The 425,678-nt window shown below is 43.5% G+C and overlaps 1 protein-coding gene across 3 annotated transcripts; it reads right to left on the bottom strand.

Annotated features, from left to right (window-relative positions):
• Nucleotides 1-26,596: 26,596 nt before the first annotated feature.
• TSPAN4 (tetraspanin 4) lies at nucleotides 26,597-391,852 on the bottom strand. 3 transcript variants are annotated; one of them, XM_075425480.1, is made up of 8 exons: nucleotides 391,770-391,852; nucleotides 301,629-301,708; nucleotides 142,051-142,242; nucleotides 103,173-103,247; nucleotides 48,813-48,914; nucleotides 40,049-40,180; nucleotides 37,773-37,856; nucleotides 26,597-34,960 (listed from the first exon to the last, which is right to left on the bottom strand). In XM_075425480.1, exons 2-8 carry the CDS (start codon nucleotides 301,689-301,691, stop codon nucleotides 34,892-34,894), a joined length of 717 nt encoding a protein of 238 aa, XP_075281595.1. In that variant the 5' UTR covers nucleotides 301,692-301,708; nucleotides 391,770-391,852; the 3' UTR covers nucleotides 26,597-34,891. The 3 variants fall into 3 exon arrangements, with proteins under 3 accessions (XP_075281595.1, XP_075281594.1, XP_009929829.1); XM_075425479.1 differs by lacking the exon at nucleotides 391,770-391,852 and adding an exon at nucleotides 302,298-302,462; XM_009931527.2 differs by lacking the exon at nucleotides 391,770-391,852 and having other exon boundaries at nucleotides 301,629-302,226.
• Between the last annotated feature and the right edge of the window lie 33,826 nt (nucleotides 391,853-425,678).

The raw sequence follows: 425,678 nt of genomic DNA, 5'->3' as shown, positions 1-425,678 counted from the left end.
AATGGTAATGATGGATTACATAGATAGACCCAACAGAAAAGAGCCCCGGAGCAGCTCTTACAAACCCTTGACGTAAGTAGATGCTGTGAATGTGGTCAGCATCTTTGTGCATGAAGCTGTCCTTCTTTATCTGTACACATTGGTGCTTTCATCTCCATGATACAGAATTTTTATGAGCCCAAAAGCCATAACAAGCCATTAGTTTGAAAACAAACCCAAAAACTTGTGTCCCTGCTTTTTGGTTTACAATATTTGTGTTTGTAGAAATACACAGGCTTCAAGGCAGTTTCTTCTACAGAACTAAGCGGTGCTGGGAATTTGATGAGGGTGTCATTGGTCACCAGCAGAGACTCAGGCAATAGCTCTGTACTGTCTTGGGTGGTGTTCTTGCCACTTACAGCTGTCACAAAGATAACTGCACTCCTCTGTTTGCATCCACCTTTCCCAGTAATTAATCTCAGTGGGGAATTTATCTGCCCTGCTGTTCTCAGCAGAATAAATCCCACTGTAATCCACCATTGATTAAAGAACTATTGATCTTCACCTCTCTGATTTAGTTCTGGCATCTCTCGACTTCTCACATTGCAAGTATCCAGCAGGGTTTACTAATCAGACTTCTTTCTTCCATACCATTAGTAGTAAGATAATTTGCTACATGAATCCTTGTGTTCAATTAGCTTGAACTTTCTAGTTCATTCAAGAGCAATTTAAAGTCACTCTGCAAATGGTATCTAGAATAGCACAAGAATTAAATTCTACTACACTGCTTTTTTCTACTTTCAGAGGCACTGCTGAACCTGAATGTCTCAGAAAAAAATAGTCTGTAAGAAATGGAAGGGGTTGAGATCTGAAATGGCATTCATTTTTATATTAGCTAGTAGGTAGCTTTCAAAACTGGGTGTGGGGAAGAAAAGACTATTTCTTTTTAGCTTGTTGTTTCCTCTTTAGAAAAGATACATGTAATTTATCATATTTTTCATATTTTTTTTGTATTCCATGATGATTCTCTGTGAAGTTCAGGATTCCTGTTTGTCTGCTAGTATAGCTATGTTAGAAAGAAGTGTCTTTTCCATCCTTAGAGATAGAATGAATACCTCTGTGTATCAAAAAGATCAAAGTAACCCTTGTTGTATCATGAAAAATAAATACCAGATGAAGTACGTTGTGATTTTGAGCCATCCATATAGGTGCTTGAGGACAAGGATGTTGCCTTTTGTCTCTAAAGGCAAAACACACTTGTTGCTTTAGAAATAATATTCCAAAAGAAACAAAGTTGACATAATTCTTTACTGTGAAGTTCTCTGTTAAAAAAAAAAAAAAGGAGAGAGCACCAGAAGGCATGTGAGCTTCAGAATGAGTGAAGATAGGCTTCTGATGTATTTGGTCTTGTGTTCGCTTAATTTTTCAGTGTGTGGGAATGTCAGGTTATCTTTTATTCAATATTAGAGAATCCACAAAGGAGTGTGCTATCAGTGAGCCATGATGAAAACAGGTTTCTTTTGAAATTTGCACCTGAACGCATGTATGAAAAGATGACTGTTGTGGTTTAACCTGGCAGCTGGCAAATGGGACCTGACAGCCGCTTGCTCACCCCTCCCCTTCCCCCCCAGTGGGATGGGGTGGAGAAAGGGACAAAAGGTAAATCTCATGGGTTGAGATAAAGACAATTAACAGGACAGCACAGGAAAGACTACTACTGCTAATGATAGCAATAGTGATAATAATGAATATACAAAACAAAATATATACAGTACAATTTTTCTCAACACCTGATGATCTATTTGCAGCCAGTCCCTGAGCAGTGAGCATATGTTCTGGTTTCGGCTGCAGCCGGCAGCAAAAGCGCCATGCAGCTGCCCCTCCCCCTGCCGTGGTGCGGAGGAGAATGGAAATAAACAGGCAGAAAACCGGTGGGTCGGGATAAGGGCAGTTTAACAGAACAGCAAACTAAGGGAACAGGAACAACAACGATACAGAAAAGGGGATTACACAGAACAAACCCGCAGAACAGAGCCCACAGAACAGAACCGCTCTCTCGGACCGAACTGCCGCTGTGCCCTCCCGAGCCGCGAGAGAGTTCCCACTGCACCGCCCCCCCCCCACCAGAACCCAGGATGACGGCACATGGTATGGAATACCGGGCTCTGTTTGGCCAGGTTGGGGTTGGGTCAGCCCACCCAGCTGTGCCCCTTCCTGGATTCTGATGAAAATTAACCATGTCCTGGCCAAACCCAGGACATTATCCACCCCTTATTCCATACCGTCTACATCATGCCCAGATCCCTCATTGTCCAGTTGATCACCACCACTTCTCCTGTCTCCAGATATCATTCCCTTAGTCAATGGATCATCACTCTAAAGTGTTCGTTGAGTTCATTTAATCCATGACTTCGGGCTCCATCTGTCGTAATGGTCTTCCATGGCAGGAGAGGTGATGTGTGGTGATGGGCGGTCACTTGCTGCATCCAGAGCTCACAGTCTGCAGGAGATGTTGATCTTGATGAAGTTGTTGGGTGCCAGTTGTTGAAAAGCAGGTCCAGTTCCATCATCGCTGCACTCTGCTAGGTTTTCATCAAACAAAAAGTCCATCCTTCTTTAATCTGGACTATTCTTACTACGATACTACTGGTACAACACATAACAATTATAGTGTCCTGACGTGCCAGGCCACCGAATCCACACTGTCCAATAAACCCGGTTGTCCCTTTCCTCCACCTGGGTGGAGGCAGGGCCCCTCTAATCCTGGTCAGAGAATTTGCTGCTCACCTGCTGTAAGAATGACTTGGAGGTCCCCTCCAGAGGATCGGAATCAAGATCAAACTGTCTACCTGGTCTGGAGAGCTGGCTGCTGGAAACTGGAGGGGCATTTTTCCTAACAGAATCCCCTTTTGTGATTGTTTTACCTCGCAACTCACGCACTCGTGCCTCTAGACTTGAGGTGGGTTTTCCATCCCACTTCCTCATGTCCTCTCCGTGGTCACGCAGGTAAAACCACAGGGTGCCCCGTGGTGTATAGCCTCTGTATCCCCTCCCCTGAGTAGAGAAACGCTTGCCCCAATAGCTGAGATGCGGGCCCGTACAGGTGGGGAGTAGGAAATACTCTGTTTGAGTCGCTGGACCTTCTGGGACAATTTCTCCACAGCCGAAACAAGGGAGGAAGAGAGGCTTTCTTCATATTGCCGGAGTCGGACAGCCACCTCATCCACTGTTGGTGCCTCTTTACCTTTCCAGTTTACTACTGCCAGTGAGTTGGCATATGAGGAGGGTGTGCTCCGCACAAACTTCCTCCACATAGATGCTGTGCACTGGACTTCATCTGGGTCTGTGGGTACCTGCTCATCGTCTGGTTCATTATAAACCAGCTCCCGCACAGCTAATTCCCTCAAGTACTGAATACTCCTCTCCATATTGGTCCTCTTGCCAGGATAACATACAAATTCCTCACTGAAGGGGTACCTCTCCCTCACGCCTGACAGAAGTCTCCTCCAGAGGCTGAGGACTTGTTCCTTCTTCCCAATGGCCTTGTCAGTGCCCCCATCCCTGGCCAGGGTTCCCAGCTGCTTGGCTTCCTTGCCCTCTAACTCCAAGCTGCTGGCCCCGTTATCCCAGCACCACAGCAGCCAGGTGACAATGTGCTCGCCTGGGTGGCGGCTGAAATCTTTCCGCATGTCTCGCAGCTCGCTCAGGGACAGGGAGGGGGTGATGATCTCTGTCTCTGACTCCTGCGATGACCCTGGCCCATCGTCATCCCTCCCGGAGCGATCTGCTCTCTTTGCATCTTTCTTTAGTTTTATGGGGGCGACTGCTACTGGCACAGGTTGGTCATTGGGCTCAGCCGTGATGCCTGCAGCTGGAGCTGGGGCTGGAGCAGCTGCTGTGCACACAGGGGAAACTGAGGCAGACGCTGCAGCTGTGGCAGCGGAAGTGGTGGTGCCGGTCGGGGGGGCTGTGACTGCCTGCTGGGCTGGAGGGGCTGCAGGGCTGGCTGGGGGGGCAGCGCCAGCCGCAGTGCCTGCTGCTTCATCTCCCCCCCTTTCCCCTTTAAGGCACTGAACAGTGTTGAACAGGGCAGCTCGGTAGGCGTGGGCCAGACCCCAGCACGTTGCTGTGATTTGTGTCTCTCTGGAGTTCCCAAGGTGGCAGCACACTTTTTGCAGGTACTTTACTAGTTTGTCAGGATCCTGCACTTGCTCAGGGGTGAGTTCAGAAAACATCGGGGTTGTCCACTGACCTAGGTACTTGCCCATGCTGTCCCACACACCCAGCCACTCACAGCTATCCAGCCCTGGGGCAGGTCTCTCAATGATGTTCTTAACTACTTGTTTAACCATAAACAAAACCTGCAACCCATTCAGGAGGCATAACAATAGGAGCATGCTGGCCTGAGCATCCCAGGGGTACTCGAAATTCTCAAAAGCCTTTAGGACCAGCCTGAAGGAGAGAGGGGGGGTGAAAGAGTGAGGGGAGGTATCCCCTCCGGTTTTCCCCACAGATTGGGTTTGATTATTAACAAATTCTAAGACATAGGATCCGAGGTATGGAAATGACCGCAGTGCTGCATGCAAATACAAGCCTAATTTAATGCACAGTGATGTTATCATGTCATAAGTCGACATCATACAGTATAGCAAAATCATCATCCTGATCCTTTTCCCTGAGGTAATGAACAGCACCACAGGGAAAGCATAGTGCAAGTAAGGATTCAAAAACCACAACCATCTGATCAAAGACAGAAACATTTTCTACTGGCGACTGTTTAACTAACACAGTAAATACGTATAACAAAAAAAAAAGTAACAAAAATCTAAGAAAGCTGTTCTAACACACGCTGCTCAGCCCTGCCGTAATTGAGCCCCACATTGGGCGCCAAATTAATGTTCTGGTTTCGGCTGCAGCCAGCAAGAAAAGCGCCATGCGGCCGACCCTCCCCCTGCCACAGTGCGGAGGAGAATGGAAATAAACAGGCAGAAAACTGGTGGGTCGGGATAAGGGCAGTTTAACAGAACAGCAAACTAAGGGAACAGGAACAACAACGATACAGAAAAGGGGATTACACAGAACAAACCCGCAGAACAGAGCCCGCAGAACAGAACCGCTCTCTCGGACCGAACTGCCACTGTGCCCTCCCGAGCCGTGAGTGAGTTCCTGCCGTGCCACCCCGCCCCCCCCACCGGAACCCAGCATGACGGCACATGGTATGGAATACCCGGCTCTGTTTGGCCAGGTTGGGGATGGGTCAGCCCACCCGGCTGTGCCCCTTCCTGGATTCTGATGAAAATTAACCATGTCCTGGCCAAACCCAGGACAGCATAGAACCCAGAAATAGCAAATTTCATTAAATTCCCAAAAGAGACTGAACTCCCAGAAAAGTTAGAACTCCTGGACAAGAGAGGATTCAAACTCACGGAAAAGAGGAAGAAAAATTCCTGCCCCCCTGGCCAACCCCCATTGATAAACTGAGCATGACATCTATGACATGGAATATTTCCATTGCAGCTTTTGCTAGCTGTCTGGCTGTGCTCCCTCCCAGCTCCCGCTCATCAGCTGAGTATGAGAAACTGAAGAAAGTCCTTGATTTCATAGAAACAACTAAAAACATCAATGTTATCAACATTCTTCTGGTACTAAATCCAAAACACAGCAGCTACTGGGAAGAAAATTAACTCTATCCCGCTGAAACCAGGACAATGACATAGGAGAGGGATGATGATGTGAAAATGGGTTCTGCAGAGCATTTGTTATCACTTTCACTCAGACATGTGCGGAAAACCAAGCAAAGGGCAGAAGGTAGGTGGGAGTGCTGGAGTGGCACTGCTGTAAGGACCATGGCAGGTGACTTTCATTCCTTCATTTCAAGAAGAACAGAAAGCACTGTTTTACAATGCAAAGAAACATTTTTCTGTAAAGCAAAAAGAAAAATAGTATATGTCCTTGTTCTTCCACAGGAGCAAGTACTCCTTAAGTGAGGTACTTGCAGGGCAAGGCCAAAGAAACTGGACTTAAGGAATCAAGGGTGTGACTGGGGAAAAATATCTAGTGTTCCTATTAAAACAGCTTACATCTAGTATAGCAAGCAGTGAAATGGAAGTGTGTTTATTTCAACCAAATATATCATCATTCAGTTTTCTAAGATATATTTAAGAAAAAAATGCTGTGCTCTATAATCTGGTTCAGTTGCAAGAAAAATTTCTGTATATTAGGGTAAGATCACAGGTGCTATACACGTAAAGGTATCTTTTAGCTTCCTGATGCCAAGCGGAGCTTTCTTCCAACTGACCTTTACTCTTATGTTTCTCCATGTTTTACTTTTCTGGGTTAGACTCGTGCAGGGTTAAGATAAATACATTTTTCTGCACAATTTTTACTGCATTCACTGAGAAAAAGAAATAGCAGCTGATTCTGTTGCAGCTGGCCTTCAATATGAAGCCAATATTTTTACTGTCAATTATCATCACACACAATTTTAATAGTTAGAAAAGTGGTTTTTTACATCTGTATACAACTAAGTATCTTACTGAGACAGAAAAGAGGACTTATCTGACTACTTGTAGGATCGAATGGACCGTACTTCTTGGATAAGAGCATCGCACCTTATTTCAGGAAACGTGTCTTTTGTTGTAAGTGTCTCTATCTTGAAAACTGGAGCTGCCGTAGGTCAGTGTTTTGTAGTCACCTCTTTGTAATCAGAAACAATTTTAACAGAGAATTGTGGAAAATAAATTGTTTAGCGTGACTCATTGTGAGATGCGACTTCTTCGAGGAAAATTGCTTTGGCACCTTGTTTTATAGCTCCTTTTTGTTACCATATTTAGGTGTCAAACTCCAGAATTAACTGTAGCTTCCAGGTAAGAAAGTTGGGAGTGAAAGAGAAGAGTTAGGGTAGACCAAAGGATGACAATAGGAAAACAGCTTCTTTAACCACTTCTTAGTTATAAAGAATTGTTGAGTGAGTTGTAATAATTTAGTGTTTTTTATGGGCTTGGGTCAAAATAGAAAATAACTTCTCCGTTTCTACTATGGGCTACTAGTGGTAATTATTTTTAAGAGTAGGGGTAGTGTTTAGTGCATACTTCACTGTGAAGACTGCAAAGTTAATGGGTGTTCATACAAACTGTAATTACGGTCTCTCCTGAATTTGGGATGTGTCTTTTGAAGTTTACTGTTTTGATTAATACACAGTGCAGCTGTTTGTCTTCAGTTAAACAAATGGCAACACACAGCAGATGGATTCTACCTCTGCAGCTTGAAAAGGTTGTATGTAGCTATTTCCTGAAAATCCCATTCCCTCAGTGATCTCTTTTTTATGTAGTAAGTGCAAATTAACTGAGCCTGAATTGGTGTTTGATAGTCTACCAAGTAATCACTTTGATACTCTGTGTTGGGGAAAAATATATCTTCTGTTTAGGGAAAAAAAAAAAAAATCTTTAATATGACAACTGGAATACAATTTGATAAACACTGCTTATTCAAAAAGTTGCAAAAATAAATAACACCACTTATCTTGTTAGCATTTGAGACTAAAAGCTGAAATATGCCTTTAAATGTATTCTATTGGAACAAGAACATTACAGTAAATTGTTATTTTGACAAAAAAGTGGATGAATGGAATTTGAGGCTCAAAATTGTAAACAATTAGTCATTTTACATTCTTATTTATATCAGTGATCTTTTCTGGACATATTTTAGTTTTTATTTTGTTACAGTGTAACTTAAAAATTATTTTTAAAAAATACTGTAGGAAAACCTGTACAGTATTTTCATAGACTCACAAAAAATGTTTCTTATAACCTCTTAATGAAATAAGCTGTTAGTCTGATTTCCAACACTTAGAACTAATTCTCCAGTCAACTGTTGAGAGCAAAGCAGAGGGACGCTTTTGAGTTGCCTTCACGTGTCACATAGATTATCATATTTTGATCCATCCATTGTGTGGTGTTTAAATAAGGTAAAGTTTAGCAATTGTGTAGTGTGGGAAGGCAAAACATCAAATAAACTAAAAAGCTGCCTTTCTGTGTATGAATTCTCAGCTGGCTGCCCAGGTGGGAGGAGAACTTAAACACAGGGCATTACCTTGCCCACCTGTTTTTTTGAAGAAGGGTAATGAAGCTTATATGAAAATGTTCAGTGTAGATAAGCAGCAGATTGACTTTGTAGAGACTTCCTAACACTCCTAATTTCATTTACCAGAAGCCACTAATCACAGCAGAGGTACACATGGTGGTAGAAGGGCACAAGACCCTCCAATCTCTAGGTTACATGCCATGTGTTTTTTGCATAAGTGACTTACTGCAAGGCTTGTGGGATTGTTGCATTTTTCTGCAAATCCAGGCACAGTTTTTGGAGCAGGGCTATCTTATGTTCCAGCTTTGTCGTCTTTCACTCTGAAGTTCCTGCTATGTGTATGTCTGCGGCAGGGATTGCCTGAGTGATGTACGTCACCTTCCTCAAAGGTCATTGTGCACGGAATAGAAGTCAGAAGATTACAGCATTTCACCAGTTTCCTCCAATGTGTAAAGTCATGGTTACCTCTGCTGCTCATCCTACTCAAAAACGTAAGGTTGAATTTTGTTTTCCTTTATTTATTGCATGCATTTGCCAGTGTTAAAGCAGCTCAAAAAAATCTTACAGGTGTCTCCAATTTTCACCAAACATTACTTTTTCCTTCTACTCTTTGTTATGATCTGCATTTGGGAATGGTCTAGGTAGGCCTATTGATATATTTTAGTGAGTTTTCTTCCAGTGTACCAGTGGAGAGCAGATACTCTGCTGTATGCTCTCTTTGCTTGCAGTTGTGGAGGTTGGGACTGTAATAAAAATAGCCAGCAGACAGTTACTGCCCAGTGTAGGAAATTATTTAAGACTGTGTACATGCATTTTCACCAAATCTGTAATGTTTCTTCTCCGATTTTTCACAGAATCACAGAATCACAGAATCACAGAATAGTAGGGGTTGGAAGGGACCTCTGTGGGTCATCTAGTCCAACCCTCCTGCCGAAGCAGGGTCACCTATAGCAGGCTGCACAGGACCTTGTCCAGGTGGGTCTTGAATATCTCCAGAGAAGGAGACTCGACAGCCTCCCTGGGCAGCCTGTTCCAGTGCTCCGTCACCCTCAGAGGGAAGTTCTTCCCCATGTTCAGACAGAACTTCCTGTGCCTCAGTTTGTGCCCATTGCCCCTTGTCCTGTCACTGGGCACCACTGAAAAGAGCTTGGCCCCATCCTCCTGACACCCACCCTTCAGATAATTATAAGCATTTATTAGGTCCCCTCGCAGCCTTCTCTTCTTCAGGCTGAACAAGCCCAGTTCCCTCAGCCTCTCCTCGTAGGGGAGATGTTCCAGTCCCTTCATCATCCTTGTAGCCCTCCGCTGGACTCTCTCCAGTAGCTCTTCATCTTTTTTGAACTGGGGAGCCCAGAACTGGACACAGTACTCCAGATGAGGCCTCACTAGGGCAGTGTAGAGGGGAAGGAGAACCTCCCTTGTCCTGCTGGCCACATTCTTCTTGATGCATCCCAGGATTCCATTGGCTTTCTTGGCAGCCAGGGCACACTGCTGGCTCATGGTTAACCTGTCATCCACCAGGACACCCAGGTCCCTCTCCGCAGAGCTGCAGGTGAACTCATGTTGTTTTCCCAGAAGTGGAATCGTTTAGCCGATGTGCGGTACACCAATATACACACAGAGCAGAGGTGTTGTCTTTATTGCAGATTTGTGCAGATATGGGTGCTAGGTGATAATTCCACAAAGCTAGCACACCACTTAGCAAAGTCACAAGGACTGTATACTCTTAGAAAAACAAGGAAATTATTCATTACATTCTGATTGGTTCATCACATTATACACTCATCTTAAAGGTATATTCCTTCTTTAACTAAGCATGTTTGCAAGCTAGGGGGGGTGCAGTCTTTCTGGTTCTGAACTGAGTCGGTGGTCACGCTCTCCCCCTGCTGCCTCTGCCTTTCTCTAGTTACCCTAGATTTTTGTTGACTTCATGTTTTAGCAATCATCCAGCTTTCGGGGCCTTCTGGGCAGGATGTTTCCCTTTTATCAGTCTGTTAGCTCCTCTTCAAGGGCGTAGTCGTTTGTAGGGCAGACATTGTCCGTACAAAGTAGTCAGGCCTAAATATTAAACTATATCACTACGACCTAAGCCTTTCTGCCGTATATCAATGTCAGGCAGAAAAGTTAATTTGCTATACGTTATTTTACTATTATTGCAATTTTTGCAACCTTTTTGTTTTTTGCCTTTGCTCCTTTTGGGTGCTGAAAAGAATGGATGCTGCAAGCTTATATGTCATGAGTAGATGAAGGCCCAGCAGTAGCAGTGTCAGCATTCTTGTGCTGTGGAGGTTAGGGAAAAGATGCTTGGGAGTGTTGTGTGGCCACACTGAAAGATAGGAGGAGAGAGAGCAATGTATGCCATTTGCAAAGCTGGGTCCCTAGTCCCTACAGTTACTACAGTGATGTTGTGGAAGGATGGCAAAGCTCAGCACTGCTCCTAGCAGCTACCTCTGGGCCAATTTCCCCCTTGTATACCAGGACTGTTTCAGTTGCTGTGATGGGGGCCTTTGTGTAAAACAAGCGGTCATGTTAGTTTTGCTCTGCTAATTCATGTCCTTATGTGTGGAGTCCTGGCTGGACGAGAGGGGACATAGCTTGGTGCCGTTGAGCAACCCAGGTTCCGATCCGGAGGTCAGCCTTGAGAGCGGCGAACACGGAACCCTGTTGGGAAGGTAGAGCGACGAGCTCGGGACACTGGAGCAGGGGGACTGTCACGTCGCCGTTTCCTGCTGCACTGTCACTTCCTGCCACGCTGTCGTTTCCTGCCACAGCGCTGCTTCCACATCGAGATGCAGCTCTGCACCAATCACGAGTTGCAGTAGTTTTGCCTATATATGGTTAGGGGTCTAACCAATCAGATGCTGTAATTGCTTTGCTATATAAACCTTGTTTTGCTGACTAATAAAGGTTGAACGATCAATACTCATATTGGGGTGACATCGTTACAACGGATCCGTAACCCACGCCAACATTTGGTAGCAGAGGATGGACAATTTCCGTGCAGGAATCCCTGAGACTGCAGTGAGCAGCTAGAGGGGGGGCATGGGAACAACGGCTGGGAGTGGTGCTGCCTGGGTGCAGAGTCGCAGGGCAGACACGGACGACCGCCTCCCAGGAGTTAAACGAGCCCCACTGGTGCTGCCTGCCGCAGCTAAAATTGAAGGCGGCGGCCATGGTTGCAAGCATGGAGATAGAGGCTGCAGCAACATTGCTCGTTGGTATGCTCTCTAAGAGAGGAATAGACGCAATGGCAAAGCAACTCATGAAGTTGATTAAACTGGGGCAGCGATGGGGTCACTTTGCGGATACCCAGCTACTGTTTTCCATCTCGGAATGGCAAGAGTTAGGAGACACAATGTGGGAAAGGACAATAACGGGGGAGGAAAAGGAAGAAAAGGAGATAAAAGCCGTCCGCGAGCTCTGGCGAACAGTATTAGAGACCTTAAAAGCCGTGAAAGCTGAACGAGAGGTGGCGTGTGCAGCACCTCGGATGTTAGCTCCTGAGTCCGGGAAAGATCACACGCCTAAGCCTGGGACATTAGCATGGGTTTTCGGGCTACCTGCCGTTAGAGGGATGACTGGGATCACCTGTAAAACAATTGCCGAGATTCGGGCGAGTGCGGAGCGTGATTGTGTTGCTGGCAAAGAGGGGGGAGCCCCACCGGAAGTTGCTGCTCGAGAGACGAAGCAGAAATGTGAGCCGGATGCGGAAGTACGACTGCCCCTGGGGAGAGGGGAGGAGTCGGACGCGGAAGTATGACTGCCTTCCGGAGGAGGGGAGGAGCAGCTAGCACCACCCCCAGAGGGGGAGGGAGAAGAGGCGCGGCTTACAACATCGGCCCCTCCTGGGGCATGGCCTACAACATCGGCCCCTCCTCTCTATCCTCCGTTGCCGCCCTCCAGCGAGGCGTCTCCACCCCTGACTCCCTCTAATGATGGGCACAGCGGATTGCAGGGAAAAGCAGCGTGTAATCTTTTGCAGTCAGTTTTGCAGCGTCTTCAAGACATGAGCTCGCAGTTCCAGCATATGTCAATCGTTGCCAACCCCCCCCACCGGGAAAATGAGGCTTCCTCTCCGAAATGTTTAGTTGGGCCTCCGGCGATCTATCACACTTGCCCGCTGGAGCAGTATTATAAGGGATGCCATCCTAGATGGACAGAGGAACGTTGCCACCACTATGGGAGGTACTCAGGCTTTAGCCTGTCCTGTGGTACAGGTTAATGGTCAAGGCAAATGGGAACCACATGACTAGAAAATTTTACAAAAGGCCCATAATACCATATCTCAATATGGGGTGAAATCTGAGGCCACTCGACAAATTGTTACCTGGATTTACTCCGCTGACCTGATGTGTCCGTATGACTGTTGAAATTTAATGCGATTGTTACTTACCCCTACTCAGTTCTTGTTGTGGGGAGCAGCGTGGGCACAATGGGCTATGGATGAGGCGATGCGACATCAGGACCAGCAAGATCCTTACTATGGAGTAACGGTGGAAATACTTACTGGACAAGGAGTTTATGCTAACCTGGAGCGGCAGTTGACATTCCCCGCCCATGTGCTTCAATTGTCGGCACGTCTTGCCCTGGAAACTTTCCTTGCACTGCCTGGTTCATCCGCTCCACCTTTCGGAACTGTAGTGCAAGGAGCCACTGAAACTTACAGCAACTTCATCAACCGGCTGTGGGGTGAGTTAATGAATTATCCAGATTTAAATGAGGAAAGCAAGCAGCAAATGTTTCGTGTGTTAGCCTTTGACAATGCCAATAAGGTTACAAAGCAGCTTCTGGCAAGTCTGCCGAAAGGGGCGGGAGTTGAAGACATGCTGTCCAGGGTCGAGAGGGCTGGAACACAACAGCAACAGGCGACAGTCGCTGCTGCCATGCAAGGCGCGGTCAGGGAAGTTGTCCAACCACTTGCAGCTGCAGTGCAACAAAACAGTCCTCTGCAGGTGCAATCGTCATTCCGCCGTATTTGCTATCGCTATGGGGAAAAGGGACACGTCAGACGCTGCTGCCGTAGCACCGTCTGGTGTGAAAGATGTCAAAAGAGTAGCCATGCCACAAAAGTGTGTTCGGGAAACGAGGGGAGGAGCACGGACAGAGGCCGCGTGTGGAAACAAATGAATCCTCCAGGCAAAGCAAGAGATTTTCACAGCAGCCTCAAACCGCAACCAGAGGCAGCTTAGGAATCGACTTGGAAACCACAATAGACGTCGTCCTTAATGACACGACCGTACATGAAATCCCTAGCAATGCGATCGAGCCAAGAATTAATTTAAATGGCAGAATGAAAGGCCTTTTAGTGGGACGTTCTTCTGCCGGTGTTAAGGGACTACTAATTGTTCCTAGGGTTATCGATGCGGACTATACGGACCAGATTCATATTATGGTCCATACTCTTTGTCCTCCTTTGTTTGTTCCAAAAGGCAGTAAGATAGCGCAGATCCTAGCGATAGGCAGCTCAATCGACCATTCTTTAGCAAAGACTTCCTGTGAAAACCGAAGTCTTGGTTCCACAGACCCTACAGTTTGTTTTACTACGAAGATGGACCACCGGCCTAATATGCGCGTTGTGTTGCGTCAGAAAAATGCATCAGTGCAAATCTATGCCATGCTAGACACCGGAGCTGACATCACAATTGTAAGTATGGGTGTTTGGCCGGAGGAGTGGCCAGTAAGTGTTCCCACAACGGCTATCGCAGGTGTGGGGGGACATTCCGCTCCCATGATGAGCCAATACCCTGTGCAAATAACCTTTCCTGAAGGGCAGGAGGTCAGTTTAAAGGTCTATGTCATGCAGCTGCCCGAAACTCTTGCAGCCCTAATTGGGCGCGACGTTTTGAGTCAAATTGGAGTTGTACTAACTACTACCCCTTTTTAGTTATGGGCACTGGCGAGCAGTCGCCCAACCCACCGCTAACCTGGCTTTCCAATGAACCCGTGTGGGTTGACCAGTGGCCCATAACAGAAGAGCGACTGTAAATAACAAGGCAATTGGTAGCAGAGCAACTCGCTGCAGGCCACATCAAGCCTTCAGTCAGCCCATGGAATACCCCCATTTTCGTAATTCCGAAAAAGAGCGGCAAATGGCGCCTCTTACATGACCTACATAAGATTAATGAGCAGATGCAACCCATGGGAGCTGTACAACCTGGAATGCCATCACCTGCTATGCTTCCGTCGGGTTGGCATGTAATCATTGTTGACTTAAAAGACTGCTTTTTCACTATACCTTTACATTCGCGAGACACTCAGTGGTTCGCCTTTTCAATACCAGTAGCCAACAAAGCAGCACCTTCAGAGCGATATGAGTGGGTTGTCTTGCCACAAGGCCTGAGAAACTCACCCACACTGTGTAAACTTTATGTGGCTTGGGCCTTAGCTCCACTCAGGGAGCAATGGCCGAATACAATCATTTATCATTATATGGATGACATCCTCTGTTGTCAACAGGAAGCATTCAATGACGATTCCTTGACACAGCTGAGTACTGTTTTAGCCAGCAAGGGCCTTGTTGTGGCCCCAGAAAAGGTTTAGCGATCTGCACCATGGAAGTATTTGAGGTGACGCATCTCTGACGCTAAGATCCAACCACAAAAGGTGGAGCTAGCGACAAATTTGCGCACATTGACTGATGTACAGACTTTGCTTGGAGATATCCAGTGGGTGCGCAGCTGTGCTGGTATTTCCAATGCTGACATTGCACCACTGACATTACTACTACGTGGCTCGCATCCCAGCACAGCGGTCACCCTATCACAGACGCAGCAAGCAGCTTTGCAACACATCGTACGGAAGCTTCAAACGGCCTGGACTGCTAGGCAACTGCTAACCCTACCTGTCTCCTTGCTTATTTTTAATCCTGCCGGGTCACCATATGCCCTGGTTTGTCAGTGGCAAAACAAGAAGGGGTAGACTCTTTCCTGTACAACATCGTTGAATAGTCCTGATTTTGCCACTGACAAGCCTATTAGGGGCGATGATCCATTTTACATATTGGAATGGGTGTTTTTAAGTGTGCAGCCAAAGACTAGTACACAGACACGATCAGAAGCTGTGGGAGAGCTAATCAGAAAAGGTAGGATGAGGATAGTGGAAATAACAGGGGAAGAGCTGCAGGACATCAGTATACCGGTCAAAGCAGCAGATTTGGAATGGTGGTTGAGGCATGCTCTACCCATACAGGAAGCTCTGTTAGGCTATGGTGGGAGGATACATTCCCGACAGCCGAAAGGGAGATTGTGGCAGTTCTTGAAGCGTAATCAATGGCTTGAGAAGTCCAGAGTTCAGGAGAAGCCGCTGGCCGAAGGAATCACAGTGTATACAGATGCAGGCAGGAGGCTGCGTAAGGCAGTTTTTGTTTGGCAAGAAGGGGGCCAGTGGTGTCATCATATGATACAAGGACAGGATGGAGATTCGCTGCAAATTTTAGAGCTGACTGACGTGGTCTGGGCTTTAACTAATTGGCTAAATGAGCCTTTAAATGTTGTAACTGACTCCCTTTATGTAGCCAGGATAGTGCCTCGAATACCGGATGCCTTGCTTAGGGAGACAGTCAACCCTAGATTAGGCAAGCTGTTTATCCAGTTACAGACCGTACTGTCTCAACGGGCCGTACTTTGTTGCGTCATTCATGTGTGTAGCCACCAATGGGATCTGGGACTAGGGCATGGCATTGAAATTGCTGACAGCTTAGTCAGTCCCGCATGCTCTATGCCTCCAGTAGACAAGTTTCAGCAGGCCAGACAAAGTCATGAGAATTTTCACCAAAATGCAAGAGGCCTGCGAAGGCAATTTGGGCTGACAGAGAATGAGGCTCGTTATATTGTACAGGCCTGTCCCAAGTGTGGAAACCAAGGACCAGGTATAGGCCAAGGGGTAAATCCAAAAGGGCTGCAGGCACTTGCGCTGTGGCAGATGGACGTCATGCACTTCTCCGAATTTGGGCGACTGAAGTACGTGCATGTCACAATAGACACCTTTTCGAAAATGATATGGGCCACTGCTTTACCTGGGGAGAAAGCGCAACATGTTTGTAAGCATCTGCTTTCGTGTTTCGCAGTACAGGGGGTCCCTGAAGAAATTAAGACCGATAATGGACCTGCCTATGTCAGTCAAAAGCTGAGATCATTTTTACTGACGTGGGGAATTAAGCACACCACGGGAATTGCGCATTCTCCGACAGGGCAAGGCCTCATAGAGCGCACTCATCATGTGCTGAAAGACTACTTAGATAAACAGTGAGGGGTTGAAACAGAAGCGCAACCAAGGTTGCATCGAGTTCTTTTTACTTTAAACTATTTGTGCCTTATGGGAGATCAGGAGGCACCGCCTGTTGTGGTGCATCACCAGAACTTAAAATTCAATAGTGCAACGACTTTACCGCGGTTTAAAGTGATCTATAGAGACCCAACTACTGGAGAGTGGGCTGGACCCATACCTGTGATTTTTAGCGGTCAAGGGTATATGTGTGTTTCCACAGATCACGGTCCAGTCTGGGTGCTTAGCCGAGCCGTGAAGCATGCTTTGAACCAGCAAGACAAGTTAGCCGAGGAGCAACAAGCAGACTCTCACGAACAGAGCAATCAAGTAGAAATAACCTGAATAGAGGGAAGAGTATATGAGTGGTTACCAGGAGGTACTTGTCACCGATACCAACTGTGACGTTTTGTAAGATCTATAAGCCTCGGGTTTTACGTAGTTGTTACACTTGCCAACAATAGCAGCAGCGTCAAATATCGCTTGCGAAGCATCGGTGTGATCAGTGCCTTTAATAGGGCGCAGCGTAGCTTGCGTTTTAACTGCTACAAGGCTCAAAACAGAAGGAAGCGACACTTATCTCTGTAGCCGCTCGAAGTGGGTAAGGTTAGGAAATCAGAGAGCTAAAACCGTATGGGTAAGTAGTTTTTTTTAGTATAGCCAAAGTAAGCTAGAGCCTGCTGTTTGGGCCGTCCCCAAAGTGGAGGGGGAAAGACGAGAGTGCAATGCTTACATTAGCTTTGAAGGGAATGGCAGGAAAACGAGTGGTTACCCTGTTAGCTGCACTCTTTACATGTTGTCAGATTATAGTAGGTGAAGAAACCCTTTACCGCATTGAGCCCCAACAAAACCTATGGGTTACCTGGGCGAACAAAATGGGCCAATCAGCATTTTGTTTGTCTCTTGCTTCTGCAACAGAACCTTTTTGCACCTGTCTAATAGGGGTACCTACAATGTTACTCATTTTGCTAATTATAGTGCAGGCAGATGTACAAAGGAGATTCAAGTGAGTAGTGGCAGTGCATAGTAAGTCCATCCACAAGCAATTACAATGGCTCGAACAGCACGCCAATCAAATACAACAAAACCAGGGATTTTTTGATGGATTTCTCACCTCGCTCTTTGGTAATCTGCCCGCTTGGCTTAAAAGTTTAATTGTAGAAATTTTACGCATATGTATCGTGTTACTTGCTGTTGGAATTATAATATGTATTTGCTTTAGCTGTCTTAAAAAGGCTCTCTCCAAGATGAAGAAGCATACCTGGCTTGCTCAAAAACAAGAAGGGGGAATTGTGGAGTCCTGGCTGGATGAGAGGGGACATAGCTTGGTGCTGTTGAGCAACGCAAGTTCCGATCCGGAGGTCAGCCTTGAGAGCGGCGAACATGGAACCCTGTTGGGAAGGCAGAGCGACGAGCTCGGGACACTGGAGCAGGGGGACTGTCACGTCGCCGTTTCCTGCTGCACTGTCACTTCCTGCCACGCTGTCGTTTCCTGCCACAGCGCTGCTTCCGCATCGAGATGCAGCTCTGCACCAATCACAGCGAGTTGCAGTAGTTTTGCCTATATATGGTTAGGGGTCTAACCAGTCAGATGCTGTAATTGCTTTGCTATATAAACCTTGTTTTGCTGACTAATAAAGGTTGAACGATCAATACTCGTATTGGGGTGACATCGTTACAACGGATCCGTAACCCACGCCAACACTTACGTAAAATACCTCTATGCTAATGATCTTTTTCATTTTGCTCTCATTAAATCAACTGATAAATCTGGGTACGTGAAAGCCAGAGTATACCTTTGTTTTGCACTAGAGCTGGAGCTAGTGATGAACCAGGTGGAGGTGTTTGGAATAAAGCAGACCAGTTCTGCTAAGGCAAGCAGAAAAATAGTTTCTTCATAAATGGCAACCACCCCTCTTTGCAAATACAGTGTCTCATGTGTTGCAACTGTAGGTACAGTAAATTCTTCTTTTTAAGTCCGAATAACTTGCTGGTATCATTAGCTGGAATTAACATTAGAAAGTGTTTTATTCAATGATGCCTTTAGAATCACAGCACTAAATGGTTGTCTGCTGTATCAGGCCTTTGCATGCTACTTCTGCTTTTTTAACTCAGAATGTTTTGTTAAAATTAAATTGCTTTTTCTTTGAACTTAGAATTGTTTTAGATAGTCTTTCTGTGTCAAACAGTGGGCCATGATTTTAAATTCCATCTAATTCATTCTTTCTTCATTTACATCAACCCTGCAATTGTGGTTAACGTGAGGATGCAGTTGCACACAGGAGATTGGCTGAGCTTATGTCTTGAAAGCCCGGATTAGAAATTTATTGACTATTTTAAATCACTGAGGGTTAAATTATACCTTTAGTATTTGCTTTAGGATTTGGGATTACTGCCTTTTATACAAGAGAGAATAGACAGTAAGTTTTAAGAGTTTTGGTTTTTACTGAGCCAGATTTTCAGGTGTTTTAGGAGAGTTAAAAAAAAAAGTATGAAGTGTCAGACAAACCATTCATCATCCCCAAAAAGAAACCCAAACCTCTGTGTTCCCAAGATAGTCCTTGTGCATTTTTGAGCCTTGTCTGGCTTGGAGCCAAGGCATATGAAATATTTTGGCAGAGTCAATGCTGTATCCTTGGCATATATATTTGTAAAAATTAAGGTTACTGTTCTCGTGTCTTCTCCCAGTGCTTTTTGACAGAGAATTAAGTCACTGAGTGAATTTCGCAGATGACAACATGAATATTGTAAATACTCATTGCATTCCCAGGTATGCATATTGGTGTATTAATTTCAATTCCAAGTTTGTGCAGTATTCAACTCATTTATCAGGTGTATGAGAAGCCTTTTCCCTCTCCTTCTCAGGAGCTCTTGCTTGTTAGGGATAACAATTTCATTGAATAAATACGTAGGCTTCCCAGAGTACAGAGTTAGAAAAAGACAGTGTTCCAAAGAACACAGCCGTAAACACACCTGGCAGACAACGGATGAAGGGGAAACAAAAGAGAAAACTAATTTTTCAGTATCAGGTAGTAAGTCTTTCACAAAGTCAAAGGGGAGCCAAGGTTCCTGACTCTGTCCTATCACCTGCTGGCTAGACCCTGCTACTGAGTCATTAGAGAAGCAGAACAGGCCAGAGCAAAGCAGGGCCCCTTCTTCACTGACACTCTGAGGGTCTTCTCAAAGTCATTCGCTGCAGAACAATCTGTTGATGAGTTGGGGTTGTGTGCATGCCAAAGTGAACAGAGCGTGCTGCCGTTCTGAGTGATACGGTGACAAGTGATGAGTCCCTCCCCTGTCCATCACAGATGAAAGGAAAATGGCTTTGCTTGTAGATATGGAGACAAGTAACTCTACAAAGGATAAATGGAAATAGTAATTTGCACAGCATGCACTCAGGTGGAGGAATTAACTACTGCAATACATCAGAAAGCCACAGACAGTAGCTGGATCTTTAAAAGGCCTGAATATTTTCCTAGTCATGAAATCACTGATGATACACTTTAAAGGGAGAATACTGGTGTTTTAGTCCTCTTGCCATTAGCTGAATTGTTACTCCTGTGAGGCATTTTCTCTCCACCCCAACCCCCCCCCAAATTTGAACATTTTTTCCAGCACCTGGGTACATCTGGCATTTTCTGCATGTTACCTGGATAAGCTGAAAAAAAAAAAAAAAGAGAGAAGGATCTGTAGTGAATAGTATTTGCATGGCTAACCTTGTGCTTTTTAATCTTGCTTGCATACGCACTTCAGGGGATATACTTCTCTCCTGTGACAGTAACTGTGTGGTCTCTGTGTTTGTGTGGTGTCTGAGTAAACTGCTGCTCAACTTCCATTTCCAAGCCGTTTTCTTTGTAAGTTAAAACTTTTTTTTTTTTTTTTTTGCTGGCATTCAAGCGCGGTTGGTGTTCAGGCACCATTGCTGCTTAAAGATTACACAGGCTCCATTTTGCCACTGACTTGCATGTCTGGGAGCCCATTTGTTTTCTAGGATTTTTGTTGTTGTTTATAATTAAAACAGAACTTAGCGCTGCAGCTGGATTGCAGCTATACACTGAAGTTGTATAGCTCAGCCACTTTTATTGATAATGCTGCTTTTGCAAGTATTATTGCAAATAATTTTAATAATAATACTTTTGCTTTTTAAGGTATCTCCACTGGCAGCATCAGATACTCACTTGGGACTTTTCTGCAAGTAAGCAGTTGCATCTGAAAGAATTTACTTCTAATTTCTGAGCAAATACAAAATAATGAAAGCTTTGCTTAGGGAGAAGCATTCTACATTGCAGGTGTCAGGCACTTAAACTTCATGATGATGGGGAGATGTCACCCAGCCTGACTGCAGCCACTAACAAAGCAGGAGGATAACAGCATGACTCACTGCACAGGAAAATGTTTTTGAATTTCTGATTGTATTGGAGTGGTCTGGAAACACAGCGCCAAAAGTGAGCAGCACCTGGTAAACCCTCTGAGTTCTCTCATGGCATCTCTCTACCCAGTGCTTTTCTTTAACTGTAAAGCTTTGCTTTCTGTCAGACAGTAAAACTTATGATGCTCAGCTGAAAGGCAGGATTTTGTAAGTAGCCCCTCAAATGTGCATCACCCTGAGGAAGGATGTTTGGTTTAGTTTCAAAATTATGTGTGTCCTGATAAATGTCTCATCCTTTTGCCATTACTATTGGAATAGAACTGTTCCAGTGAGAAGGGACCTACAATGATTATCTAGTCCAACTGCCTGACCACTATTGAAAATGTGTGTTGGAAGTTATTTAGGAAAGTGAAGCTGAGGTTAATTATTTGCACAAAATTAAAGATCCCTACAGTGCTGTGTTGAATCGCCTTTAAAAGTATCCCTGGTTTTGAGTCACCGCGTCATGTGCTGTCCCCCATGTATGGTCTATCTCAAAATGTAAATTGGGTGCTAATAGATCTGTCTGCAGGATCTTGGTCTGAGGACTGGTAATGATTTGGAGAATAAATCCCTTTTATTTCCAGTATTTGGAACTGGTTGGTAAAATGTGCATTCATAGTAATGGCTTTTCTCCACTTAGTTTGAACTATTCCAGCTCATTTCTGTCACTGTTAAATTAAACTTGAAGAATTAAGAAGGATAAGGAAATAAATTATTATGAGATAGATCTGCCAAGCTTTATACTAGGGCACATAGAATTTATGGCAAGGCAAACTTGGCTTACCTATCAAGAGAAGAGATTATCAAATAATTTTTAGAAAGAAGCTGAAACATTTATTTTTATTTAATATTTCATGGATTGTTCTGCACATTATCAGAATAATTACTTCCCGTGCTTGCATAACACATTATTTTTCTTCAAACTATTTTGCACCTCAAGTGTTTTGTCCATTAAAATGATTGTGTTTTATTTTTGTTACTTCTACATAAAGAAGCATTTGCACCCATGAGTATTTCTAAAGTGAGTATTTCTAAAGCGAGTATTTCTAAAGACTCTTCTTGTAAAATAGGAGTTCAAGTAGGAATAAAGCATGAACAAACTAAGCTAGCGCACACACAAAGAACTGATAAGTGGAAGATAATTTTATTATCAGATCTGCAGTTGTTTCAAGGACTAACCTGTAGGTCTTACAACAGAATTTTAATATTGTTTATTTGTTTTAAACTAGTCACTTTGCAGACCTTACCATTTCACTGGTATGGTCATATGGGCCACTAGTGGAAGAAGGACAAAGATTCTTAGAGTACTGGGTAAATGTAGAAACCAAATTTCTCTGGGCCCCTGTGAAGGGCCATGCTCTGCAGTAATCCAGGACAGCTTTAGAAATTTGAATCTGAGGTACTGATTTTCTTATAGGTAAAAAGCTTGGGAGGTGGGGGGGTGGGGGTGGGGAAGGGGGGCAGGGGAAGAGTACACTCCAGGAGCATATCACTGAATTGAGTTTTGCATATATGGGAGTTAATACATGGGTGTTGTGTGTGTGAATGATACCAAATGCTGTTGTTGTTGTAATCCCCTGTTAATAAAGGGACTGACTTGCAGCACAAAATGACTTACATAATTCTGTGCTGTATTAACCCTTCCAAGGGTTTTGAAGCCTTATGTGTTTTCTAGTCCTCTGTACCTCCTTACATTATTGCAGTACTTACAGAACTTGTTTTTATGAAATGTTACTTATGGTCCTCAAACATGAATAATAGTTTGTCCCGTACTGATGGGCCTGTAGATGACATGGGTCGGGGAAACACGAAGCTGAGCCTCAGCTAAACCTCTAGCCAGATATATCCAAATGGTAGCTTTGCATTTTGAGATACGAGAAAATCATGGAAAATTTTTGTGAGTGTATCGATTTTGCAGCTACTCTCTTGGGTCCACATATAAATAGTGTAATGGGGAGTGGCAGTGCACACACACTACCCGTGTCAAAGTGGTGCCCCCTAGCACAGAGCAGGGCAGCGTGTCCACCAGCCTGTGCTGAGGTCCCTGGTATAGACATGCTGGAAGAAGCTCAGGCAGCTGCTTGGTGTTTTGTTTCATCGTGTTCTACCTCAGCACTACATCCAGTATTCTAGTCTTGATTCATCTTTAGGTTTGCATGTGTACACAGAGACTCTAAGCTCCTTATTTCATTCACTTCTTGGCAACATCCAAGTTTTGCCCCTGTGGGTGTGATGCCTGTCTGACCATGGTTTGGTAGTTGAGCCTGTGTAGAGTCTAGAAAGGGAAACTCGAGTTTATATTTCTGTTTGAAGAGAAGCTGCTGTGCCTCTGATTCCTGGCAGAGGGGTTTCAGCATGGCAGCCCACAGGGGAATGGTGATGGTGCACAGAGAGGAGCAGATCTGGCTGCAGTAGAAAGCTTGGGTTGGAGAAAAAGGCACAGAGAAAGAAGACAAAAGAATTATCTAATCTGGGAAGGTATTAGTTCCTCAGACAGTGTAACAAGCCATGCTCCCCATGAGCTCGCAGGGCTGCTTCATGGGGCAGCAGGACTGCTTGCACTACAGATGTTCCATCTAAGAGGCAATTGGGGTTTCAGCACTCTTGTGGGTACTCCCCAGACCCTTTCCACCAGAGAGGTCCCAAACAGGACCCTCATTTGCTGCCGACTTTTTTTCCTGGTGACCATCTGCCTTACTGTTGGGTCCAATGGAATGCTTTAACAGTATGTAAAGCTAAAAATCTCAGCTAAAAGCTTTCCTGGTTTCTCCCACCCCGAGTTGTGCTGGATCTGACGTGAATCAGCTGAAATACAAGAGGAAAGTAATCCATCTGACTAGATGCTCCCCCTTCCCTGTTAGGTAGAAAATGATTTTTCAGAAAGTCTTGTGTTGGATAGATATCCAGCTTATGCATTTTAATTAGCCTATTTTTTAAGCCAAAGCTGTCTTGGCTGACTGTTTTTTGTTGTTGTTTTTTTTTTTTAATGGTATAATGGAAAGTAGCAGAGATCAAACATCAGACGTGCTGCTGGTCCTTCTGTCTTTAATGAACTGTTTATCTGTCTGTCTCTTTACCTGTAGTGTTTCCCATCAGCATTATCAGAGCAGTGTGAATACTGCCAAGAAGCTTTCGAATTGCTAAGCTGGCATTTCCAGGCAGGAGAAAAGTGAGCTTATGTCCTTCAGAGGTAAGCCTGTGAACCCTGGGTCTAGACAAGTCGAGGAGAATGTGACTGTGGGGACACATGGGCTGCTTTAAAATGAATTAATTTATTACACAATTTTCCTGCTAGTGTGAGGACATTTGCCTTTATCTTATACCACCGTGTGTGTGTGTGTGTGTATATAGTTTTAGTGGGAAAATGTTTATCTTCTGTGCACTGTTCAGGATTTCTCAGTCATACAGAAGTACTTAAGACCTTAATATTTAATAAGCTCTCTATTGTTAGAGAGTGAGTGAGCCTGCCAATGTGAGATTGGGCTGGCGGCTCAGTGGATTAATGGAAACATAGAGCTGATTTAAAAGCCCTGAACAATAATCTTTAAATATGCTTAGGCATTGTGGCTGTGCAGTTTCCCTGGGGAATCATCATATTCTCTGCTTCAAAAATTGCACTGAAGACATAACTGAAACTACAGCACAGCCTTGCCTACTGGCAAATCTGCTTTCATACCTGGGGCTTAAATTCGTTCTGTGTATATTTGCACACCCAGAGTGTCATTCCTTGTGGGTTTTCATTTCTTATTACATTGTTGCCACAGGAACAATTTTACACAGACTGAAAAACAAGAGTTGCAGAGCTGAACAACTTTCCAACCTGAACAGATCTTGCTTAGGTTTTCAAATAAACAGATGTTGCTATTTGGAAATACTGAAATGAAAATTATGTTGAGGGTTGTGACGTGCTCTCAATAAGGTAGCCAGAGGAAATTTGAAAAAGGCTGGCTGCTTGACTTCTTTTTTAAACTCCTGTCTGTGCAATTCTGTGGTGCTTCTGGTTCACATAACCCATTTCAATAGTACTTCATTCTCTGATAGAGATCTGAGTAGTGCCACTGCAATGATAGTGTAGGCAGAATGTGATGCATTCTGGGATGTCTTCAGACAAATTGAAAGGCTTGAGAATATTTTCATTGTAGGAGATTGTGTTTTCTTATTTATATAAGAATTTACCAGTCTGAAGGGTGTCTGGACTTAGCGTTGCTTTACTTGTGTACACATTTCTGGGGATTATCTCAGTTTCAATTTAATTTACCACTTCATGCTATAAAGCTCTCAGGGAATCTTTAATTTTCAGTGAGAGCTCACTAAATTAAAATGAAAATGAAATAGGCTTGCATCATCAGGACTGAGAACCACAGTATTGTCCTGAATTTCTGTTTATACTTCACCAGAGCTGCTTGTGCCAGTAAGGCACCAGGGCAGTCAGTTGTTCGGTCCTAATTTGATTGTGCAGCTGAACACCATTACATTGTGTGTAATTGCACTGACGTTAAGAAAGCTTTTTAACTTGCAGGACACTGTGCTCCACTTGACCAGTGACACATCAGCTGTGACACACTGAGTTCTTTTAAATGTCATGGGTCTCAGCAGTTTTTGGTAATGTTTAAATGACATATAAATTCACCTCCACTGCTCCCTGGATTGATCGTCTGTGAGGCTGGAAGCACTGCAGGTTGGAGGATGTAAGAGAGATCAGTGTCTGTACCCCTTGTAACTGTTCATCACCTGAGTGTTCCAGTGTCCTCCAGTAGCTCTGTGAACATGCAGTACCTAGGAGGGGAGTAGATGGGGTTGCAGTCTGAAGGGGACAGGAAAGCAGACAGAAAAGGATGAAAGCAGAATCAAGGAAAAAAAGGTAAATAAAATTGCGCTGAACATTCATATGCATACCTTCGACCTCGTATACCGGAGGGGGTTGGTGACTTCCACCACTTTGCTGGTGACGGTGTCAGCTGCAGTGCCTCTGCTAGGAAGTTACCTGTATGAGTGGCGGGGGTGGTAACGTGAAGACTGTATCCAAGGGATGGACTGATTGCTCCTGCCTGCAGTACCAGTCGGGCATCACAGTTTTTGTCATATGGATCTGAATCACAGTGTGCTACCGAGAAAGACTGCTTTAGTCCTAGAACCAAGAGAACCACACAAGACCCAAAACCCACAAATCTGCTAAATCACTGGGACTAGGAGGAACAGTTTATAGAGAGACTTCATGTGCGCTGCTGTTGTGATTCAGTTCTGGGAGCGTTTTTTTTTAAAAGAACAATGTGTCCGCTGTGAATGAGTTGACCATGTATTTCATGGGGTACTGCTCTATTTTTTATCTTACAGCGGGGAAAACCAGTCTACTCGGGTGCCAAGTGTTGTCTGCCCAGGTCTCTTGTCCATTTCCAACCTTCTCTCAGATTTTTCATCTATGCTTTTTTCATACCTGTCACTTTTGGTTTCCATTCTCTTCCTCACCTTTCCTGGTGCAGAAGTCTGGATAAACTCGAGTCTTGTGTCATCCATTGCAAAGATTGCTTGCATTGGAATATTCTAGTTCTGAGAAGAACATATGTACATAGATTTTGAGTGTACATTAACACTTGATTCCATCAGGAACAAGAGAGTGTGATTTGCAGCAAGCTTTTAATTATGGCAGTTTTTCATGTGATAATTCTTCTTTTAAACCTGCAAGCACTTATTTCAAAGGACCTTTTGATAATGAAGATTGTATTGTGTCAGGGTAACCAGCTGTGGTGCACAGTTAGGAATAAGAAGGTGTTTAATAGGGAAGAACTCTAATGCACAAACTTCACAGGAAGGAGATTTAAAACTTCAATTTTTATTAGCACCAAATATCAAGCAAGTTCCATGACAACAAGCTGTACTTCCAAGCTGGTGAGTTATTTTATTTAGGGGAAGCGAGTTGGTAATTATATGACACATTGATTCAGTCTATGTACTCTCTTATGTTTGCATTTGCAAATCCATCATCCTTCAAATTCCTTCAGTTGTGCACAGGTCTGAGTTCACAATTTCTGTTCTTCCCCCAAAAGCAGTATTTTCAGCCATGAGGTTTCGAGGCATCTCTGTTCTTGAGAGACCAAGTAGCATAACTTAGGGGCTCACCAGGAGAATACTCAAAACACCTCTGGCTTCTACGGGGAGTTTCTAACATACTTGTGTGTCTGGTTCCTGCAGCTGAGCTCACAGAGTGAAGAATTTTCCCAAATAGCTTCACTTGTAGCCCCATGCAGCCTCCCTGTTCAACTAATGCCAACATGACTTTCAAATAAAATTAATACAGGTGCAAAGACAGTGGCTGTTGGTGGGGAGGGAGGAGGGCTGTGTGGTGCTCTGAGGATTAAAAAGAAGCTCTTAGTGAGTTTAACTAAGTGATCTGGTATAGGCTCATAGAGTGAGAGGAGAGGTTCCAAGAAAGCACTAGAAACAGCACCATGGTGAAGTGCTCTTTTCCTGTAAATGCTTCATCTTAATTGAGTCTGTAAACAGCTTCAGCTCCCTTGGGGGGAGGGTTCAATTCCTTGAGAAAAGAGAGCCTGAAGATGAGGGAAATGAGAAGTGCCTTTTTTTTTTTGGTAGAAGTTTTCTTGGACAGTTAGGCTGCCACAGTACAAAATGTGGAGATGTATACACTGCTCCAGTCACCTCAATAATGTGCATCTGCACGTGAGCATTTCAAAAGAACAGCAGTACCAACGTTTCTAGGCTAAGGCGTTTTTTTAGCTGATTATCCTGGTTGCTTGTTATCCAAGTTGAGATACAGTATCAGAATTGGTTAATTACATCTGCAGACGATACAATAACACTGAGTGAGTTTCCAAGGTAAATCGGGGTTAAAAAAAAGAAAGAAATAATCCCTGCAGCATTAGTTGCTCCAGAGAATGCTAAACAACTAGTGACAGTTGTGCTTGATAACAGTGCTCATCTAGCAATCTGCAGGCTTGCACTGGGAACTGAGGACAGTGAGAGAAAATCAGATTTAGTCACTAGTTAGGTCCAGGACCAGGCTGACCTGAATTACTTGGTTACATATTCACTTTTCTCTGCTGTGTAGGGACTATGGTCTCCTGACTCAGTGGCAAACCCGAACTTCATAAAACCATGTAACATGCCTAGCCTCAGGCACTTAAAGCTATAAAGTACAAATAACTGAATCCCATCTGCATTTGGCAGTCTGGGACCTTGATTAACCTTGAGAACAGCAGATTTAAATGGTACAGTAGAGATGGAAGTGCTGGAGCAGCTTTCCTTGGCTGTAAAGCTTTTTCCTAAGCTTTACAGCCAAGGAAAGGCATTTGTGGAGGAGCGAGATGATGAGGTGCATCTGAATAGATTTTCTCAAACCAGTTCCTGAAATCCCTTTATTTCCATAGTAATTTTTAGTGTCTTCAGGATGAATGCTTTACACCTGAAACTCTTGTCGCTTTCCATATGGAAAAATAAACACATGAGCAATACACATTAACAGTTGGTTTTTTTATGCTGTACTTTATAATTAAATCTATATAAAACACAGTTATGTATGTTATTTTGTTGGTTGTGATTTGAACCATATTCTGTAATAGCAGTGCCATGGGAGTGTAAGGGGAGGTTTATAGTGGCTAAGGCTCCCATGCTTTCAAGTTATTCTTTTAGCCATAAGTACAGAGAAGGCTCTGTTATGCAATTCTGTAGTAACAAAATGTTTTGCCTAAACAATTCCTGCATAAAAGATATAAGGGAGTTGTTTGAGAAACTAGTTTGATTGATCAGCCATCTCTTCATTTAAAAAAACATGCATTGCAAGACTTGTAGGCCCTCTGTGCAGCTGTCTAATATGCACTGGTGTAGATTTGGTAGTGAATGCTTTCTGGCTGTTGGAGAGGGGAGTGTAAACTAAGCTGTTCTTACAGGTCAACAAAACCCATGCTTTCTAGTGAACAGAATAACATACAGTATTTCTGTGGGGAAACTGTTTTATTGGGGGGGGGGAAGCAAGGCCTGGGGTAAAATGATCTACATAGGCAACTGATGGGATTGCAGAAGAAAAAGCCTTTCAAATTGCACTTGCTAGGTGAGTTTATAATGATAGATTCCTTATTTGTTTGGGTTTTTCAACATACAGGAAGGTAGGAAACATAAGGCTCTGTATTTTGCACTTTTTATGTGTCAAGACAAAACTTTGATGAAGTTTCATAAGCTATCCTTACGTCACTTTTTGAAAATTATCGCCATGCAGACAGAAAGTACTTTGTATTACACAACTAGTATAATCGGCTAAGTGTGCTATTCCCAGGTTGTGTTAAGTACATTTGAGAAAAATAGCAGGCTGTCAGCTGAAATACTAGACTGGTTGTTGATTAAAATAGAAACACCTCTGTTGATGCCAACATGTACTTCAAACAGCAAAGGAAACTGAACTAGGATAGCTACTGGGAGAATGTACACAGGGCTTAGTTTTTTAAACAATGGGATCTTGAAAATCAATAGCATAATTTATTACCCAGGTTTAAGCTGTAGTGGCGAGACAAATTAGGCTGTCAAATTAATACAGCTGCTCTGTGCCCATATGTTTCTGTAAGAATCATTGTTAGCATTCCTGAAATACAGACCCAGTGGTGAATAAATGAAATTGAAAGGCAGCATGTTAAAATCCATGTAAGAAGGGTTCTTTTAAACGTATATGACATGATGAAATTGAGACATTCACTGCTACAATGTAAGACAGAAGTGGAAAGTTTCACAAATTCAGGAAGGGATTAAAGGTAGATGTGGTTAATGAGACCATCTAGTGGTACAGTTCAAGGGATGAAGAAAATTCAGGCAATATAAACAAGCCTACTGAATTGAGGGCGTTGTAAGAAACTTCCACCAAAGGTTTGGTGCTATCCTTTACGAGGTTTCCTGCAACAATCTCTGAAACCTCTGGGTCTCCACTTTCAGGTTGTGTCTACCCTTCCACTTTCAATAGAATGCCTGTGTTGCTGTTAAGAATGTACCCAGTTTAGAGGCAATTTCACTTGCAAAGCCCTTTGACCTGGAGGGTACAATAAACTGTATTGAAAAAAGCAGTGTTAGACATGACTTCAGACAAGGTACCTGACTAAGGAGACCATTTTCTGATCTGAAGAGAAAATATTTGGGTTTGGGTCTAAGTATTTTGTTACACTGTAAACCTGATCCCCCCAGTATTTTCTGAATTGTAATTGACTATCACATAATTTCAGGTTGCCCATAAGAGGAAACAGAAAGGGGTGTAAATTTGCCTGGGAATGGGTAAGCCAGTTAATAATAATAATAATATCTATAAGGAAGGATAGGTTAAATCAAAGATAGGTAATGAGAAATGATAAAAAAAGTAGTATGCTGTGGTTTTGCGTTTGTTTTTTTATTGCATATACTCTGAGTGTGCAAGTGCACACGTCTTTGGGTATGTATATAGTCACTGTATAGCTTGTAGTGTAGTTGATGATAAAGAATACGAAAGACATTCTGTTGTAAACTTTAAATAATATTTAATAACTTTTAAAAAATAAAATGTATATTTTTAACTTTGTTCTTCTATGAATGCACAAAAACGTATCGTTGTGGTTGCAGCAACAAAATCCAAAGAACTGAAGAGACCTGCCCACTGTGGTGAGATACCAGTGACAATCTAGGAGAATTCACAATGGTATCCAAACAAAATTCTCCACGGCGAGTCCTGACTTGTTTTCTTGCTGTGAATTGTCTAACTCGGTATCTATGAAGATCATTCACGCTTAGCAAGAATCCTTGCAGACAAAGTTAATGAAGAGTCTGGTTTTAAGGTAAATGCCGCAATCAGCTGCTGGTTTCTGGTGCTTACCTTTGGTGCACATTTATAGCACAACAGTGAAGCTAAGGGGTAAGTGAATGGCTTCAACTTTCTCCACACTAACAACCTCCTGTCCTATCCATGAATGGGGGGAGACGCAGCCGGGAGCCACATGCACTGAAAGATGTAACCAGTTCTTAATTAGTTTGTGAGAAGGGAGGGGTTTGGGTGGATTCACATAGCAGCCATATTGCTGATGCAAGATAAAGTATTTTTACAGCTTCTGTGCTGTTCCTTCATATTATAAATCATACAATGCTGCGTTCAAATAATTATTAAACAGAAGAATAAACCTTTACAATTTTATATTATTTGAGGGGGAGGAATAAAGAAGTATTCATAGAACAGAAACGAGTAAATTTCAGTGATTGTGCACTATAGGATGTGGAGCTAAATAATTCTGTTGTACAAGCAATAAGATTTGGCTGCTACTGACAGTTGCTACCAAGTTGTACTGCTACTGTACAGGAAAACAAACCATACTCTGTTAAATCTATATGTGTATATATTATTATAATTGTGAAGATGAAAAGTTAGAATTATATTGAACTGAATCTAAAAGGTCAGCCTGATGCTGCTGAATTCTGTAGGTCCAACTGTGTGCCTTGTGCCTTCACATCTTGTTATTAAGCAGAAACAGCATGAGTATAAATTAGGCGTGCTCTCCTTCAATGTCTTTGTTGCCTTTGGCTCTGTCTTTAATTTAAATGTATTGAGTCAATACATTTAAATATTTCAAGATAAGAAATGGAAATAATATAAAAGATTTTACTAAAAGTGACAAAACACTAATGGAAGCAATTGGAATGACTTCTGTGTTGCTCTGCATATGTGCAATATAAGCAGCCTTTTAAATGTGTATTATGTACTACAGGGTATTTAAAATCAACCAGTTCAACATGAAGTTTTATGCATAATATTCAACTATCTTATTTTGTTTTTTACAAAAGGTTGTTGCTGTTGCATATCACGGAATATTCTGACCTCATCAGCAGAGAAAGCGTGCAACACTTTTAAAAAGAAAAGTCTGAGGCATGCAGTATGTTCAGAGGTTTGAAACTGGATTGCACTGGTAATGATTTAAGCACCATAAAATCTGTTTGGCGTATGTGAAGAGAGTTAATAACATCATATATAGAAAATAGTGCAGTTCAAATTATAAATAAGTTGTGTAGCATCTCAGTTGGCAGTGTAAGGGTAGTGTGTAATAAAAGAATTATTCGCAGCAATGGGTGGTCTCTTTTTTTTCCTTTTTTTTTTCTTTCTTTCTTTTCAATGCTTAGTGCTGTATGTTTCTGTTGCAATTACTGGGATTTACAAAGCAAATATTGCTTATACTTCCTATAGATATGTGCTTTGAAAACTGAGGCAATTTATCTTCTTGTGAAGACACCTAAACTGAGGAAGATTATTAGAGGGAACCACAAAGTGTGACTTGTTTTCAGTCTCTGTTTCTCATTTTGTTTCTTCTGTAGGTTTAGCTGAAATCTAGCAGTCTTCTTTAAGAGCTCAGGGCATTTTATTGAGAGAGTCACAGGATGAGGGTTTGTGATCTCTCTTCTCCCTCCACTACCGTCAGGCAAACTGATGAGAGTTGCCCTTTGTAGGAGCATTGTTGTGCAACGGTTTGCTCTTACCAACTGAGCCATCATCAGCCTGCTGTCTCTGTGTTAATTTTTAATGGCAGGGATCACTACAAATAGACTTGTCTACCTTTTATCTTTCTTAAAAATCAATGTTTTATTAATGTATTCATCACTTAAAAGTGACTTTTCAGTGGTGGAAACTCTGAGCTGTCAGCAGGAGCACCTGTGTGTACAAACTATAAACCATGGCAAGAACTAATAGTACACCTAACCTGGAATCACGTCTATGCAGGTAAGAAAGGAACAGAGCAGAGAGAGGGAAGGAAGGAACTTACACCATCTTTTGAAGAGCAGGACTACTGACAGGTCAGCCTGATCTCAGGAAGCAGAGAGACTGTGGTGATGGTAACACCAAAAGTAAGTCCTTGTGTGTGGGCTACTCAGTCAGCTTAACCTCTGTCTTGGCTCGAGGTCTGTTAACATTTATCAAGGCTTGTTAGTGTGGCAGTAAAATCCTTTAGCGGTGGTGAGGTTGCTATGATAGCGAGTGATTAGGAAGCCACAAAAAATGCACAAGTAATGCATTATTTCAACTTAGCCTGCACAGCTAAATGCCCCATACTAGAGTGGTTGATGCATTAAAAGTAGGGGGTGAGATTTTGGAATAAACTTGCTCTTTCACGCTGCAGACTGTTCCAAGCACTTCCCAAAAAACACCAAGTAGTTTGGGCCTGAGTGTGAGAAGACTGCAGGAAATCAGGAGGGGGGAAAAAACCCAAAACTGAAGCAGTGAGAGCAGCAGGTCCAGAAAAGGGTTACTTAGGGGTGTTAAGGAGATTGTTCAATAGGCTGTGGGTTGGTGAGTCCAGCTTTACTGCTGGAAATTGCCTTTAAATCAAAGTAAGCAAAATGTCACTCATAGCAGAGACCTGCTGTTGTAAGCACTAAAGGTACAGGGTAACTTTTTTTTTGCCTGAACGTGATGCAGACTTCTAGTCCATCACAGTATGAATAGCTGCACTGAGCTTTCTGGGAAAACGTGGTTGTGTCTCTGGTCTATCGCCAGGGGCTGAGAGCTCCTCTAAGGCTGGCTGCAGGAGCAGGCCCGCTACGTTGCTCTGTTCCCGGCCATGTCCTTTCCCTGGCGTGCTTCAGCTTCTCCCTGTCACATGCGCATTATCTTGGGCTGCTTGCTGATGGGGAATTGTTTGTTTGAACAAAGAAAACATCTGATTCTTAACCTCAGCACTAGAAGGTGTGCACAGGGGTAGTACGTAAATTACTTCACTTACCAGTGCAAGGTGGTAAAATTGGACAACTGGTGACTGTTTTCTGGCTAAGGAAAGCTATGATTTTGATTTCTGCAAATTCCAGAAAGTGTGGGGCATATTCTAGCAAAGGCGGAGGCAGATGGGTCTGAAAAACAGAACTGAGAGGTGACTCCAGTTCTAAGAAAGACTGATGTGTCTTGGCTGTTGTAAGCATGCAGCTGGGGGTAAAAAAAAAAGAAAAAAATCTAAGCATAAAAACATCTGAAGTCTTAATAACACTCAGAAAAATGAGCAATAGGCAAAAGATTTTTTTTTTCTTTTCTCCTCAGCAAGGCAAACTCTTATCATCTCTGCAGATGATGATATCCCAAAGTAAATTAATGAAATGGTGACATTCAGGGAAGGAGCAGCTGACAGCTTTGTACAGATTCTCAAGTGTGGAAATGAGTGATATTTTTTGGCAGACTAACTTGAAACAGGGATGATAAAAAATAAAACCATAGTAGAATGACAGAGCCCACTCACAAGTTGTTTACTGAAATGAAGATACAGCTGAAAGTAATTACTTGTTTCCCAGAGGTATAAGTGATAGTGGCTCCAGCAAGAAATAACACTTGGTTATTTCAGTTGGAATGTAAAATGGGATAGAAAGGTTCCCTCTTTCTGAGGTTAGATGCTGGGTATTTTCACCTCCTTTCAGAACAGTATGTGTATATGAATGTAATATATATTACTTATACAGTCAACCATCTATATGTCACCAGCAATTAATAAGTGAGTCAATGTCCAATGTTGTTTTCCTTTGACAGCCAGATCTCACTGTACAGATTCTGATTAAAAGCCTAACTTTTCAGCACATAAGATTAAAAATGCTCCTTTAAAATAACATATTTCTGAAGAAGATCCTCTCCTGGCTACAAAATCATCTTGGGGCACTTGGAGGTGGGGCTGCTTGATCTTGACATTTTAGCTGTGTGCAAACTATAGTAAAATGACAATTGTGTTCAGTGCTAGCTGCTCTGTATCTTCTTTCCGTGCTGAAGAACGCTCATTTTCTATGCCCTCTCTTCCAGACTGTGAAATGCGGGAAGGCAGCCTGGCAGGTTTCGCAGAAGTTGCCTCAGTGCAATCTTTTCCTATCGTTGATTTGCAGGTCAGCCCCTGATGAGCAGCCTCCTTTGCCTTGCCATGGGCCACGGAAAAGGAACCATTGCTCTTTGGAGGTTTTCTTCTGTTTAAAGACAAGGCCGCTTCTTACCTGTGCCAGTTCAAGTACTGACTTTTTCTTTTCTTCCTCCTTCAGTAAAGTGGGGTGATTCACAAAATCTTCAGAAAGGTAGCATTATACACAGTTTATAGTACAAAGGGGGTTGGGGGGAGGTCACATGAATGAGCATGAAGGAGATTTCTCCTGTGTCCTTTGGAGGAGGAGCAGAAAGATTGGGAATGGTATCTATGCACAGTAGGTGTCTGCCTTGACCACCTGACAGTACATGGTCATTGCAAAGGTGAGTCCGAGAATCTAAGAGAAAAAAAACCAAACAATCGTGTTTCAGTAAGCACTCCCCCATTCATTGAAACCAAAACAAAAAAAAAAAAGGCGACAAAAGCATGCTCACACTGTTTTGTTCACACACAGGAAGACACATCACATACTGCTTTTCCTGCCGGCTCATGTCCTTGTTCTGTTTCTAGTTTCTGCCTGCCTTTTGTCCTTATCTGTATTGCTGTTTTGCAGAATGAACAGTGACAGCACGGGACAGTTGATTTCTCCATGAAAAGCAGCCACCAGATACTGGGAAGAGGTATACTGAAAACAAATGTTTGGATGTGTTTTGCTCAAAAATGCTTTCTAGTAGCAACGCACAGCTGTGGGGCTGTGTGGTTATCTCAGTAGTTATTGCTTTGAAAGACGATCAGGTTTATCCCTGACCCAAAGGATGTTGTGGTTTATTTTGCTGCACTTTACTTTTCCAAGTGTATGTGTGCACAGGTCCCTGTGCGGGAATCGCTGGAGACTGTCCATGCATTAATCATAACCATCAATGCCTCATCAACAATGTATGTGTCTTTCTACTCAGCCGACTCAAGAGAAGCAGCGGGGAGGTGGTGGTTCTTCTCCCAGCCCAACTACTGACCTGCTGTGCTGCCTCTGGTAGATTACTTCATCAGAAAAGGGGATAGGGAAGAGAGTCTTATTTTCCTTCCAGCTGAAGTACTTACATGGATGTACTAAGTGGTTGTTACTATTCCTTTGCAACACCACTGTAAAAATTGTCATTGAAATAAAGGTTTGCCAGGTAGGAAGTTTTTGTATGCATACTCTTTTAAGCACCTAATTTGACTACTTCAAATTTACTCCTTACGTAAGTAGTAGCTCCTTAATGAGTATTTTGAAAGAGTACGTGACACACATACTACTTTATAAATAAAGAAAAAAATGTGGTTATAAAGCTTTTATCGTCATTTCCCATTCTTGTACAGTGAAATATGATTGTTAGGCTTCAGTGTGCTGTTTCATGGTAAGCACATGCCTTTTGGAAGTATCCCTTGAACACTGCCTTCTATTTCCTTGCAAAGGAACAGTCAGGGACAGCTGCGTAATAAAACGTCAGTGGCTGAATTTGTTATATAATTTCGAGCACGCATGACTGAACAATGATTCTACTGCCACATGCCATGTATGTCCTTCGAGTTGTGTCACTGTATGATTCTAACTATAAGATTGTTAACATGAAAAAAACTGTCACGCTTAGTGCAAGAACAACACTGTAACAGCAACAGTAGAGGGAGCCCAATTCATTTTAGGTGACAGCACATTAGCGCTTCCATCATCAGTTAGATTCAATCACATAATCCAGCTGGAAGACAGACTAAAAATCTCTTGTGTTCGCAGGTGTTTTCTCTGTACTTCACCGCATTTACTAGTAATATTAGTTAGCATTTTTAAATTGTCTGAATTGTTTTCTTCCATACAAACTACTGCTTTCTTTTTGTCAGAAAGATAGTATTCTCTTAAATACCCTAAAATACGATCAAGGTCTATGAGGAGGACTCTGACATGGGCTGCTTGGTTTTTAATGTATCTTTTAAAGACTCCCTAAAGGTTAAATAGATGCCGAAAAGCTGTTTTTTTACAATATGGTAATATATTAGCAACAGTCTTATGTTGTCTCTCTGCCATATGATCTTCTTGTGCTTATCTTTTTTCCCCTAAGCATATCTGCTTACTATACTGGAAAACAAAAACTCTACTGAAACAAAAGCTCTACTGAATTTGGGCCTACAAGGAGTCAGGCATTTGCATTAGTAAGTTGCAGCCAAGACATGACACGAGAGAAAGATACATGCCAGCTGACAATAGTGGGAGTGTGAGTGGACTTCTGATCCCAGTCTCTCTCTTGCTGCTGCTAGTGCTATACCATGCAAAATTGAAAAAAACCCATGGGTTAATCTGGAGTTACATGGTATTAATTAGCTCAGCGATTCCATCCTTTCTGCTTTTATGTGGAATGCAAGAGAGAGGTGGAGCTGGAAAGTAAAGCTCCATCTTCACTGCGTTCAGGAATGGGACTTTGGGCCATAAATGGAGGGCTGACATACAGCTGAAACGGCCTGAGCTCCAGCACAGCTTTCACCATGTATCCTCAGGCTAAGGTTTGTGCCACTGAGGCTATACTATGGCCACAAGCTGGATTAAAGCCAAGGTAAGAGTAAGAGACAAGGTACTACACTTACGACTGATTCTTCTCTGACCAAAGTTGTGCTGGAAACAGCTGCAGGTCAAAATCTGGTAGGCAAGTCTGTGCCAGTCTTACCTACCTAAATTCAGGAAAGGAGCGCGGTTTTATTGGCAAGGTTGAGCAGCGGTAACAACATCCCAACTTACCCTAGGACTGAGGGTGGGGTTGAAGACTTAAGCTACCTTTTAGGCTATCTTGAAGTTAGATATTTCACCTAAGTGGACAGTCCTTTCTGGAGAATAACAGCACAAATACAGGTACGCTAAAAGGCAATTCACCCTACCCTGACTAGACTTCTGTCTTTGGAGGGTGGGGACTACCTCTCCACTGACTCTAGTCTAAGCCTTAGATAAACCACTTGGTAAAGTGCCTGCATCATAAAACAGAAAATGTGTGCAGTATTCCTAGTTCTGTAGCTTATACATAGTATTTTAACTAAATTAAAACACAGAAGAACTGAATCTTGCAGAGTTTTACTCTAACATGATGCAAAATTTGGAATTACTAAAACAGGCTTGGACAGAGTAGATCTGGATCTGTGGTTACTTAGTTACAGTTCATTAGGATTTGAAATTTGATATTAAACTGTACCTGCACCATAGCTGTGCACAATCCAAAGATTCCCACTGCTAATAAGTTTTCCTGGAGCCATATTTTCACTGTTTCGTAGCAAGGCTGGAAAAAAAAAACACCCAGAATATTGTATTAGCCATAAATGTACAGCTCTGCTTCCCAGGGAATATACAGACAGCAAAGAGCCAGATCAGACTAAGCTGCTAGGTAGCCTGGATTATGATTTTAGCATTGGTGCAATTATAGTGTATTTCTAGGTTGAAGCTTGAACATGGAGTACTAATTGGAACGGCATGAAAAAGCACCGTCCAAAATGCTGCATGAGCACTCCTCCATATAAATTGGGCCAGTAACTAAAAATAAACAAGCAGTGGATTTAGGTCCTCTTTGCCCTCTAAAAAACAACTAGAAGCAGAACTTAAGAATGAGCCTATCATTTTCTCCATGTTTCAGGAAAGCAAGTATTTATTATAATATATATATGTATATCAAACCCAAAAGTTCCAGTGAGAGCTGCTCAGTAGCCACTTCTGCTGCTCAAGGGCCCATTTCACACCATTTTCCATCATTTCAAATTGTAGTATGGGGTCTCCTCCATTATTTTCTTCCTGCTTTAAATTCTGCAGTAGCTGTAACCTCATGTTTCTGGCCCAGTTTTGGGGAGGGTGGAATTGGCCCAAGTAAAACATTTCTTTAAATAATATGCAAAAATTGTGCCCTCTTTCTTGTAAATGACCATGGCCAAGAATCATTTTGTCTTCAGTTAGTGGCTTACACATATGTATAAAGGAAAAACTATTAATGCCCACCAGAAGACATGGTGTTAACCTGCACTGATCTTTTTGGTACGAAGAACTTTTAAGTCCTTAAATTCAAAATTTAACTTGAAGCTACTTCAGAGGTAGAAGGGAGCCAAGTTTGGTTGGAACTCAGCCTCTGCCTGCAGTGCCAATCTCACTAGGAAACGGCCAAGAGAGCTTTACTCATTGTCTTCACAAACCATTAGAACTAGCAAAACTTCCTTGTAATTCCACTTCATCAGAACTTTTAAGTCCTTAAATTCAAAATTTAACTTGAAGCTACTTCAGAGGTAGAAGGGAGCCAGGTTTGGTTGGAACTCAGCCTCTGCCAGTGCCAGTCTCACTAGGAAACGGCCAAGAGAGCTTTACTCATTGTCTTCACAAACCATTAGAACCAGCAAAACTTCCTTGTAATTCCACTTCATCAGCTGGCCTTAATCCACACCACTCTACACACTACCTGTCGTCCTGGTTTTGGCTGGGATAGAGTTAATTTTCCTCTCAGTAGCTGCTCTGTTTTGGATTTAGTACCAGAAGAATGTTGATAACACTGATGTTTTCAGTTGTTGCTATGAAATCAAGGACTTTTTACCAGTTTCTCATAATCAACTAATGAGCAGGGGTGCAGGAGCTGGGCGGGAGCATAGCCAGGCAGCAGCCCCAAGGTGGCCAGTGGAAATATTCCATAGCATAGATGTCATGCTCAGTTTATCAATGGGGATTGGCTGGGGTGCGGAGGGCAGGAATCCTCTCTCCTTTCTGGGAGCTACACCTGTAACTAATTACACCTGTAATTAGCACAAAGAATTGCTGAGCTAATTTCAGAGAAGAATTTAGGCTCTGACTATCTGCTCTAGAAAGGTCTTGCTGAGGACATTGTAGGGAAATTGTCCCATGGAGTTTTGAATTTGATCACAGGCAAGTGCAGAAACTCATTGCTAAGAAAATGCTGGCAATTCAGTGGAACAGTTCTCACTCTCCCTGGTGTGCAGTGGAAGCCCCTGAACTAGTGTTCCTGGCAGGAGCAGAGCATTCCAGGCTCACGCAGCCCTCCTGCCTCACGACCGCCTGGGCCATGATAAGCTATGGCTGCTGCTCCAGGGCTTGTGCTATGTGTGTGAATGAGCCATGTGCCTTTTATCTCTACCTGACTCCAGCAGGTGGGACATTAAAAAAGGACAATCCTGTCATTTCCTAGCTAGATCTAGCTAGAGTGTGCTCCAGATCAATGTTGGAAGGTACTCATCTGCAATGTGAAACAACAGCTCAGAGCCCACTGAAAGGAAAGCCTTCAGCTCATAAAAATAATTAAATTGGCAGTTTCATTGGAGATCAAAAGCCACAGCTCAATATGAGCCTTCTGAAACCTTCTGATTACAGATGAGTAAGGGTACAGCATACCTTTCCATCTGTATAGCCCTGCACATGACTAGCTGTCTGCCCTTTTCCAGGGTTGCAAGGCAGCTGCTGAGCTGCTGCTGGAGAGCTACTCACCGCTTTCCACCAGGTCCCTGGGGAGTGGAGTCCACAGTTCTCGCTGAATTCTAAGCAGCAGGAGTCCGGCACCCGGGTTGTATTGTACACTTCAAACCAATCAGTGTAGTTGGAGACTCCACAGCATCTGAACTGGAAAAACAAGAACCAAGATGATACCGTAATATAGATCTTCCACTCACTTCTGCTCACTGTGACTTCTCCCTCCTAGAGCTGGACATTCAGTGCATTTTGATTACACCAGCAGAGGCTTGAAATTTTAAAGAAATATAGTATTTCCTCAGCTTTACCCAAATAGATCCTTCCCCCCCCACTCTTTTATATGTTTAAATATGGTCTGGCATGATACAAGAAGCAAAGGTACCTACTGGCAGTGGCAAGACACTGCAGGAGGTGAAACAGGACAACCCCAGCCAAGTACTGATGTTAAGAGTTGATGTGACTGAGCAGGATTATAACAATCGTTTGCAGCTTGTTGTCAATAAAAAAATTATTTGAGATACAGATACAGCACCCAGGAGATGAGGATACTGGGATCTCTATGGCACACTACTTCATGATTGAAGTTAATGAGACAAATTTCTCTCTAAGCTGTTAATTACTGATCACCTTTGAAAGTCTTTGTAAGTAAAAGATGTGTTTCCTCCTCTTCTCTCTTTGGTGCAGTTCCTTAATGTCATCACAGTGGTGCTTTAAGTGTCTGCATACAACGACACAGTGTACAATGACTACGTTAAGCTAAATCAGAAGGTTTGTTTGACGTTGGTAGCGGGATGAAAGGTTTAGGAAATGTCTCTAACAGTACAAGGAATGGCTCCGTGACCATCTTCCCCTCTGGGACCTGGTATATTCTTGTGATACAAAATAAGCTAAGACTCATTACCATATAGATGTATACACCATCTGTCACTCCTATGCTAACTCAAAAGTATGGATTTGTTGGTATTTATACACTTACCACTAATGAGCAAGACGACACTAGGCTGCAGAACTGCTCTCTGCTATTGGCAGTACTTCACACTTTTTCAAGGCTATGCCAGCCACCTATTTAGCCCCAAAATGACTTGCCAGGATCTTACTTTTTAACTGGGATTTTATATAAGCCTCTACAGTATTTTTCACATCCCTGTAGAGACCATTCCTCTTGTTTCTAAATGACTTATAATCATGCAGACGTGCATCACCAGGACTCAGGCGCTAATTCAGATCCCGATGTTTACACTGGCCCGAGGGCGAGTTTTCCCTGTATATATACATATATAATAGTTGTAGAGCCTATGGGCACGGGGGGGTGAGTGTCCAGGTCTTGTTGCACACACAAGATCTGCCATTCAAGACCAATAGAGGGCAGAGGTGTCATGCGTTGCCTCGCACATCATGTTTTGCTTCAAGCACTTGCAGAAAGTAGTCCGCAATAGAGACGTTTCAGTGCTCACAGCACTGTTTTTCTTCTGCCAAGCAAAAGTCAGAAATCTTTCCCAGACTAACATCTTCCCCCAAGGTTCTGCTCAGAATTCTGATTTGGTCCGTGTCAGGAATCAATTCTTAGCTTGCAACCGTTTGATTTGTGAGTTTACAGGCTTCATTTTCTACAAACTGAGTTGAAAGTTTAAAAAGTTTGTGACTTTTTTTTGGTCTATGTTCCTGCACACAAGGCAGGAGCTCCATGCATAACAGGTCCCAAAAGTGGACAGGAGCGGCATGGAACGCATGGCGTGCATTTGAGGAAGGCTGGCTTATCTGAAAATCTGACAAGAAGGTCTTGCAGGCTGTCATCATTAGAGTCAGGAGGCAGCTCTTTGACAGACAGTGAGAAGTGACAGCTTGTAAATAGCAAGCCTTGAAAATGTAGCTCAGCTGTGATGTAGGGAGTGCAACAGTAAGGGCTGAGAGATTTGAGTGACGTTCTGGCCAAACAGAAGTGACACAAGTTTGCATAAATTGGGACTAGACCCCTTCTCCCCATAATATTGCATGGCTGAGGGTGTTGAAGTCTGACAGACTAAGGAGATGAAGATGCAGTACAGGTTTGGTAGTTGAGGGCTCACTAACAGTGTTGAGCACAGCTGTTCCTATGGAGCCTGTGGAGCAGAAGGCGGCTGGGCCGTGGTCTAGGGTTGGGACCCCAAAGAGTAAAACTTCTTGGTAAGGCAGAAGGTGGAAATAGGAGGGGATGCAGTTGCAAAGACAAGCTGTGGTTGGACACACACTGCCTGCCCATGCAGATCCTCCGTGTAGTGTACAAGAGCAGAGGATTAAATATTGATGCTTGCCTGCCATTGCTGGCAGATAAGGCGGTCCCAGCAATCATAGAGAATCCCAGCAATCAATGGGAGAAAGGGCTAAGAAAAGATCAAGGGTAAGAGAGAATGAGGAGCATGAGGAGCAATAGTCTTGAGACTGGAAGAAACAATGTCTGGAACTATAACTGGAGGAGATGTCATGTCTTTGGAAGACAAAGGAAGGAGGAGTGATGGAATTAAGGAGCGGATGATGATATGCAATCCTAAAGGAGAGGAGGTAACAAACGCAGAAGAGTACTAACACCACAGAGACCAGAAAGCGCATGAGCAAGTGAGGGAGCAGTGTTCAATGCAGACCAGTCAGCATCTCTAGGGAGCAAAGGCACTGACCCATGGCACAGGTCAGAGGCAAGAACAACAAAACAAGCAGCAGTGGGGTTGAATGGGTCACCAGCATAGATTCAGTAAAGGGATCCAGCTAGCAGCCAAAAAGACGGATAAGCCGAGAGCTCAGTAAATTCAGAGACCTCATTATGGAGGCCCAAGTAGACAAGAGAGAGTGGGGGAGTGATTTTGGATCATATGACAAGCAACTGATTCATCCTGTGTACACGAAGCTGAATGATAGGTAGCCAAATCTTTGACGAAGATGAGGGACTATTAGAAGTAAGATGAATATCGAGGACAAAGAGCAAAATAGGTCCTCTTAGATTTGAGAGCAATTTTCTCTTTTTAAAATTTACAAGGTTTCTGAGCAAGGATAGTTGGAGACAGTCCCACACACGAAGGAAGGAGCAATCTCAGGTCACATGAAAGATAATTTTTGTCACCAGCAGTTTATTGTAGCCAGTTACACCAGACTTCATGTTCTTCCACAAAGGCTGATGTTCTGCCAATGCCAGACAGTTAAACTGCCTGACTGTCGTGAAGGAATTGCAGACTTGATTCTTGCTACAACCACGTTCATTTTGTGGTCACATTTACAGTCCTGTTGTTGTAGTTAAGTGATAAAATTAGACAAGGTTGCCTACTTGATTAGTTCTGTTCCTGGTTTCAACAGGGAACAATATGTTTTTTAGAAATAATTACAAACTGATAGTAATTATTTTGGGGTACCCACACTAACACACTTTAAAAGAGGGTAATCTCTAGAAAATGTCAGTTACTGTCTTGAATAGCAGTGACTTTAATACACCTTGACTTGGACACCTCAGGTCACTTGACTCCAGGGCTTGCAGCTGTGAAGGAGCATGAATGATTAGATGCAGCTGTGCCTGTCCACATGAACAAATGCGGGAACTTACTGCATAAGGTGACAACCAGGTAGCAATTCTGGGGACACTCGTACAGTGCTTGGTAGAGTCACTCAAACAAGCAAAAGCTTGTCAAATGCCTCTGAGTATCTAAGTTCCTGCTGTTGAACAGTTCCAGGAATACTGACAATATGCTGCTGTTTGTTTCACATGTTTCACGTGGGAGGCTCTGTCTCCCCAGATGACAAAACACACTTTTCCCCTCTTTTGTTAGTGACATGTATCACTCCCCTATTGATTACCCGTGGGGTTCTGAAGTGGCTCGTCACTTCCAAAGAGCTCAGGACTTGCAGGGGCTGCTCAACATGACGATGCAGTCAAAGGTTGTGCTCCTGAGGAGTGCTTTTGCCAGCCAAACAGCACCGAACAGCACCGAGGTCTCTGCGCTGTATTTATGGAATGCAACGCTGCCTTATTTTTGTGTTAACAAGTAATTGCTGTTTGAGCATGAGGTATCTCAGGCTGGTAATGAATGTTAAACAAAGTTTCTATGTTAGCATAACAGAAATGTAAGGAGCTGGATTCTTGTGTGTACTTTACAGGCAGTCCCAGTATTGAAGGCTAAGTAGAACTTATATTCTTTGCCAAATTCCTGCAAAATCAGCCAGGCTGGAAGAGGGTTCATGAAAATAAACAGACATCCAATCCTTACTGCAGACAGGTTTTAGCAATCCCTGGATTTCCAGTTTTTTGAGTGTGACAGAGAACTAGGAACAGGGTAGGGTGCCTTTTATACACCTTTTTCCTCCATCACTGTAAAAAGTGGTGAATAAGATAGTTTTATTCTAAAATCATGTTTAATGGGTGGTTTGGATTACTTCAGCAGTAATCATAAAGTATGGTGTGATCTAACAGGATCAATGACTGGGGGGTAGATGGAGATGGGTCAAATTTTGTTCTCAGTTACAGCAGTCTAAATAGACATGAAAGGCATTACACAGCAGTAAAAGTGAGCTGAATTTGCTCACTTTAGTGAAGCTAATACGTTTTCTGCATGCCTCTTGAGTTACTGCCTGGTTAGTTAAAAGGAGAAGTGTTCAAATATTGATCACAAAGACGTTGGGGATGAAGTAACATTTTAAAAATTAATGCCCATTTCTCATTTCCTAATGATCTCCACCTGTAACTTTAACCAGTCCTGGTTGGTAGGAGTGTAAGGCAGTTCAGGGTAACTTACATCCTAAACCATTAGAATTTTAGTCATGTTTAAAATCACTTTGTATGCTTTCATAGTCTTCAGTCATGACATGCAAACGTCACCTGCTTGTGCTTCTGATCCTGTTAAGGTTTGAAACGCCATTGAGAAAGACTGTGAGTTCTGTTAGCTGAAGGTATTAAAAAGAAATCAATCAAAGGTTCTAATTTGAAACAGCTCCCTGACCTAGAAGCTTAATATGACTGCAAATCAAGTCTAGTGCTTTTCCTCTCACTGGCGTTGAATGCGTGCATCTCAACCCAACTCCTTTATCGGTAACCTGAGCAGATCACTTGCAGACAAAAACCACAACTTGCTCCTTAAAGACAGGCCTGACGGACCCCATTTTTGCCTTGTTCTCACTTACTTAGGAATTGTATGCTTCTGTTAAAAAGAGGAAAACCATTTCTCAAGGCACAAAGGCTTCAGAGAAGAAAGCCTCTCAAAAAAGGTGCTCAGGCCTTTCACACTTGAAGAAGAAATACAGTAATCAACACTCACAAGTGACTGTGCGCGCACTGGGTATCCATACTCCCAGTTAAAACTCCCCTCTGATTTGTGATCAGCCGGTCCAACAGAAATGAAATGTCATCTAAATGTGGTTCTGTTTCTGGAAAACATTTTTTTCCTCTTCTTTAAGCAAAAGTTGCCATACACAGTTGTACTTAGTGAACTCAGGGTGGGGATGGTCTCTGTCTAAGCTAATAGTAGGAGCAATGAAGAACGATGCCACAGCAGGTCCCTCATGTCTGAGCCTACTACTTTAACCACAGCGCCATCCTGCTGCTCAAGCTCTGACCAATACTTTTGCAAAGAAAGGAGTGTGAATGCAGAGAGGACAAGGGAGAAGGGCTCACTACGATGTCTGCTGCTATCATGTTTTTCACATGTCATGCTTTCTTGTGAGGCTGCTGTTTTCCATCCATGTACGGACACGGTCCACAGCTCAACCAATGACTGATGTCTGCTGGCCCCATCAGAGAAGTCAGTGCTGAGACACTGTCCTATATGGCAACGTGGTTAGTTCTGACGTGGGAGTTTTTTGAGTCCTGTCTCTTAGAAGCCAGAATACAAACAGCAAGACTGGGCTGGGACTTTCCTTTCAGAAAGTCCTCTGTATTGCCTTAATCCTCCTATCAATGATTAACACTCTACTGATTAGGGATGTAAGGGATAACGATTATTACTGAACACAAAAAATAATACTTGGCATTTACATAGTGCTATTCAACTGCAAAGTGTTTTACATAATTAACCATGCTAGGATTGCCTGCTCTGCACCGCTGCAGTACTCTATTCCTAAATAGTTTTGAAAGATACATGTGAAAACCAATTATGCAGAGTGGTAAAAACGGATCCCTGGGAGCTCTTTGCTTTCCTCCTCAGTGCCCAGCACAGGGAGCATGGAGACTTTAACACTATGGTAGTGTCAAGACACCACATGGTAATTTCATAGTTGCCATGTTAGAAAACAGAGTGATTGTAACATGGCTGTACATGGCTTGTGAGATGGCACTTCCCTATTACCTTTTGGGATCCTAAGACCTAGCTAACAGCAGTCTCATCTGAAACTCGTAAGATGCCCTTTAAATAGGTTTCAAAGCCAAAGGAATCATTAAGACAACCGAGCACTATGTGTAGCACTACACAGACCACAGACTATTGAATCCTGCCTCAAACCCAAGCTTGTCACTGAACAAGACCATTTCTTTTAGACAACAAAACCCTGTCTTGACTTTAGAGAAAAAGAATCCACCATCCAGCCGTACAATGGCATCCTACCATCAGATATCTGTATCTTGAGGTTTTAGCTCTTGGATCAATTACAGAGCCCTTTTCCTTCAAAACGCTTTTCCCTTCCAGCTCTCTTTTTAAGAACTGCAATCACATCACTACTTCATCTTTTCCTGGTTATATAAAGCTTTTAAAATTTCTCATCATAATTTAAATATCAAAAATTCTCATTATTCTTTTACATCTCTTCGGAATCCAATTCAGCTTATGAACATCATGAAAAAATGTGACTAGGTAAACTAGACATAGTATATGTTGTTACAAATATTTTACAGAAAGGGGAGCAGAAGCATGGGATTTATATCTCACAAGTCCTCCAAATAATGCTTTTTCCCCCGCCTTTGCTATATGCTTTTAACAGTTCTTGGGGTGTCACTGAAACCAGACTAATATTTACTGCAAACATCTTCATATTAGTAATTTTTACTACATTTTTACTAAGCAGACTTAAGTTAGTGTAAAAGAGTAAAACTTCTAATACTGTTTGATATAAACAATGATACTAAAATTCTATCTACATTTCACATGGCTTACTCTTGGGCTAGCACTGCAAAATGCATTTCTCTTGCACTAATTGATGCCTTCTCATGATTTCATCATAGTACTGGAAGAGAAAAATATTAACAATATTGGAAGACACTGAGGCCTTTTAAAGGTAACCAAAGGAATCTTCCACGTGCAGTTGTTAGGATGCAGGACTGGAAAGCTCAATAGCTTGTTTGCTGGACCTGAGCTGTTTGTCTTTCACACACACTACTGTTGCTGTCAACCTACTGCACTCGATACAGACAGCTCCTACAGCCCAAAGGTGCACATGGAGTTTGGCCCACCAGTTCTTTTGTTCTGTTAGTGACCCCAAATTTTTAATTTCTCAGACCTCTTCTTAGCAACCTGCTGCTCCTGTTCTCTTCTGTCGTACAGAATAGTATATGTGAATCTTGACACTACCAGACTGAAAGATGTCCAGGATTTCAGCCCAAATGGCAATAGAAGAAGTAAAGGGTAAATGAGCGGCTTTATCATATCCGAATGTTGTAGGTAGGCCATTCATCATCTCAAATAGTTCATACAACCTTGGAAGCACTTGGAGAGGTTATCATCTTTGGCTGATTTAAGACATTTTCGGCTGAGACAAGACCAAGCCCTGCCTGTCTGTATCACGCTAGCACCTCTAGAGGAGAGTTTGAGAAAGCTACACAAGATTTTTTGAGTGAAGCCAAGGCAGTACAAGTGCTTCTTCCTAAAGCAGAAGAAAAGTTGGAACACTTTTCCTCATTCAAGAAGCAGAGAAAATCGTATCAAAAGATCATCCCCAAGAGAACTGATTGAACTGAATATGAAAAGAGGACAGAGCTGAAAACCCTGAACTGTCAGTGATGGTGTTTCCTCAGCAAGCCAGATGAGGATAAAAGCAGGAAGCCAGCTACAGTGATCACCAGTCCTTACGAGACCAACACTGGCAGAATCAGAAGGATGCAACAGTGGTCGCAACATAGCAAAAAGCATTCCCAGCCGATCTGCGATGGAGGATCACAGAATCACAGAATGGTAGGGGTTGGAAGGGACGTCTGGAGATCATCTAGTCCAAACCCCCTGCTAAAGAAGGTTCACCTACAGCAGGTTGCACAGGACTAGGTCCAGGTGGGTTTTGAGTATCTCCAGAGAAGGAGACTCCACAACCTCTCTGGGCAGCCTGTTCCAGTGGTTTGGATGACTGAATTCTACTGGGAGAAGTGTACTGACTGCAGGAGCGATTAGTAAGCACACCATGGCTGGTTTCTATTTTGACTATACTAGTGGAAACCAACAATAGCAACAAAAGGAGACAGGACAGAAATGAAAATCTCTTGAAGTGGTTCTTGGTTCTTACGCTACTGCTCTTCATTCCAACCTAAGCTGCCACTTTGACTTTAAAGAGAAGGTACTGTTTGTTTCCTGTCTGACCATCTCCTTCACACTCTACACAGCACAGACCTATATGATATTTAGGCATCAACAGAACATAAATTTTTAAAAGGAATAAGCTATCCTGGTCGAAGGAGAAATAAATAAAAATTACCATTTGTTACAAAACCCAGAGAATTTAGTTCCTTATGTGCTGACTGGGTGGGAGGAAGAGATTGGCTTACGATCTGGAGGTTTAATTAGGTTCACACCCAGAACATGCAGTTACAGAACCCAGGAGGAAGAAAAAAACAAACAAAAAATCTCAGACTTACATCTGTTTGAATGATGCTCCATGCATTAGTTAGGCCAATATTTCCATCTGTCCCATACAAATGAAGCCCTTTCTTCAGATCCCGCTGAGCATACTTGTCAATCTAAAACCAACAACAAAAGATACAAAACTCAGAATTTGCCGAGTATCACATTTCAGAATCAAAGTGCATGGAACAGGTAGATGTTGAGCAACAGTCCTATACTGAAATGAATAAAAAGTTAACCGACATTTCCTAAAGTCTTTCTCCAGTACAGCTGGTATCTATTACAGGTATCTGCATTTTGTAAAGAACACGAGGACTTCTTGTTCTGAGTTAATGTTCATATTTTCCATCACAGACCTCTCTTATCCCTTCTCACTTACCCACCAAAGTTCTACAGAGAGACTGGATTCAGTTTAATCACTCATTTTTCAAATGAGGCATATATATGAAAACATTCATCTACCCACAGCATTTCCTTTCAGCTTAATATCTTTAATTGCAACCAAGTACCCATCAGCATCTTCCACATGCTTCCTGGGAGATCAACAGCAGCATTAACACTGTACTGATGCTCTGAATTGTGTTCATTGTATCAGCCAGGGTACTCCACTTCTTACAGCAGGATGGACATAGTTATATTGAAGCAGCACAGAATGAGCTATCCAAAATTCAGGACAGACAGAATTTAAGAATTTAGTTACGAAATGGAGCTGTGCTTAAATAAATGCATTTTTGTTGATTTAATGAAAATACAAAGCTCTGCTTTAGAGGCTTTTGCAATTGAAGATGCTGCTTTCTTGTTGAGGGTCTCTGCTGGTAAAGCAGGCTATTGTTGGATCCACTGGTCACCACCTGATAGCACCCAAAATGACTGCAAGTGCCTCTCTCCCAGTCTCACCATACATACACATTTCCACAGAATCTAGCAAACACAAAAAAGGAAGTAAATAATAAAGGGATATTCACTGTTTTTCTGTTGTAAATGAAAAGCACTGAATAGTGCTGCTCAAATATGCTTGTATGTGCCCCCCTCCCCTGCACGCTTGTCGATGTTAGTGGTGTGTTCATCATTTTCTTCTCTACCAATCTGCTATAAATCTGACTGCAAAATACAGTGCCGCTCTGAGATTCTTCTGCTGCAACAGTCAAAAAGAAAACCGAACTTAAATTTACAGCTTGCTTCATGGGGACAGTCTCTTCCATACTGGACAACAGACAGACACGGTGTATTCTCTAGTGATTGCCCCCCTGACACTAGTCATTCCAGCTGAGGAGGGTCTGAAATGAAGTAACCAATGCTAATTTTGAGTTAACAGAGGGAACAAAGGTATTCTGCTTCTACCATACACTTGGAATTTCCTTCTGCTTTGTTCCGTCAGAAGTGTTTTCATTTGCTCCTGGAAACAAAAGTGGATGCAAAGCATCTTCCACAGTGTAAAAGAGGAATTTCTAACACATTACATCATAATTATTATGGAGTAAATGTAAAGTTACTCCACATTATAACTCCACGAAAAACTAAGACCTCAAAAGTTCATCGTGTGCAATAAGTCTCTGCTGTATGTTGTGCCTGGTCTCTCTGATTCTTTTGTTTCCTTCCTGAAAGTTTACCACCATCAAGCTGAGACACTAATAAAATAGCCTTGGGACAGTAAAAGAAGGATGTGCAACTTCATCTCAGCACCTTAACAGTCACACAAGCACTTTCCTGTGGATGACTGTCTTGAACAGTAAGTGCTGTTCTCCCACTGTAATTATCATGTAAGCTGCTTTTGACTTTACGCAGCGATTATACATAGTCACTAGTACGTTAATTAGAAGAGAAAACCAAAGCTGAAAGCTATCATTAAATTTAGAATTAGTTGAGAAAATTACAGGCAATAAATGATAAACTTACATGTGTGTGGGATTCCCAGCATGCAATTAAGGATTAGATTGAACTGGGTTTCAGCTCTTCACTAACCCTCAGCTCCCTGTGCCTCAATTGGACCTGCTGTGGTCTCAGGCAGAGTCATCAATTAGGATGGAAAGGCACGGTTGCGTTGCTAGTCTGAGAGAGACTTTGAAATTTACTTAGTATCCTAGAGAGGTAGTGAGGTAAATTAATTGTTGAAAAACTAGTTCTTATTCAGAAAGGGACAGAGGTGAAGAGGAACAGCATAGCCGAGGCCAGGTGGAGACAGATATCTAGCTAGTACATCTGTTGCCTTGAAGACAAAAGAGAAAAGTCTATTTGGAACATTAATTTCTCATCCTTGAGAAAATCTGCCCTGGAAAAAGAGAAAGCTATAAATCAGCCTACAGTTCATATCACCAGTAATCTGGAACCAGGGAGATAAGGTCAAATGAAAGAGCGATGCTTATCTGAAGGGCAAATGCCATGCTATAAAAAAGATGCAAAAAAAAAAGTTTGCGTTTCCTCACTCAAATTTTGCTTTGCAAACCAATCTTCATGTCCTGTTTGAGATCAATAATAATAACTACCTAATAAATTAGTAACTTACAATCAAAATTATTATAAAGTACTTCAAGATCAGGAACAACGTTTTGTTAGTACACATGGTCTCAAGAGATTGCCTCACCAAGCACTCCTGCTCTTCCTTTTACCTGGAGAAGATGCACTAGCAAGCAATATGCAAGCCTTCGCTTCCTCGCAAAATTAACCACTTTCCCCTGCACAAAGAGTGCAAGATCTTTATACTGGGAACACAACTGGCAACAGATTTCCATATTTCAGAAACTGAGTAAACAACAAAGCATTACTCAAGAAAGCAGGCACTATGTGACCAGTTGTCTCACTGCTATTTCAAAATGCCTCAATGTCAAGTCCCTCAACATCAAGTCATGCACACTGTACGACCCATTATTATTTGTTGGTTTAAAAAGAAAGTGCCTGTTTGAATCTTGCTTGGAAGAGCATGTAAGCTTTTTATAATCCCACACCATGTGTGTGTCTCATTTCCTTATCTCTCTCATCTCTACGCAGGCTGCAAATTTGGAAGAGGCATAGAGAACCTGTGAAACAGTATCGCCAGATTTATTTGCTTTTTTATTTCATGTCCACTGACTAGGGAAGGTATCTGGAAATCTCACATGTGCACACACACAGAGCTTTGTATTTATTGGAGTGATTGTAAAAGTAGGATTTTATATAGTTCTCCTTTACTAAAGTTTCTAACTGATCTTCTAACCAAAAGTGTGCTGTAAATGCACCGAGGAATGCTATTCTCTGAAGAGCAACTGATTTAAAACTTCTTTTTTACAGAGTTACTCCTTAAAGCATTCACATGCTCCTGTGTGTTTATGCTAGGGTCAAAAAGGTCTTTATCATCACCTAGAAATAGCCCTGTACAGCCAACCAAGCCTGCAGCCCTTTGGCAGCAGGAGAAAGGGGAAGCAGGTGTTGGCCTCTGGTCTCCTGTTACTTGAGTCTGCAGCTGAGGTACCAGCATGCACCTCCCACCGTTTGTGTCTCCCCTGCTTCTAGCCAGTTACATAGAGCCTTTTTTATTACTGTGCTATCTCGCGTGAATTAATCAGTCTTGATGTAGAAGTAGCCATGGACTTCTAAGAGCACAGATGATATTAAATGTGACCACTACTCTCATTCACGCTGCGAGGAGTTCAGTGTCTACGTGCAGTTCCATTAAAAGCACATTGACTTCTGCTTGAATAACCTGTGTACAAGGTTATAAGATGGATATTATTCCTCTAATTGAAGCACTGCTTGAAGCTCTAGACATATGATTCCCACTAGCTTTGACCAGAGAGGGGTAAGTAAAACTCAACACCTATTTGTGGAGCATAGCTGGCAAATGCTCCTCCAGGTCACTGTGTTTCCTGCTAACCTCAACTTTGTTTTTTCTTGAAAATATTTTTAAAACAGCAGGAACTTTTCAATATGTATATTGAATATTCTAATTGTATATTTGATTTAAATGAAAACTCACAAAACACCCCCAGTTGTCTCTTCTGCCTTCAATTTGATTTTTTCAGAAAATGATCTTTCTGAAAATGAAATGCTGCACCACAGTGATTCATCACGTCTCCTGACAAATGATCCCACCCATCATTCACCAATCTGTCAGCTTCTCTTGTTTGTCTCTGTGCTACAGTCCTCAGCTAGGCAAAATGTTTATCGCAAAACAGGGACTGTAAGTACTGTATTAAATATTCTGCAATTTGAATCTGCTGCTTTCTTCCATATGCAAGCCAGGCCCGTCACAAAGCACAACTCTATCTAGTGAAGGAGCACAATGAAGCATAATCAAAACTCTCAGCAGGCAAACTGTTACTCTAAATGAGATACCTATTTTTAGTCATGTGGAATACCAGAGATTTCCTTAAGAAGAAAGTTTCTGAAAGGTTAGGCAGTAAGTACCTTTTATCAATCTGAAAGTGAAGCAGAGGAAAATTCGTTTCCTCCTTGGGATTCACTGGTCAACAGATGAGAGGTGTAAGCTTCAAGCTGGCACCCCATCCGTGTCAATTCCTATGGCTTCTGGCTTCAGACACATTGGAGGCTTGTTCACGCTTATCAGCACTGTCGGATTTCAGTGGTGTTTCTACTAACATAAATTAAATGTGTTCTATTACTTAGTGTGGTAATCCACTACAATCCACGACTGCAAGGAAACCACTTCTTAGAGTGGGGCATGCATATTACTAGCACTTTACCTAAGGCAAGAGCCTGTTCCCACTGCAATGAGCACAAATACTTTCTCACTGATTTCCATTAGGCCCTAATATGGCTCTTAAATCTCTCATTGTCCTATTAAAAAGAATTTCTAAAAAATGCATACTGCACTAAGGTAGACAAGTCATGTCCAGAGAGCTTCAAGCAATGAAGGAAACTCAGTATTTGAACTAGAGAAGAGAAAGCTACAAAAGATGCAGCAGGACTGGACAGAAACTGCCACGGAGGTCAGGAAAAGTGGCTGGAAGCAGCTGATGCAGTGACAGAGAATGGGCAGGGACCTATCTGAGCCTCATCTAAACTACAGCTGTGACAAAATATCCCTCAAAAATAATCTTACTTAAGCCTGTGTATAAATTCAGGCCAAATTAAAAAGGGGTTCCTTCTTAATTTGTATTCCCTCGAGACAGCTACTTAAGCTGTAGCAATTTACATGTAAGGCTTGTTTTACTGTCAGCTTTGTCCCCTCATTGCTTTGGAAGTCTGGAGCCTTCAAGCAGAATTGTGGCTGGCTGACAAGCCCAGCTGCAGAAGCCAGCAGCCTTCACGAGGACCAAGAGCTGTCAGACTCCACCTTGCCTCCTTGAGTAAGACAACCTAGGAATAATTGAGGCTGAGATAAAACCTGTGTAACAGCAGCAACAACAAAAACCCTGCTTAGCACAGACACAGACATGCTGAAAGCACTACATAAACACTCTGTGCTGCAAAAACCCAGCGAGGTTCATAATGATTTCCACCTCTGTATTACAGATGAGGGGTTGCAGTAGCCTTACGAGTTCCTGGGGATGGTTTGACAGATCTCTCACGCTGTCTAAATGAAAGGCTTTGGAGTTCATCTGCTTACTGTTAAGGCATGAAACAGAAGACAAGTACTGCTCCCTGAGAAACCCAGTCCTGTAATTTTGCTGCTGATAAGGAGGAAGAAGTGCTTTGGAGCAAAACTTCCTGGGCAAACAAGAAAGTTGTATTTCTGCAGAACACAGGTATTATCAATATTTACAGCAAATATGACAGAAGACTTTGATTAAACTGAAGCTATACTAGTACTGAAGATGCAAAGTCCTTGCACTGTCCCAGCACACTGAGAGGGAAGGTGGCTTTGCTGTAAATCCCTCTGGAAGAAAGGCCAAAAGAAGGCTCTTGGGGAGATCCTTATTAACTCCTTTTCAACTTGCTGACAGCATGAGATGTCACTTGGATTCCGGCACTGCCCTTAGGCAAAGGCCAGAGGATGCCAGCAGCATCCCCAGCTTTCTAACCGGCAGATAAATGGAGACTTGTAATTTCAAGCCTCAGTGCTTCCCTACCACATCGTGAACAAAATTTCAACCCAACAAGCCCCCTAAACTGGACAAAGCCTCTCAGCAGCACTTCAATATAGGTAAGTAAATATTCCTGACCTTTCTGGTGATTGCTTCCCCAACCTCTGTGCCTCTCCAACAGAACAGGAGAGGCTGTAAGGAAATGACAAAATATCCAACAGTTTCCCACCGGGCAAAACTTTTAATTTAATGCCTTGATAATTATTCTCTACGAATAGCAGGAAGTGGGAAATTGAATGTAAACAGAAAGTGCCTAATCTGTAAGGTCATTTGTGGAAGCCCTCTTGCCTGCTAAGAAGAGATGAGATTGACTGTACCAACAGGTAAGGCTTATTTTAAATGAGATGTCCCCAAGCCTGTCTATAAGAAGCTGAGAGCAGTACATGCTCTTCTCACCACTGAAATCTTCCTTATACCATCTGCCTACGAATAGAAATCTTGTAAGACTTTAGTAAGACATTGCATGAGTTTCGCTGATGCTTGGCAGTTAAGGGACAATATACTAATTTCTTGTCAGTGTCATCAGTGTTACACAGTATCTCCAGACGCTTTGCTCAGCTCTGTGGGATTCCCTCTTCCTCACTTCCTCTCCAAATGTGAAACAACTCCAGGACATAACATTTTTTTGTAATTGCTTCCTCAAACACAGTAAACCACTTGCTCAGTGAATTCTCTTTTCCGAGTTTGACTGCAAAAGCCTCTGTCAGGAGTCAAACATTTTATGAATCTTCCAAACATCAATAAGTTAGTTGAAATGCTTATGGGGTCTAGCAGTGTTTGATACCAAGAGAGATGCACTGGCACTGGCTGTGTAACTTCAGAGGAAAAGTGGAGAGTACAGGAACAGAAGATAGTAGGAAATGGTCTGGGAGTGGGAAGAAGAATGAACATTTATGAAACGTGCTGGCTTGGGTCAAGTGAGGTGAGACCTTTGAGCTGTGCCACAGGCTTCCTACCTAGTCTTGAAAAGTCACTGTTTCTCTTGTGTTTCAGTTCTCTATTTGTAAAAAACGGGAACAACCTGACTCCACTCATACCATAAAACTAATAATATAATTTGAACTAGGTATTTGAATACCAAACACAACTTGGGACATTAAGCCCTGCAGCAGAATGTGAGACAAGCAATGCAGTTGCTAACCTGGGAGGGTCAGTAACCCTCCTGGCACTGAGAGGGTAAAACTGACTTCATCAGGAAGCAAAAGGAAGGACAAATACGTCTTGCATTGGCCTCAAGCAGGCAGCTAGTGAAACTACAAGAGTCTGCCAGCCATGCACTCTGACAAGAACTAAGAAGTTGCAACAGCTTTAATAACAAAAAGCTAATATGAAAATCAAAGACCTCGGGTTTTTCAAATAATTTTTTCCTGGGTCCATGATTTGTGCATACAATTAATTGCAGTTTCAGTCACTGTCTTCCACCCACAAGCACCTGCTTGTGCTCAAATGCACACATCAAGGCACCTGACATGGCAGACAGCTGAGGCTGCAAGAAAGAAGCCATCAAAACACTCCGGTAATATTCATACTATTAAAATCATAACAAATCCCAACAGCAGCTTTAGTGCCACTTCGTTTTAAACAAGAGATTACAAGTATGACAAGTCACTAGCCTCTGCAACTCAAAATTTTTCATGCAAAAGCAAATTCAAATGTTTTCAGTGAACTGTACCTGATTTTGTCCAGATGATTCCTTCAAAGTCTAAGGGACACACAGGCACTGTTCCGTATAAAGTGAATGTTTAGCTTCCTATCATTGCTGGTATAAGGGGAAAGTACACTTTTCTATAGCCAGAGAGGTCACTGCTATCTAACCCGTTCTTATGCACAGCAACAGCTGAATGACTTGTGCACCAAGGCCCCAAGCCTGTTTAAATAAAGTACATCATAACTAGCTCAGAGATACGGGCTCAAAATGTTAAGGTGCAGCTATGCACATTCTTTGCTTGCATAGAGAACAAAGGCAACAGCACAGCTGACTGTGTATTTAAGAGGATGCATACATCCAGCTCTCTGTCTTCTATGGCACCCTGTATATGGGCACTTCCCAATGAGATAGTCCTAGGCCTCCTTAAAAAAAAGGTTTCTTTTTAGTGAACCTAGGAATAAAAACTTTAAATATGAATTCTTGGCTTGTTGCTTCTTGTTTCAAAGGTGTTTGAATGCTGCAGCAAACATGGAGAAAGTGCTGGGTAAAAGTAGGCAGGTAAATCAAATCAATTACATACACAAAAGGCTGACACTGCAAATTAATTACCAAAATATGAAGTCAATTCTTCTTGGACATCACGCACCTCAAGTGACAAAAGCCTCACCAGCATGTTGGAGGAATTTCAGGTGAGTGAAAACTGAAGTGCATGTTTTTTGTGACATCCCTAATTATTTACACAGCATTCACACTGTAGAAGGAACATTTTGTTTACATATAAATAAGCTCTTCTTCAGATTATTAAGCTGATTGGGAAAAAATGACACCAACATCCTCAACAGCCTTGACACCAGCAAAGTTGGGTGCCATTGTGACCTAACATTGCCATTTCTTTTCCAGAATGAAACTCCCTTTGTAGTAGGTTTTGTCCACATACTTGCTCCAAAGATGACTGACACAAAAGAGCTTCTATGTCCTTTCTCCAGTTAGGTAGTCCACCAACTGCTGCTGTCAGCAATGCTCCTCCGTCCTCACACATCAGCCTTGTGTCCCACAGATCTCACAACCTATCCTCCAAGCCCTTGTCCTCTTCCTGTGCCACCCCTCCTACTCACTCGAATCATCTTTCCCCAGACATGGTCCTGTAAGAGTCATTCCTTTCCTGCATCTCCCAATAAACGGTAATTTTGCTTTGATCTCTAGTGGCTACAGGACCACACCCGTGCCAGTGTGTAAAGATGCCTCTGAGCTACGCTCGTGTATTGAAATCCCACGTACACTGAATTCAGCCCAGAAGAAAAGGGAAATTCCCATTCTTTCAAAACCTATGCTTACATTGAGAATGTGAGAATATTGCCAGGATATCCGTATTCAACCTCTCTGCCTTTTTTTTTTTTTTAACAAAAAGATAACCACTTTCATTTGTCCTCAACAACCATCAGCATAACCTCAGATAAATAAATTGGGAAGGATGCTAATTAACATGATACATGCTGTTGAGCCTTTGCCTGCCAAGAGACATGAAAGATGGGTTTCATTTGCGTTTCAAGTGCTAATAACCTGTTATCTCTATCTATACAGATAAAAAAAAAAAGGGCAAAAAAACCCCCAACCACCTAGGGATGCTCTGCAATAGAGCTTGAGATCCAATTAGCTACCACAGAGGCTTCAGGACGTGCAGAGGCAAATCAAAGCAGGGAGACAAGACACTGTTCTTGTAGGAACTAATGACCGTTGTGTGATTATGTATTAGGCAGAGCAGTTACACGGGACACAGACTCCTTCGCAGATGCTGTGATCTGGGAAAGGGGAAGCCAGCAGTTTACTCACAGAGATGAAGGACTTGGCCATTTGCCCACTAAGCCATTTGCTGCAGCCATCCCATGGGATCAACCTTTGCTTGAATTATTTACAATACTCATTTACTTAGTTTAAAGGTGAATGAGAGAGCTTTCAAATAAGAGTGAGCTCTTCTAAAATATCAGGGGAGGAGGGACAGCAAAGACAAACCATACCCTATGCTCCAAACGGTGGTAAGAGAAGATGAATGAGTTCCACAAACCATGTAAGTGTGGGCTATCTGCAATCCATTTACCCAAATAACTTAAGTTCATTGCCTTGCTGTGGAAGGAAAATATAAGCCAAAATACAGAATTTGTCCATTGTCGCAAGGTAAATACATCCCTGCAAAAAGCAAAACAATTACACCCTAACTAGATCAGGCCTCCGGTGACACCTGAACCTTGCTGGGGGCCATGGGAGGGGTATGCAAGGTCCCCATGGTTAATCACAGGCATTGGCATTGCCACCTCTTGGTGGCAGAGCCACTCTGCTGAACACAGGGCTGTCAGCTCCACCCGCTACTAGGGACGATGAGGGTAAACTGTAAAGTTGGGGAGACGGCTGGTTAAATCATGGCCTCGAGGGAAGAAATTTTCTCCATTCCTTAGAATAAGGGGAACAAATGCCTGCTGCTAAGCCACCTTTCTCTGTGATGGAACTAAAAGACCCATTAAAAATCAAACTAAACCAGCCCACTGAAGGGTTAAAATCTGTTGTTCTGCCTGGAGAAACTTGCCTGGAAAGAGCAATTCTGTGGAAACACACTGAAGAAGCTGTGTCTTCCTAGATCCAGGGAATGTTAATCCTTAGGGGAAAGTGAGACGTGCACACAGCCCGCTTTATTATTCTTAAGATACGCTTTCACTGAAATTCACTCATTTTAAGTAAATAATGTTGTGAGGAGAACTACCATTATTGCCCTTGGAGGAAACAGAGCAGCAGGTGAAGTCAGGCTCACTACAGCAAGCTTGATGCCTGCTGTGGGGTGATCTCTGCTCAGCCTGAAAGTGGGAGAAGTGCAGAAGGCACCCCCAGAGAGAGAGGGCAGCACAAATCGTAGATCCAAGGAAGAGACAGAGGGCTTTGGAGGGACATCTAGCTACTTCACGGAAACTCAGCAAGACCATTGGAAGAGTAGTCTGGCTTATTTTGAAGAAAATGGGACAGGATCTCAATATCCTTCTGGTTAAACACCAGAGAAGGTAATTATCTCCTTACCTATATTTTCTTCCTTGAAAATACATTCTTTTCTTCCAATCACATAGACACGTGCACTTGCAAGAAGCACAGGTTATGCTAAATGCCAGCTCCTCAGACAGTACAAATCTGCCTGGCTCCACTAAAGTCAATGGAGTTGCTCACCTTTCTAGCAAGTTGGCATTGTCACATGGTGTCTCCAGTGGCTCAAAACCATGTTTCTATTAGGGTACATGCATGCTTGTAAACTGTTCTCTCTCCAGAACAACATCTCTGACACCATGGGAGTTCTGACCTTCAGCAACTGGAATTATGTCCTGGGTTTGGCCAGGACAGGGTTAATTTTCACCGGACTCCAGGAAGGGGCACAGCCGGGGGTTGGGGGCTGACCCCACCTGGCCAAACAGAGCCCGGTATTCCATACCATGTGACGTCACACTGGGTTCCGGGGGGGGGGGGGGGGGGGGGGGTGGCGCGGCAGGGACTCACTCGCGGCTTGTCGGGGCACAGCGCCGGTCCTGTTCGGGAGAGCGGCTGTCTGGGTCGTGCGGTTCGTTGTTGTGTTTTCTTCTTATTTGTACCGTTGTTGTTGCTGTTCCCTCTGTTTGCTGTTCTGTTAAACTGCCCTCATCCCGAACCCACCAGTTTCTGCCTGTTTCTTTTTTCATTCTGCTCCGCACACCGGCGGGGGGAGGGGCGGCCACGTGGCGCTTTTGTTGCCGGCGGCAGCCGAAACCAAGACATTAATTTGGCGCCCAAGCATGGGGCAGGGATAACGGCAGGGCTGAGCAGCGGGTGTTAAAACTGCTTTCTTAGATTTTGTTAAATTTTGTTACAGGCATTTTTCTGTGTTAGTTAAACAGTCGCCGGTAAAAATGTTGCTGACTTTGTTCAGATGGCTGTGGTTTTTGAACCCTGATTTGCAGTATGTGTTTACTGCCATGCTGTTCATCATCACTGGAAAAAGAATTAAGATGATGATTTTGCTGTACTGTACTATATCGACTTATGATATGATAACGTCACTGTGCATGAAATTAGTCTTGTATTTGCACGCGGCACTGCGGTCATTTCCATACCTCGGATCCTATGTCTTAGAATTTGTTAATAATCAAACCCAGCCTGTGGGGAAAACCGGAGGGGATACCTTCCCCCACTCTTTCGCCCCCCCTCTCTCCCTCAGGCTGGTCCTAAAGGCTTTTGAGAATTTCGAGTACCCCTGGGATGCTCAGGCCAGCGGGTTTCTATTGTTATGCCTCCTGAATGGGTTTCAGCTTTTGTTTAGGGTTAAACAAGTGGTTAAGAACATTGTGCAGAGACCTGCCCCGGGGCTGGATAGCTGTGAGTGGCTGGGTGTGTGGGACAGCACGGGCAAGTACCTATGGCAGTGGGCACCACCGGTGTTCTAAAAAAACTCACCCCTGAACAAATACAGAATCCAGACAGTCAGTAAAATATCTGCAAAAAGTGTGCTGCCACCCGGGGAACTCCAGAGAGACACAAATCACTGCAACGTGCTGGGGTCTGGCCCACGCCTACCGAGCTGCCCTGTTCAACACTGTTCAGTGCCCTAAAGGGGAAAGAGGGGGAAACGAAGCGGCAGGCGCTGCGACTGGCGTTGCCCCCCCAGCCGGCCCTGCAGCCCCTCCAGCCCAGCAGGCAGTCACAGCCCCCCAGACCAGCACCGCCGCTGCCACAGCTGCAGGGTCTGCCTCGGTTTCCCTGGCAGGCACAGCAGCTACTCCAGCCCCAGTTCCAGCTGCAGGCATCACGGCTGAGCCCAATGACCAACCTGTGCCAGTAGTGTAACCACGGTGATGGAATTAGTTAATCATAAAGCACGAACAATGCTGCTATGTCCCTTGTACAGCCCTGCCCATCTGGACATTAGGTCTGGGAACAGAGGGTTTAGTCCCTAGGTAATCATTAATGTTAAACAATAATGGTGAAGGGGGATTTTTAATAGAAATAGCGTTACCAAATGATTGCAGGTGTATTTGTGGTACCTATCTATTGTGTGAATTAATTGAAGCAAAAAGTCATACATCTCTCCCCAAAGAAGTTACTTTTAATTAAAACCAGCAGGTGCCTAGAACTGGTCAAGATGACCCATGCCACAGGGACAAGAGCCAGAAGAGGACTGAGTTTGCGCAAAAACTGTGATGAAGAGGATAAGCCTTCATCTTAGGACCCCCGACGACCACCACTAGGAGGCACTGCGCAAGTGCGGGTGGGAGGAGTGTATGAAAATGGACTGATTTGACTATGAAAGAAAGGGCTTATGTAATCAGATGAATATGTATATTTTGATCTATATAAACTGCACGGAAAGGGTATGGGGTATGCACGTTCGGCGGAATTATCCCCCGTGCATCCGACGTCGCAATAAAGAATGCCTGCCTTTTAACACTACATTGGTGTTACGAGGTTTTATTCCCGGATTTTCGGTGACAGTAGCAGTCGCCCCTGTAAAACTAAAGAAACACACAAATAGAGCACATCGCTCCGGGAGGGATGACGATGGGCCAGGGTCATCGCGGGAGATGACAGAGATCATCACCCGGTCCCTGTCCCTGGGTGAGCTGCGACACATGCAGAAAGATTTCAGCCGCCACCCAGGCGAGCACATTGTCACCTGGCTGCTGTGGTGCTGGGATAACGGGGCCAGCAGCTTGGAGTTAGAGGGCAAGGAAGCCAAGCAGCTGGGATCCCTGGCCAGGGATGGGGGCATTGACAAGGCCATTGGGAAAAAAGGAACAAGTCCTCAGCCTCTGGAGGAGACTTCTGTCAGGTGTGAGGGAGAGATACCCCTTCAGTGAGGATTTTGTATGTTATCCTAGCAAGTGGACCAATATGGAAAAGGGTATTCAGTACTTGAGGGAATTAGCTGTGTGGGAGCTGGTTTATAATGAACCAGATGATGAGCAGTTACCCACAGACCCAGATGAAGTCCAGTGCACAGCATCTATGTGGAGGAACTTTGTGCGGAGCGCACCCTCCTCATATGCCAACTCACTGGCAGTTGTAAACTGGAAGGGTAAGGAGGCACCAACAGTGGATGAGGTGGCTGTCAGACTCCGGCAATATGAGGAAAGTCTCTCTTCCTCCCTTGTCTCAGCTGTGGAGAAACTGGCCCAGGAGGTGTGGCAAATCAAAGAGAACATGTCCTACTCCCCACCTGTACGGGCCAGTGTCTCAGCTATTAGGGGCAAGCATTTCTCTGCTCACGAGAGGGAATACAGAGGCTACACACCACGGGGCACCCTGTGGTTTTACCTGCGTGACCACGGAGAGGACATGAGGAAATGGGATGGAAAACCCAACTCAAGTCTAGAGGCACGAGTACGTGAGTTGCAAGGTAAAACAATCACAAAAGGGGATTCTGTTAGGAAAAATGCCGCTCCAGTTTCCAGCAGCCAGCTCTCCAGACCAGGTAGACAGTTTGACCTTGATTCCGATCCTCTGGAGGGGACCTCCAAGTCATTCTTACAGCAGGTGAGCAGCAAATTCTCTGACCAGGATTAGAGGGGCCCTGCCTCCACCCAGGTGGAGGAAAGGGACAACCACGTTTATTGGACGGTGTAGATTCGGTGGCCTGGCATGTCAGATCCACAAGAGTATAAAGCTCTAGTGGACACTGGTGCACAGTGTACTTTAATGCCATCAGATTTCAAAGGGTCAGAGTCCATTTGCATTTCGGGAGTGACAGGGGGGTCCCAAGAGCTGAGTGTACTGGAGGCTGAAGTGAGCCTAACTGGGCAGGAGTGGCAGAAGTACCCCATTGTAACTGGCCCCAAGGCTCCGTGCATCCTTGGGATAGACTATCTTAGGAGAGGGTATTTCAAGGACCCAAAGGGTATCGGTGGGCTTTTGGCATAGCTGCTGTGGAGACAGAAGAAATTAAACAGCTGTCCATTTTGCCTGGTCTCTCGGAGGATCCTTCCGTTGTGGGGTTGCTGAGGGCTGAAGAACAACAGGTGCCAATCGCGACCACAACAGTGCACTGGCGACAGTATCGTACCAACCGAGACTCCCTTCTCCCCATTCATCAGCTGATCCGCCAGCTGGAGAGTCAAGGAGTGATCACCAAAACTCGCTCCCCCTTTAATAGTCCCATATGGCCAGTGAGAAAATCTACTGGAGAGTGGAGACTGACAATAGACTACCGTGGCCTGAATGAAGTCACACCACCGCTGAGTGCTGCCGTGCCAGACATATTAGAACTTCAATATCAGCTGGAGTCAAAGGCAGCCAAGTGGTATGCGACAACTGACATCACTAATGCATTCTTCTCCATCCCTTTGGCAGCAGACTGCAGGCCACAGTTTGCTTTCACCTGGAGGGGCGTCCAGTACACCTGGAATCGACTGCCCCAGGGGTGGAAACACAGTCCCACCATTTGCCATGGACTAATCCAGACTGCACTGGAAAAGGGTGAAGCTCCAGAACATCTGCAGTACATCGATGACATCATTGTATGGGGCGACACAGCGGAGGAAGTTTTTGAGAAAGGGGAGAAAATAGTTCAGATCCTTCTGAAAGCCGGTTTCGCCATTAAGTGAAGTCAAGTCAAGGGACCTGCGCAAGAGATCCAGTTTTTGGGGATAAAATGGCAGGATGGGCGCGGTCAAATCCCAATGGATGGCATCAACAAAATAGCAGCTATGTCTCCACCAACCAGCAAAAAGGAAGCACAGGCCTTCCTGGGTGTTGTGGGTGTCTGGAGGATGCACGTCCCAAATTACAGCCAGATTGCAAGCCCTCTGTACCACGTGACCCGGAAGAAGAATGATTTTGAATGGGGCCCTGAGCAACGACAGGCATTTGAACAAATTAAATGGGAGATAGTTCATGCCGTAGCCCTTGGTCCAGTCCGGTCAGGGCAAGATGTTAAAAACGTGCTCTCCACCGCAGCCGGGGAGAATGGCCCAACCTGGAGTCTCTGGCAGAAAGCATCATGGGAGACTCGAGGTCGACCCCTGGGGTTCTGGAGCCGGGGATACAAAGGATCGGAGGCCCGCTATACTCCCACTGAAAAAGAGATTCTGGCAGCATATGAAGGCGTTCGAGCTGCTTCAGAAGTGGTCGGCACTGAAGCACAGCTCCTCCTAGCACCACGATTGCCCGTCCTGGGCTGGATGTTCAAAGAGAGGGTCCCCTCTACGCATCATGCCACCGATGCTACGTGGAGTAAGTGGGTCGCGCTGATCACCCACCGCATCTGAATGGGAAACCCCAGTCGCCCAGGAATTCTGGAGGTAATCATGGACTGGCCAGAAGGCAAAGATTTTGGAGCATCACCAGAGGAGGAGGTGACACGTGCTGAAGAGGCCCCACTTGTATAACAAGCTACCAGAAGATGAGAAACAGTATGCTCTGTTCACGGATGGGTCCTGTCGCATTGTGGGGAAGCAGCGGAGGTGGAAGGCTGCTGTATGGAGCCCTACACGACAAGTCGCGGAAACTGCAGAGGGAGAAGGTGAGTCCAGCCAGTTTGCAGAGGTGAAAGCCATCCAGCTGGCTTTAGACATTGCCACTCGAGAGAAGTGGCCAGTGCTCTATCTTTACACCGACCCTTGGATGGTGGCCAATGCCTTGTGGGGGTGGCTGCAGCAATGGAAGAAGAACAACTGGCAGCGCAGAGGCAAACCTATCTGGGCTGCCCCATTGTGGCAAGATATTGCTGTCTGGCTGGAGCAGTTGGTTGTAAAAGTCCGTCACGTGGACGCCCATGTCCCTAAGAGTCGGGCCACTGAAGAACATCAAAACAACCACCAGGTAGATCAGGCTGCTAAGATTGAAGTGGCTCAGGTGGATCTGGACTGGCAACATAAGGGTGAACTCTTTATAGCTCGGTGGGCCCATGACACCTCGGGCCACCAAGGAAGAGACGCGACATACCGATGGGCTCCTGACCGAGGGGTGGACTTGACCATGGACACCATCGCACAGGTTATCCATGAAAGTGAGACATGCCCTGCAATCAAGCAAGCCAAGCGGGTAAAGCCTCAGTGGTATGGAGGACGATGGCTAAAATATAAATATGGGGAGGCTTGGCAGATTGACTACATCACACTGCCACAAACCCGCCAAGGCAAGCGCTATGTGCTCACAATGGTGGAGGCCCCCACCGGATGGCTGGAAACCTACCCTGTGCCCCATGCCACTGCCCGGAATACCATCCTGGGCCTGGAAAAACAAGTCCTGTGGCGACATGGCACTCCCGAAAGAATCGAGTCGGACAACAGGACTCATTTTCGTAACAGCCTCATAGACACCTGGGCCAAAGAACATGGTATTGAGTGGGTGTGTCACATCCCCTACCATGCACCAGCCTCTGGAAAGATCGAACGGTACAATGGGCTGCTAAAAACCACTTTGAGGGCAATGTGGGGTGTGACTTTCAAAAATTGGGATACTCATTTAGCAAAGGCCACCTGGTTGGTTAACACCAGAGGGTCCACCAACCGGCCTGGTCCTGCCCAGTCAAAACCTCAGCGCCCTGTAGAAGGAGACAGAGTCCCTGTAGTGCACATGCGGAACATGTTAGGGAAGACGGTTTGGGTTAATCCTGCCTCGGGCAAAGGCAAGCCCGTCCGGGGGATTGCTTTTGCTCAAGGACATGGGTGTACCTGTTGGGTAATGCGGAAGGATGTGGAAGTCCGATGTGTACCTCATGGAGATTTAATTTTGGGTGAGAATAGTCCATAAATAAATTATATAAAGTTAATTGTTAAATAACCCTGTCACTGTCTGTTATCACTGTTATAATTGTTATATTTTGTACCAGTAGAAGCATAGTAAGAATCGTCCAGATTAAAAAAGATGGACTTCATCAGAGCAGAGCGATGATGGAACTGGACCTGGTTTTCAACAACTGGCATCCAGCAACTTCATCAAGATCAACATCTCCTGCAGACTGTGGGCACGGGCCGCACCAGATACATCAGCCGTGAGCTCCGGATGCAGCAAGTGACCGCCCATCACCACACATCACCTCTCCTGCCATGGAAGACCATTACAACAGATGGAGCCCGAAGTCATGGATTAAATGAACTCAACGGACACTTTAGAGTGATGATCCATAGACTAAGGGAATGATATCTGGAGACAGGAGAAGTGGTGGTGATCAACTGGACAATGGGGGACCTGGGCATGACGTAGATGGTATGGAATAAGGGGTGGATAATGTCCTGGGTTTGGCCAGGACAGGGTTAATTTTCACCGGACTCCAGGAAGGGGCACAGCCGGGGGGGTGGGGGCTGACCCCACCTGGCCAAACAGAGCCCGGTATTCCATACCATGTGACGTCACGCTGGGTTCCGGTGGGGGGGGGCGGCGCAGCGGGGACTCACTCGCGGCTTGTGGGGGCACGGCACCAGTCCTGTTCGGGAGAGCGGCTGTCTGGGTCGTGCGGTTCGTTGTTGTGTTTTCTTATTTGTACCGTTGTTGTTGCTGTTCCCTCTGTTTGCTGTTCTGTTAAACTGCCCTTATCCCGACCCACCAGTTTCTGCCTGTTTCTTTTTTCACTCTGCTCCGCACGCCGGTGGGGGGAGGGGCGGCCGCGTGGCGCTTTTGTTGCCGGCGGCAGCCGAAATCAAGACAAATTACCATTTTTAATTCTCAGGTAAGCTTTTCAGTGGAGATATTACAAACTGGTAAATAAAATGTCTTTGAAAACTTGTAGATAACAAAAGCAATAGAAGTGAATAACTGCTATTAAATGCCTCCCTTGTTTTAATGAAACAAACAATTGCAGCTCTTCACCACTCTTCATCAAAAAGAGATTTTATCGTGAATGGAATGATTTTGTACTCAGTCATTGCAAATGAATAAACTACATGGAGATTGCTTTCCATAATAACAGAAAACAAGCAAATAAACAAACTGCCAGTCACACTTACATGGCACAAAATGCAAGTTTCCAACACCCTCTCTACTTCTAATAATGTCAGAAAAAAGCCACATTTCCTGTTGGAAGTCATACAGGTTGAGTGGAGAAGGAAACACGGTTGTTTCCCCATATGTTAAACAGAGATAAGTGACCACACCTTCACAGACCAAGGTGCTGGAGGACTGCAGTATTTCCATACAGAACAGAATCACATACGGTGTTTTTTTAACACAAAAAGTGGCATTTACCAAATGAACAGCAGATGCCCTGCTAAACGGCAGCGAAGCTGGATGAAAGGAGAAACCGGAAATCTTGAAGAAAGGTTCACCCCAAACTGCTGCTACTTGGGGAGCCCTCCTATATCCCAGAACGTGATACATGCACATCCCAGCTTCCAAAACCAGCTGCAAATTGGCAAACGTTTTGGCTCCCCTCCCCGAGGCCACTGGGGGTGAGCAGTGGAGGACAACATCAGCACCACTGCTCCATGACAGATACAGTGTTCCAGACCACCCAGGACACACACCAACTTCTTTCATACTTGCATCTTCATGTAAATGGTGACACACAGCCTGTATACCTAGATAACAGTGGCCATCCGCTCCCCATCAACGGTTAGTGGAGTCAGGAGAGACCAAGAAGTCTCAGTTCCTCAACTACCTGGTGGTCCCGAATGAAGGGAAAGGACACTCAGGGGTGCCAACTTTGACGTGGTCCCCCACAACATCCTTCACTCTAAATGGGGGAGATATTCAATGGGTAGACTGTTTGGTGGATAAGGAATTGGCTGGATGGTCGCATCCAGAGGGTAGTGGTCAATGGCTCAATTTTCAGATGGAGATCGGTGACAAGTGGTGTCCCTCAGGGGTCCACACCAGGACCAAGAGTGTTTAATATCTTCATCGATGACACAGCGAGATCAAGTGCACACTCAGCAAGTTTGCAGATGACACCAAGCTGAGTGGTGCAGTTGACACGTCAGAAGGACGAGATGTCATCCAAAGAGACGTGGACAAGCTGGAGAAGTGGACCCTTGTGAAATTCATGAAATTCATCAAGGCCAAGTGCAAGGTCCTACACCTGGGTCAAGGCAATCTTCGGTATCAATACAGGCTCGGAGATGAAGGGATTGAGAGCAGCCCTGCCAAGAAAGACTTGGGGGTACCGATGGATGAAAAACTGGACATGACCCGGCAATGTGCACTCGCAGCCCAGAAGGCCAACTGTACCCTGGGCTACATCCAAAGCAGCGTGGCAGCAGGTTGAGGGAGGAGATTCTGCCCCTCTACTCCACTCTGGTGAGAGCCTGCCTGGAGTCCTGCCTCAAGCTCTGGAGCCCGCAGGACAGGAAAGACATGGACCTGTTGAAGCAGGCCCTGATCCAAGGGCTGGAGCAGCACCTCTCCTACCAGGACAGGCTGAGAGAGTTGGGGCTGTTCAGCCTGGAGAAAAGAAGGCTCTGGGGAGACTTTACGGCGGCCTTTCAGTACTTAAAGGGGGCTTATAAGAAAGATGGGGACAACCTTTTTAACAAGGCCTGTTGTGACAGGACAAGGAGTACTGGTTTTAAACTGAAAGAGGGTAGACTTCGACTCTATATAAGAAGAAATTTCTTACAATGAGGGTGGTGAAACACTGGAAGATGTTGCCCAGAGAGGTAATGGAGGCCCCAACCCTGGAAACATTCAAGCTCAGGTTGGATGGGGTTCTGAGCAACCTGATCTAGTAGATGTCCCTGCGCACTGCAGGGGGGTTGGACTATATGATCTTTAAAGGCCCTTTCCAACCCAAAGCATTCTACGATTCTGTGATTCATATGAGCAGCAACGGACCCAATAGAGACTATGTTTGAAGCCACCCTCACCTAACCCTATAAAAACCTACATACTAGTAAGCATTTGAAGATCACATACCACCTATAGCTGGACTAGAGTTAAGCAGAAAGAGGATGAAAGAGGATGCCCATGTCATGACAGAAATGGGTCACATTCCAAATCCAAAGGAGCCACCGTGTAGGAAAAAGAAAGGAAATTTGCAGAACTGTGTGGAGTCCTGGCTGGATGAGAGGGGACATAGCTTGGTGCGTTGAGCAACCCAGGTTCCGATCCGGAAGTGAGCCTTGGGAGCCGCTGACACGGAACCCTGCTGGGAAGGCAGAGTGACGAGCTCGGGACACTGGAGCAGGGGGAACGTCACCGTTTCCTGCCAGACTGTCACTTCCTTCCTGCCACGCTGTTGTTTCCTGCCACAGCACTGTTTTCACATCGAGATGCAGCTCTGCACCAATCACAACGAGTTGCAGTAGTTTTGCCTATATATGGATTGGGGTTCTAACCATTCAGATGCTGTAATAGTTTTGCTATATAGACCTTGTTTTTGCTGACTAATAAAGGTGAACGATCATGCTCATATTTGGGTCACATCGTTACAACGTTTCTGTAACCCACGCCGACATTTGGTAGCAGCGGATAGACGGTTTCCCTGCAGGAGTCCCTCAGTCTGAGGTGAGCAGCTAGAGGGGTGTGGGAACAACGGCTGGGAGGGTCCTGCCTGGGTGCGAACGCGCAGGGCAGACACGGACAGCTGACTCCCAGGAATTTTCAAGCCACACTGGGGCTGCCTGGCGCAGCTAAATTTTAATGTGGAGGCCGTGGTCGCAGGCATGGAGGTGGATGCTGCAGCAACGTTGCTCGTCGGTATTCTCTCTAAGAGAGGAATAGACACAACGGCAAAGCAACTCATGAAGTTGATTAAACTGGGGCAACGATGGGGTCACTTTGCGGATACCCCACTACTGTTTTCCGTCTCGGAATGGCAAGAGTTAGGAGACACAATGTGGGAAAGGACAATGACCGGGGAGGAAAAGGAGGAAAAGGAGATAAAAGCCGTCCGCGACCTCTGGCGAACAGTATTAGAGACCTTAAAAGCCATGAAAGCTGAACGAGAGGTGGCGTGTACTGCAGCTCAGATGCTAGCTCCGGAGCCCGAGAAAGATCACGCGCCTAAGCCTGGGACATTAGCACGGGTTTTAGGGCTACCTGCCATTAGAGGGATGACTGGGATCACCTGTAACACAATTGCCGAGATTCGGGCGAGTGCGGAGCGCGGTTCCGGTCTGGGCGCAGAGGGGGGTGGCCCACCGGAAGTTGCCGCTAGAGAGATCAACTCGAAATGCGAGCCGGACGCGGTAGTACGACCGCCCCCGGGGAGCGGGGAGGAGTCGGGCACGGAAGTGCGACTGTCTTCCGGAAGAGGGGAGGAGCGGCTAGTACCACCCTCAGAGGGGGAGGGAGAAGGGGCGCAGCTTACAACATCGGCCCCTCCTGGGGCGCGGCCTGCAACATCGGCCCCTCCTCTCTACCCACCCTTGCCGCCTTCCAGCGAGGTGTCTCCACTCCCGATGCCCTCTGATGGCAGCCAGAACGAATTGCAAGGAAAAAAAGCATGCGATCTTTTGCAGTCAGTTTTGCAGAGTCTTCAAGACATGAGCTTGCAGTTCCAGCATATGTCAATTGTTGCCAACCCCCCCCACTGGGAAAATGAGGCTTCCTCTCCGAAATGTTTACCTGGGCCTCCGGTACGGATCACACCTGCCCACTGGAGCAGTGTTATAAAAGATGCCATCCTAGATGGACAGTGGAACGTTGCCACCATTATGAGAGATACACAAGCCTTAGCCTGTCCTGTGGTACAGGTTAATGGATCACAATCGTAAGTATGGGTGTTTGGCCGGAGGAGTGGCCAGCAAGTGTTCCCACAACGGCTATCGCAGGTGTGGGGGGACACTCCGCTCCCATGATGAGCCAATACCCTGTGCAAATAACCTTTCCTGAAGGGCAGGAGGTCAGTTTAAAGGTCTATGTCATGCAGCTGCCCGAAACTCTTTCAGCCTTAACTGGCCGTGACGTTTTGAGTCAAATTGGAGTTGTACTAACTACTACCCCTTTTTAGTTATGGGCACTGGCGAGCAGTCGCCCAACCCACCGCTAACCTGGCTTTCCAACGAACCTGTGTGGGTTGACCAGTGGCCCATGACAGAAGAGCGACTGCAAATAACACGGCAATTGGTAGCAGAACAACTCGCTGCAGGCCACATCAAGCCTTCAGTCAGCCCATGGAATACCCCCATTTTCGTCATTCTGAAAAAGAGCAGCAAATGGCACCTCTTACATGACCTACGTAAGATTAATGAGCAGATGCAACCCATGGGAGCTGTACAACCTGGAATGCCATCACCTGCTATGCTTCCGTCGGGTTGGCACGTGATCATTGTTGACCTAAAAGACTGCTTTTTCACTATACCTTTACATCCCCGAGACACTCAACGGTTTGCCTTTTTGATACCGGTAACCAACAAAGCAGCACCTTCAGAGCGATATGAGTGGGTTGTCTTGCCACAAGGCCTGAGAAACTCACCCACACTGTGTAAACTTTATGTGGCTTGGGCCTTAGCTCCACTCAGGGAGCAATGGCCGAATACAATCATTTATCATTATATGGATGACATCCTCTGCTGTCAACAGGAAGCATTCAATGACGATTCCTTGACACAGCTGAGTACTGTTTTAGCCAGCAAGGGCCTTGTTACTGCCCCGGAAAAGGTTCAGCGATCTGCACCATGGACGTATTTGGGGTGACGCATCTCTGATGCTAAGATCCAACCACAAAAGGTGGAGTTAGCAACAAATTTGCGCACATTGACTGATGTACAGACTTTGCTTGGAGACATCCAGTGGGTGCGCAGCTGTGCTGGTATTTCCAATGCTGACATTGCACCATTGACATTATTACTACGTGGCTCGCATCCCAGCACAGTGGTCACCCTATCACAGACGCAGCAAGCAGCTTTGCAACACATCGTACGGAAGCTTCAAACAGCTTGGACTGCTAGGCGATTGCTAACCCTACCTGTCTCCTTGCTTATTTGTAACCCTGCAGAGTCACCATATGCCCTTGTTTGTCAGTGGCAAAACAAGAAGGGGGAGACTCATTCCTGTACAGCATCGTTGAATAGTCCTGATTTTGCCACTGACAAGCCTATTAGGGGAGATGATCCATTTTACATATTGGAATGGGTGTTTTTAAGTGTGCAGCCAAAGACTAGTACACAGACACGATCAGAAGCTGTGGGAGAGCTAATCAGAAAAGGTAGGACGAGGATAGTGGAAATAACAGGAGAAGAGCCGCAGGACATCAGTATACCGGTCAAAGCAGCAGATTTGGAATGGTGGTTGAGGCATGCTCTACCCATACAGGAAGCTCTGTTAGGCTATGGTGGGAGGATGCATTCCTGACAGCCGAAAGGGAGATTGTGGCAGTTCTTGAAGCGTAATCTATGGCTTGAGAAGTCCAGAGTTCAGGAGGAGCCGCTGGCCGAAGGAATCACAGTGTATACAGATGCAGGCAGGAGGCTGCGTAAGGCAGTTTTTGTTTGGCAAGAAGGGGGCCAGTGGTGTCATCATATGATACAAGGACAGGATGGAGATTCGCTGCAAATTTTAGAGCTGACTGACGTGGTCTGGGCTTTAACTAATTGGTTAAATGAGCCTTTAAATGTTGTAACTGATTCCCTTTATGTAGCTGGGATAGTGCCTCAAATACCGGATGCCTTGCTTAGGGAGACAGTCAACCCTAGATTAGGCAAGCTGTTTATCCAGTTACAGACCGTACTGTCTCAATGGGCCGTACCTTATTGTGTCATCCATGTGTGTAGCCACCAATGGGATTTGGGACTAGGGCACGGCAATCAGATTGCTGACAACTTAGTCAGTCCCGCATGCTCTATGCCTCCAGTAGACAAGTTTCAGCAGGCCAGACAGAGTCATGAGAATTTTCACCAAAATGCAAGAGGCCTGCGAAGGCAATTTGGGCTGACAGAGAATGAGGCTCGTTATATTGTACAGGCCTGTCCCAAGTGTGGAAACCAAGGACCAGGTATAGGTCAAGGGGTAAATCCAAAAGGGCTGCAGGCACTTGCGCTGTGGCAGATGGACGTCATGCACTTCTCCGAATTTGGGCGACTGAAGTACGTGCATGTCACAATAGACACCTTTTCGAAAATGATATGGGCCACTGCTTTACCTGGGGAGAAAGCGCAACATGTTTGTAAGCATCTGCTTTCGTGTTTCGCAGTACAGGGGGTCCCTGAAGAAATTAAGACCGATAATGGACCTGCCTATGTCAGTCAAAAGCTGAGATCATTTTTATTGACATGGGGATTTAAGCACACCACGGGAATTGCGCATTCTCCGACAGGGCAAGGCCTCATAGAGCGCACTCATCATGTGCTGAAAGACTACTTAGATAAACAGTGAGGGGTTGAAACAGAAGCGCAACCAAGGTTGCATCGAGTTCTTTTTACTTTAAACTATTTGTGCCTTATGGGAGATCAGGAGGCACCGCCTGTTGTGGTGCATCACCAGAACTTAAAATTCAATAGTGCAACGACTTTACCGCGGTTTAAAGTGATCTATAGAGACCCAACTACTGGAGAGTGGGCTGGACCCATACCTGTGATTTTTAGCGGTCAAGGGTATATGTGTGTTTCCACAGATCACGGTCCAGTCTGGGTGCTTAGCCGAGCCGTGAAGCCTGCTTTGAATCAGCAAGACAAGTTAGTTGAAGAGCAACAAGCAGACTCTCACGGTAATCAAGTAGAAGTAACCTGAACAAAGGGAAGAGTATATGAGTGGTTACCAGGAGGTACTTGTCACCGATACCAACTGTGATGTTTTGTAAGATCTATAAGCCTCGGGTTTTATGTAATTGTTACACTTGCCAACAATAGCAGCAGCGTCAAATATCGCTTGCAAAGCATCGGTGTGATCAGTGCCTTTAATAGGGCGCAGCGTAGCTCACGCTTTAATTGTTACAAAGCTCAAGATAAAAGGAAGCGATGCTTATCTCTGTAGCTGCTCGAAGTAAGTAAGGTTAGCAAACCAGAGAGCTAAAACCGTATGGGTAAGTAGTTCTTTTTAGTATAGTCAAAGTAAGCTAGAGCCTGCTGTTTGGACTGTCCCCAAAGCGGAGGGGGAAAGACGAGAGTGCGACGCTCGCATCAGTTTTGAAGGGAATGGCAGGAAAACGAGTGGTTACCCTGTTAGCTGCACTCTTTACATGTTGTCAGATTATAGTAGGTGAAGAAACCCTTTACCGCATTGAGCCCCAACAAAACCTATGGGTTACCTGGGCGAACAAAACGGGCCAATCAGCATTTTGTTTGTCTCTTGCTTCTGCAACAGAACCTTTTCGCACCTGTCTAATAGGGGTACCTAGCTACAATGTTACTCATTTTGCTAATTATAGTGCAGGCAGATGTACAAAGGAGATTCAAGTGAGTAGTTGCAGTGCCAAGCTCATACAAGGTTTGAATCGCACATTGCCCTGGGATCCTCAAGAGTTGAACTTGCTAGGATCGATGAGGATTGGTAACACGACCAAAAACTGGACTCAAACTTGTTTTGTATTTGCAGGGCCTGCTATTGCTAGGCCTAACCATCGCCATTTCTTCAACCAGTCAGGGTGGACAAATGTCACTCCAAGTGCTTCTTATTATGACTATCAGGGCCACTTCAGAGCTGTCACCTTCTGTGGTACCAATGATACGAACAAAAGAAGCCCCCAAAGTCTGGGCGCCTACGGGATGGAAGGTGGTTCTCCCTTGTGGAATAATGCTACGTGTAAAGCCTTGCCTCCTGACGTGTTTTTAATCTGTGGTGACAGGGCATGGCAAGGAATTCCTCATAACGTCTATGGCGGCCCGTGTTACTTAGGTCAGCTGACATTGCTAGCTCTAGATCGACAGTGGTGGAAGAAGGTAACAATTCGTCCCAAACGAGGTGTTACGGGTCTTCCTCCTAACTGCGATGATCGAATCACTCTCCCAAGTACCGCCGAGTGAGTATTTATGGCATTATTGGTGCCTGGTGCCGCCACCGGCGCAGCGTTAAATCAGCTAGGGAAATTGACGTGCTGGGCAGAGAAGCAAGCCAGTGTTACCACAAAAGTTTTGCAATCCCTGCTAGAAGATCAGAGTAGTCTATGACATGCGGTATTGCAAAATAGAGCCGCAATTGATTTTTTACTGCTGGCCCAGGGACATGGTTGTGAGGATTTTGAAGGCATGTGCTGTATGAACTTGTCCGATCATAGTAAGTCCATCCACAAGCAATTACAATGGCTCGAACAGCACGCCAATCAAATACCACAAAACCAGGGATTTTTTGATGGATTTCTCACCTCGCTCTTTGGTAATCTGCCCGCTTGGTTTAACAGTTTAATTATAGAAGTTTTGCGCATATGTATCATGTTACTTGCTGTTGGAATTATAATATGTATTTGCTTTAGCTGTCTTAAAAAGGCTCTCTCCAAGATGATGAAGCATGCCTGGCTTGCTCAAAAACAAGAAGGGGGAATTGTGGAGTCCTGGCTGGATGAGAGGGGACATAGCTTGGTGCGTTGAGCAACCCAGGTTCCGATCCGGAAGTGAGCCTTGGGAGCCGCTGACACGGAACCCTGCTGGGAAGGCAGAGTGACGAGCTCGGGACACTGGAGCAGGGGGAACGTCACCGTTTCCTGCCAGACTGTCACTTCCTTCCTGCCACGCTGTTGTTTCCTGCCACAGCACTGTTTTCACATCGAGATGCAGCTCTGCACCAATCACTACGAGTTGCAGTAGTTTTGCCTATATATGGATTGGGATTCTAACCATTCAGATGCTGTAATAGTTTTGCTATATAAACCTTGTTTTTGCTGACTAATAAAGGTGAACGATCATACTCATATTGGGGTCACATCGTTACAACGTTTCCGTAACCCACACCAACAGAACTGGTCCCTCACAGCCTGCCTCCATCACAAGAATTCAACAAGGTCACATCTGAAAGCGTGTAGAGAACTATCTACAATAATCAAGACTCAATCAAATAACTGCTGGCCACACCACCATCTCCTTCAGATGGCAATCACTTTTAATCAGTTCTAAGCCCAAGTTGCATCTTAATAAGGATCCTTAAAGGGCTTATCTGCACTAGATAATTTCACCGTGACTGAATTCACTGCCAGTCACCTGCAAGTCACTAACACATCCGTAAAGGTTAGTTTGGACAATCTTCCTACGCCTCTGGTTTGCCTCTGAGATCAAACTATAGTAATATTAGCTTGTCTTAAACATGTAGCTGGGGTCCAAAATTGCCTTTAAAAATGTGCAAATCATCTGAAGTTTGTTGTCAACCAACTACAGCTCAACCTGCCCCCCAAAGTCAGTACAAGCCTACAGTATGGACTGTATCCTGGTTACCAACCTACTAGGCTAATCCATCTCCTTTCTCTCTCTTCCAAAAAAACCTCAAAAGCTTTCTGTCAGAAACAAAAACACCAATCATTTCTTTTAAATTTGGGTTGTAGTTTACACCTACTCCGCTTTAATGTGATTGACTTCACCCAATACACAAGCCTTCTAAAAGAGGCACTGTTGTTTCAAGAAGGCAGTTGTTACGGGTTTGTGTGGCAAGGCTTTGGTAGTGGGGGGGCTATAGGAGTGGCTTCTGTGAGAAGCTGCAAGAAGCTTCCCCCATGTCTGATAAAGCCAGTGCCAGCTGGCTCTAAGATGGACCCGCCACTGGCCAAGGCCAAGCCAATTAGCGATGGTGGCAGCACCTCTGTGATAACATAGTTAAGAAGGGGGGAAAAAAATGCAGTAAAATGGCAGTCGAGAGAGAGGAGTGAGATGATGTGAGAGAAACAACTATGCAGACACCCAGGTCAGTGAAGTGAAGCAGGAGGGGGAGGAGGTGCTTGAGACACTGGAGCAGAGAGTTTTCCCTTGCAGCTCGTTGATGAAAGACCATGGTGAGGCAGGTTGTCCCCCTGCAGTCCATGGAGTTCCATGGTGGAGCAGATATCCACCTGTAGTCTGTGGAAGGGACCCCACGCCGCAGCAGGTGGATGCCTGAAGGAAGCTGTGACTCCGTGGGGAGCCTCATGCTGGAGCAGGCTCCTGCCAGGACCTGCAGACCCGTGGAAAGAGGAGCCCACGCCAGAGCAGGTTTGCTGGCAGGGCTTCTGACCCTGTGGGTGACCCATGCTAGAGCAGCCTGTTCCTGAAGGACTGCACCCCGTGGGAAGGACCTACACTGGGGCAGTTTGTGAAGAGCTACAGCTTGTGGGAAGGACTCATGCTGGAGAATTTTGTGGAGAACTGTCTCTCATGAGAGCGACCTCACGCTGGAGCAGGGGAAGACTGTGAGGAGTCCTCCCCTCGAGGGACAAGGAGCAGTAGACACAACGTGTGATGAACTCACCACAACCCTCATTCCCCCTCCCCCTGCTCTGCTTGAGGGGACAGGAGGTAGAGAAACGGCAGTGAAGTTGAGCGTGGGAAGAAGGGAGGGGTGGGGGGAAGGTGTTTCAAGATCTGATTTTATTTCTCATTATCCTACGCTGATTTGATTGGTGATAAATTAAACTCCCTTTTCTCCCCAAGTTCACTGTTTTGTCCATGACAGTAATTGGTGAGTGATCTCTCCCTGTCCTCATATCAACCCATGAGCCTTTCATTGTATTTCCTCTCCCCTGTCCAGCTGAGGACGGGGAGTGACAGAGTGGTTTTGGTGGGCACCTGGCACTTACCCAGGTCAAACCACAACAGCAGTGTTTGAGCTAAGGCCCCGAAACAAGTTTCTGCCACATGCAAGCACCACTTCTAGAAATGGCACCAAGGTCCCGTAAGTAATCCAGGCAGACTGAGCAATTGTCAATGATGACCTAGTTCATTCAGAAACAGTCTCTATCAGATGGGTGAGTTTCCCCTCAGAGAGAAGCAGAAACCAAAGTGAAAGGTTAAATCTGCCACATATGACAATTATCTCAAGAACACCTCTGAGGATGCTCCTCAGCTGCCTCTGGCTAGTTTCGTATTTATTGCTCGTGCTTCTACCATTCAAAATGAGCCCCTCTTCCCTAATTTAGAGATCAACTTTTTGCCAAAGGGAAGCACTGATCCCATATCTCATCTTAAAGCTGGAAACTGTCTTCTCCCTCTCATCCCCCTTGGATTCTCTGGTGTCTAATAATACTGGCTGAGATAGCTCTGAGACCTATTTCTCTATGGGGCATTCATCTGGGTCTCTCCACCTATCTAAATTCACTGCTTCTGACACCTCTAAAGAGCTCAAACTTGACTGAAATTTGCTATCAGGTTCAAGGTTTATGGGGGCATAAGAGAAGTCAGTGCAGCCACACTGAATGTATTTTAAAAAGTAAAATTTACAAATAAGGAACACTCTTCAAAATAGCGGATTCATTCAGTGGGATTTTTAGTGGGTTCTTGACCCAAAGTTATTTGGTATTTATCTTATTGCTAGGGAAGGAAGTATAAAATTCACTGTTAAGGAAATTTTGTAGATAACATAAAACTTGCTCTGCATTAAGTAATCTGTTGGTATCACTTGGCCTGCTTGGTTACAGAGCCTTGCAGCTGGCCTATCCAGCCAAATACCAGAACAGACGTTCAGGAGCAAGGACAAGAGGTCACACTAGAACACTGGAAACCATATTCTGGAAAGCAGGAAATCTGTGGAAGGACTGAGGAAATGGAGATGGACATGCTCTGAAGGCAACACTTCCAGCTTACAGAGGAAACAGTCATGGGTATATTCAACATAAGCTGTATAAAGTTGAGTTGTATCACTATCTCTGTGCTGCAGAACTGATAACTATGTTTTCAGCAATCTACTGAGAATTTGAAAAGATTTTAGAGAAGACCCACAAGAAAAAGCCAATCACCGAGAAGCATGCTTTACTTCACATGACTAACACTCTTGGATAAACTAAATGGTGACAAGGTTAAAAGGCAGCCTAATTGCATTCTTCAGGTACCTACACGGGGAAGCAATTCTCAGCAGTAGACAGCACTTTAATCTACCAGAAAAAGACGTAATGAGAGTTAATGGTTAGAAGTTTAAGCTAGACAAATACAAGATAGAAACAAGCATAATTTTAATTGTGAAGAAAAAAAAAATCCTTGGAACAAATTATTGAGGAATGTGGTGCAGTCAGTCATGTCTTTAAATCAAGACTCAAGAATTTTGCAAAGTTATAATTCAGATGTAATTAGCTTGATGACAAGAATGCCGATTGAAATGCAACAGACCATAGATAACCATTTCACCTGGTCTTAAAATTTATAATCTTTCCAGAAGGCTACAAGGTTTTCCAAAGACAGGGACTTCGTTATTCATGCCAGATTATGTCACCTATGCCCTGGCACCTTGAATGTTGTTTCAAATCCATCCTGAAAGATATGTTGACATAAAACATGTCAGCCTGTTTAGCACATTCCATCTTGAAGACTCAGGCATTGCTCCTTTTAAACTGGCACCGATGATTCTGAGGCACAAATTCTAGATCACAGCCCAAGTTCTCTGAATGAGCTCCCTATCTGCCAAATCCACATCTCCTAGCCCACGTCAGCACTCAGAAGTGCTGGTCCCAGCATTGCATGGGCTGCTGCTGACTGTGTTGCAGAGCAGGGATCCTCTAGGAAATGTGTCATCCAAGTTACTGAGGCCAGCTGCTCCACAGTCACAATCCACACACAGGCTCATTTGCCCTGCAATATATTGACAGCATCTTAGAGGCTGCTTTTACCTGGCTTGACGTGGTGTGGGGTGAGAGCCTGCACGCAGCCATCACCCAGTGCTGTGGCTGCACAGGAGAGGCCGATCCCACGGAGTCACAGGTGAGCAGCTCTAAGCTCTGCTGCCTTGACTCCCTTGGTACAGGCAAACACAATGTTATACCCTCTGACATAAAGTCAGGACTCCTAGATAAAGAGCAAAAAGTGCTTTCAATATAACTTTCAGTAATCAATGCCACATGATTATTTTGTCAATACAGATGGTTGAGTCCTTTTGGCTCCTTGAACTTCGTTCGCAGTAACACCCCCTCTGTCCCTTATCTGTCCTGCTAGATCCTTACTTCCCTGAGATATTGTAGCACTGGCCTGGTAGTGTGCAGCATCGCCAGGTGCATCTCCACTCTATACCCAATTAATACTCATAAAGTCAGGGCACCTGGCTTGAACCCAAATCTACACAGACAGGGCTGTGTCAAACACAGCACAGCAGCAAAGGCCTCTTCCAGCCACAGACACCGTGCTGTTCGCTGCAGGCACTAGCAGTGCTTCAGTTTTGCAGTATCTTTCTTCTAGAGAAGGACTCTGTGTGCAGCCCTGCTATTCAGAATCCCATGAACTTTTTATCTGAAAAACTTCCACATCTAAACTGTAGCCATTTCAGAAAACATTGCACCGTGATTAGCTGCAGGGACACTACCTGCCATTCATGACCCAAAACACAATAAAAGCTCACATTCACTCAGATGTGACTGTGACATGCTTTCACAGTTACTTCAAAACTCAATACAGATAGATCTGGATCAATAGCATTAAATCTCCTATGGGATTCAAAGACGTTTAGAGCTGGGATCACCATTTTCCTTACATGATTCTATAGGCCTAAAAACAATAGCGGGGTCCCCAGATGTTGCTGTAGCAAAAATAAAATGTATACACACAGAGGTGCGAAGTGCAGGTTTTTGTGCCTTGTGATGTTTTTCTGAGGTACGGAAAGGCTGTGAGGAGATCATAACAATGTTTATAAATGCTGGAAAAGGCAGTTTTCACCAGAATGGAAATCTGTCTCAGACATGTTCTTTTGTTTTTTCATTATTCACCATTGATCATTTTCCTTTAATACATTTTCTTCTTTCTGTCAGGGGAATTCAAAACAACTTATTTGGCCAGGATGACAGACTGCATAACCTAAATATTAAATAGCAAAGAGTCAAAGAGAATGCTTTTTGAAAAACCTGTAAGTAACAAAAAACCCCAAATTAAATCATCAGCATTAAAGAGACTGCAGGCTGGGATTAGTCTGCATGAGTCACTGATCCAAAGGAACAACCCTGTACTTTTACGACCATTGCCAGCTTTTGCGATACTTCAAGCAGTCACACAGTACCTGAATGGGGATTTGTATAATATTCCAGCTACTGAATCCAGCAGCTTTAGTTAAAAATTTTGGCTTTTATTAAAAAAAGGTTCATTATAAAATGTTGAGGCCTCATGGTTTATGCTAAAAGTTTGAAAATATTAAAAAGCAAAAGGCAATGGCCCTACTCCCAAAGTTAGTAAGAAGAAAGAGTTGTATTTGTCATTCTGCCTCACCACCAATGTTATCTTGCATGATTTCATACACTGAATGTTGGCAGCAACTCCAGTAAAGCTCTGGCACAACTCCATGGACTGAGGATATGACTATTTAATAGATGCCATGGCTATTCAGACTATTTATACTAATTCAGATTGTAAAACCAGTACTGGATATACAGTGCCTTCACCTGAGCATCAAAAGGCACTTACAATAATTACTAAAGACTACTTCCTTCTTATGATACACCTGTGATATTTCTTTTTTCCTGACCAGATCCTATTTAAATTGCATTTATCTACAAAGCATGACCACTTCTACCAGAGGCAGCGACCACATCCTCTCAGCTGTATACCTCTGCGGCCAGTAGAAGCTAGCTCTCCAGTGGTCATACAAGAACTGCTGGACTATGCAACACAGTCTGACAACAACAGTTGGAGAAGTCTTTGCTATGCCAACTTTCTTGGGTTTGACAGCTGGAAAATGCAATAATCAAAAAATGATTAGAGTCTCTTTATCTGTGATAGTTTCTTTATCTGTGATATCTTTTCCAAAACAGAAAAGGAAGTTACAGTATCAGGGTTTTTTTCCTACTACTAAACTTCTTGACATAGTGTTGGTGAAATTTTTGCTATCACATCTGTAGAGACAAACAGAGCAAAATGAAAAGCCAGTGGCCCCACTTACCTTTCTAATTAACACCTAAAACATGTTGACTATGTAATTTCAGGAGACTCCATACAATCTAGAATTGCTTTGGGACATAAACACATGAAATACTTTTCTGAGTGGTACTCAGGTCAGCAGTCCGAGTCTGTATCTCCAGATTTTACATTTGGAAGTCATCAAGAGAACTAACAACAGTGAAACAGTCAGTGTCACTGGAAGCACTGCAGCATATTAACAATGAAAAAAAAAAAGCCACAACTCTCAAACCATGTTGTATTGAAAAAGCAAGGTGGCAACAACTCTGACAGGAGGAAAAACTCAGAAATCACTGAGACAGAATCTGGGGCGTAAACACCATGGGAGTCAGAGTGTACCTGAATGATGAAAGGCTCTGAGAAACTGGCTATGTGACCACCACATGCAAACATGCACGTGCAAAATGCTCCACTGAAGGAGAAATGTGACAGTGGTCTCCACTGTCAATACAGACAAAGGTTCTTCAGAGCTAATTAGCACCACTAAGAGATTTGCACAGCTAAAACAACGAGGACCACAACAGCACTGCAGAAAGTTTTGAGACAGGGACTGGATTCCAATTGTTCCGAAACTGCAAAGGCCACATCCCTGGTACCACATTTCACTGAGCAGTAATGATTTCTTTGCTAACCTCATGTTAGGGGTAACAACTGACCTTACAGCCAAATCCACACAGAAGTCTGTAAGAGAAGCATTCACTCAGGAATCACAAGTGTGTAAGGTGGAGGCTGAGCTACAAAGAACAATATCCATCTTGCAAAAGGGAACGTCTCATCACATAGACAAACAATTTGTTGATAGATAAATGTGCCACAGACAAGGTAATCTTGGAAACAGAGCTGCAACCATGCAAATCAAAAGCAACAGATATTCAAGCTTTGCATAAAGCAGCTTTGCAGATGAAAAATGACACCCAGCATACATGGAGTAAATGAGTCCTGACATCCTTAAATGAGAGTACTGAAACAAGTTTCAGCTACTAAACCCAATACACTCACCTCTTTCTACAACATAAACAGGACAACAGAATGGCTTAGACTCATCAGTCAGGGCTGAATTTCCTCCCACCAAGACAGCTTACGCAGACACATGGCGGTGGGGGGAAGAAAAATCACTTAACAAATTAGAAAATAGTGGAAAACTGTGAAAGCTGGGTATTCAGTGGATGACTGTTTCACCAAAACTATGTGAGGGCTTAAAAAACACAACGTGTTTGAAACAAACAATGCATATGTCAATAATGGAAAATGTGCACCAAAAGTTTGATGAAAAAAGGGTTAAATTCAAACAAAATTAAGAGAGGAGAAGAATTTGTATTATCTGTTTATGCCACATCTAAACAATGAATATCACTCCTGTTTGTTTCTTAGCTGTATTAGAAAGCTTTTTAGTTTAAAGTCTGCAAAATTGTAGTGCCCACCACCAAATGGGAGACCAACAGCATTCAGAAACATGCCGACTCCCACTCTGTGACCATGCAGCTCAGAGAAAAATCACCAAATCTAAATAAAGTCGACAGACACAATTATTACAGCATCAGAAGTACTCTCTGCCACCTCCCTCCTTTGTTTGGGGGGTGGGGGGACTGACATAGTTTTGATGACTCTTATCCCCTTGGATTTGGGGGGAAAAGAAAGACAGGAGAGAATCAATAGTATAATTACGGTTCTGGTTATTTTAGATAGATTTACAACCTTTTCCAAATTGCATTAAATATTCTGAATTTAGGACAGGAAATTTCTCATTATCTTCCACAAATCTAATTAACTAAATGAATCTGCTCCAGGAAACAGCAAATTCCCCATGTGCACTTTTGACTAAAGGGATTCTCTTCCTTGTGAAACTGCAAACCAGCATCAGGCGTCCTCTCCCACATAGGCAAATTGGTTGCCAAAAGGGACAGTTTAAACCTGCAAAGAACACTTGGGGTTATAAAAATATAACCCCATTTAGAAATACAATGGCTGAGAGCCTCAGGGTATCATTTTCGTCCATAGTAGCCAAGCAGTCTGAGCAGCCTAGTAACGAGGGCACAAGCCTGGGAAGCCGGACTGGAAACCATCGTTCAGACCAACAGAAAATATAGATCAGAAGCAGACCGGCGTTCACAACGGCTAGTTGCAGCAGAGCTTAATTTTTTTGCTGCAGGAGTATGTCACTCATCCTGCTACACATCAATAACAGAAAGCTACTGCAGCAAGAGACAAACTGTGATTTGCTTTAAAAAATACGAATATAGAGGGGAAAAAAATGCCACCCTTGAAATTACTTTGGCCCTGTAGTTTTTTAACCATCAGAAGTAACTTCTTTGAAATCTAATTCATGATTTGCAGGCTTCATTAAATTTTTGCAAGTAATTTTAAACAAATCACCATTGGCAAATCCATCATTTATTGATAGAAACATTAAGACTCTAATGAAATGTGACTTGTGATGAAACAAAATAGAAATGGATGAGGGTGGAAAAATGTGCTCCTTTCTGCCACAAAAGGCCATTTTGTCAAGGAAAAAAATAATCAGGGGAAAAAAATAAGTTTTTCTTTCCACCCGCTCCCTAACGGGCAATTTAAGAAGAATTTTTGAAGTTGTTAAAATCATCTTCTAAAACCTGGGCAAGAAGATACAAGCTAAACTCAAGAACAAGTGTAAGTAGTAAGTTTTCTTAATATTTACAGAGATATTGTAAGGATGGAGTGCAGTAAAACTCCATCGTTTGAAAGAGAAGGGAATAAACAAAAGCATGCCAAAATAAGTAAAATACCACAGAGAAGCTCAGCTATTTGTTATCAATTTAATTCCTCACCATGCTGAATCCTGTGATTCTGGCTGAGGACATGTTGAAACACCAGAAAGACGATGATATTTTGATTGACATTTAAGGATTTTGTACATAGTCAGTCCAAACTTTACCAAGCAGATAGTTTTCAAACAAACGGCACTCAAGTGCACTTCTCAGAGGCCTGTTACATATACAGAAGGCTGTATATATCTGATCCTACCAACAAAAATATCGTTCCTATATGCTTTGTAGCCCTCTTACTTCAGGTGCAACTTGCCAGTCAGTCAGGAATATATTTCTTTTTAATTCCAGATAGCGGTTTTATTTACTGTACTTTATTTATCATACCATCATTCCCCTCATCCAGCAATTATGATTTCTGGCCACCCATTTTGAACATATGTGATAAAAAATACATTTCACATATTAAATGACTTCAATGCAACTCCCAAAGAAAACACAATTCCTAATGCAGGGCAAAGCACTGGTGTCATGGTGGGTGATGCACAAGCAGAATTCCCTGCATCATCTTACACATGGCAGAATCAGGCTGTGCCACAGCAAGAGTTGACACTGTAAGTATGTGGCAAGGAAAGCTCCGCTGCAATCAGATGTGAGCATGCTGCAATTTGCAAGTTGATTGACACTGCCCACAAGAAAGGATAAGAGAAAGATGAAAAAGAACCACAACTCCCTACAGTTCTAGCACTATGCAGTAGCATGAAAAGTTAGGAATATTTGGTGCAACTTAAAAAGAGAGGATAAAGGGGTTGCTCTGCCTAGGAGAAGCTCTCTGACTTCTGTGAGGTTATTTCTAAGTTCACTCAGACAGAGATCATGAAATGACTGGCTTGTCTCTAAGCCAGATTTTACCTATTTTAGAACAACTACCCTCATCACTTTGAGCTGTGTGGGTACTTCTGTGACTTTCTCTTTTTTTATACGTATATGCATAATGAATAAGAATATATGAGAATAAGAATATTAAATAAGCTGAATGTAATGCATTTTAAATAAACCTGCTACTTCTTTTTTTAGATCTAAATTAAATGCAAAGTAAGCACCTCTCGAATGCTTGTGGCTAAATTTACCACTGGGAACTTAATGGGTGTGCTGATGAAACATTTACGTGCACCTGTTTTGGCCATAAAGAGAGAAAATTTGCACATCCAGCACATCCAGCTTTACATCCAACTTCTCCTCTGCAATATGATTGCCTGCTTAACATGTACAAATGAAAGATTAAATGGGAAAAACCGTCAAGGTTCAAAGTCTGGACTTTTTTTAAAAAAAACATTTTCAGACAGTGTTTCGGCCACCACATATGAGCTGAGATTTATTAAGTTCTACTGTTCACATTTCAGTTCTGTTTCAATAAATGCCACTATAAAGTTTTCAGACTAGTAATAAAAAAGCTATTAATGTGTTTTCTCCATGTTAATCAATTCAATACAGGGACTGTGATGTTAACACTACTTTAAATTGCTGCCTTCATCATTTCTCATTCTTACAATATATAAAACAAATAAAGGGGTTTTGGATTCCTTATAGATTCATTTTTAGCTCAAAGTGAAAACTGTGCAAGATTTGTGGTGTCAGACTCCTAGCTGGTGATAAGCTTCTCCTTCCTTCCTCTTCCCAAACTAAATATATAAAGAGACTTTAACAAAATTAATTGCAGTATTCAGCGTTCATGAATTTCTATGCTTGTGTAATTCATTTCCTTGCAGATAGCAAAGCAAAGGGAGGTTTTCTTGCTGCCAAGGTTACAAGATTCATGAGCAAGCCTGCTCAGGACTAATGAGGAATAAGTAAAGAATCTCCCTCATCACTTCTTTCACTGGGGGCTACCTTTTAATCGCATTAAATTACTCGTGCGGTCAGGCTGCATTCCTCAGAATAGAGGGACAGCCAGAGAACAAATGCTGCCAGAAGAATCCTGAACAGCCATTTCTGCCACTATTTGCGTAATGTTTAGTAATAAACATTATTCCCAGCTTGGAGACCAATCATATTAGTATCCATGTCTGGCAAAGAGCACATCTCCTCACTCAATTCCTTCATCAGCAACTCCAATCTTCAATCCAGGCATGATGCGGGAAGGTGAAGCAGCCTGTGCTCCCTGAGAAAAAACCAGCAGCATAAACCCTTTGCTTTCCCCCCACCTGATCCTGCTGCCCAGACTGTAGAGGTCACGAAAGGGACCTTGTCCCAGATAAGGACATAAAGGAAGACCCTGTGGATGAGGTGAAGCCACAGAGCACTGTGGGATCAACCTAGGCATTTTTGCTCTTGTTGTAAATCAACAAATTCACTTTCAGGTGCTGTACATGCTTCTTACAAGAAAGAGCTTCATATGCAGGAAGAATCCACCCAGCCACCTTCCCAGATCCAAAAGCCCTTCCTATACCTTCTGAGACAGCCCAGACCTGGGGAGGTATATTGGTACATCCAGAAAGCAAGGAACATTTCTTGACTTTTCCTGGATTTTTGAGTTAGAGGGTAGAATGCCAATTTAATGTCCCACTTTATAAAAAGCAATTCACTTTTCATTCCCCGCTCACTTTTATAAAAATCTGAGGAGATAAAAGACTTGTTTAATTTATTCTTCTATTTCAGCTTGAAATGGAGGACCAGGTGAGCTACTAGTTCCTGATAAACCAAAGGAAGTGATCCAAACCTACATGCTTATTAATATGAATGCATCTTTACCCTCCATGCGCAACCATACTCCAAAAGGAATATGAAAGGCTCAGCACTGTGGTCACAGGACACAAAAAAGGGAATGTTAAGACTCATTCTTACCCAAGGAATTCTTCCCTGAGAAGTGTGTTGCTGCGGTCGGCAACAAACTGAACCACATCCCACCACTGTACTGCTGTTCATTGTCACTCTACCTCAGAGATGACTTGCAGACATGAGAGGGTATTCAGGGCACTCCACATCCTAGCAGATCTAATCTTCATGAAGTGTCAACATTCAAGCCTCTCTAAATTATCTCAAAGTGGGTCCACAAGGTAGACACCCAAATCACTCTTGGCTTAAAAACACATTTTTATTATGTAGAATGCAGTTAATTGTCTGCTAAATCTCATTTCCCTTTAGCATTATTTTTTCTCTTTATCAGATTCCACCACCACCACACTTAAAAGAGTACCTAGCAGTTGCATAAGAACAACCTCTATGACATGCGTCAGATTCTTGCCTACTTAACTCCACTTAACTCTGTTTAATCAGAACACAAGTTGCCTGTGTGCAAACTAAAATTCCCACTGGACAACTGCTTCAAGGACAGAGGGTGGAGTCATCGGCAAGGCAGAACTGACATGGGGACACGTCAATGTCCTCTTCTCTTGGAAGGCTAGAGTAACCAGGGTACTGCAAGCTTTCAGAGATCAGAAACTTGATCCTCTGAATTCATGCTATTTAAATTGTGGATTCATGAATGAGGCAAACACTCTTTTTTATGCCCTCATCAGTTTTATTTCTCAGTCCCCAAACGTGCCACTTCTCACAAAAATCTATATAGAACAGGACTCCTTAACCCTTCTCTGATAAATTAATCTCCTCTAGAAAGGTTCATGTGGAAAAATCTTGAGAAAGAGTGAAATTGGAATCCTTGAATTTAATACACTCTTAAAAAAAAAAAAAAGAGATTAATGGGATGTATCAACTTTCAACATAAAAGCTGCGGAATAGATAAGGACTTACTGAGAGACCCTTACAGGCTATAGCTCTGTATGGCATCCTACTGAAATAAACCAGAAATAAACACACACAATCTGTGAAACTGATTTAAAATATCATGTTGCTCATTTGCATTGAACTTGTTTCATAAGGGCACATGGAAAGGCTTCATTTGTCCATCTCTAAACCTGGCTGTTAGCACCTAGCAGTGGATGTTGTTTACCTTGCCTTTAGTATGGTTTTTGACACCTGTAGCTCTGCAGAGAAAGACCTTGGGGTTTTGGTAGACATTAAGTTGACCATGAGCCAGAAATGCACTCTTGTAGCAAAGAAGGTCGACAGTATCCTGGACTGCATTAGGAGAAGCACTGCGAGTGTGCCACAGGACTTGATCCTTCCTCTACTCAGCAGTGGTGAGGCCATATCTATGTCCAGTTCTGGGCTCCCCAGCACAAGAAAGAAATGGACTTACTGGGGTGAGTCCCGCACAGGGCTATAAAGATGATTTGTCTGGAGTATCTTTCATACAAGGAGAGACCAAGAGAGATGGGACTGCTCAGCCTTGGAGAAAACAAGATTCAGAAGGGTTCTTGTCAATGTGTGTAAATAACTGATGGGAAGGAACGAAGAAGAGCGAGTCAGACTCTTCTTATTAGTGCCCACTGACATCAAAGAGGCAAGAGCCACAAATTGAAAAGCAGGACATTCAATTTGAACACAAGAAAACACTTTTTTGCTGTGACAGTGGTCAAACACCACAACAGGTTGCCCAGAGAGATTGTGGAGTCTCCATCTGCGGAGATATTCAAAGCCCAACTGGACACAGTCCTGGGCAGCTTGCTCTAGCTGTTCCTGCTTGAGGACTTCAAGAGGTCCCTTCTAACCTCAGCAATGCTGCAATTCTGTACCATAGCAAGGGTGCTGGAAAGTCACTGAGAACATGGATGGCAAAGCCAAGTTACCACAGCAGAGATTAGGAAACAAATATCCACAGGAATCTAGATTTCATTAATTTAATTTCTCTTGGAAATGCATGATTTTTCTGCAGCCAAAATTCAACCAATTCCTTAGCAGGCAGCAGCACCCCACACATTCTGCATTACAAGATTAAGACATCATGCTAGAGAACCAAACTCCTCAATTTTTCCAGTTGCCATGCAGTGCAATCACTCCCCAGTTTTTCCAGTTGCCATGCAGTGAAATCTCCTACAGCACTGTACATCTCACACACTCAAGCGAGCATTTTTTGGATCACCATGTGGGGAAGTGGGAAGGAGATTTCAAAAATCCTAAAATTAAGGATAACACCTTGGCTCCATGGAAGACAACATGCAGCTCCCACTGACTTCACTGGGGCCAGGATTCACTTAGAAAGTGGTAACTTGTGTATTCATTCTGTGCTGATACTTCATATTGTTTCATGTAACTAAACACCTAAATGGCTTAAAATGAATACAGCAAAACCGTGACATCCAGCAGCAGAGAGCCATTCCAGTGTCCTAGGTGTTGCTCATCTAATAGTCTCTCACTGACACTCTTACATGAAAACTGACACTTACATGAATAGAGTTGAGAGAAAACTTATGACAGGCATTTGGAAAAGCGATCCTCATTGCTCAGTACTCTTCTCCGATAACAACACTCATTACGAAAGAGCTGCCTCTGCCACTCGTACATAAATCAATGTCAAAGACAGCACGAACCCAGTTTCCATTGAGAACACCCAGTTATGGGAAGCCACACCTGGCCACTGAATGGCCACTGGTGGTGGCAGCAGCAGCAAGGGCACTCCACTGACATTTACTTAAATATCAGTATGATCTCAACACACTTCCAGGTATGCAACACATTCTTCTCCTGCTTTCTTCACAGTACTCGAAAATAATTTTTTTTTTCCCCAAGCTACCTGACCTTGAAAAAACCATCGCTTCTCTTTGAACGTATTCAGCTGCTTTTCTGCCAACTACAATAGATTCCCTATTCATCGAGAAAAAGGTGGACATGAAAGAAATCTGCAGGATGTTTTCTTGTGCATCCATGTTGTATAGAAAGTATTGTTGATTCTCTTCACAGCTTTTAAATATCCCTTCTACAATTTTGATTAATTCAAATCTTATTGCAACTCCTTTGGTTCTGAATTTTCAAAATAAAAACTAAACGTCTTGTGTGATAAATCTAACAAACAACTGGGTTTAATCAAAATCTTTTTCTTTTACATGCTTCATGACTTTCCACTTCCATTATTCGCTAGAGAAAGACTTACTAGTGGTTTCTTAAATATCTTCGAACGATCTTTTGAATCTTTTCCATTTTGCTTCATTTAGATAATTAACATGCAATTCAGTTTGCACTTCAATATGCCCTTCAAGGTGACCTCTGAAAAGGTTTTGTAAATGCTGAGGTTAGGACTTTGTCAACAGAGGGAACAGCAGCACAGCTGAGGATGATGACAGGTATTGTTCTGCTTTCCTCTGGTGCAGAGTGGCACGGTGCAGACAGTAAAAACGTCTGGCAGAGCAAAAACCTCCTTGGCTTATGGCAGTAAAGTGCAAAATGGAGCAAGTAAGAAAATCAAAACATATATTGTTGTATAATAATTCAATAATCTACCACATAAAAAGACAGTAGCAGAAGGGGGAGCATAAGTACACGAATGGGTTTCAACAAGAAAGAACTGAACCTATACGAGAATTCTCCGTTCTCAAGGATGCCTCCCCTGCAATTTAAAGGCATACGAGAGGGTACACAAAATAACTGCAGTATGACAAAGTGAATTGTGCCATGGTTAAAACAGTCTTTGCACATGTCTCATTCACTGCTAATGCCACGACACTCTAGCAAAATTGTGTTATACTACCATCATCCAAATTATCAGAGGCACTGAAAGCTTCAAGTAGGAAATGTGTGCACTCAGAAACTGTAAAATAAAGTTCTGCCTCAGCTTCCTGTTAAGATATATCCCTTTACACAAGATCTACTTCTCTCTTTTCCAGCTCAGTCAATTCCTATTGTCAAGTCAATCACTTATTTTGGCGCTCATATGTAAAAATATTCAGGAATCCAAGACCCCAAATGATTAAAGGTAATTAGTCCTTATTAAATATGATTACAAATATATCTGCTTGCCATTTTACTGGAACAGACAGTAAAACAGCTAGCAGGTATTGATTACCATTGATGGTAATCACCATCACTATTACAGAATCACAGAATCACAGAATGGTAGGGGTTGGAAGGGACCTCTGTGGGTCATCTAGTCCAACCCTCCTGCCGAAGCAGGGTCATCTACAGTAGGCTGCAGAGGACCTTGTCCAGGTGGGTCTTGAATATCTCCAGAGAAGGAGACTCGACAGCCTCCCTGGGAAGCCTGTTCCAGTGCTCCGTCACCTTCAGAGGGAAGAAATTCTTCCTCATGTTCAGACGGAACTTCCTGTGCTTCAGTTTGTGCCCATTGCCCTTGTACTGTCACTATTGATTATGTTGATTTTGTAAGTTTGGGAATATATTTCAAAAGGTACACTGGCTGGTGTCTAGACCACTTGCTGAACCTCCTTCCTACACCTGAACTTCACAGCAAGGATTCAACCCACAATTATCAGCCAGAAAGACATCACCATCTTGCAGAGAAGCAGTATTTCCAATGAGAATGGATGCCTTGTAGGTATCAAGGAGTTTGGGTAATCTGAAGTACCTGAACATAATTTGTGGCCTTAAAGTCAACACACTCCACCACGAGAACTCAGAACTAGTAATGGTTTAGAGCTGCTGATCAACAGATCTGTCTTTCCTCATTTCAACTAGGACTCATTCTGTGTTTACCATTGCTGAGTTAAATAAAAGTAAGGACCTGAAAGAACTTCAGCTGCAAATTATACCTCATAAAGTGGTCTACCCACTACATTATTCTTCAGTCGCAGCTGACAGATCCAAGACAAGGACTGTATGCTATTGGCCTGCTTACTATCTGATAACACAAAAACTCCTCTTCCCTTCTCTTTTTCTATATGTAAAAAATGTTAAACATTTAGTTTACTGTCATTTTCTAATGTTGTCTGAAATACATTGTGACACATCAGAAATGTTCGTAGAATGAATAAAAATGTGCTGTCTGTTTCAATATATTATCTCAGTTATTCCTCTGCACTTGATGTTGCCTGTATTTAAATATCTAAAGCTGCCTTAATTATTTATTGTCTTTCTAAAACACTCTTTTCTCTTTCTGCTATTCTTCCCTTTTTCAAATAAAACTGTATAAAACACGTACCAGCAGTTAGAACAGATGCAAAACTGGGGGTCAGTCACCAGCTAAAACTAGGGTTGGTCAGGTGTATGTAAACCAGTGCATCACCTCTCCCAGTCAGCAAAAGCGGAGCTGAACTACTTACTCACCACTTGCAACATGCTTTAAGATACCAGGACAAAAAGCATGCAGTTGTGCACTGTATCCAATAACCACCATTAATGTATTCTGGATTTTTATTTTGGAGAGCCTGGCTGAAGATCTGTGCCGCTCACATTTTGTCTGCTACAAAACCTGAAACTTGAGACACCAGCATGGGAAACAAATTACTGTAAAAGTGCTCCCACAACAAAGATATGCTCTGATGTGCTCCTGAGATTGAGTTAACCTCTAATTAGGGATTACAAACCAGCAAGAAGGAAGGCCAGATACATCTCTCTTTCTGTTGTAGGGTAACTGATCCATCGCCAAATACTTATTAGGAGACCCTCAGATTAATTTAGTGATGTCAGGAAATAAAAGATAGATCTGGCTGACTTTAAGCCAGGCATAATGGCAGCAGCAGCTGTGTTTGATTCATCTATAGAGCTCAGGGAATTAATCTCCCAGTCAGCCAGGTTGGAGGTCGGAACTGGATTTCTCACTACTCCAAACTGTGCGGATGGACAACATGAAAAATATTGTACTCATTGCAATATGAACAAAAATCCATACCGACTAGGATGAGACACCTACATTTCTTCATTTCTGAACTCAGCCAACATGGGAAGATACGCGGCATAAAGAGCTGACAAGCAACTGCATTATCTAATTTTTACAAAGAGTATTTGTGTTAGGCATGGAGCTTAATTTAGGAAAGTTTGATTTTCCTTTCCCTGCACCCATTCCCCTGTTAACACTTTATCCAAGGAACCAATTAGGCCTTGATCAACCACTGATCAAGAGTTCCCAGTGGGGAGCCATAACGCATTTTATCTGCAGTTATCGTTCCTAAATAACACCTATTTTCTGAGCATGCACTTAATTCTTTTCATCAATACTTCGCTATCCTTCAATAAGCCTGTTAATAGCATTTTGGAGGTGCACTTTCAATGAAACCCACCTTTGACAAATGAATTAGTGAAACTATCAGTATTTCCTTCGGTGTGTTTGCTTTTTTCAGCCACACAGGCAAATAAATTCTATCCCCCTCCTCTCTTCCTGCCTAAAAAACAAACATGTTAAGGTGATGTGTTGGAGTTCAAATACTAAATGGAAAGCTGTTCAGAAGAAACAGAAAAAGATAACCAGTAATGCTTTAAAGCAAACATTCATTATTTTTCACTAAATTCCGTAAGGACAGAAAGTTGTGATGCATCTTTACAATCTCCAGAATTTTTCACTGTCATTAGCATTTCCCTAGCAATACTTCTTGTAAAGGAAAGACACAAAAGGTGCATTTCAACTTTGACAAGACTTCAGTATATGATTAAGTTAGTCACATGGATTTAAGCATGCACTTAAGTTATCTGCTGAATAGGGACAGATATAAACCTACGCCTGAATGCTTTGCTGAAAAGAATCCAAAACGAATTGGTTATAATTAAATTCTTTTGATGAAATTTCTGCAACTCCCTATTGTGACGCCAGCACTGAAATGCTAATAAACTAGTTAAAATTAAGCTTATTAACAAGTAAAATAAACCACAGAGACACTTCTGTCTTTTCTTATTTTATATCACCATATATACAACATTATTTTGCATTAGAGAAATAAAATACTCAACCAGGGCTAATGCATCACCGTCACAGAGCAGTAACTGCAATGCATTGCAATCCAGGAGACAATCTATAGATTCCTCCACATTCGCCTGCTATACTACTCCTGTTTATCTGAGAAACAGCTTTTAGCTATGTCAGCACTGAAGCAAAACTCTAACTCCAGAACACTGCCAGAGAGATGCTACATGCCAGGAACTGCTCAATGTGTGGAGAGCTCTTCTAAAAACAAAACAAATGGAGCTCTAACTGAAAAATAAAGCATTAACACAGGGGTTGCTCAGAAACCATTGCATGCACACACCAGGACTTGCACGCTCTGAAGCATGTTATGTTAAAATAGCACATCCCCACAGAAATATCAGAGAGAGTTAAAAATGCCCTTGTCCTCTTGCAAGCCTTCTGGATGCTGACAGCTGACGTACTACTCACACAGATACTGTTCTGAAATTCTCGCAGCCTTGGACAGCAACAGGAATAGCTATGTTCACTGTGACAAGGAAGGATACAGTGACCCAATATTTCTATCACCTCTTAAAAGTTTTAGTAGTAGGAAGTTTTAAAATATGTGCCAATTGAATGGTGTAGCAAAGTCAAATGATGATGAAGAAACTGGTAAAACAGACAGGCCATCTGACTGAAGTGGTGCAGAGTGACCACCCTACCAGTTTTGCAGGACCTTCCAAAGTCTGTTGTTTTCCAATAACTTAAGACCATGTAAACCGCATTCAATTTGAATGATGTTGTCCCTTCACTTTAGCCTCCAATTCTGATGGAGTGACCACATCAGTGGATAAGGGAAGAGCTATGGATGTCATCTATCTGGACTTCTGTGAGGCCTTTGATGTGGTCCCCCACAACATCCTTCTCTCTAAATTGGAGAGAGATGGATTTGATGGTGTGGAATTATTAGTAAAATTAAGGTTTTACATCTGAAAATTAAGGTTTATATGAAAAACATAGCAGTGTTCACCCATCGAGGAAAAGCATAAAATCAAAAGGAGCTCTGAGGATGGGACACAGCTGCAGCAGGCATGCGAGGAATCCACTCACACAGCAACTCCCTGCAATGTACCACAGAGGACAGAACGGAGTGGAGACTCTGTGGCCCTGCTCCGTGATGATAAAGCAGGAAGAAATGGTCCTCTAGAACTGATAAGCAGCTCATCTGGCCCCTGAGCCAACAGGTTTTTGAAACCTTGCCAAAGTGCTATCCTCTCGTGAACTTTGCTCATTTTAATATCATTATAATACCAAAGCACACCTCCATCCCAAAGGCTACCCGCCTCCGAGGTGCAACCACCCCTCTTTGAGTCTGCGCTCTCGATTTTTCATAAACTATACCTTTAAATGTGAAGTGAGAGATTTTTACACCAATCATGATAGAAGGTGTGTATGACTACAGTCACTCAAACTCCACCTTAGACATAGAAAGAAGATAAAAATAGCCAGGGAAATAGGGGATTTTCAGAGAAGATAACACCGTGGATTTTCGGAGAAGAAGAAGATAACACCGTGAGCAAGTCAAGGGAAACTCCACCTCGGACTGCCTCCGACAACCGGGACTGGCCGACCGGCTGAGCCTTGCTTCTCCCCCCCTTGGGACGCCTTGGGTGAGACTTAAACTAAGCGCTTTTTTCTCGGGAATAGTTACTCCCTAATGTCTATAGCCAGGCTGCATTATTTATAACCTTTTCACGCGTTCTATATTTGCACGTGCTTTCTTGCAGACAGTCACTGTCACCGGCAATTCAAAAACCTATATACCTGTTGCACAAATAAAACTGCACTGTTTAAGTAGCCAGTTGTCACAGTTTCTCACTGAATGCGACCAAACGCGGCCGTGCCAGTTCATGAGCACGACCGGACTGAAGGTGCAGACCGCTATTAGTGTATCCAGAATCGTGGTAGCTTAATATACATATTAAATGCGACTGGACTGGTAGTGGCAAATTGGATATCACTCAGAATTTAAACCTAGCCACACCTAGCCTCTCACTCCAGTGAAGAGAGTCAGAACGCAAGGAGGTTTATTTTCTGCCAAATTAACGCGACAGATGGGTGGACTGTTTGGTGGATGAGAAATTGGCTGGATGGTCACATCCAGAGGGTAGTAGTCAATGGCTCCATGTCGGAAGACATCTTGGAGATGAGTGACAAGTGCTGTCCCTCAGGGGGTCTATACTGAGATCAGTAGCGTTTAATATCCTCATCAATGACACAGGCAGTGGGATCGAGTGCACCCTCACAAGCTTGCAGATGACACCAAGCTGAGTGGTGCCGTCAACACGCCAGAAGGACAGGATGCCATCCAGAGGGACCTGGACAACCTTGAGAAGCGGGCCCATGTGAACCTCATGAGGTTTAGCAAGGCCAAATGCAGGGTCTTGCACCTGGGTTAGGGCAACCCCCAGTATCAATACAGGCTGGAGGATGAAGGGATTGAGAGCAGCCCTGCAGAGAAAGACTTGGGGGTACTGGTGGATGAAAGTTGGACATGAGCCAACAATGTGCGCTCACAGCCTCAAAAGCCAGCTGTACCCTGGGCTGCATCCAAAGCAGCGTGGCCAGCAGGTCGAGGGAGGAGATTCTGCCCCTCTACTCTGCTCTGGTGAGAGCCTGCCTGGAGTCCTGCCTCAAGCTCTGGAGTCCTCAGCACAGGGAAGACATGGACCAGTTGGAGTGGGGCCAGAGGAGGGCCACAATAACGATCCGAGGGATGGAACACCTCTCCTATGAGGAAAGGCTGAAAAACCTGGGGTTGTTCAGCCTGGAGAAGAGAAGGCTGTGGGGAAACTTTATAGCAGCCTTCCAGTACCTGAAGGGGGCTTACAAGAAAGATGGGGAGAAACCTTTTAGCAGGGCTTGTTGCAATAGGACAAGGGGTAATAGCTTTAAACTAAAAAAGGGTAGACTCAGACTGGATATAAAAAAGAAGTTTTCTATGATGAGGGTGGTGAAACACTGGAACAGGTTGTCCAGAGAGGTGGTAGATGTCCCAACCCTGGAAACATTCAAGGGCACACGGGATGGGGTTTTGAGCAACCTGATCTTGTTGAAGATGTCCCTGCTCATTGCAGGGGGGTTGGACTAGATGACCTTTAAAGGTCCCTTTTAACCCATACTATGCTATGATTCTTCATTTTCAAAAAGATTCACATCTTCTGTGCGCGTGCCTTGGACAGTCTTGCATGCTAGGCTGACCAGGAACACGAGGCATTTTGTTACCCGAGCACACATTGTGCTCCGCTGAACCTCTGTCAAAGATAAACATGGAAAACTTTAAAGCTCTCTGGACAGAAGCTCAAAGAGAACAACAGTTTCTGCAGTAGCTTTGAACTAAACTTGCTGTATGAATAATTTCTTCAGCTTGATTGTTAACCCCTTATTGGCGAGCAGCTCAGCAGCATCAGGTCACTTCTGTGAGCAACTGCTTATGAGTGCAGAATGTGGAAGAGATTCAGTTTTTCTCCTTTGTCTTTAAAGCCAAATGTGAAAGATGTTGCGAGGACTGAACTATGCTAGAAATCATACCCAATACATTCCAGTCTGCTGTCTATAATCTGTATGGGACAAGGCAAAATATCAATCAGGAATTACAATAATCTGTAAAATGTTTTGAGAAACAGAACAAGAAATGCATCAATCTACAGACCATAATCTTTATAAACTAGCAGTAAAAGCTATACAGGAACTCATTACAATTTACTGCGCCATGGAAAATGAGCATTTTCACACATCTCATGAAAAACAGAAGTAGCCATTATTTTTCAGTCCTCTACCATTCTCGGGGCCATTTTCAACACAGCTAAAAGCAGGCATGGAATTTAGGTTGTAATTTTCACAGGGACCCCAAGTGAGTTAACAGTCTAATCTTTATGGAAAATTCTGGTCTTAACTTTGAGTTGCCAATAGCGGTAACTGCTCCCATAATCAAATATTATAGTCAGTGATCCTTCAGTGCTTTTGTTCCTTAAACTGGCTTATATTATTCAGTTTGACATTTCAAAAAGAAAAGAAAAAAAAAGGACATTATGGTGGTTTAGTTATGTTCTTCCATTTGTGTGCATTAAACAGTTGCACCCTAGCTCTGCCCATAAATCAGAAAAAATGCAGACATCTGAACAAATAAACCTACTGAAAAAAATAATGTATTACAGCTGCAAAAAAAGTAAATATGGACTTTTTTTTCTGTGCCTCCAGGAGAATCATCACAGTAAAAATAAATACAGATGCTAAAACCAGAAAGATTATACAAGTTAGAACTGGTACAAGACTATGCATTTTATTAGCATGATTTATATTCTAACAGGGTCCAATCTGGTGTTGAGAGCTATAAGAAGTATCCAGACTCTGACAGGATAGGACCCTGCTGTTCTCTCATATACACAAATAGTGTTCTCTCAGTGATTATAACTTGCCTTAGTTCTCATAATCACACAAACTCTATTCAATACCCACACCTCTTGGGCTGACACTTCTGTTCTCAAAAAAATAAAAAGCTACACTTTGAGAGCTTACATATGAAAATGCACAAACACCAAGAGGAGCTCCCAAGTGCCTCAGGTGCCCATTTTGAGCTGAAGACAGCCTATGAACCAGTCACACTGCTACTTTGGGAACAGCCAGGACAAAATAAAAGTTCTATGTATTTTTCCTGACCACCATCCCATAGAAATGCATTTCCTCATCCTGTTTCCACACAGCCCACATTTCACTTCTGCAGAACTCGAGGGATTCATATTTCGCAATGTAACCAAGCAGGACAATTGGAGGAATAGCGAACAAGTTGTGAGGTCAGGCCCTGCCAAAGCGATCCACAGTACAGCTCCAAGAAGTAAGGTAATACCCCTTTTCCTTCCCAGATCACGTGTTCCTGAACTTTCTCCCAAACCCCTCTCTCTTTATAACATTAGACAACATAGCCAGTTCAGAGAAAGAGTTGTAAAGTCCAGGGCAGCATTGATCATGAGATCAAGACATATATTTTTCAACTAAGAAAAAGTAAGATGACATTCTAGGGCATGGGAGCACGTTGGCTGCTTAAAAGCTCAGAGAGGCTGATGCCGAGTCTCTAGAACAAGAGGCAGAGGCAATTACTGGGCTTCTCCCAAGCTGGTGAATGAGAACGGGTCAGTCTAGGCGGCCTTGAGTCCCAGCAGCCTGTCCTGTCCACCTCCACAGCTGCACACTCTTCCACAGCAAAAGAAAAAAATCGCTATGCCAAAAGCCTACCTGTGCACGGCTGTAAAGAACTTCTGTCTTGATACTTTTTAAAAATGAACATGCTACTAAAGCAACAGTCCCAGCAATGGATACAGAGAGACTTCTTCACAGCTTGGGAGCCCATGCGTTGTGTCCATATGCACCAGGATGCACACTCACTCTGTGGCTGATACCACTGTGCCAGAACCTACTTGCTACTGTGTCCATTCTACAGCAGAAGGAACAAAACGGACATGCAGTCACTGGACAAGTGCTATTAAGTCAGCTGCAATACCCAGCCCTGCCACCGGCACAGCTCAGTCTCTCATATCCCTTGCTGTCAGCCAAAACACCAAGAGCTGTAGATTTAGAACTGGCCCCAGCTGCCTGCAGAGTCGTGGGCAACTCTCTCTGCTCCTGCCTCTGCACCTAAACAGGGTAATAATACCACCCAGCTCCACGGAAAGAGGAGAGTATTGATTAAACTCTGTACCAAGGGTCAAAGTATCCAGTCCAAAATCCTTCTACTTGACAAAGTGGGAGTAAGTGAAAACTGCCAGAAGTCCATTATTTAACCTCTTATCAAGCCAGAAACAGAAAATAACTGTTGGACTCCATTTTATCCTGTGAAGAATTTTACATGTACAAACACTTCTAATTAATAGAAGGCTACCAGGTACTTGAAAAAACTTCTGATTTTATACATATATATATATACATATATATAAAAGAATGAATGATACAGGACCCTCAAAGTCTTAATCTGCTGAGTCCTTTTCTGCTTTTGCACACAAAATTAATGTTACTTTCTTCTGATGTGCAAGTGTTCTTTCACAGATTTTCCAAGGAACTGCATTAACTGAATTACTGTGGTGGACTTGTCTGGGTTAACTACCTCCTCATACCAGTACACGTGGCAATACCGTTCTTCACATTAGGAAAGCTAGCACACAAATTCTAAGCATGCTGTATGAAAATACTGATGTTAGGCTGCTGTTATTTTATTTATTCTGTAGGCAGGACTGTAAGTGTAACACAGAGACAAACTATTGATTTTCTCAGTATAAGACCATGGATTTAAAGTCATACAGGAATACTAAGAGCCTCAAATTTGATCATCCACAATACACAGACTACAGCGATTTCTTAAGTCAGTAAAACTGCACTTGAACTGGACCCACATTTTAGACTCTGTTCTGATCTTACAGACAACTGTAGTGTACCTCCTGCACCAACTTACAGTACGCAATTCACAGGAAAGTCAAATTTCCTGATCTGTTTATTAAGAACAAATAAAAACCACGGCAAACCAATAGGCTGAAGGAGGTAAGGAATCGTTCCTGACACTTTTTCACTATTTTTAGCTCTGAAGAGTGTGGACCAACATTCTCTGCAACACACTTGTCAACATAACAGCACCAATTGCTTTATGAATAAAAATGTTTCATTGGGTTTTTTTCTTTCCTCCATACTCACACATTTATTGAGCTATCAGCCTCAACAACAGCCAGCAACAGGGAATTCTATGAGATGATGATGTGGAGAAGCAGAAACATTTATCTTTTAAACCTACTCCTTATTATTTTCAAGTATTTCTTCTGTGTTCAGGACAGGTCTTTAGTATGTCATTATTTTAGAAACTGCTATCACTTCTCTTCTTAAGATCTCTTAAGCAGAGGATCCCTTTCCTTTCCCAAACTGAATCAGGGTAGTCTCCAACATCCCTCTTCATGACTGCTCTCTCCCACTTTTCTAGCACTTCTATTCATTTCTGTTACCCTTCACTGAAATGAAGTAACCAAAACACAATATTAAATTCACAGTGAGGCTGGTTCATCAATTTATACAATGACATGATAATATTTCCTAACTGATTCCCTTCCTAAATATATGCCAAGTGTTGTATTTGGCTTTTGGAGGCCCATTGCATATTAAGTAGATGCCTTTATTAAGCTGTCATGTATGACGTGTAGATCTTTCTCCCAAGAGGTTACAAGTAATTCAGAACCCAATAATGCATACAAGTATTTATAAATTTCCCCTTCTACTTTAATTACCTTGCAAGTTAATGCCATGTTCCGTCTACCGTATGCTGTCCAGCAATCCAGCTCTTTTCAGTCCTTCAGAAGTGCACCTGACAATCACTTAGTGTTCATTAATTCAGAGCCTTTCTAGAAGGTAATATTGACGTCTTACCCATTCTTGTCCACATTTTTGCTAAACATACTGAATATAACTGTCTACCATTAATAAGTCTAAGTCTAAAATCTTCATTTTATTTTGATATGTTGTATAGTTATTTTTAATTTTTATTTATTTTTTGCTTTTTTGTCTTTCCTTTCCAGAAGAAGCTGGTCACGTACCTGATGACTGTTAATTCATGGCAAAAATTTCCCACCTACCCTGTGATTTTCAAGCTCCCTTAGCCTTCAGCTGTAAGAGACTTTGACAATTTTCATTGAATAGGCAGGTTATGTACAATTATGCCCTGGTTTTTGGTTTATTCATGTAAGATTATTTTTTTTTTAAGAAAAACTATTTTAAGGATAAAAATAATTCAGATAGGCAATCTTGCCCTTACAACAGAAATACCAAGTAAGCACAGGAACAAAGGTCAAACATAAGTAAAATCTGAAAACACAAACAAAAGCTTTGCTTATTAAACTTTTATACATTTTCCTTGGCTTTCCACTACAATCTAAGTAGACCTGTGCTGCAAAGAGCAACTTTTAAACATCATGAATTGTGTGCCTTTGCCTATGCTAAGGAGACTTCCTTTGTAACAACATTAATGGGGCTCTTCAATTGCAAACATATTTTTAAAAAACCCTATTCATTCTGACGATTACCTCTTCCTAAATGTTCCTAGTAAGGCTCATTGGCTTCTTTGCTTTTTTTTGGGGGGGCGAGGGGGTGTTGGTGTTTGGTTTTTTTCTTTTTCTTTTTTTTTTTAAATGGCAGATGCACTTGGCAGTATCTGTGACCTTGAGTTGTACACATGAGCAAGCAAGAGAGCCCAGTCCTGCAAGGCTGTTTATGCATTCTGAGAGCGCTCCTTCTGAGAGGGGTGTCTCAAGGAAGACAGAAGCATGATGTGCATACCAAGCCAAGTGCTTCATGATTTATTTATAGGGAAAAGGAGCATAAAAATTTGCTGAAGGGGAAAGAAAAATGAAGAATCTGACTTACCTTGTCGGTGTAGACGAAGAACAGAATCACAACAGTGAGCTCCAACAGAAATATAATTAACAGCATGATAAAAAACTGTCAAGAGAAGAAGGGACAGGGGAAAAAAACAAAAAGCAAAACCCATCAACATCTATTTCAGTTTTTTCTGGATGCACAATAAGTACATTCAGCAGATCTCACAGAATGGGGAGTGGGAGTCATACAGGCAGCAAAATGCAAAGCTGCTGTCTTACAGCAGAACGGAAGGCATGCGACATGCAGCAACTGGAAAAGCAGGTAAAGGACTAGTCAGGAAACACAACAGTATCTGGGCATACATATGGCTCATTTATATCACTGACTTCAATAGAACAGCATAAAACCCCACTAAGATCTGTCCCCCCAGCAGTCCAGTGCTCTATTTGCCATTAACCCTCGAGGACCCCTCCCAGGCTAGGTTTTCTCTATTTTTTTCTCCATCAGATCTTTCCAATTAACAAGATATCAGTGAAATCCACAGCTTAGACTTCCCATTGCAAGAGAAGACAGCCTGGTCCATAAACCAGAAATTCATAGCTCCTTTCAGCAGGAATTGTGGGAGAAGTAAAAGGCACACCACACAGAAGTAAAAGACACACTTGTATACCAAGTCAGCTTTACAAGCAGTCTTGGGTAGCTACACAAATCACCCCGAGGTTTCAAGTGAAAGAGGCTGATTTGTACTGAAGACATCAAAGCAAAGTCTGTCCATCTCTTTTTCTCCTCATAAGCCATGGAAAAGGCAGTAGTCCAAAGCTCAAAGGAGTGGATAAAAAACTTCTAACGCGGGGATTTCAGGTAGATTCTCTAAAGCCCTCAGCTCTGATCGACTTCAGTAAGACGAACTCTTTTGGCAATGCCAAACACTTTGGAAAAACCGTATCCCCTGCTTTTTGTTAAGATGCTGGATGGGTCTGCAGCACAGATCTGCAGCAATGTCAACACAGCAGTTGCACGGACTTTAGAACAAGTGCTATCAGAGCATTAAATGAAACTGAGTTTTGCAAAGATGGGTAAAGGAGGGAGAACAAATTTGGAAACTTCAGGGTCAGGCAAAGATCCTGCTCCCTATAACACAGACTCCATACACTTCGCAGCCTGCAAGGTTGGAATTCTAATACTGAGAAACCCTAACTTAATTGAAATCCTATGCCCAAGAGAAAAAAACAGTTACCATCTCTTTAGCTTCAACCACAAGGCTGCAAACCTATTAAAGTTTAATAGCTACAAAGCCTTATCAGAGCTTCTTCACTGCCTGGTAAGTCAAAACCAAACCTTGGAACCTATGGATTTCTGTGATTGACTGGAGGGCAAAAGGTCAAGAAGGGGAAAATACCTTTCTCCACTAGTACAATCACACTGTCTATAGAACTCATTGCATTTTGCCTTGCGAGTCTCAAATTAAAGTTTATTTTCAAATCTTCATCACTAGTATCTTCACACCTGCCTGACCCTAATACTGGATCCTATTACTGCCCAGTTTTGCATCACAAAACTCACTCACACTTGTGATCCAAGCTGATTTCCACATTGTTACCATCCAACACCGACCTTCTGTACAGCTTTGCAAACCAGTCTTGGTGAAGCTTGCTTATTTTTTACATTTACAATTTTAGTCTGCTGCACAGCATTAATTGAAACAGGACAAAGCTCATCACCCTTTGCAAAGACGCACAGACACTTTTTCTATATTTTATTTGGCTGTGGAGTACATTTTTGATCATCCATAAAGCATGATTTTTCCAAAATGTGCATGCAAACTCTCTGTGAAATTCACTGGCATAGCCTGGATTACATTAGGTAATTCCTAGAACAAAGGAAGGACTCCTGCCCATTACAAACAGTGATGAGCATTTCCTACCACAGTACTCTAATTTCGTCATCTTATAATTTTGCCAAACCTTAATTGTCTATGCTTATATATTGTGAGCTTCTTTCTGCCTAAATGATAAAAGCTTTAGGAAGAACTTCAAAAATAGCATTTCAATTACTCGTAAGAATGAAGCATGGCAAAGTAGGTTATACTGCTCAGGTTATATTTCTGGTGGCTTAATTTGAAATCCGCTCATGCTCCAGTGTTTAGAGCAGGGACCTGAAACAAAATGTGGCTCCATTTCAGGCACGTGCCTTTTTGTCTTACAAACTATGAGTGGATTTTTGTGGGAAAGTTACTAGCTTTCAAAAAACTGCATTTTACACATCCATTAGAGACGAGAGGGTTCAGCAATTAAAACCTGCAAAGTCTACAAGCACAAAAAGCCTATTCATATCCTTCCTGCAGCTCATGCGTAACCCAACAACTCACAAACCATTCCCCAGAGCATCCTCCCCACTCCTGTGGCACCCATAGATATGTGCAATGTCTTTCTGCTGTCCCCTCAGAGCTGACGCCCTCCAGTCCCACTTCACAGGACACTACCGGGAATAGCAGGTACGGCCAGGAACTGGAGTAAAATTCAGGGACCTGTTTTTCCTGTGCTCTGAAGGAAGCTTTCCTCCCTTCTCTGCACTCATCAGCACAGAGATAGTACAGATGAAGCCAGGGAATGACTGCAAGAGAAAGGGGAGCCTGAGGAAGAATGTTTTTAACAGCAGATAGGTAATGGTTTGGTTTAGGATACGAACTGGCTACCAGTTTTAGAGAAACTGGACCTACTGGTAGTAGCCGATCAGGGCAGGAGATGCCAGAGAACAAAGCAAGGGCTGTGCAGTGGCAGGGGACACGTGTGCATGTGGATACCCAGGAGGAGCTATGCCTTTGAGAAGATGGGGGCCTGTGGAGGACCCCATGCTGGAGCCATGGAAAAAAAAAGAGCAAGAAACAAAGAGTGACAGAAAAAGGAAAGCATCCCACACTAACCCTCATGACTGAGTATAATGTGCAAGGAGTGGACTGGAAACTGGCAAGGGGGAGGAAAGGTGTCTAGAGGGAAGTTGAGGTGTTTTCTCCAGCATGTAATCGTTTGTCATTATTTCTCAATACCAGAATCAGTAATTAAAAGTTTATCTTAATTGGCAATAAATTAGGCAAAATTTCATGACTTGAGAGTGTTTTCCTTGTAACACCAAGTCATACAACTCTGCTAAAATCCCTCATCTCAGGACCAGAGCAGGCAGCTGCTGTTGCCAGCTATGCTGATGTGTCCAGCAGCAGAAGCCTGGGGGCTGGATCTCCTGGCGAGGCCATGATGATGCTCCTGCCTTCTTCTGTTCATACAAGAGAAATAGGTATGACATTGCCATCATAAAAGATGCTAAAACTGTGAAGTCAAGCACTCAAAATTTAGGAAATCTCAGAATAAATTCTCTCAGTGATGGTTATGTACCATATCTAAGTCCTTCCCTACACAGGCTCCAAGGTTCCTCCAAGCTATTACTGGTGGGAATTCAGTTGCATGCACTGCAGATTTTGGAAATCATACAGTGAAACAAAATCAAGTATACTGTTCAGAAAGTCAAAACCCAGATAAGTAGGATTATGATTTTCCTCCACAGAAAAATATTTTTGTCTTTAAATAAAACATCTAGTTTTATCTTTCTTACTATTTGCACTCCTTTGACAAAATACTAATATATTACAGATAACTAACGTGTATTAGTAATCCCACTGTGTGCAGAGAGTAGAGACACGTGTTGAATGTTTTACTGTAAAGGTAAATTAAGTGAGGTCAGTCTCAAGGTGGAGGCTTCAAATTCACCACCTGGTAAAAGCTAGAAACACTTACATGTCAGCACATTTATCATCTTCCTCTAAAGAATAACCCTACCTGAACCCAAACCAACTTGTCAGAAAGTAAAAATTGATGCATAAGACTGAGCTGGCTGCAAAGCATAGCCCTCACACATCAGCACATCTTCTGATCCACCAGACTAAAGCGCATCCATGGACAAATGCACAACTTGCTCCTCTGTTCTCACAGCACCTTCCAACAGAAGTTCACTTTCACTTCCATCCTCAATATCATCCCAAAGGGAATGATGCCCAATTGGCATACCCCATTCAAATTTAAAAAGGAGAAACATAAGCCCATTGAAGGCTCACAGCACCCAAACCCCCACCACACCTGCTGGAAATTCTCACAGCTCCTTTTCAAATGAGTTCTCTCACTGTGGTGATAAATACAAAGAATAAAAATGAGTTTTGCTTTGCTTCACTGGGGCTGCAGGCTGTTGGTATAATAAAGATTTATGCATGGAGAAACAACAATCCCAAGGCAAAGCATTCACGTAAAACTCCATAAAAAAAGATTACTCTGACCTTGTACTGAGAGACGCTTTAGCACACTGCTTGTCAAATAGTGGGATGCAACCAAGCAGAGGTTGACTGGAGAGGTACCTACTGCACAGCTTTTCATAAACTACACCTCAAATAACCCCACAGAAGTTTTAACGAGAAGGGAGGTAATGTGAGGCCTTCCCGTCCAGCTGCCACTACTGATTTCCAACCCTTCAGAAAACTAAGGCCAGTTTCTCAGCACTTACCTTCATATTCTACAAAGCCCATGACTTTTCCACAGGTTCCCATTAAAGGAATAAAGGAAGTACGCATCTGCTATCAAGCCTACCTCATAGCTATGTATTACCCTCCTGATGTCAGAGAGAGAAGAGGTCCCAACTTGCAACTCCATCCCCACTGGAGCTGTGCTAGTCTTTTGACCCACTAGATTGGTTCCCTTCATCTATCCTTTTCATATCAGTAGGAGGGATCAAGAACTGTTCCCTGTATATGTCATTTAAAGTATGTCTCCACCACAGTTCACAAAGTCACAGAGCAACAAGCTAGTTATATTATCTTCCCAAACGAACAACATTCTCTGGTTTCTCAGACACTTGCCTCTCTGCATGATGATTGAGCATCACACACTAATACACAGGATTGAGTCTTTTGCTTCTCCACTGTCTCTCCTTCCCAAATCTCAATAGTTCTATCACATTGCTCAAATTGCCGGTCTCTCTATATCAGGAGTAGCTGATCTTCTTGCAGTCTCCCAAAGACAAAAGTGATCAGCTATAATGAAAACTGACCTGTGACTGTCTTGTTAGTCTCCTAACATTTTGCTATGAAACTAAACATGATGTAAGTGATAGCAAGATTGAGAATGCTGTGTTTAGCCTGATCCCTGAAGTAACGCTTTTAGTCTGATGGGAGTCTGTCTCAGAAGGAGACAGTAAGATCTCAGCGTGTCAGACCCTCTTTCTCAACTTAGCTAATGACAGAATACAGAAATTTCTTGCAAAATATTATTCAAATCCTCTTCAACAAACAGCAAGAAAGTAGTAGGAAGACCCAAAAGCCAGCAGTCTCTTTGGAATAGTGACACTTTCCAACACAGTTTTAAAGCTCATGGCTTAGTAAATAATTTGTTTTAGACCAAACAGCCTACAAATTAGCATAAGCTACCTAAGAAACTGGACAAATAACTTCAACAGTCAGCCTGTGCTGTGTTCCATCATGTAGTGCCTACGCTGTTAATCTGTCTGCAAGGGGGACAGTTAGCTTCTTTTCTGACAGAGACAATATGAAGTAAAAGACATGAGCAGGTAGATTGCTCCTGTGAAAGTGCTCCAGCAAGTTAACTGCTCTTGGCCTGCAGCAGCTGCAGGATGAAGAGGAAAAAAATAGAAGATTTACAAGCAATCATTCCTCTGTAACATCAACTGCAAGTTTGATAGTCAAGCATTTTGCCTTTTAGTTTGGCTGGATTACTAAATCCTCACTGATCAGCTTTAATTTCACTATCACATCTGACTTCCTGATTAATAAGCACCTCAGGTAGAAGAAATTACAGAGGCCAAAACTGTTGGTCTGTCAAAAGGACTCTAACTTCATAGCCATGGTGGCCCCTCACTGGACTCCTTCCCCTCCAGTATGGATGTGTCTCTTCTACTGGGGAGCCCTAAATTGGGCTAAGCACCACAGATGTAGACTTATCTTATTCTGGAAGAAGGTGTCACTCTTTCTCCATGTCAAGAAATGTAAGGGAATGTGGGGCTTGCTATGGCCCACAACTACCCATTTATTACATTTGTCTTTTTAGTCTGATTTAAACAAAGGCACATATTAAAGTGCAGGCTCTCCACACATTTGAAAGATCTCTGCTTGTTCTGATCAAAAGGAGAAGGTCTTTTCTTTTTGAGTTAAAAGGAGGATTATCAGATTGTGTTACTGTGCTTTAGGCCTAAACTATCTGCCAAAAAGAATTTTTTTAATTGACTTTTAGATTATAATTTGATATGAACAGAAATACTGTCAAAAATTCCATCACACTCTGCACATAACCTTCTCTGCAGGGATTGCATCTTATCTTTAATACTGAAGGTGTAAACGGTATCTGTCTCTTTTGAATAAATGAATTCAAACCTTTACCTACAAATTCACAGAGCTCCATTAAAGTCAAAAGAATTTACTGGATTTTATAGCACTCACACTTGACCAAGCTGCCTGAAAATGAAGAACTTTCCTTGAATTCAATATGCTTTGTAATTTTCCTGTTCTCTTATCATAAATTATATTATTTATATTGAAATAATATCTACCAGACTGCGTGCAGCTGCCTCATTATATGGTTGGCATTGTCACAGAATCACAGAATCACAGAATAGTAGGGGTTGGAAGGGACCTCTGTGGGTCATCTAGTCCAACCCTCCTGCCGAAGCAAGGTCACCTACAGTAGGCTGCACAGGACCTTGTCCAGACGGGTCTTGAATATCTCCAGAGAAGGAGACTCCACAACCTCCCTGGGCAGCCTGTTCCAGTGCTCCATCACCCTCAGAAGGAAGAAGTTCTTCCTCATGTTCAGACGGAACTTCCTGTGCCTCAGTTTGTGCCCATTGCTCCTTGTCCTGTCACTGGGTATCACTGAGAAGAGCTTGGCCCCATCCTCCTGACACTCACCCTTCAGATATTTATAAGCATTTATTAGGTCCCCTCCCAGCCTTCTCTTCTTCAGGCTGAACAAGCCCAGCTCCCTCAGCCTCTCCTTGTAGGGGAGATGTTCCAGTCCCCTCATCATCCTTGTAGCCCTCCGCTGGACTCTCTCCAGTAGCTCTTCATCTTTCTTGAACTGGGGAGCCCAGAAATGGACACAGTACTCCAGATGAGGCCTCACCAGGGCAGTGTAGAGGGGAAGGAGAACCTCCCTCGTCCTGCTGGCCACACTCTTCTTGATGCACCCCAGGATCCCATTGGCTTTCTTGGCAGCCAGGGCACACTGCTGGCTCATGGTTAACCTGTCGTACACCAGGACACCCAGGTCCCTCTCCACAGAGCTGCTCTCCAGCAGGTCCACCCCAAGCCTGTACCTGTGCATGGGGTTGTTCCTCCCCAGGTGCAGGACCCTGTATTTGCCTTTGTTGAACCTCATCAGGTTCCTCTCTGCCCAGCTTTCCAGCCCGTGCAGGTCACGCTGAATGGCAGCACAGCCTTCCGGTGTGTCTACCACACCTCCCAGTTTGGTGTCATCAGCAAACTTGCTGAGGGTACATTCTAACTCTTCATCCAGGTCGTTGATGAAGAAGTTAAACAAGACTGGGCTCAGTACTGACCCCTGAGGGACACCGCTAGTTACCTGCCTCCAACTAGACTCAGAGCCGCTGATGACAACCCTCTGAGTTCTGCCATTCAGCCAGTTCTCTATCCACTTCACCGACCACTCGTCCAGCCCACACTTCCTCAGCTTCCCTAGGAGGATATCATGGGAGACTGTGTCGAAAGCCTTGCTGAAGTCGAGGTAGACAACATCCACGGCTCTCCCTTCGTCTACCCAGCCAGTCATGTCATCGTAGAAAGCTATTAGATTGGTCAGGCATGATTTCCCCTTGGTGAATCCATGCTGACTACTCCTGATAACCTTCTTTTCCTCCACTTGCTTGATGATGGCCTCCAGGATAAGCTGCTCCATCACCTTTCCCGGGATGGAGGTGAGGCTGACCGGCCTGTAGTTCCCTGGGTCCTCCTTCTTGCCCTTTCTGAAGACTGGAGTGACAGTAGCCTTTCTCCAGTCCTCGGGCACCTCTCCTGTCCTCCAGGACCTCTCAAAGATGATGGAGAGTGGCTCAGCAATGACATCCGCCAGCTCTCTCAGCACTCGTGGGTGCATTCCATCGGGGCCCATGGATTTGTGGGCGTCCAGATCGCTTAAACGATCCCTCACACAGTCCTCCTCGACCAAGGGAAAGTCATCCTCTTTGTAGGCTTCTTCTCTTACCTCCGGGGCCTGGGATTCCTGAGGGCCAGTATTAGCACTGAAGACTGAAGCAAAGAAGGCATTCAGTAGCTCTGCCTTCTCTGCATCCTCCGTCACCAGGACACCTGCCTCATTCAGCAGCAGCCCCACATTGTCCCTAGCCTTTCTTTTGCTGCTGATGTAGTTGAAGAAGCCCTTCTTGTTGTTTTTGACATCCCTTGCCAGCTTCAATTCCAGGTGAGCCTTGGCCTTCCTCGTCGCATCCCTGCACGCTCTCGCCACGTTTCTGTACTCTTCCCAAGTGGCCTGCCCCTCTTTCCACATTCCATGGACCTTTCTCTTCTGCCTGATCTCTGCTAGAAGCTCCTTGTTTAACCATGAAGGTCTCCTGCCTCCTTTGCTCGATTTCTTTCTCAGGGGGATGCATTGCTCCTGTGCATGGAAGAAGTGTCGTTTAAAGAGCGACCAGCACTCATGGACCCCCCTGCCTTCGAGAGCCCTGGCCCACGGGATTCCTCCCAGTAGCTCCTTGAAGAGGCCAAAGTCAGCCCTTCTGAGGTCCAAGGTTTTGATCCTGCTTATCGCCCTGCTTCCTCCACGCAGGATTCTCAACTCGACCATTTCATGGTCACTGCAGCCGAGTCTACCTCCGACCTTCACATCCTCCACCAGTCCCTCCTTGTTTGTTAACACAAGGTCCAGCAGCGCGCCTTTCCTTGTTGGTTCCTCCACCACTTGCATCAGAAAGTTATCATTGATGCTCTGTAGGAACCTCCTGGATTGTGTCTGCCTAGCTGTATGGTCTTCCCAGCTGATGTCAGGGTGGTTGAAGTCCCCCATGAGAACCAGGGCCTGTGACTGTGAGGCTGCTTGCAGCTGCCTGTAGAAGGCCTCATCAACCTCCTCCTCCTGGTCAGGTGGCCTGTAGTACACACCCACCATAATGTCACCCTTATGAGCCTGTCCGTTAATTCTAACCCACAAACTTTCAACTCGTTCCTCATTTGCCCCCAGGCCAAGCTCAATGCATTCCAGTTGCTCCCTCACATACAGAGCAACTCCCCCACCTCTCCTTGTTGGTCTGTCTTTCCTAAGGAGTCTGTAGCCATCTATGACAGAATGCCAGTCATGCGAGTTGTCCCACCACGTTTCTGTGATGGCGACCAAGTCGTAGCCGTCCTGCTGTATAATGGCTTCCAGCTCCTCCTGTTTATTGCCCATGCTACATGCATTGGTGTAAACACACTTGAGCTGGGCTGTCAATATCACCTCTGGCCTTGGCACTCCAAGCCTAGGCTCATCCCTAGTGAGCTGGGCAATATCCCCTTCCCCCTTCGAACCTAGTTTAAAGCCCTCTCAATGAGCCCCGCCAGCTCGTGGCCAAGAATTCTTTTTCCCCTTTGAGATAGCTGAGTTCCACCTGTCGCCAGCAGGCCCGGTGCTGTGTACACCTCCCCATGATCAAAGAAGTCAAAATTTGACTGATGGCACCAGTCTCCGAGCCACCTGTTAACCAGGTGAGTTTTCCTGCCCCTTTCAGTGCTGTTCCCTGCCACTGATGGGATGGAGGAAAACACCACCTGCGCCCCTGATCCCTCAACCAGTCGCCCCAGTGCCCTGAGGTCCCTTTTGATAGCCTTGGGACTTCTTTCTGCTATCTCGTCCCCGCCAACCTGCATTACCAAGAGGGGGTAGTAATCAGAAGGCCGCACCAGACCAGGGAGTTCCTTAGCAACATCCCTAACCCGGGCCCCAGGGAGGCAGCAGACTTCCCTATGGGATGGGTCCGGTCGGCAGATCGGGCCCTCTGTTCCCCTCAGAAGGGAATCACCTATGACAATGACCCTCCTTTTTTTCTTAGTTGTCAAAATCTTATGTCTTCCCTGCAGAAGAGTAGCACCCCCATGCCCAACCAAATTAAGACAGATGCATCAACAAATTTAGATGCATGAAGTTGAGCACCAAAAAGGGTAACACTGCCAGAGGTCCTGAATGCTATAAACTATTGCCAAATTTACTGCGTTATTCCACACTTTGGAAAAATGTCAAGCCACCTATGAAAAGCCAAAATCAATGCAAGAATTCCCACCAAGGTAAACAGAACTCGAGGGACTGGAGAACAACCCACTCTGTATAGGGAACCTGTACCTGCTTTCAGGTAGCAATGCTTGCCAATGTTGGCTCTGGCTTTCTAAGCACAGCAATATGAAGATCATCCCCAAGCATAATAAAGGTTTCCCAGAACAGCTTTTTTATTACATACTGGTACATGACTTCCACAGAATAAAAACTGATATGGTACAGATTTTATCAGCACTCAAAAAAAGAAAAAAAAACTGACACTTTCTTCCACTTTTGAAAGGAAAAGTGTTTAATGTATCAATAGTTCTCACAAGAAGTTTGATTTCACATAATTCCCCAAAGGCATTTTGATCTATTAATAGGGAGTAGGAACATTATGAAAGGCTCACTTAGTTTTCTAAAATTTTGTTTGTTTTTCTTTTCCAAGGAACTGAGCAAAGAGAGGCGAACGGAAGAAGTGGTGCAATAGGAATTGTACTTGCATCTTAGAAATGACTTCTTCTGCAGTCTGGAGGACTTGGGCAGAAAGAAACAGGGGAATGAATGAGAAATGACAGGACAGTACCCAGATAGTAACAATTACTTGGATTACAGTCAATGAAATCCCAGTGTATTGATCTACCTCATGAACTTCACAACACAAGGGAAAGGGCAACTTGCTTCCATCAATTTCCGTCACAGTGGATTCTGATGCTACATCTCAGTATCAAAGTTTTGCTCACGCTTGGTTTGAATTCTCCTTTTGTTAGTTTCACATCATTGTTCCTACTTACCACCCTTTTCAGCACCATGCATGCTTCCTTTCTGCCCGTAGTATTTAGACACCTCAAATATTTGTAGACTTATATCCCACCTAAGCCCTCTCACTGCCATGCTGTGCATATTTAGCTCTTTTAAGACTTCCTTGGAAGTAAATCTCTTTAGCCTCCAAATCTTTTTTTTTCAGCATAAAAATGATAAGTTTGCTCATAAACTGTAAAAAGGCAGTAATGTATATGAGCAAACTTATGAACAGAAACTCCATTATGAAAACGACATGTATCTAAATTTGGTTCATCAGCTAATATTCTCTAAAAGCCTTAATCATTAATTCAATGTGATCGTGACGTAGTCGTGCATGCATTATGCCTGCTGGATATATAGCACAGCTCTGTTTATATTTGGACTATATTTTTTACGAATGTGCAAAACCTCTTGCTAATCAATAAGGCTCACAGAAATCTGCAGTAATTATTTCTGGGAAGATATACAACATATGCAGTTTTAACACACTAACAGTGTTTCATTTTAGTCTCCTGATTGCTTTCAGTTCGAATCATTCAGTCTTAACTGCATTACTAAGTGAGAGTTGAGAGGCTTGACGTTCCCATACTACACGTCATAGGATTTTAACTGGCATTCCACGGCGTTTCTAGAAATTTTCCATCTTCTCCAAAAACTGACTCAAAATCAATGAAGTGTCGTCAAGCATTAGCCAGGTGTCACTCTCACATCACAACAGTAGGTGGGTAGAGGTCCATTTAACAGATCGCAGATTATTATTCCTTAGCAAAAATAAAGGTCTCACTGGCCTCTGACTCTCTTTAAGAATCGCTTCATCTCTTCTGCAAACATAATGCAAAGGTATGATGTGGTCTGGTGTCAATCCTTAGCCCAGTCAAGACAGAAACTTATCTTAGTCGTGAAGTACAATGCGACTGAAGAAGAACTAAAACATCAGACTAGCTCTTACAAGTCTCTGCATCACTCCATAGTAACAAAGCAGTTGCTTGAGTCCATGTAACACAGCTAATGGAAATACCAAATACAACTAAAAGGCTCTGGCTTGGGGTGTTATAGTTTGGCTGCGGCTGGTAACAAAAGCGCCACGCGGCCGCCCCTCCCCCCGCTGGGGTGCGGAGGAGAATGGAAAGAAACAGGCAGAAACTGGTGGGTCAGGATAAGGGCAGTTTAACAGAACAGCAAACAAAGGGAACAGCAACAACAACAACACAGGTAAGGAGAATACACAACACAAACCGCACAACACAGAGAGCCGCTCTCACCGCCTGCTGCCGCGCGCTCCCGAGCCACGAGAGAGTTCCGCCGCCCAGCTCCCCCCCACCGGAACCCAGCATGACGGCACACGGTATGGAATACCCTGCTCTGTTTGGCCAGGTTGGGTCAGCCCGCCCGGCTGTGTCCCCTCCTGGCTTCTGGTGAAAATTAGCCCTGTCCTGTCTGAACCCAGGACCTGGGGTTAATCCAATATTCTCAATATATGGAAAAGACAAGCGAAGTTAATTAGTGTCTAAACTTACACCTTTTACCCAGACTTTAACCTCACCTGTATACTTAGTAAATGCAGCTTCTTCCCTGAATCTACCATCCCCAGGATATTTCTTGTCATCTGGAACTCCACCATGAAACACAATCAGACATCTCCGTGTCCTGAGAGGAGGAGAGCGGCAGCGAGTGGTCCCCGCACACCCTGCTTGGGGAGTAAGCGCGTTGGCAGGGCTGGCTTCACACTCAACGTTCACACTGAACATCTGGCTGACCCCAAGTGCTGGGCAAACCGACAGAAGCTCCCCCAAGATGACAAGGGCAAATGACATGACCATGCTGCTCAGCTGACTTACAGCGAGCTGAAGGGGAAAAGAACTACTCTGAAACTCTGCAGTTGCCCCTTTAATGCGTATTTGCAAACCCTTAGCTAGGCTTGCAATGGGACCTCACCTGCTAATTAGAACAATAGAAAATTCCTCTTCTTTCTAGGAGTCTCAAAACAGCATCTAGAAACTGCACTGCATGTGGAAGTGAATGAAATGGTGAGAAGCAGATAGTCAAGAACAGAAAAAAGGACAACATATTTTGTCTGTATTTAAATCCTACTACTGATTTTCTCCCCAGTTTGCTTGTCCCAAATGTGCTATGAAGAGGCTGCTGCATCAGATGCACATGGGTCAGTCTTGCAGTAGCCTACAACATGAACAGCAAGTTAGTCTGGTTTACCTAATTCTGCCTTCTAGGTTGTAACGTTCTCCCACTGGTGAACTGAAATGTCTATAGCATCAAATCAGCTCTGGCTACACCTTGTGTAGGCATCACTGATTTACACAAAGTAGAGTCCATTTCTTTACCTCCAGAGTTAAATTTTTCTGACATTCAAGTAATTTTACTCTTTAAGGAAATAAGTCAATGTTGCTCTCTAATTTAGGAAGCAGTGTTAAGGTGGCTAAAACAGCAAATGAATGACTGGGAATATAAGCACACATGCTGCTTTGGTAAGCCGATGGCTTTCTATCAGAAGATAAATTCATTGTTAGAAAAAAACAATAAAAGAAATGTTATGCTCAAAAGTCTGGGCTGGCAAGCAGCACACAGGTTACCTATGCTTTACTTCTGAAATGGGAGTAATTCTGTTGCCTACCAGATCTTGCAGATGACCCTATGTCTGGAGCAAAAGCCCATCAAAATCAGCCTTATAGATCAAGTAACAAACACGTCTGTCTGGAGACTGCAAGCTCTGGCAGAAAACAGGCTTCCTTGAAAGCGTTTTCCTGATCCCATGTAGTCTTATGCCCTGCTCTTCCACTATGAGGTTCATTGGATTACTCAATTGTCCTGGTAATTTGATGTGCAGTGAGATACCTGCGACCCATCTTAAATCCTTACAGATAGTAGTAGGACAAGATGAGGCTCGGTTTCTGGGTCCCCTTTTGAAATGGCTCAAAGCCAGGTTTCTTTTCAAGGAACTCTGGCACATGAGAGTTGGTTGAGTGCTGAGACAAAAGATGGGGTGAGGGAGGCTTTCTAAGTGGTAGGGGATCTTGAGCCTGGGTAGACTGTCAGAGAAGCTGATGTTGCTAATACACAGCTAACAACTACTAGCTAATAGATTAATCAACCAGGAGTTAGGAACTCGGAAACACTGATAGCCATTTAGACACACAGATTAAGCCTTGATATAAATCTTTATAGCTCCACCGACTCCTGCACATGGCGCTGTCACATTGTTTGACTGCCATAAAGCAGCATCTTGGCTAACAAAAAGGAATGGGGATACTAGGAAAAGGTTCTTCACCAAGATGGTGGTCAGTCACTGGACCAGGCTCCCCAGGGAAGTGGTCACAGCACCAAGCCTGTCAGAGTTCAAGGAGCATCTGGATGACACTCTTAGTCGTGTGGTTTAGTTTTAGGTAGTCCAGCGAGGAGCACGGAGCTGGACTCAATGATCCTTATGGGTCCCTTTCAACTTGAGATATTCTATGATTCTATGATGCAAAGCGTATCAGGCACTAGTGGTATTGCATCAGTCTATATTAGAAAAATAATTACTACCCCTATGGGGTAAGCCCTTCCCACACATTGAGCCTAGGCTCAGGTCTAAAAACAAGAGGTAAGGAAAACAGCTTTATTCTTTCCCTGCTCTGTTTCCAGGTTTCTTTGATTAACTGCTACCAGAGCTGAAGAAAAGAAGGGAGAAAGAGGAAGACTTAGACAGGTCCCATCCACTTCTGAGTTTCAGTATCAGCCATGCAGAAGGAGCTAAAACTGAAAGGCAATGAGGAGATCATTCTTAATAACTAAGGAGAGGCAACAAAACTAGGGGAGTTTGGTGCTCAGTACTTACAGTTCAAACAGGCAGCAAGTTAGGGCTTTCATATGCAACACAGCACTACACAGAGAGGTGTTACGTTGTATAATGCTCTCAGGCTATGTGTTTGGTATCTTCTTGGTCTTTGCATCACTTGCTTGCTGCTGTGGCTGCAGCCACAGTTTCCCTGATTGTGCTACTCAGATTGCTAAAAGAACACAAGCTCATGTGCTGAGCCGGAATGAGAATCTACTGTTTGGTCTGTAGCATTAAATTACTGAGATGAAGTCATTCACGGGCTATTTCTTTCCCATTTAGTTGCTTTGAAATAAATTCCCTGTCACCAATGGAGTTTCAGCTGTCAGCTCTCTGATTGGATCCAGTGACACTATTGAAAACAGTAGGTTTTTTTAGTCTCCTTTTCTTCCCACTCATTAACTTTTTCCTCATTTTCTTTTTTGCTATTTCTCTTACAGATGAGCTGGCTGAAGTTCAGAAAACTCAACAGCACAAAACAAAACATCAGGGCACTCATTTTCCTCTTGGACTATTCCACAAATAAGCACTTTTTGATGCCTGGACAGTCATTCAGACACGCATATAGTATCAGCTCTTTCCACATCTGGCCGAGACCTAACATAAAGGTTTAATTCTGATTTTATTGATTCCAGCAACGGTAATCAACTCCACTCTTATTAACATGAGGTTCTCATTGAAATTAAGCTGAATGCATAGATCTGTCTGTTAATAATTATTTTCTTTCCCTTTCTCATTCATCATTGTTTCAGCTTTTCTACAAAAAAAAAAAACAACAAAAAACCTCAAAAAACAACAATAAAAAAAATCCAGGCTTCTCCACAAGTCAGGAATTAGGGGAAAGAGAGTGTATCTAAGCCATCTTCTTACCTATCTAACCCTTGATCTGATGAAACATGCCCAACCTTAGTGCTTTATAAGAAGGCAGCTGGCTTTGGGTAATCTGAGAGGAATCAGTTTTCCCCTTTCTAACACATTCCTGTACGGGCAATACATGGTGAAGAATTACCTACATCAAGGCCTTTTTAGGCCTTAAGGTCTACACAAGCAAGACTCATCCTCTGCGTTTTTTGATTGGATTATTGGCCACATTGCACATCCCAACCAGGAGGAGGAGAACATGTTCTTCATAACAAATCATTGGAGAAAAAAAAAAGTGTCACAAAATCAGAGGGTGAAATAAAGAACTGCTTATGGATTTTATTTCCTTCCAGGACATGGGTTATTAAGTTGCATGTATCTGGAAACATGGTATCTATACATGTGTGCTACAACAACCAAATAGACATGGAAATCCCTCCTTCACAAAGGGCCCGATACTGTTTTTTACCAGTGACTATGAATTCCTGGACCAAAAGTGAGGTGCCATTTGCCTTAGACCATGTTCACATGCCTTTTCTGGCAGCTTCTCTGAATGTCCTGTTTCACATTTAACTGCAGGTAATGTTGCAATTTAGGCTGATCGGCTCAGCTGGGACAGCCTGCAGTGGAGCTCATGGAAACTAGCTAATTGTGCGAATTAGGAACTTCCAACAAGGTAAAAATTGAGAACTAATTTTGCTTTGGGATATTTATTTGTCATTTGGACATATATATATGATGAAAGAAATCAAAATTGTCACTACTATTATGGAGACACAGACTAAATATTTCTTAAAGGTCACTGCAGCACACAGGACAGCTAGACACATTCTGCTGTAACCAGAGAAAGATGACAAAGGCACTGAGTTGAGACTTTGACAATTTGGGTTTGCTTCATCGCTCTCCCACAATCTCCCAGTGTAACCCATGCAATGCACTTCATTTCACTGTGCTGCCGCTCCCCATCTGTCTAATGAGGATAATAATACTTGTCATTTGTCTTATCTATTTAGATGGTAAGCTCAGGGACCTCCTCTTACTAGGAGTTTTATACAGAATGAGCATCCTGATCTCATAGGCTGCCTGCAGGGCAGATAATAAATAACATAATCCATAATGATTTCACGTCTAGAGCTGAGATTTTTAACCTGGACTATCCATGGAATAATGACCCTTTTCAGCGAAAAAATACAAATATAGATCTCTGCTAAACATGTATGAAAGGCAGAGAATTCAGGCAATTTAGCTCCTCAAAGATAGATCTTCAGCAATTAACCTAAAAGACAATGTTTACGCTGACATTTAAGGATCAGATAGGTCAACATTTGAGCATGAAAGAGAAAAAAGTACTTAATCCGGCACAAATTTCTTTAGCATAGAGCTATGTGCATGTGCACATGTACATACAGCATCTGCCTAAAGTCAGTACTATGATCAAGTCACCAATAACTGGTCATGCTAGAGCAGTACAGCAAGCTGGTGCCTCATCTTCTGCAAGGACATGCCCTCAGCTGAAAAGCACATGCATTGCAGTGGGGCTAAGATCACTCAAGCTAAACTTTGGTAAAATTCACAGAGATGAGGGATACGGCTAATAGATCTGATGAACACTAGTACTACAACACATTTGCAAAGAGGAAGGGAGCAAAAAAAGATTCCTAATTTTGTTTCAAGACAGCCTATAGAGATTTGCAGTACAGCTATATTATCTTGTGCTGCAGGATCAAATATCTATGAAAAAAATCAATGGAAGTCCATAAATTAACTTTCTCAAGTCAGACTCTTAGCTTATTACCTCTGTCACCTGTTCAGGACAGTGACCTAACCCATCAGAACAAAGCTGCCATTTTCTAATTACAGCTGAGCTTGTAACAGAGGGACCTCTGTTACACAATCTTGAGCAACAAGAATAGCAGAAATGTCAAAGAAACATTACTGAAGTAAGAAAGCATTGTTTGCCTGTTTCACTCATCAATTTGCATCTACATTCAGATGCAAGATGATATACACCAGGTTGTATACTTATTTCAAGAAATGCTAGTTGCTCTGATTTCCCTAGGGAAATCTAATGATGGAAAAGTTTATCTTCTTTCACGTTGTAGCTGGAGGAAACAAGACTCATTGTAAATATCCATTATTTGTTCACAGAGATCTTAGAATGACAGCTGCACAACTCATGCCATCTGCGTATTTTTGCAGAATGCAAGGATGGTTGAGGTTTCCTTTTGGATTTTTTCTTCATGCTCCATTTTAGATTTTCATATTATTCGATTCTTCAGAATGCAGAGAAATATGAATGGGCCTGTTTCTTAAGAGATTAATGAGGCATTGTCTTGCCTAAACATTGCCACTGAGTAAAGAATATCTGCCATCTCCTTAGCTGTGGACACCAGGCAAGTCATTTCAAGCCAATAAAACTGTGAAGCTTTAGGCTATCTAAACACTCTATTCAGAGAGTTAATGTGGATCATTCCCGACTACCGCATGCAGCTATGCAAAAACCTCATTTACAAATTAAACTTTACTTCTGCTTTCGATCTCCTTTCTCCATCTGTCCTCTGCTAGTTAAAACATTTCACCTGCCCTCCTTTCTTTCAAAAATCGTTGGCAAATGCCAGAGGTAAGCAATTATTATCATTTACATCTAACATCACAGCAGTCTAACACCAAAGAGCTTACAGGTTTGCTCCGACAACCCAATAAAAATATCATATGTGGAGAATACAAAGATACAGGATCAGAGTCTCATCTGCTCTGCAACTTGGTGTACGAAATATACATAAATCAAAATGTCTCTTTGATAATACTCATTTCCCATTTACCCAGCTAGACTCCTTAGGAAATCTCACCCCTTATCACATTATCAAACAGCAGCACTATTCATAAGGCAAGACCATACATAAACATCCTGCTGTGTCCAAAACCACATAAAAATCTGCTCCTCCAACGCAGGTGGGTTCAGCCAGTAGTTCTTCCTGCCCTGCTCCCTCCCAGTCCATTTTAGGATCCCAGTGGTGCTCCCTGCCTCCTGCAGTATTTTCGAGGTCTTCCTCCAAACCAACCACCCCAATAACAGCAGCACATCCTCCCAAATACATTCTTCTCCAACTTGTAACTGTCACATCCTTTCCTCTTTCTTCTGCTTTTAGGAAGCAGAACAAGAGGTGCTCCTGTTGCATGGGAAATTTGTCTTTCCAGTCACTGCAGCTCTAAAGACTACAGCCATCCTATCATTAGGATGGGGTACAGCACAGGAGATAACAGCAAGAGGAGGTCCAAATTCTTCTTGGTTAAACCAGGCATGCCCATGTGATCTGTATGCTTATAATTGTCATAAGTGTCTTCAAGATCTTAAGGGTGTGACTTCAGAGCAGGAGGCAACAGTAATACAGTATGGGCAGAGTATCTGGAGAACCAAATGACATTCACATCATTTTGATTACTGTCTATGGTCATACTTAACATCCCAGACTTTCTCTCACACTGTACCAAGCAGAGGAAAGGGGGAGCTACTCACTCAGAGACACACAGCAATGTTCTGCTCAATGGAACAATGTTCACAGAATCACAGAATCACAGAATAGTAGGGTTGGAAGGGACCTCTGTGGGTCATCTAGTCCAACCCTCCTGCCGAAGCAGGGTCACCTACAGTAGGCTTCACAGGACCTTGTCCAGACGGGTCTTGAATATCTCCAGAGAAGGAGACTCCACAACCTCCCTGGGCAGCCTGTTCCAGTGCTCCGTCACCCTCAGAGGGAAGAAGTTCTTCCTCATGTTCAGACGGAACTTCCTGTGCCTCAGTTTGTGCCCATTGCCCCTTGTCCTGTCACTGGGCACCACTGAAAAGAGCTTGGCCCCATCCTCCTGACACTCACCCTTCAGATATTTATAAGCATTTATTAGGTCCCCTCCCAGCCTTCTCTTCTTCAGGCTGAACAAGCCCAGCTCCCTCATCCTCTCCTTGTAGGGGAGATGTTCCAGTCCCCTCATCATCCTTATAGCCCTCCGCTGGACTCTCTCCAGTAGCTCTTCATCTTTCTTGAACTGGGGAGCCCAGAAATGGACACAGTACTCCAGATGAGGCCTCACTAGGGCAGTGTAGAGGGGAAGGAGAACCTCCCTCGACCTGCTGGCCACACTGCTCCTAATGCACCCCAGGATCCCATTGGCTTTCTTGGCAGCCAGGGCACACTGCTGGCTCATGGTTAACCTGTTGTCCACCAGGACACCCAGGTCCCTCTCCGCAGAACTGCACTCCAGCAGGTCCGTCCCAAGCCTGTACTGGTGCATGAGGTTGTTCCTCCCCAGGTGCAGGACCCTGTATTTGCCTTTGTTGAACCTCATCAGGTTCCTCTCTGCCCAGCTTTCCAGCCTATCCAGGTCACGCTGAATGGCAGCACAGCCTTCCGGTGTGTCTACCACACCTCCCAGTTTGGTGTCATCAGCAAACTTGCTGAGGGTACATTCTAACTCTTCATCCAGGTCGTTGATGAAGAAGTTAAACAAGACTGGGCTCAGTACTGACCCCTGGGGGACACCACTAGTTACCAGCCTCCAACTAGACTCAGAGCCGCTGATGACAACCCTCTGAGTTCTGCCATTCAGCCAGTTCTCTGTCCACTTCACCGACCACTCATCTAGCCCACACTTCCTCAGCTTCCCTAGGAGGATATCATGGGAGACTGTGTCGAAAGCCTTGCTGAAGTCGAGGTAGACAACATCCACGGCTCTCCCTTCGTCTACCCAGCCAGTCATGTCATCGTAGAAAGCTATTAGATTGGTCAGGCATGATTTCCCCTTGGTGAATCCATGCTGACTACTCCTGATAACCTTCTTTTCTTCCACTTGCTTGATGATGGCCTCCAGGATAAGCTGCTCCATCACCTTTCCCGGGATGGAGGTGAGGCTGACCGGCCTGTAGTTCCCTGGGTCCTCCTTCTTGCCCTTTTTGAAGACTGGAGTGACAGTAGCCTTTCTCCAGTCCTCGGGCACCTCTCCTGTGCTCCAGGACCTCTCAAAGACGATGGAGAGTGGCTCAGCAATGACATCCGCCAGCTCCCTCAGCACTCGTGGGTGCATTCCATTGGGGCCCATGGATTTGTGGGCGTCCAGATCGCTTAAACGATCCCTCACACAGTCCTCCTCGACCAAGGGAAAGTCATCCTCTTTGTAGGCTTCTTCTCTTACCTCCGGGGCCTGGGATTCCTGAGGGCCAGTATTAGCACTGAAGACTGAAGCAAAGAAGGCATTCAGTAGCTCTGCCTTCTCTGCATCCTCCGTCACCAGGACACCTGCCTCATTCAGCAGCAGCCCCACATTGTCCCTAGCCTTTCTTTTGCTGCTGATGTAGTTGAAGAAGCCCTTCTTGTTGTTTTTGACATCCCTTGCCAGCTTCAATTCCAGGTGAGCCTTGGCCTTCCTCGTCGCATCCCTGCACGCTCTCGCCACGTTTCTGTACTCTTCCCAAGTGGCCTGCCCCTCTTTCCACATTCCATGGACCTTTCTCTTCTGCCTGATCTCTGCTAGAAGCTCCTTGTTTAACCATGAAGGTCTCCTGCCTCCTTTGCTCGATTTCTTTCTCAGGGGGATGCATTGCTCCTGTGCATGGAAGAAGTGTCGTTTAAAGAGCGACCAGCACTCATGGACCCCCCTGCCTTCGAGAGCCCTGGCCCACGGGATTCCTCCCAGTAGCTCCTTGAAGAGGCCAAAGTCAGCCCTTCTGAGGTCCAAGGTTTTGATCCTGCTTATCGCCCTGCTTCCTCCACGCAGGATTCTCAACTCGACCATTTCATGGTCACTGCAGCCGAGTCTACCTCCGACCTTCACATCCTCCACCAGTCCCTCCTTGTTTGTTAACACAAGGTCCAGCAGCGCGCCTTTCCTTGTTGGTTCCTCCACCACTTGCATCAGAAAGTTATCATTGATGCTCTGTAGGAACCTCCTGGATTGTGTCTGCCTAGCTGTATGGTCTTCCCAGCTGATGTCAGGGTGGTTGAAGTCCCCCATGAGAACCAGGGCCTGTGACTGTGAGGCTGCTTGCAGCTGCCTGTAGAAGGCCTCATCAACCTCCTCCTCCTGGTCAGGTGGCCTGTAGTACACACCCACCATAATGTCACCCTTATGAGCCTGTCCGTTAATTCTAACCCACAAACTTTCAACTCGTTCCTCATTTGCCCCCAGGCCAAGCTCAATGCATTCCAGTTGCTCCCTCACATACAGAGCAACTCCCCCACCTCTCCTTGTTGGTCTGTCTTTCCTAAGGAGTCTGTAGCCATCTATGACAGAATGCCAGTCATGCGAGTTGTCCCACCACGTTTCTGTGATGGCGACCAAGTCGTAGCCGTCCTGCTGTATAATGGCTTCCAGCTCCTCCTGTTTATTGCCCATGCTACATGCATTGGTGTAAACACACTTGAGCTGGGCTGTCAATATCACCTCTGGCCTTGGCACTCCAAGCCTAGGCTCATCCCTAGTGAGCTGGGCAATATCCCCTTCCCCCTTCGAACCTAGTTTAAAGCCCTCTCAATGAGCCCCGCCAGCTCGTGGCCAAGAATTCTTTTTCCCCTTTGAGATAGCTGAGTTCCACCTGTCGCCAGCAGGCCCGGTGCTGTGTACACCTCCCCATGATCAAAGAAGTCAAAATTTGACTGATGGCACCAGTCTCCGAGCCACCTGTTAACCAGGTGAGTTTTCCTGCCCCTTTCAGTGCTGTTCCCTGCCACTGATGGGATGGAGGAAAACACCACCTGCGCCCCTGATCCCTCAACCAGTCGCCCCAGTGCCCTGAGGTCCCTTTTGATAGCCTTGGGACTTCTTTCTGCTATCTCGTCCCCGCCAACCTGCATTACCAAGAGGGGGTAGTAATCAGAAGGCCGCACCAGACCAGGGAGTTCCTTAGCAACATCCCTAACCCGGGCCCCAGGGAGGCAGCAGACTTCCCTATGGGATGGGTCCGGTCGGCAGATCGGGCCCTCTGTTCCCCTCAGAAGGGAATCACCTATGACAATGACCCTCCTTTTTTTCTTAGTTGTCAAAATCTTATGTCTTCCCTGCAGAAGAGTAGCACCCCCATGCCCAACCAAATTAAGACAGATGCATCAACAAATTTAGATGCATGAAGTTGAGCACCAAAAAGGGTAACACTGCCAGAGGTCCTGAATGCTATAAACTATTGCCAAATTTACTGCGTTATTCCACACTTTGGAAAAATGTCAAGCCACCTATGAAAAGCCAAAATCAATGCAAGAATTCCCACCAAGGTAAACAGAACTCGAGGGACTGGAGAACAACCCACTCTGTATAGGGAACCTGTACCTGCTTTCAGGTAGCAATGCTTGCCAATGTTGGCTCTGGCTTTCTAAGCACAGCAATATGAAGATCATCCCCAAGCATAATAAAGGTTTCCCAGAACAGCTTTTTTATTACATACTGGTACATGACTTCCACAGAATAAAAACTGATATGGTACAGATTTTATCAGCACTCAAAAAAAGAAAAAAAAACTGACACTTTCTTCCACTTTTGAAAGGAAAAGTGTTTAATGTATCAATAGTTCTCACAAGAAGTTTGATTTCACATAATTCCCCAAAGGCATTTTGATCTATTAATAGGGAGTAGGAACATTATGAAAGGCTCACTTAGTTTTCTAAAATTTTGTTTGTTTTTCTTTTCCAAGGAACTGAGCAAAGAGAGGCGAACGGAAGAAGTGGTGCAATAGGAATTGTACTTGCATCTTAGAAATGACTTCTTCTGCAGTCTGGAGGACTTGGGCAGAAAGAAACAGGGGAATGAATGAGAAATGACAGGACAGTACCCAGATAGTAACAATTACTTGGATTACAGTCAATGAAATCCCAGTGTATTGATCTACCTCATGAACTTCACAACACAAGGGAAAGGGCAACTTGCTTCCATCAATTTCCGTCACAGTGGATTCTGATGCTACATCTCAGTATCAAAGTTTTGCTCACGCTTGGTTTGAATTCTCCTTTTGTTAGTTTCACATCATTGTTCCTACTTACCACCCTTTTCAGCACCATGCATGCTTCCTTTCTGCCCGTAGTATTTAGACACCTCAAATATTTGTAGACTTATATCCCACCTAAGCCCTCTCACTGCCATGCTGTGCATATTTAGCTCTTTTAAGACTTCCTTGGAAGTAAATCTCTTTAGCCTCCAAATCTTTTTTTTTCAGCATAAAAATGATAAGTTTGCTCATAAACTGTAAAAAGGCAGTAATGTATATGAGCAAACTTATGAACAGAAACTCCATTATGAAAACGACATGTATCTAAATTTGGTTCATCAGCTAATATTCTCTAAAAGCCTTAATCATTAATTCAATGTGATCGTGACGTAGTCGTGCATGCATTATGCCTGCTGGATATATAGCACAGCTCTGTTTATATTTGGACTATATTTTTTACGAATGTGCAAAACCTCTTGCTAATCAATAAGGCTCACAGAAATCTGCAGTAATTATTTCTGGGAAGATATACAACATATGCAGTTTTAACACACTAACAGTGTTTCATTTTAGTCTCCTGATTGCTTTCAGTTCGAATCATTCAGTCTTAACTGCATTACTAAGTGAGAGTTGAGAGGCTTGACGTTCCCATACTACACGTCATAGGATTTTAACTGGCATTCCACGGCGTTTCTAGAAATTTTCCATCTTCTCCAAAAACTGACTCAAAATCAATGAAGTGTCGTCAAGCATTAGCCAGGTGTCACTCTCACATCACAACAGTAGGTGGGTAGAGGTCCATTTAACAGATCGCAGATTATTATTCCTTAGCAAAAATAAAGGTCTCACTGGCCTCTGACTCTCTTTAAGAATCGCTTCATCTCTTCTGCAAACATAATGCAAAGGTATGATGTGGTCTGGTGTCAATCCTTAGCCCAGTCAAGACAGAAACTTATCTTAGTCGTGAAGTACAATGCGACTGAAGAAGAACTAAAACATCAGACTAGCTCTTACAAGTCTCTGCATCACTCCATAGTAACAAAGCAGTTGCTTGAGTCCATGTAACACAGCTAATGGAAATACCAAATACAACTAAAAGGCTCTGGCTTGGGGTGTTATAGTTTGGCTGCGGCTGGTAACAAAAGCGCCACGCGGCCGCCCCTCCCCCCGCTGGGGTGCGGAGGAGAATGGAAAGAAACAGGCAGAAACTGGTGGGTCAGGATAAGGGCAGTTTAACAGAACAGCAAACAAAGGGAACAGCAACAACAACAACACAGGTAAGGAGAATACACAACACAAACCGCACAACACAGAGAGCCGCTCTCACCGCCTGCTGCCGCGCGCTCCCGAGCCACGAGAGAGTTCCGCCGCCCAGCTCCCCCCCACCGGAACCCAGCATGACGGCACACGGTATGGAATACCCTGCTCTGTTTGGCCAGGTTGGGTCAGCCCGCCCGGCTGTGTCCCCTCCTGGCTTCTGGTGAAAATTAGCCCTGTCCTGTCTGAACCCAGGACCTGGGGTTAATCCAATATTCTCAATATATGGAAAAGACAAGCGAAGTTAATTAGTGTCTAAACTTACACCTTTTACCCAGACTTTAACCTCACCTGTATACTTAGTAAATGCAGCTTCTTCCCTGAATCTACCATCCCCAGGATATTTCTTGTCATCTGGAACTCCACCATGAAACACAATCAGACATCTCCGTGTCCTGAGAGGAGGAGAGCGGCAGCGAGTGGTCCCCGCACACCCTGCTTGGGGAGTAAGCGCGTTGGCAGGGCTGGCTTCACACTCAACGTTCACACTGAACATCTGGCTGACCCCAAGTGCTGGGCAAACCGACAGAAGCTCCCCCAAGATGACAAGGGCAAATGACATGACCATGCTGCTCAGCTGACTTACAGCGAGCTGAAGGGGAAAAGAACTACTCTGAAACTCTGCAGTTGCCCCTTTAATGCGTATTTGCAAACCCTTAGCTAGGCTTGCAATGGGACCTCACCTGCTAATTAGAACAATAGAAAATTCCTCTTCTTTCTAGGAGTCTCAAAACAGCATCTAGAAACTGCACTGCATGTGGAAGTGAATGAAATGGTGAGAAGCAGATAGTCAAGAACAGAAAAAAGGACAACATATTTTGTCTGTATTTAAATCCTACTACTGATTTTCTCCCCAGTTTGCTTGTCCCAAATGTGCTATGAAGAGGCTGCTGCATCAGATGCACATGGGTCAGTCTTGCAGTAGCCTACAACATGAACAGCAAGTTAGTCTGGTTTACCTAATTCTGCCTTCTAGGTTGTAACGTTCTCCCACTGGTGAACTGAAATGTCTATAGCATCAAATCAGCTCTGGCTACACCTTGTGTAGGCATCACTGATTTACACAAAGTAGAGTCCATTTCTTTACCTCCAGAGTTAAATTTTTCTGACATTCAAGTAATTTTACTCTTTAAGGAAATAAGTCAATGTTGCTCTCTAATTTAGGAAGCAGTGTTAAGGTGGCTAAAACAGCAAATGAATGACTGGGAATATAAGCACACATGCTGCTTTGGTAAGCCGATGGCTTTCTATCAGAAGATAAATTCATTGTTAGAAAAAAACAATAAAAGAAATGTTATGCTCAAAAGTCTGGGCTGGCAAGCAGCACACAGGTTACCTATGCTTTACTTCTGAAATGGGAGTAATTCTGTTGCCTACCAGATCTTGCAGATGACCCTATGTCTGGAGCAAAAGCCCATCAAAATCAGCCTTATAGATCAAGTAACAAACACGTCTGTCTGGAGACTGCAAGCTCTGGCAGAAAACAGGCTTCCTTGAAAGCGTTTTCCTGATCCCATGTAGTCTTATGCCCTGCTCTTCCACTATGAGGTTCATTGGATTACTCAATTGTCCTGGTAATTTGATGTGCAGTGAGATACCTGCGACCCATCTTAAATCCTTACAGATAGTAGTAGGACAAGATGAGGCTCGGTTTCTGGGTCCCCTTTTGAAATGGCTCAAAGCCAGGTTTCTTTTCAAGGAACTCTGGCACATGAGAGTTGGTTGAGTGCTGAGACAAAAGATGGGGTGAGGGAGGCTTTCTAAGTGGTAGGGGATCTTGAGCCTGGGTAGACTGTCAGAGAAGCTGATGTTGCTAATACACAGCTAACAACTACTAGCTAATAGATTAATCAACCAGGAGTTAGGAACTCGGAAACACTGATAGCCATTTAGACACACAGATTAAGCCTTGATATAAATCTTTATAGCTCCACCGACTCCTGCACATGGCGCTGTCACATTGTTTGACTGCCATAAAGCAGCATCTTGGCTAACAAAAAGGAATGGGGATACTAGGAAAAGGTTCTTCACCAAGATGGTGGTCAGTCACTGGACCAGGCTCCCCAGGGAAGTGGTCACAGCACCAAGCCTGTCAGAGTTCAAGGAGCATCTGGATGACACTCTTAGTCGTGTGGTTTAGTTTTAGGTAGTCCAGCGAGGAGCACGGAGCTGGACTCAATGATCCTTATGGGTCCCTTTCAACTTGAGATATTCTATGATTCTATGATGCAAAGCGTATCAGGCACTAGTGGTATTGCATCAGTCTATATTAGAAAAATAATTACTACCCCTATGGGGTAAGCCCTTCCCACACATTGAGCCTAGGCTCAGGTCTAAAAACAAGAGGTAAGGAAAACAGCTTTATTCTTTCCCTGCTCTGTTTCCAGGTTTCTTTGATTAACTGCTACCAGAGCTGAAGAAAAGAAGGGAGAAAGAGGAAGACTTAGACAGGTCCCATCCACTTCTGAGTTTCAGTATCAGCCATGCAGAAGGAGCTAAAACTGAAAGGCAATGAGGAGATCATTCTTAATAACTAAGGAGAGGCAACAAAACTAGGGGAGTTTGGTGCTCAGTACTTACAGTTCAAACAGGCAGCAAGTTAGGGCTTTCATATGCAACACAGCACTACACAGAGAGGTGTTACGTTGTATAATGCTCTCAGGCTATGTGTTTGGTATCTTCTTGGTCTTTGCATCACTTGCTTGCTGCTGTGGCTGCAGCCACAGTTTCCCTGATTGTGCTACTCAGATTGCTAAAAGAACACAAGCTCATGTGCTGAGCCGGAATGAGAATCTACTGTTTGGTCTGTAGCATTAAATTACTGAGATGAAGTCATTCACGGGCTATTTCTTTCCCATTTAGTTGCTTTGAAATAAATTCCCTGTCACCAATGGAGTTTCAGCTGTCAGCTCTCTGATTGGATCCAGTGACACTATTGAAAACAGTAGGTTTTTTTAGTCTCCTTTTCTTCCCACTCATTAACTTTTTCCTCATTTTCTTTTTTGCTATTTCTCTTACAGATGAGCTGGCTGAAGTTCAGAAAACTCAACAGCACAAAACAAAACATCAGGGCACTCATTTTCCTCTTGGACTATTCCACAAATAAGCACTTTTTGATGCCTGGACAGTCATTCAGACACGCATATAGTATCAGCTCTTTCCACATCTGGCCGAGACCTAACATAAAGGTTTAATTCTGATTTTATTGATTCCAGCAACGGTAATCAACTCCACTCTTATTAACATGAGGTTCTCATTGAAATTAAGCTGAATGCATAGATCTGTCTGTTAATAATTATTTTCTTTCCCTTTCTCATTCATCATTGTTTCAGCTTTTCTACAAAAAAAAAAAACAACAAAAAACCTCAAAAAACAACAATAAAAAAAATCCAGGCTTCTCCACAAGTCAGGAATTAGGGGAAAGAGAGTGTATCTAAGCCATCTTCTTACCTATCTAACCCTTGATCTGATGAAACATGCCCAACCTTAGTGCTTTATAAGAAGGCAGCTGGCTTTGGGTAATCTGAGAGGAATCAGTTTTCCCCTTTCTAACACATTCCTGTACGGGCAATACATGGTGAAGAATTACCTACATCAAGGCCTTTTTAGGCCTTAAGGTCTACACAAGCAAGACTCATCCTCTGCGTTTTTTGATTGGATTATTGGCCACATTGCACATCCCAACCAGGAGGAGGAGAACATGTTCTTCATAACAAATCATTGGAGAAAAAAAAAAGTGTCACAAAATCAGAGGGTGAAATAAAGAACTGCTTATGGATTTTATTTCCTTCCAGGACATGGGTTATTAAGTTGCATGTATCTGGAAACATGGTATCTATACATGTGTGCTACAACAACCAAATAGACATAGAAATCCCTCCTTCACAAAGGGCCCGATACTGTTTTTTACCAGTGACTATGAATTCCTGGACCAAAAGTGAGGTGCCATTTGCCTTAGACCATGTTCACATGCCTTTTCTGGCAGCTTCTCTGAATGTCCTGTTTCACATTTAACTGCAGGTAATGTTGCAATTTAGGCTGATCGGCTCAGCTGGGACAGCCTGCAGTGGAGCTCATGGAAACTAGCTAATTGTGCGAATTAGGAACTTCCAACAAGGTAAAAATTGAGAACTAATTTTGCTTTGGGATATTTATTTGTCATTTGGACATACATATATGATGAAAGAAATCAAAATTGTCACTACTATTATGGAGACACAGACTAAATATTTCTTAAAGGTCACTGCAGCACACAGGACAGCTAGACACATTCTGCTGTAACCAGAGAAAGATGACAAAGGCACTGAGTTGAGACTTTGACAATTTGGGTTTGCTTCATCGCTCTCCCACAATCTCCCAGTGTAACCCATGCAATGCACTTCATTTCACTGTGCTGCCGCTCCCCATCTGTCTAATGAGGATAATAATACTTGTCATTTGTCTTATCTATTTAGATGGTAAGCTCAGGGACCTCCTCTTACTAGGAGTTTTATACAGAATGAGCATCCTGATCTCATAGGCTGCCTGCAGGGCAGATAATAAATAACATAATCCATAATGATTTCATGTCTAGAGCTGAGATTTTTAACCTGGACTATCCATGGAATAATGACCCTTTTCAGCGAAAAAATACAAATATAGATCTCTGCTAAACATGTATGAAAGGCAGAGAATTCAGGCAATTTAGCTCCTCAAAGATAGATCTTCAGCAATTAACCTAAAAGACAATGTTTACGCTGACATTTAAGGATCAGATAGGTCAACATTTGAGCATGAAAGAGAAAAAAGTACTTAATCCGGCACAAATTTCTTTAGCATAGAGCTATGTGCATGTGCACATGTACATACAGCATCTGCCTAAAGTCAGTACTATGATCAAGTCACCAATAACTGGTCATGCTAGAGCAGTACAGCAAGCTGGTGCCTCATCTTCTGCAAGGACATGCCCTCAGCTGAAAAGCACATGCATTGCAGTGGGGCTAAGATCACTCAAGCTAAACTTTGGTAAAATTCACAGAGATGAGGGATACGGCTAATAGATCTGATGAACACTAGTACTACAACACATTTGCAAAGAGGAAGGGAGCAAAAAAAGATTCCTAATTTTGTTTCAAGACAGCCTATAGAGATTTGCAGTACAGCTATATTATCTTGTGCTGCAGGATCAAATATCTATGAAAAAAATCAATGGAAGTCCATAAATTAACTTTCTCAAGTCAGACTCTTAGCTTATTACCTCTGTCACCTGTTCAGGACAGTGACCTAACCCATCAGAACAAAGCTGCCATTTTCTAATTACAGCTGAGCTTGTAACAGAGGGACCTCTGTTACACAATCTTGAGCAACAAGAATAGCAGAAATGTCAAAGAAACATTACTGAAGTAAGAAAGCATTGTTTGCCTGTTTCACTCATCAATTTGCATCTACATTCAGATGCAAGATGATATACACCAGGTTGTATACTTATTTCAAGAAATGCTAGTTGCTCTGATTTCCCTAGGGAAATCTAATGATGGAAAAGTTTATCTTCTTTCACGTTGTAGCTGGAGGAAACAAGACTCATTGTAAATATCCATTATTTGTTCACAGAGATCTTAGAATGACAGCTGCACAACTCATGCCATCTGCGTATTTTTGCAGAATGCAAGGATGGTTGAGGTTTCCTTTTGGATTTTTTCTTCATGCTCCATTTTAGATTTTCATATTATTCGATTCTTCAGAATGCAGAGAAATATGAATGGGCCTGTTTCTTAAGAGATTAATGAGGCATTGTCTTGCCTAAACATTGCCACTGAGTAAAGAATATCTGCCATCTCCTTAGCTGTGGACACCAGGCAAGTCATTTCAAGCCAATAAAACTGTGAAGCTTTAGGCTATCTAAACACTCTATTCAGAGAGTTAATGTGGATCATTCCCGACTACCGCATGCAGCTATGCAAAAACCTCATTTACAAATTAAACTTTACTTCTGCTTTCGATCTCCTTTCTCCATCTGTCCTCTGCTAGTTAAAACATTTCACCTGCCCTCCTTTCTTTCAAAAATCGTTGGCAAATGCCAGAGGTAAGCAATTATTATCATTTACATCTAACATCACAGCAGTCTAACACCAAAGAGCTTACAGGTTTGCTCCGACAACCCAATAAAAATATCATATGTGGAGAATACAAAGATACAGGATCAGAGTCTCATCTGCTCTGCAACTTGGTGTACGAAATATACATAAATCAAAATGTCTCTTTGATAATACTCATTTCCCATTTACCCAGCTAGACTCCTTAGGAAATCTCACCCCTTATCACATTATCAAACAGCAGCACTATTCATAAGGCAAGACCATACATAAACATCCTGCTGTGTCCAAAACCACATAAAAATCTGCTCCTCCAACGCAGGTGGGTTCAGCCAGTAGTTCTTCCTGCCCTGCTCCCTCCCAGTCCATTTTAGGATCCCAGTGGTGCTCCCTGCCTCCTGCAGTATTTTCGAGGTCTTCCTCCAAACCAACCACCCCAATAACAGCAGCACATCCTCCCAAATACATTCTTCTCCAACTTGTAACTGTCACATCCTTTCCTCTTTCTTCTGCTTTTAGGAAGCAGAACAAGAGGTGCTCCTGTTGCACGGGAAATTTGTCTTTCCAGTCACTGCAGCTCTAAAGACTACAGCCATCCTATCATTAGGATGGGGTACAGCACAGGAGATAACAGCAAGAGGAGGTCCAAATTCTTCTTGGTTAAACCAGGCATGCCCATGTGATCTGTATGCTTATAATTGTCATAAGTGTCTTCAAGATCTTAAGGGTGTGACTTCAGAGCAGGAGGCAACAGTAATACAGTATGGGCAGAGTATCTGGAGAACCAAATGACATTCACATCATTTTGATTACTGTCTATGGTCATACTTAACATCCCAGACTTTCTCTCACACTGTACCAAGCAGAGGAAAGGGGGAGCTACTCACTCAGAGACACACAGCAATGTTCTGCTCAATGGAACAATGTTCACAGAATCACAGAATCACAGAATAGTAGGGTTGGAAGGGACCTCTGTGGGTCATCTAGTCCAACCCTCCTGCCGAAGCAGGGTCACCTACAGTAGGCTTCACAGGACCTTGTCCAGACGGGTCTTGAATATCTCCAGAGAAGGAGACTCCACAACCTCCCTGGGCAGCCTGTTCCAGTGCTCCGTCACCCTCAGAGGGAAGAAGTTCTTCCTCATGTTCAGACGGAACTTCCTGTGCCTCAGTTTGTGCCCATTGCCCCTTGTCCTGTCACTGGGCACCACTGAAAAGAGCTTGGCCCCATCCTCCTGACACTCACCCTTCAGATATTTATAAGCATTTATTAGGTCCCCTCCCAGCCTTCTCTTCTTCAGGCTGAACAAGCCCAGCTCCCTCATCCTCTCCTTGTAGGGGAGATGTTCCAGTCCCCTCATCATCCTTATAGCCCTCCGCTGGACTCTCTCCAGTAGCTCTTCATCTTTCTTGAACTGGGGAGCCCAGAAATGGACACAGTACTCCAGATGAGGCCTCACTAGGGCAGTGTAGAGGGGAAGGAGAACCTCCCTCGACCTGCTGGCCACACTGCTCCTAATGCACCCCAGGATCCCATTGGCTTTCTTGGCAGCCAGGGCACACTGCTGGCTCATGGTTAACCTGTTGTCCACCAGGACACCCAGGTCCCTCTCCGCAGAACTGCACTCCAGCAGGTCCGTCCCAAGCCTGTACTGGTGCATGAGGTTGTTCCTCCCCAGGTGCAGGACCCTGTATTTGCCTTTGTTGAACCTCATCAGGTTCCTCTCTGCCCAGCTTTCCAGCCTATCCAGGTCACGCTGAATGGCAGCACAGCCTTCCGGTGTGTCTACCACACCTCCCAGTTTGGTGTCATCAGCAAACTTGCTGAGGGTACATTCTAACTCTTCATCCAGGTCGTTGATGAAGAAGTTAAACAAGACTGGGCTCAGTACTGACCCCTGGGGGACACCACTAGTTACCAGCCTCCAACTAGACTCAGAGCCGCTGATGACAACCCTCTGAGTTCTGCCATTCAGCCAGTTCTCTGTCCACTTCACCGACCACTCATCTAGCCCACACTTCCTCAGCTTCCCTAGGAGGATATCATGGGAGACTGTGTCGAAAGCCTTGCTGAAGTCGAGGTAGACAACATCCACGGCTCTCCCTTCGTCTACCCAGCCAGTCATGTCATCGTAGAAAGCTATTAGATTGGTCAGGCATGATTTCCCCTTGGTGAATCCATGCTGACTACTCCTGATAACCTTCTTTTCTTCCACTTGCTTGATGATGGCCTCCAGGATAAGCTGCTCCATCACCTTTCCCGGGATGGAGGTGAGGCTGACCGGCCTGTAGTTCCCTGGGTCCTCCTTCTTGCCCTTTTTGAAGACTGGAGTGACAGTAGCCTTTCTCCAGTCCTCGGGCACCTCTCCTGTGCTCCAGGACCTCTCAAAGACGATGGAGAGTGGCTCAGCAATGACATCCGCCAGCTCCCTCAGCACTCGTGGGTGCATTCCATTGGGGCCCATGGATTTGTGGGCGTCCAGATCGCTTAAACGATCCCTCACACAGTCCTCCTCGACCAAGGGAAAGTCATCCTCTTTGTAGGCTTCTTCTCTTACCTCCGGGGCCTGGGATTCCTGAGGGCCAGTATTAGCACTGAAGACTGAAGCAAAGAAGGCATTCAGTAGCTCTGCCTTCTCCGCATCCTCCGTCACCAGGACACCTGCCTCATTCAGCAGCAGCCCCACATTGTCCCTAGCCTTTCTTTTGCTGCTGATGTAGTTGAAGAAGCCCTTCTTGTTGTTTTTGACATCCCTTGCCAGCTTCAATTCCAGGTGAGCCTTGGCCTTCCTCGTCGCATCCCTGCACGCTCTCGCCACGTTTCTGTACTCTTCCCAAGTGGCCTGCCCCTCTTTCCACATTCCATGGACCTTTCTCTTCTGCCTGATCTCTGCTAGAAGCTCCTTGTTTAACCATGCAGGTCTCCTGCCTCCTTTGCTCGATTTCTTTCTCAGGGGGATGCATTGCTCCTGTGCATGGAAGAAGTGTCGTTTAAAGAGCGACCAGCACTCATGGACCCCCCTGCCTTCGAGAGCCCTGGCCCACGGGATTCCTCCCAGTAGCTCCTTGAAGAGGCCAAAGTCAGCCCTCCTGAGGTTCAGGGTTTTGATCCTGCTTATCGCCCTGCTTCCTCCACGCAGGATTCTCAACTCGACCATTTCATGGTCACTGCAGCCGAGGCTACCTCCGACCTTCACATCCTCCACCAGTCCCTCCTTGTTTGTTAACACAAGGTCCAGCAGCGTGCCTTTCCTTGTTGGTTCCTCCACCACTTGCATGAGAAAGTTATCATCGATGCTCTGTAGGAACCTCCTGGATTGTGTCTGCCTAGCTGTATGGTCTTCCCAGCTGATGTCAGGGTGGTTGAAGTCCCCCATGAGAACCAGGGCCTGTGACTGTGAGGCTGCTTGCAGCTGCCTGTAGAAGGCCTCATCAACCTTCTCCTCCTGGTCAGGTGGCCTGTAGTACACACCCACCATAATGTCACCCTTATGAGCCTGTCCCTTAATTCTAACCCACAAGCTTTCAACTTGTTTGATCTCATAAATGTAGGTTATGACTTGAGTATCTGCCAACCCACCATGATATCATCCCTGGGTACTTCTCCAGCTTGGTATATTCCACTTCCTTTCCTTTTTGTCCATTCCAAGCCTCATTTGATCAGACTTTTGCATACAGACTACTGAAATGTGCAAGGGACACAACATCCTAGCTTCTACTCCTTGCTTTCATTGTAGTAACCTGTTACTAACTTTTCATTGCTTTTAAGCTCACCACAAACCTGTTTCAACTGCCCGCAGATCTTGACTAACTCCTGTCCATCTGAGGTGGATTGACCCTGGCTGGACACCAGGTGCCCACCAAAGCCATTCTAACACTCCCCTCCGCAGTTGAACAGGGGAGAGAAAATATAATGAAAGGCTTATGGGTCAAGATAAGGACAGGGAGAGATCATTCACCAATTACCATCACAGGCAACACAGACTCAATTCAGGGAAATTAATTTAATTTATTACAATCAAGTCAGCATAGGATAATGAGAAATAAAAACTAAATCTTAAAAACAAGTTGCCCCCACACCTGCGTTCTTCCCAGGCTCAACCTCACTCACAATTTTCTCTACCTCCTCCCCTCCAGTGGTACAGTGTGAGCCCCCTGCAGGGTCACAAGCCCTGCCAGCAAACCTGCTCCGGCGTGGGCTCCTCTCTCCACAGGTCCACAGGTTCTGCCAGGAGCCTGCTCCAGCGTGGGCTTCCCACAGGGTCACAGCCTCCTTCGGGTGCATCCACCTGCTCCGATGTGGGGTCCTCCGTGGACTGCAGGTGGAGACCTGCTCCACTGTGGACCTCCATGTGCTGCAGGGGGATAGCCTACCTCACCATGGTCTTTACCACGGGCTGCAGAGGAATCTCTGTTCTGTTGCCTGGAGCATCTCCTCCCCATCCTCTTCACTAACCTTAGTGTCTGCAGAGTTGTTTCTCTCTCACATTCTCACTCTTCTCTTCAGCTGCAGTTGCTCAGGTTTTTTTCCCCATTCTTAACTATGTTATCCCAGAGGTGCAACCATCGTCACTGATGGGCTTGGCCTTGGCCAGTGGCGGGTCTGTCTCGGAGCTGGCTGGCATTGGCTCTATCAGCTTCTCATGGCAGCCACCCCTGTACCTCCCCCGCTACCAAAACGTTGCCACACAAACCCAATACATCATTCCAGTTCCCTAAGCACGTTTAGCACTCACCTCTTTATTGGTCGAGTGCTGGCGTTGGTCAAATATCAAGAGAGGAGGCTAAATTAAGAGAATTAAATACATTATCCAGTGAATAGTGCAACAGAATATACTACCCATACAATCAAACAGGCTCCATCAGCCCATCTTAAACACTTGTGCGGCCAGACTTCAGTTTCTCGGCCTGTGTACTATCAAAGCTCCTATTTCCAAATGGAAGAAAAAGTTAGGAAGAGTCAGCTAAACCAAATGCTGCACAACAAGATATGGTAGTGACATCACACATAAGCAAGACAACTTACTCCAAGAGCTGCTGACACATTTGTGGTTATACCTTGTGGAGACATGAATTACAGGAATTCAGTTCAAAAAGCAATCTTAGCTACTGCCAGCAGCAAACCTAGATGTTAAGTGGTGGCCTGGGAGATATCAAAAGGAGTGTAAAGACTTGACCCTGCAGTGACTGTTAAACACAATGTGTGTCATCTACACACAAGGCTGCCAGTGCTCACTAGCTTCCCCTTCATAGCTTAGATGGTAAATCCTGTCACATCTCAGCTGCAACAGAACAGTTCTCTTAAAAAGCAGTAGAGAAGAGGCATCCTCAGGGATGTTTAACAAAAACAGAGATATTTTGGGAAGAGATTGTTTTCGTTTTGTCAGAACACAGTGCTGGGAACACCTGTGAAATAAGAAAAGGATGACGAGATTTAGGAACCACACACCGTAAGACAGCCTTGGTTTGTTATTCAGGTTCTTTCACTTAAGCATTTGTTTTGCTACCTACATTACCTAGAAAAATTGGAGTTGTCCAAAACCAAATGCCCTGGCCCTGAACTTGAAAGTACTGTTTCAGACAAGAGTCAAATAGAATCAGCAATTTGGGGAAAGGAAGACTAACAACAAATCTACATGATAAGGCTTTGCTCCCAGAAACAGAAGCTCCTACCACCATCCTTTTCCCTTCCAAACAGATAGACTCAACAGAAGAACTCACAAGACCTCAACAATCTCACTCCTGGATCATGAGGGTAAGTAATTACCAATGCACATTGTGGAAAGTTACTGCAGACTAAACAAAAACTGAATTCAGTGTAGACTAATGAAACTGTATTTCAACCCGCTATAGTTTGGCTTCTTCAGAATTAGAGCAATCAGCTCTAACATAACTCATTTTTGAAGAAAAATGAGTGAAATAGAGGCCACGCTGAATAGCTATGTTACACAAAGGTAAGGACAGGCAGACTGACTGAAATGCTGGTACCAAATAAGATCGAGCTTCCCAATTCTTCCATGCAAAGAGTTCTTAAATGAATTTGGATTCCTTTGCATTACTTAACTTGATCCATCAAGTACAGTCCTTACACCATGCATTGAAGGGCATTAGATTTTGAGTATTGTGCATTATGTGTTAGAAGGAGCAGTACCCCCAAACATTTGCATCCCCCTAAAAGGTTGCCCATCTAGGGTTGGGTGAGTATAGTCACGCTAGCTACAGCAATGATGGCTGATCAAGGGAGACTTTGCCCTTGCCAAAAGGAGTGATGAGGGCCAATAAACCATACGAGATAAAAGGCTGAAACTCTTCCAGTACTGAGGACTGACTGCCAGATCCTGATCTGATCCTGACACATAAGATGACACTGCTCATTGCTGGTGACATCTGAGATGGGACTTTAATCAAAAAAGCACAAAATAGGTGATTAATTTTGCATATATAAGCTATACCATTATACTCAGCACCCTGTGGACTGCTGCTGTATTTGCACTGAAGCTGTAATCCAGTAATTACATCTGGCTGGCCAGACATCTCCTCCACAAAGTGGGTATTTATAACACTGTTAAAATTGTCAAGGACTTTCAGCCTTAGATTCTGACTTCAGCCTTCCCAGTGTAAACTTCCATTCACACAATTGCCTTAATTTCAATTTATATTGTTCATTTTAGTGTCAAACCATGTACTTGCCACATAAATAGCCTTTACCAGACTAGACTGACTAGTCCTGGCTTTTATTGGTTAAAAATCGGCAGAAACAACTGATTAAAGCAGGGTTCTGGAGACAGTCCTTTATTGAGGCTTGGAATCTCACAGTCACTTGAAGATTTTTACAGGGTGAATTCTTCTTGGGGGCTGTGTGCCTCAACTCATTCTGTAGTTCCCAGGGAAGCAAAATGAATATGTAAAGCACAGTGAGGAACAGCCTTTTACAAAGGAATTGCCAGCTCAGCAAACTAAACCCCAGCTTCACTTCGCACTGAGGTTTGCTGAACCTCATGGTGAAGCCCTGGACTTGAGCAGCAAGATCCCCTCACATCCTGATCTTCAGCTGAACACGACCGAAAATACACACTAACACCAACTACAGCAGGCACTCACTACTTCTGAAGTCCAGCTTTGAGTGACATCAAATCACATTTTGACAAAATACACTAGGGATGTGGCTCAAGACTCTGTTAAATCATGGACAGCTGGCACCTTACTAATCTTTGATTTCACAGCAGTCTCCTTGTGCTGGCAGCTTTGCTTCCTGACATCTCGGCCTTCTGAGAGTTAATGATTGGCAAACCCAGCACTGCCAAATCTGAAGGACTTCATTTCCAATTTAAACCAAAATCAACCTCTTTACAATGTTTCCTGCCCACATTGATCTTTCTGCCCAGGACTTCAGATCATCCGCGCCACCACAGTAGACATTTGAAGTAGATAGCTGCCAAAGCTGAGCAAAACATAATTCAAGGGTACACTGCGAAAGATGTCTTCACAAACCCCTCCCTCTTCCCTGAAGAGTTCAAGGAAACCCACATCACCAACAACCCTTGCCTTCTTGCAGGTCTCATCCTCCAAGGACAGGTTAAAAGCATGGTCAGGAATGACCTAGCAGCTCCTTAGAGTTATCAAGGACTGAGTCAAACATGACTTACATCCCATCCATGTCAAGTCAGCAAGTAAGGAAGTAAGGACATTGTAACATGCACTGGAATAGCACCAGCACCTTAGAGACAGCAAACACCGCAGTGGCACAGCGGCTTAATACTCACACTCAGCAGGAGGCACTTGTTTTCTTTGATGGCGCCTATGCAGCCCACGAAGCCAATGATCATGACAAATGTCCCTGTGACGATCAGTAGGTTGGCAGCTGACAGGGATGGGAAAGAAGAGGAGAGGGTGGCAAAGTTCCCTTGGGTAACAGCGAGCCAGATGCCTACTCCAAGGATTCCACAGCCTCCCAACTGGGAAAAAAAGAGAGAAACAAAGAAACTCAGTTATTGCATTCAAGCAACCCCAGATACTAATCCATATCAATATGGCAGCAGTAGAATGGCTCTGCTGGGGTAAACCCAGAAGTCACACCTAATAAGAAATGGTCTCTCACTATGGTACTTTCAGTAGGAAAAACAGACAAAGGAGAAAGAAAAAAAATTAATAGAGGGAGAACTCATCAGTAAGATATAACACTCAAGAAAAAGACTCAGACTTCCCAAATCCAAGACACAACTTCAAGTATCAGGTCTCTTCCTCTCTAGTGAAAAAGCAGACACTGAGTAAAGGAGAAATTCCCAAAGATTCAGATCTCAAAAGGACTGAAAAAATTCATATCCTATTTAAGTATCTCAGAGTCTTGCCCAGAATAGCTGAAGTATTTTTGATCCTCTGTTCTTCCTATCCCAATATACCATGTGGATGCCCCCTCCCTGGAAGTGTTCAAGGCCAGGTTGGATGGGGCTTTGAGCAACCTGGTCTAGTGGAAGGTGTCCCTGCCCATGGCAGGGGTGTTGGAACTAGATTATCTATAAGGTCCCTTCCAACCCAAACCATTCTGTGATTCTATGATCTCCCATCCCTGGCACATGCCATAAATCTTGCCAGAGCATCCCCTGGTAGGACACCTCACACCTCTTCTTAGTTCCTGTCCAAGGTCTCGCTCGCTTGGAAGCAAGAGAGCTTTTAGAGCGTAAAGAGGCCAGAGAAGGAGAGAGAATCCAATAACATTAAAAAAATTAAACAACTGTTTACCCCTAACGTGGCAACTGGTTTAGTAATTCAATCCTCGGAAGAGGACTTAGCTGGATTAGGAAAAGTTTGAGAGGAGAGCAGTAGTACAGGCTCCCCAGGCATGTGAGCAAGGAGAAGGAAGGATGCCAGTGCGGGCAGCAACCACCACAAAACCATAAAATTTACAATTATTATATACACAAGGAAATTTTAAAACACACAAACATTTATAACCATGCTGCTTATAATTGTGAGAAAGCCTGCAGAATTGTAACAACGCGAGTAAAGCTGAGCAATCAAATAGAATTAAACCAAAGGGGATTTTACATTATTATACAGTCACACACCATAGCATCACTTAGGTTTCTTTCTTTCCTGCTCTTCCTTTAAAATGACCAATTTATATTGAGTTTTATAATTGCACCTTATTATCCAAATCAATTAAAGGCTAGGAAAGAAATTGTGTTCATAGAATAGTAAGCCAGACATAGGAGCATATCAATTAAATGTCTGCATGAAGTGGATGAACGTAAGGCAGCTCATGAACCAGGGAAAAAAAGAGATCGAGCTAATCCTGGGGCAGAGCTAAGTCTCAGAAATGAAACACAGAAGAGAAACACAAAAGCCAAAGCAATTTCTTAGTACTAATGGCTAAGGTTGCCTCTGCACGCCACTGAATTTTCCCTCAAGAAGGGACAATAAAGGCAGCTGTGTCTCAAGGCAGGACTCCTCACCCCAGTTGCAAGCCAGTCTATTTTGTCTAGAACTAAGGAGCCAAACTATACCTGATTGTAATGTACCTCAGCTGCATCAGCCTACGTGTCTCCACCAAGAGAAGGCAGACTCCAGGACACAACGACTCAAACAATTTATTTCAGCATCCTTTCCATATACAGGCGTCCCATATCACCATACTCACCCTTTCGCAAAGTACCCTCTACAAGCACCACGGAGGGACAGTCCATGCCCTGACCATACACACTGGAATTACCTCCCCTCTACGCCCACTTACAGACCGTGATCTTTAACATGGTCTGAAATGATTGAAGAATAACCATGGGAGAGGAGGGGGAAGAATACTTACAGAAGGTAACCCACAGAAAATCACTTAGGATAACCGAGAGGCTACAAAGACAAGCTGTCAACATGGCACAAGGGAAAAAATGGAAAAAATTTGGAATAAATTCCCTAAAATGGGCATAAAACTCTGAAGGTCTTCTGGACTACAGAACAGCATCAAAGGAGAGGTGGCAGACACCCAAGTTAAAACCAAACTGGTCAGAGCGCTGAAATACAGTCAGGAATAGCACTAAACTGGACGAGGAATGGGATGGAAAGCACAACCACGCTTCTGCCTCCACAGCATGGTGGACATTCTGCCTCAAAATCAGCCCTGGAACCACAGGCACAGCAAGGCCGCACAAACTCTCCAATTAAGCCTAACGAAGGCTGATGCCCAGCAGCAGCAGAGGCATCACCTTGCAACACATTTAGCTACTATCTTCAGTTCTTTGTTCTGACGCAATTCAATGTCACAAATAAGAGGCAGCTTATGTAGTGTTGCTACACTGCTTTGAGTGACACTGACACCTACAACTATCATCCAAGGGCGCTACTGTGTTCGGTAAAGGCAAGACCTGCTTGCCTGCTACTCCACTGCCCATTGAATTCTTGATGATGTACAATGCAGAATGCTTGAGACATCGTTGCCCTTAGGACATTTGATTCCAGCCTTTTATCCCTCCAAAGTCATCCTTGTCTGCGGAAGCTGGAAATTCACCAGTGGCACAAAACATCATAAAGCCAGGAAACGGTTTGTGCAAAATGCTGCGACTGTGGCTGTACCCATTTAGATCAGGGCTGAATATTTCAGGTCAGCTGGTCAGCAGGAGTATCTCACTACACTGCCCTTGATACTCTAATGCACATCAGGCTCTCCAGCAGCTCATTATCTTCCTAGTTTTGAAGAGATAATGAACAGCTCTTCCTTAGGTTGATTAACCAAACCCTGAAATGCACAAAGTGATCCTTTGAGCATTAAACCATCTGGCTCAACCTGGATTTCATGAAGCGCTGCTTAGGAGATGTCAGCACACATTACTGAGGGCTGCTCCACCTTAGTTCGGCCCTGTTCCTTTCCCACACCAGAACGTCCCCTCACGGCCCTTGAAGAAAGTCACTAAGCTGTCACACCGGGCCCTGGGAAACAGAGGCTGCCCTTAACTCTAGTCTAAACAGCTCTTTAAAGCCCCCTTTCTGCCAAGGAATGAAGCACACCTGTAAGTCTCCGTTCAGTGACCATAAGAACACTCAAGCACCTGGATAAGGAAATGCTTTAGGGAACCAAGACCCACCAAGACAGCCACAGGAGCCTTTCCAATGATAGCAGAGTATTTTCTGTTCCCAAACATTCAAAAAGCTTGCTCTCCCGCCCATTCTGAACTGAACAGCAGTGTAATCCCCAGTCTAAGATCCAGGGATCATGTTTGTTTATTCTGGATGAGAGCAAAGACAAACCTGTTGTGGTTGTTTCTATGCTGCCTGTCTTTTTGGATTTATTTGTCTTGGTATCTAAGGAGCTGTTAAGTTATGGTTAATTTTGCTTAGTTATTTATGATGTTCCCTTTCCTCCACTTTTTTTTCTCCCTACCGTACCCCCAACCCCCAGTCCATGTTTGTGCCACACAGTCAGAAGCAGAGTGATGAGATGATAAGTCTTGACAGCTTTCAGGGCTTGCCGAGATGTGAAGTTAAAGAAAGCCAAAACCATTAACAGGGCTATTCTTGACAATGTGGGGGCTTCCATGCAAACAGTGAAGCTGTTATGGTTAAAAGAGAAAACATTAAAACAAAAAGATTAGCGAGAATTCTACAGCTTGATCTATTGGCAGCCAAATGTGAGTCTGTATAGACTCCATGTGGTGAGTGCTGGGTTGACTTTTTAAAAAAAAACCCAAATCCCCCTCGAAGATGTCAGGGTACTGACAACAGCATTTTTTTAATTCCCTTGTGAAATGTTTAACACATTATTTGCCTAATTGTTCATGATAATCCACTCTCGTGCAAGCAAGGCAAAATCTGAAACAAAATGCAGCTTCCTCTGACATTTTTTTCCCCAATAAACGTTGCATTTTTTTGTAAAAACTTTTATCCTAAGGCCAAAACAGTGGGACACCAGAATGGATAGTCTCATAACCCTAAGACTTAGGAGATTTGAGTTCAGTGTCTGTTCCAGGACAGACCTCAGTGTAAATCTCAAACAAGCTGTTTAGTACGTCTGTACCTGAGTTGCAAAACTGTGAGTACAAAGCCACGAGTAGTGGGTTCTTTGCAAGCCCTGGGCTTTGCAATTGGCTGTGGAAGGATTGGTTTATTCTGCTCAAGACAAATTGCTCACAGGCATTTATACAGCAGAGTCAAGCAGTAAAGTGGGTGGCTTACTCTACAAGCACAGATTCAGCCTGTCTCTCCTTCCCCAAGAGATACACAGACACATGTGCACTCGCTCTCTTGGCAGAAAAGCTGCCGACAGAATTAGATCCTCCAAATTGTTCTAATGGGCTAGAAAATAAATTATTCAGACTTCAGGGCATACACTTAGAATTGATCTTACAGTATGGTAAACAAAGTAATCACAAACAGCCCTGGATATATGCACGTTGTTGGAGAAAATTATTCTGAAGTTACAGCTACGCACTTAAAATACTGCAGGAGAAATTGCCTCATTGTTCATGATAATGGTGTTGGTGTCTTTAAGTGGGGTTTTTATTGGTTTTATTACACAGAAAATGCACCTAATCGAGGCTTCTCATATTGTATCTGATTGGGATCTACCCATCATACTTCCTCTTTTAGATAAAACAAATTCCTCGTGTAGTAAAAAATACACTGGTAACAGAATCCAAGTGGAAGGTATGACCAGTTGCTTTGTAGTTAAACTAACTCACTTGGAGGGTTTTTCTCCCCAAGTGTCCACATATTTAAACTGGAAGGGCTTTCTCAATCCCACTTGCTATCCAGCTACTGTTGTGTGAATACGCTTCCCCCTCTAACTATGGAGTAACAGTACACAATGGAAGAATCAACATCAAAGTATTAATAGTAGTGATGTGAACATTATCCAGCAAATGTTCTTGGAACACAAGGCACAATTAAATTACTGTTCCTTTCAACTAGACACACGGAGGAGGTGGAAATGGAATATATGTATCTACATTGACAGGATCAAATGAATAAAGAGTCTTACATGAAAAAAGCAGAAGCATGTCCTTTCCACCCCATACTCCACCCACACATCTTTAGCACCTTGATTTCAGGCCGGCTGAGTCAGCACACTCCCCTGAAGAAGTCTTTTCAGAGAAGCATAAATAAGGGCAGAAAAGTCTCCAGTCTACTGAGTCTTGGGACAGACCTCGAAAGTCGGTTGAGACTTGGGATTTCAACAGTAGGGCACATCATGAGGTTTGTACAGAAGGGAAAAAAAAAAGAAAAGAAAACAAAAAAAACCCCAAGACTGCAGTCTGCAAAGTCCTTCTGTAAAAGGGAACAACTCAGGAAATCCTTTCCTCATCTCTGGTCTCAACTCCTAATGAGTGCCAGCTCCACCCAGTAGGCAGACATTATCCCACATAAATTACACATCACAAACTGATGCTGTTCCACTCCCAGACTCCACACTTTCTTTTAGAACGACATCTACTCACTGCGGTATATTCTCTTAAGCCAAAACTTTATTTTGGTCTGATGTCATTTAATTCCACTTTTGAACTCTTTCACTAATATCTCTACGACTTACAGGAAGGTGTTTTAAAAGAGCACATCCGAGTAGAGCACAAAGCATTTCAAATACCAATCTCCTCGCTCTGCAGATAAGCAGTTAAAAATTAAAAGCTCTGCAAAACTAGTTGTTTGGCCTTTCCATCCCATATTCTTTTCATTTTGCTTAAAAATTAGTTTCAAATACAAAAATCTCATCTTGAAGTATGGGTCGTTATGTACACGAGCAGCGGCCAGCACTCCCTTCTGGTGTCAACCAGCATGACTGATCAACCACCCTGACCAACAACATCCAAGGACCCAGTCTGAATGTCATACTAGACTTTTTCTTATGAATTGATTACTTAATCATCTGCCGCTCCTTTACAAGCCACTGTCTTGTCAGTGGTGCAATGCAGTGTATAGCACTTAACATTATTTCAAAGTAGAGCTGACACATCATCTTTCACAGGCCTGAACTTGCATGTCAGGCAAGCAACCATTACACAGGCAGAGGTAGCTGAGGCTACAACCCTAACACGCGTTCTGCTTGCCAGCATGACATTCTGGGATTTGTGCCCTCACTGCCCTCTAACACGCTGTAGTCTTGTCACAGGTCCAGAGAAACACACTTCAATAGCACATGTTATTCTTTCCTTACTTTTAGACACTTCTGTCCCAGAAATAGGCTTTGTTTTAGGATATTCCACCCAGTGTGCAAGCCTCACAAATACCAACAGCATTTTTATCAAGCCTAGAAAGTCTACAAACAGGACTTTAGAGCTCTACGCAGGTAAAGAAACATCACAGGAATGGCATTTATTTTCCTAGTGTCAATAACGGCAACATATAAACCGCTGCTTTTTCAGTTACCCTGGTGAGCATTGAGCCTCAAGAGCTTAAGCCTTAAGAAATTAATTTTTCTTCCCCAGTTGAGTTCCACCACTAAATTACAGTCTCATGGATCTAAAGTAAATTTGGGGACCACTGAAGATGTCAAAAGACAGAACATCATGCTGATGCCCTGCTAATGGAAAAGTGAGTAAAAAGTCATTCAGTTAATCTGTGCTATATTATGAGCAGCATTCTTCTACACACTTGCTCCTCTAAAACATAGTTATCTATCAACTGCAGTTTCAAAAGAACAAAACTACAACATTTATGAGTTAATACACTCAATCTAAAAGTGATGTTTTCCTTTCACGGGCTCAAAATTTATTAAAGCACGTGAGTTCCATCGCATCCTTATCCAGCACAGTGTTTAAAGCATGTGCGTAACTGCCACTGACTTTAATTAGTCACTTCTGTAGAGCACTTGATTGCCCCATACTGCAAAGTCCTATCACTGAGGATGCAAAAACTTGCAGAAGTAGAACAGGTGAGGATGACCCATTAAGGCAGCATTGCTGATAAAAGATTAAACATGATCACAGAATATGAAAAAATGGTGATTATCAGTGTCACAAGCATCTAGTTTGGAAACTTGCCTAAACTCTAATTCAAATTCAGGATTGTAAGTGAAGTACTGAGTCAATGACAACTCACTGAAATGCAGAGCAAATGCATGAGTTAGAAGAGGGAAAGGGATGAATACATGACAATGAAAAGAATATGTCTCTTTTCAGGTTCTAGTTTTAACTGCTGCCAAATTGGAAGTGTTAAAAGCTTTTTCATCTGCTCCTTGAATGTAATTTCTAAATCCACCTGGAATGATTGCAATGAAATTGATCCAGTTGTAGAGATTGTACATGCAAGAGGTCTGGAATCAGAATCCATCAAATGAAGTTAAATCTTTCAAAACAGAAGCAGAAATGGAAGAAAACTGGATATGCTCTGTAGCCCCTGTTCTGTTCCATCTATAAAATACTACACTTTGTTTAAATTACTTGGTAGCATAAACTGGAGAAAGAGCAGGCCCGGAGCTTTAGATGCAGTTTTAGTCACTTGTTGTCACATACATAGCACTAAACACTGAATACAATAGAAGCAAATAAAGTGGTAACGTTTGGTCTTTTACCTAACATGAAACCTGTGATTTCTGTAAAGAAGACTGTCATCATCCAGAGGGACCTGAACAAGCTTGAGAAGTGGGCCCATGAGAACCTCATGAGGTACAACAAGGCCAAGAGCAGGATCTTGCACCTGAGTCGGGGGGGGACAGACTTTTTAGCAAGGCCTGTTGAGATAGGACAAGGGGTAATGGCTTAAACTAAGAGAGGGTAGATTCAGACTGGATATAAGGAAGAAATCTTCTACGATGAGGGTGGTGAAACACTGGAACAGGTTGCCCAGAGAGGTGGCAGATGCCCCATCCCTGGAAACACTCAAGATTGGATGGGGCTCTGAGCAACCTGATCTAGTTGAAGATGTCCCGGCTTATTGCAGGGGTGTAGGAGCACTGGACTAGATGACATTTAAAGGTCCCTTCCAACCCAAACCATTCTATGATTCTATGACAGACAATTTTGCCCAAACCATTTGGTGAGAAGCTGAGAGAAACTGAGGACTCGAAGTATCAAATTATGACTCCAGAGGCTCAGCTTGGTTCCCTGGTTTACCACAAATTTCTTTCATTGGGTAAAATTCAGAGTATTTGGTCTGTAGTGCTTTTTACTCCCTCAGAGGCATTGGATGGGTTCAGAGTAAGAGGCAGTGAAACGGTAAGATGATAGGGGCCATGTAAAAAACAAAGGCAAACAAACAGATTTCTTAAGGAGTATGAAGACGACAAACATGGTCTCTCTATTTCATACTACTCTAGAAATTTTTAAAACGTGCTAACAGGCACAGTCTGCAGAAAAATAAAATTAAAAACATTTTTGAGTTGCATGTTTAATCCATCCATAGAGGTATGTAGATAGCACAAGGCTGGTTGCTATAGAAACTTCCATAGTGAACACAGATACTATAGTTGAAATGCAAAATTAGTTGTGTATTTAAAAAAGAAAATTGCTGATACTGTGAAAAAAAATGACGACAGCTCAAGCTGATATCCTCCCTCAGAAAAGCTTTCAAAAAATGAGCTCACTATATAAATCAGTATTTGATTAAATAGTCTGAATAAAGCATCCCCAGCCATGCATCCTTGCAGAAGCTGAACCTAGTTCTGGAAGTTGAGACAGATCACAAAAAGAGTCTCTGGTTTCAGTCCTGGAATGGGGGGCGGGTGAATTTTACTAACGTGTTTGGCTCTTCACATCTTGAGGCTGATTTTAGGAGCGCTCTTCCCCGAGGTCTCAAATTGTGCTGATGTATTCCACAGTGATTTGGGTTCATTTTCCTGATGGAGACCTTTTCAAAGAGAAATTGGTTTTTTTTGCAAACATACAGTCTACATGATAGAACATGTCTTCTCCAATTCCTCCATCAGAAACATAGCTCTGCAACATTCTCCCCTCCCATTCACCTTTCTGAAGTTCACTTGGCAGCCAGTAAGTGTTAACCAGGATATATAAGGTCACCACCAAATACTGCTCTTAAACCTACCAGCTGACAGCAGAGGGCTGGAAGTGAGGATCAGTGGGAACACCAGCAGTACAGCATTCCCTTCCCTCGGTCCCACCATAGATACTGCGTCTGCGTCCTGCTCTATCTGACCAGGTGCTGGCAATACCTTGAGTCCTTTCAAGGACAGACAAATCTTCTGTATCACAAGTCCCTCACCAAAAAGCATAGGACTCTTGGCTGATTCCTGGCACACCCAACTCTCTCCTCGAGGAGCTCAAGGCCTGCTCAAGAATCGAGCCAATCCCCAGCAGGGACAGGAAGGTTTTTGGAAGCAACAGTACTTTTACACAGTATCTCAGCTCCTAGAAAGCTGTGGGACATGACTCCAACACATCCCTCTTATCTGAATGAGTCACAGGCATGAAAACCTTCAAATTGCTGTTTATTAAGAGGCTTCTTCATATTCATGCTTCCAGTAAAGCTAAAGATACATTCCAGTCCATATCATAACAACACTACAGCATCGATCACTGGAAGTAACATAAGGTGTGAGGTTAGTGCTGGGAATAGAACAAACTGGAAAACAACTGGAGTACAACGTGAGGGTGCTGAGACCTCACAAACAAAAGAAAACTGCAATGACAGACTGGTTCAGATAGTTCTAACATAATTTCCCACCCTATCCTTTTATTTTTATTTTCCCTCCCCACCACCAGCCTCTGCCACTTGTCACAGTGAAAACCTATTACTCTCTGAGATGCAACTTTACCCCTTGATTGCCATAAGAGCTCACATGCAAAATGAAGAGTCACCATCTTAATATTCTTCCTGTATCAAAACAGACCAACAAACACCAAAACCAACTGGGGTACCCAAGATGAAAATGCAAATGTAACTCCATGGAGCAAAACTAAGCACACCAGCAATGGTCACACTAATGACAAAAATGTGAAACACATAAAGACGCTGTGAGATCTTCCTTTTCTGAGATTTCCCTTTCCATAGATATGGGAAGAATGACCAAATGTGTACACCACAATGGCTTTTAATGAAAAGTCTTTTTTAAACAGTCTCATCACTAAGCGGCTCACACAGTCGTAGGAATGGTTTCTACCACGTTCAGTATTGATCCCCTGATCAATAACAGACTTGTGCGCAATAATCACACCCTAGTAACAAGCAGCCTCACATCACAAAGTTCATCCTCTTTCACTGCATACCATCAGAAAGCTCAGCAAAACGCATTCTGAATCTTTTATGGATTCTTTTTAATGGATTGTTAATAATATTTGTACAGGCAAACAACGTATTTACTACTTGCCTAACAATAACATGTAAGTAGTTCCTCGTAACAAAACTAGCGTTATGACTGGAATAGCATCTCTCACTTCAATAGTTCAAAAGCCTTGTCAAGAAAACTATTCTAACTGGGTGGGAGAACAAGAGAAAGCAAAGATTATTCCCTTGTTGGCAATTTTTAATGATTGTTTGTTGGAGTGGGAAGCCGGTTGGGTAGTAACGATATGATCCCAATACAGGTAGAATCGTTCTCCTTTATTAGTCAGCAAAACAGGGTTTATATAGCAGAGCAATTACAGCCTCTGATTGGTTAGTTACTCTTAACCATACATGGGCAAAATTGCTGTAACTCGCTACGATTGGTGCAGAGCGTCATCTCGATGCGGAAGCGACAATAAGGTAGGAAGCGACAACGTGGCAGTCCCCCTGCACCAGTGTTCCGTGTTCACCGCTCTACTTCTGTAGCAGTGTTCCGTGTTTGCTACTTTCCAGGCCTATCTTCGATACAAAGCCTGGGTTGCTCAACGGCACCAAACTATGTCCCCTCTCGTCCAGCCAGGACTCCACAATTCCCCTTTCTTGTTTTTGAGCAAGCCAGGTATAGTCGATCATCCTAGAAAGAGCCTTTTTAAGACAGCTAAAACAAATACATATTATAATTCCGACAACAATCAACACGATACATACGCGCAAACCTTCTGCAAGTAAACTTGTAAGCCAAGCGGGCAAATTACCAAACAGTGAGGTAAACAATCCGTCCAAAAAACCCCTGGTTTTGTTGTATCTGGTTAGCATGTTGTTTAAGCCACTGTAATTGCTTGTGGATGGACTCGCTATGATCAGACAAGTTCATACAGCACATGCCTTCGAAATCTTCACAACCATGTCCTTGGGCCAATAATAGGAAATCAATTGCTGCTCTATTTTGTAATACTGCATGTCATAGACTATTCTGATCCTCTAATAGAGACTCTAAAACTTTCGTGGTAACATTGGCTTGCTTTTCTGCCCAGCATGCCAATTTCCCTAGCTGGTTTAATGCTGCGCCAGTGGCGGCACCAGGCACTAATAGTGACATAAACACTCGCTGTGTGGTACTTGAAAGGGTGACTCGATCATCACAGTCAGGGGGAAGACCTGTAACGCCTCATTTGGGACCAGTTGCTACACTCTTCCACCACTGGTGATCTGGAGCCAGCAATGTCAATTGACCTAAATAACATGGGCCGCCATAGACATTGCGAGGAATTTCTTGTCATGCCCTGTCGCCACAAATTAAAAACACGTCAGGAGGCAGGGCCTTGGGCGTATCATTATTCCACAAGGGAAAACTACCTCTCATTTCCATTCCATAGGAACCTAAATTCTGGGGGCTCCTTTTATCCATGTCGTTAATACCGCAAAAGGTGACAGTTCCAGAATGACCCCGGTAATCATAATGGGATGCAGTTGGAGTGACATTAGTCCATCCTGACCGGTGAAAGGACTGGAAATGATTGGTCCCAGTAAAGGCAGGTCCTGCAAACGCAAAATGCATTTGAGTCCAGTTTTTGGTCGTGTTACCAATCCTCATTGACCCTAGCAAATTTAACTCTTGGGGATCCCAGGGTAATGTACTGTTTAGACCTTGTATGAGCTTTGCACTACAATTACTCACCTGAGTTTCAGCTGCACATCTAACCATACTGTAGTTAGCAAAATAATTCACATTATAACTAGGTACACCTATTAAGCAAGTGCGAAAAGGTTCTGTTGCAGAAGCAAGAGATAAGCAAAACGCCGATTGGCCCGTTTTGTTCGCCCAAGTAACCCATAGGTTTTGTCTGGGCTCAGTACGGTGAAGAGGTTCTTCTTCTGCAATTATTTGGCAACAATTTAAAAGAGCGACTAACAGGGTAACCGCTTTTCTTTTGGCGTTTCTTTCCAAAGCGACGTAAACATCGCGCCTTCGTCTTTTCCCACTCTGCGTTAGGAATGGTCCAAATAGCAGGTACTAAATTACTTCGGCTACATTCAAAACCGCTTACCAATACAGTTTTAGCTCTTTGGTTTGTTAATCTTTTCCAGTCCGCGCGGTCACAAAAATACTTATCACTTTCTTCCACTTCGTGACCTGTAACGACTAAAATGCGCGCTACGCTGCGCTCTTCATTAAGGCAATTATCACACCAACGCGTTGCAAGCGATGTTCGACACCACCACTGTCCTTGGCAAGTGTAACAGACACACAAAATCCAAGGCTTACAGGTTTTACAAACGTCACAATTGATATCAGTGACAAATATTTCTCTGTAACTACTCATATATCTTTTCTTTGGTTCAGGTTATTTCTACATGACTGTTCTGTTCGCGAGAGTCTGCTTGTTGCTCCTCAGCTAACTGTCCTTGTTGACTCAAATCAGACTTCACGGCTCAGCTAGGCACCCAGACTGGACCGCGATCTGTGGAAACACACATATATCCTCGACCATTAAAGATTACTGGTACTGGTCCAGCCCACTCTCCAGTAGTCGGATCCCTATACATTACTTTAAACTGCAGCAGAGTCGTTGTGCTATTGAACCTTAGGTTCTGGTGGTATAACCACCGGCGGTGCTTCCCAATCACCCATAAGGCACAGATAGTTCAATGTAAAAAGAGCTCGATGCAACCTTGGTTGCGCTTCTGTTTCAACCCCTCGCTGCTTGTTTAAATAGTCTTTCAGCACACAATGAGTATGCTCTATGAGTCCCTGCCCTACTGGAGAATGTGCAATCCCTGTGGTGTGCATCACTCCCCACGTCAATAAAAATGATCTTAGTTTTTGACTGACATATGCAGGTCCATTATCAGTCTTTATTTCTTCAGGCACTCTCAGCACCGCAAAACACGCAAGCAGGTGCTTACAAACATGTTGCGCCTTCTCCCCAGGTAAAGCAGTAGCCCATATCATTTTTGAAAAGGTGTCTACTGTAACATGCACGTACTTCAATCACCCAAATTCTGGGATGTGTGTAACATCCATCTGCCGTCGCGCAAGTGCCTGCAGTCCTTTTGCATTAACCCCTTGGCCTATACCTGGACCCTGAATTCCACACTTGGGACAGGCCTGTACAATATAACGAGCCTCATTCTCTGTCAGCCCAAATTGCCTTCGCAGACCTCTCGCATTTTGGTGGAAATTCTCATGACTCTGTCTGGCCTGCTGAAACTTGTCTACTGGAGGCATAGGGCACGCAGGACTGACTAAGTTGTCAGCAATCTGATTACCATGCCCTAGTCCCAGATCCCATTGATGACTACATACGTGGATGACACAACAAGGCGCGGCCCGTTGAGACAGTACAGTCCGCAACTGGATAAACAACTTGCCTAACCTAGGGTTAACTGTCTCCCTAAGCAAGGCATCTGTTACCCGTGGCACCACTCCAGCCACATAAAGGGAGTCGGTTACTACATTTAAAGGCTCATTTAGCCAATTAGTTAAGGCCCAGACCACAGCAGTCAGCTCTAAGGTTTGCAGCGAATCGCCATCCTGTCCTTGTATCATGTGATGACACCACTGCCCCCCCTCCTGCCAAGCACAGACTGCTTTACGCAGTTTCTTGCCTGCATCTGTATATACTGTAACACCTTCGGTCAGCGGCTTCTCCTGAACTCTGGGCTTATCAAGCCATTGATTACACTTCAAGATCTGCCACAATTTCCCCTTTGGTTGTTGGGGATGTATCCTCCCACCATAGCCTAATAGGGCTTCCTGTATGGGTAGGGCATGTCTCAACCACCATTCTAAATCTGCTGCTTTGACAGGTATACTGATGTCCTCTGGCTCCTGTCCTGTCATTTCCACTACCCGCGTCCTGCCTTTTCTGATTAGCTCCCCTACGGCTTCTGACCGTGTCTGTATACTAGTTCTCGGCTGCACGCTTAAAAATACCCATTCTAATATGTAAAATGGATCATCGCCATCGCCCTTAGCAGGCTTGTTATTGGCAGAATCAGGGCTAATCGACGACGCTACACAGGGATGAGTCTTCCCTTTCTTGTTTTGCCACTGACAAACAAGAGCATAAGGCAACTCCTCATGGTTGCAAATAAGCAAGGAGACAGGTAGGGTTAGGAGTCGTCTAGCAGTCCAGGCTGCTTGAAGTTTCTGTACAATGTGTTGCAAAGCTGTTTGCTGGGTCTCTGATACGGTGACTTCATCGCTAGGGTGTGAACCGTGTAGTAACGACGTCAGCAGTGAAATCTCAGCATTGGAAATGCCAGCACACTTGCGCACCCATTGAATATCTCCGAGTAGAGTCTGTACATCAGTTAGTGTGCGCAAGTTTGTTACTAGTTCCACCTTTTGTGGTTGGATTTTGGCGTCAGAAATGTGCCATCCAAGATACTTCCACGGTGCAGATCGCTGAACCTTTTCTGGAGTGACAACAAGGCCTTTGCTGGCTAAAACAGTAGTCAACCGCATCAAAAAATCGTTGTCGAATGCTTCCTGTTGACAGCAAAGGATGTCATCCATATAATGATAAATGATCGTGTTCAGCCATTGTTTTCTGAGTGGTGCTAATGCCCAAGCTACATAGAGTTGACATAGCATGGGTGAGTTTTTCATGCCCTGTGGCAGAACAACCCACTCATATCGTTCTGAAGGCACTGCTTTGTTGGTAACCGGTACTGAAAAGGCAAATCGCTGAGTATCTTGCGGATGCAAAGGGATAGTGAAAAAACAGTCTTTTAAATCAGCAACGATTACTTGCCAACCCGACGGTAGCATAGCAGGTGATGGCATTCCAGGTTGTAAAGCTCCCATGGGTTGCATTTGCTCATTGATTTTACGCAGGTCATGCAAAAGACGCCATTTACCGCTCTTTTTCGGAATGATGAAAATGGGGGTGTTCCACGGGCTGACTGAAGGCTTGATGTGGCCTGCAGCGAGTTGTTCCGCTACCAACCGTCTCATTATTTGCAGTCGCTCTTCTGTCATGGGCCACTGGTTAACCCACACGGGTTCGTTGGAAAGCCAGGTTAATGGTGGGTTGGGCGACTGCTCACCAGTGCCCATGACTAAAAAGGAGTAGTAGTCAGTACGACTCCAATCTGACTCAAAACATCACGCCCAATTAGGGCTGCAAGTGTTCCAGGCAGATGCATAACATACACCTTCAAATTGACTTCTTGCCCTTCGGGGAAAGTTATTCGCACAGGGTTTTTGCTCATCATGGGAGTAGAGTGTCCCCCTACACCTGCGACAGCAGTTGTAGGAACACTTACTGGCCACTCCTCTGGCCAGACAACCGTGCTTATGATCGTGACGTCAGCTCCGGTGTCTAGCATTGCGTAGATTTGTACTGACTCATTCTTCTGACTCAACACAACGTGTATGATAGGTCGGTGATCCATCTTCGTAGTGAAGCACGCTGTTGGGCCTGTGGAATCAAAATTCTGATTTCCACAGAGAGCTTTTACTGGAGAATGGTCAAGTGGGTTATTTATCACTACAATTTGTGCTATTCAGCTGCCCTTTGGTACAAATAGAGGTGGACAAAGGGTAATGAGCCATAACGTGAATCCGCCCCACATAGTCTGCGTCGATAACTCTAGGAATGATAAGTAATCCTTTGACGCCTGCAGAGGAACGTCCCACTAAAAGTCCTTTCACTCTGCCGCTTAGATTAACCAGTGGCCCAACCACGCTGCTAGGAATCTCATGTACGGACGTGTTGTTAAGGATGACGTCTATTGTGGTCTCCAAGTCGATTCCCAAGCTGCTTCTGGTTGTGGCTTGATGTTGTTGCAGAAAACTCTTGTTTTTCCTGGAGGATTCATTTCTTTCTGCATGCAGCCTCTCTCCGCGCTCCTCTTCCCGTTTCCCGAACATGCTTTTGTGGCGTGAATATTCTTCTGGCATTTTTCACACCAGACGGCACCATAGCAGTTGCGCTGGATGTGTCCCATTTCTCCACACCGATAGCAACTACCTCGGCATGGTTGTCTCACCTGTCGAGTGCTGTTTTGTTGCACCACAGCTGCAAATGGTCGGACAACTTCTCTGACTGCGCCTTGCACAGCGGCAGCAACTGTCGCTTGTTGCTTTTGTGCTCCAGCTCTCTCTACTCCGGACAGCATCTCTTCAACTCCTGCTCCTTTCGGCAGACTTGCAAGAATTTGCTTTGTAACTTTGTTGGCATTGTCAAAAGCCAATACCCGAAGCATTTGTTGCTTGCTCCCATCGTTTAAATCTGGATGATTCATTACTGCGTCCCACAGCTGGTCAATGAAGTTACTGTAACTTTTGGTGGCTCCTTGCAGTACAGTTCCGAAGGATGGAGTGGATGAACCAGGCAATGCAAGGAAAGCTTCCAGGGCAAGACGAGCTGACAACTGAAGTATACTGGCAGGGAAGGGGTTAATTGCACATCCAGGTTAGCGTAGGTTCATTGTCCAGTAAGCATCTCTGCTGTTACTCCATAATAAGGGTCTTGCTGGTCCAGATGACGCATCGCTTCATCTATTGCCCATTGTGTCCACCCTGATCCCCACAACAAGAATTGAGTAGGGGTTAGCAACAATCGCATTAAATTTCGACAGTCATGTGGACACATCAAGTCAGCAGAATAAATCCACGATTTGTTGAGTGGCCTCAGATTTCACTCCATATTGAGATACGGTATTACGGGCCTGTTGTAAGATTTTCCAGTCATGTGGTTCCCATTTGCCATGACCGTCTGTACCACAGGACAGGCTAACGTCGAGGTACTTCCCATGTTGACAGCAGCACTCCACTGTCCATCCAGGATAGCGTCCATTATAACACCGCTCCAGCGGCCAGGTCTGACCGAAGCTGGAGGCCTGATTAAACATTTTGGAAAGGAAGTCTCATCTTCTCGCTGGGGGGAGTTAGCAGCAGTTGACATATGCTGCAACCGTAAGTCCATCTTTTGAAGGCGCTGTAGGACTGATTGCAGAAGATCACGTGTTCCCTTTTCCTGCAATTTGTTTTGGTCACCATCAGGGGGAGTCGAGGGTGAAGATGTCTCGCTGGGGGGTGGCAACGGAGGATACAGAGGAGGGGCTGATGCTCTAGTCCGTGCCTCTTCTCCTGCCCCCTCTGTGGGCGGCACTAACCACTCCTCCCCTCTCCCTGGGGGTTGCAGTACTTCCGGATACGGCTTATTTCTCTGCTTAGTCTCTCTAACAGCAACTTCCGGCTCCGCCCTTTTAATGGCATCTGAATTACCCTCCACTCTCGCCCGAATCTCGGCAACTGATTTACAGGTAGTCCCAGTCATCCCTTTTACGGCAGGCAGACCAAAAAACCGTAGTAATGTCCCGGGCTTAGGCGCTTTGTTCTTTTCGGATTCAGGAGCTAGCATTTGAGTCGCCGCACATGCTACCTCCCGCTCCGCTTCCATAGCTTTTAAAGTCTCTAATACCGTTTGCCAAAGCTCCCGGACAGCCTTTATTTCCTTTTCTTCCTTTTCCTCTCCCGTTATTGTCCTTTCCCACATTGTCTCTCCCAACTCTTGCCATTCTGAGACAGAAAACAGTAACTGGGATCTGCAAAATGACCCCATCGCTGTCCCAATTTAATCAACTTCACGAGTTGTTTTGCCGTTGTCTCTGTCCCTCTCTTGGAGAGGATACCGATGAGCAATGTTGCCACAGCCTCTACTTCCATGCTTGTGGCTCCGGCCCTCTGTGAGGCGAGCGATCACCTCGAACTGTGTCTGCCCTGCGATTATGCACCCAGGCAGCACCGGGGCCGTTTTTCCCCTGGGAGGTGGCCAAACTGTGTCTGCCCTGCGACTCTGCACCCAGGCAGTACCTCTCCTAGCTGTTGTTTTCCCACTCCCCTCCTCTAGCTGCTTACCGCAGACCCGGAGATTCTGCAGGAAGATGAACCATCTTCTGCCGCAGGGAACTAACCATCCTCTGCTACCATTTGTTGGAGTGGGAAGCCGGTTCGGTAGTAACGATACAATCCCAATATGGGTAGAATCGTTCTCCTTTATTAGTCAGCAAAACAGGGTTTATATAGCAGAGCAATTACAGCCTCTGATTGGTTAGTTACTCTTAACCATATATGGGCAAAATTGCTATAACTCGCTACGATTGGTGCAGAGCGTCATCTCGATGCGGAAGCGACAATAAGGCAGGAAGTGACAACGTGGCAGTCCCCCTGCACCAGCGTTCCGTGTTCGCCGCTCTACTTCTGTAGCAGTGTTCCGTGTTTGCTACTTTCAAGGCCTATCTCCGATACAAAGCCTGGGTTGCTCAACGGCACCAAACTATGTCCCCTCTCGTCCAGCCAGGACTCCACAACTGTTTATTTATATTAGACTTTGCTATGCAATAGCACATGGGAGGCTCGTCTGCATTCTTACTAGTTCTATTTATATACAATTGCCTGTATCCCAAGCCACTTCCAAACATGTATGCCATCAGTAATGAATGCCACCTAAAATAATCTGGTTTTCTGTGCTAGTTATCCTCAAAGGGAACACTACAGTCCTTTCTTATCACCAACCACATACCTGCTATGGAAGCATTTCTATTCTTTGGAATAAACACATTTAGTTTAACAGATCTGTGATCAGCAGCTTCATTGCAACATATAGATAGGACAGCCCACAGAATCCCCTGCTTTCACATTTGATTTTGCTGCTTCCGTTTCAGGGATCTGTGGAAACGAGCGCAAAGATTAAGAAGCAAAAATGCGTATAAACATTCCCACTGAGATGGTCCAAACAACAAGCTTACACTAAGGGCTACCTACAAGTACCCCTCTGGTCATATAAGTCCTGTTGAAACTTCTGAACTGCAGAAGATTTCTGGACAAAACTCCATCTTCTTTTGTCAAATGCTACAGGATAGAACACAGAAAGATTGCAAATATTTCTTCTAACTTCAGGTCTATGTGACCAGCTGTTAGACATCTAGGGTGGGATTCAGGTCATCTAACTTTAGATATCAATGCTATTAGTGGTGTCTAGAAATCAGTGTAGCTCATCATCGTCCAAGCCTGCCTTTGGTTGGCTGAATAGCTTCCTAGGCACTATTAATGGCATTGACCAGAATTTCCCTGACTGCAACAGCAGCCCAGATACCTGGGTTAGGGCAACACGGATTCCAGCTCAAATCCATCTGCCCAGACTCTCCTTCCTTTGTCACTGGAAAGAAACAGGCATCTCCAAAGGTCACTCCAGCCTATCCTAGAATATGCATCCAGGACAAATCACCCTTTGGGAAACCTACTCTATACAGTGATTGCAGGGCATTCAGAGCAAATAGCATAAACTTAAACATAAAATCCTCCCCCTCGTCCTGCTACCTAATAGACAGAAAAGATGATTCTCTCTCCAAAAGTCAGGTCATGAAACTTCACAATCCTCCCTGAGGTAATTTGGAAATTAACTCATCTACCCTTATTAATTAAAATTACATATTGCTTTTTTCTTCCTTGTGATAAAAACATGCTATCGCATAGATATTAAAATCCCATGTGTGTGCAAATATACACAGAGTGCATGAAGAATCAATTTATCTCAGTTTAGCAAGTCTCTTCCAGTCAATGCTACACTTCCATTCTTGCACTGCCAATTACGTGTATTGCTTAGTAGCTCATAACAAAGGAGTATGACTGACACAAATTTATAGCTTTTTTATTACTTTTCCCCCCTCACGTTACAAATTCATTAAACAGTTGTAGTTTATTGTATTTTTATGTTTGTCATGTTTATTTACATAATCTCTCTTGCCATTAGAGGGGAAGAAGCTTTTGGGTTTCTGCAGATACTCAATCATTCTGTGCTGGGGCCTGAAATGAGATGGAAACAAAGGCTTCTTGCTCACCTAAAAATAAACCGTCATCTCAAACACTTTGTCAGCACAATCTTCTATCATCAAGCATTACTTCATATATTTGGCTTTATAAATTATGTATCTTAAGTCTTTGCATGCTCAAAGCAGTTTACCAATAAATGCTCTGCAATACCTGCTAAAAAAAACAGACATAGATTCATTGACAATGATGATAAATGATTACAGCTTAATAACAGTCAAGCTGACAAAGCTGAAATGTCCACGGGGTGTATTACAATTCAAATGCCACAGGTGGAAAAATAAAAAGCTTTGAAATATAAATGTTACAGCCTTTAGCCAAGAGAGGAAATCTAGAGAACAGCCTCGTGACACCAGGCTGTGTACTAAGTCTAGGATATCCCCCAAAACAAAATGGTGACATTTCATGCAAATTGACTGGGCAAGAGAATAGAAGAGCTTTGGGGCAGAGGCTGTTGCAATGTGTCTGTGCTGGGTGAGACAGGTCTGACTAGAGAATAAAATCACAGAGAGATGTGGGAGCGGGATAGAAAAGGAACTCAAGCATTGAGAAGCATAACTTTATCCAAACAAGAACAAGAGGATATTTTGGATAGTGAACCATATTCTTGGGTTAATGACAAAATTAGTTTCTCTTGTCAGGAAGGTAGGAGGCAGCAATGGGACTCCCAGTATGAAATCTCTCACTTAAGTTCAGGCTAAAAATCATATTTGTGAATCAAGGGAAAAGTCTTCTTTAATAACTCATCATGAGGTCACTGACAGTCTGCAGCTGTACTGTAGAGAATCTGCTCATAATTAATGACCTGTAGTCTCTTAGAGCTAAATAACTGATTTCAAACTGTAAATGAGCAGCTCAGTAACAAAAGAAAGTCTAAAGATGATTTCAGCAGTCTCAATTCCCATTTCATTAACCATTAACAGACAAAACACAAAGAGACAGAAAGCTCTCGTTGTCAGAGCCTTCCTTTAACTGCTCACCTTCAGATAATGAAGTCAATCTTCATGAGGCATTCATTTCAGTATTTTTTCTGGCATTTCAGTCCCAGAATGGTCTCTCACTCTCCCATGCGTGAGTGAGCTTTGCCTATCAAGTAACAGCAATGCTTGGTGGCTAGTCTAGAATGATGAGATCTTACCTGGCATGTGGCACCTCTTGAGAACTATTCAAATGTGATAGGATTTTGCCAGGACATAAATAACAAAAAAGTGCACCCAATTTTCAGCTCACCTCCTCTCTTTCCCACCACTCTCTAAGAGTGTGACTTGCCATTAAGAAGATGCTCTCTCACAAGAGAGAAAGACAGGTATCAAAAGTACACAGCTGAAATATTGCAAGAGAGGAAAGTATAGCAGGATGAATGAGAGTCCTCAGATGAAAGTGGAAAGATAAAGCAGAGAAACATGAAGAGAAATCCTTTCGAGTAAATAGCCTTACTAGTGGTCTCCTTCACCAGTTCCCTTCAGACTCAGAGATCTGGACAAATGTTCCCTCTTCATCTCTGACCTTCATCCTGAGATATGCTATCTCCGCTTTTTTGCTATTCTGTAGGAGCTCTGCATTCATCCTTAATTTGAAGGCTTTCTGTGTTCACTGAACCAAAACTCCTTTCTGCTCAACGACTGCGGTCTCCAGTTTGCTTAGCGAGGGGGAATGAAACTCAAAGAAATGATTTGCATGCACTTGGTAGAGAAAAGCAACAGAAAATTATCTCCCTCCCCCCAAACCAGAAAGCTCCAAAACTTCCAGACTAATTAAAGGAACATGAGACTAGAAGGCATTTCCCACTTACACTCTGTGGGCTTTTGCCATCCAAGCTATTGGACACTATGCATCCAACAATATGCTATGAAGAGATGTGGACCTTGTCCTTCCACTTCACTCACACAGCCTCCAAGACAAACAGACCTGCTAACAGTCTTCTTATCTATCTTACACACATCACGACTGTTGGGGAAAATACACTCTCTACACAGCTGCTGACATGCTGCTGCTCTCTCTTCAAGTTCAGTACCTTAACTCCAAGTGATCATACATGGGATGCATGATCTCATTTTTCATCAAGTACCTCTCTGGCCATCCCAAAATACTTCTCTCAGGTGCGACTTGCATTATCTATATCCTGTGTCTGAGTTGTTCCATGCTAGAGTCTCAGCATATAATGGAGCAGGAAACAAAGTGTAAGTGCCAGTGCAGATGGATTTGCCCAAAGCAGCATGAAATTTAAAAGAATGTCTGTCTTTCTGTTGTTCTGGTACAAGGTGGCAGGGAATAAAGTGTGTTCAAGGCAGAAAGACATACAGCAACAATGAAAGCAGAGGTTTAGAAGGAGAAAAGTCAGAGGAAAGCTCTGGAGGAAGAGGCAGCTTTCTCAGACCTAGCCTCTGCCTTCCCTTCACTGCAGCAGCACAGGGAAAGCTGGTGAAAATATGATGTCATTCTGCCCTTTTATTTTAAGGGAGAAAGTCGCTACTGGCAAGCTGCTGTCTGGATAATTGCTTCCTCCTTGGTCTGATGAATCTGAGATTTGTTGTCAGCCTTCCAGGGGCCGTGAAAAGCTCATCCATCTTCTCCATTTTATCTGGATGAAATGGCCATGAGATTTGCTCAGTTGGGCAGCATTACTGTGAATGATGATGAGGAAATGCTAAAGCACCACCAAGACGTGCATTGTACTACCAGGGCTGTGTATTAGTCCTTTCTGATAAAAACTAGGTCTTACAAAGAATAATAATCCTCAGTTGTAATCTTTAACAGCTATGGCTGGTGCAAGCAGCTAGAGCTAGTTTTTGAAATACTCCTGTCAGGACCTCCAAGGAGCTGTGATCAAAGTATGACACTGTTTTCAGAGAGCTTAATGCTGCATCAAAGTCAGCTCTCTTCAGGCTTTCTACGTAAAATATCATTCTGCTCTCCCAACCCAAAGCACAGTCAAGCTTACCGTGACATCTTTCCAGGTACCATTATGTACGTTCGACATGCTTGCACAAACTCACACATTAGAAGAGGCAGGGTAGAAGAGATTTTAGAGTTGGAATGGCTTGCCCTGGAGTGAGACCCTCTTCTTCAGAAGTGACCTCCTCAGCCATTTCTCCCACTGAAAGAGCTTCTGGTTTGGTAGAGGACTGATTCTGTCACACTTGCTTTCACTCAGCACAGAAGTCCAGCAGAGGCTTCCAGACAATGTAACATTTTTCAGACTGAAGTGAAAAACCCCTGGCTCAGGTAGGAATCCTACCACTTTGTTTTACTCTAAATACATTCGAAGTCAGGTCCTTTCTCTTTAAACCAATACAATCCATGCCAAAGCACGCTGTGAGCCTGCATCAGCCACAAGTAGGTAGAACATCCCCAAACTCCAGTGATGCTGGTGGCACAACAGCACTTGGCACTTAGCATACTGAACACACTTCAGGGCTTTCGCCTAAAAGGGCTTTCGACAGGTAAAACTTTCAAGCTTCCCTCACTATTAAATTGACAAAACAAGCATACCATTACCTTAAAGCCAGATAGAATGGGAAATTAACTCTGACAAAGGGGACAAGAGGCTCACAGTGAAACTTTCCTATCTCCTACCCAAGAGCGACTCTCGGAAAGCTAGGCTTATTACAGACACAATCAACTCACAATAAAACTTTGCTATAGGGCAAGAAAACCAAGGGCAGAGAAATAATTTCTCTCTGTAAAGCATCTGCTTGCTGACTTTATTGCTGTTGCCAGCTCGAACTTCAGAATTAAATAGTGGCGATATCTGTATGAAAAGGAGAAATGCTCAGCATTACCAATGAGAAATGGTTCTCCTCTCTTTACATCACCCCCTATTGCTCTCTTTTGTAAAATGGACCCTCCAAGGCTCTAGCAGGAAGAGAGTCAAACATTTCTCCAGGTGCCTCTCAAAGTATCAACGTACACAACAGCTCTGCACAGAAGCTAAGGCAGAAGCATTTGGATGTGGGGTTGAAGAAGTGCCGAACCCTTTTGCAAACCCCAGGCATCACCTTTTGTGAAGCAGTGGCCACAGGGAAGTGGGAGGCTGTCCCAGCTCTGCAGCTGGAGTGCCAACCAAACAGTGCTTGTTGCCTGTCCCCAGGCTTTAAGGTTATTACCCCTGAGCTGCTTTGGGGACATTACAACACTGTTCCACTGCATCCTGTGCAATATCCAGCCCTGACCATTAAATTGTACCTCCACAAACGCTCACTACAGTCTGTTCCTGATGGCACTGGCTATAGCAAAGCTCATGCTTGGGGCCAGAATGGCTTACCACCACCTGTCCCACAGCAAACAGACTGATGCAAGGGCAGCCAAAGTCCTCCTGGCATAGACTGGGAGAAAAATATCAGCCAGGCAGCAGACAGAGCGAGTTTGCAGCAATTCCAGCCTCATCTGGCCTATGTGAGACACTTCAACAGGTTCAGCTCTGAGGGGGTGATTTCTATGTGATGCTGGATAGGCACAGCGAGAGGGAAGAACCACTTACACATAATGCTCTGCACCAAGACATGCCATCTACCTTTCCGAAGTCAGAGCTTATTTTACAAGTGTGATATTCACAGCTAAATTCCACACAGGTGTTGCTCATGCCTTCTGCCTCCATGGTCTCTTCTCTAGACTGACTGCAGATAAGCAGTTTGTGAAAGACTTTTTGCATCCACACACTCCGTTCTCTGCTTAGATTTAGCGAAAAGCTGCCAATGTGGTGGCTTTTATATAGAGACCACAAGGTTTAGAGCTCACTAGGTAGACTTTGATCAATGAAATGCTTCTTCCCTGGGTCTGCAGCTGCTTTATAATGGGTATGTGATAGGATTTGAACGTGCCTAGGAAAGTTTACCCAGTCTTAATCTGCTACCGATGGTCTCTGCTGTCTGTGTTACAATAGGGTAAACCTGCAGTCAGGCAGAGCAGATGTGAGAGAAAGAAATAAACTAGTTTAAGTCTTCCTGCACTGCAGAACACATCAGATAAAGCCACATGTGATATAACAGAAGTTAAGGGAAAGGAAAAAGTATTGCTACAACAACAGAAAAAGAACAAGCTGCCTGCCGTCATACATACTTATTCACATGCACGTGATATATAAAGCATACTCCTAATGGGGTATTCACTGGCCAAATCTTTGATGCAATTTAAAGTATTTCAATTGTCTAAAAGCATGAGTCACACGACACAGCCAAATCCATCTCCTACAAAACAGCACAGACCCACAGACTTCTAAGCAGCTATGCAAACATGCAGAACCTTTTCCCATATGGTATATCCCCCCCTTCCACCCAATGCGTAAGGAACACAGTGGCTACTAACACAGAAAAGCAAAATACAGACCTCTTAACTGTCTTCAATTAAAAGAACTAATGGCTATTCCACAAAACTTGTTAACTTTCTGCACTGTCCTGGGTTCAGCCAGGACAGGGTTAAGTTTCACCAGAAGCCAGGAAGGGGCACAGTCGGGTGGGCTGGCCCAACCCCAACCTGGCCAAACAGAGCCGGGTATTCCATACCATGTGACATTACGCTGGGTTCCGGGGGGGGGGAGGGGGGGGGAGCGGGATGGTGGGAACTCTCGCGGTTTGGGAGCGCGAGGTGCCAGTCCTGTCCGAGAGAGCGGGTCTGTTGTGTGGTTCGTGTCGTGTTTTCTCCTTATCTGTATCGTTGTTGTTACTGTTCCCTTTGTTTGCTGTTCTGTTAAACTGCCCTTATCCCGACCCACCAGTTTTTTGCCTGTTTTCTTTCCATTCTCCTCTGCATCGCAGCGGGGGGAGGGGCGGCCACGTGGCGCTTTTGTTGCCGGCGGCAGCCGAAACCAAAACATTAAATTTGGCGCCCAAGCGTGGGGCGGGGATAACGGCAGGGCTGAGCAGCATGTGTTAAAACAGCTTTGTTAGATTTTGTTATAATGTGTTGTACGTATTTACTGTGTTAGTTAAACAGTCGCTGGTAAAAATGTTTCTGTCTTTGATCGGATGGCTGTGGTTTTGAATCCATACTTGCTGTACTTGTTCCCTGTGGTGCTGTTCATCATCACGGGGAAAAGGATCAGGATTATGATTTTACTGTACTGTACAATGTTGACTTATGACATGATAACATCACTGTGCATGAAATTAGGCTTGTATTTGCTTGCGGCACTGCGGTCATTTCCATACCTCGGATCCTATGTTCTAGAATTTGTTAATAACCAAACCCAATCTGTGGGGAAAACCGGAGGGGATACCTTCCCCCACTCTTTCGCCCCTTCTCTCTCCTTCAGGCTGGTCCTAAAGGCTTTTGAGAATTTCGAGTACCCCTGGGGTGCTCAGGCCAGCAGGTTTCTATTGTTATGCCTCCTGAACGGGTTGCAGGTTTTGTTTAGGGCTAAACAAGTCGTTAAGAACATCCTGCAGAGACCTGCCCCGGGGCCGGATAGCTGTGAGTGGCTGGGTGTGTGGGACAGCAGGGGCAGGTGTCTAGGGCAGTGGACAGCCCCGATGTTTTTTAAACTCACCCCTGAACAAATACAGAATCCGGCAAAACTAGTAAAGTATCTGTAAAAAGTGTGCTGCCACCCTGGGAACTCCAGACAGACACAAATCACAGGAATGTGCTGGGGTCTGGCCCATGCCTACCGAGCCCTGTTCAACACTGTTCAGTGCCTTAAAGGGGAAAGGGGGGGAAACGAAGCGGCAGGCACTGCGACTGGCGCTGACCCTCCAGCCAGCCCTGCAGCCCCTCCAGCCCAGCAGGCAGTCACAGCCCCCCCGATCGGCACCACGGCTGCTGCAGCCACTGGCGTGGTCCCGGCTCCCCCGGCAGGCATGGCAGTGGCTCCAGCCCCAGCTCCAGCCACAGGCACAGTGACTGAGCCCAATGACCAACCTGTGCCGGTAGCAGTCGCCCCCGTAAAACTAAAGAAAGACGCAAAGAGAGCAGATCGCTCCGGGAGGGATGATGATGGGCCAGGGTCATCGCAGGAGACAGAGACAGAGATCATCACCCCGTCCCTGTCCCTGAGTGAGCTGCGAGACATGCGGAAAGATTTCAGCTGCCACCCAGGCGAGCACATTGTCACCTGGCTGCTGTGGTGCTGGGATAACGGGGCCAGCAGCTTGGAATTAGAGGGCAAGGAAGCCAAGCAGCTGGGATCCCTGGCCAGGGATGGGGGCATTGACAAAGCTATTGGGAAAAAGGAACAAGTCCTCAGACTCTGGAGGAGTCTTCTGTCAGGTGTGAGGGAGAGGTACCCCTTCAGTGACGATTTTGTATGTTATCCTGGCAAGTGGACCAATATGGAAAGGGGTATTCAGTACTTGAGGGAATTAGCTGTGTGGAGCTGGTTTATAATGAACCAGATGATGACCAGTTACCCACACACCCAGATGAAGTCCAGTGCACAGCATCTATGTGTAGGAAGTTTGTGCGGAGCGCACCATCCTCATATGCCAACTCACTGGCAGTTGTAAACTGGAAAGGTAAAGAGGCACCAACAGTGGACGAAGTGACTGTCAGACTCCAGCAATATGAGGAAAGTCTCTCTTCCTCCCTTGTCTCAGCTGTGAATAAATTGTCCCGGCAGTTCCAGCAATTCAAAGAGGATATGTCCTACTCCCCACCTGTGCGGGCCCGCATCTCAGCTATTAGGGGCAAGCGTTTCTCTGCTCAGGAGAGAGAATACAGAGGCTACACACCACGGGGCACCCTGTGGTTTTACCTGCGTGACCACGGAGAGGACATGAGGAAGTGGGATGGAAAACCTACCTCAAGTCTAGAGGCACGAGTGCGTGAGTTGCGAGGTAAAACAATCACAAAAGGGGATTCTGTTAGGAAAAATGCCGCTCCAGTTTCCAGCAGCCAGCTCTCCAGACCAAGTAGACAGTTTGATCTTGATTCCGATTCTCTGGAGGGGACCTCCAAGTCATTCTTACAGCAAGTGAGCAGCAAATTCTCTGACCAGGATTAGAGGGGCCCTGCCTCCAGTCAGGTTCAAGAAAGGGACAACCACGTTTATTGGACGGTGTGGATTCGGTGGCCTGGCATGTCAGATCCACAAGAGTATAAAGCTCTAGTGGACACTGGTGCACAGTGTACTTTAATGCCATCAGATTTCAAAGGGTCAGAGTCCATTTGCATTTCGGGAGTGACAGGGGGGTCCCAAGAGCTGAGTGTATTGGAGGCTGAAGTGAGCCTCACTGGGCAGGAGTGGCAGAAGCACCCCATTGTAACTGGCCCCGAGGCTCCGTGCATCCTTGGTATAGACTATCTCAGGAGAGGGTATTTCAAGGACCCAAAGGGGTATCGGTGGGCTTTTGGCAGAGCTGCTTTGGAGACGGAAGAAATTAAACAGCTGTCCATTTTGCCTGGTCTCTCGGAGGATCCTTCCGTTGTGGGGTTGCTGAGGGTTGAAGAACAACAGGTACCCATCACAACCACAACGGTGCACCAGCGACAGTATCGTACCAACCGAGACTCCCTTCTCCCCATTCATCAGCTGATCCGCCAGCTGGAGAGTCCAGGAGTGATCACCAAAACTCGCTCACCCTTTAATAGTCCCATATGGCCAGTGAGAAAATCTACTGGAGAGTGGAGACTGACAATAGACTACCGTGGCCTGAATGAAATCACACCGCCGCTGAGTGCTGCCGTGCCAGACATGCTAGAACTTCAATATCAGCTGGAGTCAAAGGCAGCCAAGTGGTACGCTACAATTGACATCGCTAATGCATTCTTCTCCATCCCTGTAGCAGCAGAGTGCAGGCCACAGTTTGCCTTCACCTGGAGGGGCGTCCAGTACACCTGGAATCGACTGCCCCAGGGGTGGAAACACAGTCCCACCATTTGCCATGGACTAATCCAGACTGCACTGGAAAAGGGTGAAGCTCCAGAACATCTGCAGTACATCGATGACATCATTGTATGGGGTGACACCATGGAGGAAGTTTTTGAGAAAGGGGAGAAAATAGTTCAGATCCTTCTGAAAGCCGGTTTCGCCATTAAGCGAAGTAAAGTCAAGGGACCTGCGCAAGAGATCCAGTTTTTGGGGATAAAATGGCAGGATGGGCGCGGTCAAATCCCAATGGATGGCATCAACAAAATAGCAGCTATGTCTCCACCAACCAGCAAAAAGGAAGCACAGGCCTTCCTGGGTGTTGTGGGTGTCTGGAGGATGCACATCCCAAATTACAGCCAGATTGTAAGTCCTCTGTACCACGTGACCCGGAAGAAGAATGATTTTGAATGGGGCTCTGAGCAACGACAGGCATTTGAACAAATTAAACGGGAGATAGTTCACGCCGTAGCCCTTGGTCCAGTCCGGTCAGGGCAAGATGTTAAAAATGTGCTCTACACCGCAGCCGGGGAGAATGGCCCAACCTGGAGTCTCTGGCAGAAAGCACCAGGAGAGACTCGAGGTCGACCCCTGGGGTTTTGGAGCCGGGCATACAAAGGATCCGAGGCCCGCTATACTCCCACCGAAAAAGAGATTCTGGCAGTATATGAAGCACAGCTCCTCCTAGCACCACGATTGCCGGTCCTGGGGTGGATGTTCAAAGAGAGGGTCCCCTCTACGCATCATCCCACCGATGCTACGTGGAGTAAGTGGGTCGCGCTGATCACTCAGCGCACCCGAATGGGAAACCCCAGTCGCCCAGGAATTCTGGAGGTAATCATGGACTGGCCAGAAGGCAAAGATTTTGAAGCGTCACCACAGGAGGAGGTGACACGTGCTGAAGAGGCCCCACTGTATAACAAGCTGCCAGAAGAGAAGAAACAGTATGCCCTGTTCACGGATGGGTCCTGTCACATTGTGGGGAAGCAGCGGAGGTGGAAGGCTGCTGTATGCAGCCCTACACGACAAGTCGCGGAAACTGCAGAGGGAGAAGGTGAGTCCAGCCAGTTTGCAGAGGTGAAAGCCATCCAGCTGGCTTTAGACATTGCCACTCGAGAGAAGTGGCCAGTGCTCTGTCTTTACACTGACTCTTGGATGGTGGCCAATGCCTTGTGGGGGTGGCTGCAGCAATGGAAGAAGAACAACTGGTAGCGCAGAGGCAAACCTATCTGGGCTGCCCCATTGTGGCAAGATATTGTTGCCTGGCTGGAGCAGTTGGTTGTAAAAGTCCATCACGTGGATGCCCACGTCCCTAAGAGTCGGGCCACTGAAGAACATCGAAATAACCACCAGGTGGATCAGGCTGCCAAGATTGAAGTGGCTCAGGTGGATCTGGACTGGCAACATAAGGGTGAACTCTTTATAGCTCGGTGGGCCCATGACACCTCGGGCCACCAAGGAAGAGACGCGACATACCGATGGGCTCCTGACCGAGGGGTGGACTTGACCATGGACACCATCACACAGGTTATCCATGAATGTGAAACATGCGCTGCAATCAAGCAAGCCAAGCGGGTAAAGCCTCAGTGGTATGGAGGATGATGGCTAAAATATAAATACGGGGAGGCTTGGCAGATTGACTACATCACACTGCCACAAACCCGCTAAGGCAAGCGCTATGTGCTCACAATGGTGGAGGCCACCACCGGATGGTTGGAAACCTACCCTGTGCCCCATGCCACTGCCCGGAATACCATCCTGGGCCTGGAAAAACAAGTCCTGTGGCGACATGGCACTCCCGAAAGAGCTGACTCGGACAACGGGACTCACTTTCATAACAGCCTCATAGACACCTGGGCCAAAGAACATGGTATTGAGTGGGTGTGTCACATCCCCTACCATGCACCAGCCTCTGGAAAGATCGAATGGTACAATGGGCTGCTGAAAACCACTTTGAGGGCAATGGGGGGTGGAACTTTCAAAAACTGGGATACTCATTTAGCAAAGGCCACCTGGTTGGTTAACACCAGGGGATCCACCAACCGGGCTGGTCCTGCCCAGTCAAAACCTCAGCGCCCCGTAGAAGGGGATAAAGTCCCTGTAGTGCATATGCGGAACATGTTAGGGAAGACGGTTTGGGTTAGTCCTGCCTCGGGCAAAGGCAAGTCCGTCCGTGGGACTGCTTTTGCTCAAGGACCTGGGTGTACCTAGTGGGTAATGCGAAAGGATGGGGAAGTCCGATGTGTACCTCATGGGGATTTACTTTTGGGTGAGAATAGTCCATAAATAAATTGTATAAAGTTAATTGTTAAATAACCCTGTCACTGTCTGTTATCACTGTTATAATTGTTACGTGTTGTACCAGTAGTAGCATAGTAAGAATCATCCAGATTATAGAAGGATGGGCTTTTTGATGAACACGTAGCAGAGCACAGCAATGATGGGAGTAGACCTGGTTGTCAACAACTGGCACACAGCAACTTCATCAAGATCAACATCTCCTGCAGACTGTGAGCTCCGGATGCAGCAAGTGACCGCCCATCACCACACATCACCTCTCCTGCCACGGAAGACCATTATGACAGATGGAGCCTGAAGTCATGGATTAAATGAACTCAACGGACACTTTAGAGTGATGATCCATAGACTTAAGGGAATGATATCTGGAGACAGGAGAAATGGTGGTGATCAACTGGACAATGGGGGACCTGGGCATGACGTAGATGGTATGGAAATAGGTGTGGATAATGTCCTGGTTTTGGCCAGGACAGGGTTAATTTTCACCAGAAGCCAGGAAGGGGCACAGCTGAGCAGGCTGGCCCAACCCCAACCTGGCCAAACAGAGCCCGGTATTCCATACCATGTGCCGTCATCCTGGGTTCCGGTGGGGGGGCGCGGGGCGGGGGGAAGTCTCTCGTGGTTTGGGAGCGCGCGGCGCCGGTCCTGTCCGGGAGAGCGGGTCTGTTGTGCGGTTCGTGTCGTGTTTTCTCCTTATCTGTATCATTGTTTTTGCTGTTCCCTCTGTTTGCCGTTCTGTTAAACTGCCCTTATCCCGACCTACCAGTTTTTTGCCTGTTTTCTTTCCATTCTCCTCCGCACCGCGGCAGGGGGAGGGGCGGCCGCATGGCGCTTTTGTTGCCAGCGGCAGCCGAAACCAAAACATGCACATAAGCCAGAAACAAGGCAGCAGAGCATGTGCAGCAAGATCAGTGGTTTGGAAAATTTGGTCAACTCATACAATGGCACTCTGTAAACAAGAAGTCTGAAATGGCAAGAGAGTCTCTCCAGTGCTCTCTAGGGGGATGAACAGCAGCAGCATGAAGTGCAATGACACTAAAATAATTGAATTCCTTGTTTTGTTTTTAAATTCCACTTTCTGACTTCGTTCATGAAGAATATCAATGCAAAACAGAGGCCCAATTTATAATGCCAAGTGTAAAAGCAAGAGTGAGGCTGGCTCTTGATAAAGTTTTGCCTTTTGAAGGACTGCTTGGATTAGCCGGAGCATTTGTATAAAAGGAAACAATAAGGCAGTTGTCTCTCTTTTCTCACATTATCCTCCCTTGCTGTTTCAAAGCAGCTGTGAAAAACTAACACAAGTACAAATAGCATGTCTGAGCCCGCCAGGGAGAGCAAGTAGGGACAAACCTTTTCAGTGCTTTTCACCAATTGTGCCTCTAACAGAATGACTGAATTACAAAGAGAGGAAGGGAGGAAATGGCAATAGTGCCACTTTCAGGTCTCCTTTGCATCATGCTGCAAAACCTTGTAGCAGAGGCCTTAGTTTCGACGGGCATTGCAACAGCGACACACAGAAATTCAGATATTACTGACATTAAACACATGGTTTTTCAAGAGAGATGCTAAGAGTATACTTCTTTGTGCTTGCATGTGTGTCCTTACCCAGTGCCATACGCCCTGACCCGTTCATGGCCATGAGCCATTCCGAAACTTCCACTGATTTCAAAGAGTTCTGGTCCAGGTTCCCAGTCATTTAACCTTAGTAATGCTTTGTGGTCCTAATATTAGTATGTAGTATTTTCAAAGCAACCTTTTGAAAGATAGAAGGGTGACACTGAAGACAAATTCTTTAACCATTCTGAAGAAAACTGCTTGAAGGCCCGCCTTTCCCCCACCACTGCAGGTATTTTCAGCTGGTTGGGCTGTTTTTCAGAAGTAGAAATGTCTCCACATAAATGAACAGTCAGGCTCCTTGGAAGTTTTTTTATAATGAGTACTCCCACCACCATACAAATTCTTGTCATTTTTGAATACATAACCTACTTGCACATAAATACGCTGTGTTCAAGTGCTTTATGACTATTTATTGGTCGCTATGAAAGTGGATGGGCCCAGAAGGTTGCCATGCCTCCTCACAGCAGGGCAGAGTCTGTTCACCCTTGGTTCACCTTCTCTTTTTGTTGAGGGAGAGAGAAAGAAGGAAACAATCACGTGGCTTTATTCCTGTCTTGTATTTTCACTATTGTTGATTCTGCTTCTAATACTTTTTTTATTTCCCTTCTGGAAAAAGTACAATTCAGTAAGGAAGGGCAGAAGGGCTCTCATTTTGTTGCCACAACAATGGCATTTTAAAAAATAGAAAACAAAAAAAGACAAAACTGGCAGCTCACAGAATATTACACAAAAATAAATAAGCAACATAATTCACCAAAATTAGAGCTGAGGTGCAGCTTTTCTCTGCACACCCAGATTTTACAACCTAGTGTTTCGGAAGACAGACACCAGCGTCACTGAGCTGTGAACTCCAGAGCATGCACCTTTACATGAAGAAAGGTGTAATAGCTGAGTGAGTCAAAGGTCCTTTCATGGCCTTGGAAAAGCTCTCTGCCATTCAGTAAATGCCACGCTCTCAAAAAACCCTCTAACGGTGTATTATGGAAACCAGCAAGCCTGAGATAACTGTGATATCCTTTAACACTTAACAACATACATATACAGGAAAAAAAAATGCAACTGAAAGGAGACAACAAGTAAGAGAAAACAAGTATTACATCCAAAAAGCAAACCTGAACTTTATGTGTGTGCAAACAGGCACAAGAAAAAAAGATATGTAATGCATAACAGGCAAGATCTTCCACAGGTGCATAAATCACACAACTCCATAGACTTCATCAGATTTAGGTCTGGCACTGTTGGTTATCAGCTACCCTTCACTAAAGGTTTCAATTCCAGGCCCATACTTTTTCCCTTATCCATCTAAGTGATCAGTTCCCAGCTGTACAAATTAGATTTCCCTGTCATGTCCTTGGCTGTTTCCCTACCCTCTGCAAATACAACTGTTGTCTCTTGGCTGTTCTGCATCCTGATTCTTTCATCCTACCTGCATCTTCCTTACAGCACTGCTCAGCTCCTCCTCCTCTGTTAGGAAAGAAGAAGAAAAAAGGGGGGCCAAAAAAATCCAAACCCTTGCATCATATTTAATTGCCTTATTCACTAATAATCATATTCACCTTTCCTCATTCCAGACATCAGCAATTCTTAAAACTCCGATTACACCCTTCACATCACTTGTCTTCTCAAAGGATTTTAACAACAGCCCACCAAAGATGGATGTTTACTTGCTGTTCTTCTTCTTAAAATCCCTTTGTCCCAGTATGTGACAGAGTCCTCACCAAGTAATCCTCTGTGTGATGCATTTAGGGAACAATGTCTGTCAAAATTACAAAGGAAGCCAATTGAGGCTGACAGCATATGCTCTCCTAAAAAACTTCAGCATTTCTAATCAACCAAATTGGAAGGCCAAAAGGTTGTGAAGCAAATGCAAAAGGTGAAACTGCTGCTCTTCATAGTTACCACATATGACGTAAGAGAATGCTACCTCTGAAATAGTCATTTCTGGGAATTTAGAGCGATCAGCCCACTGTAGCTGGCCAATGTTAGATTGTGACGAAGCACTTCTCTACAGACTCCTTTGCTCTGCCCAAAAGGCCTTTTGCAGATAGTCACATAACTCAACAGATCACAGCAGAGCTGCTCTACCAACAGTCTGGTTGTGCTATACAACTTGCTATTTTGGCATCTGATGGGTGAGTGTGCTCATGATAAAAATCCTCAGATCCCTCTTTTTTTGCTCTACAAGTTTCTCTGCTTCTCACAGTTTGAATTTATCTGCATTCTGCCTGAATTTATCTGGAAGAAAACTGTTCAACAAGAAGGTCAGGGAAGCAAAGCAGTAAATCAACCTGAGGCTGAAGGATCAACACATCCACACCTCTCTGTGTGCTGCATCCTTCTTGACCCATGCTATAACTCCAGCTTTTATAATTGAAAACAAATGAACTTACTTCTATTAACGCTCCTTTTCTATTAGTCATTCACCGATCTAACTTAGAAGTTACTCTGCTCATACAGTAAAGAAATCACAGGTGTTGTAACACCTTCTCCTGCTAAACTAATGACTCACTGACAAAGTGCACATCTGCCACTTGGCTATAAGATACTTGACTGCTTGGGGTAAGCCCAAGAGCTTCAAAAATGCTGCCTACAGGTGCTCGCCTGTTCCGAAGCTCAGGTCTCAGGCCTTGTAATAATTTCCACTAGGTGATATAATTACAGTGGATGCAAAGGTTAACTCCATGCCTGCCTAAAGACTTCATTATCACAAGCCATTAAGGAAATGACGACTGTGGTTGTGTTATTCTAGTGAAACGTCTAAAGTAATTGTAGCGCATGATGGGACAAGGGAGCAATGAACATGTGTCATCAAGACTGTTGGCACAATATAACAATAACTAGATGAGTAAAGGGATAGAGAATGCTGCACAATTAGAAGCAATTTCCCTTATCAGCTTTTTCTAGTAGGATTCCCTCAGGGACCTGCAGAAATTAAAAACTATGATTGTGCTTTCCGAAAAACAGAGGTAAGCACGCAGATATCCTGGCTGACATTTTCAACATCCAACCTATTGCCTTTTGAAAGGGTTCAACCCCGGATCCTTCTCTCAAGCAAGCAGCTAACAGCACAAGCTGTCTCAGTAAGGGTTTCAGAGCATAAAAAAACCCCACAGATTTGCAAATAATAGTCTTGTAGTAGAGAAGGAAGCCCAAATGTATTTTGATGCTAAATGGAAAGATATCAGAGAAGAAAAGTCTCAGACCCACGGCTCCAATAATATTTCTAATACAGTCCACAAAGAGCCCTCCAAGTTGTTTTGTGAAAATGAAATACCACTGCTGTCTTGTGTGTTGGTTTATTTTTTAAACAGAATGTTTATGAAATGTTTTTGAATTGTTATTGCTCATTGTGGGATGACTGCATTTTCCTGCAGAGCAGTACAAGATGTGTGTATTCAGGAGAGGCACAGGGTACATACATTACTATGCAGTAATTTATCATGGCAATTACCCACCCTAGCTCCCTGTCTCTACACTACAGACACCAGCAGTAACTTCAGCTCAGAGCCACGAAGCCTGATGTAGGGCAATCAATGAATGTGTAAGGGTATCACAGTATAGAAATATACCTCACTCCTGAATCTTTCAACAGGTAAGCAACAGAAAGCAGCAATTTTAATGTGACCCTATTTCAAGTTTGCAGCTCTCATGGAGGCAATGCTGCTTCTGCAATCGTGGTCAGCACTGCACCAAAACCAGTGCAATAGCAGGATACCTTTAACAGTGCAAGAAAACTAAGGGAAGAAATGTATCTTCCCCAGCAATCATATCCTTATTAATCAGAAGGAATCCACGCTTAGGTCTGAAGTTTCAAAGTTACTTGCTAAATAATTTGATGAAGCTTTGTGTGATGACAGATTTCTTCAGCAGACCAGTCTTATCACTGCAACAGCAGCCCCAGGTTTTCATCAGAGCACGCCGATACAAGCAGGCACAACGGCAGAATATTACTAACATGCCAGTCCTGCTCCAAATGTCCAGTGACTGCAATCATCAGCGTATTTTTATTACCTTCGTAATCACCAACTCTTATAAAGCTTGCCAAGAACAAATGAATGAAAAAAAAGCCCCTTACAACATGTGCAAGATTCGTGTTATTGAAGCCGTTTCAGTGAGGGAAACAATAGAAAGATAAAGTAGAAGTAGTAAAAATGAGCACTCAGCTCACTCGATTCCTACTCTGGTATCTTGTCTACAAGGCTGCTCTGCTCTCAGGAAGCTGTAGCTACAGGCTACAGCATGAAACAGGCTGTCTCCATCACTCCTTTAGCTGAGTAAAAATCTGCACAATACAAACTTAAGGAAGTAAGTTCATCCTCTAAAATCCTTTTGCCATTGAAGATTGTATAAGCCTAAGATAAAATTATGTTGCAGTTTTTTGCCAGCTATTAGCTGTCTGGGAGCTGAATGGGAGGGAAGCTAAACGGACAGAGATGATGCCTAACATTGATTTTTCAATTGATTTCACTAAATTGTTATCCACACAAATCCCAGTGTGGACATTCCTGAATTGGTTTAAAATTGATTCATAATGATTTAGCTTATGTTGACTCTTTATTGACTCAGGTTGTGGCCATGGGGTGTGGGGGGGGGGTGTGTGTGAAGAAAAAGTGTTCTTTGTCTCAGAATGCAGCAATGTGTCCTGTGAAACATCCTAACAGGAAGAACAAAGTTGTCCAATATATGCTTTTATCAACGTCAAGGCTTACAGATTTGTCAAAAACAAGATGTAAAGCCAAGGGGATACTCATGCAATTGCAAAACATTCATAGAATGTATTTTAAAGAAAATAACCCATTTCACCTGGAAGTTGCTTCTTAGCTGAGGCAGGGAAGCCAAACATGTGCACTCTCAGCCCTAGCTGTTTGCTTTGGTTTTTCCATTTTATTCTGTACTTACTAGATAATCAGTGTTTCTGTTGGCAACTATCATACTCAGATGAAGGAAAGGTGCTTCTCAAAATACCCTACTCCGACCATTTCCAAGTGTTTGGTCACATCCTAAACTGCTAAGCCACCAGGAGACACTTATGCTTACTTAATGTGCTTTGAACAGCAGTCACCCCCTAAGACATGGAAGTCCAGTTGCATCATAATGTAACACCAAAGCCAACTTTACAACTTGTTTCAAGAGTGTGGACAGTGATTAGGAAAGACCTGTTGGCTCATGTCAGGCTACACAGCAACCTCAGTGTTAGGCTCCAAACAACAGCCCAGCATGGGAACAGCACCATGACTGCTCACTAGTGGAAGGTGGCTCAAGAGCCACAGGTCTGCCGTTGAGTTCTGTAGCAGCATAAACCATTTTCGTAATGGTTGTGGAGCATCAGAAGAGGGTTGCACATCAACATAAGCTGAGAAGAACCCCACCTTCACTGGAAATCAGGGCATATCTGGAACTGGAAGATCTGCATTCCTGGTGGGAAGATTTAAAGGCAGGTGGTTGTGGATCAATGTATTAACTGATAGACATGCTCTATGATGGCAATCATATTGAAAGAAAAAAAAAAGGGCATTTGCCTTTCGACAGTGTTAAAACCATTACAAACCTAGCTCGTGACATGGGCCCAACCACTCGAGTTTGCTCTTTCTTTTCGACTTTGAAATACCCTCTATACAGCTGTATTTGCCTTTGTAATTGCAGATGCAAAATTAAAATCTTCTTCCCCTTCCCTGGACAATCATTTTTTTCCTCTCCACACAGTTTATAGCAGCTCACTCTTTGATATTTTTTTAATAACTTGTGTTGTGTCTGGCACTTTGGGGAGTGCCTATGACAGAAAGCACTTTATTACTTCTCTGTTTGAGTTCACTGCAGAGCACTCACCAGGCCCTATCACTGAAAGGACAAATCTAGGCAGCAATTTAATCAAGCAGTGATTGAAAAATTAAAGGTGGCGGTGATTAAAATGGATTTAGGACTTCTTTTGTTTGAATGGGTTTTAGCTAGAGAACATGGCAGTTGGTGGGGTTTTTTTCCCCTCTGAAGGAGAGAGGCGTGTGAGAGGGGGAACACAAAGGAAACCTCTTCAGGCACATCATTTCTCTGCTCTTAGTATTCAAACAAAAGCCAGTGAAAGAGGTTATATACAGTGCATGTTATTATCCTTAGCTAAACACCCATGTGTAATTTCAGCAATCACAAGCACAACTCTGTGTATAAGCAAAGATCCAGCCATAAAAACTCAGCTTGGACCAGCACCAGAAGGGAAAAATTCTGCCCAAGACATGAACAAATCTTGAGACTGAATCATCAGAGTGGCTTATGAAGAAACAGATACTTTTTAGTAACCAGTAGCATACTCTAAACATACATGGAATAAGCGTGTTTTAAAACAGAAGAACTAAGATCTTTGAAAGCTGATAAGAAACAATGAAGGAGTACCCTGCTAGACAGTCACACAAAATCAATCTGAAGGTCCAGCTCAGAAGACTCTCTTCAGGTAGAGGAGAAGGGATTGCTATAGACACAGATATATATATATATATGTATGTATCTCCCTTGTATGAATTTGGGTATGCATTCACTGTTCCCTTGCGCATTCTGCAACTATTTACAACAGTAAAGGAGGTGGAACATACCACCATGGTTTTGGATCAGATTTCAAATCAAGTCTTTGCATGGTAAAACATCTGCATCTGTCAACTTATCTGAGGTTACTGAGATGACAGAACTTCCGCCAAACCTTTTTGTACTGCCCACATTTACAATTCACTACTGTAAATTTATACAGAGTAAATTCATACTAAAGCTGGCTCAAAGTCATTCTGTTTAACTTATTGTAAACTTTGTGCACACACTTACTTCAATTTAAACAGTTTATAGCACTTTAGATCATCTGAGAAATCCGGACAAGCCAGGATAAGAATGGCCATGCAAAATTTGCCTCTGCTTAATTGTGAACACTATTAAAAAAGAAAAGTTTAACCAAACTGACAAGCTGCATATGTTACTGGCCTTCATTTCTTCCCCAGCAATGAGAAGCTCCTGCCTAGGCATCTTTGCAAAACTGTCAGACACACCTCATCCTCCTTAAAGTGTTGAAAAAATTAAAAGAAAACATAAAAAAGCAGAGGCAAAGAAAGATGATTATTTGTGGAATTCAAACACGGCTTTTGTTAGTATAAGGATTACCAGAGCTTGCACTGCAGCTAATAGACTTATTTTTCCCAAAAGACTTAGTTTTCCCTTTTCCTTTTTTCATGCTTGGCCAGACTAGGTGATTCACAGTTTCCCCAGATGTCTCTTGTCCCACCACGCAGAAGAACATCTTCATAAGCAGGCGCCTGAGCAGAAATCTGAAGCCCCTATTCAAAGCACTTAGATTAATGAAAAGTTACCTACAAAATGGCTCTGGAGACAAGTATGTTTATATGCAACTTCCGATGATTTTTGCTAACTAACACTTAAATAATTGCCTTGTTCCCAAAGGATTTGTATAATTTGAGTATGGGGTATCTGAAAGAGAGTGCTGGAAGGCGGATACCCAGTAATTCAATCCCACATGCCCCTGGGCACAAACATAATCGTATTATAAAGCAGATCTTCCAAAAATGAAAACAATTAAAGCACAATACATATTTTACTTCTTATGGTTAAGAAGTTTGATTTTTCATGCACACTCACATCAGCAAACACAAAACAGAACAATGTAATGCATTCTGCTTGGAAATACAGTAATGAAATACTGCAATACCATGTGTGTACCAAAGACGTCGTATAGTCAAGAACGAAAGCTTTACCAGTTCCTTGGTAAGATACCTCTAATTCGATCAATATTCTTTAACCATTTTGTTAAACAGTTAAATCAACATTTTTAACATCAAAGATAGCTGTGAATTGAAATTCTGCAGGAACCCACACAATGGCAAAGAACTCTCTCTAAGAGTGCTGGGGTTTCTCCCATCTTCTGCATCTGAGTGTCCTATGAGAGACTGAAGTAGAACAAAATATCCAGTTCACAACTGCACCACATAGAGGATTCTGACAGAGATGGGGAGAGGGGGCCAAGGCAAACACAGTCACCATTTAAAGAATAACAAGTATAAAGAACGATCTATGGTAGAGTAGCAGAGCAGAGAAGCAGGAATGGCAGCAACGTCTGGGATTGCTATTGAGCCCTTTAGCCTAAGGAAGTCTCTCAGTCCAATGTTTTTCAGGGTAGCCTCAGATTTTGTCCAGTATCAAACGCCTTCCAGTTTTGTAAATCCCAAGCACTTCACTTGATGCCCATAGAGGCTCCACATGATCAGCATCTCTGAAAATCTTGGGAAATGCCAATACAGAACACTTTTGAAAATGACTGTGTGTCATCTCTCCATCTGCAAACTGAGCATGAATATATTCTCCTACCATGAAGGAGTAGCATACAGCTTCCTTGCTGTTCGTAAAGCTCTTTTGAAAGAGGAAAATAAGCAACACCATACAAAAGAAAAATCACCATTATTGCTATCCAGATGCCTCACAGCAATACAGCCCACTTTCAACACCTCTAGGGACTGTGTCTTCCTAATAAAGGGTTCAAAATCATGAATGGCCAAAAAAGAAACCTGAAGAGAGCAATGGAAGATGCAGATTTGGTTGAGAGTGCCACAGTCGCAAGGAAACCCAAGTTCCTACTACTGCCACTATCACAGAAGTAGCCGCCTGATAAAGATGAAGTGGCAACTCACCAAAAAGCGTAGAAATTTCTTTTTGCCATTGAATCACAACGGCCTGCAGAAATTCTAGGGTACTTCATTTCCTGGCAAATCGCTTGAGCGAGTTTCCTATGGACATTACCTCCACAGCTTCTGACATGCAGTAACTCTGCAAGTCTGCTGTCACACACAGCAACAGACCTCACATTAAAGCACCACAGAGTATTGTCCCTTTATTTTTCTGCAGTCAACCTCTACCCTTAATGAGATTCTTTTTATTTTTAACTACTGCTTCCTCTCTCTCTTTCCACCTTTGCTTTGCAGGACAGCAAGCCCAGGCAGCACAGATCACCTGATACGATGCTTTCAGCGTCAGTCTCACTGTCCCATTACATGGCAGAGTTTAATGTGCACACACTGGGTCTGTCAACCCGGCAGCGACTCCACCGCTTTTTAGCACAGCTCTGCCAAGCAGCCTGCGGAGCTCATGTGGCCTCCCCACCTTCTCTTCCCTTTCTCTATCCTTTGCCTAAAACAGGTCTTCTGCTCCCTGCTGCCAAATAGCCTTTCTCAGCCTCCGGGGGCTCAAAGGAGGAGCTACATGGTTCATTCTCAGCCCAGCAGCCTGCACTACTGCTTCAGTATGAAAAACTACAGCCAGTGTCTGATGTAAATTGTTACTATCGCTCCCTTCATCTCATAAAGCAGGCACTACCGATACTGTGCTTCATGCATAATTCATCAGGTTCCTCCATGTGCAAAGCTCTCCTCTGCAGCTCTTTTCTCTGCATTAAAGTTATCTGGGGGAAAAAATTGTCCATCCAGCTCCTGCGTGAAATATTAAGAGGGCACCTGAAATGTGAAGTGTCCATTGGCTTCTTTAATTTACCATAAAAATAAAAGCCTCGAGCAGTGTCCCCATGACTGCAAGGTCCAGGATGGGACAGAGCCACAGTAGGTCACAGGGATGTAAGACCGAGCTTGCTGTAAGAAATGGAGCTGTGGCTGTACTGCCTAGCACTGAATTCTGTTAAAAAACAATCCTTCAGAAAAGACCTAAACCTGAAACTCCTTGTTGTCAAGATACACAGGGCAAAGGAGACAGCAATGCAATCCACTCCCAGAACCATGCTCTGTGGGTTTTTTTTTCCAAAGGCTCCAATGGAACGATATTGTCATGCACGGTATGACATGACTGCATGACAGTACTGCACACATAAAGACCCCCACAAACTTTTAACTATTTTTAGCCTTTGGTAGAGTCTCAGATTGCTTTTGGACACTTGCTGATCACCTGTGCAGCCAAATGACAACTTTTAACTGCTTCCTTCTACTCACCTGTTCCATCCCAGCCAAACAGCACACAATCTTCATGTCTACCCTCACATGTACACATTATTCCCTTTCCCTTCAACTGCAAAAGCCTGGACCTTCCTCCCGTTCTTCATCCAGTATGTCTTCCACATTCCTACTTCAAATACATTTCCTCCAAAAGCCCTAAATATTCTGTCTCTCTCCTCCCAGTTGTTGCAGAAAATTTGAGGGTTGCAGGGTGATTAGGAAGGGACAGCTTTGCTAAGTTCTAACTCCCACGCCACACGTTTAAATTTCCATCACTCTATGATCAGCACAAAATATATTAAACTATTTAGTATTCTGTTACTCACCATAAATAATACCACATGTGTCTTACCAGCACTGCAGTTGGGGCTGCTGGCAGAAAGCCATTCCTGGCTGGAATCTATGGCCTCTAGTACACAGCCGGACAGACTTGTTGCTAACACCAGTCTCTTTCAGCCACTAAAATCTAGTAGCACAGACGCCACTCTATGAACAACATTAGACTCACCCACATCCACTGACGCTGCCATCTCATACCACCCTATTGCAGAGACAGGGCAACAGCCAAAGACAACTCCTGCTGGAGAACCACAGATTAGAAACCACTAGCAATTGAGAGAGCAAAGGTCCCCATAAAACACACCAGGGCTTTTATTCCTCCCTGATTCAACCAGTAACGACTACAAACTGGTGCGCTTTCAGCTGCGCAAACCTCCAAACTACTTTTCTCCAGTCTCTTAGTCTGTCCTGCTTCAAACTCCCCCCACCCCTTCCTTTGTAATTGTAAAGATGGGTCATTTTGGCTCACACCCGAGTTTAATATTGGTGGGTTTGTTGATGCCAGACCATTACAGAATCACAGGTATGGAGCAAGAAGCAAGGCTCTTACAAAGCCAAGGCAATTTCTCCATTTTTCTGCTTCTATAGAGTGCTTTTCACATTTTCCCTGCAGCAAATAACGGTACAAAATGTTCACACAACAACAGGGTGGAAAAAAACCCCCAATACCAACATGAAAAATAACATGACATCTATTTCTACAGTAATGAAACAATTACTAACTAATAAGAACCAAACAAACCAACTAGGTCACAAACAGAAGGAAACATTTTCTAATAAAGCTTCCTGCTCGCTGAAGTGGCAAAGACACATGTGGCTATTTCCCTGTAGAAGGGTAAAAAAACCTGCTTTCAGCAGGCTGTAAAAGAGTTCACTGGTTTGTGAGGTTGTCCTCTTTTCCTGATACTTCTAATTCAGGCCACAGTTACAATTCAGCTTTATGTCCAGAAGTGGGCTCAATGCAAAAGCGTTCTCCTCTCCACACCAACCCAATAAATTTAAGTGGAAGATGACAGACAGGAGCCTAACAAAGAGCCAAGGTCTCCTCCTCTTAGAGGGTCCAGAAAGGACCTTCAGCTGCTATAATGAGCTGTGATGGAACACAGCTGCCCCAAAGCAAAGCAGAGCTGTGGGGCTGTGCTACTTCCAAGAGGATAGGATTTGCTTCTTATCTTTGCTTAAACCATATTGGTATCAAGAAGGAACATCAAGTGAAAACTCCACGTGACAAGAGATTTCAAAAACACTGATATGGTATAAGTCACCACAGGACAGATGATAAAAAGTGCCCATTGTGCCCACTAATATAATATATCCCCCTCAACACCCTGTACACAGTTACATGGCATGATTCAGCAAAGCTAACTTTCAGTGAGAAAATACGGGCATAGGAAGCCTCCTACACACTGCTACAGCATTTCAGTCAGGCTAATATAGCCAGTCTTTTAGCAAAGCAAAGTTACCTAGAGGAAGTATTTTACTGCCACAACCTTACTACTCCCTATGCTTCAGTCTTGGAGAAATCTAAGCATTTATACTAGGCAGACATGACCCTTCTGTCTGGCTACAGCAGGGTCTCTTCCTTTTCCAAACAACAAAATCCCATAACATATAAACCAGCACTGGACTTTTCCCTCTTCTGCTGCTTATTTGCCTCCAGGGCTGCTTCTTCCCATTCTGCAAGGAATGGGAAGCCCAGCCCCTCCTCCAGCCCAGCAACACACATGAAGCACCAAAGCTCCTACCCATCCCTCATGAATCTTCCTACCTGGTTTTATACCCACTCCTCCCTTTCTTACATTTTTCCTTGCACAGTTCCTCTCAGTCTGTAGCTCCAAAACCTGCACCTCCAGCTTCCTCCTGGCATTCACCTCCTCCTTGATTGTTTGCAGCCCCTAGATCTCATCAGCTAACTGGTTCCAGCTGGGGGAGGTGGCAAGGCCCATCATTAACTATTTCTGATACACCACGCTGCCCATTCCATAAGCCCAGCAGAGAAAACAACACTGGGATTTGGTTCATCTTATTAAATAATACGAAATAGGAAAGGGAATCTTCAGAGACTTGGACCACACTTACATAGTCATGATCCGTCACAAACCTAAAGCCCACATGCAGCACTGTTTTAAGCTGACAAGAAAGTCATAGACCCTTGCCTGAGGTGCAGCAATATTGGAGAGGCTGGCCCTACCGCACAATGCTGTGCCAGGCTTGGCATTTAGCAGGCAGGAAAAGTTTGACTCTTTGGACCCACAGAGCTTTGCTCAGTTAGTGAGCACGCAGAAAAGCTGATTTCTTTTGCTGCCAGCCATCCTGCACCTGAAGGATAGGGATGCCACCTAGAAAGGTCTGCAGGGGACAAAGTGTATTGCTTTACAGGCAGACTGTTGAAGCCTGGGACTGGGTCTAGGCTGAGCATATGGTCCCCGTAACATATGTAAGAAGCCAGCTACTGCCTACAGAGAGGAAGGTGACTTAAACCGGAATAGGAAAGCTGCAACGCCACTGACTGATTCTGTGCCCCATAGAGGTGGAGTTCATTTTAGGCAATTATCTCATATGCTCCCTTCCAACTGTTCTTCTCAACAATGATGGGCTGTAGTCCATGCTAATAAAGACAGTGGAAGTGATCTGGACACTGGAGTGATTCCAGGAATAAATTCCCACCTCCCCAAAGGCTGGAACAATCTAGCAAAGAAGGGCATCACATGGCACATATGGCATGCCAGGAGGGGAGAGCTGGAGCCAATCTATTCCATCACCTAAGGAGGAAAAAGAAAAAGGAGCAAGAAAAAAGAACAAACAGCTTGTTAGAAAGATGCAAGACAACGTTTCACATTGTTTAGGATGACTTATTGGGCAGCACAGGTATGATGCAGCCAGTGTCTTTCTGTCCCCTCTTTCCCCTAAAAAAACAGTCAGTTTTGGACAGTAAGAAACTGTTACCTGTTTCAGAAGACTGACCAGTTGCTTCAAGCATAGACTGAGATAGGGATGCCCATCTGATTCTTAGGAGGGGTTATGTTTCTGTTGCTAATGGATGCTAAGTTATACTCATTGTCTCTCCATTCGAGTTAGAATTCAGAAGGTCAGCTAAGGTTCCAGATCTCTATAGTTCTTTTTGCCTCCACCAGGCTTTAAGAAAATTACACCAACATGAACCATGTGAGCATCTGGCTCTGCCTGTGCATATACATTCAGGTGAAAATAAAAGGAGGTGATATATTTGAAACTAGTAGATGTGTGACAGAAGTGGTATTAACTTGCTCAGTGGCGAACTGGCTAATCTCCTTTTCTACCACGTCTGATCTCTGTAATGCCAAGAGAGCAGCGAGAGCACACTGAGATCATACCAGGCTCAGATGCAAGAGGAATTCAATATCCATGCTGTGCCCTGGCCAGTCACGGGAAGCCATGAGAGGCGATACGGCAGCCAGCGGGTGAGTGTCTGCAGGGCTCCAGAATCAGTGCTCACCTTGGACTGGAGCTCACTTTCACCAACTGTGATGCAATCATGGGACAGCTTGCTCAGATTTGCTTTCCTGAGCCATCCTGTGCCCTTACATGGCCAGTCTTCAGACTTTAATTCTCACTGTAATTCTCTTCTACTAACTTATATAGCTTCCATGCCTACAACCCTGCAGTCACGTAGGAAACAAGGCTTTGGACCCGAGTTTTATCTAAATTTAACCTATTCTGAAAAGGGGCCTTAACAAGTGCTACAGATTTGTTTCACTGATTTCCCTTTAGGCTTCCAGGTTTACACAAAGGTGCCTCAGTGGACACTGGAACTGAGCTCTCCATTTCTAAATCCTGACATATAAAACGCAGTGCTTCTTAATTCATCTGCCTTTTCCCCATATCCCCCAGTCTCAGCGTTTTTCTTTAAATAACCCCGTCATGGAAAAGGAATACATTTAGCTGGGTCATGCCTAGTTCTGTGAGGTTGGTACTAAGTCCTATGGACGCATACCTTGTTCATCTTCTTGCCAAGTGTAAGTAACCTTAAATATGCTGGACCTGTGCAGGTTTCTGCTAAGATGCCTCTGTAAAACCGAAATTCATTTGTCTTTTAAATGACTGGAAAATATTCATGAAGCATAAATCATCCCCCTTCCCCACTCACCCCACAAACTTCATATATTATATAAACATATGGATATTAAAATTACATGTAACTTTTAAAGTAAGTGGTATCTGCCTTTGAGACATTGGGCAGGTAAATTATAGCCTCAGAGACCAAGGAAAAGATTTGAGGACCATTAGATAGATGGTGCTATGAACATCAAAAGCAGAATAAATTAAAGCTGAGGTAATTTTAAAAGTTGGATACTCTCCAACTCCTCTGCAAGAAAGTCGAACAGAACAAGGGCACTGGAACAGAGTGTCCCAGTGGGAAATCAAAGCAGAAGAGGCTTGGACACAGAATCTTCATTTAGTTTATTATTTTGTTGGTACTTAAACTGTCAATCTAACTTGGCTTTCTGCCTCCTCAAATTAAAACAGCATAACTTTAAGACCTTAGTGTTTTGCCCTGTCTCTAGGAACCTCTTGCAAACATTTACACCCTTCCGAGATCTAACAGAACACAGAAACATGGGGCCTGCAGCCTTTTAAGGTGAGAAGGATAACAGGAGAGGAAAAAGCAATGCTTTCATAATACTGATCTTGCCTTTCGTTAAACTCTCTCTTAATGTTTCGAAACAACTGCAGAAACTAATTGAACGGATTTAACATCTAATGTGCTTGCAGTTACATATACATCTGTATGCAATGTTGTGCGTACCCGGTGCTTTGTGTAGGGTGCTGAGCTGCCATGAAGCAACTGGGATGGCATGTAAATCAGGGCACCCTGCCCGGCAGTAGCCCTCCTGCAATGCCCACTGCAGGCGATGGCGGAGTAGCACCACTTCCAGTCGCACATGCACTGCTGGGGCTTCACTGGTCCTTGAGCACTGAGCACCAGTTTGAATTTCTCTGTCCTCACAAGATCTGCTTGATCCTTAACCCCGCGCACTCAAAATAGCTTTGCTGATTTTTGTGTTTTGAGTTGCAGTTCACGTGCTCAGGGGAAGTACTGAGCATAAGGTCAAAGCTGTCTCGCTTTTTGCAGCATAAGGACATTTATCCCTTTCCACCTCGCCCTTTAGTACTTCCACTTGGCAGAAGGCAGGGATGGAGATGAGGATTAACTTCTACGTAACGTGCAAAAACATCCAAAGCTTTCCCTTTATAGACAGTTCTGCAAAAAAGGCCAAAGGGCTTTTAAAATAAAATAGCCAGGCTTTGCTAAAGTATAAAATAGAATACTTAACATTGTAATTAAAAACCTCAAAAAAAGACTATTGCAGAGAGAAGAGAAATGAGAATGGGTTATGACCAATATTCCCTTCACCTATGGTCTCCTTGCAAGCAGGTCCTTGCCCCCAAGCTTTATTCCTGCCATCAGTCACTTTCTGCAGAAAACTGTGTCCGCTTCTTAAGAAGTCCTTAAGGAACATGGTCCTTAAGAAGTTTTCTCTGTCCCGAGTGGCTGCTCTCAGCTCCATGCAGTGACCCTCGCACTTCCAGTACTCAACATCTCTGAAAATCCCTTCACTTGCTCCTTCTCAGCTGGTGCCCAGGGAAGGTGTGATTTCCCTCCCGTGCCCAAGGGGGTCCCCTGACTCAACTGTCCCACTTAAAAGAAGACGATCAAAATAGTTGAGACTGCACAGGTCAAACACACAGCCTGTCACAAAGCATGATCCTGGGAATTTAATGAAAAGTCTTGACTGCTTCTTTTAAACAACTGTCAAAAGTCTGCTGTGCAGCAGACAGCATTCAAGGGTCTTTTTTCACAAATAGAAATACACTGAAAATCCAAATAAATGTTACCTGTGGGATCTGAATATGTTGTCATCTGATGCCTTCATTTTTAATGATGTGGCATAGCCTACAACAACTTTATTCCCCATGAGCAATGCTTGGGCCTCATCACCATGACCTTCTCCACTGGTTTAATAGCTCTGCAATTTATGGCAGTAATAGATTGTGCTGCTGGCAACCAACATGGAAACTTATAACTAATATCTGCAGAGCATGTATGGATACAAGGAAATTGCAGCCACAGTATTAAAAGGCCAAAGCAATGACAGACTGCACTTTTGAGCCCTCCTCCATGCCTATTTGGGATGAACGTGTTTCTTCCAAGCTTGGAAAGTCTCACATTTTCTGTGGCTCCGTTATCTGATGCCTAGAAAATGAGAGCCCAGTGCTGTGCCCTACTACCAGATCTCCTGCACCAGTGTTGCTGACGGGCTCTGCCGACTTGCTATGTCCAGCACATGGAGGCCCACGGCACAGAATGCGATGGACACACCCAGGTGCAACTTCATGGGACTCAAAATGCAATCTCACATGGAAACATTCCTCTTCTGAGGAAGCCAAGGAAGAGAGGAGTAAATTGCCTTTGTTGTGTGTCTCAGCATGCAAGAAGCCTTACATGGGGCAACAAAAAAAGCTGAGAAGCCTTTTCTTGTGTGAAAACAATGACGTTGCTGCAATGTGGTTTTGCAAGCTACATGGCACCTTTGATGCAAGAGTGCATTTAAGCAGGGGCAAGGGTCAGAACAGAATTGATAAGAGAAACAGGTGAGAATTCTTAAATCACAGCAGTGTCTTAATTCTGAATTCCCAGAGGAGGGAAAGGAGGACTGTCAAGCACAGTGTTAGGCTCAGTGACACAAGGAAACCCTACTGCCTGACCAGGTGAGAATATCTGTTGACTTTAGGTACGATATTTTCTCAGTGGTAGACAGGTATGTAATACTCTGAGTAGGTTTGCATATATAATCCAAAACCACTTTTCTCCCCATCTGCAGATTCAGTGAAGCTTGTAAAGGATTCCATATATGGAATTTTAAATATTCATACAGTGTTCATCAACCATGTGCCCCAGTAAACCTACAAGGGCAAACTTGAGCTTTCTAGCAATTCCTCGTCAAAAATAGTACTCTTGCATGCAAACGTTTGCCTGCATACTGCAATGACAGCATATGCTGCTGCTTGCAACATTAAACATTATTCAAAGGAATAATGTTCATGCTATTAACACAACAGCACACACACTGTGAAAGGCCTTATCCCCTCTCCTAGAGCCAAGTGGAATACACAGCTGTGTTATCCCCTTCCCTGAAGTCTCTTCTCAAACAGCATTATTCTAACACCATCTCCCCCTTCTGCTCATCACATCCAAAGAATACCCTGCAAAGAGATGCCCTGACTCCTAACAAGACTTAATTCGTCTTCGTCAAGTCTTCATCTTCTGCTGAGAGCTGGAGATGTCAACATTGTCCTGCATCTTATCTCTAGTGCCTTGCTGTAGAGGGAAAAGTATCTCCCTTACAGACAGAGATCACTGTACTGCACTGGGTAATTTACAAAATGGTTTCAAAAACCATTTTCCCTACATCACAGGGGGGAACATGCTGTAAGGAAACAGGATGACTGCAACAGGGCATCAACTAAAAAATGTAATTTGGATCTTCTGCTTTGCATAGGACCTGCTACTAAATAGTAGCCACCCAAAAACTATTTCAGCCCAAAGAGTTCCTGGTATTATATGTTTGGGGGTTTTAATTTTAATTTTATTTTGATGCGTCTTCACCATTTTATTGCTGATTTCTTTTCCATCAGGTCTGGTCACTCTCTGTGGCCCAATCTGAAGCCCACTAAATTCTGCTTCATAATATCAGAAGACTCTGTTACTCAGTGATATGCATGGGGGAGGAAACAGCCCGTGCAATGTAATACCTGGAAACATTTTACTGAACTGTCTGTCTGTCCACAAAATACAAAACCAAATAATCTAGCAGCATGTTTCATATACTTCACACTCTTCAACTATGCAAGAATTAATTGTTCTCAATTTCTATTGTGAGTATCAGCTAATTCCTAAGTTATTTATAAAGGTTAGCTAATAAAACCACTAAATTATCAGAAAAATAGGCACTTCAAACAAGAAACATTTTAAAATGAGAGACACCACTACCAGCAAGAAGATTTCAGACTGAGCTGGCTACCTCTTTTTGCTTTCAGCCTCTATTTTTCTATCCTGCTCAGTCTTGCGTAATGAGATTTAAAGGTGCATTTGGTATTAACTGCAGGTTATTAACTGAGGTCTTATCTGCAGACAAAAATATGCTCTTAAGACAGATATTACCAATGTTTAATTCAATGTTGAGGAAAAGGATCCATGTGTTTTGTGAATGTTCGAAAGTATGTAGATGATGCCCCTCATTTCCAACAGGTCAAATTAAAAACAGTAACAGTCCACAATTTTCTCTACATCTACAAAAATACTTTTCCCGTACAACCACAGAAAATAATGCTCTTCTTCTCCTCACTAGCCCCACATCAGGAGAAAAATACAGAAAAAGACTAATGATAGTAATTTTAACAAATGAGCTTTTAGTCTTTCAATCAAAATTAATAAGTAGGCTCCACATGAACAGGAACACTAATGACAAGGGCCATTTTGTCTAAATATTCTTCTTCTAATAGAAGCACACTTGACTTAATAAGTGCTGCTTCAAAACAAGGGACTGCCAAGGGTCAGTCAAGCACACTCCTGAGCAAACTATAAATGGTATGGATAAATGGTATGGATAAATGAGATTCAAGTGTACTCCTAAAGCAAGCAAAAGAAATAAGACAACAGCACTGTTCAATTCAATTCAATCTTCCATCAACATCTCCAGCACAGGACATTTCTGAGCACTTCAAGATGGTTTTCAATTATTTGGAAAGATGTTACTTCAGAGTTTTCAGTCTAGTTATAATAGCACTTGTACCAGTGACCAGAAACTCTAGCTAATTTATTTTGCTAATAACCCCATCCCTTTCAGCATGACATACTGGGCATGGTACTCAGCTCTACTACACTATTGAACTTGATGTGGCAAAAAAGCAAAGGGAGTAATTACAGTTTATGTAAAATACTGTAATGCAGGAAGGAAAAAACCACATGCTTCACTTTTTTTACTCCCCCAAAACAGAATTTAAAATTTGCCTGACTGCTTTGTTTTGCACCCTCATCGCTGATTACTCTGGGCGTGCACAGATCTGGCAATAACACTAATGAATTAGCAGTCTATGCCTATATCAAACTGGAGCTGAGAGCTGAGGTGGAGAGACCTAAAATATAGCCATTCTGGGATATTTTCAATAATACAGTATCGTGGCAGCAAGGAACAGTTCTGTAAAATGTAATAGGCCATTATCACTGACTTACCAAGGAAAGATTTTTGGAAACAAATTGTAATACTCCTTTTGCAAATTCCAGCCACTGCCAATCAAAGTCGGTAGGATCTGTGATGAGTTGTTTGTGTCCGTGTCTACGTGGCAGGTTCCCAAACTATGGTACACAAACAGGAATCAGGATGACCATCTCTTTCTCTTGAGCAGGCTGGGTATTGCTCAAACAACTCACCATCTGCCTCTGTACATGGCCTGATATGGAGTCAAAAGCTATTTGTAGTCACCACTGTTGTCACCGCCACATGGTACCCCCTAATCTCTGCTTCTGGTATCTCAGCAAGCTCAGTATGCAAAAGCCCCAGGCTATAGTGTTAGTACAGTGGGATGTAATAAGAGGATATCAAAGATTATAAAAGGATATTTCAGCAGCAGCTCCTGAGTACTGAAAGGCAAAATGAGGTATGAGGAGTATGGTTATGCTGACCAGTAACACAGCAGAATGGAGACAGCTACTGCATGCCGAAGTAGCCACCCAGGCAAAAATAAGCCTTGTGATACAGAAAAAGTAGTGTACTGTGACAGGGCACAGACAGAGTCTGAATAGCAAAAGCATGAGAATTTATGCATAAAGCAGCTCATTCTCCCGGTGCTCCGCTAGGAGTGTTTGTTGTTTCCCCAGCATAGGGAGGAGAAGTCCGTAGCTGTATAAAACAGGATGGCAGTGTCCTCTGGAAGCTGACGTATCCAAACTCTTACTCATCTATGATTAACCAGTTTAGCAGTAGCAAGCCAATGCCTGTACTTCGCAATGATGGGTTTACAAGACAATTGATCACAAGCTTTCATCCAACAGTACTAAGCAGAGCTAACCTAATGCAGTACCTTCTTTAAGAGAGCAGGGTTTTTATATAGTGCTAGGTTGCCAATAAGTACATTGTGCTGAGACTGCACTCTCTGCAACACAAACCTAATCTTTTGTAGTCCTTGGCCCCAGAATCTGCAATTCCCTTCCCACAAAGACAATCAAAACCAAGAACGTGTAGTCTTTGTATCTGAAAAACTACTCTGTCCTATAGTGTAAATTACATAGCTACTGGAAAAACAAAACAAAACAATACTACTCCCCCTCTTTCCCATCAGGACTGCTGTGGGAAGGTCTCCAAGAACATATAGTTTTCGTACAACTGAATACATAATTTCAGGTAATGACCTCTCCAGTTGTGAGTTATTTATATGTAAAGTTGCCACAGTAAAGCACCACATTAGTTCAGCTCTATTTCAGCATTCACTGACTAATGCAGAGGCGACAACATTAGAACAAATATCTGAAATGAGCAGGACTGAGAGAACCCAAGCACATTTCAAGACTTGGTGTTTTGAGAAAAGCCCTTGCCTCAGCCAAAGCACAAGTGAACCAGGCCTGAATTATGACACTGGGTACAAATTCTTTGAAAAAAAATGGTTCTGCCACAAATATTTGCTTGGTCAGATAATTTCAGGCTTTGATGGGGTGTCGGTGAATAGAAACACAACAGTCAATCAGTCTTTGGAATAGGGGAGGTATTATAGGACAAACCAGCAAGAACAATAATACAAACCCTATGGGCTGAAAGGAGTTTTCAGGGAATGCTTGCTTACAACTTAGTTGCGTTCACATCCATTGGAAACATACCATTCAACTTGGAAACCTTCTCTCTAAGCAATGTCTGTTACCACTGATAAAGGGGAGTGCATTTACTATCCTTTAAATAAAAATGCCTTTTTTTTTTTTTTTTACCCTTCCTGAATGTTTTTCCTCTGCTGTCATTACAATGAGAAAGCACAATAGCTTTCCTATTGTAAAGCCACTCACTTGTCCACATCTTTTCAAAGGAGGAGAGAACTGATACAGAAATACAACGAAGACACAGTACATTTCAGCTCAGGCTCCTACAGAGCTACTAGGCACATACTCATACAAGATAATCCTAAATGGGAGTGCTTTATAAAAGGTGATGTAATAGTAGCAGACTAAATACAGGAATTGCTTATTATAAAATCTGCATATTTTTTTTCTCCTATTAAAGAAATACTGCATTGTCTCAAAACACAGCTCTTCTGAACTGAAACTGCCACAACAGAATACCCCTTTTTAAAAGGATTTTTCCCCAGCAAGCTTTTCTGATGGGTGTCCTTGAAATTTTGCAGAGGTAAACAAATGCAGCACTGAAATGATAATTTGGCAGCTTGCTGTTGTTTGCTGAATCTCTGAGCCAGCTCCTGTTTTGTTTTCTTCTCTCTCTATAATGATCTCATACAGCATGGGTATCTGAGAGACTGCGGCGTGGAACCACAGTTCCAAGGGGTTTTTTTTCCCAAGACAAAGAGAGGTCTTTGCTTGAGATGAACTTAAATACCCCATCCAACTTAACTCCACTGCATTTCAGGTGTGAAAGCAAGTGCACCTCCATATCAGAGGGTTAGGAAACTCTATCTTTGTTACAGACTAGAGCAAAGTCTAGGATTCAGATGCTCCAGAAATCTGAATCTGATGTCATCTCCTCTCTAATTTGCACTGTACGAGCTCTGATACTGCAAAGCAAGAGGGGCAAATCACTTGTCTTCTTTAAATGAAACAACCACAAAAGCTTCATTTCCTTTACAGTAGTTAAGGTCAGGCCTTACAGAAAACTGGTCCACTCTTATTGCTTACAGGTATTAATCAGGAAACATTTTTGTCCCTTTAAAGATGTTTATCTGCTTCTGCTATTTATGTGCTCACTGAATTTACACTGAGCTTTCAAAAAAACCTCTCCTTGACTCTCTGCAATTCAAGTCTGTAAGCAGTAACTGACCAGGCCAAAACACTGCTGCAAAATCTGTCTATCAGATATCATAATTGGTGTCTTTTCTACCTGCCTAGTTCCATCTTCCTACTGGGTAAGAGAAAATACAACTTCACTTTTCAGAAACTAGCCAGCCACATCTTCAGTGTTCAACCTCACCCTTATGTGGAATAATACTAGTCCTTACCATTTACTTCCAAGACCTTCAAGATGCATAGGTGGCAAAGAGAACGGGGAACTCATGCTGGTGCCTGCCTCTGGTTTTCACCAGCGGAGGTATGTCAGCTCTGCAGTAGAGCCCAAGGGGAAGCTTTCAGGACCATCAGACCCATTTCTTGTGCTTCCACTGTCAAAGAAGCAATGCAGATACTAAAGCAGAAATGGTAGCCCTGAGGCATGTTCTGAATACACGACAGTGTATGTGGCACAACATAGAAGTTCTATTGGCAATAAAAACCTTCTATGCTATATCATCAAATATTTTCTCCTTCTCTAATTATATGGAAACACAGTAATACCATGAACAGGTAGATACAGACATTAGGCCAGTATGGGACACTTCTAACTGCAGTAAACCACAAGATATAAACCTGTCCAAATCTGACTGGCAGAAAGTTACGAAGGTTTAAAAATGATCACGGCCAATAGATCTATGATTACCACACAGGAGTCGTTGACTGCTGTGTAATTAGTTTGTTGTCACCGAGCTAGCCCATGGCTTACAGGCATTTTGAAATGGTGTAAAACACCCTAGAGAAGGACAACTGCTGCTGATGGAGAAGCGCTCTCCATTACAACACGCAGGCCAGGAGAGCTCCGTTAGCCCTCTGTGCAGAGACTAGCACCTTCAGAGCTGAAGAACCTGGTTTACATCCTGCTGCCTCCACTCGGTGCTTTATGTGCACAGCTGGCTAATGACCATGTTGTGTTATGTGTAAAGCCATTTACTGTGATATGATCGTGTCGTTAATATGCTGTCGAGTATTTTCACTCTGTTTAAGGGGGAATTCTGGGAAACATTAATGCTGGATGGTATGAAAACAAGGGCAATTCCAGTCCAGACGGCAAGAAGAAATCCACAAAGTGGTCAAACATTCCCATCTGCTCAGTGAACAAAGAGACTTTCTTGCCTCAATTTATGCCTTCTGCTGTGAACTGCTGTCACAATGAGCACGGGAGCCTTGCATTCATAGAAGCCACGTTGCTGAATGCTGCGAGCATTGCTTCCCTTGGGTGGCCTCTATGCTCCTTGTCCCTCAGTCTGTGCATGAGGCCTTTTAGCTGTTCTGACTGGTCCTAGCCCTTTTGCAGCTTCCCCAGAGAAGATGCTGAATACAAGGAGCCCTGTGCTACACCAGAAGAAACCAATGGTCTGAAGGGATGAACTATGTTTTAAGAGTTTGGTGCTGATAATTACACTCTCTTCCTAAACCATCAACTTATCACACACTTCTTGAAAGTGTAAAACAGCAAATAAACCTTTGCTTCAGTCTGTCCTGCACAGTTAAATAATCTCTGGAGTCTTCTCATCCTAAGAGGCCCTTAATATAAAGTATAAAATATAAAATATAAAATATAAAATATAAAATATAAAATATAAAATATAAAATATAAAATATAAAGTATAAAATATAAAATATAAAATATAAAATATAAAATATAAAATATAAAATATAAAATATTGTTATGGTTTGGCTGCGGCAGGCAACAAAAGCGCCACGTGGCCGGGGTGCGGAGGAGAATAAAAAGAAACAGGCAGAAACTGGTAGGTCAGGATAAGGGCAGTTTAACAGAACAGCAAACAAAGGGAACAGCAAAAACAATGATACAGGTAAGGAGAAAACACAACACAAACCGCACAACCCAGAGAACCGCTCTCCCGGACTGTCACGCGCGCTCCTGAGCCGCGAGAGAGTTCCCGCCACCCTGCTCCCCCCCACCGGAACCCAGCATGACGTCACATGGTATGGAATACCGGGCTCTGTTTGGCCAGGTTGGGGTCAGCCTGCCCGGCTGTGTCCCTTCCTGGATTCCAGTGAAAATTAACCCTGTCCTGGCCAAAATCAGGACATTATCCACACCTTACTCCATACCATCTACGTCATGCCCAGGTCCCCCATTGTCCAGTTGATCACCACCACTTCTCCTGTCTCCAGATATCATTCCCTTAGTCTATAGATCATCACTCTAAAGTGTCCGCGGAGTTCATTTAAACCATGACTTCAGGCTCCATCTGTCGTAATGGTCTTCCGTGGCAGGAGAGGTGATGTGTGGTGATGGGCGGTCACTTGCTGCATCCGGAGCTCACGGCTGATGCATATGGTGCGGCCCGTGCCCACAGTTTACAGGATCTTGATGAAGTTGCTGGGTGCCAGTTGTTGACAACCAGGTCCAGTCCCATCATTGCTGTGCTCTGCTAGGTTTCATCAAACAGTCCATCCTTCTATAATCTGGATGATTCTTACTATGCTACTACTGGTACAACACGTAACAATTATAACAGTGATAACAGACAGTGACAGGGTTATTTAACAATTAACTTTATACAATTTATCTATGGACTATTCTCACCCAAAAGTAAATCCCCATGAGGTACACACCGGACTTCTCCATCCTTCCGCATTACCCACTAGGTACACCCAGGTCCTTGAGCAAAAGCAATCCCACGGACGGGCTTGCCTTTGCCCGAGGAAGGACTAACCCAAACCGTCTTCCCTAACATGTTCCGCATGTGCACTACAGGGACTTTATCCCCTTCTACGGGGCGCTGAGGTTTTGACTGGGCAGGACCAGCCCGGTTGGTGGATCCCCTGGTGTTAACCAACCAGGTGGCCTTTGCTAAATGAGTATCCCAGTTTTTGAATGTCCCACCCTCCATTGCCCTCAAAGTGGTTTTTAGCAGCCCATTGTACCGTTCGATCTTTCCAGAGGCTGGTGCATGGTAGGGGATGTGACACACCCACTCAATACCATGTTCTTTGGCCCAGGTGTCTATGAGGCTGTTACGAAAGTGAGTCCCGTTGTCCGACCCAACTCTTTCGGGAGTGCCATGTCGCCACAGGACTTGTTTTTCCAGGCCCAGGATGGTATTCCGGGCAGTGGCATGGGGCACAGGGTAGGTTTCCAGCCATCTGGTGGTGGCCTCCACCATTGTGAGTACATAGCGCTTGCCTTAGCGGGTTTGTGGCAGTGTGATGTAGTCAATCTGCCAAGCCTCCCCGTATTTATATTTTAGCCATCATCCTCCATACCACTGAGGCTTTACCCGCTTGGCTTGCTTGATTGCAGCGCATGTTTCACATTCATGGATAACCTGTGTGATGGTGTCCATGGTCAAGTCCACCCCTCGGTCAGGAGCCCATCGGTATGTCGCGTCTCTTCCTTGGTGGCCCGAGGTGTCATGGGCCCACCGAGCTATAAAGAGTTCACCCTTATGTTGCCAGTCCAGATCCACCTGAGCCACTTCAATCTTGGCAGCCTGATCCACCTGGTGGTTGTTATGATGTTCCTCAGTGGCCTGACTCTTAGGGACGTGGGCATCCACGTGATGGACTTTTACAACCAACTGCTCCAGCCAGGCAGCAATATCTTGCCACAATGGGGCAGCCCAGATAGGTTTGCCTCTGCGCTGCTAGTTGTTCTTCTTCCATTGCTGCAGCCACCCCCACAAGGCATTGGCCACCATCCAAGAGTCAGTGTAAAGATAGAGCACTGGCCACTTCTCTCGAGTGGCAATGTCTAAAGCCAGCTGGATGGCTTTCACCTCTGCAAACTGGCTGGACTCACCTTCTCCCTCTGCAGTTTCCGCGACTTGTCGTGTAGGGCTGCATACAGCAGCCTTCCACCTCCGCTGCTTCCCCACAATGTGACAGGACCCATCCGTGAACAGAGAATACTGTTTCTTCTCTTCTGGCAGCTTGTTATACAGTGGAGCCTCTTCAGCACGTGTCACCTCCTCCTCTGGCGATGCTCCAAAATCTTTGCCTTCTGGCCAGTCCATGATTACCTCCAGAATTCCTGGGCGACTGGGGTTTCCCATTCGGGTGCGCTGAGAGATCAGCGTGACCCACTTACTCCACGTAGCATCGGTGGCATGATGCGTAGAGGGGACCCTCTCTTTGAACATCCAGCCCAGGACCGGCAATCGTGGTGCTAGGAGGAGCTGTGCTTCAGTGCCGACCACTTCTGAAGCAGCTCGAACGCCTTCATATGCTGCCAGAATCCCTTTTTCGGTGGGAGTATAGCGGGCCTCCGATCCTTTGTATCCCTGGCTCCAGAACCCCAGGGGTCGACCTCGAGTCTCTCCTGGTGCTTTCTGCCAGAGACTCCAGGTTGGGCCATTCTCCCCGGCTGCAGTGGAGAGCACGTTTTTAACATCTTGCCCTGACCGGACTGGACCAAGGGCTACAGCATGAACTATCTCCCGTTTAATTTGTTCAAATGCCTGTCATTGCCCAGGGCCCCATTCAAAATCATTCTTCTTCCGGGTCACGTGGTACAGAGGACTTACAATCTGGCTGTAATTTGGGACGTGCATCCTCCAGACACCCACAACACCCAGGAAGGCCTGTGCTTCCTTTTTGCTGGTTGGTGGAGACATAGCTGCTATTTTGTTGATGCCATCCATTGGGATTTGACCGCGCCCATCCTGCCATGTTATCCCCAAAAACTGGATCTCTTGCGCAGGTCCCTTGACTTGACTTCGCTTAATGGCGAAACCGGCTTTCAGAAGGATCTGAACTATTTTCTCCCCTTTCTCAAAAACTTCCTCCGTGGTGTCACCCCATACAATGATGTCATCGATGTACTGCAGATGTTCTGGGGCTTCACCCTTTTCCAGTGCAGTCTGGATTAGTCCATGGCAAACCCCTGGGGCAGTCGATTCCAGGTGTACTGGATGCCCCTCCAGGTGAAGGCAAACCGTGGCCTGCACTCTGCTGCCAAAGGGATGGAGAAGAATGCATTAGCGATGTCAATTGTAGCATACCACTTGGCTGCCTTTGACTCCAGCTGATATTGAAGTTCTAGCATGTCTGGCACGGCAGCACTCAGTGGTGGTGTGACTTCATTCAGGCCACGGTAGTCTATTGTCAGTCTCCACTCTCCAGTAGATTTTCTCACTGGCCATATGGGACTATTAAAGGGGGAGCGAGTTTTGGTGATCACTCCTGGACTCTCCAGCTGGCGGATCAGCTGATGAATGGGGAGAAGGGAGTCTCGGTTGGTACGATACTGTCGCCGGTGCACCGTTGTGGTTGCGATTGGCACCTGTTGTTCTTCAGCCCTCAGCAATTGCACAACGGAAGGATCCTCCGAGAGACCAGGCAAAATGGACAGCCGTTTAATTTCTTCTGTCTCCAAAGCAGCTATGCCAAAAGCCCACCGATACCCTTTTGGGTCCTTGAAATACCCTCTCCTAAGATAGTCTATACCAAGGATGCACGGAGCCTCGGGGCCAGTTACAATGGGGTGCTTCTGCCACTCCTGCCCAGTGAGGCTCACTTCAGCCTCCAATACACTCAGCTCTTGGGACCCCCCTGTCACTCCCGAAATGCAGATGGACTCTGACCCTTTGAACTCTGATGGCATTAAAGTACACTGTGCACCAGTGTCCACTAGAGCTTTATACTCTTGTGGATCTGACATGCCAGGCCACCGAATCCACACTGTCCAATAAACGTGGTTGTCCCTTTCTTGAACCTGACTGGAGGCAGGGCCCCTCTAATCCTGGTCAGAGAATTTGCTGCTCACTTGCTGTAAGAATGACTTGGAGGTCCCCTCCAGAGAATCGGAATCAAGATCAAACTGTCTACCTGGTCTGGAGAGCTGGCTGCTGGAAACTGGAGCGGCATTTTTCCTAACAGAATCCCCTTTTGTGATTGTTTTACCTTGCAACTCACGCACTCGTGCCTCTACACTTGAGGTAGGTTTTCCATCCCAGTTACTCATGTCCTCTCCGTGGTCACGCAGGTAGAACCACAGGGTGCCCCGTGGTGTGTAGCCTCTGTATTCTCTCTGCTGAACAGAGGAACACTTGCCCCTAATAGCTGAGACACTGGCCCGTACAGGTGGGGAGTAGGATATATTCTCTTTCATTTGCTGGACCTCCCGGGCCAGTTTCTCCACAGCTGAGACAAGGGAGGAAGAGAGACTTTCCTCATATTGCTGGAGTCGGACAGCCACCTCATCCACTGTTGGTGCCTCTTTACCTTTCCAGTTTACAACTGCCAGTGAGTTGGCATATGAGGAGGGTGCGCTACGCACAAACTTCCTCCACATGGATTGTGAGCACTGGATTTCATCTGGGTCTGTGGGTACCTGCTCATCATCTGTGTCACAGTAAACCAGCTCCCGCACAGCTAATTCCCTCAAGTACTGAATACCCCTTTCCATATTGGTCCACTTGCCAGTGCAGCATACAAAATCCTCACTGAAGGGGTACCTCTCCCTCACGCCTGAGAGAAGTCTCCTCCAGAGGCTGAGGACTTGTTCCTTTTTCCCAATAGCTTTGTCAATGCCCCCATCCCTGGCAAGGGATCCCAGCTGCTTGGCTTCCTTGCCCTCTAATTCCAAGCTGCTGGCCCCGTTATCCCAGCACCGTAGCAGCCAGGTGACAATGTGCTCACCTGGGTGGCGGCTGAAATCTTTCCGCATGTCTCGCAGCTCCCTCAGGGACAGGGACTGGCTGATGATCTCTGTCTCTATCTCCCGCGATGACCCTGGCTCATTGTCATCCCTCCCGGAGCGATCTGCTCTCTTTGCGTCTTTCTTTAGTTTTACAGGTGAGACTGCTACTGGCACAGGTTGGTCATTGGGCTCAGCCGTGATGCCTGCAGCTGGAGCTGGGGCTGGAGCAGCTGCTGTGCACGCCGGGGGCACTGGGGCCACCCCTGCAGCTGTGGCAGTGGCAGCGGTGGTGCCGGTCGGGGGGGCTGTGACTGCCTGCTGGGCTGGAGGGGCTGCAGGGCTGGCTGGGGGGGCAGTGCCAGTCGCAGTGCCTGCCGCTTCGTTCCCCCCCCTTTCCCCTTTAGAGCACTGAATCAGGTTGAACAGGGCTTGGTAGGCATGGGCCAGACCCCAGCACATTGCTGTGATTTGTGTCTCTCTCGAGTTCCCAGGGTAGCAGCACACTTTTTGCAGATACTTTACTAGTTTTTCTGGATTCTGCACTTGTTCAGGGGTAAGTTTCAAAGACACCGGAGGTGCCCACTGCCCTAGACACCTGCCCCTGCTGTCCCACACACTCAGCCACTCACAGCTATCCAACCCCAGGGCAGGTCTCTGCAGGATGTTCTTAACTACTTGTTTAGCCCTAAACCAGACCCAAAACCCATACAGGAGGCATAACAATAGGAGCGTGCTGGCCTGAGCATCCCACGGGTACTCGAAATTCTCAAAAGCCGTCAGGACCAGCCTGAGGGAGAGAGGGGGAGGTGAAAGAGTCGGGGAAGGTATCCCCTCCGGTTTTCCCCACAGATTGGGTTTGATTATTAACAAATTGTAGAACATAGGATCCGAGGTACGGAAATGACCACAGTGCCGCATGCAAACACAAGCCTAATTTAATGCACAGTGATGTTGTCATAAGTCGATATCGTACAGTAGAGCAAAATCATCCTGATCCTTTTTCCAGTGATGATGAACAGCACAGCAGTGAACACATACCGCAAATAAGGATTCAAATACCACAGCCATCTGATCAAAGTCAGCAACATTTTTTATCGCCGACTATTTAACTAACAGAGCAAATGCGTATAAAAAAATTTAACAAAATCTAAGAAAGCTGTTTTAACACACGCTGCTCAGCCCTGCCGTTATCCCTGCCCCATGCCTGGGCGCCAAATTTAATGTTATGGTTTGGTTGCGGCTGGCAACAAAAGCGCCACGTGGCCGCCCCTCCCCCCGCCAGCGTGCAGAGGAGAATGGAAAGAAACAGGCAGAAAACTGGTGGGTCGGGATAAGGGCAGTTTAACAGAACAGCAAACAAAGGGAACAGCAACAACAACGATACAGATAAGGAGTAAACACAACACAAACCGCACAACCCAGAGAGCTGCTGTCCCGGACTGCCGCCACGTGCTCCTGAGCCTCGAGTGAGTTCCCGCTGTCCCGCTCCCCCCCACCGGAATGCAGCATGACGGCACATGGTATGGAATACCCAGCTCTGCTTGGCCAGGTGGGGTCAGCCCGCCCGGCTGTGTCCCCTCCTGGATTCCGGTGAAAATTAACCCTGTCCTGGCCGAACCCAGGACAAATCTAAAATCTAAAATCTAAAATCTAAAATCTAAAATCTAAAATATAAAATATAAAATATAAAATATAAAATATAAAATATAAAATATAAAATATAAAAGCAATGATGTTCAGGAAGCAATGTAAGCGTGTTACCTTCTCACTACAACTTGTAGTTACAACCAACTTTCTTCCCCTTTTTTAAATGGTTTTGTACTTTCTCTGATGCATCTTAAGATGTGTGGATCCATTAACATCTCCGTGAGCACACAGATGCAGCGCGCAGTTTTGCTGCTCACAGTTAACATCTGACTGGGAGCTCCAGGTCATTACCATGTTAGTATCAAGCAGCATAGAATGAACTACTGCACTTGGTAAAATATCCCGGCTATTTCCTCACGTTCCCCTTTTCCATCTTCTCTCTCAGCAGTATTGTTTTCCAGAATGAGCATAACAATAATGATGGAGGAGCTCTGGCTCCCTGGGGTGGCCAACCTGCTACATCACTGATGCTACAAAGATGACTCAACTCGCCTCACCTCACTGTTTTCTACCTCAACAGAGAATGCCCACAGTGTCTCTAGACTCCTCCAGCGCTCTGGTTCTCTGCTGGTGCTGAGGGATGCTGAAACTTGCACCACAATAAAATGTTGCATTGGGTGACTGACATCAAGGCTTAGTTTATGTGAAATGCTTAAGTCCTTTAGTCACATTTTAACGAACAAGTAGGGTTTCTAGAGATGCTCAGATACTGCCAGATGCCCAGGTACTCCCTAGCAGCCTTGTCACCCCTTGCTGTACTGCATCCATGACATCGTTTGTCTGCAGCACTGACAGTGTCAATGACTGACTGGAATAATCATCGCGATGTGCTGCACATGAAGGCCATTCAACAATTTCACCTCATTCAGAGGGAAGCCACCTATTAATGTTTCTGCAGAGTCTCTATTATACCTTCGGGTCCCTGGATCTGTGCCTTCCAGATAACAGTGCTTGGATTAACCTGTCCAATAATTCGTCTGTTGGTTTGGTCTGCTGATACATCCACCTTGTTCATGAAAACTTTAAAGATGATTCTTCCCTGCTATAGTTCTGCAGAAACAGGAACAGGTTTACAGGCTAGACTCCCAGATAATGCAGTGGGAGATACAGCACACTGTAGCCTGAATCACTGTTTTACAGGTTTGCCACAAAGACTATTTTCTCAGGCAGCTATGAACAGAGCAAGCATGCCTGGCATGTGCTAATCCTTATCAGGGGAGGACAGACTTAAATGTGTGTGTTTGTAACAGTATTAAAGTCCGCTAATATATTTTAATAAGTAGGTAAAAAGAAAAGGCTCTCAAAAAAATCTCGATTTCTTTTGATGGAAAAAGGAGGAGAGAATCTAAATTACAATAGATATGTTTTCATACACAGAAGATAACACAGTGTGAAGACCTGTGATATTTTTCTATGAGTAACATCTATAGAAGCAGACCATGCTTTATGATGTTACTTTTGCTCTGAGGGTAGGAGAAGCTTGTTATCATTTTGCGTGGTATTCTGAGGAGTTTTTGTGTGGAGTTTTCTCACTCACTGATCCTAACCTATTTAAGAATCACTCTGAGGTTGCACTCATAATCAGAACACAACAGCATTAATAGACAAAAGAAGTTAATACACGACACGTAAAATCTGGAGGGTGTACACAGCATTTGTTTTTGATCTAAGTTTTGCATCTCTCATTTTACTTATACACACCGATGGCAATAACGTTCCTGCTTACATACACTTTCAGGCTTTGACAATTCATCCCTAAAGAGATGAAGATCAATGCGTCAGTTAAAAGTAAACTCTATTACAAGATTTGTCAGGATAGTCTAAAGCCGTTATTCTCTGCAGCATTTTACTTATGCAAGGGTTCTGGTGTTGTAGATTGATTTTCATGGCTCTGTGTTTTAGTATCTCACCTGTCTTGAAGTAGAGATTGCTAGTACATTGATTAATGAATTGAAAGTTTCTCTAGTTACACTGTTGTTTCACTATGCACTTCTCTTTACTCCCCACTGATAAACCCCAAAGCTCCCCTCGGTGAATCACAAACAGCGTCCATACACTGACATTGCCCTCATAGGACTCTTCTCTCTCTTCCACCAGTGATTAAGAAATGCCAATTATAAAATCTATATACAAACCAGAAGCCAGGCTAGGTCCAACTTCTGCAGGACACCAGACTGATGCAAAAGCTTGTCTAGAAACAATATTGAGGGTACACCAAGTGCTGGAATAAGTAACTGACAAAACGCAATACTGTTGATTCCAGCATTTTGAGCTTTTGCCTTTATGTTAAATTGCAACCATAAAGACAATCACCATAAAATTTATTTGGGCAGTTACCAGCCATTTAGTTTCCTATGTACATACTGTAGAGTCAGAATGGTTTTGACAGCAATGGCTGTTTCTGCCTGAGGGACACCACAAGTACTAGGATAATGGTACTATGTAATGCCCATTGCCAATTATTGCACAAGAGAGACAGCTTTTTTACCATGCACGAAATGTTTTATACAGCCACGGCTGGAAAAGTTACTTTATAGTCTGCTATAAATATGAAGAAAACATCACTCGGAAGATCTTCTAAGATAAAGTTGCATGAGCCGAAGCAGCCATTTTGAAAGAGTCGTCTGTAAATAGAGTCTGTGACTCACTATTTGGCTGGTACACGACCACTTGGTCTTCCAGTAGGCTATTGCAAGAGCAGATTAGAACTAAAGGAAGAACAGGCAGTGTATAAAATACATCAATGTTTTGGCAGACATTGTTCTATGAGTCCCCTGCAGACAGTATCATCTCATATGAGCTATCATATTATTTTATTCTACTTGACATGATACTGCTGCTGAAGAGTTTTCCAAAGTAAAGAATACTTGTAATTTAGGATGCTTTATAAGTAGAACTTTGTGCAAACAATGAACTAGGTCAGGTCATCAGATTCAGACTGAATGACATGCTTAATGCACTGTTTGTCCTATTCTTTTGAAATTAAAAATTTATTTAACTGAAGGATGATAGAGATTTGCTTTGATCTTATTTGGAACATAGTGAATGCATACAGTGAAGACACAATGAAGGGATGCCAGAGTAAATCAGATATCCTGAAACATTAAATATGTGCTCTTAAAATTTTATTTTGACAAGGCAAATAGATCTTGCCCTCTCCCTCTGCACATTTTATTTACATAGGATAACTAGCGTTTATTTTCACTCTGTGCTAACCTCAAGTTAGTCATAGTATAGTGTGCATGTACACATATATATGTACAATATACTTCCACCTTAGAATAATTAAATCATGCTGAGATCCATTGCAGCAGACACGCAAGCTAACTAATAAGAACCATGCACCGCGTACCTACCAGCTATACTACAGTGTTTCAGTAATGTAAAAATTGCCTTAGCAGAACAGGCATATGTTCAAAGTTAACTCTTGAACTGAGTCCTGAGCAGGCGATAAGCTTTTTTTTTTTTTCCAGTACACCATTTCACTGAATTCAGTATGGCTGTGGACACCAAATTCAGTAAAGAGGAACTGAAATGACTGAGGTTCATCTAGCGTTTAACTTTGCTACATTGAGAACCAAGAGTGTGAACCAGCAGTTACCAAATTAAATTTACATCAGTTTCAGCAGGGACTGAAAAAAAGGGGTTTGAGATAGGAAGTTCAGGTATCTCACACTTACAAGTATTCTGATACCATCTCTTCTCCTTTGACCCAACTCTATTTAGATACTGTAGGCAGCTCCCCTTCTCCATCAGTGACCCAGAAAATCAGACAAACAGGTCACATATACGGAAAAGCTGGAGGAACTAATAGTTTAGAAAAGCGATGACTCAAGGGGAACACGATCACAGTCTATAAATAGCTTCAAGGCAATAACACAAATGTATAAATGAAAGATGGGAATTAGTCCATCTCAGAAATTGGTAGATAAGTTGGCAGCGTAAGTTAAGGAAAAGAATAACTGGTAAGTGAATAGTGTCTCCAGGGAAGCTGGCTAGGAACCATTACCGCAAATTTTCAAGAACAGGGAAAACCAGATACTAGTAGGAAAGATGCATTGAGCAGATGTGAAAGATCCCTGGAGCTAGACTACATATTTCTAAGGTGTCTTTTCTGGTGCTACTTTTGCTATCCATGACACTAGGGTAAGCCCTAGACAGAGAAAAGATTACATTAACCAAACTAAATGTGGCTGCTTAAATTACAGTTATCTGTAAGCAGGTGTTTCATTGACAGCACCTGCCATCTACATCTAACAGTGACAGCTTTTATGAAGTGCTAATGTAGAAGGTACCACACAACATTGATACAAATTCATAGTTGCTAATTATACTATTAATAACATTGAACCTATCTGCTGCTAATCTTATTGATATAAATAGCATTATTAATTCCATCAGGCATCAGCAGTGATGTTAAATGGCACTGTGTACAGTAATCTCCCTGAATGACTCATTAGGCTCAGAGAAATATGACCTCCTTAAATAGCAGCACCTGGCCTGCCTGAGGCATTAATGGCTCAGATGTCTTTATTTCCTGTCAAACAAACAGCCACTGAAGTGCAGTGAATATCTGTATTACATTAAAACAAACCAGAAAACCCTTCAGCCGATGAAAGATAGTATTGCAAAGCCAGACAATAACAGGTTGCCTGTCGCACTTCAGGTCTCTCTCCAGTGCACGTGTATTGGGATATAATGTCAAACCGCATGTTTCCATAGGAATTATGGCTCATTTAGTGACTCTGTTGTTACACGGTATTTCTTCTCAACCTCCACATTCAGTACGTTGCACCACATCTTATTTCTGTACACCCATAAACACTATACCATTTGCATCACACCTCTAGGCCTTTCTTTGTTACATTAACTAGCATCAGGAAATTTATCATTTTGCCTCGCTATTCCTACAATGTTTGGCATTATTACACTGTTTTTTTGGCAGACATGACACTAAAGCTAGCAGTGAGTAAAGCCGAAGGAGCTAAAACTCTACATTTAAGGAACAAACCTGAGATCTCCAGAGCGTGATTTCCCAAAGTATTTATCATTTTTATGGCACCCATATATGTAAAGCACAGATCCAAGCGGTCGCGCTTGCAGCTGGAAGCACTCAGCATTTATGCAAAACTGGCCTAAGATACATCCTACCAAGTACCCGCATAATTAGGAATGTGCAAACTGTGGCTCAGAGTATTTTGGCATTGCACAGCCTTATCCATTGCCTGTCAGCAACCCCTGGCCATATTCACTGCATAGTCTTCAAACACAAATCTTCTACCCGAGATCAGACTCATTCCCTGCACAACTTTGCAACTTTCCTGTGTGTCCTGTAGGAGGAAGGTACTCCATGAAACAAAACAGCATGTGAGCACCTAACTAAACACTGTATCATGCTGCATGAGTGCAAAAAGGGTGAGTTAAGACTGCAAAGACAACGAACCAGAATTCCTGTATCTCCTGCACAGGAAGGCTCACCTATTAACGTCTTAAATGTTGCCACTTTTGAAAAAAGCAAAATAATCTTATTTTTCTAGGCAATAATTTAGGAAACATCCTCACTAGATTTACAAAAGCACGGTCCAACAGTTTCCTACAATTCTTTAGAAACCCACAAACATTGGATGTCATGGTAAACACATGAGGTGCAGGTTTAGCAATAACCATATAGTGCCTCCTGTTTAAAAATTCAGAGATGAGTATGAACTAGTAAAGCCAGTGCTTTACTCCAGACCTGTGACCATTCTGTCTCACTATCATATAATGAAGAGATCAAAAAATTCTTAGCATGGAAATTTTTTGCTCAGTGTTTGTATTAAATCTGGCAAGCTATGTCTCCGCTTCATCGCAGAGTCTAACCATGTGTTATCACTGCATAAATGATGCTTACAGTTTGGGGTAAGTCAAATTGAGCAGTGTTTAGTTTTCTTATCTGCTAAACCTTTAAATATTTGATTTGCAAATGGGTATGACTTTTCATCCCAACTATTTTCCCCACTATTTCATCTATTTTTTTCATCAGTTATACATATACTCTGGAAGATAGCCTTCCCAAGCATCATGCAAGTGCAGCTGACGTTTATGGACTTACTATGTGTGTTGCTTGGTATTTCTGTCCTTACTATATGTTATTCCATACATTTGTCCTGGAAGAAACACAAAATAATCAGTTAAAGCCTCACCTAAGCCAGTTGTTATAGGGAGCTCTGCTCTAGGCATAAAGGAAAGCAGACAGCTCTCACAGCCTTACTCCTAGCAAGGTTTTCTGGCTCTATTTCTCCGTGCTTTCCCTTCACTCTCAGGCTCAGTACTGGCCTGCAGAGCTGCAGGCACCGGACGGGGAGCTATTGCTGCGCTACACGAAAGAGACCTTTTTCTTGAGGGCTGGCTGGTGAGTGTTACTTGGATGCTCATGAGCATGCAGATCACTTGATGTGGAGTTGAAAAGGAATTTTCTAAGGGCCTCGGGGTTTTTTTTTGTTTTTTTGGCCTGCCTCCCTTGCACAGTGCATTGCTTACCTGGTAGAACTATGTGGATGTATTTCAATTAACATGTTTCTTGTCTCTGCTGCTCTCTGCCAGGAGCACAGTTTAATGCCCTGAGAAAAGCAACTCCTCAGACTATCTGGTCTTTGGGTTTAATATAGGGAACTCTGATTGAGCACCTGAGTACAAAATTATTTACCATAATATTTATTGTCTCTTTTTCCTTGAGTACTCTCAAGCACATAAATAACACTCAATTTACTACACAGACAGCATGAAAAACAGACAACAGAGTAAGTGTGTAGCAAGAGCAAGGAGCAGTTACTCACATCTGATGTACCAGTCACACAAGTCCACAAGGTATATCTGTTTCTACAGGCTGACAGTCAGTTTTGTCCCATAAGTCATACTCATGGCCTACAGACTGAAACACTATGACCTTTCTAGTCTACCTGCGGGGTTGTTCACACTGCCTGGCTTCATGCAGGCAAGTGCTAAAGTTTAGTCTTGTAATCACGTATATCCATCTTCATTAACTCCAGTCTGCCTGTATAAAATCATCTCATACTGATTAGTGCGTGTGTGTGCACACATGTGTATTTGTGCCTGTGCCTACACATACGTAAACGCTACAGCATTATTGTTCACACCAAGCCAAAGAATAAGCTCAAAGCTATCAGACAGGTGAAGAGCAGCCAAAACCAGGCTGTACAAATTACAGGTTCAATTTTTATTTTTCATTTAGGACCTCAGTGCCTCTTTCATGCACACTTTCTGGAGCTGCCCAGCTTTCCTGATATGAGTTCTTACCAGGAGATTACTCTGTGTCATCATTTCCCTTGTGACTGACTGACTGGCAGCGTTTCCCCTATGAAGTGCAGCAGCATCAGGAACACTCTCACCTGCAGAGACCCCAGAGAGCTGCCTCTGCAAAGCTGACATTTCCACAGTGTGGAAGAGCAGGCTGCACTCATCACTGGCACAGTATAGGGATCAAAAAGAAAAGACAAACAGCTTTTCAGAGAACCCTGTCTCAAAAGATGCAAATCCTGCTTCAATAAAAAATTAATCTGGGAGAAAAAAACCCAAGGTGTTAGCAAAGTGATAGCAAAGATAAACCAGAATGCTAAAAAGCTTAAGTATTCAGGGTCACGTCCAGCCACAAAAGATATGTATTTTTTCATTCTTAAAGTACAACAGCATATATGAGAGCTAAAACCTGGAAGATACAAGTAAGTTTTGATTCTGATTTCTGTATCTGGAGGCCTTCACTCAGACTTTTAACCCAAGGCAGCCTCTCTCCTGCAAGCACAGGACTCTAAGTATTTTTCCTTTTTCAAGTCTTTGAGCACTTTCAATAGATTCTTGCTATCTGAGATGCTCAAAGTTTCTGTCCAGTTCCACTGCTCTACGCACACTTTAAAGCATCCCTTTTCATGTCTGCCCATGATCTCTGCTAAACTTCACTCCTTCATTCCCATTATTGATATTCATGCCATTTATACCTCCACCTGTTTGTTCATAATGGAGACTCAGTCCTCTTCTTTCAGGCGCACTAAAAGAGGTTTGATGATGTAGTTCATTTAGAATCAGAACAAGCACACACTTACCAGGAAATCATTTCAATGGGCAAAAGAAAACTCTATCCCCCAAATACTGTCAAACACATCACGTGAAAAAAACAAACAGAAAAAAGAACATTTTTAAAATTCCAATGCTATGAGATAGCAGTAGCAAGTAGAGAGTCAGAAGGTTTTGTCAGTCAAGTCACAGAGCAGAAGCTATGTTTTGCACAGGCAGGCACAAGAGCAATACGTCAGTTCACCCACACCTCTGGTTTCAGAACATAGTTTTATCTCCATTCTACCAAAACATTAAAATTAAGTTGGAGAGAAAACTTGTTCTAGCCCACTTGTCTCTCCCGTTTCCAGAGGAGAAGAGCACCATCATAGATGATTATCAGCACTTCCCCAAAGACCAACCTCATTCTCCGGGGTGTAGTTGTCTGAGACCCAATACCTGGTGTGCTGCAGGACAGCCATGAGAATCTGGCTCAGCTTCATTGTAAATAAAGGTGGCTACTGTGTTGTGAGACAATTTGTAAGCTAAAGACAAACAAGACAGAAATACAGACAGAAATGAAACTGTTGAGATAGTACCAGTCAGTGACCCAAGAGAAAAAAAACTAAAATGAGAAGCTATAAAGACGTAAGAAAAAAATGGAGACTCAGCGAAAGCAATTAAAATAGAATGGTCAAGGACCAGCTTGACTGAAGGAGCAGTAGAGGCCAGGGCCTCTAACTGGCAATTAACCCACCACCCACCACTATGTCTCTGCATTTGCAATGGAGAACACATAAATGTTCTGCTAGCCTGATGGCACTTCTGTCCTAGCTGAATACTATATGCATTAGCCAATAAATAATCACTGTGTACTCTTAAACTGCATACATCCTGCTTACATAGTCTCTCTGCACACTGTCAGAGATGCCCAAACAGAAATGACCCACTACAGAGAGGGTTACAGAGAGTCTCTCAGTCTGAAGAAGCAATTTACTAGCACATTAAAATGATAAGCATCACAACCAGACACTTCCATGTGCCTGCAAAGAAGAACCAGAGAACGACACTCCTGATTTTGTTCAGGGTTTGACAACCAAGGCAGGCAACATGCTGATACAGACACAGGAAGGCAAGTGCATTGGTTCATTCTACCTTTTTGAACAGCATGCCAACAGCAGTATAATCTTTCTCTGAATATCCAGTATGTATCTGAAAATGACATCCCAAAAGCACAGTAAAAGTGGCTCAAGAGAAAGAAAAAGACTGAGTGACAGTGTTGCTGCTGCTACTGCCATTGCTGCTGCTTACTCTGACTGGTGATATGAAAAGAAAAAGCACACACAGGTGACAGCTGCTTTAGAGCCAAGACTGTCAGATCAGCACTCTGTTTTCCGCAAAGCAGCAATACAGCTAAATTTCTGTGCCCCAAAATAGGCAGCTGAGAGACCACTTTCCAAAACGTCCACTAGTAACTTGCCAATCCTTAGGTATCTCTTTAGGTCATGACCCACACAGTTAATCTGTATCTAGCAGGATCAGACTGCGAGCAAAATGAGCAGTACTAATGCAACCACTTTGAGACGCAGCCTACCTGACTGCCCAGTTGTCTTCTTTGCAGAGCCTACACATCTTCACTTCCCCTGTGTCACAAGAACTTAAAAGTTTTAAACTAACATAAACCTTGTGCACTTGCTTATATACCAGAATCTGGACAAACTACAAGTCAATATACTCTGGTTTTTGCCTGGGCATTGAAAGGAAGGACGGAAATAACGTAATAGGCAGCTATTAAGGAAGAGAGTTGATAAAGATAATCATTCACTGCCACGTACATTCCCCTATTTTCACTATAAAATAAGATGAACAAAAAGAAAGTTTTCATCTGATAACCAATACCCATCAAACACCGCGAGCACGTTTAAATAAAAACTCATAATGAAGTCCCATGACACTACTGCAACTTTAACAAAAGCTGAAATGGGGTGTTGGTGAAACTGTCGTGTAGCTCTGAAGACATCACAGAATGAAGCAATTTTACCTTTAGCTGACTGACAAAGGAGGAATAAAATGACACGGAAATTGCTTCCTCTTTTTTGTCCTCCTGTGTTGATAATCTGTACTGAAATTGCAAGTACATCCTCTCTCATTTGGGTAGGCAAAGAGTGAAGGATCTTTAGCACCCACCCTTGGCGGACTTTATTCTTTTGCACATCACATTCTGCCAATGTGATGCTTACTGGGACTGAGTATGTGAAAGCCATTAGCAAAAGAAGAACAAAATGCTGCACTTCTTAAAAATCTGTAAACAGTTATTGGATATGAACAAAAATATCCCTGTTAATGGGACCTTCATGTCCATATCTGGGAACAGAATTCAGTACTATGCACCCCTGAATCCCTAACTGCATCTCTTACATCAGGAAACAGAAACTACTTGAGTTTATCTTCATCTCAAGTACCACTCCTGTAAGACCATGCTTCTCTGTAACAGCTGAAAGAAAAAAGATTAAAACTTTATAATATTACTGGATGTAAACAACCATACCTGTATGTGTGAATCAAAACTAGACTCTTTGGATAGGACTCACCTCTGTCTCCTCCCCTATACTCTGTTGTTTACGGAGATTTTGCTCCTTTCTGAGTCTTCTCTCTAACCCTAGAAAAATGAGACTCAAGACTCAGTTCACCTGTCCCTCAGTTTCAGACCTTAACAATTACCTGTCTCACTCAGTTCAGGTATCTTCTTCCACTCACTTTACCTGTGCTGCTTTATCACTTCCCTTCAATTTTCAAGACCAAAGCCCAACTTCCCCTGATCTCCATTCCTGATGCTTATCCCTCTTCCAGCTCCAATGTAGTTAAAACCCAAAGGGAGCGACGGCCAGAGAGATATGGAAAACCCATCCGATTAGGAGGAGTCAAGGCATGAGAAAGCAAGCAACTGGAAGAAAAAGACTGAACTGCCTAAAGTGCTTTCAGATGGACAACCACCAGAGCGAAAAAGTACGCACACGGACAAGACATAGAAGCCCAGAGATTACATCAGGTCTATACTGCTGTTTTAATGTAATGGAAACATTTCATAGAATCATAGGCTGGAAAAGACCTCTAAGATCATCAAGTCCAACCATCAACCCAACACCACCATGCCTACTAAACCATATCCCGAACTGCCACACCTACATGTTTTTTGAACTCTTCCAGGGATGGGGGACTCAACCACCTCTCTGGGCAGCCTCTCCCAATGCCTGACCGCTCTTTCAGTAAAGACTTTTTTCCTAATGTCCTCCCCTGACGCAACTTGAGGCCATTGCCTCTCGTCCTATCACTAGTTACTTGCGAGAGGAGACCAACACCTGCCTCACTACAACCTCCTTTCAGGTAGTTGTAGAGAGTGACAAGGTCCCCCCTCAGCCTCCTCTTCTCCAGAATAAACAACCCCAGCTCCCTCACCCACTCCTCAGAAGACTTGCTCTCTAGACCCCTCACCAGCCTCGTTGCTCTCCTCTGGACACGCTCCAGCAACTCAATGTCTTTCTTGTAGTGAGGGGCCCAAAACTGAACACAGTACTCCAGGTGTGGCCTCACCAGTGCTGCGTACAGGGGCACAATCACCTCCCTACTCCTGCTGGCCACACTGTTCCTGACACAAGCCAGGATGCTGTTGACCTTCTTGGCCACCTGGGCACGCCGCTGGCTCATGTTCAGCTGGCTGTCAACCAGCACCCCAAGATCCTTTTCCACCGGGCAGCTTTCCAGCCACTCCTCCCCAAGCCTCTAGCGTTGCATGGGGTTGTTGTGACCCAAGTGCAGGACCCGGTATTTGGTCTTCTTGAGCCTCATACAGTTGACCTCGGCCCATCAATCCAGCCTGTCCAGATCCCCCTGCAGAGGCTTGCTACCCTCAAGCTGATCGACACTCCCACCCAGCTTGGTGTCATTTCTTCTTGAATTTTTGGTTCTGCTTCCATTTGATAGAGTGCCATATACAGTCATTAAAAGCTGAGTAGATTTTTATAGCTGCTATTAGAATTCAATTTTACCTTCATCCAAAGAGATTCCCTGTTTAATAAATTAAATTTCAAAGGCAAAAATAATCATTCACTGCCACGTACATTCCCCTATTTTCACTATAAAATAAAATGAACAAAAAGAAAGTTTTCATCTGATAACCAATACCCATCAAATTCTGAACTTCAGCTTCAATCCAAAGGCTAATAATAGTATTTGGATTAGTGACACACAGCAACACGTCCCTGTTCTCCCTGGGTCCCAGGGTCTAGGCATTTGCATGAATCACTAATACACTGAATTGCTGATCCAGATCAACAAAGCTTTCAAATGCACTCTCTTGTTGATAACCTCTATAAAACACAACCATAGCTCAGAAATGCTGATCCACACTAATGCACTTACTTCCCAGTACTTCACTATACAGTCCAATAAAAATATTAATGCCCCAGAAGTGCTGATGCAGCCCCATTAGAGCAAGATTTCCTCACCATAGAAGCATCCTGGTTTTCTTCCCTGTGAGCTACGCTTACAGTAAATGTTAGACTGGAGCATCCCAAGGAGGAGAAAATATTAAGCAGTTCTGTCCTCATCAGTCAGACAAGGTTATGGTGATTCAGAAATAATGACATACTTCTTGCCGAAGAGGCAGGGTGAGAGAAACAGGAAAAAAAGTATCCTGGAAGATGAAGGAGAAAAGGGACAACATATGTTGAGGTAACTATGCTCTAGGATAGAAACAATTTTCTTCTGCTTTAATTTGGTTGCACATGTCAGGTGGTAGGTCCTACCAGGCCAGAAATAAGGGATTCCCCAGGTGCATCAGGAAGGAACTTGGTCGTTTGGGGTAGATGGTGAACTACTACTACTGACTCCAACTGGTGTGACACACATCAACCCACCCATTCCTCTCCTCTGTCACAAAAGTTGCATAGATTTGGGAACAGAAGTTTCTTATCATATAATCCAGAGCACTGTTTTAACCACCAGTGGGGATCCAGAGCCAGGCACAAGATTCTAAACTACATGGCTCTTACAAGATAGCCTTCATATAGCTTCACAAATATTAGGAATTGCACATTAGGAAAAGTACCCCAGAAGGACATTATATGTCCTGTTGTGATGACATGATGCAGGGGAATAAAGATTGGTTGTAAACCTGATAAGATTTTCTAAAGTCTAAAATTCACCATTTGAAGAATGAACAACTTGAAATCGTCAGTTCTACTGTTTCCACTTCCAAAGACAGTGTTTATTAATCACCTTGAAAGGTGATGTCAAAGCCAAATGCAACTGTCAACATCCTAGTTCTGTTTAATGGTATACTTTTGATCTCTGCGTGTATACATTTGCAAAAAAGAAAATATTTTATTAATCAAACAAACATGAGGGTTAATCTGAACAAGCAAACTTCTTGTAGAAAATGTCATTAAGGTAAGTGAACTAGACACACTGAGGTAGTCGAGTTTAAAGGTTTCATATATTCTAACCAAGATCTATAGTAAAAAAGAGGCAAAGGATATCTGAAAGAAGCTCAAGAAGTTAAAGCAGCTCTTTGTGGTTTAAAATATACCAGCAGAAACCAGGTTGTAAGATTTTCTACACAAAAGCAAAAATGCATATACAGTATTTTTTTAGTGTAAACAGGTAGATACCCAAGAGGAGGCTGTTCACAACAGCACAAAGTAATCTATGGCCAGAATAAAGTACATGTTCTGTACATTTAGAAGATGTCAAAACTACAAAGTGAAACTCCTTAATGTCAGGAGATGAAAAGCATTTAATTTACAAAACAGTTTGTAATTAAATTACCATAATTTAGTCAGCCTGGTTTTCTAACATGAGGCTTACGTGGTGACTACGTTATCTGCCTGTCCATCCATGTATCTCTTTGTTCCTCCTCTCCAGCAATTTCTAAATCCATTCACTTCCTGAGCTTTCTGTCTGTCAAATTCAGACAGCAAGTGTAGATGTTTCTAAGACAATAAAGTTCCCATAAGTTTTGTAAATACCTACAGCTGCGAAGAGGAGAGAAAGTCATACCTGTAGTGGCACTGAAGTAAAGAAAGGAAAAACAGACATCAATCTTTTTGGCAGCAACTGAACATTCTGTGTATCCAGAGCACACACAAAAGCATATAGTTAGCTCTGAAACCTATCAGATACGGTCTCTTGAGACAGGGCAGAGCCTTCTGCTGCTGCCCTCCAGCCTGGTTCTCACACACAGACAACCCACCCACTTGACAGGCGAGCAGGCACTGCATGGAGATTTACCTAGCGTATATAAAATCACTCCAAAATTTTATTTGATAAATCACTAATGCTCAGAAATCATACAAATGCAGATGGTATGAAGCATCAGCCATTGGTTGTAAGAACAAATGACTGGGGTCCCAGCTATTTTAAGGTTTTAGATCCATTTTCACAAAGTCACCTGTATGTGTACTGGGTGTCCCGGGCGAGGTGCTGGCAGTGGGGGGGTGCAGAGCAGCCCTGTGAGGAGTGGCTGGGGCTGCTCCATGCTGGGCACGGCCGGTTCCAGCCGGCTCCACCATGGACCCACCACAGGGCACAGCTGAGCCCATCAGCCAAGGCAGTGGCACCTCTGGGAAAAGATGTCTAAGAAAGGGCAGAGAACAGCACACGGTCAGAGAAGGGGGGAACATAAGGAGTGGGAAACAGCAGAGTGAGCCGCAAGGCTGGAGGAGGAGCTCCATGGCAGAGCAGACATTCCCGGCAGCCTGTGGAGGACCTGCGCTGGAGCATTTTTCCTGACAGCATCTGCAGCCTGTGGAAAGCTCATGCTGGAGCAGACGAAAAGTGTGAGAAGGAAGGAGTGGCAGAGAGAAACCACTATGTACTGACCATACTCTCCCCATCACCCCCCTGTGCTGCTTGGCTGGGAGGGGTTGGAGTCTGGAGTGAAGTTGAGCCTCAGAGAGGATGAGGAAAGCTGCTCTAATGTTTGTCTTTTTGTTTCTCAGTACCAAATCTATTTTAATTGTCAATAAGTTAATTTTCCTTAAGTCAAGCTTGTTTCACCCACAGTAACCAATAAGCAATCTCCCTGACTTTACCTCAACCCACAAGCTTTCTTGTTCCTATTCTTCCTGTTTTCTTGCCCTCTCCCCCTGAGGAGGAGCTGTGACTGAGTGGCCGGGTGGGAGCTCGGCTGTTAGACAAGGTTAACCCACCACACTATCTCGCACTCCAAATCCATCAGTTTTTATGAACACATTCACATCATATTCACTCTAGAATGCCCAAGCCCCAACCCTGAATACATAGGTGACTCACGTAACCTACAGGAACACAGCCTTCACAGCAGTTCGTAATGTAAAACTGTCTTCATTGCAACAAAACAGTCTTTGTGCCATTATTCAGCAAATAATCAACAGACATTTTTCCCACTGGCTGGATGCATGTGGCACACTGAGAATCCAGCCCCCTATTAAGTATTATTTTGAATTTTCAGGTAGTAGAGAAAAGTTAGACAAGGAAGTAACAAAACCAGAGTAATCCTTATGTTAAAAAAAAGTTACTAAAATCAACCTTGAGTATGGATTAAGCTGATCATGGAGATTTGGGGGCTTCCTGCTGTTAGGCAGAATATGCCTGAAGACCAGTAGGTGGTTATTTACAGTTACAAAAAGGTAGTAGTGTTTCTCACAATACCAATTCCCACAAGCAGGAACTGATGGTACCAGGTAGAATAAACTCTGAATATAAGACACCTACACACATACATGTTTATTTACCACACCCTTTCAGTTTCTCTACAACACTAACAATGCACTTTTAAATGAATTCACAAGAATCACCACAAAATTTACAAGCCACCAAAGTCCCAAACTATACTGATTTTTGAGCATGCAAGGAAAACACAGACTGCGATTTGGCCTTCCACCTAAGGGTGCCAATTAACCTAATCAGATTGGATTCTGAAAAACCATGAAGAGAATTTTCAATTTTAGAGACCTTTGTCCTTTGGAAGAAGTAAGAGTTCTTTTACTCCACATTTGATGAAGGATAATTAATGTAACACTTTACCAAGAATTACCACATTACCACACCAGCATTAGAGAACACTGGATCAAAAATGATCTAACTACCAACATGTTCTAATATCCAACTTGGGCTTCTTATACGCAACAAAATTTAGTAAGTTACTCGCAATTTATTAATCTACTTCACCTTTTAATGCACAGAGGTTTTTGTTGCTATCACTATACACATTTGCACATCACTTGTCAGCACATGTCTGTAACCGCTGACCAAGGACAAAAGCCTCTCCTGAAAAGAGAAGAAACTAATCCTGCACAGTACTGATGCCTTACATTTAGGAAAAGGTCAGAAGGCAGAGCTGAGAAAAACATGTAGCAGAGTAAACTCTCAGGCCACCACAGAAGGCACAACTTATGGGCAATCTGTTCTTCTATGAATCCATTCCTGTCTGTGGAACACAAATTTGATTTTACTTGACAGTCCTCCATTGAAACTTCAGAGTAATGCATTTCAAAATGCATTTATGGAAAAATTAAGTATCTTTCTACCTGTTCATACAAATTCTTTTCCTATGTAGATTATCACTGAATAGATAAAGTTGAGGACAGATCTGTAATTACTATAAACAAGTGTATTTTACTCAGCTGAACTTAATGGAGCTTCTAGCGAAATCAATTTATTCACATTACAATTTGTTTCATTGACTGGATGAAGACTGGCAGGATGACATTTATCCTGTTATTTTACTTTTTTTGATGCATTCCACAAAGTGTTAAAAATACAACTTGTCATGGTTTAACCTGGCAGCTGGCAACTAGGACCACGCAGCCACTTACTCACTCCTCCCCCACCGTAAGATGGGGAGGAGAATGGGAAACAAGTAAAACTGGTCTGTTGAGATAAACACAGTTTAAAAAGACAACAAAGGAATAATAGTAGTAGTAGTAATAGTAATAATAAAAATGAATATGCAAAACAAGCTATACACATTAGAATTTTTCTCATTGCCTGATGTCCAATTGCGTAACCAGTCCCCAAGCAGCATCCGCGGAACCCGCCGATTTCCCAGAGCTCACTGATTTTGCCAGACTCGCAGATTTTGTAGAGCTCACCAAACTCCCGGAAAAAGATCAAACTCACAGAAAATAGAGAGTTCCTGCCCCCAGCCAACCCCCACTGATAAACTGAGCATGACATCTATGCTATGGAATATTTCCACTGGCCACCTTGGGCTCGCTGCCTGGCTATGCTCCTGCCCAGCTCCTGCACCCCCGCTCATTAGCCAAACATGGGAAACTGCAAGAAGTCCTTGATTTCTTAGCAACAGCTAAGAATATCAGTGTACTATCAACATTCTTCTCAAATCCAAAACACAGCAGTTACTCAGAAGAAAATTAACTCTGTCCCACCTGAAACCAGGACACAACTATAAAACCAGAGATGGGCAGAAGAAAACTTTAATGTCACTGTTTACTCTTGGGTAATAATGCCACACAGACAGATACGCAGGATTCTATTGGAAACAGAGGCATGAACATGCACTGTATACTCCTCATTAAAACTTTCTTCTTCTGCATGGTCTCACAAGCCCAACTCCACTTACAGTCCAGTAGTTCCTTTCAAAGGAAAGCCTTTGAGTATTTTATATGAAAGTATTTTAGTATTTTATAAGTATTTTATAGAAGTTATTTTATATTATATATATATGAAGTACTTTATAAAAGTATTTTATAAGAAAAAGTAAATTTTGTAGCTCACATATGAGAATCAGTACTAATACAATTAAAAAAAAAATAATCCTAAGCTAAAAATAAGCATTGCCACTCTGTAAGCCGGAAGAATTTTCAGACTTCAAGTAAATGGTGAAGCTGAAGAATTCAAGCAGAAAAGACACAGAAGAGAATGTCTACAAAATAAACACAATGCAATGCTGAAATAAGGAAGCAGAACAAACGCAGGTAAGGATGATGGAAACATGAAATTATTTCTGAACATTTATGACTGTCCTTGCTCTAACTTAGAGCTTCTTTATCTAATAAAATCTGTTGATTTTTCTGTGAATTGCATAGTCTGGTCAGGAAGTTGCTTTGTAATTGCAGACTGACTGCTTACGCCCTCTGCAAGACCTCTGGTCTGTCAAGCAAACAATAAATGTCTCAGGGAACAGAGAACCTATAAAGGCCAAAATGACACTTTTCTGTAAAAGGCCAATGTGATATTTAGCCTTACATATTTAGAAAGATATACAGTAGCATGAGTAACAACTTTAACTAAACAAAATTTGCTTTATTAAACTATGTCTGCCCTGTCAAGTTGACTTCTGGCAGAGAACGTCAGCAGCAGCAAGATCAGAGACCTGATGCTGAAAGGCTTTAAAAGGCTAGCATGAATAGGACAGCACTGCTTCTAGTGCCAAAGCAGAAAATATTAAAATCCCAGAGACTTTAACATACTAGGATCATGCCTCTGGCTATGTTGTTTTGGAAAATTTCAGGATAGTTCAGACATTTCCCAGAAGGAGGTTAGAGAAAAATATGCCGTTTTGCTCATGTTTAAAAACAAAAGAAAAAAATATTTTCTTTAGGAAGCTCCCGATTTGCAGTGTGGAAGTGCAACGTGCAAGGAAATAGCTTTCCAAGAATAACAACCCATAATCCACTATAGGTGTAAATAATGGCACAAGAAGGTGGTCAGTGTAGAAAGCAGAGAAACATCGAAGTTTATGAAGATGAGCTAAGGAAATACATGCTAAAAAAAGCCCTAGACTTCCAAAGCCTGGAACAGAATCTAAACTTTGAATTTCAGAAATATCTTTCATGTTAGTAAATAGTTATGTAACATATTTGAAAATTTATGTCTTATTCACATTTCCATTAAAAACCCCAACCTACTATTATTTCAGTTACTCCCTTAACAAAATTGGTAGAAAACTGATGGGTGACCATGAAGCATCTTCCTCACTAATACATGATAAGATTGCCATTATTATAGGATGTAAGTACTAAATCTTTACCATAAGTCATTTAACAAAGAAATGCCAAACTAATGCTCCAATTCTGGTGTTTTCTACTTGTAAAGCACTTTACAGTTTTGTTTAGATTCTTTTGGGAATTTTTTTTGGCAGATAAATACACATGGAGATTGTATTTATGCACAGTTTTATGATAACAATGAAAGCACTCAGTTTGCCTTTATTCTGAGACAGAGAATGGTCACAAAACAAAAAATTGTGTCATTCCAATTCAAAGGGCAGGAAATGAACTAACTGAAGGACTGAAGCGTAACCCAGCAGCCAAACCAAAACTATGGGACCCAGAAGGTCTTAGTGTTTTTCCTTAAGTATTTACAAAATGGGGAAACTGGCTATCTCTGACTTATCTCCAGCTCATCTGCTGGTGTCTGGCACCCAATTCCTCAAGCATTCCAGCCACATGTACTCAAGCATTTATGGTTTTCACACCTAGCGCTAATGTGAAAGATGCAGCTGCTGAAAGCTTTAAGAGCAGGAGGTGCGAAACAATAACAATGTCACATTCTGAAATTGCTGTTTATGCATTAGTTTAAAAAAATTATATAATCAATTCACTAACTTTTAGAGAAACTTGAAGGGCAAGTCTCCTCTAACACGCTTCTAATCTTGCAGCAGCTCTTAGCAGTTCCAAGTATTTTAGGGTTCCACATGTGTATATGAACACTTGCAAACACATTGACAATTCAGCGCTTGAATGTACCTATGCAGCTAGTAATATTTCATAATGTAGACATTGCTTATTTTGAAACAGAGAGGCTGGATTAGATGTTGTTCATATCTTGTGTGTTCAAACAAGCATGCTTTAACACAGATCTTCAAAATAGAGAACATAATATTCAAAGGAATATAAATTACTAAAGTGGTTCAGTTACAAACATGTTTTTGAAAACACTTACTAGTGTGCCTAAGTTATGCTCTTGTAGTCTCCGCACTGGTATATAAATACAGCTAACTTGGTTTTGAAATGGAATCAACATCCAAAATCTCACACCAAAACCTCTGATTTTACAGCAGTTCCTTTACTATGTAAAGACACCTACTGTTCACTAATGGCCAAGTTTTGAGAAGAAACACTACTTTTTATTGAAGAACAGGTGGAACCACAAAGAGACACCAGAGCTCTAGAGAGGAAGTCAGTAAAGCAGTGTGTCCACTGCCAATCCAGTTAGGTTGTTGGCTGAAAATGTATGGACAAAATCCACCTTTCCTGTAAACAGTCCTCTACCCTGAAATGTGGGTATCTGTAAGTATAGATAAAGCCTTGTGACTCTTCCTTCCCCTACATATAAAGTGAGTTTAAACAGAAGATACAGTCCTTTGCCATAAAGAGCTGTCACCAGAAAAAAAAAGGGTCTTCACTGTATCAGGATGACCTTAACTGCTTCCCTGCATATACAACAATTCTGGTAAAAGCAAAACTATATTCCAGATTTCAAATCAGATTGTACTTTCATCAGCTTTATGCTATGATAGAAAACTTGTTCACACAAGAAGGATCCTTGAAATTACTAATGAGTGAATCTACAGCTATAAGACAAGTCTAGACCAAACTTACTGGTCCTCTCCTCTTCCCTCCCTCCCTTCAAACCACAGATTTATTAAGACACAGCCCAGCAGTCTAGGTCAATTACTGGGAAAAGATGAGGGCACAATATATCAGCTGAATGACTTTCTACCTCATTAAAGGTGAAAATAAAAGGGATTTGAGCAACAGCAGCCTCTTGTGTGCTTGCTGATGGGATTTGAGATTCACTATTGATTTTCCAAGTGGAGGCACTTAGTTCTTACTTTACCAAAAGGACATTTTGTCATTAAAATGAATGACACAAAAAATCCACCCCTGCAAACCTCAGCCATAGCTGAAGTTTCTGGGGATAAGTAGTTACCTGGTATTAGAACTCCTCCCTTATTGACTACTACTTTCACAGGGCTTTCCTTAACAATTTTGCTTTTATTGATATGGAAAAATTAGGCAGAGCACAAGGCCCATGTGACTTCTAAGCTGGAATGTACTCTAGCACTTCAAAGACAACTAAACCACTTTAGTAAAGTTCTCAAACTAGTGTACTACTATCTTAATTCCTGAGCTGCCCCAATTAAGTATGGGATAATGAATATGAACTATAAACCCATTAATTGAATTACTTGAGAACCCATACTGTGAAATAAGCAAATACGTAGGGTGAAACACGCACGTTAGAATCAATCAGAGGTAGCCCTAAAGCAGATATAGGCAAGCAAGTCATAATTTGAGGAAGAAAAAGCAGAAAGATCCAGAAATTCTTATTTCCCTGGCCAGAAGCACTGGGCTTTGTAGATCATCTTCTCTGGCTCAGACATACAATTGCTCTAACAAAGTTCCCTTTGAAAAACAGAGATAGCATTTTTGTCTTCATGATCTCTATTTCCATAAAATAAAGCTATTTTCTCTTAGAGCAGCCTCCTTCAATTCAGGATCTGCATATTGCTTGACTGAAGCAAACAGCAGAGGTATATAGCATGATACCATCAGTCCTGTATTGCATATCACCCCGCGAGCCAAACTGCTGGTCTGAACTGCTGACCCAAACTGTTAATCAGGAGTACTTGGAAATCTCTACAGAGCAAAACCTCACTCTGCTGGAGCATCCTACAGTATTTTTCACTTGTGTTTATTTTTAGTTTCCTGTTAATTAATTTAAAATAATACTTTTGCTCTGTTTCTATTAAATGAATTAGAGTATGAAGTTTCTGGCACAAAACAGCACACTCAAACACAAGCTTAGTAATAGATAAAACAGCACTCTTTTGGGCATTACTTTGTGCCCAACAACAATCTAAACTTTGTTTTTAAAATGGCTAAGACAATTACGATCTTAAAACATCGTATGAAAGGCAACGACTGTGTAGAAATATGCTTGGCTCAACAGGACCCATCAGCGATCTTGGGCAGAAACGGGAAGTTTTCTTGGAGCCCTTGGCATTCAGAACGACCGCACACATTTTTCTGGCTTGGCTTCCTTTGTCATTACAGAGCTAACTGTAAAAAGAGGTCAAATGATTTTTGTGGTATTTCAAATTCAAAGCAATAGCTAGTACATGTCGTTAATCAAGTAAATTGCTAATGCCTCATTCTGCAAAGTAAATTGTGTAAGTTATAGCTCTTTTTCTGTGGCTCTGGTTAAGGACACAGAAGACGGGTCTTCAGCATTAAAAAAGTGAAAAAAATATCTTTTTCGTAATTCATGTGCAGCACTAGGAGGATGCGTTGGATACTTGGTTCCTTTTTGAAAGGTCATGCATAGAAGGGCATGCACCTAATCTGCTATCCTATAAGCTATCCTAATTCTGAAGTTCAGTTTACAGCAAATGTAGATCACACAATGCACAATTATCTGAATCCCTAGGAATAAAATCACCAAACAAAATCCACAAAGAGACATTGTTAAAACACCATTCAAAGCACGGTGCAGAAGACTTGGCAAAATGCCTTTGCATTTGGATGAGATTTCAAAAGTGGATGAAGGAAACTACATGTCCAAATGTTACTGACGTACTGTAGGAGCTGCATGCCTTCCATTTTCTTGAGATTAGTCAACAAAGCTGGATTTAAAACAACAGCACAGGAGAAAGCCACATTTTTTCACATGCAAGATAGCTAAGATACTAAGATAACTGAAGGGTGGAAATATTCTCACTTATCCTTACACTAAACCCTATTTCTTGATCATGGACATGCTTTACTCTTTCCCAGACACACATCACAGCAGACAACAGCAAATTTCAAACCTCCAAACATACTTTGATTTACTATTCTAAATTAGCTGCTGGAGGCTCCTTGCCTTCAGTGATTCAGGAGTACTGAAGGAAGCCAGTCAGTCTCATCCTACTTTAAACAGCATTTACACATTTTCAGGTATAATAATTTGGAATCACAGAACCCCTTCAACCTCCTCCCAATACTAAACGGATTTGAAGACTTTACTGTACTTTCAAATGCAAAGAAATTGGAGCAAGAAAGACCTCCTTCCCCCTCACATCAAACTTCAGTAAAGAGAGACATCTGTGAGAGCAACTTTCTCTCTCACCAGAGGCTGGGTCTGCAGCAGACTTTCTTGCCCCGTAAGAGTAATGGAATAGTGCACTTTCTCCAAAACAGCCGAGGTTGCTGCAGAATTAGCCAAGAGCAGATGCTGAGCAGTGTATGAGCTGTCTGTCACTACCCTGAACACTAGTGAAGTCAACAGGCTAACGTTACAAGTAAAAGTCTAGACAGAATTTCCTTGTCTAATTCAATCTTTATGTCAGCCTCCCTGCTTCCTTCTCTCTATTCCTTTGCTCATCTGCAGCCTCCTGTCCCATACATAGTAAGTCCACCATTAAAATAACAAGGCATAGACTCCATGACCATTACACCCTCTCTGCTTTCAAGGCTGTCCCACCTCTGGACCATCTGTATTTTCTGTCTCAGCAGACAATAAAGTCTATTGATAGCATCTGGCACAAGAGGGTGAAGCAGCTGATGGGAATTGTAATTGCTGTCAAACACTTGTAAAGTCATGGAGAGACAAACTAGGGCTACCATAAATAGATGATCCTTGTTGCTCCTGATGGGTCCTACAGTCGTCAGAAGGAAGCACATCCTAAGTACAAAGCAACTTCATAGGCTAAGATATTAAAAAATGAATCTTAAAATGTATCAGTCTGCAAGCCTCTTTGGGTGGGAACACACAATTACTTTACAAACTCACGTCTGTCTAACATTTGTGGCCTGATGTGATGCTATCTGCAGATCTCCAGCCACTAACACCATAAAAATAAGTAATTACAGTAATAGTACAGAGGTTTTCAGAACAGCAGGGAGAGAATAAGCTGAGATAGATGTGCAGGAAGAGCGCTAGAAAGTTCTGCAGCAAAGACTCAGCCCCCTGCTGACTGCGTAACAGAGAAACCTCCTAAGAAGCAAATAGAGCCAGAAAGCGAGTAAGTGCAAGCTCAGTTTAAGAGAAGTTTTCCTGCCTTCTACAGACCTGTAAATATTGCTTTCATTACTATCCTAACCACTACCTACACCCACAGGCAGGAATCCTTTAATTCACAAACATTTGCAAGAGACAGTGCATAAAATCTAATAGGAACATATGTTCAGACTTTGAAATAGCCTGAGCAGTTCATCTTCATGACAGCAGTGACAGGCAGATCCAACTAACAGCTTCCCTACTGCTAAGGACATCGGTCCCCATCACTGTCAGAGACAAATCAAATCCAAGCAGATTAGACAGGAGCTGCTTAGCCTCTGCGAATGCACAGAGGCCCTGCTCAGTTTGTATCTTAGGCTCTGTAGGCAAGCAAAAAACCATGAGCAATAAGAGGAAGGGAAGACTGAATGAAGGAGACAAAACACAAGGATGGATACCACATTCACAGGTTTTATATTGAGTTAATGCTGCCCTTAGCTGGCTTACAGAGGCAGCCGCACCTGAGCCTTGCTCCCCTTCTCATAAGACAGTGTTTCAGGGTGTCCAGACATATTTGCCAGGTACCAGAGATGAGATGGATTTTACGGAGCTTTGAGGGGAGGTTGAGAGGGCAGGAGGAAATGAGGTGCTAATGCTGATCATAACAAAAACTGCTGGAGCCAGCCGTAATGGGACAGTGAGAGCGTGTCTGAAGTGAAAATGAAGCTGTTCCAGGATGTACCACACTACATCAATGTCAGAGACTACCTGGTGCCTTGGAGCGACTCAGAAATAGAAACGTGGCACAATTGCTCCTGCATGGCTCTTTGTGGTTATGGCAGCTATCTGCACCCTCTCAAAAATTATAAAGCAAATGTTTTCATATTAATGAGACAATTGTGTGGCAAGGTTGTGGGCAGTACAGTCAGAAGACAGAGATGCACTTTGTAACAAAGGCATTCTCTTACTTACCAAGTTTGTTTCCCATTTTGACTTCATATATTCTAATTGGAGGGAACAAAGCTAATTAAAAGGTTAGGAGCTGTGGTTAACACAGCTCTTCCCAAGCCTTGAATGACTCGGCCCTCCTCAGCAATACAGAGCCAAGATGTATTGGTTACTGTCTCCCACCACTTGTTTTCAAGTCACCTGTATTTATACACAAGTCCACAGCTACTCCCCTTTGGACAGTGGAGTAAGCAGAGATTAGAGGCACAACAGCAGTATTAAAACATTCTAACTAAGTAAAATAACTGTTTTATAAAAGCTTGGGCAGTGATTATTCTTCACTGGGTAACTTTTATTTTTGTTCAGACTACTCTATCATTTTTATTATGCTGAACTGATTAAGGGTGCAAAACCTTACTTGAGGTAAGTACTGTCTGCCAGGCAACAGAGGACCTGACAGATCTGCACCAGACTGAGCCCCTCTCCCCTTCTGAAGAACTTTGAATAATACCTTGTCATAGCTGTGCTTCTGAGGGAACACGAGATCTCTGAATCTATGCAGTTTTGCTTTGTTCTCTCCAGTGAGTGCATATGACTCCTTACAAGACAATACACTGTTGCCAGGAGCCCAGTCTGTCTTTACTCAGACAGTACAGTATACTTAGATGGTACCCATAACTACTTTTAAGGGACTATGCAATGTACCAAAACGAGACTGTTTTGTCTCATTACCAAGTTTTTGTACTTTGTGGGACAGAGTAGATAAACACACAGGGTTAATACTTTATACTGTGAGAAATACATTTTCTCAAGTGTGTATATGTGGCATATATCCCCTTACCAAACACACAGTCATAAGGGACACTGGTTCTTAGGCACCTGTTCACTTGGGAGAATCCACATGCCATTTTTTGCTCCCCTGCTTACCATGACACCTAACCACATCACAATGGGATCGGATGCTAAGTAGAAAGTATACAATCCCATCAATAAGAAATGCCAAGTACAGCTGAAATATTATTGCTCATTAGGAATAAGAGGCTTTAAATTGCAGTGAGTTAACTAGCACCCTAGTAACCTAAATACGAGTTTCTAACAGCCTTTTCTCATTAACCACAGCACACCAGAGCACAGGAACTGGTACCTCCAAAGCCCTTGAGATTCGGAAGAGAACTGAACTTCGGCACCCTGAGCAGGGGCTGTGGGACCGAGCCCTTGAGTAAAAGAGCTGCAGAGGCACAACCAGCAGTGAGTGGTGTTGGATGGGTGTCTTCCCGGAACACCTGCCAGATGCAGTTTGAGATGTGCCTAGACTATAGATTTTGGTAAGTGTAAGCTATGAAGTAGGCTATGATGTATAAAATACCTCATGATGTGTAAAATATTGCTTTCATCTCTGTATTTCTAACATATATTTCATCATTACACCAACGTTTTATTCCCTTTGTGAACTGCCCTTAATTTAACAAACTGAGCCTTGAAAATTTGTCCAGGTAGATACACTACCTTACTGATTAATGACTCATGTACAACTGGTGGAAGGTGGAATCCTAATGAAGTCTGGAAAATGCTTATTTTGCTAATTCTAAGGTGAAGAATTATACAGGTCTATTTTCAGGACCATGCATTTCCATGCATTAAGATGACTTTAATGCAATTGTCAGGGCTAGCCTTTGTAGTCACTGAGAGTTACACTTGTTTACTGTGTCTGAATAAATTTGACACAAGAGCGCTCTCAGGCACTGCCATAAGGTTTATGTATGCTTGGATGGTACAATCTGCATTGCTATATTTTAAAATATTTAGGTTCATCAATAAAGCTAAAGGGCAGTGAATTAAAAATCAATACAAAGGCAGACTTCTTAAGGCAACAGAGAGGGAGTTCCTGGAATACATAATTGCTAGAATTCATTAAAGACAGGTGCGGGTAATGAATTTTAAGAAGGACCCAGTGTTATCATTATGCAACCTCACATAAAATGGGTAGTAAAAAAATCACACTTTGGAGTATGAACTGACAGATACAAAGGTCATGAAGTAACTCCTCTGCCTTTTCAACCTTAAGTAAATTACTGCACAGTTGATTAGATAAATTACTGAAAGGAGCTGCAGGTCACCTTGATATGGCTCCATCGCTGTTACAGGCAGTGTGCTGATACACCACAGGAGGTAATGAGCTAATTCAATATGGCAAAGTCTGCACTAACAGAGCATTGTTTCCTGTTATGCTCCTAACATCAGGAACCTCGCAAAGCATCCCTCACCCTTCCCAAAACTTAGAGAAGGAAACAGTAAGTTTTTCTTTGCCTTGTGAGAGTAGCAACCTTGGACAACCTTTAGAAAAAGTAGCTACATACAAGTCCAAGCATACCTGCGACATAATGGTGCTGGAAAGAAATTCCTCAGACTTACACTTTCAGAAGACAGAAAAAACTGAACAAGAAGGAAATCCTCTTCCAACACAGGCAGTGACAACCACATTTCATTTCAAATTAAAGCCCTCTTTTAATCTCATCTGAAAAACAATGTCAGCACAACACTCAAAGACAACTTTAAACAGAAAATACTGGGTGGCAGCTAGTTAAGGGAAATCTTATCCCAATTACTTCTGGCACTCTGAAAAGCTGTTAGATTTTTTTATCCATCATTCCCTGCATGTGTGTTGCCCAGTGTCTTGTTTAAAGAGAGAACTCAAAAGCAACATCTACAAAAGAAGTACAAAAATTTTAAAGAAATTCCCAAATACTTCCCATGATACATTCATAGGACTGACTATACAAATACCTAAGCTAAGCTGCTTAACAAGGCTAACATGAACTAGATAATACCAGATACCTAACCAGGTAGCTCTTTTTGCCAGCCTTTTGCCTCACCAGTCTGACTCTGGGCACTTATTACTTTAAAATCCTGTCCAGTGCAGGGATGGAGGGTTAGGACTACCCTCGCTATCCTAGCACCCTGTTCAGCAGGTTTTTTACGTTTCTTCTTTCTTGATTTGACAACTGTAGAACAAACCATTATTGAATCTTAATGGCCTATAAATCTCTGACGGCAATAAGGAACTGGATAGCACTTACAGAAGCTCTATAGCAAAATTTCATAGGGACTGACTCATATATTGTACAGCCATCAGCAGAGAGAAGACCTCAGTCAAAGAACAAAGCTTGTAGAAATACAAATTTTAGGAATACTAGAGCTTGCTAACCAAATCTGTAACTTCACAAAAACAGTATCTTCCACTGGAAAACTGATTTGCTGAAAAATTCTAAATACTATTGTTATCACCATCTAAGAAAAATTTAGCTGAAATATCTCATTATAGAGTTCCTTGCCCCAAAGAAGTTTGTAGGCTTTTTTTAGTGTGAACTAACCCAAAATGTTTCCTTGAACTTTGATTAAGAAATTACTAAACTTTATTTCCCTAACAGCATGTTGATTTATGTAACTTGAAGTATGGGCCCACATTTTCTAACCCAGAAGACTACATTTCCTATAATGCAATGCAGGTCTTCCTCTGAGGGATCTGTATGATATATTATAGAAACTGCATAATTCTGAATGATCCCTGGAGATGTAGTCCAGAAAAGCAGGCCAACACAAAAGGGAGAATGGAAAACACATCATGTATCTTAATTGCAACCCCCATCTTGTATGTAGCGTAAATACTAAACAGGCTTAAAATGAAATACTGCAGAGCCAATCAATAACAGAAATCAAGCATTTTCAACCTGAAAAGTGTTAAAATATTTCATTTTGACTAAAGAAAATCCAAATGGAGTGTTTCAGAATTTCCACTATGTTAAAATGTCCTATTTCACATTTTAGTACCAACCTGGAAGAAAACCAGATATTCAAATGCAGGCATTCCCACTGTGACGGAAACTTCAAATTTTACTCAGCTCTAACCACAGTTAATTCCCTTCCTTAATTTCAAAGGCAACTCTGAAGTCATGTTTAAGTAGAGTAATTTTCCCTTTTCCTGTGGTTTTATTCCTCTAAAAAAAATCACAATTTTCTGAATGTGAGTGACTCCAGTGAAGTTTGGAGAGCTGCTATTTAGATGCTAATCAAATCTATATGGACACATCAAGACAGTGAGCTCAGAGAGAAGTCAGCAAGTCATCTATAGAAGATCAAGCCACATTAATGTGTCATACGAACATTGATCCATGTAAACAAGTACTAACATTTACATGGAAAAATTACGACCAGATAGTTCCCCTGGACTGCAGAAGACAATGAAGACAAATTTCAGTGAAACAACGACACTCAAATCCTCCTCTTCTGAACTATCCACGCACCACCACTCATTGAGACAAGCTTTTCTGTGTGCATTGGGTAGATCCTTCCCTTCCTGTCCCACGCACATGCATGAATTTATCTCAGGTACCAACTGACCTGGTACGCACAAACATGCAATGGCGACACACAGCCAAGTCCATGCAGCTAGGGAGCCAGCAGCAGCTGTAGGCAGCTACTGCTTCTGTGACAAGCTGGGGTGTTCCTAGTGAAACAATGAAGTGCTGATGTCAGGGAGGAAAATAAAACTATGTATTTCTCATGGGCAAGCAGAGATGCCAGCAACACATCTTTTCCGCACCCCACACGGCTAATAGCACAAGGTCTTACAGCATTAAATAGAAATTCCTAAGAGCTAACCACACTCCATCGTGTCCAGGAGCAGCCTGTGATCACTCGTACATGTAGACACCAGAGAGCTTCTGCTAGTCTCTGTCTTTCACAATGCTGCTCCTAAACATTATATTAAACCCTCTTTCCTGACCTCTGTTAGTTCTCACAAGTGCTTAAAGGTGATAAGCTCGATGCCACATTAACTAAACTACAAAGTTGTAATTTTTGTATCACAGAGAAAAACTTTAAAACTTTCAGTTGTGCAGTGTTTAGACCTATGTTCTATAAAGCTTTCTATCCTCAGAAAGTCATGGCTTACTTGAAATTGCTACCCAGGGTGGCTTTGGAGGTGATGTGGCATTTTAAGCCCCCTTGGTAGATCCAGAAAGGGGATATGAAAAGGATGTAAGATAAGTGTTGCAACATAGTCTGTTCCACAAATACCATCACATGGGCGCTCTAGGCCCATTCAGTTCTGCACGGTTATGCTACCTATATAATGTATAGGTAAATTTGGCAAGTGGAACAGGATTTGCCATTGTTTTATGTCTTTGGCAGAACACAAGGCAAGCCCATGCTAATGAAACAGGCGTTGAATCTGTTACCCATCCTCTCTTCCCAAGAATTCCCTTGCTAAACATCTATAACTGCCAGAGCAAAAAGCTGACAATATCACCCCATCATCATCACCACAACCACCAACCCAGCTTTCTTCCTCCTTCTATGAGGTGCAGAAGCTCCAGTCATCCTTATTCTGGCATCCTGATCCCTGTCCACACTAGCGTCAACATGCCGAGTCAGCCAATTGCTGCACTACCTTATGTCAAACAGTCCTGTGTAACACTAACCTGTGTGGGAAAGTTCAGCTTGATCATAGCTGTTAATCAGAGTACGCCCTAAAGTATTTATTGTGCTAAGGTCTGCACTTTTAAAGAGGCTTGTATCATCGGTGCACAGTGCCATTAATAGCCTGTCACACACTCAGCGGCATAGGGAAAATTTTTCTTCTGGCTGGCGGAAGTTTCTCTTTTGGGATTTTAATGGCTGCGTGGCAGGTTCCTCGTTGCACATTTCTGCTGACAGGTCATGGTCAGAAAGCACCACAAGAAAGACGATTGTTCCCCTATCCCCATCTACTCATATATCACAATCTAGCTGTGCTGCACTGACCACCTTTACCTTTTGCAAAAAAACATCCAACACAAAATCGTATTGCACGAGCCATGAGAGGACTGGAGAAGCAACGAACTGAAATTGAAGGCAGTCAATTAGTGAGAGCCAACAGTGACTCTTCCTCTTTCCCTGCTTTTTTGAAAAGGCTGGGGCAAAGGCATGAATCAAGCTGATAAAAACAGGAGCTACTCATCTTCAGGTTACTAGTTCAAACTAAATCCCGAGTCTAAAGCAGCAGAAAGTCTCTGTTATCCCCTGAAGGTTATTTGGCAGTTTAGAAGAAACTTGCTAGAAATGAGTCATACTGTACGGACCACTTATTTACTGCCAACTAAATGCCCATCCAAAAGCAGCACTAATGCAAGGATAAAGCCCATGGAACCATCACACCATCATGGTCCAGCTATACTAAAGCTATCTCACCAGCAGAACAAGGGAAAAAAAACCACCCTCCTTCTGAAGGAGGTGGCATTACTGCAGGACACTTTAAGGGCTGCTAAAAATTCCCCCCCCCCCTTTTTTTTTTGTTTTCGAGTCTGACTTACAGCAGCTCCTCTTTGGCTACTTTCTCATGGAAATACTTCGTTTTTACAACACCCTTTCTCAGCTTTACTCTGACGTATTTGTAGTCCCCACTCCCCCCAGTGCATGTTCACGGGACTTTTTTGGCAAATTGGTGGAAAAAATGCATCTCCTGAAAACAACCATACCTTTGTTGCGTAGCAGGAAGTACAGTCAAACAACATGACAGCCACAAAGGGAGGCTTGCGGCGATAAGCACTTCTGATGCTGTAACAGCGATGCTAATTACTGGCAGGCATCTGAGGCAACACCTGAACACAACAGCTACCTCGCATATCTGAAGATCACCGAAAGGTCAGAGCCTTGGGGGTTCAAATACAGATATGTACCCACGGACAGGAACCCCCGCCAAACTTTATGCTCACCTGTTTCTTGAGTACGACACTTACAGCAAAGGCAGTTTGTGGTGTGCCCACTGCAGCAGGGTGCTGCGCAACACCAGCTGACCCTGGTCAGTAGGCCCAGGCAACCTGACTGGAGCCGGACTCTGCCCTCAGCACCATCCCGCTGCATCCCAGTGAGGTGGGCAGAGCAGGCTGGGGACACCAGCGGATGCCATTGGCCATTGCCAATCATGTTAGGTGATGAGAGAGGCTTGGGCTCAGCTCAGGGAGTCCAGTCAGGACCTGCAGGGGATGGGCTGAAGACAGGGCACCCTATTCGGCTATGCAGAAGCCAGAACTGGGGGACTGCTACCAACAGCATTCATACAGGAAAAGCAGTTTCCAGATACGAAAACTAGTTTGTCAGCTGGGTCCTGGGCTGGACACTCCCTGTGGGACAGCCCCAGCCAGAATGGTGCCAGGTGGCCTCCTGGTGTCCTCTGCATCCACCCAAATGCCTTGGGCACAGGTGTAGCAGAGCACTGGAGCAGCTTTGGTCTCAAAATGTATATACAGCCTGTGATAGGGAGTTATTTTAAATGTTCTGCACATGCACTGAAAGGTGTTGCTATAATCCCAAACGTAAGTACAGGCTGGGCGGACAGTGGCTCAAGAGCAGCACTGAGGAGAAGGACTTGGGGGTACTGGTGGATGAGAAGCTCAGTATGAGCCAGCAATGTGTGCCTGCAGCCCAGAAAGCCAACTGTATCCTGGGCTGCATCAAGAGAAGCATAGCCAGCAGGTCGAGGGAGGTGATTCTGCCCCTCTACTCCACTCTCGTGAGACCCCACCTGGAGTACTGCATCCAGCTCTGGAGCCCCCAACATAACCAGGACACGGATGTGTTGGAGCAGGTCCAGAGGAGGGCCACAAAAATGATCAGAGGGCTGGAGTACCTCTCCTGTGAGGACAGGCTGAGGGAGCTGGGGCTGTTCAGCCTGGAGAAGAGAAGGCTCCGGGGTGACCTCAGAGCAGCCTGCCAGTACCTGAAGGGGGCCTACAAGAAGGATGGAGATGGACTTTTCACAAGGGTGTGTAGTGATAGGACAAGGGGGAACGGCTTTAAACTAAAAGAGAGCAGATTTAGATTAGATATTAGGAAGAAATTCTTCACCATGAGGGTGGTGAAACACTGGAACAGGTTGCCCAGAGATACTGTGGATGCCCCATCCCTGGAAGTGTTCAAGGCCAGGTTGGATGGAGCTCTGAGCAACCAGGTCTAGTGGAAGATGTCCCTGCTCATGGCAGGGGGGTTGGAACCAGATGATCTTTAAGATCCCTTCCAACCCTTACCATTCTATGATTCTATGATTCTATGATTTTGAGCTTCCTGTTTAGAGCAGGCAACAAGTGCAGCAGTGGGACCAGAACTGAAGTTATTGGATTAGCAGCTCAGTAATTCTCCTTATTGCCTTCAGCGATGTCAGAACAAACCTGTCTGCTTTTACAAAAATTGTATTACATTTGCAGGGCACCAGGCCTCAGCCACTGCTTGCTGTGCCACCCTGCAAGGAATCCACACTGCATCTCAGCCTCCAGCCAGGCAGCCCTCAAGAGGAGCTCTGCAAGCCTTCACTGCATTAGGCTTGCCAAGGGTACTTTCCCACGAAGAACATGGTAATTTTTACCTTGCCTTCATTTGTAGCAGACCCATATCAAAAATATTTTTCTCTCCCAAATACTTAGTAAGCAGAAATCAGTAATAATCAATTGCTGGCACATTTTTTTGCATTCCTACTTCTAATCAGGTTTCCAGCCAGACTGCTAACCCCTGCTGGCAACAGCACGCCCCCTCAAAATCCATTCACAGCCCTTTCCTTACAACCCTTCCTCCCCTGCTTCTACCCATCAGGATTACACACAGTATTTATGACCATAATTACCCTGTCTCTTAAGAGAGTAGCCATCTGTGAAAACCATAGAACACTGATTTTATATTTCACACTAATAAGTCTCATAAATAAACCCAACTTAATTTACAATAACTGCCTTCTCAGAAATACAAAGCTTCCAGTCCAGTTTATGATTCCATGCTGGCTGTTTAAAACATTGGGTGTTTTTTCATACTAGTGCACGTATTTTATAGCTACTGCTGCTTCATACTGTAAAAAGAAAAGAAGTAGAGAAAAGATTTGATTTCCCCCCTCTAGATCAGCAGTAATAAGAGTTGAAAGAAATGTAAAGTAACAGCAGTGAATTTACACTTGCTAGGAAAATTATTCTTGCTCCCATTAAGCTTGAAAGACATATTAACGAAAGTCTTAGAGGCTTCACTCTTACTCATGCTATAACATGCTACACAAGAATAATTTTTAATATTGTCTAACTGGTATAAAACTAGCTGTGGTGACGTTAACAATATACTGTGGTTAGGGAACTGGCCTGGGGACTCAGAAAATTAAAACTAGGGCTCAATATTTGACTTTTATGGATTTCCTGTGCTTTGTTGGATATAGAATTTCATCCATCACTCTAATTAGTTATCTTCTACCTAATTCCTCCCTCATCCTTACTGAGCTTCCATAAAGCTTATACAGATGAATGCTAACCAAACTACCTCCTGGATTACGCTCTCTCCCCACCTCCATGAAAGACCTCACCTACAACACCAAAATGCAGGGAAACCTGTTCACATTTCCCTGTGTTTCTGCCAACTGCATGTTCTCGGCGCTGGCTCACTCGGGTCAAATAGCATGGGCACAGTCTCTCAGCCATCCTGAAAACCCACCTGGTACACGGGCACGGTCTGGCAACCTGCTTGGCACAAGAGTGTTTCTATAGCAGTTCACAGCTCTTAACCCTTTTGAAATCTTATCTTTAACGATGCTTTCATAAAGAGGTTGGGATAAATGGATCATTTCAAAAAAGAAGGATTTTCCAACATCAGCTACAGTTGAGGAGACACTGATAAAAAACGCCATTTACGAAACATGTGTAGGTCTAGCTGTATGTTGGGTGTGACTGCAATATATATTTACATGCAGACCTCTTGTGGTTTCCCACTGAAGTAGGCATTTGCAGAAGGTCTTCTAAAGAGTAACGGGTACATAGTGCAGAATCACCCTGTGTGATCCAAATAGTAAACTTGTTCTACACCAACACAATAATCTATTGATTAGTATTTAAAACAGGTTTATTTGCACTCTATTCAGTACATTACTTGCCAAGAATCTCTAAGAGAGAACACTGTGGTGATGTATTATTACATTTCAGTCTTTCATATTTCCTCCTATTTAAACTAACTCTTCAGCACAGTATTGTATCACATTTACACTAGTTTGCTTAATGTCTGTGAGGTTTTCTTTGGCTTTGGTGGTTTTTTTGTTTGTTTTAAGAGGACGGTTAAGTAGCCATCTCTGCTATTCAGTCACAGCTCTGGGGCACCGCATACAATCTTTCTTATCCTAACAGCACCTGAACATGGAAAGGCAGGGGTCTGAATGGATGTCTTATTCACATTCCTCATCATGTTACTGCATCCAAACAACAATAATTTCAGTTAGGTCTAGAAACAGATTCAGATTCTCTCTTAGGTACAGATGACATCGCTAACAGAAAACAGTGTAACAGCAACAGAGTCAGTTATAATAAAGTCACTCCAATGTAAAGGAATCCACAGAGAATATAGGGCTGGCATAACACTATCCGTGTAAAAATACAAATTCCCCCTGCTTCTAATAACATCTAAAACAAGTACTTGCAGCCTATCAGCATTGTTAACATCTGCAATTTGGTTAGTGTTTTCTTTACAGTTCTAGCTCCTGGAATACTGGATGACAGTAGAGTCTCAGCTAACAACAAAAATTAGTCATGGTCATGGTTTCAAAGAACAGCTAGAAAACATGAGACTTTTAAGACGTAACAAAATAAGATGGGAACAAAAGTACACAGATCTCTGTTTAGAGTCTCATCATTGTCTAGGTAGAGATTAGAATGTTTGATTCATACAGGAAGGATGGAGAGGGACTTTTCACAAGGGTGTGTAGTGATTGGACAAGAGGGAATTACTCTAAACTAAAAGAGGGCAGATGTAGATTAGATATTAGGAAGAAATTATTCACCATGAGGGTGATGAAACACTGGAACAGGTTGCCCAGAGAAGCTGTGGCTGCCCCCTCCCTGGCAGTGTTCAAGGCCAGGTTGGATGGAGCTCTGAGCAACCAGGTCTAGTGGAAGATGTCCCTGCTCATGGCAGGGGGGTTGGAACCAGATGATCTTTAAGGTTCCTTCCAACCCTTACCGTTCTATGATTCCCCAAACAAGTTGAGCCTTTGCTCACCACCGTAAGTTAAAAAAACTGCAAAGTAAGCTTTTGGCCAGTCTTGTCAAAATGTAATTTTTCATCAAGCAGAGAAGTATAAAAGGACCTAAAGTTCCACCTGCTGTATCTTCAGGTCTCAGCACACATTGTAAGTTTTAAGCTGCAGATTGGAACTTAAGAGAAATCTTATTAAAGCACATATGACTAGAAATATTAACATTTTTTTCTCCAGACAAGACTAGAGTTTTTTCAAAACACATAGTCTTTCTATTTCCAGAACTCAAAATAAATTGCACTGTGCTGATCTAATGAGACACAAAAATCAGAAGTGACCCATTAGGTTTTATTATCTTAGACTAAGAATAGTGCAGAAACCAAAGTGGCAGAGCAATTTTTTAAATTTTTTTTTTCCAACCATTTCTTAATGACTGCTAGTAATGGAGACAGTCATCCTAAAACTTAAATAAGTTTTAATAGAATAACTACAATGAACAGGTTTTAATATAAGAACTTCCATCTAAACCATTAAAGTTCCACCTAAAGTTTAAAGAAATAAAGACGAGAGCGTAGTGATGTGCAACTGTCTTCTCACTTGCTTCCTCCCCTGGGACAATTTGCGCTTTCCACCAAGATGCTGAAGTAGGAAGTGGAACAGTTAGGCATGTAGTTACGTGTTTTACCAAAGGTACTAAACACTGGAATATCATGAGAAGACACAAATGATCTGGGAGATGCAAAAATCAGGCACTGACTATAGTCCCGTTCTGTAAAGACAATATCATCTTCAAAAACATCCTTGCATGTTAAATTTAATGGAGGTGAACAGTCCCACTGACTTCCCTGGGGCTTCTTAAAGGTACGCTTCACTTGCTGAATGCAAGACTGCGTGTCCGCATGGAGGCACAGTACCCCAAAGACCTGATCCTGATCTCACACAAGCCATCTCTGAAGTTAGAAGGAACAGATCTCAACCCCAGTGAATTAAATAGTAATACTCCCGTTCAGTTTAGATACATCAAATGCCGCTCAATTGAAGTAAAAAAAGTAAGAGAGAACAGAAGCAGACTTGAAAAATACAAGCTGCTGGTGAATTCCCTAATTAGCCAAGGCTAAAATGGGAAACATAAATCAGTCAGCACTATAAGGTCAAAATTAAAAGAGAAAGGTGAATACTAGAAGGTTAACCCTGCCTTAAAATGATTTAGTATTTTCTTCTGGAGAGTTAGAAGGTAAGCATTTCTGAATAAATTACCTTTTTTAAGTCTTGAGGCATACTTCAGTACTTTTTTGAACACGTGCTTAAGTTCTGTTGATAGGGAAACTTATTTAGTCACCTGCTAAAGTACTTTTCTAAATTGAGATTTAAATCAGCATCTATACAAGCTTCGTTCAAATCAATGGGAATCTTTTTATAGACCTTACTAAGAGCTCTATCAGTCACTAAAGTCAAAGAAGACTGAACCAAGAAGTAGAAAAATCCAAGCTGCTTCTCCTGGAAGAATAAGCTCCAAAACCTCTGTACTTAGTAATAACTTTCTTTCATTCTCTAATATTAAATGACAGCACAAATAATATGCAATCTAATGTTATTAAGCATCTAGTCCCAAGCCATCCAATTAGTCTGCTGCAATGTAATTAAAACAAAAACATTAACTCAAAAGTGAAATTCACTGCAGTTGAGATGAGCAAAGCCAAAGAATAAAAGTTCATTAGAATTAGATGAAATTCATACCCAGACTGGTCTAAACTCTGGGTAATTAGCTTGAAACAGCTTGGCATTACCCAAGGAGGATATGGATAATTGGGTTCAACATCCCTGAAGATCTGCTATGTTTCTTGTGACAATAAACCATTTGTGCTTTGAAGCTGCTTCTGGTTTTCTCAGTCAGCCTCATCTGACAAGGGCTATTGACCTGATAATTTACTTGTCAAAACTTGTTAGTCAAGGCAGGACAAAAGCAACAAGGCATGTGGGTAATCCAAGAGATTAATTTGTCATAATGACTTTCAGGGATCCTAACTATTGTAGCGGAGATCAAACACATCTCCAGAACAGTTTAGTCTAAGCTAGGGATCACATGGTGGAAGAAGCAAAGCAGGCCAAGAATTAGTATATTATCTGAGGTGGCCAGAGGAAGATAAAACCAGGTGTAAAGTACACACCCAGTAAAGCACCTGATCATTTGACTTCAGACCCAGGTGCAATACAGTCCTCTACTTAAAACATTTACATGTGCTTAAGTTCAGTGTCAAGTAACGGCTTCCTTGAATTTATTGTCTCTTGACTCCAACCATCACCACATCTGAGAAAGGTTACAGCTGAAGAAGGAACTGATCACCAAACTCTGACGATGGGGATTTGTTAGCCTGCTACTATGTCATGAAATATGATGCTGCAAATCTGACACAGTGCCCCCCCCCATTTGTCTCCATTTCTCTTAGTTGAGAGAATAGTTTAAAATTTATTCCAGAAGACAGAACATTTTCTCCTCAAAGGTTTAAGAAGAACTAGCACCTTCCAATCATGCTTTGCATTATCAGCCATATAGCTGACCCAAAGTAAAAACAACAGAGCCCTGACAACTTCCCATTATGCCCAAAATGGGGCAACCCCACTACCTCCCATGGTTTCTTCTGATTTATAGTTGACTGAGGTTGAGTCAGCTCACTATATTTCTTAAAACAGTGTGATGTAGATACAAAAGGAATAAAATCCAGCTCGCTTTAATACTGCTAATCTTATGCATACAGAAATCAGGAATCGAACTCCTAAAGCTGTGAAGCTGGATTAAAATGCAGGATGCATTTCTTTTATTAAATGTTGTGAGTCTGAATCTCCCAGAACATTTGAGTGACACTTTTTCCTCTGGAAACATGAAGCTACAAATGTGCTCATAGAAAAATGGAAAGTAACATTCTGAAGTATTAACATATATACAGAAGCTGGGATTTTAGGAAAAATAGCAAATATTGTAACTACCACAAGAAAATTCCATAAAGACAATGCTGTCATTTTGTTTCATTGGTCTTGTAAGAATAACAAGGGTAAAAAGAAAACAATGTCTCTCTGTATTCAGCACCTCAGATTCTGATGCCACAAGCAATACAGTCCAAAAACTACAGAAATGCACCTTTTATACAGCTATTTTCCAGAACAGAAATGTAATGTCAAAATCCTGTATGAGTCGGAGAACAGATCTGGTTTTATCACCTATGCCCTCCAAGCGCTACCCTTGGCAGTGGAGAAGGGAAGGGACTCCAGAACTGGAAATCATCTGGGGTTTCAGTTCACGGGGCTGTAGTATAGTCAGTTTTTAACATGCAGAATTCAATACTACTCCATGCCACAACTCCCTCAAGCAGCCTCTCTTCCACCAGTCCGCTCTGCATCTGCAAGTCTGAGATTCGCAGAGAAAAGGCACCAGGGGAAACAAAAAATAGCAAACCAAATATGCAAGGCCTTTCACATCCTACTGATGAGTAGATATCACCAGCTATTGCAATAAAAATGTTTTCTTTCCTACATGCACATGGGAGAAGGAAGCAAAATCTAATTCTAAATATAAACCTCAGAAGACAAAAAATCTTGCAGAAGGGTAAGGGCAGTGGGGAAATCCTAGAAACAAAATAAAGAGAAAGCATATGAGAAAGAGTATATAGAAATCAGAGATAATAGCTCAAGGATTTTTGCTTGTTTTTGTTATTGGCTTTACTTTAAGATTCTTCATTTCTTCTATTCCTGTGGTTCATTTTCCCCCTCCCAATAGCCAGCAAGAAATCTGGCCCCTAAAGGTTATTTTCAAGTTATTGATAAGGTTCATCATCAGTTTTTCCATCTCTCAGTCCTGGTTGAGGGTTTCTAGTCTCCATCTTACTGGGAACAGTGACTATGCTGCATAGGATTACGCATAATATCAACACTGGATCCTTCTCCATGATAATGCAGGCTTATTGTCAGTTCAGACCAAAAAGTCGCATGCTAATAAAGTTGCTGTACATGAGATCAAAAAAACGATAATTCCACAAGCTAAAGATACTGTTAATCAGGCTTAGCAGGTAATATAATTAAACAGGTTTGCAAGCAGATCTATTTTAAGTTGTGTGAAAAGAAAGGTCATTTTATGTAAAAGTGGAGATGTAAGGGAAAGCCAGAGACTTTGGGATTTGCTCAACATTCTCCAAAGCAAGGGGAAAGCAAGTTGTTGAAATGGCTAAATGAGAACAATAAAAAAAGAGAGTGATTGACAACATCAGATCAGGCATCCCCTGTTCCTGTGGGCCACTGAGGAACTGAAAATGCAAGACTCCTAGAAGGCCTCCCACCACGTTGCCTAAGGCACTTCATAGCTAATTTACCTATGGATGTCATCTACCTGGATTTTTGTAAAGCCTTTGACACGGTCCCCCACAACATCCTTCTCTCTAAATTGGAGAGCCATGGATTTGATGGGTGGACCGTTCAGTGGATAAGGAATTGGTTGGATGGTCGCAGCCAGAGGGTAGTGGTCAACGGCTCAATCCAGATGGAGACCAGTGATGAGTAGAGTCCCTCAGGGGTCCGTACTGGGACCGGTGCTGTTCAATATATTTATCAATGACATGGACAGCGACATCGAGTGTACCCTCAGCAAGTTTGCAGATGACACCAAGCTGAGTGGTACGGTCGAGACACCAGAAGGACGGGATGCCATCCAGAGGGACCTGGACAAGCTGGAGAGGTGGGCCTGTGTGAACCTCATGAGGTTCAACAAGGCCAAGTGCAAGGTCCTACACCTGGGTCGGGGTAATCCCCACTATCAATACAGGCTGGGGGATGAAAGGATCGAGAGCAGCTCTGCTGAAAGGGACTTGGGGGTACTGATAGATGAAAGGCTGGACATGAGCCGGCAATGTGCGCTGGCAGCCCAGAGGGCCAACCGTGTCCTGGGCTGCATCAAGAGAAGGGTGGCCAGCAGGTCGAGAGAGGTGATTCTGCCCCTCTACTCTGCTCTGGTGAGACCTCACCTAGAGTACTGCATTCAGCTCTGGAGCCCACAGCACAAGAATGACATGGAACTGTTGGAGCGGGTCCAAAGGAGGGCTACAAAAATGATCCGAGGGCTGGAGCACCTCTCCTATGAGATAGGACAGGCTGAGAGAGTTGGGCTTGTTCAGCCTGGAGAAGAGAAGGCTGCGGGGAGACCTGATTGCAGCATTTCAGTACTTAAAGGGAGCCTATGGGAAAGATGGGGACAATCTTTTTAGGAGAGACAGCAGTGATGGGACGAGGGGTAATGGTTTCAAGCTAAACCAGGGTAGGTTTAGGCTGGATATAAGGAAGAAATTCTTTACAATGAGGGTTGTGAAACACTGGAACGGGTTGCCCAGAGAGGTAGTGGAGGCCCCATCCCTGGAAACATTCAAGACCAGGTTGGACAGGGCTCTGAGAAACCTGATCTAGTTAGTGGTGTCCCTGCTCGCTGCGGGGGGGGGTTGGACTAGATGACCTCTAGGGGTCCCTTCCAACCCAAAACTTTCTATGATTCTATGATTCTATGATACAGAAACATAAGCTCAAAACCAGACCACCTTGCTGAAATTCTTCAAGGTGGGATATACAGGAGATCAGATTAGAAGATCCACTATTCATTTTAACTTTGGTAGATATGAAGCCATAAACAATTACTTCAAAGGAACTCCAAGCAGCAAGATCCATGAAAAAGCTAAGATGTCAAAAGTTAAGTGATTTGCCTGTAATCATGGGGAAGGCTCTCACAGTGTCTGCTTCTGCTGATTCTGTCTCTTTGGTATAAGCTGCAAGAGCTTTCTTCTCCTCTTTTAACCACGTATGTGATTCTGTAGACTGGATGGGAAAACAATATCTTGATTGTAAAAATTATCCAAGCCCTTTTCTCAACTCTTCCATCCAATTAAATGGTGATGGAAGAAAAAGACCATTTTGCAGCAACGAATTAGTGAAGATATTGTGAATATTGTGACATCACAGCCAGTTTCTTACCACTAACAGGAAATGATGAGAGCAAGAAAAGTCATTCCGTTCTCATTGTATTTTCAGATGTCTCAGACCAAGCTTTTCCACCACATCATTCTTTCTGTAGTCATGTACTTACCTAATAGAAACAGAAATGAATGTGTTTGAGAGTGGTCAACTACTGGAAGAGGACCACAGAGAGACTGAGGAGTCTCCACTCTTGAAGATACTCAAAACTCGACTAGACAAGCACATGAACAACCTGATCTAGTGAGACCTGCTTTCAGCTGGCCTACATAATCACCAGAGATCCTTCTGAACCCAAATTATTCTGACTCTGCAGCTGATTATCTTACATTGCTCCTCTACAGTCCACGGCAGCTGAGAGCACTTCTTCCTGAAGCAATCAGCTTCAGAGCGGCAATGCAACTACTTCAGAACAGGCATGCAGCTGTCATTTGTGTTGATGGAGGCCCTGAGGTTGCTTCCATTCTTTAAGACAGATTCTACTGGAGTCATTCAATGCCTCACAGAATTCAGCTGGATCCAGATCTGGTTCCCTGAATAGGAAAGACTACAAAATCTGCTGCTACTGAACATAACAAAACCATTTGCAAAAATTGCGTGGACATGTAAAATGAAAGAATTTATACATAGTACCTGAGTTACGACTCTAAACTTTGAACTTTTTACATATAGTTTTTGTCTGACAAAGCAAAAAAAGTAGGATTCTGCACCTTCTCAGTGTGAAAAAACCTTACGCTGAATATTATAAACTAAAAATGTGAATGCAGAAACCAGAAAGAATAGGTGGTAAATTCTCTTAGCTCCTTTCACATTTGTCCTGAACAAGATGAACTAAAGAATGTGGAGGAAGAGTTTACCTGAAGCGAAGCTGTAACACATCTTCTGATTTTATTAAAAAGTATTTATACTTTTAGCAGAGTGACACCTCCTAGCCATTTTTCAGTGTATGAACTCAGGATAAATCCAAGTGCTAACGTGATGTTTTTAAAGTAGCAGCAAGTACCTCTTTAGAGTTTGTGGAGACCGAGAAATGTTCTCAGACTGGGACTGCACTAAAATGCATGTAATGAGCTGGGAGTTATTGTAAGTTACCAGATCTATAGAAGCTAGGTCACAGTGTTCCAGAGTGGAAAATAATCTGCAATTATTTTTGCCTCTTCATGGAAAGGCAAGACTCAGTGCCCTCAAGCAAAAGTCAGAAACAAAGACTCAATTCAGAACTAAATCTTACATGTAGTTAGCAAGGTACATATCTTGGATTTGTTTATTCCTCTCTGAGGCTTGACTACTGCTTTCATTTTGAACTTTACTGTTGAACTCACTTTGCACAAGCCATTTAATTCACCCTAAGTGGCCTCTCAGCCACTGCAGAATTGTTAAGTATGCTTTACCTCTTAGTCATCCAGCTTCATGTTATTGTCATGGCACCATCAAGACTTCCACAGATGAAAAGAAGATTTTTTTCCCCCAGTAACCTGTCCTTTCTAATACTCATTCATTTACTGTTAAAGAATTTCTTTCCCTCTTCTCTCATTTTACTCTCCGTGTTATCATACTTGTTTTCCTCTACTATATTCTCCCAGATTCTTAAACCATGCTCCTCACAATTACCACCATGCTTTTTCTTACCCTCCCCTTCCTCTCCCTTAATTTTACGTACACTGTCTGAAGCCCCAATGGTATCAGAGGATTCAGAACCGGATTTGATAGATCTTACTTGAAGGTGAAGGAGATGATGTCACTTCTTTGTTACGGGACATAATCTAGTCAAGAAAACCTGGTTGTGCTTTCTATTGCCTTACCATGCTGTAGGCATGTACATATGGATATATCCTGTTTACCACTTCTGAAATTACTTCTTTCCTTCAAACATCAGTGCAAATTATTTTATCAGATGTATTCACTTGACTTCTGCCATGATGAATTTCATTCTCATTCCTAACCATAATGCAGCTTTCCAAGTATCTTTAAAACAATACTTTATCTTCCTCACTATTCAGGAGACCTCGCAACTTCTCTCTTCCTTATCACTTCTTCCAGACAGTTAATGGAACTTCAAGATAATACTCTTCCATATATTAAACAACACAAATTATTTATTAAGAAAATAGGATAACTTCATGTAAGACAACAGATGTATGTCTTACCAAGCTTCTGCTTATTAGCACTTACCTACATGTGTCTCAACAATTTTTAATCCGTCTAAGAACAATATAGCAAGTCTTCTTCTCTGAGGTACTCTAGCAACTGTTCCACTGTAACACATTTATTTGGGTTTTTTTCCCCTCCCAATGCTATCCAACATGCAATAGATAGTTGAAAAGACCTAAAAGGAAGACACGATTTTTACCATCATGACCTCACTGAAATCAACTGAGCTACTGCAGTTTAACCAAGCTAAGAATATGGTCCTATTTATTTTTGTTAAAGATACACTTTTTCTTACAGTACGTTAGTAGTCTAACCAACTGCCAGCTACACATTTTGCTTCAGCTGAAATTGCTTGTCATGAGCACCATTAAACAGTTAAGCACAACCATACTAAAGCAACACAAGGTGTTCTCTGTTAACTCTATCCTTGAACCACACAGTCTCTTGGAAATTTCAGGAAGCACTAAAAATCCAGGAACCTTTAGAGACGCAATCCCAGAAACCACAGTTTATCATGGCCCGTGCAAACTGCTATTTATCACCTAATAACTCCGTACTTTTAACAGCACAGAAGAAACTGAGCCCTGTGGTACAGAAATGGAATCGGGGTGTGGTGGTTGTGTGGATTTTAAAAGATTAAAAACCAGATTTAATTGAAGGAAAAAAGACAGCTAATGGCAAGAGGTGGAAGCAGAGCATACTGTCTGATGAACCAAGGGAGTCTGATTCACTACAGTCTGTTTTTAGTTGAGTGGTTTTTAATAATGCCTCATCCACAAGCAGCAACAATTGTGGCTTGTGTCAAATAAACTTGGGGGAAACGCCAAGAGAGAAACACACACCTTCAGCCTGTAACCACCTAAGTCAATGACCCACCTTGAACAGTTCAGTGCTCCAAGACCAAGTCAGGCATCACACCAGTCATGCTGCTCCCCACTTCCCCGTAGTTGTCTAGATTAGGGGGCTGGCCAGGAGTCAAGGTTTATACACACCTGCAGCAGTGTTGGTGGGCACTCCATAGGTCTCTAGCTCAATGTCATTCTCCAAGAAGGACTACTGCCAACACTAGATCAGCTCAGCTATGTTTTGGTCTGTCTTAGTCATGAAAATGTCCAAGGATGGACACATCATCGTCTCCAGGTACCTTATCACAGAGTTTAAGTACCAAACAAATGAAAAAGCTCTTCCTAAGCAGTTCGAAGCTTCCAAGCTGCAACCCTCTGGGAATTACTGAGAAGGGTTTCGCTCTGCCATTTTTGTTACTTCCTTCAAGTAGTTGTAGGTTGTTATCATCTAGTTCCAGCTCCTCCTGACATGGGCAGGGACACCTTCCACTAGACCAGGTTGCTCAAAACCCCATCCAGCCTTGCCTTGAACACTTCCAGGGATGGGGCATCCACAATTTCTTGGGCAACCTGTTCCAGTGTCTCACCACCTTCACAGTAAACAATTTCTTTCTTATATCTAATCTCCCCTCTTTCAGTCTAAAGCCATTACCCCTTGTCCTATCACTACATGCCCTTGTAAACAGTCCCTCTCCAGCTTTCTTGGAGGCCCCCCTTCAGGTACTTGAATACTGCAATCAGGTCTCCCCGCAGCCTTCTCTTCTCCGGGCTGAACAACACCAACTCTCTCAGCCTGTCTTCATCGGAGTGGTGCTCCAGCCCTCGGATCATCTTTGTGGTCCTCCTCTGGACTTGCTCCAACAGGTCCATGTCTTCACATCCTTCGTGAAGTGGGAGACCCAAAACTAGACCCAGCATACCAGGCAAAGCCTCGCCAGTCTTAAATAGAGAGGGATAATAATTTCCTTCAAACTGCTAACTACAGTCCTTCGTATGTAGCCCAGTATGCAGTTCACCTTATTCACTTCTTGAGTGCTCTGTTGGTCAATGTTCAGCTTGACATTCCTCACAAGTTGCAAGGCCCTTACAGCAGGATTGCTACTTAACCACTTGGTTCCCAGCCTGTACAGTTACACAGGGTTAGTCCGCTGCAAGAGCAGAATTTTGCAGGTCTTCCTAAGCTGTCTCCTTTGGACCACCTTCAGGCTTCACAAAATGCCTCTGGGCTGAAGCTCTTCCCTCTGGCACACCATCAACAGAAGCATATAGTTTTCATCTCTCAGCCTTTGCAACCCGAATTGGTCACAGCTGTAGCTTTTCGTTTCTCTTTTCCTTTTAAAATGGTTCCACACTTCAAAGAAAATAAGAGACCTCCAGCAGCATAAATACCATTCCCAAAGATGAGGTGTTGAGTGCCTCAAACATCCTTCTCAGGAGCAAATGGCTGAAGGGAAAGGTATTTTTCCAAGGGATAGCGATATTGCTGCTGTGTGCAGAAAAACATTCCCATACATCCACCCACAGATTCAGCATCCAATTCAAAGGACACGGGGCTGTGAGCAACTTGATCTAGTCAAAGATGTCCCTGCTCACTGCACAGGGGTTGGGCTAGACGACCTCTAAAGATCCCTTCCAACACAAAGCATTCTATGATTCTCTGACATGTGCTATAAAGCAGTAAAAGCCCCACACACCAGCTGGTATCTAAAATGTGGTTTGGGATGCCTCTGAAGCATTAACGAACCTCTCCCAAAAGATATTGTATTTCTGCTGATATGCTCCAGCTTTCCACTGCAAAACAGCAAAGACTGGCCTATTAGATTCTGTATCACTGTAGCCTGCCACAAGTACAGGGTATCCTGCACTTTGCAGAACCGGGTAGCACCTCCTTCTGAAACCACTCAAACCATGTTCTGGGCAAATAATTTTAACGTAACCTTATCTTTTAGAAACTGGAAAAACATCACTGTCAAACCCTTTGTATTTTAGGATACCCAATCATATCTCAAGAACCTTCACTGCCTTACTGACTAGGTAAAGTAAAAGGTACTCCCTTTGGGATCATCTTCTGAGGTGATCAACAAAACCTAAAGTGCTGATTCCACTTTGGTTCACAAAGACATATTTTTCCCATGATGGTCTGCAAAGACGCAGAGCTTGCATGTCATCCTGAATTGTGCAATATAAGCCCAGCAGGCATGCAATGGTTAAGCATTTAAAAGCACTAAGCAATGACAGAAGCAGTGAACCACAGCAGTATTATTCAGTTAAAGCAGGATGAATTCAAGGCCCTGAAGGAATAGGGATGGTGCAAGAGCAGTTCTTAATCAAGATCATCCCTCTTTAATATATATTTTATTTTAAATTGTAGCTATGGAAAGGGAAGGGTTATTAGCTCTTTATTCCCCATGAATAACTAATTTAGACCTGGAACAGACAGCCCACAAATCCATGGGCCCCGATGGACTGGACCCATGAGTGCTGAGGGAGCTGGCGGAAGTCGCTGCTGAGCCACTCTCCATCATCTTTGAAAGGTCCTGGAGGACAGGAGAGGTGCACGAGGAGTGGAGAAAAGCCAATGTCATTCCAATCTTCAAAAAGGGCAAGAAGGAGGACCCAGGGAAATACAGGTTGGTCAGCCTCACTTCCATCCCAGGAAAGATGATGGAGCCACTCATTCTAGAGGTCATCATCAAGCAAGTGGAGGAAAAGAAGGTTATCAGGAGTAGTCAGCATGGATTCACCAAGGGGAAATCATGCTTGACCAATCTGATAGCTTTCTACAATGGCATGACTGGCTGGGTAGATGAGGGGAGAGCAGTGCATATTATCTATCTCGACTTCAGCAAGGCTTTCGACACACCTCCCATAACATCCTCCTAGGGAAGCTCAGGAAGCGTGGGCTGGATGAGTGGTCGGTGAGGTGGATTGAGAACTGGCTGAATGGCACAGCTCAGAGGGTTGTCATCAGCGGCGCTGAGTCTAGTGGGAGGCCTGTAACTAGTGGTGTTCCCCAGGGGTCAGTACTCGGCCCAGTCTTGTTTAACTTCTTCATCAATGACCTGCATGAAGAGTTAAAGTGGACCCTCAGCAAATTTGCTGATGACACAAAACTAGGAGGAGTGGTGCAGACACCAGAAGGCTGTGCTGCCATTCAACGAGACCTGGACAGGCCGGAGAGTTGGGCAGAGAGGAACCTGATGAAATTCAACAAGGGCAAATGCAGGGTCCTGCACCTGGGGAGGAACAAGCCCATGCACCAGTACAGGCTCAGGGCGGACCTGCTGGAGAGCAGCTCTGTGGAGAGGGACCTGGGAGTGCTGGTGGATGACAGGTTAACCATGAGCCAGCAGTGTGCCCTGGTTGCCAAGAAGGCCAATGGGATCCTGGGGTGTATTAAGAGGATTGTGGCCAGCAGGTCGAGGGAGGTTCTCCTTCCCTTCTACTCTGCCCTAGTGAGTCCCCATCTGGAGTACTGTGTCCAGTTCTGGGCTCCCCAGTTCAAGAAAGTCGAGGAGCTACTGGAGAGAGTCCAGCGGAGGGCTACGAGCATGATAAGGGGATTGGAGCATCTCTCCTATGAGCAAAGGGTGAGGGAGCTGGGCTTGTTCAGCCTGAAGAAGAGAAGGCTGAGAGGGGACCTTATAAATGCCTACAAATATCTCAAGGGTGGGTGTCAAGAGGACGGGGCCAAACTCTTTTCAGTGGTGCCCAGCGACAGGACAAGGGGCAACAGGCAAAAACTGAAGCATAGGAAGTTCCAGCTGAATATGAGGAGGAACCTCTTCACTCTGAGGGTGACAGAGCACTGGAACAGGCTGCCCAGGGAGGTTGTAGATTCTCCTTCTCTGGAGATATTCAAGACCCACCTGGACGGGGTCCTGTGCAGCCTGCTCTAGGTGACCCTGCTTCGGCAGGGGGGTTGGACTAGATGACCCACAGAGGTCCCACCCAACCCCTAATGTTCTGTGATTCTTATGGCTACCGCAACCTGACCTGTGATTGTAACTGTAACATGACTGCACTGCCAAACATTATTCATTGTCAGGTTAGAGCTAACACAAAACAGACTTGAGTGCACACTTACTTTTTTAACAAAAATATCTGTAAAACACGAGAAGACATCCTTCAGATCCACGTATGGATCCCACCCAGTTTCCTCCTCCTTCTCTGCATGAGATGCCAGCAGATGCTTTTCTCTGGGTTCCCTTCCCCCTTCTTGCATTCTTGGCAGATGGAGGGTTACTCTCTGTTTTCGGCTGCTGCCACCAGGCTCAGATACTTAGTATACCAACTGTTGTGCAGCACCCACTGCATGAAATGAACTATTCGTTCAGGCCACGTTTCTAGCTGACAAGCCTTTACCTCAAAAAAAAAAACAAAACAACAAACTCTTTGCTTTGGTAACCCTGAGGACTGAGGACAGATTCAGCAAAGGCACTGAAGAGCAATAGGCTACCACTTTTCTGTAAGCTCCTCTATTTGGCCACTGGCCCTTGAATCACATCCAAAAATACACTGAAGGCAAATGAGATTTGTTGGCGACCCCTGAAAGAGTAACTTTTTTAAGAACAAAGAGTAGTGAATGTAGGGCTTGTACATAGCAGACAAAGGAAGCTGCTTCTGACTGACTCTTTCAAGGTCATCCGTCTGACTGCAGTTTGCTTCCCTTCATCTGAGGCTTGCAAAACCTCTGCAGACAGCTCCTCAGCAACACACAACAAAATGCAAGTCGGCATTTAAGTCCTAAAAACGGGTAATATGTCTCAGTGCTACAGAAACAGTGTGGTACAGTCCCTGCCTCCTCATGCCCCTCCAGGTTTCTTTGGAAAAATTATGCACAAGCAGCTACTCTCTGAAAGGAAATCAAGCAATTTGTAGCTGATTTATCTCCGCCATACACCACTTATCTGGAGTGCATGTTTTCCCTTTCTTAGAGATTGAACAGGATGAGGATATTGAATGGCTCTAAAAAAAAATTGAAGCTAAAGCTATCAGCCTTCAGAGCCAGCCAAAACAGTCATCAGCATTTAAAGCAGCATGAAACTACTGGAGGTCCCCAACCAGGCAGCACATACGCACACTTCCATTCAGCCTACCAACTTCCCCCGGAGCGAACCACAGCAATGCTGCTTTGGCTGCTAGCACGGAACCTGAACTACTCCTGCATTTGAGGGAAGGACGAATGCAAATGGAGGAACAACTTAAACTCCTGCTGCAGCAGCACGTGAAGGCGCTCCAAAGCTAGGCTCAAACCCCAAGCGACTGGAGAAGAGCTCTGTCAGTCCCACCACCCCAGCTGTTTCAGGAGATGAGATCGGAAGGTGGTTTGTTGTTGGGTTTTTTCTCCTATGAAAAAAGCAGCAGCTTACTTATGTCCATTGTCAGTTGACAAGGTCCATCTCAGCCAGCAGAGCTCTTCCAATTCCCTGATATGGCTAGGCCATAGACTACATAAGGGAATTATAGAATCATAGAAAGTTTTGGGTTGGAAGGGACCCCTAGAGGTCATCTAGTCCAACCCCCCCGCAGCGAGCAGGGACACCACTAACTAGATCAGGTTTCTCAGAGCCCTGTCCAACCTGGTCTTGAATGTTTCCAGGGATGGGGCCTCCACTACCTCTCTGGGCAACCCGTTCCAGTGTTTCACAACCCTCATTGTAAAGAATTTCTTCCTTATATCCAGCCTAAACCTACCCTGGTTTAGTTTAAAACCATTACCCCTCGTCCCGTCACTGCTGTCTCTCCTAAAAAGATTGTCCCCATCTTTCCTATAGGCTCCCTTTAAGTACTGAAATGCTGCAATCAGGTCTCCCCGCAGCCTTCTCTTCTCCAGGCTGAACAAGCCCAACTCTCTCAGCCTGTCCTATCTCATAGGAGAGGTGCTCCAGCCCTCGGATCTTTTTTCACGATCCCCTGTCCTCCTCAACTGGAGTAGCGTTTGCCTCTCATATACACCACTGTGAAGTTTGTACCAACTGCAAAGGCCCTACAAGCTGCTTTGAACATTTCTTCTTTCCCTGACAGTGATGCAAAGAGATTGTGAAACTCAGCTTTTTTAACACAAAATGATGCAATGCAAATTCAAGACCAAGGTCTGAGTCACCCTGACTCCCCTTGGGCCTCTCTCCACCCCCTATGCCCAAGGGGCTTACTCTAAGCTCAGCCCTGAGCCTTCAATCCCTGCCTCAGCTGTTGTAGAGATGTGCCTGTCTTCAGCTCCAACCCTGCCTGTGCCTGCCAACGGACCTTGTTGATCTGGACCCTGCTCTGCATACCGACTTCCCAGCTTGACCTCAGACCTGCCTCACTCACTGCTATGGACCTGCTTGGTGTCACTGGATTTGGTCCTGACTCTAACTTGCATTCTCACCTTGACTTCGGACCAGACTCGTGACCACGGATGTGTCTAACAATCCAGACCCTCATCTGACCCTGCACTGCCACCTCCATTCTGGCCCTGCTTGCCTCGCTGGGGTAAAGCGGTAATGCCCCTTGGCCAGCCAGACCCCTGCCCTGCCCGCCATGTTACTGTACTAAGGTGACGGACCCTTATCTCTTAAGAAGCACAGCTGGCATTCGTTCCACCCTAACATTCACGTCAGAGGTGACGTATCCTGAATTGATCTGTTACATAAACATAACAAGCCCAATTCACCTGCTGAAAAACAGCTGGATAAAATAGACGTTCACATGACAGAAGGTGAGAAAGAAAACCTCTACTATGCTTCAGATGTGGTTTTTGCACTAGAAGGAAATTCTTAAATGACTCTGTCCTATGAAGTTTCTGTGCTGCATCTCTCCTGTAACACTCCTGTCTCTCTGGCTTGCAGGGAGTTGGTAGCGAGGCAGTCAGCTACCAGAAGCCAAGGCACAGTCTACTGCCAGAGAAAACTACTCATGCCTTGGAGACAATCGAGCTTCCTTAGAGAACTCCTGTTGTCTCTAAGACATTGCTGAACTTTAGAAAACATTTGTTTTTGTGAAGAGCAGTAGCTTAGCAGCTGACAGAGGTTCCAACTGTGCAGGTATCTGTTATAATAACCGCACGAGCTGGGACTCATTAGCCAGCTGAACAAAAATACAACCAAAGACACAGGGGATAATAGCCTTCCCTCTTTCAAAAAATGCTCTTCAGCACACAGCTACAAGCTGCACATTTTGCATGGCCAAGGAAACTGGGGAGCAGATCTTGAGAAACTCTAACCCAATGCAGGTTAACCTTACTTCAAAGGAACTAAAGTCAACTTAAAACCTGAATGCAGGAACTTGGGATTTCTGGGGTCAGGCTTTGCTGGGTCTGCAGCAGAGCCTACAGACATAAAGGAACTCATCCCACAGCCACACATATCAAAAGGAATATCAATGTACACTCATTTTCTCCCTAAAAACGTATCTCTTAGTCTATTACTACAATGTATTTTATACTCCCCAGAGGAAATGATCACAGAGCTTCAACTAGTCAGCCCTGGGAGAACCTGCTCTGATTATTCTAATAGTGAAATTGGGGCTTTCCAAGTTGTCGTTGATTGACACGTTTAACATGCTTCTCTCTATCAGAGCCTACTACCTGATTTCATAAACTTCGGTGCCATCTGTCCTGCTGTCTGTGGAGTAAAAAGCACGTTTTGATTGCAGTCATTCACATGCCTGGCCTCATTTACTGGACAGCCTTCCTTTCCTGGACCTTCTGCCTTCTCAGCAGAACATCACTCTGGCAGATCACACCACCAAATGTGACCACGAAAGGAGGGCTGCATTCAGAGTAGGCAGCATTTAGCTCTGGATCACTCTAGGGATTTCACTCCTCTCCCAATGGTAACAGACTCTTCATTATGTTCACTAACACTGACTTGTAAGTAGGCAAAATATGCAGAGACTGAAACATAAGCCTCGTAAGAATGTCTGAAATCATTCTGGGAACTGCTTTCCACAAGCTGAGAGCACCCATGGTTCTGGATACAGCTTCCATCAGACTGGGTATCTGGCAGGCCAAGAAAACATGCCCAAGCATTGACGTTCCTACATCCAAACAGTAGGAAGGGGCTTTGAAAATACACACACTCCTGCACACAGACAGCAGAGAATAGCAGGAAACAATTCCATCACTTTCAAGCAGAAAATACAAAATTCACCACCCATCAGTTTCTTACTTGGGTGTAATTACTGAGCATTACAATAACCTCGTTGCGTTGCTTATTATGCTAATCTTAATTGGCTTGCTGTTTCTTTGCACACCCTCCCATCTGTTTGCCCTTTTTGTCAGTTGACTCTCCTCTGGCACTTTGACTGCAAACTCTTTTGAGTTAAGGACTGATTTTCTGTTACAGGTGTAGAAAGCCTGGTCTAAAGAGGTCTTGGTCTCTGACTTGGTTTTTCAGAAACTGTCAAAACACAAATTAGCTGGTATCAAATGTATCTCAGGTTATTTTTGTTTCGCCGTTAAATCAACCTTAAAACAAATGCTACTAAACTGATAAAGGACTCTCTGTGACTACAAGTAGAAACATACCAGCTAATAGCGGTTACACAATCAAATCTGTAACATCATTTCCCTTTCCTTTAACTCTTTCTGTCCCCTTGCTTTTAAATATTTATTGAGTGATATGAGTGAAATTCTGTCTTGTTTGATTTCTCTGAAGTTCCAACACTTGCTAACAACCAAAGAACCGGTGAGCAGCAGATGTACAAGCTGTTAATGATCATGGCAAAATAAACACCCCAAATCAGACGCTTCTTTAGTAAATACCAGCTTCTATTTTGGTCTTTCTCTTTTCATAAGTTTGTTCCCTGAATACAGCTTAAATCAGTAAGGTCATTTCCCTGAGATAGCACTAATGACTACAGGGGACTAAGTGTCATCTGAATGCTGAGACCTGGAAATCTCCTCCCAGAAAACGATTTCCAAATCCCTGCATCAGGATGCAGCCAGAGGCCCTAAAGGACTATCTGTTAAATAACAAGCGTGCATCTCAGCTTGATGGAAATTCTCTTTCTATAATTGTCTGAGGTGGGTTTAGTTCACAACCATAGAGATGCAAGAGAATCAGCACAGCACCATCCATCTATATGAGGAAGGTAGTAAAATTGTATAGAAGATTTCATTACTAGTTTGTATCTTAATACAGCAAAGCACTAAGCCACAGTCTAAACAAAACCTAAAAGCTTCCTTTTTTAACAAAAATACCCTTTCTCCACACCTTTTCCAAAAGAAAACCATAGGAAAGAAAATGTAAATGAAAACCTGCTTGACCTCTATTGAGGGTGTTCATGAGAACAAAGACCTATTCCTGACCATCTCTAACAAATGCTTCTCAAGAGTGAGTTCAGACGGTGCAAAAGGCACACATCCTTCCTGTATTATTTCCAAATGCTGATAAACAAGCTGCCAACCAGCTCCAGAGTTCAGAGTCTGGGGGTAACACAGTAGGTAAAATTAAATCAAACGGCTCCTTTCCATACCCACTTCACAGCATTTTGCCCTAGTTTGCACTTGCAGTTACAGTGTTGAGCTGGCTAGATCCACACTGATTCACAGCCCTGCCTTTCACCCAGACCCTACAAAATTTTCAGAAGCAGCTTGCTAAATCAGTAGAGAAAAATATCCCAAACTTCTGTTACATTCTGTTAGGATCCAAGTTTGCTGCCAACAGGAGACAACTGTCTCCTTGCTCCCATACAGGCAGAAGGGTCACGCCAAGACTCAGACCCAGAGGTCATTTGGACATTACAGCTATATACATCTGTGCAAAGATCTGAATCAACAACCATCATCAAGGGAGTCTCAGATTCATGGGGCTTGAAATCCAGGCTAAAATTGAGATTTTACATTTCAGCTCCATCTCAAATCAGCAATGCAGCTGCTAAGCCTTAGCGTGCCTGAGCAGTATGTGGTAGGAGTGAAAAAAAAGCACAGTACAGCGTCTCCTGCTCTGCTTATTGTCAGTATAACCACTGGACACAGAAACTCATTCTTCAGAAGCACAAGACTTCGTAAGGCACAGAAATACCAGCCTCTGGGACAGGAGTGAGAAGACAACACATGGAGTAAGAAGCAAATTGTTCACCACAGATGCATATTTTATGTACTGCTCTGCTTTGGTAAGATGCACCTCTTACCCTTATGTTCTGAGGTGGGACCATGCTGAACCGTGTGAGCACCAACAGGCCCACCACCAGAGCAATCAGTTTGTAAAGAAGTGACAGCAAAGAGCCTGAATTCATTCCGTTATTGCCCAGTGATGGGCTTTTTCTCCCCTGACAGTTCAGAAATCTCATTTTGAGATTACAAAAATCATTCTACATTTCTCCTGTCTCTAACAGCAGCACAGGCAGTAAAGACTCCAAATTGCATATTCAGGACTGTGCCTAGGAGTTCAAGTAGCAGATGTACCAGGCAGAAAAGACTGCAGGACACTCTTCCATAGTTTTACATGGTTTGCAGGGAGAAGCAGCATAAAGACTTGCTTTTGTCAAAATAATCAATTATCTTGAAAATACACTAGGGAACCATTCTGAAATAAGGATGGAGTTATTTTTACTTATTTGCTTCTCTGATCAAAACTACACTTAAAAATATATATTCTCTGGCTTTAAAAATCTTAGAAATACAGTACGTAACTCACCAGAGACAGCAGCACTGAAGGGAGTCTGTGCCAGTATCTAAATCTCTGGACAGAAATTCAATAAACACAAATATCAACACAACCCTGCAATAACAGGAAACAGTAGCAGGTGGGAAAACTGGCAGAAGCCAGTTTGGACCCCGTGCGTGTGCCTCTGAGGCTGTTTTTTCAGCCACACGACCCAGGCAGTGACACAACAGACTGCTGTCACTGTCACCCCACAGTGCAGCCCCATGCCTTCGAATCCACTCTGATCCAGGTTGGAGACTAAGAGCTTGCCTCTGCCAGCGTCACAGCAACTTCGAAGCAAACTGTTATTACTAATGATCCTCATTGGCTTTATTCATGGATAAGTATATACTTTTTTCTCATTTGCTATTTTCCTCTATTGGAATGAATTCAAGTGCTCTGCGAAGTTTGAGGCCAAACAGAGTGGCTGTACCCAGGCAGAGCACAGAGGAGGTTTTGTGCACAGCTGTAAATGCAACTCTGCTGACAAAGCTCAGTGCAAATTCACAACTCCTCCTACTGCTTCAGGTTCTTCTGAGCAGAGACTGAAAGTCATATCAACCTGTCAAATGACCTAAGGAAAGCGCAGAAAAATGATGCAAGGAGAGGTGCCAGGCCAAGCACTCCTCAGAGCCTTTGGGATCAATGCTGGTGCTTAGATCTCTAACGTAAGCAGTAGAGAGGTTACTTTGCCTACGCCCAACAGCAAAAATGAAAAAAGCTCTTGCCTTTTCATCGAACTCAAATCTTGTATTACAGCTGTCTTTGGAACATGCTCCCTGTTTGATGCTTAGGCAAGTTATTTAACCTCACAGGGCTCAGTTCCCTGTGGGGGAAACTACCTTTTCTAATTTTTCTCGCCTTTTACTTTTTTTCTGGGGAGAAGTTCTCTTCCTAAGTGTTTGTGCTGTACCTTTCACAACATTGCCCATTTTCAGCTGAGACACCTCAGTGATGCTGCAATGCACAAAAAAACAACTCTTAAACTAATCTGCTCCATGCATGGAGTCTGCTTCTAAAACAAGGCGGTACCGCGCTGCATGGGCATAACCCTCCTGCAGAGCAAAAGGCCAACAACCAAACCCCAAGACAAAACGTCCAGAACATGTGAAACACTTTCTGCTACCCTGCCCTTGTTGAAAAGTGAAATTTGAAAGAACCAGAGACCTCGAGCAAGACATCAGTTCAAGGGTGCCACTGGCAGACTGACTCTCCTAAGCATTTTGGCTGCTGGGCGCCACCCAGGGACAGCTCCATTAGCCCAAGGGAAAACCAGGCTGAACAGGGCTGGGAACTCTCCCAAGCAGAACTAGAGGAACGCTCCCTCACCTCTTCCCACCCCTCCTTTTTCATGTTTGCCTGAAGGTGTGAAGACAAAACAAGTTTGTGCCTTGCATATTTTAAAGGAATTGCTGTTCTATTTCAAAAGATGTTCCTGTCATCAGAGAGCACATACATATCACAGCCGGCAATACCTCCTTCGCATTTAAGTCTTCAATCTGACTGTATAAATATATATACTGTGGAACAGAAAACACTGACAGGTACACAGGAAGCCTGACAGGATAACCACTCCTCTGCCTACACGCACTAAGCCATTGTGTAAATAACTATTCAAGCTCATGGGCTTTTTTCTTTTGAAATACGTTCTATTTACTTGATTGTCTGTAATGACTCCTCTCTGAAATTGTTAAGCTCTATCACATAGAATCATATTTAGATGGGATTACACTTTTACACTCATATCAAGAAATAAGATGGCATTGCTCACCTAATGCTGTCACTTGGCATAAAGCATTCTCATTTGCTCAAATAATGGCAAAATTCCAGTCCTCGTGCCTGTAGCAAATAATATCTTAATCTACAAGCTATCCTGTATTTCTGAGGTCAGGCACAGAGCAAGGTGATATTCTTTACATTCTTTATGATTAATGCTCTGAAGTCTGGCCTTTTACGGCCTGAAGTGCAAAGAGAGATTTGAAACCATCTGGTTTTTTGTACCTAAACAGAGACTCTTTCTCAGGAGGCGAAAGCCCAATATTTTACTCAGAACTTGTTGCATCAAGTCAGAACAAGCTTCCATCCAGAACACTGGTGAATCTCTAACCACGACCTATACCAGAGGAAAGAAAAATGCAAGGACAGAGGCAGCATACAGGAACACTTCCCCAGAGCCCTGCCTCAGGCTGCAGCTCTTGGGCACTTCCTGAGCCGGAAGTGTCTTCACATTTCACAGCCTTTCATAGGTTTTATTCCCCATTTTCTCAGTTTTGAACTCATGCTGCCCACAATATGTCCTGTGGCAACAACATCCATTTGTCTGGAGAGAGTCCAGTGGAGGGCTACGAGGATGATGAGGGGACTGGAGCATCTGTCCTATGAGGAAAGGGTGAGGGAGCTGGGCTTGTTTAGCCTGAAGAAGAGAAGGCTGAGAAGGGACCTTATAAATGCTTATAAATATCTGAAGGGTGGGTGTCAGGAGGATGGGGTCAAACTCTTTTCAGTGGTACCTAGCAACAGGACAAGGGGCAACAGGCACAAACTGAAGCATAGGAAGTTCCGTCTGAACATGAGGAAGAAATTCTTCACTCTGAGGGTGACAGAGCACTGGAACAGCTTGCTCAGGGAGGTTGTGGAGTCTCCCTCTCCGGAGATATTCAAGACCCGCCTGGATGCAGTCCTGTGCAGCCTGCTCTAGGTGACCCTGCTTCAGCAGGGGGGTCAGACTAGATGCCCCACAGAGGTCCCTTCCAACCCCTACCATTCCGTGATTCTGTGATTCTTCAAGAAACCATTCCTTATTCACCCTTTTCCATGCAACTCCTAATTTTATGCTTACAAAATCTGTCAAGTCCATCCTCAGCCACATTTCACCAGACAGATCTACTGTATTTAACTACCCCTCATCTAGAAGCCATTCCCTATCTCCGATCCTCCCATCTCCATTCTCTGCATATTTTAGAGTCATTCTAGGCTTTTTGAGATGAGAGGCACCAGAAGTTTACACAACATTCAAGTGTCTTATTTTTGAGACATCAATGCCCTTCAGAGGAGGATCATGGGCTAAGTACAACAGAACAGAAGCATCCAAAAATCACTTGTGTGTTTAAAAGTCTTGGCCTTTAATTAATTTGCATTTATAGAAAGACAGTTTTTTCACACTGCTAGCTGTAATATATTTTAAGTCGGGAAATTTCAAATTAGGCCAGCAATTCACCTGTTCTTAGAACTTATCTCTGACCAGGGCAGATGCTTCAGAGAAGGCAAAGTCAATTCTAGAGTGCACAGTGAAATATATATTCCACACGGAAACTGTCTTCCAAACCCCATAAGTGCTTTAATTCTTAACACATTGAGATTTAAATTTTTATTATGTGCATGAAACTCAGGAACTGAAGAGACTCAAGAAACCTAAGTATCCTCAACACCAAGGTCTTTGGAAAAAGAAGAGGAACATAGGATCCCAAATTTCACACAGAATCTCAGAATGGTAGGGGTTGCGAGGGACCTCTGGAGATCATCTAGTCCAACCACCCTCCTAAAGCAGTTTCACCTAGAGCAGGTTGCACAGGACCTTGTCCAGGTGGGTTTTGAATATCTGCAGAGAAGGAGACTCCACAACCCCTCTGGGCAGCCTGTTCCAGTGCACTGTCGCCCTCAATGTAAAGCAGTTCTTCCTCTTGTTCAGATGGAACTTCTTATGCTTCAGTTTAGAAACATCTCATTTAGAAACATTTCATTTCAGTTTCGAAACATATACAACTGTTCTATTTATCTTCATTAAGATAACAAGTGCAAGCAGGTTAATTTCCTGGTATCTTCCTTTTTCATTGAAAAAGTGATCTTCCACCTTTTCTGGACACCATCTGTTGTTATTTTAAGGGAAATGGAAAATAGGAGCACACCACCTTCTCTGATCAAACTATGTTAAGTTATTCACATGCCAAAATGTCTTTTGACCTCAATAATCTGCACTATTCACCAATAAAACTCTTTCTGAGCTGTACAGAAATGCCAGTTGAACAGGACCAGTGATTCAGTCCCAGCCTCCGTACAGCCAAGTGGCCAGAGAGAGCCTTCAAAGCAGACAAACTTCAGGCTTATGCTCACCACTATTTTCCGCAGCTCAATTACAAATGCTGTTAATACACATGAAATTTTGAGCGCCAGTCAGGAATTTCGACAGCTTCAATGCAGTAGTGAATTTCACAATCTTGCCTCTAACACAGATTTCTGACTTTGATCATATTTTTTCTGACCTTCCATTGCCTAGAAACGTCCTTTGTTCTTCTGTCCTGGAAGATGGTAACAGAGAGAGCCTAATCACTGCATCTTTACTGGGAGGACTGAAGGTATGAGAATATAAACATTATGCAAAATTCACAAGGAACAGGAAGGCAGCAACAAAAATGAGAGTTATTTAAAATTATTAATAAGGAGAGGGACATATTGGAAGACTTGCAATTTAAAAAGCAATAGCTTGTTAAGCTTGCTTTAATACCAGCTTAGTTCATTACTCATTACAGAGTGATAGGGAAAATAAAGCTGGAGGAACTGTTAATGATGCCAGAAGTCTGTATTATGCATTCTGTAGTTCCTAATCTCTTAAAAATAAAGGAAAAAAAAAAAAAAGCTAATCATCTGTTCCTAGTCCCCTGATTTCATATCAAATTGCCAGCAAACAAATCCACGTAAGGGGAATTTTTTAGTTCCTTTTCTGCAGTAGTCTAATTAGATTCCACCAAGAAGTCTCTGAAAGCAACATAATTTCTTGTCTCAAAGCAGTTAGATGAGGCTTGCTCTCTTCATGTGAAAATGGTCTTTGCCATCCTACCTTCTTCTGCCGAAGTACTAGACAGTGGCCCACACTGCCCTGGCACAACCTACTTCTTGCTCAGTGCCTTCCAGGGTTGCATATGACCATCACCTCCTACAAGTGTAGTTTGAACCTGCTAGTCCACAAACTTAGAAGGCTTTTTTCTCCACTTCTGTTACAGATACTCTCTCTACAGTCAGTAAGGTGAAGCAGACCTTGGGCGACCTAATCAATGCATTTCTAGAGAGTTCTGGTTTCATTCAGCTGTTTCCCAAATCATCTACAACAGTGTTTTACCCAGCCTGACTAATTTTGACTGTTGGAAATGGTGTGAGCTGCGAGTAGAAAACTCTTCTTACATGATATTATAGCATGATAGCTACTACATGCAGCACTGCAAGAGGCAGCATTGTAGGACTGTAAAGTACACTCTCTCTTCTTGATGTCAATCAAATGCTCTTTCTCAAATCCTTTTTTCTAAGGATCCATCCAGTGACTACAATTCAAACAACACAAAGAGATTGTATATACACCCACTTCGAGGTCAGCACATGTCTTTCCTCTGATAAAGGCAAAATATTGATGAGAATAGTCAATTTGCTACCAACAACAGAAACTTGCCAGTCCCTTTTTTTCCACTCTCACATGTAGCAAGACACATAGCATGCTTTGGGAGGATCACAAAAATCTGCTTTACACTGACAGGTAATTTATTTCATAAGCCTCATTGAAAATAACAGGACTTAACTCTTGACAAGCAATTCCATGTGCTCCTTCCATGCATATCTTCGAAGCATCTCTGATTACTTCACAGATGCAAACAAGTCTTCATTAATTACATGCATTAATGCACAGCTAAATATAGCGCACTCAGAGCAACTGGATCTTCTTTCTGCCTTACAAATTTCTGAAAACTTCTTAGCTGAATTCTGATAACAAAGACATTAGGAATACAATTTTGTAAGCAAAATTGTCACAGCAGACAAAAATGTCATCCCACTGGCATCATCAAAACACAGACCTCCACCAAATGAGCCTAGTCCTGTAACAATCCTACTCCAAAAAATGCCTGGTATTAGAATGTAATCTACCTCATTTAAAATGAGATCATAAGGTCTTCAAGAGTTGGTAAAGATCCCTAAATGACCACCCATGCCCTTTTTTACTATTTAGGAGAACTACACTGTCATAATCGGAGGCACTAAAAGGTGTGATTTCTGAAGTGCAGGAAAACAGAATCTAAAGGCTACATGTAACTGTGCACCCACTGAAGCATTTAAAATAAGATCCTTGAAATCAGTGGTGCAACATTAGGTCCCAAAATAACTTCCTTGAGACTTCAGTGCAAGAAACAGAATCCTTCCTTCCTGCTGGCAGAGGGGATGCTCTCTCACTGGCCGTGACAGTTCTGGGTTCTATGGAAGTGTGCAAGCACAACTAGTTTTATTGACTTACAGGATCAAAACATTAACGTACTTGTTTCAGCAGTTCTAGAATATATGAAAAATCAATTAAACTAAGCAAAACAATTGGCTTTGAAGTATTCACTGTGCACTTGGGAAGGGCCATGTAAAGGAAGGAGAATATAGTGTTTTACATTGCCTTTACTTGCAGGCTTGCAGCGGAGAGGTGGGAGGGTGGAAACACCTCCCTGCGAGTTTGTATGTGGTTTGTAAATACTACTGAAAGGAGGTGGCAATGAGAAAACACACATTTTAGACAGGCAGAAACTTGCAGATCGTTGCCAAAACAAAAAAGAAGAGAGAAAAGAACAAAATAATCTGTAAGTGCTTTTCCCTACCACTTCCTATTTGGTAGATGGACAGACTTGGAGAAGGGCCTTCTGTAAAGCTAGTTAAGTCAGCTTTTTTCCAGTTGCTTTAACTGGCTTTTGAAGAGGCTTAGCTTTTAGATCTTACTATTCATAACAATCAGGATCATTACAGTAGTGCTTGAGGACCAAGCAAGAATGAAACCCCACTGCTTTAAGCACAATGCAAACAAAACAAAAAAACTTCTTAGCAAAGCTTTGTATCAAATTAAAAGAGGAAAAAGAGAAGGAAGATAATTTACAATGATCTGCACTGTATCTGCTGTTTTGCCACCTGAAAACCAGACATGGCCAAAGGAAGTGGAAACATATTTCTGCTCTAGCTGCCTTATGCTATTCAAGAGCTGCATACAGCAGCTCTGCAATGCATAGTGCAGGGCATAAAGTAAAATACAGTCATTACGATCTTCCCATTCCCTGAAACTACACAGACAGGTAAAGGATAAGACCCTGTGCATTTAAACCATGCCGTATAGACTTTAAAGAGCATGTGTAATTTGACAGAGCAGTCCCATCTGCTTCCAGTAACTGCAAGGTAATACAAAGCACATTCTTTGGTAATATCATAGAGGAAACGTGCTTTCAAGGGACTTGAAAATATTTACATGCCAATCTCTCTAACCAACAAGAACAAATCAAAATCTAAGATAGAGCTGATGAAATTTTAGTGAAATTCTTCATATGTTTTGAGACCTTGTGTTGGTTAAAATATGCATTAATATGCATTAAAGAAGCCCCAGAGCATTCTTAGTTCCAGCTGAATTATTGGCTTACAGAATGGCAACCACTTGTGAAGACCTCACAGGAAATTACGCCGTACCTCTGGAAAGGAAAAAATAAAAAAAAAAGAGGAGTATGAAATCACATTGTGTCACTGTAGAACAATGCCCCAGTCAGATCCAATCAGAGAACTGGAGAGAAACTGAACAGAGTACCAGAAAAGTTACAGAAGATTAGATTGATCCTAAATCAAGAAAAAATCTAGGAGAGCAGAACAAAAAATCAATCCACACTGCACAGAACAAAGAAATAGTCTGCCAGAGTCCACAAGAAAGTCCACGAGATCTTATCTGGAGTGGATAATATGCACTCATACTAGTATTTATTCTTCTACAATAGAATAGGTTAGAATTTAAAGGGAGAACAGGAAGTTGGAAGTAAACAAAAAAAAACCCCAGATACACTCAATATATAAAAATACAATTTTTATGTAACTTGCTCATTTCAAAGTGTTGTAAATCACCTTCCTGCAAGAGAGTCAATGACAACCTAAGGGAACCTGTAAGTTTTACAGCAGCATAAGTAGAGAGGAAATGGCTTAGAGAGGAAGAGAGAGAAAAAGTATTGGGAAAAGAAAATCCGACAGTGTCAAACATGATAGTGTCTGTTTGGAGGAATAAGGGAATTATTGTGTGAGCTAAGAGAGTAGCAGGCTTGAATGCATCTTTCTATGGAGATTGAAAGTTTTCTTCCTCCACAACAATAACAAGCATTGAACCAGATGGAAATAATCCGATGGCATCAAAGTATCACTAGAAACAATTCTATTGGAGGGGAACACTGCTTTCTAGCTATCCTCGCCTTCTACACTAGCTGACCAGTATCTTAAACGGCTGTTTCAGTGAGCACACAGCTTTATTTTTAAAGGTCAGAATAGATCATTACAACCACCTAGAACCTGAACTTGTGAGTAACACCAGGAACAAGTAGTGCTGTACTCTCCAAGGTTCACATCCACGGACACCATGTCAGCTATGCTAAGAAAGAAAGTGCCTCGAACTCTTTTCAGCACTTGCCCCAGAATCCTTACCCAAACCGATACCCTCACATACACCCACACCCCAGAAGACTGATGCCAATGCCTCTGTAACAATTTCTTAAAGAAAACGTCGAGTCTCACATGCTAGATGGTTACATATTCAAATCTACACTGCCTTATTTGTTTAGCCCTTACACGTACTGACACCGAAATCCACAATCCCATTTTTTTCACACCAAATAGCACCCTTTCCTAAGCCTTTTTTTTTCTAGCAACATGAATATAGTCTGTAAATCCTCTTCCTACCAAGGGCCCTGCTCTCCTCATCTGTATTCACTGCTGCCTTCACCTGAAGAGGGCTGCTGCACGTCAGCTATCGATTTCTATAGGCCGTTTCCTGTCATCAGCACTAAGGGATTGCTTGTTAAGCGAACAGGGGAAAAGTCGAGCATGTGGGCAGAGTTATTTCTCATAGAAATGAACAGCTTTGCAATGAGAGGTGAGGCTGGAAAGGAGGAGGAGGAGGAATTCAACCAGGGTTGACGGATGCTGGCGCCCAGGCAAAGCCCAGGGTTCTGGAAGGGCCAGTGAAATCAATTATTTGCTATGGCTGGATTCCCAGAGAAATCATGTTTAAGCTCGATCTTTAACCTGAGAGTGAACTTGGTCTTCACGATTAGTGGGGAGCAACAAAGATGAAGAAGCTGTTGGATTAAGTATCTCTTACCCTTTTTGGATTAGGTCATTGCTACCGTAGAGTGCACTAGAGCTCAGAAAACAACCCTTACAGAGAAAACGCAGAGCAGTATTGATTCCCTAGCACTGCTACAGACACTTACGGTCTGTAATGAAGTTTAATGAAAGTAATGAAGCAAAGAACAGAGCTTTTCCTCTAGAGAGCTGAGCAGCCCCACACCTACCAGCTCCATGCAAAGCTGCAGTACAAACAATTTTCTTTCACCCACCCATGAATAGTTTCCAACTGGCAGAAAACACCAAGGTATCTACAGGTGTTCGCTGGTTAATTAAGTAATTGGAAGGCATCATACTTCTACATAAACACCTTCAAGAGTCATTTGACAGTTTGTCACCTTTCTATAAGATTTCCTGTCCTGGAAGTTAGATCAGCTTCCTGGGAACAGCAGTCTGTAGAGAACGGTGTCACAGAAAACTCTTAGGGGCTACAGTCATAGTCATATTCCTATAGCCTACAATACTTTTGGTCCTAACAGCATCCAGATCAGTACCAATATTTAATAGCATGGCTTAAACAAAATGAGGTGAAGGAAGGGAAATAGAAACACCACCACAAACAGTTAAATAAATTACGTTTGGCGAAACATCCTAAGTAAGATGCTTCACATCCCCCTAGGATGCCTCTCCTCTGCTTTCTTACACACTACCCCATGAACAAGAGTAAATTGGTTCTGATTACTTGCTAAAAATAGAAGACATCAATAAAAGTAGCTTCCAACTTCTTTAACCACTTCATACTGTGGAAAATGTGCTGTTATAGGAAGAAGGTTTGAACATGCAAGTCTATTTCCGTCTCTTAGTCATCTGCACTCTCAGAGATAAACACTGACAATGCAGGTGGTGTACTCCTGCAAGATACCATTTTAAATGGGCCTCATCATGTCCCTCGCGTTGTGCACAAGAGCCTCCACAACTAATTCAGAACAGCGCATTGCTGCTTTCAAGACCACTACAGTTGTGCATATTGCTAGAGATTTGGCTCCTCACACTCTTTTGTTGATTATCTGAAAATAATTATGCACCTAAAGATACACACAGACACGAAGATACCTACTTTATATTTTCGTTCCTCAACACCTTTAAAAACCTGGCTTTCTCTCCTTTGGGCATCCAGCAGAAAACTGGCCTCAATCTCCTTTTTGTTTTTTTTAATTTCTTTTGCAGCAGCAATCTGACATCCTGGTGCCCAGCAGTGATATTAATCATCGAAACACTCTTCTGTTCCCCCAGCTTCTCTTAACCTGAGAATTTGTTAAGTAGAAAGAGTTGAGCTCAGAGAGCAGTTGACAAAACACAGTTCTCCTAGCTGCATGAATGTCAGACTGAAATGCTGCTACAACCTTTTCCCCTTGCTGCCCCTGCCCCAGCCCCCCCAAAAAAAAGAAAAAAAAAAAGAGGATAATAAGCACAAGGCTACCGGGGAAAAGTATATTTCCCAGGCAGAAGCAGTTCAGCTTGTGAACACAATTACACAATTGGGGCATTTTTACTGAAGCTCTTTAAGGGATGGGATCACGGAGTATGTCACCTACCTTCCATGCCATGTCTACTTATCATTAAGGAGTTTCTTCAAGCTTTCTGTCCAAGGCAGATTTTTCACTAAGAATGTGTATTAAGTGGCTTAGGGCTTTAAGGTTACAAGACCAAGCAGTTTGAGTGAGGAGTCTCCGGAAGAACTGCAACATTAAACACAGCAAGTATTTGACTTTCAGAGGAAAGTGCCATCAGTCTTGAACTCAAGGGCCGGGGCAGGGGGAACAAAGGAAGCCTCTACTGCTGTCTTCTGTTTGTCAGACCAAATGCTGATGCCTTTTCACATAGATTAGTAATTCACACTAGAAAAAAAATTCACAAAAATCAGTAGGGCCACCAACTGAACACAACAGTATTCAATGCAGGTAAGAAAAATAGTATTCACAGAAATTCGGTCACTGAAAGCCTGACCCTGCTCGATTCAGAATACATAAGCCAGTACCTTTGAACTAAGGTCTCAATCCACAATAAAATTACCTTGGTTTAAATGGTTACGACTCATCAGTTCATCTGCTGTGACACTGCCTGTGCGCTTTCAGCAACAGCAACTTCAAAAAATATGAATTTTTCATTATGAGTCAAGCTAAGCAGAGATACCTCAAATATATCATGGATTGTAAGTGTATACATAGACTACCATCAGCACTCAGCTGACATGATAATTCAATCATGCATCAAAGGCCTACATTTTAACCAATATAAAAACTGCTATGATATAAAGGCTGATGCATAGCACCAAACTAACATTATTGTTGTTAATCTGTCACCTAGGTACAAGACAAATTCCAGGTTGGGGGGGGTCTTGTCTTTTAACAGGACCTCCATACAGTGACATGAAAATGTGGGTATTTCCACTTAAAAGAATTATGATTAGCAATGCTGTTGGTGGCTCTACAATTTAAAGGATGCTTCTCAGTAAACAGAACGATACAGATTGTCATCAGGTCCAACTCCCCGCTCAAATCAAGACCAGCTTAGATGCAAAATGGAAAATTGGATGCAAAAGAAAGACCAGTGCAAGAAAAGAAGAAAAGGAACTAGAAATTAATGAAAGAAAAGCAGCAGGATGGAGGAGACAAAAAAAAGAAAAAAGAAAAGAGTACAGAATGGCGCTAGGTTGCCCTGAATTCTCATCATGATACTATATAGACTTCACAGACCACAACTGCTGCTGCTAAAAAGATACAGACCGTAGGCGGGGGAATAGATGGATGATGGTGAAACAGCCAGATTAATGTTAGGACAGGAAAGGAAAAGGGAAAAGGAGAATTCAAAGAGGCAGCGAAAGGAGAGCTTTAAACTTGCCTTTATTTTATGGCATAGGTAAACTCTGAATGCAGGATTATCTCTGGTAATAATTCCTACTTGCCAGCTAGTGCCTACTCCTGTCTAGACCTACAACAGGTGTCAGATAAACTCTCTTCTAAATGGGTGATAAGGGCAAGGAATCTCAGAAAGTCAACACAAAGGAACTCTACATCACCACTGACTTCTCCCACTTCTTTGCTCCTGTTTACTCTGAAAAGAAGTGCGCCTAGATCTCTGGAGTGAGTGTCCATCTGGCACCTCTTCCAAAAAGCAAAGGCAAGGCATTGCAGCATCTGATACCCTAGCAGCTCTGTTACACTTTCTCTGTGGGAGAAGTAAAACCAAATATTATAGTAAAAGCAAATATTTCATTAATATAAGCTTCCTAACAATTTGCTGAAGCAGGGAAGAGTGTAAGCTTACCTACAGTTGAAATGCAGTCCTGCCTGCACCTATTCCATTGAACAAACCAACACACCAACACAAAAGGAATGAAAAATTCTGTATGTCATTGAAAGATATAATGATACTGAAGTGGTCAAGCTGTATTACATACTGAAATTCATCAAGGATCAAAGTCATTCTTTAACTAAAAGACTGTCACTTACGAATCTTTCAAATGTTCTAAACCGGTCTTATATTTTGGACAAAGCCTTCACTTCTAAAGGTGTATTTGTCCCCCAGCTGCCAAACTGGACACTTTTATAGTGTCTGTCTCATAAGGATGCCTCTGCTCACAACATTCGATGGTTCCTGACATCCTCCTCAGCTACTCTAAACCACATTCAGTTCACTGGCCTGAGCAGCAGCAGAAACGGTGCTGCAATTAAGTGAGATCTGGTGAAGGTTTCTGCCAACACTGTTTCCATGTAAAGCTCTTGGAGAAAGGTTGAGAAAAGTGAGTGCACCTTTTCTCCACATTCTGGTTAGCAAGATACAAAGCACCAGCGTCCTGGGTTCGGCCAGGAGAGGGTTAATTTTCACCAGAATCCAGGAAGGGGCACAGCCAGGGGGGCTGACCCAACCCCAACCTGGCCAAACAGAGCCCGGTATTCTATACCATGTGCCGTCATGCTGGGTTCCGGTAGGGGGGGGGGGGGGCAGCGCGGCAGGAACTCTCTTGCGGCTTGGGAGCGTGCGGCACCGGTCCTGTCCGGGAGAGCGGCTCTGTGGGGTCATGCGATTTGTTCTCTGTATTCCCTTTATCTGTAGCGTTGGTGTTACTGTTCCCTCTGTTTTGCTGTTCTGTTAAACTGCCCTTATCCCAACCCACAAGTTTCTGCCTGTTTCTTTGCATTCTCCTCTGCACCGCGTGGCGCTTTCGTTGCCGGCGGCAGCCGAAACCAAAACATTAAATTGGCGCCCAACGTGGGGCGGGGATAACGGCAGGGCTGAGCAGCGTGTGTTAAAACAGCTTTGTTAGATTTTGTTATAATGTGTTGTACGTATTTACTGTGTTAGTTAAACAGTCGCCGGTAAAAATTTTTCTGTCTTTGATCAGATGGCTGTGGTTTTGAATCCATACTTGCTGTACTTGTTCCCTGTGGTGCTGTTCATCATCACGGGGAAAAGGATCAGGATTATGATTTTACTGTACTGTACAATGTTGACTTATGACATGATAACTTCACTGTGCATGAAATTAGGCTTGTATTTGCTTGCGGCACTGCGGTCATTTCCATACCTCGGATCCTATATCTTAGAATTTGTGAATAACCAAACCCAATCTGTGGGGAAAACTGGAGGGGGTATCCCTCCTCTCTCCTTCAGGCTGGTCCTAACAGCTTTTGAGAATTTCGAGTACCCCTGGGATGCTCAGGCCATCGGGTTTCTATTGTTATGCTTCCTGTATGGGTTTTGGGTCCGGTTTAGGGCTAAACAAGTCGTTAAGAACATCCTGCAGAGACCTGCCCCGGGGCCGGATAGCTGTGAGTGGCTGGGTGTGTGAGACAGCATGGGCAGGTGTCTAGGGCAGTGGACAGCCCCGATGTTTTTTAAACTCACCCCTGAACAAATACAGAATCCGGCAAAACTAGTAAAGTATCTGTAAAAAGTGTGCTGCCACCCTGGGAACTCCACACAGACACAAATCACTGCAACATGCTGGGGTCTGGCCCACGCCTACCGAGCCCTGTTCAACCTGATTCAGTGCTCTAAAGGGGAAGGGGGGGGAAATGAAGCGGCAGGCACTGTGACTGGCGCTGCCCCCCCAGCCGGCCCTGCAGCCCCTCCAGCCCAGCAGGCAGTCACAGCCCCCCCGATCGGCACCACGGCTGCTGCAGCCACTGGCGTGGTCCCGGCTCCCCCGGCAGGCACGGCAGCTGCTGCAGCCCCAGCTCTAGCCACAGGCACAGTGACTGAGCCCAATGACCAACCTGTGCCAGTAGCAGTCACCCCCATAAAACTAAAGAAAGACGCAAAGAGAGCAGATCGCTCCGGGAGGGATGATGATGAGCCAGGGTCATCGCGGGAGATAGAGACAGAGATCATCACCCCGTCCCTGTCCCTGGGCGAGCTGCGAGACATGCGGAAAGATTTCAGCCGCCACCCAGGCGAGCACATTGTCACCTGGCTGCTGCAGTGCTGGGATAACGGGGCCAGCAGCTTGGAATTAGAGGGCAAGGAAGCCAAGCAGCTGGGATCCCTGGCCAGGGACAGGGTCTTTGACAAGGCCATTGGGAAGAAGGAACAAGTCCTCAGCCTCTGGAAGAGACTTCTCTCAGGTGTAAGGGAGAGGTACCCCTTCAGTGAGGATTTTGTATGTTATCCTGGCAAGTGGACCAATATGGAAAGGGGTATTCAGTACTTGAGGGAATTAGCTGTGCGGAGCTGGTTTATAATGAACCAGACGATGACCAGCTACCCACAGACCCAGATGAAGTCCAGTGCACACAATTCATGTGGAGGAAGTTTGTGCGGAGCGCACCATCCTCATATGCCAACTCACTGGCAGTTGTAAACTGGAAAGGTAAAGAGGCACCAACAGTGGATGAGGTGGCTGTCAGACTCCAGCAATATGAGGAAAGTCTCTCTTCCTCCCTTGTCTCAGCTGTGAATAAATTGTCCCAGAAGGTCCAGCAACTCGAACAGACTATGTCCTACTCCCCACCTGTACGGGCCAGTGTCTCAGCTATTAGGGGCAAGCGTTTCTCTGCTCACGAGAGGGAATACAGAGGCTACACACCACGGGGCACCCTGTGGTTCTACCTGCGTGACCACAGAGAGGACATGAGGAAATGGGATGGAAAACCTACCTCAAGTCTAGAGGCACGAGTACGTGAGTTGCGAGGTAAAACAATCACAAAAGGGGATTCTGTTAGGAAAAATGCCGCTCCAGTTTCCAGCAGCCAGCTCTCCAGACCAGGCAGACAGTTTGATCTTGATTCCGATCCTCTGGAGGGGACCTCCAAGTCATTCTTACAGCAAGTGAGCAGCAAATTCTCTGACCAGGATTAGAGGGGCCATGCCTCCAGCCAGGTGGAGGAAAGGGACAACCGGGTTTATTGGACGGTGTGGATTTTCGGTGGCCTGGCATGTCAGATCCACAAGAGTATAAAGCTCTAGTGCACACTGGTGCACAGTGTACTTTAATGCCATCAGAGTTCAAAGGGTCAGAGTCCATCTGCATTTCGGGAGTGACAGGGGGGTCCCAAGAGCTGAGTATACTGGAGGCTGAAGTGAGCCTCACTGGGCAGGAGTGGCAGAAGTACCCCATTGTAACTGGCCCCAAGGCTCCGTGCATCCTTGGGATAGACTATCTTAGGAGAGGGTATTTCAAGGACCCAAAGGGGTATCGGTGGGCTTTTGGCATAGCTGCTGTGGAGACAGAAGAAATTAAACCGCTGTCCATTTTGCGTAGTCTCTCGGAGGATCCTTCCGTTGTGGGGTTGCTGAGGGTTGAAGAACAACAGGTGCCAATCGCGACCACAACGGTGCACCGGCGACAGTATCGTACCAACCGAGACTCCCTTCTCCCCATTCATCATCTGATCCGCCAGCTGGAGAGTCCAGGAGTGATCACCAAAACTTGCTCACCCTTTAATAGTCCCATATGGCCAGTGAGAAAATCTACTGGAGAGTGGAGACTGACAATAGACTACCATGACCTAAATGAAGTCACACCACCGCTGAGTGCTACCATGCCAGACATATTAGAACTTCAATATCAGCTGGAGTCAAAGGCAGCCAAGTGGTATGCGACAACTGACATCACTAATGCATTCTTCTCCATCCTTTTGGCAGCAGAGTGCAGGCCACAGTTTGCTTCACCTGGAGGGGCATCCAGTACACCTGGAATCGACTGCCCCAGGGGTGGAAACACAGTCCCACCATTTGCCATGGACTAATCCAGACTGCACTGGAAAAGGGTGAAGCTCCAGAACATCTGCAGTACATCGATGACATCATTGTATGGGGTGACACCACGGAGGAAGTTTTTGAGAAAGGGGAGAAAATAGTTCAGATCCTTCTGAAAGCCGGTTTCGCCATTAAGCGAAGTAAAGTCAAGGGACCTGCGCAAGAGATCCAGTTTTTGGGGATAACATGGCAGGATGGGCGCCGTCAAATCCCAATGGATGGCATCAACAAAATAGCAGCTATGTCTCCACCAGCTAGCAAAAAGGAAGCACAAGCCTTCTTAGGTGTTGTGGGTTTTTGGAGGATGCACATCCCAAATTACAGCCAGATTGTAAGTCCTCTGTACCACGTGACCCGGAAGAAGAATGATTTTGAACGGGGCCCTGAGCAACGATAGGCATTTGAACAAATTAAACGGGAGATAGTTCATGCCGTAGCCCTTGGTCCAGTCCGGTCAGGGCAAGATGTTAAAAACGTGCTCTCCACTGCAGCCGGGGAGAATGGCCCAACCTGGAGTCGCTGGCAGAAAGCACCAGGGGAGACTCGAGGTCGACCCCTGGGGTTCTGGAGCCAGGGATACAAAGGATCGGAGGCCCGCTATACTCCCACTGAAAAAGAGATTCTGGCAGCATATGAAGGCGTTCGAGCTGCTTCAGAAGTGGTCGGCACTGAAGCACAGCTCCTCCTAGCACCACGATTGCCGGTCCTGGGCTGGATGTTCAAAGAGAGGGTCCCCTCTACGCATCATCCCACCGATGCTACGTGGAGTAAGTGGGTCACGCTGATCACCCAGCGCATCTGAATGGGAAACCCCAGTCGCCCAGGAATTCTGGAGGTAATCATGGACTGGCCAGAAGGCAAAGATTTTGGAGCATCGCCAGAGGAGGAACTGACACGTGCTGAAGAGGCCCCACTTGTATAACAAGCTGCCAGAAGAGAAGAAACAGTATGCCCTGTTCACGGATGGGTCCTGTCGCAGTGTGGGGAAGCAGCAGAGGTGGAAGGCTGCTGTATGGAGCCCTACACGACAAGTCGCGGAAACGGTTGAGGGAGAAGGTGAGTCCAGCCAGTTTGCAGAGGTGAAAGCCATCCAGCTGGCTTTAGACATTGCCACTCGAGAGAAGTGGCCAGTGCTCTATCTTTGCACCGACTCTTGGATGGTGACCAATGCCTTGTGGGGGTGGCTGCAGCAATGGAAGAAGAACAACTGGCAGCGCAGAGGCAAACCTATCTGGGCTGCCCCATTGTGGCAAGATATTGCTGTCTGGCTGGAGCACTTGGCTGTAAAAGTCCGTCACATGGACGCCCACATCCCTAGGAGTCAGGCCACTGAGGAACATGAAAACAACCACCAGGTAGATCAGGCTGCTAAGATTGAAGTGGCTCAGGTGGATCTGGACTGGCAACATAAGGGTGAACTCTTTATAGCTCGGTGGGCCCATGACACCTTGGGCCACCAAGGAAGAGATGCGACATACCAATGGGCTCCTGACCGAGGGGTGGACTTGACCATGGACACCATCGCACAGGTCGTCCATGAATGTGAAACATGCGCTGCAATCAAGCAAGCCAAGCGGGTAAAGCCTCAGTGGTATGGAGGACAATGGCTAAAATATAAATATGGGGAGGCTTGGCAGATTGACTACATCACACTGCCACAAACCCGCCAAGGCAAGCGCTATGTGCTCACAATGGTGGAGGCCACCACCGGATGGCTGGAAACCTACCCTGTGCCCCATGCCACTGCCCAGAATACCATCCTGGGCCTGGAAAAACAAGTCCTGTGGCGACATGGCACTCCCGAAAGGACTGAGTCGGACAACGGGACTCACTTTCGTAACAGCCTCATAGACACCTGGGCCAAAGAACACGGTATCGAGTCAGTGTGTCACATCCCCTACCATGCACCAGCCTCTGGAAAGATCAAACGGTACAATGGGCTGCTAAAAACCACTTTGAGGGCAATGGAGGGTGGGACTTTCAAAAATTGGGATACTCATTTAGCAAAGGCCACCTGATTGGTTAACACCAGAGGGTCCACCAACCGGGCTGGTCCTGCCCAGTCAAAACCTCAGCGCCCCGTAGAAGGGGATAAAGTCCCTGTAGTGCACATGCGGAACATGTTAGGGAAGACAGTTTGGGTGAGTCCTGCCTTGGGCAAAGGCAAGCCCATCCGTGGGATTGCTTTTGCTCAAGGACCTGGGTGTACCTAGTGGGTAATGCGGAAGGATGGGGAAGTCCGATGTGTACCTCATGGGGATTTGATTTTGGGTGAGAATAGTCCATAAATAAATTGTATACAGTTAATTGTTAAATAACCCTGTCACTGTCTGTTATCACTGTTATAATTGTCATATGTTATACCAGTAGTAGCATAGTAAGAATCATCCAGATTAAAGAAGGATGGACTTTTTTGATGAAAACCTAGCAGAGCAGAGCGATGATGGAACTGGACCTGGTTTTCAACAACTGGCACACAGCAACTTCATCAAGATCGACGTCTCCAACCTGCAGACTGTGGGCACGGGCCGCACCAGATACATCAGCCATGAGCTCCAGATGCAGCAAGTGACCGCCAATCACCACATGTCACCTCTCCTGCCACGGAAGACCATTACGACAGATGGAGCCTGAAGTCATGGTTTAAATGAACTCCGCGGACACTTTAGAGTGGTGATCCATAGACTAAGGGAATGATATCTGGAGACAGGAGAAGTGGTGGTGATCACCTGGACAATGGGGGACCTGGGCATGACGTAGATGGTATGGAATAAGGGGTGGATAATGTCCTGGGTTCAGCCAGGACAGGGTTAATTTTCACCAGAATCCAGGAAGGGGCACAGCCAGGTGGGCTGACCCAACCCCAACCTGGCCAAACAGAGCCCGGTATTCCATACCATGTGCCGTCATGCTGGGTTCCGGTGGGGGGGGAGGGGGCGGCGCGGTGGGAACTCTCTCACGGCTCGGGAGCGTGCGGCGCCGGTCCTGTCCAGGAGAGCGGCTCTGTGGGGTTGTGCGGTTTGTTCTGTGTTTTCTCCTTATCTGTATCGTTGTTGTTACTGTTCCCTCTGTTTTGCTGTTCTGTTAAACTGCCCTTATCCCGACCTACCAGTTTCTGCCTGTTTCTTTCCATTCTCCTCCGCACCGTGGCGGGGTGAGAGGCGGTCGCGTGGTGCTTTTGTTGCCGGCGGCAGCCGAAACCAAAACAACTAGGCACTCTGGGTTACTTGGTATACTTCACTTTAAACAGAGGGTTTGCCAACTGTTCTGCCCTCTAATTACAAAATACAAACTAAATATAACTCACTACTGAATCATAAGAAGTAAGCTATAGGAGATTTAAATTTATGGGGAAAGCTCTTTATTTAATGCAGAAAATATCTGCAAGGTTTTTCTTACGTCATATTTCAGGCAGTAATCTAGGGAAAATGAAAAGAGTGTCCTCCAGGATGCTGCCTCTGGCAAACCTGAATGAGTCCCCGGGCAGGAGGTGGGCCTTCACTTTAGTAAAAATATGTTGCAAGGAAACTTCCACACAAATTTGTCTATCTATGCAGAAGCAGAGTGGGTGATGCAGCCATGATAGCCTATGGACTATCTGTGGAGCAAGAATGTAAGAAAAAATGCCAGCTTTTATTAGAGTGACTGATAAAGGACAGGGGAACGGACACATGACACGGACATGACAAAAAAACCCCATAGATTTGGTTTTGGCTGTGCAATTTCTTCATTAGGGACTTATATGAAAAAAAGCTCGTTCATTTTTTCTCCAGCTGTATCTGATTTTAAGGCTACAGTATTTCTGTTTGTTGAGTGACACAGAGTCTTACTGTAATGGGAACACAGATATAAGGAACAGCTGAAGACAACACCAGGGTTTCTCAGAAGCTGGAATCACTTTGTGGAAGAGCAGCAAGAAAGGAGGAGTCTGGGGCTTCCCTATTATTCAGACTGTTGCAGCTATAGGCAGCTCTGCCACCTGGGGCCATCTGTACTGTAAAATTTTGGAGACCCTTTGCAACTCTGCTGTGCACTCTTGACACGCAGTTTCATTATATGTGTTGTGGCTTTCAGGCTGGTGCCACGTCCTTGTGCCAGTCGATCGTGGTACCTCCGTACAGGCGATGGCAAGAAGGAAAGAAAACAGAGCCTCCCTGCGGTACTGCAAGTACAGGACCAAGATGATTACACCAGAACAGCAGGTGTATGTATTGGACAGGCATATTTTGTTCTAGGGGGAAAAAATATGGATTAAGTTATATGACTATTTAGGGATATTAAGAGAAGATCATATCAATTTCCTTGAAATACAAGAAAAGAGATGGGAATTGCAGGAGACATTGTGTATATAAGAGGGATACAATACAAAATAATTGCTTTACGAAGATCCATAGATGGTGGAATAGAAAATGTTAGTAGACATTTGGGCAGGTTACCTGTTAGGGAAGAAATTCACAAACTACGCTGTTTTACTTACTGTGGAACTATATTTGAAACTCTTTTCGATAAAATAGAAGATGATCTCTGACATTACTGGGGAAGTCTGAGAAGATTTGAAATAAACAGCTTCCCTCTACTATCAAATTAAAAACAATACCTGAGACATAGAAATACTTTTGTTCTCAGAAAACAATTTATAAGGGGACCTTATAAATGCCTATAAATATCTCAAGGGTGGGTGTCAGGAGGATGGGGCCAAACTCTTTTCAGTGGTGCCCAGCGACAGGACAAGGGGTAACAGGCACAAATTGAAGCATAGGAAGTTCCATCTGAACATGAGAAAGAACTTCTTCACTCTGAGGGTGACAGAGCCCTGGAACAGGCTACCCAGGGAGGTTGTGGAGTCTCCTTCTCTGGAGATATTCAAGACCCGCCTGGACAAGGTCCTGTGCAGCCTGCTGTAGGTGACCCTGCTTCGGCAGGGGGGGTTGGACTAGATGACCCACAGAGGTCCCTTCCAACCCCGAACATTTTGTGATTCTGTGAAAACCACTTGAGTAATATCGTCAAAGAAAATCCTTGTTTTTACATAGTTGCTTTATAATCAATATGGTGAACTCAGTTTAGGCCTCTGCACAGCCAGCATCACCGCATTTGCTTGTGCTGCAGGACCCAATGCTCATCTCCCTTGCTGGAAAGTCATTCAGCTTGTGTCAGATACCTTAACTGCATGTCACTAGGTGTGAAACTGTAAAATTGTGTTGTCTAATACAGACGTTGCTTTTAAAGAAGGGGGGTTAAATAGAATGAAATACAGTAGTACTTTAGACTGGCTTTACTTGTAGAATTTTCTTAATTTACTGTTCTACTTAAAATTGAAGACATGATTTTTAAAAATTTCTTTGATATAAAATGTGACAATATTCAGCAGAGCAGACATTTTAGCCTTTTGGAAAACAATATTTCCTGACAAACTCAATTATGTAATAGCAGCCATTTCAGGCTATTAGGTGGTTAATAGGTGTGCCAGAAGAGAAGAAACATTGTCACATGTTGTAGCTGGAAGTGAAGGGATTCCAAAAGAGTTGTGCTTTGGGTCTATGACATTTAGAGTGTACAGTTATACACATATGGTAGGAGGACAGAAAAAAGAGGAGGTCTGAAGAGCCTGTGCATTTCTTAACTTCTTCAAGAAGTTTCCACTACTTGGTCGTTAATTATTATAAAATTTGTATGATAGAGAATGACTGAGTCATCTGTACTGTGGAGATTTTATGATAGTGGCAATTTTAAGCCTGGTGTGTTCAAAAGAACTCATATGACTTAAATATCCATGGGCTGTTGAATTTCCATTACAGCTGAACATCTTTTAGGTCCTTTGAAGTTTTATTCCAAGTCTCTCTCATCAGGCTCTTCAGTCAGTTACAACTTCTTCTGATCCATGCCCCCTACTTGGGGGTGCTGGTTGACAGCGGGCTGAACATGAGCCAGCAGTGTGCCCAGGTGGCCAAGAAGGCCAAAGGCATCCTGGCTTGTATCAGGAATAGTGTGGCCAGCAGGAGTAGGGAAGTGATTGTGCCCCTGTACTCAGCACTGGTGAGGCCGCACCTGGAGTACTGTGTTCGGTTTTGGGCCCCTCACTACAAGAAGGACATTGAGTTGCTGGAGAGTGTCCAGAGGAGGGCAACGAGGCTGGTGAGGGGTCTAGAGAGCAAGTCTTCTGAGGAGTGGTGAGGGAGCTGGGTCTGTTTAGTCTGGAGAAGAGGAGGCTGAGGGGGGACCTTGTCACTCTCTACAACTACCTGAAAGGAGGTTGTAGTGAGGCAGGTGTTGGTCTCCTCTCGCAAGTAACTAGTGATAGGACGAGAGGCAATGGCCTCAAGTTGCGTCAGGGGAGGTTTAGAGTGGATATTAGGAAAAATGTCTTTACTGAAAAAGCGGTCAGGCATTGGGACGGGCTGCCCAGAGAGGTGGTTGAGTCCCCATCCCTGGAGGTGTTTAAAAACATGTAAATGTGGCACTTCGGTATATGGTTTAGTAGGCATGGTGGTGTTGGGTGGATGGTTGGACTTAATGATCTTAGAGGTCTTCTTTCAACCTATGATTCTATGATTCTACTTCTGTTTGCAGAAGACGGGAGGAGCTTTGCCCTTGAACAAGAGAGCTGTGACATGGATCCAAGAAAGCGGGTCCTCACCTCTCACACCCCAGGCTCATGTGATTCTTTTAGCAATTGTCAAGACTGAGCAGAAGCGTTAACCATGCCATGTGTGGTGTCATATAATCCAGGATTTATGTGAAAGGCAGAAGGCTGAAGTAATTTCAGTAGTCTTAGATGCTCTGCTTCTAGTTGTCTGATCAAGTCCCTTTTTCGAAGTGAGAAAAGCCCCGAGAATGTCAAAGCAAGACTGAGTTTTTTCGTAACACTGTGGTAACCTTTTAGCAGATTGCATTTAGTTTTCAGCTCCCATCTCTGTGCCTGCTGCTGCACCTCATATTGGCGTTGTTTTTTTTGAAAACTAGCAAATAGGCTTTGCTTACAAAACAGCTGCAGAAGATTTGGACTTCTTGTGTCTTGAATAATCTGAGTAACTTTCATAATCTAAGAAGAATAAATCTGCAGTTTTACAAAATGACCTACAATGGAGAAATACCGCTTTTACACTGCTTCTGTGGGTGTTGCTGGGCTGGCAGGCATCCATGTACCCTCCACACGCCCCTGCCTTGGGACTTCCCCTTTCTCACCTCAGTTTTTGCTCTTCTGCCTCTGTTGGCAATTGACTCTGTCTCTGAAGTTATTCATGCGGATACACACTGGTGGGTTCATTGTTCAGTTGAATCTTGCAGTTGTGTAGATAGTGTTGACAGGGATTTTCGGGTTTTCTTTTTTCTTGCTTCATTTGTATAGACTGTACTTTCCCGGGTCTTCAGAAGAAGTACCTGGGGCCATTGAACCAGAGGACCTGTGTACCCCCAAGAGGATTTTATCACCAAGGAAATGTTATTAATGAGCAGTCTTCCACTCTGCCCTGGTTGTTTGTCTTTGTAATTGGTAGGTGCACTCTTCTAGGGCGCCCTAAACTTGCTGCCTACTTCTTTTGAAAATGTTATTAATTAAGCAGGAAGTTGTATTATTGGCTTGAACTTTATAGCTTTCCTTGACACTCCAGAGAGTCTGTGCAGTAATCTAGATATTGTTTATACATGGCAATCTTTTTTAATTACCTTTGATCCCAAGTTTTTAACAGTTCCTTCTAATCTACTATCTGTAAGCCTCACAAAAGGATCATACAACTGGGAGAGTTTAATTCTGGTATCAGGCAGAGCTGAATAAGCTATTAAAAATGTTTACTCATGAGTTATTTGACCAAATTCATAAAATGTGAAAGCAGCTTTACAGAAACAATATAAAATTGTAGCATAAATTTGGAAATCTCTGTCCTTGCTGTCCCCACTTCAGATTGAGTGTTTTGAAGGAGCACATGCCTGTCAAATAGCATACCAGAGACAGAGGTGGTAGCATTGTCATATTTGGTGCAAGTCTCTAACAAATGCTTAGTTTTGATCTTTTGGCAGCATTTGATGTTAGTAGACTGCAAGGTGAGTTTTTTTTCCTGCAAGTGAAAGTGGTTGTTGATGTGCATGGGGCTGCTCCCATCCCCCCTTCTATGTGATTTGTATAGTCTTCAGAAGCTGTGGGTCACTGGGTTGTGAAAGGCAAATGTCTTGTCTTTGAAGTTCCTGTGGAGCATTCTTCCCGGTTCTTTCAGTTATGTCATGTCTGGGTGGAAGTGCCATGGAGAGGACTGTGATAGGAACCATGCTTTTTCAGTTGTGCATATGATGCAGCTGTGATTACTGAGAAATTATGTCACTAGCTAGGGCTGTTGGAGCCAGGCCCTTTTGCCATCACTCATTGCCCAAAGAAATTGTGGGTAGCAGGAGGATTTCATGCATGTGTAGACGTATGTGTTGAGACAGTGGGGGAGGACAAGAGCACTGAGGACCCATGTGGGAATTTGCATGTATCATTCACAATCAGAAAGTGTAACTTTCATTTGTATGTCTTACAAAGCACTGTTCTTATTTATAATTTCCAAATCTTTCATCAACAGTACTTATCACAGCTCTTGCCTGCACAGTGGTTTCTTCTCAGCAGATCTTTGAGCAGAGCAAGTGGTGCTGCTGCAGCATGCTCGGATGCCTGCTTGCTACTCTGAATGGCCTTGATTCTGTGTCTTTTACCCAGCATTTTCCTTATTGACTTCAGCTTCTCTTCATCGTCCTTAGGGAAAATATCCTAAGGAAGGTTTGCTATTGACTCTGCCTTTGCAGAAGTGGTTGCCCATGTGAATGTCTTCCTTCTCTTTATCTGCAGGAGTCAATTTAAACATTTCCTTTGGATGGTTTTATTGCAACTGATTTTTATTGTTATTATGATTGTTCTGAATCCACATCAGCTATATCCTCAGCCTTTTTCATTTTATTTATTTGGCATTCATGTTTCATCACACAAGCATTACTGCCCTTAATCAGACAAGCATTGTATAATCCAAAGCCCATGCCAGACACCTCAGGAGAAGGTGCAGAAAACCTAAAATTGGCAACTATTCCAGAACATTTATGGTTGTCTTATCTGGGGATGTTAAGACTATGTATGTAAAGCCCAGAATGGTGTTTCAGTTCTGCTGAAAGCTCCACAGCAGTGTGAGAAGCTCCACAGATTCCAGTAAGATCAGGATTTTGCTGGCAATTTGTGCCAGCTCTGGAGGTTAAGATAGTAATTTTTCCAGAAGACTTGTACTCTTATAGCTTGGAGACTTTGTAGCTCTGTAGTTTTGAAGATACAGTTCCCTCTGTTCAGTCAATAATATTGTCATGGTAGGTTACAGGGATCTTTCAGTAGAGTAACCTTCCCAGTGGTTATGACCTAATCTCTCCTTCCTGAATAGCATCCATTGATTTTTGTCACTCTGCCATGCTCAGGAAGTGCTTCTTTTGTCAAAGCCCTCTTTTACTGTCAGGTATTTCGACTCATCTGTTTTAGCACTAGAGCTTCTCATACCAATATACAGACCTTTATTGCTTCTATTTCTGGGCCTATGCCTTCCACCCCCAACCCCCCAGCCTTTTTTTTTTTTTATTCAAGACCCCTAATACCCTGAAAGTATCCAAAATGTACCTCTTCCATTTTGGTCTATTTTTCCTGTAGTTCACTAGTGGGTATTCTGTCCTTGTCTTCAGCTATTTCTTGATTATTGGCAAGGAATTTTAGAAATTGTCTTTTCTTTAACATTGCAGAGCAGGGAATGTTTTGGCAAACAGGGCACTCTACCCGTAAACCATTCAAGTATCTTACCAACTTGGCCCTTAAAAGTGAGCACTGACCTGTGCTAGGAGGAGTTTTATCAACCCCTTAATGGACGCCTATTTGCTGGTACAGACAGGAACTAGTGACTGAGTTGTCTGGCAGAAGCATCCTTCAGCTGGTATCATCAATTGCTGCATTCCTCATCTTCAAACTGAGCAGACCTGACTTGACATAAGCCCTATGTGTCTGGAGTCTAAATCCAGGAGGCACGTGAGAGTCAGGTCAGTGAACATTGTCCACAGTGAGTCCGATTTGCATGTGCTTTTTAGCTTGGTCAGTGCTCCTGATTTTGTAATGGGGGTTGTGATTGATATATTGTAGTTCCTTACGTGTAAGAGCTAGTCCATGCAGGCATTTGTCCACGCAGGTTTTTACTGTCAGACTTCCCCTCCTATCATCAGATATGGTTTCACTAAATGTGCTCAGTTATAGTGAAAGGTGCTGGATATTAAAATATGTTTAAGCCATGGTTATGTTTGACTCTGCAAAATCCAAAGACAGTTCCTTAACTTTGCCTCCTCCTTTCCCACGTCTCCACCTTCATTAGATATCACTGATCTGTGTCTGTTCAGGAAATAGCAATTAGGCACATTCATCTGGTAAGGCAACGAGCTCCTGATCAAGCAAAATGCTGCACGTCTGCAAAATTCCAGGTCATGCAAGGTCTGCTAGTCCCATGGTAGCAGCCTGTGTTGCCGTGATGCTCCCGTGGTGCTGTTTGCTGCCTGGGCACATGGCGGGACGCAAGGGCTGCTTTCCTATGGCAGCTGCCAGTCCTTATATGTGTTTCACAGCAATGGCACGGGTTTCCACCTGGTTTCACTGCTTTCTTGGAGGCTGGGGCTGAGCTGAGGGTATATAAGGGTCCCAGAGCCACTTTAGCAATGCTGGCATCCCTTCTGCCCCATGACAACCCCTGCAGTAGCAACTATAAGGCACCTGTGCCTGTGGCTCAGCAGCTACAGGCTGGACAACCCAATGTAGCACAGTGACAGGGTTTTAAGCACCATCTGAGCCCTCTGGCACTGTCTGTGCTGTCTTGTGCAGCAGAAGCCACATAAACATTGCAGCAGAGTCCATGGGTAGCTGAGGGTTAAAGGTTTGCATCTAATTAACACACCACAGCTATTGGGAAACCAACTGTGCCCCTGCAGCTTCCCCAGTTTATTGTTTATTGAGTATTGTTTAGAAAGAATGGACAAAGCATTTGGCAACAGGGGCAAAAATCTAATTTGGGAACAGAACAAAGCAGGGTGTAGCTGCAGAGATAAAACCAAAATCAAACTAGAACTACTCTGTGCAGCACTGGATCTGTGAGTAATCTGCCATGTAGTCAGATAAAGGGTTAAATTGGATTGATGTTTGGGGAAAATGGACCTGTTTGGTAATTCAGTGGAAGATTTGACACCTCTGTTGAGCAACTGAAACAGTACATAATAGCTAATGATATCTATGATGATGAGAAAAAGATGGCTGTTTTACTGAGCATAATGGGGACTGAAGCCTATAACTTGCTGTGCAACCTAACAGCTCCTATTATACCAGCAGACAGCAAAGCACGTGCCAAAACTGTGTGAATCCTGCAGAGTCCCCAGCCCATAGACACCACGTGGCCACAGAGTATTTTCACTTTTACAGACATGATAAAAGGGGGGGAAAAAAAACCCCAAACCTCGACATGTGGCTGGAATTAAAAAAAGAAGTTAACAGAGCATTGCTAGTTAGGACAAAAGAGATGATGCACAAAGAGCATTAACTCCAAGCAGTAAGCAAAGGGAAGCAATCCAAAACCAGGTATTGATGGGATCAAACGTGATTCTAAAGCACCAAGGTCTGGCTCAGATCTCACCAGCAGGATGGAGCATTTGTGCAGCTGCTCGGCCATGTGATGGAGGGCAAGTGCACTTGCTACACCAAATGGTATACAGTACAACATCCCTTACTGCTTTCAACTTTTTCTTTCTTCTCCTTTGTAACCTTCCATCCTACATATATGCCAGGGAGTTGTAATATCATCACTGAAATATGCCCATCCTCACACACATGTTTTCTGAACAAAAGTACACCAGGGAGAAAACGATGCAAGGGTGTGCTTTTGGTGTCACAAACAATTTCATAATCCAAATGAACCCTGGGTCAAAGGTAAATCCCATAGGGACTGAGAATATTTACTGAGATGTTTACAGAAGTTGTAAAACCTAATGAAAAGAAAAGGAGAAACACTTTATTTTAGAAAGAAATCGACTGACATGAAAAAGTACAACCAGTCTGAAGAACAACGTGCCAGAGAACTTCAGATTTCTTAGCTGAGCAGTTCTGTTTGGAGTCAGTGGAAAACAGGGTACAAGTGCCCAGCACAGGGGACAACAAAGTACAATATAGATGGATAGATGGATAGATGGATAGATGGATAGATGGATAGATGGATAGATACACTCCTCCAGCTAGTAGGGGTGAGATTTATAATGAAGGCTCTTCTGCTGTTTTCATAATTTCACATCAGAATTATGAAGTTACTAAAATGGATTAGGTTGCAAAAGGGACCGCTCCTAACACATGCACAGGGAAATCCACACTGCTATTACCGAGAAGGTGGCATGCAACTGTAAGCAGCTTGTGCTAAAAATACTAAGCCAGGAATTGAATGGGTTGGATATTATTTTGCAGAAAGAAATTTCAACTGCAGTGACAAAGCATTTAGTATTTCCAGTTCTAGCCTCAAAATAATAACTCACTGCAACTTTTGTGTCGAGCAAGTAGAATCTTAGAGGAAGGTACCAGTAGCTAAGAAAGCAAAGGAAAACAAAACCTGTGCTTGAAGAAGGACCAGTTCCTTAATTTTGAAAAGCCTATGGAGCATTTGCTGAGAAACAAATGCAGAGAGAAATTAAGTACTTGGAAAACGCCAGAATTTCATCTACAGTAATGAAACACCCCTTTAGTGTCAGCAGTGGAAAAAAATGGGACTGTTCAGTCTGCGTTCTTTCTGGATTACAATTTAACCAGTACTGTAAGTGGAGACACGCGCTCTCCTTAGGAACATGGTATTTTTTCTCAGCGATTGTTAATTGATTTTTCTCCAAGAATTATCTACCTAAAACCTATTTATAAATGGAAATTCAAGAGAGAGAAGGGATATATGCTGTAACTAACATGCAAGAGCATATTGAAGAAGACTGATAAGAGTATGGTAAAAACATTTCAGGTCCTGAGTGAATTTACCCAAGGGATACGAACGGAAGTTGCCATAAATTACACACAGGATTTCAATGATGCTTATTTCAGATAAATACAGCCTAACTTGCTACACTGTTTCTTTGTCTCCAACTTGAACCTGAGACCTCCCTGTGGCACTGGAGCAGTAATTTTACTTGCCACATGATCCCCCTGAAAGGCCTGTTGTGTTGCTGCCATGTTATCATGCCTTTGCAGAACGCAGCGACGCTGACATGGAAAACGGACACAAAAGTTTAGCCTGGAGTGTTACAGACACTTCCCACTTTGGCTGCCAGAAACACTGTGATCACATATACCTCTAGTTTCAGCTTTCCGTAGTGAGAAGCACCAGGAAGGCAACAGCCTGACTACAAAGAGGATTTGCTTGCCTGGGTGCTCCATGCTGTGACACCAAGCTCAAGCACACCAACCAAGATACAGAGACCCCTTATCACATCTGCCACTGGGAGAGGAGGGCAAGGGCACCAAAACAGCACAAGATACAATCAGTATGTTCTCCATGGTATAAACCGAATCCCACTGCTCACAAAAGACACGGAACAACAAAAAACTGAAAATGCGCTCTTACTGGTTATAACACACATGGCTACAATGAATGGACTCATGCACAATCAAATTGTTCCTGGTTTTCTTTGTACTGAAAGACGAGCCAAAAACCTCTCAAGGTCGCCTCTTTTTTTGCACCAGACTGTTATTGCTACACAGTTTGAGGCTTGCAAACATCAGAAAAGTAGTAGTACACTACAAAATTGAAAAAGTCTTGTGGTTGGAGGTCGTGGAGTGACCCATGAATAAACAACAAAATCATGTCTGCTTTTCCATGCCCAGAGATGCTTCAGTATATCTTTTGGTAGCAGCAGTGTGTGTACATAGGATGCATTAGACCATTTCTGGGTTCTTTGTCTTAGTTTGCGAAGTCATTCTAAAACAACATTCTGCATGGATGTAACAAGTACAAAGTAGATGGTGGATGGCCTTCAAGGGTGGGAGCTCGTAACAGATTGCAAGTGGCAGTGGAACTCAATTCACATCCAGAGTTCCAGTTGTTTTGTTGAAGAAAATTGTATCAAACATGTCACCTCAGCTCCTTCCCATGCTGCCACAAATGGATTAGTGAAAAGATTTATTCAGACATAAGTAAACAATTTGTGCTAAATGTCACTTACAAAACAAAAGTACAAATCCTCAGTTGGCCAATACGAAGGCAGCCCATTTACAAACTTCTACAAACCTGACAGGAGCACTGTGGTGGATAGGATGTAACTTAAGGTCAGTTTGTAGAGCGACTTTAAAATAAAGTAACGTAACAAAATGGTCATGAATAACCACATGTAAAAGTGTAGTTTCCACTGGGGTAGGGGGAGGGGATGTTAAAAAATTGCTATTGAAAGACAACCAAGATGTTTTTTTTGAATGCTTAAGTGGTTCAAGACAAACCAGAGCTCTGCTTTATAAAAGACCCATAAGTCCATCTCAGCCCGTATATACCTTCATAATAGCCAGTGGTGAATACTGAGGGAATGTACACTCATGTATGGTGTTTCCCAAGGAGACTTGTACCCTTCCTGCTACTACATGTGACTCCCCAGGTTGTCACAGGAACTGCAACAAGACCAGAAATTGCAGGTACCACTACTGGGAGACAGGAGACCACAGCAGTGGAGGGGAAAAAAGCCCTTAGAAGGTTTGAAGCCCACGAGATTGTATCCTGCGGAGGAAGCCTTTCCAAGCACAGCAGTTCGAAGAGGTCCCTGGTCTTGGTGCTCACAGAGAAGTGAATGAACATATTGAGATCTAGCTCCTTCTCTGTGCTCTCCCTCATAATATTGCGTAGACAACAAGGACAAAACAACTGGCAATTAGAGAAAGAAGGAGGAGGTATAACACAAGCTGGAGCCACTGTCTAATTTTGCCGCAGCAGCTGCTCGCTGCTATCTTTCCTTAGAGATTAAGCTCTCACCCCTCCGTTCTGCTCCCGGGGGAAGCACCTTGCTCGCAGCTCAGACGGTAGGGCCTCCTCGTGCTGCTCATAGTTTAAACCTACAGCCACTGACCACCGACAAAATCTCATTTCCTACAACCAACATTCACCCTCCCTTTAGCTGGCTCCATTCTGCCTCTTTGGGTCCAGTGCTGTCCAACGCCTCTTAAGCCTTGTGGGATAAAAAAAAAAAATTGTCAGCATGTCAGCAGAGCCCCTACTGAGGGAACAACTAACACTAGCAAAAGCACTTTTTGCCATTACAGCCTGCACCAGTCCTCTGAACCAAAAATGCTTTCTTGCCACAAGCAGAGTTTTGCTGGTGTAACTGGAGTTTACACAAAAGCTTTGTAATCCCACCATACACCTGCCACACAGCATTTTTTTAAGTCAGTGAGACTGTTGCTCCTAAGTGCTAAGCCAGTTTTAAATAAGAGACTTAAGTTGTTTAATTCCAAGTATTGTACCCTGTGCTGGCTGTTTGATCATTAAAGTTGGTCACTGTGACAAAGAAAAGCTATATAGAGCAAAAGAAAGTGAACTTCACATGGAAAAATAAAGTGCAAACGGACATCTACATGAAGGGCAGATGGTTGGTTGGATTTCCCTTCCTCACAGCACAGTTTTCCTTGTTCTCCTAGTCTCAGACTAAACCCTGTTAGGCACAGGGGGAAGACAGTTGTCCTTTTGAATGGAGTGGGAGCAGACAGTAGTTTTACCAATAAAGCATCTACTAATGACTACAAGTGGAAGCCAAGAAAGCTCACACCTACTGTAAGTTACATCAAGAGGCCTCTACGTTATCAAAGTCCCCACTGATAGTGCCAGGAATGATATACAGAAGGAAAAAAGGTTCTTCCCTGAACACCTCATGTAAACAAATGTGTAAGCATGGGGTGCTGCAGGAGGAAAAGCATTAAATAAGAGCCAGCACGGATTAATTGGTATGCACAGTGAACATGTGTAATAAACAAAATCAGCACTAGTAAATCACTATCATTTCGTGGTCATCAGATGCAGCGTTTACAGAAATCACAGCAGATGATTTCTCAAAAAGGAGTTTACAAAATACAGCTGGAGGGAAGAGTGAAGATTTAGCAACCAGGATTTTCCTGTAAAGGATGGACTGAGTGAAAACATTAAGATGTTTGAGAAGAGCAGATAATCAAGTATGGCATAACATGCAGAGCAGAAACAAGAGTAGACAAAATAATAATATAATAAGCCAGTATGGATCAAACTGATCTGGATCTAGAGCTTCCCCTTAAGCATACAGCTCAGAGGGACTCCAAGAATAAGACAACATAGAGCAATAGCTGCTGCTGCACTATTTTGGAAGTCCTTGAGAACAAAGGTATTGTGGCCAAGGAAAGAATAAAAAAGGCTATACAAGCAAACCAAAAAAGCAAGCAGGAAAAAAAAAACCAACACAAAAACCCAACAAAACAAGCACCCAGAAGTCTTGAAAGTCTGTGTACAAAAACTTACAAGACCGAGTCATTCTCGTCCTTTGTCCTTGTACAGCAAACTTCTGTCTCATCCAAACTATTATTTCAAATGTATGGCATCATCAGAACAAGCCTCAGTTGAATCATGTTAAATTATAAGGCTCTGCACGTATTCACACTTGAAGCAGGTTGGGAGGGTTTTTTGGAGGGTGTTAGTTTTTCTGTTGAAGACAGATCTAAGAAGCATTACAGTATGACAGTCTAATTACAGACTGCAATTTCAATTTCATTTACTTCTGTTGCATCTTGTGATGGTTTAACATTTCCTAGAGAAACAATTACAGGACAGTACTAAGAAAGACAATTTACTGTCTCCAATCCATGTGAACATGCAGAAGTCATTCCATCGAACTGCACATTTCATTTTTGACCTAGCAGTGCTCACTTTACACTATAAATACCAGAAAGAAGTGTCTTTATATATTTTATATAGATACTGTATATTATTCATATAGAAACTTGTACGGATTTGCTACCTTAGCCAAAAATTATGTTATAAATAAATAAACCACATAGCAGTATCAATAGCTATCACGTTTGAATCAGTAGTGTGTGGAGACAAATTGAGATTTATTCTTCTAGATACTCTGTGGGTACACAGTTGCAAAGAAGCCCTGGTCAGAAGGTTAATACTCTAAAATAAAGGTCCAAAGGGGGTGAAAAGGATCTAATACACTCACAGAGTAAACCGTGACGTGACACCATATTTTGTGGCAGTTACATTGATCATAGCTCAAGATCAAGAAACAGATCTCTCATAGATCAAGAAATCATGTGTAAGAAAGAAGCACTGGCTAGCCTTCAAACATCTTCAAGCCAAGACATCGAGGAGGAGGAATAACGATGGAAATTATTTCATCTGCCTTCTGTCTTGCTCTGTATAGTTCAAAGTATTGGCTGCAATAGATTCAGTATCTGTCACTGTCCAGAAGAGGGAGTGATGTTTGCAGCCATTTCACTCCTTGCTTTAAAAAGGCCAGTTTCTCCACAACTGCAGCATGCCATATCCTGTGGGTTTACCCACTGATGGGTTTCCTCAGTTTTCTGTACTACCAGTAAGTCTGAATTAGGTACAGTGGATATACTTGACAGCAAAACTTACAAGGCAAGGTGCTCAGTCCTGGCCAATACTCATGCCCAAAAAGCATATCAATACATTATCAAACTCACCTAAAGCAATGAAGCTACTCTTTGTCATGAGAAAGGGAAGCAGAAACTGGCCCACAGCAAGCAATTTGAAGATGGTATCTATTATATAGTCAACTTTAAGGCGTTTTTTTCTCCTCTATTAAAAGTCTTCTGAGCCTGGTTTCCTAAGGAAAAGATTATGAAATTGAACTGTGTTGGCTGAGTATCCCACGAATAACTCATGAGTCCATTTGTCACTGTTAGCCTGATTTGACAGATATGCACCCTTTCAAAGTGATTAACTTTCTAAAGGTTTTCAGAAGGTACGCATTTAGGTAGAAAATGTAGCCCTTAGCAATGCCTTCACTGGGAGATAAGACTGCAGCACGATCCCCAACCCCTATTAGACATCAGAATCTACACAGGAAAGAGACTGTATGAACGGCACCGCTACGGGAAAAGCTCTAATTGGTGCCCATATAAATCAGACATCAGGTAACACAATCATCTCTCTCACACTCGATAGCAGCCCTCAATAGTTCTACTTCTCACAGAAATGCCATTTTTTGAAGTCTGTAATTCCCATACCAAATGACTCTCCTCTCTTTAAAAGCAACGCTCCTTAAGAATACATCCTCAGAGAGCCCTCACAAAGTCAGAGACAGAGATAAGATGTCAATCAAGACTGAGCACTTTCTAGAGAAGGTAGCTAACAAAGGAGAATCAGCGACTCAGAGGCATTTACATTCTAGGGTAAACTTCCCATGTTTTAATTACACAGAAGCAAAGTCTGTTTAATCAAATTTTTGTTTGTCATAGATTATCCACCTGTTATACATATCAAAATATACAGCCTGTCTTATTTCTAATCAAAGTGTCTTCTTACAGCACCACCCAGCTGGTAGGCACGTGACTCTCTTCCCTGCAGAACAGCATGCAGCAGCTCCAGCTGATAAGCTCAGCTCCCTGGGATGAGTGGCAGCCTTTGCCCATCAGAAGAGAACATGCACAAATAATGATGATGAGATGGTGGGCCTGCTTTAGAAGTGGCTTACTGCTCTATTGGTAATTTTTTTTCCACCAACTTAAGACTGCAGCCAAGTATAACTACAAAATGATTGCTGTCCTCAGCCACTAACAATCTGTAGAGTTTCTGGCTGGTTTAGCCATCAATCTCATTCAGCTGACTGATGGAGGATGCAGATGAAGGACGAGGAATCCATTTCAAACTTCTTCTCTCACAGAATTCCCCAGCTTTGCGAATAAGCTCAGCTAACAGCTCTCCTCTTAAGCTAATAATGTTCAAGCTAATAATGTCAGATGGTTTCCCAATGAGGTACAAAGAAATGAAGAGACACCCACCGAATCTCCAGAAGGGACCTCTGGAGATCATCTAGTCCAAACCCCCTGCTAAAGCAGGGTCACCTAGAGCAGGCTGCACAGGACCCCTCTGCCTCCACACTCTGGCCAAATCTGGCCAGGATCACTCAAAGACCAATGCCCCATGGTGCACTCCCACATCAAGCTGTTCCTTTTTCCAGCTGCCCTGCACACTCAGTCTTCCAGATATGATAAACATTTCCATAGTTCTTACAAGACATACCCGTGCCACTGAAGTTGAAGTGCAAGGAAGGAAAATTATGACAGTAATGAGGGACTTCTTGTTTTTATTACTTCCCCTCCTTCTTTCCAGTTACATCCAAGTAATAAAGATTGACTTCTGGCAGTATCACTAGTGCACCAGGCCAGCAGTACTTATTAGTGCAGAGCTTCCCAAACTGTGGTTCACAAACCATCAACAGCAGCAAAGCCAGAGCAAGAGACCCACAGCTGGTCCCTGGAATCAGATTAAATAGGTTCTTGGGTTTTTTCCACACACATGTTGGTGCCTTCACTAGTGCTACCTGCCACTTCCTTGGCTCTGTGTTACCATACATTTCAGATTTGCCCTTCATGTCTCGGAAGCCAAGATACATCATTCCCAGGGCTGTATCAGTTGGGAAGTTTATATGGACCAAATGGCAAAGCAAAGCAAAGTGCCTTGCCTCATCTCTTTCGGCAGGAAGGTGGAAAGCAGAGCTCCAGCTACTTGTCCCAGCCATAGTGTGTCCAGTGGATGGTAACTTACAAGTTTTCAAGCTACAAGAGAATATTCCCCTGGGTCTTTGAGAGCCTATTTGCCGGAATGAGAGTCTTCAGATACCATTTTGAAGACTCTGACTTCTTTATAGTGCATACAACTTTAGTATGTCTCAACAATGGAAAGGAGACACATGCATAGAAATGATTAATGGTAAGTTTGATGAATAATAAACTCCTTTGTCTCCTTTCTTTTTGTTGCTGTCTCCTCTCTATAATTAGTCTTCTAACAACTGCATTTTGCAAATTCTGTGCTTTACTGAATTTCTCCACAGCATTACCTGAAAATACAGATATAGGTGTTCAGTTCTTTGATAGGTAAATTTCTACCAATCTAGCTACTTTTCTCTAGCACAGGATCTCTTAAGGAAAGCAAGAGCCACTGGAAACACAAGTACAGTTCTGTGCATTTCCTTTTTTGAGTCTTAGAAGTTAGGGGGTTAGAAGTCAAAGAAAGTGGGAATGCTGGCATAAGCCAAATGGGATTAAGGAGATGACATTTTTCTTTCTATAGCACTCTCACAGCCCTTAGGACACATCCTACTTTTTTTCTAACAAAAAAAGAGGAGGGAAGCAGAGCCTTGGATTACAAGCAGAGAAAGAAAATAGTTCATTTTACTGACTGTCATAAAGAAGCTCTGATGTTTGGAGGACAGAATGTGGAAAACAAATGTTCTTCCACAGGTATTTCACAATGAAATACAAATATTTCATCATGAAATAAAAATATTCTGCTTTTGCAATCATCTGAAGTGATCTTCAGTCTCGACGGCTCAGCAATTCAACAAAAGAAAATTGAAGTCCATAAAAATGAATGAAGTCAGGCAAGTATTATGTGTCAGGTGACAAAAGTTATTTCAGGAGCTTACAAACCAGTGCAGTGATACAATGATGGCTCCTCTGCATCTGGCAATATTCCAGGAAACAGCCTCTGAATGGCAATTCCCATTAGAGCGGCAGCGCTGCTGTCTAACAATGTTTTGTCTATGTTGCAGTACCTTAATACCCCAAAGTAGCTGCAAATGCACCAAGACCAATTTGCACAGGACTCTTCATAGAGAAAAGAGCTACTCAAGGACTATCAGATTTTTTCACACACTAACAGCTGCTGGTCTGCTGTACCAATGGACTGATTCAGCACTAATACTGACAAGACACCTCAGCCTCTGACTCTTCTGAAGGAGGTTTGTGTTCCCTTCAACCGTCAGAAAGAGAAGAAATTTTCTCTGTTTTCACAGTTCTACGACAACTTTTAAAAACTTTACAGCATGAGCACAGCACCTAATCCAATAAAGCTTGCTAGGAACTTTTAAAATCAAGGTCTCTGAGATTTTGTTTCCTGCAAATTCACTAGACTTGTAAGAAAAGGGTCTTTTACTCAGAAATGCAGCACCAATCCCACCGGAGTTGCACAGGGCTGAGGACTATTTTTCTGCCACACTGTGAGAAAGATAGCTGAAAGTACTGGGAAATAGGCTGTAGGGATGCACAAAATGGACTGGAGTTAATGAATAGGAACAGGGAGAAGAAAATGAAAATATGATTTCTGAAGGAAATCAAAGCATTTGCTCAAAACAGAAAACCAGGAATAACTCATAATAGGCATTTAATTCATTTAATGCAATGACCGCTCTCTATACATTGAAATAACTGCAGTTTTTATTTGGAGGTCAAAGTATGAAAAAAACAATTCCTCTTCCTACTTACTATTATCTGTCACTAACCAACTACCTAGCAAAGGGTGGAAGGGAAAGGTGGAGACAGCAAAACTTCCATGAGCATGTATGCAAAGAGAAATCCTGTGTTCTTGCAGAGATGCTTCTCCTTTAATTTCATAAAGTAAAACATGCCAGAAAACTGACAACTTGAAAAACAAAACAGAAGCACCATCAAACTGTAATCATTACAAGATATTTTATCACTAGAAATGGAAATTTTTTTCTGCTTTTACTAAAGATAAGTCAGCTTAAGTCAGTACTTTTTAAAATCACTTCTTTTTAGCTACTTTCTCCACTTGTGAGAAGGTGAAGAGCTGCATCTATTATCTCTACATGCTGTGCAAACCTCATTTGGACATGATCATCATCAATCACTCCTGCTGTGCAGGTAGCATGTGAAAGGGAAACAAAACAGAAATCGTGTTGCAGTATTTGACACCACCCACTCCCCAGCTCGTATGCTCTAGCTTACGAAGAGCCCAACTGGCATATGGTTATTCTCTCTTTTTTGGACCCCTGTTTTTTCTCTCCCTCCAAGCATTTGAGAATAGCTTTGATGGTTTCAGGGAAACAGCAAAAACCTTTCTTTCTCTCTCAAAAAGGATTAAGGCTTTCTTAATGAAAAGCATGCCAGAGATATATTATTATGTGCCATCTTGCCTTTTTAAGTACACACACATTACTTTGTAGTTTGCAAGTACACACACATGACTTGCAACAGCATCTCTTCTTATCATACGCATATGCTTCAGTGGCAGATTAATATTGTAAAAGGAATCAGAATGCAGTTGAGTATCCTTTGTGACAGTGCCATGCAGAGTCCTGAAAAGAGCTATTAATGCCAGCATCCTACTGCATTTCTCTAGCAAACACTTCAGCTAGCTATACTCAGTGCTATAACCTCGACCAGGGACAGTCAGTAGAGGCACAAGGCTTAAAAGAGCAAGAAAGATAGCATTTGTCTTTTTCAGAAAGGTCTGGAGTAAGCTGCAATAAAATTTAGGCAATATTTAAGAATGCAGAAGCAACCAGAGTCAGAGTTGAAAGACAGACTGCAGCCTTACCAACACTCTACCTAACATCTTGACTAGGGAGTAAGGAGAGCACCCTCCTTGTTTCATAGCTTTGGTTAGTACCCTACCCATCCAGTGGACTTGCACTAGTTCACCACATCCTGACTCCTTGGTAAGACTCAGGTCAGCAGAAGTTGCCTGCACTTTCTGTTTTCTGATGCACCAGCACTGCAGCATGCCTGGTTTTAAACAGCTGTACAGCAGCGCACACTAGAGAACAGCTCTTTCTATCTCACAGCCCTCCGTGTACCTCCGACAATTCACGAGAGCACGATCAGTAAAACAGACATGGTAATATCCAACTGCAAATACACACCCCCTCTTTAAGTGCCAGGAGAGAAGTGGTGCCACTTCACAATACCCCTTATTTCCCTCAGCATGTTAATAAACCATTCCAGGAAGAACAAGGCATTTAAAGGCACCTCCTGAGGACCTTGCAACAGACCCTCCCACATATGAATCTAGACGGGAGCCTTTGAACTAGAAATCACTTCCTGCCCTCCCCTAGCAATCACGCTACTCCCTTTTTTACAGGACAAACAGCATTGGTAACCTAAAGCCTCCACTGAGCTCTTCAGACTCCGTCCACAGCCTATGCTCCATTTCATGGCAGCGAAATGACAAACCAGCCTGCTGTTGACAGCCACTTCATTTACTAAAATGATGATGTGGAGATGGATGCTCCTGTGTCCCATCACAGTGTCCACGCATGCCTCATAGTGATTTGACAAGCTCTTGCCACAGAGTAGCAGCCCCAGAAAAAGTCTGGAGGGCTCTGGTCTCCCTCCACCCTTCAGAGCCATGTCTTCAGGAGGGAATGGCAACGCTAGGACCCATCACTGACTGCGACAGAGAATGACCGCCTCGAGATTCCCAATACAGGCTTTAACATTGTGATGTACCAAGTGTGCCACCTGCGATACAACAATGGATGTAAGCATGTGCTCGACCGCAAAATCATGAATGGCCTCAGTGACTTCTCTAAGACTATGCATGACTTTTGAGGCAAGCACACGCAAGAGTGAAAGATTAGGGCAACAAAAGGAGTATACGACTCTCACCGGAACAAAGTGATGAAGGCATTCACGTAACTGACCTCTATAAAACACACTCTTTTGCCCTATGTCACGGTTTTGAAACACAGCTGAAGGCCAGGAAGTGAGGGGGTGAAGGAAACCCTCAGCAGGTTGTCCACCAAACAGGTAGCCTAGGCACCACTTCGTTCAATTTCCAAGTTTAAACTTCTAAGTTCAAGCGCAGCAACAAGTTCACCTTCCGTCTTGATAAGCAGACACAAATGCAACTGCCTCGCAGTTTCAGACATGTACTCACCCAGAAGAGAAGGTTGAAGACAAACATTAGGTACTTGATACACTGCAAGCAGTTGTGAGCCATGCTGCACCTCTTCAGTTCTAGGAGAAAAATAAACGAGAGATCCAGGTAAAAGACAACGTACTTGTTTCCCTTGGGGGACGTGTACTTAGCCTTGGTGGCCTTAGGGCCTGGGTTGGTGTGGAATCCAAAAAAAGAGTTGCTGGCAGCCCCGAACTGGCCACCATACATGCTGCTGTAGCGACGAAAGGTGCCATTTGGGAAACTGTAATCCTTGCTGTCCAGGGAAGGGCTCCTGTGATAGGTCGACTCATCGGTGCTAGACCTGCGCATGGTGGCTTCGGTTCGTCCTGTCACAACTGCTGCTCTGACAGTCGTCGGATGCCAAGGGTACGGGTGAAAGGTTTGCGATTTTCTTTCCTCCTCCTCGCTATGAATCCCCTATTGCTTTGCACCAGCTGTTCTTTTGTCTGCCATCCTGTCAAGGCGTTACACGTGCTGTACGGCAGCAAAGTTGGTGAAGTGAAGTCTGCTTAGCCAGGAGTTAGGGAGCAGCGTGCTTCCACATGAGAAAGACTTCTGCACAAGTACACATTGCCTCCGGTGTCACGATCGTCCCTCCCGGCCCACCCCACTACCAGAGAAGACAAAAAGAGAGGTATACTGTACCCAAAGCAATGAATTTTAAAAAAAGGAAGCGTGACCTCGCTTGGCTCGCAAGTGCCATATAAAACCCCAGCTCCGCATGCCACAGACAGGCAAGAGAGTGCCGCCGCACGAGCCTCGCGGGCAAGGGCAGGAACTATCCAGACGGCGAGAGGCCCCGGCGGCCCCGTTCTCTCCTCTCCTCCCCTCCCCTCCCCTCCCCGCCGCGCCGCCGGGCCCGGCCCCGAGACGCCCGCTCGCTCGGCGGGCCCCGCACCCTTGCCCGCGGAGGGAGCCTGCGGCCAGCCGCCCGCCCGGCTCCATTCACCGCGCGGCCGCCACTCCCCCGCCGCTCCGCGCCAATCCCGCTCGGCGCCCGCCCGCATCGCCGCGCCCCGGCCCGGCCCCGCGCCGCCCGCCCCCGCCTGTCGCAGCTCCTCCGGCACCCGCCCCGCCGTGTGCTGCGTGTCCCGTCCCCCCCCGGGCCCCCGGCGGCGGGACGCGGCGGGTGCTGCCTCAGCCCGGGGGGCCCGCGCAGGAGCCGCCGCCCGGGGCGGGTCTCGGGGCCGCCCGGCTCTGCCCGCCCGCTCCGGAACTCTCAGCGCGGGGTAACCGGGCGGAGCCGGAGCCTGAGGTGCGGCCGGCTCCGAGGGGGCGGCCCGGGTACGCGGGCAGCGCTGCCCGAAGGGTCGCCAACGGGGAACCGCCGTCAAAACTCCGCGTGCTTGGGGAGAGCGGGGCGGGAAGGGCCGCGCTCCGCTTGCTGGAGCTGCCTTATTCCGCTGCCCGTCCGTCCGTCGCCAGGGTTCTGCTAGGTCAGTCAGTCCCGCGGAATCACCGCTCGGCAAAGCGTGCGGCCAGCCCCGCGCTTCCCCCGGGCAGGTAACCTGCCGGCCGGCATCGCACTCCCTGCGCTGAGGAGCACTTCCCTGAAGCCTGCCTGCTCCAACGGGTAGTGAAGAGTTGCAACTCTGCCACAGACAACTTTTTTCATAAAATAAAAATCTGACTGAACATGTGGTAATTGCAGTATTAACTCTCAGGAAAGCAAGGCTCACTTACCATCTTTGCCCTAAATTCCCTGTGAGAGTTACTCACTCCGTCTCCAGGCGTGCCACCTCCTCGCCTGCGAAGCGGGACGGCCTGTCTCTGCCTGCCTTCTCCCATCCCGTCTGCCTTACGACTCTGACTCTAACCTCCTGGAGCTAAGGGAGAAGGTGGCTGGCTAGTATTTTAAAAAGGCTTGCCCCAGCAGAGAATTAATCAAGATGAAAACACATTTCCTGCATGAAGCATCTTGCCAGTCTCAGCACAAATCAAGAGACATAGGCACCAATTAATTAAAGAACAAATTAGTAAAAGTAAAATGAGCTGGTTTTGCACATAGCCTGTGAGCAGTTCACCCTTGCAAACCACCCTCAAATTCTGTTAATTTACAAACTGCACAGCTAGAGTCTAATTATTTCCCTTCATTTCCTCCGCAAACTATAAATACAATGGGCATACCTGGTGGAGAAAGAACTTGAGCACAAAACACAAGGCTAATAACTCCTGCACCATCTGCTTCAACAACTTCGGATGACTTAGAACTTTTCCACTTTTTAATTGCCCTGCCTCTAAGAACAGAGATACTTCATAGCCGTGATACAGCTGAATCTTCTACTCTTCCTCCCTCCCTTTCCTGCATGGTATGAACTCTGTCCCCAGAAAGTAGTCCTCCTTTCCTAGGACATAAAGGTAGTCCCATGCAAGCAGCTCTGTTCCCGGTCCGAGTTTCCAGTACATCATTTTTCATATAGCACCAAACATTTCTGCCTCCAATCTTCCTCCTTGTCTGCACAGCAACTAGACCAGATTGGCAAAGGAAACCCAAAGGTGATTCAAATATTTTTGTCTGTCTCCTGTCAGTATACAGAAGTGTCTATGCACAAAGCTCCATATTAAACAGCAAAATGAAAAACTGGGTACAGCCCTGTACACAGATCATGTTAAAACAGTGTCAAGTCAGGTAATCATTACTTAACAAGGGTGCCCATGGTACTGCAAGCATGTAACCGAGGCCAATTTGGCATATTTACTGTAAACTAGACATCTGAAGGCTCAAAAGCATCTCACTTACTGCTATCTGGATAAGAAAAGGGGTAGAAATAATTTGATTTCACCTTTCCTTAAGGCAAGAAACCATCAATTCCCAAGAGAATTCAGTCCTTAAAATAATTTGTAAAGCCGAGATCTGCAGTAAAAGGGAGAGTTTCAAAATGCAGCTTTTAAATAAAAAATAATAAACATCAACACACAGTGGGTATGTTTCAGACAGATGCAGAAAAACTCGGGGAAGATGGAGGTCCCACACGACCCTTAAAAAAAAGGGTACTTTTACCCCAGCCTCCTTTCAGCACCATCCCTTAGCACACCTCATTGAAATGACAACTTTTCAAAGGCACTTTAGTGTAAAATGTAGCTCTCCAGTCACCACTGTTCTTCATTCTCACACCACTGCCAATGGCTAATTAGAAACAGAGTCATTTGAGATACAGACGTTATATAGCTCTGGAATCATTCTTTTATTAAATCTTCCACACTAGGAAACCCAGAGTCGCTAGCCTGAATTGGAAATCCTTGAGACAGCAACACTGTCCCAGCAGGCTAACTGCAGCTTGGGTGACATGCCTATAGGAAGGAGTAAGACCCTGCAGGGGAACTAGGGAAAAGCAATAAAAAGGGCTGATGTATTCTACTTTCGCCTGTCCGTGGTGGAAAGTGGATGAAAGGGGCAGGGACGTGCCAGGACCCGTATCACTTCAGCCATTACAATAAAGCAGTACATCCATGAACCAAGAAGAATAAACCTCGGAAGCATTGTGTCGCTAGGCCATTATGCCCACAAGGGTGACTCAAGGGGCAGGTGAATTACAGCTTTCGCAAAACTTTTTGCCTAAAATTACAGCCTGGACCTAGTGACGACTGTTCACCTCAGCTTTCCATCTACCTTTTCGCTCCCCATCTGTGTATTACTGTCCTGTGGCCAATTCATATTGATTCCTCTACATGAGAAAGCAAGCACTGTGCAGTCTCGCCAGCAGACATTCAATTTGTATTGATTCTGGTGGCCTGCTACCATTTACGTTGTAACAACTCTGTCCCTGACGCTTTGAGTGGAGGGCTGATAACCCTTCAACATCTCCAGCCAAAACCCTGAAAGAGGAGAGGCAGCACTTGTACCCCTGTCAGATCAGCTCCAGGCGACAAACTGTAAAAGCTGTAGGGATCAGCAGTAGATGTTAGCTGCACCATCCCTCACACCCTTTCTCAGAACAGCCTCATGAGAGGCTTCAGCCATCACCTGAAGGCACACACCCGCTTGTTCAGCCCACGCTTCCCAGCTGCCGCCTCACCCTGCGCTTGCAGTCACCACAGGCCCCGCATCAGACTCCTACCTCCCCCCGCCAAATCTGCTCCCGGTTCCCTCCTTTGCTCCTGTCGCTGTGACCGGCACTCCGGCTCCCAGCCCCACCACCTCGGGGGGGGCAGCCATGACCTGTGGGCAGGCTGGCCACGGCCCGGCTCCTCCTCAAAGGGGCCAGGCAGGACGAAGCACATAGCGGAACAGGTAGGCCCTGGGCGGGGCTGAGGCCGCTGGTGCTGACGCCTCAGTGAGGTTTGCATGTGCCCTCTGAGCACCAGTGACAGTTAACATGTCAACACGCTCTACACATAGAACCTGCCTGTCCCCATAGTTTGGATAAGAGCTGCTTTCTGGGCCTCTTTGGCCCCTTGCTCGCCTTTGGCTCCTCTTTTCAGTGCACGGTGTTTTTCCAGACCCAGCTGCTTCTTTCCCTGTTCCGTGTCCAGGGCTTCCCCTCCTCATGTCTCACTGTGTGTGACACCTCTGTACCCAAAGGAACCATTAATGGAAACCAACGGGTATTTCGATACTGCTTTGGATCAGGCCTCCCTTTATCCATTTTGAATACTGCTTTCTCTTCCTACTCTGTGATTTAACTCTCATGATCACAAAACACCAGCCCCTTCAGGTCACACAAAATGCAGCCACTAACTCACCTCCTCATTAATTTTGTCTCATTAGTCCTTTAACGGTTGCACTGGCTTTCCCTCTACTAATGCCTCTTGTCATTGTCTTCCAAACTGCCTACCTGCTCCATCCTCCTATTGAAATCACCCACTTTGCATTAACCTCAGTAGCCTATTTGTGAGCACCTCATAAAAACTGTTATGAAATAACCCACTAAACAAAACAACTTTAAAAAAATCTTGCTAGAAGCTATTACTGAAATATACTATATAAATATGGGGTACGTATGTGACAACTGCTCCTGTTCTGCAACAAGGGGGTGTGCAAAAGCATACACACGAGACATGATAGTCTTTCTCAGCAGTTTCAGCAAACAAAATGAGTAAGATCAAATATTACTACAAGAGTGGGAGCTTTTTGTGGGTTATTAACTTTGCTCCACAGCACAGTATTACAATCAGATAAGGGCAATCAATCAATAAAGACACTCCAAATAGTTAACTTTTGAATTTCACATACATACAGAGATCACCACGCAAAAGCATTAATCAAAACTGTTTAGCACTGCCTGTTCCCTTCTTGACCAACGTGCCTAGCGAGGTATCCCTTGTCTCCCCCACAGTGCCTCTCTGCAGCTACCGTTTGGTTATGTTTGATTCAGAGATGCAGGCTTTGTAAAAAATGTACCTCTTCCAAAGACTAAGGGAAACATTACCTCTTCTGACTGGCTGGTGAACCAAAGTTCAGGGCCAGGCTGGCTGTTTCGGGTGGGAGAAAAAAAACTTTGTGATGGAGTCTTTGATTTGTTTGCTTTTGTATATTGATTTTGCATGAATACAAATGACTAAAATCGCAAGGCAGAAAGGGAGCGAGAATATGATTTTTAACCTGACAGCCTCAGGCTTCCATATGCCTGCAGTATTTGCACAGCCCTGGCAAGTACTGTTTAATATCATCAATGACAGAGGCAGTGGGATCGAGTGCACCCTCACAAGCTTGCAGATGACACCAAGCTGAGTGGTGCCGTCAACACACCCTGAAGGACAGGATGCCATCCAGAAAGACCTGGACAAGCTTGAAAAGTGGGCCCACGCAAACCTCATGAGGTTCAACAAAGCCAAATGCAGGGTCCTGCACCTGGGTTGGGGCAACCCCCAGTATCAATACAGGCACGGGGATGAAGGGATTGAGAGCAGCCCTGCAGAGAAAGACTTGGGGGTACTGGTGGATGAAAGCTGGACATGAGCCAACAATGTGCGCTCACAGTCCAGAAAGCCAACCGTATCCTAGGCTGCATCAAAAGAAGGGTGGCCAGCAGGTCAAGGGAGGAGATTCTGCCCCTCTGCTCTGCTCTGGTGAGAGCCTGCCTGGAGTCCTGCGTCCAGCTCTGGAGCTATCAGCACAGGGAAGACATGGACCTGTTGGAGTGGGGCCAGAGGAGGGCCACAATAATGATCCAAGGGATGGAACACCTCTCCTATGAGGAAAGGCTGAGAAACCTGGGGTTGTTCAGCCTGGAGAAGAGAAGGCTCCAGGGAAACCTTATAGCAGCCTTCCAGTACCTGAAGGGGGCTTACAAGAAAGATGGGGAGAAACTTTTCAGCAGGGCCTGTTGCAATAGGACAAGGGGTAATGGCTTTTAACTAAAAGAGGGTAGATTTAGACTGGATATAAGGAAGAAGTTTTCTATGATGAGGGTGGTGAAACACTGGAAGAGGTTTCCCAGAGAGGCGGTAGATGCCCCAACCCTGGAAACATTCAAGGCCACATTGGATGGGGTTCTGAGCAGCCTGATCTTGTTGAAGATGTCCCTGCTCATTGCAGGGGGGCTGAACTAGCTGACCTTTAAAGGTCCCTTCCAACCCAAACCATTCTATGATTCTATTAACATAACTGTGGGACCTAGGCGTTGAGCCAGCGCTGTACGATTACCTCTCTGCATCTCCATCCACAGGCTAAGCAATGGAGAAATCTGGTGACAGTGTCCCTGCATGTCAATCCCCTTTCTGTCAGCCCACAGAGAGCAAGCAACCAAAGGGTTTCCTCCCTAAATACTGCTGTGTCCTAAAAATTCTCGCAGTCCAAAGAGCCTGTGCTGTCACGTGTTGCCAAATGCTTTAAGAAATGCTCAAGTAGGTCAGACTTGGAGTCATAAGCCAGTTCCTGAACCAAAAGCAAGACATGTCAAAGCAGCTCCCTAAGAAACAGGCAAATCAAACAACCATCAGTCCTACTCTGGGAAGCAGGTCCTCCAGCTCAAGGAGTATTACCATGGGGCTGTAAACTGAGCACCTCTCAAGAACCTTTTATTGTAGAAACACGAATATTTCTTTAACAAGTAGTCCTGGGTTCAGGTGGGATAGGGTTAATTTTCAGAAGAAGCTGGGAGGGGACACAGCTGGGCCAGCTGACCCAAACCAGCCAAACAAAGGAGATATTCCATACCATGTGATGTCATGGTTGGTATTTAAGTGGGGGAGCCAGCCAGAGCACAGTAATCACTGCTTGGGAGCAAGCTAGGCATTGGGCAGTGAAAAATTTGCACCATGTCTTCCTTGATTTGCATATTCTTTTTATCAGTATTATTGTTATTTCCCTCTTCCTTTGCTGTTCTGCTAAACTGTCTTTATCCCAACCCATGAGTTTCGCCTTTTTCTTCCAATTCTCCTCCTCACCCCATGGCGGGGGGTGGGGACCAAGTGAGCGATGGAGTGAGTGACCACAACACAAGCCAAGCAGACGAGAGCATGTTTCATTGAAACCTCAAACTTATCACATACATAAGAAGATCCCACACCTCCACTTTTATTTCCAGGGTCCTTGTTCATCCATTAGCCATTTCAGTATCTGCAAAACACTGTATTTGCTGGAAAGTGGTTCAGCCATGGATTGCATGGGCAGGAGGAGAAAGTCAGATGTTCTAGAGATTTCCTCAGCTAATATAAAGATCTTTTGATATTCACAGCTGTACCTGCAACTCCTTTAAAGATTTACTGATGCCTCGAACAAAACTTTGAAAAAATATTCCAGTCAGAAGCAATTTCACTTATATAGCAGACTTCAGGGTCGTTTTTTTTTTTCATTTTCTTTCTTTTTTTTTCTTTATAAATAAGGACATTTGCATGAAAAAAAAAGGATCTTCAATACTTAATAGCTCATCTCCTTCTGCTCACATGCCACCTGAAGTCATGATCTTTGGTTTATGGCATAATTAGTTACTATGGAAATAACATAATCATAGACACAGAGAAAATATTTTGGGTATGATTTGCAATGCTCTTTATTTAAGCCTGTGCACAAGTTACTTTTGCAGAGACCTCACTGCTTTTTACGTGCTCTTATCTGCATAACGGTTTTCATCACCTCTGCCTGTACATTCAGACACACTGGTATTGGTACATGCTCTGCTGGCACTGAAGGCATTTTCTTCACCCATATTTGAGCATCTACATGTTTAAACAGTGATGAGAGCATACATGCATGCAGAAAAGCTGGTGCTAAGTTAGACTAAACAAAAAAAATCTCTTCAAAAATGGTTTGGGATTGGGCCCAAAAACCCTGTGCACCACAGAGCTCCCTTGCCATTTGTGCTTTCTGGGCTTCTGTCATCCTAGACTTTGCTAATGATTTCTGTTGTCCAATAATAAAAATTTTAAGTATGGAGATTCCCTGTTTCCCTAGCAAATTCTGTGTATTTAAGTCCTGGACAGAGGATTATTGCTGCAGACGAAAGATAAGCAGTGCCAGTCACTGAACTCCTGGAGAAGCAGAAGCCCTGTTCCTCTGCCAACACCCTCAGTAATAAAGAATGAAAGAACAGAAATAAAGAATCCTTCTGATACCCTGTACAAGATGAGTTGTGGCCCAAAGAAGATCTTTGTCAAGACCTATCTTTGCGGTGTCAGCAGGTCTTAGCAGCAGCACAAATGCAATTTATGTGCTAGTTTTCTTAAAATCAGGTTAGTTTCTCTAACCTGAGAGATCAGTTGATGTTCAAAGAAATACCACTTCAAACACACACGTGCTACTCAGGATCTTTCTGTCAAGTATAAAGCAATCAATCAGACACGAATATCTTTAAACTGCACAGTTCTGATGGTTTGTGAATGCAGGTATTTTAAAGCAGAAGCAAACAAAACAAAACAATGACTTAGAAAAATTCAAAGATTCATTAATGTTTCCTAACTAGGGTCTGCCTTTTAACATCTTCATGGATTTTGTCCTTGAAGATGGATTCTCTTCTTGTCTTGCATCCTTCAAAACACGGCTAGGGTTTTGCAAGCATATAAGCATGAAGCAAAGTTCATATAACCGTATTTCAGCTCCATTTCAAAAACGATGAAGGCCCAGCAGCGTTCACTGACCTCACAGGGATCTGAGTGCTCAGCACTTCTGAGAATCAGGTCACAGAGAGCCCATTTCAGCAAAGTACTCAACCACAGTTTTCACGGCATTGAGATATTCATGTACTTAAATAGTAAGCACACACTTAATTGTTTTCATGAGCAGGATTGTACACAAGCATGAGAAATACAGTGTATGATAGAACGCAGATCAAGCTGGACTCTGTATACAGCTGCTGTAGCAGGAGGAATGACTCTGTGAGCACACATCTTTGAGGCTACTGCTTCGCACATCTGCCTGGAGAGCTGGCTGGGGGATGCCTTCAGCCAAACCAAGCAAAGTTCATTCAGGTGGTTTGAAACGGGGTAAGGAGCTCCCCTGTCATCAGGGCAGCCAACCAATGGGAGCAAGCACACCAAGACCCCAGGGCAGGCCAGAGAAGCAATCTCTGCAGCTGCATTGCTGGGTCTGCATCTTTCTCTTCATAGCCAAAAGGCTCTTTCTAAAATCCTAGCTTAAAGATAAATACACCTCTTTTTCCAAAAATGGAGAGAAAATAAAGCCCTAAGGGAGCAACAGACGTCCTTTTCATCTTGAAAGATAACAGCTTCTTGGAATAAGCAAACGGATGTTATTTTTTATGACTTGGAAGTTCTGTCACACCAGCTCAAGGCATTTCTTACAATACAAGCTGTGCTGGAGAGAGCTTAAAACTAAAACTGAAGCATCAAAGAGCCTGCAGCAAATTAAAAGAGTATTTGAAAGGAAATAATAAAACCACTAGGTGATGATTAAATATTGATATTAAAATGGAATGGACCTGTGCAAAGACAGTGCAACTGACCATACATATTTTTATGTATTATGTTATCAGCTATTACTCCTCTTCTTGATGTTGTAAGGAAACACATGGCTGATATCATCCCACATAGTAAAAGTAAACAGCAGAGTATGTCTTATCCCTGACATCTCTGTAACCATTCAAGCAAAAAAAGAGGAGCTTCTGCTATCAAAAAACCCCCAGAATTCTGGGTAGGAGCACAAGCTTTGGCTTTCTGCTTTGCCATTCTGAGCATTCATAACAGCGAACAGCCAAAAATAACTTCAGGAGTGATACCAGCAGACATACTTTCAAATACGTTTCTTGACCAGATAACACATACTGGTAAACAATTTAAAACAACAGTCTAGGATTTACACTCCTAAAGGACATATTAGTGAGTATAATAGTCATAATGCTTGAAATAAAAATGCTCTTTTGGAAGAAAAAGTATCACCTGCACTGGAAACCATATATCTATTTACTTGTTCACATCACCACAGCCAGGCTTTTTTTATATTTCACTGTCAAAATCTGTAAATAAGCTCATTTCCCTAAAGAAGGGTACATCTACACAGAAAGGAGAGGCCCCTGTATTTTAAGGCACCAAAGGTGTGATATCCTTTTTGCAAAACATACCTAAACTCGGTTACCGAAGAGAATACAGAGGCACTAATTCAGCAAATTCGAATTGCCTAAAAAAAAAAAAGAGAGAGAGAAACTCATCCCTAATTATTAAGGTGCTTAACGTTAATCGTGGGGCTTTGTTTGGACAGAAATAAGGACACAACTTACAGCTTTAATAATAAAGAATGAAACACAATCAGTGCCTGAATTTAGATGCTCTCATTGACAAGGTACTTCCAAAGTATCTGTTTCATCCGTAAAGTCATCACCTGTCTTGCACACTGGCTAAGATTCTGAACTTAATGAAAACCAAATTTGTGCCTAAATTTCACCTGAGTTTGTGTGGGCAGTGTTTCCTATTTGTTTGCACTTGGCTTTCAGATATTCCTACTCTGTAAGAAACAGAACCTTTGCAAAATTTAATCCTGCTAAATCTAAGCCCTAGCATACATTAAACTGCTAAAAATGCAAGGTCAACCTCTTCTGTGGTCTGACCTTCAAGCAGTTTGTTTATTGTGTTACATTTATGGGGATTTTTATGAAGGCAGATTTATATACTAAAAATGATTTCTGCATCAGATCACCAAGAAGACAACTGAAAAGTGGTTAGGAGTGCTTCCACAAAAGAAGGGTATCCATTCCATGATGGTTTTCAGAAATAACAGGGAATGCAGAAAGAATAGCCAGCCCTCCTGATTTCTGTATTCTGCATTTCTGCCTTTAGACAGGCTTTCTCATTTGATGGGGAAAGAGGACCTCCTTAGAAACATCTTTATTTTACAGAGATTTCCAGGTATCTGAAGATCATATTAAGTTTCTGCATAGTTCTAGTATTGCTAATGATATTTCGCTCAAATAATGTGTAATTATGAGCCTATAAAATTTAATTAAGATGCTTTATAGCCTTTTGTAAGTGTCACCCAAACCTATGCTGTAGGGTAAACTCTACTTTTGATTTCTATTTGTTATGTTTAAACTGTTGTCCTGGTTTTGGCTGGAATAGAGTTAGTTTTCTTCCTGGTGGCTGGTATAGTGCTGTGCTTTAGATTTAGTATGAGAATAATGTTATTAACGTGCTGATGTTTTTGTTTGTTGCTAGCCAGTCAGGGACTTTTCAGCTTCTCACACTGGCCTGGGCTGCCAGGTGCATGGGAAGCTGGGAGGGGACACGGCCAGGACAGTTGACCCCAAGCGACCAAAGAGATATTCCATGCCATATGGTGTCATGCTCAGCATATAAAGTGGATGGGGGAGAAGAAGGAAGGGGGGACATTTGGAGTGATGGCGTTTGTCTTCCCAAGTAACCATTACGTGTGATGGAGCCCTGCTCTCCTGGAGATGGCTGAACGCCGGACTGCCCGTGGGAAGCAGTGACTGAATTCCTCGTTTTGCTTTGCTTGCATGCGTGGCTTTTGCTTTACCTATTAAACGTTCTTTATCTCAACCCATGAGTTTTCTTACTTGTACCCTTCTGCTTCTCTCCCCCATCCCACCGGGGAGGAGTAAGCAAGTGGCTGTGTGGGGCTTAGCTGCCAGCTGGGGTTAAATCACAACAACTGTGCAGAGAGACTCATTACAGTACAAGCTAGTTATTATTTCTTAGAAGACTACACAAATTCCTTGGTCAAAGTCTGTCTCAATAAAGCAAACAAATAATAATTATTTGTTGGCTTCCATTTTGCTTGGAAATAGAAAAGCTAAACAAACTGTAACACAACTCTACCAATTCCTATAGAGCTCAAACAGTACAAAGCCAAAACCGTACTTCTGCTGCTTTCCATATGCCAAGAATGAAGATACTGAATGCATTTGCAAGAGCAAAAAGTGAAAATACCCAGGAGATAATTATACTCACTGCCTGGCTCAAACAGCACACTGTTTCTGGAGCCTGATCCAAAACACACCGAAATCATTGCAAGGTGCTCTTCCAATCTCAACACCTCAAAATCTGACTGCTCTTAGTCCAGGCAAATCTTGGAGCAAGCTTCGGCCCCCACTGATGCCTGGATATTGTTGTGAGCAGGACTGCTATACACTGGTCATACCCAGACGAGTTGGCATTAAATTTTTTTATGCAAGACAGACAGGCAGGAGGGTTGAATCCAGCACTCCCTTCAGTGTGGAATGGGATTTCTTTATTGATCTGTTTAAGACAGGATAGGTATGATAAGTATGACAGGACAGATGTGACAGGGCATTAAATCTCCAAGAACTGGGAGGAGAGAAAGGTTGACATCCTTGCCAGAGCCTGGGAGGGCTCCCTGCTGGCTTGCCAGCTCTGTGGGTCAGACAAGTGGTCCCAAAGGTATTCTGGACTCTTGTTCCTTCAGCCAAGTCTTAGACCCTGTTCTACAGTGAAACGTGCAGCACCTTTCTTGCCACACAAAATAATCATGGGAAGAATCTCAACAGAAACATATCCCTTTCTGACAAATTTAAAAAAATGCAACCCAAAAGAAACCAACAAACGTCAACTTATTAATAAGCAACTGAAACTAGAAAAACACAAGCTCTAGCAGTGTGAAACTCCCCTGGCTTGACTCAGCCAGGGTGCACGTTCTCCACTTCTACACTCCTTGCAAAATGAGCAGGACTCACACCGCTGCAGTACGCTGCATCTGGCAGTCTGATGGCAGCTATTAGCCCCACTATAAGCCCTGGAATAATCCTGGCCCAGCCTTAGCTGCTCCTCCAACAGCAAACTCTGCTAGAAAGTGAACTAAGCCAAAGCTGGCTTTGGCAAGACAGAGGTGCAAATCTGATTTTCCTTCATGGAGTAAGTTACAGATCCTGCAAACTCACGCCTCATGCAGCTGGGAGCTGACAGCTTTAGATGAGAGGAATTTATCATTATTATTTTAGTATGTGAGCAGCTCACTGATTGCAGCTTGACAACTCGAGTTAATTAGTTGATGAAGGGTCTGCTGCACATTGGCTGGCTCCACATCTGTGGACGATGACACAATCAACAGAATGAAATCCATACTTAAAACATATTTAGTCTTTTTAATCCTGAACTGCAAATCACAAAATCCACATAACAAAACCTGCAGATCAGAGGAATTACACAAGAGGTTCCCCTTTCCCTGGCCCTTGGGACAGTCTGGTCTCTGCTGCTTAGTGAAGCTCATAAATAGACAGACAGCTTCAAAAGCATCCTCTTTTCTTCCTGGAGTCCCAGTGGTTCTCAATAATAAGATAACTGGTTTGAGCTCAACCTGGCCATGTTCCCGTATGGCTGCTTTCCCCAGCAGGGAAATACCAACTTGCAGGTTTTCCTCTGCTCCTGCCAAACAGCAGCTGGGATTTACCCACCTTGTCAAAGAGATTATGTCAAGATCATCTGGCCCCACCTATCAGATCAATGCACAGAGCCCACGTGCTATTTTGCATGCAAGTTTGCAAAATGTTAAGGTTCCTGCTAAAAAGTCAGCTAAAATATTATGTGAGGCCATAATGTGCCAGGCTCCTGAGAAGTGGTGGAGAAGCACAAAAGGCAGGGAAGGCTGGCTGGGAAGTGATCTACATTGGGCTGGAGCCACTGAACGCTACTAAGCAGTGAGGGCCACGGGAAGCCTGTTGGGAACAAGAACCAGCCGTTGCTGGTAGATGAGGAGCCTCTTATCAGTGGGAGCTACTGCAGAAATTCAGCTGGCCCTCTGCCAGACTCTACCTGTAATTATACAGCATAGCTGTAAAACTCTCAGTGGCCCTAGTTCTTGGCACAAAGCATTTGTTTCCTCTGCCTTTCATATCCGCGTTTTGCAGTTTTCAGGGCACAGCCTGCTTCCATCTCCTTTTTTACTGATCACCTAGGAAGATGAACTGCACTTCTAGGTGCTCTCTTAAAACAAATCAAAGCAAAAAAGAAAACTCCAAGAGTAACCAGCCATATCTGAAATGTGGTCAATCAAAGGTTGCTGGAGAGCAATCAGGAGAAAGGAGGTCACTTCCTTTAGATGAAGATGACAACATTTCAAGACAAGCAGCTCTTGTCACCAGAAGTGAGGAGCAGAGTATATAACTCAGAGTCATCTCACCTGGGCCTCCTAAGCCCTGAAAGCGGCTGCAGAGAAAGGCACACAGCTGTGGGCACAGGAGCCAGTACTTAGTAAGTAAAAGATGTGCATGACAAACAGAAACGGCTGCGTTCAGAAGCCACTACAAGGTTTTACTAGTTTAATTCTGGCGTGTTTTAAGCCTATTTTATTCATCCACACAAGGACTCGGTTGACAGTCTGCATTCCTCTAACAGAAACATTTCAGTCCTGGATCCCTGCTTGTCTACACTTCTTAAGAACCATAAAAGCAGATGAAGATTTTTTTGGTGCATTATAGCACTATTTTCTCCCAGTTTGAGAGCAGCTGAAAGGAATCGGCTTCAACAGCTTTGCCATGATTTGAGTTTATTTTTTGGCCATGCTGAGCTCTGACAGAAGAGGCTCCAGTGAGAGGCATGCTTTATTCTGTCTCCACTAGGATGCTATTGAATATCTTGGGAAGAATCAGGACAGCACAAGTGCTGCACACAGAGTTTAAAAGCAAAACATTCTGCTTCAATAATATTTGAGCATTTAGGGGACCTCAAAGATTATTTTTTTTGTTATTACAGTCTAAACAAAAACCCACTTTCCATCTTGACATTAATTTCTACAACATGGTTTTAAAAACAAAACAACCCCAAAATTCAATAGACTGCACCCAGGATGGCAATGCCTCAAAATTAGAAGCAGCATGTTGGCATTTTTCCCAGGAAAAAAAAACTATATACGTGTGTGTATACACACAGGCACTGTTTATTTTTCTCAAGATCAATGAAGCTCAGGGGCTTATTCCCACCTCCCTCAGCCAGGGGCAGGGACAGGCTGGTCTTTGCAGTGCATGAACACTTAGGCATGAGCAGGTTTTTTTACCCAAACAACTGTGTGTGTGTGCGTCAGAAACAGTGAGCAGCATGGCTCTCAAATCTATGATGCTGAAGCCTTATCCTTCATATCCAAGACAGAGACCTTAACTTGAGGGCTGCTTGTCTCATCTCAGTGCTTCCAGGACAGAGGCATTAGGCTATAATAAACAAGATCCTAACAGCAGGTTGATGAGACTAAAAGAATACCCTCCATCATCCTCAGCAGCAAATCCCTGCACTAGCAGCAAGTTTAGCTAGGATTTTTCTGTGGGTTCAGCTCCTAATCTTCAATCCTCCACCAAACCTACTGTGATGATGGCTGCAGCTCTGTCTGAACCAGCAAGAAGTGAGAGTCAATTCTTGCAGTAACAGGGCAGAAGAGATGCAGTTCCACACATACCCTTACACACTCTCAAAGAGGCATCTGAATGCTGTCCAAAAACTAATTACATGACATGACAAGCTCTGACAATTAGCTAACTAGACTGCTTGATGGCTAGGATTTTAAATAAGGATCTTTCAAGGGGGAAACTCTGGAACAGGCAGCGCTACTGTCATAACAGCCTGAGCTGTCATGAAAGAGTAGCCCCAGTGAGACAGCTCTACAGGTTTCACAGCTGCAACCGCAAGGAAAGAAAAGATCCTGGGGGAAAAGGACCTATTTAACTGCACCTGTACCTCACATCCATCACCAGGACATCCCCCTTTCCAAGAGGGCTGGAACAGAGCAGGACTTGGGTCTTCCCCAGACTGCAGCTGGCCCCCATGAAGCAGCAAGGGAAGCCAGGACCGCCCCCCCACCTCCCTGGGGCTGGAAGAGACACTCTCTGTCACACCACATCGGGCAGAGATCACAGGCAGGCCTGCAGATACAGCCAGTCCCTGCACAGTGTGACAGCAGGCCCAGCACCCTTGACACAGGCTAGACGCAGAAATGCACTGCCTTCAAAATCCCCTGCGTATCCACCCCAAGCAACCCTGCAGGCTGCTGCTCCTCCGCCTCACTGCTGAAGGGGAGTTTTGGCAAAGAGCTTTTCCTGCCGCACACCGTTTGTGCAGATTGCTCTGATGGCTGCTCACGGGAATTGGTGCTTCGCTCGCACAGCTCTCACCTCTTTTGGGTAAGAAAACAACACTCCCACTTTCTCAGTTTTCTCCCTTTGTATGCAAAGGGAAGGGATGAAGAGGCAAGGACTTCAGGATAGTAAATAACAAGAGTGACTTGACAGCAAATAAATCAGCACTTTGTAGTGTTCATGGCAACAGCTTTTGGCATTACAGGAGAAAAAACAATTCATTACACAACAAATAAACTACGATCTTGTATTTACAAGGCAGACTTGCAATGCAGCCAATTACTGTATACGTAGTGGTGACTAAGAGACTTACGTTACCATTTAGAGATCATCTATGAGATAACTGGGTTTTATCAGTATATCATTTTTTATTAAAAAGGATCAAGGAATGTATTAAGTAGGGAAGATGGGTTTCAGTGGAAGCTGGGTGCCCATTTCCCTTCCATAAATGTGAAAATCTTCTGTGTCTTCACAAGTCTGTTGCAACCATATTACAGTCACAAAAATTCTTGTTTCAAGTATTTGCTTTGCAATTTGCTATTCTTCTCTGATACGATTACCCACATTCGCTGGCAGATTCTTCTCCCTGACTGCATTAGTCCCTGGGCCTTTAGAGGGTTTCAGCTTGGTTTGGGTATGTACGCTTATGATCACTACATATATTAATAAGCTTGTGTCAATGTATACACTTTGACAGAAAATCAGAATAGTAAGAACTTCATGATAACCCCGAGAAATGGGTGATTTCATGTTTTCTTATGTTCATTTTAAAATTTTTTATTCTTGGGTTGGATTGTCAGGGTTGAGCTGCAATTGGCCAGCTCATCTTTCTTTTTTAGAATCAAGAATCAATTCTCTATCTAGATATGGACACCGACACGCTGTTCACTTAAACTAGATCTGCTTTTAACACCATATGCTAATTAACCATCGGATTTTGATACAAATCCCTCAGAGACTCGTGCTCCTCAGTCACGATTCAGACATATAAGCAAGATTCTGAACCACTGTAAAACAACTTAACTACAAGGAAATCAAAAGCACTGGATGGGTTTACACCAACTGAGAATGCAGCCAACCGTCTTAAAACTGCAGAGGCTTCCACTCAGGCAAGCACCACTGCTGAAGTATTTCTCCCCCATGTATATGCTGCCTTTTTCATTCCTGTTGCTGCTGTGGAAAATATCTGCAGCAGCATTTCTGAACTGTGCCCTGGGATTTGCTTACATTTCATCCTTTCTTTGAGTAGGGGCTCTGTTCTCCTGACTCAGTTGAGCTATGCATGCCAAGTCTCTACTCGCGTAGTTTATGCTGCTGTGGCACAGGTGAGATGCCCTTCCCTCAAGCTGTCACCAAGCCTCACTGGAGAATCAGCTGCCAGACCGGCCTCAGCATCTATGGAGGAACCACACGTGTCGCGATGCTACACTCTCTCTTGCTCCTCCATCTGGGAGCACGGCTGGCGCCTTTCTCACTCAAGGCGAGCAGCCAGTAAGGGCTAGAAGTCATCTCACACTGCTATTTGCTACCTGCCAATCCACGTACCGAAAGCCAGCCTCATTTGAGAGTCTGGCTTTTAGATTTATTTTTGCTTTCAGGCAAAGGGATAGCAGAACGCTGCTGCCAAATACATGTTTTGCTATAGCTTCCCATTGCTGCGGAATGCCACAGTGTATTCTGTGTCAGGCTGTTCATCATAGCCCTGTTTTATGTTTTTCAAAGTGTTTTTGCAAGATGCATGGTCTGAATGAAGACTGCCCAGGACAGAAGCACAGTGCAATACTGCATGGAAATTCCCCTAAGCAGATGAGAGGAGACAAGAAGGCAGAATGGCTCCCTGGGGTGGGGACCCACACAGCCATGGCAATGAGGAAAGCTATTGGGATTAATCAGCTCAGCTACTGCTTATTCCAAAATTCTTTTCCTTCTCTCTGTGTGGGCCAGTCCAGCGCCACTGAAGCCACTGGGACATCTACCTATGAGTCTGAAGAGCACAGAGGCAAACTTTTGAGAAACTTTTTCATTTAGAAAATAATTTAAAGTTGTCTTCCTGTAGATGTGAAATAGCTAAATATCAGACATCTGCAGCTACATTATTGACAGCTGCCCTTCTACACTGAGCCTGTAGAGTGCGAAAAGCTTGCTGTGCCTCCCAATGTCCTGAATGAGAGGATTAGATCTGGCCTTTGGCTAGAAGAAGGAAGGGAAAGACGGGAGTCAGCCTACTTTGCAGATGAAACAACAAGCAGGAGTAAGACTTTGTCCCTAAAAATTATGTAGGCTTTCAGACTGAAGCCACATACGAAGTTTCCATTCCACCTCTGACACAGCCCTCCAGTGCTGGGTAGGTCACTCAGACCCTGTGCTTCAGTTTTGTTCTCCAGCCCTTTTTTTTTTATACCATCTCTGACCAGCTTGTTAAGGTTTCTAGGTACCAGTGCAACGCCACTGGTGATGGACATGCTCTATGATAGTAGTAAGAACAACATAATGATAATAATAAGTAGGTAGTACCCAACACAAACCTGTAATCTGACTATGAGCACAAGGAACATGAACATGAACTCATCAATATATGGCATATGCTAAGATGCTTTTTTAATGGTATCAGTGGGTACCAGGAAAGAGCTTTTCTGAGCAAGAGGTCAACTTTACTGTTCAGTACCATTATAACTACTAGTCTTCACTAAAGTGTTTTTTTTGCTTTTACTAGAAGAGCAATTACATGTGGTTAGTCATTCCAATGTTACTTACTCTGTGCTCAGTCATTACACTGGCTGGATGAAAACTCACTTCTACCAGAACAAGTATTACAACATATGTATTGAATTGATTTGTCCGAGACAGGTCTGCAAACAGAAACGGAGGTCTGCCACATTTCTAGTAACCTTGGCATTGTCCTAAAATAATTCACTGACAGATAGTACTCAGTGTAAGACAGAAAGACAACACAGAAATGGGGAAATACAGTATGGACAGGTGGTGATAGTGAAAAGGAGTGAGACACACTGTCATCACATAGCGAGTATTTTAGCTTTGCTTAAAGAAATCACATCTTACATAGCAAAAGGAGCTGCTAGCCACACAGTCGAAGCCAAGAATTTCGTTGGATTTGGGTATGCAGTACTGAACAGTTTTGCATTTCCTAAATGTACAGCTTTTCCATAGTGGTAACCACTGTATTCCCATCACACTGATGCAAGACTATGGCATTGGACCCACATGTCCAAAGCTTGAGTAAATTGCTCCCCTCTTCTCTGCTCCTTTCACAGCTGAGAGCCCACTCCAAGCCCTGTTCTCCCTTCCCTTTCCCACAGCCCCTCCCTCAACTTATTCAAGCATGTTTGCAAGAAGGAAACAAGTTGTTTTTCAGCCACAATGACAAGTCTCCAGAAAGGAAGAGTTCACTTTTTATAGCTGATAGGTATCTATGCTGAAAAGGTGTAAGCAAACACCTTTGAAACCAGCCACCCAAATGTTAATAATCAAGTCTAAGGGTTCTGCAAGTTACTTCAGATGAAGTCAATGAATTCTTCTATAACATGTGCATGTGGAAGTGCAATGCAATGCACTGCAGTACAAACTAACATTCACTAACAAGGTAGCGTTTTCAAAATGCCAAAGGAAAACTCTGCCACAGGGATACAACAAAACAGAAGGATGTGTCAGGTGGATTTTGTTAGCAGACGCTATAGCAAGTCTATATGAAATATATATCAATAAACGTACCCTTCAGCTCCTCTTTTTTTACTCTGTCTTTGCTACTTACACTTATATTATAAATGAGTATCTTTTTGGCTCCCAGAAAGATCTCGTTCCATCCACTTTATCAAGACATACTTAATAAATCATATCTTACCACAAATGAGATTGAGGAACTAATCTGCAAGTGTAGTTGCTTAGCATATGCAATACAGCCACTCCTTATACTAAAATTCACATCTGTAATATTTTAGCATGCATAATAGCAAACAAAGGAACGACAAACAGGTCCACTTAATGCATCTTTACACAGCTTAAAAAGTATCTTTCCATAATTTTCATTAATGTTTTTCCAAAGAGCTAAAGAAGCCAAGAGTCTTAATAGCCTCACAGTGCTGGAGCCATATATCGTATTGCAAAGGTGAGAAATGCGCTTCAGTTGGTTCCAGAAGCACATCCCACATTTTAGCACTATACTCTGGCTTTCAGAGAAAACTAACAAAGGCTAATTTCTGACTGTGGAACGAAGCATAGCATGCAGAGTTTGGAGATCTGAGTCCTACTGCCTCTTCTGCTAAATGCTTTACTAAAGGCTTTATGCAAAATGCAGTGAAATTTTCCTGTGTGTCTATGGGTTTAAGACCTAAGCTGGACCTGTTTCCATCTCTTCAGACCTCAGTCTGTAAAACCAAAACAGAAAGGGCCAAACCGGTCTCAAGGTTCAATCCTGTCCTTATTTACTAGATGTTTTGAGACTGTCTTTTAAAAAGCCTGGTGAAAGTCTCTTCAAGAAAGATGCTGACAGAGCCTGAATCAAAGCTGATGCATAGGAATCACTTGATCCAAAGCCCCAGAACAGAAAAGCATTATTTTTAAATGCTCTTATGCCCTAATGCCTTTGCACTTTTACTCAATGATCTGGGCTTTAACAACAGGTCTCTCCAAATGTATTGCTAGTGAAAGACCTGTCCTGTGCTGCACTATGTTACATACCCCAGTGCAAATAACAAAAGCCCTGATCAACAGAAATGCAACTGCATATTTGGTCATGAATACAGAGATGTTATTTAGTCTTTTTTTCACTATGCCTACATGTGCAAAGGAGGTGTAATTAATATCTCAATATGGTAACTCATATCAAGCAATCAGGTTCCACTTTAGATTGCTAATTTACACATAACAAACTCAGGAAAAAACCAAGAGAATACATTGTGTCTTCACTTCCGTCCTCCTGGCTATTTATCCATCTCACATCCAAATACTCCCTCCTGATAGAAGCCAGAGCTTTCTGGCTCAATACTTCTGCTAATCTGGAAATTACTCAGAAATACATATTTTATTGATCATATTCTGTACATTAAAGAAAAAAAAATATCTAAGTTTTGCCTTCACCGTAGGTCTGTACCAACACAGAAGCCACCAGCACTGCAGGACATCAGTCACACACAACAATTGCACAGGGGCTTTAACCTGTAGGAAGATAAATCAGCAGAAAAGCCAAGTTTCCAAATGCCCTCTGCTGGCACCTGTCAATATTGCTAAGAATTTCACCCTGTTCCTAATTAGCCTTTCAAAAAACTAATTCTGAAGGTTTAGCATTTGAAGATATCCTGGGTTTACATTTACCCTAATAAATTTATCCTCTTCCAGCATTTCTTTAATGTCCAAATCCTTGGTCTTAACCAAGCACAACAGAAACCCAAGGGCTGCAGTTCTCCTTGTAAACATCACAGGTAGATTGGCTTTCAGTTGGAATGTATGTCTGAAAATTTTTTCAAATCCACTAACTTCTATAGGCATCATCACTCTCGCCATTTTGACCAGTTGCTTTTCAGGAAGCTGCTGTGAAGTTTTTCTTACCTTCCTACCGAGTACTAGGGCTGTAGGAACCCAGCCATCCTCCTGCCATCGGACGCAGGAGCGGACTACTTGGCCGAGTTTTTACCCTCAGCAATGTGCTGTTGACAATACACAGCGCAGCCGTCACACTGACAGCCATCATGGCGAGCGCTGTAGCTACTGCACAGTCACAATCACCCAGCCACTGCCACCAAGGCTGCCCCTCCCCACAGGCACCAGATGTGGATGCAGTACAGGGCTACAGCTGTAACAGAACAAGGTGTTAGGCATTTTTTGAATTATTGTCCCTATTTTGCCCAAAATAAACTGGGATCTAGTGGGTTTCCAAGCATGACAGAATGACCACCTTACTTCCAACATCCCCCTTAAACATCCACTATGAATTTGAAAAAGTTGTTAGGAACTGGCAGAGAAGAAAGCCAGGCTACAATTCCTTGATATTCTGGCTGTGAATTACTATTCCTTTGCTATTACCTTTCAGCTACATGAGGACATTGTGTCTGATGGTATTTTAGAGCTATATTTCAATTCCATGTTAACAACTAAGCCGTTGTTATCAGAAGAGACAATTAATAACACAGATTGGGAATACACATCCTGGAGCGATCGCTGACTTCTTGAAAGAAATTATTAGTGCTTACATGGCAGAGCTCACTCACCGGAACAGCTGTTGAAGACACAGGCCTCACAAAGCAACCTATTTTCCATTAAGCACTCTAAGGGATGACAGCATTTCAAGCATGTTTGTTAACAAGTGCTGTTGGGAGAAGAGAAGGAACACTCCTGCCTCTCACGGTGTGCACAAAAATGGACCATGTGGTTCAGGGTCCTCTTGTTGGCAGTGTGCTTCTCTGTGCTCCCATCACTGAAACACCACAGCACTTAAGGACGATGCCTTGCTAGGGATAGACTTTTGCTTTCAGGCAAGAATAAATTTTAATCAGTCTTTGCCTATTAGCTTCACCTTCCTTCCTGTGCTCTTCGCAGGCAAATAGAGACAGAGCTCCAGTGCTCTCCCAGCCAGCAGTGAACTTCAACAATGACATTTCTGCCATCTACTACTAAAGTCAGGAAAGAGGCACCTCTCTTGGTGGTGTACCTCTGAAGTCAATTTTAATAGGACAGCATTTATTATGTGTAAGAAATCGCTGATGAACCTATAAAAGAGCCTTATCAATCAGAAGACCAAAGCTGTTAAATCACATCTGATTAACTGAAATATATATTCAGTAGAACAGATTGTTCTTACTACTCTGATTGCACAAATAAACAAGGCTTTTAATAACTCTGCCTGTGTACGTGGGCAATGGAATAAAGTGGTTTGGGGCTATCCATTACAGACACAGCCCTTAGTGGGTCAGGGCTGTTAACATGCCATCTTTTTTTGAGAGCTGTCTCTAGGCTGGCAAATGTAATTTCCATAATTTGTCACCACTGCAGCTCTGCCAAACTTGGTTGGGGTTATAGCGCACACAGAAGTCAGCTTAAATTAACCCAGAAAAGAGGGTTCTAACAGTAACGGTGGGTCCCATGTTCAGCAACATGGATACACCCATAAAAACCCTGCTTGTGTAATATTTCATGACATGACAGACTCTCCTGATGACAGATCACCTCAGCCCACCACTGCCTCAGGACCAGGAACTGACTGTATCTTTGCAGATTGTGATTTCTGTTCCCTAGGATAGGGAATGCTGTTTAAAACTAAAAAACTCAGGCAATCCATGAAAAGCTGTTTCAGCCTGGTGTTCATTGTTACTCGTGTGGAATAGGTACTGTGACTACTGGGTCACCTTTTTGATTTTGCACTAGTTTGGCACCTATAAGGATGACAGATTTTAATTTCGTCATCCTTTGCCATATTTACATTAAAGCGCTTTTTGGATCGGATAGGGAAATAATTCTGCTTGATCTAAGAACCTGCAGGGTACCTGGCTTCCAGAGGGGAAATCAACTTGACCTTCACATTCTGATCAAATAGGACCCATAATAATTAGCACAACTCTACAGAGACATTTGGGTTTTGACATGGAAAATGTCAGGATGCAAGGGATGGCAGGAGAGGAAGACCTGGCACTTCCACATAAGAACAGCAGCATGCCTTTTTTCTGACACTTACAAAACACATTCCAGTTCAGTAAATACACTAGTTGTAAAGCAGAATAATAACACTGTCTAAGAAAGCCTGCAAAATCGTGTTTTCTGCTGCTGTATCGTCACGTCTTCCTCCCAGCATGGTGATACCTGGAGCTTTCCAAGCTTTACAGCTCTACAAGCAACACACGGACAGTCCCTAGAAAAAAGACTGAACCAAGAACTGGAGCACTGAAAAGTCCTTTCAAAAGAAGAGTTCAGACCAAACCCTTCAGAAAACATTTGCTTAAGGCCTTCTCATGCAAAAGCTGGTTCTAAGGGAGCACCATGATATTCTCTTTGTGATGCTCTTCACGGAATTTCAAAACAGGCCTGAAAAACAGGCCTTGATAAGTTGTCTCACATTGGACTCCAAATATTGAGAAGTATTAGACAGGTATTTCTTGATACTGAGCTTTGCAGAATGATTAGCAGTGTCTGGGAAATAAACACTCAAAAATAATTTATAAGAGGATAACAGCTGTTCTGAATATTACACATATTTACTAAGCCTTGGGTTAAAAATGAAGATGTAAAGAAAATACTGAAAAAAGGAACATAAGAGAATAACACTGTCTTGAAAACAAAGTTCAAAAACCCAAAATACAGTTAAGACAGTAAACATATAATCCAATCCTATTCTACTCTATATAATTTACCACAGTAAATTATTTTCCAGCCAACTGGCTGGAGAACGGCTTTGTGGAGAAGGACCTGCGGTTCTGGTGGCTAAAAAATGAAAAATAAATTGGCAGTTGCCGTCAGGGGTGAGGATCTGCCGTGTACCGGGCTGCATTTAAAGAAAAGGAAGCCAGAAGATCAATGGAAGTGATTAGCTTGCTCCACATTTGCAAGACTGTCTGCAGTAGTGGGGCCAGTTCAGGGCTCCCCAGTATAAACCGACATTGAGACACTGGAGCAAGACCAACGGAGGGGCACCAGGATGATTAAAAAGCTGAAGTGTGTGTGATAAAGGTTGAGAACTGGGCTCACACAGTCTTAACAGAGGTTTAAGGGATGGTATGGCTGGCTTCAGCTACATAAAGGGAAGGTATACAAAAGATAAAGCCGGAGTTTCTCCAGAGCTGCACAGTAATAGGAGGAGAGGCAATGGCCACAAATTGTAATAAGGGAAATTCTCACTAGATATTGGAGGGAGGGGCAAAGCAGGAATCACTGTGAGGTTGTCCAGCACTGGAACAGGGGCTCCGAGACATGGAGAATCTCCATCTTTGGAGATGAAGACAAAACTTAAGAACTAAAAAAGCCTCGAGTGACCAATCCAATATAACCTCAAAGCTGGCCCTGCTTGGCACAAGGGATCAGAACAGATGACCTCTAGATGTCACTTCCAACATGAATTCTTCTCCGATTCCATGATCTGCAGGAAAGTTAGGGCTGTGTAACGCAGTGATAGAACTCAAACAGGCTGTATACTGAGAGCAAGGCAGGAGGTGAAACACTACAAGAATCACAGTGTTTTGGAAGAAGAGTGTGCCAAGACAACAGGCTGCCTGAGAGACGGAAGATGGACCTACTGTGTGTCGGACTGCATTCCAAACATTAAAAGAGGAATATATTTCTACTGAGAGTAAGTCACCTGACAGACAAGAGATACTTTGGCATACCCAAGAAGTAGAGCAAAAGTATATGGAGACTTCTTACAAAAAATCATGGAAATGTAGTTACAAATTATAAGTGGCTTGTCAGAGAAGGGACATAGAGAATTAAGTATGGCCACACAGGCACAGGCTATTTACATGGCTATGTTAAAAAAAAAAGACATATGGTAGAAAAGCTGAACAGCCAGAATGCAGGATGAGGGACCGGACCCAAAGGACTATCAATCACATTACAAATGGATGTACTTTAGTTGACCTGAGATGTATATAAAGTACAAACTGACAAAGTTAGAAGTATTGTGCACTGATAGCTCTGCAAAAGTATGACCTATAAATAGCAGAGAAGTATTAACACCATAGATCAGAAAGAGTTGTAGAGGAGAAGAGCATACAAATATCACAGGATTTTTCAGTCATTTCCACTCCTGAAGCATCTCTGAAAGACCAGACACAGAGAGCACAAGAAATGGAAGAAAGAAAACTTTTCATCACAAACTCTCCTCTTCCACTTGATGAGAATAAAGTGATTCAAAGCACAAGAAAAGGCCATCAGATGCGACTGACTGGGGGACTAAACTCACAGTGACAGTTGCTTACAAAGCACTGAAATCTTCTGGGCAAATATCACAGTAGCACAATACAAACTGGTGTATTATCTGACCTCAAGTCCTCGAAAAAGCACCACGGACAGGTGTCGTGGTTTAACCCCAGTCAGCTGCTAAACCCCACACAGCCGCTCCCTCCCCCCCCCACCATGGGATGGGGGAATGGATCAGAACAGTAAAAGTGAGAAAACTCATGGGTTGAGATAAAGACAGTTTAATAGCTAAAGCAAAAGCCACGCACACAAGCAAAGCAAAGTAAGGAATTCATTCACTGCTACCCATGGGCAGGTAGGTGTGCAGCCACCTCCAGGAGAGCAGGGCTCCATCACACGTAACAGTTACTTGGGAAAACAAACGCCATCAGTCCAAATGTCCCCCCTTCCTTCTTCTCCCCCCTCTGCTTTATATGCTGAGCATGGAATATCCCATTGGTCAGTTGGGGTTAGCTGTCCTGGCTGTGTCCCCTCCCAGCTTCTTATGCACCCCCAGCCTCATCGCTAGTGGGGTGGTGTGAGAAGCAGAAAAAGCCTTGACTCTCTGCAAGCACTGTTCAGCAGTAACTAAAACATCCCTGTATTATCAACACTGTGTTTAGTACAAATTCAAAACATAGCCTCATGCTGGCTACAATGAATTAACTCTACCCTAGCCAAAATCAGCACAACAGGGCACCTCTAAAATACTTCAGAAGTCATTTGAAGTCCCTGATGCTCATCTTTCAGGTAGCAACTATGTCTTCTCTTCTCTTACTCCTGGCCTGTGGTAAAGAAAATAAAAAAAAGTTTTTGTCCAGATCCTATGTATGCTCTTCAATGGTATAGCCCAACAAGCTTTAAAACGGAGACTATTATCATTATTGCCACCTGACAGATAAAGGCACTGAAGCACATATAAGGAAATATTACTCAACAGAGCAGTGAGAAAGACAGGAACGGAGTCAGTCCCCTGTGTCTCAGCAGCATTTCTTATTCATTAGGTCAACACTTATTTTATTGTTCATCACTTTATCATTAGTCTACATCCACAAAGCATCAACTGAAGGCAGTTCAACAACAATTTACCTTTTTGGCTTGCTAAACTTGCATTTATATTTCATCCAATTCATACTGATGGTAACTCCCATATGACTAGGCTCTTCCCTCTACTGCTGCACTTGAATTGAAAAGCTCCGTGGTATACAAAGATACTCCTTATTTTTAGTATTTTTCCTGTAACAGAGGAACTGCTTCCACCACAGGACACTCAGGTCTCATTAATCCATAGGCAGAAGTCGAATACCCTTCTTGATTTGGCTGACACTCCCATCAATGGAAGGAGAAGGAGGTGAATTGACATCGCTAAGTTTCTGGTGACTAGCAGGAATTACTAGCAGGAAATGCTTTGAAGGCAGCAGAGAATAACAGAAAATAGCCTAAGCAAACACTATCACTGTAACAAGCAGGAGGGAGTTTTACATACCTGTGAGCTTATCTTTTAATTGCCTTGAAAGCTGAGGCTTGCAGTCAGAAAAGTGATTGCAATAAAGATGTCTTGTTCACAGTATATGCATCCACTGCATCCTCACTGATTAAACAATGTAAATCAAGGGAAACGTACGACTTTTGGAAACAGATGCTGAGCTACATATTAGTTTACAGACTCCAGAGAATTCAAGCCCAAAAAGGCAAAAGGAAAGGCATGTAGTGCTGTTTCTGACTTTTGCCACTAAGTAAGGAAGCAAACTTGCTAGGCAAGGGGAAAATACAGTGCATCTGCTGCCTGTAACAAGACTTTTCTGGTGTTAATACTTGGTGCACAGCTACTTCCATTTAAAAAGCCATACAGAGTCCTAGGTTCTCCACAAAAGCATGTTCCAAAGTATAATGCAACTGGCTACATTTTAGAGCCACTATTGATCTAAAAATCCATGTAATATAAGCAGTGTGCCTTGTTCCAGCCTCATCCTTGCAGCAGATATTTCTGACGGTACATGGCATGAAGGGAGGGTTAAGGTTTTCAGCCATTCCACACACTTCCAACCCCCCACCCCTACCCCAGGCCAGTGCTCCCAGGAGGGACAAGTTTTTCTGGGAAGACACTTCAGCCAGACATGTTCCCGTTCCTTAGCAAGGACAAATCAAGTCTTTTCCAATTCATCAGAAACAGTTTGCTTTCTCTTAATCAACTTGATATCTGCTCTTCTGCACAGCTACCTTGAATCTATTGCTATTGAAAGACACCAGACTGATAGCCCAAGGCTTTGATTTTTCACAACCATAACATTGTACTGAGGCAGTTTGCCCACTCCAGCAGCACTAAGAGACACCAGCTAACAGGAAATAATTGATCCTATCACCTAACTCAGGTCTGCAGTGTCATTTACTCAAAGCCCTGCTATGCTCTGTGTCTACCACCCATACAGTACAGGCAGCCATGGCGGGACGCTCCTTCTGAATGATCTGTCTCTTAAATTGCCTCCAACTTGGTTTACTAAAATCCCTGTCAGTAGAGTAAGCTACATCCAGTTTGATACAGCCGCTGGTGTACCTGCTAAGCCTGCCACCCACGAAGCTTGATCATATTGGAGCATTTCATGAGGTGAACACCTGATTCACTACAACCAGACAGAAGCCATTAAATTCATTTCAAATCCCCAAAGACATATCAAATCCAACAACTGATTTGCAGTGGCTTCAAAGCAGCTGAAGTGAAAGACTCTGTATTTCATTATAAGCTGCCTAAGCCCATGCATTTCCATCTCTGGCCACACAGCCTTTACTTTGAACTGCACAAACAGATTAAGGTCATTGTCAAAACAATAGGACGATGTCACCCTTGATGAGCTGAACAGTGACAGCAAGTAAGCAGTAGTTGCATGGCAGAGCAGACAGCAGCAAGTTACAACAGCAGAAAGCAAACTATTTTTCACAAAGGTGAAAATGCCTGATTTCTTTATGCTAAGAACCCCAATGGTCTGGGATGGTTTAGGCAGATGCTAACCAAAAGGACAGCATTAAAACTACCTCGGTGTCTGCTGCAGTGGAACAGAATAGCACACTGCAGAGGCCAGCCAGCACAGCTGTAAGTGGTCACCATTATCTCTGTGTATTACAACATGCCAAATAGAGCCAATGCCTTATAAAAGGAATCTTGCTGGCTTTCTGTATTTTTTTTGTGCCTAAATAGAAAACTATTGTCCAGAGCAGATTATAACAAGGAGAACTGTGACTGCCTAGGACCCTTGCTCTGTGCTTGGGTTACTGTCTCCTATGTGACATTTGTGAGTGAAAATCCTGGCCCTTGCACACCTGAGGATTCTGCTGCAACAGACACATGGAAATCACAACTCAGCGACAAATGGCTACAGAAAAACACAACAGCAACAAAACAAACCCCATTAATAGGCTGCCAAAGCCTGAGGAAGTACAGCAGCAAGATCTGATTTGACACAGCCACACTCAATTAGCAATTTCATCCCCTCTATATGCCTGTATATGCATATAAATAAAGCATTTGTGAAATTTATGCCTTCCTGAAGTTTACCAACAGCAAGACTTTGAGTGCACAGAGAGATTTCCAGCTAGGTTTGGGCATCGGAAAGATGCAGCCAGCAGCTGTGATGCTATAAACCCCTCTCCTTCTTGATCCCTGCTGCTGTCTATCATGCCCCATGCAGCCATCATAACTGCTTCACATTCCTCCAAGTCCAGTTTTATCCCTTCATTTGCTGCTTTATACCTACAGCAGAGGGTGATGGAAGAGTGATTTCTTCATAACATCAAACCAGCTAACTTGTATCTTAAACTGAAACACTGGAGAAAACATTGCTTTCGGAAGCTCACTTCAGATGGCCAATGATCAAAAAGGTATGCTTTCTTCTGCACTTATTGCTTAGTAAATCCCAAACACATTAGTATCATGGTAAATTCTTCTTATGGCCCTTGCACCAAATCATGAATCCAGTGATTTCACAGCTACTCTGATCAGAGAGTATAAATGCTTTAAGTGGATATACCCACAGGTGTGTGCATCACCTGTTACATTTGCTACAGAAGATAGACTAGAAAATAATTCAAAAAGTAAGAGAGACTTGAGGTCTTCTCTGTCATAGGAAAATTTAAAAAAATTTGGTGGTATGCAATGCTTGCACATATGTGTGGGAATCCCTGCATGATACAGTGGGTTAAGAGATCCTTTGTAGCTAGATTACTGAGTGAAGTCCACAAACATCTTGGTTCTCAGATATAATTAAGTCTTAATACCTGTGCAGGGCACAGTAGTACACTTTCTTGCATACTAAGCAAGATGGCAGGAATCTGCACTGAAGGTTATTTAGACAAGATCTTGTGAACACAAGTGCTATTCGTGATGTGGATCTCAACCAACTACGCCTTCTGGGACTAGGAGTCACCCTGTGAAACAGTCAAAGCCATTAGTAACAGCTAGGAAGGTGGGAAAAATGAGAAGACAAGAATCAAAATAGGAAAGATATATCCTATTTTTCAACAGAGAAAGCAGCTAAATTTCACAAAGGAACCTCACTCTGAAGCAATGATGTATATCTTTCTTTTGGGGGAGGTCAGGGGTTGGGAGGGATGGAACTGGACTGGCAGGACTACCTGAAGAGTCCAAGACACTCATCAAGCCACGGAGAATGAGAGCACAAACACGTCTCCCAGTCTGCATAGCTGGTGATAGGAGTGCTGGGGAAACGGGAAGAAAACCGTTGCTTCTGGGAAGCTCGTTGGAGAGAGACGCAAGGCAGCAGCTTAGTTTGGAGGTAAAGAGCGTGAAGGGGGACTGCAAGAGTTGTGTACAGGCCTGTAAGGGACAGAGGGAGATTGTGACAGAAGATTTCAGTCCTCCCTGCAGAAAGACAAACAAAAAAATACTTGTACAAAAGAACCACACCCACAAGCCTGATACCAATTAGCTTAGCACATGGCTCTGTTAATTCTGTCCAAGTGTTTACTGTTTGATGACAGGCCGAATTGCTGCTCACTGAACCACGGTTATCTCCCCCATGCGTTACCAGCCTGGCAATCAGGAGGGAACCTGGCAAACAGGACTAAGAATAAGGACAAAGTAATCTACTCTCTGAGGCCTGCTGCCAAGTGACAGAGCTGCCTGCCTGCCAGCAGCAGCACTTTCACCGGGGACTTGGTACCAGAGCTTCTCTTCCCTGCAGGCAAGCATCTGTCACCTCGGGGGCAGCCCATCTGCTAACTTCAGCACATGATGGACACAGAGGGGGATGCAGCAGGGGAACAGCAGGAGTTAAGAAAATAGCCTTTTGGCTTTTCCCTGCCATCAGCACTCAGTGATGCACTCCCAAGTGCTGGCAACATCAAGACACAAGGTGCTGAGCAGTCTGATCGCATGCTCTCACTACCCTGCTGCTCCAAACATCCATCCCATGTTCTAAACAAGTCTTAGTGCTAAGTTCCCAAGGAAGCCAGAGCTCCTTGGTACTGCTGACTGAGATTTTCCAGTTCATGCAAAGAGAGCAGACCATGTTATGTTGGACTTTGTAAGAGACCTGAAGAACCACAACCAATTACCAGGATTGTTTCCAGGACCCCTGAAGAGCTGACAGCACAATGGCTTGGCCATCATGCTCCAGGCTCACTACCAACCATGTCGTAAGATTTCACTACTGTCCACCACCCCCCAAAAGTGGTTTATTCAAATACAGCTGTGTGCTCTTCTAGTGGTGTTTTCCTTTGGTGCTGCACTGTGAGTCCCAGGATAACATCTGGAGAGAGTGTAGTAGAGTGAAAAAGCCAGGCAGCTGCAGGCACATAATAAGCCACGGGTGAAATTTCACACAGGAGATCATTGATATCTGCTCTGTGGGCTTCGGGATTTTCCATGCTGATGTTAGAATGACTCTCTAGAGCTTGCCAGACTCCTCACACCCATCTCACCACAGGCTAAGGCCCAAACTGCTCCCCAGTACTTGGGAAACTTGCTACTTCCCAGACAGTTGGCACCTGAGTACTAACTAAATTTCTTTCCAGACTGGGTTATATACTCAAGGATATTGTGCTAAAGAGTGGGAAGCTTCCTTCTAACACTCATAACATTTTTAGTTCCTTTCCCCCTCTTTTTTCCACAGCCTCCAGCTTCTTCTTCAGCTTATGGAGAAAAGGGAATCATGCACGTGTTTCCCCAGATCAAGTAGTCTAGGGCACCGCTCCATCTAAAAGTTGGTATCTCAAATACTTATTTAATCCTCTGCACAGTAGTTGTGTTACAGAGACCTCATCAATACTGGGTTTGCATGCAAAACTAACTTGCTTTCTGTATCCTCCCCTCTGCCAAACCCCACTGCCAACTCTTTAAAAGGCAGTTGATTCTTCATAGCCACCCACAACACATAGCATAAGTTGAGAATTTTGCAAAAGATTGTTTTTAGCCTGCAAATTGTACTGAATTTAAATTGTAGTTCTAAGTGGCGGCAGAACGTTTTAGCAACTGCTTTCTGCCCCTACGCTCATTCTCTTCTTCTCCCTTCCTATTTCCCCTCATCTCAATCTGCTGGGGTGTTTTGGACTCTTTGCTGAATATTCAGCTCAGATAGAGGAATCAAATCAAGTTTTAATCAAGCATTCAAATCACTGCAGGTATGCTCATTCGACAGCTTCAATAACCAGGCACTCTTGTGACAAAAGCCACTGACGCATGAAACTCACATATGCTGTGCAAAAGCTGAAGCTAATGCAACACTATCACCAGGGGCTCTCCACAGAAGACTACTAACTATACCGTGCAGATAAACTTAGTATTAATAACTCTAATGCACCACAAGAGACAGTATATTGGGGAGGAAGACGGGGTTGGTACAGAAAATTTCCCAGAAGCCAAAGGTTGGCACCTCTTTTCCATATCACAGAATCACAGAATGTTCGGGGTTGGAAGGGACCTCTGTGGGTCATCTAGTCCAGCCCCCCTGCTGAAGCAGGGTCACCTACAGCAGGCTGCACAGGACCGCGTCCAGGTGCGTCTTGAATATCTCCAGAGAAGGAGAATCTACAACACCTCTGGGCAACCTGTTCCAGTGCTTCGCCACCCTCAGAGGGAAGAAGTTCCTCCTCATGTTCAGACGGAACTTCCTATGCTTCAGTCTGTGCCTGTTGCCCCCTGTCCTGACGCTGGGCACCACTGAAAAGAGTTTGGCCCCATCCTCCTGACACCCACCCTTCAGATATTTATAAGCATTTATAAGGTCCCCTCGCAGCCTTCTCCAGGCTTAACAAGCCCAGCTCCCTCAGCCTTTCCTCACAGGAGAGATGCTCTAGTCCCCTCATCATCCTCGTAGCCCTCCGCTGGACTCTCACCAGTAGCTCCTCAACTTTCTTGAACTGGGGAGCCCAGAACTGGACAGAGTACTCCAGATGAGGCCTCACTAGGGCAGAGTAGAAGGGAAGGAGAACCTCCCTCGACCTGCTGGCCACACTCAATGCACCCGAGGATCCCATTGGCCTTCTTGGCAACCAAGGCACACTGTTGGCTCATGGTCAACTTGTCATTCACCAGCACTCCCAGGTCCCTCTCCACAGAGCTGCTCTCCAGCAGGTCCGCCCTGAGCCTGCACTGATGCATGGGCTTGTTCCTCCCCAGGTGTAGGACCCTGCATTTGCCCTTGTTGAACCTCATCAGGTTCCTCTCTGCCCAGCTCTCTGGCCTGTCCGGGTCTCGCTGAATGGCAGCACAGCCTTCTGGTGTATCCATCACTCCTCTCAGTTTGGTGTCATCAGCAGACTTGCTGAGGGTACACTCTAACTCTTCATCCAGGTCATATGCATGAGTGAGTGTCACAGAACTGATTCTTGGAATCACAATCTTCTTCTCAAGCTATGCAAGTAGATCGCCTTGTCAATGCTGTCCTGCATCAAGATACTCTCTCTTCCAGTTATTCTCTGGATCTTTGGACAAGTGAGATCATCTCCTGCAGTTAGGCATGGGGTACAAAAGCTAAAGGTGACCAAGAGGTAGCAACCTCGCAGAACAACTTGGATGAATAAGCAATCTGGTGCTGAACCCTGACAGTACAGTAACACCAGAGCAAAGTTCACTTTGCTGGAGGTCTAAATCTTTCTGCTAAGCATGAAGACACAAATTTGTCTTCATGTGACAAAAATCTGAAAACAAGTGCCATGTGGAAACACTGTCACACAAAAAGGTATTTTCAGTTTCATGCAAAAGCCTAACTGTTTCTCTATGCTCATGTAGCACCACGTTTCTAGAACTACAGCAGGGTCATAACACTATTCCATTTAGTCCACACGTGATGTTGAGGATGCCTCCCCCATTTGGGGAGAGGTGGTATACAACTGGATTTCTAAGGAGTTAATTTTCCAAAGTACTGAGCACTGACACAACTCACTCTCTCTCTCTTTGACATCCACAAGAATTTTACCATTAACTTCAGTGCAAAAAGAGTTTGGACAACAACATGTCCTCTTAAAAATTCCACCTGGAGAGATTTGTTGCAGAAATATGAAGACCGGCATAAATGCAGTCTGAACAGAAATGTGTAGATGCAAGCACCAGAAGAAACAGAAGGACAAAGGGTTAAAAGAAGGGCCTGTACTGCTAACAAGGACCACCCCAAGGTTGTGGCAGTGTCACATCCACCACTCTTATCCTCCTTAGCCCACAAGGAAAACAAGCAATTGGTGGCAACCTAGCCTAAGATTTATGGAAGATGGAGTAAGCAAGGATCTGCCGCAAAGCACCACCCTGCAACTGCCGCTGTATACTAAAGGGCACAAAAGATCTGTCAAAAAACATGCTTGTTACATCAAGAACAACCCCACAGACTTGACATCTGGCATCCTTTGTCCTCTGTGTCACACACAAGTGCCCCTTGCCAGACCACTTGGATGTACACCTCCTGGTGCCTGTGGGTACAAGTATGCAGATGAATGAAATCTATGACAAAACAAGCATCAGCAGGTAAAATAAACTTTAAGATTTTTTTGAGTAAATACTACTTTCCCCTTCCATAAGATCTCCCACTTAATTTTGTTACGCTGATTTCCCTACACACTCACAATTTCTGAGATACTCACGCCCTAACTGCAGCAGAAGATGAGCCCATTTAAGTTTCATTCATAAATTAAAACTCTTCTGCTTGTCCACCCTGTATTCACAGCACCTCACCATTCTCGGAGTTGCTCAGGCCACAGACCCTCTGTAGGTTATCCTAAGTGGGAAACTTCTCCATCAAAAGCTACTGCTACACTTCACGTGAATTCCTGTTTTCTAAAGCTCAGGTAGTAAGGACTGAAGATTCCGTCCAAGGAGGTTAACAGCACAGACTACCACAGAACAACTGACAAACATACTAACACTCAGCATATTACTATCATGGTTGAAACTTTCTCCACTTAAGGGAAAAGGGAAATGCTTCCAAATCTAACGGTACTTTCAGGTATCTTAAAGTAAATCTTCTCTTTTATAGGAAGATTTTGGTGCCAACATGTCTCTCCTGTTCTTCATTTATGATAAAACAGAAATTGCAGTTGGACAGTTAATGAGCCACTTGTATATGCCACACAAAGGAGAGATGCTGCAGTGCCAAACATTTTAGTGCAAGTCTGTTGAAGAATGTAGCTTTATAATTCCTACACACTGAAAAAAACCCACTACACTAAAAGTAAGACCAGACATTGAAATTCATATCTGCAGTAGGCTGTCTGAAAGATATAAGGCATCTCCCAGCCCAGCCTCTGCAAACAAACACTGAGCACAGGAATTGTATCCAGCTTGTGTTGGAATGATACATTTCCTCCTCCCACTTTCTTTTCTCAACAAGATTAGTTTCCCTGGGATGAATGGAAAAAAGAAGCATGCGGCAGTGATGCATGCAGTCCTGGTTCCGCGATAAGTAGAGGCTGCAAACCCACCACACCGAATCCTGCCAAACATCTGCTCATGTGAACTAGATTAAGGGACTTTCTGTTGGTTGAGTTGTTTATTTAAATTATACCAGGGAACTGAATTTACATCTCCAAACCCTGCTTTGCTTCCTGCATTTCAAATTGTTTATTCTACTATATTTGGCCATTCGAAGGAAAAGAAAGCCCCCCCAAACTCTGTCAGTATTCACATGCAACGTAATGTAGGAAAAAACTGAAACCCAATGAGAATCTCAAGAAGAATTTGTAACACATACAACACTTGAAAAGATGAACTTCTGTAAAGGTTAGATTCTACCAGTGGGTGGATAAAACCTGTCCTACCTTGTGGATGAACTTACCATTAAGAATGCTGTTACCTGCCTTAGTGAGACACCCCTAACATTAGATCCTCAGTGAAAAGACATTAAGACGTTGATCCTTTTGAAGTTCATTCTAGTCATTAATAGAACTTGGGGGAAGAATGGTATACACGAACACAAACAAAATGCTACTTAACACATGACCAACATGTTTGAAGCTCTAAGCAGCCTTCGTAAATAATGCTCCACTTTCAGCAAATGGTGATTAGTCACTTCTTGCACCTCTTCCAAAAGAAGGCACTCTCTCTCTTCTGTCCTTTATGGAAAACAACATTTTGAGATTGGACTCTTGGGTCCAAGATCCCAGCTACAGGATATTTCAGGAAACAACATTTTCTCCTGAAAAAATAAAGACTGTTACGACTTAGGTAACCATCAAACCACCTCAAACTACTTCAAAGCACAAAGGAATGAGGAAGTCAAAGTTTATTCTATGGGGGATCCTGTGCTTCAAACACAGTCAGAACTTGGCCAAGAAAATGAAAATATAACTTTTCTATAATATTGAAAATGTAGAATTCAAATCTTTGTTTCATAAATCCAAGTTATTGTGATGATAGCCCTTTCACTTTAGGGCATGAAAAAAATCAATAAACCAAACAATTTCCATAGATATTATCAAGACTTCCCAATTTCAGATAGGACTAGGAAAGGTTATACAAAGGACGAGGAAAAGAACATTGCACTGGCATCACTGCAGAATTCAGAAAAAGTTTGGCTACGAACAGCAATTAAACTGGGTTATAGGATTTAAATCTGGTGCCCTGAGACTCGGTTGATTTCTAATTCAGCTATGACCTTGCACAGAGAGTGTGGCAGAATTGCAAGGTGATACTGTTTACATATTTTCTGTGAAGGCCAATCTAATCATTGCATGATTTACTAATATGATCATAATGAAGGTCCTGAGATCTTAATTACATTACTGTCTACATGCTTGAGCTTTTTGTCCTGTGAAGCACCTGTGAAACCTCACCATTTCATGATCACTTTTGTCCTACTATCTGGCTTAAATTGCTCCCTGCTTGGCATTCCCTGAACTACCCAGCATTGCTATTCTGCCACCAAGGATGCTTAGCTCACGCTCCACTTCTCACGTTTCACTGCTGCTGTTTTCTGTGCATAGAGCATTGACATAAGCAAAAGGGGCCTCAGCCGTCCTCTCCATAACACTGACACTTCTTATGTGTGTGGCTGCATGTTGAGAGGGAAGGACACAGCCTCCCAGCTCCTAAATTTGCATTCATCTCAGCTTTAGGATCTATCCTGGTTTTGACCATCGTATTTTTCTGGCCAAAGAGACTGTCTGTGCATGTGCATGCCTCCATTCATACTTGCACACGCCATCCTCATTTCTGTGCCTGCTGATAATGTCTATTGCTAGCAATTTCTTGTTAATTCTATCATCGTCTGCTTTGCACCATTTTCTTTTCCTGTAGATTAGCTCTCTGCTAATGTTTCCACCCTCTTATGCCATACAGCATCCTCTCTTAGCCATTTGACAGTTTAACACTAGCACATGTACTCCTGGGGTATGTTTACTACAGCTCCAGGCTCCCTCCTCCTAAACCTGGCTACTTCCTATCTGGCTACACATATGCAAACTCATGATTTCCACTGGTCTCCAGACCAGTCTTGTCAACATGGGGCAAAAGTTCAGATAGACACAAAATCTCAGTAAATCTCGACACTCACTGGTTAGTAGACATCAGCAGCTACGGGTAGTAAAGCCAAAAATTTGGTGAGATGGGCTGGTACAGTGGCCCAGTACAATCTCTGAAGCAGCGTGTGCTGCTTTTAAAGCTGCCTGCCAAGGGAAAAATGCAAATGTCCAGCCTCTGCTGATGGCATGACTAAGTCGGCAGCATTTCAACTGGAAAAAATCCCTATTCACTTCTCATCCCTGTCCTTCCTGCAAGTGTATTCCACCCTGCCTACCAGATGGCCCCCTCTGCACTTGTGCTCCCATCTCCTGCTGAGACAAGATGTGCCACATTCGCTGCCCATCACAAGCCGAGGAGAGGATGCTCTTGGTCTTTTACACTTCATCCAACACAGCAGAGTTGAAAAGTCCACCTTTACAGCTTGTTTGTCAGCATAGCCTCTTTCCCCCCCCACAGAGTACACCACTCTTTACACCACCTCCCACTGCAATAAAAAAGAAAGGCTTTAGCATTTCTCAGCAATCACATTAACTTTGATGAATTGTCTGGCAGTGGCACCTGCTGCTAAGGATACAGATGCACAAGATGAACTAAAAGGCATTTCTCCCTAAAGCAGATGATACCGCAGCAGATATGTCACCGTACAAATACGTATTTTTCCTCTCACTTGACCAATGATTTTTTCTTTGGCATAAGCATCAGTAAAATAGCTCTGGTGGACAAACAACTCCAAATAAACTTTGCAGCAGTTCTAGTAATGAAACAGAGAATATAAGGAAGACTGTCCTTATGTTTTCACTGAGAGAAGCTGTTCTTCATTTTGAGTGGAAATTTGCTGTATTTAAAACATCACTAAGTACAGCTCCAGGAAAAAAGAAAACAAACAACGTGACATGTATTTCACAATAACAACTGGAGTTTTATCACAATGGAGTTCTGTTCTGTAGCTACCCACCCTTTCAAACAGAAACACATACACATTCATACTATTAGTTTAATATCAGTAAGGCAAATTCTTCTGCAGGAAAATTCCATTTCAGCAAAGAAGATCAAAAGTTCAGAAGGAATCAGTGTGCACCAAGTACGACATCCTGCAGAAAAATCTCCCATTCCACTTGGGACTTCAGAAATAACTAGAATAGCCACTCGAATACTCATTATAAGGTATATGCAACACCCAATATACATTGCAAACCCTGAGGGCATATTTGTCACTTCCACAAGGACAATCAAGGGAGTTGAAAGTGCTGCATAGAAATGCTTTATTTTTTCATTATTTATTTTTTTATTTTATTAACCTTCAGGGTGAATTTTTATTTAAGGTGGGCACATGACAGCAACATAAAAAGTCTATTATTCAGTTCCTCATCTGACTGCTTTGGCTGTTCAGAATACACAAAGCAACTGCAAAGCTGGTATAAAAACAGTTTGGGGATTTTCCAGCATTGGCATACTCTGCCCCAGACAGCATCATTCTGGTATGGATGGTGCAAAATGGATATAAGGGCTGCTAAGGGCAGAGATAGGCAAGGAGAGTCAGGTCGGCTACAGGAGGGTGTGCTGTTCAGGTGTGTTGAGTCAGGTAGTCTATGATGAGATCCCATTTCAGATACTAATTCAGAAAGCATTAATTTAAATTAGCTCACAGGCTGCTCTAAGTTCTGCAAAGGATAAAAATTCCTCTTGTGACACACCAGTTCTGCTACAGTTAGACCACCTGATCATTACCAAGAGCCTTCCTTTCCAAGACCTCTGCAAGATGCACACTAGGATTGGACTTCTATACAGCTCATAAGAACGTTTGTACTCACATTAAATAGGATTTAAAATTCATTGACGAAAGATGAGAGAAACCAACCACTGAATGAGGGGCTCCTAAGCTATGCAGTATGGGCCAATGTCCAGATTAGTTGGGTTAATGCTTTGGCTTGGTGTGGTAATTTTTTGTCATGCCTATGAAATATGGCCCTTTTTGAAAGTGTCGCTGCTTTTTAATTAAGAAGACTTATAAAATGATTTGGGAACGATCTACAGTGAAATCTGCTGAAGAAATGTTAAAGTGATGTTTGCTTTTTTCAATTCTAAATTGAGGAATCTTTTTTCAAGGTCTGCAGCTTATGGGATGCTTTTGCTTTGTCTTAAAAGGTTTGACATTAGACAAAGAGAGCAGAGGATCTTGAGACACTACCTGCAAAGACACTAACAAAGTTTTGAGGAGGATTTCACAAGTATACAAGTTTTTTACTTGAAATAATGATTTCCAACCATTACTCTTGGCCTGGTACAACCGTCCTACAATGCAGCCAGCCCTCAAAGGACTCTTGCGTGCTATAGCTTTGTTCCAGACTCGTAAAGGTATTTTTAGCTTTCTAATAAGAGGTAGGTACCACAACACCTTTCCAAATCTAAACACCAGTCTTTTTGCTCACTGATCAAGGCATTGTGCTCTAAAACTAGAAGACACTCTTCCATATCTGTGTATGTCTGATTGGGTACAAAATGGCTTGCATTTTGTTGGTCTACTGACTTCTCATGTGGACATTATTCTGCCTGATTTCCATATTGTTATCAATCTGTGCATTGTCTGCCAGCAATATTGCCTCTAACAACACACTCCAGCAGGCTGACCCATCAGACCCTATCCTGTAACAAGCTGAACATGACCAGAGGTGCTCAGCTCTTGTTATGGCCCTTCCTGGCCTCATGTTCTTTTAGAAGACAGCCTCTGCCATTCTATTCAATCCTTGTCTGTCAACACTTTGAATTGTTTGCCCCACAGGAAAAATTTGTAGTTTAATCTTGTCAACACAGTGGTTTTAGTGTTGTCAGAGGAAAGCTTATAGGCAGAAAAGCACCAAGAGTCTGCTGCTTCTATGCCACCTCCTAGTATATCAGTCCCACATAGTCATGTCCTCACAACACATAACCCTAAGAGAATGGCAGCATGTCAGCTACAGAAATTATTTTAGGATCATTCGCAATATCATCCTGTTAAAGACAGGGCAATTTTGTCAGAGTAAGAATTGACACATAGCATTTATGCAGTTTTTATCTGACCTTGCTCACATACCTCTTGGCTATTTGCAATTCCTCCTATAAGCCGTGCCAAGCTTCATACTCAGAAATGTCTCTCATGATGGGGCTTCCTAAGCTATCCTTAATAGCAAAGACTTGATACTTCACAGCACAGTTCTGGCTGGAAATAATCTAGGAAGAACATGCCCTGGCATTCCTAGTGAAGACATGAGAATGCCGGATGCCTGGGACCAAATTTTTGCTGCCTCTTCCCACTCCAACCCAGCTGTTTCACTCCACTTCCCGGATTGAAGTGGGAGCACTGACAGAATACTTCTCAGATGGGAACAGGAGATCTTCCAGTCAGGGCTGTTCTCAGATCCTGACAGGCAAAAGGCTATTTTAAATGTGCTGATTATCAGGCATGTGGATGCCTCCACAGGCTGTGCACTGCAGACTGGAGAAAGAGAAAACCCTCCTTCAATAAATTTTGGACCCAGCTCTCCCTTCAAGCTCTGACAAACACCACTTGCAAGTGCCAAGACTATAAGAACAGGGCACAAATACAGTGATAGCCTCCATGGTATACAATCCCAGCCTCCAGCAACATGGGTCTCAGGAAATTCCCAAGCTGGAACTGGTATATTTCTGTTTAAGACTTTTGACAGATCTGCTGGCATAATACTGTCTAATTGCTTTCGGCACCCAACACATCTAACAGCAGTAAGTTCCTCAGGTTAACTAAACACAGTGTGAAAAAGTCCTTCCCTGTTTTGCATTTACCACCTGACAATTCAAATGGTTGTCCTACAGCTGTTGTACCATGAGAAACTGAGAATAACCAACCATTCCTGACTCATGACTCCACACTGTTTACAACTGCCAAAAGATTACATGCACATCCACGCAACCCCTTCCCTCTGCTACTATTATCTATGATAGCACCAGCCCTAGTAGCAGGAACAGGTTCTCGGGGAGACACTGAGCACATTGTCTGCTGCAGAGGATTAAGGACATTAGTTGCCAACTCAAAGCATATAATCATGCAGAATTATAGAGTCATAGAATTGGGAGAGACTTGAAAAGACCACATGGATGACAGTGGAACAGGTCATATCTGTGTCACCCCAGACAGACATTTGCTTCGTATATTAAACCTAAATCATCGATTGAAGCCTATTACTTCTTACACTGCACATACAAAGAAGAGCTCTTCCCTTCCTCTTTCCAGCAGCCATTTACACGTTTGCAAAATGTTGTTAAATAACCTTAACAATCTGTTCCTTACCAAGTAACTCCTATTCATGCAATCTTCCCTTGAGATTTTATTTTGACCTTGATCATCCTCACTGCACTCCTATCAAATTGTCCATCCAGTTGATCCACATCTTTCAACTGCACCTCCCAAAATCTGAACTATACTCCAGCTGAGACTGTACTAAGCGCCAAAGAGATGGATCATTTCACAGGTCTCATGGGTGATACGCTTTGGTTTTGGACAGCAAGATGATTTTGCCTTCTGAAGCAACACAGCATTCCTGACTTAAATTCACCTTGTGAACCACAATAACCCCAGATCTTCTCTTATTGGCGTATTTGTACTTATGCCGTCAATTATTTCTCAAGTGAAATATCATTTTTTTCAGGCTTTAGCGCCAATTTGTCAACTTCATTTTGGCTACCAAATGCATCTTCTCCATCTTCCACCCTCTCAGAAAATCAGACTAGGACTGAACAATACTTGTAACAAAGTGTATTAGGATGCAACAACTTTCAGATTCTAGAAGAGTTTTTTTTAAACTGAGCTATGAATCAGGGTCTGAACTACCTTCAAATAGTTCCCTCAGTATCACAGGTGCAGCTCATCTATAATGAGGTTTCACAGCATAATTAAATCCAGACATCTTGGGCAAACATCCAAATCTTCAGTTATTCACCTTAGCTGACAACTCTGGCAGATAGTTTGAAGTGTTGTAATTCCTACCAGAAAGGGTGCATAATATCTGGGACCACTGACTGAATATTTGAGATACCTCTTATTGCTTTATCCACAGAAGGTGAAAATAGCGTTAAATAAAGTGCTGCAATTAGAAAGGACTTTCTCATGTTCTTGTTATTTTAAGCAGCTCCGCTATTGGTACAATTACACCAACAGTTTTGCCAACTATTTTTGTGTAGTGCTGATGACTAACCTAATGTCCTGCAACATGTAACTCTTACTGAACGTCCCCAAAGGGGAACATACAGTAGGCCAGCACATAGGACACGGGTAGGCAGGATTACAGCATCTATTCTTGTCCTCGGACTTTATACAACTCTTGGAATATCCTTTAAACTATCCACAGTCCATGTTCACCCTCTGTAAAATGGCATTAGTGAGCAGAACACAAAACTCCTGTTTCAGAATTGGGATGGGCCTCCCAGGAGCGGTGCATTGGCAGTCAGTTTGGCAGCTCTGAAGGCACAAAGATAGCATTAGCACTGACATTCGTGATAGATAGATTTTATTCCCATAACACCTCTGTTGTAAAATCATCCTCATTATACAGATTAGGAACTGAAAAACAAGAACATTAGGTGACTTAATTTCATCAGCAAGGCAGGTCCTGCACCCAAGCCCAGTGCCTTACACACTGTCTCAGGTAAAATAAAACAACATAGATTTAAAAATTCCTGACATTTGCTAATCATCCTACAACTGTACTTAACACATCACTAACTTAGCTTACGGCATGGAACTACTTTGACTTCTACAATTTTACTCCTCATCTTAGAGCAACATGCTTGTCACTTTACAAAACTGTTTTTCTGTGTGAGATTTCCCAAATTCACTTCGGTTATCTGTTACAGATCAGCTTCACAATGTGGGAGCTGCATGAGAAAACAGTGTCCTCTGCTCTGAATATCAGCAACATTCAGGAAGTAAGCTGTGCCAGTGCACTGGAAGAGAAAAAAATGAGGTGCAAATAGCTTTGGCAGTTGGTTTGCAAAAGCAAGATCACCAGTACACAGCACCATGCTAAACTATCAAGCTCTTCTAACAGAAGCCCATCCAGCAGCACCTGGGGACACCCCAGCTGCAGGTGCCCGTGGTACATGTAAAGTGCCAGCAAAGCAAAAGGCAGGTGTCTGCAGTTGCGTCAGGCACACAGGGGTAGCACAGAGCAGATCAGCACAAGCAGAAATGCTGAGAGAATCAGACAAGCGTGCACAGCTGCATCCCAGGGCCTAGAAAGAAAACGGATAAATGCGCTTGAACGATGCGCCTGGCTGCGAGGTTACCATGTGTGGATTTGCACAGTTTTGCCCTGGGCGCTAACAGAACAGACAATCTGCACCACACACGGCTGGTGTGGGTACTTCTAGCAACATGAAATCCAGCAACTGACTCTGGAAGGAGGATCATACCCTTATTCAACTCACAGGGCATGCAACTGCAGGAACATCAGTTTCTCAAGGTCCTACTAGCAATGGCCTGGAGGATACATATTTGAAACATCTCAGGGACCAAAAAAAAAAACAAAATAAAACCACCAAAACCCCAAACAAAAAGGTTTTTGTTTATCACTTTCAAAGGTAATGTTGGTCACAAAAACTTTGGTGGCATCCTAGCAACACTACCAACAAAAAGTCCTGACTGTAAGTACACAATTCACGCTTTTATGAAATTGTGCCACGTTTTATACCACTACGAATAATGATCTGAACTCTGTCAAAGCGGGATTTAAACCTGCATACATCTCATGTGACAACACTGAGAGTTTGAAGCTTTAGAGAGCTCTTCAAGTTCAGCATTCAAGTTTTAGGCACCATTTTTAAAAAGCACTATTGCACAAAGGCTTCAAACGACTACAAACTATTTCTATATCTAAATTCCCAGGAATTTCCAGGCTAGAAAATTTTGGGGAAAAAGTGCCATGCAAAAATCAAGGACAAACACTCCCTTAAAACACTGTTCAGGTGGAAATAAGCAGCATGCCATTCCAATCACAATGTATCATCCCAGGTCTCTGCAAGCTTGCAAGGTGTGAAGCTTCCAGTCTTTGTGAAGCTGAATTCGCACAGAACAGATACTTTTTAAAAGTCATCTTTGTTTCAGTGGGAAATTTTGCACGGTTCAGGAGATTTTTAATTATTCACACTCAAATAACTACACTCCTACTGGAAATCAAAATATTAATGTACGATACCTTGCTGAGAGTGTACAAGTAACACAGGTCCCTCCCAGAGTATCAGTGGTGCTGGACTCGTACTCATCTCAGCTAGCTGCTCCCCTCCTGCGTCTGTCTGCAGAGCTCTCGCAGTTGGTCTTGCACAGACAGAGAGCTGAGCCCTGATTTCACGATTTCAGGCTCCAGCCATGGAATGCAGCCATTGAAAACCCAGAACTATTTTTACCCCTGAGCAGCCGCAGCATTTCTGCCCCATAAAGACTTCTAAAGCTATGCCTTACCCTAAACACACACACCCCCTGAACCTCACCAGCTAAGATGCATGGTTCCCTGGCATTTAGTGTGGTTTTTAAACTGCACAGTTGCTATCAACAGGACAAAGCAGCTCAGCCCCTGGCATTATTGTCAGCCCTCAGAAGACAGACATTTGATCCCAGTTGTCAAAATTAGAAATTCCTTAGAAATGCTTTGCTCCAAGAAATAAGATTAGCTCAGAGCAATGACTCTCTCTACGGTTTATCTTGCACACCACCAACCCCAGCCTGCATTTAACAAATATGTAGTAACATCTTTGGCTGACCGCAGGCACAAATAAAAATCACTATGTGTTGAATGAAATCACTACATGTTTTAAGGAAAACCACAAGGTCAAGGCACCACCAAAAAATTCACAGAACAGACAATAATGACTTTTTATATGGAACATGCAGAAACATGGAATTGTCTTTAACAAAACATTAGCAGAAATCAGAGCTAGACACCTGAACTAACTTTTCAAGATTACACAGCTAATACTGACCACTGGAAAATTTTACAACTGTGCTGTCTTGAACCTACATGATTCTACGAGTCACCTTCAGAAATAAAAAAATGCAACCTCATCTTACTGTGGAGGAATAAAACACAATTAAAAAAAACTAACTGGATTTTTGCATGATCAGCTATAATCAACACATCATACAAGCGATTTGGCAGAATGCAGTCCACAAGCAAGTGCATAGCTAGACATATGTAAGGGGTCCAAATACCTAAGTACCAGCTGACTCACTGACTTAACTTGCTCATATGTTGCTTTAGACAATCAATATAACTGTAGGCATTTCTCAGAAATATGTGGTTAAAACACAAGAGGCACGACACAGAACTGACAGAACTACTGACAACAGTCAATTATTACTTCTTAACCTGTGGAAGCACATCCAGGCTTAGGTAAGAACTAACAGCTCAACAGTATCACATCTTCTATTAAAAAATGGTCCTTGCCACCTAGACTTTTCAAGACGATGAAAGAAATAGTGAAAGGATACAAACAGCAAAGGGTGAGACTGCCAAGTTCATAGGAAGACAGTTATGATCACCATTAAGCAGCAGATGCCATAACCCACCAAGCTTCCTAGTGAGTTTTAGGGGTAGAAAACCCTACGAGGTCCCTTCAAAGAGCAGCTGCAATTGAACCTACAGTACACACGCACACCTAGAGTAACCTTAACGCTACACATAACTTAAAGACAAATTCTTGACCAGATATACCCAAAGCTGTGGCAATTGGCATTCTGGAGATACTCCATTTATGAAAATGTAATGGAATAATTGCAGGAATATTTCTCAGATCACTCACAAGTGAGAGCCTCTATCACCATGCATACCGATTCTGCACTCTGAAGGATTGGCCCTTTTAAGCAAGACCGTATACTGGCAATCCATCCTTTGCTGACTCACATTGAGTCTATTAAGAAAGCATAGGGGGAGTGTGAGTAAAACAGCAATGAAGGAGACCCCTTGGGGAATGAGAAAGCTACAGTCAGAGTTTGTAGAAGAAGACGAAACATACCTTAAGTGGGCCAGATTCGACATCAATGACCTAAAGCTCAGAAAAGGTGTTAAATAAAGGAGCAATACAAGCTTGTAATGTCCCGAAGGCTGAGCCACTTTAACCTAGTGCTGTGGGAAATACAGCAGAAGAAATGCTGTTGCTGTGAGTTCATGTCTCTATCAGAGATTATTCTCAGTGAACAGCTTTCTGCTATTTCTGCAACGAGCTGACTCTCCAGAAGTCCCTTTCATTGGCAGTGAGACACCAGAAACCCCATCAGCTACAAAGCCAAGAGACAGTAAGTCTAGCTAACAAAAACCGTATGCAAGTAGTTTCACAGTTTCTGTCACTTTTCACCTAAGAACTAGGAAGTACATGTTTCCTACCCGCTAAATTATTGCCAGTTCAAGAACAGACAGTGCCTCAAATTATTGGCTCTCACAAATAACAGAAAGTGTAAAAGACTGGTATAAAACCCATTCCCTTCCAGCAGAATATTTAAGGTTCTGCTTGCATACTAACAAATAGAATTCAAAGGGGAGAAAAACCCCTACACTAATAAAAATCTGAGGCTGTCTGATAAAACCTTCTGCTTTTAATATCTTATTCAGCAAGCTTCAAACTTTTTGAAAACTAGAAGGTGAAGAGCCAAGATAACCTTCATGAATTTTTAACCAGGCTCCCTTGGAGACTGCCAACACCAGACAGGAAATTATTCACCATTCTCCGAGCTGAACTCACTGGTTCATACAGTGATGTTGAGGGATGGTCAGACGAGTGTGTAAAACTGGGAGCAGAGATATGAGGCCATCTGTGAGGGCCTCAACATTTGCTGATCTGTTTCTAAATGAAGACTTTAAAATATTTATTTACACACTTGCTTTTAAAAGCCAACCTTTTCCCCTCTGTCTTCGACTTTATGCCATATGGAAGGAGCTTGGTATTATTGGTCAAAAGAAAAAAAAAAGCAAAGTGCACAAACAGTTTTTAGGTAACAGAAGAAATCACCAAAAATAATGCAGCAGCCACCATGACAATTACCAAAGAGTCTTTAATATATCAGAAAGGAGGAAGGAGAGGAAACAAATGAAGAGAGTAGCAATTTAGGGTATCAAATTCCAACAACTTTTAAAGTTCTTGTTCTCCCAGAAAGTCCACACCACTCATCTCAGTTTTGAGAATTAGCACCATGAAAGGCATCTTATAACACATTTTCAGGCATAAGGAAGAAATCTCAAATCACAAATCACTTTTTCATAAAGATCCTTTATGCTTATAGGAGAAGAGATATAATGAAACTATCGATGACTGGCGTTATTGAACAGTCCATGTGACTGAAGACCAATAGAAGAAACAATCCAATTAATCCATTTTACAGATTCAACTTTCATGGGGACTATAAAATTATTATAAATAGCAGTTCAAATGCAGAAACTCAGAGGTATCTCCAGGTACTTCTGTTAGTCTTCAAGAAGTACAGCCAGGCTGTGGATCCTGCTTAAGCAGAAAGTGAGGGGAATAACCTGACAGCTGACATAATTGCTGCCACTTTCTAGCACCACTCTGGGGGAAATTGCACAGGAAGGAGGGGAAAGGAAGAGATTCCTAAAAAGGAGGGTATTTCTAGCTTAGGTCCCAAGCTAACTGCCTGATAAACCCTTTGTACTTGCATGGACACAGAAACCAAACACAAAAAGACGCCCACAAACACGTATTTCTTTCCTCTTCTTCAGCAGCCTCAAGAGCTAGTAATCATAAATAGTTATCATCACTATCCATCCAAAATGCATACGGATGAGAGACAAACATCTGTACAGCTACCAGGAAACAGGTTTGCAATCACAGTGCACGACAGTTTTTAACTGCAGGCTTAATTTGTGTTCATGTCATTGCAACATTATGCCCAGCGCCATAAGAAGTCTTACCCACTTAACAGGGGTGAGATGTTTACAGAACCAACTCCACTCGGGAGGCAGAGGCCAAGAACTGATCCACCTGCACTGATGCAAATCCAGGCTGCAAACAAGAAGAAGATGGTCGTGACATATGCACTGACTCCTGTTTCAAAGAGGAAAACTGGAAGTGGTATCTCTTAGCCACTGCTTAGGGCTTGCACCGATGTGGCCGTATTGCTCCGTGGCTTCTAAGTACAGTCAGGATGCTCAAGAATTATCACTATATATCTTATTTCTTTTACCATTTCCTAAAACATTTGCTCTGAGCTACTGTTGAAAAAGGATACTGTTGCTCTGACTCAGAACTGCCTTCCTTCATGAGCTCAAGACCTTGCAACACAGCTATTTAAATTCTCTTAATGTGTCGCCAAAAAGCAGTGCAACTATTGAAATTGAATGTGCCTGTAATTTCAAGGACGCTAATTTCGTGCGTACGAAAGAATTGTCCGTCAGTGAAATCTGAGGGTCTGAGGGCGTGTGTGGTGCTGTTGCATACGTTAGCAGGAAAGCTTAATTCTACTCGCAGCAGAAATACCAAATTCCCTGCAACAGTAAGATGTCACATCAGCAACAGAAAATGCCAACATTTTAAACTGACAAGTGAAGCCCACCTCTCATGTGTTTACCTTTAAATTTGGCTTCTTTTATTGTTGTATATTACCTGCCAGATAATGGAAATCGCATCAAATCAGGGGTTTCTTTCAGAAATTCTTGCAGATACTTTCACTAAATTCTTTCTTAGATTACAGCTTGGGTTTTCCCTCTTCATTTCTTCCCTTATCCCCTCTCTATTTCACTCTCCTACATCAAGAGGTAACATGCCAGCAACCTCTGTAAACATATATACACAAAGAAGGAATGCCATAGCACCTACTGAAATCCAACAATAATCTCCTGTGTTACTACAGGTATGTAACCTAGTCTGGTTCCTTAGAATGCAAATTGTGAGAAAATGGAGGACCAAATACAATCATAACAAGACAGCAACATAAATATTCAGCATTTGAAGTTTTTTCAACGGAATCACACATGCAACGTTCAACAGAAAACAAATCAAAAAAATTACTCTTCTTCCTCAGGTAACTCAATTTTAAATAGTGAATGTAAAAAATGCTTGTAGCAAGTGCCTTCCTTACCATAAAGTCTCCTTTTATCAGTAGCAGTGGCTATGCTAAAACATTTTTTAGCACTTCCAGGCTTTCCAGAGAGAAAGACTAAGAAAATGGTACTTTTTTTTTTGTATTTGTGAGAATTGGCTATTTATTCAGTGTAGCATTTCCATATTTCAACTGTTTCCCAGGTAAATTCAGTACAATATTTCATATTGCATACTCAGGAAAGTGCTCTTTACAGTTACAAAGATCATAATGCCACCTTAGGTTCTGTGCAGCTCTTGGCCTCAGGAGAAATTAATTATTCTTCTCCTTTTATGTCAGAATACACAAAAATGAAAAAAAAGAAGGCCAGCAGAAGAACTTCCAAACACAAATGTTTCTCCCTCCGCTTAAAAAGCCCATTAGGGATCAGTGAAAGCATACCAAGGAATGTTCAGGCCCTGTTCTGGAGAAATACGAAACAGAATTGACAATTAATGAAAGCTGGAGTCACCCAATGTTCAAGTTTCTGCTACTGAGCCAAGTTTCTGCTACAAACTGAAATCAGAGCTACACGGTGGCAAATGCACTTTCCCACTGCGTGGAACTTAAATGAACAGCATTAGTCATTTCACCATTTGGAATAAAACACTCCTGTGCATTTTCTCAACTACTATTGTTCCATCACTATGACAGAGGCTGGTATTTAAATTTTCCCTGAGTTCCTTGGCATCTAACCAAGTTCTGTCAAATATAACTTCTGGCCCTGTTTCACAGTTCAGCATTAACCCATGCATGCTTAATTCCTTGTAAACACTAAAGTTTCCTAAAAGTAGTGATTTGCATCAGAGACACATCATTGTGCTCAGTCTTCAAGCACTGTAGACTGGCACAGCTCCAGCCACTTCTGTGGAACACCATGGATTTATCCTTGCTGAGGAGTCAGCCTGTGTATTTAAAGGCTATGAGGATTCTTAGGCTCCTGTGGCTTGCATCACACCAGCAACCAAACTCAGCAATCCACAGCCATACACTGGATCAAGTGTTTCTTGAGAGAGTTAGACTCACATCAAGATGACAACAAATGAGCATGGGAGCAACGTCAAGGTGGTGAGTAAAGAATGTGAGTGGATTTCAAAAACACTGCCTACCTTTTCCTCTGGCACAGATAAAGACTCACTGTCAAGATTTTCTGTTAAACCTTTACAACACTAAGATCTGAATGTGCTGGAAATAACCCAATGCAATGCGTTGGAAAATTGTTAAGCCATAATCATTTTAGCTAAGAACATCGTATTTATGACAGCTCCACCATTTTCATTACAACCTTGGCAAACACAGAAAGCTTTTTACTCCCCATTTAACCGCTATTTTTGTCAAGGCCAGCATCGCTATTAATACTACAGTATTAGAGGTTCTGGCTGCATTTTAATCAGAACTAGCCTCTCCTTTCTCATTTTAGGCAGAAGAAAAGTGTTGTGACCTACTAGTTTGTCTGACTGCTGCTGCTGTGAGCCTACAGTGGGCACTAATCTGCATCCTGAAGGGCAGCACAAGAAAAAGGCAATTCTATCTGTGGCATTTAATTCACAGAATTTCTTTCAAGGTAACAGAACGTCTAACCAGGTAAATGAATCTGGGGAAACCAAAAGGCACAAAATACAACAATCCCTGACTAATGGGATATATCTGTGGAAAAAAAGACCAGGCATTTAAATGGAACTCAAGGTGACGCCAGACCCCCTGTTGCTGTCCGTAATTTCCTACCTGCAACTGCCATTTGAACAGCATCTCTCAAACTAGAGATCCAGCTGACAAGCAGGCCACACAGTTTTAAGGTTTCCAGAGTCTGAGCTTTGTTAATCACAGTGAAAAATTTAGTGTCAAGGTTGGCACCTCCAGTATCCCTGCTGAGGACCCTTAAAGGACAACATACGACTTCAGATCTATGCAGCACACAAAAGGATGCTCCTGGATAGTAAACAAAAGTCAAAATTACGTATTTTTAAAAGAAGGTGGCACAACAGATCGGCAGAAGAGCCAGAGATCCTAGCCACACGAAATCCAGAGTTCCTATATATGCCTTGATGTTGCAGCTGGGAGATGCTCTGCTTTCCTGCAGCATCTCCATCAGCTGCCTGATCTCCTCCTCACAAAGGCTGCCTAAGTGCCTGATAATACTGCAGAAGCTGAGAGAACAAACATCCAAGCTATGGACAGGGATGCACTCTGTGTCATTGGGAGGTCCAAGTATGCTCCCCAGTTCACCTGTAAATCCAGATGACTTCACAAGCTCAACGATCATTTACAAGAGCCATGCGCCCCCTTCCTCAGTGCTGAATGGCCACCAAGCATTTTGAGGGGGAGGTACTTCCATAGACTCATTTAGGTTGAAAAAGTCCCCTAAGATCATTAAGTCCAACCATTAACCTAACACTGACAAGACCACCACTAAACCACCTCCCCAAGCACTACATATACATGTTTTAAATACCTCCGGGGTGGTGACTCAGAACTACTTCCCTCAGCAGTCTGTTCCAATGCTTGAACACCATTTCAGGGAAGAAATTTTTCCTAATATCCAATCTAAACCTCCCTTGCAACTTCAGGCCATTTCCTCTCGTTCTTTCACTTGTTACTTGGGGAAAGAGACTGACAGCCACCTCACTACAACTGCCTTTCAGATAGTTACAGAGAGTGATAAGGTGTCCCCTCAGCCTCCCTTTCTACAGACTAAAGAACCCCAGCTCCCTCACCCACTCCTCAGAAGACTTGCTCTCTAGATTCTTCACCACTTTGCTGCCCTTCTCTGCACACGCTCCAGCAACTCCATGTCTTTCTTGTAGTGAGGAGCCCAAAACTGAACACAGTACTCCAGGTGCGGCCTCACCAGTGCTGAGTACAGGGGCACGATCACCTCCCTACTCCTGCTGGCCACACTATTCCTGATACCAGCCAGGGTGCTGCTGGGCTTCTTGGTCACCTGGGCACACTGCTGGCTCATGGTCAGCCAGATGGCTCCCTGCCCTTGGGGAAGCCTGGTCCCACTGCAGCCGGCCTGTCTGGTGCTGTCAAGTTTCCAGGAACCTTGTTTTCTTAAAGTGCAGGAAGCTTTCCTAACCATAGGCCTTAGATACACCTACACATAGCATGCAAAACAGAGCAAGGGCCTGAAAACCTGCGAGGGGAAACAGCAAGACGTGAATGCGGTTTCCTTTCACAGAAGCGTTCCTGAGCATGTCTGGGGCTTGGACTCTTGTTTTAACTACAAGACGTTATTTTTAGTGGTAAAAAAAGTGTCATTTTGAAACTGTGTCATCTGCCCTACTTGGTGGATGAAGGAAAGGCTGTGCATGTTGTTTACCTGGACTTTAGTAAAGCTTTTTACACCGTCTCCCACAGCATTTTCCTGAAGAAACTGGCTGCTCACGGCTTGGGTGGGCATACTCTTGACTGCATAAAAAAACTGGCTGGATGGTAGGGCCCAAAGAGTGGTGGTGAATGGAGTGAAATCCAGATGGTGGCCGTTTACAGGTGGTGTTCACCAGGGTCAGTTTTGGGACCAGTCTTGTTTAATATCTTTATCAATGATCTGGATGAGAGGATCAAGTGCACCTTCAGTAAGTCTGCAGACCACACCAAGTTGGGTGGGAGTGTTGATCTGCTTGAGGGTAGGAAGGCGCTGCACAGGGATCTGGGCAGGCTGGATCAATGGGCCGAGGCCAACTGTACGAGTTTCAACAAGGTCATGTGCCAGCTCCTGCACTTGGGTCATTACAACCCCATGCAATGTTACAGGCTTGGGCAGGAGTAGCTGGGAAGCTGCCCGGTGGAGAAGGACCTGGGGGTGGCCTCCAGCAGAAGCCGGTGCACCTTCAGCTACTAAGCTGGTCCAGGTTGTCCAGGTTAAGCACAATTTAGCTAATAGATTCCCAGCTCCAGCCTAACCCTATCTCATGTCCACCTCAGAACAGGGAACACAAACCTCTAATTTGCCAGGGTGCACGGGCCTCTTGCTCCACAAACCCACAGCAGCAGCGGCCACCCAGCAGGAAAATGTGAAGAACCAGCTTTCTCAGGAGACAAGCTTCCCTCTTCTTTATTCCCATAAACAATAAAAGTCTCTGATAAAGCTGAGGAAAATGGTCAGAGTTCTTCATGAAATACAGCCTGATATGTAATTAGCAAAGCAAGAGAAAGCATTCAAAACCAAATGTGTTCAAATTAGCCCAGCCACCTGCAGCAATGTTCCAGCAAGAGGTATACAGAGCAAGGCCTGGCCTTCTTTTCAGCCTAAATGATTCAAGGTTTCCAATGTTTCTAGAAATGCAAATTTCTCTTGACAGTCATAAATTCATTTAAAGAGTGATGACAATTAAAGAAACATAATCTGTCACACTGCAGGGTTTTATTTTACTTGATAATACGTTGATATATATACACACACAAGAATGAAAAGCATATTTTGACATTTAAAGCCATCCTAGCTTGTCTGTACCACACAGCCAAGCTGTCAGGAGGAATGTGGGAGTGCTGCGAAGTTTTTAGATAACAACAACTTCTAATTAAGTGATGAGGTTGAATTTTTACCAAATTAGAACACACACAGCTTCTCTTACACAAACACAAAAATGAAAAACATTTGGCTAACACTCCTTTTACTGACCAGTCCCTTCCCCAAAGGTGCAACTGTGACTGACTGCTGGCTTTTCTTCTCCAGAACATCAGTCTACTTTGGAGGCTAAAGCACCGGTCTGAGATACAGATGATTATGATTCAAACCCTGGCTCTGATGCAAGTCATTTCTCTAACTTTGGGTATATCATTTAACTGACACTCTGCTTCCAATCTAATCTGTAAAGTCAGGATAATCCCATTTCCTTTTCTTACCCTTTGGGAAAAGGGTAGGATAACTTGGATACCACAAATTATCTTGGGCAGCACATAGTTCTCTGGAAGCTAATTTCACCATGCACTAAGAGTACCTGACATCTTTTTGAAGCTGCCTGCACTTTTGTGGACTCCTCACCCGCTAAAATGACCGTCATGAATGGATGGCTCTAATCTTAAGAATATTCAGTATCCACATTAATATCCTTAAAACTTCTATGATATTCCTGCAGGAGGAAATTGTGGACCTTTCTTCCAAGGTACATTCTCCAAGGATACACGACAGAGGAGGAGGAACATGATTCTGTAATATGGATTAAGAGACCAGGCACTACAGCCACATTTCTTAAACTGGAAGCATGATGTACGTGCCTGATTAGAGTATGAGAAGAGAAACATTTGAAAAGCATCGAAATAATCCCATGCCTGTCGAGCTGCAAGAATATAACGTCTGGCAACGGTAGTTATCACTTGCCTGTCTGCCCCCTCCCTTCCACCCCCCAGCATCTGCAGGACGCTGCACACTATGGACCATTCCACTCCCCGCAATGGAAAGGAGAGAAATATTGTTAGCTGCGGTCATGATTGACTATTCCTCTGTAGTATCATCATCTCCAGTAGCCGCTTGCTTAGTAGGGGAAGTACACACAGTTCTTCAGGTTATTTGCTCCACGAGGGAGTACTGGGAGGGGGAAAGCAACTCCAGCCACGTCCTCCTCCTCTCCCATTTTTTCTCTCCTCCTTTCTCACTGGTGGAAGAGAGAGAAAAGTAGTTGCTCCTTCCCTTTGCTCCTTCTCTCCTTTCTTTACCTCTTTTCTATCAGCTTCTCTTGAGAACAGCTGGTCACGTATATAAATAAGAGCAAGGTCAAAGCTGTTACAAAAAAGATTGGTTTGACATTGAAATGTTTTGAGAAGCAGTGTGTAACCAAGATACCTGTGGAAAGTACCAGGGAATACCAAAGACATTCATAACGGCTCTTTCCCACAAGGGACACCTAGAAGGAAAATATTTCCATTGCCCCCCCGTCTCTCCCCGCATTCTGAAAACCAGCAGTGTGATGCACATCTTGATACTACAAGGGTGAACAAGCGGTATGTTTCAGTCCTACGAGATTGTCAGCATACAGAATAAAGAGGAGTCACACCAAATGCATAATTCCTCGGGGATTGATTTCCCTGTATAAAGGAAAAGAAACTTTCTCCAAAGCAATTCCCTCCAAGAATTTATAGGGACATCGGAAACTTCTGCAGCCTCACGCACAAAGTACAGAATTTTTGTTGTAGGGGGTTCTGTGGGGTGGTGGTTTTTTTCCTTTTTAGTGGATGACATTTACTGATCCTTACACCTTACAGCACTACAAAAATAGTTTGGGTTTCAAGCCACAGCCCAAGAGAGGTGCAGGGATTAAGGTTTTAAATGCATGTTTCAGTACTTGCAATAAATTGACTCCTGAATTAGGTGGTTCACAAGGCTTAGGATGCTGGCAGAAACCTCCTAAAAGAATTAAATAGCACTATAGGAAATTCATCCACCAGTTGTTCTGCAATTTGTCCAAAGGTATTATGAGGCTGTCCTAAGTCCTTGCTCCTTCATTAACTTCCCTGTGATGCAACTTAGCACCTTAATTATGCACATATAAATGTCTGTGGGGCCATGTGATAAACTGATCACTTAAAGATCAAAAGACCCCTTCCCCTTTCTGCCATGTTTCTGACTCTCCATCACTTCAATGTTCTAGTTTCATGGTACAGCCCCATTTACAGTCACACTGATGCAACTGCTAGGGCAGCAAACATCAGGGTAGGGCAGGTAAGTGCTCAGGTTGGCTTCTTTGGCAATACCAGTATTCATCACAGCTTTTAGCATTCAGAGTTATCTGAAGTCAACAGTGATGCTTTTGTAAATCAGGAGCCATAGTCTAACCTGCAGACAGCGATTTCATCCTATGGAAACTGTACGGCATTTTCAGGAGAGGTGACTTTCACCTCACAAACTCTGCAGCCAGAGAAGATAAAGCTTAGAAAAGATCTGGACAGTGATGTCAGCGTGTCAAGCAATCTCCCCTTGTCTCTCTTTAAGCTAGCAGAAAGTAACAAAGCTCTCTTTTTGTCAGCCTTGGGTTGCCTCATTGCAAATTAGCTCTCACAAAGACAGAACCAAGACAAACTACCCGTGGAGGGATGGAGTGGATTTGTTTTTACAATGGCTTTTGTTCCATGCAGCAATATGGAAATACAAGATAAGGGTTTCTATTACCCAGAGGCTATGGGGTACATTGCACTTGGAGCACATGTGTAAGTCCCATTAATGCTAACAGGCACTGAGCATCTCAGCAAGAGCAGAACAGAGTCACTACATTTTCACAGTGGTGTTTATGAACAGGAAATACTTGCTATCTGCTTGTCTTCCAACAACTTCAGGGACAGTCCATTACTGCATTCGCTTGGAGAAAATAAAATGGAACAGAAACACAGGTGCTTATTAGCTGAAACCGTTTACATTATACCATCATTCAACAAGTCCCAGTCTGTATTAGTATTAATGCAATGCCTCAGTTGGTCCATTTGAATACAGCAAGCTGACTGTATTAAGAGATGACGACTGTTTTTGTTAAATCTCGTAAAATGTACTTTAAAAAAAGACAACAGCAGCAAAATAAGTAATCTCACTTGTGCCAGTGATACTGCACAAGGGAGTGCAAAACGGGCTGAGAAGAACCAGGAGCATGTGTCTCCTGGGACACAGGACAAGCATGCTCAGCTAAGGCACAAACGCATGCCTAAGATACCAGAAAGGCATGGAATAATTCCTGGATGGTTAAGAGCTTCATGTGGCATTTGCAGCAGCTCAGCCTGTCCCATGCAATATTTGATGCACGACATCAGGAAGACACTGCTCTCACCCTGCTTTAGCCCTCAGGATCTCACATACATGTCCATCGTGCCTTCCAAATGCCAGAATGTCTTTTAAATGCACCCAGAGTAAGACATACATTCACTTAAACAGATCACAAGAAGCAGTCAAACTTACAGGGCCAAGTTCTCATTAAATGTACTAGTCCAATGCGACTGTGTCATTTCAGTTCAAGTCATTAATGTTCTTGTTCAAGGGATCATTCACTGACATTTGCATGAAAAGGGCCTCCTCCTCTAACCAACTCTGTTTATGAGGGTTATCTCTTCTTGTTCTTAGACCCCCCCTGCAACCAATATCCTTCACTTCTAGCTCTTCCTTTCATAATATAAATAAGCTTCAACTATGTTTTAGTCCCTCCCATCTTGAGAAATCCATGCCAAAACCCATAAGCCATTCTCAGATCACTACAATAATTATCTAGCATTCCTTTCAAACAAATCCAGCCTAGAAACATCTTGTATATGCTCTTACAGTCAATGGGAACAACTTCAAACAACACTTTTACAACTTGTTAGTTAGACCTTTAAGTAGCTTTGGCCATTTTCCTGCTGTTCTGCTGTTTCTTTTCACAGTTTTCAAGATACCATTTCCTGAATCCTTCTCCTAGGTCTCTGAGTGCTGCATCAGTGTGTGCTCTACTGAAGTCTCCTCATGCTCCACACCTTTCAGTTTTCTTCTGTAGTTCCATTGGCCTCTGTCCTTTTTGGTCCTTCTCTTTTCCCTTCCACATTTCAGCTCATTTGCAAACACAAATGCAGCTAACCTGACGATTTGCAAAATGGCATACCTTCTGTACAAATGGGAATCTCATCTTGTTTTCTTATATTTTTATGTGTGTGTTTATCAATTACCACAGACTGATCATGGCTAATGCAAATATCTTAATTTTCTTCCCAAGACTCTCCTGCCCATTATCTCCTTTCCTCAAGATATGTGAACAATAACAGAATCTTCCCATAACTTGAATATCATCTTCACCTTGGAGTTCGCTCTTGATTCTTGATTCTTGTATCTTGTATCTCAGCTCTACCTCAGCCTGGCAGATATTTTCCACATAGTGTTATAGCATCCTCTCATCTGCAGAGATAAAACTTCATTGACAAATGTAATCTTATTGCACAGCTATTTATCCAAAATGCTGCTTTAATGGCCACTATCCCTTTGACAATATTATTACTTTCTATGCAAGCCTCTGCTCATTCCCTTCTCTCTTTCACATCAATAATAATAAGTTACATATCATTGCTAAGTTTTCTGAAGCTTACCCACAAGTCTCTCTCACCTCTTCTTCAATATCAAAAGATCAATTTCTACCTCTGTTGTAGCCCCAGGGATTCTATCAGCTCTAGTCCAGTTTGAAAATACTTTATACCCCGTAAGTGGCTTCTAGCTCCACTGAAGTCTGTGGAATGTGGGGGCCAAGTTTTTGTCTTACAAATAATTTCTGAAATCAGTGAAATTATTTGCAGTATGTAAAGTTAAGCATGTGCCTCAGGCAAGGTCTACTTTAGAAATGGTTTGTGGGTATTATTACTCATGTACAACCCATCTTGGCACAACTGAAGCAGCTAACTCTATCATCAGCACAGCCTATAGCAATGACATTGCCTTTTGTTATATTAGTGTGTAGAATTTAAAAAAAGTCAAACAATTCCTTCAGCAAAAGCGTTCTGCCAATAGAAATGCCATTGTATTAAGGCTGCTATTAACATAGATAAGTTCTAATAAACAAGCTAACAAACACATCACAACAAAACTTATTCAATCCAAGAAACCTTTCTGACATAATCTCGTCTAAACTTTTTCTGGGACTTGGATGTGGGTATGAAAAAAGCAGCCAAATTATAAAAGCTAAACCAAACATATATATGTATGATCTATATATGTATGCAGATATACAGAGATCGATCTAAAAAATATATACTTTTTCTTGAAAAGTATTCATTTCTGTTGAAGTTGAAAAATTGACAGCTCAAGGAAAAAAAACCCTTATAGCTTCAGTGCAGGTTGCGATTCTTCACACAATTGCAGAAACACATGTATATCAGGATATTAAAGGATACATCTGTGATTAAAGGACTGCTTAGACATGACATCATCCTTTGAGTTCTCCTGAGACTATCTGGAAGAGTGATGATATCACTTAATGCTTACTGCCAGAACTACTCTTATAGATACAGCACCAGTGATAATATATATGCAACAATGATGTAGAAGTGTCTAGTTCATCAAGTAGACACCAGTATCACATCTCTACAATGCCAAGGATATGAAAAGAAGTCACAGCGGTTTTACAGTACTCTAATGTTAAAAGCTTTAAATACAAAATATTGTCACTGAAGGACCAAAAATACTGAACAATGCTCACACTAAAAGTTTACCTCTGAGTTGGTAAGTAGAACCACTATACTTGCTTCCATTATGTTACACTTATTTTACAGTACTGCATTGTTACTGATTTCATTAAAATTACGTTAGCATAAAACTTTTATAACACACTAAATGAATGAGAATGTATTTCTTTTTTCCTGGCTAAACTAAGAAATCCTTGGGAGACAATAAATATGGACCATCTTGCTGTCATTTTTGCAGCTACTTTTAAACCGCCTACCAAAGTCTTCAGTCTGCACACAAATCAGTGTAGTTGTTGAACTTGCAAGAAACATTTTGCATATGTACAAGGCAGTGGAAGGGGCAGAGAAACTACAGAATGATGAAGTACTGCTCTGAAGCCAAAAACATTGCTGTCACTCTCTTCAAAGGAGCAGAAATCTGAGGTTTCTGGAAGTGAGACAATAACATAACTAAATGTAGATCAGGATCTCCTAATGAGAACGCAGGAAACAGATGCTGCTGATAGCACATCCACTGCATTTGATGCTTTTTAATGAATGCAGGACATGAGTGGCAAAGTGTGTGTCTATTTCTACAGCATTGCTTTTCTGAGGGGCTTTGCGGTTACTTATTGTCTGATATTTATCTTATTCCTACCAAGAAGCTCTACTTAGTTAAAGTTGCTTTGTGCTACTTTAATAGCATTTTTTACTATCTTGAAAGGCTGGCAAATACACATTTACATTCACTAAATGCATATCTGTTTCTTCACCTACATTAATGGAAAATTTATCTATTCTTCCATTCTTCTTCCACAATTCACTGTAAACATTCAAGGCTTCAATTATTACTATTCAGTAATACTGATACTATTCAGCCCTTAAGTCCAATACACACAAAAGGAGGGTACTCTACCCCACGGAAGTCTAGAAATAACACTGTATACTTTATAGAAAACAATCTTTCATTGCAGCCATTCACAAAGCTTTACAAACACCCACGAAGTTCCACAGCTCTGTTTATTAACATTTTAAGACAGAATAAAGGAGTTACAACTGACTCAAGGGAACAAGCCCTAGCTCTCAGCTTCTCAAGCAATAGATCAGACCATCTCCTAAAAATGATTAGCTCTATTTATTCTGCAAAGCCCAACACTGCTGCACATTAGAAAATCAAGAGGGATTTGTACGGCCTTGTGGGCCATACCCATTTTTAAGCCTCAGGAAATTAAAGAACCTCCTTTATTTCACTGCAATTGCTTTATGTCTGCATAAAAGCCATATCACTGAACTTTATGTGCCTGTTCCTGGATTTCTAAGTACCCTAGCAGCTGTAGACTGACACTCTTCCTCTAGAATGTATGCTAAAGGCAGAAACCCCCTGAGGGCTAACTTGCCCCTGTATAAATAATACACATCCGATCCGGCACAACGAGCTTACTCTTTTCCTGACTTTCACCCACACTCTCCCATGCATATCTCTGTCGTGACTGCTGAAAGTCATGCTCTGCAACTGCCTCCTTTGCTCAGATCTCTTCTGCTATGGTAGATAACAGTAACGGTGCTGCTGTTCTTTACTCCCAAATCCAGCACCCTCCAGGCACATAACAGGAGGAAATTTTTGAAACGCATCCCAGGGGACATCACCAGCAAGCACAGCATGACTAACTACAGTGGCTGGACTCATGGCAGAAGATGATCTCATTGAAACAACAGGACATTTGTCACATCCTACCCATGGTGAAAGGCCCGCTTCCCATCCTGCCGGCTGCTGTTTACCTGCCCTACAGAGCTTGTGCCCTGGCATTTCTGCCTGCAAGCGTCCCTGCAGCTGCTTCCTCGGCAGAGAAGACAGACGAACTCCTGTGAGGCCAGGGTGCTGTGAGACAGGCTGCTGAGCAGGTCACAATTGTCAGATGTGTCATCCATAGTGAGATGTTGAACTGGCATCTCCTCCGAAACTCCACAGAAGGCCCACTGAAGCCCCAGCAGGTTATAGTACAACACTGGCAAATGAAATGAAGCATATTCGCTGCTTCTGCCACATGCTTCCCTGTACATTGCCTATATATAGCTATCTTCCTGGCTCCTCCTGGGTGGCCACACCACTTTCAAACGTTTCTTCTGCTCCAGGGAGTTCAGCTTTTCCTATTTTTCCCTGAGCCCGGCCTTGCAAAAAAGCTTTTAAATATAAAGGCTTCCCAAAATATCCACTCCCTGTCCACTTTTTTTGCCTTCTTTTTCACCATCTTGCTCCCATCCTGATTTCTTCCTTTACTCTGCCTGGATCTCTGTGAATCTCTGACTTCACCTAGTTGTTTAACACGTCACGGGCTGCCTCATGCTCACCTAAACCTCTGAAGTCAGACAATGGCTAAACTAAGTATCTGTGTCTGACGTCTCCTAATGCTCTCTGGCACTTAAAATTAGTAGGAGAAATGCATGTTTAGTATTTGCCAGTTCCCAAAGAGCGGCAAGGCAATTGTGTTCACATCAAAACTATTGGGTCTGATAAAGCTTAATCTGCCCATTCAGCCACCATTTTTTTTACTGATATGCTATGTCCACAGACAAGTCCCTCTGGGATTTTCCTTCTTTCCTTGATGAATCTCAGCTTACTGATGGTTTATCATTTTCCCTGATAAAAACGACTGACCCAGTGCGCCCTACTGGATAGTTTCCATTCCAATGCACAACACTGCTCACAGCTTCTACAGGAGTGCCAGTCCTTCGATGCGAGTCTGAGACCTGCTTTGATGGAAGATGAAAAATGCAAGTGCAATAGCTACAGAAGGGTTTTATGACTTTGCTTTGTAGTCTCACTTTAGCAACGTGCTAACTTTTCATGTTTACACTGTTTATTTTTTTCCAACCTAACATGAAGAGTCATGAGTAAAACTGAAATTATACATTCCCAGAGGGACTTTCTTTTGCTTATTACTTCCCTCTTTCCATTCATTTATTAGAGCTTCTGAATTAACAGTGGCAGATGCAGGCAAAGAAAGAAATTTTAATTTTGCAGATAATAATGGATTACAATACATTAACATTACTGTAAAACCCACAAAGTGGAAGCACTCATGGGATGAATGAGCAATTAATGTAGTTAGTTTATTTACCTAACTCTGACACACTGTTAGGGCATTCAGAAGCAACTAGAACTGTGTTTACACAAGCAAAGCTATAAGGCTTCTTGAATATCACAGATAAATACCCTGTTCAGGATTCAGGGGGACATCCGCTGCTTCAAGGGAAGGGAAAATATGAAAATGCATACTGAAATAGCAACTTCAAATACATCTTTAGAACTTTAAAAACAGATCTTCCCCATTAGAAGGGGAGGCAGGGGTAAGACATTAATAAGGACATGGTAGAAAGACAGTTCCTCAGTTTTCAAGAGCTCCATATTTCTGGTATTCTGAGAGACGTTCTGTACTAGTTACGAATAATCTCTGTTTATTATGCCCTTTTATCATTCTAAACCAAGAACTTTCAGGAAGAAATAAGCTAAAAGTAGGCATAGATGTCCACTTAAGTTAAAATAAATATATATTAACAGAAGTGTGTAAGTACAGGGCAAAAAAAAAAACCAAAGGCTTAAAACCAAAGCTATCACTAGGGCAGGGCTTTTTCAGCAGTAGTGGAAAAATTAGCAAAATGCCTCTTTTAAATGCAACATCAATGTATAACTCGCAGAGCTGCCTCCCGTGTATTTCCAATACTGATCAAAAGTCCTAACTCCTGTGCTTTGAACACAGGCACAGCCCATGCATTGGAAACTAAAGTACCCAGCGGCACTGAGTGGCCTTTTCTGTTTTATTGTGACAACCACCATCTGAAAGACAGCGCATCTTTATAACTCCCACAATGAAGCTATTCCACAACATGAGATTCACAGGCATGTGGAATTCGGCATGCTCAAATGAAGGCAACAACAATGCTGAGTCCTTTGTTGCAATCAAAATGGATTAAACGCACTTCAAGTCCAACCAGATGGCCTCTGTTGATAGCTGAAGGGATGAACATGCCACCCCATACCAGCAATGTACACACTGGGTACTAATTTCTAACAAAACTCCAAAACTTCAGCTGGTAAAAATAAATTAGCAACAAAAATCAAGCCTCTTCAGCAGTAAAAAAGACTAAGCATCTCCAGCTGTGACCAGAGAGATACATGTCTTGATGGATTTATTACAGAATACAGTGCATCCAGAAAATGGTGAAACTGAAGTCTGACAAAAAGGCCGAGAGAAACCCTTGGATGCCTTGAGAACGACAAGGTATAGCAGAAACCTTCAGCAGCTGCAATCACTAGCAGCACCTTCTTCTGACCACCATGATTCTGACCACCATGAATGGCAGCCACTAGGCACAGTAACAGAATCACAGAATCACAGAATGGTCGGGGTTGGAAGGGACCTCTGTGGGTCATCTAGTCCAACCCTCCTGCCGAAGCAGGGTCACCTACAGTAGGCTGTAGAGGACCTTGTCCAGGCGGGTCTTGAATATCTCCAGAGAAGGAGACTCCACAACCTCCCTGGGCAGCCTGTTCCAGGGCTCCGTCACCCTCAGAGGGAAGAAGTTCTTCCTCATGTTCAGACAGAACTTCCTGTGCTTCAGTTTGTGCCCATTGCCCCTTGTCCTGTTGCTGGGCATTACTGAAAAGAGTTTGGCCCCATCCTCCTGACACCCACCCTTCAGATATTTGTAAGTATATATTAGACTCCAGCAGCAACTAAACACTCCAGAGTAAAACCAGGCAAAAGGAGGCTTGCATGGCAATGTTCTCACTGAGTGTTGGGCAAGCGGTCGGGAGGGGACACAGCCGGGACAGCTGACCACAAGTGACCAAAGGGATATCCCATACCCCATGACATCATGCTCAGCAATAAGAGCTCAGGGAAGGGAGGATGAAGGAGGGTCATTTGCTGTTATGGAGTTCGCCTTCCCAAGGAAGCATTATGCTTGCCAAGGCCTGCCTGCCTACAGGAAGGGGTTAAACATCTGCCTGCCGATGGGAAGCAGTGAATAAATTCCTTATTTCACTTTCCTTGCACACAGAGCTTTGCTTCACTTACTGAACTGATTTTTTCTCACTTTTGCTCTTCCAGTTCTCTCCCTCATCCCGCTGGAGGGGCAGTGGGTAGTAAGCAATTGGCTAGTGGGTGTTCAGTTGCTGGCTGGGTTCAATCCACCATATGTTTCCAATCCGTAGTATATGTAATTGGACTTCAATGAACAATATAAATCTAATTGACTGGATTTTCTCTTGTAGTAAAAGTTCATGGACACACACACAAAAATGTATTTAAAATATTCCCATTAATCTACTCACTCTTTCCATCCGCTTTCCTTCCTGTGAGTGTTGCACCACTTGTTTTACTTCCTACTAAGAGTTTGTGGGTTTTGTTAATACTATGAACCTGCTTTAAATTGATTGATTTTTGTTGCTGGATGCTACAGTGAAACTATGAAACCTCCTTTATTTCTGTTTTTACTGCTTACATAGAGCTAGCTGGAAATGACTTTAATTTTATTTTTAGCTTTCTCTTATTCATATATATTCTGCTTTCTATTCAGAGGCTGTGCTACACGGTATGAGTTGAAATGCAAAAAGAAAAAGATCTCCATTTTTTCAGCTCAACCCATGAAATAAGAAGAAATCCAAACATTTGTTTTAGGCAAAGGAATAAGGAAATCTCATCCACGTCCCCGTTTCACAGATCTTATCACTACTCTTTACATTGAAGGGAGTTTTCCCATTGGTCTTAAACTTGCTGTGACTATTCTAACTGGATTCCCTTTCCCTTTTTAAGAAGTGCCTTAAATGTACAATTTTCAGAAACAAGTACAGCAGTAACATGTCTCTCTATTCTTCGTGTACAGATTCAAACAGTTAACAGAGTTCAACTTTCTAAAGTGCGATTTGCTTTACCTTAGAAAATTGGGTCTCATTAAAAAGATACAGGCCCAGTGCCAAAATAGCCAGATTTTTTTTTCTTGAAAAATCTTATGTTTGAGGCCCTCAATGATATTTAAGTTTGTTAATTCCGCAAAATGTGTACCTGCAACTTTACATAGTGCAGTATCTTCATTAAATTGATCCTAAGTGACTTTAGAAAACCAGCATTGACACTTACAATTCACCTAGATCATTCAAAACTTTTATCCAGTGAGAATGCTTTCATCATTTTTAAACTGTCTTTATAATGACTGGCCATGGCAGCCTGAGACTGAAGTTTTATTTCCAACTCACGTTTTGCCTCCCATAAAAGGTGCCTGCAAACGCATCGGCCAAGTTGCTCGTTAGAACTCAGTTCCTGTATCGTAACACGGTTTAATGAACAAGCAGAATTAAATCAGTGTTTCAGTGTTTTAATACCAAAATAAAAAACAGGAATAAAACCAGCTTTAATGGTAACTCTGTACACTACCTTATACAAAAGTATTAAACCAACTGGACCAGGCTCCCTACTGTAGTTATATAGCCATGTAAGACACTAGGGAAAGCTAAAAATTAAAGCAGCAAAGCCAGCTGGTAAAGCAGAGACAGCTGGATGTAACTTGCCATCCAGTACATAGGTTTAATCTCCATGAAGTCAGAAGGTGAGAGTCAGAAGTGACTCCAAAAAGTAACTCCAGTATTACTGGTGTTATGTTTGTCAGTCTCCTGTTCCTACGTAAGCAACATCTCTTGGCTATGATGAAATTCTGGCACATCCATTTGCAGCTTCCCCTGTTCTTGCCAAAGCTCTGCCACCTCTGAGTGGATGCAGAGGCAGAATGTAAGACTGAGATGATCTTGTCCTGCTGCTGAACATTCAGCTCTGCAGTTCCAGTATTAAAACTGCTGAAGTGTTAAGCCGCTTCCACAATCTTCTATTAACCTAATGCAAGGTCCTGTAATGACTTGATCCGCAACAACCACCTCAATCCTTGATGAAGAACAGGGAGACTTCATCCCAGGGAAAACAAATTTTGGTTTGTTCATTATTTTTTGATGTATGGGTGAACAAGAACAAAGATATTCAGCAGTATTTCTATCAGCCATAATGTAAGCAGGGGCTGTAAAGTGAAAACATGATCGCAAAAAAGTCAATCATGCAAGGCACTTATGAGTGCCATAGTCCGTGTAAAATATTCTTGCTGTTGCCCCTGTGTTGAAAGCTTTCAAACTTTTCAATCTTGAGGCTTGGCATTTTTTGGAGGGTTTTTGTTTTTTTTTAAATAGTAGAAGTGGAAGGACAAAATATTTGTGCAGGACAAACAGATTTTGGATGAAAATGAAAGACACTCCTTGTAATCAGGAACAGAGAAGAGCTTTCCAGCAGACAGCTCGGTAACTAAGGTGATGAAAATAAAGTAAGTTTTCTTTGAAAATTCCCTCTTTACACATATTCTTAAGGCTTTATCATTCTCCCATGGGAGATGAGTAAATCCTGTTGACTTCTGTGGCGGAAAGCCAAAGTTTGCAGTAGTTAAGATAGCTGCACTTTGTTCTCCAGCAATATGAAACTGTCATCCTCTTTAGAAAAGCTGCATTCAAAATGAGTAATCAGAAGTGCAGAAGTCCTGGTTATTGTTCCATAACGTTAAATACAGTGAAATCACAGCACAGTCATGTATTACACACTACAGAGCCTGACATTTTCATTGCTAATGTCACCTACAGCTTAAGGCTTTTTTCCCCATAAATCAAGCAGGATTTTTTTTTTCCTCCCTTCAAAAGGAAGTCTAAGGGCTATATTTCACAAAACAGTGCCATAGTTGTCACACACTAACCACATTCGTTTAACAAAAAAAGAGAAGATTCTCTGGTCTGTAAGCAAAAAGCTGATCCTGAGCCACATGCATCTCCCCCCTCAATAACGACTGTGTGTTTATTTGCCTCTTTTTCTGAGCTGGGATTTCTTTTTACTTCTAGAATACTGCTAATTTAAGAAAACAAACAAAACCAAAAAAAACCCAAACAAACACCCAAACCAACAAACACCTGAATAATCCTGAAAAACATTATTTTCCCCTTAATTTTGGATCTCTTTCTGTTCCTTTTTTCTTCAAAATAAACTGTTAAACAAAACTGATGACCAGTTGAGGAATAATTTCTTTTCCCCAAAGCAAGCAAAAAGTGATTAAGGTGTAATGACTCTTTCCAGCTCGCTGCTGACACCATCTCTATTAGAATCCTCCACGTATCAATAAGCTTGGGATTACAAGGCATGGAGGTGTTCTCACATTTCAGTCCAATTCTGGGAGATCTCTTCCTTTACCTTTGTCGTTGCACTAAAATCACTGGATTTCTAGCCAATGCCAAGACATATAGCAGAGCAAACAATGAACTCTCCAGAAAAAGGATATTAAAATAAATATTGACGAAGGAGGAAAGGGGAGAGTACAGGGTTTTCTCAGAAATATTTGCTGAACATATAGGATTAAAATGGCTCAAAAGATACCTTCCTCCAAGAAACCTTGATCTGTGATGTCTCTGTGTTACACTCAGTCAGGACACAGGTCTGGACAATTCATTTACTCTTTCCTCTGGCATAGTCTTCACGTGTGCTCATGGTTTGAAGGGGACTGCCCAGCTGCTGTAATGCATTTGGGTGACTCTCCAGACAAAAAGCATGTTTCATGGACTAATGTCCTAGACTATATTCTCTCAAACCATTTCTCGTTTGGTGACTGTGCATGTTGCCTCTTTGTTTTTGTTTTCTTTTGCCGTTTTCAACCATCTTAACAGTGTTTCAAAAAACAGACATGGTGAGTCTCCTGTCATCTAACTTCTGATGTCCAGTCTAAGCTTTTCCCTGCTATATCCCCTCCTGCTGTCAGCACTGAGAAATAAGCACCTTTCAGACAATTCATCTGATTTGTTCTTGACATTGCCTGTTAAGAGGAGAGAGATAACATTCCAGGGGTATAGAATATAGCAGATGATTTCACTTGGAAGGGACCTACAACAATCATCTAGTCCAACTGCCTGATCATTTCAGGGCTAACCAAATGTTGAAGCATATTATTAAGGGCATTGCCCAAATGCCTCTTAAATGCTGACAGGCTTGGGGCATCAACCACCTCTCTAGGATGCCTGTTCCAGTGTTTGACCACCCTCTCGGTAAAGAAATGCTTCCTAATGTCCGGTCTAAACCTCCCCCCTAGCACAGCTTTGAACCATTTCAATATGTCCTGTCACTGGATCCCAGGGACAAGAGCTCAGCACCTCCCTTTCCACTTCCCCTCTCCTCAGGAAGCTGTAGAGACCAATGAGGTCGCCCCTCAGCTTCCTTTTTTCCAAACTAGAAAAGCCCAAAGTCCTTAGCTGCTGCTCACAGGACATTCATTCCAGCCCTTTCACCAGCTTTGTTGTCCTCCTGTGGACCCTCACACCTTTCTTAAATTGTGGGGCCCTGTGCTGCACACAATACTCGAGGCAAGGCCGCACCAACGCTGAATACAGCAGGATAATTGCCTCTTTTGAGTGGCTGGTTATGCTGTGCTTGATGCACCCCAGGATCTGGTTTGCCCTCCTGGCTGCCAGGGCACTCTGCTGACTCCTGTTGGGCCTACTGTCAACCAGCACCCCCAGATTTCTTTCTGCAGGGCTGCTCTCCAGCCACTCCTTTCCCAATTTATACTTGTGCCCAGCATCACACCATTCTAGGCACAGAATCTGGCATTTCAACTTGTTAAATTTCGTCCCATTAATCATAGCCCAATGCTCCAATCTATCCAGATCCCTCTGCAAGGCCTCTTGTCCCTCGAGAGTCAACAGCACCTCCCAGTTTGGTATCATTAGCAAACTTGCTAATGGTGCATTCAACTCTTGCATCCAGACCATTGATACATATATTGAATGGAACTGGCCCTAGAATTGAATCCTGAGGAACAACGCTGGTGACCAGTCACCAGCCAGATGCAGTCCCATTCACTACAACCCTTTGAGCTCTGCCTTTCAGCCACTTCTTCAACCAGCACAGCGCGAACCTGCTCATCTCACAGTTTGACAACGTGTCCAGCATGCTGTGAGGGACAGTATCAAAAGCCTTACTAAAATCCAGAAAAATTACATCCACCACCTTCCCTTCATCCACTTCCCTTCATCCACATATCATAGAAGGATATCGGATTAGTTAAACAGGACTTTCCCTTCACGAACCCACGTTGATTGTGCCTGATGATTGCATTATTCTTTAAATGCCTTTGAACAGTACCCAGTATAATCTTTGCCATAATTTTTCCAGGAACTGAGGGTAGACGAACAGGTCTGTAGTTCCCTGGGTCTTCCCTCATGCCATTCTTGTAAATTGGAATTACACTGGCTAGCTACCAGCAAGGACCTCCCCAGACTCCCAACACCTTTGGGAGATGGTTAAGAGGGGTTCTGCCTTAACACCTGACAGCTCCTTCAGTACTGTGAGATTAATCCCATCAGGCCCCATGGACTTGTGAACATTCAGCTGATACAGCTGCTCCCTGACAATTTCAGTGTCCACAAACAGAAAGTCACTGTTCCCACACTCATCATCCTCCAACTCAGGGGACCAGGCAGCCCAAGGTCCATCAGTATTATTACAGACTGAGGTAAAAAATGCATTGAATGCCTCTGCTTCTTCTTCATCCCTATTAGTCAGATGATCATCTTCAACAACTATCAGTCCAGTGTTTCTTTAGACCTTCTCTTGCTATTAACAGACTAAAAAAACCCATTTTTGTTATCTGAAACAACACTGGTCAGCTTCAACTTTAATTGAGCTTTGGCCTTTCATGTCTTCTCCCCGCACAGATGAACCACAGCTCTGTACTCTTCTTGTGAAGCCTGACCTTGTCTTCCAGAGATCATACCATTTCTTTTTCCTCTTGAGCTCCATTAGGAGTTCCCTGTTCAGCCAAGCTGGTCCTCTGGCCCACTTGCTTGACTTTAGACGCAGCAGAATTGCCTGCTGCTGAGCTTCTAAAAGGTGGTTTTCAAAGATCGACCAGCACTCACGGACTCCTAAATCCTCAAATGCAGATTCCTACAGTACTCTGCTACATAGCTCCTTGAATAGCTTAAAGTTTGCTCTCCTGAACTCTAGAGTAGCAAGTCAGCTGTCCTTTTTTTTCTTACACTGAAAATTTTAAACTCCACCATTTCATGATCACTGTGGCCAAGACAGGCACCTACCATCACATCCCCAACAAGCCCTTCTCTATTCACAAACAGCAAGCCTAGGAGGGCATCTTTCCTAGCTGGCTCACTGAGTACCTGTGACAAGAAGTTATCTCCTACAAACTTCAAGAATTTCCAAGACTTGCTCATCACAGCAGTATGATGTTCCCAGTTGATATCTGGGATGTTGAAACCTCCCATAAGGACCAGGGCTACGGATCCAGAAATTTCTCCTAAATGCCTAAAGAATAATTCATCAGTGCTTATTATATCCTGGCTGGGCGATCGGCAGTAGACACTCACTACAACATCTCCTTTGTTTTCTATCCCCCTAATCCTCACCAGAGGCTCTCAACCACATCATCTCTAACTGTAAGGGCTGTACAATCAAACCTCTCCCTTATGTATAGTGCAACACCTCCAGCTCACCTGCCCTGCCTATCCCTCCAGAACAAAGTGCTTGCTTACTTTGGCAGAGGCTATACAGATGGCTCAGATGAATTCTGTCCTGTTGATCCAGGAACATAAGATCCTTGTTCAAAATGACACACACATTCAGGAAATCAAAGCATTAGATTTCAACTGCGTTTACTCACTTTGTGAGTGCCTTAATGTGCTCACAAAGTGAGATCTCTTAAGCAAAGCTCTTCCATACCAATATGTCTGCACAGTCCCTGGTACAACAGTGTCTAGCACAGTTGGGAGCTACAGCTGTCTTTATACAGCTGTCCTGTAGATACAGGATCAAAGGCTAAAAAGTTGACAGATTCTTATATAGACTCAAGAACACCGTGAGATGTGCTTCATTCTAGAGATCATCCAGGTTTAACAGAAGAAAAAAAAGTGCTTCTTATCTTAGTAGCATTCCAAATACCCAAACTGTCTTTAGTGTCTATGCAGGGAGAGAAGGTAAGGTTTGCAGAAGAAGCATCTATTTACTTAGCCAGCTCCCTCACCTCTACTGTACCAACCCACATAGGTCATTCCTGGCAGTTGCAACCCCAGATTTTAGTCCTTATACAACAGGAACGGTTCTTCAACACGGCGCAGTAAGAGCTACTAGTGAGAATCCGTAACAACAGGAGCCAATACAGCCTTATATCACAAACCTTCTACCCAAACCCATTCTCAGAGAAGTCGTTAGAAATACCAAATATTTTAACCTTTTTTTTTTAATTGTTGCAGCATATCTATTGCTGATTCACAGTGGCTATCCCATACCTTGTAAACGTTTACCAACTCTCACAGGAAATGAGCAGAAGAATGCACAACCACTTTTTAAATCACCTCACATAATCCTCTTTCAAGCACACTCACATGTATCATAAATTAATAGCGCTTTCCCTCTTTTTCTCACCCAGTGCTGTTAGCCTACCAAAACAAACCCACTTTGTACCTCCCATATCCCATGCTCAAGAAGATGCACACCATGCTAAACAGTAAAGCAAATTAAAACCCATAGATTATAATCTGATCCTGTCACTGAATTTGCTAGGGTGTAATCTCCACCAGAAAGAAGATCAAAGTAGCAGCATACAGGATTAGAGTCTTATTTATTACCTAAATCTACTTCATGAAGTGTCTTCTAAAAATCCATATTTTAAGTCCTGTTTCACTTTTTCAGTGTCACCTGCACCCATAGTGATGCTACATTTAAATTTCCAACTTGTAAGACAGGGCTTGAAAAACATCTTCCCCTCTAGTGAACAATTTTTTCCTGCTCAAAACAGAGGAATGCACCAAATTCAAAACATAATCTAAACTTCCAATGAACACTGCTTTTTTTCCTCATTTCTCTCCCTTTGTATTTGCCTGCTTTGTTCTAACTTTTTAATTAAAATCTTATCTTGCAAAATGTCATTTTTAAAGCATTATCAGAATTTAAAATGGAACCACCTGCATAGCAAGTAATTACTCCTTACATCCATGTAGGATATCACTGGGGACAAGACCCCCAGGAAGCACACACTGGTGCACAATCGTTGTCCTCAGCGCAGTTATGTAGTGACAAATCTGCCCTTTTGTAGGTAAACCTCTCATTTCATTGTAGAAATCAATACTTCAAGGAACATAACTGGCACAATTAGCATGCTTGCATGATTTTTTGAGGCAGATTGTGACTGCTCAGCTCCAGCTCAGGTTTTGGCTTAACATACAGCTCACTCCAAGGCCTGGCGCGTGCTGGAAGCAGTGTCACTGGGTCAAAGCGAGAGCAACACATCTGCCAGACACAGCGGTCAGGAATAGATAATGGCTGTTCTGCAGCTGTTCTTACCTGCAGTGTGCTATCCCCTGCAGCCACCATCTCCTGTATCTCTGCAAAGTACCTGCCTGGCAGTTTCTTCAAAATCCCCTAGCTGATGGAAACCTTCCAAGCTGGGAGATACCAATGTGTCAGCTTACCCAAAAAGCTTTTGATGCAGATCCAATACAGTAGACAGACTGCTGAGGCTTTAAAAAAAAAAAAAGGCAAAAAACCCAGACAAACAAACAAAAACCCCAAAACCTTCCACTCAAAAAAAACAAACAAAACAACAAACCAAACACAACACAAACAAACAAAAAAAAAATCCAAAACTTATATCATGTTTGTAAACTTTGATTGCCCTTTCTGCCTGATCTGGCTTAACAAGTTAAAGAAACTTTCCAAATTTGTGGGGTTTTAATTCCAACACTCAAAGCACTACATGAAGACTACGAGAGAGTAATACGTCTCAACATGTTATGTCTTTCTCAACATTCATCGCTTTTTTTTTTCCTCAACTAAATTGGAATCACTCTCGAATAGGATCAGCATTTGAACTGAAGCATGCTATGACATGTAGAAGGAGGTTTTCACAGGGAAGAGAGGAATGCGATCAGTTAAAACTCATTACTCTCCAAATTCTGTGAGATATTTGTTTCAACATCTAGGTTGTACGTCCTTCCTGTAGCAAAGTCACCTTTATGGATGCCATCATATTACTCTAGGAGATAAAAACAGCCGTGCCACACAAAGGCCACTCCTCTGTATCATTCAAATATGCGTATCTGACTTTTGGGCTGCACTGAAGCCTCAAGCCTCAGAGAATCTGGTGTTCATTTTGTTCAAAGTTAATGTCACATGTCTGACAGTTGGTAAATTGAGTCTCTCTTGTTTCCCGCGCAGGATTTCTCACTTGTTATCTTCCAGTGCCCCAAAAAAGATTGCTTTCAAAATTGAACTTGTCAAGTCAACCGGTTCACTTCTGAACAATCTCTAGAACGCGTGCCTTCTGAGTCGATGCATTTTCATTCATCCATTTAGGGCACCTTGAGAATCAATGCAATGAAAGAAAACACCACTAGCCCACTCCCACCAATAATGGTAATTTCTAATGCAATAGAATTATGTGAGCATTTAGTATGTATATACACATGCATTTAAACACACATATATGGCTATATGCCTATAAACACCTATGACTGTCCTTACCACTTGCAGATCAGGTGTTAGCAAATCTGAAATGAAATCTGAAAAGTAGATGAACCATAATAAAGACCAGTCAGTGAGATAATTGGATGGCATTTCTGTTGCCAAGCCAAGGATTTATATGGCAGCTTCTGCACCATCCAGAACACCAAGCACAACGGGACATGAGGCAAAGGCAAGAGCTGGGAACTGCCAGTACTTCATTATACCTGATGGATTCTGTCATTATAGTCTGAAAGCGGCAGTGGAAGATGTAAGTTAAAAAGTAAAATTAAAAGGAATGACCCTCCCCCCTTAAAGCTTCCCTCCCCACCCCACCATTCTTCTCTCAGAAATGTAAGCTATTAGAAAAGCATGACTTTTCCTTAAGCCTAGTAAGAAGTCTTATACTTCCAAGATACTGATTTTTGGGGGGAAAAAGTAAGTAAAAATCTGCCCTTCAATTCTTCCTAAAACTGACACAGTGCTCAACCTGATTTGATAGGTGCTCAAGCCTCCAAGCATGTTCATACAGTGCCTGGTTTTGTGCTCTGTTAGGGAAGTAAAAGTTTGAAAAACAGTTCAAGGTTAAGAAATTGCATGTATAGCTTCACTGAAACCAAGATTTGAAGCCACAGGGATTTCAAACTTGTCTAGAGACCGAGCAACAGTAAGTCAAGTGAGCAGTTAGTTTGTTGAGGGTACGTGAGAGACTGACAAAACCTGGAGGAAGTTCTATTTACTCCTTCAGTGAGCCTAACTATGCCCAAACGCCTCATCACACCAGCAACTGTAGGTGGACAGGGATGAACAGAAGGTGCACTCTAGGAGGGATCTAAAGTCCACTCCAAGCAAGAGGCAGGAATTAATACTCTACACAGAGAGAGCAACTCTGCAGCTGTGTCCAAGGGAAAGAACCAATGAGTGAGAATGTGCTATCTGGAATTGCATTTCCCTTCATATTCAGGGCTTTCCAAGAGAAGCTAACACTGGACAGGAGACCAGCATTTGCAAGGAAACATAATGCAACAAGTCACTAACCATTAGCAAACATAGTCTTCTTGTTAATAAATTAGTTATAACAACAGATTACTTGCTTTTCGTAGTTCCACCTTGAGAGGCATATCATATGGGGGAGGCTTAAAACTTTCTCAGCCATGTTCAAATTCAGGCTTCATCAGGCCTTCTGGAGATAATTACTGTAAAGCATCTTTATACTTCCTGCGTTCTTCACAGCACCAGGAGATGTTGGAGATCTTCCCACTTGGAAAGACAATCTTCTAAATTGGAAGGCACAACACCTTCCCATCATGCTGTCATATGGGAGTTTGTACTCTTTTTGACACTAAATTGTGTCAAAAAGGAAAAAAAAAATGCAAATTGACAGCTTCTGCGAAGCTTGAGAACACAATTAATCTGGTTTAGAAACTGTCCCTGTAACACCGCCTGACACGCAGCAAAGAACAGAGGTTCTCAAAAGGAAAGTCACTGCTCCCAAAGTTGGCCTTTGCTCTTCTTCCTCAGAGGCACAAAAAAGTATGGGAAAAAAAAGAAATAATACACCCAGAAACCACAAGGGGTATGAGGGACCACTGCACCCAAGGTTTCTAAGAAACAAACATTGTGTTTGCACTGTCTGCTTTTCTATAGGAATAAAGATACATATACACACACATGCCTAAGTGCAAATACAGAGAGTATGCCATCTTCTACAAATTTTTGCACAATGTTTGCTTGTATAACAAATAAGGCTGTAAAGTATCTTGACTTTTTTCAAGACATAATATCAAATTGGTTAAAAACTTAGTTTTGTCACAATTAGCTCCATCACAGACTTCCCATAGAACAAGGAGACAGAGACAATACTTGGACTTCTCCCCTGTTCAGAGTGACTGATCTTGATGACTACATTCAAAGGTTTTTCCGGGTCTTTATACTAATAAATGTATTTCTGCCAACATGCATCTAACAATGTGCCCCAAAAAGATTTTAAAGGAGGTGGTTCAAGCTTGCAGTAGCGGCTCCATGGGCTACTCTCCATGGATCATGCATTACCTTTGCCGATTTCATTGTCCACATGCACTAGGTGAGATGAGACAATTCTGCACCCTCCTATACATGCAGAATCCTCTGTAACCCAGACAGTGCAAGAGAACTCTCCCATGGCTGCAAAGACTTCCTAGTAGTGAAAGTCTTCTCTTCCATAAGCTGTTCTGCGTCATGAAATGCAGGCACGATATAAAGACAGCCAACATTATAAACACTCTCTGCTGAATAATCTGGCCATCCTTTTCTCTCTCTCCAAAGAGGAGCTATTCTTCTCCCTCGGCTTTGCTGGCAGGCCACTTCATTTCGACCTTGGCAATAAATACTTCAATAAACAGTATCCTGGGCTGCATCAAAAGAAGTGGGGCCAGCAGGCTGAAGGAGGAGAATCTCTACTCTGCTCTGGTGAGACCTCACCTGGAGACCTGCATCCAGCTCTGGAGCCCTCAGCACAGGGAAGACATGGACCTGTTGGAGTGGAGCCAGAGAAGGGCCACAAAAATGATCAGAGGGATGGCACACCTCTGCTGTGAGGGCAGGCTGAGAGAGTTGGGCTGTTCAGCCTGGAGAAGAGAAGGCTCCGGGGAGACGTTATAGAGGCCTTCCAGTACCTGAAGGGGGCCTACAAGAAAGCTGGAGAGGGACAATTTACAAGGGCATGTAGTGATAGGATAAGGAGTAATGGCTTTAAAGTGAAAGAGGGTACATTTGGACTGAATATAAGAAAGAAATTTTTTACAGTGAGGGTGGTGAAACACTGGAACAGGTTGCCCAGGTAGTAGATGCCCCATCCCTGGAAACATTGAAGGCCAGGCTGGACAGGGTTTTGAGCAACCTGATCGAGTTGAAGATGTCCCTGCTCATTGCAGGGGGGTTGGACTAGATGACCTTTAAAGGTCCCTTCCAACCTAAACTATTTTATGACTCTAAAATTCTAGAGATTACCCACTGCGGTCAGGAGATAAACATTACTATTCATGTGTTTGGCAAAAGAGGAGACAGAGAATTAGTGACCTATCAACACACATTGATTTCTGTGAGGACATTTCAATTTAAGCCCAAGGACTTTCCAGATGTACATCAAAGCACATGGCTAACATCTGTCATGAGAATCTCCATTTTTCTATCCCTCCACACTTGTGACAGAACTCTATAATGGCAAAATTGCTCATACTCAACAAGGCCTTGTTCCTCAAAGTGCTTTGGAGAACACTCTTTATACACACAGAAAGCTTCGTAACATGCTTGCAGTATCTATTTTCTGTATTCAAGTTTCAATATTGCGACTTCTGCACGAATACTACCAAAAAAAAAAAAAAAAGAGGTCAGCAACTGTTCAGCAGAATTTCATTTACTGTCATTTATCATACCAGGCAAGCAGTATGAAATCAAGCTTGTTGAAATTCATCCACATGACAAATGCCTGTTTCCTGTTTCTGCTTCAATTTTATAGTGACACCCCTGCCCTTATTACATTTAGTACCCACTGAAGTCAAAAGAAACTTAAAGAAATTCAAAACGGCAAAGAAGATGTAAATCTTTGTCACACACATCCAGAAATCCTAACTAAGGGTTGACTAAACACCAAAAACCAGGACAACCCTTCATCTTAGATAAAGCATATTTCACTTGCATGCTATCTAAATTTAAAAAAACACTGTTACCTGAAGCTCCCTTCGGTCCTTCGGGAAGCCCCCATTAAACTATAAAGCAATAGATAATGTTTGGCAAACTTAACAAAAGAAACCCCTTTAGCTTAGAGACACTAGAAGTATTATTCAATTAATATGAATGAATTGCATAGATTTAACCTCAAACTAAATTTGAAACAGCTCTATAACAACAGAAAGACATGTTGAGACTGAGCCCGTAAACAGGCTTGCATCTTCCAAAACCATTACAAAGAGCATCTCTGCACTGTCAGAAAAGTTAGGCTTAAATTATTAAAATTTAGGCTTAAAAGTGAGGTTTAAATTATTAAATTAACAGAAATGCAAAAATGCATTTGCAAATGTGCAGTTGCACTATGGAAAGGACTTCCTTTTGTAATTCCATTGGCAGGAGATAACTAGTTTGTGAATTCAGGATGCAGAGTTTGTGGCTTGCTCTTGGCCTACCTTTAGTGCCCTCATACTGATAACTCTTCAGACCATTTTCAGATGAGAGGAGCTTTTGTGATTATGATACTCTGCATGAAGAGCAGGGGGTGGTGGGTAAATTAAAGTTTAGCTACAATTTACCAGTCATATCAGGAGCTGGTACAAAATTGGATCACTCTATTAAGACTGTAGTTCCATGTAATTATTTTTACTGACAGCACATCTGATTTAAGAGGGCTAACTCTCCCCTCAAGTGCAATTCTGCTCTCCTCACAACAGAGACCACTGCCGCCTTACTTAAGCTGATTCAGTTACTTGCACTGCCACGCTCTAAATTAGAGCTGTGAAATCAGGCAGCTAAAATAATGCAAACATAAATAAATGAAACTTTAATGAAGCTATGGTAACAGCCACCAGTTTTGAATCTGACCTTGTGCTGTTCATGAACTGTAATTACTCCTTGATTTCAGGAATTTATTTGTGTTTCTGGCATTTGGGTCTAAATAGCGACTGCAGGGAGACAGCAACATCTAAACAGACCACCACATTCATCAGCTACTCACAGGGTGCAAAGTGTTGCAGTTATTTTCGTCAGTGCTGTAGTCTAATATATGTATCATATTTCTCTCTTCGCATAAATGAAAGGTGAGGGTGAACTCACATCTGTTTGCAGGCAGTCAGTTTTAACCATCTCCTATCCAGCCACATAGTCTTGGACTAGGGAGACCTTTTGAAGCAATCAGGGCCAACTAAGGATTAACTAATTTCTGTTGACCTCAGAAACGGGAGCAATATCAAGCTCTTGGGGCTGAGCTGAACCCAAGACTTTCAATGAGAGACTAAGTGCTCCATTTTCCACCTGGAATTAAAGCAGATCCTCTGAGAACTGACCACAGGCATTTGCACACAGCCAAGCCAGGTCGGTTCTCAGCTAAGTGAAAGATGTTGGTTCACCAGAACTGCCGGCAACGAACTGAGAGCAAGCAGAACATCAAGAAGATAAGGAAACGGTGGTCCAACACATCAAAGACCACAAGGCTGTTCATTAGCTCCATGCAGAGGAAAGGCTTTATTGAGGGAGAAGCAACTGTGCACACTGCCCAGGGGTAGAGGCAGGGCCCACATGCTCAGGCAAGCTGAAGGTTATCCCTAACTCTCATTATTCATATTTGCCTTTGATATCTTTTCCTATTCCTATTGGAAATAGCTGAGCTATCTCACCAAATGTCTTTGAAGCTTCGTCCAGACTGTAAGGTCCTTAGATGAATGACACCACAGAGGTGAACAGTATTTATTTTTTTCAGTTTTAAATATTGCTACTCTGCCCACAGCCTTGGTTGCAGCACAGCTGAGGGCTGCCCCCTTCCTTTGGGGACCTTTGAGAGAGCTGTGGGAGCTGCTTTCAGGCTTTTTTGGGCTGAAACTCTACCGTTTGCTGGCTGAGCTACTGTCTCAATCCTGGAGTGACAGCAGAGCTCACACATTCGGCAGTTAGTGCCTTTAGACAGGCACAAATAGTTCACAGGCCAGTGGGTGGCTGTGACAGACGGCAGCCTCTGAGTGATGAAGGCTAAGTTCTCTGCTGAAGCGAACTGGGACAGCATGGCAGGGAAGCCAGCAGAGCTCTAGCTCTGAAGAGCAGGGAGCCCAGCCTACCCAAAGTCACTGAGCAATTCCTGTGTATTAACAACCTCTCATCTCAATTTCATCAGGATCTTGCAGCCTCTCCCTGCATTTTCTGCTTTGTTTCCATTCCCTTTACTTCTCTCTCTCCCTCAGTACTCTTCTCTTGCCTTTTTCCAGTCTTTTCCATTAAACACATCTCATTCCCTCACGTCTTGGTTCATGTGATGCACTGACCTCCTCCTCTCATTTTCCGAGCTAAATATCCTTGTCTGACTGAAGAGATGTTTCCACATTTAAACTCTACTGTTATGAAAGAGGTGGAGGCAAAGGGTTGGAGTTTTGCGGAGTCGGCACACAGATACGCAGTGCAGCATTTCAATCTGTGGTACACATTTTTAGATAAAGAGTCGAGAAGATTGTTTGCTTCTGCTAGTTCAAATAAAATGAAAGGGCACAATTCTGAACCTGACGCATTAATGGAGACACTCTCTGAACTACTTTAAGCAAGCAGCGAGGTACAGAAGCAATGCCAACTGTAATCACTGTAGGTCCTGGTATGCTTAGAAATTAATCAAAGTATCTACTGCAGAACAAATACTTTCAAGTGGTTTCAAGAGTTCAGTTTCTACATAGACACTCTTACTCCAGAACATAGGTCTCCATATGGGATTGTATCTATATAATTAACCTAAAATAGTTTATCCTAGTAAAAGTCCATGAGTAGACAGATCATTTTGTTTCACCTTCAAGTCTTTACTGCCTGCTTAGGTAATTTCCACTACAACATGTGATATTACAGAAGAAACCAGAGAAGGAAAAGTATCCACTGCATTTAGGAGAAACAGGGATAGGAATAGGCAGGGCTATAAAGAGAATATAGCATTTCCCTCTCTGGTAACCAGCCATAAGAGCCTATGGGTTGAAACCAGCAGAAGATTTCTCCTTACACCAGGCAAGGAGCTAACGAGCATAGCTGTGACTCGGTGCTGCTAAACACTAGGCAAGCAGAAGACAGAGTACGTATTGCTGAACGGGCATGCTCCAGGATAGTATTATTTTAATATCTCTGTTTTTCCTGAGTTGGCCAGCCAACAATACTACAAGCTGCATTGAAGGAGACAGGCTTGGAGCTTGTTTCAAATCTGTTGGAATGGATGAGAATCTTTGAATTGAAAGAACGGTGGATCAGGACTTTAGTGTGGCTCCCATCCCTCACTGTGAATCTACACCCAGCAGCCAAGAAGAAAAAAACAGAGGTTCTGCCTCTTTACTACCTTGCTCCCTCCTCTCTGTGCCTGGTGAAGTCCTGGCCAAACTGAACAGGGAAAAAGCTTACCTGCTGTTATAACAGAAGGAAAACATCATGTCTCGTGCTTATCAAACCCTATTACTTTGAACACCATTGAGAAGTTCAAGCTGCCAATAACTGCCATTTGCTTTTAGAGAGGGGTACAGGCTGGGCGTTGTAGTGAAGAGAGGAAGAACTAGTCACACTGCTAACCACCTTGCATGACTTGTTTCCACAGTGTGTGCTTGGTGTGTGCTTTATGCAAACTGCTCTGCTCACAGCACAGAGCTCTTTTTCTTCCCTTATCTTTTCCTGAACCCCAGGAAAGACTCCCCGTCATCAGAACCTCCTCAGGTTACACCGGCAGAGCTCCAGCTAGCCATCATGTGATGGTCCAAAGCAGTCTCGCTCAGCCCCTTTGCTTAAAGGAAAAAGTTTTCATGACCTGTCCATTAACTGCAGAGTTAAGCAGAAGAAAATATAACAGTGATAATAACACTGATCAGGTTGCGCAATTCACCCAGCTTCCCAAAAGCTCACCAAGTATGGAAGCAGCAGAAAACACGTAAAAAGCAGAGGCCAAAGATTTTTTTTTTCTGAAATAGATGTTCTGTGTACTGCAATCCCACTTAACCGACTTTGGCAACATAGGCCATGCCTGGAAATCCATCACCTCAGAAATGCTGGTATTTTCCAGATCTATTACACCCATCAGCATCACCTTCATAAGTATATTTCTTGGTGGTCTCCAAGGAATTTTAAGACCAGCTTGTATCTGGTCCAGCTTGTATCTTCACATTAGTGAAGCAGGACACAGCCAGCTCAGACAGAAGTCCTCCTTTCAGTCCTCTCCATGTTGTATCTTTGCAGCCAAATATTTTCAAGAGATCCCTTTATTCAAATTTTCAGAGGAGCTCTGGTCTACCACTTAGGCAGCTGTCATGGTTGGAGTGGCCACAGTGCCAGCCACCAGGGCTGGAGTAGCCACGGCACCAGCTGCTGGGGTTGATCTCTGGGTGGTGTTCTTAAATAGTTGTTTAACTCTAAACAAGACGTTGAACCACATTCAGGAAACACAGCAATAGAAACATGCAGGTCTGAACATCCCAAGGATATTCAACATTCTCAAGAGCGGTTGTGATTAGCCTAGAGAATGAGAAGAAAGAAAGGTGTCTCCCCCATCGATTGTCTCTCTGAGGAGAAAAAGTAAAAAGTGTAATTATTACTAACTTCTGACAGATGGCTCCCAAAGTACAGAGATGAAACCGTCGCTGTTGCTCCACCCGCCACTGCTGAATACAAATACCAAACTGCTCTCGTGACCAATGATTTTATCATACCATAAGGCAGTGTTGCACAGCACAGCACAGCAATAACCTTAATCCAGTTCCCAGAGGTAACAAACACCAATAAACAGTATATACAGCAAGTCAGATGTTACATAACACAACTCTGAGAACAAATGAAAAAATACTGTGACCAGCAGTGATTAAACTAGTATAATGAATGCTTATAACAAATTTGCTTTAACACGGTCTGGTCATATATGTCAGTATCTCAACCCTTCAAGCCCCATGTTGGGTACCAAAAAGAATTGTTGTGGTTTAACCCCAGGTGGCAACTAAGCCCCAACACAGCCACTCACTCACCCCCCCAACCCCCCACAGTGGGATGGGGAGAATGGGGAAAAAAAAAGTAAAAATTGTGGGTTCAGATAAAGACAGTTTAATAACTAAGCAAAGGAAGAAATAATAATAATAATAATAGAATATACAAAAGAAGTGGTGCACAGCACAATTGCTCACCACCTGCAGACTGATGCTGAGCCGAACTCTGAGCAGCGATTCTCTCCCCTCGGTCAACTCCTCAGTCAGTAGAGCATGGCAAGCTAAAAAGTCCTTGACTTAGTATAAGCATTACTTCCCACAACTAAAAATATGAGTGTATTATCAACATCATTCTCATATGAAATCCAAAACACAACACTATACCAACTATTAGGGAGAAAACTAACTCTGTCCCAGACAAAACCAGGGAAGCAGCTGAAGAGGAGAAGAGCAGTTTCTAAATGTGCTTGGAGCTTTGCTGCTCCAGAGATGACACCAAAGATCAGACTTTTTCAGGACATGCAGCATCCTAAGCACCCAGAAGACAGGGCGAGCCATTTAATGAATTAGGAACTAACTGATCTGGTAATTTTTGCCTCATTCTTATAGAGTCATAGAACACACCCTAAATCAGAAAGCAAATATTCAGTACCATCTCTGACCATATGAAATTGTTCCTGTTTTCAGTCTCTTTATCCACTCTGAGCTAAACTTGTCACCACTGCTTTCAGAAGCCTGATTTTATCTTTTCATCACTGCTGCTACAAGATAGCTTGACTGCAATGAACATGTTTGTAATGAAATCAGTTGACCCAGAAAGAAGTGGTAACACTGGTCTGGATTAAAAAAAAATACAAGTAAACCCTCCCTCTGATTGTAGGCAGTCCATGCTAAAATGCTGTAGCAATACAGGAACTGATCTCTAAAATGAGACTGGAACCAAGGTCTCCTGGTTTCTGCACTTCTGCCAGGTTCCTAAGCTTTCCTAAATTTTCCACAGTTTTAAGCATGAGTGACCTAACGTAATTAAAATAAGCAAGAGTGCAATTATCTTTGCTTCAAGAAGATCTAAAGTTTCCTCTATTTTTTTCTCAAAAAGCACATGCTTTCTTGGATGTTGTATATTATTAAGATAAAGCAATTTATTTTTGCAGTGCTCAGTTTTAAACTCCTTTTAGAACTGCAGATATTCATTTACTCGCATAAAACACACTTTATAATACATGCCTGCTCTACTTGCCTGTTTCCTTTACCTTACCATTTTCTGCAATATAAAGAAAGCTCCTTCATAAAAGGACAGGCTTTTTGGGCACCAAGCCCAAGATCTGCAGGACTTCAAAAACACTATAACAGCACATCGCTTTATCCAGGCTTCTATTAATCAGATGATTTTCATCTTCTTTGACTCCAAATGGCAACGCAAAGTAAAATAGTGCGCTCATGCACAGAAAACTGCAAGTCCACTCTCCACTGTTTTTCTTTGCTTCTGATCTGGCTCTCTGTGCTTTCTCCTAGCCACTCATAAAAACTTTCCTACTTACAGAGCCTCCCAAAGATCACAATCAAATCAAATATTTAACTTGTGGTCCCCAATGGAAAGTGTGTGTGCATGTATGAAGGTGGAATCAGGAAATCGTGAAGCACTGTAGAGGACTGTACACCAGAATACCATTACAAAAACACTCCAAAGCCATGAAATTTAAGAGATTTCAGCCAATGTCAAGCATGTCTGGACTGGCTGGAGAAGAAACAAGTTCAGTTTAATAGACGACCATACAAAAATGGCTCTTACTCCTCCAGGTAAATGGTCTCCTTGTTAACATATTATAGTTACTATTATAGTTCACATTACCGACAGTACACATCCAGTAGCAACACCAGCGGGTATTTTAAACTATGTCTGTCCTGCTGTTTACAGCTAAGTCTTTCCTGGGAGCAGGGACACGACTTCACTCCAGCACGCTCCTTCCCTGCAGTGCCCGTTCACGCTGACTGCTCACGCTGGGATGTTTGCAGTGCAGAGGAAGACAAAGCTCAACCTGAATTTCACATTTGGGAGGTAGGGTGTGCAGGGCTTAAAATTGCTTTGTAGGATTGAGGTATAAGCAGCTTACCACAGAGGGTCTGGGATATGGTTTGTAATCAAATCTAAATCTCCTGAGCACCATTTTGTCCCAACCTTGAGCCCAGATTTCTCCTTTACTGCACAGCTGACACTCCAGTCTGTAAGTCCACATTTCACAGCAAAAAAAAAATAATGAAAGAAGCTCCTGTACTTCCTGTTTAACATTTCAGCCTCCAAAAGTGCAATAAAACAAAATCTCACTGCAACAACAGGTAAGTCAGATTAATAAAATGTCAAACTGCTTTAGAAATAAGGTAGTCAAGATAATAGAATAAATTTCTTGGGTAGCCATTAATTGCATTTTTTTACGCACTTGGCAAAGATGCTTCCAGAGGACATATGATAGCTAACACAAAAGCATGTGCTATTTTTGTATCTCTTCTTTAAAATGAATTTAGTGCTGACAAAAAGATACCTGATTATTATCGGGGAACCTAAAACCTTCCCCACATCCTCAGGAGGAATGAAACCACTGACAGTTCTATTAACAAATCAAAGCAGAGGTTGCATGGTCAGACAGAGTGAGCCCTGTGCTGAGACTCCAGGGCAAGGATCCTCGAGGATTCCAGGTTTCCTGCCAGCAAAGTGACCATCGGGGCAAACTTGTTCCACTGTTACATGTCTGCAATGTGAGGTTAATCATACTTCACAAAACATTGGGATCTATCAGCACAAAGCTCGTTGCAAGAGCTCTGTATTTGTATTACCACCAAATTCCCTAGCTGCACCTATAACACAAGGGGAATAAAAACTCCATATCAACCAAATAAACAGCTAAGTTGTGAGTAAAATAGCAATACGGGATACAGCCATATTTATTTGCTTGCATTGCTTTCTGCAAAACAAAGATGACAGTAAAAGCCCATGCTAATAGTTACTCAACATCACAAAACAAGAACTTATCAGTCAGACTTAACTCTTCCTATTATGCTTTCCAAACGATTTGCTATTGTCACCATAATACAGCAGGAAAAACACTGCACCACTCAGCCTGTATTTTTGATTGACCAGGTGCTCTGGGAATTTCTGTGTATCCCTAATCATAATTAAAAGTTGTTATTCCTAATTTCAATGTGGCTTGCTGGCAATGAAATCTATTTGAAAAGAAACAAATTTTTTCTTCCATAGAAATGACTGACTTATTTTTAAAAATTAAGTAGACCTGTTAGGTTAAAAAGCTAACTCCGATCCCTCCTTCCGCCTAGATGTTATTAACTAAGCTTCCTCAATGCCCAGTGACTCTCGTAAGAGTTGGAGAAAATCAGCATCTCGGCAGGCAAGTGGGACCTTTGGACAAGATTGCAATATGGTAATGAAAGCTCTTGCATCAAGCCCTGCTTCTGCCCTGATGGCACAAGGATGTGCTAAGAAAAGCTCCAGCTTATAAGCTGTCTGAGGAAGGAATTTTTGAGGACTGTCTGGCACACAGTGTGGTTCTTTCCTTGACTAAGGTGCACACAGATAAGCAGAGGGTTTGCAAATATTTTCCCTGGGCTCAGGTTCCTTGTCCTCTGCTTTCACAGTTTGGTCTAAAATAGGGGTTTCACCTTCATGACTTTTGTTGCCATTTATAGTTGCAAAAGGACTTCTCAAAGTGAGATTTTTTACTTCTTATTGATTACAGCTGTCAAAGGAACCTGTAGGTTTTCCCCATCCTGTCAGCCACAAGGTGTTTAGCATGGCAAATCAGTCTCCCTGTCAGTAGTGCGGCAAGAGGCAGGAAGAGTGAAAGAAAAACAAAAACTGGTGGTGAAAGCAAAGCATTACTTCCCTCCACAGTGACTCCACTCCTACCATCAGGCACGTGGGCAAAAAGTCTTCTCATGGCACAAAGACCATTTTAAATCCCTCAGAGGATCCCCTACAGCCTGACAGCTTCTGGTCTGGGCTCCCTGTCCTATGTATAAGTACTGAACAGACACAGGCAGACATTTCCTCCCTTTCTGACAGTGGAAGGAAGGCGACGGTGTGCCATGTTTCCACCACTCCATCTCCTCACCTATACAGCAGGAGAGACCCTTTTGACTAAATCTCACCATCCAGCGACACTGCACTTAAGATGACAATTCATACTGCCTGATTTCAATGGTAAAATACTACTTGGGAATCTCCTGCTTCTTTCGTATAATTTAAAGTATAAACACTTACTATATCCACAATCAAATACATTCACTATCAGCCCAAACAGATGCTCCCAGCAGTCATTCACCATGTTTCACCAGAAACCCTTACACCACAGAAAACAAGGGTTTGTCCTTAGTCTGTAAAAACAATCTTAAAGACTCAATACAAAAATTGTCTGCAGAGAAACAGATTTTGTTTGGGTGTTTTCACGCACACTTTCCATGGCAGTGCTGTGCACAATGCTGTAAGGATGATGGAGTAAACATGGCCCTAAGAGCTGTATCCCCTAAAAAATGCAGTGATGCCATGTGAATATTTACAGTAACAAAGCAAACAAAGAAGCCTCCTGCTCTTCTCTGATCCTTGTCTATTGGAAGCTCTGCTTGAGTTAAATGCATAATCACATCAAACCAACAAAAGCACTACTGGCAGTGCAGAAAATTGGGTCAGTCCAGCTGCTGAAAGCCTGTGTTTGCTGCATCTCCTTGGCCTAAACCTGTAATTCAGTTTGAGAACTGAAAGCAAAGTTCCTCAAGATTTGACACAGTAATTCAGAAAACAAAACAAATCCCTAGTCCAATTACAGGCTCTATTAGGTGGTAAATTACGGCCACTCTATGAAATTAACCTGCTCTGCCTAACTGTAAAACCTATATGGACAGAATAGCCCTTCTGAGGGACCTGTAATAACAGCAGATATTTTTGTCTTCACAGACAATGCAGAAGAGTTATTTTCTAGCACAAATCACTGAACTTTGATTGATTCAACTCAATTGACCCAGGATAATGTTAACCATATAGCACAGGTCTTAATTCCAGTTGTAACTAACATGGAAGTCATAGACACATGCAAAAGCAAAGAAAATACCTTTCTCTCACAAAGAACCAGAGAGCTAGGAGCTGGAGGAGAAGGGTCACTGAAAATCAAGCAACATAAACATTCCTGATACACACCAGCTTTTGAGAGGATGAAAATATACCTGAGTCAAAAGTCAATATCAATTAATATCAGATGCCAAACTTCAATTCCAGATCACACCACAGACCTTGGTCAAATCCTCAGTCTGCATGTGCTGCAGAAGTCTACAGAACTACATGGATTTAAATAATGACCTGCAACTCCCAGTTAAGAGGCACACCAAGTAGTGGTGATTGCTTTACTGAGCGTCTATAGCAGCTTGTCAACAGTGAGTGCTTGCCCTTTGCTATCATGTGGATTTGTGTTTCAACTGCAAAACAGAAATGATTTTTCTTTCCAGATTTCTGAAAAAATCTGACTTTCAGCTGGATGTTGGGGCTGGTCACTACGTCCACTGTAACTGTTTAAAGGCGACCAAAATAGGAAGTATTTAAATTAAATTAAAGAAAGGGGGAAGACTAACCCTCTGTTTAAATGCTTCACTGCTACAGACCCATCCACTTGGAAGTTATTACAGTGTTTTACTTGTAGCTTTATTCTTCCAGAAGGTTCAGAAATACTTTTTCCCTACAGTGCTTTAGAGGGGACTGAACATAAACTCCAATGTATCATCTTTCTTTCTCCCCACTTCAAGGGCTGTGCTCTGTGAGATTATCCTAAATACATCTTCGTGTCTCAGTCATTTGTTGCTGGATGCTTACAGCAATGGTGCCAGATGCTGCAGCACCTCTTTTTTAATCTGTTTATTTGTCCTTTCCTTACCACAGCATGTTCTTCAACACCTCCACTATTTTTATAACATGACTGGAAGAACTGGGCTGGGGGTCTTCTTCCTACTCAAAATACACAGACCGTGCACAAAAGACACAAGTTCAAGGGGGAAAGAATTCAGGTAAACAGTACCCGCATCACTTGAAGTTAGATTAGTTCATCAGTAATACTAAGAAAAAGAAGACCGTCCTGGGATAATAATTCAGCCCCCTCACCCAAAGCGCTCAGCAGAATGTCTTTCCAGGCCATCCCACTCCAAGGGAAACAAGGAAACACAATCCATATCAGCAGTAAGCAACATTTCTGTTACCAGCCTGATCCATTATTTTAATTATAATAGCTTCTGCAGATTGTCTTTTCAAGTCTTTAAAAAGTTATTCACCGAGGCCTTAAGTTGAAATGGAATCATCCACTCTGAACTTTATTTTAGATCAACAGATTGATCCCAGCCATTCACGTACCTGATGCAGGAATGGGAGCTCAGAGCACCTGACGTGATCCCAGTTGACAAGGTGGCCTCTCTGCAATGAGCAAAAAGGGAACCTGCAAAACAGAAGCCTCTGTGTCACAAGCCACGTGCCTTTTGCAAAACACAAGGAAAACAACTCTAACTGTGTCTTTCAGGGAGGACACAAGAGACCCCCTCATTAACTGGACTAGAATTGACTGAAACCCAGTAGAGAAAAACCTGGCGAGATGTGTTTTCATTAGTGAAATGACTGTAAAGGAATGGTGCATGAAACTCGTAGCTTGGCTCGTGAAGTCATTAGAATGACAACACCCACCAACAGCAGTGCGAGCAAAGCATGGGGGAGACATCACGTTCTCAAGCTGCTGGGATCAAGCTCTTCACTCTCAATGGGACTTAAGCTCCTTTCTCCCACGGGCACTTCTGAACATCCCACACAGCATGTTTCCACTTAGGCCCATGTTCAAGCACTTAATTAGAACAGGGTAGCATTATCAGCTTCTTTGCATAATCTGAATCACATTAAACACTGGATCAGATAGGACCACTTCATGGACTTCAGACTCAAAGAAGATGCATACATAAATCCTACACAACCAGAACATGTAATGCATAAATTCAATATTTAGCAGGGGAAAAAGCTTGTTGAAGAACAGAAAACACGAGAAACTAATACTGCCAAGTTAATCCACAGAAAAATGAACAATCAGATTCCTAAACTCAAACTGTTGTCATAAAACACAGAGCATTAGAATCTCTTTATTACCTAATATTTTGGCTTTTTAGAAAGTTATGCTTTTGATCTTTTTGTCTGTAACTACCAAGACAAATTTTTTATTTACATTTTTAAATGAAAGCCCCATTTTTAAATCATTTTTAAATTATCTCCCCAAAATCTCAGGCATACAGAAACTGGAGGGGTTTTTTAACAAACTAAAAATAAAAAAATAATTTAAAAAAATCAGTAGAACAGCAAAAGGTGTAATTAGTGGGACCATACCATACAAAAGGAGGAGATGACTGCATGTAGCACTAGAGGAGACAAGACAGTAGGAAAACTAAACCTCCATCCCAGGTTAGGTCATTGCCCACGTGATGCTCTGTATTAAAATCTAGCTTCACAGAATCACAGACCAGCTGAGGTTGGAAGGGACCTCTGGAGGTCATCCAGTCCACATTGTTCATGCAGGGCTACCTAGAGCCAGTTGCCCAGGATCGTGCCCAAGCAGCTTTTAAAGATCTCCAAGGATGGAAACTCCTCAACCTCTCTGGGCAACATGTGCCAGTGCTCAGTCACCTTCACAGCACAAAAGTGTTTCCTGATGTTCAGACAGAACCTCCTATGGTTCAGCTGGTGCCTATTGCCTCTTGTCCTGTCACTGAGCACCACTAAAAAGAGCTTGGCTTCAATCTCCTTTGAACCCTCCCTTCAGGTATTTATACACATTGATAAAATCCCCCCCTGAATCTTCTCTTCTCAAAGCTGAATACTTCCAGTGCTCTCAGCCTTTCCTTAACTGAGAGATGCTCCAGTCCCTTAATCATCTTTGTGGCCCTTCACTTCTGTCACAATAAGACTCACATGCAAACGCATACTGCTTCTAAACTACACAAGAAGCCTTCTCAAAACCCACAGGGCACTTGGCAGGTGCAGATGTTAGACCCTGTTCTAATGCAAACTGCCTGGGAATCAACACACTGCCAGCTTGCTACCAGTAGGTTTTAGTAAAAAGGTGGCTTGGTAACACTCCCCTTCCCCCAGGAGCCCAGAGAACTTGCGAACAAGCGATTTATAAAGTGCTATGGCTCTGCTCAACTTTGCCCATGCTCCTCACCCCTCATCACCCCAATTATGCACTGGCTGAAAGACTTTGAAGCAAAAGCTTTTAAGTGGAGAATGTTATAAGCAGAATTAACAAGAGCTTTTACGCCAATGCAATGACTGCTGTAGTTACTGTTTAAGGCAGAAGCAGTGCGCTTGGAGTGATAGAAACCATCAGGAATGGACAATTAAGAGTTCAGACTAATCCTCAAAGACAAGATGCTTAAAGACCTAATAGCCTGAAACCAGTGAGATCAGAGAATGATTTAACTCTTTCAAAAGGCCTACAAGGTCTTTGATGCTTATTTTCCCATGAGGCTTTCCTTGCCCTCAGTTCAAAGTCATCCAAAAAGGTGAACTTCAAACACCTGTTTCAAGTGAAGAGGATGGCACCAGAGGATGTGTTTTATTCAACCAGACAAGAACAAACACCGGTGTTTATCATTCCCGTCTTCTACTTCCCAAGTTAAACAAAAAAAAACCCAAAAAACCTGTATGTTCTAATTAATGAATAAATGAGATAGATTAATTAGATTAGACCGACAGAGGAAATAGGGCAATTCCTTTCCACTTAAGCACACTGTCAGTTCAGGAGAACTACTGAGAAGGAAAAAAAATCTATTGCGTAAATTGAACATGTACAGCATTAGAAGATCTTTCAAGTAAGAAGTAATCCTCTAAGAGAAAGGAGACTACGAATCACTGATTGCACTAATGTGTCTTTACCCACTTTTGAACACTTCTGCTGCTTAAAACAGCAATACTACATCAGGCATGGAGCTTAAAGTGCCATGCAAGATACAAAATCTGCTGTTGCCCATAATGTCTTCAATCCAAAGTGCATCTATAGTACAGGAACCGATTATTCACAACTGGAAAAATGCTTCCAAACTCTATTTCCCAGCAACATTCAAGAGAGAATTTTATAGAAGTGAGGCATGAACAGGAGGACATATTGGGATAACTCTACATATTAAAAAAGGACCTCACTGGGACAAATGTGTCTTTATTTTCATTTCCACCTTACTAGAACAAAGACAATTTCATGCTTGTTCCAGTTTTCAATGGCAAAAGCAGCAAAACCGACAAAAATTTGGAGGAATTGTTTCTACAATGTGCCTATCCAAACTTTCTTATTTCCAATCCAAGAAAGTCCTTGTGTGTCTTCTGTATCACTTGATCTAGCTTGACTTACATACTAGAATTTGCTTTACGTATATTCTTAGAGACCACCACAACTCCTCTGCTGTAAATCCTTTTGTATTTTAGCACAGAGATCTACATATAAAGATACAACCGACCAAGCACATAGCCCAGAAATAAATTCTGGACTTTCGCCTCAAGCAGAGGAGCAGTTCTACTGCCCGCCTAATGAAACATAGCTATAGACAACATTAGTAAAATGGCTTCTTCCCTTTTCACAGATTTTAATCATTTTATGAACTTATTTTTTCATGTCTGCCAGAAAATCAGATTAATAAGCAATGTCAGCATGCATTTTGTTGACAATTTTTAAAACCACACTGGCCCCATCATAACATTAAACATAAAGTTCTTCTTTAAACTTTTTTATTTAACTTGTAAAGGGTAAAAACCCAAGCTCTCCTTCTTGTCATCATCTCCATTTTTTAAAATCTTGATGCTCTGTTAGCCCATTACTATGGTCATTGATTGTTCACTGAGGTTAACTCACATTACTGCAGATAACAAGCTCAAAGCCTATGCAACTTCAGGCTTACTTGACATCACTCATACTGTGACTTTTCAAACTCTTACTACAGAAGTTCCTCTCAACAAAAATTATGCCTCTGAGCTTACAATTATGTATTCAGCCTAACTAGTCCCAGTTAAAGCAAAAGAGACATAAGATGTTGTCCTGGGTTTGGCCAGGACAGGGTTAATTTTCACTGGAATCCAGGAAGGGACACAGCCGGGCGGGCTGACCCCAACCTGGCCAAACAGAGCCGGGTATTCCATACCATGTGCCGTCATGCTGGGTTCCGGTGGGGGGGAGCTGGGCGGCGGGAACTCACTCAAGGCTCGGAAGCGCACGGTGGCGGTCCGGTGCAGGAGAGCGGCTCTCTGGGTTGTGCAGTTTGTGTTGTGTTTTCTCCTTACCTGTATCGTTGTTGTTGCTGTTCCCTTTGTTTGCTGTTCTGTTAAACTGCCCTTATCCCAACCCACCAGTTTCTGCCTGTTTCTTTCCATTCTCCTCCACACCCTGGCGGGGGGAGGGGCGGCCGCGTGACGCTTTTGTTGCTGGCCGCAGCCAAACCATAACAGATTTAAGGTCAAAAACATGTTTCTGTCCTCTTCCTTTGCTCGGTGTTTGTTTAAATTCTGCCTGTCCTGAAAGGAAGGAAGCACTGAAAATGTTTTGATAAATTAATTGAAAGGTTTTATTTAATACTACTGCACTCAATACTTTCTTTAATACTATAAAATAACATCCTAGGAACATGCTTAGCTGATTTTTTGCATGAGTCTCAATAGCATTCTTAAAAATGCATACCCAGTGCTGACACTGAAACATATCCAATCATCTTAAAATCATAAATAATTTCTTTAAAAGCCTGGTACAAAGGCAGAATTCATTACTTTTCAGCAGCCACTCCAACTGATGAAGGAAGCTCAGTTCCCAGGGGGAAGAAAAAAGTATCACAAATGCAAACCAGAAATCTGAAGGGCAGTGGCAGTATGACCAAGGTTAAACAGATCAGATTAAATGAATGATATTTACATCATGCCCTAAAAGCAACTAACAGGGCACTCTGTCTCCTGGAAGGGAAGACATCTCTAGCTTCAGGCCTCCCTGCCAAAGGTTCAGCCTTGGCCGAAATTCAGGATTACTAGCAGGTCTGAGCCAGCCGACAGAGACAGTCAGACAACTGAAAGGAGTGGGGAACACTCCAAACCTGGATTATGAAAAATCTGAACACCAGCAATGTGACCCACAGTCCTTGCCCTTGCAGCTGGAAAGAGGCTCGAACTAGCACCATTTTGCAGGTATGTCCATCTGGGAGCGTGTTTTTAAGCAACAAGGTTTATGTAGCACCACCACCAGTCTTTCACACACACAGACACATCTAACACAACGACCCGATAGTCATTACCCCTTCGTGTCCCCCCATTTGTGAGACTCCTTACCAAGAGAAGGCTTGTCAGAAAACAATTTAAAAAAACATACTGGCACACCGAAGTCTCTATTTTTCACCAGGATTCATAATGCGTACATTTTCCAGTCCTTTGTGAAACATCTCCTTTCAGCATTATTAATGGGGTTATTTTCATTTCAAGGGGGGCACAACTGACAAAATGCTTCTACCATCAATAAAGAATCATAAATTCTGACATTTCTGTGGAAAAAATGACTAGCAAAAAAGTCATTTTGGTACAAGAACTTGACTGGTCATTGACAACACACCACACACTACCCTCCCCCCCCCGCCCATGATCTTGGAAGAGCTCGCATAGTGCTATCTGCTGCCTGAAGACAGCATCATCTACAATGCCTACTACCAAAAGACAGCTTAAAGCCTGAGGTATCAAAAGTCAATTGAATCTGAAATTCCTTGAGGTATGGCATCCTGTAGCTGATTTTCACCTTCTCTATATATTCTCTTCTTGATATCTGCAGAGATCCTCAGGGATCACATTTCTCTTCTCTGCATCTCCTGAAGCACCAGAGCAGAAACAGAAAGGGACTGAATTTTTTTTCCTTCCCTTGACAGAAATTCATCTACTCCTGATGGGCTGCATTGTACCAGAATGCTATAGTCTTCTACTGTTTGATAAGAAATGGCAGGAATGATGAGCTTCACCGACTACCAAATAGAACACAGCCATCTAAACATGTTTTCGCTTGCACTGCATATTAGCTTGGCATAGATATTATTTGTGTCAATGCAGTATACAGATTGTTCACAAGTAAGTAAGGTTAGAACTGAGGCTAGAAAACTTGTTATACAAATAATAAATTCCAGCAGCTTGAACGGAGATGCAGTACCATGGACAGGACAGTACTGACTGACAAGAAGTCACCCACAGCTCCATCCTCAAACAACTCCCGTAGCTGCGGTATTCCAGAGAACAAAGCCGTATTTGATCTTTGCATATTTCCTCATCCTCATCATAATTTAGTAACAGGTATGCATAAAATGTCCAGAAACCACTGTCCTGAGGAAAACAAAACCTTACATCAGGCTCCCGAAGGTCTCAGGACCAGATACAGAAATGAGACTGCAAGGAAGTGAGGATATTTGTCCTGTTCACAGAGACCCAGCAGACTTCAGAAAAATGACAGGGGCCTTCTGCAATACATTTAAGCTTCAACAGGTAAAAACAGGATTATAAAATGTCAAGACAATTCAATCTTTTGCTTACAAAGAGCAAGCCATTTATCTAAAGAACAGTTGAGATTTTTTGACCTGAGGTGATACTTAGAAGACATTTAAAATAACAAGAAAAAGCAGGTAAAACCTGCACTCCAGCACATGACTTCAGACCTCTGAGAGCTGGGACAGACACACAGCTGAGAACAAGGAGGAAATTAGTGTAGGACCCCACCTGCCCTCCTCTCCACCTTCCACTGACAACTGAACTAGTGTGATTCATCCCCAACAACAGCAGTGACAAGGACAAAACTACCAGGAATTCACTGTGCATCAGTCCCACAATATCCAGCACTGCTGCTGGCAACAGGTGTTTTCAGGGAATTCTCAGATACAAGGCACTGCGAAATGAAGGAATGACGATGCTTTCTCCTCGTGCCTGGGGTCACTCTTCTGGCTGGCCTCTGCTCAGCAAGATCGGTGATAAAGATTTCATCCTGCCCCAGGCACTCCAGCTATGCCTGTTTCAGCTGGGCTTTCTTTGCTCTGCGACTAGATACAAGCACTTAAAACAGAAAATTTCAATCTATGGTTGAATGCACATTTTCACTGGCATTACAGTACCATGCCAGAGATGAACACGTTCTTTCCTATGACGATGCACAACACTCGGAAACATTCAGGTAAATTAAAATAAAGAGGGTTTTGTCATTTGCCTGGCTCTTATAAAGTTTTTCCAGCTCCAGGCTGGAATTTCAGGTGTAAAAAAAAAGTAATGGGATAAAAACAATCCAGCCAAGAAGAACAAAACCCCTGGTAAGTGAGATACTCATCTTAGGAATACCAATACATTCATTTTGGGAGTAGAAGACAGGTTCAAGCTGAGATCTGTGAGGAGGACAAGCAGGGTCTTGAATGTGTTTTTTCCAGTCCCAGAGAGTACCCTGGCCAGCCTGTCACTGGCAACATTAGGTGAAAAGGCTGCAGCTCTCTTTTTCTGTGTGTGAAAATCTTAGTTTTTATTTATTTATTTATTTATTTAACCTGGCTGCAGAAGAGGCTCTGCAACTTCTCCCCTCTCTCCTGAGCATCTGGTTGCCCATGCTGAAGCCCAACCCTAGAATGACCTAACCATAAGCTGAGACTAGACTGCTGTGAAACAGCTAAGTGGGAGAAAGTTCAGTGAGATACCTCCAGCAGGGCCCTCATCCCTTTGCTATGGAGCTGCGCTTAAGCTCCAGCACTTGGGCCTTGCCTAAGTTCACGCAAGCTTGTGCCTGGCCCTCTACCTTGCCCATCCTGACTGCAACAACCTAGCTTGATCTTGGACATACCTCATCTCTATGTGTTGGATCACTGCCCTCTTGGCCAGCCCTGGTTACCATCACTGGACTTGCCTGCTCCTCTTGTTCCGGTGCAGTGGGACCTGCCAAATTGGTGGTGAGGGCACTGCCCTGCCTGCCTTACTGTTGCCCTCAGCTGCCAGCTCCTCTCCCCCTGTGAAGCAGCCCATGCTTGAGTTTGGAGCCAAGCACCATGGAACCTGGCCCTGAACCTGCCCTGAATCAGAGCTGGCCTTGACCCCAGGCAGTTAAATCTCTTAGAGGGAGTAGGGGAGAGGCTGCAGACTGCTGGGGCACTTTGGGCCATGACACAACCTTGTAAGTACATTCAAGTTTTCTAAGCCTTAAAAGCTTCTTGAGACAGAAAAAAAAAAGCATACTCCCTCCAAGCTCTAATTATAATGTTCCATACAGCCTTGCAGAAGTATAACAAGCTCGCAGCACAAGTCATGCAGCCATGCACGCTGGGAGGTGATCCCTTTTCATTCGAGTTGTTCTGTGGCAATATTTCCCAGTGCTTTCTTCTTAGCCACAAAGCAAACCACTGAAAATTCTGCCCCAAACCCACAATGGTTAAATTACCAACTTACCTTTCTCTATTAGTTAAGTTGCATTAATTATGTTCAGCTTAATGGAAGCAATCATTTAATTAGTACAAACTGCTGTTCACCTACATACTCCTGTAGAAACATTTTGGGTTATATACAGGAGGCCAATCACCTGCTGAACGGCATAGCACCTAATCACAAAGGTATTAAATGTTCAGCAGAAAACTCCCTAGACAGTACCAGGCTTTCGTTTTCAGAAAGCTGTGGTGCCAGTGGAGTGAAACTGAGAGAGGGCTGATGCATACAGGTTTGGAACAGCTGCCCTTACATTAAATGAGTTTAATTGTTTTAGAAATCAATAAAATATTTCCCAACTCCCCCACTAGCATTAACACTATGACTACTACTAATACAGGCATAGTACTGGGCAGGATGAGATTCCCACTTTAGTGACTACCCTCACACATGCACATACACTCAGAGACAGCACTTTCTCTAACAAGTACACAGCTAGATGGCACATATAAAAGACATGAGGAGGAAAGCCAGACTAAGTGTCTCTCTTAACCTAAGCTTTGAATTTAAGACACTTCAGACACTCAGCTAAAACTTCGTAGCATCAGTGTAGACTTAAGTGACTCACTCAAGTTTGTACTGCAGTGTGACCCTGGTCCTCGACTCCTAGCTTTCTGCCTTTCTCACGAAATCATCCAGCCAACGGCAAGCGACCCTTCCTGGCAAAAACACTCGGCTGCTCCCATGACAGTGCATTCACCTGTACCTGTATGCACACATCCCTACTGAGATTCTCCTGACCAGGCAAGGACAATCAGATGGCACAGGTCAACCACCGGACACCACTGAGGAGGCGTTGGACTATCTCCCTAATGAACACAGAGAGCTCAGCTTGAGGTGCCATTGTCTGTAACCAGGTGGAGAGTTGAGGTGGTGCACTGCCAGCCTGGGAAGAAGCCTGAGTCCCAAACCTGGAGTTCTGGAAAGCCTCCAGAGTACACACGAGAGCCAGGGACACCTTAACTACTGTACTGTTTCCCATAAAGAGAGACTACAAAATCCCTTAATTTCAGGGGGCAAGGAGGAGTACAGAGGTACGTCAAGGCCCATATAGCACAAAAGGCTACAGCAAGGCTGGCAGAGCTCACAGCCTCAGGGCAACCAGAAACAGAGAGTGCCTGGGGAATTAGAGGTCTTCAGTGGGCATGGAAGAGCCAGAAGCACTGGTAATGGTTTCAGTGACCAATCCAGCACATCACTGAAAGGGGAATGTTAGTTAATGTTGGCCCAGGAATCACTTACTGAGCAATCCTGAGGGTAATAAGGTCTTATCTGTACAGACGCTGAGGACAGTTCACTGAAGTTAACGAATTTTGTTAGGGAATTCCTTTCATTAATGCCTTCAAAAAGAGATTTCTCTTACCTTGTGTAGATAACATTGCCTGGGAAGTTTGTGCAGGCGCTGTTTAAAAACACCCTCTTGAAAAACAGCTACCTCATATGAGGGAGAGAAAGGACAATGCAAAGTTAACCTTATCTGGCTGGAATTCGGATTGTCAGGAAACAGAAGGACCACTCTTAGCCATCATGTAAATTGGTCAAAAATATATACTTCAAATGAGCTATTGGCCATGTGGAGATCCCCACGGAAAGGCCAAGATGTTTATCAAACTTCTCCAGTGATCTCCAGAGAATTTATAACCAGATCACAAGACACAACCTTCATTTATTTACAAGCAGAACTAATCCACACATGATGCTGATGCTCCCACCACCATCCTACAAGGATGGCTCACAGCATACAAGGTACAGAGCTGCAACAGGCCTCCTGGGTGACTTGAGAAATCAATGACAAACGAACCCAGGCCTCAGTTTTCAGAGGGCTTCATGTCAGTCAAGCATGAAGTGGGAAGAGACTGCCAAAGTTTAAAAAACAATTCATTCTACTTGCTTTGCACAGCAACTCCTCACACCTCACTGGTAACTTCTCATTAGCACTTAGTGTGTGCTCTGTGGGACCACATGGTCATTTTGCATTGTGCATGTGCTGAGCACAAAGCTAAAAACGTTTCAGCCCCCAAGTGTCCATGGCCTGACAAGATGACAACAATGGTGGAGTCCCTGGACTGAGGAAGCATTAGATAACAGGGGAGGGGACAGGCATTCTGACGAGGAACATCAGAAGTATCAGTCACCGGCCCTCCAAAATTCAGCCAACTAAGCTACAGTAGGAACACCAAAAGGCTGCCTCTCCTTCGTTTTCTCCTCTTCCCCTTAATTAAAATGATTTCTAGGAATTAGCTGACCTCCAAGTGTTTGTTTTAAATAGCAACTTCTTTACATTCCTACTAAGAATACATAAATATACAAAGCATAAATGCCATTCTGCACAGAGGGTGCTGAAAAATTAAAATCCTTTTCATCATCACTATGAACCCAAAATAATGTCACACCAAGTGTGGTTCTAAAGATGCAGACAAGATAAGCAGAATAACATCCTTTACTGGGGCATAACACTTTAAGAAACTACAGATATATCTGACCTCCAGTTAATTGACTAGCAAATCACTGAAGATCTGGAAAATGAAGGCCAGAATGAGGAAATTTCTTCTCTCATTTCCTATCACCTTCTAACAGTCCCAAGGTTGCATTTTACAGGATACTAAAAAAGGAAAGGCAGCCACTTTGAAATTTATGAGGAGCCAAGTGAACCTACTGAGTGCCACCTTTCTTGCTTCCTTCCTCATGCCACTGGCATAAATTGGGTTCACAGTCTGCTCCCTCACTTAACAGCCCTATGTATCTTGCATTCATATATCTCTCCCCATCTGCTAGTTTTTAATACCACTTACCAACATTCATTTTTTCTCAGCTGCCTTCCTCCCTCCAGAGTTCTCTCCACAGCCCTAGGGGAACTCAGGAAAACACATATTCTACCATTTCTGGTGATGTTCCCAGGTCCTTAGGATAAGGCACTGCACTTATCCTTCACCAGCATGAAGAAGACCAAGTGGGACACTCCATTCCAGGCTAAAAAGGCTTCTGTTTAAACTTGGGTGCTTACAGTAATAGAAGTGACTTGCTGGTACCACCAAAGGCTCAGGAGCACAAAATGAAAGGCTAGTCAAAGCCAAGTTTTTCCTACATGGGAGTGCTGTACACAGGAATCAGGCCAGAAGGGTTGGTTTTTAAGAGATAATGACAGTATAAAGATGCAAAAGTGTTCTTTCCTGGCAGGTATTTGTTTCTCATTTTCTCAGTTTTCTGAATATGTTCTACAGCACTTAAATCTAGCTGTTGGAGCCTCAAAAGCATAAAGGTACCTAATACAATATTCCAACTAAATAAATTCCTGTAAGAAATGCCTCGAAGCCATTTGACTGAATGAAGAAGCAGAAACATTTACCATCAGGCGGCCTTCTCAGCTACAGAAATTTGCACCAAAAGCATCAGCACTCTAGTGCTATTTGCAAAAGGTAAGTCTGTCAGGACTGAAAAATAATATTCGGGAGCAATAAAAACTACTGACTGTGGCTCTTTGTGAAGTCAAACTTTTTGGAGAACAACTTCAAGCAATGGCTGAGATGCCAGTTCCCATATGGAACCAGTCAACAGTGTTTGCTAGCAGGCGAGAGGCTCTGAGGACACCCATCTTTTACATAGATTTCAACCTTGCTGTCCTTCAAAGCGCGGAAAAATGCGTAGCAAAACTGAATTGAGAAGTAAGGTGCCAAACCAAAAGAAAACACTGAGAAAGAGCACTGGAAGAGTTTGCCCAGAGAGGTTGTGGAGTCTCCTTCTCTGGAGATATTCAATACCCACCTGGATGAGGTCCTGTGCAGCCTGCTCTAGGTGACCCTGCTTCGGCAGGGGGGTTGGACCAGATGATCCCCAGAGGTCCCTTCCAACCCCTACTATTCTGTGATTCTGTGAAAACTGAAGCTCAAGGGAGGTGACCATGCAACTTCCTAACATAACCAGGACTTGGGACTCTGCTAGGTGTCATATATGTAAGGTAATACAAAGATGTGGGCAGACAAAGCAGCATCTAAATCTAAGTACAGCAGTATGCAAAACTTGTTCTGAGCACTTTCTAACCCAGAGGCTAAGCTAGACAGGGGTTATATGACTTGTTTCTGTTAAGAGGAGAAAATAAGGACAGATACAGCATTTCCTAGATAACATTTATCCACAAAATATTTCCAAAATCTTGTTTCCTCAAATAAAGATGATACCGAACAGCAAGAGACAGCTGTTTGGATTCTATCTCAGTTTCAATGTTCTTGTCAGCCTGCCCTGTATACAAAAGTTTGTCGTCAGTTTTTTCTGCACCTTTGCTACAAGCAATTCCCTGACTGCCCATAGGCCTTCTTGACAGTACCAGCTTCAGAGATGCTTCTCATATTTTTCCTCCTTCTGCCGCTTTTTCAGATACTCATTCCAGCAACAGATTTCAGACTCCAACTGGCCTTGCGCAAGGAGCAAGGTGTTGCATAAGGCCAGTTCTGCCAAGTGTTCAGCACACCACCATGATGCCATACAAAATCCACTTAAACTACTGCAGTAAAGCACACTGAGTCTAGTTTTAATAGAAAGGGGGAAAACTGCCAAGCTCCTAAGTAGATCTCTAATAATAGCAATACATCAAATTAAACCTCAGGAAAGATGCAGATTATGATCCTGGCCTTTAATGTTACAAACAGTGCTAAAATACTGTGTGTCTTCAAAGTGTGAAGTCACTTGACTATTTAACAGCACTTGAAGAGCAGTAAGCCCTATTTTGTTAGAAAACAAGAACATGTTTAACTGAGCTTTTAAAAAGTGACCAGGATTTCACAAGGGTAGATTCCTAGCATTACTTGAAATGGAGACATTTTAAATAATTTCATGTTATACATCATTAAGCTGAAGCATTCAAAACCAAGATAGAGAACAAAGCACAGAGAGATTAAGTGATCTGCTCAAGGTCACCCGAAAAACTTTTTAAGTGGCAAGAAGAGAAACTAATTTTTGACAAAACTCTGTGCCCTGACCAGAAAGACAATCCTTCCTCCAATACTGTACCTTGGAGTGATCAAGATCACATGCAGGTACAAATACATATTAACGTAAAAGCTACAATCCTCCCCCAAAAAATGCAAGCAGGTATCTCCTGACTTACCCAAGCAAACTACATACTATAGCAAAAATTACGTGTGCATAAACCAGAACTGAGTCAGTTTAGTGCTAAGGCTGTGCTCTGTCCCTAAACCAGCATGCTATCTTGGGCGGAATAAATGTCCCCATTACATTTATAATGAAGCTAATCAGTTTCGGGATTGCAAAATAACCCTGTCCAGAATTTTGATGAATCACATGACATGTCTTGCAAGGACTCTAATGTTAATTAATTTTACTGGAATTTCAATAATTAATCATGTTTTGGGGTAGTTTTATTTTTGTGTGGTTTATTCTTTGATGATCTAATTTGCATTTATAACCATCTATTCCCTCGTGGATTAATTGCTCCTGTTATTTTCTCTATTAATCAGATGTCAACATTTGCGTAACGGATCACAGAATCACAGAATGGTAGGGGTTGGAAGGCACCTCTGTGGGTCATCTAGTCCAACCCTCCTGCCAAAGCAGGGTCACCTACAGCAGGCTGCACAGGACCTCGTCCAGGCGGGTCTTGAATATCTCCAGAGAAGGAGACTCCACAACCTCCCTGGGCAGCCTGTTCCAGGGCTCCGTCACCCTCAGAGGGAAGAAATTCTTCCTCATGTTCAGAAGGAACTTCCTCTGCTTCAGTTTGTGCCCATTGCTCCTTGTTCTGTTGCTGGGCATTACTGAAAAGAGTTTGGCCCCATCCTCCTGACACCCACCCTTCAGATATTTGTAAGCGTATATTAGGTCCCCTCGCAGCCTTCTCTTCTTCAAGCTGAACAAGCCCAGCTCCCTCAGCCTCTCCTCGTAGGAGAGATGCTCCAGTCCCCTCACCATCCTCGTAGCCCTCTGCTGGACTCTTTCCAGTAGCTCCTCATCTTTCTCGACCTGCTGGCCACACTCCTCCTAATACATCCCAGGATCCCATTAACTTTCTTGGCAGCCAGGGCACACTGCTGGCTCATGGTTAACCTGTCATCCACCAGGACACCAAGGTCCCTCTCCACAGAGCTGTTCTCCAGCAGGTCCACCCCAAGCCTCTACTGATGCATGGGGTAGTTCCTCCCCAGGTGCAGGACCCTGCACTTGCCCTTGTTGAACCTCATCAGGTTCAACTTTCCAGCCTGTCCAGGTCTCGCTGAATGGCAGCACAGCCTTCTGGTGCATCTACTACTCCTCCCAGTTTGGTGTCATCAGCAAACTTGCTGAGGGTACATTCTAACTCTTCATCCAGGTCGTTGACGAAGAAGTTAAACAAGACTGGGCCCAGTACTGACCCCTGGGGGACACCACTGACATCACTGACATGATAATGCAGATGACTGCATCATTTTCATACTACTAAATCTAGCAGCATGGTACTAATCATAAATACTTTCTTCAGTTCTAGAGGTGAATTAGTGTCTCGACCCTTTTAAACAAAGGCATTATCAGGATCTTACCACTCTTTTGAAGCAGGCTCGTGGTTCCATGGTATTACCCACATTTACTTATTACGTCTAAGAATTTACTCTTTTCCTGCAAACCATAAATGCACAAATATTTAGTTCACCCATTGCTGTCAAACAACCCTTGAGCAAAGAGCAGAGAGTTATGAATCTGAGGCCATCACAGACTTCTTTCCTAGATCCCCGTGTACCTTTAGAAGAGTTTCACACCTTCCAGCTACTCCCTGCAATTCCTTCCTGTATGGTATCACCCACAGTAATGCCTGAAAAGCTGGTTTTGTTAAAATTGCTTATTTATGTTTTAAAAAATTAATTATCACTGGTAGTATAAAACAGCACAAGCTGTTGATCTGAGCTAGGCAACCTGATTGTGCCTGGAGCAGATCAGGGAGTACCCACAAACACTGCTCTGTCCACAGACCTGGGAGGCAGTAATCTTTGGCAGGTTGCTGTGGACAGTCACCTCCTTCCCATCACAGCTAGGTCCACACGAACACACTTGGGCCCTGGAGGAACTGCAGTCTGCATCCCTGCTCCCAGATGGGTGGCTTTACATAGCCCTGATGGGTTTCTTATGATCCTTTCCCCAGATGCTACTCACACGTGCAGGCCAACAGGGAGAGGAGGAAGAGCCTGGTTACCCTACTCCCCACACTTTGCTGCTGCATCCTCACCTACTTGTAGGGAATAGGAAGCAATAGCAGCTCCAATGATGCTCTCCCTGGGTTGCTACTCTGACATGGAGGCTTGGCCATGGTACTAGCCTATTTGTGCTTCGCACAGAAGCAATGGAGCTCTTCACAAGTCCCTAACACTCTCACATAGAAGCACAGTTAAGGCCATACTACACCAGATTATTACGAGACATGCTTCTTCTGCCTAGAAACATCCCCGGTCCCTCTGGGTCAGCAGCTTCAGCAACAGACTTGGTATCCTCCTAGTAAAGACCTGCTGCCAGTTTCCCCTTTTACAATAGTAGAGAACAAACAGGACATGTGAAATAGTTACGCTGGTGTTGGAAGCATAAACAAATGGTGCATCATAAGCAAACATGGTGGAAGCCATAGTTTTTACAGCATGAGGAAAATTGCCAGAGGAACTGTCATGCACACCTGAAACTCCTGAGCTGTGTGCTCTCACTTCTCCTAAGTGTCCTTTAACCAGCACTACAACTGCTGCCTTGAAATCTGTCAAGGAGGAAGCAGTTCCGTGCTTCCCACAGAGGTTTCCTAGCCTGGGATGGTTAGTATTTCCTCCATGCGACTCCAGTCAGACAGGCAGGGATAAATACCTCCTCTGCCCACTCCCACACAGGAACCTTTTCCGTACCCCATCAAGGAAAGAAATCCATTCTATCTTATGGCCGTCCACACTGCACTGTCTGCACAAGCAGGATTGTCAGTTGTAAAGTCCAAGAACAAGTGGCTCTTGAGGAGGTATCTGGAACCTGCACAGCAACACTGGCAGGCTGTCTTACAAGGAAGGACAAACTGAAGGAAGTCTATTACATCTCAAAGTGATGAAGCCCTTTCTAACACTTGTTTGATTCCTTACTCAGCTCCTGCCCTAGGGCCAAACTACAACCTATTCGATTCCCAAACCGCATTATTTTCATCTGCAGACATAAGCAGGGCTGTTTACGGTGTAAACTACTTTTTACGTAGCTAAATGTCTCAAGGTGGCCCTCAGTGAGAACACCTTCAAATCAACCAGCTCAGCACAAGGCATCTGCTGTATGACATGAAGTATTGAAGTATCGGCTGATAGACACTCAACTCAGCAATAAGTGGGGAAGTTACTTCAGTAACCCCTTCATTGAATGCCCTCATTTTGCAGTCCACGAATATGGTCCCTCCCCTGACTTCACAGTCTGGTTAGTAAAGCTCAGCAACTCTATTCGTTCTGGAGAGAAATAATACTTTCATATCTGCTGGTAGATGTTGTGCAGAAGGCTGCTCATTTCACAACATAAAGCTTTTCATATGTATCTCTTTCCTTATAGCATATTGTTGCATTCTGTCATTCCCATATTGCATCAGTTATTCCCTATCTCCTCATACCCTTTAAATTATACTGCGGGTCTTGCACCATACTCCTGGGGTCATTAGGTACCTGAACTGTAAACATCCTTATTCTCTGCCACAAGAGATCAGGGAGAAAATTGTGCAAAGCAGGTCAGAGTAGCCCCCTCTAACACGAAATTAAAGCCTGGATGTCTGTGCAGCTCTGAAACTTGTGTTATTGAGCTGCCATAATGACATACTACATCCCATTAATCTGCAATTACACACTGACAGGGACTGTCAATCTAATATCATATCCATTCATTAGAACTAAATGTACCACTTCTGTCCCCAACACTGTTCCTATGACTAAAACTCTTCAAAATAAAGTTAAAAGTGGGATTTAATGGAGCAGGGAAGAGTACAAATTCTGAATTAAGAAGGAGAGAGATTAGAGAGTTTATAGCCTCACCACATCTGTGACTGTAAAGCCTGAGAAGACAAAATGACTCTGCAAGGAACATGTGCAAGCACAGAAATCATTTCACAGAATTACAGAATGGTCGGGGTTGGAAGGGACCTCTGTGGGTCATCTAGTCCAACCCTCCTGCTGAAGCAGGGCCACCTACAGCAGGCTGCACAGGACCTTGTCCAGGCGGGTCTTGAATATTTCCAGAGAAGGAGACTCCACAACCTCCCTGGGCAGCCTGTTCCAGGGCTCCGTCACCCTCAGAGGGAAGAAATTCTTCCTCATATTCAGACGGAACTTCCTATGCTTCAGTTTGTGCCCATTGCTCCTTGTTCTGTTGCTGGGCATTACTGAAAAGAGTTTGGCCCCATCCTCCTGACACCCACCCTTCAGATATTTACAAACATTTATTAGGTCCCCTCACAGCCTTCTCTTCTTCAGGCTGAACAAGTCCAGCTCCCTCAACCTCTCCTCGTAGGAGAGATGCTCTAGTCCCCTCATCATCCTCGTAGCCCTCTGCTGGACTCTCTCTAGTAGCTCCTCATCTTTCTTGAACTGGGGAGTCCAGAACTGTACACAGTACTCCAGATGGGGCCTCACTAGGGCAGTGTAGAGGGGAAGGAGAACCTCCCTCGACCTGCTGGCCACACTCCTCCTAATGCATCCCAGGATCCCATTGGCCTTCTTGGCAGCCAGGGCACACTGCTGGCTCATGGTTAACCTGTCGTCCACCAGGACACCAAGGTCCCTCTCCACAGAGCTGCTCTCCAGCAGGTCCGCCCCAAGCCTGTACTGATGCATGGGGTTGTTCCTTCCCAGGTGCAGGACCGTGCACTTGCCCTTGTTGAACCTCATCAGGTTCCTGTCTGCCCAGCTCTCCAGCCTGTCCAGGTCACGCTGAATGGCAGCACAGCCTTCTTTCTGGTGTATCTACTACTCCTCCCAGTTTGGTGTCATCAGCAAACTTGCTGAGGGTACATTCTAACTCTTCATCCAGGTCATTGATGAAGAAGTTAAACAAGACTGGGCCCAGTACTGAACCCTTAGGGACACCACTAGCTACAGGCCTCCAACTAGACTCAGTGCCGCTGACGACAACCCTCTGAGTTCTGCCATTCAGCCAGTTCTCAATCCACTTCACCGACCACTCGTCCAGCCCACACTTCCTCAGCTTCCCTAGGAGGATGTTATGGGAGACCGTGTCAAAAGCCTTGCTGAAGTCGAGGTAGACAACATCCACTGCTCTCCCCTCATCTACCCAGCCAGTCATGTCATCGTAGAAAGCTATCACATTGGTCAGGCATGATTTCCCCTTAGTGAATCCATGCTGACTACTCCTGATAACCTTCTTTTCTTCCACCTGCTTGATGATGACCTCCAGGATGACCTGCTCCATCACCTTTCCTGGGATGGCTGTGAGGCTGACTGGCCTGTATTTCCCTGGCTCCTCCTTCTTGCTCTTTTTGAAGATTGGAGTGACATTGGCCTTTCTCCAGTCCTCGGGCACCTCTCCTGTCCTCCAGGACCTCTCAAAGATGATTGCTAAGATCCATAGAAAACTTAGAGTTTGTTCTCACAAATTCCCCTGGTACAACAAACTATTTTTTTATCTGTATGTGGTCACTACATCTGAGAGAGGTAGTCCTTCTTGGTGCTATCCTGTCTGAAGTCCTTCTTGGTACCTATTAAATCTGCTCCCAAAGCACACTACATTCCCTGATGGTTCATCTTACTCAGCTTGGCAGAACAAGAGAGGTCAACACTCGCTTCCACAGCTGAGAGACAACAGTGGTTTAAAATCACTGGAGGGTTAAGATGAGACACAAGCTACAGAACAGCACAGTCCAGTGGATGGAAACCAGGCTGAGGCTCCCCATCTCCTCTACTCAGACTGCAGAAAGACATTCCCCTTACACGCTGTAGTGCCACTGAAGTTATTGTCAACAGGTTGCTATCTTCTCTCTGCTGGTGGAAGCATTTGTGCAAGCACTGCTGGGGCCGCTTTGGGTAAAATCCATCAGGACAAATCAGACCAAAAGCTGCAAATTGTTTACAATAAACCAACAGATTCAGCTTCCCGTAGACTGCCCTGCTGTCAGATCCCTGTGGGATTGTCACTGGCCTTGAGAAGCAGTGACGGGTAGTGACATCCTAGCTGACCTGGCACAGCTGGAGCCAGAAGGGGACATCTGGTAAGAGCTGGAGGCCTCGTCCAGCAAAACATGCCTGCTCACGGGGAAGAAAAGGAGGTGCCCAAGTGCTGTTCTGAGTGCAAATTGTATCAACCAAGAGCACATCACGAGGCTGCAAGCTCTCCCAGACGGCGGGGCTGCCCCAGGGCTGAACACAGGCACAGCATCTGAACTCCATGTACCCTGTAGCCAGTGGAGAGAGACATCATCTGAGCATGGCGACCCACCCTAAAACAGGCACCCAAAATAGCTGGACTGAAGCACCTTCTGGCCTAGATGCTTTAGGTTTAGACAGCTAGAGACAGCTGACGTGAATTCCACTTTGACAAACTGAGCCCTGGCATGATGGGATTCAGCACTCAGGGCTGCAGCAAAATACCTACATCCACTGAGTGACTTCAGGTTTCCTTCCCAAAACTGTTTTAAAATGTATTATGACATTCAGTTTCAGTGCAACTCAACAACTTGCATAGCCGTTTATATTTTGAAAGTATTAAAGAATTTTAAAATTCCAAACAAAACAAAGAACCACATACGCCCAAATGACCACAATGCTCTTTATAATGTGCCACATCTGCAGTATTACAAAGCACAGAGGCTGCTCCAGAAGAGTACACGAACACCTCACCATTGTAAATGCTATTTTTGAAAACTTTCTCCCGCTCTCATACAGCTAGTAACTCTGGACTCCCGCACCCAGGTGAGAATTCAGTAGAAACTGTTTCCTGTGATAGGACTGTGAGTTTACCGATAGCACAAACATGGCTACAGGCAAAATTAACCCCAGTAAACGAGTTTGTGAGTACGCTTGCTTATCTAACAACTATGTTCCTTCTCTCTTTTAATCAGCTCAAAATCTTATTACTTTATTTTTTTAATCCGCAGTATTCACAGAAAGAACATAAATACAAGCTGTTTAGAGCTTACAAAAGCACCTGCAACACTGGGCAAGTGAATTTTCACACACTTCAAATGCGCACAACTGTCTGCTCAGTTGAAGTGCTGCAGTCAGAGTTTAGCATCTACCAAACCGCTAACTAAGGAACAACCAGACATCTAGTGCTACCAGACCTGGGCATCCAAGCCTGTGGCATCCAAATTTACCAGCTATTCAAGAGTCTGAGTTAGGTAGTTGCTGTTCAGGGGTGGGGGGATGTCAAAACAACCGGGTCTGGGAAGAGCTGGACACCTTGTATGAGGGAACATTGCCTGCAGCACCAGACACTTACCTGCAAGGGGGGACTTGTTAAAGAATGAGAGATGGTGCTGCCGAGAGCGTTAGGACCATGGCAGCACAGACACCTGACTGCCCTGTAGCTGCCCAAGACTTAATGTGTAATCACTTGTAAGCTTTTTGTCCATCTGCATGGTGTGGAGGGACGCTCTGTTCCCCTCCAAACGTGCCTCTATCTGTACTGACTTTACAGTACAGAGTGGCTGACTGCCAGCAGTCACACCACAGCAGTTTTTGCTCCCCAGGTACACAATATTAAGGCCACCGATATCCTTGACCAGCCTCTTTCGGAGTAGTTTGACAAAATACACGCACATCTTCACTTGTTCGTTTTTTGTTACAAAAGGAAAGTAAAGGTGCTAAACCAAAAGGCCTTGATAGTCCTTCTGCAGCAGACTATTAACTCTGTATGAGATCACATGGCATTGGCTGGTAACAGAGAACATCAAGAAAACTAACACCATTTGTGTGATCGCCAGGAAAGGCAATGCTTATCAAGTGTTAAAAGGCAAAATATTTTATTTCTATATATATTCACATTAAGGCTACATTACATAACAAGCTTCCTGACTTTTATTTCCTTAAAGAACAAACGTAGCTACGGCATAGAAAACGAGGATGTGGAGCCCAAAGAGATCTACTGTCTTTCCTTGTCATACCACCTATCCACTTCCATAGCTGTAATTTCATTTCATTTTCATTTTTGTCTCACAAAAAAAACAGATCAATAATGTCTGGCTGCCAAGGAGGTTTTAAGCCATTCAGGTCTTCCTAGGTCTTGTAGCCATGGTCAACCATCCCAAGAGAAATCCCACGGAAATCTGCTAGAAGGAAATTCAAAAGGTATGTTCTCCGATGTGAAAGATATTTAAAAATACCTTTGGAAAAAAAAAATTAAAAAAAAAAATCTCATGACCATTAGTCCTACTGGAAGCCTATGGAACACATTCTCCTGTATATGAACCTTAATACTGGAAACTTTAAACTACTTAATTTACCAGGTATAATCACCTATATTGCAATATGATTTCCAGTAACGGAAAGGAACTGTTAAAACAGCAGAAATGGCACACTGACAACCATTCAAGCTAAAGCTGGGCAAAATGCAAACTGAAGAAAAGCAGAATAATTTATTACAAAGAGTAATTAACCACTGCCACAAATTAATAAACCGCACGGTGCTTTGTCACTTCAAATCCTTAACAAATTAGTATAGTTCCTGAAAATGCACTCCAGAAGAAGTCAAAACTAACGGGTGGATACAGGAACTGCTGAAAAGGGTCTTCAGCCCAAGTCAACCAGGAAGCCTAGGTGATCATAACACTTCCTCCTGGAAATCTACTAAGTCTACTTGTATTTATTAGATGATAGTCTACCTCTACTAAGAGAAGCAAATCCTGCCAAATAAATCAGTACATCATTATCAGGACAACAGAGCTGTCTTAATATACAGAAACTAAGGAAGCAGCCTACTATGGCCCTGATTTATAGTCTACAAACAAAATCAAAGGTCACCCAAATCTGGCACAATGTCATATGGTATGCATTAGCAACAAGGACACAGACAGCTAAGTAAACATATTTTTAGAATTAGGAGAGTGTGCTAATTGAGTGTATATTTGCAAAATCAATATAGTTCACCAGAAAAAATAAAAAGCTGTATTTGGATGTAGATTATGTACACAGTTACTTTCTCCTGATAGCGGGGCCACAGCTGGAATGCGTGGTAGGAAGTACAGAGACCACGACTGATACAATCACATAACAGCAGTGCCAGCTTTCACAAATAAATCATAGACCACAGCATTTAGCACTTGCAGGACACTGCAAGAGTCCTTAGTGTGAAGTGACTAGCTCCTCCATCTCTATTATATTTAGACCTGCTAACTGAAGCAGAGTTCTGTGTAAGACCCTCAATAAAAATACTCCCCAATTATCTGATTTGGGGATTTTTTTCCCCATGAGGGACTGACAAAGATCTTTTCCTCCATCTTAAGATACACCTGTGCACACCACATCCAAGCTCTGTCATTTCTTGTTCTGCAACTTCCATACTGTTCTCAATTTTCCTCCAGCATCACTTTTTATTCCACACATACCAAAGGGCTATACAGGAGAAAATGTGCAAAGGCAGAAGAGGAAAAACTCCAGTTCGTAAGGAACGGGGGTGACACTTACTTTAGCGGTGAAGAAAAAATAACGGAGGAGTCACAGTCTCAGCACATGGGGATGTCTATGAAGGTGACTGCATTTTTATGTGCACTCACAATCACACTGTTGACCTTCCCCTCTTGCAAACACAGCATAAAAGTCAAAAGAGAAATGAAATTCAAGAAAAATTAGCTTGGTGTTTTAAGAATTTTTAATTTTTTTAAGAATCTCCTGATTTAGTTTGATTTGATCTCTTAAGATCAGCAATGTTGTATGGAGTCCAACTCCCTTCTACGCTCCTTCATATCAAAAAGGGCATCTCACAAAATATCTGGCTGAGATGCATCCCTTCTGATTGCAACTAAGCTAGCACGCTCATCTTCTCCTATTTACAAGTGCAAAAGACTACGAGTCTCCCATTTGCATCTAGCGTAAGACCGGTGCAAGAAATACTTTTGCATAAACAGGGTAGAATAAAGCTCAGTAGATACAGACATTGTCAGAAGTATTTTGCGTTAGCTGTGAGGAGGGCAAGCAGGCTGAAAGGGCAGGCTGCTTTCACTAAAAAGCCTCTTAGGACACTGGACAACCAACCAGCTGAAGTCGCGAATCCAGCACTGAGCCTCACGTTGCTGCAGTTGCTCGTTTAACTGAGCCAGTTTAGCTACACCTGTGGCTTACAGCTGCAGTGCAGAACAGTGTACTAGTGTGAGACCTGCTTAGTTTGATATTAAACCTCTTACCTGCTATGGTGGGTTAGCTTGGCTAAGAGCCAAACACCCACCCAGGCGCTCACTCACTCCCTCCTCTCAGCAGGACGTGAAGAAAATAGTAAGACTAGGAATGAGAAAGCTTGTGAGTTGAGATAAAGACAGGGAGATTGCTTATCAATTACCACTGCCGGCAAAACAGACAGGACTTGAATAAAATTACTTAATTTATAGACAAGTAACATAGATTCAGGTAGTGAGAAACAAAAAGACAAACATTAAAACACCATCTTTCCTCTCCCCTCTCACAGGCTCAACCTCACCCCTTCTCTCCAGAACCCACCCCCCACCCCAAGTAGCATAGGAGGATGGGGCTATGGTCATACAATCACAGAATAGTTCGGGTTGGAAGGGACCTTTAAAGGTCATCTAGTCCAACCTCCCTGCAGTGCGCAGGGACATCTTCAACTGGATCAGGTTGCTCAGAGCCCTGTCGAACCTGACCTTGAATGTTTCCAGGGATGAGGCATCTACCACCTCTCTGGGCAACTCGTTCCAGTGTTTTACTACCCTCATTGTAAATCATTTCTTACTAATATCAAGTCTAAATCTACTCTCTTTTAGCTTAGAATCACAGATTCATTAAGGTAGAAAAAGACCTCTAAGATCATCAAGTCCAACCGTCAACCCAAAACACCATGCCGGCTAAACCATGTCCCAAAATGCCAAATCTAAATGTTTTTTGAACACCTCCAGGGATGGTGACTCCACTTCCTCAGAAGCCTGCTCCAACGCCTGACAACTCTTCCAGTAATAAAATTTTTCCTAATATTCAATCTAAACCTCCTCTGATGCAACTTGAGGCAATTTCCTCTTGTCGTATCACTTGTTACTTGGGAGAAGAGACCAGCGCCCAGCTCACTACAACCACCATTCAGGTAGCTGTAGAGAGCAGTAAGGTCCCCCCTCAGCCTCCTTTTCTCCAGGCTGAACAATCCCAGTTCCCTCAGCCGCTCCTCACAAGACTTACTCTCCAGACCCTTCACCAGCTTTGCTGCTCTTCTTTGCACATGCTCCAGCAACTCAATGTCTTTCTTGTGGTGAGGGGCTGAACACAGTATTCAAGATGTGGCCTCACCAGTGCCGAGTACAGGGGCACAATCACTTCCCTACTCCTGCCGGCCACACTATTCCTGATACAAGCCAGGATATCGTTGGCCTTCTTGGCCACCTGGGCACATTGCTGGCTCATGTTCAGCCGGCTGTCGACCAGCACCCCCAGGTCCTTTTCTGCCAGGCAGTTTTCCAGCCACTCTTCCCCAAGCCTGTAGGTTTGCATGGGGTTGTTGTGACTGAAGTGCAGGACCCAGAAATTGGCCTTAAACCTCATACAATTGGCCTCGGCCCATCAATCCAGCCTGTCTATTTAAAACCACTGCTCCTTGTCCTATCACTACACGCCCTTGCAAAATGCCTGTCCCCATCTTTCCACAATAAGGTCTCCTCAGAGCCTTCTCTTCTCCAGGTTGAACAACTCCAACAGGTCTATGTCTTCTCTGTCCTGAGGGCTTCAGATCTGGATGCAGGACTCCAGGTAGGCTCTCACCAGAGCAGAACCAAATCACCTCCCTCGACCTGCTGGCCACTCTTGATGAAGCCCAGGATATGGTTGGCCAGCAGTTCCTTTGGGAATATCCATCTGCTCCTGTGCGGGTCTTCCAAAGGCTGGAAGTAACACCTGCTGCACCACTGAGCACCACCTCCTCCTCCTCCTTCTTCTTCCCTGACCTTGGTGCTCCCTCTGTTGTTTCTCACTCCTTTTTCCCCTCCCCCTCTTCCGGTATGGTGTTTTTTACCCCTTCTTAAATATGTTTTAACAGAGGCACCACCAACTTAGCTGATGGGCTCAGCATTCTAAAAAATTTAAAAACAGTAAGAATATTTTCCATTAAAAAAAAAAAAAAAAAAAAAAAAAAACCAAAAAACCCAACAAAACCACAAAAAAATCACCACACCAAAAAGCCCTCCTTCACGTTTCATAGACCTCAAGGAAATTAGTTTTGTCACTGTCCATAATCAGAATGCGGTAAGTATAAAGTGTTGACTGCCAAACAGGATTTAAAATAAACAAAAATAAATTAGAACCGTATTTTTCATTTCAGGAACACATCCTGCCAGAGGACTACAGCTGTTCAATTGGCCCAGACCAGATAACTGAAACACATGGTCCCTAGGACAAACACCATTGTCAGGACAACAGAAACTACCATGGTTAACCAAGGACCTCTCAACACAAAGAGAAAGAAACAGCAATAGAAGCAACCAAAACCTTAAAAAAAAAGAAAAAAAGGTAAAAAGCATACAAAAGCCAAAACACTGAACACAGTCAGTCATTGTTAAAAACTGCCAAGAAACAATTAGATCTAACAATTATTTTTTTCTAAACATTTTTAATTAAGTTCTCATTTGAAAAATGTTCCTATGCTCCACTCAGTCCTTCTCCCCATGGGAAGACTGTCCACAGCACACGCTGTAATAGCTGCAGAGGGTCAGTCTTTCTAGAAAGAAAGCATCAGGCATAAAATCTAGGCTAGTGCCGAGGCTTCCCCCCCTGCCCCCACAAGGACATTCTCTCCAGAAACCCGACTTCTCTCCTAACGGCAAGGCTACGGCTGTTCCAAACAATTACAAGCCATCACTGCATCCAAAAGCAGCAGCATCTTATGAATATTCAAAGCAAGAATATTTTCTAACTCGCTCCATCTTCTCTTGTTTAAATTCCCTATAATCCCCATCCATGCTCAAAGGTCCCAAGCTGTATAGGTGAGCCCTGTAGAGGTAGTCCAAAGCTCACCCAACATGATCTTATGACAGAGCCACCATTAATGGAAGGGCTATCTAGAGAAAGAGCCCAATACCAGCAAGTTTGTACTTTGTATGCTCTTCCACTGTCAGACATCATGAGCAAAACAACAAACAATATATGCAGAATACTGTATTTAAATGCCTTTTCCTCTGCCTGCTCCTTATCTTCCTTTTCTCAGCACACAGAATCATTCATCAGAGTGCAATCCTGAGAGGTTTTGATGCCAACGTTTTAGTTTATAGCAAAACCTCTGCAATTTTGGCAAGTATTCGTATGTGTGGGCAAACAAACCATGTCAGGAAGAGCCCAAGGCCCTGATTCAGTAAAGCATGGCCGACAATGCTCAGCACCTCCCTGTAAAGAAGCCGAGCAATCTCCTGCTCAGGAATTTAGTGTAGGACTTTGGCTCTGTGCTTCAAAAACCCTGTCTGGCTAGGGGCAAGTCACTCTGTCTCCCTCATGTCTTTAACTCCCCATCTGTAAGTTGGAAACTCTGAGCTCTTTTCCTGTACTAGACTGTTGCAATAACATATTGGAGGCTGGACAGTACTTAGACACTATAGTTAAAGGGGCCGTGTTAGTACTTAGGAGAGACAGATTCGGCAAACCCTTGGGGGAGGGCAAGAAAGCATGTCTTTCAAGCGCCTAAGAAGATTAAAGAGCACAAAGTCTGACTAGGAGCCAAAGGGAACCACACTCTCAAATCATTTAAGCACTTCTGAAAACCATTCCTTGACTCAAAGGTTTAAGCACCATTTGTCTAGCACTTTAAAGAAGAAACTACCAAAGAGCAATGGACCTGCTACAATTTAGCACTGCCAAGACATATGCTGAAAACATACTTTTTGTGCAAGGATGACAACAATTTGGTGAAAAAGCAAATGCTGTCAGTGCAAAAGGATGAGGAGGACACAACAGAGAAGTATTTTAAGACACCTACCCAACCCTCTTTTTCTCAGATTAATGCTAAGAATTTACTGTCAAATGTTAAAAACCCTGAGCCCCTAGATATTCAGTCAATAAACATGACTGAAGATTGGGATTTAATCCTGTAAAATAAATAAAAATTATTACCCTGATTTGGCAGATCAGGCCTATGACTCTGTGATGTTCAGTTAATCAACAGCTTTGAATAGGCATTAGCACCTTAAATAATCCATGGCACGACACACAGAACACTACTATTAATTTTCTTACTATGGTGCATGCCTAAAAAAAAATCATAAAGCTGATTTTATGGTCAGTAATGTTTTTGGTCAAAGACAACAGCATAAAAGTGGGTCTTGGCAGCAGATCCTATCTATAACACCAGGAAAAGAATATCATCATCTCACCTGTATTCAGCAAACTGAAGGGCTTTGGTTGCAAACTACCTTTGAATTGTTTAACCAGCATGAGCTGCGGCAATGATTCTGGAGTAACACCGAATCCCTGCTCTTTAGAGTGTGTTCTAGGTCTCCTCGTATTCACAGGAGACAGAAGGTCATTACAGCCTTTTTAGTTTGTGGCTCTTTGGGGTTTGTTTTTTTCTCCTCTGGCAAAAATTATCTGCAAAACAGTCTTTTTAGCTCAAACCAGAGGCTCTCATTAAGCAATGGAGTTCAAGCTCTGGTGTCAGCCAACTGGACAGTCATTCCCCAAGCAATGAGAAGCATGAACAGTCACTGCTCCTCAGAAGATTTTGCTAAGCCTGGAACCCAAAGATTTCTGTTTAAACAGTAGGCCTGGAGAACGTGAGTGCTGATGCAGCCTTCAAGAAAAGGAAGAGCCAGGACAAAACAAAGCTAGATTGTATTATGAAGATCTGACATACAAAGAGTGGCTCCTCCCTGTAGCATCTCAAGCTGGGGATGGAGGTAGGGACGGAATAAAGATGACATTAATATCTTCCTTCCACAGTTTTCTTGTGACCTTTGACAGATCCCAGCAGACATCTTTCCCATCTGCGCTGGATTTAATGTGACTTTTCTGTCTCCAAGACAGCCAGGCAGGGACAAAAGCAGAAGTCAAAACATCTGTCAGCCTGTGCTACCTACAGAAAAGAGTGGCTGTTTGCTTGAGAGACCACAGCACCGCAAAAGCATTGGCAGGAGGCCTAGATCTGCCAGGCTCTGTAGCTAGCTGAATGAGAGGGACAGATCTGACAAGGGCAAACATTTCCAGGACACTAGCTGCAAGCACACAAATGGGCTTAGGGACAAAAACCAATCGCCCAGGAATTGCACTAAGCAATAGCTGGACAACTCTGAATGGGAAAGATGAAGCTGTGGCAAGAAGAAAGGGAACAGGACGGCTGGAGCTACGCAGCACAAGACTGGCAGTGTATCTGGGATTTAAAATTAGCCTTATGCTGATCTAACCACCCTTGACTGCATTTCAGTTCTCACGCAAACATCCTGGATGTGCTTGGCCAAGGACAACCCCTGCTGTGGGCATGTAAATCAGACGACAGCACTGCCCCCACCTTCTCCTCCTGCCTGTCACCCTGCAACCATCAGTCCCCATGAAGGGCCCAACACACATAAGGTCCTGTGGGAGGAGAGAGCCAGAAGCACGAGGGACCAGAGATGAGGCTGGGGAAGAGGAGAGGGCTGGCCAAGTATTTGCCTTATGTTCCTTTCTCCAGGGCACACTCTCACTCCTGACCAATAGTAAAATCCCCTACATACCCTCCTCTCTTCTTCCGCCAGCCAAGATCACAAATCAACCTTGTTTGAGTGGCACAAGCAGCCATCCAGGCCACAATGCATGAGCCCATGTCAGCTCTTGTACACAGAAAGCACTGCTAGTACACAATAAGAAGAATAAAAAGCAAATTGTCCTGCATATGCAAAGCACAAAACATCAAGACAGCGATTTTCAGAAAGCAATGCATCCCCTTCCCTCCTCTCTCCTCTCCTCCAGCCCTGTTTATGTTGTAACTTTGTGTGCCTATCACTTCAAACAAAAGATACATGCCAAACTAATGAAATGCCTGAGCTGCGGTATGTGGGTGTATAAATGAGCCAGCACGGCCCCTGTCTGCATGGAGTAACTGCAGGAAACACATTTCCAGACCTGTCAAGACTCATTTCTTCTAGAATGAATAAAAGATAGCTGACTTATTTTTCCCCTTCAAGCAAGAAAGAAAAAAAAAAAAAAGAGAGAGAATGCAAAATTTACTAATAACTAAAAGGTAAGGAGAAATTTCTGATGGGTGCCCTCCTTCCTATCGTTATTAGTGTGATGGATGTGCTGGAAGACCCCAGCTGCCCATACAACCTAGTACTGTACAAACAGAAGGCACAATGCAGTCCCCTCCCAGCAGTAAAAGACAGGAACAAACAGGAGAGAAAAGAAACAACCAGGGGGATAAACAGATCTGCCTGAGGTAGCACAACAGATTGGCAGAAGAACCAGAGATCCTAGCCACATGAAATCCAGATTTCCTATATATGGCTCGATGTTGCAGCTGTAAGATGCTGTGCTTTCCTGCAGCATCTCCAACAGCTGCCTGATCTCCTCCTCACAAAGGCTGCCTAAGCTTGTGATAACACCGCAGAAGCTGAGAGAACAAACATCCAAGCTATGGCAAGGGACAGGGATGCACTCCGTGTCACTGGGAGGTCCAAGTATGCTCCCCAGTTCACCTGTAAATCCAGATGACTTCACAAGCTCAATGATCATTTACAAGAGCCATGCGCCCCCTTCCTCAGTGCTCAATGGCCACCAAGCATAGAATGATAGAATCATTTAGGTTGGAAAAGACCTCTAAAAGACCATCAAGTCCAACTATCAACCCAACGCCACCATGCCTACTAAACCATATCCCGGAACTGCCACATCTACACGTTTTTTGAACTCCTCCAGGGATGGGGACTCAACCACCTCTCTGGGCAGCCTCTCCCAATGCCTGACCGCTCTTTCAGTAAAGACATTTTTCCTAATGTCTAATCTAAACCTCCCCGGACGCAACTTGACGCCATTGCCTCTCGTCCTATCGCTAGTTACTTTGCGAGAGGAGACCAACACCTGCCTCACTACAACCTTTCAGGTAGTTGTAGAGGGCAATAACGTCTCCCCTCAGCCTCCTCTTCTCCAGACTAAACAACCCCAGCTCCCTCACCCACTCCTCAGAAGACTTATTCTCTAGACCCCTCACCAGTCTCGCTGCCCTTCTCTGGACACTCTCCAGCAGCTCAATGTATTTCTTGTAGTGAGGGGCCCAAAACTGAACACAGTACTCCAGGTGCGGCCTCACCAGTGCCGCGTACAGGGGCACGATCACCTCCCTACTCCTGCTGGCCACACTATTCCTGATACAAGCCAGGATGCCGCTGGCTTTCTTGGCCACCGGGCCATGCTGCTGGCTCATGTTCAGCCGGCTGTCAACCAACACCCCAAGATCCTTTTCTGCTGGGCAGCTTTCCAGCCACTCCTCCCCAAGCCTGTAGCGTTGCATAGGGCTGTTGTGACCCAAGTGCAGGACCCGGCATTTGGCCTTGTTGAACCTCATACAACTGGCCTTGGCCCATCATCCAGATCCCTCTGCAGAGCCTTCCTACCCTCAAGCAGATTGACACTTGCACCCAACTTGGTGTCATCTGCAAACTTACTGAGGGAGCACTCAATCCCCTCATCCAGATCGTTGATAAAGATGTTAAACAGAGGTGGCCCAAGTACAGAGCCCTGGGGAACACCACTCGTGACTGGCCACCATCTGGATTTAACTCCATTCACCACAACTCTTTGGGCCCTGCCATCCAGCCAGTTTATTACCCAGCAAACATTATGCTTGTCCATAGCTTACCTTAAGAGGCAGTGAGCATCTCTGTTCCCATTGGAAAGCACTCCAATTTTCCAGTGCATCATCTGCCATTTCAGGGACCAAAAGATTCTATCATCACTCAGAAGTCCAACACTCCTGCTCCGCACTCGTTGCATGTGGTCAGAGCACACATGTCACGGCTAAGAAGTGAGTTTTCACCACACTAACTTCTCTTTGGCTTAGACAGAAACACTTCCTGACTTCCAGCTCAAAGGGCTCAGGTCAGCATCTGCTCCACCGCAAAGCAGTGGTGCCCTGGATGATGAAGGTTTGAAAGACTATGAGATGCACATGAAAGGCCACATTGTGGCTCCTTGTTCTTCTTTAAAGGGTAGTCTGAACACAGACACTTGCAAGCCTCTAGCTAATACACACATATTCATTTTGCACAAGCAATGCAGATTTGTTTCTTTTGATCCAGAGCTCCCAGGTTCATTCCCCAGGGATGCCCCTACTCAGGGTTGTATCCTTTTTTAGAAAGATCACATCTGTCCATATTTTATGAAGATCAACTACTTACAAAAGCTATGCAAAGTAGTAGGCAATTGGAAGATAATTTCCCTCCTGAACTAATTTCATGAGAGCAAAGGATTCTTTTTCAGTGTCTAGAAATGTTAGCTTGGAATTCTTGTTGTGTCTCTAATAACTGAGTAGATCACAGTACCTGTCAGACCCAGACTTAAAGCAAGCAAAAGCTAGGGTAGCCCCACGGCAAACTGATGATACCACGCAGTCCTGATCTGCAGAAGTGCATGCTCCCCATATCCTGGGTTACTCGGGCAGTGCTGCACATGCATTTCACTGTAGTTACCTACAATTACATTCCTACATATCAGGGATGCTCAGGGATTCACTCTCAGTATTGATCCACGAATAAACACAGATCTGTGCACTGCCATTTGAAGCCTTTGATCTTCAACCACAATGACAAGCAGACCCTCCTGCTCCCTTGTAAGTCATCACTGATGCTGGCAGTTGTCTTCTGAGATGCAGCCAAAAAGCCAGGACTAACCAGGATAGAAAACGGCACATCCACCACATGTGAAGAGCCAAGAAAATAAATCCTGATGCAGGAAATCCCCTTGGATTTTTCGTAAACACTAGGACTGAATGCTGGGGAGCCACTCAGCACCTTTCAGTTCCTTTGCTGGGGTTTTCCACACATTGTAGGGGACTGGTTTACAAAAGCCTCCACACCTAACTTAAATGAGGAATACAACATAAGCATCTTGGGAGTGGGCAGACATACTTACTGGCTCAGATAAAAACTTTTACCTTTGGATGCCTCACCAGTTTCAATACCTTTACCATCCTATGCCCACCAAGTCGACTAGTACCACTTTCCTCATCTCATTCCCGGCAACCCGAAGCACAGAGAGGCCATATGGGAAAACCCGAGACGACGTAAAAATGTTAGACTGGGGTTCTTGCATCACGAGCACAGCAATTGTTCTCCTGAGGCTGTTTTCCCTATTAAGTAACTCCCACAGAGCGACTCCCTGGTAGTAAAGCTCTGTTGTAAATAAGAATATTTAACAGTGGCAGAAACACAGGACTTCCATCCAAGTGATAAATTTCCAATGACACCATGATGCTGTGGGTTCTCCAACATGAAGTCCTCAAAAGAGGTTTCTTAGGCTTCCCATCAGAGCCCAGGAGTCTAACCCTGATACACCAGCAGGAACAAACAACATAGGTTTCAGGTCCCCCCTCCGTCCCACACATGCACTCACCCAGTCTCTCTCTCTCACACAGATACATTTACTTACTTTTCTTTCAACGAATACAAAAAACTTAACAACCAGAGTTTTCCAACAATCCTTCACAGAGGATGACTATGCAACCCTTCCCAGGTCATGGCAAAACACAGACTAAAACCACCTAATACTTGATTTCTCCTGTATAACATGAAATACTATGATTCTGTCTTCTTTTTATGTCCACTACGCATTAGTCATGCAGGGGCAAAAGGGAAAGAATGGGGAACAAGATGTTTTTGATTCACGTCAGCTGACAAGGATTCATTTCTGGAACACATTCAGGGTAAAATTTTTATTATAAGAATAAAGAACACAACCAAAGCTACACAGTTCTCACACACCTCTTACTCTTTCCCCTCCTGCTTCAACATGCTGATCGCAGATTTAGGGAAATAACTGTTCTTACTATTAGAGCAGTACATGGAGGACTCTGCCGCGGTCACAGCTCCATCAGACAGATTACAGGCAGGGCACAATGTTAGCACATTACTGGGAGAGAAGGCAAGCGAATACAAGATCCTGTGCACCTGAGTAGCCCTCCTATCCTCAGGGCTGTGCTGCCTCACCAAAACTCTCCTTTCTTCTACTGTATGATTCTTGTCCTTCCTTAAAGGTAGGGGTTGTTCAGGGTTTTTTTCCAGGCTGTCATGCACACTTTTCCACTATCTCCTGCACCGAGACCAAACTTGTCCTCTTCTGCCACCGTCCTCCGGCATTTCTCATTCGCCTTTCTAACCTTCTTCCCAGTCATTTCCTTACCTCTTGTCTCTTCCGCTCAACTTTGATTCTGTGCCACTCTATGCACTCCAAATGGCCTCAGAAAGCTTGCCAACACTCTACCCTCTTGAGGCTGTTTCTTCTGTGAAATCTTGTGCATAATGCAACATTTCTTTTAAGAAGGATCAATAGGTCTCACTCAACAAATTGTACATCATCTCTTGCTTTTCAAGAGTCTGATTTGCAGTATAGAACTACCACCACTCTGGCAGGTTTCCATGGGAGCTAGTGGGTGTTCAATGCTTCTGAAAAAAACCAGTTTTATTTGTTCAATTACATA

Source organism: Opisthocomus hoazin, chromosome 7, assembly GCF_030867145.1.
Source record: "Opisthocomus hoazin isolate bOpiHoa1 chromosome 7, bOpiHoa1.hap1, whole genome shotgun sequence".
NCBI lineage: Eukaryota > Metazoa > Chordata > Aves > Opisthocomiformes > Opisthocomidae > Opisthocomus > Opisthocomus hoazin.
The sequence above is the reverse complement of the archived record's forward strand: the minus strand, read 5'-3'. Positions and strand labels throughout refer to the sequence as shown.

Bases quoted from the DNA above. Each gene is read 5' to 3' on its own strand.
- TSPAN4 (XM_009931527.2), bottom strand. From the start codon at position 301,961: ATGCGCAGGTCTAGCACCGATGAGTCGACCTATCACAGGAGCCCTTCC. The intron at 48,915-103,172 runs GTAAGTCAGATT...TGTTGGTTTTAG, and splicing joins TCTTCGTCTACACCGACAAG to ATTGACAAGTATGCTCAGCG. The intron at 34,961-37,772 runs GTACAGTTTAAT...TTTTTCTCTTAG, and splicing joins TGTGCACAGCTATGGTGCAG to ATTCTCGGACTCACCTTTGC.